The sequence below is a fragment of the Candoia aspera genome, chromosome 1, assembly GCF_035149785.1.
Source record: "Candoia aspera isolate rCanAsp1 chromosome 1, rCanAsp1.hap2, whole genome shotgun sequence".
NCBI lineage: Eukaryota > Metazoa > Chordata > Lepidosauria > Squamata > Boidae > Candoia > Candoia aspera.
This window is the reverse complement of record NC_086153.1, coordinates 250,491,392-251,068,107: the sequence shown is the minus strand read 5'-3', so window position 1 is coordinate 251,068,107 and position 576,716 is coordinate 250,491,392. Positions and strand designations below refer to the sequence as shown.

The 576,716-nt window shown below is 39.8% G+C and overlaps 3 protein-coding genes across 11 annotated transcripts; all 3 read right to left on the bottom strand.

Annotated features, from left to right (window-relative positions):
* Positions 1 to 35,035: 35,035 nt before the first annotated feature.
* Positions 35,036 to 252,991, bottom strand: TEAD1 (TEA domain transcription factor 1). Of its 5 annotated transcripts, XM_063289483.1 has the most exons (14): positions 252,683 to 252,991; positions 251,812 to 251,943; positions 172,492 to 172,745; positions 101,952 to 102,016; positions 94,097 to 94,159; positions 93,945 to 94,007; positions 81,933 to 82,067; positions 81,685 to 81,731; positions 78,319 to 78,380; positions 74,032 to 74,156; positions 64,642 to 64,815; positions 46,659 to 46,799; positions 45,099 to 45,251; positions 35,036 to 43,346 (listed from the first exon to the last, which is right to left on the bottom strand). In XM_063289483.1, the coding sequence occupies exons 3-14, from the start codon at positions 172,637 to 172,639 to the stop codon at positions 43,233 to 43,235; spliced, it is 1,290 nt and encodes a 429-aa protein (XP_063145553.1). In that variant the 5' UTR covers positions 172,640 to 172,745; positions 251,812 to 251,943; positions 252,683 to 252,991; the 3' UTR covers positions 35,036 to 43,232. The 5 variants fall into 5 exon arrangements, with proteins under 5 accessions (XP_063145553.1, XP_063145556.1, XP_063145557.1 ...); XM_063289486.1 differs by lacking the exon at positions 93,945 to 94,007; XM_063289487.1 differs by lacking the exon at positions 94,097 to 94,159.
* Positions 252,992 to 297,226: 44,235 nt separating this feature from the next.
* On the bottom strand, positions 297,227 to 400,617 carry PARVA (parvin alpha). 3 transcript variants are annotated; one of them, XM_063289479.1, is made up of 13 exons: positions 400,346 to 400,617; positions 336,049 to 336,138; positions 335,877 to 335,947; positions 333,687 to 333,789; positions 332,860 to 333,000; positions 325,746 to 325,861; positions 321,772 to 321,830; positions 316,769 to 316,788; positions 316,304 to 316,365; positions 313,754 to 313,822; positions 305,694 to 305,795; positions 305,363 to 305,435; positions 297,227 to 299,595 (listed from the first exon to the last, which is right to left on the bottom strand). In XM_063289479.1, exons 1-13 carry the CDS (start codon positions 400,479 to 400,481, stop codon positions 299,519 to 299,521), a joined length of 1,119 nt encoding a protein of 372 aa, XP_063145549.1. In that variant the 5' UTR covers positions 400,482 to 400,617; the 3' UTR covers positions 297,227 to 299,518. The 3 variants fall into 3 exon arrangements, with proteins under 3 accessions (XP_063145549.1, XP_063145552.1, XP_063145550.1); XM_063289482.1 differs by lacking the exon at positions 400,346 to 400,617 and adding an exon at positions 366,974 to 366,993; XM_063289480.1 differs by lacking the exon at positions 400,346 to 400,617 and adding an exon at positions 355,038 to 355,267.
* Positions 400,618 to 409,491: 8,874 nt separating this feature from the next.
* Positions 409,492 to 560,531, bottom strand: MICAL2 (microtubule associated monooxygenase, calponin and LIM domain containing 2). 3 transcript variants are annotated; one of them, XM_063289478.1, is made up of 33 exons: positions 532,588 to 532,939; positions 509,160 to 509,367; positions 508,028 to 508,144; positions 506,563 to 506,664; positions 506,164 to 506,319; positions 503,523 to 503,623; positions 502,339 to 502,596; positions 500,409 to 500,524; positions 498,977 to 499,103; positions 498,440 to 498,530; positions 498,187 to 498,334; positions 492,695 to 492,894; positions 491,174 to 491,286; positions 487,217 to 487,273; positions 484,781 to 484,930; positions 481,792 to 481,902; positions 481,159 to 481,362; positions 480,242 to 480,343; positions 479,509 to 479,631; positions 476,207 to 476,314; positions 472,374 to 472,560; positions 471,835 to 471,911; positions 470,365 to 470,464; positions 445,738 to 445,924; positions 443,423 to 443,595; positions 441,885 to 441,962; positions 438,244 to 438,341; positions 424,981 to 426,349; positions 422,170 to 422,267; positions 418,381 to 418,473; positions 416,966 to 417,059; positions 412,247 to 412,346; positions 409,492 to 409,586 (listed from the first exon to the last, which is right to left on the bottom strand). In XM_063289478.1, exons 1-33 carry the CDS (start codon positions 532,849 to 532,851, stop codon positions 409,526 to 409,528), a joined length of 5,571 nt encoding a protein of 1,856 aa, XP_063145548.1. In that variant the 5' UTR covers positions 532,852 to 532,939; the 3' UTR covers positions 409,492 to 409,525. The 3 variants fall into 3 exon arrangements, with proteins under 3 accessions (XP_063145548.1, XP_063145546.1, XP_063145547.1); XM_063289476.1 differs by lacking the exons at positions 409,492 to 409,586; positions 412,247 to 412,346; positions 416,966 to 417,059; ... (9 more) ...; positions 481,159 to 481,362; positions 481,792 to 481,902 and adding an exon at positions 560,394 to 560,531 and having other exon boundaries at positions 468,759 to 470,464; positions 532,588 to 532,944; XM_063289477.1 differs by lacking the exons at positions 409,492 to 409,586; positions 412,247 to 412,346; positions 416,966 to 417,059; ... (10 more) ...; positions 481,159 to 481,362; positions 481,792 to 481,902 and adding an exon at positions 560,394 to 560,530 and having other exon boundaries at positions 468,759 to 470,464; positions 532,588 to 532,944.
* Positions 560,532 to 576,716: the final 16,185 nt, after the last annotated feature.

Sequence of the window (576,716 nt, the reverse complement as noted above, 5' to 3'; positions counted from 1 at the left end):
AAAATACTCCAAAACTACAACTTAATTTAATACATTTTAATACACAGTTTAATTGCTGTTACTGAAGAAATCTTGAATAAATGAAATTTAAAAAATCCCAATCTTTTCTTAGTCAGATGCTCATTTATACCCACAAAATCTGATCATGCATATCTGCTTTTCTAAAACTAGGGAAATGAGAAGATGGTTACCTCCCCCAATTCTCTACTTTAATGCTTCCAAATGATGATTGGCTTTATAGTACAATATTTACACACAATTCAAAAGAGACAGTAAAAAAGCTAAGAAGGAAACAAGAAGACAGAACACATCCTCTCCAGCAGCCAACGCCCAGATAAGCAGGGATTAACACCAGACAGTCAGGCAGACAACAATACCCTAATCAAGGAACTACCAAGGAGAAAACCACACCCCCACCAACACTGGCAGGGTAAGCTGCTGTATAGAAACAGGGAGCAAACCCCACTCTCACCAGCGCTGATGGTGTTACCCAGTGGGGGAAAGAAATGTCTGCAAGCAAGCAAGCAAGCAACCAAGCTCAGAGGGCACCATGGACTCCATAGTACAATCTGTTGGGAGTGTGTTAGTTTAGAGAAAGCTTGTTAAAAAATATGACCAAGAGCTTCTCACATGGATAAGGAAGTCTATAGGTCAACATCAGATCTTACACAAGGATCTTGAATTTGGCTTACTGTAGATAAGCAAAGCAAAATAGATAAAAGCAAAGTGATCTCCTGTTAATGGGAGAGCTGCTAAGCTCCTTTTTCATTTGGCTCAAAAGATGGATCTCGGTGGCATTAGTTTCATGCTTGCTTGCTTTATTTTGAAGTGTTTTTTTTAATCCACTTGTTTAATATATTGTCCTCTAACCTTGCAACTTCAAGATTACAAAGCATACAACAATGCAATCAATCAATCTTTAATACAGTCACAGACCAGAATTACAAATTAAAAGAAAAAAAGAAATACATTGAAATATGTTAAAATACATTAAAAATACATTAAATGAAATGAACAAAACATGATAATATATTTACAGTTTAATAGAGTCATCAATGGGCAATCGAGGTCTGTGACCGTATTAAAGATTGGTTGATCAACAATGCAATTTGTTTAAAACAAAAGAAAAATAAAAACACAACTTCGCCTAAGTTTTTTTTTAATAAATATAAATTGCATCTTACAGATTTTTTTTCCAGATCTTAACTATGGATGGTTGTTTTAGATAGTAATTTTAGACTGCTGTTTGGGATGGTGTGTGTGTGTGTGTGTGTGTGTAGCTCTCAAGTTATGAGGCAGTGCATATCATCCTGGGGGAGACATTATAAATGAGGACACCTTATCCTCTGTAGACAAGAACCAATCTTGTGGTTGAGATAGAAAACTGGGCCTCTGATGAAGCCTTGAATGGGCTCAGCTACATGTTGCTAATTCTTTTTTAGGCAGCCCAAACCATTTAGTGTTTAAAGGCTGAAGCCAGCACTGTGATTAGGCTAAAACCCAAAACGTTGTCAATATAAACAGCTACAGAATATGTAATCTTATATATAAAGATGTACTTCCAAGCCATTCTAGCTGCCACACGCTGTACCAAGAGCAGCTTCACACATGCAAGTACCATATTGCATTACTTTAACTTGGGCATAACCAGGGCATGTTTCAAAGTGTTACTGTAGCTAAGTCAGTTACCTTTCTTTAGTTGTTTGTTCAATTTATATTGCCACCCACTTGCTATATAATCTGCTGCTGCTGCCAAGACAGCCTAAGTTATGGGCTTCTTAAGAGTCATCAAGTCCATTCATAGTGAGCACTAAGTCAATAAGCTGCCCCAGGTAGTATACTGGGTGTTTCAGGCAGAATATGTCCTAAACCAGAGTCAGAGTTACACCTCTATCCATAAAGGCATCTGCAGTGGGGAAAAGGAAGGCAGATGATGAAATTGTGTCATCCTACAAACTCCACCCTTCAAGTACTTGTTAGCAATGTCACAATGTGTCATGAGAGCCGTTGAGCTGAAGACATCAGCGCAATGGCACACATGACAATAACAAGGAAACAGGGGAAGGGGCTCAAGATAAGCAGCCATCAACTCACAAAGACGAAAGAACAAGATACAATGGCTAAACGGATCGCGAGGCACACCCAAGCTGTTAGCGCTAGCGCAACGGAGATCGCCCAGCTGACAGCAATCACCGGAGGAATAAGGAAACCGATGATGGGCGATCCCGGAGCGCCAGCGGGGCCTTGCAACCCCTCACCTACCGGCAAGACAGCATGTTGGACAAAGGGGGGGTGACGTAACCTCGAGTGAGGGGGCGCTGACCGGCGCGGGGTATTTAAACCCCGCACCGGCGCGCTCCTGTCACTCTCAGCTTTTTTCTACCACTGTATCTACACTACGAATAAACCAGAGCCTGCTTCAACGGAATCAGTGTCTGTGTGTTACTCGGAGGTAGGCAGCGCATGACATAAAGCTGAGAGTCACAAACTCAGCCTCGCCGAGCCCCACCGGACGACAACGAGCCGCGGGAGGAGTAGACGGCGAGAAGACCAGGAACGATGAGGCCGGTGCGACGCGGACAAGGGGGGCGAGCCGCACGGCAAGAAGCAGAGGAGGACCGATCGAGGCCAGAGGCACCGCGGACTCCCGGAGCCATGGACGCCCACCTGGCCCAACCCGAGCCTCAGCTCCAACCCCAAGGGGAGATGGCGACGGAGGCAACCCGGCCACGGGAGGGAGCAACATACCTCCCGAGACCAGCGGAGAACCCCGCGCCCCACATCGCACCCCAGCCACGGGCGTGGAGCGGCAGCCCAACGGCGGTAAGCACGGGGGAGGACGAAGAAGCAACCCAGCCGACGGCGGAGGAAGTGGGCCAACGGTCGGGAGTGCCTGAACCCCACCGGCGACCCACCCCCGCCGACACACCGATGGAACCGGCCCCAGCGGCGGCGCAGATCGCGGACGGGGACGCACAAGCTAGACTTGCGGCCATGGAGACCCAACTGAAGGAACTCCGGACCATGCTTCAGTCGTTGATGTCCCCTGTGCCGCCCAACGACGTCCCCGCACAGGTCCACGCCCCGAGCGAGGCGCCGAACTCCCACGGGCCAGAGGACGGTCAACAAACGGCACAGGCGGACGACGCCACAGGCCGGGAAGCGAGAGGAAGGGGCTCACAAAACGCCCGGGCCCCAAAGGACTTCCCCATCTTCTTTGATGGGAACCCCGCGAAACTGTCGTTCTTCATCACAAACGCCAGGGAGTTCATGGGGAGGCACGGACACTCCTATGACTCCGAAGCGGACAAGATCGCAGCCGTGGCGATCAAACTACAAGACCGGGCGGCGGATTGGTACGTCCAACTGTACGAGTCCAGCTCCCCCGCCCTCGCCAACTTCCACGCCTTCATCAACGAGATGAAGAGCTACTTTGAGGACCCACTAGCCAAAGTGAGGGCGAAAAGCGCACTCCAAAGACTTAAACAGGGCGCACGCACTGTCCCGGACTACGCCCTTGAGTTCAAAGCCCTCGCAGGGAAGGTCAACGATTGGTCCGAGACCACCCTGCTGGAAATGTTCAAAAGGGGGCTCAACCGCGACGTACTCCAATGGGCCCTCTACCGCGACGACCCAGAGACTCTACACGGGTGGATCCACCTCGCGGGGAAAGCAGAACACGCGCACCGCACCTTCCACATGGCAATGACGGAAGACACGACCAACACCTGCCAAAAGGTACCCGCGCCACACGGGACGGCCGGTCCCACATACCCAAGGAAGAAATTTAATCACGGGCCCTGCGGGAGGTGTGGAAAACTGGGGCACAAGACGGCAGATTGCTTCGCCAACCGACCGCCGGCCAGTGTGCCTAAACCCGCCCCGGAAACTAGCCTCAAACCACCTAACCCGCCGCCGCCCCCTCACCGCCGAATGACCGGAGCCACAGCGACACCAGAGGAAGGCTGGGACGCCTACTGGGGGGGAGAGGACGCCGTAGACCCAGACCAGCCAGCGGGAAACGCTCCCCGCCTGCCCTGAAACACGTTGCGAGGCAGGCGGTGGGACAGCAGTGCGGACCACCTTGACGGAACAGCGAAAGCTCCGTTATAATGGCGGCAATCAAACTCTCTGCCGGCAACGGAGCCACCACGGCCGCGGCACTAGTGGACTCGGGGTGCTCGAAAAACCTCATCCACCCCGACCTAGTCGCCAAACTCGACCTCTGCTGCTCCCCCCTCCCCACGCCGCTGGCATTCCACCAGCTGGATGGCTCAACAGCGGGAGGGAAACCAGCCACGATGCAGACCGAGCCGGTCACCCTGCAAATGGGCACTCACACCGAACGCACATCGTTCGTTGTCACCCACATCGGACGACCCATTGCAGTCTTGGGGATGCCATGGCTCGCGACGAACAACCCGCGCATCGACTGGGAGACCCGCACCTTCCTATTCGGTGACGGCGAGTACCGGGCGCCAGTTCCGGCGGGCAGAACCAACCCCACTGTGGGACGAGCAGAGGCGGCTACACAGGACAACGCAGCTACCACAGCAGACCTACCGGAACAATACGCTGACTTCTCCGAGGTCTTCGGAGAGGCGGAAGCTGACCAACTACCCCCCCACCGCAAGACGGACTGTCGGATTGACCTGCTGCCCGACATCCCCTTACCTAGACCGAAGATCTACTCGATGACCCCGAAGGAGATGGCAACCCTCCGGGAGTTCATCAATAAAAACCTAGAGAGGAGATTCATAGAGCCAGCATGCTCACCGGTCGGAGCCCCCGTCTTATTCCGGGAGAAGAAAGACGGCACCCTACGGCTCTGCACCGACTACCGGGGCCTAAACGCGGCTTCCCTGTCCAACAAATACCCCTTACCCCTGGTAAAAGATATGCTCGCCCACCTGTCCACGGGCAAGGTCTTCTCCAAGCTGGACCTTCGCGAGGCGTACTACCGCATCCGAATCAGGGAGGGGGACGAATGGAAGACTGCGTTCAACTGCCCCCTAGGCGCCTTCCAGTACAAAGTGCTGCCGTTCGGACTCGCGGGGGCCCCGGGGGTGTTTATGCAGCTCATCAATGAGGTCCTGCATGAACACCTGTTCAAAGGGGTCCTCGTCTACATAGATGACGTCCTTATCTACACTAAAACGCACGAGGAACATGTGACCCTAGTCAGACAAGTCCTCGATAAGCTCAGAAGGGCGCAGCTCTATGCCAAACCCGCAAAGTGCGAATTCCATAAAGCGCGCCTAGACTACCTGGGGTACCGAATCTCCGGAGACAGCATAGAAATGGACCCCGCAAAAGTCGAGGCGGTGCTGAACTGGGAATGCCCCCGCAACAGACGCCAACTCCAGAGCTTCCTCGGCTTCGCGAATTTTTACAGATCATTCGCCCGGGGGTTCGCGGAGATAGCCCTCCCCCTAACGGACCTCCTCAAAACCAAAGGGGTGGGGGACACCCGATGCGCCAAGAACCCGGGCACAGTATTGAATTGGACTCCCGCGTGCCAGACCGCATTCAATAAGTTGAAAGCGCTGTTCACCACAGAGCCAATCCTCGCGCACCCGGACCCAGAACGGCTGTTCGTGGTCCAAGCCGATGCCTCAGACTTCTCCCTGGGGGCCATCCTACTCCAAAAGGACCCCACGGGACTCCTGAAACCATGCGCCTACCTGTCGAGGAAATTCTCCGAGACAGAAAGGCGATGGCAGTCTGGGAGAAGGAAGCCTTCGCGGTAAAATCGGTGCTGGAAACATGGAGACACCTACTCGAAGGAGCCGCCCAACCATTCGAGGTCTGGACCGACCACCGGAACCTCGAGGCCCTCCGAACGCCCAGACGCCTCAGCCCAAAACAGGTCCGATGGGCCCAATTCTTCAGCCGCTTCAACTTCCAGCTGAAGTTCATGCCGGGTAAAAAGAACTTCCTGGCTGACGCCCTTTCCCGACTGCCCCAAGACGAAGAGCCCGCCCCAGACACCATTGGGACGGTCCTATCCGCTTCTCAACTGGGGATGGCCGTGACCACCCAGAGCGGCGCTCGGAGGCAGCTCGACTCTACGGCGCAACCGATGGCGGGACAACCTGTGACCAGACGACGCCAAACGCAACTACCAGGGGGGATACGCACGGACCTCGCCGCCGCCCTCAAAACCGACCCCTGGTTCCTGGCAAACCCTGACAAGGTAACAATGGCACAGGACCTGGCATGGGGGGAAGGCAGAATCTATGTCCCGGACTCGCAACGCCAAGCGATCTTGCATAGATCCCACGACACCAAGCAAGCGGGACACTTTGGGTTCCTTAAGACCCTGCACCTAACAAGGCGTCAATTCTGGTGGCCCGCGCTAAGACGGGACATGAAAGCTTATGTAGTGTCCTGCCCAACGTGCGCCAGAGCCAAACGGGCACCAGGCAAACCCTCGGGGCTTTTACAACAGGTGGCAGAACCCTCCCGCCCATGGGAGGAAATCTCCATGGATTTTATAGTGGACCTCCCACCCAGCCAGAAGAAAACGGCCATTTGGGTGGTGAAAGACTATTTTTCGAAACAGGCCCACTTCATCCCCTGCACATCGGTCCTGTCCGCACAACAACTAGCCAAACTCTTCCTCATCCACGTGTACAGGTTACACGGATGTCCCGCACGTGTGGTGACCGACAGGGGCACACAATTCACTTCTAAATTCTGGCGGGCCTTCCTAAAGCTGACGGGGACCCAACAGGCCCTATCCACTGCCTGGCACCCCCAGACGGACGGAGCCACAGAGGTCCTCAATGCCACCCTAGAACAATTCATACGCTCATACACCAACTACCATCAAGACGACTGGGCCGAACTGCTCCCGTTCGCCGAAGTCGCATACAACAACGCCGTTCACACGAGCACGGGGAAAACTCCGTTCGAGGTAGTCTCGGGGCGCGACTTCATCCCCATACCAGAGCTACCACAACCCCCGGAACCCCAGGTGGACGCTAGCGACTGAGGACGGAAGATTGCGGAATCGTGGCCAATAATCACGGCAGCGCTGAAGGAAGCACAGGCGGCCTACAAAGAGCAGGCCGACAAGCACCGGTGCCAACAACCGACGTTTCAGGCTGGGGATATGGTCTACCTATCCACCAAATTCCTAAAGTCGCCCCAACCCTCGAAAAAACTGGGGCCTAAGTACATCGGGCCGTTCCGAGTCACGCAGATAGTGAACCCGGTGGCAATACGCTTGGACCTGCCACACAACCTACGGAGACTCCACCCGGTATTCCACACCAGCCTCCTGAAACCGGCAACTACCTCTCGATGGCACCCAAGCACGCCACTGCCCTCACCGGTGATGATCGATGGCCAACAGCACTTTGACGTAAGGGACATACTCGACTCCCGCAGGCAACGGGGAACTTTACACTATTTGGTCAGGTGGAAACACTTCCCCCACCCAGAATGGGTGGCGGCGCACAATGTTAACGCGCCTGACCTGACCCAGGCTTTTCACCGGGCGTACCCCGACAAGCCTAAGGCAAGACTAGCAAACCGGCACCTGCATACCCCCTCCCCCGCGGGCCCCCCCGCCTACTGTGCCCCAAGGGAAAGGGCCCCCCCAAGCCCATGACTTGGGTGGACCTCCCCCCCCGGGACTCACCCCCCCCCCGCCCCGGGCCCACGAGGCAGTAACAAGCGGTCGCCAGCACCCTCCCCCCGCCCCGGGCCCACGGGGGAGTGGCAATCAAGTCAACAGTGCATCCTGGGGGCAACGCCCAGGAGCACACACAACAAAGGCGACGCACTTAGAATAAAAATAAGGGCCCTACCTGGAGCTGATAAGCACCCGACCAGCCACGCCTCTCTCCTCGCCGAACTGAGCCAAACAAACAGGGTGTGGCCGGAGCATGCGCACGCCCAGGGTGTGACCGGGGCATGCGCACTGAGAACACACCCTAGAGGGACACGTGGTAGAGGGCGGAACAAAGGGAGGGGCGAAAACACTCCGGCGGGAAATTCAAAAAAAAAACAAAAAAAAACCGGAAAGCCGGGGGGGGGCACTATTCGGACAGGGGGCAGTATGTCATGAGTGCCGTTGAGCTGAAGACATCAGCGCAATGGCACACATGACAATAACAAGGAAACAGGGGAAGGGGCTCAAGATAAGCAGCCATCAACTCACAAAGACGAAAGAACAAGATACAATGGCTAAACGGATTGCGAGGCACACCCAAGCTAGCACAACGGAGATCGCCCAGCTGACAGCAATCACCGGAGGAATAAGGAAACCGATGATGGGCGATCCCGGAGCGCCAGCGGGGCCTTGCAACCCCTCACCTACCGGCAAGACAGCATGTTGGACAAAGGGGGGGTGACGTAACCTCGAGTGAGGGGGCGCTGACCGGCGCGGGGTATTTAAACCCCGCACCGGCGCGCTCCTGTCACTCTCAGCTTTTTTCTACCACTGTATCTACACTACGAATAAACCAGAGCCTGCTTCAACAGAATCAGTGTCTGTGTGTTACTCGGAGGTAGGCAGCGCATGACACAATGCAAGTTCAAAAAGGCAGAGCTTGCATTGTGATATCATGACACAGGTTTTGTCATTTTGGCATGGTCAAGGTTAGGAACAGATGCTGTGTCTATCCAATGTACAGTTCTTCCATCTTGTCTATATTAAATTTTATTCACCCTCATCAGTACCAACAGGGATGTACAAATAGTGAAGGCAGAAGAGGCATCCGCCTTGGGAGGCCATAGACACAGGAGGGCCTGGGCTTCCCTTTATCCCAAATGTGACCCACTTTCTCTATCTTTTTAAAATTCAAATGGTGTGTTATTGTTGGGTAGAAGAACCTGACCTGGGATTCCCTTCCCTTTCTCTTATTTACCATCAGTTGCTGCAGCTGACAGAACTGCCCAGTGCTTGAGCCATCTTATCATATAGCAGTGTTTCTCAATACTGTGTGGACTTCAACTCCCAGAATTCCCCAGCCAGCCAATTCTGGGAATTGAGGTCCACACATGTTAAGTTCCCAAGGTTGAGAAACACTGTCATTTAGCATGGCTTCTCATACTTGAGATATTTTGGTAGAACCTTAACCACTTTTATATATAGCCTTATTTTTTTTATCTCATTTATCAAGGGTTATTTCTCAACTAACAAAATATTCACGGCAATAAATCAGCATTTTAGTATCTCAGTAGCTTGAAAGGTGAAAGGTCCCCTGTGCAAGCACCGAGTCATGTCTGACCCTTTGGGGGGATGCTGCTTTCGCGACGTTTTCTTGGCCGACTATAGAGCGGGGTGGTTTGCCATTGCTTTCCCCAGCCATCACCTTTCCCAGCAAGCTGGGTACTCACTTCACCGACCTCAGAAGGATGGAAGGCTGAGTCGACCTGAGCCAGCTACCCGAGAGAGAATCCAGCTTCCGCTGGGATCGAACTCAGGTCGTGGGGAGAGTTTCGGTTGCAATGCTGCCACCTACCACTCTGTGCCACAAGAGGCTCTCAGTAGCTTAGCATTCAGTAATCTAGAATTGTATTAATTTCATAGTTATTTGGTAACGTTAGCTCGGGTAAGTATTTTAGATCTTCTCTTGTAACCTAGTATTTCCACCCTTACAGTATTTTAGCCAACTGTTCCTTATTCCATACAATTTGCCTGGAAACGTTTTAATTTTTTTCCTGAACTCTAACCCTAAACATGGAACTAATGTATGTTTAAATTTGGTCACTGGCTGTATTACAGGTGTTTATTATTCTTATTGGAGGACTTTCTGAAAGGTTTGCCATGAGGCCCAGAGAACTCTAGTCATTCTGTTGCATACCAATTCTGCTCCCAGGATTTCATGTGCTTCCTTAGATTAAATGATAGAAAACATACCCCTAGGTCAGTCATATGCATATCTGGTGACACCTCAATCCATACTTCTGGACAATTTGTCTGAGCTGTTTCATGTAAATGTTGAAAAGAATAAGGGGGATAAGATGGAATCTTGAGCCCGAGAATTAAAATCTCTAGGCATCTCTTTATAGCCTATGATATTTCTATGCCTCCATGTCCATTCCAAGAGGAGTGGGTCACAACTGCAATTGTAAAAGTCATCTTCCAGCATCACCAAGATTCTGGGTTCTGTCCTAACTAAATCCCAAACAGACTGGAATGAGTGAATACTCAGAAATGGGAGGTGCAAAATTGGATAATTGGTCAAAGCCTACAGATCAAGACCTGGTTCTTCTGTCCTGCCTCTTTCAGGACCTCCAAAGCTACCTTATTTCTTCGTGAGAAATTTGTCACTTTGGAGCACTACTATAAGCTTTATCCTGGAAATTATTATTAGCTGGGAGGAGTATAACAAATATGTAAACCACAGTCTTCTAGCAGATTGTCAGCATTCCCAGTCACGTAAGCACAAAATTATCCATAGCGAGAGTAGATGATGGCATGGTTTATCCATCTCTAATTCTGCCAGAACTGTAGTGTGCAAGTCAGAGGAGGTACAAATATTTTATCTGCTCAATAGCGTATATGCAAACTTGGCCCTAAAGGTTTCAGTTCCTAACTCATTGCTCTGTGTCAAGTAGGTTAATGATCACCTGAAAGAGCTCTATTCATCAGTGTTGTACAGATTCAAGAGTGGTTAGAAATACTTTTTTTTTTCTGCTGCCATCAGCGCTGAAGAGTAAAATGGCCTTTATCAATGTTCAGCCAAATTTTGCTTCTCCTACAAAATATTTCCATTTCATTATGCTTAACTCTTCAGAAAACTAAACACTCTATGGTTTGGATAAAAGCATGTAGGAGTAAACAGTTTGCTGAGAACATTTAGCAGGATCATGGCAGGTCCTCTGGTCAATTCTGAATTAAATCTCCATAGAATTATAAGGACATCCTCTGGATCTGTATGTCACTGAAAACAGAGCATTAGCATAGGATCCCTTTCCATCCATTGTAGAGGCAGCTTGCAACCCAAACCTGACTTGATTAATGATTTGTCCATGACAGCAAAACTCTCAAAAACTCCACATGGACAGATTGGACCTATTTTAAGTCCAATACAGATCAAAGTGTGTTATGGCAGCCACTAAATTTTGAACCACCCCATCAGGATAATGGCAGTATGGATGTAAAGTCCCACACATCTTATGTTTGGGATTCCTCAACACTGTCTCAGTTCAGTTAGAGTGACTACTGAGCAGTTGGGTGAATGATACAGCTATGTGTACATCTTGCTTCTCATATTCCAAAGCAGTCATTCAAAGCCAGTCAAAGCCAGTCAACTGCTGGTCAGAATATCAGGTGAAGAGATGGCATTTTCATCGACCATAGCTACCTTGCTACTGGACCCTGGGCCCATGACTGCTTCTGCCATATTGGCAGAGGTTTGTACTGTCTCCTTTGTCCAATCAGGTCTCTACAATTCTCCCACTCCTAACTTGAAAGTCTCTATATTTAACTTGAAGTTACTTCTGCCCCATGGAGAGAGGTCCCTTCTTCCCACACTTGGTGCTGGAACTACCAAGGCAACAAGATGGGTGATAAGTACAGAATGGAGTACATGGTATTTGCCATGAGGCAAGTCCAGGAGAAGCACATCGAGCAGAACAAGCCTCTTCATTGACCTGACAAAGGCATTTGACACTGTAAACAGGGAGTCTCTCTGGATCATCCTGGGACATTATGGATGTCTGACGAAATTCATGAAGTTGATTCAGCTACTCCATGACTGAGTGACAGGACAGGCTCTTTACAACAGTGATACATCACCTGCATTTGCCATTTCCAGTGGGTAAAGCAGGGTTGTATGCTAGCCCCAGTCCTTTTCAATCTGTTCTTCGCTTTCATGTCACATGCTGTCCAGAGTCTAAAGGAGGGAGTTCACATTAGGTACCAATTGGATGGCTCTCTCTTTGACCTTTGCCGCTTGAATGCATGGACAAAGTGCCTCCATGGAGTCCTCCAAGAAACCCTCTTTGCTGATGACTGTGCACTCCTGGCACACAAAGACAGTGACCTACAGTTGATGCTGAACAAATTCTCAGATGCTCTTCAGCCTATCAGCCTGAACAAGACTGAAGTACTTTACCAGCCTGTGCCAAATACCAACCCTGTAGAACCAAAAATCACTGTTGATGACAGCCAGCTAACAAATGTAAACAGCTTCATATCTCTTCACTTTGGGAAGCATTATCTTGAGGGATGGGTCTTTGGACAAAGAGCTTGACTTCAGGATCAGCAAGGCCAGCCAGGCTCTGGGGCGGCTGTGTACTAGAGTGTTCAACAAACACAACATCCATATCTCCACAAAGCTGTGGTTTTCCTTTCTCTCCTATATGGATGTGAGTCCTGGACTCTGTACCAATGACACATCAAGCAACTGGAGAAATTTCACATGTGTGCTCTCTGCTCCATTCTTGGCATTCATTGGCAAGACCGTGTCTCCATCCTGGAGGTCTTATATCATGTGGACTCCACCAGCTTTGAGTCCTTGATTATCAGAGCCCAGATGCAGTGGATGGGACACATCATCAGAACGGATGACCACCATATGCCTTGCCAGTTGCTCTATAGTGTACTGGAGTTGCGGAAGAGACCTTGAGGTTGTTCATGCAAGCACTGCAAAGACTCTGTGAAAGAAACCCTATGCCACTGTGACATCCAGCCAAGGAAACTAGAAGCTGCGGCTGCTGACAGAACCTGCTGGCAAGCCCTGTGCTATGAAGCTTCCACCAGCTTTGAAGACAGGCACTACCAAAAACTGATAGAAAACCATGAGCGGTGTCACAGAATAATACCCATAGTTACTGCAACAATGGACTTCCTGTGCCCCCATTGTGCTAGGCTCTGTGCTTCCAGACTGGGACTGCAGAGCCACCTCCGTGTTCACAGATGAACTGCACAACAGCGTGTTTTCTTTAAACCCAAAGAACTACCATGGTTTATATGGATCACTACAAAACCTGTAAGATAGATAGAGATATAGATGATAGAAAGATAGGTGATAGATGATAGAGATAGAGAGATTAATAGATGATAGATTGCAACACAAAAGTACAAGATCGTTACTTTTGCTGGCAGAATGAATAGTCTGGAGGACCAGCGAAAGCTGAAATTGGAAGCTACAAAGATCAGATCTGCTGCAGAGTTTATAATCCATTTTGGGGGGCTGCAATTCTCATCACAGCCAGCCAACAGTGTTGGCCTTGTTTTTTTAAGCATTGTCTTTTCTCCTCATCCCCCCAACTCAAGAAAGCCCTCACTTTGCAAATGGCTCATCTCACTAAGTAATTACCCAGTGATGATTCTATATGCAGATTTTGAACCAGCAACAAGTTTCATGGGAGCTCAACAGTCACTGCACCCCAGAAGCCACCAACTGCCATGGAATCTATCTGCCAATCAACAGGACTAGAACCTTCCCTTGGGTTCTTTTTTTACTGCTGCTTTTAAACAGTTGCTAAGTCCTAACCCTAACACATCTGAATTGTTGTAAAGTCAAAGTTGCTGAAGAGAAGTAGTCTTCCCCTCGCTCTCCCTGCCCCTCCCCGAACTGTTCTTCATTCTAAGTTATTGCGGAAGAGATTATGACCATCTATTTACTCTGACAGCACACAATGTGTTTTTGTAAAGGGCAGACCACAGTAGTAAAACCACATGTACACCTACAATTTTGCTTGGCTTTTACAGATCACATCAAGCAATTGTTTACGTTGCAGTTTGCTGAGTGTATGCTTACTGAGTCAAAACTAGCCAATACTCATTGTCGCAAAGTGAATTCAGCTACTGACCTTGATGTCCTGAGACCACGTACAAGACAGTTTTTAAGTTCCTAGTCAAAATAATAACATTTGGACATATGGGATCATTTAAACGTGGGTTTTTTGCAGTGTTAGTCTACTACACTGTCTTGCAGGGAAAGGAAATATAGGTAGCATATCTATATTAATAATCCCAGCTATGAAGTTGGGCTGCTTGACCTGCTCCAAAGTAGCCAAGCCAGCCTTATGTCAACTTGGGTAAAATAATAGGGTGAGCCATTTGACATGGGAGAGACAGAGTGATGTAGTGGTTCAGCTGATGGACTAGGAGTGGGGAATGTTGGCAGATTGCTAGGAAAGCCTTTGGCCCAGGAGAGATCAGAAAAGTCACACACCAGGCATTTCTATAAAAATAATTTTATTTACAGAAAGCAAACATATTTACAAGCTCTCAGTGAGAGCTGCTTAACTCTCTACATGCCTACACAGAAGGCAAACTGAAACCAAAACAAGCTCAGGCAAGTTCTTCCCCCCAGGTGCAAAAATTAACATCCGAAAAGGGGACAAATTCAACCTCTTCACCCGGCCAAACTGATTAGTTACCATAGTAACCTTAATCTGTACTAGAAAACGTATTAACAGGGAAACCCCATTTCTCATCCTTCCTTATATACAGAAGGCATCTGGGTAATCTTGGACAAGTCACTCCCTCCCAGTCTAAATTAGTATCAGCTTCTGTGATAAGCTGGCTGAAAAATAAAGCTCCTGTTGCATCATGCATTCATAGCTTCACTTTAAGAACTGCAGGGAGTGCAGTGCAAGTGGACCCTGAAAGGCAGAATATATGCTAGAAACAACAGTCATTTGACATAACTGCTTCACAAAGCATGGCATGAGCAAAGCCCCATCTCCTTGAAGCGTTAAAGCAGCTGCATCTTCTGGAAGCTGTGTGTGTTGCCCATAAAACTCAGGCACCCAAGATGGCATGGAGCTGGAAAGAACCTAGTCCCTGAATTTGAGAGAGAAACACCCCATAGCTTTGCGAAATGGCTTCCCCACCCCCTCTCCCCCACTAGATAATACAAACCACAAGTATGTCAGGCAAAGCAAAAAAGCCTTTATTAAGGGGATGGTCAAGTCTTTATACAGGGTTACCTACATTCAATAGATGTGAGAAAAGACAGACACCCTTATAAATAATATTTTGCATCTCCTTTTCCACCTCAGTTTTTCTTTCTTTCTTGCAGCTTTAATCAAGGACTTCAGAATACAGCCCTATTGTTCCTGAAAGGGCTAATTTTTGCACATCAAAGGAAATGGCTTTGGCTCAAAGGAAAAACATGGCTTCCTGATCTTCACTGACACCATACTAAAATGTTAATATCACCTTTATTAAAATGCCTATAATAAAGCCTAAAATTCTATATAACAAATGCTTTGAGGGCTTTCTCCAATTCTCTGTACATGTGTATACACAGACACATCTACTGGGACCACCAGCTGTAATGGGCAGAAGGAATAATCTTGAACAGGAGGAGGATCCCCTACAAAGACAATGGTCAGATAAAAGAAAGTGTAATCTGAATAAGTACCTCAAACAAGACCCTCCCTGGTTCTCACCAAGTTGGAGGGAGGGAGGGAGGGAGGGAGGGAGGGAGGGGGAAGCAAATTCAGACTTGCAAGGTTCTGTTGTTATAACCTTATAATAAAAGTAGTATTAGCATTCATGATGTTGGTTTCCTAGTCTGGTCTACCTTGAAGGGCTGACATCAGCTAAGAAAAGTGTCTGCCCATGAATGTTCCTAGCTAATCCTAGCAGAGCTACAGTAATGTAATTTCTTGGGCACTGCATGTAGAAGTACAGGTAGTCCTTGTTTAGTGAACACAGTTGGGACTGGTGACTTGATTGTTAAGCAAAGCGGTCACTAAGCGAAAATATGACTCTGCTTATGATCTTACTTCAGCTTTCCTTTGCTTTACAGACCTGCAAAAGTCATAAATGTGAAGATTGGTTGCAAAGTTACTTCTTCATCACAGTCGTAACTGCGAACAGTTGTTAAACAAGGCAGTTGCTAAATGAGGACTAGCTGTACCTTAGCAAGCCACAGTAGTGAAGCATTATGGAGCCATGCAAACTTTCTACTGTATATGCAATAGTAATTTAAAAACTTACAGTCTTTTGTGTCAACAGCTTTCTGTCTTCTAGAAGCTCTATTCCTGTACCCCACAGGGCCTCTGTAAGGCCTGCCTCCCTGAAACATTTTAATTTTATTGTTGCTGTTGAAGTAGATTTACAGTACACCTATCAACACCAAAGATCATTTGTGTGAAGAAGTCTTCAGAATAACCTTTTAAATGCCAAGTGACAAAAGCAGGCCTAACAAGGGAGTTTATACCCTTTCCAGTTGTAGGTTTTTTAAAAAAAAATAAGTAGAAGAAATAACGGCTTCCGTTCAATTGGAATCTGCTCCTTGGGTTTCAACAGAAGACCCTCCAAATGGTGGTCAGCCAACGACAGTTAATAAGCCAAATGTCAATGCTGAATGCACAGGTTTGCCCCATGGCCCCTGTTGAGTTTGCAATCTGAAATTTGGCCTCACTGTCTGTGGTTTTCAAGGATTTCAACAGATGCAGCCCATTGATTTAATGTTTCATAAGAACCCCTGCTGCAGCTTTCACAGCTTGTTCCATTGCCTTGGGAGCAAGGGCATAACATACAAACAATAGCCGTGATGCCACTCAGTAATTTTGTGGTTATAGACAACATCCAGCATCAGGCCTTCTGGCACTTCTGTTTTATCCCATCTGCAATAGAAGCCATTTTCTCCCCCACATACGTGAATAACATCCTTTCTTTTAGCTTTGTGCCTCTTTCTTGCTCCCTTTTCTTGACAATGTTTTCTTTTCTTGTAACTTGAATGCATTAGTCTTCAATGTAATCATCAGAAAAACATGACCTGCCATGGTTTGAAGAGGCACTATGCATTTTGAGGGCCCAAATACCTCCTAACATTAGATAATCTCATGTTATTTGGCTTCAATTGACTTTTCCCTTGCTAGGGTGCTATCTAAAACTGTTTTATTAATATAAATATTGTCATGGTTAACTAGCCAGGGACATGTGGTTGGGATCACCCAGCATATTAAGTCAAAATATACCAACTACATTTTGGCCTAACATGATGTGTGACCTAACTTTGTGGTTTGGAATCCACCCATCCATAATTGATGACAGACTGGTTCTGAGCCTTAAGAAATCACAGTTCAATAACCATGTCTCAGCATGTTCTGCAAACTCAGTCTGTATGTTTTACCCAAGGTAAGAATTGAGGTATTTCTGGCTTTTATGTTTTCAGAAATGGTATGTGTGTGTGACTGCTTCTCTGTCTTAGGAAGCTTTGTGTAATTACCTCTGCAATAAAAACTGATGACTAATATGTTCAGTTTGCACTTTCCATCTGAATACTGAGCCTAAGCAGAGGATCTCAAAACTGCAACATCAACCCAAAGTTTTGATTTCTTCTGCTTCTTCCCCATCTCTTGCAGTTTTGACCTGAATCTGAGATCAAACTCCAAAGATTGTCAATAGCATATTGAGAGATCCTTCTAAAGAAATTACCCAATTGTAGTTTTTAGAAATTATTTCATATTAATTAATTCTATTAATTAATAAGGGCTTTCACCGAAAAAGTGAGCTTCTATGAGCAACCATCTAATGCCAACCACCTATTTTTTCCAGTTGTAAGAACAAAGAATATACACTATGGCACCCTGAAGATTAACACGTGTGTGTGTGTATGTGTGTGTGTGTGTGTGTAATGCCATATGCTGTTTTGGACTTGTTTCATTCTGTTTTGTGCACTGTATGCTGGCACATATATTAGAACTCAGTCATTAGTTTCCTATCCCATAAAGTGTTAACATGGTTATTGCTGCTTTGAATTGGCACTTCAAGTATTCTTTTTTTTTTTTTTGCATACAACAGTGACAGAGGCTGGGTTCACATGATCCCACACCTGGAACATTGAACCACAAACTAGTCAACACATAGTTAAACTGGAGTGAGTTCTGTATACTAATATTTCTTTGGCCATCCCAATCATTGAAGCAATTCTAAGCAGTGTACAAAGATAAGCAATTTAAAACAAGCCTAAGCAAAGGCAATAATAAAAATACATAAATCACGCACGTCAGGGAAATCACAATGCAAAATAACTTCCTGTACACTAAACAGGTCACAAATCATGCTATTCAGGCCTGTTAAAAAACCAGTCAAGACTTTCCTGAAGGACAACAGGTTCAAGACTGAGCAGACTTGCTATTCAAAAGGGCAGGGGCAGTGACAGTGACAGAGAAGGCATGTCTTGGGATTCTTCACTGATGGGGTCCAGAGAATGCTGACCCTGCCAGATCTTACTGGATGGGAAGAAACAATCAGAGCAAGTTTACAGCTCAATGTGTTAACTCAGGAAACTGGACTAATTGAATGAACTATAGTTAAGTTACCATGAATAAGCATGTTATATAAACATAAATCAAATCAAATCTTTAGTACGGTCATAGACCAGCATATGTGTAAACATAGTTTTTACAGTATGTCATATACCCATCTGATCCCATTTCCAAATGACAATTATATTACAATATTTGTGTCTGATAAAGAAGGTTCTTCCCATACAATAATTGTCTCTGTAGCCATGGTAGTCAGTTGTATCTCTCTCTCTCTCAATTCATCCATCCATCCATCCATACACACACACACAAATATGCACACTCCCTGAAATTGATGCCACAATAAATTGTTGTATTGACAATGCAGGAGAAACTGTTTTAGTTTTTTTCTTTTGGTTGCCACAACAGATGGGCAAGGCTACTCTTAGAATCTGTGCTCACACAAGGTTTGAATGAAGATGGTGACATCAACATGAACTAACTAGCAACAGAACTAATGAGCACCAAACAGGCCAACATGAAAAAGGGATTAAACTAATGGAGACCAGACCTGGCTGGTTCTACTTTAGTAGCCAGAAAGTCATTCTTTCCATGTTAGCTGTGCATTGTGGAAGCTATGCTTCTTATATAAACTTGGGTTACAGACAGGACAATCTAAAACATTAGGTTTAAAGATGCATACATTCCATTGTACTTATTGTGCAGGTAAGAGTTTATGCAATCACTGCCAGATGCAATTGATAACCAGACACACTTTTTAATATTCAGACTGGTTGTATGTGTATTTTTCACCAGAAAGGTGACACCTCTGATCATCTTGAGTTCTAGCTGAAATTGCCATTCTGTGGCAAAGCCAAGGGTTTTACAAATGATTTCCCAAGATTTTGTTAATAGCATGATGAGGCACATTGTCTTCTACTGCCAATATTCCTTTTATTGTAAGTTTTTTTTAAAAAAATCAATAGGTTCTTGAGTATTAGTTCAAACGACTCACTTCAGAACACACTCCTTGTTTCAGGCAATTCCAGCTCCATTTCCCGATTTTGATTTCAGAGAGTTCTATGCCCCAGTTTACTGTGCATGACGAGTTTTGCCTCATTCAGAAGACCTGGGAGGCTGAAATTAGCAGGAATCAGAGTCAGGTAACCTTGATGGCCACTAGATGGCTCCATTTTACATGGCAAGTCATTCATTACCTCAGTGAAGGCAGCAAGGCCACTGTGCACACTTGATGCTCCATCCCAACTGCTTTAATAATACATATGGAGACAATTACTGTACGCTGTATCACAGTGAGCCAGCACTTCATTATACAAATGCAATTCTATTACAATCCATAATGTTTTTCAACTAGCAATGATATTAATCATGGTCTTTTGCATCTCAGACTACTCACTTGTGTAAATAGCTAATAATTATTTGCTGCCCTTTAAGGACACTAAAACCAGCTGTTTGCAACAGATGTCTCACTCGGCCTATTGGCCTGCCCTGTTTTAATCACTCGTAACCATAATGAAAAGACGCACTCTGGGAAGTTTTACAACCCCATCGGTTTGCATGAACAGGGTCTCTTGAATTACAGCCAGTAAAATGCATCCTGAATCTCCTAGGGATACCATGATGATGGCAGCTTGTCCTCAACATCACATAATCAGAGCTGTCATTCACAACAGATACTCTCCTTGACTGAAGTTGACCTTATGTGCAAGATTCTGAGAAGGTCCCCTGCGATCTCCTGCCTCTCAGCCCGCCCCCCACCCTCAAGCAGAATATCTAAAAAAGGGCACAAAGTTTACAGGGTAAATCTGCCAACATAGTTCTACTGGGATTATACACATCCCAAATCCGTGTGGCCCATGGCTGAAACTCAAGGAACTACATTTTGAATATATTTGGAGCCCGCCAAAGTTGGAAAGGCTGATTGTAGAGAGGGGCAACCTACAGCCCTGAAACTAATGTCCCTCTCTTCTAACAGCACTGCCTAACTTTGGTTTGCTGACTCTGATTTAGCTTGAAAAGAAAAACAAACAACCTCCCCACTCCCCAAAGCAGAGGGAAAAATGAACATCTTGATGCCATCCACACTTACGACATTGTCAGATCCAATGGATATCATTTCCATAGTTACTGTAACCCAGGAATACCCAAAGCTTCCAGCACCATGACCCTTTTTGGATTTTTTAGAAGCCCTCATGTTAATATATTTTCTACTACAGATTAAGGTTACTATGGTAACTAACCATTTTGGTCGGGTGAAGAGGTTGAATTTAATTGTCTCCTTTTCAGTTGTTAATTTTTGCACCTGGGGGGAAGAACTTGCCTGGACTTGTTTTAGTTTCAGTTTCCCTTCTGTGTAGGCTTGCAGAGAATATGCAGCTGAGATAAATCTCTCCTCTCAGCAAACAGCCTTTAAATATGTTTTCTGTAAATAAAATTATTTTTATAGAAATGCCTGGTGTGTGACTTTTCTGATCTCTCCTGGGCCAAAGGCTTTCCTAGCAATCTGCTAACAGGTTATGGGCCCAGTAAGCAGCCCAGTAAACCCACCAAGAAGCCCATTAAAACCCCAGATAGAATAGAGAGATCAGCTCCACACCTCATGCACAATTTAAAGGCAGGTAGCAAAGACATGTGAAGATTTTCTTTGGAGCCACCTGGAGATTTTCCAGCAACTGCTGGTCTACAGGACAAAGAAGCCAGCTGAGGTGACTTGCAAAAGAAGGAAGAAGCCATGGCTACCTCCCAGCCCTCAGCGATGCCTCTGGAGCGCCTATCAGAGACCAACTATTTGAATTGGGCCCTAAAGATGGAGATGTACCTTCGCAGAGAGAATCTTTGGCTGCCAATTGGTGAGCAACCCCCACAAAATCCCAGTGCTGAATGGCTGAGACAGGATGAGTGGGCTAGAGCCACCATTATCCTAGGAGTTGAGGACAATCAGCTAGTCCACGTACGAGGTATGCAGTCTGCAAAGCAACTCTGGGACGCTTTCAGAGACTTGTACGTAAAGGCAGCAGCAGGGAGTAGAGTTACCCTGACAAAAAGGCTGTACAAAGCCTACCTTGCAGAAGGAGATAGCCTTCCTGAGCACCTGCATTATATTAAGCAGCTGTTTGTTGAGTTGCAGGAGAGAGGAATGGAATTTACACCTCTCACAAAATCCTATATCCTCCTGTCCTCACTGAATGAAACGTGGGACACGCTGATTTGTACCCTGGAGGCTATGCCTGAAGCAGACCTTACCCCATCGTATGTTACACAGCGCTTACTCGCTGAATGGGAGAAGAGAGAGGAAAGATCCCCCCTATCTCTTCTGGAAAGCTGCAGTACCAGAAAACAAGGGAAAGGAAGCTGAGGCCACAGCACTAGCCAGCCAGCGATGCTTCACTTGTGGTTCAGCTGGACATTTGCAGAAAGACTGTGCCTTGAGACCCAAGAGTAGAAAGACAGAGAAGAAGAACACAAGGGCAACACAGAAGAAGGCTCTTCAGACAACCCAAATTGCACAGGTTGCTGAGAAGGGTAATTCTGATGTATGGGTGTTAGATTCTGGGGCCAATTGTCATTTATGTACAATTGTAAAAGCTGTCTTTTGTGTCAGTGTCTAAAACTGACAAAGTGTGTCTTTGGCTGATGGATCTATGACCAAAATTATGGGACAAGGTGACTTGTATTTATCCTGCTTGGGAGAAACTCTGAAAGGTGTGTTGTAGGTACCAAATCTACAGTTAAACCTTTTATCTGTGGCACAGTTAGCTGGAACAGGGTATATCATAACATTCAAGAAAAATGGTTGTGAGATATGTAAAAATGGGAAATTGTGTGCTACTGGTATGTTAAAAGACTCCTTGTACATTGTGCAAAATGCAAGGAAGCCAAGCTGCAAGGCTGCAGTTGGCAACACTCCATATCATGACCAATGTGTACACCTAATACACAGAAGATTTGGTCATGCTAATTTCATGTATATAGCACAAATGCCACAGCTGTGTGCTGACCTGAAGATAAAACCCTGTGATAAATACTTAGATTGTGTAGTTTGCAAAGAATGCAAAACACTAAAAGTTCCTGTGAGTAAGCACAGTGACAGAGTTACAACTAGACCTTTGGAAATTGTACACTCTGACATTATTGGTCCTTTTGCTCCAAGTCTTGGACAAGCAAGGTATGCAATGACCATCATTGATGATTTCTCAAGATACACATTTATCTACATCTTAAAACACAAAGATGAGGCATTTGAGAAATTTAAAGGTTTTGTGACATGGGCAAATGAAAAATTCCCTAGGCCTGTATCTGCACTCCAATGTGATAGAGGAGTAGAGTAACCCTTACACCCCTCAGCAAAATTGTGTTGCTGAAAGAAAGGGCAGAACCTTGCAAAATGCGATGGAATGCATGCTTAAAGATTCACAATTATCTTTTAAGGATTGGGGAGAGGCAATATCTACTGCCTGTTATGTACAAAACAGATTGTATAACTCTGTGATTCAGGACACTCCATTCCATTTGTTTTATGGTGTGAAACCAAAGGTAAACCATCTTAGAGTGTTTGGTAGCACTGCATGGGTTCATATTCCAAAACAAAGAGAAGGAATGGAGGCCCCACAACAAAGAAAGCCATCTTTGTTGGCTATGAACAAAGCCAAAGGAGCTACAGGTTCATAGTGGGAGAGAAATTAATTATTAGCAAAAGTGCTTCTTTTGCTGAGCAAAACTGGGGGAGATTAAATTCTAGCTCTCCAGTTGATCTGACCACCACAAGAGAACAGCAAGGACTTGCTGATGGTGATCTTTTGCCTGATGGGGACATCAAACCAGAAAAGCAAACTGAAGATCTGTCTGATGAGACAGATGCTTCTCAGGAAAGTGATAGGAGTCAAAATTTAAGCCCTGTATTACCTCGCAGATCTCAGAGGAGTAATAAAGGCATTCCTCCATCATGTTTTCAGGCTGAAACAGTAAAGGCTTTTCACATATTCACAGAACATGTGTCTTTAAAACAAGTGAATGCTTTACCACCTGAGATTGCACAAAATTGGCATTCTGCCATGCAACAGGAGTTAGCATCCTTGAAAGAAAATAAAACATGGAAACTGGTAAATCTACCTCCAAATGAACGCTGTCTAGGTTGCAGGTGGGTTTTCAAACTGAAAAGGGATGCTGATGGCAAAATCCAAAAATATAAAGCAAGGTTAGTTGCAAAAGGGTTCACTCAAAGGAAAGATTTAGACTTTGACAAGACTTTTGCACCAGTTACTAAAGGTGGATCAATTAGATTACTGTTAAAAATTGCTGCACTCAAAGGAATGTCAGTTCACCACTATGACATTCAAACTGCATTTCTCTATGATGATTTAGACCACAAATTATACATGCAGAAACCCCCTGGCTATGAAAAAGGGGAGAATCTAGTCTGTGAACTGCAGAAGTCAATCAGTGGGTTAAAACAAACTGCTAGATCCTGGAACCAAAAATTAGATGAAAAACTGCAGAATTTTGGTTTTGAAAAAGGAAAAGCAGATCCATGTGTATATATGAAGAAAGACAAACAAGGCTGTATGTCTCTCTGCATTTATGTTGATGATTTGCTGCTGTTCACATCAACAGAAAAACAAAGGCTTGATTTTGAAGCCTGCATGAAAAGCCATTTCACATTAAAAAAAGCCTTGCAACTGTAACAAATAATCTAGGTTTGGAAATACACAGGAAGAAGGATGGTAGCTTTCTGTTAAACCAAAGGGGAGATGTTAAAATAATGTGAATGGAAAGACATACAGAGTGAACAAAGCAAATTGGTTTGCATCTTATTCTGTAGTATAAAAAGGAGTGTTAATATGTTTTCTACTACAGATTGAGGTTACTATGGTAACTAATCAGTTTGGCCGGGTGAAGAGGTTGAATTTAATTGTCCCCTTTTCGGATGTTAATTTTTGCGCCTGGGGGGAAGAACTTGGCTGGACTTGTTTTGGTTTCAGTTTGCCTTCTGTGTAGGCATGTAGAGAGTTAAGCAGCTCTCACTGAGAGCCTGTAAGAATGCAGAAGCTTTTAAATATGTTTGCTTTCTGTAAATAAAATTATTTTTATAGAAATGCCTGGTGTGTGACTTTTCTGATCTCTCCTGGGCCAAAGGCTTTCCTAGCAATCTGCCAACATTCCCCACTCCTAGTCCATCAGCTGAACCACTACATCACTCTGTCTCTCCCATGTCAAATGGCTCACCCTATTATTTTACCCAAGTTGACATAAGGCTGGCTTGGCTACTTTGGAGCAGGTCAAGCAGCCCAACTTCATAGCTGGGATTATTAATATAGATATGCTACCTATATTTCCTTTCCCTGCAAGATAGTGTAGTAGACTAACACTGCAAAAAACCCATGTTTAAATGATCCCATATGTCCAAATGTTATTATTTTGACTAGGAACTTAAAAACTGTCTTGTACGTGGTCTCAGGACATCAAGGTCAGTAACTGAATTCACTTTGCGACAATGAGTATTGGCTAATTTTGACTCAGTAAGCATACACTCAGCAAACTGCAACGTAAACAATTGCTTGGTGTGATCTGTAAAAGCCAAGCAAAATTGTAGGTGTACATGTGGTTTTACTACTGTGGTCTGCCCTTTACAAAAACACATTGTGTGCTGTCAGAGTAAATAGATGGTCATAATCTCTTCCGCAATAACTTAGAACAAAGAACAGTTCGGGGGAGGGGGCAGGGAGACCGAGGGGAAGACTAATTGAATTTAATTGTCCCCTTTTCAGTTGTTAATTTTTGCACCTGGGGGGAAGAACTTGCCTGGACTTGTTTTAGTTTCAGTTTCCCTTCTGTGTAGGCTTGCAGAGAATATGCAGCTGAGATAAATCTCTCCTCTCAGCAAACAGCCTTTAAATATGTTTGTTTTCTGTAAATAAAATTATTTTTATAGAAATGCCTGGTGTGTGACTTTTCTGATCTCTCCTGGGCCAAAGGCTTTCCTAGCAATCTGCTAAGACCTCATGCCTATCCACCTGAATGCCTGTTAAATCCATTTGTCAGTTTGGACTTGCCCTTACCCCTCCATCTTCCAGCAATCTGTCACTAGTCTTCCTACTAGCCCACCCTGCTGTGATCTTCTCATCACCCACCCACTGAATTTCAGAGCCCCTTCTCTCCTTCCTTTCTATCAGCCTAATGATCCCCATTCATCTTCTCAGTCAGTTAGATCTTCCTCTGAAAAGTACTGTATTTACTTTCAGAATGATAATTTTTCCAAAAAAGTTGACATCCTTGGAATTTCTTCACATGACCTTGGTGTGGAAACCTCTGTGATTGTCCATACCCAGTGTTGTCCTGAGATCTAAAGGCTACCCAGCCTGTTGCAAAGGGTGGAACTGTTTCTCAATGTGGGAAAGCCTAGCCCTGACCATCTGTTGTATAACATTTCACATTTTATTTTTCTTAAATTTAGAGGCTGCCTGACTCCAAATGACTTTGGGCATTTCAAAGCAAGAACAATGAAACAGAAAAAGAAAATCATATACATCCAGAAAAAAAAAATACAAGAACAATGCCCCCCCCCACGCCAAAGGAATCAGAACCTACCCTATTCCAATCCCAGAGGGAACAGCAATATTTTCAAGGACTTTCAGAACATCATTAAGGTGGGAGACATGCACACTTGCGGGGTGGGGGGTGTTCCAGGGGTAGGCACCATGACAGAGAATATTTGCTTCCTAAATGCTAAGAGGTAACACAATTTAATTGAAGGGCCCTGGAGTGCACCCTCGCTGCCCCATCTTACTGGATGGGAGACAACGGGAGATAGGCGGCCCCATTCGCTGGTTTTGCAAATGATTTGAAAGAAGCACTTCCGAGCAAGTGCAAATCCGAGCGCAAATGCAGCACTCCCTATTATTAATACAGCAGCTTGATTTTTAATGCTTCCATGCAAACCTGAAAAAAACAACACTGCATTAACTGAAATGAGTGGATTCTTTAAAACGGTGACACCTTTTCTTCAGGTTGACGTGGAAGCCTGAAAAAAGTTGCACTGCTTTAATAAATAGCCGAGAGATACTGTGCTAAGTCCAAAACTTTTCTTCTTAACCATTTCTGAAGGAGGCACAGCAGTTACATCTGTAAATTGCTTTCAAGCATTTGAAGCAGTGCTAATTACAGTGTCCCTGTTTGAACATCCCTTTGCCAGAGATAGAAGAAGCTGAGGCATGGAAAGGGTGGCTTGCCTTAAGGGGATTCATAGCAAGATGGGATTCATACAGATGGTCCTTGTTTAACGACCACTCATTCAGTGACCGTTCAAAGTTACTATGGCACTGAATGAATGATACTTACAACTGGTCCTCAAAGTTCTGGCCATCTCAGCAACTGGCTTGCACTTATAACAATTGCAGGATCCCACGGTCACAATTGCCATCTGCGACCTTCCCTGCTGGCTTCCCACAAGCAAAGTCAATGGGGAAGCTGGCAGGAAAGGTCACAAGTTGCTCCGGTAAGTCACTTGCACTCTCCTTCTCCCAGCAGCAGCCACCGCTGGCCCGACCATGTCGTGCCTCACAGCCCACCCAAGCACCCTTCCCCACCTGGCAACTGCAACTTACCTGCCTGCCAGTCTGCTTGCGAATCACCTGGGACTCACTCAACAACCCATGATTCTCACTTAACAATGGCAACAGGGAGTGCCAGGGTTGCCATCGCTAGCAACACAGTCACATGACATTGTACTTTATGACTGCATCACTTAGTGATGGAAATTCCAGTCACAATTACCATCGTTAAGTGAGGACTACCTCTACCAGGGATATCCAAATTCCTAGCTTAGGCATTTTAACCATTCAGGCATGCCAGCTCCTTTTAACAGAGCATGTGGTGGAGCTCCAAAACTGTTAAACCCTCCATAGTAGACTGTGGGGTGGGGGGAAACAGGGCTCTGTGATGTCCTGTTCCATCAGGTTCATTCTGAAATCACATTAAGAGCAGAAGGTTATATTCTTGATCAGAGCCACTTCTGTTTGTATCTTGCTTTGATCAAAAGGGGGAAAAAGATACATATGTTTTACAGTATGAATTACAATACAATTTGTCATTAACAATAGGCACTTTTGTGAATGTTCCCGAAAGAGAAGAAGGGCTGAAGGGAAAAATTACCCTTTCCTACTTACAGATGGTCTTTCAGAAATAGAGGAATATATTGTCAGGTGCACCATGATGTTTATGACCTCAGCTTGTAGTCTGTAACTAAAGAGAACTTGGCTCGCTTTTGTTCACACACAAGGGTCTAGCTATTATTTAAATGGAAACATTCTGGAAATGGTTAGTAAGAGGTAAAAGTAAAAATTGTGAGTACGTTTTTCTATTGACAATTACTAAAATGGGTGATACTTCTAGAAAGACTTGCTAGTTCTTTAGAAATTCATCACTGCCAAGATGAATACATTTCTTTTTAAAAATTAGCACAGTTCACATTTTATGCATTTTACACATGGCAGATTTTCAGAATATCTAATCTGTTTGTTAATCATCTGTCTGGGGCAAAGAAGAGATATTTGGGATATAATTATTGTCACCTTTGTGTACAAAATCAGGGCTTCAGTGTTAAATAATTGCCACTTCAGCAGCATAAACTATTTCCTGCATAGGAACACTCCAATGAAAAATTGGTTTAAAATCCATATAAATTAAACAGAAATTAGTGAATGATAAACTCCAAAGGGATAATTTACTAGTTAATATAGTGCCTGCATATTTTAGAAAGCAAACCCAAAGTATATTTTTTAAAAGACTCCAAACTCCAGCCCAGTAAGTTCTGAGCGGAAAATAAAAATCAATCCGCTATTTTCAAGAGGCATTGAAGATCCTGGCTTCCACATGTTTGAAGCTCAATTTACTTTTCCATTAGGTTGGTACAATAAGCAGAATTTCAGCCGTGGTGGATAGATTGCCAGAGAAAAACGAAACAAAAAGACTTATTTCCTGCAATCCAAACCAAAGCTTAGATTGTGAACTTTGCACTTCTTCAGTTTGGTCGCCCGTGAAAGAGGAAAGAAAAAAATATACTGGATGGCCGTGAAGCACTCTATCAAAACAAAAGCTTTCATATCAGTGACAGGAGAGTCACTAGCTGCCATATGTCACTCTGATCTACATATGCTAACCTGAGCCTGGCCAATGGCGTGCCGTCAAACTCTTCCATGACCCTGTTGTTCCCTGTAATGAATGCCCCTTTGTCAGCAGTGCTAATGCTACGCAATCTGTTTGGCCATATTGCCACATATAGCCCAGCTTGGTGCAGCCCTGCACATTTTGCCACACAAGAGTCCCGTGCTGGATGCCTTGCAATCTGTTGCTTTTGAAAATTGGAATTCGTCTGTGACAAAGGAGGCCCTTCATTGTTATCCGTGTCAGGCATTCCAAGTGTGGCTCTTCCAACAGCAGCTGTCTCTGAGGCCCGGGTTGAAAATACACTTCCTGCCAACGGCTTGGCCTGTCGTATGAAAATAAATTGCAGGGTGAGACAGAGTTGTTTTGACCAGTCCCTTCAAGTGAGCATGTTACGCTTTCCAAGTCTTCAGCTACGTGGAATTCCATCCTGCCTTCATGACTGATTTTGTGACACCTTCGATCTGGTGCTATAACTTTTGCAGTCAGCACACTCTTTGGTTCCAGTAAATCTGGATATCTCTTACCGTAAACAGATCTATTGGGAATAATATATAATAGGAAGTGAAATTCTGCTGAAGAAAATTTAAGTGTTTGTTATTTGGGGGAACATTCTTGTATTATTTATTTATTTTATTTATGTCTCAAATTTGTACTACTGCCCACCTCACCCAAGGAGGGACTCTGAGCAGTATTAATTTTATAGTTCAGTTAATTAGTCAACCAATGAATCGATAGTTTGCTTCGTTCATAGGAATCCATTATAACAGTGGCATTCATTTTCGTGTGCTGGGGAGGATTGCTGAGGGTAGATTTGTTTACTGTTGGAACCACTTCGATTTTGCTTCATAATAAAATAGAATAAACGATCACATTTCAAGCAGGGAGTCATAGCTTTTGTTTAACACATTTTAATCTTGCATGGTTTATTTTTATGTTTCAAAAACTTCCTATGTGGAGAATCTGATTATGTATTTTTAAAGGTATTTTTATAAATATTTTAAGTATTTTTTAAATAGCACATTTTTAACAAAAATGAAATCAGAATGCCATAAGACCTCCTCACATACACACAATTGTCACAGAAATGGGAAGGTTAGGAACAGCTTGCCGGTTCTCATGCTCTGTCCTGCACTGTCATGGAGTGTAAAAAAGATTAAAAGGCGATGCTTCATCGAGTATCCCTACCGAAGCTGCTTCCAGCTCTAGGTTCAGTTGTGATCTAGGTTTATGCAAATAAAAGGTCTACGTAAAACAAGTCTCTGTTTTCCACATGGGGGATTCACTTATCATTTATTTACATAACTTTCTAGAGAGAGGCAAAGTGGCATTTTGAAGGAGGCAGAAAAAGTTGTGCACAGAAAACAAAGGCAGTAAAATCAAGGCTCCATCCCTAAACCCTTAATGCTCTTTCAAGAGTAAAAGATTAAAAACAACACAGCACAACACAACACAGGTTGGGCTTGTGCAACATACCAAATCAAAAACTAACTAATCAAATATTAGCCTAGAAATAGGTAGGGTTATAGTTACAGTGACCTTTATATTATAAAGAATGGTCCTTTATTTCAGAAAGCTGCCCTTTACTTTTCCCCCCCCAAAACTTGCTTTTATCCTTCATTTTGGTCATTTAACTTTTACCGTACAAATGGTACCACCTCATGTAGTTTTACACATTCGTGTGAAAAATATGGAAATTGAATTGTCTTTTTAAAATAAAGTTACACATACTCTTTGATTTTAGATATTTTTATTAGACTCTGCATTTTTTGTAGTTTTTCTTGGTTTTGCTCTTGAACTGTCCTTTGTAAAGCAATGTTACAAACAATTTTTTAATCCTTATGAACCTCTTTTAGATTTGCCCCCTTTTCAGGTTTGTCCTTTATTTTTTCCAAGAAAATATAGTCACTGTTTGTACAGCACACAGTAAAGGAAAAGGGACATTTCTGCATGCTCGTTTGAAGCCAGAATTATAGCAAATGACCTTTTGCAGACAGTAAACAATTATTTATCGGGCATCTGTAACGCATCCTATACCCTCGGTATCCTGCCTTCTGCTGCCCCTGCTTTCCAATATAGCTCACCTGCATGACAGGGGAAGCCCTTTCTAAAGGGGAGACACCTGCTGTAAAAGAAAGTGAATTTTGTCATGAAAAGCTGTTTTTGCCATGAAAGCATATTTCCCCCTTTGGCTTCCTTATTAATTTGTATTAAGCACATGCTGGCAAGCCAGGAAAGCCTGTGTGGATTCATAGCAGGCTTTACCACTGTCACCCAAGGGCATGTTCACAATATCTGGATTGGTCAAACACTGTGTGCTATACTGTTGCTTTCTCAGCTGTTTTCTTCAGCAGGGGCGTGGTTTGTAAAATTATGAATCAATACACAATCTGTGAATGACTATTCTGCCTTGCTAAATTTAATAGTTACTCATCTGTGGGCCAGGCTCTCCAAAGGCATCAGTCTTCTTTAGGTATTCATGGCTCAACCATTTCAAGACCCTCATTCACTGGACAATTCTAACAGATGCCTTTCTATTGTGTGCATCCAAAGTTGACCCAATGTCATGTTTCTTGCACAGACATACTGATAATTGCATTTGCTTGTGTGCTTGAGAGGCACTGCCCAAGGTTTTCGGAGAGGCACACAGTCTTGGGGCCTCAGGTTGTGTATCCCTGCATAGAAAGAACTTAATTGGTCTTTTGTGCCACTATAACTGAGATGGTTGAGCCACTAATTCCAGGATTCAAATACCTGTCTGGTTTCATTGAATGGCTACATTAACCATTTGATCACAGACAATTAGGAAATCCAAAGGATGTTTCAGCAGATTAAAGAGTGGAAGGAATGGCCTATGGAAGAGATGCAAGCTTTTATGATAACTTATTGCCCTCCATTAGGACTTCTAGATTGCTATTGCCTGCTCCCTAGCTCAGGTCAGGTCAGCTGTACTGTAAAGTCAATGGGTCCTCACATTTGCTGCTATCCTTGCACAATGACCACATAGAGTTGAGGCTTTCTAGGATCTGACATTCTCCTCTCTGACGGCCCAGCCTGTTGTGGGTATTCAGAATATTTGGATAATTAAGAGAAGTGACAGAGCTTCTAGCAAATACAGGGTACCTTCTAATGGGTTCAAACAAAACAAAAGACCTTAAAGCTTGGCTAGGAAAACCATGGATCTGTCCATTGTCATTATGATGTGTCCCCTTGGCATCTCTTGCCAGGATGAATCAAGGCGATCTGGCGAAGAAAACAAAGCAAATGCAAAAAAACACTAAACAGAAAAGCAAAACAAAAACAAGCATGCAAAACACATATAGGTCAGTGCAATTATTTCTCCAACATTACTCTAAATACATAGTTCTCACAATTATCATTATCCTGCAAGTGTGGAAAGAAACACTAAAATACAGAAATACTGTAGAACAAAGCCAGATCACCTTCTCTAAACTATATGGTTAGATCTGAAGAGAAAAGGTCAGCATTTCTGAAATTTTCCAGTGTTCTTTACTTCTTTGAAACACTATTGTTCCTCATGGAATGTAAGTCATTCTAGTGAAACAGGTTTGTTGAAACTCTATGCAACATTTCAAAACAAAAGAATAGGCTCATCCAATTATTACCAAGCTATGCAACAAATATAAAAGTAATCTCAAAACAAAATCAAATTTTAAAAAAAAGGTGTGAGGAGAGAAAAAAGCTCAGAAGTTTGTTGATGCATACTTTATTCAGGAAAACAATGGCAGAAGAGGGGTTATCTCCCCTTCCTGCTTCTGAACATCCCCGAAACTTCTGGATGGCTTCTGTGAGAAATGAAATGCTGGTCTAGCATGGGCTTTGGATGCTCCTGCCGGGCTCTGATGTTCCTATGCAGGAAAAATCTGCAATCAGTATCGGAGAGAAATTATAAGGAAAACAGCAGAAAGGATGAGAAAAACAGCAAGAAAGGATTTTGACCATTTTTAGTGTCACATTTTTAAAAAATTTCCCATGTGAGAATAGGGTAGAACTGAGATACCCAGCAATACACAACAATTGTTATGCCAAATTACTCTTTCAGTACAATCCCACAGATATGTTACTCAGACATAAATCTCAGATACCCAGTGGGGATGTCCCAGTACAGTAGTCCAAATTCATTCCTTGGGTGTAGTTTACATTTAAATGGAAATTGATTCATATTACGAAGCAGAGGGATTTTTTAAGCCTTTTTGGTCTCTGCATATATGGAATGTGTCTTTCCTTAATGTGCTTTTTTAAAAACAAGCCTTTGATGCTCCCTGTCCATGGCAACTTCACCTTATTAATCGGCTCTTTTCTACACCTCCAAGATATGCTTTCTTTATCTTATAGCAGCTGGGGGGAGTGAGCAGCGCAGGAGCTGGGGGGAGGTCACCTACCTCAGTGCTTTTCCTGTTTTTTTGAGGTGGGCTTGCTCTGGAAGAATTACTTGTGAAATTATTTTAGCATTATTTTAGAGTTTAGGCATTCCTGTCTTTCCAATCTCTTTATAGCCCAAGCAATACGTCTGCCTGCCCATTTTTACTGTGCTATTTCACCAGCTCTATGTCCATGTGATACTTGAAATTGCTTAATGTAATGCATTGTTATCCATATCTTGCATAGTTCCCCTATGGTTAAATATACATATGAGTGTGGAACTGGTGTTGTTTAGCAGAATTTGCAAACACTGGGCTTCTAATTCTGGTCAAATATTAAACCAAAACAGAAACTGTTCCATTATGATTGCATGGAAGATGTAGCCAGAAAACAGCTGCAGACCATGCTGAAATTGTTGTTCAGGAAAGGGTTTGGGGATGGTACAGTCAAACTATCCAGAGTGGTTTAATATGTTGTGTGAACATACCCTGTATAACTAGCAAAGTTATGTGTTCAGCCTTTCTAGTGTGGTCTTCTCTCAGTTCTCTTTCCATCTATCAGGAAATAGTAGGGGTTCTTTTTCTACATATATATCCTGCAAAATGTGACATTTGATTCAAGAGAATTCACACATTCTCTCTTGATACCATTATTTTGCCATCTGTAGTTATTTCCTGAACTTTATATCATGCCATCATGATCAAATCCAGCTTGCAGTCTACTGATAAAAGACTTATTTACAGCACAGAGGGTCAAGATCCAAATTCCCTGGTTAGACTCTGTATTCTAGTGGCTCAGAATCTGGGGATTTAAGTCCCAATCCTTCTGTGCCAGGTTGGGGAAAGCTGACTGTATATATTGCAGCATGAACCCCAAAATCCTGCCCAGAACTCTGATCACAGGATATTGCTTTTGATAAAAGGGACAAAACAAGTTGGTTTCCTATTTCTCCTGAAGACCTTTATAAATCTGCTCTGGAGAATTGGAGGGTTTGGAAGAGTTGCCATGGGAGATAGGATCACTAAAACCCGCCTGCCCCAGATGAAAGCCGCTTCTGCTGCAAAGACCTCTTTATAAACAGAGGGAGCCCTAATGTTTGTGGAACAGCAAAGTTGATACAACTCTACACTAAAAAAAAGTATTTCCATTTCTGAAAATGGTGGGCCGTAAATTAAAGGATTGGATTGAAGATGCGATCATCTTAAAGTATTCAAGAAGCCCCATCCTAAACAAATTTCCCAGAAGGCAGCATGGTGAATCACTTCCCTACTGTTGCAAGAAAAATAGGTAGTGTCCATACATTCCCTGAGATTTGGCTTAATTTTAGGAAGTCTTTATTTTCTAATCCTAAAAATGTTTTCTCAGAAATAAATTTCCCTTTTGGTGATCCTCTTCATACATTTTCCCCAGGCATTTCCGAAGATGTGAACAGGAACAAGACCAACTAACCAGCCCTTTGCTTGAGACTGTGTATGTTGAGCTGCCATATCTCTACGCATAATATCGCCATGTGATCCTTTGCCAAGAGAGGTCTCCATGCACACTGAATGGGTTCCAGTGGTAGCCTTCTGGTAAGCCATCTCTCGGCTCTTCAAGGTAGGCCAGGTCAGGAAACAGGCTCAGAAGAAATACTAGAAGCTAACTTTATTGATATAGGCTACAATAACAACACCTTGAAAACCTGACAGTGTTTCCCCTTCCCTCCCTCTTATATCAAAGAAAGTCAAGGTGGGGCAACTATAAGGTTCTTTTTCACTTTTTGTTTTGTTTTCCCAGACTGAGCTCCTGTTTTGCTAATAGTCTTCGCAGAACTTCTGCAGGGTCATTTCTATATTCTTCTACACAACCCCTTCACCACTATCCTGGAAGAATTTGTGCTCTATATAAGGCAATACAAAGAACAAGATGATAATGGTAACAACAGCACAATAGAGACTGCTCAACATGTATGACAGGGGAAAGATAAAGTTGGTGTGCCCTGTTCTTTACTGCCCATTGAAGGAAGTATCTGAATGGGATTAATGACCTTCTAAGCTTCTTTACCAAAACATTACTCTTGGAAGATGCTGTTCATAAGGCCTCAGTATATAATAAAAAGATCCTTTATTATAATGTGTTTAACATTTGTCTTTGTGAAAGTACTTATCTTGAGAAGATGAAAATCTCAGGGTAATATGATCTCAGAACACATCAGCCAAACGCTGCCTGCGCACCCATCAGGGACACCAGGTGTGTACAGATTCCCTCCCTCAGGGCCTAACAAGTGGCAATATTGAATCAAATTAAACAAAAGTGACAATGATTTTATTTCCTTTATTTCCAATCAATACTGTAGGAATACAAATTTTCTAGAAAGCTACAAAAAAATCTACCACTTTATCAAGAAGGCATCAAAATGTGTCACTTTGCAAAGACATGAACACCTGCAGTAACCGACACAAAAATAGCATTTTTAGAGTGATGAAATAATTGCACTTAACTGTCATGGATATTAAAGGTATCACACATATGTACCGCAAAAGCTAGAATACAATTTTTTTTTACAAAGCACTTTTATAAAAAAATTCTCTGCACACAAACCCTATAATTTTCATATTACTATCATACTAAAGATAAATTCACTTTAAAGCCAACACTTAAAACGTTTTTAAAAACAAAGAAGGTACCAGTACCTACACACAGACGACAAATACAAGAATACTGTACTGCCAAAAGGTTTGATTGAAAGTTGTTTTGAAAACTTCAAAATATGTTAAGACACAATTTGCTAAGGTTCATTTTTCTTTCAAAATAGAGCTTTCCCTCAATGCCTGAGCAAGAGGTACTTTGTCATCCAAGGCAGATCTGACACCCCTATTCCCAAAATAACCAGCAGCAGTACAATATTAAAGTAACCACTGACCATATATGAATATGCTTAAGTCACAAACCCAGTTTATACACATTACACAAATAAACCAAGTGAGAATTCCATTAAGTCATTTACAAATGTGAACGAATGCATGTGTGAAATAAAAACAAAAAAGGAAACAGAAAGAAAACTTTTACCTAAAATGTACTGATATTAAAAAATTAAAGGCTATTCAGGTTTTAAAAACGGTTATAAAATTATTTTGTCTTTTTCAGGCACATATTGTAGGCGTTTCTTCTGCAGTCAGGAGCCTGAAGGAGAGGCCCATGAAAAAGAACAAAAACAAAACGAGAAACAAAAATAAAACCATTGTGTGAGGAGGTAACAGGATGTATGTTCTCTGTGAATGCGAGTGCATTTTGGAATTAGTTGATATAGTGGAACAACTTTTTTGGAAACTCTCTCAGCCATAGTAATCTGCTCAGCCGGAGAGCAAGAAATCCAAAGTTGTATTATACTTTGAATTACTCAGTCTTTCTATTTGTGGGAACGGCCAGGAGAAAAAAAAAAAAAACGAGATTACCAAGTAGTAACCAAAATAATAATAGTAATGATAATAGTCATCATCATCATCAACCTGAGTAGAGGCAAAAATGGGAACCAATTTATGTTATTATGGTCATCCCACTTGGAGGAGGCAGGGAGTGATGCTTCAGTGCCTCCCCAGGTGCTCCAATACCCACTCACAAAGCCACCCAGCACTAGGGTGTGAGTACCACACGCAATTAGGTCACTACGCGCTGCAAACAAGGTGGAGTGTTTAACATATCCAGGAGCTTCCCAGCTGCAGCAGAAGGCAATGCATGCCATATATATCGGTCCTACAGAACAGGGATGGGCAACAGTTTTGAGCCTTGGGCAGATGTCCTTGGTATTTGCATCATGCCCAGGGAGCTGTAGAAAGTGTGGGCAGAGTGGGTGAGGCCCCACATTTCAACCTTTCTAGCCCAGAGCACCTATTCTGCCCCTTAAACCTCCTCCACCAATATGGGAAGAATTAGCCCATTTGGGGGAAGGATTAGAGGACTTTTAGAGGGCAAAGTGGGTGCAAGGCTTATGACACTAATTTCACCCTTCAATCCCCCACCCCAAAAATTGGATCTGCATTTCAGGCCCACCCACTTGGGGGACTGCAAATGGGGTGTTGTAGCCCATAGGCCACAGGTTGACCACTCCTGCAGCAGAACCACATTTGTTACATGATGTGATTGTATGGGCAGTATTAAAATCACATTGGTCTGTAACTGATTTTACAGACCACCAACTGGTCTGTAAACTGTCAAAAGATAGGGTCAGTTTAGAAAACATGCCAAACCATGATTTTTGTTTCCTGTACTCTAGAATATAAACAACAGAGCAGCAACTTTTTCAGGCAATCTTTTGGGATTGGAAAATCTTTTGGGAGGGAAAAGTAATAATGAAATTGCATGAAATGTCAGCCAATCTTCTCTCTTCCTCCCAGCAATTGTTTATTTGGGCTTCTCACCTATAACCTTGTGAGATTCATGGGGTGGTGAGATTTCACCTGTTTTTATTCTAGCATGTTTAATTTTGATGTTTAATAATGGGTGCCTTGCACTCATATATGCCATACTGCCAACCCTTGGTATAATCCAAAATATAATAGGCAAATCATGGTTCTCAGCTACTTCTCTGTTTATTGTATCTGATTGTTCACAGATTTGAAAGTTCACTCTATGATGCAACAGCTTCTGCAGGCTGCATAAGGGACATTTTTACTAAAGGGCCATCGATGTTGATGTTTTATCAAATATAGAATGAATAAAATATGAAGTCTTCTATGAGTCTGATTCTATGTACCTGGAAGATTGTGATTAGATTTCATAAAATTTGATATTACTTCAAAGCTGACTTCATACACTACAATATGGTTTGTTTTTATTTAGCACATTGTGGGATCCAAACCAACATGTTTTGTAAACCATGTGTCATGCTTTAATGTGTAGCATGAATCTAGCCAAATATGGCTTATTTGACAACTATGATCAAGCAAACAAAGACTTAATGAGTTGTTTTATGAACAAGTCCAGAACACTGTTAAGTTTTCTTCCTGGTTTGGCAAGATGTCCAAACTAAAGAAAATGAAGAATACCCTAAGAATTCAACCAGGGCTGTAAAATTTACCAGTTTGCAGCTTCTGAAATTCTATAAATCACCTTCATACTCTTGGTTGCTTTTGTTCAGTTGAATCATCTCTGTTACTTGAAGGTGATAAAAACAGGAAGATTTGAGTTCAAGGGAATTGCCAAACTGAATGGACTCTAGTAGTAAGTGAGAAAATAGATATCGAACTTGCAAATTACACAACATAGTGGTACAGTACCTAAATAAGCCATTCTAGAATTCAAGTAAGTATAAAATTACATTTGTAAAAGCTATGTTTCAACTGCAACAACTTGTACCATTTCTTTTTTCTCAGTTTTATACATAAGACAATAAATAAAAATGATTCCTTTGCAATAAAATATACTCCACCCACTTCCTTATATCTGTCTCAGCAGATATATTTAATAGTTGTAAATATATATAGTTTACTTTTGAGGCCAAGCAATCCTTAGTGGATTAGATGCAAGAAGAGCGTGAGGGAGATTTAAATCTTTGAGGTTCAAGAAAACCAATATGAATGCAAATGAAAGAGATAGGGGGAACAATCACAAATATTACCACTTTGTGCTGCACAGTAATTTTAATTTAAAAAAAAAACTATTAAAACCAGAATAGCTACAATCCCCTCTGCCAACTTTTGGTTTTACTGCTATCAGTTTTCTCATGTGTGTGTGTCTATGTGACATGTGTGTATGTGTGTGTGTATACACACACACATACACCCCTTCTGAATCAGTACATCAGTTTCAACGTTGTCAATGTCTCTTGAAATAAACATTGTTCTCCAAATTCACAAACTGTGTTAAATGGCACACTTTATTTAAGGAAGCTGCCTGTCTAGCAGTGTGACAGGAAGAGACTGAATGATACCAGTCCAAAGGATTTTCCAACAATATTTGTTACTCATTCTTAAAAAATCGGTGCCAAAAAGCACAGGTCAAATGACAGGAACGTTTTGATCCATGCTTTCCAATTTTAGGCATCTGATTGCTCAAGTTTGTAAACAAAATAAGTGCAAATTTAAGATAGAGAAGACAACCATCTTCACAGAACTAGTTACTACATTAATAAAATCACATTTGGCCTTTGCTTAATTTTCTGCTAATTATGGAGATATGTAAAATTGGATGGAGAAAGACATGGCAAAGGTGAAATACTGATTTTTCTTTTCAATGCTAGTCATCAAAGCCTCAGAAACAACAAGAGGGAGATTAGTTTCCAGCATTACGCACTCTTGTGATTTGAAAAAAGCATGCTACTATAAAAAGATACTCTTTGAGAATGGAGGCCTGTTAGTTTTGACTGTTTCCAATAAACCAAAGGCATTATGGTGATCTCTAAATATTTTTGGTCTCTACAATTTGTCATTATTATGGCAGCACTTTTCTAAGCTGGAACTTCAAAACCAAAGGCACTTGCATGCACGAGTGCAGAGTCACAAACGTTTAAGTATTTGGTCATGAGAATTGAAAAAGGCAGCATTATTTATACAATTTGCTTTCTGCAGAAAATTCTAGAGCTGTTAGGTTTCATTTTGGTATAAAGATTCCAACTATGTAGTAATGGGGACTGACTTGTCTAGGAAGGTATCTTTGACCAAAAGGTTTTTCTCTAGGAGATTATTTTTTATATATGAAGTAAACCAAATTAATGGACTACATATGATCAGCAAGATAGGCTAAAGGGTACTCCTACTATAGCACTAAGGCACTGCATATTGTAATGCTTTGGCAGCTTGGAATTAAGAAGTTCCTACGACAAATAACAGTAACGAGAGAGATGCTTCCAGCTTACAAAAGAGCTCACAGTTGCCAGGCAGCGTTTGGGGACCACACATTCCATACAAAACCTTTGACAGACTTAAGGCTTGAGGAAGAAACATGCACAAGGGATAAATCATTTACATCCACAAATACGTGACTGACAAGGCAAACAGTTCCCCATACATTTTTACAAAAACGAATGTCAAGAAACATCGGGACGCTTCAAACTGTATAGTTATTACATACATTGTGTTGCAGGCTGCATTATCAGAAAAAAAAGAACCGTGCTTGTTTTGCAAACCGATCTGTTTCACATGCCTCCAGGGGTTACCTGGAGATACAGAATGATCCTAATGTTTCAGAACTTTTTTTTTTCCTAAAAAAATAAATCCATCAAAACCAAAAGCCTCATAACAGTTGACAGTTAAAGAGAGAATTTTAGACCTGTAACACCAAGTGCTTCAAATAAAGGGCTACTTCAGCTGGGTAAGATGCAGTGCTTCTACTAGATACATTGCTAGTGTTAAAAACAGGTGAAGAGACCCAACCATAAATGTTCAGTTTTAATGCTCTCAGACAAAATAACTGACAGCACAATCCTGTGCATATCTACTCAGAAGTAAGTCCTACTTCGTTCAACAGGATTTACTCCCATGTAAGTATGTACAGGACTGCAGCCCAAGAGGTTCATCTGTCTTAACATCTATTAGTCAAAAGATCCTCAGTTTACCAAGCACTCCCAGACTCTTCTTGGCCTTCTACTCTATTGCTGCCGTATCCTCCTACCTTTGTGAATGCAAAGCTGAGGCATAAGTGGCTGTCTAGGCATCTTGGCTTTTCAGGTCTTACAAGTGTTTGAGGAACCCTGCAGCAATCCACTAGAGAGAGAGGGTGAATGTAGTCATGGACAGAAGACTACAGATGTTCAGATGTTAAGCACCATAATCGTCCTTTAAAACAGAAAATCTTCAGATGATTAGACAATTGTACCTTGATATACATCCTCGCAGTCTTTAATGCAAATGTTTTCAATTGTGGAAGATCTAAGTTTATTGACACAATGTTTAAAATATCATAAATACTATTTATTCTAACAGCTACCCAAAAATTATTTTTCAAAACTGTAAGGAACTGTGTGTCTAAGAGCAATAACTGTTGTCCTTCTGCCATACATGTAAAGGAGGAAAGCTCCCATATTTCATTCCAGAACTTTTCTCAATTTTCAATTTTGGTTAGCTGGAGGATAAATTTTCATTCTAAGGGCCTTTTCAGAAAAAGTCCTGAAACCAAAACTAAAGAAACTTATAATTAGAATGGGTATTGTGAAGCAGAACTGCCAGGTGCAAAAGCAGCCACAAAAAGGGGCAGGGGATGTAGTGACAAAATGTGCAAAGTGACATCATGATGGAAAAATGACAACTTATGTCCTTGTCTCAGATGTTGGAATGCAAGTATGTAAGGATGGAATTTGCATCTGAACATTGCTGTGCATGTGTTGTAATTTTGATGCAGTTACCTACTGCCTTGCTCCTAGGAGTTTCTGAAGTAAATCTGCTTCCACAAGTGAAGAAACTAAGACAGTCTGACTTGTTCTTTGTGGCTAATATTGTCATGTGCCAGTTCTACAAACCAACAAGCTGAATTATGGCACATACCATAAGGAGATGGCTTATAATCACAGCAGTTGTTTAAAACACGTATCTAACCATGCACCCCTCCTAATGTCAGATGTATTCATATAATCTTGATTAAGCCACATTTCAGCCTTGCTCATGTATGAAGACACAAACCACAAAAAAACATGTTACTGAAAGAGAAACAACCCCCACATAGGCACAATCTATTTGTGTGCCTAAGCAATCTGAAATATTATACACCTAAAAAGTCATACAGGCGGGGGAAGTCCAGATAAAGGGAAATTATAGTAGAGGAGCCAAAATGAATAGATTAAGGGAAGGATGTGTGTAGGAAGCTCTATGCAAATAATCTGTTCAAACCTTTGGCATGAGTGCTCTGCTCCTTCTCCTGAGCAAACAGAAAAATAGTGGACAGAAAGAGAAAAACATGGATGATGATCAACAAGAAGAGGGCTAGAGCCAGATATTCTGGGAAGTCTGCAAAAGAAGAGCTGGTCACAAACACAACCATCAGTGCTGGCTGGGTATTCAGAGTGTTACATAGTCCAACCTATCTGGAGGGGCATCAGGCTGGAGAAAGCTGCGTTCATCATCATAGGCATCAGGATGATTTTAAGAAAAATCTCATTAAGACAGAGTCTACCAAGCCACCTGCAGCTCACCAGATATGCATTCTGGGCAGCCAAGTGCTTGACAGTCCTCAGACTGATTCTGAATTTTCAGAGAGGCTATATGTGTAGGGATATAGCCATGTGCTGGCATTGTATGCAGAAGGCTCAGTCTTGGAAAGATTCTTAATTGATATCCTGGGGAATAATTCCCAGTCCCTACAGACAAACCTGAGCTAGGTGGAGCAATGATCTGATTTGGTATAAAACAGTTCTGAAATGTATTAAGCCCTTCATGTGGCTTCCACAAATAGATGATATTTTATACGTAGCCTGGTGGATCATGATGAGCAGGACTAGCTTAAGGAAACCATTCTGTCTTTTGTCTGATGTCAAATATTTCTAGGATTCTAAAGACATTGAAACAGATGAACCTTTTGTTTTAGATCTTCTATTGTTTTCTCAATTACAATAATTGTGGCTTTTACCTGACAATGTAATTACAAGATAGCACTTTCAAGCCCCTCTCCCTTATGTTTGCCAATTGGTAATTTTGGTGTTGCAATTTCTTGAGTTAAGAAAAACAAAACAAAACCATTTCATATAATATATAATCACGCACACAGGATTACATACACCGTAAATCTAATCTTTCAGTATTTGTCTAGTTATTGCAAAACGAGCCATCTTTTAATTAAATAATCAAACGTCCTTATTAGTACAAATATTTAATATCTTTTTAATGCACTAGATAAAATTAGTAAAAGGGAGGAAGTCTTCTCGCTTTGCAATACCTGCTTGAAAGTTTCAATGAATTAGAATATTAGTTTTAATATAGAGGGAAAGAAAAAAATATACTTTGCCTACTTTAAGGACCTGTCCATTCCCATCAGGCATTTCTTAAGGCTATGTTTGTCATTTGGCTTCGAACAGAAATTGAGTTGCAGTATAAAATAATTTAGTGATTTACATTCGTCTGTATTTTCCACAGTAATCAGTTATGAAGATACTTTTAAAAAAAGAATTTGTGTGCTAATTTATGCTTAGTCAAAATTCATTTCAGTTTCACTTGCACCTTAGAAATAGGATTTTATTAATTTAGACAAAACACCTCATAACTTCTTATAACTGCTGTTAAGCTTTTCCATGGCAATTGCTCTGTCTTACATTTTTCCAGCATGACAAATTAAAACTTCCACAAATTCTTAAATATAGTCTCCCTCCAAAATGGTGGCTTTTTAAATTTGAAGAACACTTTGTTTTAAGAAAGAATTTGTACAACTGTACCAGAATTTCACAGCTACAATATTTATCAACACACTCCAATGAGGTTTAGAAAAATGTTGGGGACAGCTCAGCCAAAGAAAACTGCCACTTAGTGTTGAGGTTGACAGTCTGTGTTTTCATAAGGAGTTATATTGAAAAGGTGTCTATAAATAACTGTTCAGTCCTTTACAAGCCTGTAGATGTGATGCTGTGCGCCATGTTCGCTGTTTGAAACTTCAAATACACAAGCCATGCAAAGGAGGGTTTCTTGAGTGTCCCTGTTTGTTACAACCTGTTTGGGTTTGTACATGAAAGAAAGAAAAAGAAGAAGAAGACACATTAGAGATCTGTATTTTCCCTCAGAGACACAAAAGTAAAAGATGTAATTTCAAAAGCAGACACCTTTCTTTATTTTGCATGTCAATAAATACACATTTCTGAACTGTCACAGCCTATTCAACAAGCAGACTTTAAATGAGATTTTTAAATTCTATCTTTCTGGCATATTTTGCACATGAGAACAAGGCAAGGTGGAATTGGTTCAGGGTCAAATTCTGAAGGAATATTTTTGGAATTTTCTTAAGGAAAATACTAACAGTTGTGTTAAACTGTGCCCCTCAGTTAATTAAAAAAAATTCTGAAGCATCCATGAACACAAAGAGGTGGGAATGTAATTGGTTCCCTCCCCTTCTGCAGCCCTCCTCCAAAATCTGCTCCAGTTGTTTTGGGATATCTTTGGGAATAGCATGGGAGCTTTCATAAAGATGGAAAGAATAGTTCACAGATATTTCTACTTTTTAAAAAGAAAGTATAATAGCGCAATTGTAGAACCACTTAATTTTTTAATAACCTGTTCCATCCTGACATTTGGAAATCTGAATTTCCAACCACATTTTAAATGGAATAGAAACCACTCGAACTCAGACTTCTGGAATTCTTATAGAGAAGAACTGTCCCATTCTATGTATCTTGCTTTAAAGCCCTGAGAGAGAAAGTACACACAGCTACTCTGAAACTCTTCTACTGAAGTCTGGACAGATAATGTCTTGGGCTATTTGAGCTTCTTCTCCACAGTTCTAAAGTGCTCAGAAAGGGGGTAGGTTTAGGAATATTGGAGAAGAGAGGAGAGGACAAAGCAGAGGTGTAGCAAGTTGCATGACAGGATCTGAATTATATCAGGTGTCCTAGTATCCAATCTTTCTCCCTAAGTTCTCAAGAACTTCAGGAGCTTCTGAAATAGCCTGCTGAAAATAGGTAGCTAACACTGAACATAGCTTGCAATGAGTAATTTCACAAACTAAACTGCCAAATGCCGTAAGGAAACATTACCTTCTTTGCACTTCGAACTAAAGAGGTGCCAGCTTCTTCCCCAAATCCCACTTCATCACTCAGAGTACTATGAGACAAACACATTGGGTACCCAGTCCAAGGAAAACTAAAATACTGAAACTCCATTGCTAATATAATTAATGGTCACATATTACTGTAGATCTGAAAGTGTATAATACAGTTACAGTAGATGTGAATGTCAGCATCTCATTCCCATTAGCTTTCACAGGTCCACAGTGAAGGCTAAGAGGAAGAAGCGTGGGCAGCTCGAAGTCTAAACACAAGTTTCTGCCCTAAAGGCACAAGTTATACATCAGCCTACTTCATATGGAATGTTAAGCTGTAATGCAATTTGCTTTTTTTTTCCATTTAGCATACTGTGCAACCATTCCATTATGCCTTGATTTCATATGTGAGGTGGGCTACAATGGCTTGTTCAATAAATCATGTTCAAAAATCCTGGGTTAGTATTGTGTGGAATTCAGGTTTTTGCCTCCTACATCAGGTAATTTTATTGAAAAACTGAATTCTCAGCACATAAAGTTTCAAATATTGGCCTATCAGGAAAGATTAAAATCAGAAGCCACCTTTGAAATATCACACTTCTCAGCTGAAGGACATGGCATTCCTAACTCATTCAAACAGATCTTAAGAAACATCTACCTAATCCCAACATACTCAAGAAAACAGTGAGCAAAGGGAAGAAAAATATTACCAACAAAATTGTAAAGTTTTCCAACACACTGTTCATCATATATTTCTCTGGTAAATGCTTGAGCTTGTGGATGAAATTGATCATATATTCACACATTGGGGAGCGGTTTATTCTAAACACAAACCGGCCGTTCTCAAACCGTGCATATTCAGTCTGAAAAGAAAAACGAAGAGAAAGTTGAAAACTGGAATAATTGAACTACATATTTCAAAAACTTATTTAGAAATCATTTGATTTTCCCATTAATTTAAACCACTGCTTAGATATAAGAAATTAAATATTGTAACAGCATGACATATTAGGGTATTTAGACTGCACCCACCAATAGAATTCACTTCCTCTCCCTCTGCAACCCAATACACACCTTCAGCTGTCTGATATGCAATAGATTGGGAAGACCCTCTGAAGCAAATCTAAAGGCTAGGGGGTGTGTGGGGGTGGGTGGGGGGAGATATAAGAAAGCAGGAGAGCAAGGGGAAGTCCCCTTGCATAAATTGAAGTTATTCATATGTTGTCAACTGTAGCTCTTAATTAAATATTTAATTCTACTAAATTAAACATACAATGGAGCTGAAATGTTAGTTTCTCATAAAAGATATGCTGGAAAATACTGCATTGTTTAATCCATTATCTTAAGCAGTGCTTTGATAATTTTATTATTTATTACACATTATAGACTTGTAAGACCAAGCATATCAAAATAAAATACAATAAATCAATATAAGAAGAGTGCAACACAATACCCATTTGATATACCCAGTAACTAATCCCAATTTAATTTAATTTAATTTAATTTAATTTAATTTAATTTAATTTAATTTAATTTAATTTAATTTAATTCAATGTAAGTTCTACAAGTCACAAATGTATTTTTAGCAACAGCTAGTGTTCTTTTGATGTTTGCCTGCCAAGTGGAGCTCCATATACAATATAATGGAAATGGGTATTTGATAGAAGGCCTTTGATGCATACTGAATCTATATCATTATCCGTATTTTATCAGCTAAGAACACTGAGGAATATCCAAATATTCCCTATTCAGTGTATGGAGAATTCTCAAAATTGTAAAAGATATTTTTTCATCCATAGCTCCAAGAATTTAGGTAAGAGTTATTTCTTAATTCTAGAGCTAAAAGCAAGTATATCATGATTTAGCAGAGGGAATATGTAGGCCAAAACAGAATTTTGGACATCTCCAGAAAGAGTGAAAAAGACTGTTACAGGGATACATGCTTACATACCTGAGAGAGAAAGAGGTTGCATAGTGAGCAAGCTACAATACAAAATACTACAGCTGTCAATCAGCCAAATCCTTTAAGGATTTTAAAGGGCACTCATGAAAGAAAATGCTAACAAGTTAGTTCAAGTTGAATAGCAGGGAGCATATTCTACTTCTCTAGTCACTTTTTCCAAAAAGATACCTAAGTACCTAGAGAAGATATACACCACAACAACTTTACATTAATACAACTGTAGTTTCATCAATTCAGATGGATGATTTGAAAGAAGACATTTTTTTAGATGACAACAATAGTCCCAACATTATTTTGAAATTCCTACCTCTACTTTTTCTACCACTTGCTTCCCAAATGAGCAGACTTTGGTGGAACAGGTGATTGTCATGTTTTCTGAACTTTCATATTGACTAGTTACACCATAGAACGCTCCTGTATCATCTTGGATGTTGCAGTTTAGATCCGCCTGTAAGGAAAACAGCACTGATGTGAGAAGCAATTAGCAACTGGCATCCTACCTTTATGCAGGCCATCCTTAAACCACAAAAAGCCCACTTACATGGAAAGGAGTATATCATCTTGATTCCCAGTGCAGGTATAAATTTGTTGTCAAGTGACTTTCCACTGCAATTTTGTGAGGCAGGATTATTTTATCTAAAGATTCAGAATTCCTGAGCCATAGAACATTTTGACTATTTTGATTATTCAGTTTCTAACTCAAAGAATTAAGAAGATATAGCTATTCAATGGGAAGAATATCTCTTTTCTCCTATCTGAACTGGATACATAAAAATAAGCCCTCCTTTGAAATGAAAAGAGCTAGAAATATATACTTTTAGCCCCATATTTGCTTGGAAATAAGATTTTAATGAGAACAATCAATAATTCCCTATGCCAATATGAATCCTATCACACATTGTTTATATAACCCACCACAAATGACAACCCCCCAAACTTAGATGACATGGGTACAGTTTAGATCACTGGGAATCCAATTTCTTATAATTAACTTAATTACAGCAACTTGTAAGAATAGTACAGAGTGATCACTGCAATTCTTGATTAAATTCAAAGGAGTGAAAATACAGCTACATGCTACATGTCACTGAAGAGTAAGGAAGAAAATTGCCTGTTCTTTAACACAGTCACTGAAAATTGCAGCCATGGGTTCATGCCCTTTGAAAACTTCTCAGTCACTCACTGAGAGACACAAGAAATAGAAGAATGGGTAACCTGTTGTAGTGTATGTATAATTACATAACTGAAAACAATAAGGACATAGGACTGGCATATGTTTGGAGAAAGTGTGTAGAAAGTTGCAGGAAAAATCTCCTATTCAAATCTTCCCAACACCAGACATGTAAAACATAGCAAGGGTGGAATGGCTTTATAATAAAACAGAACTATCCAATTTTTTTGCAAACAGACTTGTTTGGAGAATGTAACACCAAGATATTATAAAAGGGAGGGTACCACATAGATGACTGGCAGCATACTGTGATGGATGCAGCCAATCTCAGAGAACAGTACATTTGAGAGGCTAAAAGACATGTCTGTCAAAGAAACTGGATGTATGATAGAGATGTGGACAGAATAACAATTAGAAATCTATCCTGAGACTCTTGAGTACTTATTACAATTCAGGATTATCCCTCCCCTCAATTCCCTCTTTTCCACCTCACATTTCTCAAACAAAAGTGACCTACTCATCCCAGAAACTCATGGCTCTCTTTTAGGCTCAGCACCCAAATATTTTCCTTCCCAAGTTTCTCCTGCATTGCTGTATGTCAAGATGCAAGACTCCCAGTTATGTTCTACAACCCTACTCCCAGCACAAATACAGGTAGTCCTTGGTTAGCGACCATTCATTCAGCAACCAAAGTTATGATGGCGCTGAAGGAGGAGACTTTATGACTGGTCCTTGAAGATATAGCTGTGGCAGTGTCCTTCTGGTTACATGATCACAATTCAGGCACTTGGGAACCAGCTTGCAATTACAATGGTTGCAGCTTCCCATCGTCACATGATCACCATTTATGACTTCACTGCTGGCTTCTGATGAGCAAAGTCAATGGTGAAGCCAGCAGGAACAAATGGTGATCATGTGACATCATGCTTAATGACCGGTGAGATTTGCTTAATGACTGCAACCAGAACTGCCATTGTAAGTTGGTGTGGTCACATGACATTTACAACTGCGTCACTTAGTGATGGAGTTTCCAGTCCCAATTACTGTTGTTAATCAAGGACTACCTGTAATTGTTTCCTTTTCCCTCACATGTTATTTCTAATCTCTTCCCTTCCTCACCCCACTACTGTCCCACTTCTACTGACTTCCTTCTTTATCTGGCAGTTTATCTGGCAGTTTGGTCTAGTGGTTAAGTCAACAGGCTAGAACCCAGGAGATTGAGAGTTCTAGTCCTGCTTTAGGCATGAAAGCCAGCTGGGTGACCTTGGACCAGTCCCTCTTTCTCAGCCCAACACACCTCACAGGGTTGCTGTTGTGGGGAAAATAGGAGGAAGAAGTATTAGGTATGTTTGCCGCCTTGAGTTATTTATAAAAATAATAAAGGCGGGATAATAAACAAACAAACAAACAAACAGGTGTAGCTCTTCCTTTGTGGGAAAGGAAGTAGCAGGAGCAGATTAGAGTACAGCACAGCCCTCTGGCCACCTTTTATCTTGACTTCTCAAGAATGTGAGGCCTAGAGGAATTATGAAGAATAAAAGTGGATTGCTTTGTCTTGAAGCACTCTCAGTTTCACCCCTCTATTATAAAGTCAGAATGAGGGCTGGAGGAGATATGTGCAGTGCAGTGATGTCCAAGGTACAGCATTACCTCCTCTTTCCACCTGTATTAAAAGAAACAAGTGAAGCAAATGAAAAAGTGAAGCAAATGAAAAAGTGTAAAGTCAGCCCTAACTCTTGGTACTATCTGTCTTCTAGTATCCTGTTCATATGAATTTTGTATTGATGTTTATACTCCCACATTATTTTAATGCACAGATGTAGAGGGTACATAGGTTGGGATTTGAAGAAGATTTGGGATGGCTTTGCAGGTATTTCTGTCACTGATTAGTTAACTCCAAAGAGAAAGAAGTTGCACCTAAATGGAAGAGAAATATCATTACTGAGATTTTCTCATCAATGCATCTTTTTGCAAATCTACATAGGACTGGTTATCCAAAGACCAGACACTGAGGTCTGAATAAGTATCCCTAGTTTAGGCTCCAATAACATGTATCTTGTACAGCACTGCTCTAAAATGAAAAGGCTTTATAGATTGACCAAGTTTTTATTGTTCTCAATAAAATAATTTCTTCGATATTGAAATAATGATAATATACAGTGTGAAAAGGGACACAGTGGCGCTGCGGGTTAAACCACTGAGCTTGCCGATTGGAAGGTTGGTGGTTCAAATCCGCATGATGGGGTGAGCTCCCATTGCTAGTCCCAGCTCCTGCCAACCTAGCGGTTCAAAAACATGCAAATGTGAGTAGATTAATAGGTACCGCTTCGGCAGGCAGGCAACAGCATTCCATTTAGTCATGCCGGCCACATGACCATGGAAGTGTCTACGGACAAACGCCAGCTCTTCGGCTTTGAAACACCGCCCCCTAGAGTCGGACACAACTGGACTTAATGTCAAGGGAAACCTTTACCTTTACCTTACAGTGTGAAAAGCTTCTATAATATAATCTTTCTTTCCTACTTCCACATGTCTCATCATCATTTTATTTTTTCTAGTTCTACCACTAATATAAATTTAATATGGTGGAGTCTCATAATTTGCTAGGGACTCTTCCTAAAAGTTAGTGAAATCAATCTGCTGTCAAAGTTGACTAGTTGTTATATCTGAACATAAGGAAAGTTATTTTGCAAGGCAAAGTCACTCTACTGATTTTTAAAAACTTTATATTAAATGTAATTATTTTGTGGTGTATGAATCATCTTTCTATCTGGAATAGTTATTTTGATCACAACTGCAGATCTGGTTTTATCATTAGAAATATTGGCCTCAGTCACTGTCCTAAGTAGCAACACTCCTGAGGTAAATTATCATCATCATCTCCTGTTTTCATCATTCAGAAGCACATATCTTAGAGGCCTTGTGCTGAGGCAAAGACCATAAAACCAAATCGTATATGGGAATCTAGAAATGCTAACAGGAGGCCCAGTCCTCAAGAGACCTCTCTTGAATTTGCGTATACTGTATTAGACAACTATGATCCCATATCTGCCTTCCCTCTGGAGAAAGACAAGAAGACAAGAAGTGTCTTCAGAGCTTCAGAGAATCCTGGAAAAAATATATTTTCTAGACCCATGGCAGTCAGGATTCAGACCTAGACCTAGGCACAAGAATTAAACTGCCTTTGTCACCCTCATAGATGATTAGTGATAAGGTGCAGATGATAAGAGTTCTATTTATTTATTTATCAAATTTCGTCACTGCCCATCTCCTCCAAAAGAGGACTTTGGGTGGTTTACAATAAAGCTAAAAGAGATTAAAATACAATAAAAAATGACTATACTTGTCTTGCTAGACCTCTCAGCTACTTCTGATACTGTTGATCACAGTATCTGTCATGAGTACTGATGGTGAGCAGGAGGGGGCCCCTATCCAGGGGGGAAAACGCATGTGTAGTACTGAGTTGAGCAGCCTCTCAAAGAGACACAGAACAGACCTGCCTTGACTTTGGGGTTTATCTGTCTGGGTTTTTCCCACGCTTCTTCAGTTTGTTAGGATTTTCTGTCTAATGTAGCAGTAATAAACACTAGAGACCTATTCCTTGTCTCAGCGTGGTTCCTGGCTGTTAGGACAGTATCCTTCTGGAACAGCTAAGAGTGTGGGGAGTTGCGGGCATGATTTTATGGTGGATCCACTCATCCTCAGAGGTTCCAGTTAATTGTTGTGGGGGGATAATTGGGGGAGAGGTCAGGCCTTCCATTATTAGGGTTAGGGTTTCAGTTGGTGCAAAGTCCAGTGCTCCATATGTCCATGAGACAGTCTCATCACTGCCATGTAACACCTCTGCTGTGGGAGCTGCACTGGTGATCAATGTATTTCTGGGCACAGTTGAAGGTGCTGGTTATTATCTATGAAGTTCTATATGGCTCAGGACCCGAGTTCCTTCAGGACCACCTGTCCAGTACAGATTCTGTCCACTCAATCATCTCAAGGTTGAAAAACACTCCTTGATTTAGCGCATTTGGTACTGAGTTTGGATGAGTACTATTACGGAAGCTCAAAGAAAAGAACTTTCCATCAGCATACTTCATGAAATGAAATTTTAGGTTTTGGATGGTATTTTTTCTACTCCTTATATGTTGACTTGTACATTTGCAAAAACACTGTGTCCAAATTAAAAAGGGGATGGTGGAAGAAGAAACACCTAACATCTAAATCTAGTCCAAGATTTGAACTGTACCATGATCAAACCCAACTGGAAACAAGTAATTGGATTATTTTCTGCTTTCAGCATTTTTTAAAGGTAAGGGTAGTGGCAAATTATAGTCTAAAATCACAACACAAGAGCTTTAGTGTTAGATTTCCTTTTAATGCAAATACTTCAGCAACATCCTGGAAAATAGTACTGGCCATTTCCCAGGCACTTGTTCTCTGTGTCTGTTGATTACATATAATGCATTCATCCATCAATATAATGCAGCTTGTCAGTACGGAGTGCTGGAAATTTTACATATCAAGCCTATCAGCTGTTTGACATGATGCATGAAAACAGCTCCTGCTGAAGGCCCGCAGCAGGCATTAAAAGAGAGCTGGCTGAAAACAAGACCACTCCAAGTGAAGAAAAGACTAAAATCTAGAAAAAGAAGGCATTTGCCTGCATGTGTTTTACAATAGCCTACTTAAACAATTTGTTTCAGTTTTTTTCTTTTTTTTCCAGCAGCATTTGCCAAAAGAGACTGAAGTCCTTTTGCCATAAACAGGTGGGGAAAAAAACCTACACTGCATTTCCTGAGGGAGCAGCATAATTAAAAGACAAACTATTCAGTAGTTAAAACTGAACATGGAGGGTCATTTGCTGAACGGCACTAAGGCTTCCTACCATTACCATGAGCTGCGATGAATTGTCATCCAGATGAGCACATTGTGCTTCCCTCCCCTTCCAGTGAACAGTGATCAAAGGGCAGAGATTCATTCCAGTTTCTTTTCTTTTCTCTTTCTTTTCAAGTGCAGCATCTAGAACTTTGGCCCTGTTTGCTGCCTGTTTTGCATTGCCACACAGCTCAGTCTTTTGCTGGCTGAGCCAAGCAACTGTACTTCCCAACTGCTCTCTGATTCATTCACGAGAACGAACATGCTTCTACCAAGTTGGGAAAGAATTTTGTATTCAGGTCCTGAAGGTCCCTGGGCAGGAATGATCTTCTCTCGGGTGACTGGAAAGGGCAAGCAGCAGAGCTTTCCTTCCAACCCAAATGTGTTGCAAAACTGGGTCAAAATGACCAGGCCACATCACTAACCGCATCTAAGGCAGTTTACTTGCCAAGTCTTATTCAGTTATGCAATAAAAATGACATCTTAGGAGAGGAAACATCACAATGGCTTTTTTGTGAATGGAGACAAAGAATTGACATGCCTCCAAAGAGGGCAGCAGACATACATGAGGGACGTGGGAGGAGACCATGTGGCAGAGTTCTTTCTGAACACAAACTATACTGAATTCATTACCATTAACAATGGATGACAAAGAAACAGCATTGTATTTTTCAGGTCACAGCTATTTTACATAATAAGAAAAGGAATAAAGTTAACCATCCAACTCATGTTACTTTATCACTAATTATGGCATATATTTACATCTATAAAATGGGAGAGATTTTTGGACATGGTTTAATGCCCTTTTATTGTGCAGATTCCTTTATCTCTGTTTTACATTTGAATTTCAAAAATGCTTTGGACTTCAAAGCATCTTTAAAAGAAAAAAAGAAAAAGAAAACCACTAATTACAGCATGTGTTATTTTCTAGAATACTTTTTTGCAATGCAGATTCTTGAAAAGTAGGTATTCATTAAAAATACTTATTGATATTAATCAATAGTTCCTCATGGAGTTCTGTTCTCTGTTTCACAGGTGTGCTCTGACAGATATGTCTGCATTATTCTGAAGCAATACCACAATTATTTAACATTGTAATAGCATAATTCTAAGAATATTTACTCAGGAATGAGATCTATTGTGTCAGTGGGGTTTACTCCTGTGTAGATATGAATGGTACAGCTATCCATGCCAGTTACTAATGAATATATAAAACTGATCAAGGTTTATGTCTTGTTCTGCATCACTAAGTTAGCTGAAAGCATATATTCTTTTCTTTTAAATATCCCAGTCTCTCATTTCCACTACAGATGCACTTATTAAGTGGCACTCAATGGCAGATACTGCCAAATATTATTTTATCTAATATCTGATAATAATAAAGATAAAGATAAAAAATCACAATGAAACAGAATGAAATTAAACATATTGACAAAAGGATATAACTGGCACCCAACCAAATTATAATGAATCCTTCTACAACAGGTAAACCAGCCTGAATGACAAATATCTCAATAGTAGATAATATCTGCTGGATTAAGAACATTTGCCTCTCAATGGTAGGGTGATGGAAAGATTGTGGAGTCCTTAGTGCTCTCTGAGCTTTGTTGTTTGCTTGCAGATGTTTCATTACCTGACTGGGTAACATCATCAGTGCTGCTGAGTGTGGGGTTTGCTCCCTGTTTGTATACAGTAGCTTGCCCTGCCAGTGTTGGTGGGGCTGTGGTTTTCTCCTTGGTAGTTCCTTGATTAGGGTATTGCTTTCTGCCTGATTGTTTGCCTGGTGTTAATCCCTGCTCCTTTGGGTGTTGGCTGCTGGAAAGGATGTGTTCTGGTCTTTTTGCCTCCTTCTTAGCTTTTGAATGGTTTGTAAATGTGGTTTATCTCTGTGTGTCTATTGATGGCTGATTTGTCTGAATGCCAAGCTTCCAGGAATTCCCTAGTGTTTTTGAATTTAGCTTGATCTAGGATGCTCACAATTTCCCAGTTAAAATTATGGCTGAGTTTTCATTACAGGAGACTGGTAGTCAAATGACACCTGGAATTACAGGTAAGCATGGCCTGGGATAACAAAATGAAGCCGGACACAGGCTGATAGATTTTGCCAAGACAACTCACTCTGCATAACAAACACTCTCTTCCAACAACCTAAGAGACGGCTTTATACATGGACTATACCAGATGGACAACACCGAAATCAGATTGACTACATCCTTTGCAGCCAAAGGTGGCGGACATCTATACAGTCGGTAAAAACAAGACCCGGAGCTGACTGTAGTTCAGATCACGAACTTCTTATTCCACAATTTAGGATCAGACTAAAGAGATTAGGGAAGACCCACAGATCAGTCCACTAATGAGCTCACTAATATTCCTAATGAACGTGCAGTGTTGGTGAAGAAGACATTTAAGGGACTAGATTTAGTAGATAGGGTCCCGGAAGAACTATGGACAGAAGTTCGCAACATTGTTCAGGAGGCAGCAACAAAATACATCCCAAAGAAAGAGAAAACCAAGAAGGCAAAATGGCTGTCTGCTGAGACACTAGAAGTAGCCCAAGAAAGAAGGAAAGCAAAAGGCAACAGTGATAGGGGAAGATATGCCCAATTAAATGCAAAATCCCAGAGGTTAGCCAGAAGAGATAAGGAATTATTTTTAAACAAGCAATGTGTGAAAGTGGAAGAAGACAATAGAACAGGAAGGACAAGAGACCTCTTCCAGAAAATTAGAAGCATTGGAGGTAAATTCCAGGCAAAAATGGGTATGATCAAAAACAAAGATGGCAAGGACCTAACAGAAGAAGAGGAGATCAAGAAAAGGTGGCAAGAATATACAGAAGACCTGTATAGGAAGGATAACAATATTGGGGATAGCTTTGATGGTGTGGTCAGTGAGTTAGAGCCAGACATCCTGAAGAGTGAGGTTGAATGGGCCTTAAGAAGCATTGCTAATGACAAGGCAGCAGAACATGATGGTATTCCAGCTGAACTGTTTAAAATCTTGCAAGATGATGCTGTCAAGGTGATGCATGCCATATGCCAGCAAATTTGGAAAACACAAGAATGGCCATCAGATTGGAAAAAATCAACTTATATCCCCATACCAAAAAAGGGATACACTAAAGAATGTTCAAACTATTGAACAGTGGCACTCATCTCACATGCCAGTAAAGTAATGCTCAAGATCCTGCAAGGTAGACTTCAGCAATTCATGGAGTGAGAATTGCCAGATGTACAAGCTGGGTTTAGAAAAGGCAGAGGAATTAGGGACCAAATTGCCAAAATCTGCTGGATAATGGAAAAAGCCAGGGAGTTTCAGAAAAACATCTATTTCTGTTTTATTGACTATTCTAAAGCCTTTGACTGTGTGGACCATAACAAATTGTGGCAAGTTCTTAGCAGTATGGGGATACCAAGTCATCTTGTCTGCCTCCTGAAGAATCTGTATACCTACCAAGTAGCAACGGTAAGAACAGACCACGGAACAACGTACTGGTTTAAGGTTGGGAAAGGAGTACGGCAGGGCTGTATACTCTCACCCTACCTATTCAACTTGTATGCAGAACACATCATGCGACAAGCTGGGCTTGAGGAATCCAAGGCTGTGGTTAAAAGCACTGGAAGAAACATCAACAATCTCAGATATGCAGATGATACCACTTTGATGGCTGAAAGCGAGGAGGAACCGAGAAGCCTTATGACAAAGGTGAAAGCAGAAAGTGCAAAAGCTGGCTTGCAGCTAAACCTCAAAAAAACCAAGATTATGGCAACCAGCTTGATTGAGAACTGGCAAATAGAGGGAGAAAACATAGAGGCAATGACAGACTTTGTATTTCTAGGTGCAAAGATTATTGCAGGCACTGACTGCAGCCAGGAAATCAGAAGACGTTTAATTCTTGGGAGAAGACCAATGACAAATCTCAGTAAAATAGTTAAGAGCAGAGACATCACACTGACAACAAAGGTCTGCATAGTTAAAGCAATGGTATTCCCAGTAGGAACATATGGCTGCAAGAGCTGGACCATAGGGAAGGCTGAGCGAAGGAAGATAGATGCTTTGGAACTGTGGTGTTGGAGGAGAATTCTGAGAGTGCCTTGGACTGCAAGAAGATCAAACCAGTCCATACTCCAGGAAATAAAGCCAGACTGCTCACTTGAAGGAATGATAGTAAAAGTAAAACTGAAGTACTTGGCCGCATAATGAGAAGACAGGACACCCTGGAGAAGATGCTGATGCTAGGGAGAGTGGAGGGCAAAAGGAAGAGGGGCCGACCAAGGGCAAGGTGGATGGATGATATTCTAGAAGTGACGGACTCAACCTTGGGGGAGCTGGGGGTGGCGACTACCGACAGGAAGCTCTGGCATGGGCTGGTCCATGAAGTCACGAAGAGTCGGAAGCGACTGAACAAATAAACAGCAACTGTCTACGTGTTGTGAGATTAAGGAGTTTTCATTGAGTCGGCTGACTGCTAGTTGGTGTTCACAGATGACCCACAGTTCAACCCTGAGCTACATATATTCTCTTCTATTGGAATGGAACGATTGCTAGCCTAACCTCTCTTGGGAAGCCTAGAAATAGCCATAAAAAACCCAATTTTTGTTGTATTCCCACCAGATATGCTTCTAGCAGAGCTGAGAGAAGGGCTCTTCCACAGAGATTAAATGCAGACCAAATAAATGCATACCAAATAACTTGCTGGGGCTTGGCAGTTCTCCACAATATGACGTTTGAGAATGGGCTCCATAATGAGAAAACCATTCTGGAAAATAGCCTCTAATGCCAAGGCAGTTAGGAAGTGGCCTGAGATGTTGTCACTTGCTTCACTCTATGCCCCACCCACTCCTGGTCATGTGATCCAGAACAGACATATACACCCTGTCCTATGCTTCCTAGTGCACACGTATATACATAGATACAACATGAGCAGGAAACAGAAACACATAAATGCCATGTTGCTTCATTACATGGAAGAAAATACAAAGGCTGCCTATGGCCACCACTGGCAAAGACATGAGAAAGAGTTCCAGAAGCCATGCTCTGCATGGTTTCCCTGCCTTGTCTTTTTTTAATGTGTGTTCCAGTTCTTTACTATTTTCCCCACATCACAGATTAAACTAGGGATTATTAGCTGTCCAAAGCTGGAAGCAGTAAACCATGTGAAGGTTTTTAATGAAAACACAGCACTTAGGAGAAAGACAATTGTATGCCTATTTCCATGTACATTGGATACAATGGGCCAACCTTCTCCAACCTTACTGTTTGCTTTCAGCTTACATCGTTTTCTGCCCACAGTCAGCATAACTACTTAGAAAGCTTTAAAAAATTATCACTGTCTTCTAAGATAGCCAAAAAAATGGCATCATATGTTATTTCATTGTACGCTTGCCCTGCTCTAATATTCTGCAAAAACTAACATCACATCACATCTCTGACTGCTTCAGTTCGGTTTACTTACCCTGCTTAGGAGGTACAAATGTTACCTCTTCCAATCACCAGCACTGAACAGTCTTCTCCAGCCAATGAGTTTTACGTTCAAGTCACATTTTACTCTGAAGTTTAAAGTGGGGCTACATTACATTTCTTTCCCCAGAAATGAGTATGAGGAATTGGGAGTTTTCAATGACTTGTACCCTTTACATTTCTGACCCCAATCTGGCCAACTATAGTTACTATTTGCACTGCTAAGAAAAGAAAACAGTAAAAAGAATTTATTCAGGATCTACCTGGTGACTTTCAGAAGTGTACTACATGGACATTCTGGAAGTCGTAGCCCCACACCTGGAGGGCACTAGGTTGGATAGGATCCCTTTAAATACCACTCAGTCTGAACTTCTGCATGTACTCCCACACCATGCCAGCTGTCATGTCTTGTGGATTGTTCCCTCCTGGCCATCACTACTTGAGTAATTGAATAATTGTGTCATTCTGCTGTTTTATTCCATTTTCAATTTTCTGATGATCACCTCATTATGCATTAATAGTCGGGATGCCAATGTGCCTGGTTGCACTCAGCAAAATAGGTTAATCTAAGGTTTGAACAGCTAATATGATGTGTCAAATACTTTCCTTAGCTTAATTACTTTTTTTTAAATCTAACTTCTTGGCTACAGTGTCTCTTCCCTGAAATCTAGCTGCACTCTATTAGCACCTTCTGGTATAACATTCATCTTCCAAAGAGGGTTTCACATTTCAAAAATATGAAGAAAAGCAAAGTAGACACCTTATGACACTGAAGCACACTACCAAAGTAATACAGATCATAGATAATCCATTTTAGTTCACTACAATTTATGTGGGGAAAAAGGACAAAAGTCCTTAGGAACAAGACTGCGGGAGAAGTAAAATTGAAAGAAGGCTAGGAAGAAGATTTGAAAAAGTACAAAGTACCAAAACTCCAAAATGACAGGTGTTCTCTGCTGGGAAAGCAAGTCTGATTCTTCCAAATTGGGGCCTGCTTAGCCATTGACTCTCTATTCCATTCATGTTTTTGCAAAATCCAGTTAATGTGATTGCATGAAACTGGTTTTGCATAAATATTATTTGTATATGGAGAGGATGTACTTCTCAAAACATATTGCCAGAGTAATATGCTAAAAATAGCTGCAAATTGTCCATGTGTTTCCAGAACCAGTTGGGATTGTGAAACTGAAATCTCTCATGCTACAATTCTGAAAGAAAGACACAAAGTAATATATGTGATTTCAGTTTTAGAATAGGATCTCAGACCAGAGTATCTTATAACTGATTTGCATCATTACAATAGTTATCTTTTTGTAAGGACATTGGTAGAACTTGAAAATAAATATATCCAGGACTGAAAGCTTAAAAATAAATGTGTTAAATCAAATGGATGTTCTGTGACACTTGATAACTCTGACGAGACTTGACAGTAACAAATAATATAGTTATTGGATTATTGTGACAAATAATTTCAGGAGCTTAATATGGCATCTTTAGTATTTCTTCCCCCATTTTTCTTCACAACCACAATATCTTGAGGAAGCTTGCACTGAGAGACAGTGGCTGTTCCCAAGTTATGAAGGGAGCTTCCATGGCTGACACCAGATTTGAACCTCCCCTCCTAATACAACTCCTTAACACCTTAACTGCTATACAACACTGCCACTCTATTACAGCAGAAGTCCTTCTAGCTTAATATTCCATTCTGGCCATCCGGATCCCTCTAAAAAGTTCCCAAACAGAGGACAAATACAGTAGCCCCTTTTCTACTGTTGCTTCTTAGGAACAGGCATTTCCTCCAATCATAATTGAAATACAGTAGTGGACCTCTCTTCCATATACCTATTCTTTTAAAAACGACTTAAGCTACAGCTCCGCTGGCAGAACCGGCATCGTGGCAGTTTTTTCAGGCTCAGGCTGGTTTCTCCTGTAGCCCAGAGAGTTTTTCTGGATTAAGGGAAGTGCTTGGAATCGACCCATTTGTCCTCTGGATGATGAGTTGCAGCTAGGAGATCATGGACAGCATGCACAATTGACAGGTAAGACTTTGCCGGGAGGCTGGGATTTCACCATTTCCAAGCCACACTGCAGCCCTTAAAGGGACATTAAGTCCAGCCACCCCATTTCTAAAGCACCCAGTATGTATGTATGTACGTATGTATTTGTACCCTAAAAGAGACTTTCTACATTAAGGAGTAATGATCTCTCTTGGTGCTTATTGTTACTTTTGTGATTAATTTAAAAAAAAAAAATTTTTTTAAGCTTTGGATTTTGCTTTCCATCCAATACTAAGGAGGGTTGAAGGTATGTTATCGTCTCCCTGTTATTTTTGCGCTAATTTTGAAGATTTTGGCATTTTTCCTACACACTGAATCTGCCATTCTGAACTTTTACTTTCCTGGCGCTGCTTTCCCTGGGAACTGTCTGCTATCTTATCTTAACTTAGTTCAGAAATTTTCCATTGACTCTCACTTCTGCCGGTTAAGCATCTAGGGGGTGCCATAACTTACTGCTTCAGAAATGGGTGATCTTAGCCAGGCTTTCTCTGACTGTTGCTGAGATATCAAAGCAGGTATTAAGCAGATTTTTTCTGATTCCTGCCAAGTTATTCTGCAAGCATTGTGGAAAATATGTGGTCTGAAATGTGCCATCTGATTGGGGATGTTGGGGATGAAACTGAAGAATCTCACAGCAATGAAAAAGTCTCTCTTAAGAGCCAGATTTGGGCTTCTGCTGAAATCCTGGATGAAATTGACAATGCTGATTTAAAGAATTTAAACAGAGAAATTGAGCTGTAAGACATGAATGAATCTGACTTTCTGATGGAATGTTATGGAAAAGATGGGGTTATTATGTATGGGAGGTTTTTTGAAGAGAAGTCTGTGTTTGTGAGGGGAGCAGTTGGGTTGTTTGTTTCCTTTAAGAAAATAGCTCTGTGCCTATTATGGGGATATGTAAATGCCTTGGTCTATTTTGAAGTGGGTTAAGGGACTAAAAATATTTATTTGGATGGTCTTATGGCTTTGGATGACTTTACTTATTGTTAATGATTCGGATTATGATTGTTTATGTTTTTTGTCTTCAGCAAAGGATCGTTACCTTGTCGTGGTGCTGGAGCTTGAGCATCTCAATGATGCTATGAGCTAAACCGTGAAGGGCCACCCAAGACGGGAAGGTCATGACAGAGAGGTCAGACTAAATGCGATCCCTGGGGAAGGTAATGGCAACCCACCCCAGTATTCTTGCCGTGAAAACTAAATGGATCAGTACAACCAGAGATATGTCGGTATACCATCGGAAGATGAGACCCCCAGGTCAGAAGATGGTCAAAATGCTACTGGGGAGGAACAGAGGATGAGTTCAACTAGCCTCAGACGTGATGACACAGCTAGCTCAAAGCCAAAAGGACGGCTAGCGGCCGACGGTGCTGGTGGTGAATGGCGAATCCGATGTTCTAAGGATCAACACACCATTGGAACCTGGAATGTAAGATCTATGAGCCAGGGCAAATTGGATGTGGTTATTGGTGAGATGTCAAGATTAAAGATAGACATTTTGGGCATCAGTGAACTGAAATGGACTGGAATGGGCCACTTCACATCAAATGACCACCACATCTACTACTGTGGACAAGAGGACCACAGAAGAAATGGAGTAGCCTTCATAATTAATAGTAAAGTGGCGAAAGCAGTGCTTGGATACAATCCAAAAAATGACAGAATGATCTCAATTTGAATTCAGGGCAAGCCATCTAACATCACAGTGATCCAAATATATGCCCCAACCACAAATGCTGAAGAAGCTGAAGTAGAGCAGTTCTATGAGGATCTGCAGCACCTACTGGACAACACGCCTAAAAGAGATATTATTTTCATCACGGGAGACTGGAATGCTAAGGTGGGCAGTCAAATGACACCTCGAATTAGAGGTAAGTATGGCCTGGGAGAACAAAACGAAGCAGGACATAGGCTGATAGAATTTTGCCAAGACAATTCACTCTGCATAACAAACACTCTCTTCCAACAACCTAAGAGACGGCTTTATACATGGACTTCACCAGATGGACAACACCAAAATCAGATTGACTACATCCTTTGCAGCCAAAGGTGGTGGATATCTGTACAGTCAGTAAAAACAAGACCTGGAGCTGACTGTAGTTCAGATCATGAACTTCTTATTCCACAATTTAGGATCAGACTAAAAAGATTAGGGAAGACCCACAGATCAGCTAGATATGAGCTCACTAATATTCCTAAGGAATATGCAGTGGAGGTGAAGAATAGATTTAAGGGACTGGACTTAGTAGATAGGGTCCCGGAAGAACTCTGGACAGAAGTTCGCAGCATTGTCCAGGAGGCGGCAACAAAATACATCCCAAAGAAAGAGAAAACCAAGAAGGCAAAATGGCTGTCTGCTGAGACACTAGAAGTAGCCCAAGAAAGAAGGAAAGCAAAAGGCAACAGTGATAGGGGGAGATATGCCCAATTAAATGCAAAATCCCAGGGGTTAGCCAGAAGAGATAAGGAATTATCTTTAAACAAGCAATGCGTGGAAGTGGAAGAAGACAATAGAATAGGAAGGACAAGAGACCTCTTCCAGAAAATTAGAAGCATTGGAGGTAAATTCCAGGCAAAAATGGGTATGATCAAAAACAAAGATGGCAAGGACCTAGCAGAAGAAGAAGAGATCAAGAAAAGGTGGCAAGAATATACAGAAGACCTGTATAGGAAGGATAACAATATCGGGGATAGCTTTGATGGTGTGGTCAGTGAGCTAGAGACAGACATCCTGAAGAGTGAGGTTGAGTGGGCCTTAAGAAGCATTGCTAATAACAAGGCAGCAGGAGACGACGGCATCCCAGCTGAACTGTTCAAAATCTTGCAAGATGATGCTGTCAAGGTAATGCATGCTATATGCCAGCAAATTTGGAAAACACAAGAATGGCCATCAGACTGGAAAAAATCATACCAAAAAAGGGGAACACTAAAGAATGTTCAAACTATCGAACAGTGGCACTCATTTCACATGCCAGTAAGGTAATGCTCAAGATCTTGCAAGCAAGACTTCAGCAGTTCATGGAGTGAGAATTGCCAGATGTACAAGCTGGGTTTAGAAAAGGCAGAGGAACTAGAGACCAAATTGCCAATATCTGCTGGATAATGGAAAAAGCCGGGAGTTTCAGAAAAACATCTATTTCTGTTTTATTGACTATTCTAAAGCCTTTGACTGTGTGGACCATAACAAATTGTGGCAAGTTATTCGTGGTATGGGGATACCAAGTCATCTTGTATGCCTCCTGAAGAATCTGTATAACGACCAAGTAGCAACAGTAAGAACAGACCACGGAACAACGGACTGGTTTAAGGCTGGGAAAGGAGTACGGCAGGGCTGTATAATCTCACCCTACCTATTCAACTTGTACGCAGAACACATCATGCGACAAGCTGGGCTTGAGGAATCCAAGGCTGGAGTTAAAATCTCTGGAAGAAACATTAACCATCTCAGATATGCAGATGATACCACTTTGATGGCTGAAAGTGAAGAGGAACGAGGAACCTTATGATGAAGGTGAAAGAAGAAAGTGCAAAAGCTGGCTTGCAGCTAAACCTCAAAAAAACCAAGATTATGGCAACCAGCTTGATTGAGAACTGGCAAATAGAGGGAGAAAATGTAGAAGCAGTGAAAGACTTTGTATTCCTAGGTGCAAAGATTACTGCAGATGCTGACTGCAGTCAGGAAATCAGAAGACGCTTAATCCTTGAGAGAAGAGCAATGACAAATCTCAATAAAATAGTTAAGAGCAGAGACATCACACTGACAACAAAGGTCCACATAGTTAAAGCAACGGTGTTCCCCATAGTAACATATGGCTGCGAGAGCTGGACCATAAGGAAGGCTGAGCGAAGGAAGATCGATGCTTTTGAACTGTGGTGTTGGAGGAAAATTCTGAGAGTGCCTTGGACTGCAAGAAGATCAAACCAGTCCATCCTCCAGGAAATAAAGCCAGACTGCTCACTTGAGGGAATGATATTAAAGGCAAAACTGAAATACTTTGGCCACATAATGAGAAGACAGGACACCCTGGAGAAGATGCTGATGCTAGGGAGAGTGGAGGGCAAAAGGAAGAGGGGCCGACCAAGGGCAAGATGGATGGATGATATTCTAGAGGTGACGGACTCGTCCCTGGGGGAGCTGGGGGTGTTGACGACCGACAGGAAGCTCTGGCGTGGGCTGGTCCATGAAGTCACGAAGAGTCGGAAGCGACTAAACGAATAAACAACAAAATGTTTTTTGTATTCATGTTTTTTGTTTTATTAATTACAATGGTAGACAATTTATATGCTTTTTTATTTTTGATTTTTTATTATAGTAGACAGGAACATATAGAATAGTAGTAGGATGAGAATAATTAAGTAATTGTTATTTTGGGGGGAAGTTGATTAGATGATTTTTTTTCTTTTAATATAAAGGGAGGTAGAAATGGTACTTAGTGATTTTTACAACATGCTAAGGCATTGATTTGTAGAAATAATGTGATTTTGGTTTAATATAGAGTAAGGGATTGATTATGGGAAATCGCTGTATATCCTTGATGTTTAAAGTTGGAAGTCACTTCTTTTTGTAATCTATCTAAAATTTTTCTCTTGTGTTTTCACACTTTTTCAGGTTTTTTTGTAGTTTTTTGTTTTTCTGTATCTTTTATCTTAAAATTATTTTTTAAAAAAAAGAAAGAAAGAAAACCAAACACGCACAAGCACAAAACCCAGGCAATATTTGCTTAATATCTTACCCAAAATTTTACTAGGAAGAAGGCATTCTGGGGTCCTTTTCCAAACAGTTCCTTCAAGCCTCCCTTCTTTTCCGGGAATTTGTCATAAATCTGACGAATGTCCACTGATTCCAGCAATGGATCGCTATAAGAGTGGTTAGCGTGTCCAATGTGCACAAAGAGGTGTTTGTTATACTACAAAGTAAAGAAATAAATATGTTTATAGTTATAATATATTTGTAAAAGTTAGATGTACATAGAACACCTTTCTGTTTTAAGGAAATGACCAGTGCAATATCACATATGCAATTTAATAGAAAACAATCTGAGCTAGGTAACTTTTGGTCTGATATAGTACAGTTCTCATATTCTTAGGAAACTAACTACTGAATAACCCTCACATAATAAACTTCAAACAATGGGAAAAAATCCAATTTATTAATTTGTACCTGTAGCCAACATTATCACAATTCAGTCCCCACCCCACCCCACCCCCAGCTTCTTATTTCAGAATCAGGATTAGAATTTTATGACATCTAGACCCCACTTGAACAATTATGAACCAGTTCCAGTTTTCTCACCATTTGATTCCCCCTGCCCCCAAATCTTCCTTTCCTAATGGCCAAACTCACACTATCTCCAAGCAGAAGTAGAAAACTTTTCAATATTTACTTCTAGATTAGAGAGCCAGAGAAAGGGTATTTCTGTTTTAAAGAACAAAGTATATAGGTCAGAAAAGTAAACAAATGAATGGAGGATGCTAACACACAAACGAACAAGTGCATGAATGAATGAATGCTTATGGGCAAAAGCTTTTGAAAGGGCAGGCTTAATTTGCATACCGATCAGTTACACAAGAATTACAGTAATTATCATCCTATCCTGTAACTCCAAGTAATTACCATAAAGCTTCTGCACAAATATGGGACAACTGCAAAAGCAACAACCTTACTAAACTCTTTAAAACTCACTTCAAATATATATATAGGTAAAAGGCTTACAAATATACACCATGCTGTACCTTTTTAACAAAAATAACTCAATTCCAAAGTTAGACTTCATATTCCTTGTTTGAAAACACCTATATTGAAATATCCATAGGGATGCTAGCTGGATTATTTCTCAGTCTCTCTTTCTCCAGTAATTTTAGAATTCTGGATTAAGATGCTACATTAACCATACTCTGAGAACTTCAGACTGGTTTGATGTTGAAACAACACAGGATTGTCAAGTTGTATGCATACTGTTTATCAGTTCTGAAAAAAACCACTAGGAATTTACTTTAACATTTTTGTTTTGGCTTATACAGAACCTCCTATGGATAAGGTAGAGGCTAACAAAAATATTTACAGTCTTTTAAAAGAAGTAAAATTAATTCACTTGTATTATCTCAGAAATCTTTTCAGCCTGTGAAGGAAATCTTATGTATTTATTTATTGCATTTAGGTTTTATTCTTTCTTCTAAGAAAAACAAGGTGGCTATATCATCAACCAGCTTGGTTTACAAACCATGTTAAGCCATATAATTTACTTTGGTTAGCACGTTATCTGAACTCAGCAGTTGACATACAGACACACACAGATTATATATGAATGAATGAATGAATGAATGAATGAATGAATGAATGAATGAATGAATGAGAAAGCTATCTTTGGTCATACCAACTCTATAGATACCTGCGGAAGACAATGTCATCGGAGTCAAGTAAGACAACTGTATGGGTTATAGTAATTACCAGTTGTAGACTGATCATGAATATTCCACACTTGGCCACCATCACTTACTAAGTCCCTTACTGCAGTGTGATAAAACCCAGGACTTATCAGTTCACAGTTTCTACTCTTAGCAGTTATACCACTCCTAAATAGCTCTTTTAAGAAAAGAAAATCCCACAGCGGTGTTACAACCATTGCACACATATCGACATGCAGATTAATACATTAAAAATCACTTCTATTGTTGTAATGATTGCTATGTAGGGGATTTATACTCTTGGATACTTTAGTACAGTAAAAGACTTGGGATGCGGTCTTATGTACATATACTTAATAGTAAGCCCCACTGAACTATTAATCTAAATGAATAATGTCCCCAAACTATTTCAATTCTCCCCCTCCTTTTTTGACCTTGATGGTAAAGCTAATCAAAACACAGGAAACTTGCAAGGCTATGTACTATGAAGGACTCTGCTACTGTATGTCCATTTTGAACTGCTGCCTGTACATATTCATGTCCTCTATTCAAAATGTTTGGGGCTATATATGCATTAAAATTTGACTTATTGTGGGACAGTGAAGATAGTTTTGAAATAACTTTCGAGTGGTATGGATTTATTTTAACCATCTGAAGCATACCTTCTGAAAGAGAAAGATACAAGCATACTTTGCTTCTGCCATTTTGGCATAGCTTTTCCTTTAGATTTTTTTAGGCACACAGTAGCAGTAGTTTTCCATAAACTTTATTTACCAATGTAAGTAGATAAAACTGTCCCATCTGTGTGTAAGTAAACGGCAGCAACAAAAGATCAGAAAATGATTGCCATGCTATGACACGCTTGGCTTGAAATCATCACATGTATGTTAGCAGACACCAAAGCAGATTTTAGGTCAGAAGAATTCTAGGCATTTATTAGTGTGCAAAAGCCCACACCACCCATGTCTTAGGCTGGTTACTTCTGTTTTTAAGTCCAGGGAAAGCAGTTTAGAAAAATATGATTCAGAAACTAAAAAGATTTGCTACAGTAGACAGTGCACATTTTAAGTTTAAGTTAAAGACAGCTGTAAAGCTACTATACTTGTTTGCAGATCTTGCTGGAAGTACCAGATGCTGCAGTAGAAGCAGAAAAAAATCCAATATGTTTTAAAGGGACAGATGGTATGGCCTCATCTGACAATATTCTTAGAACATAAATGTTTTATTTTGACATTGCATGAACAATTATTTTCTTCTTACATTACTGTAAATGCTGTACTCTACAGAATGACTAATTCCTTTAGTCATGGCATGTTACTAATGAATGACAGAGAAAAACAGAAGCTCTACATGAAGTGGTTTCCAAGGAACGTGGAGGCATCTGCTCCTACACTTTGGAAATCACTGATATGGTTGAGAAGAGCATAGAAGATCCACATATGCTAAGTAGCACACATAAGCTGGGAAATGTGAAAAAGGGAGAAGACCAGCTAAATTACTCCGCACTACTTTCCTTCCAAGTTGATGATCAATAACAGAAGATTATACCAAAAGGATTCTTTAAAATGGTGATGAGAAACTGGGAAAGAGAGCCCAATCTACCTTCTTCCTCTTCCTCCATCCTCTCTGTCAGAAGTCCACATTTGCTTTTGTTCAAAATTGTCAAGGCACAGAAGGACCCCACTTGTTCTGCTTGGTGCTCTTACTTTTGACACACAAACTTCAAATGTCCACATTTCCCAATGAGATAACATGGTGTGCCTTGGTTGGCTGAGGCGGGAAGAGTGTTCGTTATTGGAAAAGCTCCAGGAACAAACCCCTTACAACTGAATTTCCAGTGCAAACGTATCTGGGTTTGAACACCATGAATATATTTCATTCAATCACAGTTCTTTCAATCTTGCATGTTCCAGATAAAATAACATCAGTTTCTAAGGAGAAATTTGCCCACCATAGTGTTCACTGTTTTCCATATGAAATCCTAAGCTGTTTTAATGTTGTAGCCATTGTTTAAGAGAAGGTTAAATTGTTGCACTGGGCAACACAGAAAGTATAAAGAGATTGACAATGTACTTCCATGAATACTTTCAAATGTATAGTCTAAAGTAACCCACATAGCCTCAAGATAGCTGCCTCTTACTAAACATTCTTGTATTTGAGGAATGCAGAAAAGCCATGAAAAATGGCTCTTGTCAAATAATACTAGGAGAAAAAAATACACAATCCGTTTAGGAATTCAGAGGAACCAAGACAAATCATTGGTATCTAGTGATGCTAACACAGTAAAAGCATTTGTTTTGCTTACTAACATACAATTAAAAAATGGCATTATGTTTTCTAAAAAAAGAACTATCACAATCAAAGCCCAACAAGAAGAGAAGAAAGCCATAAATATTACAAGTTTTTTTTATTATAGATATAAACAAGATTATCTATTGTATTTGTTTCAGCACATTCTACAGAGGAAAATAGAAATATAAGAATCACTCTTTATCACTGTTACCCTGATTAACCAATTCCATTGTTACCACCAAGAAAACCCATGTCAAAATGTAATGTAAGTGCTGTTCCAACTATTTTTTTTTGGTGGTATTTTAATGGTTATTCCAACAATAATACAATTTCAAAGCTATTTTAGAGATCCTTCCTGGATTACAGCCAGAATAATTTTCTGCATATGATGTATATAAAGCAAGAACATTTTTGGTTTTATTGTGCTTCCTACATACTTATCACTGTCACAGGAGCCCTAAGAAAGCCCATCATGGCTTGCAACATTTGGTAGTATACAACAATATTTCATCACTCATTTTTAACCTAACCACAATCAAATGGAATTTATGCAAACACTGCTGCAAAAAGTAAATTCATTAGGATCTGGAAATGTAATTATAGGAGGAGATTTCAATCAAATTCTGAATAATGAATTGGATTGATCTTCTAAAATGGAATGGGGGAATATGACATTAAAAAAAAATTATAGACCATGCTACTTTTATTGATATATACTGATATAAACCATTCAAGGCAATAGAACTAATATGTTAACAGATTATCCTAAGAATTATTTTGAAAAATGTATCTGACAGACTCTAGCTTTCTCCTGATTCAATTAAATGTGAGCAAAATAATAAGAGAGGGTGGGATACATATTGTAAAATATTTCTAAAAAGACTTCTTGCTCTATGCATTTTGACCATTACAGAAAGAAACTTCAGCTAACAGTTTTGTTATGAAAACAAATCCACATTAGACTTGCAAAGCATCCAAGTATTTTCAGGGTGGGAGAATTCATTATGACAAATCAATTCCCAAGTTCATTGAGCATCTGAATGGACAGCAATGGCCAATATTGTATTGAACTGACTTTTTCTTTGTGTGGCTTTTCCATGAAGTCTCTTCTTCTCAATAGGGTTCCTTAATGTGCCTCTCGATGCAGGCACAACATATACCTTCACTTCTTATTTATGCTGTGAGGTTTCAGCCAGCTTCTGACTCAGAAAACAAAACTCTTTCTAAGTCAAAAGGGGAAACAAACTTACCAGGCAGAAACCGGGAAAGCAAAACCCAGAAGTGACTCAGCAGTGCAGGAGAAGTTACAGACACTGATTGGCCAGTCTTCAGAGGAGGATTTGAATCCTCCAATCCGCGTGCACGAAAGGTGTGCAGAAAAGTGTGTGAAGGAGAAGGCAGCCCGATTGGCTGCAGAAGGGAATAAGCATGCAAGGGATCGGCATAAAAGGCAGACGCACGAAGAGCAAGCTGCCAGAGACAACCGATCCTTCAAGCTTGCAGCCCCAGTGGAAGAGTCCTTACCTGCATCGGAAGGGAATCCGTGCCTGTGTTTCCCATCATAGAGGACCTGTATCCTGCACATGCTGCCACAGAGGATCTTCTCCCTGCCGAATTCAGCACCCTCAGCCTCGTGTCCAGCTTCAGATCTCGCTGCTGCCATTCTGCATGTTCCAGGAGCGTTCCCAAGCTTGATCCTAGCTCTCAGTCGTGCCCAGAAACTCCAGTCCAGTTTCATCATGCTTCCAGCTTCCAGCCTTGCCCAGGATGTCCAGCCAAGTTTCATCGTGCTTCAAGCTTCCAGCCTTGCCCAGGATATCCAGTCCAGTCTAGCTGTGCTTCAATTGCCCAGCATTGTTCAGGAACTTCAGACCTGTCGTGTTGTGCTCCAGGTTCTCAACCTTGTCCAGGATCTGCAGTCCAGTCTAGTTGTGTTTCAAACTCCCAGCCTAGTCAAGAGCCTCCAGTCCAGCCTAGTCAGGTTCCAAGCTCTCAGTCTAGTCCAGAGTCTCCAGTCCAGCCCAGTCATGCGCCAAGCTCCCAGCCTAGCCTGGGATCTCCAGTCAGTCCAGTCCAGTCCAGTTTCTAGTTCTCAGCCTTGTTTCGAGTCTCCAGCCCAGTGTGGTCTTGCTCCCAGTACCCAGTCTAGCCTGGAATATCCAGTTCTGTCCAGCCTTGCCTCCAGAGCCAAGCCTTGCCCAGTGGTTCCAGTTTGGTCTCGCCTAGCCTCCACGTGTTGTTCCAGTTCAGGTGATATTTCAGATCACGGACACTTGTCTCCAGTTCCAGTCTTGCCACACGCCCTAGATTCATCCAGTTCCACAGTTCTGATCAGCGAATCCTGCCCTGCGGTTCTGCCACATGGTGATCCTGCAACCTTGCCTAGTCTTCCGTTGTTGCCTGGATGGTCTTGATCGGAATCAGCCCACCTCATTAATCACAAGGACTTATATTTGTAAATAGTTGTCTCAATAAAGAGTTGTTTTGATATTAACCCTATCCGGCCGCCTCATAGTCTGAACAGGACATATGCCATGCCATCTCTGCTAAGTCCCTCTTCAATTAAACGGGGAAGAAAAACTTACTATAACTCTCTCCTTAAGTTAGTCTTATTTCTGTTGATGAATTTCTACTTTGCCTCTCAAGCCAACCAGCTATTTCCTTTTCTCAGATTCTTTTTATTTCCAGTGTGGCTGTATCAGCAACTAGTAAATATATTCCCAATGAAACAGTCATAGCAATGGCAACATAACTGCTGTGCTAAAATCAATTAATTCCATGTTTTTTAAATTGAAGAGAATAATGGATTTTGACTGGAAGGCGATGAACAGGAAATGGCCAATCACCTATACAGGTTGATCTGGTAGCAATTTCCACCAGCAAATACCAGAACAATGTAAATACAAGACCTGAATCTTAGTGTTTAAAACATGTATATAATCACTGGTCCAGAGGACAGCGTTAATAGGCTCACTTAACACTGATATCTTAGCTTCTAAGAGACAAATAATCTTTACTTCTAAAGTTAAAATTATTCGGTCTTCCGAAGAGCAGCACTGAAAAATGAACCATTATTGTTTATGTTAATAGTTCATACTGTTGTGCTGCTGGCTTTTATTCATATGCTTATTGTTGTAAACATTCCTCTTAGGCAAGGTTACAGTGCTATATCTCTGATCTCCATTATTCTAAAAACACTGTCTTGATATCTCCTTGCATATATACTCATTGCCTCAGAGAAAACAGTTATATATATATATATATAAAGCTCCAAATAACTTTGCAGGCTATTGTAGTGCACAATCTTTTGAATAAAATTAATCAGCATGGCTGGCTGGGGAATTCTGGGAGTTGAAGTCCACACATCTTAACATTGCCAAGGTTGAGAAACACTGTTCTAACATAAACAATGACCTTTATTGTACCCATATACTGACTCCCTTTTCATCATGGAAAAAGACAACCTGGTTTTTGCTATCTGTCCCTTCTCTTCCAGAGTCATCAGGCAGCTTCAGCTTGCCTGCTCTGCCTACTATGCACTTCAGCATTATCTGTGTAAGAAGAATATTATTTGTCCCCACTCACCTTCTGTTGGTCATTTGATGAACACCCTTTTCAGGCATTGAGCCTTGGAGTAGCTTAATGGGGACCATAATCCAAAACATGGGCAAGGTCATGATATAAACCCAAAATGATTTAACTTCCATATTGTTAATATAATGACTCCAAGGCATTTAATAATTTTTACCTTCTGTTACTTTCAAAATTTCAATTCATTGGTAACTTCTGGGGAAGTATTTAGAAGCTCTATCTAAGGTTTTGGAGGACCATGTCCTATCCTGGGGAATCATAAAGGTTTAAGCAATGAGAGAAAAGAAGAATGTTGGTAGAAGAGATCAACAGAAATAAAGGTATGAGTGAGGAGAACCAGAGAAAAGAAGATATGGGTTGTCAAGGCAGAACATCATCATAGCATGATGCAGGTTTTTTTGGTTTGTTTGTTTGTTTTTTTAAGTATAGGGAATACCAATTGACAATGGATGGAATGAACAAAAAATAAAAGAATGGATGCTTTTTGGTGGGAGTCAAGTAGATAAATCTCTTGACAAGAATGATCTGAATAAAAATCAGCAAGATGACTCAGGAGAAAAGATTTGTTCAATCTGATATACTGAATGTGAGAGGATGATGAGAAACCTAAGTGAATTATCAGCAGGAGATGAATAGAGGTTGAGAGATCAACAGTGTGATCATCCCAGCAGAGGTGGTACTGATGAGGCTAGCCAAGTGATAACCATAGAGAACAACAGGAGACTAACAGCAGGTAGAAAATGATATAAAGAGGAAAGAAGGGGGTGGTTGGGAGGGTTCATAGGTCCTTCTATGCTCAAACCAAACCAAACCAATCATATTAGCAAGATATGTAAACCCAGCCACTGTAATTTGTAAAGTATGATTTATGCTCTAGGTTATATGTGAACCCAGCCATTGTCACTTATTCAATAAACCAAAGTTAAAAGAAAGTACAGTTTAGAATAACATGTGAACACAGCCATTTACTTACCAGCAGAGAGATTATGAAAATGGGTACAAAGCACAGACATTTGATTTCCTAATGAGACCATTTGTGAAGAGTAGTTTAGGTGGCGTGAAAAGAGAGCTAGACAGGTTTTAGGAGGTCAAGATCTAAGACAGAGAATTAAAGCAACTGAACTAAACAGAAATCTGAAAGTAAACTGAAAAAGATTTGCCAGGATGTAGCAAGTGAAAAAGTTGAGTTTGGACAGAATCTGAGAGATGTCTCTAAATGGTACAAAAAGTCCCATTTCTTATGTTTGATTCCAAATTGTTCAGTTTTTCTATCTTTCCTATATGCTTTTCTGCAGTTTCTAAAAACTGTTAACAGATAATGTTGAAATAATTTATTTAAAATTAAGATGAAAGATGGGGCGTAGCATAATGCATAAATATTCTGCATGTTAACATAGCTAATAACTGACACTGAAATCAATGTATACTTGGAAAAGTTTAACATATATTCTTAATCTTACTTTTTAGCGGAATATTGCTAAATATTCCTGCAGGGTTTTTTTTGGGGGGGGGGTGTTCACTGAGCTAAATTAAGCCAGCAAAAACTATAACAATAGGAAACTAGGTACAGAACTAGAATAAACCTTATGCTGACAGGAATTTATTTTACTAAGCTTATTTTATTTTATTTTACTTAATTGGACATTAAGGGTTGGTACAAAAATGTTCAAAAGCTGAAAAATCAAGCTCTTAACAAATATCTACAATGCTAAAAATTAAAAGACCAGATATATAATACTAAAAAAACCCTTAATATGAATACAAAACTGTTGAAGAAAAACAGGCATAACAATGGCTGTAGAGTGCATTTATAAAGGAATACTTTAGACACTTACAGAGTCGGGATCTCTTTGTTGCTCAAGAAAAGCAGAAAATTCTACCAGTCTGAGTTTGGTTGTTCCAATAGATCGACCTTGCCAAGCTGGAACAGAGGGTGCTGGAGCTGACGTGGGTTCAAATCCTAAAAAATAAAGAACCATCCTTATGAAGTCAACAATTTATTGGTTGTTCTTGACAGTAAATAGTTATAAGCTCAGTTGCTTTTCAGCTTGCTTTTAACAGTGCTAATAAATAGAGGTGGTATACTTGTAGAATCTGTTCTGATTTCAAAGCAAAAATTTAAATGTGCACTATTTTAATTTCAGCTTTTAATTTTTCTTTGTGAACCCATGAAAAGATTAAAGATTTTGTTGCTCATGGTCTTTGTAATTCCTCCATTTGTTAAAGGTGATTTTTAAAATATTGCTATGTCACATAATCCCCTTTGGGAGCCAAAAAAAATATAAGAAATATTATAGTCAGTAGTATATCCTAGGCATCCATAGCCAGCTATACATGTACATATTAGGGCAAGACCAATACTTAAGGTTTCCTGGATTATCATCTGGGGGAGGCCATGGAGATGAGCAGGTGGGACCTGAGGTAGATGAGGGGGCAGATTCTGGCAGAATAACTAGCCTAAGAAATCCAAGGTAGCTATAAAGGGCTGAGCAGAGGTGATCAGCCCATCTTCCTGAGGGCAGAGGGCGCAATGCCCCTAGTCAAGCCACACCAGCATATGGGCTATATAAGAATAGCCTCCAGGCCTTCCCCCACCATTTGAAACAACTCTCCAACTCCAGACCTACGTTCCTGCCACTCTAGCTCCATGCCTTGCATTCACCCCTTTGGCTTAACATTTGGACTGGCTTGTGTAAATCTCTGGTGCCAAATTCCTGGACTATAATGGACAATTTTTTAAATTTCACCTCTACCTTTTTCCTGCTTACAGAACATAGCAAGTGATATTTCAAGGGAAATCCTAGCACTCTGGCTAATCGCTCCCAACTTCTCTCAGGAAATTTATGAAACAGCAATAGAGACTTGCAACTTGTATTTGCCTGGCCTTCTGTTCTGCATCAGCTGGCATGGGATACCATCCAACGCCTCCCTTTCTGTGCTGATGGAGGAGTTTGGAGAATCCTGGAATAGCTGTCCTGTGAATTTCATACCCATATCAAGGTTGTCCATCAAATACAGCTCAAGGCTTCACAACCACCACAATCCATATTATAGAATATATTATCAATCAGATTTTAGGTAAAACAGATTGGAAGTGACCCAGTTGTTGTTGGGCTGAGTCACTCCATTGTGAGAGATGGATCACTTCCTGCTAAGGTTTGAATTCGATGGTAGAGTCCAGGTACTGCAAATTTTGCAATAAACGCAACCAAGCATAAGTGAGATCTCACAGTTTTGTCCACTTACAGTGTTCGTGGTAGCACAGACACCTTACTTCTTAACCAGCACTGTCCTGAGACAGACTCAGCTAATTATTTTGTAGCCTTCAGTGATAGGTTTGTGAAGCACTTTGAGGATACAGTCACATCTCCAGTTTAGATACCACAATTACTACAGAACCAGAAGAGTTTATGTGCTAGACTCAGGGAGACTAATGTCTCTTTATGTGCTATCCTTTGAAAAAAGCAGTATATCACCTCTCCTGAAGAGGCACTTCTTGGATCTTCAGATTTTAGACAACTATTGTCCAGTTACAAATATTCCCTTCTTGGTCAAAGTAATAGAGATGGCTTTAGAACAAATACAGTGCTGAAAGATCCTGACTTATCTGCTGGGAGGCACAGGGAGGGTGCTACCATCCTGATTCTTCTGGATTTCTCAGCAGCCCCTGACACCACTGCTTATGGGATCTTTCTGGAGCAAAATATTATAGTGGGATTTATCCAGCAACTATTAGGAACCTGCCTTGGCCCACTCAGGGCTACATATGCATGCCTGAGATAATAATGCTTCATTCACCTAGGGAAAAACTGTCAGCAACACTAGGTGGACCTTAGCAGACTAGGTAATCAGCTCTACAGGAAGGCTAACATTACTCTTATTGAGACTGGCTATAACAACAGAATCTTGATCGTGCTTTATCACCTCCTCCTTCTTCTTGTAGTTCAGTGAATTAGGGAAGTGTCTGCCTGAGCTGTTTCTGCATGTTATCTTGTTCTGGACTTAGAAAACGCTTTAGCTCTTTTGGCTCGGTAGAGGTTCCTGCAAATCTCTATCAAGGTCATCTTGTTTATTCTTTACAAAAACTGAGCCATTATTGAACAACAGCTAAATTAACAGAGGTTGTTTGAAGCCCACTAAAATAAATCTATAATATATTCTCATTGGATAGCTCCTGATAGCTCCTATAACTCACTTTCTATAGATAAAGTAAAACTGGACAATACAAAATATCTCCTGTATAACCACATCGTGAAATGTAAACATTTGAGGTAAAAACTTCCTTATAGCACTGAAAGCATTAAATTCTAGACTGTTTCTTGCTAGAGTGGAATTATGGCAGACATGATAGAGGGTGAAATGGTCATTAATTGAAAGAATAACTCCCTGGTGGAGTAAGAGATCAGTGGGTCATTTGAAAGGCCCTAACATTCCTTCATTTCAAGGTTGAATCAACATTGGCAAACGGAGATACTCCATTTCTGAACTGAACTGAACTAGCTGAACTAGTGATCTCTGACTGTGGCAAGAAGCAGATTATGCAACACCTCCTATGTTGTCCTTACTAGGAGCAGATAGTTGCATACTTTATGACCTCGCTGAGGCCAGCTCATGTGCTGAAATATGCACAACAGTGGAAAGAAGTACAATTTGGTGAATAGACACAAAAGTAAGTGGGTTGGGAACTGGAAGCACTAGACACTGCCAGTGGGAAATTTCTGTTCAGCTCCATCATGTGAAGTCCTGGGGGTTTCTGTTTCTATTCTTAAATCTCTGCTGTTCAATATTATCTGGACAATTGGAATGCAGTGTCACTCTCTTTTCCACCTTAATCAGGAGAGATTATGGAGATACTTGATTAATTACTTAGAAACTGTGACGGATTGGGTGAGGGTCAAAAAAAATGAAGCTGAATCCTGATAAGGCCCAGATGCTGCTGATATGTGTTTCTCAAGCCTGGGAATTAGGAAAGTGCTGTTCTGGATTAAGGGTCATTTGTTCTAAAGGAGCAGTGCACAGCCTGATGGCTCACCTTGCACTGTCACTAGAAACACAAATAGTCTCAGAAGCAAGGAAGAACTATGGCCAAGCCTGGCTGGTATGCCAGCTGCAATTCTACCCAGACTAGCATAGCCTGGCTTCAGCGATCCATAATTTAATAACTCACAGTTGGATTACTGCAATGTGCTTAAGTGCAACTCTTGAAAACTTTCCAAAAGTCTCAGCAAATGCAGAAAGCAGCTGTCTGGCTGTTCTCTAAATGGGACACTGGTCCTTAAAGCATTACCCTGGCTGCAGGCACCACCAATTCAAACGACTACCTTTAGCCTATAAAACTCTAAATGGCTTAGGACCCAAGTATTTCAAAGATCAACTCTCACACTAATATGAAGCTCAGTGGGTGTGGCTTGCAGGATGGTGGCTAGGAGGGTCTACTCAATGGCAATTTTCTGCGGAACTACGGTTGGCTTTCATACTGCCTTCTTTTAAAGGTCAATCGAAGGCACATTTGTTCACTCAGGCATTTGCAAGATGACAACTGTCCCAAGACCAGGCTGCCTTCTCAGCTGTCTTTTAACTGAACTCTGTTTTCCATGCTTGTACTCCAGTCATTTTATTGTACTGTTTTATGGGAGTTTGTTTATTATTAATGGGTTCTTTTGAACTGATTCTGGAAGTTCCTTTAGAAGGAAGAGTGGAATTAAAAAAAATGCATGAAATAAAATACAATTTTTTTAAAAAGAAACAGCACTTGTTTACAGGGTCTGCATTTTGATTTTATTTCATTTCTTGTCAGCAAGGCCAGTTTGAATGATCCTAGCTGAGTCATTAATGCTTCCACCGCTCAGAATTCTGGAATACGCATCAAGCCACTGCTGTGCTCAGAGGCAGGAGCGGCTGTTACACAAGCCACATGCATATTCTACAACTACTGATGAAGGTGCAAATAATTATGTACACAAGTTCACATACATATAGACTCATTATTGTTAACTAAATAAAGAGGTTACCAAACTCCCCTGTGAATTTTGATACATGTTTAACAACTGCAACCAGCGCCAAGCTCTAAATATGGGCTGAGTTCCATTCACCCCCACCACAAACAAATGAATAAATGTTACCTGAAATGGGGGTTGTGACTGTAGGCTGTATAGGATAGGCCTGCTGAACGAATGGCTTTACGCTGAAATAAACCATTGGACAATGACATCACACACAATTGCTTACAATATTTATTAATAATAAGTATATTTTGTCTCTTTATACTTATTATTTAGTCCAGTGCAATAATATTTATTATAGATGTTCTTATACATTTCTTCTCAAGTTTATACACTCATGGTCTGAATTGTTTTTTTTTAAAGAAAAACCTTAAGAGATGCATTTACGGCAAATTGACTAAAACACTGCCCAAGTTCTGACAAGGAGCATTTGGTATAAGGTTTAGCTCAGCTGCCAGCAAGCCACAGAGCATTTGGATCCTTACTGGGAATCATGATTATCATCTGCATCACAGATCTGCCATTGTTCCTGCCTTTTATGGGTAACATATGGACACAGTTTTAAATTTGGGAGATTTAAGGTGGAAGGATTCCTTACTTCTTGCACGGTGAACAAGGGCCATGCAAAACTTCACAGGGGTGCTTTGCTCTGACAGCCACGTGGGCAAAGCAGTTCATTCTTCCTGCCTTGCTACTTTTACTTAACAGCCACGCTATCTCACTTTGGCAGTTCCAGTAGCCTAAAGAGGCTTCTCCACACACACTGGGCATGTATAGAAGTCTCTTTCAGGTACAGTAAGTAGCAGATGAGGCTTAGAGCAATGCACAATGCCTCACAATGCACAATGTCTCACCTTCTTGCCTTGAGGAGGAGGAATTGCATTACCTCTGAGCTGCAAAGTGACTTGTCAAGGCATCTGCAAACTACCTCCCACAGGCCTACTAAAGAGGTTTTTTTCCCCCCTCAGCTGCTCGTTGCTCTAATAAGGGTGCCAAGCTCACTACCCTGATTCATTGGTCTAATCAACACATGCACAAAGTCAAAATGCTCAAAGTGTGAACCAAAAACACTCATGCCTTTTTAGTAATTGATTAGGTAACTTCCTGGACATACAGTAAATTCTTCTTGGCACTGCAGTATGCATCTAAGTTGGGAGTGGATTTCTGGATTATAAATTTCTTCTTAAATACCTTTCAACCTTTTTATTTATTTTCTTTTAAAAAGTACCTATTTTTCAGCCAAGGCACTCACAGTAGCATATTAAGTAATATAAAATCATGATATATGCACAATGAACAGCCAAACTGAGATATGTCCACCATCACCCTTTTGCAGCCCTCAGGCCCCACTAGAAGAGATGGAGCCACAATTCTGTCCTTTCTTGCTACATTTTTAAAGTTAGGATGAGTTTAAGAAATGAAATGGTACCTAAGACTTGTAGAGGCCTAAGGAACTCACTTTACTCTTAAACTCTGCAACCCACCCATCCCTTATTTATTTATTAAATTTATATAGCCGCTGTTCACCCATTTTTTATTTCTTCTGGGGGGAGATGGGCAGTGGCAAAATTTGGTGAATAAACAGGTAATAAATTTTTTGAGTGTGACCCTTGACATCCTGCACAAAGGATGTCAAGGGACATGCCATAAGTCTTTGCATATGTATCTCCTTTGACCTAAATATTAAAGGAAGAGATCTTCAGTTAACATGTGGAAGCTGACAGGACCAAGCTGGACACCACATTAAATATATGTATGCATTTAACACAGGGCTGGACATTAGGTGGGTCCTATCACCTTATGAACTACACCCATTCCTGAAGCTATCCTACTACTACTTAGGGTAATGTGTGTGTTTTGGCTGTGTTCCTGGACTCAGCTATATAGAAGGAGGGAGCTCAATCCATTTACCAAAGCCTGAACTTACCATCCAATAATATTTTGTGATTAAAATGGCTTGAATCTCAAAACTGTGATTATAATTAATCACAATATATGTAGTCCTCGCTTAATTATTGTAACTGGGACAGGAATTTCTGTCGCTAAGTGATGTGGTCATAAAGCATGACATCACTGTTGCTTAGCGATGGCAATCCCGGCAGTCTCTGTTGCAGTCGTTAAGCAAGGATCATGGGTCTTTAAGCGAGGACCTCCTTGCAACTTCCTGCCAGCTTCCAAAAAGCAAAGTGAATGGGGAAGCTGGCAAGAAGTTGCAAGTTCCAGTCACAACAAGCCTTTCCTTGGGCAGCTGGTAAGCAGGGTGGGTGGGTGAGTGCTACGGACTGCAGGTGGGGAGTGGGTGGGTGCTGCAGTGTGAGTGGTTGGGTGGTGGTTGGGTGTTGCAGCACGGTGTGAGTGCAGGTGCGGAGGAATGCTGTTGACGCAGAGCGAGTGTAGCTGGTTGTGCGGGTGGGTGCTGCAGCGCAAGTGTGGCTAGGTGTGCAGGTGTGGGTGACCGGGGGTGAGGTTCTGCAACACAGAACAAGTGCAGGTGGCCAGGCAGTTGAGTGCTGTGCTGTGGATGCGGCTGGGGGTGCAAATGGGTGTGGCAGCACAGGTGTGGCCAGGGAGGGGGTGGATGCTACAGTCGAGTTCAAGTATGGCCAGTTGGGCAGTTGCCTACCTGCTAGAGGCCTGCACTGCCCTGCTGTCTGGGGACTCCTCAGAAGAAAAAGTGGCAGGAGTGGGAGCGACCTACTGGAGCAATTTGCAACCTCCTGCCGGCTTCCTGATTGACTTTACTTGTGGGAAGCTGGCAGGGAAGGTTGCAGATGGCAATCATGTGGGACGCTGCAGCTGTTGTAAGTGTAATCTGGTTGCCAAGCGCCCAGATCATGATCATGTGAATGTGGGGATAATACGACGGCCGCAACTTCCAGGACCAGTCATAAATCCTCCTTGTTCAGTGCTGTTGTAACCTGGAACGGTCATTGAATGAGTGGTCATAACCCAAGGACTACCTGTAGGGTAGAAATGTTTGGGGAATTTCCTAAATTTCAGGAATTACTGTTTTTACAGAAAAGTTTGATTGTGCAAATACCATATACCAGCTGGCTTATTACCTTCTTCATTTATAGAGAAAGGCGCTGAATTCTATTGGAGAGGTAAGCACCATTTTAAATATACAAGTAGTCTTTGTGTAGCAACTTCAGTTGGGATCAGCAACTCAGTCATTAAGCGAAGCAATCACTAAGTGAAACTGCAACTGTGCTTATGATTACTTCAGCTTTCCTTTGCTTTACAGACCTGCAAGGGTCATAAATGTGAGGGTTGGTTGCAAAGTTACTGTTTCATCACCATTGTAAGGGCGAAGAATGGCTAAATGTGGCAGTCACTACACAAGGACTACCTGTAAGTGCAATCAGGCAAACATTCCAGTAATTAATAGATAGATAGACAGACAGACAGACAGACACATACTACCACATGTGCAAACAAACATACAAAAACAGAGATGTACAGTATGTTTCTTGATTTCCAACTTACTCCTGAGAAGATCCGGGCTGTCCTGTTTGTAGCATCCCAGGCCAAAACTAGATTGGGGTAAAAGGAAACAGAGAAATGAAACACACAGATTTAAGATACAAAATTTGCTTTCTTTAAAGCACATTATTTAACCACAAAGATCTATAATGGGAGAGGGGAAGACCGTTTTATAGATAAATTAACTAATTTACGCATACATTGCCAATCACTTTTGGGAAAAATATTTTTGTTTTAGCCAATTAACTTACTCCAGGTGCTCCAGGGAACGTCGGACGGGGAATTCCTGGCAAACCCAACTTATTGTGAATCGCTGTCGCAGATACTATTTGAGCGGAGGACATGGCTGCCATGTGCTGGAGTGCTTTGTCCTTTGCAGTCTGATCCTTTAACATGACAATTACAGGCACTCATTAATACTCTGGACCCAACAAAGCACGCTGAGCAAGCATAGTTAGAAAGCGTATGTGCTAAAATTAAACGGCACAGTAAATGTGAAAAATATAAAGCATATCATGCAGAAAAATGTAGCTTGGAGGATAAAATACATTCCAATTGCATCAGGGCAAAGTTCTTTGCTCAATATTATTATGCTTAATTCTGAAAAAAGATTCTCTACTGCAAAACAGTAGGAAGTGAACTGAATCAGAATTGAAAACTGGGCTGATGTCCTATTTTCCCCTTGCACGCAACGAAGTAGGAAAGCGCCTGTGTGTTTTTGCTGAGCCCAAAATGGAACTCTGAAGCAGCAACAAAGTCTGATTTCTAGTTCAGAATAAAGACTTAGTTTACTGTAGCAAAAACATCTATACCTGTAGACTGTAAAATAAATTCAAATCCTTGCACATTAAGACTTCACCTGATTTCATTATTCTCAGGGCAGCCTGAAAGCTACTTTAAAGGCTACTGTGCGTTCTATGATTTTTAGAGCAAGGAGGAGAAAAAGGCAGCACTGCAATGTGTGACTCAAGAGTTTGCAAGGGTTAGAGCAAGCCTCATTGGAAGTGGCTGAAAATGTAGCAGAGGATCCAATGACTCCAGCCAAAGTTAACTGCATTCAGACCCTGCCTATTTCTGTAGGAAATCTTTACATATGCACTGAATTCTTATTCTCAGGGCTTAACCACACTTCACATAGGCTGGACTCTGCCTTAAAAGGTTGATCTGTACAAAAGGAATCATAGAATAACTTGACCAGAGACTGGGAAATGTTCTATTCCAAACATTCAGTTCAGATTAGCAGTGAAGGATGTCTAGAAATAGACAGAAATGGCTAGATTCCCTCAGGACACCATTACAATTGTGGGCAACTGAAGCAAGAATCAGGATCTGAGAAGTTAGCACATTGCAGTAAACCATAATGTAGTTGGTTTAGTTTTGGATAAGAAAGCTGAGTGAATAAAGCATGGCTTATTTTAGGACAATGAATTATAGTCCGAAATAAGAATTTGTTATTGGCTTACTGGCTGCAACTCTATATTGGCACAATGTGCGAATAGGGATGCATGATTTGTGGGGTTCTGTCTTACTCTTGGCTTGTCCTCTGCCTAATCCTCTAATCAATCCAGAGGGCACAAGAAAAGAACAGCTAAAAAAGAGGGGACACAAGCTGGGAATTAGCTAAATAAGCCATAATTATTTTGCTCATGTAGAAAACTGATCCTGGTGCGTTTCTGGCTTGTTCAATAAATAATACATGAACACAGCCACCTGTTGTCTCTTAGCTCCTAAAGTAAAAAAGGTGTAGGACCTGCCCTGTCAATCATGCAAAGGCAATCAGCTATGTTCCCATAAACTAGGTTTGGGTTGGCCAGTCTTGAGGCATAGAGCTCAACTAGCCTAAGCTCCAGCTTTGGACCAATGGACCAACAGGCTTGGATTCTGGTTTAACAGTCCCTAACAAATTATGTCAGTAGCTGTTACACGGTAAGAGTTGCTAGTTTAACATTTATTTTCCTTCCTATGTCATAGGCTCAGAATAACTGTTTTAAAAGGGAAACTCAAAGCTAAACAAAGGCATGCAAGTTCTACGTAGAACTCGAATAATGCCAGTGCGGCTGATCCCTATACTGTATTATATACAAGCGCACTGGGAATGCACATGTCTGAAGAATGGCAAATCAAGCTACAGGACTATGCAACAATGTAAAAAACTAACCTTGTGTTCGAAAAACAAGTCTGATACAGAATTTAATTCAACTTGGAAACCATTTATAAATTACAATTCTACATATGGACTAATACTGTATCTGAAGTTTGAGTTTCTCTTAAGGCTTTAATACCTATATTTTTGTTTGATTTGTCAAATAAGGGCAGAATTCTAGGATTAGACAGAATTTTTTAATTAATTCATTATTCTGACTCATATTAAAGTGGTTATTGTTAATTATTGAATAACAACTTGATTTTAGAAATGTTCTAAAGTGTTAAACACAAATTTTAATATGGAGGACTAATCTTAGTTCTATTTTTAATTTAATCTTACACTGCTTATAATTTCTTTTCTTTGCTTTTCTTCTTAACTGTGTTTTTAAATCTGTACTAAAATAAACACATACATTTTGAAATAAGAAAGAAAAGAAAATGTGCATGCTTGGATGTACTGCTGCAGAGAGCCTCCAGACAAAAGATTGGGGGTTCACATAATGTGGAGAAAGCCAGCTGCCACAGAGATGCATTTGATTGATAGCATCCATGCATTTGTGTCATTCACACACAGATTCCACCTGTGTTGGTCCCCCATTGAACGGTGGTATCTTTGAAGTTACAAGCTGTGCATGAATGGACTGAAATGGGGCAATGTTCCAAACAAATGCTAATGGAGCACTGATTTATTTACAAATAGAAGTTATGTCATATTCATTCACATTTTTCTCAGGGATCATTTTCTGGCTGCAACTGTATAAGCAACAGCAAATTTGATTTTAATGGAATTGAGGTAATTTACATTTTACTTCAAAAGTTTAACACTGTGTGATAAATCATGGTTTTAGGAACTGCTCAGCTTTGGATATAAGACTGAATAAGGAAGAAACAGAAGCACTAAGAGGCAAACCTATGATTACAAGCAAAGTTGCAAGCATGCTGGCTAGGAATGCATGCCATCCAATATGGAATACAGATTCACACAAGTATTCCCTTGAAAGCTCATACAAAGTAATGAGAGGTGAGCAGCTTCTTAATCTGAACAGCTCCTTTAGAAGCAGCATAGGCTAACAGTATAGTTAAAGCTAGCTAAAAAAAAAGAATATATGTATATATATATACATATATATATATGCGCGCACACACACACATATATATATACATACATACATATACATGTATCTCTGCCAAGCATAGCTGAAGTACATATTTGTTTTACTGAAAATACTTACCATGCTTGTTACCTGGGTGTAACAACAAAAAGTTTGTTAAAATGCTTCTGTATAAGTGCAATTTCTTAGCAAAATAGGCTACAGCAAATTAAAAAATGGAAGGTATTACAATAATTCAGTATCCACAGGAATGTTACAATTTTCACCAAGGAACTGATTCATCAAAAGAGAAAAAGGATTTAACATAGTCATGTTGACCACACTAATAAAATTAAACACCTTGTTTTGGCAACAGCGAGGTCTTCATTAGGCTTAGACACTGGTGGTGGAAGCTCCTGTATCAAAAATGAGATGCTGCCTATTTTAAGCCAGCTTACTCGGGTGGGGTGGGGGAAATCTGATGGCAGGGGAGCAGCTGTTTCCAGTAATGTTCTTCCGTTCATCCCGCGCAGAATACGAGACAGAAATCTGATCAGGCGTTAATGTTCCAGAAATGGCCCTAACATTTGTGGACGCGTCTGTAAGCTGCTCTTGCAGACAGAGGGGAGCTGCTGAGAACAGCATGGCCGCAGAAGAACCAGAAAATGCACCAGCAGGGAAGCAACATGGTGAGAAAGTACCTATTCAGAAGGCTGACCCAACTCTCTGACCAATTTTGGTGCCTAAGCTTTTGGATCTCTCATTATAATTTTAAATGCTTAGGAGTCTTTTTCAGAGTGAAAAATAAATAGTATTAGTTTCTAAACCACAACATCTTATTTTCTATACTCCTACTGTAGACTCATTACAACCAGAGCCTATCTACCCAGAATGTTGAGTGCCAGGGTCGAGCCATGGACATTCATCTCAGCACCTAAGTCTCCAGAAAAAAATAATGGGGCTTTTAATTATTATTATGCCTTTATATCTATCTATCTATCTATCTATCTATCTATCTCAAGGCAGCATACATACCTAATGCTCCTCCCCCCTATTTTCCCCACCACTACAACCCTGTGAGGTGGGTTGGGCTAAGAGACAATGATTGGTCCAAAGTCACCCAGCTGGCTTTCATGCCTTAAGGCAAGGCTAGAACTCAGTCTCCTGGTTTCTAGGCCAGCACCTTAAACACTACACCAAACTGGCCCTCTAGTATTTTCTAATAATCATACCATGTCTAGCCAGTCAAGGGGATTCATAACAACTATTAATTGGAGAAGCAAGGTCATACACACAGATTCCTTTTCATGTCTGGAGAGTGTAATGGTTGGGTTCTTACAAAACACTAAGCTTGTGTTTTTAACCTTGGCTTACTAAATAAATCACAGTTGTCTGGGGTACTGACCAAACTGTAATCCTATTATTTGCACATAATTCTAAGCTGTAGTAGGTGGGCTCCTATATCATGTTAAGCCAGAAGTAAATGTACCATGTTATGGCTTAATATTATATGTGCACAAAGCAGCCTGCTTCACAACATTTCATTCCTAGACTTATTACGCTGGATTCAGATTCTGGAAACCTGGCATTGCTATATCTTTATGGGTATGTGGGAGCTAAGTAGTAGAATTTGTAACTTTAAGAAAAGATATGTCCTACCAAGTAACATTTGTTGCTATGCCTCTGGTAGTTGGCTTGCCTGCTTGCTTTCTGGCATAAAGAATCTTTAGCAGAGAATGCCCTTGTTTGTTCTAGAACCACTGATGACCACCATCCTCTCTCCTTTTGGATGATTCCTACCTTATCTGGGGATATATGCAGGAGTAAGCAGCCCTCCCTGTTTTGTAAGTAATGAAAAGATTTGACCTTCTCTCTTAACCTGCAGTTACTTCTGGGTTAAGTCCTAAGAAGTGATTAAATCACTCATTAAAATGTTATATGACATTTGAGCAACTAGTGAAGAAGGCTACAGCCAATTAAAAATGGATGGGGAATTTAGGCAAGGAGATTAGCAGTAATTACCTAAACTGGAATTTGGCCAAGATACATGACTTAACACCTGTATTCTCCACCTCTGAGTGCACTGGGATCTTTAATGAACACAAGTAATCAAGACCTTGACTTCCTAAGAAAATGTGCATCTATTTTCACTGTCAGTTATGCTGCAGTGAATATGAAACAGCTTAATTAGAATAAGATGAAATTATGAAGTTGCTAGTGCAAATTTGAATAGAAATTTGACTTATGAATTATTAATTTAAACTATTAAATCACTAAATTATTAGTTTGACATCTTCCTTAAAACCTGGGAGCAAAGTAGCATTTCCTTGGACAACTCATGAAAATACATTTTTTTCTTTTTTAAAGTGTTTTTATTTTGTTTTTTAGTCCATAAATGTTTAAGCTCTACTAAAACAGTTGCTTTGGCCAAAGTGATCCCCATGCTTCCTACAACAGCACAGAGGGACAAATATTCCACACCCTGTTGCCCAAAGAAAATGTACCCCCAGTGAAATCAGAGGCAATATCACACAATACTTTCCCATACTACTCTGGTCTCTGTCAATCCCATCCTACTTTTCAGAGAAAAAAAGAATTAAGTTGAATCAAATGTATGAAGCCTGACCTTACTAATCCATGAATCAAAAAAAAAAAAAACCCACCTGCTGATGGGTTATGATTTCATTCAAATACACCTGCCTTGGGAAGATTTTTGAAAGGATTTAGAGGAGATAGGAAAGATGCCTAGCCTGAGGGAAGTGTCTACAGCTCCATCATGGCATTGTCTGCCCACTCAAACTGTTGCAACTTATCTACAGTTCTTTACTTGTGTTCGGATTCACACGTAATGTGAATACTAGAAAAAAAAGGGATCAAAACAGCTGCCCTAGCTCACATTGTGTATGTAGTGGACTGATATTGAGATACGGGTTTTTCTATGTACTTATATTAGCACATGTATAGATTCTCCTATGAAATTGGGGACCACTGATACCTGATACCTGCGGGATTTTTTTTTTTTTTTTGCCTTTTATCATAAATTACACTATTCACCAATATTGTATGAATTTTAAGTTTTGTGCATAACTGGTGATGAAAGTGAGTAACCATAATCTTTCATTATACATTGTAATACAAGAAAACAGAGGATAATAAGTGAGCTGTTTAGAAGGTAGAATTAGAAATATATTTGATTAGCAAAGGGGTTTAATGCTTATAAAGGTGTTTAGGGGCAGGAGTCAAAAAAGAAACCTACAAGTGAGGTCTGAAGGCAATGATATATTATACAGTAAGCATCTTATTGTTGGGAACCTGATTCTTCTGTAACACATTAGTGCCAACTGTCATTTTTAATAGCCCCCAACAGTCCTACCCTCTATTACTAGTGGCCTTTAATGCCATATGTATTTGTGCAGCATATAGGATGCTGGTGATCACCCCTTGCTGAATTCTTTTTGCATTACATAAAATACAATGGTTGCAGTTGTTAAATTAGGCTGATTATTGTATTTTCATTTCTAGTGGTTTTCAAGCTGTAAACTACTGAAGAACACTAAGCTATATATCAGCCTTAAAAGTCTAGTCACTGCAAACACCATAATCCCCAGCCCAGTAATGGGACATGTTACGTGGGATGATAAGAGTTGTAGTTCAACGTAACAGGAGAGAACTAATTTGGAGGAGGCTGCTTTATGCAGTGTATTAGTGTATAATATAATCAAATCAATTTTTAATGAATCAGATTCCTAGGTTTCCATTGCTTTTGAAAAAAATACCAGAAAAACAAAATATGACCAGTAGAACTTATTCCATTTTTTAAAACCATGGCAATATTTACTGAAGTTTATATAACAAGAAATTCAAGGTTTTTACTGTAAAACTATTATTCTCCCTCAAAGAATTCAATCAGTCCAATCTGCCTTTAAAAAATAATTTTGTATTCCAGGAAGATAAAAAGGATATTTAATTTAAGATTTCAAAGCATATACTGGTGTGTAAACATACACACACCAAATTTATTTATTTACTTATTAATCAAATTTATCACAGCCCATCTCCCAAAAGGGACTCTGGGCAGTTTACAATAAAACATAAATATGAAAAATATAAAACTGTAAAATACTATAATACATAATAAATAAATAAATAAATAAATAAATTCTTAGTATATATGTTCATTAAAGCCACACAGAAATTTAACTACACATGGTGTTTTTTTAAATGAACAAAAGTTGAACAAAAAAATAGAACCTGCAATTTCTTTTTAAAATAGATTTTATACTGAAGCAGAAAATATGAACATAGTTTCCTAATAAGTAATTTCACAAATCTTATCCCTGCTCATACACTGAATTGATTTGAATAACCTTTGAAATTATTTGCTACAGCTCAAAAAAGAAGAAGAAGAAGATAAACAAGCCATGGAAGTATACAATTGTTCTGAACAAAAGACAGTTGAATAATTGTAGCCATGATCTCCAATTTGCTTATTATCAGAGAAGACAGTGGAAGACACAAAAGCTGGCTATTTCAGCCAGCAATAGCCAATGCTGAAAAAAAGAAAGCACATTCAAAGCTGTCCCAACTTGCTGCCTAATGAGGAGCAATTAATCCATCTTATTGTATTTCAAAATGCAGAGGACTCCATTCACATCAGAGAATTTTTCAAGGCTTTTATTATTATTATTATTATTTTTAATAAAGAGAAGCTACATAGAGCTATCTTTAGCATCCTGTCAACAGTATTTTCTTTTTACATGCAGGCAGCGTGGAATGCCCACTAATGGATTTCAAACCGTTGCATACATATGAACTGTAGGCATTTTTTAATTTTTGGCTTCTTTTAATGAATTGCTAATGGATACTGAAAACCAAGCAAAAACATTAGTGAAATGTTACTGTACACCAGTGCAAAAGGAGGAGCTGCAGCATTTCCTAGGTGGGTGAAAAGAAGCAATCCAACATTTCTGAATCCATCATTGAAGATATTACCAACTGAGTTCAAAAAGCTTTACCTCCTAATGGGAACATTTGCACACACAGGTAAAAATCCTGGGTCTGGGTAATTGTTTCCACAATAAGGACAGAAATGCAAAGAATAGTGATGTGCTCCTAACACTCAGCAACATGTACTCAGGGCCTCTGACTGTACTCCTTCTAGTACATATTCACTGTGTATCTTTCAGAAGACTAATCAGTCACATATAAGAAGAGTTGCTATATAAACTGCAGACGAAAGGCTTCGTTCAGATCACCTACTAAAAGTGTGAAAGTCAGAGATGGGTCTATATATTTAATCCCACTATGAACCCCCAAGTACTAGCTCTCTATCTACATTGACAATTGTACTCTTATTAAAGACTCATAATTCAGAAAAGAGATTTTGCTTTCTAATGACTGAATGTAGTTATTGATACTGCGATATAGAAATGTTATGGCTGTCCCCTCTTCTCTTTTAATGCAAGCTTTTTTTTATTCTTATTAATGGTTTTAAATTTTTCAATGTGTTTTAAATTTTGCTGTTTTTGTTGTTATTTGTTCAACAGCAAATAACAACTTTAAAAAAAAGAAATACGTTGCCTTCAGGCACCAGGTATGCCTATCCTGCTGGCACGGTGGCTACTCTTCCTTGGCCACCGCTTGCTCATGCTGTCTCTCAACCTGATGGAGCTATGAGCACTGAACAAATCTTTCTCCAGGTAACCTTAAAGCATATCTTGAACAACAACGCCTCACTTTGCAGCATCTTGAACATGGAATTATCTGCAAGGGTAAAAGACATTTCCACCACAATGAAGCAGATGGGTACACTGCTTTGAGTTGCTTCACTAGTGCACTTTGTGTGGAATTGCAACAAGGTGCCACGGTTTCTCTGTACTTTTGAGGAGATGCATCAAATCATCTCACTAAAGGTTTCCCCAGCCATCTGAGCAGGCAACAGCTGCTCAGCAATGCAGCATTCAGGTGTGCTAGGCTGAATTATATTTAGCAATGCTAAAATATAAATTATTTATATTCCATGGAAGTTGTTCGTGGAACACTAGTATTCTGCAGAACATTAAGAAACATTTCAATAGAAGTTATCTATGGAAAATATTCCAAATTGCTGTAGTTGATTGGTTATTATTTACAGCCTTCAGATTAGATCTGATAGCTTTTTCAGAAACTATCCTTCAGTAAATCATGCTGAATAGACAAAAAGAACTGTAAGTAGGAAAACTCAATAGAATGTGCTATGGAGTTGAGCAGAGTTTGAATTTATCTTAAAATCTGCATGGTACATATAAAAAGATTATCTTCTACTGCCCATTTTTGTCCCCTGTCCAAATACCCCTTCAAGTTTAGAAGGTTAAGGTGCAAAGAGAGTCTTTCATATGAAGTTATAATTCCAAAGAAACCCCGTTCCTCTGCTCTTTTTAATTTACTGGATATAGTCCCAAAAGAATGATATAAGGGGACACTAATCCTTAGAGGACTCAGGTTGTGCCGAAATAGTATCTTTTCATATTCTTTCTGAAGCACACAGATGGAGAATAGACTGCCTGCTATCTCACAATTCCAACTATATTATAACTTCATTGCCATTTCTTCTACCAACCTAACTTTCTAGCCTCTCCAGACATACTATATCCTGATTTAATAGAATCTTAATCTCACACTTATTTTGATGCAAGATCTAGGTGACAAAATTCCATAAGCAGATTTTACTCTACAGAATTCAGGTAACCCTATATTCAAATCAGTACAAGACATTCCCAGTTCTGTAGCATCTATGGGCATAATATACAAACCCATATCCAGCCCCAACCCCCCATGGATCCAGGTTTGGAGGCTGGGCCCCTCCTGATTTAGTCCTCCACCTCTTCCTTAATCAGAGGATCCATTTTTCTTTCATTTATTTAATTAAAAAGATGAATTTTGGCTGGATGGATACACTACCCTTGTCCCTCAAAACTTATTTTACTGTGGCAGCCTGTCTCTTTGCACTGATGTATGTCCTAAAATTGTGACAATGGCAGAAATTCTAAAAATGCAGCAGCAGATTCTTTAAGAAGGTTCTTTAGAATCAGTACTTTCAGGACAAAGGATTCCTAAGCTTTCAACAGTAGATAGGCAACAAGTAAGTTCCCACTGGGAAAGAGGGCTTGTAAGTATGATTGGTATTTGCTCTGCAAAAAGCTGCATCACCACCACCACCACCACCACCACCATCAAAAGGAAGTGCAGAAATAAGAAATAAGCACATTTTCTAAAAAAGGGAAACTTTACTAATTTAAGTGTGGGTGAAAAAAACATCTTTTGGTTTCACCATAAAACAACCATGACAATGTAATTCCAAGAATTTAAGAACAGGAAATTTGATAGGTATAATGCAAAAAAATATATATTACTGAATTGATTCTCATCAAAGGAGGCTGCAGGTGCCCAGTTTTAATTTAGGTGTGTGCTTGAAGTCAGTACACTGCTTTAATTTTCCAAGCATGAGCTAAAAAGCCTTCTTTTAGTAATTAGATTGGATAGTTTTAGTCTGAAACGCTACAGCCTTCTGTATCTCTGCCCCCTGGGTTAACAAGCAATATGTTTAAGTTGTCTTAGTTCTTCACCCAGCCCAACTAGTCAGCCAGTGCAGCTCAAAAGCCAGCCACCAACAGCCATACAAGCCTGCCAGCATGCTGCCCGCAGCAGAGTCAAACCAAAAGCTCCTGACCAATAGGACAGTTATGAAGTCAGTCTGTGGTTGACATTTTCCTGTTCCACAACTGTGGCAAGCACCACTCACAGTATTTACTATTTCAGATAATGCAGCCTTGCCCAACCTGGTGCCTTCCAGATTTGTTGGACTACAATTCTCATAATTCCTGTCCCAGCCAGGATTATATAAGTTGTAGCCCAACATACTTGGAGGACAGCAGTTCTTGGGAAGAACAGCACAGAGCATTCACTTGCTGAAATGTGTAGCTTTCAGTTGAATTATTAAGGTATTTTGACTAATTTTTTTTTAAAAAAGAATAATTTCAAAAAGGATAGAAATAAAAGCAAAAAACTCCACTTTGCCTGTCATTTTTTCCATACCTTTTCCATTAAAAATATTCAGTAGCTCGCTAATGCAAAATTTGCATTTATAACAGGTACAAAATGAAGCATTGCCTACTGTTTTTGTTTGCTCTTAGAAATCAGAAAGAGAAAAAAGATCATCCCTCTTTCATTAATTTCAAGTGAAATGATGCACAGCTTCTCCAGGATATACTCTTTAAGACACTACCAAGCTAGGATCATGCAACCCAATCTTCGTTCTGTGTCCTCAAAAGCTAGCCTTCCTGTGCTCTGTGGACCTGCAAGAGGAGAATCCAAGACTTCCTCTGTGGAGCCCACATTTATCACATCTGAGCGAAGATTTCCACATCTTCATGGAGTGCAGATAAAGCACATGCCTAACTTTTCTGGAGAAGAAGCCAATGAGACTTTCATTTGGCCAATATAAAAATCCTAACACGAGTGTGGAGGCTTGAACGATTTGTCAAAGGTAGACACTCTGGAAATTGCAGATGAGGATAACATTGCTGGAGGCAGAGTGGGAATTTAGCTGCTCTCTGAAAATGTATCTTTAAAAAAAAGTACAGAAGAACTGGTATATTTAAATCTCAGTTTTTACAATATGTGCTTGAGCACATACAAATATCTCCTTTTATTTAACTACAGTGTTTTTCTTTTTTCTTTATTTTAACTCATATCACAAACCCTATCTACTAATGAGATTTTAAAAACAAAAAACAAGGACATATTTCCCTATGAAGTTGGCATGCAAACCGTGAACAGCATTCCAAGGTGTTAAAATAGTTTAATATAGATGCTACTGCAGAAATCAGAGGGAGGGAAGGAGATTAAACACAAAGAAATGTCAACAGCTACCACATGCAAGGAAACTAGGTTACAAGAATCACAGCCCCAGGCATTCCTCCAATCACCAGGGAACACAGGAAGTGAAACGCATAGCAACCACAAGCCCCAAAGCAGAAAAGCGCATACCTTCAGCTTGGAATGAAAATCACGAGATTTCCTTCTGGCAAGAACCTGAATGTGACTAGACACCTGCAGGGTAGGGGAAGGGAGGGAAACAAAGGAAAAGCCTGTAACCATGGAGATGAAAAGCCCCCTACAACTGGGCAAGCCAAACGTACCTTAATGGCAGCTTGAATTTCTCGAACTTTCTTCCTGGCTAAGACCTGTATGTGACTAGACACCTACATCGTTTGGAATTTTAAGGGGGAAAAAAAAGGGAGAAAAAAGGGGGGAGGGAGAGAAGAGAAATAAAAAAAAAGAACACAGAAATCAAATTTATGCCTGGAAAAAAAAAGAAAGAAAGAAAAAAACAAGAAAGTTTCTTTGGGGAAAGTATTTTGCATTGTCAGTAAGCTTTGCTATTAAGAGATCGTATTTCCCAGCCATGCACCATATTTCTTAGCACAGACATTTACCAATGCTGGTCATCACTGCAGTGACTTAAGTGAAGAAAAACTTTTAGACTATTTAATCTTGTGCTCTTTTCTTAAAATCTTTCTGACTACAGTTTGTGTAACTGTAATCTGATGATATACAGATTTTCAGATGTTTTTCAAAAAGTAAACAAATTAAAGTTCAATTATATGGTAATAGTAGATATACATAGACACACACACATACAAGCACAATAGTAAGCAAGTTTTATCTCCTCCCCCAAAATAAATAGGTCTAAATTCAACTCAGTAAATATTGCAAGCACTCAAATGGCCCAAGAACACTTCAATTAAACATTTTTATAAAAACAGACATACTTATATTCTTATTGTAGTTGTTACTATGATACATTTTGTTTCAACCTGAATACATTCCCAGCATGATAACCATTCTAGCCAACTTGTATCTAACCCAACTTCATGCCATTGTTTCACATCATACTGAAGAAAAAGTTTTATTTTGGGAGAAAATTCTATTCCAAAAAAAAAAAGGTCAGGCACTGTCATAATGGGGAATTAAAAATAATCACTATACTGCAAGGCTGGTTATACCATGAATATTAGCTTATACATATCTTACATTCCCCCCGCCCCCCAAGGATCTTAATGCAGATACATAAGGATTATCTGATATCCTTCGCTGCAGTCTTTGAAGGAAGGCTAAATCATAATGTTTATCTATGTTACTTTTAAATGAAGATCTGAACTAAGATTTTCCTGATTTGATCTACACTGTGCTCTTATGAAGGGCACCACAATGTTACTAAGTACCAGACTAGAAAAGATTTAAGTACAGTTATATTCAGAATGCAAGTATTTTATAATAAAATTATGCAGTAAGAATTAAATTCCTATTAAGTTCTGAAAGGGCAGAAAAATAACACAATTCGTTCCACTTTTTTTTCCTCTCTAAAGCAACTATTGTACCTCACAATTCTCCCTGGCTGTCTCCAGAATAGATATTTTGCAAACATTAAAACTCACTCATTTACAGGGAAGAGCAAGTATTATATGTATCATTTTGTAATAATAATCAGTTGTTGCCAATTAATTATAATGTCCGTCACATATCATCAAGGTTACTAAATTTTAGCATTCACTCTATGCCTAAAGATTACAAATAAGATCATTGGTTTGATGTTCAGATTTTCTGCATTTCTTGTTTTTTTATTAAGTATGTGTTAGTGGTTATTGTGTTGGGTTTTGTCATTACTATAGTCAGAAGCATAGTGTAAAAAATGGTGCTTATGGTGAGAATTGAAGTGACATATAAGAATTATTAAATTAGCTCAATGGCAATTAATATATGACTGAGCTTTTAATTGGAATTGTATGTTTACTTTATTTGTACTTTATGTATTTGTATTCTATTTATTGGGTATATTTTCAAGACTGAAAGGCAAGGCATGAAAATAAACAACTTCTACTTCACTTTTATTCTTTCTTATTAAAAAAAATTAAAACGTTTTTGTTGGCCCTAGACTCTGTCCCTCTTGAGCCTAATGGATAAGTTGATCCAGCTTTCCTGAATGCCAAGCATTTTCTGATCTGTGGAGGCTTCTGATCCAGTGTACACACATCTCATAGTGAGTAATCCCTTCTAATGGGTAAAAACTGGAGACATTCTGCACTCTGAGCAGGTCTAATATCAACCCTACACAATTAAGAAACATTTGAGATCCAGCAACTGTACCCCCTTGTTCGAAACCATTCTTATAAAACATTTTTTAGGGGAGAAATTGTTCAGGCAAAAGAAAACCTGCAAAACTTTAATTTGAGAGATTACTGGATGAAGGGAAAGTCACTAGTCTTAAATGTATCCTCAGAAACCATATTCAAGAAGTTAATGTATCCTGCTTCTGTACATTGCACTGATATCTTACATTTCCAGTGTAATGACAGAGAGAGTTCACTATTGTAGAGTGATTGTTCCAGTAACATCTTGCCTTTCTTTCAGATCTTGGGGCAATCTCATTCATTTTTTTCCTCACAGCAGGAAAAGTTAGGCTGAGATATATTGATTGGCCCTATCTTCCAGTGAATGGGAATTTGAGCATGGTTCTCCAGTCCTAAATGTTCAATCATACTCCAGCTTGGCCCATTGCATAATACAATCTTAGAACATACTAACTCTTATTACAGGCATCCACAGGGCATGGGCAAAGGTCAAGATCTGCCAAGAAAGTGGAAGAGGTGTCACAATCTAAGCCCTGCCCCTTTTGGATGTGCATGTGACATTAACACACAATAGGAGGAGGAAGGAGTATTAGGTATGTTTGCCACCTTGAGTTATTTATAAAAATAATAAAGACGGGATAAAAAAATCTTTTAAAAGGTGGGGGGGGTAGATCTTCGATCTTGACACTATACCCTCCATCTTGCAGGTTTTGATACACATGCACTTTGAGGACACCACCCCTCTGTGGCTATTCTTGATTATTCAGTTTTTTCTACTGTGTATCTAACTCAAAGCTTTGGTAATATTGCTATGCTTTTGAATAGTCAAGCAAAAACAGTGGCAACCATTGTGTGAGAGAGAGAGAGAGAGAAAGAGAGAGAGAGAGAGAAAGTGCTTTTTTAAAAAATAGGTAAGCCCTAGAATCTGGATTATCTGATTCTCAGATGCAGGTTAAGTGCAACAAGGAGGCCCAATTTGATTTCAAAAGCAAAGCAAAACAAAAAAGCAAAAATGAAAACAAAAAGCCTAAATAATAACAATAGTTGTACTGTAGTGTAGACAACAAAGAATGCTGGGTCACTTATTACCAAAAATTATACCTTTCAGTATAAAATATTTGGTTATATTTTATAACCTACAATAATCTCAGCAGTGTCTTGTTTTCAATTACATAGTAGAAGTTTAATATATATATTAAATATATATATACATTTAAATTAGGACATATTCAAGAGATAAATTGTGCCCATTCCTGGACTGGGAGGCTCTGCTCACAGTCACTCATGCCCTCGTGACCTCCCTTCTGGATTACTGCAATGCGCTATACATGGGGCTGCCCTTGAAGAGCATTCGGAAGCTTCAGCTGGTGCAGAATGTGGCTGCACTGGTAGTAAATGGTGTTGGATACTCAACACATGTAGCACCACTGCTACGTGAGCTGCATTGGTTGCCAGTGTGCTTCTGTGTGCAATTCAAGGTGCTGGTTGTCACCTTTAAAGCCCTTCATGGCTTGGGACTGGGTTACCTAAGGGACTGTCTTCTCCTAGTTGTTTCTACCCGTCCAATTCGATCTGGCAGGTCGGGTATGCTGCGGGTCCCATCAGCCAAGGAGAGTCGATTGGCAGGAACTAGAAGACGTGCCTTCTCTGCCGTAGCGCCTGCCCTCTGGAACATTCTCCCTACAGAGATTAGGATGTCCCAGACGCTGTTGGCCTTGTACGGCTTTGTAAGGCTGTGAAGACCTGGTTATGTGCCCGGGTCCGGGGCCCTGAGCATGTGAATGGTCCCGTCTCTTGGTTATATTAACATCTACGCACCGCTTACTTGGTGGCCATGTGTATTTATTTTGTAATTTAATTGTTTTTAATTGAAACTGTTTTAATTGTTTTATAGTTTTTGTTGTTGTAAGCCGTTCTGAGTCACTTGTTGAGAAAGACGGCTATAGAAATCGAATAAATAAATAAATAAAGCTCTTGCTTGCATGCAGGTTTGAAATTCACTCTCTAGTATTTTCAGATAGCTGTAGAAAAACAAAGTCTAGTTTAAATTCCCGAAGAGCTGCTGCCAATCTACAGGGTGTACCAAAAGCCAGGGCCCATAGACAATTTATTATATAAATTACTGAACATTAAATGTTCAAATTGGTTGCTGTTTTCTTCTTAACACTTCCTTACTCTTTTACACATGATCTTTGAACTTCCTAAGTACAGGAACGTTTTCTGTGAAAAAAATTAAAAAGTTAGTAAAACATATTGTGATTGGCCTGTGGTGCCTGACTTTTGATACACCTTGTATTTAGAGAGAATTCTAAACTAAGTGAATCAATAACTCTAAAATTCATTCCTAAACTGAGCTCTATGTGTGCACCTTTACTTTGATGCAGAACCTAATTCAGACATTAGAGAATCTAAAATCTTAGAATCAAAAGGGGCAGTTTAGGCCATCAAGACCAACCTTCTGCTCCACACAGGATTTCAAATTAAAGTATCCATAGCCCATGACTCTCTAGCTTCTGACTGAGCTCATCTAGGGAGAGGCCCCACTGCTGGTTTTTACCACTTAATGTTATTCTAACATTAAGCTGGAATCTGCCTTTTTGTAATTTAAATCCATTACTGTATGTCTTGCCCTGAGATTTACAGAGAACATGTCTGAATCTTCTTCTGGTAGAGGTATAGTTTTCTCCTTGGTGGTTCCTTGATTGGAGGATTGTTTTCTGCCTTATTGTTTTTCTGGTACTGATCCTGCTTATCTGAATGTTGGCTGCTGGAGGCTGCTGAAGGAGATGTGTTCTAGTCTTTTTGTTTCCTTCCTAGGTTTTTTATTGTCTCTTTTGAATGGTGTGTAAATGTGGTTTATATCCATGAGTCTATTGATGGCTGATTTGTCTGAATGCCAAGCTTCCAGGAATCCCCTAGCATTTTTTGATTTAGCTTGGTCTAAAATGCTAATAGTTTCCCAGTTGAAACTGTGGTTGAGTCTGTCCATGTGTTGTAAGATTAAGGATTTTTCATCATGTCTTCTGACAGCAAAGAGCTAGTTGGTGTTTATGGATGCACTCTGCTAGTCTTCTTCCTGTCTGTCCTGCATAGCGGCTGTTGTATGTTGTGGATGACCTCTGTTTGTTCTTCTTGTGCTACTGAGTCTTTTGGTTTGCTTAAGATGTTTTGGAGGGCTTTAGTTGGTTTGTGTGTTACAGCAATGCCATGTGGTTGTAGAAGTCTGTTCGTTGTTTCTGAGATGTTTCTGACAAACAATCAGGCAAAAACCAATACTCTAATCAAGGAACCACCAAGGAGGAAACTATACCCACACCAACACTGACAGGGCAAGCTGCTGCATGTAAACAGACAGCAAACCCTATGCTCACTCACACAGATGATGTTACCTAGTTGGGTAATGAAACGTCTGCAAGCAAACAACCAAGCTCAGAGAGCATCAAGAACTCCACAGATCAACCCTGAGCTACAGATATTCTCTTCTAGAGGATTTAACTGTGTTTACTTGAATGTCAATATATGAGAATATACCATGGTTCCAAAGTACATACTGGGGAACGTATACAGTACTGTCTGTTCTGTATACTGGATCTATGCTTCTTATGTGTATTTACATATCCCACTTGAGTTTAACATCTGAGCATAGTTATAGTAATTAAGGTTAAAGAAAGTTTGTGTAGATGTTTCTGAATTAGAAGCCTCATAGAAATTAAAATCAAGGATAACCTCTGGCCCTAAATTGATTCAATGTACTCTGAATCTTGCAAATCTGTGTAGCAACTTCACTAAAATTCCAGTATGTAACTTGTGAGAACACATTTGAAAATACATGTACCCTTGCCACTTCTAAACATGGGGAAGTTTTAAAAACTCTAAGTCATAGGAACCACTGATTAAAAATACTCAATGTTGTAATAAAATTTAGTATTCCTTTAAAAATTAAGTCTGGAATTCACTTCATGTTTATCCTGTAATGTTATTATCTGTCTGGACTTTGCACAAATTTATCATAAAAATGTGACATGGAAAATATTTCTGATAATTATACAGGCTTGAAGTGATCACATAGCGGTGTTCAAGAAAATAAATAATAAAAAAGAAAAGAAACTTTGACATCACAGGTGTCCTGTTCAGACATTATAACTAGGGCATTTAGTCATTGCATGAGCAATGGAGATAAACTCTCACCAGCTTCTCCCTTCCAAAAACTAGAGATACATAGCCAGAGGAGGCATTTATACAACTACATCAAGAAGACCTTTGTCTATAGAACTGTATGGGCATTTGCCTCCATATGATCCAATTATCCAGACAGATGGTAGGCTCCTCTTCATTGAATGTGTTCTAGGAGAGATTAGACAGCCATCTGTCCAGGATGCTCTAATTTGGATTCCTGCACTGAGAAGGGGGTTGGACTCAACGGCTCAAAAGGCCCTTTCCAATTCTATGATTTGATAAGTTCAAATCCTGATTGCACAGGTTTTGAATTCATGTGGCATCCAGGATCCATACAATGGATTTCTTCTAGGTGTCACTGGCCTGACTTTAGAGGGAACATGGGTCATCCTTGCCACTCAAGTGGAGGTCGTAAATGATCTCTTTGTAATACCAGAACAGGGCTATGATCAAGTGGATATTCTTTGTCAGGCAGAGGTGAGATAATTTTCTCTATGAAATTCCAGACTGCTCCCATCTGACTGATTTTTTGCAAATTGCTAAAAACCTGGTTGTTCCCCCAGACCCTGGGTTAGGATGGTGGTTGAGCATCTTTGGATTTTGGCATATTTTGGTCATTTTGTGTTATTGGATTGGTCTTCTGTTCAGTTTTATTCTCTTTCTTTGATATTTGTTCTTTTCTTTTTAATTAGCTTTTAATTGTAAGCTGTCCAGAATCACTGTGGAGTCAGGTGGCCTCGAAATTGAAATATTAAATTAAATTAAAAACACTGGCAAAACCCTCATTTGCTTTTTCTATCCTTAGCCAGCATTTCAGTCCTCAGTCCTTCCTTCAAAATCTGCTTAAACATATTTCTAATACTAGAGAAAATGCTTAATATACTAATAAAGTTCTTGAACATCTTAGAGAATCCTTGCAGAAATTCCAGTTGCTACTTGCTAATCGTGGGGTAAACTTCCCTGTTTTCTTCTTTTGTCCTTAGACAGTGTGTTGTGGCTCTTTCTATTTCAAATGTTTTACACAAAGAATTTGGCCTGGTCTAGCCTAAAACCTTACACTAGGCATATCTCGAAGAAAACATGCATTTACTAGTTATTCATGAAGTTTTGCTAATTTTGAGGCACTGTTCCTTTTTCTTTTAAATATCATGTGAACTCTGATTCCATTCAATAAATATATTTTACTTTTTAAATGTAATTCTGTGCCTTGAAGTTTCTCAATATCACTGGATCCATTCGTTTGAAGCCCAAATATTTAAGTAGATCTTAAACAAGTTCTAGCTAATGCACTTAGTCAAAAGGAAGAACTAAATTATGTTGCTCTGCAGAAAGTTATTATAAGTGCTAATTCTTTTGAGATGAGAACAATAAGCTGGGAACAAGCCAGGAGTTTAAGAAAATACAGATCCATCATGCCAACTCAGCAACGTATTTATTCTGAAATTAATAGATTAATACTTCCAGACTACTTTTCGGATATAGGCGTTTTAAACCTGCAAGTGTACTGTGTGCCTAAGCAACTGACACTGAAGTGATGAATGGTATGAAGAGCACTATTTTTCAGAGCACAGCAATTGTAAATACCATTGTGTACCTAACCAGAGAAGCCGAGGCAGCTGCTACTGCTGAGACTGCTGCATTCGCACATTCACTGACAAACATCTTCTGTCCTGCAGGATCGTCTTACCTGTTTCCTGGTCCGTGTCTTTCCCGTTCTAAGTTTGATGTATCTGGCTATCAGTTCATTCCTACCTGAAATGAATATGAATTCACAATGAAGACTAAAAGTAACAATTCATCATGAACATATACACGTCAAAACAATGACTTAAAATAGATGCAATGAAAACATGGATCAGGCATATTTCTGAAGATAAAGGTTTGAGCAAACATCTGTTTGCATAATGAGATTTCCCCATCTTTTTGACCCTCTCCTGTTATTTTGAGATGGAACTAAGGGAGAATCCATTTAGCAAATGATGCCTATTTCACAGGTAAATAGATACCATTGGATTTTTACCCTGGGTTTTGTCCAAAAATTGTACTTCAGCTAAAATAGTACTGGCACATGGAAAATTATTTCAATATTTTAAACTACATATAGGTAATCTTTGCTTAATGACCACTCCTTCAGCGACCATTCAAACTTACGATGGGGCTGAATGAGTGGTAGCTATGACTCGTCCTCAGAGTTCCAACTATCACAGTGTCCCCGCAGTCATGTGATCACGATCTGGGCACTCAGCACCTGGCTCATGATTCTGACATCACAGAGAGCAGCAGTCACGTGATCATGATTTCCGATGTTCACTGCCAGCATCCCACAAGCAAAGTCAATGGGAAAACTGGCAGGAAGTCAGAAGTCACAGTCACATGAGGTCCTCACTTAACAACCTGTATGTTCCTCGCTTAATGATGGCAACCAAGACTGCCAGAACAGCCGTCACTAAGCGGTGCGGTCACATGATGTCACGCTTTACAGCCGCGTCGCTTAGCAACGGCAATTCCAGTCCCAGTTGCCATCGGAAAACGAAGACTACCTGTATTAGAAACAGAGAAAAATGGAAATTCAGACAAAAGCAGTTCCGAAGTGGAGCAAAATCCTGTGACATAAGCATCATCTGATTATTGAAAATACAAAACATTTAAGATTTAAACACAAAGTTATTTTGATGGCTACTACAGCTCAACTTAAAACAAGTATGGGAGACCAGTTGACTTTTCTTCTCTATTCCTAAGTTATGCTAACAATAGCATCCTAAGATGCTATTCATTTTTCAGAGCATGCATAGCAAACGTTGTGCTTTATGAATTCTGTGGTCAATACTGCAAAGAGGTAAGTTGATAACTTTTACTTGCCTACCCTACCTTCCCTCCTGTTTATTTAGCATTGTCGTATCACTAGCTACCAAAGACTTTCAGCACCTTACAATAAAATACCATAGAAAAATCTGAAGAATGAAATGGAAACAATCCATGGTCAAGAATTGTGTTGCCCCTATTTATTAATTTATCTCAGTTGTGGTGGAGGACAAGAAGGGGAGGCCCAGATGAAAGAATGCACAGTCCTACCGGTCACACTGTTCCTTAGTTGGTTTCAACAATGAATACTCTGGCCTCTCTTCTTCATATTGTAACTTCCTACAAAGTATCCTCAAAGGCTATTAAGCCTTATCACATCCTCTCTAATGCATAAAGAAGATGTATGGAGGAGACATCATGTCACTAGTCCCATTCCCAGGTTATTAGCTGTTTGCTCTGCTGCATCTGCCCAGTGCTCTTGCACACAGAATTGAACATAGGTACTGGGATTCCACCTGTGTAGAGCACTACATGAGTATTTACTTTTTCAGATGTTTTGCTGTATGGAAAGCAAAATATTCAGATATTGTGGCATTACCTCCTTCCCTCTTTCATATGTTCACTCTGTGTGGACCATAAGGTATAAAAAGCTCCCATTTCCATAGTTTTAAATTTGACTACTATTGATTTTGATAGCAAAGGTAACATCTTCCAGATGCAAGGACCTAGATCAGAATCACATACCTTTAAGTCCCAATAGTGTAGGCACCTCCTAAAAAAAATATTCCAAATGCCACATAACTGCGGTTGCATATGGAAAATTCCTTAAATACATGGAGAACAATCCTATCGATTCTTGGATTACATTCATTCATTTATTTATTTTGATGCCTTTGAGTCAGTGTTGACTCCTGGTGACTGCCTGGACCAGTCCCTGCAGTTTTCTTGGCAAGATTTTGGAAGTGGTTTGCCATTGCCTTCTTCCTAGGCGCTGAGAGAGAGGGACTGGCCCAAAGTTACCCAGCTGGCTTTGTGCCCAAGGCAAGACTAGAGCTCAGGGTCTAGCCTTGTACCTTAACCACTACAATAAACTGGCTCTCTACATTTAAAATTAGCTTACAATTTATATTAAAACACATTTAATTTTTGTCTTGGCTCTGACCACTTGTTCATGGTGGCCCTCAGCACTAAAGAGGTTACACATTCTACCATCTGCAAAGGGCTAGGTATTAACTACTGGCATGTGGTTCTCAGTAAGTGAATTTTGATAACACTTGACTCTGAGATTAGCAGGAAGTGTTACTGAACAACTTACAGTTGTAATCAAAATTATTCAACCCCCATTGCAAATCAGGTTGATTGTCAAAATGTACAGACTTTCAGCTGTTTGCAATGAACAAATCAAACAAAAGCAATTGAAATAGCTGAACACAACGAGTGCTTCAAGTGGTGTCCCCAAAGTCAACTGAAAATGCAACTTGTAATGACTTCTCCAGTCTCAAAATTACTCAACCCCCTGAATAGAATCTGTCACAACAGCACACATACAGTATGCAAAACAGGTTTGTCTCAAGCACACCTGATGCAACTAATCAAGGGCTTCATTAGTTGCACCAGGTGTGCTTGAGCTGGAACACATGAAATACCTGAAGTGGCTAGGGGTTTTTTGAGTGTCACGTTTGACTGCATGTTAGAAATACAGTATGGCTAGGTCAAAAGAATGGTCCAAAAAGGTAAGAGAAGAGATCATCGCCCTTCACAAACATGGAACAGGATACAAAAAGACAGCGAAGGCACTGAACGTTCCTAGAGACACCATTGGAAGCATAGTTCGCAAGTTCAAAGTTAAAGGAACAGTGGTTACACTACCTGGACGGGGCAGAAAAAGGAAGCTGTCAATGGCTGCAACCAGATTTCTGAGAAGGCAGGTGGAGAGAAACCCTCAAGTGACTGCAAAAGACCTGCAGCAAGACTTGGTGGCAACAGGCACTGAGGTTTCAGTGAGCACAGTAAGGCACATACTAAACACAGAAGGTTCCCATGCCAGAATTCCAAGACGTACACTGCTACTGATCCAAAAGCACAAGAAAAGTCGACTCCAATATGCTCAAAATCATATAAATAAGCCACAGAAGTTTTGGGATTCTGTTCTGTGAAGCGATGAAACAAAACTGGAACTTTTCGGCCCAATGGATCAGCGGTATGTCTGGAGGAAGAAGAATGAAGCATACACTGAAAAGAACACTCTGCCTACAGTTAAGCATGGTGGTGGCTCGGTGATGCTCTGGGGCTGCTCTGCATCCTATGGCACTGGAAACCTGCAGCGTGTGGACAGCAAGATGGATTCATTGAAGTATCAGAAAATCCTAGGAGAAAACGTCATGCTGTCTGTAAGGAAGCTGAAGCTTGGGTGTCATTGGACCTTCCAACAGGACAATGATCCTAAGCATACCTCAAATTCCACTAAGGCTTGGATGCAGAAGCAGCCCTGGAAGATTCTACAGTGGCCATCACAGTCACCTGACTTGAACCCCATAGAAAATCTCTGGTGGGATTTGAAGAAGGCGGTTGCAGCAAGCAAACCCAAGAATATTACTGAACTGGAGGCCATTGCTCATGAGGAATGGGCTAAGATTCCTCAGGAACACTGCCAGAAGCTGGTATCTGGCTATGCATCTCCTTTGCAGCAGGTCATAACAGCAAAAGGGTCCTCTACTAAGTACTGAAGATGCTTGCCATGAATGGGTTGAATAATTTTGAGACTGAAGAAGTCATTATAAGTTGCATTTTCAGTTGACTTTGGGGACACCACTTGAAGCATTTGTTGTGTTGAGCTATTTCAATTGCTTTTGTTTGATTTGTTCATTGCAACAGCTGAAAGTCTGTACATTTTGACAATCAACCTGATTTGCAATGGGGGTTGAATAATTTCGATTACAACTGTATCACCACAAATTCAACTATCCACAGTAAATAAAATTAACAAGGGGGTCAAACAGGTAAGCTTTTGCAAAATTCAAGAGAGTCTTTTCTTTTCATATCTTGGATGATCAGCTCACAAAAGTATAGGTGGCCAAGCAACTGAAAGTGGGTTCATAACTTGGTGGAAAAAGTGCATGGGTATACACTTCCAGTCCATACTTTTGGTTTAACTTCACTCCTTTGTCTTTCTATCAGAATTATGTTTTATTATATAGAGGTGATTATCTCTAAAAAGAGGACCATCTTCCCAACTCTGCCTAATCCAGTGTTTCTTAAACTTTTTGCTTTTAGGACCCCTTCCCACTTTTAAAAATTATGGAGGACCCCAAAAGAGCTTTTGTATGTATGGGCTGTATTTATCAATATTTACCATATTAAAAATGAAATTTGTTTCTTCCATTGTAATCATTCACTGGAATGCAACATTCAACTGTCACCAACCTAAGAATTCCTATTTTCATATATACCAGTATCATAGATGATTCCAATTCATATTTTTTGACATACATTTCGGCCCTTTTATTCATAATCAGTGTTTTTCTTTTTATTGTTGCTTTCTATTCATGAAGTTGATACTTTTGAGTATTATTTTCAATACATCAGGCTTCTCTTATTGCCCTTCCAAGTGAACTTTTATCTTTCACAATTTTAAGTTTTAAATAGTATGGATTTTATCAGAATTCTTTAGAGGTGCTTTGGGAGCTCAGATTTTCAAAAAATAGCATTAAATGCTTAAGAAAGAATGAAAAATAACAGATTAGTGCAAAATAGGCCTAACAACATATAATTATATAAGACAGCAGCAAGACACAGCATTTTAGTATGCTTAATCATTTCAGAATGCCTTGACAATACATGAGGCACTAAGGTCCAGTTCAAAACTCAAATTGTGTCTCAAACATAGGTAATAAATTTCATTCAACTGGGCTATCATTTTCCAAAGAAACCAGCTTATTTTCAGAGAGAATGCCAAATGGGTCAATAGTACAACCCAAAGCCTTGGCAAAAATTGCATGATTCTGTTCAAGGGGATTTTAAAGGGCATATGCTATTAAAATTAAGGTTGGAAAAATATTTTCAAATCTGAGAAGCCCACCTCCATTCTGTAGTTATGTTAAGCTACTACTCAGCAAAAACAGCAAAGCATTATGTGGCATCTTAAAAACTGACAAAGCTTTTGTGGATTAAGGATTAATAGTCCATTCTATGAGATGTTTGCATTTTGGGGGAAAAGTGAAAATAAATTGTGAAAGGTGAAAGGTCCCCTGTGCAAGCACCAAGCCATGTCTGACCCTTTGGGGGGACGCCGCTTTCGCGATGTTTTCTTGGCAGACTATAGAGCAGGGTGGTTTGCCATTGCCTTCCCCAGTCGTCACCTTCCCCAGCAAGCTGGGTACTCATTTTACCGACCTCAGGAGGATGGAAGGCTGAGTCGACCTGAGCCGGCTACCCGAGAATCCAGCTTCCGCTGGGATCGAACTCGGGTCGTGGGGAGAGTTTCAGTTGCAATACTGCCGCCTACCACTCTGCACCACACAAGGCACCTAAATTAGGGGATGTTTATTCATTGATAGGTACCAGAATTGTTTTCTGTTTCATTTGTTCTGTTCCAGTTCTGATGAGATATATCACTAAAATCTACTATCCACTTGAAAATGCATTATTAAATAGGGAAAGTCTTCTATGCTTTTTTGGAAATATATTCAATAACATATGCATCAAATTCACATGGCAGGGCAACATAATTTTATCTTCAAATCCTAGGTCCGGCCCTTTTGTTATTGTTGTTTTGCTGATTTCCAATACACGTTCCAGCGGTTTTTCAACTAGTGATGTTCGAGGGATGGTCCTCAACAGCATTATTTCAAAAAGGCATTTTCAGCCAGCAACTAACACCAGAATACAGCCTTCAAAGATTTCAGCATCTCAAAGTCGAAGAAGATTGAACTGCATAGCTGTTTCTAATGCCTCTGTCAGAGGAGAAAAAAAAAAGACTCCCTTTCAAGCATTTATGTGTGTGTATCGAGTTGCCATGGTGGGGGAGGAAGACATTTTAAATCCAAATTAGCAAAAAAGAAATCACTTGTAGGTAGTCAACAACTGATTAAACAGTTTCCTCTGCTTAGTAAGGGACCTGCTATTTAAAAGCCATGAGCAAAATCTATTTTAAGCCTTTAAAAATAGTATAGGCAGGTGTTAAGTCATCCCCACAGCAAGTTTTGAAAGTTGTCCCCTTTCTGAGCCTTTCGGAAGAGCAGGGAGTGAGCCTGGGAGATGGGGCAACCCTTTCCAGCACAGGCTGTGTTTTGTTCAGACAAGCTTACGCCAGAAGGTCATGTGACATAGGCCAAATAAACAGCATCTGGGGATTTTCAATTACAGACCTTCACCCAGCATGCCTGCACTGTAATCTCTACCAGATGAGGCTCAGGCCTCACTATTTTCAATAATTCACACACTGTGTACACATAACATGACAATAAGGGCATTCATGCAACCGCCTGATTCGCACATCAAAGCTCCCAAATGGCCAGCTGTAAGCATGCTTACTGTTGAATAATTCATTCTTTTCACAGGCTTGAAAAAACGCTCAGCAGGGCTTGGCAAGCTTGTCTTCTTTCCTGTGTGGTATGCTAAACTCACATTTTGAAAGAGGTACAACCCCATTCTTTAAAAAAAAAAAAAAAGGAAGAAGAAAAAGGAGCTGGAGCTTCAATCATTTAAATGCACATTTGCAAATGGTTGTTCGTAATTACACACACACACACACACACTCAACAATATAAACTACAATTCCATATAACAACCAGAACAATAAGAAAGAAAGCAGATACAAAACAACTCTATTTTCTGAGGCAGGTGTTTAATTTAAAACAACAACAAAAAGCTTTTTCTTGAAGGGCTTCTCCTGTATAAATGAACATGTACCAAAAAACAAAAACAAAACAAAACCCTGCGTTACCTGGAGCCAATTTACAAGCTCAAGAAAATTAATTTTGATAGATCCATGTAGTTTGTTCTATAACTCTACCTTTAAATAAATGCTTCCATTATCAAGAAAGGCAAATCACCAAACCATTCCCTTGGAGCCAACCTTCAAAGGGCTAGACTGATCATTTCATTTTGCTCCTTTGTGCTTTATTAGGAGACTTTTAGGCTTTATAAAAATTGCACAGCTATAATTTTAATTGCCAGACAGCATCCTTAAACAGCCTTTATGATGTTTACTGAATTATGGTAACTTTGTTTCCCTAACCTACCAAAGCAGGCAATCCCTCGCTTCATTATATCAAGTTTTCTTATCTGTCAATCAACCCTAAAACCAGCAGGATCAGCTAGTCATGACCTCCCCTCGTAGCAAACACATGCTGCTTACCAGCTGTGGGCTGTGCATTTTTATACCCTTTTCCCTATCGCTTGGAGTGGTTTCCTCTTAATCACAATAATCCTAAAAGTGCTAAAACATATCAATCGTCTTCTAAGCCCTGCCTACAAAAGGCAAATGGGCTTGTCCAGGAACAGCTGATACTTCATTCAGCTGCAAATCGGATTTAGCAGCTACAAGAGATTTAGCATACTTGGAGAAATATTGAGGGTCACTCTTGCACAGTTAAATTAGCAATATCCTTCTGCCATACTGTTCTGTCTTTGAGGGGGGAGGTTGCATTTTCATTTTTTTCACATTCCTTAGTTGAACTGGAAGGAAACGGGTTTCTTTTAACACTACCGTTCTGACAGTCAAATATACAGTATATTTGATAAATTATGGTCAGGTCTTTCATTATGAAAGCACTCATAAAAAAGGCATGAAACGCCAGTGTGTTTTTCCTGTCAGATAATAACTACAGTTTTTTTTATAATATACCAGAACTTTTCCATTTACTGTGCACTTAAGGCAGAAGTCATGGAAATTTATTAGTTACTACATGAAAGGTTATCTAGGATACTACGTGAGCTGATGAAAATGATATATGTCACTGTCTTTTTAGAAAACTGGATTTGGAATAAAGACAAGATTAACAGAGCAGTTTCTGAAACTAGGAGTGCCAGCCATCATAATGCTTGGCTTTTTCATATTTTGTACTCTATCGTTCAAGACAAAATTGCTTTAAAATATAAACAAAGGAACTTTTTCTTCTTCTTTCGTATCCAGATCAAACCTTAAGCTGCCAATATGATGCCACCTTCTTGGCTTTGTCACTGGCCAAAAACAAGCCATTTTCAGTGCGTGCTATTGGTAACAATCGGCAGGTCAGCAGGTGGGCCGGATTCTGTATCTCTCCACGTTCACACAGCGTGTTGTTACCCGTCAGCAACCCCACTTGAGCATATTAGCCTTACACTTAGGCACTCCAACCCTCGACCTTCTCAGAGTCCTCCAAATAACATGAGGGAGGTCGAATCCCTCAGTCATATCCTCCTCTTACCAGAGAACAGATTTGGAACTCACTGCTTCCCAAATTCATTGTCTTTGGCCAACACTAAACTATGTCATTCATCATGATTCTATAGTTTGGTAAACTTTGTTCTCACTGCAATCCAACCTAGTGTTGGATGTATTTAATCCTAACTACTGGAAGCATCTTTTTTTTTTTTTTTGCTGAATTATTCTTCTGCAAATCCGTCTTTCAATTCAACCTTGCCACTCTTAGGAATCAAGTTGGAATTTTGGTTTAGAAACATCTCAGCTTCTTCAATAATTGATTTAGAACTTCACTACTTGTGACAGCATTCATTTTTAAATTAATCAAATTAATCAAAATATGGTATACTTACCTACGGAATATGAACTATATTTTATTCTATTTAGAAATTAATGCAAAGGAGTATCTATTTAGTGATTTCTCACAAGGAAAACAAACACACACACCCCTCCAATATTAGGAAACTGCAACTTGGCATCCATCTGTGCCCAGTAGAAAATAAATAGATAGACAGAGCCTATATTTGATTTTAGAAAGAACACAGCTACAGCTTTTACTGTTATGGTAAGATAAATAGTTAAATACAAATCATATATGTATCATGAGCTGTATTTTACTTTTTGATAGTTGATTATACAGAGCATCAACCTATTTTAAACCAGTTTTCTCCTCCAAAGAATTGGGAAAAAAAAGTCCATCTTGGATAGAAAGCCTTAAAAATGGAGACAATAGACTGACTCTTGTCTGTCATGCATGATGGATGAGTTAAGGGGATTTAAATAAGTATTTGCATCATAATAGGCTAACATTAGCAAAATACAATTTTGTAGTAGGTGGCTTTAGTTCTAATTATTCAGCAAGGAAAAAAGAGGCCTTTCTTTTTGAAGAATTATGATTATCTTACCATTTTCAGCTATAAAAGTTTTCTTATCCAAATCAGTCTTCCCTACTCTGATGCTCTCCAGATGTGCTGCACTCCAATTCCCATAGCTACACTGGCCAAGAAAAATGGCATGGGAGTTCAACATATATGGAAAGCAAGATATTTGGAGAAGTTTGTTCAAATACCTTATTACCTCTCATAATTAGGCATTTAAAAGGTTAAGTGATTATCATACAAATGATAATCTAGAAAATGAACAAATTTATTTCAGTTGCACTGTAGCATAAAGTTTGGTCTAGTGGTCAAGGCAACGGGCTAGAAACCAGGAGACTGAGAGTTCTAGTCCCGCCTTAGGCATGAAAGCCGGCTGGGTGACCTTGGGCCAGTCCCAATCTCTCAGCCCAACTCACCTCACAGGGTTGCTGTCCTGGGGAAAATAGGAGGAGGAAGGAGTATTAGGTATATTTGCTGCCTTGAGTTCTTTATAAAAATAATAAAGGCAGGATAGAAAATAAATAAATAATAAACAATAAAAGTGCTATGGAGGCATAGTAATTTAATTTAAAACACAGTAATTTAAAACTGTGGCATTAGACAAGTGTTCTCTTCTACTGAAAAAAGTGAAATATGTACATACATAACATAAGTCCATTCGTCATGCTGCTGAGGAAAAATCAATATCTTCTTGAAGAATAAATTCAATAAAATAGTAAACCATACATAAAATTGAAATATATGAACATACATTCTTTTAGATTAATTCTGTGCTTAAGAAGTACAATTAGCATATCAGTTTTCACAAGGATAAAACTACAGAAATTAAATATGCTAAGAAAATAATCACATGTTTTTCACATGAAAATATTTATATGAACTAATAATATCAGAAATTAATTATACTAAGGCTGCTATCCAATATGCATGCTGGGCTTTAGCTTCCAGTGAGACTTACTTCTCAGTAGAAATGCCTACCAGCATATCTTCCTCTTCCCTTACAATTCAGATATACTGTAAAGTTATTTTATTTTTAGGGGTTTTATATCTTCCATTTTGTTAAAGCCATCAAGCCAGTCCAGAACAAACTTAAAATAAATGTAAAAAAATTAAGGTTTTTATTTTTCTTGTTTTTTCTTTTATGACTGTTACTTGTGCTTCATCTTGCAGAAGTGCAGAAATAGTGACTCAAAAGTGTAACTGTAACACCATCACCAATTCAGCATACAGCTTTGTCATACAAATGCAGGCTTCTTTTAGACTGATAATGGATATAAAGGATTTGAGAAAGAGATGGCCCTTTTGTCTAAAAATAAAAAATAATGAAAATAAAACGTTGGGCTTATCACACAAAAATGTTAGACCCATATAATTCTAATTCTATGATCATTAGAATCCATTTTCTATGTCTCAAACCCTTCAATTTATTTAACATTAAATATATGGGGCATGTGCCCACTAATAGATGCAGAGAGGTATATGAATTTGCCTAGTGTTGTATAATAACTCTAGACTCAGATTACACACAACAATAATTTCAAGGGCCAAGTAGACGGTATGTCACCACTGTATCAACAATGTTTATGTCCCCAAACTCTAACCTGGTTTTCTCAAAGGCTACAAAGGGAATACATTGTTCTGCCAGAAGTACGACTTAAACAAATATATATGAAATATATATTTAGAATGAAGGCATTTGGGTATTTTTCTGTATTTACAAATACAAAGGATTTGGAGAAATATGACTGACAATACCACCTAAAAAACAACAGGGTATAAAAATTCAGAAACATTACAGTAGATAAGCAAGATAACTTTGATCTTTCTTCAACTACTTAAATAAGGAAAATGGGCTGAATATGGTTGGTTGTGGAATGGTGATAAATGCAACATATGAGGAAGAAATTGAGGCACAACAATACTTCAATCCTGCTTGGAATCCTGACACTAATAAGTCTTGGCATGATTGTTCAGCACTTCTGATGGCTCCAGATTAGAGAAGGGAGCAGTAAATAGGTTTCCTTCACTTGTATACACAACTTTGAAACAGCAACTGAAAAAAGGACTATACACATTGCTTCATCTTCCAGAGGGACAGCTGTATTTGCCTTTTGCCACCAAGAAAAAGGAAGAAGAGGAGAATACACCCATGTACACACAAACAGGTGGAGAGGGAAAGAGTAAAAAGGAAAGCATGGTCAAAATATACTTACCTACCAACTGCAGCTCTGCTCCAGCATTTGCCTGACCATCAGAAAATCTCAAAGTAGAGGGAGAAGAGGCCATGCACTCAGCCTGCATTTACTTCTCCCCAGTTTCTAATATTCAGGCAGAAATCTGGACACAAGTTCTAGCTTTATTGGCTTGAAGACAACTACAGCTCTCTGTGTGAACCAGAACTTGAATAACGGCTCAATTACAGCTACATTTGCACACTTGGTAGAGTTCCCTTTGAGATTTTCTGCCTGAATGCATGGAAGTCATAGACAGGTAGGCCAAGGATGCATATTTGGTTTCTTACCAGGGAGCTCATATGATCCAGGCCCAAAGTTTCAAGCAGTAACTCTATAAAAGTTCTGCTGAAATATATGAATGAGATTTAATGTATATGAGAGAACATACGAGGTAGGAAAAAAGAGGATGTCCAGTTTTGTTTCTGCTCAGTCTCTTCCGACTCTTCATGACCCAATGGAAAATAATTCCCTGGGATGTCAGTCAGGAACTGCTTTTTTATGTTTTTGTAAGCTAACGCTTGTGAAATCAGTATTAGTCTCCAGTCCCTTTGTCTTCTGCTGTTTTTTTATTGGCCTTCTCACATTAATACTAACAAGCAATGTGACATTACATTCATGAACAGGGTACCCACCAAGTGATTCTTGGTAGTGATGGCTTTCTCTCCAGATTGCCTTTCTTCTATTTACATAAACTGTGAATGTATGAAAAGTGCATCACAGCGCTTTACATCTCAACATAATGTGATATAATAGCATTAGCTTAGCATGTAAGTCCATATTCTTTGTAGTTGGGGGAAGGGGGAAGGCAATTTATGAGCAACCACAGTAAAAAGGAGTCCAATAACTCTTGTGGCATCCCTCAAAGGCATGATATAATACACTGAATGAGCACTCAAGAGTAATGCTACCCTAGACATGGCATCTCTCCCACTCACATTCTATTCAGCGTACTGTAGCTATCATAGCCCCCGCTTAGGCTTTAAATCTTGACAAGAACAACTGATATTTCAAGATGACTAAAGGATTCCATTTCAAAGATTTAGAAAAACATTGTGATGGTGATGAGAGGAAAACTTGTGGAAGGATCAAGAACAGACAATGGAATGTCTACAGCAGTGTTTCTCAACCTTAGCACCTTTAAGAGGCATGGACTTCAACTCCTATAATTCTTTTGGGGGAGATGGGTGGTAATTAAATTTGAATAATAAATAAATAAATAAATTCCTCAGACAGAATGGCTGGCTGGGGAATTCTAGAAGTTGAAGTCCATGCCTCTTAAAGTTACCAAGGTTGAGAAACACTGGTCATGTTTGCTATAACCAGTGTATGAGCTAACCTGGAATTAAATGCAAATTAATCTTTAGGCAAATGTTTACACATACATTTGTCAACACGGTTATATAGCTCCTCTCACCTTTACTTTTATAAGCTTTGTTGTTGTTTCTATAATGTCCCAAGACACAGCTCTCAAAAGTACTGTTTTACCTCTCTGAATTCCAGGCCATATTCATCTTCACAAATAACATACATAACACAGTAGTTTATTTTCTGGGGAAAAATCAAGTTGATGATGACACTTTGGTATATCTGCTTGTTACAGGGGACAAGTTATTGCTCTGATGTTAAGCCACACATGTTTAAATGAAAAAAAAAATTAAAAGCTTGCTTATAGTAGAATGATAATGTATTTCAGCCTTGTTGAAGAATATATATGGAATTTCAGGCTTCAGAATTCTTACACAGCATAGCTTCATTATCTCATAATGCTTTTATCCAAACAAGCTGGGAAGTGCTTGTTGAAAACATATTCTGCATACACTACTAGCCTATTCTCAGTCCTATGTACTTATCTAAAATACTGAGAACTAAAATACTGAGAATTTTACTTATCTAAAGCACTGAGAAATACTGAGAAATTCAACAACCTAGTTTTTGAAGGGAAAGAGAAAAATCACCCAGAATCAAAAGAAACAAATATCTCAAGAGCTTAAATCTGAAATTCACAAGTTGAAATTAGAGGCGAAAATACATGCTACAACTGCCCACAAATTTGACCACAGTATTTGTAGCCACATCAATTACATGAAGTGAGAAAAAAATCATTTGAATTTGAACTTTATCATTTGAATCAACTACTTCAGTTTGGACATAATACTCTTATTTTGTGTTAAATGGATAAACTCCTGGCTTATCAGCTTTTTCTTTGCTTTTCTCTCATTTGTTCATGAGGAACAGCGGCATTTAAAGTCACAACAGTTTGTAATGATGCTGGAAACCACACAAAAAGAGGTGCTAATGGAGAAGAAGGGAGAAGGCATGGACAGGCTTAAAATCTAAACATCTCACCTCAACAATATTATTCTGGAATCAGGCCAGTATCACTACATTTCATCAATTCTTCTCACAAATAACGTTTGTCAGAGTTAAGGAAATCGTGTAATGCCTTTGTGTGACATCTTTTGTCTTATTAGGGAACAACTGGAAGAGCCAGTAAAGGGATTGCTGTTTTCAGGTGCCAAGCCTTCTTTCTTCATAACATTGTATTCTGGCCTACATCTTTTATTGAAAACAAGCTAGTCTGGATAATACAAAGAGCAAGATTTCCAATTACACTTTTGTCAAGCTGGATTGCTTTGAACAAATATAAGGCTGTTTGTTATATGGCCAGAACCAACTGAATCTACTACTCTTCAGCCCAAAGGACCTGGAAACTGGTTATAGTCAGTGTACTTAAGAATACAGGATGACCCATACTAGTGAAATTAATTATTTTATAATAAAGAATTAAATCAACAATTAAAATTGGAACATGAATTGATTTTTTTGTTCCTTCAAGTCAGCTCCTGGTGACTGCCTGGACTAGTCCCAGCAGTTTTCTTGGCAAGATTTTTGGAAGTAGTTCTCACTGCCTTCTTCCCAGGGGTGAGATGGAGTGACTGGCCCAAGGTCACCGAGTTGGCATCATGCCTAATGTGGGAACAGAACCTACAATTTCCTGGTTTCTAGCCTGATTCCTTAACCACTACACCAAGCTGGATCTCTTGAACTGAATGCAGAAACAATTAAGAAAGTACCTGTTATCAACATCCACCTTCCCATCAGTAACCATGAAACAGCAAAAATTAATTTTCAGTTAAAGGCAGAGAATTCCTCAAAAGCAACAGTACTCTTTTGACAGCCAACACTGAATAAGCTGTTGTTTTAATGTTGTATTATGCTCCCCACACAAACAAAGAAAAAGGAAGGCAAAAGGTAAAGGAGTAGGTGTGGATGGAGTGAAACACATGTGGTAATAGCTCACTATCGGTGCCTGCTATCAAGCTCTAATGCTTATCACAGAAGACATACAGATTCTTGTATTTTACAGTTACAGTGAGGTAACGTTGCTCTCTAACTCTTTAGTCATGATGGAAAGATCCATTAGAAAGTCACAGAGTAACTCTTACTTTTGTGAGCATATGAATAATTTAAGGATATGACATATGAAGAGCTGTATTGGATCAGGCCACAGGACCATCTAGTTGAGCATTCCTCAACTTTGGCAGAATAGCCAAAGGATGCCTCTGAAAAGTTCACAAGCCTGGAATATATTCAGATAGCCCTCTTGCACCATCACTTCCCAGAAATCAGTATTTAAGTCAAGTGCCTAGGGTTCAGGCATTACCCTCTTTTATTCCAGGCTAAATAATTGGTTTTGTCTCGGGGAACTGCTCCGTTGCTCAATCATTTTGATTGCTCATTTTGGACCTTTGCTAGTTCTTTCTTAAGTTGTGGTGCCTACAGCTTCCCACAATATTCCAAGCATAGCTTCCCTATAGATTTGCATAAGAGTATTGTTATATCAGCAATTTTATTTTCAGTCCCCATCCTAATGATTTCAAGGAAGTGATTTGCCTTTTTCCCCTCTCCTCACAGACCCCCCCTCTTTTTAAAGCACCAGCTATATACTGTGTTGATATTTTGACTGAGCTGTCTACTATGACTCCAAGATCATAGTAGTCACAGACAGCTCAGATCCCATTAATGTACAAGTGAAGTTTGGAATCCTAGTACCAACAGGCATCACTTTATACTTACTTACAATGAATGGCATTTGCCATTTGAAGTCCATTACCTCTGTTAAGAAAAATCACAGTCACTTTTTGATTCTACCATACTGAACAGTTTGGTATCATTAAAAAATATAGCCACTTAATGTTCAATCCTAACTCCAGATCATTTATGTGCAAATGAAAAAGTACTGGTCTCAACACCTATCCCTTGTGAACCCCACTTGATACATCTCACCAGCATGAGAATTGCCTATTTATTCCTATTCTCTACTTCCTGTTTTTTAACTAGTTACCAATCCATAACAGCACTTAACCTCTTATCCCAGGGCAGCTGAATTAGCTCAGGAACAATCAGTGGGGACTTTATCAAAGGCTTTTTAAAAATCCTAGAATACAACATGTATTGGTACACCTTTATCCATGTGCTTTACACACTCAAAACTTCAGGAAGCTAGTGAGACAAGACTTAACTTAACAGAAGCCACATTGGTTGTCTTTCAACAAGCTCATTCCTCTGTGCTTGCTTAATTTCCCTTTAATAATACTTTCAACCAAATCCCCCAGAACAGATGTTAAACTATCTGCCCTCTACTTTTCTTTACTTATTAAAAATTAGAATTATTGGCTGTTTTCCAAACCTTGGAGACAGATGCTGAAGTCAATAAAAGTTGTATAATTTTAGTAAAAAGATCAAGAATTTCATATTTACATTCTTTATTAACTCCTAGTGGATAGAGAGGTAGACCTGGGAATTTTTTCTTAACTTGCCAATTTGGCTTATAGAGTCATTTCTCATTACAGGTAGTCCTCAGTTAATGACAGTAACTGGTATTGGAATTTCTATCGCTAAGTGATGCGGTTGTAAAGCATGATGTCACGTGGCTGCATCGCTTAGCAATCCCCGTTGCCATCATTAAACAAGGATCGCAGATCATTGAGTGAGTCCCAGGTGGATTGCAAGCAGGCTGGCAGGCAGATAAGGTGTGATGCAAGTGCGGCCGGGATGGCTGTTGCTGGGCAGGGGAGGGTGCGCAAGTGGCCTGCGAGTCATGGAGCAAGTGAGGCAGGGCCGGGGTGGCTGCCACCTGGCAGGAGGGGGTGCAAGCAACTTACCGGAGCAACTTGTGACTTTCCCTGATGGCTTTCCCATTGACTTTGCTTTGGGGAAGCTGGCAGGGAAGATCGCAAATGGTGATCATGTGGCCGTGGGACACTGCAACCGTCGTAAGCACAAGCCAATTGCCAAGCATACAGATGGCGATCACGTGACTGCAGGGGTGTTGTGACAGCTGGAATTTTGAGGGCCGGTCATAAGTCTCCTTCTTCAGCACAGTAGTAACTTTGAATGGTCAAATGAATGGTCAGTAAGCAAGGACCACCTGTACTTTAATTTGTGTCAGTCTGTCCAAACTTCCTCTTGAAAAAGCCAGTTCAGGCACAAGCATCTATGCTAAATCCTCAGTGGTAAAGAGAGAAACAACAATTTTGTTTCAGTTTCTGTGCTATTTCCTTATCCTCCTTTTTATGTGCTATCAAGTCAAGGTCAACTCATAGCAGCCACCTAGACAGACCTTCTCCAGAATGATCTGTCCCCAACCTGGCCCTTTGGGTCTTCCAACAGTGTGTATCCACTATTGTAACTGAATTCATCCCTTTTGTTGCTAGTTGTCATATTCTTCTCTTTCGTTCCACATTTCCCAGCATTATGGACTTCTCCAGAGAGCTAGGTCTTCATCTAATGTGTCCAAAATAAGATAATTTAAACTTAGTCATTTGTGCCTCAAATGACAATTCCAGATTGGTTTGTTTTATGATCCATTTGTTTGTTTTCTTTGTTATTCATATTATTCTCAGGAGTCTTCTCCAACACCAACATTCAAAAGCGTCAATATTCTTTCTATCCTGCTTCTTCAAAGACTAACTTTCACTTCCATAAAATGTCACAGGGAAAACCATTGCCTGCACAATTCTGATCATTGTAGGTGTAGGGCAACTGAATATCTTTTCAAAAGCCATCATTGCTACTGTACCATGTGCTAGTCTGTGGCAAATTTCTTGACTGCTGATTCCTTTCCTACTGATAGTTGATCTTAAAAAGCAGCATTACCTACCAAATTACATACCATACAAAATGCTATGATGTTCATAGCATTTTCATCAGGGAGGCTGATCATCATGTACATCACACATTCATCTGTCTGTACTTTTTAACAACTGTATATCTGACTGCTAGGAGCCTCCCTCTTCTGGGACTATAGCTTATAGTCTTACAGTAACTCTGCAAAAATTGGGTCCCTTCTAAGAGTTCCTCTCCCTCTTTTTCAGCTTGATGTTCTCCTATCCTGGCAGCTTCATTCTTAATGACTCCTGAGACATCATAATTGTAGTGGGATGCTGCTATCTCACCTCAAAGGCCTTTGTCACCAATCATTGTTTCTTCCTGTTTCTTCCTCCAATTCAACTACTGTATCAAGGCCTTAAAGGAGTAAATATGCTTCTTGAGAGCAAGATGCTCATTGCTTCTGACTGCTTAGTCATACATATGGCACTTGGCCTAATATACTGAATAATCCCAACATCCCTGCTGGCTTTCTGATTGCAGTTATTTGACAGGATTTATTTGGATGAGCATCAAGTTCCTTAGAGTATCATAGGGAGATGCTCTCTGGCGTCCTCGTGCTGCTGCTGAAACTGCATAGATGCTTAGCTTGAAGTCTACTTCCTTGCAGTTTATAAAGAAGTATAAGGAAGTTTGCATAAATGTGCGGGTATATTTGTACATACCTTTCCAATAAGTATGATGCACCAGCAAATAAATGCTTTAATACTTAATAATAGAGTCATTTACACTATTTGCTATTTATTAGTCAGTTAATCCCTTTCAAGTCTGCATAGTTTTCACTCAGTTCAATTCATATACATGACCACGAACTAGATGTAGTAGAACATTAAAAATCTAACTTGTTCAAAAATACTTTTTATCAATAATCTCTGACAGCGTGAAGAGAGTCAACTGAAATCTTGTCTGTGGCTTTACTATCAAAGCTAAGCACTGAGGAATATCAGCTTTCTCTGTAAAGTATGCCTAAATCTATTGTACCTGTAGTCTTCAGCAAGTTTTGCTTCATTAACTTTGCATGTCAAGTTCATACACTGGTAAAATGAAAAGGCATGCATATTAAAAATTATTTTTTAATGAAGTATTTCATCTTTTAAGGTGAACACTAACAAGGTTGGTGATGCAGTAATATGCCTGCTACACTTTAAAGCATTTTAAAATATATAAATACTTTCAAATTGTTAAAATAAAATTGATATATGGGCAGCTTTGCTATAGTTTTTAAGCACACAAATAAGTTAAGAAACTGAACTGATATTAGCATGAATTGCATCTTTGTAGTGATGGATATATCTAAATTTCTATCTTCACCACATTACATTAAGGCATCTCAATATCACTTGCAACTTAGGTTAACTCAGGAAAAAAAACCCGAGTGTGGACATGTTTATGTGTTCTATTATTTAAACCCTACTCGTGCAGCTGTTTCCATAGTTTATAAATGTTTCATTTAAAATATAACCATTTTAACACTGGTACCCCATTTACCTCATCTTACCACTATTCTGACTGGCTAGAGTCTAATGTAGTCTACACCGTCTGGTCAATTATAGCATGGACGCTGGGGAACAATTAATGCCATCTATAAAAGCCTGAATCATTCTGTCAATTAACTAGAACTAACTATGTCATCAGATATATTACTAGTGAGCAAGTCTATTTGGTTGCAATATGTCTTGGAGGAGAGCAGTATCAAATGAATCACAATTGACTTGGACAACTGCTAGCATAATTTCAGAAGATGAAAAGACAAATGGGGTAGTTATTAGTGGTCCCCTGAGGAATTACGGCCAATTGTAATGTGCTAAGCCTGCACTAGCAGGTGCCCTCAGCACAAATCAGGAAGAGGGTTAAATCAATATTTTCAATTTCTTTGGATCAATTCAGTGTTTGAACAAGATGGAAACTTGTTAGCAATTGGCAGAATGTGTAAATGAAAAGTCAAACTTATTATTTGTTAAAAGGGAACGGGTGCACTGCATCATGCCCTTGGCACAAAGTAACGCTTTCATGATCTACTTGCTTGGGCATTCGCTGAGAATCAAGCGGTTCTTAAATTTTAATAGAGTGCAAAAGGTTAGTTGTATACACGTTGACAATTCAAGAGCTTTAAAAATGATTGAAGTGTCAATGGGAATGTTTTTGAGGTGTGACAACAGAACAGTTATTAATGATTACTGCAAGAACCAGCAAGAAAAAGAAATGTCTGTTTTAAAGCAAGAGTCCTACTAGGAACACAGCATAATAACTTAAATACTTTTCTACAGAAAATGGAATTGAGATAATAGAAGTTTTCTTCCTTTACCAGTAAAACACTATAAGCAAGCCCTTTCATTCACATAATCCCATTAAACACTTCTGAACTTTTACATCTGTGGTTCCTAAGGCTAAGACATCATGTAATTAATTTTAGTTTTAATTAAAATTGACCCTAAGTGTACAAAAGAGCATCACATTCTGATAAAAGGTAACTAACACAAATTCTGAACAGCTCTATTCAGAAATAATCTCATTAAGTTAGCACAGCTTACTTTCTATGAATTGGGAATATGTCTATTTATAATTACATTAATGTGTTATTTTATTTTGTATTTCATTTCAAAGTTCTAACAAGAACTTTGATTATGTATAGTAAAATAAAAAGCTGACAGCTCAACTGCAAATTTTAAATATGATAGAATGAGGTTTTCCCCACTCCTTCTGGAGTCACCTATTTCTCCAGATAGGAAACACAAAAAGACAAAAGTGGATATATGAAAGGAACCATGACTTTCATCATGGAAAACAAATACATAAAAATAAGCATTTCTGCATACTAAAGTGATTCACAAAATAAAGAGTTGAGGTGTACCCTAGTGTAACACAAAGCTGCATTAATTAGAGTTTGTCTTCTTAAATGCATAATGAACTATTCGCAGTAGACAAATATCAATATGTTTCTCTTTTTTTAAAAGGGAAAATATTGGGCTGGATCTTGAATTGTACAAGACAGAATCCTGCAAAGCGGCTTGTGACTGTGTAAGAATTAGCTTGAATGGCAGTTCCTGCTGAATCACCTGTGAAAAAACGTGAAAGGTCCCCTGTGCAAGCACCAAGTCATGTCTGACGCTTTGGGGGGATGCCACTTTCATGACATTTTCTTGGCAGACTATAGAGCGGGGTGGCTTGCCATTTCCTTCCCCAGTTGTCACCTTCCCCAGCAAGCTGGGTACTCATTTCACCGACCTCGGAAGGGTGGAAGGCTGAATCAACCTGAGCAGGCTACCCGAGAATCCAGCTTCCGCTATCAAACTTGGGTTGCGGGGAGAGTTTCGGTTGCAATATTGCCTCTTACCACTCTGTGCCACACGAGGCTGTGCTGATTTATCTACCCTGCTGCAAACCTACTGCTTTCAACATCTGGTCTAAAAGTTTGGGGAACGCACCCCAAAAGTATGAGAAGTGATACTGATGCTGTAATCATCATCCAGATGAGAGCAACTAATGGACCCATGCCCATCCATTAATGGAAAGACTCTACATTCGTAGAATGGTAACTGTAGAGTTGTCAAAAATGCTCTTAAAAGACCATGAAATTCAAGAAGTATAAATGTTCAGTTGTAAAGAAACCTGAAAAGCCACCCATTTTTTTTTTTTAAAAAGTGTTTTTAATGAACATGCAAATAAGGCTTAATTCCAAGTTTAAAACGTACACAGTGGTGGCAAAACTCAATGTTTCCTTAGTTAAACAAACGTTCTTCTGAGTAATTTGGACCTGATAATTTTACCCTTTGCCACTATCAGTCATCTGTCAGGTGCTGAGAAATGATTAAAATAATTAGTGTTTCAGCCACTAAACACTAAATTCTTAGTGTTCCACATGGATACCACTTCACAGAGTGATCATTCACTGATGCTTCAGAATGTTGCTCATTTTCAGAATGAGCAGGACCATCAAAAGAGGGACACAGGAAACTGCTCTATACTAAGTTAGATCACTGGCTCATCTAGCCCACTACTGTTTTCAGGAGAAGTGCACAGAGTTTTTCTGGACAGCTGTTTTGAATTTGAAAAGGCTGTTTTGAATGCAAAACAGCTGTTTCACACTCAGCACCAGAAAGGGATCAATGGCAATTATATAACAATAATCAACTTTAAGTATGATGTTCCAACAGGGAAGAAATGGAGCCAGAAGAGAGAGAGAGAAACACAGAGGGAGTGGAGGTGGGGTGGGAAGAAAAACCTTGTCTTCCTGTAGCAATCAACATGGTTCTTGCCTTGCTGCTTGTTCAACTGCAAGACAACCACACATTTCACTAATTAAACAGATAAAGATTCTGTCAACTCCATTAGCTCCTGAGGACTACATGGACATATCCATGGATATTTCACAGTATGTTAAAGTGCTTTGCAATTCCTGTCTTCCAAGATTTTTTTTTTAATTTCTCCATCTAGCCTAGAGTCCTGGATATCTTGGAGATCTCCCATCAAAATACTGACCAGATCAGACTCTACTTAGCTTTCTTAAGAAGCAAAGTTGACCAAATGCTACCACTTCCTCTGGACATTTACAGATTATCGAAGCACAAACTAATATTCAGTTCAGCCTTGTAAAAAATCATATTTAAAATTTCTGACTGTCCAATAAACCTACAGATAAAAAGTATTTCCCTTAATTTGGGAGATAAAAATGTTGAGACAATTGCATCCTCAGCTATTTTTACATTTGTATTTTGAGACTGAAGTAGACCTCTGAATAACATCACTGTTATAATTTTATATTTTTAACCGCTTTGGATCTGAATAACATCCATTAGTATAGATTCTCCTAACCTTTAAAATTATCAGTTTATCAGGCTCACATTTTTTTGCACTGGGGTTCAATAAAAAGAAAACCAACAGGGAAAAATGTCAAATTTGAAACTAGCCCACGCAGTGGCCTTGAAAAATCAATAGCTTGTGTCTCCTACTCTGCTTAGACACACCCGTTTCTATCCTAGAAAAGCACACAACAGTATTCTATTCCTAAACCAAAGAGTTAATTGACTCAATTATCTACTGTACAAGAAGCTATCAAACAAAGGCACAGAGAACAATATGAACATACAGCTCTTTAACAGCATTACAAGGGTTTACTGTTTAACAATGGCAGTGATCAAGGAACAATTGGAACAACTGTTTCTTCCAGTTGCCACATCATAGGAAGAATGCATAATTTAACTGAGAACTGCCTGTCCAGTCATAAAATGCATCTTCTGTAGAATGATAAATTGGCTTATGTTAGGCTTTTACTAAAGATTTAATGAAATACAAACATATTTTTATTCTTTTGTAACTGCCAAATGAACAGTTCCACTTTGTCACAGCACAATTCAGATTTAGTATAATTGATTTCACCAAGACCTAGATGAAAATAAGTATATTAAGGGCTACCACTTTCACTTTTAAAACAACTTGCATGATACATAAAGCTTATTTCAAAACAGAACACTGGAGACTTGCAATTTAGAACATTACAATAATGCATTAAAAAGTAATCTGTTGTTTTGCACAGATAAAGAATTAGAAACTCTGCAAATCAGTAGAGAATTAAGGCTGATACCACCATATAATGAGAAGTGTAACTTCGCTATAAGATTAAGTTTCTCCAAATGTGGTTAGTGAAGGATTTTGGTGAAGACTTTTTTTAAAAGTTCAGGTACATAAATTATCATTTACAGTACCCTCATCTACATATTTGTGACCAAACTAGAAGACCGGTTAGAGAAGATTTTCCTTTGTAGGAGTTACAGTATGTCAGCTCTTTTTCCAAAAAGCCTTTTTCTCTACATGGATAGTTTTCTCTTTAATAACACTTTTCCAGTTTTCAGAAGAGAGGTTAACCTAACTAGTCCGTAATTTCCCGTATCCCTCAATTCCTTTGCAAGATCCTCCTAAAATCCACCCCTCTTCTTTACTGCATGCTTGAATTTGCGTTGCCAAGTTTGTTCTCATCTTTCTTGCTCTTCTCTGACACTGCTCATTAACCATCCCAGCAGCCTCTTGGTAATTTCTTTTTAAATCTACTATCATACATTTAGTCAATTAGTTAAATACCATTGAGTCAGGTCCAAATCCTGGAGATTGTATGGACAAACAGTCTCCATCTTACCTGATCACCAGTGACAATCTAGAATGTTTTCATTCCACTGAGCTTTATGATCCTGTCCATGCACTTTTGCCAATACAGTTCATATTCAGTATTCCATAAAACGTATGCTAAGAGCTATAATTTTTTTGAAGTATGCATTTCAACTAAATGCATAGTAAAAAGCATACAGAAAATAAGCATCTGGCAAAAAAGAAAATAAAAAACCCTGAACAGTTTTACAGGTTTGCATTATTGAGAAAGATTTCCATGCCTCTTTGCCAGCAAAGTATATATTCTTGCTTCCTAGTAATTACTATCTGACATACATAACAGGTATATAAAAATGCTGGCATTTTTTTGCTTTATAGAAATAATAATGGAGTGAGAAAGCATACAGATTCAACAGCAGGGACCTCAGACAGAATGCAACTATCAACAGCTTAGCATAAACTAACATGTTCTAAACAATGTCACTCAGAGAGCTGATTAACTCAAGATCTTATAAGGGAGGGAGAGTTCTGATCTGGCATGCATAACTGAGACCTGAATGGGCACAGAGGGGATGAGCCAGATGTGAAACTGTTTGCGATGATGGGCTTGAGGTGTCAGGTAGTAGTGCTGTTGCTGTGGGCCTGATGGGCTTAGAAGAGGGTATGCGTGTCTGCATGGTTACACTCAGTGTGTCCTCTTGATCTTGTTGAGTTTCAGGATGCATTGAGTTTTCATTGCTGGTCATTGACCAAATAAATATGATTCATTCTGGGTTTTTTTTCATTCCGTTTTCATCTTTGGAGGCACTGTAAAAGTTCCACAATCAACAGGAGAAAAGAGCATGCACAGAGTGTACACGTGTAACTAAGCTTAGCAAGCCTTCAGTGAAGTATATTATTTCAAAAAAAAAAAGTTTCTTGTGCTGATGCTTTACTTTGATTTTGTTGGCTGCTTGAACATTCGTTCTTCTGACATTTTGAAATGGTCTGCTCAGTTTTAGGAGTTCATTATACTCTCAAGCATTCTGTTGTGCTCTATTTGTTGGTGGAGAATTCAGAGTGCATTTAACAATGCAAAAAACAAAACAAATAACCACCCTACCCTACCTGGTTGACCTGATAAGAATAGATGTGTGTGTGTGTACTCTGTTCATGCTTTTGTGCAGTGTTAATGCAATTCATGATGCATTTCACTGCATAGACATGTTTGAACTTATTGTTTCATCAAGTGTAAAATTTTTAAAAGTTGTTTTCCTGAGCAAAAATATGTGGAACACTCATGATGCTTCCTTTATTTGGTGTACTACTAGCTTGCAAGGGCTGGCAGCTAGACAAGGATTTTTTAAAAATCTTTTCCAGGGTGTGACCTGTCTCCTGGGTAGTTTGCTCTTTCTTTCTTTCATGAATGTTCTTGTTCTATTAGGCAGAAACTGGAATTCTTTTTCTGGCACCAGATTGATTGATAAATTTATTTGTAGGTGAACTTTTAATATTGGAGTGTAAAGCAACAGTCCATGTTTTTGTCTGCAAAATCAGGTTTAGGTGCACATAGATTAAATTCAGAAGAGCTTTATTTTAAAGTAGTTTTCTATAGAAATCTTAGCAATGCTAATGGGTGATCAGAAATCATGTTATGTCCTCCTGCCCTTTAGGTGTTAATTAATTTCAAAGGAATGTGTGAGAGATTAAGATTTTTTTTTTCTTTAAAGAGAAAGACAATTTATCTCACATTCCTTTCATTTAACATGCCTCCAGGACCAAGAAAGAAGGATACACTTGTACTTGAATACAAAGAAGATGGCATAAGAAGAAGATAAGTAAATGCTTCCATAATGGGAATGGTTTTTTCCCTGCCAATTTTTCTGCAACCTGGCTTGCTGGTAGCAGTCAGCATGAACTGCTATCCTCTCTATTTTTTGATCCTGGGATGAAGAGGAGGAGGAAGTGAGCTCAAAACAAAACACATTTACTATTTGTGCATTCCCTTAGACATCATACAACTAAATCAGACTGGTATATTCCCAAGTTCCAAATCATCAGGAAGAAAAAGATCCAATGAAAAATGATGCAGCAGGGAATAGATATAACAGTCACTTGAAGTCTTCAATGAATATTTTACTTCTTCCTCTTAAAGGACTACCTTCAACTCAGATGAATAACCAACTGATATCTTAAAAATCTGCTCAAGAACGAATTTGGTGTACTATCTGAAATAATCTTCTCCCACCCAACCTGATGTCCTCTAGATTTAGAAACTGTAGTTCAACATACTTGGAAGATATGGTTAGAGAAGACTGCTAATTTGAAAAGTCTAAGCAACTGAAGGAGGTAGAGAGACCAGCGGGGAGAAATTAGGGTCCAAGTATTGGATTTGTAATCATTATAATTTTTTTGTCTCTTCTGTAATGTGTGTACATGTCAATAAAAATTAGCATAAGCCATAATCATCTGGCTGTAGTATCAATGCACTGTAAACATCATTAAAAATAAATCTTACAGATTGCTCAGCAGTAAAGTCAAAATGCCACTCAGGGGTATAATATCTATGCAGTTTGCACAGCACTTTTTGCTCTGAGGATTTCACAAATACACTGCTAAAAGGTATAAATTAAATGGGCCCATGCAATAATTACACTTTTACCTGTGTTCTTTAAAACACAGAGTGAGTAATACTTACATCGTTTTAAGCATGTATTTTGGCAAACATCATGAAGTCTAAAGGGCTCTGGCACTAAGGGCCACTCAAGAACACTCTCAGTGACTGGCAATGGCAAACGATGTTCCTTTTGAGTGTACTTCTCTCAATGCAAGCGTTATGCACTAGCACGTCCTACAGTAAAAATCTGGGGCTAAATCCTGTTTTATTTTACCCAAAATAACCACAGAGTATGAGCACTAGGAGTACTCCAAAAGTGAAGGGGCCCTTACCAAAGTGTTGCTATACTGAGCACCCTGACCTCTGGAAACCTTGTGAACTAGGCTTTGCCTCTTGTGGATCTAATGACTCCCCTCTGCCTCTCTGTTTTCAAGTCACTGAAGACCTAAGTACAGCCTAGGCCAGCCTTTCTCATCCTTTTTACCTTGGAGGAACCCTTGAAATATTTTTCTGGCCTCGGGGACCCCCTGCACATTCAGGCTCAAATATGGGCCAGAAGTTGCAAAATTATGTTTGTTCCATGTGTAGGCCTGTATATGTGCATTAACAGTGTTCTTAAACTGAAAATAAAGGAATGAAACTTACCTTTTTAATGTGAAGTTGCCCAAATTTGAAATAATTTTTAAAACAAACCATGATCTCCCAGGGAACCTCTAGTGACCTCTCATGGAACACTAGGTTTCCAGGGAACCCTGGTTGAGAAACCCTGGCTTGGGAAGACTAGAAGTGAAGAGAAAAATTAAATCAGCAGTAGCTTCTTCACAAATAACCCTCAAGTTAGTCTGGCCACTTCTTGATGCTCTGTGAACAAGGAACATGGGACAATGATGGGGCCTTTTGAGATCTGAATCAAATGAAATTGATTTTTAATTTTCAGAACCAAACTTATGTTTTAAGAATTCTGTCAACAAGGTTCAAACAAACCCTGCATTAATTCTAGACTAGCAAGGATTGTTTGGAGCCATACATCTGACAGTCTTTCTTTCAAAATGTGAATCAAAGTTTGCTTTCAAGAATCCATATTGGGCTTTTCTCTTTATTCATCTCAGACAATAAAAGCTGGTATATGACTTGTTCATGGAAAAGTTTGCTAGACAATAAGTAAGAGAGATACTATACATTCTCAGAAGATACTCTGAAGCTGTGAAGATAATACACCTGCAGTTCCTGATAATTAGAATGAGAACATAAAACCCTGCCATTTATTTTTCTTTAATAGTGCATACATCAGACCATGGAGGAATACAAAACTTGTTAGAACTTCTCAAAACTTATATAACTAATAGAAATAATCTCAGGAAGAATTTATACAACTTGACCAACACCACAAGGACAGAGGCACTGTTTGACAGGGAGCTTACAAAATTTCCCTCCGAGATACATCCTACACTGGATTCATTGTTCCCATACTATTTTTCTCTAATACTTTTCTTGTATTGATATAGTGAACACAATTTATTTCAATATCACATAAAGTGTGTTGTGATCTAGTTTCAGAAACTTTGAAAGTTAGTAGTAACTTTGACTAGCTTTGCCATATTGAAAATCAATACATTTTAACAAACAGTCTCATATTTTGTTTTATTTGGTATATTGTTATATTGTAGAACTATGTTTTGTTTTTTAGATTTTCCTATTTAAAGAGAGAATTCTTGAGATTTCAAATGAAACCTGCATGACCTTGCAGTCTTGGAAGATGGCTTTGGTGCCAAGAACGAACATATGGATAGACAAATGCATAATTTGGATACTGATAGGTGAGTCCAGACGTAAGAAAACCAATTAAGAAGCATAGGATGAAGCAAAAATAATGTTTTGGTCTAGCAGTCCATAAACATAATGTCAGTTTTACTTGGTAAGCCCTAAGAAATAACCAGCAGCCAATGATAATACAAAGTAGTAGCAAGCAGTGAAATTTGGGGTTATCATCAGAAGCACAGTGGCCAACCATATCATAAAATTTGTTTGTAAATATGCTGATACTGAAAAAAGAGCAATTTCTTCTTCCTGGATATTACAGGACATACTACTGAATTCCTTTTAATATTGGCCTTAATCCTGTCTTCCAAGTTGGAGAAGCAGGCAATTCCATTCTTTCACTTTCCTGAGCTAACAGAAGAACTTTTCCTTTTCAGAACTTCTTTTCTTAACTTTTAGAGTTTTCCTTTGCTGCCTTGTCCTGCAGAAAATCTATCTGTGAGGTTGCTAAGAGTCAGCACCAACTTGATGCCACATAATCGATCAATCAATCTTCTACCTTGGTACTTTCATCTAAAATACAGTACAGTTTTAGGCTTCCACTAGATATATGTTCTTTTATGCTTAAATATGCTTATACTGGGAATGAGATAGCAAGGACAGGGATTTAATTTTTTTCATGAATTAAATTCATATGCCTTTTGCCACTGAATATGTCATGATTAGTTTCTGATTTATCATTTACTATGTAATCTTACTTCAGCAAAGGATCGTTACCTTGTCGTCGTGCTGGAGCTTGAGCACCTCAATGATGCCATGAGCTAAACCGTGAAGGGCCACCCAAGACGGGAAGGTCATGACAGAGAGGTCAGACTAAATGCGATCCCTGGGGAAGGTAATGGCAACCCACCCCAGTATTCCTGCCATGAAAACTAAATGGATCAGTACAACCAGAGATATGTCGGTATACCATCGGAAGATGAGACCCCCAGGTCGGAAGATGGTCAAAATGCTACTGGGGAGGAACAGAGGATGAGTTCAACTAGCCCCAGACATGATGACGCAGCTAGCTCAAAGCCGAAAGGACGGCTAGCAGCCGACGGTGCTGGTGGTGAACGGCGAATCCGATGTTCTAAGGATCAACACACCTGGAATGTAAGATCTATGAGCCAGGGCAAATTGGATGTGATTATTGGTAATTAAAGATAGACATTTTGGGCGTCAGTGAACTGAAATGGACTGGAATGGGCCACTTCACATCAAATGACCACCACATCTACTACTCTGGACAAGAGGACCACAGAAGAAATGGAGTAGCCTTCATAATTAATAGTAAAGTGGCGAAAGCAGTGCTTGGATACAATCCAAAAAACGATAGAATGATCTCAACTCGAATTCAGGGCAAGCCATCTAACATCACAGTGATCCAAATATATGCCCCAACCACAAATGCTGAAGAAGCTGAAGTAGAGCAGTTCTATGAGGATCTGCAGCACCTACTGGACGACACTCCTAAAAGAGATGTTATTTTCATCACAGGAGACTGGAATGCTAAGGTGGGCAGTCAAATGACACCTGGAATTACAGGTAAGCATGGCCTGGGAGAACAAAACGAAGCAGGACATAGGCTGATAGAATTTTGCCAAGACAACTCACTCTGCATAACAAACACTCTCTTCCAACAACCTAAGAGACGGCTTTATACATGGACTTCACCAGATGGACAACACCGAAATCAGATTGACTACATCCTTTGCAGCCAAAGGTGGCGGACATCTATACAGTCGGTAAAAACAAGACCTGGAGCGGACTGTAGTTCAGATCACGAACTTCTTCTTGCACAATTTAGGATCAGACTAAAGAGATTAGGGAAAACCCACAGATCAGCTAGATATGAGCTCACTAATATTCCTAAGGAATATGCAGTGGAGGTGAAGAAGAGATTTAAGGGACTGGACCTAGTAGATAGGGTCCCGGAAGAACTCTGGACAGAAGTTCGCAGCATTGTTCAGGAGGCGGCAACAAAATACATCCCAAAGAAAGAGAAAACCAAGAAGGCAAAATGGCTGTCTGCTGAGACACTAGAAGTAGCCCAAGAAAGAAGGAAAGCAAAAGGCAACAGTGATAGGGGGAGATATGCTCAATTAAATGCAAAATTCCAGAGGTTAGCCAGAAGAGATAAGGAATTATTTTTAAACAAGCAATGCGCGGAAGTGGAAGAAGACAATAGAATAGGAAGGACAAGAGACCTCTTCCAGAAAATTAGAAACATCGGAGGTAAATTCCAGGCAAAAATGGGTATGATCAAAAACAAAGATGGCAAGGACCTAACAGAAGAAGAAGAGATCAAGAAAAGGTGGCAAGAATATACAGAAGACCTGTATAGGAAGGATAACAATATCGGGGATAGCTCTGATGGTGTGGTCAGTGAGCTAGAGCCAGACATCCTGAAGAGTGAAGTTGAGTGGGCCTTAAGAAGCATTGCTAATAACAAGGCAGCAGGAGACGACGGCATCCCAGCTGAACTGTTCAAAATCTTGCAAGATGATGCTGTCAAGGTAATGCATGCTATATGCCAGCAAATTTGGAAAACACAAGAATGGCCATCAGACTGGAAAAAATCATACCAAAAAAGGGGAACACTAAAGAATGTTCAAACTATCGAACAGTGGCACTCATTTCACATGCCAGTAAGGGAATGCTCAAGATCCTGCAAGGTAGACTTCAGCAGTTCATGGAGCGAGAATTGCCAGATGTACAAGCTGTGTTTAGAAAAGGCAGAGGAACTAGAGACCAAATTGCCAATATCCACTGGATAATGGAAAAAGCCAGGATGTTTCAGAAAAACATCTATTTCTGTTTGATTGACTATTCTAAAGCCTTTGACTGTGTGGACCATAACAAATTGTGGCAAGTTCTTAGTGGTATGGGGACACCAAGTCATCTTGTATGCCTCCTGAAGAACCTGTATAACGACCAAGTAGCAACAGTAAGAACAGACCACGGAACAACGGACTGGTTTAAGGTTGGGAAAGGAGTACGGCAGGGCTGTATACTCTCACCCTACCTATTCAACTTCTACGCAGAACACATCATGCGACATGCTGGGCTTGAGGAATCCAAGGCTGGAGTTAAAATCTCTGGAAGAAACATTAACAATCTCAGATATGCAGATGATACCACTTTGATGGCTGAAAGTGAAGAGGAACTGAGGAGCCTTATGAGGAAGGTGAAAGAAGAAAGTGCAAAAGCTGGCTTGCAGCTAAACCTCAACCAGCTTGATTGATCACTGGCAAATAGAGGGAGAAAATGTAGAAGCAGTGAAAGACTTTGTATTCCTAGGTGCAAAGATTACTGCAGATGCTGACTGCAGTCAGGAAATCAGAAGACGCTTAATCCTTGGGAGAAGAGCAATGACCAATCTCGATAAAATAATTAAGAGCAGAGACATCACACTGACAACAAAGGCCCGCATAGTTAAAGCAATGGTGTTCCCCGTAGTAACATATGGCTGCGAGAGCTGGACCATAAGGAAGGCTGAGCGAAGGAAGATCGATGCTTTTGAACTGTGGTGTTGGAAGAAAATTCTGAGAGTGCCTTGGACTGCAAGAAGATCAAACCAGTCCATCCTCCAGGAAATTAAGCCAGACTGCTCACTTGAGGGAACGATATTAAAGGCCAAACTGAAATACTTTGGCCACATAATGAGAAGACAGGACAGCCTGGAGAAGATGCTGATGCTAGGGAGAGTGGAGGGCAAAAGGAAGAGGGGCCGACCAAGGGCAAGGTGGATGGATGACATCCTAGAGGTGACGGACTCGTCCCTGGGGGAGCTGGGGGTGTTGACCGACAGGAAGCTCTGGCGTGGGCTGGTCCATGAAGTCACGAAGAGTCGGAAGTGACTAAACGAATAAACAACAAATGTAATCTTATGTAAATAAGTTTATTGTTGTAACTACAGGACATAACATAGGAATGCCATAAAATACAGTAAAACAACAGTAAAACAATAAAATAGTGAAATTATAAAAGAGTAATAGAAGTATTAACTGTAAAAAGGTTACAACAAAATAAAGCTAAAGCTACAACTAAGAACTTAAGTATTTCTTTCGAAGTTTAAATGATAGCAGAGCAAAAGTAGCAACTTGGTTGCTGACAGTTGGAAACACAGAGGATAGTTCAATTTTTCAAGGTCAGAGCTCTTGAGTTCATCTGCCATTAATAATTTGGCCCTGATCTCATTGTAAATGAGGCAGTAGAGGACATAATGGAGAATGTCTTCCACTTGACCAACACCACAAGGACAGAGGCGTTGTTCAACAGGGAGCTTACAAAACCTCCCTTCGAGATATGCAGAGGGCACAGTCTGCAGGCGAAGGGATGCTAAAGCCCTTCTCAGTGACGCTCTGGTTCTGCTAACCAGATACTGGTAGAGGCTTTTATGTTTTTTTGTAATGATGATACCAAGATGAAAATTTGGATGATTGTACTACAGTGGCATCTTTATTAGCATCCCTTTCAAAAAGCCAATCTCTAATATTTCCTCTATTCCAAAATCTAAGTTCTCCCAAAGGTGGTAGGGAATGCATTTATAGAATGAGTAACAAAAATTTAGTCCATTGATTCCCAGCTGTGTAATGGAGAAAACAGTCTGGCAAGATGGGATTCTTGAAGGCTTTCTAGCTTCTTATAGTGCCTCAACAATGCAAGATGTATTCTAATAGCAATGGAAGGTAGCCCTACCTCCATCCCTAAATAGGCAGAGAGGGTGCCCTGGGAGAGGCCCAAGATCTTCCTTATGAAGTTGTTTTGGACTACTTCCAATTGGGCAATGTCCTTCTCATCCCACCCCCAAATTTCAGCCCCATACAACATCTGGGCTATCACGTTGCCTTGGAATATTTTAAGTGTAGGGGCTACTAACTGCCCTCCTTTAGAATAAAAAAAAAGTCAGAATAATGCCTACTGTACACTGGGCAGTTGTCAAGACAGTAGATAAGTGTGCTTTCCATAACAGGGACTTATGAAAGGTGATGCCTAAGTATTTAAAAGAGGGACATTGCTCTATTTGTTGGGCATTAATTGTCCATCTGTGTTTAATATTATTTTTGCCAAAAACTACCACCTTTGTTTTCTTATAATTTATCTTCAGTTTTTCCCTTTCACAGTAAGCTGGCCCATAATCTTCTAAGGCCAATCTTGGTACAGGAAATAAGAGCCATGTCATCAGCATACATTAACATTGAAATTTTCTGTCCATTGAGTGAGGGGGAGAAAAAACTTTGTGATTTCATGGCCACTACAATACCAGTAATATAGAAGTTAAATAAGAAGGGAGCAAGTAAACAGCCCTGTTTTACTCCTCCCTCCAATAAGTTAGGGTCTGACAAGGACCCTTGTGGGCCCTTTCTCACTATAGCTGTAATGTCAGTATGTAGTTCAATAATTAGTTTAAGAAGGCGCGTATCGATACCTGTCCTAGAAAGTTTCTCCCATAGTTGAGACCTGTCAGTGGCATCAAAGGGAGAGGTAAGGTCAATAAAAGCGACACAGAGTTGTTTTGCGTGCCCATTGGTGTATTTCTGAATAAGGGCCTTCAAAGTAGCACAGTGATCTACTGTGCTGTGTCCTTTTCGAAACACTGCCTGTTCTGGATGGATGAAAGAGTTTTGTTTCTTCCTCCCAATCTTCTAATATATTCAGAAGAAGTCTGGCACAGAGCTTAGAAGAAATACTTAGCAGACTAATTGGGCGATATTTGGCAGGTTCCTGCCAGTTGCCCTTTTTAAAGATTGGGCATATTATTCTTTGTTTCCAATGGGGAGGTACAACACCTGTTTTATCTATTTCTGAGAAGAGTCTATTCAAGATGGGGACCCACCAGGAATCATTCATCTTATATACCTCTGGAGGCATCATATCCTCTCCAGGAGCTTTTCCAAGGGTCAAGGTTGAAATCAGCTGCTTACACTCAGATTTTGAGACAGCTGGCCACTCTGGTAGTAATCATAGTTCAGTAAGGTCTGTTGTTGACTCAGTATATCGGCAGTTATAAATGGAGGAAAAATATTGGGTCCAACTTTGTGCTGAGATACATGCATGGGGCATAGTAGTGTGTGTGGAAATACCCTTAGCCACGAATTCCCAAGATTTCCTCTCATTTTTTAAAAAATTAAGCTGAGGCCAAATTCCCTCCATTGATCCCTATAGTAGGATAACTTCTTAATCTTTAATAATTCCTTACATAATAATTATAATTTGATCATTTTACTCACTTAACTGTTCAATTACTTCATAGATTATTTAAATGAATGAATGTGAGGAAGTTTATTAAACTTTTGCTGATTTAGAGAACGTGTAAGATAAAGAGAGTATGCTTAAATTATGGAATTTTTTGCACAAATATGCTCGAGAGATTATAGGATGCAATGAAGAGTACTCAACTAGAAATCAATATATCAAAATGAAGGTAGTTGCTTGACAGGGAAAATTGGGTGAATGTTGGAAGTCATACATAAATGATGAAAAACTAGAGCAAGTAGATGAATTCATGTTAATGGGTTTAATGTTTATTAAAACATTAAAAAATGGATGGAGAAATTTCATGATATGCAAATACTGGTAGAAAGTAGTGGTTAGTATTTTGTTTGATGAATTAATTAATCTTCTTAAACAAGAAGAGAAATAGTGAAGAACAAATGGCTGCAAAAGTGAGTGACCAGTATGAAAGAAGTATGTTGAAGCTGTTTCTCTTATAGAGAAAATGAATTAGGATCTAATTTACTAATGTAACAGAATAATTTTAGGATTTAACAGACTAATATCTACTAAACCAAGGCTTTACTGCAAAATGATAGGATTATGCTAATTGCATCATTATGCAGATGAGGTACATTGACAGAAATGTTGTCAATTCAGATTTAATGGATACCTTCCTCTAAAACAGTACTAAATTGAAGTTTGCTGTAAGTTAGCCCAATTAACCACTAGTCTAGACCATTCACACTTCCCCCCCCAAAAAAGTATTACATGTAAACAAATGAATTCCTTAGATGCAAACAGCAGAAGATGCCACTGATTTGCCTTCATGTCTGCAAATCCAAAGCTAATCTGGGCTGTCCAACAGTCTGTCAGTGTATTATCCTTGGTTCAAGCCACCGCTGGGTAAGTGTGTGTCCAATTAGTTGAAATGAGCTCCAGCATTGGAACTTCCAGTACCCAGGGGGAAACTTACTATGCAAACCAGCTCTAATAAACTGCCAAGTTGTTTCCATGAAATATTCTTCCTCTCTTTAACACTATATTTTGCTGTGGATTTATCACAAAGCCTTGATTGGAGTATCTATAATACAACCACCTGATTGCAACTAAGGTTACTTTCTCAGTCAATGCTTCTCTGGCAAGAAAGATTTGCCCAGAAAGGAGGAAAGGGATGTTTTGCTTATGGCACCTGGATTGCGGGTGATTGTACATTTTCTTTCAGTATACTGCTTTGTAGCTTTGCTTTATTAGCAATACAAGAGTCACAAAACAGAGCTCCATCCTTGGCATCAGCATATAGTGCATCTTTGTTATAGGCTGGTTTGGGAGAAAAAGTCAAAGCAGAACAGCAATACCCCTGGGACACTCAACCAATACCATGGAACAGCATATACAGGTGGCACACAGCAGAGGATAAAAATACAGAGCAGCTATACAGTGATGCAGCAGAGAACATGGCAGCTATATATTTATGCGGTATTAATGGTTATTTCTACTACTATGGGGTCACCTACATTGCCAGAGAACCCTATACAAGTTCAGTATAGTGCAGTAAGCTTTAATCATGGCATTTCAATTAAAATTAAATATAACAGTATAGCCTTTCCTCAGTGTAGAGAATGCCTGAGCTCTAGGGTCATAAAGAGCCATATTTATGATACTGATGTGTCACTATTTCATTAAACTGAAGATGAAAAATCTTGCAGCAATGCTTTTGTTTTTTATGCTTTTAGCTTCATGATTGTTTTTTTGCCTGACTGGCAACATCAGGATCTAAAATACTACAATTTGATATCACATACTTTAAATACTATTTTAACAGGTTATTAGATGAGAGAAGCATTCTTTATTTAAATTTGCACTGCACAGTATGCCTAGCTGGTATACTGGTCCCCAGACCTGATTAATCCTACTAGAAAAACTCAGACATAGTCGTTCTACTGGCAGTAACAAAATCCTAATGTGAATACAGTTCAATCCAGATAAAGTCGCAAATGTGTAATTAAAGTTCTTTTTGACAGTTTAATTAAATGAGCATTAAACTTTTTTGAAGTAATCTAAACTATTTCATGCACAAAATGGTAAAGATGAACATTTGGATGCAATTTCAATTCCCATTCTTTAGCAAACAAACAAAAGAATTTTAAATGATTGAATAGGTGCCTGAAATATTTCATTTGCCGTGCGTGTGTATGCATGACTGTGTGTAAAGCAGGCTCCAGCATTTTAAGGGTGACTGCATTTTACCACCCAATGCCCTTTTTCTATCTGTGACATTTTCATTAAGATGACAGGTATACATTATGTCACTGCAACAAATGACAGCATTGTTGGCTGTTAATAACTACGCTGAGTGGGTAAGAAACAGCGACAGAAAAAAAATCCCTGGGGACAAAGCCTCATTGTGATCATTAAACAATTATTGCAACATGAAATTAGACAGAGTTGTCAGGCAATAGCTCTGTTTTACTGCGAGGGAAATGAGGGCAGATCTTTTCAAATATATGGAACAAATCCAAACCTCGCAGGCTGCCTATAGGAAGGTGTAGGGTTTACATTTCGGTGAATAAGAGCCTACTATACTAGGAGTTCATACAATAGACTGTCTAGTCAAGTAAGTAATCTTTACTGAAATTTTTAAACATTTAAACCATTTTAAAATAAGGAGCATTTGGTCATTGGTTTATTTTATGTGAAGAACTGGCACACAATTGGTGGTAGGATTTTTTAAAAAAAATGGCAGAACATCCATTAAAATATTTTCACATGTATCTGTTCTATATATGCACATTTTTGCTGTCTTGTACATTGTCTCATGTGGAAGGCAATAAAGATTTTATGGGAAAAATCAGTTATGATTATTACAGTCATGTCTTAGATGTTAATCAGGAGCCACATGATTGTATTTTTTGTTATTTATATTAAAAAAAAATTAATCTGTTCAATCATGTTCAATTTTCAGAGACTGTCTGGACAAGTCCCTGCAGTTTTCTTGGCAAAGTTTTTCAGAAGTGGCTGCCCTTGCCTTCTTCTCCGTAGGGCTGAGAAAGAATGACTGGCCCAAGGTCACCCAGCTGGCTTTGTGCCTAAGGCAGGACTAGAACTCACGGTCTCCTGGTTTCTAGCCTGATGCCTTCACCACTACACCAAACTGGCTCTCGTATAAAAATATGCCTTCTAGTGTTGACTCCTGGCAACTGCCTGGACTAGTCCCTGCAGTTTTCTTGGTAAGATTTTTCAGAAATGGTTTGCCATTGCCTCCTTTTTGGGGTGTGGCCTCCTACATGGCAAGGACAGGTGCAGCTGTCATCTTAAAAAAAAAAAGTTGCACCCTTTCATAGTGAACTTTACCTCCTTAGCATCATGCCATTTACTCAGATTCTTAGGAGTCTTAAAGTCACTTAAAGGTGTTCCTTCACAATTCTGTGATCCAAATTTACAACTAGCAGCTGAAAAATAGACCATTTATAAGAATTTCTTTTTGCAAGGAACGATTATTACGGCAGTGGAGTGCTTTTGATTTGGAGGCCAAAAGATGTGGAGACACAAATGTAGAACTTCTTGCACTCCTTAAAGCAATTGTGCCTTTTCCTGGGATTGTGCAGCTGTCTTCTGACGTTGCACTGTAATGCTGGGACTGCAATCCTGGTTTAAAAAGTGGCAGACAGGAGCTTCATTTGCACCTCATGAACTCTGAAGCATCATTTCCTCTTCAGATATTTGAAGCACTACACAGCCTTAATAGCTATTTTTTTTATAAAGCATTCAAAGCTAAAACAAAGCTTTTGTTACTGCAGCATTTCAGTGTATTTCCACATATAAAGGTGCAAAGTGACATGACATAGTTGCATATTCTAATTTCTACATTTGATTCTGATTCTATTTATTTTCTTCCCTCTCTTCACAATGGAAGAGAAATAACAACTTAGAGGGGATATTCTGCTATTCAGTAAATGATGATAGCAGATAAGAAGCCTACCATGATGTGGTATTTGGTTTTCCTTGAATTTCTGTGGGTAAATTTATATATTATTTTTCCAATCATAAGTATTTTATAATCATCTTACAGCAAATAGGAATACTGATCCTGTGAATAATACACTGCATATTCAAATATCTCACAATTAAACTGCTTAACTACTCTTCCTTAAAACATGGTATCCACGAAGTGGTAAATTTTGTCACTGTCAGAAGCAAAAAGTTTATAAAAAGCACAAGGTTGGGTGCATTTATTCAAAAGAAATTACAGCACTTCTGAATTATATTTTTAAGTCAAACGTTCACTCTGACTGCAACTAGAAAAACTTGCCAGTTCTTCTTCTTACAAATATACAAAGTTGTGTTTTTTTTAAAAATGTCATATTAAATAGGATAAAATGTATCTTGGAGCTCCAGTATTCCCAAAGAAAATTGATTTAAGTAATTTAACAAGTAGATTATGTCAAAGGAAATGCAATAATACCATGAATATTGATGCTTACCAAAAATTCATAGAATTTTTGAAAGCTAGAAGAAAATGTCGAAAGATATTTTTAAATATAAAGCACCATTTACCAGGAAGACAATGATCCCCTCGCTTTTGACCTCCCACACTTCAGCATGCTGCCTCCTACATTGTTGCAAAGGGTCACCTAACTCTCTGGAGCAGCTACAAGAGGGTTACAAGGAAAATGACAATTGCAGAAGATACCTTCCTTTCCCATTGCACTGACATAAAACTCCACTGGATGAAAGAATGTGTTGCCTCTGTTGTTAAACAGGGCCATGCAATGCTTTGTACGGGCACTTCAGGTTGAGAAAGCTTTTGACAGAATCACCCCATCAAAATAAATTGACAAACTGAAATAGAGACTTGCATCAATGCTGTGAATCAAATCAGATGCCTGCAAAACACTTTGCAGATTCCACAGATATTTTATTACTTCTAGAATTGTGATAGACAATATTCAATGTCGGAACGTCACTTCTATATTTGGAGAATGCTGAGTGGGTGAAGTTGTGTAATGAATTCTTTAACACGTAGCAAACTCTGTTGCTGCCTCTGATATGGTGGCTATAAACTTTGAGGATAAAATCAGCAGTTCAGTCTATAGAAGTGCCCTGGACATTAATCAGATTCTTGTCCTGTTCAGACTATGGAACCAGGCAGAGTAATATCAAAAACATTCTTTATTAAATAACTATTTACATTAATTAAGTCTTTAAAGCAAGAACTGGATTCAATTAAGCCCAGCTGGGCAACGGCAAGACCACCAGCAGGATTGCCCAAGGAGCTGTCAACAAGGCAGCAGAACAGGACTCCCCAACAGGAACTGGAAGGCTGGAAGAGACTGGAACGCAAGGTATTGCTGAAGCTGAAGACAACAGGTCTCAAACTGGAACAGTACTTGAGTTACGCAGGTGCTGGAACACTGGATTGGGCTGATCAGAGCCCCCTGGACTCTTCTGAGGACTAAGGACCGAACTGGACAGAACTTGACACCCCACGCTAGACTGGAAGCCGGTAACTGGAGTCTCAACACAAGACTGAGAACTGGAAACAAGACTGGACTAGGCTGGATTCTCTGGACTGGAGACTTGGAGCAAGACTGGGAACTCAGAGCACGGCTAGACTGTGATACAGGTTCACGACGAGATAGGTGTGAAACTCCTGAGCAATGTTGAGCACCCGAAACACGGTTAGACTGGAGCAAAGATCCACTACGAGACTGGGGATAGAAGCGGCACGGAAGAACGGGAGCTAATCGACGATCTAGGAGCATTGCAAGGCTGCACCCAAAACTTGGAGCAAAACCGTGGAACAGGGGCATGGCAAGGCTGTACTAAAGTCACTGGACTCAGCTGGGACCTTGGAGCAGGATGAGAAGCGCATCTGGAATGCACACAAGACGACTTCAGAGATCCAAAGCTGGATGCAAGGCTGAGATTGCTGGGGTTGGCAAATAAAGGATCCTCGGTTGCAGCAAGAGCAGGATTCATGTCCTCTTCAGTAGAGAGCAAAGGCGCTGATTCCTCTTCAAAAACAGACTGTCCTTACTCATGACACAGACGCTGTCTCCAATGCTGGTATGGACTCTTCTGCTGAAGCTGCAGGCTTGCAGGATCGGTTGTCTCCGGCAGCTTGCTCTTCGCGCATCTGCCTTTTATCCTGATCCTTCGCGCACCTGGACCCTTCTGCAGCCAATTGGGCTGCCTTCTCTTTCGCACGCTTTTCTGACTGTCGTTGGCATGCACTGATTGGAGGATTTGAATCCTCCCCCGAATCCTGGCCAATCAGCACCTTGGACTCTTCCCGCACTGCTGACTCATCCTCAAGTTTTGTTTTCCTGGTTCCAGCCTGGTAAGTTTCTATTTCCTCCTCTGATTCAGAAGTTTCGCCTTCTGAGTCAGAGGCAGGCTTGATTCTAACAATTCTTTTGGATGAGTTTGCACTTTTAAGGCCTGTAGATACAGAAGAGTTGCTATGTAAACTATGTTTACCCAATCCTAACTCCTTATAGCCTATTACATCAAATAGGAAGTTTAAATAGGTTTAGGAGTCTATAAATTCCTTCTTATATGAAGGTGTAATTCCAGACCCATTAAAGGTCCTGAAGAAAGACACTGCTGGACCTAATAGATCCGAACAATTATAAGCCTGTGGCCAAAATCCCCTTCTGCGGCAAGTTTCTCAAGTCATTGGTGGCTGATTAGATCTAGATACTCTTAAATGGATTTTCTAGATCCATTCAAAGTTCACACCTGGTTTTGGCACTGAACCGCCTCATTCACCCTGTGAGATGATCTTTACCAAGAAAGATACAGAGAAATGCAATCCTATGGATTTTTCACAACCTCTCAAGGGTTTTCAATATCAGCTACTGTACCCTTCTGGAGTGGTTATCCAAACTTGGTGAGCTGGAAGAGTTTTTCAGTGTCTCTGCTCACACCTGAATAGCCATTTCTAGAAGGGGATATGTGGTCAAACCCATTCTATTTATTTTGTGCAGTTTCATGAAGTTCCATTCTCATTGCCTTGGTGTTTAAAATCTACATAAAGATGTGACTGAGATTATTCTGAAATGTAAAATGTCATCATTATTCTGAAGATACACAGTTCTATCTCTTTTGAGGCCCAGGTGAGGCAGAGGATGTGCTGTTCCAAGTGAGGCACTGCCTTGCTGTGGTAATAGACTGGATGAGAGTGAATGAACTGGAGCTCAATCCAGACAAGACAGAGGTGCTGTTAGTAGATGATTTATCTGTCCAAGTGAATGGTATTCAACCTGTTCTGGAAGAAGTTGCACTCTCCCCAAAGGATCAGATGTGTATCATGTGGGTGTTTACAGATTCATCTTTTAATTAGAGCCATAATTTCCTTTGTGTCACAAAGAAACTTTAGCTTAGTAAATGTACACCATTTATAGATGTATTTGAATAGAGTTAGTCTCATCTCAAATGGCTCCCCATACTGGAGAGTGTTATAGTTTATATTAATGTTTCAAGCATTATGATGCATAAAAATGACAGAAAGGAATAGAAGCTGGTAAGAATTACATAACCAAGGGAAGTTTTCCATTGCACTGTCCTTGAAAATGATTTTACATGGTATTTATGCATTTAACATCTATATATTTATCGGTACTAAAGTAGATTTACTGATCTACTTCAGTAAATCAAATAATTGGAATTCAGTTAAATTAAAAATGAGATAATAGTATTTCTGTCAACACAGCTCACCACACATTTTAACAAAAAATAGAAACAAATTGCCAGAATCTTCTATAATACCCATAGGCTATACCTTCAGAGTTCCATGTATAGAAATATAGTTGTGCTAATTAAACTAATTACTCAGAGTGCCAAATATCTGATTATGAATCAGGCAGAGAAAGGTAGCTGTAGTGTTTTCACCCTCCTCTCCAAATCCCTTAATTAGACCATTATTCACATATCAAAATTTCAAAAGACACTCTGTCCAGCTTCATCAACTTTCCCTTCCAAGATTGTCTTTCCCAGAAATACTCTGGGAAGGAATTAGGTTAGTAAGGAAACTTGATAACAATAGAAATGCTTCAGGATTAATTAGAACTTGGAGCTTCTGAGAACATGCTCTAGATTGTTTATTGGCATGGAAAATGTATTGAGCTGGAAAATATTAGGGACTATGTTTATATTTCCCATATTCAAACAGACTTACCCCATTTTACAATTCAGTTAGCTTATGTACTTTGATATGAGAAGACCTGTGTTCTCCTTGCAAATAAATCTATTCCCTGGTTCAATCTTGCCAAGGTTGTGTAATACAAGAAAACCTGGTGTAGGATCCAAGTGCTAGATTTCCTACTAACTGCCAGGGGCCTGGTTGCTCTGATTGCTGCCAGACAGCAATACTTAAATGTGGTGGTGGCACACTGAATTTTTTTAGGCCTGCAGGTAATTTATTTATTGTTTGATTTGATGCAGCCCAACTCCGAACAACTATGTTTAATGCAAATTCTGGATGGAGTTCACTCCTGAATATTTCTTACATTGCACTAGAAAATTAATAACATTTAGAAGCTTTTTGGGGTTTTTATGCAAATACAGCTGTTATCTCTTAATATAACTGAACAAAAAATGAATTATAATTGCTGCATTACAGGGTCCCCAAGCAGTCCAATGCATACAGATTATTTCAATTGAGGTAGCAGCTATGCACACACAAAGTTGTTTTTATGCAGATTTGTCCTCCACCGAAGATGATGGGACAGCCCCAGAGAAGAGAATATTGAAGTGTTTACTGAAGCTTTTGAGTGCTTTAAAAATTGTTTAACTCAAATCAAAGTATGCACAGTTGATGTTTAACCCAACTTTAAAGAATTCTTTTAACTCAGAGCTTAGCATTTCAGGTGTGCTTACACTGGGATATTTTAGTAAGCTGAAAGATTACTCTCATTCTCTAAAAACAAGATGGAGTTTTAGCAATATTTACATTCCAACTTGTACAAGGAATATGGAAATGTTTATTTATTTTTGAATTAGAAACTCTACTTAATAGTTTTAGCATTTCAAAAAAAATTATAACAGGGAGAAGGAGCAATTCCTTTCAGACTGTTGCATTCAAACTTTCATCGGTTCCAGACAAAAGCTACAAACCCCTAGCAGATGCATTCCAGCGACATTTCAGGAGCCGTATATTGAAGCCTGATACAAGGATGTATGTTTACATATGATACATATGTATGTATGTTTAATGCAAACGTTTCACAATGTTATTTAACTGTAAACTTATACTTGATAAATCTTTACTCATTTACACTTATTGAAAAATTCTGTTTTTGGTTTGTGTCTGTGCAATAAATATATCCTTTTGTTCAATATTTTATTTATAAAACAGGTAAATTCTAGAATTGTTCCGATAGAATCTCCTACAAGACTGTCACCCATTTGCCAAAAGTCTGTTTTCTTCTCCTCTGATTTAGTATGTATTCATTACACTAAAACTCTTTGTAATATTTTAAAACAATTGTAATTCACTGAAGCAAGAGGACAGGGTAGTATAACAAGGAGAAAAAAGCTTCTTAGAGCAGGATATATTAAGATGTTTCTCTGCACTGTCAAAACCTTTCTTCATTTTCTATTAAATAAAAATATTAATGACAACTTGGAATATTTTTTTAAGCAAATAGGAAAATCCACATATTTATGTACTGCAGGTGGCCACAGGGCTCCATAACATGAGAAGGAAGATTAAATGCATTTCAGTCTCTTAAAGTAATCATTGTTGTTTAGTTCCACCAGACCCAGGAGAAAAATATCTCATCTATCCATAACTGTGTGAAAATACAACTCTAGAAACTGTTTAGAGAAAATCAAATCAACCATTTGCTTCCATATAAATGCAAAATGCACTTGTATGCATCGATACAAATGGAAGGCAATGAAAATTTAGTATTGGGAGAGCCTCTGAAATGTTTCTAAGAAAACGCTGTGTGCCTTTTTTTGATTACTAAGCAACCAGTCAACATCTTAATGTAATATTAAAAGACAGTTCCAGCTAATCTCACTTTTTTTTTTAGTTGTGTCTGACAAATTTAGCTTTAAGATGAATTAGAAGGAGCTAGTCTCTATCTTTTAAATGGGCTTATAAAAGAAAAGAGAGCAGGCTGGTTATTTGAGAGTAGTGAGTATTAATGTTGAACATAGGAGAGCTTTCTTAGCCACCCTCATTGACACAAAGTAGACCATTTAAGAACAATTCTTGTATTTCATTGAATTTGGTAATTTTTTTTCCAGAACAGGATTCTAGCTATCACTCCACTCACTTCATGGCCCTCAGATCAGGTGTATGAGAATGAGCTATATTGGCTCTGCAAAAAAGAGAGAGCATCCAGGGCCTTGACTGTTGGGCCAACTGTACCAACCAGAAATTGCTCACATCCTTCTGGAATCCATTTGCTTCTGAAGGAAGACCACGTGAGTGGATCACAACCCTTGCAGAGAAGAAGCTGCAAACCTCGTAGGAAATTATTAGGCCAATGCAAAGTTATGAAATGTTAAAAATCTCCCCCCCCCATCCTCCTCCTCTTCTTGCCCCACTGGGGGGAAAAAATAGAATATGAACTCACACATGTTTTGGCCATTGGCATGTTGGGTAGGGCAGCATTCAGAGAGGCGTTTGCTAGAGGAAATAGGATTCTATAAGGGTGGATAAGACCATTTTCAGCTAAGGGAAGCACCAGGGAAGGTACTTCATATCGCCCTTACACCTTGACATTCTGCCTTCATAGACTGAAGTATTTTTCCTATCTCACATAACTTAATGTTGGAACAACTTCACAGCTAGCATGGTGGCAAAATAGGTAGTCTGCCCTGATTAGCCAATATACAAACACTCTCTACTGATATTCAGATTAACAGAATGCCTAGGGAAGTAAACGAAAGCCCTATTTATTAATAAGTGTCTACCCCAAGGCATCAATCTAGCTCTTAGTCAGGAAGACTAGATACTTGCCAAGTCTGCTTCGCAGGGTGGAGAAAATGAGATTCCAGTCCAACATAAATACTCTAAATAAACAAACATTGCCTCAGAGCTACACATTTGTATTGTCCTTTACAACAATACAGCAGAGGACTTTAGCATTCTGCTTAGTTGCAGAAGCCAATTCAAACACCTGTGTGATTGGTCCTGGGCCATATAACAAGAATGTGACAAAAGTAGTTTGAACTTTAATTAACACAATGCCAAAATGTCACTTCAGTAACTGTATAATGATAATGAAAGTGTGAAACAAATTTCATCATGAGGATACTATCTAAAAAAACAGAGGAAGTCATATATGTGTGTAATCATGGGTGAGCAAGTGTCACACAAAAGGAGGTATTAGAAGGTTTGTAAAAAGGGGGTGTTTCAAGACAGAAGTAAAATACAGACCCATAATTCATTAGCCCAATGTCATGTTCACTGTTTCAATGTGCACTGTACATCGTAATGTTTCACATGCCATGGTGCTGACACACGTTTCTGTTTGTGTGGGAGGGAGCTGCTGTGAAACCTTGTACCAAGCTCTGTATCTTGTTCATTTCAATGGAATGTGTTTGGGTGATGTGCTCTGCCCAAGGACTTTTCCCACGTACCATCAGAAGCCGTTAGGAGCACCTGGGATTGTAAGCTTGGGAAGATTCTATGGGCGGAGGGATCTCGTTTGTACTGAGGGTTTTTAGTTTGCATTTGGCGCGCTTTTTCCATTCTCAGCTTTCTTTGTGATCCTGCATACTATTCTTTAATAAATCAGATATCTTTGTGATCCTGCTTATGAGTCTGATGGTGTTTTAGAATAGGCAATCTTTACACCCAATTATATAGAGGAAAGCATACAGGTAGTTCTAGCTTAGCGACCACAGTTGGGACCGGCAACTGGGTCGTTAAGCAAAGTGGTCACTAACTGAAACTGCAACTGTGCTTATCATCTTACATCAGCTTTCCTTTGCTTTACAGACCTGCAAACGTCATAAATGTGAGGACTAGTTGTAAAATTACTTTTTCATCCCTGTTGTAACTGCGGTCATTAAACAAGGACTACCTGTACAAAGAAAAGGCTCCAATGAGGCACTAGCCACAGCTATGCAAAACCACTTCAGGCTACCCTAGGAATTAGAGCTGAGGATTAAGGGGAGTGCCTTTAACCATCATTTATTTCTCTGTATTACTATAAACATAATCTCTTGACTGCTTGACTAATGTTTATTTAAGGCAGTTTAGATACAGAATGTTAAAAATCTTATTACTAAAACCAGATTCCAACAACAAAAACTTCTAACCCTATATCCAATAATGATTTGCATGCCAAATTGAAAAAAAAAATCTATTATAGGATCAGGCATCATTTCTTTCCCCTAAAAATCATTTATGAAGTTCCAAATTACAGCCATGTCCTAGCAGTTTTTAAAAGCCAAGATCGATGTAGAATGCAAGTTTAAGCCTCAGCCTTCCAAAAATGTGTTCAGATTTTCAGGTTGTACAAGCTAGAAAAATGTGCCACAATAGCAACAGAATGCAACACAACTGTTCACTGACAAATTTTATGTAATCCAGATCCCAGCTGGTCAATACTGTGTGGAAGCCATCTGATTCTCAGAAACCCAATGATTTCTTCACACTACCACCAACACTGTCACAGAGTAGATCAAAAAGTGGAACTTCGCATTCTCTGCATTACTTCATGCTTTAATGGTTGACTCAACCATTTCCTAATCTTCAGGTTCTGGTTTGCCCATTTCTGTAACTTACAGCAAATAAATCATAAGTCCAGGACACTCCAAAGATAAAACTGAACAACTTGAAAAAGCAGCAATACAAGCTAGTGGCATATACCCTTTTTTCCCAAGGGTTCATATTAAAAAAAAAAATCGAGAAACTCTATCTAGCATTTTGAGTCCATTTCCAGATAAAAATATAAAATCTAGTTTAAACTTATCTTATTGCTAATGAATAAATCATTATGTCCTTCAGATGGTTATGGCAGAGATACGTCTATAAGTGTACTTGTGGAAAAAGAAAAGAGATAGATGCCAATGAATTATTTTTTTTAAAAAAATACTATTGTATATATTTCAGGTATAGCTTTCTAAAACAAAAGCTTATGAAGAATGCAATTTTGAAAAGAATAGCTGACAATTAACCTTCCTTGGCACTCAATAAAGGAGCTTTCGAAATGGTAGGGTTCTCCAAATACGTTTTTTTTAAAGTTAGTTATATTGTGTGGGAATTTTGTTGTTGTTTGGTGAATGGAAGGTGCTCTAATTGCAGAGAAGCAGGCCTGTAAGACTGCTAATTGTTCCATGTCCTTAAAAACAAGGGAACTTTCAAAGGTCAGACTATAGTCTGTACCCAGGAAGGGATGAATAAAAGTCTATTAAAATGCAACGCAATCTTGGTAAGCCCAATAATTTAAGGCTTAGTGTAAAGCACGGCAAAACTCCAATTTCTGTTTTTGTGAAACTTTTTTTTTAATGTTTCTGGTTTCACGCAGCCAACCCCTGTTCAGCATCTTGCTGCCATGGAGTTTTTTTTTTTCCCCGTCTTGACAATTCAATTCCATGGACAGGCATGCTGCCAACAAAAATGAGACCCAGCTCAGTGAAAAGCCCTTCAGGTAAACAGTGTGATAAGCTAAACTGCAAAAACTGGGCAATGTTTTTGGACTATGAGGCAGTTGCTATGGAGACAGTTGCTAATTAACCGCATTCAGCCAAGAGAACAAAGGGTTTTAAGGGCAGACAGGACTGTATCTTAGAGTGAGCAATGTATTACTGTACATCTTAAGCAATCTGCACATCTCCCATATCTGAAATACCTGAATCTTTGCTTCACTTGCAAAATACCTTAAGAAACACATGAGCACTTCCTTGGAGTTTAATCAGATTTGGCTCATCGAGAGGAATTACTAATCAAAATATTATAAACATTGAACAAAAACGCACTTGGTCAAGAAAGCTTTAGATGAACATCTAGGTTTATTCAAGCAACTCCTTGTTTCTGTACTAAAACTAAAGACACTACTTCTATATCCACGAATGTATTAGAGTTTACAGCATCCTAATATTGTATAATTTAAAGTATTAATTCCAGAGGAAAGCATCATCTTGAAACAAATTTGCTCTCTATACACAGCAAGCTAATTGTTATGTTTTGAGTATTATTAGAGTTCCTATGGGGGAAGGACCAAAAACACACACCCCAATTTAGACAGGAATTCCATCTATATTCTGAGAATTGAATCATTAAACTATAAAACTTATTAAGTCCAGGTTGATCTAATGGACAGATTATTGCTTCTGCAGATAGAAAAAGTAGATTCAGATCCCTATTGAACCATGAAACTTAGGTTAAAGACTAGTCAAATCCCTTTTTCATAGTTTGCTTTACCTCACAGAGATGCAATGAAATAAGATGTGAACCCTCACTATCCTGCTATAAACTCTTTAGAGGAATCACATGATATAAGCAAATATATAAAACTGTTTTGTTTTGGACTCTTTGCAAAGTTTTATAGATGTGCCAATACTTTTTTTTTTTTTTTGGAAACTAGAAAATAAAGGAAAGCATAATTTTAAGGACCACAGGCAGTGGAACACTGGTATTGGAGGGCATAAACAATCCCATCACTGCCACTTCCTGGATATTCACTAAATGCATGAGCAAATTGGACTAAACTTCCCCTGTTTTACATCTAGTTTTAGACAGCATTTTATTCTGAACTTCTGATGATGAAAATAGTTTATTTCTTAATACAGGCTTGAGTATTTTTTACAGTGCTTAGATTTTAACAAAAACAATGATTATTTCTGGTGATATCAAAGCGGTGGATAGCTTCTGCCTTTTAGGATCAACCATCAACAGTAAAGGAACAAGCAGTCAAGAAATACGCTAAGGACTACCACTTGGTAGAGCAGCCATGAAGTCCTTGTAAAAGATATTCAAATGCCATTATGCGTCTATACCTACAAAGATCAGAATCTTGCAAGCCATGATATTCCCTGTGACACTCTGTGGGAGTGAAAGTTGCACTTTAAAGAAGCAGGATAGGAAGAGTATTGATGCTTTTGAACTTTGGCGTTGGAGAAGACTCCTGAGAATATCACGGACAGCCACGAAAACAAACATGGATCATTGAACAAATCAACTCAGAGTTCTCATTCAAGGCACAAACGACCAGGCTCAAATTACCCTACTTTGGACACATTGTGCAAAGACCCTGCTCTCTGGAAAAGGCTCTAGTGCTGGGAAAGGTGGAAGGAAAGAGATGAGGATGACCACCAGCAAGGAATGGACTCAATTACAGTGGCTATGAGTGCACTATTCAAAGACTTGAAAGAAAGTTAGGGATAGATTGCCATGGAGAAAATCTATCTATGTGGTCGCTAGGAGTCAAAAACGACTTGGTGGTACATAATCAATCAAAGCGTATTTTTATATTTATTTATTTATTGAATTTATATAGCTGTCCATCTCACTTGCATGTTTAATATTCCCATCAAACTTACTTTAATTGTCAAATTAAAGGTTATGAAACAATAAAGTAAGTGCACAAAGAAAGATCTGAAACCTAGAGAGGTAACTCAGTGGGCAAAAACCTTGACTGCCAAGTGCTGAAGACAAAAGTCAGCTGTGATCTCAGTCCAGTCCTGCAGGGATGCATATGTAGTGAGGGTGGCAAGATCCATCCAAGATAACTTTTGCCTGTCCCATTCATCCAGTGGTTTTCCCACCAGCTCTAATTTTCCAACTGAGCCCCTTCCCTATCAAACAGATAACCCAAGTGAAGCCTCCATATAATTGGATGAAATATGGTTCTGGGGAATACAGAGGAAGCTCTACTTTTGAGCTTGGAGACATACCTGACATTTGAACAAGATACTCTGCTCTAGCAAGAATTGTTATATATTCTTATGCAATCACTGGTCTCAAATTAGTATTTCTGGGAGACCAAAGTCCTGAAACATTCCCACCGTTAAAAATGCTAAATTCACTCAGCCATGCTAACTGACAATCTTTGGTGTGTGTTTTCAGGGAAGCTTGGGAACTTAAGACTGCTGCCCAATCAGTCGACAATATATTGATAACCCTACTCACCTTCAACCCTACTCATCTTCCTTAAAGTGCTTGCATAGTTTTCCAGCATTACCGATGGGTGCAGGCAGAAAACAATCCATTTAACCTTTTCCGCCTTCTGCTGAACATCTGCAACAGCCAGTGGCTCAGATTCTCTTGATGAGCTGAATTTACTATGTTAGAGGCATGAGGGGAAAGCTATTACATTAAGGTAGCCCTCTTTGACTTCCAGTGGGAACGTGGTGTGCAGCTGTGCCTGCAAGTTCCACAGGCAGAACTGGCATTGTGGCAGTTTTTTCTGGCTCAGGCTGGTTTCTCCTGAAGCCCAGGAACGTTTTTCCGGACCAAGGAAAACACTCAGAATTGACCCATTTGTCCTCTGGACAGCGAGTTGCAGCCAGGAAATCATAAACAGCATTCGTAATCAACGGGTAAGACTTTGCCAGGAGGCTGAGATTTCACTATTTCCAAGTCACACTGCAGCCTTAAAGGGACATTAAGTCCAGCCACCCCATTTCTAAAGCACCCAATTTATTATTTTTTTTAAAGTATTTGTACCCTAAGAGAGGCTTTCTACATTAAGGAGAAATGATCTCTCTCGGTGCTTATCGTTATTTTTGTGATTATTTTTTAATTTTTTTAAAAGCTTTGGATTTTGCTTTCCATCCAATACTAAGGAGAGTTGAAAGTATGTTATCATCTCCCTGTTATTATTTTTGTGCTAATTTTGAAGATTTTAGCATTTTTCCTACACATTGAATCTGCTATTCTGAACTTCTACTTTCCTGGCGCTGCTTTCTCTGGAACTGTCTGTTATCTTATCTTAACTCAGTTCAGAAATTTTCTATTACCTTTCACTTCTGCCAGTTAAGTATCTAGGGGGCACCATAATTTACTGCTTCAGACATGGAGGATCTTAACCAGACTTTCTCTGACTTTCACCAAGATATTAAAGCAGATATTAAGCAGATTTTTTTCTGATTCCTGCCAAGTTATGAATTGAAGAAGTTAAATGGAGAAATTGGGCTGTAAGTCATGAGTGAATTTGACTTTCTGATGGAATGTTATGGAAAAGATGGGGTTATTATGTATGGGAGGTTTTTTGAAGAGAAGTCTGTGTTTGTGAGGGGAGCAGTTGGGCTGTTTGATTTCTTTAAGAAAATAGCTGTGTGCCTATTATGGGGATATGTAAATGATCTATTTTGAAGTGGGTTAAGGGATCAAAAATATTAATCTGGATGGTCTTTTGGCTCTGGATGATTTTACTTATCATTAATGATTGGGATTATGATTATTAAGGTTTTTTCTTATTCATGTCTTTTGTATTCATGTTTCTTGTAGTATTAATTATAATGGCAGACAATTTATATGCTTTTTATTTTTGATCTTTATAGTAGACAGGAATTTATGGAATAGTAGTAGGAAAGGAATAAGTAAGTAATTATAATTCTAGAGCGGAAAGTTGATTAGGTGATTTATACTTTTTTTTTCTTTTAATATAAGGAGAGGGAGCAATGGTATTTAGTGATTTTTATAATGTGCTAAGAGGTTGACTTGTAGAAATAATGTCATTTTGGTTTAATATAGAGTAAGGGATTGATTATGGGAAATTGCTGTATATCCTTGATGTTTAAAGTCAGAAGTCACTTCTTTTTGTAATCTATCTAAAAAAAAATTTCTTGTGTTTTCACACTTTTTTTAGTTTTTTTGTAGGTTTTTTTGTTTTTCTGTATCTTTTTATCTTTTTCTGAAATTTAATAAAACTCTTTAAAAAAAAAAAGGTAGCCCTCTTCTTGGTCTGATTCATGTAAACAAAATTTTCATGTAAGAGAGCATTCAGTTTTCTTTGCACAATCCTTCTTTCATTAGGACTTGCTAGGATTTTCACAGTGAAACAGTCTGGATTAGAAATCATTTGAAGTTCAGTCATGAATCTATTTTTCAGCCACACTTTTAATCCAAGCCTTAAGGCAGGGGTAGGCAGTGTAACATTCTCTGGGTGTTTTAAATCACCACTCCCTTAAACTTCAGCCAGCATGCCCAATGGCAAGGGATTATGGAAGGCCATACTTCGCTTACTCTTGCCTTATGGCACACACCTATGGTTTAAGGAATCAGGACCAAGACAATCTCTTCTATACAGTACAGGTTTGCTTTTCAGTTTTCAAAAAAGGTAACTGCCGAGATGTTGCAAGATCTTGGGGATGTGGGATTTGGCACCAGGGCTATCGTATGCCAGTTCCAGTGGACCAGAAAAGGTTTCCAAATTCCACTGATCATTTTTTCATGGTGATGTGGAGTGATAGTTTTTTATTTGCATATAAAATGATGTGTATTGAGGGAAAAACCCTGAAATGTATGTCTTGACTTTTTTTTTTTAAGGAACATATAACAGAGCCCAAGATACCAATAAAAAGGCAAATTACCTCACTGGTGCATGTTTTGCACCATTTATGTAGTTTTCCTACAGAGCAGACAAAATGTATGGCCTTTTGTGCATCATGGGAAAACTAATTTCACATAAGTACATTGCTATTTTTTTAAAGTGGAGGTCTTGTTTTTCAAGTTTTTTTTAAATGAACAGCTACTTATCCATCACACTAAGAAGCACAAATGAGGACATAAATGTTTTTGAGTTGAGGATTCGGTTTTGGAATAGAAAGGCTTGGCTCAGTGGCTCTTAGCAGGCAAACCTCATCTAGTTTTTCTTAATAAATAGTGTTTTCATGCTGAGCTCTTTCTAGATCATAGACAATGTTCAATATGTGGGATATATAAGAACTAAGGCAAGCTGTGTGCACTGGGCGCAGGACCAAATGCTTCCAATACTTTTGGTCCACCTGCACAATATTTCTAATATTCTATCAATAAAAAACTTATAGTGGATGGCACATTTCTAGCATTTTAAAAATCTCCATAAATATTTGTTAATCAGCTACTGATGAAAAAAAGTTCAATAAGCTTTTTACCTATAAGAGATTCCAAAACATTCGAAAATATGCAATTGTTCTGCCTGTTTCACTGGGAAGCAGTCAAAAAGCTCACTCCTCTCCACTCTTCCAAAACAGTCTGGTTCAGACAAAAAAATTAATGGAACTGAACCCCAGTGAACATATATGATTTGGACCTGTAGGCATATCCCCTAGACCACTGGAACGTTGATAGCAGCATGTAGTGAATCAGATGATGACAAGGCAATGACACCTGATAGGGGCTGTTCCCTTTTTGCCACATCTGGGTGGGAGTAAATAAGTTTTGGATGTTTAAGGCTCTTTCAATGGGGGAAAAAAAATTTCTTCCTGTGATTGGAGCCGTATCTAATTCTTGACCCTCAGACTGGGCCAGATATCTTATTCTTGAAACCTGACCATTTTATTCCGACTTCGACTAATATACTGACTTAAAGCATGACTACTGCCTGGCCCCTAGCAGTTTAGACAAAAGGCTGAAGTCTGATTTATAGCTTTACAAGCAAGTACAACAGTAACTGTCCTAGTAATTTACAACCAGACTGTTACTCCCTGCAGGAAACTAGTTAGGCAGTGAAAAAAGGGTCCTCTGAAGATGAAGGCCTCACAGACTGTATGGAAGAAGGTGGTGGTTTCTGCACAAGCGGCCATGCAGGTCTGGAATTGCATGTGAGAGCTGCTTCAAAGGAGTAGGAAAGAAAAATCTTGGCTATGTGGTACTATAGAAGTTGCTTATTATGTGGTTGTCCCAGATTGTAGTAAGGTGCATGAAAGCAAGGAGAAAATTGAAGGCCAATATGTGTAATGGTCTATATCAATATACCCTGGCCTGTCCAAAGAGGTATGTGCCCACTGATCAGTACCATGGGAAGGCAGATACGATGGGGTCCAATAGTCCTGTAAGAGAATGTAGTTCTATATGAACATATAGCACCAAGCAAAATTATGGAGATACAACCCTTGAAAGCAGAGTGGAATTGAATTATGACCTCAGTGGTATAGAGTACTCAGTCTTGGCCCTCTTATTTCACAAAAGCTTAGTTCGAAGAATGAGATCCCAAAGGAGTTCAGTCCTGAATCTCTCCTGAGGTCACATCTTGGTTCTCAGAAAGACCTACTGCTGCAGTCTGGACTGTATGGATTATGAGTCTAGTGACTCCAGAATTGTTGGTTGTGGAATTGGAAAAAAGGTGGACATAATAAGGAATTCTAAGCTGCCAGGGGCAGTTGGGAGTAGGGTCAAAATCAAGAGTTTATTGGGTAAATCAGAAGTTTATTGGGTAATTTTATTTAATGACATGGCAGCAGCATGGGGATTTTTCATAAAAGGTGGAGGATTCAAATAGCCTTGAAGAGAGGGAAGAATATGTACAGGTTACCCTGGTATATAGTATGGATCATAAAGGAAGACAAAGGGAGGGCTACAATAGCTTCTGAGTCTGTTGCCTCAAGGGCTGGCTTCCAAAAGTACCTTACAAACAAGACAAAAAACTGCAGTGAGCCTTTTTGATAAGTGCCTGTCAATGCTTGGAAAAGTCTACTGCATTGCCTTCTCCAAGGCAGAAAAGACAATGATTATGATTGGAGTGGGCAGGGAGCAATTATTTCTGCAATGCTGGCACCTGCGCAAATGCCCTTTAGGCTCCTAAGATCTAGATCAGATCGCTTGCAGAAAGAGGACAAAAAAAAATGAACTAGTCTTCAGTGAGGAAAGTACAGATCAGAAGATAGAAGAAAAGAATAATAAGAAAAATAGAAAAGGTTTAAAAATTAATATGGTCAAGAGCTCAAGGGCAAACATGTGATGGCTGTGGCAGCTGAAAACTAACTGAAGGGACTCAGAGGGAGTTACACTTAATCATGTGATATGCCTGGAGAGTGACTCTCCCAACAAATAATTCTCTAAACTCTGAACATGTCTCTATGCATGCACATATTTGTAAATTTACATATTTGTAAATTACAAAGGCCAAGCTAAAGAAGCCTGAGTTAGTTGTGTAGGCCTGAGCAGCAAGACCAAACTTTATTGGCTTGAAAGAAGGGTTTAAACAACAAGGGTTTGGAAATCAAGAAAAACTAGCTGGACCAACCAAGAAAACCATTTTTTGAAAAGCTGTGCATACAGGTCAGAGGAAGGAACAGTTGACCTTCTTGTTCTTTCCAGCTCAAAGACACCATAGTATGCTGGATTGGAAATGACACCTCTGAACTGAGTATACAGTTCCTGTTCCAAAACTATTTTAGATGAACTGTATCTTGTTTGCACTGAAAGAGAAATTCCACAAAACAGCGTTCAAGCATTTCCTCACCTTCCTCATCCCCAGATCACTCATATAGTATGTTTTTATTTATTTGTTTTTCAAATTTCTATTACCACTCATCTCTCCCAAAAGGGGGATTCTGGGCGGTTTACAGTAAAATCAAAATTAAAAGCATATAAATTAAAATATAACAGACCAAAAAATAAAGATAGAATAGATATAAAATCCAAGAGGTGAAGATCTTATTCGTTGGGGAGAGATCTATGGTACGAGCCACCCCTAAGAAGAACTGGTGCCACTCCCACCCCAGGCGAGGTGGCAGAACCAGGTTTTCAAGTTCTTCCGGAAGGCTGGGAGCGAAGGGGCCTGTCTCACCTCCGGGGGCAGAATGTTCCAGAGGGCGGATGCCACTGCAGAGAAGGCCCGCCTCCTGGACCCCGCCAGGTAGAATTCCCTTACTGGTGGGGTTCATAGCATGCCCTCTCTGCATGACCGGATGGGATGGGTCGATGTTAAGGGGATGAGACGGTCCCTCAGGTAACCTGGTCCCATGCCATGTAGGGCTTTAAAGGTCATAACCAGCACCTTGAATTGGACCTGGAAGCAAACTGGTACCCAGTGCAGCTCACGCAGCGGTGGTATCACATGTGCCGATCTTGGGGCACCAATAACTGCTCACACAGCTGCATTCTGGACCAGTTGAAGCTTCCAGATACTCTTCAAGGGTAGCTTCACGTAGAGCGCATTGCAATAGTCTATGTGGGAGATGACCAGGGCATGAGTGACTGTTCGAAAGGCTTCCCAATCCAGGAAAGGGCATTACTGGCACACAACATGGAGTTGTGCAAAGGCCCTTATGGCCACGACTGCCACCTGCTCTTCGAGCAAGAGTCATGAGTCCAGAAGGACCCCCAAGTTAAGCACCAGGTCTGAATGGGGCAGTGCAACCCCATCCAGAAGTAAAGATGATAACTTTCCGGATACAGAGGAGCCATCAACCCACAGCCACTCTGTCTTACCAGGGTTCAGTTGAAGCCTGTTGTTCCCCATCCAGACCCCCACAGACCCCAGACACTGAGGGAGGGCAGCCACCGTATCAGTTACCTCACCCAGGATGGAGATATATAACTGAGTATCATCAACATATTGATGATACCTCATCCTGTAGTGATGGATGATCTCACCCAGTGGTTTCATGTAGATGTTGAATAGGAGAGGAGAGAGTACCGAACCCTGCAGCACCCCACAATGGAGGGGTTGAGAGTCAGATCTCTCCTCTCCTATCACCACCAATTGGGACTGGCCCTGGAGGAAGGAGGTGAACCAGCCACCCACCCCCAACTCCCTGAGCAGACCCAAAAGGATACCATGGTCGATGGTATCAAAAGCCACTGAGAGGTCAAGAAGAGCCAGAATGGATGCACTCCCTCCATCCCGCTTTCACCATAGATCATCCATTAAGTGCGACCAATGCAGTCTCTGTCCCAATCCTGGCCTGAAACTTGAATGAAAGGGGTCCAGATAATCTGTTTCCTCCAGAATCCTCTGGAGCTGCAACGCAACCACTTTCTCAACCACCTTTCCCAAAATGGGAAGGTGGGAGACAGGGCAAAAATTGCCCAATATAGTAGGGTCCAGGGATGGCTTCTTGAGGAAGGGGTGTACCAGTGCCTCCTTAAAGGCAGCCAGAAACATCCCCTCCCTCAAGGATATATTAACCATCGCCTGGACCCAACCACAAGTCGCTTCCCGGGCTGATTTTACCAGCCAGGAAGGGCATGGGTCAAGGTGGCATGTGGTTGCATTTGCAGTCTGGAGGATCTTGTCCACTTCCTCAGGCCCAACAGGATCAAACTGTTCCCAGATAACAGGGTAAGTACTTTCCCTTGGCATCTCCCCAGACTGTGCCTCACAGAGTCCAACCTAGAACAGATCTGAGTGATTTTATCCTGCAGATGCTCAAAAAACTCCTCCGCACGGCCCTGTAGGTGGAACACCGATTCCCCCTTACCCAAGAGGGATCAGGTAATCCTAAACAAGGCTTTCAGGCAGCATTCTGCGGACACAATAAGAACGGAGAAATATTGATGTTTCACCACTCTTATCGCCACAAGGTAAGCCTTAATAGCAGCTCTAGCTTGTGTCCAGTCAGATTCGGTCCTTGTCTTCCTCCAGCAGTACTCTAGACGTCTCTTGATCCTCTTCAAAACCTGCAGCTCCTCTGTAAACCACGAGGAGTGCTGTGTTGGATGGGGCCAAGAGAGGTCTCACAGGCGCGATCCTGTCCAAGGTGCCCCAGCCACCTCCCTATTCCAGGCTGTGGCTAGGACCTCCGCTGAACCATGCAGTAGATCCTCAGGAATAACCCTCAGCTCCTTCCAAAACCCCATAGGGTCCATCAGTCTCCAGGGACGGACCAGCCAAATGGGTCCTGCCTCCCTGCAGAGTGGAGCAGCACCAGAGAATCTCAAGGCCACCAGGGTGTGATCTGACCATGACAATGGGGGCAGATCTAACTCTCCCCTCAAATCACATTGCCACTGCTCCGACAAGAAAACCAAGTCCGGAGTGAGGTCTCCATCTCGAGTCAGGTTCCGAATAATCTGGGACAGGCCCATGGCTGCCATGGTGGCCATAAGTTCCTGAGCCACCTCTGAGGCACGCACCAGGGATGGCAGGTTGAAGTCCTCCAGAGCCATAAGCCTGGGGAACTCCACCACCAGCCCCGAGACTTCCTCCAGCAGCTCAGGCAGGGAGGTTGCCACGCAGCAGGGAGGCTGGTACAGCAGCAACACTCCCAACTGCTCTTGGGAACCCAACTTGAAGAACAGGGTCTCACAGCCAGCCACTTGTGGAGCAGCGCCCCTGAAGGCCACTAGAGGCTCTCAGTTCACAACCGCTATCCCTCCTCCCCTACCCCAGTGTCTCGGCTGATGCCACACCTGAAACCCGGCTAGGCACATTTCCGAAAGGGTTACCCGCCCCCCCACCTTCTGGGCCCAGCCAGGTCTCGGTAATACACCTCTGTGTGCCCCCTCTTCTGTGATTAAATCACAAATGAGGGGGGCCTTGTTGTTAACTGATCTGGCATTAAGCAGCAGCAGCCGGAGGCCGGGACCCTCAAGGATCTGCTGACCAGGGCCTGGGTCTGAACAAGGAGGGCCAGAACACGCCACCGGTAACAACATTTGCCTAAATGCTGAGTCTGGGTTGATAACTTTCTTGAACATATTCCCAAAATCTTGATATTAGTTTGCTTCTCCCCTAAAGCCTCATAACTGAAATAATTGGAGGCTTAGATCTTCTAAACTTTATACTTGCTGCAACAAACAACATAAGTTAAAGCAGAGAACTCAACCTCAGTAAGGAAAAAAAAATAATGCCTGAATTATTTTAATCTTAAATTCAACAGGTTTCTAACATATCTTTTAGAAGTCCTAGACACTTCTAAATGTTGCTAGTTTCCAGCTAAGCCAAGAACAGTATTACCTTCATTCATATTCTTCCACAACTTTCAGACAATAAACTCCAACACAGCCCAATTCACTGTTATTAGAGGCAGTGCTGAAGTGGGTAAAATGAACAAAGAGATTCCCTTAAAACCTCTATGGCAGGAGTCAACCATCTGGTGCTCTTCAGATTTTTTGGACATCTGTCAGCATCCCAGCCAGAATGGCCAATGATGCATGGCCAGCAAAAGATGGCTGAATCCACACAACATGCTAAGTTATAATTCATTGTTGATAAAACACAATGACTAGGTCCATACAACATGCTAAGGTAAAATCAAGCAAACCACATTTTGGCTGAGTGCAATGTATGACTGAGCCCTACATGAAGGATCCAACAGACTGCTGAACAAGATTCTCCAATCTATGTGCAGAGAAAGGCAGTAACAGAAGCAAGTGAAATAGCAGTTCCTGTGAATCCTACACATACATCACAGCTTAATGATAATTCATAAGAAAAATAATTAAATAGGTAACTGTTACACAATCATATTCAAATTGCTAGTTAACCAGAAAAATGCATGTTGTGAAAAATGGGATAAAATTATATAAACAACATAAAAATATTGTAATAAAAAGAATGCTACCAGAAGCAGCTACATAAACATTTCATTTATCCAAATATTTAGAACGGTGATCAAGCTTTTGATATCCAAGTATATAATTTTGGCCGACATATTATTACAGCTAATATTCTCTAAGTCAATGATTCCCAAACTGTATCTTCAAAGGTCCACCAGGTGGGTCCACCACTGTTTCTTCTGTTTCTGCCACAAACCTGAAACCTAACCCTCTCATCTCAAGCTCTTGCTTCCTCACATTCATCACCACTCAACTGGTTTGCAAAAATGAATCCGTGGCTGAAAACTGATTCGTCAAAGATACGGTGATAATGTGAGTGGCAGGATGAGTACTAAGTTCAGGAAAGTAACAGCAGTCTTGAGGGCTGTTATCAACTGTAAGTCCACTTATCTGTGCTAAGTGGCCCTGTTATCTTACATATATATATATGACCCCCAAAGAAAAGTGTGAATAGAAATTGGACAGTGACTATCTATAATTGGTTTTCATAGGGATAGAGTTCCCATCATCCCAAATTCCTAAGTGCTCAGAGATTTTTACTGAAAAACATTTTGGACAAGCACATTTATGCTAAGAGTTATTATTGTAGCTAGGGATACAAAAAAGAATTCAAATGGTAACTAAATACTTCATTTTGGATTAAATTTTGGGGTACACAATTTAGTTTCAAAAGGTCTTTAAAAATGGAGAGGATGAAATGGCAAACACAAATGCAAGTGTGATCAAGATCTTCTTTCCTGAAAAACAGGAAGCTTCATACTCTTGAAGACAAAATGTAGGGAAGGGTGTTTGTTTAATCTGGTGATCCCTGTATTTTCTGAATGTTTATATATGGTGCTTCATGACTGCAAAAAGTCTGAGAAACACTGGTCCAAGTAGAATATAATGGATAATATGCTGGGTTCAGTTCTTTAGTCAGCTACTAATGTGACTGGTGGCCATAGACAAATCTCTCTATCTGCTGCCCAGCCTCACAGGGTTGTGGTGAGGATAAGAGAGGAGGGGGAGAGAAACTGTGTGAAGTACAGCCAACAGAGGGACTGTATGCATAACATATTAACATATATGCATATACATATACATGAATGTTACAAAATCCCATACTTAACCACAGGTTTGAAAAAAAAATGTCTAGGCAATTTGTGTATTGCAGCTGATCCACCAACTATGACCGGAGTGGCCCCATCACTGGAGGATATTTTGTGTATGTTGCTGTGAAACAGAAATTGCAAGACTACATCTTTGTGCAATGATTGCAGTAACAGTTGGATAAACATGCAACCCAATACCTCACATCTGGTATTTCAGCTCTCTCATTCGTACTTCTAGATTCAGATATATTTCTCCTTTATAGTGTGCAAACTTTATGACTTACATTGTTATAGCAGCAGTATAGAAAGAAAAGACCTTTACGTTAAAACCAGCAGGGAAACCCCCCCATATATTTAACAATGCATTAGACAGTTCCTTTAAATATGTTCTCCTTTGGGTTCCAAAAGAGGACACGTATAAAACATCATAGGGAGAATTCTGGCTATGAATGAAGTTAAAATGACACCTCCTCAGTATTAACGCAAAATCTCTGAAAACTGAACAGAATAGGACTGAATTTGATGGGCTGGGATAGGACAGCAGAAGAAAAAGTTGAAAAATTGGGTTGATGTAGCTTGGGGAAGAGATTCCAGGAAAAAAAAGTCCCTTAGGAATCCCTACAGTAGAAGCAGGGGCAATGGCTTAGAATACTGCTCCATTCAACCCCCACCCCGGCATCGCTCTTGGTCATGTGACCCAGAGTGGAGCTATTATTGAGTTGGAAAGAATTCCAGAAGCCACACTCCGCATGTTTTCCCTAACTTATTTTTTTTTCTAATCCAATGGAATGTTGGAAAGAAGTTATGTTAAGGGGGTTCCGACTTTTTCCATCTATCTGTCAGGTTGATAATGTTCCAAAACCTGGACAAAACCACGTGGCATTTGGTGTGTGGGAGAGAAGCCAGCAACAGAAAGATTGAGTTCAAAAATAGGCTGGGTCGGTCTGGAGGCTATAGAGAAAAAAAAACCTACTGAAATTCTCCCAATGCATCCCTATGGAAGGAGCCGTTGGGCAGCGACTTGGAAAGTTGGTGACTGCTCCATTATAAGAATCTCTCTGTCCCGCTCCTGATCTTGGGGGCTGGAGAGGAGTGCATGCAGCCCATCATGTGCTTCCCATTACACATATAAACATACATAGATGCAATACAAGGGAATACAGGAATCAATATACAGACACAACACAGGTAGTCCTCGCTTAATGACGGTAACTGGGACCAGAATTTCCATTGCTAACCAGTGCAGTCATAATGCGTAAGGTCATGTGACCACATTGCTTAGAGACAGAAATCCTGGCAGTCCCCACTGCTGTCATTATGCAAATATCATGGGTCATTAAGTGAGGACCTCCTTGCAACTTCCTGCTGACTTCCAAAAAGCAAAGTCAATGGGGAAGCCAGCAGGAAGCTGCAAGTCCTGGACAGCTCACAAGCAGACTGGCAGGCTGGAAGAGGCTACTGTAGTGCTGCACAAGCATGGCCAGGCAGGGGGTGGCTGCTGCTGGGTGTGGGAAGACACACAAGTGGCTCCCATGACACTGCCCAAGCGTGGGCAGGCGTGCACTATGCAATGTGAGCAGGGAAGGGTGCTTTGGGCAGGCTCCTCAGGAGAAAAAGCAGTGGGATCAGGAGTGACTTGTGACCTTCTCTGCCAGCTTCCCCACTGACTTTGGTTGTGAGAAGCTGGCAGGAAAGGTCGCAAATGGCAATCACACGACCACGGGACACTGTTGTAAGTGCAAGCAGGTTGGTGGATTGTGATCATGTGACCGTGGGGGTGCTAGGACAGCCAGAACTTCAAAGACTGGTGGTAAATACCACTCGTTTAGTGCCTTCATCACTTTGAATAGTCACTGAATGAGTGGTCATTAACTGAGGACTACCTGTATATTACTTTATTACACAGAAGAATATATTGACTCTTCCTTGGTCACTATTCATAAAGGAATTGGAAAGATTTATAGAAGCTATTTTCTCCATGTTTTCTCTACTTCGTTATTTGAGAAAAGGCATGTAGGCAGTAACTCCAGAATCAAGTACAAAAATTCACACTACAAGTATGGTTGGAATTTCTCAAAGTTGTGTACCCTTCTAAAGACATCACTTTATGTATAAGTTGTCCAAACTAAAAACATATCATGTCATGGGAAGAAGGCCTAACCTTGAGGAACAGGAGGAAGGGCTGAAACCAAGACAATGGTTAGATAAAAGAAATCTGAGTCCAGGCCAGAATTGTCACCTGAGAAAGCAACTCAGACAAGACCCTCCCTAGTTCTCACAAAGATAAAGGGAGAGGGGAAAAGCACATTCAGATTTGCAAGATTCTGTTACAATAATCTTAAAATAAAAGTAGTATTAGCATGCATGACTTTGGTTTCCTAGTCTGGTCTACCTTGGAGGGCTGATACATGCACACATGCAACAGCTGCCTAGGTGCTCACATGTACCATCAGTGTAAAAACTGAAGCTGAAAATAAGTTGGGTAGTTTAGCAAGACAATGATCTGAAAAGTACCTTCAAATCAACCATGAAGTACTTACAGGAAAGAAAGATAAAAGTTTTGGAATGACCTCCAGTCTCCAGACTTGAATATTATTGAAAATCTGTGGGGAGATCTCAAACATGCAGTATGCAGAAGGCCTAAGAATATTTCTGACCGTGAAGGGTTCTGCAAGGAAGAGTGAGAAAGGAATCCCTAGAAGCAAGAATAGAAAGATGCTGAGCTGGCTACAAGAAACATTTGGAAGCTGTTATTCCTGCTAAAAGAGGTATTACAAAGCACTGGCTGAAAAGGTACCCAAATTTATGAACCTGCCATATTCACTCTTTTTCTTATTTTGAATCTGTAAACAACTGTACATAAATAGTGAGCATACATTCAAATTTGCAGAGATACTATAATTTTGTATCCATGTACATGTAGTCCTCAACTTACAACCACAACTGGGACTGGAACTTCCATTGCTAAGCGAGGCAGTTGTTAAGTGAGTCACACCCAATTTTATGACCTTTTTGCCACGGTTGTTAAGCTAATCACCACAGTTGTTAAGCGAATCACCACAGCCATTAAGTGAATCATTGTAGTCATTAAGTGAATCCAGCTACCCCCATTGACTTTGCTTGTTGGAAGCCAGCTGGGAAGGTTGCAAATGGCAATCACATAACCCTGGAAAGCTGCAACCGTCATAAGTGCAAGCCAGTTGCCAAGCACCTGAATTTTGATCATGTGCCTGCAGGGATGCAGAGACGGTCACAAGTGCGAGGACCAGTCACAAGTCACATTTTCCAGAGCCATCACAACTTTCCATGTCGCTAAACGAATGGTCATAAGTCGAGGACTACCTATAGTTGTGTCAGCTTTTGTTCCATATGGGTGTCTAAACATTTGATAGAACTATATTTGTTTTGCAATATGATCTTCAGTCATTCTCTCTATATGATCAAACCATCACAACATACTTTTGTTGTGCTGCTTACTCACTTTTGTATTTACTCAAAATTCTTTCTGCATTCATACATTCTTGAACCAATCATTTCTAGTTTTAGCACACACACTTAAGTATCTCAGGGCCACTGCATTCATCTTTTATATTTCTCCCAACATACTCACTCACATAACATTTTACTTTTCTGTGCTGTAAAACTAGACTTGCTTTATCTAAGGATAAATGACAGCTGCACTTCGACAACATCAAGAACATCTGTAGTCCTTGTTTTTACAAACTTGCTCAAATATAACCTACACCAAAGCAAAAACATGAACAGGCAAGTATTTTGGCAATAGGTAACTTCATAGCCACTACCCAAGAAGAAATTAATTATCAAGAAAAGTAGGCCAACAGTTTGATCTAGATACAAATGCAGACCAGCCAACATCTTTGATCTTCAGTATACTAGTATAATGTATTTCAAAAAATACCAGCTTTTATAGATAATACCAAAGAAAAGCCAAACAGTCACATTCAGAGAAAGCGTTTAATAAATATTTCTCAAAATATGAAATAGTGTGAGTAGAAGGTTTCAATATATAACAAAATCTTCATAAAGGTTCTATTAATTGCTCAGTTTACGAACAGCTACCATTCTCTCCATAAATTGCTGGCTGCTTTTCTTGATTGCATGTGAATTGCTAGTATTTAAAGATCAGTTCTTCTCAGCTATATATGTACAGCTCCAAAGGAATACAATATGAAAAAAAATTGCACCATCTACTTTTTTTTTCGCCTCAGAATTCTAAGCCACACCTTTTAAGGAAAATATGAAAAACCTCAGATACAAGCACCAGATGAGTTTGGGCAGGTGAGGGGAGCATTCTGTGTCAGCCGTCTCTACGTTCATTTGGAATTAACCACAGACAAATCTGAGGAAAATTACTGCTACAATCTACAAATTGCTTTCCTACAGTATCTGCAAGAGCCATTTTAGTGGATGATGATGTGTTTACCTTTTGACTCCTATGTTCAAATTTGTATCACATTTCTCCAATGAAAACACCTATGCATACATTACTTACATGTAAGTCAGTTTTGTGGTACAATAATACGGGACCACGATTCTCATCCTGTTATGGTACTGTGACCTCATGATAGATCTGCCCTCTGACACTACAAATGAACAGAATGCTTTAAAACTGGCTAATTTATGAACAAACAGCCCTAAAATGTGTCATACTATCAACACAAGGAGGATGGGAACCCAGATCCTAAGTCAATCCTTACAATATAGCATAGCAGTACTGCAGCCTACTGAAATCTGTCTTTGCACACTTCCATCTGTGCATCTAACATGGGAGGGAAAAGTTGTACATGAAACTTTTCCACATATTTTTTCCCACCCCAGGGCAGGTGTGGAGGTATTGAGAGTCAGTTTGGTGTAGTGGTTTAAGGTATTAAGACAGCAACCAGGAAACAGAGTTTGAGTCCCACCTTCGGCACGAAGCCAGCTGGGTCACTTTGGGCCAGTCACTCTTTCTCACCCTTAGGAAGAAGACAGTAGCAAATCATTTCCAAAAATCTTGCCAACAAAGTCAGGAGTGATTCAAAGGGGTGTACATACACACACTACATTGCGTTGTTCCAAAATCCCATGAATACTGGAAGCTAACTTGTGTATATTATACAGTTGCCACAAATAATTTCTCCACTCCACTGCTTATTGAATCATGTCTCCCAAATTAAACAACAGAGCAGGCCTGCACAACTTGTAGAGAGGAAAGGGCCACGCTGATCAATTAAAAATAATTGCGAGCTGCAAAGAAATATCTTGCATGCCAATCAGTTGTTCAGCGGCTACGGGTTCAGCAGCAGCAGCGTTGGACCTGGTGGCAGCAGCAAGGCCTGGAGGCCTTAGAGGCACTTAGCAGTGCATCTTGTGGGGTGGTGGCAGCAGTGAATTTATTGACTGTTTAAAAAATGCCAGCAGTCCTGCAGGACTGTTGTGCAAGCCTGCAATAGAGGACACCAGAGCAGTGCTCAGTATTAAACTTGACCAGAAATGCTGCTCAACTAGTTTAGAATGGCTTGACTTGAGAATTTTGTCATTTTGCTTCTGAGCAAAAAATAAGGAATAAAAAAGAGTTGGGAGTATGTGAAAAGAGATCACCTGTACTATTCTCAAAGCACTGTCCCCAGACCTGCTATAGATTCACACCTGCAACCAGAACACTTGCCTCCAGATCCCATGATGATACCGAAGCTGGCAACCCTATATCTATTTGTGAAGAATGGCTCAAATTATTGAAGTTGTACACCATGGGGAGAAGGAGCTATTACTGTTATCACCTTTTCCAGCAGTCCCAGGAATGGAGATGAGCACCAGTTTCCATGTATGCAACAGAAAAGATACTGACCATAAATAAATTCTTATTCTTATTCTTCTTATTCCTATTCTTATTCTGCCCTTCAGATACTTGAAAACAACTACAGGTAGTCCTCGGTTAACGACCATTCATTCAGTGACCGTTCAAAGTTCCAATGGCACTGAACAAGGAGACTTACAACCAGTCCTTGAAGTTGCAGCCATTGCAGAGTCCCCACAGTCACGTGATCATCATTTGCAACCTTCACTGCCAGCTTCCAATAAGCAAAGTCAATGGGGAAATCAGCAGGAGGTCACAAATGGCAATCACCACACTTAATGACCTCACAGGATTCACTTAACAACCACAACTGGAACTGCTGGAACTAATGTTGTAAGTTGGCGTGGTCACATGATGTCGCACTTCATGCCCGCATCACTTAGCAATGGATTTCCTGATCCAAATTACTGTCATTAACTGAAGACTACCTGTACCATGATCCCCCAATTATATCTTCTCCAGGCTAAACTTACTCAGTTTACCATTCCACATTAGTTTTTCCTTCCAAGCTTCTTATCATCTTGGTTGCTCTCCTCTGGATACACTCCAATTTCTTAATGCCTTTCCTAAATTGTGATGCCCAGAACAGGATGCAATATTCTAAGTGTGATCTGGCCAATGGAGTATGGAAAGGAATAACTTCTTCTGATCTTGACACTATATTTTTGATTGATGCAGCCTAGGATTGCATGTGTGTGTGTGTCTATGTGTGTGTGTGTTTTAACAGCTGTATCATATTATTGGCTCTTGTTCAGCTTGTGATCTACCAAGATAGCCAGGCCCTTTTTGCATGTATTGCTATGCAATACGGCTACTGCCATTCTACTTCCTTTGATTTTTCCAACCCACCAATGTATGCGTTTTGCATTTGTCCCTGTTGAAATTCATCCTGTTGGTTTCAACCCACTGTTCTGGCTTGTCAAATTCTCCTGATATTGTTGTTTACCATTGCTCCATTTTTATATTGTAGCCAAATGTGATAATCCTGTTTTCTAATCTCTCATCAAAGACGTTTATAAATATATTAAACAGCACAGAACCTAGAATGGAGCCCTGTGAAATGGCACTCAAAGATTTATAGACACATCCTCAACTCCACCAAGAAGGACCAAAGTTCTCTAGATCTCTTTGTCCTCCAAAATAAACACATACTAGCATGCACAGGGAGAAAAAAAATTGCTACCCAATCCTTCACAATTTTCTACAGACTGCAACTCATTCAAAGACTGTTTCAATTAAAAAATTAACTGGCAGGATTTTTTTAATAGTTCATAGGCGAATGAAATTAAAGTGTACCTTCATCTCTGAAAACTTTAAATACTGTCATACCTTTTCCATAAACAAAGATAATATACTGTCCAAAAGTATCTGGTTTATTACTATTATTTCATATGGCATCTGGAATAAATACAATGTATTTATATTAAAGTCCAAGGAGAACAATTTTATTATTAGGACTATAAGACTCTATTATAAAACTGTAAATTCTCAAATTCTGCAAGTACTGCACAGCTTGAATTTTAAAGAAATTTTATCCAATGAGAAAGAGAACATATGTTCTGGTAACATGATTACCTTTATTTTCCTAGAATATTTTTATTGCCTTAAAAAAATCAAAATTCACCTACAAGCTGGAAATATATTCAAGACATCATAAAAATGACAAATCAGATAATAAGAATGCCTTTTGAACCCACACTACAGCACTAGATTAAAAAACACAGTCACCATTGTATAGCACCCTTACGTAGCTGTCTTCCGTGTCTTATTTTTTTAAAAAAAACTTTATTCAGTGGGAATTTTTTTATATTGTTTACTGTCAAGAATGGTTTTCTGATCCAAGTTCTAATAAAAATGGTAGCACAGGGAAAAATTCTTCATATGCCTGTGCTAAGAAAACTAGGAAAAATAATGCTACATGCATATCATTAATCCATCAAAAGACATTATTGTATAAAGGAAATATTTTTTAAAATTAGTTTGTAACAGCCAGGCACTCAGCAGTGTTTTAATTACACATGCCACACTTTTGTACATACTTCTGTATATGCTTCTTTGGGGAATGTTAAATAATTTTCCCTAATTATCAGAAACCCCCAGTACAAAATGCTGAACAAAAAAAGGTGGAAATGTATCAAGGGAAGCCAAGGGAGGCTGAAAACCTCTAGTGTTTGATATAAATTGGTGAGGGGGAAGGGGAGGGAGAAAAAACAATCGAGCCAGGAAAGAGAGGTCTAGAAAGTTTCTGCCAACAGCAGCTGAGATGCTTCATCACCAGCCTATTTTCCAGACATTCTGTTTCATATGGCTTCAAGGGTCACATGACAGCTGCAACCTAATGCCTTAAGGTCTGTTTCTGCCTCTCTGTGACACTGACAGGCTGTGAGAGACTCCAACCCCACAGAAAGAATGTTCCCCCCTTTTTCCATTACATCATCCAACCAGTCCTGGGGGAGAAGGGAGAGATTCACAGCTGGTGGCAGCTGCACTACCATCTGCTTCAGTTTGCTTGGCAGATTCCTACTGAACCTCTTCTGGGGAAGCACGCCTGTGTCTCAACACAAAACACCCCATTGTGCGAAAAGATATTCACAGATTGTGGAGGAGCAAGTTCTTCACTAAATGGTCAGAAACAGAGGCATCAGGTAAGGATTTCTGACCGCACGGAAAAAGCCTACTGCACAAAAGACAAAATTGCTAAACATGCCGTGCGTACGGGAGAATCAAGAGTGGCGCCATAACCTGCCATCTGCTTGCCACAATGCCAGGGTGAAAAAACTACAGTCAGCAATAATTTTGAGAAGGGAGTGGGGGCAGGGGAGAGAGAAAGGGAAGGGAAAAGCAGCTTAAGTCTTCAAGGTCAGAGATTAGCGGGAGCAACTTGGAAAAAACTAAGACTAGAAACAACTTAGCCCTAGATGGGAAAAACTTCAAATATATTTATGAATGCTGTCAGCACGTCTGATAATTTATGGGAACCTAGCTGGAAGGGAAGACTTTGCAGTCACTCACTGATGGGGGGGTGGGACTGTGGTAGTCAGAGAACTTCACCATAAACTAATAGCACTAAAGGTGCTGGCTGGGGAATTCTGGGAGTTGATGTCCACACATTTTAAACTCGCCAAGGTCAAGAAACACTGTCCTTGTTCTTTGTGATATGTATTGCCAACCACTAAGCTGGATTTCAGTTGTAAAAAGTGCTTTCCATATTCAGTAAGCATGAATGCTGCTTGCTTGTCTTAGTCACATTACACCCTTGGAGTACGTCTAAAACTTTTGTGGAAGACTTCAGAACTAATGCAAATTCCCTGTTTACACAACACACATTTCAGGTTTTTTTTTTAACCTAGTGACAGAGGAATAAGAAGTGGGGGGAAAGGTGGAATAGTGCACAGGCACGAGCAATCGACAGTTGGCTGTGCTATTGCCATCATAATTCACTTGTTAAAAAAGCTACTTCCCTGCAGTAAAATGGCTGGGATTTTGGAGGACATGTACAATAGATCCCACCACAAACGAATTGTTTAGGTTCCTATATAAACAACAGACAAGACCTCTGGTTTCAGGAACACTCATATGAGCCCTCACCACTTTTGAAGCATCTCACATCTCTACAGAAGAAGCTTCAGGCAATGTTTATGGCACTGTTTTCAAAAGTGGCTGGATTGGTATGACTTACCATACATCTTGCCCTCATCAGACAATATGATTTTCCTCCTCCCACAAGGGGGATATATAGCTAGGGCCTCCTGAAAGCTCTGTTCAATATCTGGGCTCCAGACCCCTTCTGCGTCATTGTCAATCGGTTTATCTGCAGAATCACTCATTCTTTCAATGTCCTCGGCAGGACTCTCGCTGCCGCTCCAGCTGCTGGGCTCAATGGTGGTGGCTGGTTTCTCCAAGCCTTAGCCTGGAAGCTTTAAGAGAATAAACCTAAAACAACAAAGAACAGTTCCAGGTGAATTTTTCTTGGTTAGTTTTAATAACTGATACAACAAAAGCACTATCTATATTCAGAGATGTGGCGAATTAAAGAAAATGAGTCAGACTCTACTCTCCTTAAACCACCTAGTACCTATAATTTGATCTGAAACTAACAAGAACTGTAATATATTTATCAATACACATGACATTTTGGAATACACTGCTTACACTGACTTAATAATTATAACGAGTTTTAGAAGTTTAGGTCTAGTCCCTATTAGAACAAAGGAAACATTTCTCTTTTAAAATTATTTTAATTCATCTCAGATGACCAAGGGATTTTGACACAGATGGAAAACCAGTATATCGCACTTTCTTTATTTTACCTCTGAATGGCAGTTTGTGACTGAAGAAACAGGAAAGTGACTAAACCTTTAAAAATAACTCAGATAATGCAAACAAAGGACAACTAGACCAGATTTTGTATCTGTATCAACTATGGAACAAGAGATGGCTCTTGCTTCAGATGTGCAGTCAATTTATTAAGAAATAATCTAACATGACAGCACCTGCTAAGTCCACTGGGCTCACAGACATTTCATCGTTTCTCTTGTATTTGTGGAAAATGTACTGCTGATATAAAGGTGTGCTCTAGGCAAAAATCTGCTGCATCAGTAGGGCTTCACAGTGGTAAGCCTACAGAAGACAGTGCAAAAGCACCAGGAATGAATTTATCTCAACCTGCTGAAGCATTGCTGATTCTTATTAGGGACAAAACATACATGGATAGACTAAGACTAATGTAAAAGATAGCTTCCAGAAATGTTTGCTCAAATTTTCACACCCTTTTTGGAAAAAAAAATCCAGATGAAAGATCTGGGAAGAAGTAGGAAAGTTTTTTTCCCCTCTTTTTTCAGGATACAGAGGAAAATATGAGAAATAGACCAGATCATTTGTTTAACACTGCTGCATATTTTGAATTAACCCTCTGCAAGCGATGTAGATTTGCCTCAATGAAGAGACGTGTCCTGGAGAAACATAATTCTCATTGAAGCAGAGATAAATTGATTTGCTCCAATGAAGCTCTTTATGTTCTCTTGGCATTTCAATTCCCACCTGCCATTTGCCAATGTCAGAAGCAGATTCCATGTGCCTGTCCCAAAACCTCCTTGGGCTTTGGTGAAGGCAGACCAAAGAAGGTGGAGCGTGTGTTGAGGAGGTAAGCTGTGAGGGGCTGCAAAGCAGAGCAAAAGTTGCAGCATGGCATGGACTCCTCCTGAGTGAGAACTCAGCAACAAACTCCTACATGGGCCAAACAATACTTAGTGTACCAGAGAGCTACTGGCCACAACAAGCCTACTGGGTACAAATAAGTTCTCTGGAGCTGAACAAAGCCTTAAACAAATTCCTCATTTGCGTGAATGCTGATATTTTACAGATGCAAACATCCTGTTTTGCAACAAATAAATAGCTTCTGTTTATTTCCAGAGAACTTGGTGATGAATCGCTTCAAGCTCAGCTCAATGTATGAAGAGCCCATTCTGCTAGTTGCATTTTAATCTGGAGTGATTCACCGGTATTGTGCAAAAGTAACTTTTGCATCATTCAGTTTTTAAATGGCTATTACACTTTTATGAGTGAAAAGTCAATATTAAAATGTTTCTATGTTCAGTTTCAGGGTGCTTTTTTAAAAAAAAGTATAAATTATTTATGTACACCACAACTCAAACCAGGTGGATAACATAGTTGAGTATTTTTAATACAAACTAAACAACCTATGACCCGTTGGGTCATTCTTCTTTCAACATATAATATAGGCTTGTGCTGTTTCCCCTCCTGCCACAACCCTTGGGACAGCCCGGTGAAGCCTCCTCCTCCTTGGTTGACCCAAAGAACTGTCTGCCACTTTGTGGGGGGAGAGGGAACAAAGGGAAAGTTGAACCATGAGGTAAACTGCACCTGGCAGGAAGAGGGCTTACCCATTGACCACCAATGACCCCCAGCCAGCCCTACCTCACCAGCAGGCATCTGAGTCGCTCCCTCATCCTTCCCTTGCCACCCACAGCCATAGGAGGTTTCAAGTTTCAGCCTTGGTTCCAAAGCAACCAATGGCTGCTTGGCCATCAGGGCTTGCCACCAGCTGATTGGGCGCAGGGGCCAGAGGGAGGCAGGAAAGAGGTTGAGGATATGCCCATGACAATCAGGTGACCTCAGCAGCACAGCAGCTCAGCAGCCACAACTTTGCCAAATTTCAATCCCATGGGAGTAACGGGTCCCGGATTTTGGACGCATTCTGTATGTTAGCCCATTTGAGGTACCTTGGTTCAAAAATGCCCACCATTTTTCCCAACTAAAGGTTATGAACTGACACAAGAGTTTTAGTATATAGATTTGCAAATGCAAGATCATAATGTACCTCAGGTGAATGTACATTCATATTAATTGAATTTAGATTCCAAAAGTGGAAAAAACACTACCTTCAAACACAGATCTAAACAGCTTCAGCTAGTTAATTTGCATAAGAGTGCTTTTGATCTCATAGTAGAAACCTGACAGTCTTTAAAACAAATAATTTAAAACAATTTTGTTTTTCATTTACTGTGCAATCCAAATATTTTCAGAGCATCTAATATCTTAGGTCTTCATCCTCTACAGTCTCCTATCTCTGCCTTAGCTTTTTTTTTTCCCTTCTAATATTTTCCCTGAAATATTTGGATTCCTAGGCTGCTTCTGGAAATGCAAAACATTAATCCCTGTCACAAACAGATCCACTCCATTCTCCATCATTTCTTTTGCATATGTTGCGAACTGGACCTTTATGAGAATTGGGGCTCTCACTTCTACATTCATTTCAATTGCTGGATTGGACCCCTAATAAGCCACACTTCAATCACATGCAAATCACTGAGGCTTGGCTTGCTAATAATTAACTTGTCCTATTTATTTTAACATGACTTCGTCGATATGTAACCTATTGTTAGCCAGGCAGGTCGAACTAGCTGGTAAAAATAGCTCAATCCCCATTGTTTGCTATCAGAAAGGATAGAAAAACATTTTGTCATCCACATCACCTTTTTGTTTTGGGAACGTCTGGGAAAATAATGTATCATTTTTAATTGCTTTAATTCTTTGAAAAGCCTACAAGGTGGGGCAGAGGATCTTTTTGGGCCATCATATTGCTAAAAAAATGTTCAGGTTCTCTGTAACTAGAAAGTTTTTAAATCATTGCCAAAACTGAGGCATTCTCACAAAAGGAAATTATATTTTTTTATACAAAAAGTTTATGTAAGCTGACTTGTTCTGGATATTCCTGTTATATTTCTTTATATTTCAAATACAAAGAGGTAAGTCCAGTAAAGCATAACTAAAAGTTCTATTTTCTAATGTTCTCACTTGAACAAATGCTTTATCTAACTGGTTATAGCTTCAACATATACAAATCAGTGTGGTTTATGACCTGGTCTTATTACCAGATGCTACATTTGCTAACAAACACACAGACTCTACCTGCAGAGTAACATGTGTTTGCAAATCATCGTGGCAAACACTTGGCAAAGATGTTCAACGGTATTTAACCTGATCAAGAAAATTATTTCCAATTAATAAAAGCTATCAACTACAGATTTTTATATCATTTATTAATTATTTAACAGAGCCCAGTTTCTGATTCTTGCTTTATTAAAAATCCTTAACTGTAGCCTCAGCAACACTTAGTTAAAAGCAATATTAATAAATTAGAATAATGTTCAGTTTAAACGCAAAGTTTGCCATTTTTATCATTAGGTCTCTAATTACTTTTAGCACCCTGCACTGGGATGCCACCCATTCTGGGGGAAACCCACAGGCTTGAATAAAACCAAGGATCAGAAGCACCTTTTTGTTCCTGCAAAGTAGAATCAGGTAATGATGTCAGTTTTCAGATAAATGGCTTTACAAGCCTCTTATTTTAAGGGTCCAGAGAAACAAAAATAAATCATTTTTAGGTGCCTTTTCAGTACATGTCTTAAAGAAGAATTATTTTAGACACACACACCTTTTGTACCATTAGACAGAGAAAACAAAAGCTATGTAATTGATTTAAAAACTGTTTTGCCTAAAGATTGAAGCAGGATTGTTTTAAGAGCTGGATTTTTTATTTCCAAAAAAGAAGAAACAACATTTACTTTTTCTTCATTCCAGCAACCTTGGAGGGGGGGGGGGTGTCCATGTCTGCAGTTTACTCCCATAATTCAACAAAAACTATAACTGATAGAAACATGGCTTGAATAACAATCATTTATTTCCCTCTTGTCTGTGTTTCTGTAATTTGACCTAATGCTGCTCAAGCACGTGGGGTTCCTGTTACAAATCTGAAACAAGCAGAAGAGTCTAGAACACGCAAAAGCTTATATATGAAAATGGCAAACATTATTAGCACTGATGGAAGTCATGATACACTCAAGGGGCATTTCTGAACACTGAAACCTTGTTCCCACAGTTCTGTCAATCGCTTCCAAGGATAATTCCAGCCAATGTGATTAAATAATTTTAAACATCAATGAAGCATTCCAGTTTGCAGTTTCTTCTTCAATAGAATTAAAATATGACAATAAAGGAGCAAATAATACATTCTACACAGTGTTTTCCTTATATAGTCTTCACAGACGTCCTCCAATAGTTTCTGGCTGTAGTACATTTCTATTATGTGGAATTAAAAAAAAAAGTTTCCTTCACTACACCAAAAAACTTAAAAGGGTTCTTTTCATTTTTTCCCTTCTTGTTTGTTTAAATAATTTTCAACATGGCCAACTAGCTAGGAATTTGAGGAGCTGTAGGGCCCAAAACATCTGGAAAGTGCCAGGTTGGGGAAGGACTCATGTTGCCAAATTCCAGATTTGATTTGCATTTAGGAAATATTTTCCACTGACTCCAAAATATTCCTGCACTTTGAAATTCATGACATGAACAAATGTAAAGCAGATAATTCATATGAGATAGTCTACATCAAGATATATTTGAAGGACTGTGTTACATTTTCAAGGCTAACATTTAGGCTCTCAAGGGCCGCAAAAAGGCCCTTGAAGAAAACCCTACACTCTTCTTCCTCATCACTTCCTTGTAAGTATTTAGCATTCTTTTCTCAAAGCGGTATGGGAAAATTATGGAAACTGTTCCCATTTTTCATAGGAAGGAAATAGGGTTGTACAAAGATCCCTTCTATTATAGTTCCTTAACTGCCATGGTAATTGCCATGGCAGAATGAGATGAAGTGATTGTATCACAATGCATAGGATTAAAGAGAGCATAGTTCAGATATTTACTCTTTCCTCCAACACTTCATGGTGATGCTCTACTATGCTGCAAGAAAAAAATCTGAGTTTTTGTAGCCTCTATTCCTACTCTTGTTCTTATCCTACAAATGAAGGATGGTGATGACATGCAACACAGTCATGTGGATCATCACTAAAGAGATCCCCAAAGGGACAGTAAGCAGTTATCTGTCTTCTTGTAGGGCCAGAACATAATGCCTGCTCCTGTAATTGATTAATGAATACCTTGTGATCAAAATGAACAAATGGATTTATTAAGAATACACTTTTGGCCATGGGTCTTAGACAGATTCTAGAGGGCAGATGTATACAGAGCACAAAATATACAGTCCCAGATGAGGCACCCCAAAACCAGCAATTTTGGCCCACAACTAAGGCCCTTCCACTTGGTTGTGATAATGTTACTACATAAGGAGGCTGAAAGAAAAATATTACCATGGATTAATGAATATACATGAGTATTCCTGAAATGGCTGGCTTTTGACATTTTACCTAAGCATGCAGGAGCATTCAGGTTTTCTGAATTACTATGCATTGGGCAAATGTAAAAATCCTAGAGAAGAGCCATAAAGGTGATGACAACCACCTAGTATGCTTGTCACAGTTGGGTTGGGAAGTCACAAAAAACTGTGCAGAACAGCTGCATGAAACACACATTGGAAAGGGCAACTTATGGCACTTAGCCAGGAAAAGCTTTTGGAAAGTGTAAGCCAGTTGGACCTACCATTGTCCACTCTGAACAGGTGCAGCCATGCACAGATCCAGAGAGAACAGGTAGGACTGGGAAAAGACCAGTACAGAAGAATTAAAAAGACTTTACATTGATTTTGCCATATATTCAAGGGACATTTTTACTGGTACTATAAAAATGGCTGAGAAGAGGATTGCCAAGGGACATAAAGATAAAAAATGCAAAGAATGACTCAAAGCTTTCTAGGCAAAGAAGACCTTTATGCCACGGATAGCAGTTGGGAAAGACACAGTAATTTGATGAAAGAGGGTTCTAAGGACAAGCGATCCTGTCTATACCGTGTACTTCCCTGTACATTTGAAAGCACAAACTATGGTTTAGTGCTGAAATATGATTGCTGCAAAATGAGTAGATATGATCTCTGAACTCACCCACAAACGGTGCCCTGGGCTATATCTCCCTAGCAAGACAAAAAAACTAGATTCTGCTGCTAGCAGCTGTCCACAAATCCCAATCTACGCTTTGCACATGGGTGGGAAAAGCCTTCCAGCAGCAGGTGCAAAGAGGTGCAAAAGCTCAGTCTTACACTTGATAGCTATATAAGCCTTCTGGCAGCCTGCCAACCAAGTGGGTCAGCCATGCTTTGAACCTGCCAGCTGTATTCAATATTTCAAGAACAGGTTGCTACAGCAGCCCTTCAGCAAGTTATTTATTTCCACAACAATAGGATAACCAAGCCAGACCTCTACATACCCTCTACATACCCTCATTAAAAAGCACAGTTAAAGAAAACAGAATAGATTCAACCCATATCCCAACCCCCAAAACAGTTTTGCAGTATACAAAGAAAACCAAATGTATCAGTCCTGTAAAGCTAAGGAAAAATATCCAATCCGTATATATGTTTAATAATTTAAGGATCACTACTGGCAATGTAGTAATATGCATTAAAGCTATGCAATGTTTTGGAACTGATTTGGAAATAGTGTTTTGGAATGTACAAGAGTTCAAATGAAGCATCTGTTTGTCTCATTAAGGGAGCTGTGTCTTCTTCCACAATCATGCAGCTGTTGCAAGTAGAACTGTTGATATATTACCATAGAATAAATAAATATACTAAATAAGAAATGTTTTATCTGCTGATATTTTATGTACAGCATTCTGTGCTAACTGAATCTCTGTGCATTTAATTCTATGCCATATCTGAGCTCTTAAATTCATGTTAAAATTGCAACAGATTTTCTTTGGTCCAGATGAGCAGACACTATGCCCTAGACCAGTGTTTCACAACCTTAGCAACTTTAAGATGTCTGGACTTTAACTCCCAGAATTCCCCAGCCAGCATCTTGAAGTCCAGACAACTGAAAGTTGCTAAGGTTGAAAAAAACTGCCCTAGACCATGCTCAACACTCCACTGAATCTAGTTCAGCAACTTCAAACTGCTACCTTCCTGGTGTGTTGTGGATGCAACTCCAGGAACTTCCAGATCAGGTAAGAATTCTGGGGGTTGAAGTCCTGGAGGATGCCACTTGGGGAAGGCAGGTCTAGATATTGCAGGCAAAGACAAAACAAAACTAACAGCAGCAGCACTATGCAAGCTATTTCCTTTCCATAAATCTGCAGGCAATTATTGAACTTCGAGTTGTGGGCCTCCTGATAATCTTTAAAAGTACCCTAGGACTCTTCCAGAAGATACTATGAAGTCCATAACATTAGAAAAGCTCCAGGCATTTCATCATCTACCTACAGCCTTTTTTTGGACCCTGGAAACATAAGATCATACTGCTAAAAATCGGTGGCAGACCAACAAATACTGGAAGTATGTTTTCACACAGATCTCCAGTGAGAAACCAAAGAAGAAAGGCACATGAACCATTAGACCAGCTTGACACACCTAAATATGTGAAAAACAAGATCCCTCAACAAAAAAATATCAGAAACATCAAGCACATATGGGGTATCACAGTATCTTGTTCCATCCACTGTGTTCTCTGGTACATATTAAAAAAAAACAAAAAAACGAAAGAACGAATGGCAAATGGCTTCAATGTGGTTTTCAACCCTGGCTCTGCAGCACCTTTCGTAATCTGGAATTTTGTCTTTAGTAAGGTCATCTTATATGCAGAGACACTTAAAAAAACATTTAGAGAACAAAGCCAATAAAAAAAGATTAGGCATTATTAGAGTGTAATTACCTACCAAATTTAATTAAGTCTTACTTGGTTAGCTGTACCATGAGAGAGAAAGAGAGAGAGAGAGAGAGAGAGAGAGAGAGAGAAATGTTCATTGATCAGGAAATAACATCATCTTCATTAGCTGCAAAGGTACAGTCCACTAATGATGTGCTCCTAGGAGATGAGAGGGTGAATTCATGCTTTCAGCAGTAAAAAGATTGCCTCCAAAAATCCACTGCTATTAAATTCTATGCTTCTTGTTCTCTTTTACTTTATCCTGCATTTTCTTCTGCACGAACTCACCAAGGGGCAAATAGGTTATCAGCTTCATTCAGGGGCACAAATACATCATGTGTAGTACTAGCAAAATCTCCCACAATCTTGTACCCTCAGCATGTAGATATTCAAACCATGGGTAATCACAGAGAAAATTCTAGTATTACACCCCCATTAGGAACATTGATTTACTTGAGCAACTGCCTTACAGAGAAACCAACTCATAGTGCTGTGATTTTAAAGTGCTGTTTTTAAGAATCTCCCCTTCTGCAAACAACAATGATATTCACCAAACCCAATATCATAGTTTATGTATTCTGCCTACATTTCCCTTGCAGTTATCACTTGTCAGTGAACCACCCTCTGTCACCAGCTCAGATTTATGTGGTCAGTCTTGTTTCATCTCCTCATTGCTTATGTAGTTTAGCTCTGTTTTCAAGGTATCGGCTTACTATAAAAATAACTCTGTTGGCATTCACCAGGATTGTGAAACCTTGGCGACTCAGAGAAAAGAGACAACAAAAAGGCATTGCAGTAAATAAATAAATGAAGCAGCAAGGAAAGGACAAAGGGGTTCCAAAAATCAGCCGAAGACTAAGAAACAGAGGCTACTTGATTAAATTTCTACCTGTCTAATTCCAAGGCTCTTAGATACTTCTTTTTCCTAGTACTATCCCTCATGGCTGGGATACAAATGCAACTCCTGCAACCAACTGTGCAGCGCTCAAGTACATATAACCATGTTGGATAAGACAAGTGACGTCTCTATGCACATTATGAATGAGAGAGAAGGCTTGAACATACTCACAATTATAATATTAATAATCGTCAAAATGGAGAGATGCTGCCAATAGTTTAGGTAGCTCCTTCCAAATATTAAAAGTATCTCTTCCTTAAACAGGTTCTAAGCCACATGAGTAATATGTGTAAATCTGTCCTACTCTAAGGCTTTATCCTCACATCCCCTGAAGGCAACACAGGACACCCTAGTAACCTTTTATATTCCGTGTTCTCATGACGTTGCCTTCATCTCATCTCCAGACCACAGCTGAGATAACTTAAAAGTTGTACAGTATGTGTTTCAGTTTTCAAGTAGTGTTCTCCCTCTTCTCCCAATACAATTTTTGCCATGGACAGAATCGATCATATTTCAACAAGAATGTGGTTGGTGACCTACGCAGTCCCTAAAGGCCAGCTAATGCTGCTGCAGGCATGCCTCCTCCACTCCAGTTGCTGGGAGCTGCCCTCCATGGCAATTTTGGTTTGTGCTGGAGGACAGACTGGAAACCTGGCTTCCACAAAGTCATCTCCCTGACCAGAAACTTCTGCAGCGCTTGCCAGGTCTTATGTGGGTTCCTTATATGCAAACATTTAAACTTTTTCAAAAGAGTATTAAACTTTTTTAAAAAAAGAAGTTTAATGCAATTGGTAGTAGTTTTTTCCATCAGAAGGTGACACTTGATGGGAGGAAAATTGAAGCTGTGGAATCCACTAATCATTTTCTTTAACTGGTTCTGCATTAAACCAGTATGGTCAGCACCACTTGCCAGCTTGAGAAGCAATGCACCTTATTTGGCCTAAAATTTTTCTGCCAGCTCACAGGCTGGAGGAAAACACTGGCTGACTGGCTGTGCATTGGGACAGGAGTGATTGCACCACCAGGCTTAGCTAGCATTAGAAAAAAGGAAAGAGTTTAAAATTAACAAGCAACTAATTTAACAATCTGTAAATTGTTCACAAGAAGACAGAAACAATTTAACAGGGACCTGCAACTTCTAAAGAATAAGAGAAAAATAGGGAGTCTAGGAAAATGTGAATTTCTTTTAGATTATCAACCAAATAATCAGGAATGGAACAGGAATTCCATCTTTGCACATTCCAGAATAAATTGCCTGCAACTCATACACTACTGCATAGTTCAGAATACAGCTATCCCTTGAATTTAGCCCTTCTCCACATGAAGCATCTGTCTCAGCAAAACAATTGTATATTTTCTAGTATGTATTTTGGAAAAAAAAAACATTACAAAATGTGTGTTTCAAAAGTGTGAATCTAATTGCAATTTTTATTTAGACTTTGAAACAGTAGAAACAGTAGAACACACCTATAAATGAACAGATGAGGAAGTGGAAATCCTTGAATGTGACTTGACCAGACAAAGGAGCTGCTGATCCACTGACAGTGAAATTAATGCTAAATATAGCTCTATTAATATGGACTTGAACTAATACATTCTGAAAAGGATACGTTCTATTTTCAGTGATTCTATAAATAGATGTGATATCTTTGGGAAGGAGACTTTTGTTTCAATCTAGAAACAGTGAACTTCTGATCAAGAGCTATGGTGTGTAATTATCTAATAGAAATAAGTTTCCAATCTGAAGTTATTGAGAGAAAGTGACTGAAACAGAGAAAGTGTTAGCTTGAGAACTAGGAATGCATGTTTGAATTAGGAAAGGTTGTTGGTTGTGAATGAGCGTAGAAAAAGGAGAAAAGTGGGCAAGAGGAAAAACCAAGCTGCAATAAGAACAAGGAGAGAGGCCAAAAGAACTGGGGTCTGTTGTGGCCACTGGCAGCCAGAGAATGGTGCCTAACAGTGAATTCTGTCTGGATGGTGTGGAGATGGTGGTGGTAGCAGTCTGGTGGTGGCTGCTAGAGGCTAGTGCTGGACAGAGGTCCAAGCCCCTGAGATAAAAGCCCTGCAATGCTGTTCTGGTGATGGGTCCACTCATATAGCATGAACATTGCCAACTGCCAATAGTTGGAGGAGAAACACCGCAGTTGCTGCAGTAGCCAGGCATATTTCCAAAGATGAGGGTGGAAAGAGTGACTACTAGAAAGAGTCCTACCATTATGAGGCAGCCCACAGCCACACAGCCACAGAATGGGAGGTAAGGACTGAGAAGTGGAAAGGCACTTAAGTACGGTTCTGTTCAAGATATGAAGAAGACAATTTGTTTGTTGGAAGGAGAATGTGAAGAGCTGAAGTGGGTGAACTGGTCAGAGTAGTGATGGAATTGTTCAGAGCTGGTAAACGAATGGACTGGGGGAACTGTTGGATGTAACAAGCCACCCTTTGGGTGAGAGGCAAAGAATGGCAGTAGAGTAAGTAATATCCAGCCTACTCCCTCCTTACTATGTTCTTAAAGAGCCTTGAAGGCATGGCTCTTCAGGAAGGCATGCTGCCCCATAAACTGTGGCATATCTAGCTGATTGAACTATAGTTGTTATTAATGGTTTTGTCTTAAATTATTTTATATTGATATATCAATATATTGATATTTTGCAAGGTGCTTGGAGTCTCTGGAAATGGAACAGCACACCAGTTGAAATAATAAAAAATAATTATAAATAACTAAAATAAAGTAGCCCAGATCCAATGCTTTAATTTTACAGCAATTTATTTTTTCTTTCAAAAACCTCATTTAAAATAGTCCCCACTATTTTTCAGGAAAGGGAGAGGCAGGGGAACATGGGATTGCAAGTGAAAGGAAGTTAGAAGAAGAATGATTGAATAAATAGCCTTCACATCATGCAACCCATGGCTACAACCCAATGCCAACATTTTGCATGCCAATTATGTCACATATACAGGAGTCATTATCTCAGATTATTGATTTGGGTGAAGTTTATCCTTCACTGCAAGATAAATAGCCTCATGAACTTGTACATATTAAATTTGTATAATATTTACTGAACAGTAGTTGAATTTACTTAAAAACATGATATAATCCATTAGAGGTAGAATAATCCATTAGAGGTAGAATATATTTAGGCTAGTAAAGGTAAAGGTTTCCCTTGACATTAAGTCCAGTCGCGTCCGACTCTAGGGGGCGGTGCTCATCTCCGTTTCAAAGCCGAAGAGCCGGCGTTTGTCCATAGACACTTCCGTCGTCATGTGGCCAGCATGACTACACAGAATGCCGTTACCTGCCCGCCAAAGCGGTACCTATTAATCTACTCACATTTGCATGTTTTTGAACTGCTAGATTGGCAGGAGCTGGGACTAGCAACGGGAGCTCACCCCGTCACGCGGTTTCAAACCGCCGACCTTCCAATCGGCAAGCTCAGCAGCTCAGCGGTTTAACCCGCAGTGCCACCACATCCCATTTTTAGGCTACCTTTTTACAAAAAAAGTAGTAAAATCAGCTGGTGGTAAAAAGTACATATCTGCTGATTTCAGACAAAGAAGCAATTCTAGATCATAAACTAAACCAAAAACTAGATTTATGATGGAAATATAAGCATTAGAGCTACACACACAACTACCATTGTATTGATGTTCTTGTGTGACTTCCTACAAGTACTGTATAATATTATGGATTTTTCACAATGCAGAGAAGTAATTATCTGGCTGTTCTCTTAAACTTATCAGTTCCTTTGTAACTACACTATTATTTGTAAACATTTCAGATTCCAGTTATAAGAAGAAATACAAATATTCCTTTTGTGCTTATATCATTTTATCTACGGCAGCATATATTCTATACAATGTATGTAATAATAAAGATACTTTCTATATGATTAGATACAATATGAAAACCTCAGTTTAGGAAAAGCATATTTTACTGAATGTGAGTAAATGTCTATTTGGATCAATGAGTCACTAATTTCTTTATTATTTATACTTCTTATTCTGAAGACTGGACAACTCTTGCCTTCCACATATCATACATTTATAGACTGCATTTGTCACAGATATAAACATTCTGTTCTATCTAATGTGTGGGAATGACACTCAAGCATGTGTGTATAAGACCCTGCACATGTCAATATCCATGTATATTTATCTATGCCTATAAAAGAACATCCTGGTAGGAGATGAATATTATCTATGATAATTTAAAATGGAATCTTCATCATTGGGAGGCAGGATACAAGGATGCCACAGAACTTATATATGGACTACAAAGCAGCTACTATAGCCCATTATTCTTAGAGGACAAACTTCTGACTGGGAACTAAAATAAATGGAAATCTGGTCTGATCCAAGAAATCAACTGCTATGAAAAGTCCTAGATACTTTGTTATAATATACATGCTTCACATTCTCATTTTATTTTCATTTGAGTACAAAACATACCAGTATATATTAAAAATATATAATATGTAATAGTCTTCCAAGTTGATATTATTTCAATTCTATATATATACTTTATGTGTGTGTGTGTGTGTGTATATACACACACACACACACACAGTATATATAGTTTTAAAGACTCAGACAGATATCTTAAAAGTAGGCTTTAAAAAAAGGTTCTCCTTCTTCAAGGAGGAGTAGCTACTCCTAGGAGTAACAATATCAAATTAAACTAATATTCATTAAGAGTGGCACAGAGATACTCTAAATACAAGAATAATCTGCATATTGAAGGCAACCTTGCTTATATCCAAGTCTACAGAATGATCATTCTCATACAACAATCTTTTAAAATTGAGATTGTTCTTTCAGTGCAGTGCCAATCCCCAGCTCTGTACCGTACAGCAACTCTTAATGGAAACATGTATTTTACATATGTGAATACCGCTGGGAATAGAGACATGATTTTACAATCTGAAATGTGCTTTTTTTAAAAAATAACTTTCTTGATAGTTTTGAATCCACCATGGCCCAGTAAATGTTTAATCTCTGCAACTTCTTCCAAGAAAACTGCCTTTTTATTGTCATGGAATTTTGGCTTTTACAGTTGGCTCAGCATGGTTACAACTGACTGATCTGCATCAGGAAGTTTCCCAGGCATGATTTAAGAGGTTTACAGGGGCCTCTGAAATTTTACTGGACTTCTTTATCCCATACAATGATAGAAACTGCAAACATCAGCATTAATTATTCTTATAATTCTAGTGAAACACATCCTACGAAATTCCTATCTTTGAAACTATGCCTCAGTCTAACAAAACTATGGAATACACCTCTTTTTCAGCAGCCTGCCTGTCTTACACATGTAAACAAAGTTCACCTTAAACTCACAAGTTCTGCAAATAATTACAATCAGTGCTAACAAGGGAGAAAAGGTTACCAAGCCTTCATCTCTATTACTGGGAGCTTCCTAGAAGTTTCAATTGATTTTCTACTTCATTTGTTCAAAAGTTCAGTTGTTAAACCATCAAAGTGCCATATCTATACGTGAGTCAAAAGTGGCTACCCTATGCTTGTAAGTCCCATGCAGCTCCTAGAAGTTAAAAAATGATTCAACCTAGGAGAAAGTTTATACATATAAGAGAATTGGAACTGTAAAACAATTGCCTCCCTTTTCCCTCTCCTACACATACTAGATCTATGGGATTTTGGATGACAGTAACAGAATTAGCCAAAGCATCAAAGATAAAATGGTGATGGTTTTACATGGATGAAGGTGCTGGGAGAAGAGACGTGTGGCAGTGAAAACAGCATGAGAGGAAGAAGTGGAGAATTGAAGGGAGACAATATAGGAGCAGTGATGATGATGAACAAAGCAACGTTGACAGAAATAACAAAATGTAACATCCAAGGTGGTGGCTGATACATAACTGCAGCAAACTGCAAGTGTCATATCGTTGAGGTTTCATTAACAGCCTCTGGTAATGACTTAAAAGGTTTACATATTTGAACCAGACAATAGTCCCTGGAAACTTACTGTAGATTCCATTATTCACTGCACTATACTTGTTTTGGACAGGGTATCTCTCTTAAAGCTTGTCAGACGGGTAACATTACCACTTCGTTGTCATTTTGTGTCATGCAGCTCTCTTAATTAATCCTTCCAACTATCCATCATGAAATTTTACTTATTTGAATTTGAGCCTGAAATCAGAATAAATCAGTTATCAGTCAAAGACCTCTTTGGTTACTTAATGAATAATCTACACAGAGAACTAGGCATGTTCTGTTGCACAGAGATGATGGAAATTACAGCTCAAGACATCTGGAGAACACCAGATGGAAAGGCAGGCCTATAGGCTCCTCCAAGCTATTTAACATCTACATAAAGCATTTGAGGAACGTGATATGAACTTGTCTTTTTATATTATATAGAACATTCACTTGTCCTGCTAATAGAATAGGCATGCACACTTGATCCAAACTCTATCAGCTAACTTTTTTTTCATGGGGATTTTGGCTGAAGTAACTTTGGCACAGGATTTGAGAGTATTTTTGGAAGCTTTGAAAAACATCCCAAGCCTCTGGGTTTTATTATTTAACAGAATCCTTATTTCTACATATCAAATCAAAACAAAATGGTATTCACTCAAGTTTTCACTGTACAACAGGACAACAAGAGCAGCAAAAAAAAAACCTAAGGTGCAACACATCAAAATCTTTCTGAACCTTGGTGCAGAAGAAAAACTGGAGCTTTCTAGAATTATAGCCAATCACAGTTTTTGAGAGAAGGCAACACGAACTGAAACCATGGGGTGTTTCTAAAGGTCTTTGATATGGGTTAAAATGAATTAATAGGGTTCTCTGACAACTATTACTAGTCTCTGCTCTTGCTGTTTAGTGTATAGTTTAAAAATATAATACATGATGTGTTCTTTCAAAGCTTTAGTATAAAATCATAAAACATGTTGCCTGATCCCTCATGGTGACATTCTGCTGCCTTCTAGGCCTTTACAAAATACTAGATTAGGAGTGGGGAACATATGGCTCTTCAAGTGTTACTGACTACAGTGCCCATCTGCATCACCCAATATAGCCAATGTTGAGGGATCAGGACACTATTATTATTATTGTTATTATTAAACTTTATATGCCGCCTGAACATCTGGAGGGCCACATATGTTTCCCACATTTTTCAGGATTCACCTTTCCTGGATTTGCCTCTAAATCTATGGACCTTTCAGCAAGTCTGTTCAATCAGAATTTTATTAAACTACACAAAACTGACATTGGGAATACCAGTTGGGGTCAGAATGATCCATATAACAGATACTGGTAATTCAGCCACAATACTTCCACTAATAATAATAATATTATAATAGTAATAGTAATATACAAGGATATTATTACAGAATTATTTTATATTTTAGGAAACTTAAAATCCACAATTCCGCAGATTTCATGTTCTAAATTTGTTAGGTTAAGTAACACTTTGGTTCATCAAATTAAGAAGTTGTGTTCTTACTCATTTCATCACCAGAGAGGTTAAACGTGACAAAAAAGATCTTGTTTCTTTTCTAAGAAAGCTCTTATGATGGAAGACTGAAGCAGGGAATTTTACATGCAGGTATTATATTCTCATTCAAATTAGTTATTCCAGCTGAGTGTAAGTTAGAAAGAGAAATTTTCTGCAATTTTATGTTACAATTCTGAATACATGAAGTAAAAAGCAAGCAAACATTGCATGTTTATACAAGCACCAATTTGAATGCATCATCACAGAAAACAGGGATATAAAGTCATGTCCTTATAAAGTCAACTTCAGTTTGTCCAGCAGAAAGATAAAGAGCGCCTTTTAAAAGCATCCTAGACATATTGCCAGGAAAATAACTACATGTTTTACTAGAGAAGAATATATTTAGAGGGAATAAAATACACTATGTTTTGCAGAAATGGATACCATATACCACTGACTGAGGCCCATGACTAATTTAATACCATTTTCAGGTCATTTTCCAGATGCAGTTAAAATCACCCTAAACATTATCAAGTGCTGCTTCAAGCAAGCATCTCACCAAACAAGAAGATGGGCACCTGCTTATATTGTTGGGGTTCTTGGCAGAGATGCCACCATCAAGATAATGTGTGAAATAAATTAGCATTAGCCCTGAACTTGCACCAGTGGCAGAAGACAACCCCCAATGGTTTAGCTCCAGTCTATTGCCTCCTCTTTGTTGGTTGTCACTCTGAATATTATGTGCGAATCCCTTTTAAGAAGTCCAGCAATACAGCCGTAGCGGAGAAGAAAGGGAGGAAGATACTAAGCAAATATATCTGGCATAAGGGAACATGTTGGGGCGGGGGGGAGGAGAGAGATGTAAGGGGCAGACCCATCATTCCTTGTTCTTTGTAAACAAGCAAGCAACCTTTGTGGTTACTTTACTGCCAAACTTGCAGGCGCTAAATAATCAGCGCTGGCTGATCACTTTATACATGATTTAGGCCAATGATTAGCTTCCTTATAAAATTAACTGGGCAGGATTTTCACTTCTAAGTGGTATTACTGTTGAGACAGCCAGCATTTACCAACGTGAACTAAACTTGCTCCAAATGTGGATATAACTCTTACTTAGACACAAGAGGATCCAGTGCTTCATGGTTTGATATTGTAAAAAATACCTGGACCTTTAAAGGGGGGAAAATGGAATGTTAGCCATGAATGAGAATTTTCTCTCTAACCTGTCTGAATTTGGGCCTGGATCAAACATACATATAGATTCCCTCCATCCCACCTCATTTATTAAGAGTTTTGATTATATCATGCCTGGACTGCAGCAGAAAAGGTGATTATGCAGTCCTTGAAGGACTTCAAAGGTTGCCTTAAAATATATCAATTCTCAGCCTTTGAATTGGCTCTTTATCAATAAAAAGGAAAGACTGGGCAATGTGATTCTGTGTGGTCAAGGTTCGATTTGTTGTTTAAAAATTGATTTGTAGTACTTTGCCTAAAAATGCAACCAGTCTTGTACTGTAGAAAACGATATATATTTGCTATTTTAATTTCATTCTTTCTTCACAACCATGTTAGCCTGTTCACCCTTAGTTTTCTATACTGTATCTAGTCTTGTTTGAACTGGTTGAATTGTATTCACAAGGGGTGGGAGGTACTGTTACTTATCACTTTTAAGAAAATTAATAACATTTATGCTAAAAATCCCTCCAAATTCAGCGACATCCCAGAATTTCTCGATTCCTGAGAAAAGGTAAACAGACACAACTGAAAACAACGCATCTGCTGTAATACAGTGCAATGCATCTGCTATAATACAAGGAGACATGAAAATATTTTGTTTTTATTGTATTTCAATCTTTTTTAGCTTTATTGTAAACCGCCCAGAGTCCCTCTTTTGGAGGAGATGGGCAATGATGAAATTTGATAAATAAATAAATTTCTACTTCTAATATTTATGGTGGCTCATTCACAATTCCAAATCATATCCATGCTTATTGGATAAGATTTTCTTTCTTCCTTCCATTTCTTTCTTCCATATACACTAGTCTAAGCCCATAATTTTTATTGTAATCCGCACAGAGTCCCATAATTTTTATTGTAAACCACGCAGAGTCCCTCCTTGGGAGGGAGATGAGTGGTGATAAAGTTTGATACATAAATAAATAAATAATAAACTTACTTTGTTTTGCTTGCTTCTTTCCTTCCTGGTTATCTAAGCGAACTCTGATAGTTCCTTTCTGTCCTGCTAGTTGGTGTTTAATGTTATAAAAAGCAGGCAGTACTGTAATAACTTCAGCAAAGGATCGTTACCTTGTCGTGGTGCTGGAGCTTGAGCACCTCAGTGATGCCATGAGCTAAACCGTGAAAGGCCACCCAAGACGGGAAGGTCATGACAGAGAGGTCAGACTAAATGCGATCCCTGGGGAAGGTAATGGCAACCCACCCCAGTATTCTTGCCGTGAAAACTAAATGGATTAGTACAACCAGAGATATGTCAGTATACCATCGGAAGATGAGACCCCCAAGTCGGAAGATGGTCAAAATGCTACTGGGGAGGAACAGAGGATGAGTTCAACTAGCCCCAGATGTGATGACGCAGCTAGCTCAAAGCCGAAAGGATGGCTAGCGGCCGATGGTGCTGGTGGTGAATGGCGAATCCGATGTTCTAAGGATCAACACACCATTGGAACCTGGAATGTAAGATCTATGAGCCAGGGCAAATTGGATGTGATTATTGGTGAGATGTCAAGATTAAAGACAGACATTTTGGGCGTCAGTGAACTGAAATGGACTGGAATGGGCCACTTCACATCAAATGACCACCAGATCTACTACTGTGGACAAGACGACCACAGAAGAAATGGAGTAGCCTTCATAATTAATAGTAAAGTGACGAAAGCAGTGCTTGGATACAATCCAAAAAACGATAGAATGATCTCAATTCGAATTCAGGGCAAGCCATCTAACATCACAGTGATCCAAATATACGCTTCAACCACAGATGCTGAAGAAGCTGAAGTAGATCAGTTCTATGAGGATCTGTAGCACCTACTGGACAACACTCCTAAAAGAGATGTTATTTTCATCAAAGGAAACTGGAATGCTAAGGTGGGCAGTCAAATGACACCTGTAATTACAGGTAAGCATAGCCTGGGAGAACAAAACGAAGCAGGACATAGGCTGATAGAATTTTGCCAAGACAACTCACTCTGCAGAACAAACACTCTCTTCCAACAACCTAAGAGACGGCTTTATACATGGACTTCACCAGATGGACAAAACCAAAATCAGATTGACTACATCCTTTGCAGCCAAAGGTGGCGGACATCTGTACAGTCAGTAAAAACAAGGCCTGGAGCTGACTGTAGTTCAGATCACGAACTTCTTCTTGCACAATTTAGGATCAGACTCAAGAGATTAGGGAAGACCCACAGATCAGCTAGATATGAGCTCACTAATATTCCTAAGGAATATGCAGTGGAGGTGAAGAATAGATTTAAGGGACTGGACTTAGTAGATAGGGTCCCGGAAGAACTATGGACAGAAGTTCGCAACATTGTTCAGGAGGTGACAACAAAATACATCCCAAAGAAAGAGAAAACCAAGAAGGCAAAATGGCTGTCTGCTGAGACACTAGAAGTAGCCCAAGAAAGAAGGAAAGCAAAAGGCAACAGCAATAGGGGGAGATATGCCCAATTAAATGCAAAATTCCAGAGGTTAGCCAGAAGAGATAAGGAATTATTTTTAAACAAGCAATGCGGGGAAGTGGAAGAAGTCAATAGAACAGGAAGGACAAGAGACCTCTTCCAGAAAATTAGAAACATTGGAGGTAAATTCCAGACAAAAATGGATATGATCAAAAACAAAGATGGCAAGGACCAAACAGAAGAAGAGAGCAAGAAAAGGTGGCAAGAATATACAGAAGACCTGTATAGGAAGGATAACAATATCGGGGATAGCTTTGATGGTGTGGTCAGTGAGTTAGAGCCAGACATCCTGAAGAGTGAGGTTGAATGGGCCTTAAGAAGCATTGCTAATAACAAGGCAGCAAGAGACGACGGCATCCCAGCTGAACTGTTCAAAATCTTGCAAGATGATGCTGTCAAGGTAATGCATGCTATATGCCAGCAAATTGGGAAAACAGAAGAATGGCCATCAGATTGGAAAAAATCAACTTATATCCCTATATCAAAAAAGGGAAACACTAAAGAATGCTCAAACTATCGAACAGTGGCACTCATTTCACATGCCAGTAAGGGAATGCTCAAGGTCCTGCAAGGTAGACTTCAGCAATTCATGGAGCGAGAATTGCCAGATGTACAAGCTGGGTTTAGAAAAGGCAGAGGAATTAGGGACCAAATTGCCAATATCCACTGGATAATGGAAAAAGCCAGGGAGTTTCAGAAAAACATCTATTTCTGTTTTATTGACTATTCTAAAGCCTTTGACTGTGTGGACCATAACAAATTGTGGCAAGTTCTTAGTGGTATGGGGATACCAAGTCATCTTGTATGCCTCCTGAAGAACCTGTATAACGACCAAGTAGCAACAGTAAGAACAGACCACGGAACAACGGACTGGTTTAAGGTTGGGAAAGGAGTACGGCAGGGCTGTATACTCTCACCCTACCTATTCAACTTCTACGCAGAACACATCATGCAACATGCTGGGCTTGAGGAATCCAAGGCTGGAGTTAAAATCGCTGGAGGAAACATTAACAATCTCAGATATGCAGATGATACCACTTTGATGGCTGAAAGCGAGGTGGAACTGAGGAGCCTTATGATGAAGGTGAAAGAAGAAAGTGCAAAAGCTGGCTTGCAGCTAAACCTCAAAAAAAACCAAGATTATGGCAACCAGCTTGATTGATAACTGGCAAATAGAGCGAGAAAATGTAGAAGCAGTGAAAGACTTTGTATTTCTAGGTTCGAAGATTACTACAGATGCTGACTGCAGTCAGGAAATCAGAAGACGCTTAATCCTTGGGAGAAGAGCAATGACAAATCTCAATAAAATAGTTAAGAGCAGAGACATCACACTGACAACAAAGGTCCGCATTGTTAAAGCAATGGCGTTCCCCGTAGTAACATATGGCTGCGAGAGCTGGACCATAAGGAAGGCTGAGAGAAGGAAGATCGATGCTTTGGAACTGTGGTGTTGGAGGAAAATTCTGAGAGTGCCTTGGACTGCAAGAAGATCAAACCAGTCCATCCTCCAGGAAATAAAGCCAGACTGCTCACTTGAGGGAACGATATTAAAGGCAAAACTGAAATACTTTGGCCACATAATGAGAAGACAGGACACCCTGGAGAAGATGCTGATGCTAGGGAGAGTGGAGGGCAAAAGGAAGAGCGGCCGACCAAGGGCAAGGTGGATGGACGATATTCTAGAGGTGACGGACCCGTCCCTGGGGGAGCTGGGGGTGTTGACGACCGACAGGAAGCTCTGGCGTGGGCTGGTCCATGAAGTCACGAAGAGTCGGAAGTGACTGAACGAATGAACAACAACTGTAATAACACCTCACTCCCCACCCCCCAAGTAATGGTAACAGGGAAATCATGACACTTTCTTTACATACAATAATAAGAGGGTTTCTTTTACTTTAGCTAGAAATATCATGGGGAAAAATATCTACTTTTCCACACACAAGAAGGGAATGAAAGGTGGTTGGAATTTAGCAGAAAGTACCTGCTACAGACTTTACTGCTAGTCATGGATAAAAGAAGTTTCTTTTCCTCTCTGCCACATGAAGAACAGAGCGGCCCATGGTTTCACCAATAATGGTCTTGCTAGTATTCCAAATATATTGGGAGTTGCAGTTTCCAGTATTTCCAGCCAGCATGGACACTGGCCATACTGTTTTTTGAATTCTAGCAGCTGAGAATACCTGAGGGAATGGGTTTGAAAAAGATAAAAAAAACATCTGAAACTACTAGAACAGTGTTTCTAAACCGTGGCAACTTGAAGATGTATCAACTTCAACTCCCAGAATTCCCCAGCCAGCAAGACTGGCTGGGGAATTCTGGGAACTGAAGTCCACACATCTTCAAGCCACCAAGGTTGAGAAACGTTGTACTAGAAGCTATATGAATTGTAACTCAGAACTGCGAAGCTTTCTGATTAGGACTTCAACCTTCATCCTATGCTTCAAATTATTTTCTACAAATAGAATCAGAACTATAGCTTCACCTAGAACAGTTTACACACTTGGGGTGGCTTTTAGATTAAACAAATTTTTTAAAAATTGAAAAACTTCAAGTATTTGGATGTCCTGCATTTAGCACTATCTTGAGATATTATCCATGAGGAAATATTGTAGATTAAACATGCTCCCACATAGACTCATAACTTTTTTACTTTTTTTCATGCACAGGGTAGGCATGATTAAAGGAACAATTAGCAATTTTTTAATGCTATGATGCAATGTTAATTAAAAATGCTACACTTTCTACCTTTTTTATTACACATATATTACTTGATTTAATCTGAAACCCTTTTTGGTGGTGCTTAGAAGTGATCAGCAAGTGTCATTCTATGAAAGTTGGGAAAACACCAGCAAAAGGGTGGTGGTGGTGGTTGATGGATGCTTATTCGTGAAAGAGGTGAATTCCAGAAATTCTTTCTTGTCTCATGAAACATGGATGGAATGCTGCTTTTCAGAAAACTCCTCTCAAGATTGTCCTTCCAAAAAAAAGTCTTGTCATATAAGGGCCTAGTAAGTATTCTTATTATTTCCACTACTCATAAAAGCTTTAAAAGTTATTTTTATTACCTTGGAAAACTTGAATTTCTTATATGTATGCCAAATTTGATTTCACATTTAGCAAACTTTGTTTTGCAAAATTTACTTGCCTGAAACGAAGTATTGCACAAAGCTGTTAAACAAAATATTGGTCTAACTAAGCCTTTCCATGTTTAATTATATTCAGGTCAGGACTGTGTTTTCGCAACTACTACCGTTGTGAACAGTTCCAACACTGTTATTCAATTGCACAGTTGTTGTTGTTGTTATTCTCTCTCTCTCTCTCTCAATAGCAAACATACCGTATACTTTTGCCTCCTATTTTCCTCAGAACAAGAGCCCTGCGTGGTAGGTTGGGTTAAGAGAGAGTGACTGGCCCAAGATCACCCAGCCAGCTTTCACGACAAAGGGAGGCCTAGAACTCAGTCTTCTGGTTTCTGGGCCAGCACCTTAACCACTACATCCCTAGTAGTTTGAAGAGGCTTGTGTCTTTTTGTTTTAGCAAATATTAATATGAAATAGCTTGCTATGCCAAATGTTTAGCTCTATCCACTCTGCAGTAGTTCTGATATACTTCATACATTATTACTAGCATGACCATTATTTGATTAGCAGAATCTGTATCAATATTATATTTCACTCACAAATATTTTATAGATAAGATACATATACTCAGGTGCTGCCATCAGTATCAGTTCCCAAATTCTTTTGTACAACTGCACAGCCAATCTAAGATAAGTTACTAGCTTGAAAGCATAAGTTGTAGACTTACATAGGTATATCTATTAGCTTCACTTCAAAATCAATCAGACTTTCCTCCTGTCTCCCCAATTTAAGCCTCCACTCAAAATACACATGAAAATGTGTAATGATAGGATTAGAAACAGAAATTCCACGTACAAAGTTAACTCAGTTTAGAAGGGAAATGGCACATTCTAGCTTCCTTGGAGAGAGATTTCAAAGATCAAGAGACAAACATGGATCTACACCTGAGTTGTTACAGGCACAGAATCCACTTGCAAAAGGTATTCCTAAAGCTGAACAGAACTCATTTTATCTCCCATCCTCACTCACAGGACTATCAGAGGATATTTTGTATCACTGAGAAGGATAAGGACTGTGCCCATCTTCCATATTTGCCTAGGCAGACAGGGAAAAGGGAACAGAAGCTCCTTGCATGGAGAGCAAAGGATTTTCATTCCTTGTAAGACCCGAATATGAAGCCTGAATACATGTTGGAGAAGAGAGGAGAAAAAGTAAGGCTCAATGGAGATCTCACTACATAAACACTTGCCTCCTTCAGCCATAAGAGCCAGTTTGGTCCAGTGGTTAAGGTGCTGGGCTAGAAACCAGGAGACTGTGAGTTCTAGTCCTGCCTTAGGCATGAAAGCCAGCTGGGTGACCTTGGGCCAGTCACTCTCTCTCAGCCCAACTCACCTCACAGGGTTGTTGTTGTGGGAAAAATAGGAGAAGGAAGGAGTATTAGGTATGTTCACCGCCTTGAATTATTTGTAAAAATAATAAAGGCAGGATAAAAATAAATAAATAAATCATAAATCATAAGAAATGAACAGGGTGAAATCTACCTTTGTTAATCACTCTGAAGAAATAACCCTTAAAGGACTGATGACCCTAAAGATACACAAATCTTCACTACTGTATGAGAAATTATACAACTCAACTTTTTACAGTGTTCACAGAAGGGAAACTCAACAAAAAAAAGCCAATTAAAAGAGGTTTTGTTTAACATAAACAAGCTGCTGCCTTAGCCATATGTCTTTGTTCTTGTAAATGTAATCCCCCTATTTGATACCCTAGACTGGAGACTTTGAAATTCCTCTTAAGGATAATAACAGTAGACAGCACTTGAATGCTCCCTTTGAAGCACACACTACACAGACTTTACTGCTGACCTTCAATTTTCAACAAGATTAATCCCAGATCTACAATTGAGGTAGTCTAAATGTGATTATCAATCACAGTTGGTTTTTTCATTGTTGCTGACCGTTTTAGAATACACTCCAAAATGGCAACTGGCTGGATATAAATTACCTGTTCAACATTGCATTAATATTTTATGCATAATAAAATGTAAAGGGAGAAAGCCTCTTGCTCCCTCTACACATTTTTATTTGCTTTGGAGTAGACCAAAACATTGCTTGCCTTGCTCTGTACACTGGCCAGTGCATGGCTGCAATATTCCAACAACAGTCAAGAGACAGACATGTTCCTGTATCCCTTTCAAAGGTGAGTTTGTTTGTTTGTTTGTTTGTTTATTGCTTGGTAAGTTGTAGCTGCACAATGAATAATTCCTGAGAATGCAAAATTCAGGAAGAGTCATGTCTGAAATTGTAAGATTATGCAAGTGAATGGTTACTGCAAAGACCAAAACAGAGAGACAGCCAGACAGCCAGACAGACACTAGGATGAGAGTTTTCTAGTTCTTACTATGCTATCCTATTCCCAAACCTAATTTAATGTTCCAAAAGGAAGATTTAACATGACTCTCTATCTGCCAAGGAAGGTTAGAGCAAAAAAAAAAGAATATAAACATCACAAAAAATCTCTACCCTGCCAGCTTCCTTTCATTATCACCTGGGGTTGCCAACTCACACAGAATCCAATGCTGCATATATTTCCCCTCAACAAATATAAATACACACACACACACACATGCATGCATCTCTTTATATATAGGCCACATTAGAAAAAAAAAAGCAGGGCCAGGACAAAATATTAAATATTAACAGAATTAAAATGAGTTACCTATAAAATAAGACAACCCATTTACAAAATTAATGTAAATTCAATCTGCTTACACACATACTCAGAAACCATTGAATGCAGAAGGATACACGTAAGAAAGAGAAAATAGAAACCTGGGTTAAGCACTATAGGTCTCTGCATGTTTACTCTGTAATAAGACCCATTGGATTCAGGAGCTCTTACTTTCAATAAAATATGGATACACTGCTGCTATCGAGGAAATATATCTTTTTAGCCAGCCTACAGCACACATGTTGTTGGCGGGGAGGAAATTGGGGAAAAATCCTTGGGATACCAACCTGATTTCCACAAAGAACCTGGCTGATAGAGGCATATGTTCAAATGATTTCTGCCGCTTCTTTCCCAGGTAAACATACTCAGATCTTCTAGCTCCTGTTCAATCAGCGTGTTAGCTTCATTCTCTTCTTGTTCCCTGCCACCTGTAGAAGCTGCACTTCCACAGTAAAGAGCTGCTCTGTCTATTGAGACTTTCCATCATCTGAGGATCTGGATTTTTAAGAGTCCTCAGTTGCCTCTCAGCTACAGGTAGTCCTCGATTTACGACTAACGATGATTCAAAGTTATGACAGCCTCAGAAAAAGTGCTTTATGACCTGTAGTTGCACTTATGACTGTCATGCCACCTCCATGGTCATGTGATCGCAATTGGGGCACTTGACAACTGGCTCACATTTACAACCGGCTGCAGTGTCCTGCAGTCACGTGACCATGACTTTCAACCTTTTTTGCTGGTTTCTAGCAAAAAACGTCCATTGGGGAAGCTGGATTCGCTTAATGACCCATGATTTGCTTAACCACCATCATAAAAACAGTCATAAAATAAGGGATCCAGTCATGTGGTGACTCAATTTATGACTGTAATGATTTACGATGGAAATTCCAGTCCCAATTGTGGTCACAGGTCAAGGACTACCTGTAATGTGTTTGCTTCCATCCCCAATGAAGGCAAAAGCTCCCCACCTTTCAGTTACTTGCTTTCACTTCTGTGCACCTCTCACACTGCTCCTCACTTTCAACAATAGCTTTGTCTATTACTGTATTCTCACCTAATGCAAGGTGACCTTCCTCCCCCATCTCCCACACAAGTTAAATACTTATTAGGGGAGGGGATCTCTTCTTCAATGCAGGTAAACACAGCATGGGCTAACTGTTGTTGGAATCAGTGTTACACATTACTAAACCTGGGGATGGAGTGTGGTATAGCATATGCTTCAAGATGCATTAAGTTCAGGATTCAACTGGATTCTCTAATTAAAGAAATCTCAGGCAGCCCAGCTAAAACCTTCACTTTATTCCTGAGGGAACCACTGTCAGTCAGCGTAGACAACACTGGGCTAAATGAGTCAAAATCCTGTCAAGTGAAAGTCAGCATTATATGTCCTGTATGATTATAGAAACAGTTTCTTCTTTTCAATGGTTCCCTGGCTTTACATTATCCAGGAGCTATACTATTCCTTCTTCCTGCAAAGTCCAAGTGGTTTGAGATTTCCTTATAATGATTATTTGTAAAAAGAAGATTTGGTAACTACAGCCTAGTCAGCTTGACATCAATATTGGGCAAAATTCTGGAAGTGAAAGTTGGTTTCTTAGCATTTAGGGGGAAAAATGCATTGCTTAGAAGGAAACAGCATGGGTTTATCAACACAATATCATGCCAAATCAATTCAATCTTCTTTTTTTTTTACAAGAGTCACCACTTTAGATGACCACAGGAACACCAAGGACGTAACGTACTTTGATTTCAGTAAAGCATTCCGCAAAGTCTCCCATTAGAGCCTACTGAAGAAGATGACAAAAAGTAGGGTGCATTTGCTCCCATTAGACTGATACAGAGTTGATCCAACAAATGTTCTCAACAAGAATATAACAATGGTTCCACATCAAGTTGGAAGGAAGCAACGAGTGGCATACAGCAAGACCCTGTGATAAATTATTTGGACGTGGGGTTAGATAATATTTTATCAAATTTGCAGATGACACAAATATCAGAAGAATAGTGAACACTTTAGAGGACAGTATCAAGATTCAAGAGGAGCTTCAGAAACTGGAATGACGGACCAAAACCAGCAAGATAAATTCCAACAGGAACAAATGCAAAGTCCTACATTTAGGTAGGAAAATCGGAGGCGGGGGGAGGGGTGACCATACTGAGCAGCAGCACATGCAGCAAGGATCTGGGTGTCTTGGTGAACCAAATGTGAACATGAGTCAACCATGAGATGCAGCTGCAAAAAAAAAACTCTCAAAGAAATCCTAGTCTGTATCAACAGAGGTGCAGTGTCAGAACAAAAGAAAGCACTGTTCCTTTTTATCCTGTGTTGGCTAAATTATACTTAAAATACTGTGTCCAGTTCTAGGTACTGCGTTACAGGATGAAGATTAAGAAATTGGAGCATTTCCAGAAGAGAGCAATCAGGATGATAAGTGACCTGGAAGGAAAAATGTATAAGGAACTATTGGAGGCACTGAGTATAAAACTATGGGGAGACATGGTAACTGTCTTCAACTATGTAAATGACTGCTACATAGAAGCTGGGGCAGAACTGTTCAGAATTATTCCAGAAGACAGGACAAGCAGCAATGGGTTTAAATGACAATATGTGCCAGGCAGCCTTACAGACAGGTGGTGGACTCTCATCTGCTATTCTTAGTGGATTCCTACTAGGCAAAGGGTTGGTCCAGATGATACCCAGTAACTTGTCTTATACTTATAGACTATGATTTCCAACTAATTACACCAGGAATCCCACCTATTCTATATGTTAATCCCATGGTTTGAATCCTCCTCCTTTCATCCCTTTGCCCCCTTTTCAAGTCAATTGTCATGTGACTACTCATTTTCCAGCTTTCAAGGATTCTGCCATCTCTCTCTTGTTTACAAAGTATCTTTCTCTTGCATAAGAATAATAAATTCCTACCTCACTAGCTTCAACCCTTACATGGAGTGTGCCAAGGGAAAAGTTTAAGGTATTGGGAATGCCTTACTTAAGAAGTGTGTGTGTGGTTAAACCAAAGAGGTAGGATCAAGAATGAATGTGTGCTAAATGAATATAGGTTGGATACTAAAGGTAAAGTAAAACCTTGACATGGTTCAGTCATACAGGGAGAATGAAAGATGACTCAGGACAAATGTATGAAGAAACAGTGAACAGGTTGAGAGGAAGGGGAAGACCAAGAAAGTTGGGTTGGCTGGAGTTGATGAAAGCCTCAAAAAGAGAGAGCTAAAGAGGTTAAAGAACAGGAGTCAATATAGGAATTGGCACATCCATGAGATGGAGGCAAGAACGGTTTTCAAAGACAGAACGATATGAGAGGCATAATGAACAGAGTTGGCGTAAAATAGATTGATTTACACACATATCCTTTCCTTTTCTCTTACCTCATCTCTTCGGTTTCTTTTATTTGCTACTTCTTACTCTTTTTCTGCACTTTGCATAATGCTGCTTACCTTGAGAGGGAATTGTGTGATGAATATGTTGTTCAAAGCACCAAAAATGCAATTAGAACAGCTTGAAAACTGCTGAATAGTCATCAGCTGAGGCAGCATACAAAGTGTAACTGAGCCTTGCTGCCATCACAGCCCCCCGGAAATCTAGACACACACACAGAACAGAATCAAGGGCAATGTTAGGCTAAGGACTTGATCTTCCCAAAACAAATTAAATTGCATTCACCCAAGGAAGGCTGACCAAGAGGACTGGATTTAATTCCAGCTTACTCCCATGTAACTCGATATTAACCAAGGGAGTACTGACCCCTTTACTGGAGTTTAGTGAGAAGTAGCAATAGAGCTGAATGTCCTAAGCATTTTGGATACATTTCACTCCAAAGTTCCAGATAAGCTCTCCCAGAAGTGTCCTCTAGAACTGGAGTAATATTAGAGAACATATAGGCTGGCCATGGTTATGCAACAGTCCTCCTGGCACCATCATTTACTATCATGGGAGAGCAAGAAAGAGGATGAGTGAAAATTTGTCAGTAAGGCACGACCCACAGTATCAAAAAGTCTCCCAAATTAACAGGGCTCTGTTTATTTTCCTCAACCATTTCCTGTCATAGCTTGTCAAAAGCAATCAAAACTGTTTTGTTCTGAAATCTCAAACAAATAGTTCAGAGATAAACCAAAATGATAAGTTTGAGTTTGTGTTATAGTGGTTATTATGTTATATAACGTAGTTTTACACCATGTTCTATACAAACACATCACAAAGCAGTTTACAAAATAGGTAATGCCATAAGAGAAATAAATTAAAATAATATAAAATGATACAAATTAAAAAGATAGAGATAAAAGAAAATAATAGCAATAGACATATTCATCCAATATCATACGCAGAAGGTAAAATGGTTTCTCAACCAGGGTTCTGTGGAACCCTAGAGTTCCATGAGAGGTCACTAGGGTTCCCTGGGAAATCATGATTTATTTAAAAATTATTTCAAATTTGAGCAACTTCACATTAAAGAAGTCAGTATCATTCTTTATTTTTAGTTTAAGAACACTGTTAATTCTAGACATAGGCCTACACATGAAACAAATATAGGCCTACACATGAAACAAATATAATAATTTTGGAACTTCTGGCCTATATTTGAGCCTGAATGTGCAGGGGTTCCCTGAGGCCTGAAAAATATTTCAAGGGTTCCTCAAGGGTCAAAAGGTTGAGAAAGGCTGGTCTGGTGAAGAGATGTCGTAGTTGGTGCCTTAGAAATTGCATAGGACAGAACAGTCCACAGTGTTGAAGCCACCATGGAGAAGGCCCATCTTCGTACTACCACGAGATAGCATTCTGCAGGTCCTGGCCCACTCAAAGGACCTCTCCAATGATCTCAGTAATCAACAGGTCTGCAATGGCAAGGACAGTCAACCAGGTATACTTCTCCCAAATTGTTTGGCATCATGCATTATAAGCAAAACCCTGAACCTGTTTACCCATCAGTTGAGTAAGCAGGGTATACTTCACCTCTCCAGATATTTGTTCAGAAAGGAATCCAAAACAATTGGATAGTTCATTGTCAAGATTATTTCAACCAAATGAAATCGAACAATAGGACCAAAGCAAGGCAGACTGACCAATTCTATCACAGCAGTGGCCAGATTGGGCTGATGGCAAAGATTTAAGTCACCATGTGGTTTTCACCAAGAAGCAAAATTCAAGGCAAGAAAGTATCACAATCAACTAGGCAAATGGATGTCAAGGATCCTCTCCAGGTCAGTCTCAGGGAAACAAAACTTTTTCCCCCCATGTGCCACAGCAGGTTGTTACCTCTGTTGTTTGCTCTTGGATCTTTAAGGGAGTGATATTTTTATCTTATTCTTATTCTTCAATTCTGGCATAGCAAGGATCCACCCAGCCTCAAATTGCTGATAGAAATGCTAACCTCTGCCCCAGATCTAATTATTGCAATGATCTCTATGTGTGTGTGTATGCATTGTGTATGATTTAGTTCACACATTAGCAATCGTAGCATAGCAAAATACAAATTAGAAACGGAAGTAGTGATTACATGACTTCCTGTAATCCTCAGCGATGAATGAGAACATGGCTGGAGATTAACTGGACTTCCAGGACATTGCAGAAATATTCCACACTACTAGAAGAGCACTTGTTTACATAAGCTGTATTGACGCATGAGTACCAAAGACACTTGTTCATCCATGAACCATCAGTTGCCTGCCCATTTGAGCTTCGATATTTAGCAGTTCTAAGCAGACAACTTGCTGAAAACCTGCCCCTCTTCATTAGGAACATCAAGATTAAAGTTCTTACATCTTATTAACTAGAATATGCCTACATAGACAGTACAAATAAATTACCTGAATTCAAAGTACTGGAAAAATGTAGCAAAAACTCAGCCTTGCTTTAACAACTAATTGTGCCATCAGAGTATAAAGGCTCCTGTCATGTACATAAATAGACTGGTGAATATGAACTTTAATATGTAGTGTTCCATATAATTGCTTTGCCTTTGCCTAATATATCAACTAGATGAAAATACTGCCATATTTGCATGAGAAATGTAAGGGAAAAAATAACAATTTTCTGCAACGTTCACTACACACACATGCACAATTATTAAGAAATTGTAGAGAAGCCAATACACATCTTGATACAACCATACCAGCTTTACAAAAGTTTCTAAACTAGCTGCAGCTAATGTAACTATTCATTGTGCTGGCAAAATAAATCTGAGATCTAATGAGAGTCCTAGAACTGGAAGTCTGTTTACTTGTGAAGCAATCAATATAATGCAATCAATTATGCTTCTTCTGGAATGATCATAGTCTTCAGTATGAGAAAGCTATGCAGGATCAACTTGAAAAACAAGTTTAACTCTTGCCCACAAGCTAATATTACACTCTCCAACACACCTTTCTAAAATTTCTTTTGTGCATACAGCTTGTGCAATCCAGTTCTAGGCAATTATTTACAATTGAATGTTATGCATCTTCTTCAAAAAGCAATTTTATAACTCTACATTTGGTTTACACCCAATTTATAGTATTGCCATTTCTATAATGATCAGTGGCTTTTCTTACATTTTTCCTTTTTTCTCACAGAAAAAAATGAGAATGTAATGAGAAGTGATGAGAAATTTCAAATATCACATAGCACAGACACTCTCCTGAAATATTAGAACTTCCACTGCCCATGCTGATCCAAAGTTCGTGGGAAATGTAGACTCAAGACCCATCAGGCCACAACCAAGTTGGTAAAGGCTCAGAGAGTTAGCATCATGGACCTTTCCATGATTTTTATTTCAGTCCAGCTAACGTTCTGCTCGTAGATACCTTTGAGGAAACAGCTATGACTACATTGCTTTGTACTTTCATTCTCAATTAATACAACGCAGTGACTGTATTTATCTCTGTGTGTATGCACAAAACACTTGTACAGTATACACAGACAGGTGATCTCTGGGTCAGGAGCCATGTCCAATTAATATATTTTTTGCTTTTGGGTGCTAATTAATGCCACTCCGAAGAAGAGCCTGTCCATAAATTACCCATGCAAACAGTAAGGAAGTATACACTGCAATTACACAGGCTAGAGCTTCACCATGAAACACTTGTGGACGGTCTGTAATTAGCCTGCAGTAAGAAAGAATAGCCTGCGGAAGACTGCACAAGGAAACTTTGATTCAAGGGAAAAGAAGTGGTTCTTTCAGGCTATTAGTGCGCTGCATTAATGCAGTTGACTGAGCAGACAAATAAAATCCTGCGTCCTAGCAACTTTTGCAGATTTCTTTGCAAAATGAATGCATCACAATAGGTAGAGGCATACAAGCAGCTGTATACTTCCACTTGTGAACAGCAGCAGAGAACACATATGGAATCAGAACAAGTTTCCGATCTCTTCCCTTCATCTTTACTATACAGTTGCTGTAAAATGGCAGGCTCTGGCAAGCTCTGCGCCAATCCCACCTACCTAAGACAATAATTAGAAATGCAAAGTTATATGTGCATAACCTGAATAGATATTCTTAAATCATCCAAATCCCAAGTGCTTATTTTCAGCTAGGAAACGGAAGCAATACAAGTGGTAGCCTAAGTAATATTTCCCCCGGGGAGATAGAGAAATCCAATTTCTTTCCTTATACCTGAGAAACCAAAATATGAAGTGCATATACAGCCTAATTGATTAGTTTCATAACCATCTATCTATAGAACATTATTCTAAAATTGCACTTCAAACTCAACATAGTTAATCAGCTTCCACAATTCTTTCAGTGTTTTACATCTAAAATGGCATGGATTATCTTTTGTGAAAGAAAGAAACAACAAGCACCAGGATCAAGAAATGGGACTCCAAATTTAACATCATTCAATCACAACCATTCAATTGGTATGTAATGTCTGATATGTAAACCCAGCTCTCCCTTCGTTCACAGGGTCAACACTTGCCCCAGGGGGTGACTGTGCAAGATTTCTGTTGTATGATTACCACTAAAAGCAGAAAGACCCACTAGCTAAAACCACACCTCTCTCATAATTTGCCTCTTTGAATTATTCAATGTCTATTCCGTAACATGACTGTATGAGTTAAGAGAAGAAAACCATGTGGAATTACAGCTTAGTCATCCATTTAGACATAAACTGCCCTTTGCTCCCTGCGTGAATAATTCTACGGATTCATTACCAAAGAATAGAGCCATCACATACTATAGGAGCCTTGAGTGACTGTAAAAAGTGAAGGATCCTGGAAGGTGGTCAACACAGCAAATTAATCCACTGTCTCCTCTTAAAATGAAGTATATAAATTGAATTTTAAAATGACTAGTTGCCTTAAGAATCTGTATCTTCCTACTATAAATGCCATGCTGAGGATCAGCCTGATTCACCAGATAATTTACCACCATCTGGCCATATCCACTATTTTATGGCTCGCCATATGCACTATTGCAACCATGCTCTAAATGGATAAGCCCTTCCCCACAGGCCCCCAAAAGTTGGGGACTTTTAAACTAAATGAACTATGCCAAAAGGGTACTAGTGAGGCATTTTGGAATTATAGCTAATCCTCATTTAGCAACTGACTTGTTTAGTGACCATTTGCAGTTACAACAATGATGAAAAAGTAACTTTGCGACCATTCCTCACATTTATGACCTTTGCAGGTCTGTAAAGCAAAGGAAAGCTGAAATAAGATCATAAGCACAATCACTTAGTGACCGCTTTGCTTAATAACCAAATTGCCAGTCCCGATATGTAAAGCCATTTCACTTGCCGATCCATGGAACAGCATGACACACCATCGCAGATGACCCCTATCAGGAGCTTTGAGCTGGGGAACCACAGTGTAGGATAAAAGCAGACTGATGTGTCTAGAATGAGAGTATTCATCCACTTATTTTTACATGGAGCCTAACTTTCACACATAATTTTCCAAGCCACCAAACAGCTGTGTTAATGTTGCCCAGATGAGCTAAGCAGAATAACTTTGCTACGCTGCTGACTATTCTTTCCTAAGTAATTTTTCAAACAAAGCAAAACAGAAACACATTTCCCCCCATCTACCCTTTCTCATAAATGAAGCTGCTTGTTTACAAGGACATTTCTTTTCTCAGACTGCGTGTCCAAATTGTAGCTGCCCAATTAAACTGCAGGTTTAATTTACTCAGAAAGTAACAATTTCTCCTTCACTATCAGCCAGAAGTATAAACCTATTTTCTGGGTCAAAGAAAAATGCATACAATAGAATGAACAATTCCTCTATCCAGAGTGTCAAAGGAGCCTCGTTGCCATAAAGTCCATGGGCTTTATCAGACAGGTTACCTTGGAGTGAAAGTTATGTCACATAATCCTCAGTTCTGTCCCACACTGTACACCATCTGGAGATAAAGTCAAACACTAAGCTGATTTCCCTGTTGTTATTTTTTTAAGGGCCTATTTGGATTGAATATTGTATGCCATCTGGCAAGATAAGCTGTTTATTCACATCTATTGCATGCCTGCCTGCAAATCATTCACAAAACCAACAGCACAGACCTTCATTTCTCAATTTAGGGAGGTTTCAGGAATTTAGAAAGTATATTTTATACAAATCCACTTACAGAATTATTCAACCAAACAGCATCAACACACCTTCCCAGAGCTCTTTCTTGAACACAGGATGTTGCATGGATCAGGAAATGGATGTTATGACAAACACAAGTACTAAAGAATCTAGACAGCTCCATGTCCCCAGATAAAATAGCCTTTAATCACATAATAATTATTTGTTTATTTATTTATTTATTTATTTATTATTTAATTTCCATATCTGCCCATCTCAACAAGTGACTCTGGGCAGCTATAGAAATTATATATATATATATATATATATATATATATATATATCCTTATAATAGTTTATAAGGAAGAAAACCTGGTGAAAAAATGAAGCATAGAAAGCAAAAATTCCAAAATAATTTAAGAGACCAATCCGCAGCATGCCAAATTCAACGGACCATTTATTCTGTTCTCATTTAGATATTTTAATCAAACCTTCACCAAAGTATCACCAAACTCAGAAGAGAGCCAGTAAGTAAAATCCTCAGAGTCTTTGAACAAAACATTCTGCACTGTATGTTTAAAGTCTATACTTTAGACTTTACTGTTTAGTATATTACTATACTAACCGCCCAGAGTCCCTCTGGTGGGAGGAGATGAGAGGTGACAAATTTGACAGATAAACAAACAAACAAACAAATAAAAATATTTAAAGCTTTGATAAAAATGTAAATATGAAATGCATATTTTAGTAATAGGTTTCTCTAAAATTAACTTAATTTCTGTTAATATTAAGAATATCTATGCTTAGAATATAACACAGAAAGAATCAAGTCCAGTATATGGCCATCTGCTATTTGTGCCTGAGAGTGCTACCTGCGTAGCTTGTCAGTTCCATTTTGACATACTTCAACATACATTTATAAAGAATGTACAAACCATCTTTAACAAGGCCTACTAAGAGAAATCCTCTGCATGTTCACTTAGAAATAAGACCTGTTTTGTCCAGTCATCTTTCCCCTGCAAATGTAAATAGAATTTGCTCATAAGAATCCATGTAAAATAAAGCTAGCTTTATCTGTTTCAGGAACAATTAAAAATCAAAAACATGTTCCTTCATTTCAGGCTGGCCTTATAACATGCAGTTTCTCTGCTACAGAAAAAACACAAGATGTGCTATCTTGTTCCACAGCTTGAAATGGAAATCCACCTGTAACTTTGCTTACTTACTCTCTTGGAAGCCAGTTATAAAATTGTTCCACCTTTTAAACTTCATCTTACCTATCTATAGTGATCAAGGGAATATTTTCTTTTTCATATCTCATGATAATTTAGCATGCCTCTGCAGTGGCCTGCTTTGACCATCAAATCATAGCCTTTTAAATAGATGCATTTAAGACTTTCCCCCGTGTAAATTTCTTAACCATCTCATTCCTTCTAAAAAGCTATAGACTCATTTGAGTTGAATGGAACTCCTGGTGGCTACATGGATATATCCATGCACTTGTCTTGGCAACAACGTGGAAGTGATTTCATTTTTCTCAGGATTTCCTTTTTATTTCCCCGTCTAGGCTACTGCCCTGGTATTTGCTAGTGGCTCCACCCTGATTAGGTTTTCCAAATGCTGTGGTCAGCTCACCTGAATGAGCTATTTCTTCTAAGCTGTGATTTAATCACCTGCTTAGCTCCTAAATGTAAATCATGAATAAGAAGCAAGATTGGAGTATCTGTCAACTTTTAAAGCCAAGATATAAATACCTAAACAAAGCTACAGTGTCCTTGAACAGAGATGAAAGTTCACCTTCAGAAGGGGCAGTTATCTCTTAAAAGACCCTCACAATAGGAATGCTGCTTGGCAAGTGAAAGGAAAAAGACCTTATTTTGAGACACAGTCTAAATATTCCTGGATCCAAAGTTTGAGAAGAAGTTATTCTTTTGGAGCAGAACCATGTGGAACTTTCACACAGTATTCAAAGGAAACCTGTCATTATGATCTATGTTCTAACAAGGAACTACCCTAATCCCATTCGCCTCAGTGTGACTTTCTACCAAATATCAATTCTAGCTCCTATTCAGAATGAGTTCATCCATACGTTTCGTATAGATAGCATATTCCCCATACAATAAAATCCTGATTTAACAGGGGTGAATGGAGGAGCGGGATGTCCATTAAATCTCAATTTGCATCAATTTGCATAATTATATAATTGGTGCAAAAGGCATCATTTGCAGTAAAACCTCAATTATGGACAAACCCTCAGTGAAATCCAAACAGAAAATTTGGCTATTATATCCAAAGTCCACTAAACTGAGGGTTTACCGTGCTAAATAAACACCCTGAATGCACATTAGACACATTCGTTCACAGGCTAAGTTAAACATGGATTTGCATGATGGGACTAAGCCAAGCACAGTCCATGCTTCTCTTGTCCTCTTTTTCCTCTGCACAGTTTGGAGGAAGCTTTTAGAAATCTTTGCTGAAATACAACCGTTTCTTATGCTAACTGAACAGACAGCCGGTGGAATTAAAATTAACTGTGGTTAGTTTCACAAGGTTGCGATCCAACTATACTTGTTTAAATTATCACTATGGGTAGAATTCACTGCCCCTCCTGCTGGCAAACGCATGCTTTCAGAACTGTCCTAGAAGAATGGGGAAGATTCAAGGGCACTTGGGAGAGCAACCCAGACAGAATCCAGTTGAAAAAGCATGGGGAAATCAACTCATGCAATTCTGGATTTAGCTAAGCAAGCCATGTTCAAACTGTATCTTCTGATGCTAACTAAAACTGGTGCAACCAAAATTCTGATCAAGACAACTACGTTTAACTAATGCCACATTTATCTAAAACACAAATCTTATGCTTGAGAACATCTCCTTTTAGCCACACAGAAGGAAAAAGATGTAAACAAGCCTTATAGAGTTCACTGATGTTTGTGCTAACCCTGGTTTAACCAAGCAACATTAAATCATAGCCAATTTCTGGATCATTTACTATGTTATGAACAAGTCAACACTGGCTGGATTTACATATAATACTAAACTGTAAGTCATGGTTTACAAGCAAAAAACAAACTACTGTGGCTTAGTACAATGGGTGAATTCAGCCATGGTGTTTTTCAACATCTTAACAGTAAATTCTTAACCACTGGGGAAAATAAAAATCACACCGCTACAGTGAAATAAGGAGGTTAAGACAGCATGGTCTTCTTCTGTATTAGTAAGATGAACATCAAAAACTGAAGCTGTTATACAGGTAGTCCTTGTTTAGTGACTGCCTTGTTTAGCTACCATTCGCAGTTACAATGGTGATGAAAAATTAACTTTGTGACTAATCCTTGCATTTATGACCTTTGCTTGTCTGTAAAGCAAAGGAAAACTGAAGTAAAATCATAAGCACAGTCAGTTTCACTTTGTTATCACTTTGCTTAACGACCAAGTTGCCAATCCCAATGGTGGTTGCTAAATGAGGATTATCTGTATATAGAATTTGCCGTTATTTTCTCTGTTTTTTCTTTCACTATTTTGCTTCAAAAGGAAAATCCACTAGAAATTTGCAACAAATATGATTCCATAAGCTCTACTGAAAAAGGAAAAAAACCCCAAGGAGTAATGTTTTTTTAACTCACAGTGGGAAAATATGTGGCTGAAAGGATTGAAATTTACACTGTTATAATCTTAAAGATAATTTTTACAAAATGATGTACTGTTGGTATATGTCACCAGAGAAACTGTCTGGAATGTATAAAGGGCACTTCAAATGTATATTGGAAATGTGAACAAGAAGGGACATTTTATCATGTTTGGTGGACATGTAAAAGAGCTAGAAAATTCTGGATTCAAATACACACACTGATTCAGAGGATTTTAAAGGTTAATATACAATTGAGACCAGAGATCGTTCTTTTGGGACTGGTGGACAAACAGTTGGAAAAAAAGTTATAGAGCTTTGTTTTTGTACATGATAACTGCAGTGAGATTATTGCATACACAAAGATGGAAAGATTCAGCATTACCCACAATGGAGGAATGCTTGGTGAAGATGATGGAACTTGCTGAGATGGCTACATTGACTTCTTAGATCAGAGAAAAGACAATAACTACATTTATTGCTGACTGGAAACCCCTTATAGACTTTTTATGTGAAACAGAAAAAAATAAACTTATGATGTATGGTTTTGATGATTAGACAGGATAGATTATAGAAAGAAGAGAGTTATGTTGTAACCATAGAGTAAGAAGTAAATTTGTAATTGTACTTATAACTGCTATAAAGAAGATCGGAAGCTACTTCTTTATATCTTTTTTCTTTCTTTTCTATTTTTCTTTTACCTTTTTCCCCTTCTTGGAACTTTTAGCTTTATCTCTGATTTCTTTTTCTTCTTCTTACCTTATATTAGTTTGTATTAGTTTTATCTTCCTTTCTGAAAAAATATTTAATAAAAAAAATTATATATTACTTTTTCACCAGTTTATCCAATTCATGGTCTTAATGCACTTAATCAGCCAGCACTCTTACAAGCAAAATCAAAGCATGTCAGCTTATTCATTTCTCTTCAGGAGAAATGAGAAAGAATCCAGATGAGCAGATAAGACAATATATAACCATGTAAACACTTCTCTTCTGTGGAAAAGCCAGTTCACCTGCGCAGAGAGTGAAATGTGAGTGTTTTGTTTTGTCAAGCCATCTGTGCATGAAAAGCCTTTGCTTGTCTCCAGTGTCAATATACCATCAAGGCAAAGGATTTGCCAGGACGGATATACCTGCCTTTCCACCAATTGATTCAGACTCCTGTGGAACTCACAACATTTTATCACTCCCTGGCCTGTGCTTTGATCCTTGGAAAACTTCCTCTTGCAGCCATTAAGAAGTTTTTAACTGGCCTCTTGGGAGCAAATTATAAGCTGAATCCTCAGTTTCTTTCATTGTAGGTAAAAGGGACTTTCTGCATAGTAAACAAGATTGCTTAGATGCCAGCTCTTTGCTTCATCTGGTAGGGATAAGGAGACCCCAGATTCAAGCACACAGGAGATCCTACTTCAGGTACTACCAGAAAGGACAACAATCTCTTTGTGGGGAAGGGAATGAAGGTGTTCACCCTTTGTATCACCCATGTCAGTAAAAACAACTTGGATATGTGTATTCTTCCACTGAAGAGGTAGCCTGGTCCAGACCCTTTATTATTGTGTGGGTTAGGTCTGGCTGTTCAGTAGGTATATTGGGTTGGAGAATACATTATGCTGTTGCTGAATGTTATATTACATCCCCAGGTTTAATAAAGAAGAGCATTCATTCTACTTCCTGGTTTATGTCACTGCTGACAGAAGAGCTGATCTTGCCCTGTAAAGGAATTAATGTTGCAGCAACCATCTGAAATGAAGAGCTGCTTCTAGACATGGAAGCTCTCCCCATGAACAAAGACTCTGATTTTTCAGGTTCTTAATCTCATGGAGTGCCCATACAGATAGAACAGGCTACCAATTATAGATGGTCACCATTTCATGGGAAAGATGATCTCTCCTCCCCTATTAACACTGACTGGGATCGGCCCTGGAGGAAGGAGGTGAACCAGCATAAGACTACGCCACCCACCCCCAACTCCCTGAGCCACCCCAAAAGGATACCATGGTCAGTGGTATCAAAAGCCACTGAGAGATCAAGGAGAGCGAGGATGGATGCACTGCCTCCATCCCGCTCCCGCCAGAGATCATCCATAAGCATCCATGCATGCTCAATGGAATTTTCCTTTACTCACTTTCCTTTCCAATCCTTCTCTGCCATCATCATAATGTGGGGTGCACAAAAGAACAGAAAAGAGTATGTTCTGGTGGTGAGTTTTGCATAATAGTAATAGTTTATCAAGACAGAAGAATATGTGTACTGTCTTTTTCCAAAGATAAAACATTGGCTTACACTAAATCTTAATTGAAATACTGACTAGTTCAGTTCTTAAAAGATACATCTCTCTTTCTTTCTTTTTAATGTCTTCAAGTCAGTGTTAAGTCCTGGTGACTGCTTGGACAAGTCCCTGCAGTTTTCTTGGCAAGTTTTTTCAGAAGTAATTTGCCATTGCCTCCTTCCCAGGGCTGAGCGCGCATGACTGGCCCAAGGTCACCCAGCTGGCTTTGTGCCTAAGCCAGGACTAGAACTCACAGTCTCCTGGTTTCTAGCCTGAAGCCTTAACCACTACACCACACTCGCTCTCAGTACATGAAGAGTTTCCAATTATTTGTCTACTGGTGTTAGTTTTGTGGTGTGAATAGATGGATGCTCTGGATTTCCTTCTCAATGGAAATGAAGGGTACTTCAGTGCAAGATCTTCCAAGAGCATTTAAATACCACTTCATGATTGCTGTACAGCAGCTCACATCAAAATGCCTCTGACAGAAAAATACTTTCTCTTTTATCTATGTCATAAATGTAAAACCAGAAAGCAAAATATTAAAAAAATAAGATATAGAAGTCACTGGGAGTCGAACATAAATGCAGCATTTTATGTTATATACTCCTATACCAATTCCTAGAATTTATGTTTACAAAGAATGATGCTTATACTCTCCCTTTACTACTACCTACTAATCAAATATTGGTCAGAGAACATGAGTCTTTTTGGGTGTATTTTGTCAATACTACAGACTCCTAGATAGCAAGCTTTTTTTCTCCCCAGTTTTTTCTTTCATCAAAAACGGAATTGTTTCTCAAGAGGGAAGAATGTAGCAAAAAGAAAAGGCAGGAATGCTTTATGCTGTTTCTACTGTACAACGAAGATCTCTCCAGTTCCAAAATAAAGCCCCAATTGCTGGTTGCCCGCAGATAGTATGGAACAAGGCAGGATTTTAGTGAATAGAAACAGTACAAAGCAGACCTCTGTTTCCACCATGCCCATTTTTTAGAAATGATAGGATTGTGTCTTTAAAAAAAAAACCACTGGACAATTTTCTCAAAAAAACCCCACCTGTATTATTTTTCAAATTGTTTTTTATGCTACTTGATCCAGCGTCATCATTCTTATTTTAATATGTTAACTTGTTGCTAATATTTATCTTCCATGGATCCATTAATTTATTTTGCTACCTTATTTTCCAAAATACCATATTTAATCAAGGATGGACTTAGGCTGCACTTCATATCAATAAAAATAATCAGATTTCTAGATACCACATTGTTTCTCATCTTATATTCATTGTATTTTAATTTTATCTTTCTCCCATATTTTTCTTAAATTATCGCTTCTTTTATTTAATGAAATTTAAATCAGTTTGTTACTAAAGATAACTCTTGCATTATCACCAATCCTGTGGAATTATTTTTCTTCTAAAGTACCGGAGGAGCAAAGCTGGTGCATTTCAGGAGATTTTTTCATAAGGTATCTTTTTATAATAGTTTTCTTTAATTGCTAAGTGCTGATATTTATATTTTTGAATAGGTTGGGCTTTTTTTTTACCTTGTAATACTGTTGTTTATGCTGTTGTAACCACTTCTGGAAATTGGTTTACAACAGGAGAATTAGAGAAATGGAAAGCAATGTTTTTATATTTTAAAAGAAATTCTACTGCTGTTCAGTTTTCATCTTTTCCCATTTTTTCAACTATTTCAAAGGTTTTTATTAGCCAATTTATCACTAAATTATTTGTATATTCCAGCTCTGCTCAAAAACCCAGTATTCTTTAATTAAACCAACACATAGCGATTCCTCAGATTTCAATAATTCTTTACAAAAATTATCTTGACAATAATCAAATTGGAACTAATTTGTCTCAGTTTTTCTATCATATATAACCTAGATTAATCTAGCAGTTCATTTAAATGAATTTAAATATTATATAGAATCCACAGAATATATTTCTGTATGCAAGGATCTGACCTAATATAATCCCATATAAAATCAATATATTTTTTCTGGAATTAGTTATATAAACCTATTTAAGTATACAAGTAATATTTCATCAGGGTAAGCCCTACAGTTCTGCCTCCTAAAACTGTCACTAATCAGAGCCAGACTTTTTTTTCCTATCCAGTCTCCATCCAGCTCAATGCTTTTCTGCATTTCTTGGAAATATCCTAAATTTGATAATTCAGGATTTCTAATTCAACCACAGTGAAATAGCAAAAACTCAAGAGTTTTATGCAATTAACTGAAGTTGCATAAATATCTGCTCAAGTTTTAGATGGCTGAAGAAGTAAATCTAAGCCATATGCTCAAAAACATGTTTGGCTAGACTTATACAAATAGTTGTAACAAAAGGAATTATATAATGTATTTCTCTTTCTTAATTAAAAAGGTCCATAATTTAAATGGACAATAAAATTTTCAAAGTGTAACCAAAATATAATGAAGCCACATTCAAGTTTACAGTCTCCTCCCTTCTATGCTTATATAATTCATGCTGTCATGCTCCCCAATCAAACATTCCCAGAACATCTGATTGAACTCACACGCATGAATGGAGTTAACACGCGTTGGGACTTGTGGGTCGGTATATCCCAGCTCTGCTCAACAAACCCAGTATTGAAACATGCCAGGAGTGTGAAAGCATCTTGTTTGGACTATCACTGGCATCCAAGGTCAAGCTGTCAAGCCGTTGGAGACATCTGCATGGAGCTGAACTGACTGGCATGAAGAGGGCGGCTGCATGCCCGGGAAACAGGGTGGGTTTGAATTCATTGGGTTGCTTAACTTGGGGAAAACATGGGAAGTTTCATTCACAACTTTTTCACTGCTCTCCATTAAAGGGATTTCTACTATATTCACATATGAATCTAATTTAATGGCAGGTTGAGTAATACAGTCATTACACACGCATTCATTCATTTACTGGTTAAGAATCATAGAGCTGCCATATTTTTCAAGCAGCCACAGAGATGGGAAGACCTGAGTAGTCATATCTCTCTGGTTTTTGTGTGTTCCCTTAACAGCATTGAGAGTGTAAAGACAGACAAACCATCTCTGTGATAAACTGGTATAAGCATCACAAGTTACTTTTGTGCAAGGAAGATGCAGACATTCTAGACTAATAAGAACACAGAGTCATTCTTAATCTCCACTCCAACTTCCAAAGATGAATTGAATGAAGCACTCTATTTATTACAATTAGGAAAAGAAAGAAGGAACAGAACAAATATGACAATACCTCAACCCTGCATGTGACTGGTTTGTCATCATCCTGACCTTTCACCAACTACGTTGTTTCCTACCTCTAGTTTTGCCAGTGGACAGAACCTCATCTTGTGCTTTCTACCCTTCCTGTTCCTGCTTCCTTCTATGCCCTCCTCTCCACTGGAAACCTGCATCTTTTATTCCAGTCCTATGCCTTGTTCCTCTGACCGTCTGACACCATTTAGTCCAGGGTAGGTGATCTGGGCCCACCAGATGTATTGGACTTCAGCTCCCGATCAGCAGTTGCTGGCCAGCTGCATTGGGAGTTGTAGTCAAAAAATATTTAGAGGTTTCAGGTTGCCTACCCTTGAATTAACCCCTGAATTGGGTCATGGTCAGGTTTCAGATGTCCCACAGCTGACAGATGCTCTCAATCTGTTGAGATTTTGAATTTCACAGAGAGATACCACCTATTGATTTCTTTGTAGAGGGATATTTCCAGCACATTGTGTTAAATTTGTTTCATGGCAAAAGAAATGCAACTGAAAGTTTTCTTTAGAATAAGCAGGTAAACTAGAGATGTGAAAAATATCTGCACTATCCTTCAATACTATGTAAGTATAATATTTACTATACTTTAGTAAATAGCCTCCTTCAAAACTATTACCGTTATCAGCAGACTCCCATGGCCTCTTTAACTACTATTATCATGTCTTTCATTTTTATCCCACATTTTTTCTGACAACTCAAGGCAGCTTCCCTGGGAGTCTCCTCTAATTTTATCTCCACAACAACCAGCTGGTGAAGTAGAATGGCTTGAAAGAGAATGACTGGCCCAAATGCAAGGAGCTCTGTGGCTTAGTGAAGATCTGAATCTGAGTCTGCCTGGCCCATGTCTGACTCCTCAGCCGCTACACTGGCTTCTTGTTACCTTCTATCCTACTTTGAATAGGGTTTTAGTAGTAGGAAATGGCAGGTGTAAATATTTACACTTCCATCCATGCAAGCTGAGTTTCTTCATCCCAACATGTCCACCTAATCTTTCTTACACAATCCTGAGAGAGCAACCTAGTGAGGTTTGCCAGAAGTCAACCCATAAACTCCAAGTTGCAACCTAAGAAAATTTACACTTGCTTTCTCTCCCTCTCTCCCAACATGTTTACAAATTTGTCAAGCTTTAATTTTTTGGTTCTTTCTTCAGACTGAATGAAGACATGCAAAACAGCAAACAATAAACGCTGGCCTTTATTACACTCATTTCATAAAAATAAAACAAAGGTTCAACTCCCAATTTTTATTTTAAAAAATTAACTTCTACTATAAAATGATATAAAATACCTTTATAAAATCTAATGAGGGCCTAAGGGGATCCTCAGCTGTTTTTGAATCAGTTTTTGCTTTCTCCTAAAAGAAAGGACATTTCTGATTCAACATCTAAAAACTGCTGCTGCTTCTTTTTTTTATCCCTGTTTCTTTATTCTAGGAGGAAATTGTTCAGGTAGCTCAGGTAAAAGGCGGTCAAAGGTTTTCCTTTAAAAGAAAAAGTAGCTAATCCAACTGAACTAAATGTTACATTCATAAGCATATAAATGCAATACAGCAAGATACATTCCCTTTGAATAACCTCATCATAACCATCTCTGTACAAAATTAAAACACTGGTTTATTCTTAATGCATATTACTAAATTAGATGTTGTGACAAGTGCTGCATTAATTTTTTGTCCAAGTAATACATTGTCCTACACTTTTCAAAGTAGCTGCTCAGCATAATTATTACATTTAACTTGTAGGGTGGCAATTGCTTCAACACAGCACCTGCCACTAGTCCGCCACATAATTACATACCACTGACCTTTCTATAAAAGCATCATGGAAATGTTACTAGAAAACCCAATTGCCTTTTATACAAACACTGAACTGTAGCTATGGCAATTCCCCTTCCTCTAAAAAAATTGTGTTTATGTAAAGGAGGAGCTAACTAATTGCACCTACTATAATTTTCCAAATCTTGAACCGTTTCACAACATTTGCAACAAGTTTCTGCCATCTCAAGACAAAGTGTAGGTCACGATATGTACACAGATGGATGTAGAATTGAAAATATGCCCTGAAGTCATAATGATGGGATTATGCAGGATGTCATTTAAAAGCTATTCACCAACAATGTCTTTCCCTTTTAGCCAGAATCCTACTGTATAAATTCAGCTGGGGAAAAGGGTCCATTAATTCAAATTGTGAATGTCGCTACACTAGAGTTGTAAACGTAAACTGAAGGAGCTAACCTGGTGAGAAAAAAATTAAGCACTATTTGCAAGTAATAGTTACAGCAGGTTAACACTTGCAAGGCTGTTTGAATGACAGTGGGGATTTAGCAAGTCAGAGGGTAAACCTACACCTCAACTGAGACTCCATTTCTAACACAGTGGGAGATTTAGAGCAGGCTTCTCCACATCGGTTGGACTACAACTCCCATAATCCTCACCCAGACAGAACTATTGACCAGACCATCTTGGAATTGTAGTTCAATCTACCAGGAGTGTATTTATCCTCAATCACATTTTTCATTCTACAAGAACTAGCATTGTCCTGATTTCACTCACTTCTGAAGCTACAAGCAGGTCAACTCCTCTTAGCCTTAGTTTTTGCTCTGTAAAATGAGAGCAAAAAATTACTCAATACGATCATTATATAAGTGCCTCAGCTTAGCATACACTAAAGAAATTACAGTAAGAATGATCTGCCCCATAGGAATCAAAATGGACTAAGCACAATTAAATCTAAATTTCTTACGCCATACAAGGAAGTAATGCATGGATAATAATCGTTTCATCCCACTGCTTTTATTGAGGGCTCGGTAATACCTCTGCTTAAGATTACTATTTCAAGTTGAGTGACCAAGTCTTACAGCTGTCATGCAAACATGCTATTTTTAAAGGTGCAAAAAAAAATGTGTCCCTGACATAAAGTCTCCAGCCATGGCATTTCTAGCTTGACACAGGGCAAGGAATCCAAGAACCTACCTCCAAACTTTCAGAGAAATGCAGCTACACAAGGCTACAGTTAAGGTTGCAGTGCAAGGAGGAGAAAAGAAGAGTGGGTGATACGCTGAAGGTGACCGGATAGGGAAAAAAATCAAGATGACACCGATAGTATGTGTGACTCTAACCCTAAGTTCCCTTTGCATTACAAGACACAGAAAACAGAGTCACTTCATTAATGGCCCTGGAAAGGTAACAAATCCACTGGGACAGGGTTGTGTAATTTTGCACACCTTAGAGCCACACTCCTCTCTCATTTTTGCCTTGGTAGCTTCTCTCCCTGTCTTCTTTGTCTCCAGTGCTGCACAGATGTTCATTCTGCATACAGCTGGTACACAAGATTCCAGCCTTCGTGAATAGAAGGCATTTGCACAGGGACATCTTACACTTATGCTCCTATACAGAAATCACTCTCCAGTAACTTAGGGTACAGCTAGACAAACACTTTGTGTTAATTCAGGATTGTTGTTCTACCCCGCTCTATCGTTGCATACTATCTCTGATTAACTTCTAACTCAGCTGTACTTGAGAAAGATTTGCAGTGATAAAGCTAGAGCCTGAAGCCTACAGCTTTCCACTGGCAGGAATTCCTGCTTTGTTCCTCCTCCCAGCTCCTGAGCTCTCCTGGGCCCTGACCACCAAGCTTTTCCAACCCAGTGGAGGAGTTGTTTTGCAGTTCCTCTTCACTCAGACCATTCATTTTTTCTTAACTGATGAGCAAAGAGTGAGGACAGACATGTAGCGCTGGCTAGATGCCTTATTTTTTGTACTTCCTTCTTGGTCAGTTGAAAGGAGCACAGCATTTTGTGAATGGTAGCAATTAGGACAATTGCAGGCCAAGGTGAACTGGTTTCTGAATGAAAATGGTGTAAGTGCCTTTAGGTTCCCAGTGTAGACAAGAAGTAAACAAGGAGGTAGAGACATCTGGTATAATCCAAATCATGATCCTATCTTCATGGCAAGACAGCTATCTACAACACTGAAGTCCTCAATATTCTGACGCAGTGCATCTCCTAGTCATCTCCAATGACTTCAGCAAAGGACTGTAAAACACATTTACAGCCACTTCTTGTTTTGCAGCTACCTCATTTAGCAACCACTCACAAATACAACGGTAATTAAAAAAACATAGTTTTCCCACCACTGCATGCACTTACAACCACATTTCTGCACCAGACAACAAAAGCCTTCAGTGTGAAACTGACTAAGGTCTGGTCAGTTTCAGGCAGCAGCACCAGGGGAGGGGAGGGTACTAATCAACTAATTAAGGTCACAGAGCTGAGTTCTTAACATGCATTTAGCACTTTTCAGGGAAGTGCTGCCCTGTGGAGAAAACAGCTCAGGAAGAGACAGCTTGTTTAGGGAATCTCTCTGCCCTGCAAGGAAGCAAAAAAAAAGGGGAAAAAACAGGTCAGGCACAGGACACTATACAAGAGAACTTTATCTAAATGAGAGGGCAGCAACCAATGATCTTCACAGCGTCTCTCTTTCTCTCTGTCACATGTTCGCTTAGCAATCATTTTGCTTCCTATTTAAGGTACCGACTGTGGTCGTTAAATGAAGAGAGGGTCTATAATCTTCCTTCAGATCTCCTAATACACAAAGATCACCCGATACTAAATAATACAGATACATTTTAGAAACTTAAAACCAAAACTCTTGGTTTTAATCCTAAGGAGGATTCTGCTTCTGAGGATCTCAGAAGCAGAATCCTCCTCAGATGAGGGAGGATGAAGCATTTGAGGAACCTGACAGGCTGGTGTCTACATAAACATGACTTTTATGACTGCTGACTATCCTCTGCATGGGTAGCTCGCAAAGGATTTTGTACAATATCTTTGTGCACAAGCAAGTGCAGAAAATTAACAGTGCAGATCCTGGACATTGCCCTCAGCCGCCATCACTTGATCAAAATGCTGTTAGTGGGAAATCCTTGCATGGCTAACGAAATGCCTTGATATGACAGCAGCAGACCTGCGTATTATGCAAAGCAGGGATGACTGATTCAAAGCACAAATGGCCAGCAACAAAAATGCCATGTCCTTGCTCCACATATGCCCAGAGAGTAAAGTTTTGCTTCCAAAAGTTTCTTAAAACAGTTACTTTTTTCCTTTGATGTGGTTTACATTCTAGAGGGAGGCAGTTGGGGGAAAGCACAGATGAGGACTTTTATTTTCCAGACTTGTTTTCATAAAACCAATCACATAAATGTCATACTATGTACATCCACATGCATAATCTTGGAAAACTTATCTGACCATCATGCTCCTTGCAACATGCTACTGCAATGTTCAACTTATTTGAAAGAACTCTGGCAGTGGAGATTATCTTTAAAATCCAAAACCCAGCTCCTCTCTGAGCTTCATTTACAGTTTAAAGCTAGAAGAAATACTCTCAAAACTTGACACCTGGAATACATTTGATCGAGGCAAATTTCAAGCAATGTTTTATAACAGTTTAGGTGTCACTCAGTAGGAGGCCAGGATGCATCATGAGCAATGTGGATTATACGTAGGTCTGGACAATCATTATTATGTTTGAATCATGGAGCCTGTACAGAAGAAGCAATAGCTCTGTTTCCTGCATTCCTTCTAGCTACCAGGCATCAACCTACTCAGGGATAACAATGTAAGATTGGAAGATCCGCTGGGAAGAATTGCATCAGCCATTCCAACATTATTTCAAGTTGCCATATAGGATTTTCCCAGACAAATCAAATCAAGTACTTAGCAACTTACTTTTTTTTTTCTGGATTTCTAAACCAAACTGCAGAAACTGGCTCTGAAACAAAATGTATCTTGCACAGGATTTGATTTACAATTACCGTTGGGCCAAGACATCTTGCCAGTCATCCAAAACAGGCAGGCAGGCAGGTAGGCAGGCTGGCTGGCTGGCTGGCTTGCGGGAAACCAGCTTGGGGAAGGGTGTGATAGACTGCACCATTTACTGGAGGAAACATCAAGTCTTGAATCTTCCAAGTTGAATGGCAGAATTCAAACATACTCAGAAATGCTATCTTTTGACCCAGAAGCACCATTCCACGATGCTATGTGCATATACCTAGGCCATGATTTCTCAAAGGGGAAAATAAGCCCTTTTTATGTGCTTAGGGACATCATTCTTCTGTTGAAACCATTTCCAGTTATGTCTAACTGGAATCTACTAACAGTATCTTGGATTGAGACTAGGGAAACAGTCCAGCCTTCTGGCTAACTACACAGCCTGGGTGAGTGAGATTTCCAAAATTTCCAAAAGCATGTTATATCCCTTTTAGTCTCCAAAACTGATTACAAGTTCCATCAGAGCATCTGAAGTGAGTCAGCTCACATATCTGCACAAGACTTTGTAAAGCAGATTTTACAGATTATATGAAATGGGGAGAAATTGAATTTACATTAAAAGGACAAGCAGAAAGAAAGGAAAATCTAAATCTTAGAGCCAACTTCTGGAGTTTTTTCCCCAAATCCATGTTGAAAAGTAAGCAGTCTGTGTCTCAGATTTCGCTGTATTATAACCGCACCTGCTTGAGTCTAGCACCTGCTTGAGTTCTGCACCAATGCCGGCTTCTGCATGTCTAAATATGATTCATTAGGTGAGTTTACTGTTTCAGTGGCTTGAACCATGCACAGGGGACAAGGATTTTCTTTTCTCTCATAGTCATGTGTTTTCCCTTTCTTCCCCTATAGCCACACAGAGAGCACCTTCATAAAATTAGAAAGGAATTGTAGTTTTAAAAAAGGATGGAAATAGTTTTTGCATTAACTACAGTGGAGGAAGAAATGCACAGATTTGTTGTCACTGGCTGCTCAAGACAGATCTTTCTGATACCTGCTCTTCTGATTTTTTAAAAACAGAAATTTTAAAGTTAAATTTGACTATAATTACTTATTTCCTCTTCATTCCAAGACCGAAATCCAAACGCACACTTACTTCTGCAAGAGCATAGAGAAGATCAGACTGAAAGCATTCATTGTGTTAAATGGGGGCGGGGGGGGGGGGTGTCTCTAACAGCCCGAGGGTTAGATAGCCTCATAAGACAGCTCCCAAACGGAAGCATGAAGTCAACATTTGGGGCCAGCAATCTTTCTCTCCCCAAACCTCCACTCCTTGGAGACCATGATCTACCCACTGAGGAAATTTGGCCAGAACTGAGGGATGAAGAAGATTCTCCCACTTTAATCCTTGCATTAGAAAAAGAAGTGGGGATTCCAAGTAAGCAAGTGTTCTTCCCAGCACTTAAATAGTACCAAATAACTATTTCTATTCTAAATTGCTATTAGTTTAGGCATCCTCATTTACTTCTAGGGTGGCTCAATACACATCAAACGAAGGATTTCTGGAAATAATCTTCTTTGCAACTACGTTTTTGTATGAATTGTACTCTAGGGAATGTCACAGGCCAATAGACTGTCATAAAAACACTGGAAGTTTTGGGTTGGATGTAAGGACTCTGTTTAGTGCAGAGACAACAGTGCTCTACGTTCATGAACATGATATGCAAACTAACCAATCACAATTTCAGAAGGGAGCACAGTGAAATGTAAAAAGAAGCATCTTTTTACCTTTCATTTAACACTTTCATTTTGCATAATCTGAGCTGCTGTGCTTTTATGTCTCAATATAAGTTATATTATGAATATGGTAAAAGGGATGGACAGGCCTACACTGCCAACTCAGGAACATGATCTTCAACCGAAGTAAGCTTCTGAACTGACTTTTGTGAATAAAGCCCCATTTTATTTAATTAGTTTTTAGATTTCTAATCTGTTCCTTCCATCCTGAGATAAACAACAATAATTCAGAGGCTTATCTTGACTGCTGATCTTGTTCCTGTACTCAGACATGTGCAAGGAGTAATAGGTATGTTCCCCACCTTGAGTTATGTATAACAATAATAAAGGCAGGATAGAAAATAAATAAATACAATAAAATACACCTCTCTTCAGCCTCATTCATAGTGTATGATGCAAATGTCCCACAGGGACTTCCCAAATTACACAATTCTTTCACCACAGAAAAAGATAAACATTAAAAAGATGTGATACTGATACACATGTAGAATGTCTTCCTTACATATTTCTTTATAAGCCTGATGGGAAAGGAAATGTCTGTCCAGTCCTCCATGAGGAACAAGTCTACCAGCCAGGGCAAGAATTTGAAATTGGCCTAAAATGTGGTCCTATGACCAAACATTGAAAAACAGTCTCATCGTTCTACACAGAATTCATAGTTCTGTCATGATTGTTCACAAGCGAACCCAGTTCATTGGGTGTTACAGCAACTGACTTCAAGATGCATTAGGTAATACTGTAATTCCTGACATTTATCCAGCTCAGTATGATGGGAACTAAGCTCAAGTATAACTGCATAAGTTATATTAAGGCTCTTTACTACTATTGTTTTATTTATTCATAAATAAAATGTATAGAATTTATATGGCCATCCAACTCTAACAGTATGAGTGCGTGGGGTATAAATTTTTTTTAAAAACCAACTAAAAGTCAATATTATCAGTAGTAATCACTAATACATGACCTTGCTCACTTACCTATTCTGATGGAAACTTACTCATATTGGCTCCAGCACTTGGGAAAATAATATTTTAAGCCTTTCTAAAGGCCAGCAGGGTAAGGGCCAACCAAACATTTGGGGGGCCGGGTTCATTCCAAAGGGCAGTACTGAAAAGGTATGCCATCTGGGTCCCATCAAGTGGCACTGTTTCAAGGATTTCTACATCACTTTGGCAACAAATTTGATTGATGCATACTGATTTACAATAGCCCCATTCTTCCACAATATACAAAAAACAAAGGACCAAACTTAGTTAACGGTCATTTCTGGTGATTTTGCTAAAACAACAAACAAAATAGGCTGTTTTCTGTACACTGGAATTCACTCCTGAATAACAAAAATGAACACTGTGCCTTCAGTGTCCTTGGTGGAAAATATTAAAAAACCTCCATAGTTCTTATGATAGTGAGTTTAGGTGCCCATTTTCACACATGCCAGACCAATGCTGTCATCAAGACTGCTCTTTGTTACTTCCTTCCCAAGGATCCTTCCCTTCCTTTTGGTAGTTATACAACCACTCTAATTAAACATTAGAGATTCAGCCACGGAGTGCAGTTCCATAGAAGTAGCAGAAACTTACACACCATCCAAGTTTTGAACCTTGCTGCTATCCAAAATTAGCCGCCCTTCATTTCAGTTATTCAAATGACTGGAATTTTTATTATTAATCCCTTTCTATACTTCTTTTGCTTTGAACAACCAACTTACTTATCCTTCTCTTATTTTCTGTTGTTCTTTGGCGCATTTATTTATTTGGATTTCGAGGCCGCCCAACTCCACAATGCCTCTGAATGGCTTATAATTAAAAGAGAATTAAAAGAAATAACATATATCAAAGAAAAGGAATACAGTTGACCAGAAGACCGAGCAAACTTCCATGGCTGAAGATGGTTTCTCCTTTCCTCTTCCGTCACCTTAGCTGGTACATCATACTGACTCTAAGATGCAATGTGATTCCATTATCTCTAATAAGATGTTAATATGCAGTGAATTTGCAACAAGGAGATGCAACAAGAAGCATAGATTTGAAAATTAATGCATCAAACCCTCAGGTGGTTGAGCTAGTCAAGGCAAATGGAGTGATTGCAAGCTATACATAAATGTCAAAAAAAACTAGAGCAAGCAGATGAATCTGCATACCTTGGAAGAATGTTTACTAATGATGAAGAAATGGATGAAGTCATTTGAAGATGTACAAATGCTAACAAGAAGGTAGTGTGTCGTATATGGTCTACTGTTGCAAGGGATGTACATTTTCAAAAGAAGTTAAATGGCTGTACTGTATATCTGCCCACTTCCACATATGAAAGTGAGAGTTGGGTCTGATAGGGGAAAGTTGGAGAGTTGGATGCAGCAGGAATGCAGTACTTAAAAAGAGTGTGTGGTTAAAGAGGAAACAGAGTCAAGAATGAATGGAGCTTGAATACAAAAGTGAGTGCCAAAGTTCAAAAGGAGTGTGTTGAGGTGGTTTAATTATATAAAGGAAAGAAATGAGGATAGAATTTCAGAGCAAGTATACGAAGGAAGAGTTAAGAGGAAGGGGAAGACTGAGAATGGCTGGGTGGGGTTGATAACATCCCCAAAGAGAACTGAAAAGTTTCGAGAAAAGACGTGGCTGGTTTGCAAAGATAAAAGTTGTGCAGAAATATGGCGAATGCTGTTGGTGTAAACTAGTTTCAGCTATGCTTCCTTTTCTTCTGATCTCAGGCTTTCAGTTTTGCTTGAACACCCTGCATAACAACTTGCCTCAGAAAGGAATAACATGAAGGGCATGTCCGTATTTGTCAAACCTATTGTCTTCTGCCAGTTCTATACTGCTTTCATCAGGCCTTATAACTGAGCCACATGTTTAGAAAAGTGACAGGACTAGCCCTCTTGGACTTCACTATTTCAGGAGGGCCATGGGGAAGGAGCTATTATAATATTCTCACACAGAACTTATATATTAGTAGAAAAGCAAATAATAGAACCCGTATCCTTAGCTTGCTAGCCTATGTTTAAGGAATTTTTAACATCAGGTGCATTTAAAATAAAGGCATCTCACCTCCTCTGAACAGTAGATCTCACTGTTATACCATATGGCTATGATGAACATATTGGAGCCCTCCAACAAAACAGTGCAGTATTAGAGGTTCTATGATTCAAAGATGTCTAAACTTAAAAATAAAATAAAAATCACTTTTAAGTTTTATATATCTAATGAGTGCAGAAAATGCCTCCCGCCAAGCATTCACACAAAAATTAAAAGGACTGTGGTTTGAGGAAAACTCAATGAAAATAAGATTAAATTAAATTAAATTAAAATTAAAAGTATACAAAAAATCTCTTTATGTAAATGCAAGGAAACATTTCTTCAAGTTTGCTGTATTTTGTCTAAACATATTTGAAGACCATGCTGCTTTGAAGCTGTTAATAAGATAAGCTGCTATAGAAAGCTTACAAATCCATTTAAATTGATTTTAATTAATGAATCAATCACTAGCCGCTGATGACTGGGTTTACAGACAACGAACAACTTGATGCCTCAGGCTTCTAATTCCCACCTGAAATCCACATTATAGTGATAAGTTGCCTCTTGAACTGACATCAAATTTGCTGCTTCTACTAAATTAAGGGCATCTTGCACATATCATTGAGAAGCACACATTTTAAACATGTCAAATTGTACGGAACTTTTTACTGTCAGTAAAGAATGAAACACATTGTTGGTTAATTAACAGTATATTTCTGAAATTTATAATATCTTCTTTGGGATAATATTCTCTATTATGCTCTGTAAAATACAGGGTTCTTTGTATACTGTTTGACTATACATATAATTAGAGCTGTGCAAAAACAAGGCTTGCCATTTAAGATCAAAAAGAATACATCTTGTATTTTGTTTTAAAGGACTTTTGGTTGTATTGAAGTCTGTTTTATTTAGTTCTCTGGTGCTCTGCTCTGGGATCTTCTGGCAAAAAAGACCATAAAATAAAATAAAATAAAATAAAAGTTACTATGCACTCTTCTACAATATGCAAAAAGGTTTCACTCTTACCACATTCAGAAACAGATACAAAAATAAGAGTTGTTTGTCCTCACAAATCAATCTCAGGCGGGTCAAAATCCTAATCTCTGCATTCATTTGTTAGGAAGATCTTTTAAAAGATCCCAAGTTGAATTTCTGTTATCTCTGACTTACCATATATCAAGTATCAGACCTACTTTCATTTTCTAGCTGGAATCATCAGGGCCTGTGAGGAGGCTGGGAAAGGAACAGAAGACACAATAGATGTAGACCAGTGTTTCTCAAACTTGGCAAGTGTAATATGTGTGGGCTTCAACTCCCAGAATTCCCCAGCCAGCTGGCTGGGGATTTCTGGGAGTTGTTGAAGTCCACACATCCTACACTTGCCAAGTTTGAGAAACACTGACATAGACAATCAAAAGATATACGGCAAGTCAGTTGGCAGCTAATCTAGTAAATGGCAACTCAGCCCTGGTGGCAAGAACCTGTGAAAAAGAGTTTCAAATTATTCAGAGACTGTGCCTTAATTGAATCATTAAAAATAAGGGTGAGAAATCCCCATGCAGCTTTTAAGATTTTATATTTATTCCAGACTAGCATTAAAGATACTTCACTGAAATGTGTGTAGTTCTTGCTTCTTTGATCCTTGCTTCTTTCCAGATTAGATGGAATATGACCATGGCACCAAGTGATTCCAATGAACTATCTCAGGTGTTTTTCATTCCCCCTATCCACCCAAAATTTTCATTTGAGCTCCTATTTACATAATAAAGGCTGGTTTTCAGGATCCAAATGTTTCTAGTTTGAAATATAAATCAATAGTAGCTGACCTCCAACTCATACCCTCCAATAGGGTCATGTTCCATATGCTATCTGCCAGATGTTCAGCTGTCCTTGTCCATGATTTGGCTACATCCTCTCAGTCATTATCATCATCAATGTTCAACTGGTGTCACAGAAAAAAAACCCAGTTATTTAGTTACTGTGACTGAGTATATCAAGGTGCCTGAGCGTTGGGGGGATAAAGGCTGTGTTTCTGCTACATGCCAAGGGGGGTGGAAAAAAGGGGCGAAAAAAAGATAGAGCCAGAAGGGCACACCTAGTTGGATCAGATGAAAAACATGAGTATGTAAATCAATTCTTAGTAAATAATTTATTGTAAACTAATTTCCAAAATCAAGTCCTTAAGTAATAAGGTTTAAGCTAATCTCCAAGTATTATTTTATCTATTATTTGATTTAATCAATTCTTAGTATAATTTGGTTAATGAATTATTTCAACATTTTGTGACATTTAGCTTTAACTGAATTCTAGTAATGTATGTAGTGTTTGTTTTCTAAATTCATTCTTTAAAATGAAATACATACATACATACATATATATATATATAGCAAAAGAATACCAAAGAGCACATCCAAACTTTTACAGTAGGACAAATTAATTTGAATCATCAGCTTGCAGTCCATTGGTCCTCTCAGGAACACAGATATTCTCTCTTGGACATTCTTCTGAGTTAAATATTAATGCAAGTGGAGAAAGATTCATGGAATGGCTCCATGGGGACCAACTTGGGGAGGCCATACGGAGCTATTTTTAAAAAAATGATGAAGCTGGAGGCAAATGGTTGTTCTGCCATAACCCAACTGCAAAGTGCACTGTCCCTGAAATGTGGTGATAGCAGCAACAATTTTTGGCAGCACATTCAAATACCAAAGGTAGAGAAAGGTCATATACTATCCCCTTAATTCTCTGACCAAATTTCTGAGCCCAAAGAATAGTCTGATCAGGGGTAGACAGAAGATAAACATGGGCATGGGCATTTCAAAGGGATGTTATGAAAGGCAGAAAGGAGAAGAAACATGTGATCTGGGGAAGAGATAATTTATTTGGGAGTTACATCTTGGTACAGAGATCTTTAACCTGATTATCCTTGAAAGTATGGAGACTTACAAGCACAGAAGCCTTCAAAAGGGAATAGACAGGTCCTGAACTAATGTCCATAGCAGCAATACCAACCCACTGTTTCCAGCTTGGCTTACTGCCTGTATTTCTGGCCTCTCTTGTTAATGACCTTGGAAATAACTTCCTGACCATGCTGTGCCTGAAGACTGAACTTGTGCTGACCACCATTTATTCTGTCCTTCCTTTGGCCTTGCCTTCACCTCTGAGTGCTCTTTTGAGAGCTATGACTTCATTTTTTCCCCTCTTAAAAGCTGTTCCTGGAAGAACCTCCAAAGCAATGTGAATGATGGCATGGAATGTAGGGAAGTTCATGGAATGCATGGAATGTATGATCATTAATAATCACAATATGATCATAAAGGATAGTAAGGTATGAAGGTCAGCAAAGGCAGATGCAACATACTGCATGAGATGTCTCTTCCACACTCATATTCAAATAGCCTGTCTTTCAAAAATGCTTCCAGCAGCAGGAATTCCTCTACTATTTTTCCAGATTTGGATGATTGTGCTTCTCCATGATTCAAAACTGAGGGGAAGTAACTACATGTGAGCCACACAGTAAAATATATCACAAATTCTTACTTCACTGAGGGTTACAAGAACCCAAGATGTACATAATATTCTTTGACCTCAAAAGAAAAAGAAAAGAAAAGAAACCCACTTACATCATCATAAATCTATTGTATTTTGAAAGCTTTCATTTTGGAACTTAGAATGGCAAGAGCCAAACAAACAAACAAACAAACAAATAAATAAATAAAAAGCCTACTGGCTTCAGAGTATCATTAACAATAAATGTTGCTTTTAAACCACCACCACCCCCAACTGGTGCATTGTTTTATAATTACTCTACAGTGGTCAGGCAACTATCAGGTCACTACACAAGGCGCAGCATCTAAATGTCCTAATCAACCTAAAACCATTGTAATGTCAAATTTATTTTGGCTTGGAAAATTTCAGGTTGGAAACATACAGCACAGAATAAAAAGAAAAGCAAAACTCTTAATTCAGTCAAATAAATCTGTTTTGTACAGTATGTGTGAGGAAAAAATATTAGTTGTTGTTTATTCGTTCAGTCGCTTCCAACTCTTTGTAGACCACAGTACAAAATTGCATTTACTGAATCCAAGTCACAAGACAGGTGGCTGTTCACCTACAGAGATGGATTCTGTAGCCCCTGAGGCTGAGTTAGATAGCAAGGTTTAGCCTGGCCTTGGCTATATTTGAGCCAAGCACAACCAAAGCTAGGTTGAATTTTGCTATCAAGGGAAGGAGAATGGGGAGGAAGAGAGTGGCTTATTTCTTCCAAGGTTTTTCTCTGTTCTTTACCCTTTTGTGTCTTTTAGTCTGGTTCCTGCAAAGCTTTTTCTAAAAAAAAATTTAAAAAATAAAAACTTTTTGGAAAAGAGCAAAAAAGTATGAGTTAAAAATGTTCTATTTTTTTTTTAAAAATCCTTAATGTTTATTCTTGAAAAATCCAGATAGCAGCTCTGATTCACTTTTGCAGATGCCACAGTATCCAGACATTCAAAATCAAGACCACAGATCATAAACAGCTTTAGCAAATGGAGCTGAAGGCCTTTGTTCCTCAGACAAACGTCTGCCTATTGCTTACAAAAGCAGCATCTACTAACCACTGACCCTGATATAGCCAGCACTAGGAAAGGAAGTTATTCAACACTGAATTTCCTGCTTTTGGTTGTAGCCAAGAACTGAGAAGCTTGTAGTGGTTTCAGGAACTGAGTCATCTAATGATTCATGAGCAAGATACTGGTTTTAATGCGCTCCTAATCATAAGACTCAAAAACCTGACATCAAGCCTAAATGAGACTTAATTCATAGTTTAAAAGCAGAACAGAATCTATGTTATGACTGGGATGGGGGAACCCCTAACACTTCAATTTATATTTGCTTTCAGCTTCCTTTTTGATATATTCATTCCCATTGTGGTGTTTTTATCTAAAACCCTTCTGAAAATTTATTTAGAGACTGCCAAAATAAAACCCAACTAATCATTCAAAGGTTGCAATTGAAACATAATGCTGTTTTGCTGCATGCATGCTGCTTTCCAAGAAACAAATGACAGGTGGGGTAGCAAATGCTTTTATGGAACAACCCCCCCAAAAAAAAATTAAAAGGAAAAATAAACTTGGCAGCCATGTTTTTAATCAAATCCTCTGTTGCTAATGTCAATGTGCAATATTTATGCAACTCTGATTTAATCAAGGACCAACTGACAACACCAAATGGCAATTCTATGGCTTTGCAACAATCTGCCAGAAAACAGAAACTTAGCACAGAAGTATCCCCTTTCTGAAGGTTGGAACTTACCCTCTTGAACACAGGGAGAGGTCGAAGTGCAGACACAGAATTCCCAACTCCTTCCACATTTGAGAAGGAAAAGTGAATGGTCTTGTCTGCAACAATACCGTCCCCCACTTGATCTGAACATTTCTAGAACAAAGGCACTTAGCAGGCCCTGCTACAGTGAGGCCAGGAAGATAGAAAAGGGGAGAACTTCTGTCTTCTAGATTTTACACAATATTGCAAGCACATTTAAAAAGAAACTAAGAAGGATAGAATGCTGGAAAAAAAAAAAGTAACCATTGACAAGAAAAGGCCAAAGTGCAATTTGAAGCTGGCAGTCATTTTATGGCTTCAGTCCTACAGCAGATTTACTTAGATGACGTCAATGGCTCCAATCCAGCTTGCTTTTTTTTTTTTTTTTGGTAGCATTTCCCACTTGCCTCTTGAAGCCTCCACAGTGCTATAGAGCAAGAGACCATAATCAAAATTCCCTTTGTGAAACAGAGTTTACCTCAGGGCACACAGGCCTAGCTGGCTGAATCGAAGGCTCTTCACCCTGTACTTCATGCCTAGCAATAGTCTACAACACCGTGCTCTCCTCGGTGCAGAAGGAACACTAGAAGCAGCCTGCTGCAATTTAAAAACATGTTTTCATTTGCTTCTCAAAATGTTCACATTTTACTTAATATTTCAAAACTATCACCTGTCATGACAATAGACGAGCCAGGCTAGCGGCTCATTTAGACCAGGAAATGTTCGTACACTCTTGATGGTTTGAATACGCACAGCTCTAAAATATATGCCAAAATGTGGCCTGGCTAATCCTCGACAATACTTTGGTACCAAGGGCCTCAAGCAGATGCTTCAGCAAGAGGTGATGGAGTGCCGCCTGCTCAGCTCCGAAACAGAAATGCATCATTTAAAAAAAAAAAAAAAAAACGCACAAGCAATAACTGATTTAACTGAATTGCATCCAATTTAGGAAAGATGTAAATAAAATATAAACATAATATTGTTATATTTAGAACATAAATATAAATACATCTTTTACACGCACAGGCCTTTAAATTGAATATCTGGCATATGGATGGCCTGGCTTTCAGGCACAATTCTGCTTACCCAGTCAAATATTCAAGAACACCCAGTGAGTTTTTATGCCTTTTCAATCAAAAGTGAATCCAAGCAGTTTACAATAAATCATACAATACATATAATATTAATAAATGACACCATCATAACTTCTAAAAAGGAGATAATTCATTCCTGAAGGTAAAGGAATATATATTCTGAAGTTGACTCTTAATGCAAAAGACTGGGCCTGCACGTGCTACATGTTCATCAGGCTCCATAAAACATGATGTTAAGTGGACAACCTGCAACCATTCCAGAACGTACCTCTTGGATAATTCAAATCCAGGCAAGCTAGAATGCTTCGGTTCAAATTTATGATCATTTCAAAATTAGGCACTGTGGTATCTCCTTATGCACTCACTAAGGAGGAAGAAGCATTGATGCGGGACTTTTGAATAAAGATCGAATTGTTCTTTGAGATATATTTTCCAAGCATGAAGAGTAATGGCAGCTAAAGTGAGGACAAATTTTATTTGAAATGATTCTATTATTCTTAGAAGTTTAAATACTTCTGGATCAGATCAAAGATTGATCTGCATATAAAACAAGTTGCATTTCAGGAAAAAAAAATAATATGAAAGTGCTAGACTTCATCTTCCAACTTTGCAACCTAACCTTTATTTGTATTGTTTTATCATACAGAGAAAAGGGGAGGGAGGGAGGGAGGGAGGGGGGAGGGAGGGAAGGAAGGAAACTAGAAGACATATTAAAAGAAATAAGACAGTTTTTACATAACAGATTCAGTCTTGACCACATGGAGCTATCTTGATCAGTCCTTTCATTGTGTTGATAGAAAAACAATTCATACGTAGAGAATTAACATGTCAACAAGCCAGGGCTTTGAAGCAGTGTAAAAAAGTCTCACCATTGCAGCAAAATTTTTCTAGCTCTGCTTAGTTCACAATAAATCTAGAGTTTTTCATAGATTGACAGATTCCATATAATTTAACATTACAGTAACTTAACTTTTGCTTTTAGGACTGCGCATTTCCCACATTATTGCTATAGGCATTGACTTTCCCAGCACAATCTGCATTCCATCTAGATAAAACATAGTGATCATATGGGTAGGTAAATGACCATGCCTGTCAAATATCCTTCTCTCCATGTTTAAAATGACAAAATCACACACTATTAGTATGGCCCTTTCCAAAGACAGCTTTTCAGCACAAGAGGATAACAATCAGTCCTTTGAGGAATGGGTCTCTTTCACCTCATTCTGGGATACTTTCTTTCTTTCTTTCTTTCTTTCTTTCTTTCTTTCTTTCTTTCTTTCTTTCTTTATTTACTTACTTACTTACTTACTTACTTACTTACTTACTTACTTACTTACTTACTTCCCAGTCTGATCTACATCTCTGAGATTTCCTCTTGGACTCCCATTCAAGTACTGACCAGACAACCAAAGTTAGCTTTTTCAAGATGAGCCAAGTCACCTTGGTGTTGCCAACTGCTGTGATGCATCAAACACTGGACAACTTCAAAACACCACCTGGTTTTCTACAGCCTACACCTTTACAGGGACCAAATTGTGTTTCAGTGATATACTGTAAAAGTTTTCTACCAAAGGGTGTTCTCCAGATGTATTGATCTTCAATACCCATAGTTCTCAATTAGTATGGCCGTTGACTGGGAAGTTGCATGAGAAATATGAGCACAGTAGTACCAGACTGTTCTACGAATTAGATACAAGTTTTGAAATTATTATTTCATTCTGTTTTTCACTGCAGTGTGATCTTTGGTGGTGTTAACTGCATCCAGGTCAGGATTAGATAAATCCAACAGTTGAAATTCCATATTTTAGAAACACAGGCCAAACTCCAAAGTACATCATTCAGAATGACTGAAAGATATGGGAACATGGAAATGTGACATTTTTGGATTCCCTCCACAAGATTTTTCCCTTTTAATTGGCAAATACTTTTTCCAAAGTCTCAAGAACAGTTTCCCACAAGTTAGAACTAAAAGCCCATATTTCACATAGAATCTAAGGTCTGAATTTGGGGTGGCAAGGTTCTCTGATTCTCACACTGGAGAAAGCTGTTGGGTCAACAAGAGACAGCTGACAGTGATCTTCAAGGCCGGGAAATGAGCAGCTTCCTGGCCATAGACTTGAAAGGCAGGAGAAAGGGGCCCTAGATTTAACCCTGTTAACTAATGTAACTGAAGGGATGGATTCCTGGATGCCATGAGATGAGAACTTGTTTATATGTGTGGCTTCCTAATTCTCTGCAATAAATTTACTTAGCTAACCTTCTTGTCTTTGTCTGGGAAGGTGGAGAATGGAGGGAATTACATTGCCATATTTGCTATGAATCTTTGACAGCAGGTTCTCCTTCTCACTACTCACAAGACCACGAGAAGGCAGCATGTGTTCAAATCTCTAGATTAAGCAACAACTACAGAACTTCCAGCAATTCCACTGATAGTGGATCAATTGCAGTGTCTGGCTATTAGAACCAAGTTGCAACTCGGATGGTCCTGTTAACCCAGAGGATATTATGACTTTGGCAACTTCCTGAACCAAAAATGATTCTTCTCCAAGCATGATTCTCTCAGAGTTCTGTTTAGGAATATGTATTAAGGTTAATGGAGGACTGGTACAAGGATTCCAACAAGTTAATTATTTTCAATTTAGAACCATTATATCTCTGCATACGTGAGGGCGGAGACTTCCGAGTCTTTTTCTCATAGCCTTACTATGCCCTGGAGAGGAGGCAGCTCTCTTCACTGATAATGGGGAAGGACTTCAGCTAGCTTACACAAATACCTGAATCTTTATCTGTCTGAACACCAACTGTCTGAACACCAACCAGCAGGTGGAACAGGAACAGTAACTCCAGTATCACTCCTGGCTCAAGAAACCACAGTCATTGCTGCAGCAGCAACTTTCTGACACCAAATACCTGCCTTCCAAAGCTGACAAGTATGATGGGAATCTTGGCAGATTTGTTATTTCCTTGCTCTATGCAAATTACACAACTCACCAAGTCCTAAGGAATTTCTAACCAGTTTTGTATAGGATTTATAATCAACCTGGCCAAGGGACCTGCAAAATGCACAACCCCACCTCTAATACAAAACGGCCTGGACTTGGACAAGTACTACAGTTTTGTGACACTACTGACAGCTACATTTGGCAATTCCATCAAACAGGTGACTGCCAACCATAAAATCCAGAGCCTAAGATAGGATAAGCACACTGTATGAACGTATATGCCTACTTTTCAATTGTTAGCTGTAATGAATAAAGTTTATAACTAATATGAAGAGAACTATCAGATGAAATACAGGATTAATTTAATTTAATGTAATTTAATTAATCTATTTGAAAGGGCACCTCAGAGCCTTTGGCTGTTAATCCAACTAACCATAGGTATGAAGACACAAGGAATTGCAACCAAGTAATGATGGGAAAGGAGGGCATCATTACACTGATGCATGATATGTCTATGTTTGTATTTTGGAAAACCTGGTCACTTAACAGGTGAATGCCCTGCTGAGAATCCCCTTCCAGCCAACTGCACTGCTCACTCATTTTATCAAGAAAAGGGTCCCTTTAAGGGAAAATTTCAAGGCCCCAAAAGGTTTCCTTCTATTCAAACAAGCATTTACTTCTTAACCCTCCAATATCCAGGTCCACACTGTCCTTTGTGGTTCAGGCTGATGTTTCTGATGTGTTTCTATAATCTGCCCCAGAGTTTGATGACAGCAAGTTCCCCTGTGCATTTTTCCCAAAAATACCTACCAAGAGAGCTAAAGTATGATATTTTTACCAAGGAGCTTTTGGCTGTCAAAGATGCTTTTGAACATTATCATCATCTTCTTTAAAGTACCAAACACCCTACAAGGTTCCAACTTCTCACAGTCTTACACAGCAGGTCACAAGGGCACAATTCTTTTCCCATTTTAACATTCTTACCTCTTACATCTCCTGGCCTGCAGAATAAGCACTCCAATGCCTTAGCCTATAAAGTGGATTACTTCTTGTTCTATGATCCTCCCACCACATTCATTCTGTACCTGGAAATCTTTATCACCCCCCTCAGCACCTGCCCTGCTGTGACAGCTGGTTGTCACAATGGCAAGAAGGCTAGCAGCTATTTCCAAAACCACCAACAGGTGCAGCCTACCCCACCTTCACAAGAGACAAGCCTCCTCCCCAGTGAGAAAATGAATCTGAACATTTCTACATTAACTTGACTGCATATAGGTTTCTCATTTGAAAACAGAATACTCACTGCCTCTAATGAATATTATTAATCAGAGGTCTGAGAGACTTTGATGAATTGTTTCCAGTCCAGGTTGTTACAAGAGAAGTTGACATCTATCCCACATATGTATCAGCTTGGATAGATAACCTTCAGAGTACCTCTTGTCTCCCCCCCCCATCTTTTCTTGGGAACAGGGGGTGGGGGGGACCACTTCACAACCAGCTATGTCTTCCTCCTTCCTTAAGAGAAGAAGTCTTATAGCTGTGCAACAATAGCCGGTCAGGTAGATATTTAGGATTATTTAAAATCACCTCTCTTCTTCTCTGTGACTTTTGATGGCCTTCCATTAGAGCAGATATCAAGGCCTGTGCTTCTTCTTGCCACAGGTGTTGCCATGCCAAGAGTCGTGTCAACAATGTGCTTGAACTGTTACACTCCCTCCCTTCTGCAGCTTCAGATTTTATTTCTGAGGTAACCACATATCAAGGTCCTGGATGTCATTCTAGTAATGGCTGAACTTTTCTCTATGATTGCACATTTCATTTCCTGTCACAGCCTCCCCTCTATTCCTGAGACTATTCATCTGTTTATTCAATAGCTTTCTGGAAATCTGGTTTACTCAGTCATCTCATTTCTGACAAAGGTGGGCAGTTCACAGCACGTATTTGGAAAGCTCCATTTCACCTATTAGATATGTAGCTCCACTTACTGTCCTAACAGTCAGGAATCACGCTGAGATGAGGAATAGGTCTCTAGTGTTTATTGCTGCTACATAAGACAGAAAATCCTAACAAACTGAAGAAGCGTGGGAAAAACCCAAACAGATATACCCCAAAAGTTAAGGTGGGTCTGATCTCTGTCTCTTTGAATGGCTGCTTAATTCCTCAGTACTACACATGCGTTTTCCCCCCTGGATAGAGGCCCCCTCCTGCTCGCCATCAGTACTCATGACATCACCCTCCCCTCCAGATTCACATTCCATTTCAGCCCCCTCCCTTCCAGAGGTCTGATAAGAGTCCATCTCTCCCTCCAAGCTCCCATGAGAACTGGGCAACAATGGAAATTCTTCAAAGGAAAACTCCTCCAAGGACGAATCAGTGCTGCTCTCCAGGTCTGATAGTGCTTCTGGCCCAGGTGGCTGCTGCTGGAAAATAGCTAATTATTAGAAGATTCTTCCCCCTTCCCCCTTGGGAAATGCAAGCCCGAAGTGGAGGGGATAATTTTCTTTTATCGTGAGTTTATTGAGGGAACTGAAATCGTGTACCACTCTCATGGGTGCCTCCTGGTTTGTCAGTGCCAACGGGTCAGGCTTCTTTGGTACAAAGAAGGTAGGAGCAGACGCTGGGGAAGTAGATGGTCGGATGAAACCCTTTTGGAGATTAGAATCCAAGTAATCCTTTAAGGTGGCTAGTTCCTTGGGGGACATGGGATATTGTTTCCTTGCTGGAATCTTGGCTCCTGGTATCAACTCAATGGTGCAATCACAGTCCCTATGGGGGGGGTAGTGCTGTGGCCTCTTGTTTGCTGAAAACGTCTGCGAAATCTGCATATTTGGCTGGCAACTGGACCCCCGCTGCTTCCGTGGCTTTGTTGGTTGCTGGAGAGAGGAGAGCGGCTTGAATCTTCTGGTGCTGGCATTCCTTAGCTGGGAAGGAGATTGCTCCCATAGTCCAGTTCAACAATGGGTTGTGAATCTTCAGCCAAGGTGTGCCCAGGACTATAGGCACAGTAAGTGATGCCGTAACATAAAGTTGGATCCACTCAGTGTGGTCTCCCGTTGTTAGTTGCAAAGGTTCTGTGAACCTTCTAATCAGCCCTGCCTTGAGGGGCTGGCCATCAATGGTCTCCAGTTCTATGGGACGTGGCAATTCTATGGTCGGGATGTTGAAGTCTTGTACAGTCTGTACATCAATAAAAATTGGTGGAAGCTCCGGAATCCACGAGGGCCTCTAGCTTGACCTGGTGCTCTGGGTTTACGTGCATTATGACTGGTAAGTAGTAAAAGGATTGCCTGGAATCCTCGGAATGAGCCCTTCTTGATTGATGGTCTCCCTGCTGAGCTCTGTGGAGGGAGACCGACGGAGTTTCCCTGGTTGGAAGTAGAGGCGGAGGTGGCTCTTGGTTCAGCTGCTTGCCCTGGGGCTCTTACGGAATTTGCTTGGCTTCTCGCTGGGCAAGCTCTCGCCATGTGCCCCTGGACTCCGCAGTAGAAACAGAGGGCTCTCTCTCTCCTTCTCTCTCAGCCTCGGAAATGAGCCTCCTGCTCGCCTCGATCTGCATCGGCTCCTCTGGTCCTGAGTAAGGAGATGCTGCGGAGAGAGCTGGAAATCCTGGAAGCGCCCTGAGGCCCCTGCATCTGTCTGAGCTCTTCTAGCCTGGCATCTATGACCACAGACAACTGATATAAACCTTCTAAGGTAGCTGGTGTTCCCTGGCGCACTAATTCATTTTTAATTTCTTCATCCAGCCCCTGTTTGAATTGCCTTTCAAGGCACTCTCATTCCAGTCCAGATCTCCTGCTAACAGCTTGAAATCAGCAATGTAGATTCCCACTCTCATGTTGCCTTGCTTGAGCTTCTGAATTTCCTGGCTGGCAGTGACCTCTCTGATCGGGTCGTCAAAGTGTGCTCAGAACCCTGCCAGAAAATTCTGGTAGTCATTGAGAATTGGGTCATTGTTCTCTACCATGGGAATAGCCCATTTGGCTGCTGGGCCCTTTAGCAGATTTAAAATGAAGGTGACTCTGGTTCTGTCTGTGGGAAACTCTGCCGGTCTGCTGTCGAAAAACATTGTGCACTGTGTGAGAAAAGTTCTCAACTGTCCTGCTTCTCCTCCAAACTTCTCTGGTAGACTGCCCTGGGATCTCAAGACTACTGGCGGAGCTGCTGCTGCTGCTGCTGGCACCGGTTGTGAGTTAACCGGAGCTGGTTGTTGTAACTGCTGTAGCATAGCTGCTTGTAATGTGTTGACCTGGAGATCTACTTGTTGTTGGTGTTGTTGCAGGGCTGCTCCCAATTGTTGGATGGCTTGCCGAATTTCCTGGTTTTCCGAAGACATTTTCCCAATGTCTCTCCTTTATTTTTCTTTGTTCCTCCCTCTTTCAATGGGAGGAGTTTGTTAGGATTGATGTCCTAACAGTCAGGAATCATGCTGAGACAAGGAATAGGTCTCTAGTGTTTATTGCTGCTACATAAGACAGAAAATCCTAACAAACTGAAGAAGCGTGGGAAAAACCCAGACAGATAAACCCCAAAAGTTAAGGCAGGTCTGATCTGTGTCTCTTTGAATGGCTGCTTAATTCCTCAGTACTACACATGTGTTTTCCCCCCTGGATAGAGGCCCCCTCCTGCTCGCCATCAGTACTCATGACACTTACCTTCTGCATCATCCATCTGTAGATGATGAAATAGAAAGGACAAAAGCCGAATTCAAAGTGCTTTCTATCTTCTAAAAATGTCTATAGCAGCACTGGATTATTTTATATAGACTTTGTTCAAGAAGGGCATGGCAAGCAGACAGACAGTAGTAGCAGCCCTGACACTGTGGAGTATGTTCCCTTGGATATACGTTTGGTCCCCTTACTCCTTTTAGGAAACTTCTCAAAATTTTCTTTTTTAAAGAGGCCTTTAATTATCTTAATGCCTAAAGAACAGCCATCTTATTTATTATTTAATTATTGTTTATGCATACTGGGAAATTGTTTTTATGTCAACATACTTCTGTACACCATCTAGTGTTGTTAGATTGGGGCACTACAGGAATTTTATTAATATATATAAAAATAAATAAATGCCATCTTGTAGCAATACCCTCATTTCTAGCAAGAAAACTGGCCTGCTTTTTTACCCATGGCCAAGTTCACTTATAATAACTCAGTCCATGCCTCTACTATGATATTGCTTTTTCAGGCCATGTATGGCCTGAAATGCTATCTAATCTTTTCTGTCCCTCCCCATTCCAAAGGCCCTTCCAATGATTCCTCAAGGATCAGTTGGGTTATGGCAAGGTCTCCCACTAATCCTCTGCTGTCATCACTATGAGTGCCCCCCCCCATTAATGTTGGAGACCCTGTTGAGCTTTCTACCTGATATCATCCTCCATATGGCCATCTAAAAAGTGGGATACTAAAAGTATTGGATTGTTTTCTATATTTGCAATCAATCCAATTTTAATCTGCAGTTTCTACTGAAAATACTTCGTTTTCCACCTTTCCCTCCTGGTCTAGAATAACCTTGTGCCATTTGTGCACTTTTCCCTGACACCTCCTATCTCAGTAGTGGTGGGGAGAAGTTACAGTGCATGAGGAGCAATCTAGAATGCTTGATTCTAGAAGCTATTGGGAGATTGAAAGATCCTGGGAAGCAACATAGAATGTACATGTTCCCAGCCTCTTTGACAGTTCCTTTTGTGATATCCTACAAACCCAATCCTCCTGACTGGCCTTAGGTTCTGAGGGAGAAGAAGACAGGTTTAAGGAAGGAGATGGAATGACTTTACAATGACAATCCTGTCTACAGCAAAACGGGAGAGTTCTGGAATAGGAGGATCACTTGACAAAAATGTAGAAGAGACTGCATGGGGAAAACACTTTCCAATACCAACTGAAGAAGAACTAGAAAGAGTTAGGTGGTTCCTTAGACCCCGGAGTTACTTTCCTAGTTAGAGAAAAATGGGGAACTATTCAGTTAAGGTTTTAAGGTTAGCAGCAGTATTTTTCCAATGTGTGTGTTTTATAGTGTTAGAGTAAAAGCATGTATTCATATAGCTATAAGTGAAGGGGACTAAGTAATTGGAAGCTAAGTTTTTCCTAGGATTTCTGAATGCATGAAGAAGAGTCCTCCTTTTTTTTTTAGAAAACTTTATTAAAACATTCTCAAAATATACATAAAAACTAAAAAGATTGAAACAAAGAAGCCTACAAAGAAAAAAGGAACAGAACTAAAAAGGTGCGAAAAAACACAAAACAAACTACTACAAAGTGCCTTCCAACTTTCTACAACAAAGATATACATAAATCAGTATCAATCTCTCACTCCAATTCATATTAAAGTAAACATTATTTCTATAAAGCATTTAAATTCTCATTATTACATTCCCTTCTAAAACAAAATTACCTCCCAATTAAAGAAAAACATATAAAACCCTTCAAACATAATTTGGAACCTAATATAACAAAAACTACCCTTCTTCACTATAATTTGTTCCTGTCTGCCAACTAAACTAACATTAACCAAAAATGTAAGAATTTTCAAAACAGCATAACCATTTATCCAAACCTTTAAGAAACCATCCTGATAAACACATTTAGACAATTATCCCACTTCAAAGTAAACCAAGGCATTTACATGTCTCAGTATTATGTACAGAGCTAAGAAGAGACCTCCTAACTATGACTGTATATGCAGTAATACAGTTAGTTTAATATAACTGTATCAGAGAGGGGAGAGAAATTCCCACCAGCACTCACTGCATATGCTTTAAAGGATTTGGTGTGCTCAGTTCTTACATTAACAGGTGAAAGCTGCTTCAAATGTTCCAAGTCCTCAATTCCGATAGGCAAGGGTACTAAATCAGAAACATCTTTGTATCTTTTCAGTGACTTCACCTGAAGGCTTAGGATTCTAAGCAGCTTTCTCCAAAATGCCAAGAGGATTTTCCAAGGCTTTGAATATGAACCTTTCTCCATCAGGAGCATCATCCCACATCATTTCATTGGTCTGCAAATATCTTACTTTCTAGTAAGACTTGTTATCCCTGCACAGAAAAGCTTGAGACTTAAGAAACCTATACTGTATCCAACATTCATTGACCAGGCCCTAGAGAATGCTGGACTTCTTTTAAAAGAAGACAAGCTGGAAGATCGTAGAAATACATATTACAGAGATCAAAACACAGAGAATTATGGCCTTCAGGAATAGAAAAACAGATTATTTGGCTATTTTTAAAACTCAGTTTTGGTAGAGATGTCAATATGCAAGTGCTACATAAAATGATTGTTCTAATCATTTTCAAAGTAAGAAAAAATAATGGGCAGGGTGCTTCTAAAAAGTGAACATGCTGAATAGAAGATTTATACTTATCTCATTAACTTTCTCAAACATGTCTCCTCTAAATATTTCTTTCTTAGATTAATAATCTAAAATTGGTTCAAAAGTTTTATTTCTTTTACTTAGTAGGGGACAGAGATACCTTCAACTGACCAGGTTTTCTCCAATGGACTATGCAGATAAAACTAAGTATTTGGAAAATGTTGCCATGGGACGCATAACATGAGAGAGAAAGCTCATAGTAAACAGCAATCTAATTTGCATAAAGAAATAATGTTTGGATTGGAAATCAGCAACTACTGCTGAAAATGAGAATGGTAGCAGCAGGTGATACATTTAAAAAAAGCTTGGAAAAGGAAGTTGGAGGGGGGCACATTCACTACCATGGAAAATTGAAATGGAAGTATCAAAAAAATAGTGATCCTAAAAAAGAAGAAAACTGAAACAGAAAAATACCCTTGAGAAGGTAGTACAGGCAAGCTGGGGGGCTGGGGAGACAAAAGAGAGTACAGTGTATAATCTTAAACAAAAAAAGGTGATGGGTCAAGGAAGAGGATCCCAGGGGCAATGAATGTTTGTCAGGGTCAAAGGGCAACAGAGGAAGATCTTATTCTAAAGTCATTCAATTAAAAAAAAAATGGAAGGCTATTGCAACCAATATTTTCTACACCAAAAAGACAGAATAGGCAAAGAAAAAATCCCATTGCATTCTGTGCCTGTTCTAAAACCTCTCACTTCTTCAGAAGTCTAGAAACAAATCAAATGAAAGACGTAAGTAAGACAATGTTTCGAAGATTTGTATTAGTCATGTCACTGCACTGTTTTCAATTAGTGTAGTTATACTCTAACAAATATGGAATCCATAAAAGCTTTTTTATCTCAAAAGAATCCTCAGAATGCTTTATAAATTATATTTATTGTTTTATTCTGTTAAACAGAAACATTTAGACACTGTGTGTTTAGGCTGCTTGCATACAGGTGGGTTACTTCCTTGGCCAGTCTTAAATATGCTTTATATTCAGTATTTTACCAATAGCTTACAGATGACAAGAGTTTTTACAGTTGTTTTGCTGGGCTGAAAAGGAAGCATACTGATTTTACAACCAATTCCCAAGTTTGGGATGTATCCATCAGGTAATGAATTTACCTTCTAGTTCTACTTCATTTTAAGCAGAGATGCACCCATGCAATTTCAAAAAGAGTTCCTCTGGGGTGATCTTTGAAAAAGATGATCCGATCAGGCCCAAGATTTGAGAAGCAAGTTATCTCTCCCCCAGGAGCGTCAAAAGCATTCCAGGTCGTTCCACCACACTTGGACAGAGCCCAGAGTTATCTGAATACTGCAACTAATCCATAGTTACCAGCTAAACCTTAGCCAGAATACATACATACATAATATGCCTGTTACTACACAATATTTAAGCAAATAAACAATTCCAATGAAAGGATAACCCTGGTTCCTTCCTGAAACATTCAAGGAACATTTTCACCTGGAATAGCCAAGCTCCTTGGAAATCCAAACGTGAAATGTATAAAACTACTACTGATCAGCTAAATTAACTGATAACTTATCTGAAACATATACAAGCCATATGGTGCCAAAACTTTTGTCTGTGGTTAACATAACAACAGAGCATGGCAGAGTTCTACTGGAAGCATTATTTGACATAACCGTCAATGGCATTCCTCCCCGCACCCCACCCCAGACACACAGAGAAAGAAACAAAAACGCTCTAAGGCAATTGCATGCACATCTATTTGCATTTTTAAAAAACAGGTGAACAAAGAGTAAACCAGATGTCAACTTTCAAAAGCGAGCTGTCTGGTTTGGGAGAGTTAACAGAGGCAGAAAAACTGCAAGGGCTCACAAGGGAGACAATGAGCTTCTCTCAAAACATTCTGGCCAAGGGGAGTGGCTATTTAAAACACTTGGCTTCCTTTATTCCAGCATGGTCGAAGTGGATTCTGCTCTTACGTGCCAACTCCAATGAAGTCATTTTGTTTCAGTGAGGTTTTCTATGCATTTTAGCAACCCCATGTGCATTGTAGCAAAGAACAAAACATTTTTTTTTTAAAAAGAGCTTTCATTTGCAACTGCAAAAGCCCATATAGAAATTAAGTTAATGCTCTGATCTTATATAATGCTGAATAAATTATATCAGTTTAGGCAAACTGGAAATTATCATCTTCTGCAAGAACTTTGGGAACATTAAGAGCAAATTAGAAATTACAGTCTTAACTAATGCCATAAAGGTAAGGTGCAAGAAGTAATAGATAAGAATGATTTACAACTGGCCTTCCATAGAAGCCATAGATTCACATCTGTTTTACAATGGAGAATTATAAGGATTTTTTTTAATGCTATAATTATTTTCGTTGCTGTCATGTTCTCAAAAGCATCTTTTGATGACAGCAATTCAGCTGCTCAAAAGCCTTCACCACACAACATATATTAATACACAGAACAGTCCTTTTTAGTATTTAATTCGACATGAGCTGGATTTCATGTATTTCCAAATAAATTCAATTCAACCATGTTTGGATGGTAAGAGAGAGAACATACAACACATAAAAAACGGAATTAAAGGATCTCTGCTATCATCTGATCTGCCAATAAGAGAATTTTTAACATACTAGATTTCTTATTGAACTGAACATATTTTGGGTTATCTTGAGGATACTTTTCATACTGAGTTAAAATACCATCTAGAACTCCTTCCAAAAGCTAGGACTACACTGAATTATAATTAGAAAATTCTGTGGATAAAGCAAGGCAAGAGAATATAGAATATAAAGCTGCAGAGAATATAGGTTCAATATGTCCTCACATAATTAACATTTCCCATCATTAGTAGTAGCTTTCAGTTTATGTACTGATAAAATAATTGAACTCACTGATACTGGAGATCAGTGGAAATGGAATTATAAACACTATACTAATAATCTTTTAAGTTTTGGTCCTGGTAACAGAAATAGTTGTCAAATTGCCAAAACATTAGGCAGCTCTGTATCTTTTGCTGAAACAAATACAAGAGAAAACCAAAAACTGTTAGAAGGTTACTTAGCTTTATTTGGCTAAATATAATAAAGAATTAGGCAATTTTAAATAATCCTACTGTAATTTCTATTATTTCAAAATAAATGGATTGATTTTCACAAGACCCTTTTTTCTTTTCCTTCAAATTCTTCTTCCTACTTTTCCTGTAAAACCTGCTCCTTGCATTAAAGCCAGTAGGCCTTACTGGTATTATAGCAAGTAGGTATTATAGGGTTCCATTCTTACCTTAATACCCTTTTCCAACTAATATAAAACTCAGGTGCAAACATTTGCTCCCATGTATTCCTGGTTACCCAAGCACTGTCAAAATGTACATTATAATTGCTTAGGAACAAGGGTTTCTTTTTCCATGAATTACACAATAACATACCTTGTGTGCTACATAATCACATAATTCCATTCAATTATTTTAAGCTACAAATTAGTGATACTCACTTTCAATAAAAATACACTTGAGGTTTTTAAAAATAACAAAGTTCTTTGGGGTATGGAACTTCTTCCTATGAAAAATGTACTTAGTAATGATGCCCATATAGTCTGTCTGTGATCCTAGACACAGTTATTTGTGAGTAAGCATTCCCATGAAAGCGTCTGTTTAACACTGAAGATTATTTTCCAGAACAGATTTATCATCCAAAAATCCTCCTATAACAACTAATCAGGATTTTGTAACACCACGGTCACACACAATATGCTCTACTTTAGAAATCCCAATTAAGTCTTTCCACTCTGAGCAGCATTATGAGATAGGATCCTGGGAGCCCAATCATAAATCCAGGGCTCCAAGCCAACCATGATGGTACATGCCAATAGTGCAAGTTGTGACATAGGAATGCTAGTCCACCAAGTTGGCATGCATGGGTTCCAAAGTGATTTTGGAGCTTCAGAATAAAAAAGGTACATTTGCTTCTGATTCTAAATTCTAATTCTCACCATCATAAAACACTAGCTTGAGATCACTTTGCCCTTGTTCAGGAAAAAAGTGGAAGTCTTTATTGTATTAAGGCTTCTTATCATCTTCAAGTAAGAACTTCATGCAGAAGCCAGTTTCTGAATGCACAGCTAATGCAGATTCACTTCTGAACATGCATCCCAACCTCCCCCCATTCCATCTGCTCAAGAAGACTCCAGTGATCTATTAACTAGATGTGTCTTTGATATGTGAAGGGATTATTTACAGACTTTGAGATCAACTGGTCATTACACAGAACTAGAGTTAGATGCTGGTATCAACACCATAAGAGATTAAAATCCACCCATCTAGTAGTTATTTGCTTGAATTTGGTAGGCAATCTTAAAAAGGTCCTCATTTTGGTTCCAGTTCCAGGACAGTAAATCATGGAGGAAGACAACCTACAAGTTAATTTCTGCTTAAATACATATAACTATGCAGAACCATACATGAGGAAGATTTTATAATATAAACCTTGCTCACAACTCATATCCACATTGTATGTTTAAGGATATTCTTATTTTCAAATTACTGTCTAGATCATAATTCTCAAGAACATAAAAATCCTAAAGATCAAATCAACAAAAATTTGATTGCATGACAGTAGAAACAAACAGACATCCCATGTTAATATGAGAGCCCTGATGCAACAAATATTTAAATCCTAAACTAATGAAGCAGCTTTAGGAAACAAGACATCAAACCATTTCAGATAAACAGTGTGAAACTCATAACTGTGCCAGAAAACCTGCTGGGTTAAAAACTTAAAAATACCCTTACAAGATATCCATTCCTTACTGGCATGGACATTACAAGCTGCATACCAAGTTTCACAATATGGAAATAAGACCAAAATATTTTAAAATAAAATCCATTATTTCCACAAAAAGTACAGATCATACAGGATTATAGGAGGATAATGGCTACCCAATTACACTTTTTTTTACTATATAGACATACACACATATGTATAATTTTTCCTTCAACTTTCCATTGCTCAGAAGAGGTTTTTGCAATTTGGTTCTAGTACACCTTTGGGCAGTTCTCCTTAACATTTTCATGTTCTTTAGCAGCCAGAATACTAATTCCACCCCTTCTTGCTTTAATGCCTGTAAATACAGCCATTTTTAAAAGTTTTTTTTAATATAATTTAATTGCTGAAAAATTTAGCAATGTTTTTACTTTTTACAAACATGGTAGGTCTTAACTGTCTTCATTTTTCTAATCTTAACTTTCATTAGCAATGGTGAACTACCATAAAATGCTACCTCCTTCAAATTTAACTCATCATCTAGGCAAAAGGAAAAAAAATGTTACTTTCAAATTATTAAAGTAGTTTTCCAACCAACACGCATAAAAAGCCACATTCTTCAAACACTAAAAATCTTCCAGCTGGAATTCACTGAGGGCCAAGTTCTTAGCTGTGCTAGAACTGTTCTTTTCCACTGTTTACTAAACTTTCTTTTAAAACCAACACTTCTCTCTAGTCTCTTCCTTGTGATAACTTTAGTGAATATATTTTGGACTCAAGTACAGTATTTCAGACTCAAGTACACATATCTAACAGACCGTGCAGTTGCTTTTGATAACTTTTCATATTTTCAGCAGGACTGAACATCTACAATTATTTTTAACAGCAATCATATCTATCCAGATATTATCATTCCATTACTTTCATTTCACATAAGGGGAGAACATGGGATCACAGGGCCAAACTATTTTGCTAAACAATGCACCTACAAGTGTTGAAAATATTTAATGCAATTAGGAGTGCAAAGTTATAACTCACGTTATCAATAAATCATCATGGTATAAGCATACATTAAAATAAAATATAAAGAGATCGAAAATGAATTGTGGAGAACTGTGAAAATACTAACAGAGTACCTCTCCAACACAGGAATCATTTCCAAAACTCAGATAGGCCTCAAGTTTGTCCTCCTGACCTTTTGAAGAGAAATATGAATTCTCAGCATTCCATTTGAAAAATAGGCATGGGCTGCTGTCTGTACAGTGATACAGAAGTAAGGCAGTGTAAAACAGCCTTTGAATTATCTGGAATCTTTTTAACACTGTCAGTACAGTCTAATGTCCTTGCAGTGGTATTCCCCAACTATTTATAGAAATGGCAATGCACTATGTACCCTAGGACAACCGTTCCAAATTTAGGAACACATTTCTTTAAATCTTGCATGAAATAAGACCAGATTTCTATTTACAATTTGTGCTCCTAGTGCACTGTAACCAATGCTCTTTTCCTTTTGTGAGCCCCTGTCCTTCGTTACAATTTCCATATCCAGATAAAATGTATTCTAAGTTTAGCTAAGCATGATAGTTTTCTTTTCCTTAACTGCCTTCAGTACTCATACTTATTTACATTTGTCTTACAAAACTACAGCTAAGGATGTTTCTTTAACTAGATTAATTTACAGATTAAAATGTTTGGTGTTCCTGACAGAGTTTTAGCTGAGCTACTTTTGTTCACTGGCTATTTTAAATCAGAATCAACGTACATCATACCTGAAGTCACATAGTCCATTACATGCACCAGGCTTTGTTTTTTAAATTTAGAAAATATTTAGCAAGAAAGGGATTTTCACACTCTGAAATTGAAATATATAGCCACTGACACTCAGAAATAAAGGAAGGTAGGTGCCCATCAACTTTGGAGACATTTATTGAGGGCCATTTGATATGGAGACATATCCCCATATCCAAAGGAGGTAGTTACTTCTAATCACTTAACAACTCTCCTGAGAAACACAGGTGGACAGGTTTTTCATTGTTTCATAAATATTTTAATACTGTGATAATGTTGGATGCTTTTGAAAAAAAATCAATCCAGGATTGTATAGATTTCTTGTTCCTCTGTTCCCCCAAATAGATCAGAATAAGAAACCAAGTTTGGCTAGTGAGCTATACCTCGCTTTTTATATTTTGTTTTGGATTTAGATAAAACTAATTTTCTCTCCCCCCCCCCCATGTAAGTGGACTTCCTTTCTTTGACAGTGTGAATTGTGGAACAAAAGAGTCTCTTTTGGCCAGTAGCACTATTAAGGTGTTGGGAGGGGATGCCCAAGATCACTGTAAAAGGTTAGAGGAAAATAAACAAACATTGGGCTCCTACCGAAAGGAAGTTTTCCAGGGACAATCTCCGCGTTTTGTCGGAACTGTGACTTTGTTGTCTTTTTTTGGATACAATGTTTCTGCTGACTCCGGAAAATTTTCCACTTGAATGTGCAATTAAGCAGCAGCAGTTCTGGAGAAAGCAAAGAAGCAGCGAAAGAGAACATTCCTTCTTTCATCTTTAAGGAGGGATAACAAGGGAGAAAGGGAAGAAGAAGAAAAAAAAAGGAAAAGCAAAACCTCAAAGCTCTAACAGCCAGCTAAATCTCCGATCCAGCCACTTTCCAAAGCTCAGCGCTAGGACGAGAAACTCAAGGGATGGGTTCATTTTACTATGCAAGGCCTGATCTGCTCCCAAGTTATTCCTTCTCGACGAAAAATGTGAAAAATGCCAAAGATTTGTGCGTGTGTGTGCGCGCGCGGGAGTCTGTGTGTGTGTGTGCGCAAGAGAGAGAGAGAGTGCGCGCGCGCGCGCGCCAGGCTGCAAAGCAGTGACTCAGGCAACTAAATTAAAGCAGCAACAGCAATAAGGCGCAGAGGGCGAGAGGAACGGCGGCCGCCTGTTGCAGCTCTGGCTAAATACCCAAATCAGGCTAAACTCCTCTGGAAACAGCTTCGCCTCCCCCTCCCCTGTCTCCCAAGGCTACTTTGCCTGATTTTCGCTTTCCCCCAACTCGTCTCCCCACTGTTCACCTGCGGAGACAGAGAAGGGGGGCGTGAAAAGAGGGGGGCCATCGACACGATTCTCCCAAGTAAATAACAGAGGACCGGCCCCCCCACCGTTCCCTGCCACACAAAGCAAAGCGAACCGTAAAGAGAAGCTGCTCCCTCCAGCCTCCACTCGCCCCTCCACGCACACGCACAAAACTTACCTCCACTCCACTCCCCACCTTTGCAAACACCACCAGCCTTTTTTGCAAATCAATTTCAAACTTCTTCCAGCTTCCCCTGGGGACTTTTGGCTTGCTTAATGTCTAGCCTTCGTGTTTTGCTTGTTGTTGTTTTTGATGTTATTTTTTTTCCCTTAAAAATTACTGTGTGTGTGCGTCTTGGGCTCTACAGCTTGTTGGCTTGCGGGATTATTGAAGCCCTTCAAGTGATTAGTTACTGCCCCCAAACCGGTGGTGGCAGGGCGGGCTGGGCTTTCGAATGGGCTTGTGCAGCGCGAGCGATGCTAAGAATGTTCGGAATGAGAAGAGGAATGAAATGAACGCGAGGAGCGGACTCTCTACAGGGGAGGCGGAGCCACGGCCCGCAACAGCCAGGGGATGCAGAGGGGAGGAGCCAGGAAGCAGCTGGTGACCTCATAGGAAAGTCCAGGGGAGGAGGGAGCGGGCGAGGGGAGGGGGGATCAGATCACATGGGGAGGGGGAAGAGGGGGAAGAGGGGGAGGGGGAGAGGTGTCTTCGCGAGCCACCTCAGTCGCAGGCGCAGCGGAGCAGCCTCTTGAAATGGGATCTTGCTCACATGCCGAGGCACAATCGCGAAGGCGGAGCCGAGGCCGCTCGGCTGAGCCAGGATCGCTCCAGCTGCCGCTCCCGTTGGGGGATGTACAGGAGGCGGAGAGCGAGGATTTCAGCGCCCTGGGGAAGAGCAGGCTGATGCAAACTTTCTGGAGCTCCTCGGAGTGCGCGCTGGCGAGAGGTGGAATTTGTCTGAATCAATCGCAGCGACAAGGAGAGGAGGAGGAAAGAGAAAGAGAAAGAAAAAGCCGCTCAGTTTCAATTAAACACAATGTAACTCTTCGGATCTTTGGGGAAGAAAGCGTAGCTTCAGGAACAAATAATAACGATGCCTTAACTGCGATAGGGGAAGTAGGATGGGCGAGAGTTTGTTTATATTCGTTTGGTTTCTCAGGGTTTGATTATATATTTATATGTATATTTATATTTTAATCTCAAGCTCGGCAACCCGTTCACTTTTGAATTTGCTCAACGGCTGCGTTTGTGCGATACCACCTCGCGTGTTCCCCTTCCCGGGGTGAAATCGATGTCATTTCCCCCTTGCAGAAGTGTGCTCCTTGGGGATTCTCGGTAGCGAACTACCTCAATTAACCGTTTGAGATCTGGATGGGAAAGGAGGCGACGTTCTGAAATCGGGAGCGGTGGGGTCGTGATTTGGGGGAGACACGGAGCCAGAGCAAGGATGGGTCACCGGCATCACGCTTCACCACAAACTAGGCAACCATTTTTATGCAAACCTGGCATAATCATGGGTTTAGTTTATGGTTCGGTGTGTCCTGAAAACGCAGAAAAAATGGTTAAATAAATCATAGTTACCATGGATAAGTGTGTCATGCAAACACAGGCTACCCTAGGTAATTGTGGCACTGGAATCTCCTGTTTAAAAAATGCCTTTTTTCTTCTAGTGATTTTCCCACTAGTAACTTACTGCATCTTCAGGAGTCGTCTAACCATCATTAGGCTCTTCCTCACATTCACCTGACCTGCTAACCATATTTAGAGGACATAGCCTCATGCTGCAGCTTTTGTCTCATCCCCAGCCCACCACAAAGGCAGCCCAAATTCATCTTCGGCTGTTCCCATTTTATAGTAATGCTTTCTATCTCCTCCCAACCCAAGCCTCGGTGTCCGCACAGTACACAATACCTCATTCACCATCTTGGTCAAGAGCTGGCATCTCCTGAGCACCTATTGGCTGACTGAGGCTGTCATTGCCCTCCATTTTGGCTTGGGCTTCAGAAGAGACTGGACCCTGGATTTCCACAGAAGGATCTGCCTACTTAATTCCTGACTTATGCTTCACAAAGCACCCATCAGACATTATGCAGGCTCCTAATATACATTGGTATACTGCTCTTCTGGAAGACTGCTAGACTTGTTGCTAAACATATGTTTTACAATCTCTCAGAAAACCAGTAAACATGACTGTAAAAAAAGGGCTGCTTGTCAGTGTAAACTGGGAAAGAGGTGTGTCACTGGTTCTGTCCTCAGTGAGTTCACTGCTGGGTTTTCAGCTGCTTTTGCTGACAAGATGACTTGAGTGGAGGTGCTTTCCTACTGCTTGTATTATGCTGAAGGAAGGCAATACTGTTTTGCCTGTTCTATGGGATATTTCTGGGTTCTGCTGACCATGGCCCTTGGCTGCCAGCATTGCCTTTCCCTTGCAAGACTCATCAGTTTGGGATATTAGGGAGTTGGGGTGAAATTGACCGGAGTTCTACGAGTTTTCCCTTTTAATTCAAGTGACAGGAAGACTATTAAACCCATGTCCAAAAATAGCCCAGCTGACAGGATGGGTCTGGGATGAAGAGAGAGAGAACTCTGTTGATGCACTTCATGAGTGGCCTCCTGCTTCATCCCACATTCTTCCTCCACCCACCAAACTGTCAGCCAGGATATTTTGGGAACAGGTCTACTAGAAGACTGGTAGCCCTGCATTCAGAAATAGCTCAATTGACAAGTGATGAGCACAAAGCACCTCTGCCCCAAGACCATTTTTCCACACTTTAAATGAGCAAATGGTAGTGGTTTATCCAATCACCTGGTAACAGGCCACTTGTAAGCCCCATTGCTGAAGCAACTTAGCACTCAGTTGTTGTAGCATGAATTATGCTACCATACTTTTCTGATTCAGGGAGTGCAGGAATGCACTTGAATATGGCCAGGAAGAAGAGCCCTAAGTCACTAATGGGAAAATGGCCAATATTATAGAAAGTTGGAGGTTGTGCTATGCTGTGTTAAATATATTTAACTGTAACCTATCTAGTAATGGCTTTGGACACAAGGGATGCTTCCACATAAACTGTTTTCTGTAATTGCAATCCTTCATATTTTAGACTTTGAAGCAGTAGGATAGGAAGAGTATTGATGCTTTTGAACTTTGATGTCAGAGAAGACTCCCGAGATGACCATGAATAGTGTAGAAAACAAACAAATGGATCATAGAGCAAATCAATCCAGAATTCTCACTTGAGGTACAAATGACAAGGCTCAAATTATCACATTTTAGAGACATTAAAGGAATACCTCTAAATGAATAAACAACAACAAAGGAATACCTATCTCTCTTGAAAAGTTTAGAGTGCCAGGAAAGGGGAAGGAAAGAAAAGAGGGGGATGACCAGCAAGTTAGAGGGACTTAGTTAGGGCAGTGATAGATGGATAATTGGAAGACCTGAAGGACTAGATTGGGAACAGACCCTTCTGGAGAAAATCAATGTACATGGTTGCTAACAGATGATACCAACATGATAGCACATAATCAATCATTCCTCATTTTTAACCCTAGGGGGAGGACAGAACTGGCTTCACAAAAGAAATGTGGTTTGATTTTGGCTTAGCATGTTCTAGAAATGCAGCCATTGGGGTTTATTTGTGTACTAAATAATGTGTTTTTTAAATGTTTTATTTGATTTAGGTTCCTACTATCAGTGAACACAGCCTGTTGTGATTTATTCAGTCAATCATGCTTAATCAAAATATGACTTAGCATGACAAAAGAAGGTTACACAAATTGCACTGATTTTATTTCTGAATGTGTTACAGCCTTCTCAGCCGATGCCAACCAACTGTGTGACATGCAGCCCCCAGAATTCCCCTCTAGCCATACTGGGGAATGCTATATTAAAATAGCATCTTATCCTTAAATGTCTGAACAAGGAAGGTTCAAATGATCTCCTAAGCCCAGAATGGTTCCCATAAGGGTATTGAATTGTGGCAGCCAACTGATGAAATTATTGTGGCACTGTTTTTTTCCCCTTTATTAAACAGGTGACAAAATAAGTGTGCCAAGAGGCTGATAGGCTTGACACACCTACTTCACTAAAAGACAAAGCAAACAATTCTGCTCCCTATGGTGATGTCACTGTTAGATCTTGGAGCTCTTGGGCAAAAAAAGAAGAGAAGGATTACATTGAAAGTGTGGTCTTTGTTGAAAAAAGTTTGGCTGTCCTGCCACATGCTCTTTGTAGCAATCAGAGTTCCGACTCAAACAGTTCTTGCTTGACGGAGATCCTCTTAGCCCTCACTAACAGTTAAATGGCTTGGCACTCCGAACAGAAATCCCACCCCCACCCCCGGTCTCTTCCGCTCATCCCAGTATATATTGTTCATTGTCATGAATGGGCACATCCCAAAGTTATATCACTGGAGCATTTTCTTTGCTTACTTCCAGTTCTGCATGTGGGTGGGGGTGGGGTGGGGGGAGGAACCAAATATCTCTATCCCTATCTCTGGCGTGGGCTGGTCCTTGCTTACTGAAGCGACTAAACGAATAAACAACAACATCTCACCATAGCTGTATCTCTATTCGTCCATCCATCCATCCACTGGAGTGCAACAAAAGATTCAGTTTTACCTGAGCAGGTTGAAAGTGAATTGAATTTTTTAAAAGTCTGTTTTAGTAGCTTTTGGATTTGTGACCAATAACGGTGTACCAAAGACAGACAAATCATGCTAAGCTTTAAGATGGCTCAGTGCTATGTGCTATGTGAACCTGGCCATTGTGATTCACAAATCAGGTTTTATGGCATAGCAGATTGCACAAACTTGGCCAGTTAGTAAATCATAGTTAAAACACACCACAACTTAGTCCAGTCAGTAACTGTATTGGCATGACTTTTGAAATCAAAATCTTCCATTGACCATAAGTACATAGCTGGATTATTTCGTCCACTGGACCGCATCAGTTTGCCGTGTTGTTGACACCCCAACAGACACCATTTTGCACATTTTAAAAACGAGTTGGTAAACTAGGTTTATTAAAAGTTAGAATGTCCTGCTTCTAGACTCCCAATATTGGGGTGACATGTCAGCATGTGCATGTTCAACTGAATGTTATAGCTTTGCATATCATGGGAACCTAGTCTGTGTACCATTATGGATAGAATTAATAAGGGAGTCCTAGCTGGGTTGACACATATGAGGCCATAAAGGAGCTTTGGGGGGTTTGCTTTATTAACCCAGACACTGCAGTTGGTAAACCATGATGTAGTATGATATAATAGACCCAGGCAAGTATGGTTTATTCAGTAAACCATAGTTAAAACAAACCTTATTTTAGCATAATATGTAAACTGACTGATTAAGAACTTCTTAAACTATACTCCAAGAATGGCTTATGCTATCCAAAATCTCTTCTAGTTAACATGACACCAGAGGCCAAATTATGGCTCACCCAGAAGCAAGTGGCATGCTGGTATATGCTGTTTTAAACACACCCACTGGTTTTTCCCACAACTACGTACTCTTCGTGAGTTTTTGAAGCATATCAGAACTAGAGAAAAACCAAGAACAAGAGAATGGGAGTGTACGGGGAGGGGTATCCTCCTCTTCCCCCTCCCTTTTCCTTGTGCCTTGTATATTTTAGATGGCAAGACTAAGGATCGGGATACTTTTCTGATACTTGTAAACCACTGTGGGAGCCTTTTTGAAAACACAGGTAAAGAGGGAAATAGAAATGTTTTTGATAAATATATAAATCCTGGCTTCCTTCTGTGGCTTTATTTAAGAGGAAGTCATCAGAATCGCTGTTTGAGATAATCAGCTACATAAAACATGGATCAAAGAGTTTGGTTTGCTGTTAATAGTGCCCCCTCACAGGAGGAACCAGAGGGCAGGATCAGAACAGGAGGCTGCAGTATGTTTTTTATTTATTCACTGGTGACTTGTTCATTCATTTGGCTAGCAATGTCATGTAGATGTGACTCTGAAAGCAATCAATCAATCAATCAATCAATCAATCAATCAATAGCCTTTTGTTAAAAGGGTGTACCTGGATTCAAATGACTTCAGTCCAGCAGGAGTAGCACTGAGAATTTGAAAAATATCCTGACACTGGAGAATCAGTTTTACTCTCTGAGTGCTGGGTATAATCCAGAAAAATAATCTAACCATGGAAGAATGTTTTCACACAAAGATTGACTTGGATGAAAGTGAGTATATTCTCAAAGTTCTTGGTAGTGGGATCTACATATCACACTAAGCCAAAATGTGGGCTTACTTGGCTGTAGCTCAACTTTGTATTATGTTAAGGATTTCTGCTTCTCAGCTCTTTCTGAGTTACGTGACACAAGGGTCAAATGATGGTTGGTTCACACAAGAATGAATGGCCTACTGGTGCTTACTGGCATCTAGCCTGGCTTTGTAACCATGATTTCATGTGGACTCAAGGAATTGTGGTTTATTCTGTCAAGAGAAGTAAAGAAAGCCATGGCTTTGCATGTTGTACAAATATTGCCACTATCTTTACTGCACTGTAAATTTAGGAAACTGTTGGGTTAGTTTAGAATTGATACTGACCCCCGCCCCCAAAATTGATCTAGACAAATTGGTTGAAAAATGGGTGAAGAACACAAGGTTCCAATATATTTAAGAAAATCAACCCATAAAAATAGTGAGCTATTCAACTATATTTCATTAATGTGATTAGAAGCAAGTAAAGGGGTTAAAGACAATTTGGTATAGTGATTAAAGGCAGGCACTGAGCTATAAACCAGGAGACCATAAGTTGTAATCCTGCCATAGGCATAAAGCCAGCTGGGTGACTTTGGGACAGTCACTCTCTCTTAGCCCTGGGAAAAAGGCAAGGGCAAGCCACTCCAAAAATCTTGCCCAGAAAATTGTAGGGATGTGTCCGTGTGGTCACCAGGAGTCAAGACTCACTTGAAGGCACACACAATGGGTTAGAAAAACTGAAAGCAAGCCTGGTACCAGTCTTTGTCATAGCACTGGAAGGGGCCATTGAGTCCGTAGGCCTAGCTGTTCAGCCTCTGCTTCAACACATCCAGTGAAGAGAAACCCACCACCTCTCTGGATACTTGGTTCCATTGACAGACTACTCTATTGTTAGCCATTTCTTCCTGACATTCCTACAGAACCTCCCATCCTGTATCTTAAATCTATTGCATGCTTTCTGAGAAGATGGAGAACAGGTCTTGGCCTTCCTCTGTGTGGCATCCTTTCAAAATTTCTATCATCCTTGATGTTAATAGGCTGGCTGGGTTCCCAGGAGGAGTTAAACAAATCTCTTGGTTTTTGCCCCCCAATAAAGCATTGCCATACAAGTTATGGTAAACTGTGATGCCATAGAACTGAAAGCCCAGCTGAAGCCATAGTAAGAAGGTGTGAAGATTGTCATCAAACAAAATTAAACATTTTTTAGAAATCTAAAATAACAGCACAGGCTTGTCCTTCAGCTGAAGTTCCCTTTGGTCAATTCAGTTAGGTGAAGTTCACTCAAATTTTTTCCATGTAATGTTGGTTGCCTGCAGATATCTTAATGATTTTTTCCATGGCATGTGGACCTTTTCCCCAGCCCCAGCATGCAGGTTCTGGGATAAACAGCGTCTAATCTTTACAGATACCTGTGGAGCATTTCTGACAGATTCAGTGGCCCCTCAAAAGACAGAAGATGCTTGCTGATCCTTAAAGTGGAGCACATCCTTCTCATGAAAAACTTACACTTCAGGATTGACTTGTGTGTATGGGCACTGAGCACCCATTATCCCCAATTTTGTGGGTGTAATTTTTGTGTTCATAAATTATTTCGTCCACTATAAACCACAGGTACTGCCAGTGGCTTCTGATGTCTAACAGCTTGTTAATTCACTCAGCAAATTACTGTTAAATTCATTGTGGTTACAGAATTACAGGCTCAATTTATTAGAGGTCAGTGCTGAAAATCAGGTGCTAAATGAGCTTTGGATGGGAGCATTTTAATTGAATTAAATGTCCAGTGGAACACAGCCATTTCAGAAACCTCATCACTGATTACCACTTTATTCAGATTATCTGGAATGCTGGTACTTTTTGCTCTAGTTGTTCTTTATTTCTGCTCTGGGATGGATTTAGAGCTATTCATAACTAAAGCTCTATACACATCATGATACATGAAACCAGGCTAGAATTGTTGAATTCATATGTTATGGTGTCTAAACAAAAGCATAAGCATTCATACAACAGTACTAACAATATAATGTGACTTCAAAATTAATAAATATTATTTTGAAAAAGAAAAGAAAGGTCTGGGAACTTATAAATGGAACTACTTAAAAAAATTACCATATTGCTCAAAAAATTTTTTTTTTGCCTCTTTGTTGTAAAAAACTAATTCAGTTGTTGACAGAGAACACGTATCAACAGTTCATTGCATTCAAACCAGGTATAGATTTTTCTTTGAGTGTTGCAGTATATTTATTTTAGCCAGTTCTCCTACTCCAAAAATCCACAATTTTTGATGTCTTCATAGATAACAAAACACTAGGGAAATAGCCAAGAAGAACATGCATCTTTAACGTACAACAATCTATCCAGAGTCACATTAACGATCCTGTTGATTGCTGCTCCAAATATGGCAACTACAGGGTAAGTCACAGGCATCCAGGGGTGGGATGCAAGTAACAAAACATGTCATGGTGTCACAGTGCACATTTCTCTATTTAGATGAAATCTCATTTGCCAGATAATTCTAAACCATGTGATTTGCTGATCCAAGTCCTGAATGGAATTTCCAACAAGACATTTGCAATCAACCCATATTAGATATTCACTGACATATCCAACATATTTATTTATTATTAAATCTGAATACTGTCCAACTCCCAATGACTCATATACAAGCCATATTTTTTGTTTTGTTAACCCGGTTTTAAAATCACAGGAAACTAAATTAACATTTAAAGAAACTCCACTGGTTTACCAGGACAGGGCATTCAAGCATATTATTCCAGAGGTTGCACAAATAACTAATATCAATGTCATCCACTTCCTTCAGCTTCCTGCACAAAAGGGTTACTGGCTTAGAGGTCAGAATAATTCTTCCCAAACCTCTAACCACTGAGGAATATCATAAGCAGCAATAGCATCTGGATCAAATATATCAAAGAACAAATACAAAGTTGAATAAACTGCCAAGAAGCAATCTGAAATAAATTAGTCATATTTTAATCATGCAGAAGTTTTTAAAACTGTTTCTTCACTTGATCCATAATAAGAATATTGTGGAAGGCCCAAATTACCTTCCCCAAAACAGACTTACCCACTATTTTCAAACAAAGTTAATACGATAATCTACGTTTTTCACGGGTTAGATATTCAAAACATTTTCATTAGACATAGTATTGCATTACAAACTGGTCTTAAAACAAGGATTTTAGTGAAGTCAAATAACCAGTCTTGAGTTGAGCCAAAGAAAGGTCTGAATTCTGAAGTTCCTCATTGCAGCCAGTGACAAAACTTAGTACAGTATAAATATCCAGTGAAATGACTGAAAACGTTGAAGTTAAATCATGTCCTGACAAGCAGGAACCACGCTGAGACGAGGAATAAGTCTCTAGTGTTTTATTACTGCTACAGTAGACAGAAAATCCTAACAAACTGAAGAAGCGTGAGAAAACCCATACAGATAAACCCCAAAAGTCAAGGCGGGTCTGTTCTGTGTCTCTTTGAATGGCTGCTCAACTCTGTGCTACTACGCATGCGTTTTCCCCCCTGGATAGGGGGCCCCTCCTGCTCACCATCAGTGCTCATGACAAATCCTCCTGGATTCAGACCTAGATGACATAATGTATGTTTTATATTTGCATCTCCTTTTTCTAAGAGCCCTTTTTTCCATGAATGTGTAGTGATGTTCTGAGGCTAACAAGTGTCTGAAGACCAACTAGTAAACGTCGTTGCTGGGTTTACATGTCAGGCCAAGGAAAAATGTGGTTTATTTGCTTGTGGCTAAATGTATTCTGTAATGCCAAACAATTGTGATATCTACAACAAACCATGGTATACCACAATCTGTGGCATTAGTCACTAGCTCTGATGCTGCATCACTTCTAAATATCATTAGATCCTAAGTCCATCATTGCCAACTTCGTACACTCCAGATTTTTTAGAATACAGGTCCCATCATTCCCAGGCACAATGAATATAAATGATGGGTTCATTGGCCCAAAACAGGCAGCTATGCAGTAGGTCAAAAACAGGTACCCATATAGCAGAATTAATACTTCTTACTGTTATTCTGTATTTTAACATCTAAATAATATCTATTTCAAACTGCCCCCGTGACTTTCAACTTGGACAATGGCCATTCATTCAAAAGGAGCAACCAGATTTACCCAGGCTTAATGCATAGTCCAAATCAATTCCTTGGGTGTAAGAAAGAGCACCTTAACCATAACTTGTTTTGCCATAGTTAACTCATCTCCAGTATGGTCCAGTTTATCTTCTCAACCAAGATGGTGGGAAGCATTCTGTGGTTAATTTTCACTTTTGTCTCTGGACACCGAGGTGGGAGGCAGGAATGGGCATGGAATGAGAGCCACTCCCTTTGCAGTGTCTCACCTGTTCATACGTTACCCAATCCAGCAGGCATGTAGAGAATAAAATGGTGACATTAATAGACTGGGAACCTTAACCTTCCATACCCTCTCTGTAAGAGCTGTGACCCTCATCTGGTCTCCATGTTGTTCCCTTGTTGTCAAAAAGCAAACTTCAAAGCAGGAGATTTTTTTCTAGATGGCTAGAATATGAGCCAAAATGTAGGACAACTAGCATATCACACCCAGCCACAGTTTAAGGCATCATCTGACATACTCCATGGGAAAAGACAGTAGCTTTGACTTAGTGTGTCATGCAAATGCACTCATAATCTCATCTATGTTAATAGCTTGTCCGTAAGCAGATGTATCATCTAAACTATTAAATTCCTTTAAGTGTTATATGCTATTTTATACTACTTTAATAGATGTTTTTTCTTAGGGATTTTCTGATATTTATATTCCATAAAGGGAAGGCATTTTAAAACGAAAATATCTAGAGCCTGTTATTAATTTCATCTAAAATTATACTTTAAAAAAAGAAGATACTTATTTAGGCATTTGGAGTCCTTAGGATACTTCAAACTGAAAGCCTGTCTGTTCACACCACCTCCCAGTCCCATCTTCACATCCCTTTCTGTGACTTTTCAGAATCAGGAGGAATCCTACAGCATCTGAGATCTTTGAAGGACATAGTGCAGATCTTACAGATAAGCATCTGTTATGGGTTTTCTATGTAGGCATTATTAAAAAAAAAAAAGGAAATTGTGTCTATAATTTAAAAAGGGGGAAATGGACCATAGACTCAATAGAAAAATAAACCAAAGATGCTCAGAAAATAAAGCAGTCAGAGAAAAAGACAGCTTTTGAAAATGAAGAAGGAAGAAGAAAGAATGAAGCTCCAGTAATCCACAATACACTTTGGAGAAAATCTGTGGGAGAAAAGGGTATTACTGAAGATGTGGTCACCATATATATTTATGTGTATCATTTTGTTATGTATAAATAATATTTTAAACAAAGAAAGCATGAGCAATGGGAATCCATCCTACACCCATTCCATGTAAAGGCTTCATTGGATGTTAATGGAACTGCCACATTTGTACGGAAAAGGTGTGTGAATGATTATTTAACACAGCTCTTGCCCCAACTCCTTGGGACTGAAAGAACCCACTATTTTTGGAGATGCATTTCCAGAATTGTCATGTTGAGAAATTCTACTGAAAAATGACTTCACTTTTTTTTTTTCTGGTAGTTTGAGGGAGAACTACCAGAAAAAAAGAAGGATTAACTAAAAGTTTTTTGAATCCTGTGTGTTATTTCAGGGACCAGGCATTTGAAGCCTATGTGGGCAGAGATTATGGAGAGCCAGAAGTGTGGGAAGGCCAGCTGGTTTTTCTATAAAACAGCAGTTGGAGACCCCCACACAAGAATGAAAAACAACATCCGAAAGAGTGACTACAAACATTTTTGTTCCCTATTTTGTTCTTGTTTTAGGCACACATAGAAACACAGTTCTGAAAGAGGCCATCTAGATAGCATTATAGCAACCATTAGAAAACCGATCTAGAGTGTAGGATTAAGGCCAGTATTTTTTAATCATGATGTTCATGGAAAAATACATTACATTAATTTTAATTTTTCAGTGCAGCCAGATCAATTTCTGGGAAGGACCTATTGAAAGACAGACCTTAGAAACAGAACCACAGAACACATCTGGTTGCCATTTACAGCTCATAGCTCAAGTCACTCAAATATACTGGACAAAAACACCACTCTTTCTCTGGCACTGGATGGCAGACCCATACTTGTATACAGACCATCACACCATCTGAAACCAATATTTACAAGCAACAAGAAACAATGGTACAACAATGGGAACCAGACCCTGCCACAACCCTGATGTCTACTTTGTGTCCACATTTACACCAACAACGTGTCATAGGCCCAAACAACTTTACACAGATTAGAGGCACCTTCATAGATGTTCCTCCTCCAAAATGATATATAGGTACTCCTCGCTTAATAGCCATTCATTCAGCAACCGTTCAAAGATACTACAGCGCTGAACAAGGAGTACTTATGATGGGTCCTCATAGTTGTGGCCATGGTAGTATCTGCAGTCACATGATCATGATTCAGGTGCTCAGCAACCAGCTTACAATTATAACATTGCAGCATCCTACGGTCATGTGATCGCCATTTGCGACCTTCTCTGCTGCTTCCAACAAGCAAAGTCAATGGAGAAGCCAGTAGGAGGTCACAATTGGCAAACACATGACTGCAGGATGCTGTGATCATGCAGTATCTGTTGGAAATGTTGACAAATCAGCATGCTTCAATTAGCATGTAAATTGAGTTTGTTCCCAGGATGCAACTCTCCATGCTTGTTAGAGGAAGCTGTTTGTTGCCACTCCCACTTCCTCTTTCTTTTTCTCCCTCCTTTTTCCACTGAGAACGAAGCACATGGCTGTGTGCTGCTCCATCTTTCTGGGTGCCATGCAGTGGGCCTGGAATTCCCATTTTTTTCCATGCAGCTCTTGGCAGCTATAGGGCTGAGAGTTTAGGGTGAATTAAGTTTAGAAAGAACAGAAGATATAAGGAACATCATTTTTCCACTGAAGATGGATGTAACTGAACCAACAATAAAGTTACTAAGAATCTTCTTACTTATCTTAAACCTACTTTGTCTAGGCATGTAATTCTTTATGTTTGGGAGGCCTGAGTGTGTAAGATCAATAACCTGTGTTTCTCTGATATGCTCATTGAAGCTCTTTAAGATACTATTCTTTTTCTGTGCACAGCACCTCTGCTGTGTTAAGCTCTGCTCCAATTCAGTTGGTCCTAGCTGTCCACTAATTGGCTTCAATATCTGCCTAACAACAGCAACTGGGACTGTTGGAACTGCCATCGTAAGTTGGCGCAGTCACATGACATTGTGCCTTATGACCATGTCACTTAGTGATGGAGTTCCTGGTCCCAATTACCATCAGTAAGCAGGGACTACCTGTATCCTATCATCTGCCAGCAATCTCTCTCTGGATTCTATGTAGGACAGACAAGTCAGACTTCATGCAAAAGGTTCAATGGACACAAGTTTGACATCATGGCTCAAAACAAGGAAAAAGCAATATCAGAGTATTTTATTTGATTACAGATTTCAAAGTTGCCATTTTAGAACAAAGAAACTATGCCAGCAAAATAGACTGACAGACTGTGGAATTCAGCTATATCAAAAGGCTTTAGGCTATCTCAGAAAGTCTTAACAAACACAGTGGGTTTTAAACGTGTGTGTGTGCGCGCCTTCAGGTCAGTCTTGACTGCTGGTGACTGCCTGGATAAGCCCCTGCAGTTTACTTGGTAACATTTGCAGAAGTAGTCTGCTATTGCCTCCTTCCCAGGGCTGAGAGAGAGTGACTGGCCCAAGGTCACCCAGCTGGCTTCTAGTCTAGGGCAGGACTAGAATTCAGTCTCCTGGTTTCTAGGCTGGTACTTTTAACCACACCAAACTGGCTCTCTTTTAACATATTACAACTGCTACTTAATGAAGTGGTTGTAATCTGCAATACCATCCTTTCTTCCCCCTCCTTTGCCTCATCCTCTTTTCAAATACTAAGTAAGTTTAACCATTCTGTGCATCTTACGAAGTAAGCTACTTGCAAAAGCTTATGCTTTTCAATAAAAAGTGTTAGTTGGAAAAGATGCTGACAGACTTCTGATTTTTATTACATTAATTTTAAAACATCATCTGCATGATAAGTAAGAAATCTTATTCGGGTGCAGGGGTGGGTGGATGGATGTCATATTGTGCATTTTCCATCCCAACTAAGAAGACTCTAACTTGAGAGGCAATGTATAGTGGTTAAGATTCTTAGACTAGAAGTGGGAGAGACCCAGGTTCAAATCTGTTCTCAGTCATGGAAGTTCATTGTGACCAGCCACTCTCCTAACCCCAACCAATCTCAGAGTTGTTGTGGGGAAAAATAGGAGGGAGAGCAATGCATGCCTGTTGAGTTCCTGGAAGAAAGGCAAGATATAAATCTAATGAATGAATAAATAAATTTCATGACGTTCAAAACCAGCCCTCCACAAGCAGCTGTCCACAAAATGAATTGAAAAAGGTCAGCTTCCCCCATAAGAAGCAACTAGGAGGTGCTTATTTTAATGAAATTCTAATATATGGATATAAGCAATATTTTTTCTCTGCTGGGCTTGATATCCATATCCAGGATATTTCATTACATTAATTCTTCTGGTATAAATTGGGCACATTCATAGAAGCCTCAATCAGCACAAAGTTTGCTGACTGGGTGTTATGGAAGTTACTGTCCATATGGCCCATGGAGGGAACCAAACTGGAAAGGCTGAATTAAGTATCTGTGGTTAGAGCCTATTTTTTCCCCCAGAAACACTGACAGTGGAGCTAGAGTTTGGGAAAGAAACTCCTGATTATCATACAACTCTTGATACATGAATCTGTTGGAAGTGTTAGCAAATCAGCATGCCTCAATTAGCATGTAAATTGAGTTTGTTCCCAAGACGCAACTCTCCATGCTTGTTAGAGGAAGCTGTTTGTTGCCACTCCCACTTCCTCTCTCTCTCTCTCTTTCTCCTTCTTCCGCCTACTGAGGAGGCAGCAAGCATGCTGCTCTCCTCTGCCTCCATCTTGGGCCTAAAGCCATGTGCCTAGCCCTTTTCTTCCGCACAGCTCTTGGCAGCTATAGGGCTGAGAGTTTAGGGTGAATTAAGTTTAGAAAAAATAAATGAAGAAAGAAACTTCATCTTTCCACCAAAGATGGATGTAATTGAACCAAGAATAAAAAGTCAGTAAGATTCTTTTTACTTTTAAAACCTACTCTGTCTAAGTGTGTGATTCTTTATGCTTGGGAGGGCTAAGTGTGTAAGATCAATAACCTGTATTTCTCTGACATGCTCACTGAAGCTATCTAAGATAATATTCTTTTTCTGTGCACAGCTCCTCTGCTGTGTTAAGCTCTGCTCCATTAGGTGGTTCTAGCAGGCCGCTAAATTGGCTTCAGAATCAAGCTATTCCCTTTTGTGGTAAAGAGTGTTATACAAAACACAGAAAAAGAGTGAAGTAGCAGGCAAAAAAAAATTAAAAACAGAAGTGATTCCAAGATTTGGGCATGGAGACAATCAAGACCTTGATCCATTGTCTGGAAATTCTAGACAACAGATCAGAACTTGTCAGTCTCTGCACCCAAATCCTGGTTTCATCTCCTGGATGACAGTCCCATTAGCAAAGCAAATATACAGGACACCATAAGCTGACTATGATTAATTACAGATCCTGTACTTGGGCATTATGTAGAGTTATGAGCATTAGACATACTTCATTATTTATTCATCCATTCACTAAAACTGATATACTTTATCAAGTGTGAGTTTTTCAGCCAAGTACTCTATTAATTAATTTAAGGATTAAACAGCTAGTAGAAGCAATGGCCACCACTGACTTTAAAAAATAATTTGATCCCTCTGTGGTACAGGGGATAGGCTAACCCTTTTGGCTTGCAGGCTTGTTTGTTTCAAAGTTGGAGTGGTAGCATTATCTGCTTGAGTAACTGATGAACCCTCATTGCTCTTGCCAATGATTGAGGTAATAATGGGGCTACTATCCTTTGTGGTGGAAAAAAAAGCATGCAGAAAATCAGAGAATGAGGAGGACAGTCAAATGGAGACTGAATATGTATTTCTTTTTCTTTGAAGGCCTGCCTGCTTCGCTGGAAGTTTGAAGGTTGTCTGCTGTTCTAATACAAAACTGTCTCTTTTGTTGACATTCATATCTACAACAGGAATTCTCCAGTCAGAAATAAGCATCCATGAATATAATGGAGTTTGCTGTCAGGTAACTATGCCTAAGATTGCTGTTTATAAACTGTGGCTGAGTTCACATATTGTGCTAAAACAAAGCAGAAGTCATCCATTGTGTATTTTATACAATGTGTGTATTTTACGATTTCTGGCTGACCACAGATGAAGGCTGAATGCTAGGATAGGCTGATCAGGATCTGGTCCAGCATGGCTTATTCAAGTTCGCGAGTAGAACCACAGATGTCTGTAACAAGCCATGATGACATCACACACACAATCACATCATTGTATGTGTGATATCATTTGTCTCCGCCTTCCCCCTGTGAATGCCCATGCTTAGATGTGAGAAAGAGTGAAGAATCAAAAAGATAATCCTTCTTAAACCCACATAATAAAGAGAAGAAGATACACTATGCCTCATACAGCATACTGAGAAATTCTGTCAGGTCATTTCATTTTGTTTCCCTCTGTTACAGTAATAATGATCTGTGTCAAACATCTATGGCAAAGAAGGCAGCAGTAACATTTGGTTCAGGAGCACCGGATGTGATATTGGGGAAAGGGGCTTATTTGTCGGTACATTACCTAGATGATTAAACATTTACCAACATAAACAAGGAAATAATAGCTCTGGCAACCCTTATTCAATTGAAACACAGCATGAGAATTCAGGCTTTTAAAAACTATGCCAGGCAATGTAATTTTATCCAAAAGCTGGGAGCAGACAAAGAAATCAAATCACCTCTGATAGAGAAATGAAAAATGTTGTTAACATGCAGGCAGTCCCCAACTCTGAACCTTGTATAAACATCATTGCAAGAATCTGAATGAGCGGAAAATAATTTATTGTCATCTTTTATTTCCTGCCACATAGTAGCTGCAAGCATGCATATGTGCGTCCGTGTGTGTGTGTGTGTCTGTGTGTATACACTGATATATCTGTCTAGCTAGCTACACACACACATACAGACATATACAACAAACAAATCTATGTACACAAAAAGGGCTTTGATGCAGGGCTGGAGATAGAGAATAAAGAGCAAGGAAAAGCTTCTTCTAACTGTTGTTCATTAATTCTCCAGGGTCTATCAAGTAAAAACACTTTATGGGAAGAAACACACCCTGTACATCAGACATCTTACCATGCCCCTGCAAACATTTCCTGGGAGGCACTTGAGAGAGCCATGATAAGTAATGCCATCAATACCATAGCAAGATCCAGGTGGCTTCTACCTCCTGACATTTTGGAGGGCCTTGAAGACTTGGCTCTTTGCTCAGGCTTTTGGCTAGGGGGAGCTGAAGCCCCTTCTGAGCAGTGTTACGTTGTTTCCCAGTTTTGCCATTTTTTCCTTGTTTTTAATATTTTATTGTTGTTTTTTTCTGTTTTTTACTTTGTGAACAGCCTTAATTGTTGGGAGATGGGCAGTGTACAAATGAAACAAACAAACAACAAGGCTTGGCACAAGGTAGCTTAAGGCACTTTATTCCACATGCAATAGTGTCACAGAATCATAGATTTGTAAAGTTGGAAGGGGACACTTAAGCCATCAGGTTCAAGCTTCTGTTTCATGTGTAAGTCCAAGATAAAGCATCTGTGTCAAATGGCTGTCCAGCCTCTGCTTGAACACATCCCATAAACAGGAAATCACCACTTCCCTGGGTAATTATTCCACTGTTAAGATGCTCTTATTTTTCCTACCATTTTTCCTAACACTCATCCAGAATCAACTTGTTTGTAATTTAAACTTTATTTATTTAAGTATCCAATTTATACAGCCACCCACCTACTTGAGAAACTCTGGGCAATGAACAACAAAAACGAAGAATTACAGTAAAACAAACAAAAAGCAACTAAAATTGCATTAAGGCTCAATAAAAACACAAAGCACTGGCCACCTACACCCATGCCAGGGTTCCCAAACTAACATCTTGTCCATAATGCCTAGGGGAAGAGCCTGGTCTTCACAGTTTGTGAAAGGCCAGTAGTGTAGGGGCTGTCCATATTCAGGGGGAGGCTGTTCCTCAGTGACAGTCTCCTGATCATCCTCATTCCCTTTCTGTCCCAATTTTCTGAAGCCTTTCTAACATTTGGCCCAGGATATAATGCATGAGGCGGGAAGCTGACCAGTGCAGAATTAAGTGGGTCAACTGCTTCCTGTGTTTTAGAAACAGTATCTTTATTGATGCACCCTAAAAATGCAGTTGCCTTTTTTCAGCCAAATCACAGTTCTGACATTTATTTGTTTGTTTATTTATTGGAGAAATTTATATAGCTGCCCAACTCACTCACAGTGACTTCAGGCAGCTTACATAAATAAAACCCCAAATACAAAACCAACTACACCCCCATGCCCCTGGCGACAACAATACTTCCAAACAAACCACTTGATGGGCTCTGTATCAATCCGGGATCCCCAGGCCCGGTGGCCAAACCATGCCTTCAGGGCCTTTTGGAAGAGTATTAAGGTGGGGGCCAGTCTTATCTCCATGGGGATGATGTTCCACAGGGAGGGAGCCAGTTTATATATTTAGATAAATATATAATACATGTATATAAATATATTCCATTTACAACAAATAAAGTTGAATTTGTCTCTCTTAAAGCTCACTGAGCAAGCAAACAGAGAAAACAAACAAGTTTGGCTGGGAAATTCAGCTGTGGATAAGGAAGATGCAGAAGAAAGAGGAGGAAGAAGAGAAAGAAAGAGCCAAGGAAAGGTAGAGGCTGTTGACTGATTACAGCTGCTGACTTGTTTCCCGAGTGCTGCTGATTACCCATTGTGTGTGACTGGAGCATTGCTTCCTGCTGACTTAGTTGAAGCTGCATCAGGAGATATATAAGGAAGCCAGTACCTCAGAAAGCCAGCTCACTGACTGACTTCTGGTGGGAACATGGCTGACTGAGCAGCTGTGTCCATGGGCTCTGCAGACAGAGCTGACAACACACGCTTTTTGGGGGGCTCAGCAGGCTTTTTCCTGGAGCCCTGAGCTTTTTCATGAATTAAGAAAAAGCTCAGAATCACCCCATCTGCTCTCCTGAATGCCATCTTGCAGCCAGAGAACCACAGTGTTCGTGACAATCTGGTAAGGGCTGATGGGAGGCCAGGACACCATCATTTCCAAGCTGCGTTTGTAGCCTTAAAGGGACAGTAGGTTGAGCCACCCCATTTCTAAACCACCCAATTTAAATTTTTCTTTTAAGTGTATGTACCCCAAGAGAGGCTTTCTACATCAAGAAGAAGCGGACTACAAAAGCCATCAATTGGTGCTTTCTACAATATAAGGACGTTGCAAAGGTCAACAAAGAACACATCTCTTGAATCCACTCTTTAACATCTGAAATCTTATCTTCTTTCCAACTACATAAGATACTTTTCTTTGCCAATCTCCAAGCTTGATCAAGCCAAAGTTCTTCATAAAATGTCAAATTCCATATTTTTGGAATTTAATGCAGAATCATGTTTACATCTTTAACAACTATGTTCTTCTCCCCAAATTTTATTAACTTGAATATTAATTTGGAACTAAAAAGGAACCATAAGGAAACATATAAGTCAAAGAGCCCTCTAACTGTTAACAATGCCAGTACAAAATGTCTGATGTCCATCCCTTTGTAAATATTTCGGGGGGTGGGGGGGTTAGTACACACTAAACAAATTTTTCCAATTAACATCCTTAACTCCTTATACACATAAGAAGTGTATTTAACATTTCTTAAAACTTAGGCCTACTGATTTTCCAAAATCAAATATTCTAATTCCTTGTTCCACAAATCATAAATCTTATCAATATTAACCTTCATAATATATGTTTAAATTTCTTATAAAAATAAATTGTCAGTTTTACTTCAGATACAACTTCTCTTAAACATTCAAGTATTTCAGATGACCTTTAGTCTGCTAGAGCATTTGAACTATTGTTGTGACAGTACATGTTGTAATTGTAAATACGGACAGTCCTCTACTTATGAACTTTTGAGTTACGAACTTTTGCTGATACAAACAAGCCTGTTTGGAAACCCAACTCCATCTCAAACCACCAATCTCCAACCTCCCAGAAGGCAGGAGAAGGCAGGAAATGGTTAGTTTATGGCATGCTGCATACATACCCTTGGCAGCACCCATCACATGTTGGGAGGCTGAGCATGTGCCATTTTGGACATGGTGTTTTGTTTGCGGTATCCTTCATCTGTGTGCTGTAGTGACTGAGTTACAGTATGCTTGCAGTTAAGCAGAACAGTGATAATGGGTGCTAAGAAGAATCAATCCATCATGATGGAAATGAAGGTTGAGATATTAAAGAAAGTTGAGTGGGGGAAGATGACCAACGTGGCACCTGCTTATGGCGTGAATCGTTCCATGATCAGAATGATCATTAAGAACAAAGAGAAGATCATGGAACATGTGAAAAGTTCGGTGCCTATGCAATTGATGATAATCAGCAAGAGGAGAGGAAAAGTGATGGAAGAGATGGAGACACTACTTGGCATGCGGAGTGGTATGTGCCTAATGCTGATCCAGAAGGCTAAGAGCTTATTCCATGACTTGCAACAGAAAGCTGGTGAAGGTGCTGCTGAAGAGGCGTTTGTTGCAAGTCATGGGTGATTCCAGTGCTTTAAGGCTTGCGTGAACCTTCATAATGTGAAAGTGGGTGGTGAGGCGGCGAGTGCGGATGAGGATGCAGAGAAGGAGTTCCCGGAAACCCTCAAGGACATCATTGAGGAAGGTGGTTATTTGCCCCAGCAAATATTCAGTGTGGATGAAACAGGGCTTTATTGGAAGAAAATGCCAGGCAGAACGTACATCAGCAAGGAGAAGACTATGCCAGGCTTCAAAGCTGCAAAGGATAAGCTAACTGTCCTACTAGGTGGCAACACTTCTGGTGACCTGAGCCTAAAATCACTGCTAGTCTAACATTCAAAGAACCTGCAAGCTCTCAAGAACATCACAAAGGGCTCACTTCCTGTTGTGTGGGAGGCTAATCGGAAAGCTTCGGTCACCCTTCTCATCTTTGAAGACTGGTTCTTTCACCATTTCATCCTGGAAGTGGAGACGTATTGCCTCAAGAACAACATCCCCTTCAAGAATCTGCTCATTTTGGATAATGCCTTGGGTCATACACCTTACTTGGACGATTTCCATCTGAACGTGAAGGTTGTGTATCTGCCTCTGAACATCATCTCCCTCCTTCAGCCTATGGACCAGAGGGTGATAGCAAACTTCAAGAAATACTATCTTCACTGCACTTTTAGGCAGGCAGCTCAGGCAACTGAAGGGGACTCCTAGATGACCTTGTGCCAGTTTTGGAAGTCCCACAACATCTACAAGGCTATTTATTTATTTATTTATTATTTTTTATCCCACCTTTATTATTTTTATAAATAACTCAAGGCAGGGAACATACGTAATACTCCTTCCTCCTCCTACTTTCCCCACAACAGCAACCCTGTGAGGTGAGTTGGGCTGAGAGAGAGTGACTAGCCCAAGATCACCCAGCCAGCTTTCATGCATAAGGCGGGACTAGAACTCACAGCCTCCTGGTTTCCAGCCCTGCGCCTTAACCACTAGAGCAAACTGGCTCTCTATCAAGAATATTGATGAAGCCTGGCATGAGGTTACCCCTACGAACATGAATGGAGCGTGGAAACGTCTGTCCCCTCAGTTCATTGATGACTTTCAAGGGTTTGATGTGGTGGAAAAGGAGTCACAGGGTGTTGTCAGCAACTTGAGGTGGAGTTGGGTGGTGAATAATTAATTAATTAATTAATTAATTAAAACAAACTTGGTTGCCCTCAGCAAGTTGCTTCAGCTCGACCTGGAGGAGGAGGACTTTGATGACCTGTTAGCTACACACACAGAGGAACTCTCCAATTAAGACCTCATTGAGCTGAAAGCCAGTGAAGAGAAGAGAAAGAGGAGGAAGAAACGATCAAACCACCAAAGAAGTTCCAGACCAAGCTGATGGCAGAGGGGTTCAGCTTGACCGAGAAAGCACTGCCATTGTTCAAGATGAAGGGCCCTAATGTCGAGTGCTTCACCAAGGTGTCTGCAGCTGTCCATGATGCAATCCACTGCTATAGCATCATCTATGAGGAAAAGAGGAAGACCACCACCCAAACTTCGTTAGACCGCTTCTTCAGGAAGGCAGAGAATCATGCCGTATCCACTCCGGAGGATGAGCCTACACCATCACCGTAAGGTAAGAACTGTACTGTGCATGTTTTTATATTTGGTTGGACTTAACAAAACGGACTTATGAACAGCCTCTTGGAATGTAACCTGTTTGTAAGTGCAAGACTGTCTGTAATACTAGGTAGATGATTCAAGTGAATTACATTCTACACATAACCTCTCAAAACATTTTAAATACTCATTGCTAATTAATTGATTCAATACCTTGTTCAACCCATATCTTCCAGAAAATATTTAACCCCATCTTCAAACCCTGAACTCCATAGCATCTATATTTTGTGTCAATCTGGGTCAAAATTTAGCTGCTTCCAGTTAATGCCCAAATATATCTAGCAGCTTTCAAGGATTCCAGTGTCTCTGTACAAATGCACAGGGTATAGGAATAAATAGGAAAAACTAAAAGTCTTAATGCAGGAAGGCTAACATTAGAGAGATATATAAATGGTTAACAATCGGACCCAACAAGTGTGTTTCAGTGGCTCCATGTTAAGCAGGAAAGAAGTACTGAGTGAAGTACCACGTTCTAGGCTCTGTGCTACTCCATATATTTTAGTCATTGTTCTGCGTTGGTCAGACTTCACCTTATATCAAGAACCCTGCAACCAGTTCTGGGCCCCAAATTTTAAGAAATACATTGACATACTGGAGTGTTTCCAAAGGATTGCTAACAAGTTGATAAGGGGCCTGGAAGGAAAATACATTTGAGGAATGGCTGGAGATATTGCATATCTTTTTCTATCTGTTGAAGGAAAGATGGTAGGGAACCAAGATAACTGTCTTCAAGTATCTCAAGGGCTGTCATGCAGAAACTGGGGGAGAACTGTTCAGTGATGTTCCAGAAAACAGGACAAGAAACAATGGGCTTAAATGACAAAGATATTTCTGTTGGACATCAAACAATGTTTGATAAATAAAGCTGTTCAACAATAGAACTGATTGCCTTGGGAGGTGGTGTATTCTCCATTGCTAGAAGTATTTAAATATTTACATTAAACAAATTGTAGTTTAGCACAATGCTTTGGACAGGTCAGGGAAAAGTGATTACATGTGTGGCAAATATTATATAAATTGAATATATACACAGTCCCAGCCCTCTGAACTGCTCATTTATACTTAAGATACTTTAAAGTGTACAATTAATATTATTATATCTGAAGCATCCCTACATAATCTCGATTCTCATGCAGTATCAACCTATAAATGTTCATACTTACATGTTATATTGTCCTTTCTTCAAGTCAGTTCAGGGAGTACACTGATTTTTTTCCCCCAAAACAACTACATGAAGTTGGTAAATTTGGGATATATTCCGGTAAACTACAATATTTCCACAACCCTTTTGAGACTGACTCCTTCCAGGATCCATTTGCAGAACAATCCTATTTGCTCAGAGCATTCTGGTGAATCCAGTACTGTGCTGGTGACACAAGTAATGTTGATGTAGCTTCTGGTTTGGTAAAAAATTCCTCCCATTGCTCACAGTGGACAGGAATTAATTCAGATCAGCCCAAGGATGAACAGCAAAATATCTTATGCAGAATTACTGTCTGCATAGCACATGTGAAAGCAGCAGATGCTGATTATCTTTGAACAAGGCAAGTACAGTTTAATGCCATACTGTGTCCAAAATATGTTGAATTGCTCTTCAAATCCAGCAATGATAGGGGAGGGGGGATGGACTACAAATGCCATCTCTAAATGGCCCGCGTGTTGCCATATGTGAAATGAAGGAATAGAAACATACATCTTAATCTGTAATCTCCTCTATTTTTGCCATCCTTTCCTTTATTTTTTGAAGCTGTAATATCCCTGGCCAGTGGTATTATCAGACTTCAAATGTGTGGAATGGTGCCCATCCATTGTTTGCAGGAGATCATTTTTTATTTATACCTGCATATGAATGGGGACAACAGGAAAATAATCTGGTCCTCTGCCTCTATCTCCAGAGATCTGATTTCATATCAATATGTATTCTCTAGATATAAAATCCATATGGATTTTACTTCCTTTTCTTTTCTTTTTATGTTTTTTTAAATCCTTTTTTCTTTTGTTTTGCAACGATTTGAGTGCTAGAAGGGCTGTTTGCAGCTTAGCTGAAACTAAACGTTTGTCTCCATAAGTATGAACCACCACCTATATAAAACGGCAAGATTTGGAACGGCAAAGGAAAAACTATGGTATTTCCTGCATGCTTTCATCCCAATTCCAAATAGGTAGAAATTCAAGGAAATACCATAGTTTTTCCTTTGCCGTTCCAAATCTTGCCGTTTTATATAGGTGGTGGTTCATACTTATGGAGACAAACGTTTAGTTTCAGCTAAGCTGCAAACAGCCCTTCTAGCACTCAAATCCTTGCAAAACACCCTGGAGACACTGTGTGTTTAGCACTTTGAAATTGATTTCAGTGCAAATACACATGCTTAAACTTGGGTGGGTCAAACATGGTGCCTATTGCATTTTTAAAAAACCATGACAAAGTAAAGAGGAACAAAGAAGACAACCAATCCTATGATATGAATACGGTCTGCCCTATGAGCACAAAGGGCAATGTTTTGGATAATATTTTCTTATTTATAGCTTGTTATGCTAAAATCATTCTACATACACGCAGTCACATCTGCTATCGCCATCTAGTGGAGAGGTAAGTTAAGAATACAAGGGTTCTTAGCCATTAGGCTGAAACAAATTCCTGGCTCTTCAGAGTTCAGTAAAATATGTTAAAACCTGATATTAAACACTTTCTTATATCAAACTCCTACTTTTTTCCCCCTGTAGAAAATAGATGTTCTGCTTCCTAAAGCGTTTACTGGCAATCACACAGACTGAGTCTTCTCAACAAAGCATGCCATTTGCAGCCTCTCAGACTTAATTGGCACAATGGCAGGAATGTCATTTTCCAATGGTTTGGAATGGCAAACATGACATAATGTAAAACAGAAATAGGCTATAAACAGAGGAGGAATGGGTTACAAAATTAATCTGATGCTTTGCCACCCAATCCTACAATGCATAACAATTATTGGACTGTTGGGATTTGGGAGACTGTCTCTGCTTCCCGTTTTTGGGAATCAGAGGAAAACAATTTGAGTGGCTAGTCTGGGAAGAGCTAGAGGCAATGAGAGGCTTGTGCCTAGAAGCTGCTGTGGATCCCTTCACCAGCACCATCTTGCTCTCCTTCTCGTGGAGAGCATGGGCGCCATTTTGCGAGGCCTTGCTGATATGGATTTTGTCATCCAAAGGGCTCAGAGATTGTGTTAGGACTGTGTCGTGGATGGCAGGTGGCCTCCACCTGTGAAAGGAACTGTTTCTTCCTTCCAGGTGAGAGCTGGTTGGGGGGGGCAGTAGTGGGGGATTTGCAGGGTATGGATAGTGACTCTTAGCCAGCTGGTGCAAGTGGCTGGTATGGGGGGGGGGGAGTGGATGGATGGTTGATAAGGGACAGTGATCAGAGTTCCTGGTGGCACTAAGAGCAATGGCTGAAGTGCCTAGGGACTTGGACCCCCCCCCCCTTTGGTTGTATGGTTACTGAGTTTGGTGGTAGATGTGGGGATCCCAGCTTTGGAACCTGGGAGGCCTGGGTGGGGGATGTTGAGGCCTTGTGGAGTCTAGAGGTGGGTCAGTACATATCAGTGGTGATGGGTATGGGGCAATGTGTCAGGAGACGGGGCAAGCCATTCTTGGGAAATGTGATCCCAGTGTCTTATACCAGTTTTGCATTCCAGCCCTATGTACTCAACCCCATTACCTGGTCAGCAGACTTACAGAGGCCCTGGCTTTTGGCTGCTGCTGCTGCTTAATGCCTGGTCAGTCTGTAATAAGGCCTCCATATGTAACTTGATCACTGAGGAGAGGACTGACCTGGCATGTATTACTGAGACCTGGCCGGGTCCAGAAGGAGGAGGGGTCCCCCTCTTGTAAATGTGCCCAGCTGGGTTTAGGGTGTGGCATCAGCTGAGACTCCAGGGTAGGGGTGGGGGTGTGGTGATTGTCATGGGAGGGCTTCCAGTGGCACTGCTCCACAAGTTGCCAGATGTGAGACCTTGTTCCTTAAGTTGGGCTCTAGGGATCAGTTGGGACTATTGCCACTGTACCAGCCTCCCTGCTGCCTAGCAATCACCCTGCCTGAGTTTCTTGACTCCATCTCAGGATAGGCAATGGAGTTTCTCAGGCTTATGGTCCTAGGAGACTTCAATCTGCCTTCTCTAGGGGTGGAGTCTGAGATAGCTCAGGAGTTCATGGTCACCATGACAGCCATAGGCCTATCCCAGGTCATCCAGAGCCTGACACAGGACAGTGGTCACATACCTGATCTCGTTTTCTTGTCAGAGCAGTAGCAACATGATTTGGAATTGGGGGAGCTCTCTGTGGCTCGCCTGTCATGGTCAGGTCACTATCTGGTAGCTGTGAGATTCTCAGATGCTGCCCCTCACTGCAGGGAGGTGGGACCTATTCAGTTGGTCTGCCCATGGTGACTGATGGACCCTAATGGGTTTGAGGGAACTGGGGTTATTCCTGAGGATCTGCTGCATGGTCCTGCTGAGGCTTTGGTTGTCAGCAGAAACAGGAGGGTGGCCGACACCTTGGATTGGATCGCGCCCATGTGACCTCTCCTTTCCTATGGATCCCATCACTCTTTATGATTTACAGAGGAGTTGAGAGAAATGAAATGGGTTAAGAGATGTCTGGAGCACTGCTAGTGGAGAACAAAGGATGAACTCAACTGAAGACAAGTAAGAGTTTCCATTAAGACCTACCTCATGGTGATAAGGGCGGTGAAGCATCAATATTTCTCTGTCCTTATTGTATCCACAGATAGCCACCCAGCAGTGCTATTTAAGGTGACATGGACCCTTTTGGGCAAAGGGGGTCCTGAAGTTCACTTTCTGGGCTATGCGGAGGAATTTGCAGAGCATCTGTCAAAAAAAAAAATGCTTGGATTTGCTCCCAGTCGGATGCCAATGTTTATATAGGTGCCAGGGAGGTGCCTCAGGTGCAGTCTTGCCCAGTTATCTGGGAATGGTTTGATCCTCTTGGACCTGAGGAAGTGGACAGGGTCCTTAGGACTGTGAGCTCAGTCATATGTCCTTCCTGGCTGGGCAAGGCCACCTGAGAGGTGACATGCAGGTGGGTTCTGGCAGTGATAAATTCATCCTTGTGTCATAGATGGTGAGCAGGAGGGGGCCCCTATCCAAGGAGGAAAACACATGTATAGTTTAGAGGCTTTGAACTGTCCTTCAAAGAAACTCAGAGCAGACCCGCCTTGAGTTTTGGGATTTATCTGTCTGGGTTTCCCACGCTCCTTCAGTCTGGTAGGATTTTTGTCTACTAGAGCAGTTAATAAACTCTAGAGACTAATTCCTTGTCTCAGCATGGTTTTTTGCTTAAGTTAGGACACCTTGAGGGAGGAGGTTGCTCCTTTCTATTTTAAAGAGGCGTTGGTCCACCTCCCCCCTGCAAGACGCCATCACTAGACCCCACCATACTAAACAATTTTCGTCCAGTATCCAACCTCCCCTTTTTGGGGGGAAGGTTGTAGAGAAGATGGTTGCGCAACAGCTTTAGAGGATCTTGGATGAAATAGATTATCTGGACCCCTTCTAGTCAGGATTCAGGCCTGGATATGGAACAGAAATGGCATTGGTTGCAGTTTTGGATGATCTCTGGCAGGAATGGGATGAGGGTAGTGCATCTATCCTTACTCTTCTTGACCTCACAGTGGCCTTCAATATCATTGACCATGGTATTCTTCTGGATCAGCTTCAGAGGTTGGGAGTGGGCGGCACCGTATTGCACTGGTTCACTTCCTTCCTCCGAGGCCAGTTCCAGTCACTGTTGATTGGGAGTGAGAGGTCCAGCTCCTGGCCCCTACTATGTGGGGTTCCACAGGGCTTGGTGTTCTCTCTACTTGTATTTAACTTACACATGAAGCCACTGGGTGAGATCATCTGTCACCATGGGTGAAATACCATCAGTATGCTGGTGATACGCAGCATAACATCTCTGCCCCTGGTGAGCTAAGTGATGCAGTTGATGTCCTTTCCTGGTGTCTGGAGGCTGTGGTCGTCTGTATGGGGAACATCAGGCTTCAGTTGAATCCTGGCAAGACTGAGTGGCTTTGGGTTTTGGGGCCTTCTGCATCAGGGGATTTACCATCTTTGGTGCTGGATGGGGTTGCACTGCACCAAACAAACCCAGTGAGCAATCTGGGGGTCCTTTTGTACTCAAGACTCCTGCTTGAAGAGCAGGTGACAGTTGTAGCCATAAGGGCTTTTGCACAGCTTTCTGTTGTGTACCAATTGCACCCTTTCCTAGACCAGGAGGCTCTAATCTCAGTCATTCATGCCCTAGTCATCTCCCAAATGGACTACTGTAATGCACTCTACATGGGGCTGCCCTTGAAGAGTATCTGGAAGCTTCAGCTGGCGCAAAATGCAGTGGCAGGGGAAGTTATGTGTGCATCAAGATCTGTACATGTTACAGCTCTGCTATGCAAGCTGCATTGGTTAGCAGTTTGCTTCCAGGTATAATTCAAGGTGCTGATGATGACCTTTAAAGCCCTACATGGGATGGGGCCAGGTTATTTAAGGGACTGTCTCGCCCCAATTACATCCACCTGTCTCATCAGGTCTGGCAGGAGGGGCATGTTGTGGGTCCCATCAGCAAAGGAGCTTTGTTTGGTGGGACCCAGGAGGAGAGCCTTTTCTGCTGTGGCACCCACCCTTTGGAAAATCATTCTCCCCAAGGTGAGGTTGGCCCCAACCCTGTTGGCCTTCCAGAAGGCTCTCAAAACTTGGTTTTGCCATTGGGGCTGGGGATCCCAAGGAAACATGGAGCCCATTAAATGCTTGGTATAAGCTGATTGTACCCTTCCCTGTCTTTTTGTTATTATAGTTTTTAAATTGTTTTTAACTGTTTTCATGGATAAATTATATAGATAGTTTAGCTTTTGTTTTACTTGAGTACACTGCCCAGAGTCACATGCAATTGAGATGGGCAGCTATATATATTCAAATACATACATACATACATTTGTTGTTTATTCGTTTAGTCGCTTCCGACTCTTCATGACTTCATGGACCAGCCCACGCCAGAGCTTCCTGTCGGTCGTCAACACCCCCAGCTCCCCCAGGGACGAGTCCGTCACCTCTACGATATCATCCATCCATCTTGCCCTTGGTCGGCCCCTCTTCCTTTTGCCTTCCACTCTCCCTAGCATCAGCATCTTCTCCAGGGTGTCCTGTCTTCTCAGTATGTGGCCAAAGTATTTCAGTTTGGCCTTTAATATCATTCCCTCAAGTGAGCAGTCTGGCTTTATTTCCTGGAGGATGGACTGGTTGGATCTTCTTGCAGTCCAAGGCGCTCTCAGAATTTTCCTCCAACACCACAGTTCAAAAGCATCGATCTTCCTTCGCTCAGCCTTCCTTATGGTCCAGCTCTCGCAGCCATATGTTACTACAGGGAACACCATTGCTTTAACTATGCGGGCCTTTGTTGTCAGTGCGATGTCTCTGCTCTTAACTATTTTATCGAGATTTGTCATTGCTCTTCTCCCAAGGATTAAGCGTCTTCTGATTTCCTGACTGCAATCAGCATCTGCAGTAATCTTTGCACCTAGGAATACGAAGTCTTTCACTGCTTCTACATTTTCTCCCTCTATTTGCCAGTTATCAATCAAGCTGGTTGCCATAATCTTGGTTTTTTTGAGGTTTAGCTGCAAACCAGCTTTTGCACTTTCTTCTTTCACTTTCATCATAAGGCTCCTCAGTTCCTCTTCACTTTCAGCCATCAAAGTGGTATCATCTGCATATCTGAGATTGTTAATGTTTCTTCCAGAGATTTTAACTCCAGCCTTGGATTCCTCAAGCCCAGCTTGTTGCATGATGTGTTCTGCATACAAGTTGAATAGGTAGGGTGAGAGTATACAGCCCTGCCGTACTCCTTTCCCAATCTTAAAACAGTCCGTTGTTCCGTGGTCTGTTCTTACTGTTGCTACTTGGTCGTTATACAGATTCTTCAGGAGGCAGACAAGATGACTTGGTATCCCCATACCACTAAGAACTTGCCACAATTTGTTATGGTCCACACAGTCAAAGGCTTTAGAATAGTCAATAAAACAGAAATAGATGTTTTTCTGAAACTCCCTGGCTTTTTCCATTATCCAGCGGATATTGGCAATTTGGTCTCTAGTTCCTCTGCCTTTTCTAAACCCAGCTTGTACATCTGGCAATTCTCGCTCCATGAACTGCTGAAGTCTACCTTGCAGGATCTTGAGCATTACCTTACTGGCATGTGAAATGAGTGCCACTGTTCGATAGTTTGAACATTCTTTAGTGTTTCCCTTTTTTGGTATGGGGATATAAGTTGATTTTTTCCAATCTGATGGCCATTCTTATGTTTTCCAAATTTGCTGGCATATAGCATGCATTACCTTGACAGCATCATCTTGCAAGATTTTGAACAGTTCAGCTGGGATGCCGTCGTCTCCTGCTGCCTTGTTATTAGCAATGCTTCTTAAGGCCCACTCAACCTCACTCTTCAGGATGTCTGGCTCTAGCTCACTGACCACACCGTCAAAGCTATCCCCGATATTGTTATCCTTCCTATACAGGTCTTCTGTATATTCTTGCCACCTTTTCTTGATCTCTTCTTCTGTTAGGTCCTTGCCATCTTTGTACATACATACATACATACATACATACAATGTTTGATGCTAGCATATATCTCTGTTTTATGCAGTGCAATATTAGTGAAATGGTTGTCAAGGTGAAGAAAATCAGCACGTCTTGGTAGTTTTCCTTAAACAAAACCATCCCTGTAGTGTTGGTATATATTTCAATCCACAAAACCACCAGAGCAGCCTTCCCCAATTGGATGAGTTTCAGATATGTTGGACCATAACTTCCATTATCCCGAGATGTTTGAAAATGCATTGGTCCAGAGGACCAAACTTTTGTTATAGATACCCTTCTAAAAAAGATTAAAACTGACTGCTAAATGTATACTCAAGCATCTTCAGTATTAACTAATGCTTGATGTGATCATCTTTTCGCCATGAAATTGTATGTCTCTCTATGTGTGTGTGTGTGTGTATCTTACATTTCAGTATATATATTTAAGTCACCATTAAAAAAAATCTTCTGCTCATAGTTTGAACTTATAATGCTCTATGAGTTCAACTATAAGTATACATGCAGACGTACACATATGCTTATGCATACATATAGAATTCCTGAGATGCATCTCCAGAGGACTGGAAGGTTTCCTGAGCAATATGGGATGGACCCCAAGGGGATTGCTTGTGAAACCTTAATAGGACACCCATCTTGGTTACTGAGCACTCCTTCAAAAGTAGCAGGACTTAGTACTTGGAGGAAATACCAGAATAGCATGGCTATAGGCTAGACTGGGAAGTTGACAAATGTCTTGGAAGAAGGCAATGGGAAGTCAGTGCCATGTTGTGGCCCTGAAAGCTAAATGCCTGCCCAGTGGTGCCACATTGTTGATGCCACTCCCATCATAAATCTTGTCAATGGCCTTATTCTGTAGTCATCTCCATGTTAATATGGATATCTGTAGGAAGAAGCTGTCCATGTGACTGGAAGTCCTGTATTATTGGTTACCTGATATGGAAACTCAGTTAAAGCAGCTGCTTCTATGAGACCTTCATGGCAGGCTTCTGTGCCAATGCAGAAACGTAAGTTGGTGATGCCACTAATGAGACTTTCTTGCTGTCATTGTGTTAGGACCCTTGCACAACAAAAGCTTACATAAATAACAAATAAACAGTATACATTCAATACTTCCCGTAGAGATGCTGATCATGGTAGCTGGACTTGAGCTGTGCAATGAGAATATGCCTTTGGTTTTGGTGCTAGTTTGTCTGAAAGATTGAAAATTGTATACTGTACTTAAGAGTCATTATGAAGCTTTAAAAAGGACATCTTTACACACAAGAAATGGAAAGAATTTACAGTAGTGGATACCATCATTCTCTGCACACAGAAAGTAGCCTTAGATATGAAGGGGAAAAGATCAGAAAGAAAGCAGCAGCCATTTGTTTTTTTAAGTGGACTCCCAAGGTAAATGAGACTTCCACCCACAGACTGGGCATTTTAAAGGAGGGTTTGGGTTATTTGCAGGGCATCCTAGAATGCCCCATCTTTGGTTTTCATGTCTCTCATGCTCTGTTCAAACTACCAGCAACAGTCTTCCCATAAGAATGTGGTCACTTGCCAAGCATTCTCATGAACAGTTCCTTAAACTCCTTGGCTCTAGTACAAACATGAAACAGCAGCATTTTTTCCTCAGAAAATATGCAAAAATGTGACTTTCTATCCTCCCCTCCCCCCCAGTTTTCATTACTTAAATTCAGAGAATTGCTTTTATTAGAGCAGGAGGGCATGACCTGAACCCCCCCCGCCCCCCGCCAGAATTGTATGTGCCTCCTTGCACAGCCTTGGATGCAGTTCTACAGAGCTCCCAAGGTCACTGCCAAAATGTACTGTACTTTTGAATACAACAAAAGGTGGAAACCATTAAATACATCAGACGTAATCAGAGCAAGAAAATTTACCACTCTAACCTTGTGCTGGCTCTGCCCAGTTTTGGGAATGTGACTCTCAGCCCTGAAGGCAAAAAACAGGTGGCCTTCCTTCCCTGCCGCAAGTAACAAAACGTTGTTGATTGCAAGTGTTGATTTTCTGCTGCACCAAACGGCTTGATATAGTGGAATGTTGCTGGTGCTTTGAAAGTCAATGGGATGCTTCCATTTCATACAGGGATTGTGTATACAGCTATCAAATCATCTTTTAGAAAGTCATTTGGGCCTTATGTGCTATTTATATCGCCATCAGTGCAAGGCCATGCATGTTTACACAGAAGTAAATATCACATCAATAGAGCTTACTCTGTAGTAACTGCTGAAGTCTGGGATTTGATTGATTTGTTAGGATACTTTCTTTTATACAGAATACTTTGGGTGCAACAATATTGCATGAAAGTCTAATTTAAATGTGCAACAAAAGATATTTGCCACTAAAAAGTCAACCCCTGAATAAAGCCTGACCTGCATAAGATCATTTTCCACCACTATAAACACTGGATGAGAATCAGGACAGTAGAGGTCCGGGGGTTCAGTCAGTCCTAAGACAGGGTCTAAGAGTGACATGAGATACCTTTTTTAAAAAGTATCTTTTTGAAGACATTGTTACAGGTTTACACAGCATTAAACCTGCTTTCCATAATTTAAAAAACAAATGCCATATGGGAGGGGGTTTGATTTTCTTTTGCTAAAGGAAAACTTCTCCTCTCCCCCATCTACAGCTACCAGCTGGGAGAGACAAAACATTTTTAATGCCATTAACTGGGGAGATCAGCTACCCCTAGTGCTATATATCCTACTGAGATGTACATTTCATCAAATTCAACGAGTTCCCAGGTTGGAATAGAGATTATAGCAGTCCTTTCTTAAGTAACAAAGTATTCTGGAGGGGAGGCTGGTAGAACAGCTAAAAAAGATTCCATCCTACAGCAGGTCTTATTTTTTTACAATGCCTGAGGTTCTCAGAATTTGAAAGCTAAGAGTCAGATTTCTCTTTCAGGTAGATGTGAATAACATCCCCAAATCTGATGTGAGTTGAACAAAAGGCAATCAATACTCTGTCCTGTGAGTCATTTGGTGCCATTTAATCATTGATTTAAACTGGGAGCTTTGCTTAAATATCAGTGACACAGTGCTGCTATTAAAAAATGATAGCACAATAGGGCCTTTAGAAGGAGGGGAGTGATGCAACAACAGTGTTTTCTAAATGTTTACATATCTAAAATGGCAGGCTAAAAGAAGTTCATTCTTTCCGTACAGCTAACATTTTTCAACTACCATTCTAAAAGTATTTCCTTTCACTTCTTGTGACATAATATTAACAATTGGAAAACACAGTCATTATTTAGTTTAGGGCCCATTGCAAGCTTGGTGTGCTTATACATTAGCACTTCTTACCTTTTACTGTACTGAAAGGCCAGGTACATTTTTATAAAAAAGGGAAAGAGCAAGGTATTTTGATCAAAACTGGCTTAGTAAGTAGTAGTTACCGTCTCCTGGCCCCAAGGACTTTCTAGTATCCTGAAATAAGCTGTGTTACCTTGTTCAGAAGAGGAGTGCCAACCACACTCTACCACAAGCTTCATGAGGACAATCCTTTAGAATGACACTAAACAATGATTTCCTGTATTTCACTATGGAATGTGTGCAAAAAGGGAGATAGAACCTGCACCAACAAAGCCATAATTTCTATTAGGTTTAATTCCCCATGAGTAGATTCCAAGACATTTCCTTCTGCTTCCTTCTGATTCGGGTTTTATTGCAGAGGCACACACTGAAGCATTTAGTAAGCCATACAGAGGTAAACAGAAATTTGATGACTATTTGCTATTATTAACTGGCCTGATCCAAATGCCTGGTTTCTTTAGTGAATTTCCTATTCCTAGTTTCTTCACTTAACATTAAAAGCAAAAGAATGCAAGGCCAACATAAGCATGCATTGATTCAGAGATATAACAGGAGGGGCATCTGCAACAAGGGGTGTCAAGCCATGGTTCCCCAGCTTTAAATCAAAAGCAGTTTTCTTCCAGCCCAGCTTCAGTACCAAAAGTTAGCAGTTAGTGTGTAAGGCACCAGAAAAGGCATTTAATTCTATCTTTAACCACTGCTCATTTTTCTTTTTCCTTTCGTACCCAACAAATTACATGTGGCTCCTAAACAACTGGGTAAAACAAATCCATTGTACTGAATTTGTTCTGAAAATAGGTAAGATTATATTCATTTCATTTCATTTCATTTCATTTCATTTCATGTTTCTATTTTTAGTGAGGGGGAAGTATGTTGGTGGCAAACTGATTAACACAATAGAGAATACTGCTTTTGATTAGGGGCTCGGTCATGGAATCAAATGGCAAAATTAACTGTTGTGGCCTCATCTTTTCAATTCTGTTTCAGTGTTTTTCGAACAAGCACTCATAAAACTCCATGGAAAGCTACAACTCATCTAATATCTTTTGTTTGTAAAAGGCGTTTGTGTGCAGGCCAAGTTAATTAAAACTAACTAGTGAGGCAGGGTGATTTATATGTATATACACACGCGTGTCTGTGACAGAGAGACGGACAATTTGGACACCATAACTTAACATGTAAATTATAAGTTAATTATTAATAGAAAGCTAAAAAGACAGTATGCTCAATAGATTATGTTGCATGCCTGATGCAAACATCTATATCTAGAAATCCGCAATTCCCTTTTTTTCCTTAACTTCAAGACGACTAAAGCATATAATGTTAATAGTTATGATTAATAAACAGAATTCAGGTTTTAAAAATTAAATAGCAAAATATCGGGCTTGTCATGCTCAATATTGTAGTATGAAAGAGAGGGAGTTTAAGATGATCATCCACAGACCACCTTCTCTGTAAATATCATCCCCAACCCTGCTACTTTTCCAAAGCATCAACCAGAATATTTTCCCCCATTGTTCTTCATAGCTTTGCAGTGTATGGAGGGGGGGAATTTGAGCGTTGGAGGGTTGTACTAAAGTTGCAGCTCAGAAGGGTTTACCTGGAAGTCTGATATCAATCTTGCAAGTCTGAAAGTACAACTCTTCCCCCCTCCCATCTCCTTTACACCCTGAGAACTTAGAGGGGGTTCCTTCTGAGCTTCTTTCTCCACCCATTATGAAGTTGCAGGCTATGGCCTCTCGTATCTGACTATTCCCTAGGCAGTATCTCTTCCCCACCCTCTCCCAAGGTCATTCCCACATACCATTACACTCAGGAACTACTGGTCTCCTCCCCCCCCCCCCCATATATGACACCAGGGGAAACTGTTGTACCTAGTTCCAGCTTTTTTTACCTAGTCCAGAGAACAAGGACAAGCAAGGGCCCCAGGCAGCATTCCAAATGGACTTTTCTTTTCTTGAGATGCCAGAGATGCAACTTTGGATAACATGACAATTAAATGGATACATAACTGCTTTGCAAAATGCTAATTATTATTACAAACAGGAGGGAGCTATCAAGTGAGGCACCACAGGTTTCAGTCCTTATTCCTGGCCTTCTCAACATTTTTAGTAATGATGTGAATCAGGAGTTAAAGGGAATGCTTATCAAAGGTGGATGGCACAAAATTGCATGGTAGAGTTCATACTCTGGAAAATAGAAATAAAATTCAAAATGAAAATTATAGGATGGATAAATAAGTGAAAAGTATTGCAAAACAATGAAGAGTCAGCTGTACAGTTTTTACTTACACACAAATCAAATGTAGTTTTAAGTTATATCAGCAGAAGTATAGTTTCCAGATCACAGGAAATTCCACTTTATTCTGTTTTGGTTAGACTTTACCTTGAGTATTGTCTCCAGTTCTGGCCACTGCACTGTAAAAAGAAACTTGGGAAACTGGAACAGATTCAGAAAAGGCAACAAAGGTGATCAAGGGACTAGAAACCAGGTCACATGAAGAGAAATAGGAGGAATTGGGGGAACATGATAGCTTTCTTCCAATACCTGAAGAAAAAAGTTGGGTGTGTTCTTCAATATTCTAGAGTACAGAATATGCAATCATGGATGGAACTACAGATCTAGTTGAATATTAGAAAAAATATCTCACCAAACCGTTTGACAATAGAACCAATTAAGCAGGCAGGTGGTGGGCTCCCCTTCACTGGATGTTCTTAAGCAAAGGCTGGGCAACCATCTGTCAGGGATGTTTTAATTTGGATCCCTGCCCTGAGCAGCAGGTTGGATTGAGGGCTTAAATGACCCCTGCCAACTCTTGGTTCGGACCTTTTATTTACAATGCTTGTATTTTGCCACTAAACTACAACCCTACGCCTTCTGTGGCTCTTATTTATTGGAGGTAAAGAAGAACTTCTCAAGCATCCTTTCTAATTTACAGATAGGAACTAACAAACAAAAGGCAATTTATGCGGTGGTATGTGGACATGATGGAAGCAAGGATGGTTTACAAAGATACAAAATATAAGAATTAGAAATTGTGCTTGTGTAAACTAGATTTAGCTACATTTCCTTCTCTGTTTCTTAGATGATAGATGATATTATTTATATTTATATTTATATTTATATATAGGAAAGAGAGAGAGAGAGATACCATAGGCATAGGGCCTTTTTTAAGCCGCTGAAAAGCAGCTGAATGTTCATTTGAGCCGAACTTCTTTTCATATCCTCCATTGACAACTTTTTTTCTGTCCATTATAGTCAGTGGCCCAGTAAATGGTGTGAGCAGGGAAAGCCCAATATTGATAGAACTCTTTGTGGTATATTTTAACTGATACACTTCTGATCATTTCAAATATTGAACCATATCTTGGATTACTCCCTCCCCCAAAAGCCCTGCATAGGCAGCACTAGCTATGATAGTCACTAAGTTTCTTCCAAACTAAGTTTCTAGACAAACTAGAAAGAATAGAAAGCAGTGTGTAACTGACCCAGTTGTTGCTGGATGCTGCAGAAGGTACAGATTCCATAAAGAGTGTAAAAAGCATGTATAACATTCAACATAAACTTATCTGGATACAGGAGATCTATCATGAATGCCAACTTGCATTCTGCAGTGTGAAAGCTGGGTAGACCTGCCTCTTCTGAGACAACTGTTAAGTCAGGTATTTGAATGATTATCAGTATTTACCTTTAACACTAAATTATTTAATTAGCCATAATGGAAAAACATGGAGCTCCAAAGTAAAAAAAAAATTACAGAATACATTTTAAAAGGTTTAACTTAATACATTTTGAGGAATTGTAGTTCAGCAATTCCTGGAAGGCATCTGGTTCATCAAGTGGGCCAAGGCTGATTGCCCAAAGATATCAGTAATAATGAGAGATATGTATCCATGAGAGAAGTTCAGTCCAAGATACCATTATCTTTGGTACCAAATACTATAGGTGACAAGCAGTTAGGAGGCAGAATGTGCCACTCCTTCAAGATGTTTTTGAACCTTTCAAGATATTTCTGTATCACTGTTACCTCTGGAAGGGTATGCATTACCAAGTCTAATTCTCTCTTCAGCCTCCTTTTCTGGTGCTTATAAATATCCCAGAGGAAGTTGTACTTACACTTTTTTAAAAAGTTGAGTTTAGTTTTTTTCAGTTTAATAAAGCAAAGCAAAACCTCACAGAGGATAACAGTAAATCTTGAAGATCAAGACATCTTCAAATTCTAGGGAGTATCCAGTCAAATTTCTATGCTCTTTGAACACGTATTCCATACCGTGTAACACAACATTTTAGAACCCTCTCTTGCTTAAAAGAGAAAAAGTTTGCTATGTGACACAACTGATCCATTTTTATAAGGAAAATCTCAACCATTCTTGGGTGTGTAGAATTAATCATGTGGGGGAGAAGGCTGGATCTGGACCACAGTCAGCTATTTTTACATTAGTTATTAATATTCTATTAAATAGGAACAACACATCTGATAATATAACAGAAATATGTATCCAAATAACTACTTTGCTATGAATAATTTCACACGTCGCCATCAATTACAATTACTAGATTTTTATTATTAATACGTATGATGAAGCCATCTTAAAACTCAAAACATAAATTTATTAAGAAATGTTACTCAGTTGGCAATTGAAGGTGGACTGATCTATTAGCAAAGTTGAAAAGCAACATTTAAAATTGCATAGATGACAAAGAATAATGTGTACTAAAATTCAAATGCACAGGACCAGGAAGTTTTAAACAGTCCATTAACATGATGGAAAGCAATTTCTGTAGTTCTCAGGTTATTCACTGAATGTATTTCCAACACCAGCCCAGAATAGAGTATTTTTCCCCCCATACCAAATGGATTTCAAAATGTATTCAAATCTAATCTTATAATCAGAAGAATTTTGCTGATTTGTAATTGACTTCAAATATGTATTAAATTAACACATGTACACAGTAGCAACAGTTACTCCACCATGCTTGCTAGTTTAGTTCAGTGGGTTCAATGCTTATTGATTATACCCCACCCAGTGCACAGGAGGAGATGTTAAGTACCTGCTCCACATTCCTGATTCTAACCTCTCAGCCTCATTAGATGGCTTCTGAAAGAATGGAAGCTCTTAGGCATGCCCGTTTACCTGTAACTGGAAAGAACAGTCCATTAAAAAAAAAACCACCACACACACACACACACACACACACACACACAATTTCAGCTGTTGCATGCCATAGTGTTTTCTGTTTTATAGTACAAATCCCATATATTTCTGTTCAGAAGTAAGCTTCATTAAGTTGAATGGGACTTATTCCTTACAATATGAACAAACGCTTTTGGCGAGGAAGCTACAGCAAATGAAACGACGACCGAAGCTTGCCGCAATGTGCTTTAAAAACAGACATGACATTCTGACTAGTGAAATACAAACATCATTTTGCTGTGTGGCAGGGTAGTGCTGAACAAATAAAAGAATGAAAAGAATGGAGAAGATTCATTTGGAACCTCAATAAAAAGGTCAGTGTTAAAAATAGTCAAAGATCAATTACACTGATTAAGTGTCTTTTATCTTAATATCTATGCAAGCAATATCAGTTAGCAGATTGGGCCTATAAACCTGCTGTATCAAAATCCTCACTAGCATGTGTGTGTGTGTGTGTGTGTGTGTGTGTGTGTGTGTGTATCTATCCATCTGACATTTGTCATCTATCACCTATCACTATATCTATCCCAAGATGAACTTACTGGCAAATTATTGTGGCAGAGGGACAATGGACAGAAAACAGGATAAACACACAAGCTAATTCCAAAAGTAGAGTACTTTAGGCCATTTTCATACTGTCCTGGTTTCTCATCCCCAATCCTCAAAAGCAGGTTCTGCCAACTTCACAATGCTGAGGCAAAGAGTAAACAGTCACTGCCCATGAACAAAAGACTCCACACAAAATGATGAATTAAAATTTACATACCCCTCCCTATGTTGGGCACATTCATCTGGTAGAATGTAAAATAGTCTGAGTGAATACTCTGAGAGGAAGGTGCATAGCTATCAAGTTACCTTTCTCTTCAAAAGATCTGCAAGGGCCTTTGAAGCCCAATAGTTGTGAGGAGGTTTGAGCTCTGCAGAAGCTTAATAGGGCTGTAGCATTTTAAAGAAAGTTTTAGTTTTACTGCAGTTTCAAATACACTCTAGCTGAGCCAGAATTAAATTGGCTTAGTCCTCAAACCCAGCCAAGATTATGGTAGCACAGATGTTCAGAACTGCTTTCAAACTGGAACAATGTTCTTGTCAGGAGGTGTCTTTAGCCTATCTGATTCTTTATTTATTTATATGATTTATATGGCTGCCCATTTCACAATAGTCACTCTGGGCAGCATACAAACTTAAAACAACACTGAACCATCTAAGCCATGACACCTGAGTGTAAAACAATAAACCCAAATCATAAAAGCAACATTACCAGCAGAGCTCGCCTAACCTCCTGGCTCAATGCCTGGGGAAACAGCCTGGTCTTCAGTGCCTTACAAAAAGCTAACCAGGTTGGGGCCATCTGGACTTCTGGAGGGATGCTGTGCCACAGGACAGGCACTGCCACAGGGAAGGCATGACTTCTGGGTCCAACAAGATGACACTGTTTGATGGAAGGGACTTGGAGCATGTCCTCCCTATCAGATACGGCGAGCTGTGCAGAAACAAGAGCTGATCCTGCAAATAGCAAATGTAGGGCTTTATAGGTGATAGCAAGCACCTTGCATTGTACCTGGTACCCTACTGGGAGCCAGTGTGGCTTGCACAGCAGCGGTGTTATACAGGTGTAATAAGAAACACTAAGATTTAATTGTGCAGCTGCATTCTGGACCAGCTGCAGCTGCTGAATATTCTTCAAGGGCAGCCCCATGTAGACCACGTTACAGTAATCCAAACAGGAGGTGACTAAGGCATGAGTCACTGTGAGCAAGGCCTTCTGGCCCAGGAACAGGCGCAACTGTTGCACAAGACAAAACCGTGCAAAGGTCTCCCTAGTCACATCTGTGAGTCCCGGAGGACCCCCAAATTGTCCAACAACTCTGACTGGGGAAATGCACCCCCAGGCAGAGTTAAAGATAGAAAGTCTCCAGAGCCTGGGATGGGGGGCTTCAATCCAATAGCCACTCAGATTTGCCAGGTCTGGACCAAAGCCTATTTCTCCCATCCAGATCCCCACAGCCTCCAGACACTGGGAAAGGATCGCAGCAGAATTGCTTGGTTGGCCTGAGGTCGAAAGATTGGGTATCATCAACGTACTGATAATATTGAACCCCAAACTGGCAGATGACCTCACCCAGTGGCTTCAGGTAGATGTTAAATAGGAGTGGGAGGAGAGTATAGCTATGAAGCCTGCCACAGACCAGAGGCCTCAGGCTCAAACTGTGTGCCCCAACAACAGACTGGAACCAGCCCTGGAGAAAGGAGAACCAGTATAATATAGAGCTTCCCACTCCCAATCCCCTGAGCCAGCCCAGAAGGATACCATAATCGATGGCATCGAGGGCTACTGAGAAATCAAGGAGGGCCAGGTTGCATGCACCACCCCCATTCCAAAACCACCAGAAGTCATCAACAAGCACAATCAATGCTTCCTCAGTACTGGGCCTGAATCTAGACTGAACCTGCTTACAATATTTAGATTTTTCAGACAATGGGCATTAGATAAACTCTTCTATTCTCTTTGATTTCAGTGGTATGTTTTCATTGCTGAAAACAGTTTTCCCTTGCCTTCTAAAACCCATCTGCGCTCAAGACCCCCTACTATCAGAGCTTCACCATGGGTGTAGCAATACACCTATCTTTAGGATCCAAAATGCGAAATCATGAGCTTAGCAGCAGAAGATTCAAGCATAAGACTCAAATTGATAAGTTGATTTTCCTGCAGATACAAAAGAAGCCCTTACAAGTGAAGTTCAGCTACTGCAGAATCTAGGAATCTAGCCATATTTATGTCAGTTCTCAGGTATGAACCTTGTGTCTCTTCTGCCCTTATGTGATAAAAGACTTTTTGACACTCATCTCTGACTCTTCCACTATTACTGGTTGAAAACTTTTCTCCCACCCCCAAACAATCTGAGAATCTGCTGCAAAGGATTTCTGAAGCCACTGGAGCAGATTTCAAGGGTCCATCACAGGTGCGGAAGTGAGAAATGAGACTCTTGTGAGCAGAAACGTGTTCACACAATGTGGAATTTAACCCTAGATTTTCAGGATTTAAGTTCTGATCCTCCCAAGACTGTGTGTAAACGCATGGCCATTATTAACTGTGCACCAGTAGCGACTACTTTATCAAGGTGATATAAATGCAAACTGCAGTGTTCATGGGTCTCCCTTCCATGCAGAGGCACCAGTTCATAAATCTGTACCTCATAAGCTGTGAGTCCACATAAGCTAGGTGCAGTCCCCTAGCCATGGAGGTTAAGTAGGAAGGAGAAGCTGCAAACAGAAAAAACCTCCATGGCCATTTATAGTACTGTACTCCATGGCAGTGTTTTTTATTTAATATTCCTTATCTCTCCATCAGCCCGTCGGCCTGTGGTTTTCAGAATCCAGAGACTCTGCTAATCCTACATGTAATTACACTGCTATAGTTTTTAAAAGATATTTATCGCTATTTGAACCACAACAAAAATAATTGATATCGCAAGTTAGGCAGTGTTGGCTCTAAAGCTTTCCTTACTTCAACAACAATCAAAGGGATGGATCCTATATAAATTAGGTCTTCATTATCAGAGAAACATGGCAAATTTATCCATTTGGGTTAACATGTGTTTTAATAGTTTTGAAATCTATATCTGATACAGAAATGAACCCATTAGCATAAGAGTATATTTTTTTCCTATATTTTTTCCAAACACAATAAATATTAGATATAATCTTTAGGTTCTATTCCATATTAATTTCATATTGATGATATATCTCCATGAGAAATATAAGGAAGGCTCAATTTATATAAGCCATGTAGTGCTTGGGTATGAACGTTATCAAACCATTCCATGATCATAATATATATATTTATAATATATAGAAATAGCACTTCAGTTAAATCAAAACTTGCTATAAAATATATCCACCCATTTAAGGTTGTTTTCTTTTGCAAAATTGCAGAAAGCACCTTCAATTGTCAACCATTTGTAGATTTGAAAAGGGAAGTAACTTGTTATCGGTGAGACATTTGTTGATCAAATACCTAGTTTGGAACTTTGATCAAAATGCACGTCAAAAAATTCATTTTGTGTATTGAGAAGTTCATAAGAAAAATACAATTAACAAAACCATGATTTGCAGAAAGCACTTTAAAATTAGGCAATGCACTCAGGATGTTCAAGCAGTTATGGATATATAGGCACTTCTCCCTCCCGTATCACAGGGGCCCGTTTGCCAAGAACACAGAGCTATATATCTAGCCTGTCACACTGATCCAAGAGGAAAACATAACTCTTGCCTGATGAGGAACCAGGTGTGTGTCTGCACTATGTGTTCTCCTTTTGGAGATACAGCGGATAAAGCTGCTTCAGAAATATATACAGAACTCCGTACATGAATGGAGTGGGTTGAATTCCACTTCAATTTCTTAATCTAATATATGTGTAGATTAAGCTGCTGCTACTCTGCACAACTGGAAGTTCTGCTTTCACTTAGAAACTCAAATTCCAATATAATACTGTTTTCACACACACCATCTATTGGTTACTACTTGACCTGATTATAGAAATGGCAAGATACTATTTTTTTTTTGTACAATTATGCTGGCTTTGATTACCTTTTGTTGACCTGGTTAAATATTTCTCAATAATTTGTTCCTTTACTGGACAAAATACCAACCTTATTTATAAAACTAAACAATTAAGCTGCATCTAATAATAACAAGGGTTGTTTGTTGTTTCAACTTTACATTGGATATGTTTTTCCTATTATGGGAGAATTCCATTTTTTTAAAAAATAAATAGTTTGCATTTTATATCAATTGGTTAGATTGGCCACAAGAGTTCAAATTTGTCAGTGCTGTGATTATTATTTTTTTTGAAAAAAGATCATCATAAATGGTTGGCATGAGGTAATTTTCCCCCCTTACCTAGCATAACTAATGACTTGATGAGGAATTTTCGCTTTTATTGGCAATCACCAACTATTCCAACCTTTTCCTCTTCACAATGTTAACTTTGATTTTATAATGTAAGCAGCCAGCATGCAGCTTCTACCTGGAGATTCTGTACATGATGAAACATGTTGCTGTTCAAGGAGGTTAAATCAAATCAAACACAAATCCAAAATCCAAAAGTATTTTAGAGAATGGTCATTCAGTGAGCTAGGGTATACTAAGTATCTCTGAACCTTAAACATAACCAATTATACTGTCTCCACACAATGGGCAAAATTCAAGGATCAAGGATTCACGGAGAACTAGTCCCCTTGAACATATCAAAAAATGATTTAGACACATTTTATGTATCATCCATATCACAATCCTCATACAGTGAAAAATGGTATGTAACAAATCACATTTGAATATATGAACAAGGGTTTTACTTGGGCATATAGTCCCTCCTCATACACAATTCTTATAGTAATTTGAGCAGTATAAACCCCATAAAATGCCTCATGGCAAATTTAGTACAGTGAAGATTGAGATGAACTTGGATCTGGGCCACTGAGTACTTAAAGCAATATATCAGCTTCTGGAGGGCAAAAGGCATGTCCTTATATAATGTGAACTGTTTTCTTTGAAGTACAAAAAATGAAGCTACTGTACATTACCTAAAGACACTAAATAAAAGACATTTAAAATCAGAATCTAACTTTATAAAATAGGTAGAGAGTATTATTTTACATTTATCATTTTCCATAGAGAATACATTTTTAAACTGCTCTTTCTAAAATTTCAGTACAAAGTAAGTGTAAATCAAATTGAATAAAAATATATTATACTCAAGATTTATACTTTATCTGTATACAGTCTAATTCTGTTGTTCAAAATCAACAGTACAGCATTGTCTGTTTTTCTGTAAATGATCAGAATTTCTCATTCATCTGAGGTATTCAGAAAACAAGTTGAACAAAAACACTTCTCTTTCAGTGATTTATTTCTCTATTTCTCTAAGCCTTCTATCTTACTATTATCAATTATATTCTTTCTTGTCTCGTTACCATTAAGTAAACAAAGCTTATCTCATTTTCTTTCAATGCCCTGACCTCAGCTATATTTCCAGAATGTATGGCACTGTACTGACTTTCTTGCTGTATGTTTTCCACATTTTTAATGTACATAATTCGTACCTCTGTTTTCGCAAGTAAACAAGAGTATTTTACTGCCAAAGATACTATACTGTGTGTTATTCTAAGTGCAAAGTTGGGTATATTTTAAGGAAAACTTCATGCAGACTTTATAGGAATGAAAAAATTGGGAGAATGTAAATACTGGGAACAAAAAACTGGCCCCTTATAGTGGCACAGGCTGTTTAATTTGCATCATCAAACTATACATGGTCTCTCTCTCTCTCTCTCCCTTCCTTCCTTTCTTTGAATCATATTATGAATCAAATGGATCATTTACCCAAAATAAACACTCAACATACAGAGAAAGAGAAAAAAAAATCTGTAGCAGAATCCACAACTTAATTAAAATTTCAATTTATAGCCTTTTGTGGACCATCTACACCTTAAACAGCAGTTTGCAGCATGAATGCTAAAGGCGATTGGGTGCTGCTAAGAGTAAGGGGGAGACATTGCTCCTATCAATTATGACTTCTGTGAATATATGGGAAAAGTAGTCCAGTGTGGCACTTTTGTTCTGGCTCCAGGACTGACAAAAAGTCCAGTGCAGTCAGAGCCTGGGCCTCCATCTCATGTGTCCAATTATGTCCTAGGTGTGGCACGGAGGAACCACATGAAGGAAGGGAGGAGCACTAGAGAAGCTAGGCCAAAGGCAGCAAAGACTTGTGCAAGGCAACAGATCCTGCACAGCAATATAGAAAACAGTGTGCATGAGTTTTTCTCCAGATAGTTCATTGGAGCAGATTCTTATTTCTGTTTGGCAGTAATTTAGCTTAGCTTGGTCATAGATCAGGATTTGTGCCTGGTGCTTATTCTCTAAGAAATTAAAAGACAGTTAAAACCAAGGGTTAATACATATAGCGACCTGCTTTTTCTCAATTAAACCTTTATCTTCCAGCAGATTTTCACTTTTTAATATTTCTGAATTAAGATTGTCCTAATTTAAATATTTTAACAAAATATTTAAATTTAATGACAAAGAACATTCCAAGAAAGAGTGCCATTTCCTATGAAGAAAGCGTAGGGTAAATACAGAGTGACTGCGAACAAAGGAGGGCTTTTTTGCTTGGTTCCAATTTTGCTGCTCGTGGCTTCCTGATGTGCTTTTCTTCATTCCAAGTTTCTGTATTTGGTGAACAGATTGTAGAGCACTCTCAGCGTTGACTTCAAGTCGCAGTTGACAATGTCTAAAAGAAGGGGGGGAGGAGAAAAGGTGAGCTTTTTAAGTAACTTGAAATCACAGTGAGCAAATTAAAAGGCCCACATCGGGAAGAAACATAACTACACATTCACATTTATAGGCCAAGACTGCAATTCTTCTGTGTAGTAAGACTACTGAAAGCCATTTGACTTTAATAGAGTTTTATCAGCCAACCTGCAGGATTATAATAAAAGTTGGCTACAGGTGACAAGTGCATTCCTTTGGAACAGGCCTGCACAGCTTTGGACCCATGAAACCAAATGCAACCCACCCATATCTAAATATGGCTCACTAAGTGGGTGAAAGACCTTCTGGTTTTGCAGCTCATATGGGATTACTAACATGGGGTGATCAGGCACTTGGCAGGCTACAATAAATGGTTCAAAAGATGTATTACACTCCATTGGTCAAGTAGTTCTATAACTCTGATTGGTTAGCTGAAGCTGCAAATATTAGAAACCAAAACATTTCTTAGCTTCTGCTCAGTATTGCTACTGAGCATGCATGGCCTATGAGGACTTTCTGACTGAGATGAGACAGCTGCTCCAGCTGGTGTGCCATCATCCACTGACCAGAGCGAGACATTTAGAATAACGTGAAGCCATGTCATTCATTTCCTTGCTGCTACAGTGTTTTACCAGAGTATTTGTCAGTCTTGATATCTCACTCTACGAACTTCCAGTGTAACTTCCAGATGTGTCTCTCTGGAGTGGCCACCAGCCTTGATACTTCTTACTGAGAACTCCTCAGAGCTGGGCGTTGGAGAATGGGCTCCCACCCTGTCCTAACAGCCAGGAACCACGCTGAGACAAGGAACAGGTCTCTAGTGTTTTATTACAGCTACATAACAGAAATCCTAACAAACTGAAGAAGCGTGGGAAAAACCCAGACATATAAATCCAAATGTTAAGGCGGGCCTGATCTGTGTCTCTTGGAATGGCTACCCAATTCCTCAGTGCTACGCATGCGCTTTACAGCCTGGATGGGAGCCCCCTGCTCGCCATCCTTACTCATGACACACCCAAAGGCTTGCTCTGAAAAGTCCTCAGACTCAGGTGTGCATGGAGCTAGTTGTCCCTGGCAGTGGGTCTGGAGAATTGTGGGAGGGGCCTAGTTCCAATCTGCCACCCTTGGTTTGCCCTCTGACACTGAGATGTATGCTGAATCTGAGCCAGTCCTGTCACTATGGAATTTGTCTCAAGCCTTATCTTAGGTCAATGACTATCCGTTTGATTCTGAATGTTAATGTTGAACACAGGATTTTTAAAAATCTTCTGGAGATCTTTTAAAAATCTTCTGCAAGTGGCCTCCCTGGGATAGCAATTTACTTCAAGAATTATGCATCCAAATTTGCAGCATTGATTCTGCAAATCTGAGGGCTGCCTTCAGTGTAACTCTTTTGGCAAACAATTCAGAGGTAGTTTGCATTCCACAAGATGCTTTTTCAACATGCTGGTCTCGCCTACAGCGCTGGGATTTGTTACTGATCTCCCAAGCAAGTATTAACTAGGTCTGCCCAAGTTTAGCCTTTTGAGATAGACTAAATTCAGTGGGGTTTGCTGCTCAAAAACACAGATAGCCCTAAAATGAATGAACAAGAGGGATTTTAAACATTTAAACAAAAAATCAATAATGATTCTAACTGCTCAAGATCGTTTATCAGAAACCAAAGAAGGGAATCTTTTAAACTTTGGATATTAAGATTGGATATTTTGAGTGGGATCAAGGATAATGGAAGGATTAGATTTAGTTGTCTTCTTGGTCTGGCCCAGCCTACCCCAGCCTCATATCCTCATGATGAGTGGGATGACAACTTCCCAAACTTCCAAAGATGGAGCAATGCTAACTGGGTATTCTGGAACTTGCAATCCAATTTCATCAGAGCGCTTGCTGGGCAGGCACGAAAAATAAATGCTATTTTGAAGAGCACCACTATACTTTTTCCCTCTTTGGGCTCCATGCACACTACAACATATTCACACTTTGCATAAGGCTAGTACAAGTGAAAGATTCTAATTTATTGTGTGTTGTCTTTGGCAAATATATTCTATATTAAGGTAGTAACAAGAACTGAATATGAGATTGGATCTCCTGCCTGTGATTGCTTTTGAGACTGCTTATGTGTTTGGAATGAACATATATTAATGCAACATTTGATTTATGCTGGCAATTGTAGGAACATGGAAGGCATTTTTTAAAGTACTTTGTTAAACAACCTTTATAGCTCCAGGTTGTTAAAATACTGGTTATTTCAAAACCTTGACAATTCCCAGTGCAGCTTCTGGAAGCATCAATGTGCCCCCCACCCTTTTTTTTTTATGTCTGCCAGGCTCTCTGCCTCATCAGATTTATCTTTTTCATTTACAATCATTTCATTAAATAAAAATATGACGATGGCATGCTCCAAAGCAAAATGCAACCCTTCGGAACTCCCCCCACCCCCACCGAATGCCTCTGTTCCCCATAAAAATGAGGAATGTCTGAAGAACAGTGCAATGTTTGGAAGTATGCCTATCTGCCAAGAAAAAGGATACATGTAAGGCGAAATAGGAGGACAGCGTAACATTTAATAGTCATGCCAGCAATTTAAATTTGTGAAGGGCAACCCTCCTGCTGCAGAAATGTTGTAAGAATGGCCAAGGTGCTCTTAAATGTCCCACCAGTCCAAAAAGGGCTAGGGGATCTGTCTTTGACAGTCATTATTGATACAAAGGATGACAACATTACTGCTTTGAGGAAAAGCTGCTAGATGTTGAGTATCAGGAAAAATAAATGGTTTTTACACAGTACCCAGCAAAGAACCAGGGAAATACTCTTCTGCTGAATGTTACATAATTCATCTCTTTAAGGTGATGCAAAGCTGCATGAAAGCTGGGAAAGGAACATTTTATTTCCTTGGTGACAAAGGTACCAGTTTTATTGATAGACAAAAGATCTGATACCCAATTTCTTATTCTGTTCTTGTTCCTAACTACTTTTCATTCAGAAAAACAAGGGAAGAATTTAAAAGCAATTTTATGCTCACATTTAGATTATTAAAATGCTTTTCAGTACTCACATGCTTACTGGAAAATCTAAGCATGGGCATTCTGCCCAGATGTAACAACACATAAAACAGATGTGTTTTTCCATTCATATCGAGCAGGAAGTTTCATATTAAACATGTCAATAATTGTACATGAATGCTGAAATGTCTGTATGGTTTGATTTACACAAGAGAAAAAAATCAACCATTTCTCTAAGCAATAAATACCTGAAAAACTGAAATGCTGTAATGACATTAATGGGCCACAAGGGATATGGAATCATAGTATTTCTCCATTTTCAGCCTAACTTTACAATTCCCACTCTATCTTCACTCAATTGGACTGAGGCCATGAGGTAAAAGCTAAATCCATCTTAAGTAGATAAATAACACAGAGGAGCTCCTGCTAACGTTAACACACAGGTTTTCTATTACTAGCTGTATCTAGAGCATTTTTAAACATCTAATCTAATCCCATTCCCATTTTTGAAGGAAAAAGTGATTTAGGGTGAAAAGTATTAAAATAGCAAACCCTAGGTGACAGGAACACATTCTGTGGCTTGGCCCACTGAGGACCAGAGAGCTTCACCAGTTTCCCCTCTATCTCCCAAGCTGATTGAGGAAAATGATTATTATTAACAGTGTGGGCCAGTGATGTTTTATCACAGCGATTAGATGATCGCTATTAGGTATTGAATGAAGCAATGAATGGTGCTTCATTCATTCACTGCCTCCCTGGTGAAGCAACCCTGGGATGACAATCTTGGCTCCGCTGGGTTGCGTTGGGTTGACTGCACCATCTGAAACCCCAGAATAAATTGAGATGATTCAGGACTAAAGTGTGCAAAATTAGCCTGCTCCCATTCCTTTCCAATCAAGTGTATTCAAGTGGCTTTTCTTGGGTAAGCAACTTTCTATATTCGCCCTGAATTAAAGACTCTCCAGCTTTTGCAATGGATTCAGGAAGACAAAATGGCAATTTAGGTCTGAAGTTAAATATTGAATTTTTATTTCTAGAGAGGACTTATATCAAGTCTTCTCAGACTGCCCACCCTTCCAAAAACGTAAGTAGGAATTCAGCGGTTTGGAGACATCCTGTTCAGAAATTCCTGATCTAGCTGCTCTAAAATGGGCTTTGAAACTGAGCTTTATCTTCTGAAGTTTGACCGAAGAGCTCCTTGTGTTTGCAAACTTTTTCTGTATTTTCCTCTTTGTAAACACGTGGCTTTTTCAGAGTTTACACAGGTATAATCGCAACTATTTATTGAACAGGACTAGGATAGCCATAAAAGAATTAGGATCAGATATTGATATCTGATCTCCAGAAAGATAGGAACATGGTTCCTCCTCTCCTCAAGAAGAATGTGGAAAGGATTTAATCTTGATACAATAGTTAGCCTTACTGAAGATGAAATTTGATAATATACCTATTGATATACCTAATTGCTTATGTGTGCTAGGGAATTAGAATCAGTGGTCATGAATTATTTTGATGTCCACCCTGCAAGGCATTTCAACTCGTTTATACAACTTCTTTTATACAGAACTTGGGAGGAAGGATACAGGAAGCACATTATTACCTGTCTTCTATTACAAAGTTCCCAAGATTGCTACTAACATTTGTCTATTTATTATGCATACATGGCATACAGTACATAAAACGCATAGAAGTATTAATGTTGTATTCCTTTTCCAAGATGCAGTTGTGAATTATCTTATATACATTTTTTCTCATTTTAATATTTTTGCCTGTAATTGGCTAATAGTGAATTAATGAATTTATTTATGGATAAATACTTTAGGTGACAGTAAAGGTATGTTGGTTAGAGATGGGAATATGTAGTTTGTATGCAGACAATGCCGTGTTCTTGGCTGAGAACACAAATGATTATCAGCAAATATCAGATAAATTGTATTACGCAGTTGAAAAGTAATATATCAAGGTAATTGTATTTGCCAGAGAAAATGGAATGAATTATTGTAAGTTATACATACGATGAGAAACTAGGCAAGTAGATTAATATTTGTAATGAACATTTTGTCACTTGTCCCCTCTTCTACAGTCACCCATGCCCAGATGGGAAATAGTCATCTCAGGGTATGCTCTATTCTATGTGTGGACCTGCTGACAAATTGTAACATTTCCATGGTTATCAACAAAGTCACTGAATCCTAATCTGAGCTGATGTGGATATTGAAGATCACAGAATCCCATAGTCCTGGGGTTCTGCCACATCCTTCAAATATGATTTCAGTCATATTAGAGATAGGCACAAGGATGGTCAAAACAGCCCCACACAAACCTGGAGCTCTTGCTAGATTCAGGAAAATATTCTGAGCTTTCCCCACTTTGGGGGACAGGATCTTGTGATTATGGTAGCATTATGATGAGTAATGCCCCTTTCAAGTTTTCTGAAATCTGTATATGCAGAAGAAAGATCATTGGTACTACTTCTAGAGATCATTGCTGCTATTCTGAAGATCAAATTTGGGAATTATCGAATTTCCTCTGGAATGAAAAAAGAAACCTTAAGATTTATATCTATTTAAGGTATTAGCATTTCATTTTTTGTGTTTCTAAGAACATAACAAACAGTGGAAAATAAATTAATCCTCATAATTATGAGACTATCAAATGAAAGTAGGCATTTATTTCCTATGAAGCTTTCCCATAATTTTTAGGTCACTCTACCAATGGGAATATATCCTCAAGACGTTCAACAAATACCTTCTGGCCTTGGTTTTGGTTTTTCCAGCCCTCCATCTTGCATTAACTCAAATGCAAATGACACATTGAGTACCTGATGGGTTAATTAAGAGAAAATAGTTACTCACAATTCTAGACTTCTTTATTGATATTACATAACATCATGAAACAGAATAACTAGTTTAAAAATATATTATCAGAGGAACTCCTAAGAGTAACATTTACTTAAACTTTATTTCAATTAATTTAAGTTTTATTGCTTTTTTTGTACAGTGCTATGAACTATTTTAGGAGGATGACCAGCATAAACATAAATAACCAAATTAATTCTTTAAATGCATAAAAGATTTACCTTTTGTTCAAAACTATCAGGAGTTAGGAAAAAGCTGTGAAGAGGCACAAAATAACCTTCAAGAAGACCCATCAGGAGCACCAGGTACACACCATCTGCAAACTTTTTAAGATAACACTTTTTTCAACATAATCTTGTAAAGATCTCTCTTCAACATGATAAAAAACTAAGTGCTTGATTTTAAAGTTTTATAAGCATAAACAGTTATGCATGCACAGAAGGTCATTTCATTAAGAATGGGAGGACTCGTTTCTTATAAGTGATTCAGAGGAACTGAAGTACCTGACCAAAGGAAGGTCAATGATGTTTTAAATATCTGATCTACATGGCTTCAATTTACAGCAAACCAAGTTTCTGCTCTCTACATATTACATAGAAAGTACTAATATATGTGGCAGCCCTAGAAAAAGATTAAAAAAATAACTCCCTTTGAGCTGAATTTGACTCGAAATGACTTCCACAGACACATCCATACAAGTCTCTTGCCTTGATATGAAACTGGTTTGTCATTTCCTTCTTCCAATATATATATTTTTAATTTGCCAATTTAGTCACTAGCCCTAGACTTCCCAGGAGGACCACCTATCCAATAGTAATCAAGAACACTCCTGCTTTTTAGATCAGCCTAGGTCTACTACCAGGTGCTGCCATTTGCTCAAAGAGCAATTGTATCTGGAGGCATGTTTAGCCCATGAGACAAGTCACCTCAGTTTCCCTAGCAAGCCTTGAGGTCTGAATAACTATATATCTTTAATGGCAATTTCTTCCTGTTCTGCTGCACAGTCTCATCCAGGGCTAGTCATTTCGTGGACCCTGTTTCGCAGTCTCCTGATCAATTTGGCAGCAAAATGGAAGGTGAAAATAAAGGCATTAAGCCTTCATGATGCAATCAATTTCCATCCTTAAGCTCTCTCAAAGCATAGTAAACATTTGCATACCTAACCATCCACTTACATCACTTCATCCCTGGACACAGTCCTTTTGGCTTTGAAAGGAGGATATATATGAAGTACAGACTTCAAGATGAAAAAGGTGCCCCACCCTGCTTGCCTAAACAGAAGCGTTTTACCGAAAGGATAATAAATCTCATTTGTAATCCAATTCATTTTTCACAGTTCTAGTTTGCGCTATGAAAATGTTTAAGTTTAAAGGCAACATTCTCTTGTCAGTTGACCTCCACCTTAAGGTGTTTCCACCTTAGGAAATAAGGGAAAAGATTCATTATTTTTCCAGTGCTGGAAATAAGGCACATAAAATGTGAGATAAACTTTTTCATCAGGCTTTCACTGAAGTTTATGGGCAAACATAGACCAAACTGAACATGAATTATAAGAAAGCATTGGATGTTCTAAAAGCCTGACAGCAACTACCATCCTAGAAATTGTTTTAAAAATGGATACAAACTATAATACATTATGCACTTGTATTCAAACAAATTTCTGGGACATTCTGGGAAACTCAGTTTTGAAAATCCCTCTGTTGCAGAACCCATGAGCAACTTCTTAAGGAGGGAAGGTGAATATTTCTCAGCAGAACTCACTGTATGAAGCACAGGTCTCTCTATTCTTCTCTCTTATCAATTTCCGTAAGCGCTACAATGGCTGGAGAAGGGGCAGATCTGCCTGTCCCCTACCTCCTCTGTTCTTTTATGATTAAGGCAATCTCAGTGGAATATTTAGCACTGGCTAAATATCTGCAGGGATTGCTCTACTGCATTTCCATATTTGGATTCACTGGCCACTTGTTTCTATACAGCATACATCTAATTCTTTAAAATTTTCACTGTAATTATCCACAAGCCTGCTAAGCCATCAAAACAGGCTGCAGGAAGTGGGAAGTTTGATTAACCAGGAGCATCAGTTCCAAATGAAGGACACAACTAGATAAAATTCTGTATCCCTTGTACTCCCTACAGGGGTGCACACCAAACATCAGTGACATCAAAATGATACTTGCATGTTGATATGATCATGCAAATGCCACTGTTAGATATTTGTGTCCCAACATCTAGTACAAGTATGTAAGTCATGGCATTTGCTTGGTGACATCACCATGTATCACTAGCAGTATTGTTTATTTTGGTCGTGGTCCAGCATAAAACTAATAACATAACACTCTAAAATAGAAGTGATAAAATGTCATATTGGTAGAATAAAATAAAGTAAAAATACAAATGATTAGTGCAAAATTATAAAGTACAGGGATTAAAACCAGGGAGAGACCTATAAAATTACAATAATCTAATTGCTATAAGTAATTAAGCTAGATAACTATATAACTACCATATAGACTACTGCAATGCGCTCTACATGGGGCTACCCTTGAAGAGTATCTGGAAGCTACAGCTGGTCCAAAATGCAGCTGCGCGGATGATTTTAGGTGCTTCAAGATCAGCACATATAACTCCACTGCTCTGCGAGCTGCATTGGGTGCCAGTTTGCTTCCGGGTCCAATTCAAGGTGTTTAAAGCCCTACAAACCTTTAAAGCCCTACATGGCATGGTTACCTAAGGGACTGTCATCCCCATCACATCAACCCGTCCCACCCGCTCATGCAGAGAGGGCATGCTACAGACCCCGTCTGCAAGAGAATTCCATCTGGCAGGGTCCAGGAAGCGAGCCTTCTCTGCAGTAGCTCCCGCCCTTTGGAACATCCTCCTCCCGGAAATACGGTTGGCCCCCTCTCTTCTGGACTTCAGAAAACAGCTGAAAACCTGGTTTTGTCACCATGCTTGGAGTGGGGAGAGGAAGAGCCATTCTTGGGGCTGGTTAGTTCCCTAGTCCTGCAGGGACCAGCCTTATCCCTTATGGGTTGAATTTGATCGGCCCTTATTTGGATTTTATTGTATTTTATATTATTGCAATATTGATATTATTTATAATTTTATTCTTCAGCAAAGGATTGTTACCTTGTCGTGGTGCTGGAGCTTGAGCACCTCAGTGACACCATGAGCTAAACCGTGAAGGGCCACCCAAGAAGGGAAGGTCATGACAGAGAGGTCAGACTAAATGCGATCCCTGGGGAAGGTAATGGCAACCCACCCCAGTATTCTTGCCGTGAAAACTAAATGGATCAGTACAACCAGAGATATGTCGGTATACCATCGGAAGATGAGACCCCCAGGTCGGAAGATGGTCAAAATGCTTCTGGGGAGGAACAGAGGATGAGTTCAACTAGCCCCAGACGTGATGACGCAGCTAGCTCAAAGCCGAAAGGACGGCTAGCAGCCGACGGTGCTGGTGGTGAAAGGCCAATCTGATGTTCTAAGGATCAACACACCATTGGAACCTGGAATGTAAGATCTATGAGCCAGGGCAAATTGGTGAAATGTCAAGATTAAAGATAGACATTCTGGGCGTCAGTGAACTGAAATGGACTGGAATGGGCCACTTCACATCAAATGACCACCAGATCTACTACTGTGGACAAGAGGACCACAGAAGAAATGGAGTAGCCTTCATAATTAATAGTGAAGTTGCTAAAGCAGTGCTTGGATACAATCCAAAAAATGATAGAATGATCTCAATTCAAATTCAGGGCAAGCCATGTAACATCACAGCGATCCAAATATACGCCCCAACCACAGATGCTGAAGAAGATGAAGTAGATCAGTTCTATGAGGATCTGCAGCACCTACCGGACAATACGCCTAAAAGAAATGTTATTTTCATCACAGGAAACTGGAATGCTAAGGTGGGCAGTCAGATGACACCTGGAATTACAGGTAAGCATGGCCTGGGAGAACAAAACGAAGCAGGACATAGGCTGATAGAATTTTGCCAAGACAACTCACTCTGCATAACAAACACTCTCTTCCAACAACCTAAGAGACAGCTTTATACATGGACTTCCCCAGATGGACAACACTGAAATCAGATTGACTACATCCTTTGCAGCCAAAGGTGGTGGACATCTATACAGTCAGTAAAAACAAGACCCAGAGCTGACTGTAGTTCAGATCATGAACTTCTTGTTGCACAATTTAGGATCAGACTAAAGAGATTAGGGAAGACCCACAGATCAGCTAGATATGAGCTCACTAATATTCCTAAGGAATATGCAGTGGAGGTGAAGAATAGATTTAAGGGACTGGACTTAATAAATAGGGTCCCGAAAGAACTATGGACAGAAGTTCGCAACATTGTTCAGGAGGCAGCAACAAAATACATCCCAAAGAAAGAGAAAATCAAGAAGGCAAAATGGCTGTCTGCTGAGACACTAGAAGTAGCCCAAGAAAGAAGGAAAGCAAAAGGCAACAGTGATAGGGGGAGATATGCCCAATTAAATGCAAAATTCCAGAGGTTAGCCAGAAGAGATAAGGAATTATTATTAAAAAAGCAATGCACGGAAGTGGAAGAAGACAATAGAATAGGAAGGACAAGTGAACTCTTCCAGTAAATTAGAAACATCAGAGGTAAATTCCAGGCAAAAATAGGTATGATCAAAAACAAAGATGGCAAGGACCTAACAGAAGAAGAAGAGATCAAGAAAAGGTGGCAAGAATATACAGAAGACATGTATAGGAAGGATAACAATATCGGGGATAGCTTTGACGGTGTGGTCAGTGAGCTAGAGCCAGACATCCTGAAGAGTGAGGTTGAGTGGGCCTTAAGAAGCATTGCTAATAACAAGGCAGCAGGAGACAACAGCATCCCAGCTGAACTGTTCAAAATCTTGAGAGATGATGCTGTCAAGGTAATGCATGCTATATGCCAGCAAATTTGGAAAACACAAGAATGGCCATCAGATTGGAAAAAATCAACTTATATCCTCATACCAAAAAAGGGAAACACTAAAGAATGTTCAAACTATCGAACAGTGGCACTCATTTCACAGGCCAGTAAGGTAATGCTCAAGATCCTTCAAGGTAGACTTCAGCAATTCATGGAGCGAGAATTGCCATATGCACAAGCTGGGTTTAGAAAAGGCAGAGGAACTAGGGACCAAATTGCCAATATCCGCTGGATAATGGAAAAAGCCAGGGAGTTTCAGAAAAACATCTATTTCTGTTTTATTGACTATTCTAAAGCCTTTGACTGCGTGGACCATAACAAATTGTGGCAAGTTCTTAGTGGTATGGGGATACCAAGTCATCTTGTATGCCTCCTGAAGAACCTGTATAATGACCAAGTGGCAACAGTAAGAACAGACCACGAAACAACGGACTGGTTTAAGATTGGGAAAGGAGTACGGCAGGGCTGTATACTCTCACCCTACCTATTCAACTTGTACGCAGAACACATCTTGCGACATGCTGGGCTTGAGGAATCCAAGGCTAGAGTTAAAATCGCTGGAGGAAACATTAACAATGGTCAAAGCAATGGTATTCCCAGTAGTAACATATGGCTGCGAGAGCTGGACCATAAGGAAGGCTGAGAGAAGGAAGGTAGATGCTTTGGATCTGTGGTGTTGGAGGAAAATTCTGAGAGTTCCTTGGACTGCAAGAAGATCAAACCAGTCCATCCTCCAGGAAATAAAGCCAGACTGCTCACTGGAGGGAATGATATTAGAGGCAAAACTGAAATACTTTGGCCACATCATGAGAAGACAGGACACCCTGGAGAAGATGCTGATGCTAGGGAGAGTGGAGGGCAAAAGGAAGAGGGGCTGACCAAGGGCAAGATGGATGGATGATATTCTAGAATGATGGACTCGTCCCTGGGGGAACTGGGGATGTTGACGACCGACAGGAAGCTCTGGTGTGGGCTGGTCCATGAAGTCACAAAGAGTCAGAAGCAACTGAACAAATAACAATAATTTAATTGAATTTTAAATTGTTTTTACTGTGAACCGCCCAGGGTCCCCCATGTGGGGGAGGTGGGCAGTGATAAAAATATGATAGATAAACAAACAAATAAATAAAAACATAAACTATAGATAGATCCATAAGAAGGACTAGGATTTATAAGACACTAGAAGAATGTAAAGCTATGCTAACTTATCATTGGCCCCACTGCAGGCATCTATAGCCCTCTACCTTCAAAAAATGCATGAAATACAGTACTGCTTTTCATTTCAATCAAGCCATGAATTTATGCTGTGTTCACATACAGTAGAAGATTCTTAAAACTAATTGAGTCTCCCCGTACTTCCTGTAAGAGAATTTCCCTGCCGGTTTGGATAGAAATATCAGTCTTCCCGCCATATTTTGCATGTATTTTTAAAGTCTAAAATGGCCATCCTGTCCAAAGTCTGTTCAAATGTTTCAACACATACCTTCCGTCTGAATTCAAGAGGAAAAATTATGATTGTTATAAGGCTCATGGGCTGTCCACATGGATCTGTGGTCACAAAAGATTTTATAACTATCCAAAACTGCTTGAAATGTCAAGGGTAACATTATCGTGAAGCTCCTTTTTTTCACTATAAAATGAATTCACTGCCATTCAAAAGTCAAGGGATTTTTTTTTTGGAAATATTATTTTTTCTACACCTAATCAAAGAACAGATAGAAGGCTCTTTTCTTTAATTTAAAAGGAACAGAAGTAGAACAAAACTGCTATTTGAATGTTGGCACACAATGAACTGATTTGCACCACATAATAAACCATGGTTCAGGGTAATGTTCAAACTATGTGTTACATTAGCACAGTTGTTTTCATCTTAGCATCATCTAACTATCCCTAATGCTTATTGTCAGCAGTTGAACCTCCTTTAGTCAGACCCTGATTATTTCATTCCTCTGCCACAGATCCTCTTTCATTTTAAACCCCCATTATTTGAAACACTGCCTTTCAGATGCTATTGACCCTTAGCCTCTGGCAATGCAATCCATCTCTCCATTTGGCAAATGCCAGTTTCAATAGCATATCTGGGGGAACTTCAAGTAGATTTTGAGCCAGAAAATGACAATTGAGTGAACAATGAGACATATAAACCACCAAAACAAAGAAATGTTATTCTTCTCCCATTGAATGCCACAATAATGTAATCCTTCTCAGTATCTTATTTTTCCTTTCTCCTAAATTCATAAAAATTTCTTTATATTCAGCAGAAAAGGAATGCAATTCCTGCCAAGACTTCCTTCCTATCACCAGCTTTCATGCAGACAGTTTCATAGGAGAAACTTGGGGGCTCCATGAAGACAATAAAAAACTTCAAGATGGAATAGAGCTGCTGGGCTTTTCACTGGGGTATTCAGGAAGAGGAGTAGTTCTAGATTTCTTTGGCAAGTTGTATCGAAGTACCATTGTTCCTTAGAAGGCAAATATTTTACTGCTTTTTTGAAGCAGGTCATAAAAACTTATCAGTGTATAATAGCTCCACTCTCCACTTGGGCATCATAGGTTCAGGAAAAACTTGCTCTGGTGGAAAATGGCCGGAAAATTCCATGGGAATTTTTAAACCTTTAACTCCATATTTTTTTTTTTTTTGGTCTTATGGGAGAAATCAAGTGTACATTTGATGGATTTTCTAGCAAAGGCAAACAAAATAAGATTTTTGTGATTCTGTGAATTTTCTTTTGATAGAGTGAAGAAAAAAAGAGGTGTTTTACATTATGGAGAATGAACACACACACACACACACACATCATGACATGTTGTCTCCTGGCATGTGCACAGAACTTGGAGGATCAAACAACCCATTCCCTTATTGTTATATAAGATTGAAGGGTTCTAGCTTAGCTGTTCCATACTTGGTCAGCTGGATTCTGTCTTCTAGTAAGCAAGCATATTAGCTTGCACTCTAGGTTTCTGGAGGTTTATATGGATGTCTAAGCTTACAGTACATTTAATCTGTTCTTACCACAAATGTTTTAGTCATGCTATTATGGATTACGTTATCGCTTTGTTGCTAACCACCAAGAGCCCGATCTGTGATTGTATCCTTGTACAAATTTAATAAATAAGAAAGTGTCTACCAACAGCCATTGTTACAGCTAGTAAACATGGTTTTTGTTTTGTACCCATGATATCCAAGTTATCATTGTAAAAAAGTGAGGAAGAGACAAGATAAAAGGTAATTCTCCAATACATTTCCACCTCCACTGACTAAAAGGTAGATATTGGAATAATGTAAGAAACAGTTCCACTCTTCTAAATACATCTGTATTATCCTACCTGGGTTTCTAGTTCTGTAACTTCCAGATTCAGCTTATTGAGGTGCTTATTCACAAAAGTTATGAGAGTCTAGAAATTAAGAACATACATAGGCTTTAAAGTTTTTAAAAACAGAGTACGGTAAAACATGCAAATGCTAATCTGAGATTTAAAATAATTTAGCATTTAATAAATCCAGTTATTTGTTGGCTTTTGAGAAAGAGGAAAATACTGTGAAACTCCATCACAAATACACAATAAATAATGACTAATACTGCTGTGAAATGTTTATCACTTTAAAAAATATAGAGGTATTGTTGCAACAGGATAATGAACAACAGAGGAAAGAAAATCACACTTGATCCACAAAGTAAGCTGTTGTAAAGTGGAATGCCACTGTTTTCTCTTCAAGGAAGCTGTGCTAATCTAGATCAACTGGAGATCATATAATAAAAATGTGTGAAATGGCAATTTCGGCATTTCACTCCTTCTCTATACCACTTCTCACAAGAAATAATGTTGAGGAAAGCATTTGCATTTATATTAAGATATATTTATTTTAAGTAGAGGGAAAAACTAGTAAAACATCTCAGATTTCAATAAGGTGCTCTTTAATGTGGCTATTTTCCATACAGTACCTCTAGTGCAGAATCAGAGGGACCAACAGGAGGTCAGAAAGCAGAAAGAGAATTGAAGTACTAATGCAGAGGGAGATATGATAGGAGGCAAGAGGCAGGTGGTTTCCAGGGGCAGGGGGCGGGGATTGAAAAAATGATGCCCAGTCTTTCTTTAAGCTCTTCAGCCTTAGCCCAAGTCCTCGGTGCCAGATTGTTGAAGGTCTTGACCTCAAACTGACATTGCTGAATGGCAGATCCATGTGTCATATAACCATGTTTCCTCCATGTGGAGGAGAAGGTAGATCAGGAATGTGTTGCTCAGACCTAGTTGGGCACAGATGGGGAAGTGCCCTTATCTAAGACATGCCTGACTGGGTTTTGGATACTCCATCAGCCTCAACTCTAAAGCTTTGGAGTAATGGTGGGAATGAGCCTCCAAAATTCAATAGCAATCAGGTGATGTCCTGCACAGATAATGGATGAGAAGCCCTGTCTGTGTAGCTGAGCAGCAAGGATAAGTTGTACTGCCTATTCTGCTGCCTAGCACTCTCCCTGCCCAAGTTGTTTGACATCATTGCTGACTCATGGTTGATTTGCCTTGGGTTTTGGTACTGTGGGATTTCAATCTCCATGCCTTGAAGGTGGGTTTGGGATTTCATGGCCAATATGAAGTATGGGCTTATTGCAAATCATCATGGGCCTAATGCACACTAGACACCATCCATCTGATCTAGCCTTTACTTCAGAGAAGTTGGAATGTGATCTGAAAATAGAAGATGTTACTCTCAGTCCTTTGCCACAGTCAAATCACTTCCTGGCTGATGAGGCTTGTTGGCACCAGCAATCTCCATGGATTAAGATGGTCAGCCCCAGACACTGTATGGATACTACTGGAGCTCCAGCAGTTGCTCGGGAATTTTCCCAACAGCCTGGTGGGCAGTTCAGCTTAGTCAATCAACCTCTGCAATATGTAGAGATTATTTCAATTAATTTGAAATAATTATATGTAGATTCAGAGGACCTGTTTGGTTAATCACGGAATATGATGAAATAGTGATCCTGGCAAAAGACAAGGAATGAATACATGGTGCGTCCAGGTTCAGCTCTATACTGTAACAGTAAGGTTGGAGAAGTGTCAATACTTTCCATCTTTAATGCAACTGCAGGTTGCTATCTAGCAGTCTCATTTCAAATTACCCACTCCCTTTTGGAGAGTGCTTGGTCAGAAAAGCTTCCCTATGCTTTTTTTGCAAGGCATTTTACAACACGAATCATTTGGAGTTAGATGCCACCCAAGCAGAATCCAGTAAGATGACAGAGGCAGTAACTTGTGAACATATCTGGGATTCACTTGAACTGTGAATAATGAAGAAGTGGGGAAAGTTGTTGGCTTATTCCCAACCACCTTTATAGGGCTGGTGGAAAAGAGGAAGGCACTAAGAAGATTGGCAACTCTTTTGTCATTGCACAGAATAGGAATAGGGCAAGCTGGTGAACTTCAAAATTAATCTTCCTTGGATTTCAAAGTCGTTGCCTAGAATGCCTGGAGGGCATCTGTTTACTCATCTGAATACAGAACTTAATATGCATGTAGCACATGAAATATAGAAGGAAGTGTGAGGCATTTGCCAATTGCTTTGTACAAGTAACAGAGATACCCAACTATTCTCCATCTAGACAGGCTTCTTGGATCTTGTGGGGAACAACTGGAGAATTTCTGTTAGGAATCAAAATAGGGAGGAAAAATGCAAACCACTCAGACTACGCTATCTTGATCAGTACCTAGATGATACACTGAACCTATTCTTACTAGGCAATTAAAAGCATACAGCAAGTGAGTCTACAAATACTAACACGTGGAATGTCTAGGCAACATCAAAGTTTAGTTCTAGTTAAATTCAGTGAGTTTCTAAGTTAGTTAAATAGCACGTATCAAAACCATTTTTTGTCCTACCTTTTTCACAACATTGAGTTTATCTGGAGCATGGTCAAACAGTGTGTCAAATGCATCTCGTTCTGAAATACAGTTAATGAAAGTGACCTGTTAACTGCTACATTACTGAAGCGTAAGAATTCCAGAACTAGAAGGTCATCAACTGTCAGCTACACTTAGTAAGAAATATTTGCTGTACCCAAATTATCCTTGACCTTTATTTACCAAATGCACATTCAAGTCAATCGATTTTGAAATCTATTGTTCTCCAGCCATGCAGATTAGAAAGTGTAATAAAGTATTGATTTCAGAAATGTAATTATTTCCTAATTATTAAGGAAGTATTCTTCTTTGGAAGAAATATATATTTACAGATCAACTACGAAAATTCAGAATGTGAACTTAGTTGACTTTGAATTATAACATTATTAATTGGAGAGTAATTTACAAAGATCTAGAAAATGTTAGAAATCAATTCATACTTACCATGCCGTCCTGACATTGCCCTGTAAAAAAACAGTAATGCAATTATTTGTATGTGTACTCTTAGAGTAATTTAATACATCTTGTTCAATTCAGAAATATGCAAAGCAAGATAAATATGCACCTTGTTAATTACATGCAAAGCAGAAAAAATTGACTCTGAAAATTCCATTTTTGTTCTGGAATGTTCTATTTTCCTTAATTCCATGATCCAAGCACTGGGGGAGGGGGGAATTCATGAATTTCTAGGAGAACATTATTCAGATCAGCATATTGTTCAGAAAAAAATGGAACTTCCATTGCCAAATTGTTCCATTTTGCACATTTCTACACCTGGCTATAATATCAAGGAAAGAAAGAAACCACCTATTGTACTTGGAATTCAACCCAGTAATCTACAGAAAGCCAATGTACTTCCTTGTTCCTTTACCAGAACAGGAGTCACATGCTCCTCCCACAAAAGACTCAACAGTAACCTGTGTTTGTGTTTATTTATTTAACAATAAATAAATTTTACAAGATGTAAAGACATCATAGACAATAAAATCAAAGATCTGATAAATCACCCCAACAATAAATAATTCAGAAACAATACAAAAATAGCTGTGAAGCCCCATATGTTTCTATTTCAGGGATAGGCAATCTTTTCCATATAAGGAATATGTCTGAAATCTTGAAAGCATGTTGTGATGTCAAAGGAAGAAACTCGATTGTGCACAAAATGAATGCTGTAGTATACTTGCCACAAAATATACTTTAACAAGAGGCAAACAGGTGAGGTTATTCCCTACCACCTTCTCTAGTTATTTAAAATGCTCTCAGTGACCCCAATTTACACCATTATTAGAGGAGTCATTATATAAATAAATAACTGAATAAATAATTTAAAAAGCCCTGGACTGCAGCCACTCACCCCTTTTAATCTCTAAAAATGGTGGTGAGCTAGATATTCCTGTAAATAAAGCTGATAGCAGGAGATCTTCAGCAAAGGATTGTTACCTTGTCGTGGTGCTGGAGCTTGAGCACCTCAATGATGCCATGAGCTAAACCGTGAAGGGCCACCCAAGATGGGAAGGTCATGACAGAGAGGTCAGACTAAATGCGATCCCTGGGGAAGGTAATGGCAACCCACCCCAGTATTCTTGCCGTGAAAACTAAATGGATCAGTACAACCAGAGATATGTCGGTATACCATCGGAAGATGAGACCCCCAGGTCGGAAGATGGTCAAAATGCTACTGGGGAGGAACAGAGGATGAGTTCAACTAGCCCCAGACGTGATGACGCAGCTAGCTCAAAGCCGAAAGGATGGCTAGCGGCCGATGGTGCTGGTGGTGAATGGCGAATCCGATGTTCTAAGGATCAACACACCATTGGAACCTGGAATGTAAGATCTATGAGCCAGGGCAAATTGGATGTGGTTATTGGTGAGATGTCAAGATTAAAGATAGACATTCTGGGTGTCAGTGAACTGAAATGGACTGGAATGGGCCACTTCACATCAAATGACCACCAGATCTACTACTGTGGACAAGACGACCACAGAAGAAATGGAGTAGCCTTCATAATTAATAGTGAAGTGGCTAAAGCAGTGCTTGGATACAATCCAAAAAACGATAGAATGATCTCAATTCGAATTCAGGGCAAGCCATCTAACATCACAGTGATCCAAATATACGCCCCAACCACAGATGCTGAAGAAGCTGAAGTAGAGCGGTTCTATGAGGATCTGCAGCACCTACTGGACAACACGCCTAAAAGAAATGTTATTTTCATCACGGGAGAATGGAATGCTAAGGTGGGCAGTCAGATGACACCTGGAATTACAGGTAAGCATGGCCTGGGAGAACAAAACGAAGCAGGACATAGGCTGATAGAATTTTGCCAAGACAACTCACTCTGCATAACAAACAAGCTCTTCCAACAACCTAAGAGACGGCTTTATACATGGACTTCACCAGATGGACAACACCGAAATCAGATTGACTACATCCTTTGCAGCCAAAGGTGGCGGACATCTATATAGTCAGTAAAAACAAGACCTGGAGCTGACTGTAGTTCAGATCACGAACTTCTTGTTGCACAATTTAGGATCAGACTAAAGAGATTAGGGAAGACCCACAGATCAGCTAGATATGAGCTCACTAATATTCCTCAGGAATATGCAGTGGAGGTGAAGAATAGATTTAAGGGACTGGACTTAGTAGATAGGGTCCTGGAAGTATTCTGGACGGAAGTTCACAACATTGTTCAGGAGGTGGCAACAAAATACATCCCAAAGAAAGAGAAAACCAAGAAGGCAAAATGGCTGTCTGCTGAGACACTAGAAGTAGCCCAAGAAAGAAGGAAAGCAAAAGGCAACAGTGATAGGGGGAGATATGCCCAATTAAATGCAAAATTCCAGAGGTTAGCGAGAAGAGACAAGGAATTATTTTTAAACAAGCAATGCATGGAAGTGGAAGAAGACAATAGAATAGGAAGGACAAGAGACCTCTTCCAGAAAATTAGAAACATTGGAGGTAAATTCCAGGCAAAAATGGATATGATAAAAAACAAAGATGGCAAGGACCTAACAGAAGAAGAAGAGATCAAGAAAAGGTGGCAAGAATATACAGAAGACCTGTATAGGAAGGATAACAATATCGGGGATAGCTTTGACGGTGTGGTCAGTGAGCTAGAGCCAGACATCCTGAAGAGTGAGGTTGAATGGGCCTTAAGAAGCATTGCTAATAACAAGGCAGCAGGAAACGATGGCATCCCAGCTGAACTGTTCAAAATCTTGAGAGATGATGCTGTCAAGGCAATGCATGCTATATGCCAGCAGATTTGGAAAACACAAGAATGGCCATCAGATTGGAAAAAATCAACTTATATCCCCATACCAAAAAAGGGAAACACTAAAGAATGTTCAAACTATCGAACAGTGGCACTCATCTCACATGCCAGTAAGATAATGCTCAAGATCCTGCAAAGTAGCCTTCAGCAATTCATGGAGCGAGAATTGCCATATGCACAAGCTGGGTTTAGAAAAGGCAGAGGAACTAGGGACCAAATTGCCAATATCTACTGGATAATGGAAAAAGCCAGGGAGTTTCAGAAAAACATCTATTTCTGTTTTATTGACTATTCTAAAGCCTTTGACTGTGTGGACCATAACAAATTGTGGCAAGTTCTTAGTGGTATGGGGATACCAAGTCATCTTGTATGCCTCCTGAAGAACCTGTATAACGACCAAGTAGCAACAGTAAGAACAGACCACGGAACAACGGACTGGTTTAAGATTGGGAAAGGAGTACGGCAGGGCTGTATACTCTCACCCTACCTATTCAACTTGTACGCAGAACACATCTTGCGACATGCTGGGCTTGAGGAATCCAAGGCTGGAGTTAAAATCGCTGGAAGAAACATTAACAATCTCAGATATGCAGATGATACCACTTTGATGGCTGAAAGTGAAGAGGAACTGAGGAGCCTTATGATCAAGGTGAAAGAAGAAAGTGCAAACGCTGGCTTGCAGCTAAACCTCAAATAAACCAAGATTATGGCAACCAGCTTGATTGATAACTGGCAAATAGAGGGAGAAAATGTAGAAGCAGTGAAAGACTTTGTATTGCTAGGTGCAAAGATTACTGCAGATGCTGACTGCAGTCAGGAAATCAGAAGACGCTTAATCCTTGGGAGAAGAGCAATGACAAGTCTCGATAAAATAGTCAAGAGCAGAGACCTCACACTGACAACAAAGGTCCGCATAGTTAAAGCAATGGTGTTCCCCGTAGTAACATATGGCTGCGAGAGCTGGACCATAAGGAAGGCTGAGAGAAGGAAGATAGATGCTTTTGAACTGTGGTGTTGGAGGAATATTCTGAGAGTGCCTTGGACTGCAAGAAAATCAAACCAGTCCATCCTCCAGGAAATAAAGCCAGACTGCTCACTTGAGGGAATGATATTCAAGGCAAAACTGAAATACTTTGGCCACATCATGAGAAGACAGGACACCCTGGAGAAGATGCTGATGCTAGGGAGAGTGGAAGTCAAAAGGAAGAGGGGCCGACCAAGGGCAAGATGGATGGATGATATTCTAGAGGTGATGGACTCGTCCCTTGGGGAGCTGGGGGTGTTGACGACTGACAGGAAGCTCTGGCATGAAGTAACGAAGAGTCGGAAGCAACTAAACGAAAAAACAGCAAAGAAGGAGATACTTTGCTTTACAGCCTTCCACTAAATTAGTTTTCATTTCCAAGAAACTTAAGTGGGGCAGGGACCTGGCCAGCTGTTGAAGAGATGTCCATATATATATTATGGGTCAGCTCTAAGCGTATGTAAACCAGATGAGGAAACTGACTCTACAGGAAGACCAGAATTATATTTTATTGAGATAGGCTCTAGTAACAGAATCTTGAAAGTCTCCCTGTGTTTTCCCTTCCCTCCCTCTTATACCCCCAAGTGTCAAGGAGGTATCAGTCCAAGTCTCTTTCTAATACTTTCTCCTCTCCCTGGGTTTAACACATGCTTCTGCACCTGTTGTTGGCTTAATGGCTTCCGGACGGCTTTCCATGGTTATATCTGTGGGCTCCTACATTATGTTAGCAGTTACCAAGTTGACTATTTCTGATCTAGTTAAGCTTATAAATGAAGATTTACCCTTTGTTTTCTAGGGATAAAAAATGTGGAAGGAAAGGTATCAAATGTTTTCAGTTTCTACACATCTTCTCCAGCTGAAACTTATTAAAATCTGTTGTTTGAATTTGGAAATTAATAACCTAGTATATGTATGTGTTTATGTATGATGATGATGATGATGTGTGTGTGTGTGTGTATAAAATAAAGGACTACTTTTCTGTTAAGGAATTACTTTAATTTAGAGCTTTCTACATCGGGAACATGTCCACATCATTACATTATTTCTACTCTTTATTATTTGGAGTGAAGCCTGTTTGAAATTTCCAGTAGTGGAATCCCTACAAGGAAGATGTAATAAAGTTGGCAAATGGCTTAACCTTGACTTACTCAGTATTGCCAGTTATTTCCTCTTGGATCTGTCGGGACTGGAGGATTCCTTCTCGCTTCTGGAAAAACAGTAACAATAACAATACTTTATTTTATGTAATCATTTAGCAGCTCTTCCAAGTTTTAAATGGGCTTTACTGACCTCAGAGGAAGTATCTGATCTTGTTTAAAACAATTCGGGATTCAAAATATTTTGCACATCTCCAACAGGCAATGTTCTGAAAACCTGTACAGTGTTCATTTGCACAGGGAAGGTAATCCTTTCCTTGTGGAAATGGATGAGCCATAGACTCAAAATCCATGTTTTCATTAGGACCATGATGATACCACCTCCAGCTCCCCAGGCTAAACGACTACATCACTTCTGTGATTAGCTATCAAACTAGAGCCCAAATTCCTGTGAGGTGTTCTTACCCAACATCAAAGGCAGAGTTGACTAGCCTAGACGAATTTATCAATGAGAACTTGGTGAAAGGTCCCCTGTGCAAGCACCGAGTCATGTCTGACCTTTTGGGGTGATGCTGCTTTTGCAATGTTTTTTTGGCAGACTATAGAGGGGTGGTTTGCTGTTACCTTCCCCAGTCATCACCTTCCCCAGCAAGCTGAGTACTCATTTTACCGACCTCGGAAGGATGGAAGGCTGAGTCATCCTGAGCTGGCTACCTGAGAATCCAGCCTCCGCTGGGATCGAACTCAGGTCCTGGGAAGTTTCAGTTGCAATACTGCCACCTACCACTCTGCGCCACACAAAGCTCCAATGAGAACTTACACCACTCTTTTTCCTCTACCTGTATACCCTTGTTTTGTCAAGAAGTCTTTCAGCTTGGTGAACAGCTCAACCAGTCTTTCAAACATTTATGAATTATGTTTTCCATGATTTTCTGAACAAGTTCTTGACATGTATTTAAATGAATTGCTGATTAACTCTGAAGAGTCTGCTGTTCAAGATAATCAGGTTTAAGCAGTTCTTTAATACCTTTGTGACTACAGTCTTTATGCTGAGTTAGAGAAATGTGCCCATACTTGCCTATAACAGACTATTTGGACTACCATATTAGCCATAAAATATGCTATATTTAATTTGTGAGATTATATCTTCTCTAATTTCTTTCCTTATTTACACTTTTATTAACCATTAATACTAAGACGGGAATCTTCCCATATTTAACCCTGATCCATATGTCTGAGGGCAGCTGAATAGGAATTTTTACAAGTTAGTGGTAAGCATTCCTTAAGGTTGTATATTCATGTTATTGTTAAGTACCATTCTAGGGGAAGGTCAGTCACTTTACATTGGAAATAGAAGGCAGCAGAAGATCCAAGATAAAAGATGGGCTGAGAAGAGACTAAATGGAGACTTAGAATTTTAACCTCATGGAAAGTAGGGATGAACAACTATTTTGCCCTGGTCGATTTTCTGTACATGCATTCCTAATTCCTTCTTTCCCATTTCCACATTAATGAACACCTTTCTATTAAAAATTTCCACATAAACATTCACATTTAACTACATGATGTAGTTTTAATTTTTTTTCTCAAAAACTCAAATTTCTAATATGCTTTCTGTCAAAATAAGCCTTTCCAAATATATTTTAAAATAAGAATTGGAAATCTGAATGAAAATAGGAATACTTAACTGCATTTTGATTTAGTTTTGAACAAAGAATAACCAACTCCAATCAGGGCCGCAACTAGGGTCTGTGTCACCCGGGGCAAACATGGATTCCATGCCCATTTTGGTGCCCCCCCCAGTGCAGCGCCTGGAGCACATGCCCCGTTTGCCCCCCCCCCCCCAGTTGTGGCCCTGACTCCAACAGAGAGACACATTCTATTCTGCATTTTATTCTGGAAGGTACAGTTCAGATCTTGTGGAGATGTACAAGAAGCTTCACATATTCCTACACCAGTGCTTCCCAACTAAGATAATTTCCAGATGTGCGGATTTCAGTTCACAGGACTCCTTGGCCAGCATGGTCCTTGCTGAGAATTCTAGGAGCTGCAATCCACAACCCTGAAAGTTGCCAAGGTTGGAAAATGCTGCCCTACACTGATAAGGTCTCCAATGGTGAAGCAAAATTCAGAGGAAAAGCCACACAAACATCTAAATAAGAGAACTGCTATGGCTGACTAAACTAGTCTGAACCCATATGCAGCTTCCAAAAAGAAACAGTTGAAAGCCAAGGAACTACAATGGTTTAACAAGGCAGCCCAAGAAATTTGTATTCTAAGTCAGCTGTAAAATTTAATGGGTCACCTTTGACAATTAATATCTTTTTGTTTGGACTATATTACCAGGTTGCTTCCAAAAATGAGAGAAGAGACCAAGCTGAGAAGCAAAAGAAGGGAGAAACAGAGCTCACTCCACAGCTGAACAGTCAAGATTTATTCTATTTCTAAATATGTTTGTATATACTGAATGAATTTATCTTCAGTGCAGAGAACATACCGTATATTTAGATCATCTTTGCTGCAGTTAAAATTCATGCCTAGCAATGCTTTGAAGAACAATGAAATATTGGGGAGATTCCCCCCCCCCAAATATCAGGCAAAGAGGCACTGTATTTTATTTGAAAATAAAGATCGTGATCTGGGGGATTATTCATGCATGGCCAAATCAGGATCCTGATGGCAGGCAGGGATCTCCTCTTTCCATCACTGGCGTTTTGTTTGGAATTCACCTTTTACTGCAATGTGGCTTTGAAATTGTCCCCTGCCTTTTATGGAGAGAGGGACTTCAAAGAAGGGTGAATATTCAGTACAGCTCTAGGATAACAAAGGAAGCTGATTCTATCTCCTAGTGTTATTCTGCAAATATGGCAAATTATCCTACTCATCTGGTAATGCATTCTCATATTTGTTAAGTCTTAACTACAAGAATCAAAAGGTATCTCCCCTCCCACCTGAGGGGAAACCTGAATAAAACATAGATAACCAATTTCAAGCAGGTGCTCGTTTGTTTTCCAAACTCCTACTAGCCAATCTTAGTTTTCTGTGGTTATTTTTACAAAATATAAGCTTGTACTGCCTGTTATTTTAAGAGGACAGAAAACAGCTGGTTTTAGGAATATTTATCACAGGAGCTACTTCAGAGTTTTCACAGGCTCTTTTTCCAGACAAAAATCTGAAGAACTGACAAAACTAAGTTCAGTAAAAATAGTAATTTTAAAAAGTGAATTTGAAATTGTAGGCAGGTCATGTGACTGGCAGGTATTCACAAGCCGATAGAAAAGTCTACATTATTTACCAGGTTGAGCATATAATATCAAAAGAGGCATTTATTAAACTTGTGCTCAGTGAGCAAATACAAATATTTGAAGTAGAAAGTAGAGCTGTGCAAATCCTTTGAAAGAAATGCTTTGAACCCAAGGGAGTGTGTACAAAGCATCTCTTTTCAAATTGTGAAAGCACCCGCCTCTGTTTCCCGGGTTGGGTTGCTGCTTTACAAGCTGCTTCCGGCTCTCTCCACATGCATGTGCACATGTTGCCACCTTGCTTCACATTTTCCTCAGCAAAGCAAATGCATGTGCAGAGGGAGAGTTCTGAAGCAACCACATAAGCCTGGAAATTGGCAGGGCTGACTCTTCCATGATTTGAAAAGCGGTGTCGGCATATTTCAAAGCCCCTCTTTCAAAAGATTTGTGTAGTTCCAGTAGAAAGGAGCAACTTTCTAGTGGAAAGTTGGAAGACAACCAGAAGAAGACAACCAGAGAGGTGAAAAACGTTAACTTTAAGGCTCTTGCATGACAACTACAGAGTTATGCTTTGTCAACATCCGATTTAACTTTACCATGAATGTTACAGTTCCACTGCTATGCTATCACTAATGACAATAATGCACTCAGCTCTAAAAAAGAAATGTTGGTTCTTTTGACTTTTTCTCACTGAAGAAAGATCAACCAGAAACATGTCTTTTTTTTTAATACTCTCTCTAGTTTAAAAAATTGTACAGAAATGCTGAATACATTCATTCGTACCTGGACAACCACCACTTGAATAGACACATGATCTGGCAGCCTGATTGGGGCCCGAAAGTATTGTGATAATGCAACCAAAAGATGCAGTATTGCAACCAGACTTTTAGCATGGACAGCTGAAACAGATTAAGAACTTCAAGTTACGCAAGAGAAACTGAAATATTTACTTTCACAAGCAGTATCAGTATGTAGGATATTTTGTCCTTTGGTATTTTTGCCCACTAGAGATTGGTCAAAGGGTATTTTCCTCTGTTTCTCTTTCCTTTTTAAAAAAAAGAATTTTATTAAATTTCAAGCAAAGATAAAAACTACAGAAAAACAAAACCTTACAAAGAAAAAAAGAAACTAAAAAGGTATAGAAACACAAGATAATTTTTTAAAAAAAAGTTACAGAAAGAGGCGACTTCCAACTTTTAACAGCAGGGATATACCACAATTTTCCATAATCACTTACTCTGTATTAAACCAAGATCACATTATTTCTATAAATCATACCATTGGCACATTATAAAAATCACTAAGTATACTGTAGTTGCTCCTTCCTCTTATATGAAAAGAGAAAAGAATATACATATATAAACCACCTAATAAACTCCCCCCCCCTAAAGATAACATCTATCTTTAGTAGTAGGATTTCCTTCCTACTACTATTCTATACGTTCCTGTCTACTATAATAAACTAAAAAAAAATATAAATTGTCTACTGTTATACTTGATAATACAGCAATTTTAATAATCTAAATCATGTCAAACCCAAAACCAGACATTATTTTTTTATTATACCTTAAAAATTTTAATCCAAATCATTAAAGATAAATGAAATCAGGCAAACCCTTAAAGCAATCCAGTTAAATATCCTTAAACCCTTATCCCACTTCAAAATAGACCAAAGCGTTTACATATCCCCACAATACGTACAGAGCTTTTTTCTTAAAGAAGTCAAACAGCTCAACTGCCCCCCTCAAAAATTCCAACTTCACTTCAGGAAACCTCCCATACATAATAACCCCTTCTTTTCCAAGGCACTCCAACAAAAGATCCATTTCACTTATGGCTTGCAACACGATCTCTCCCTTTAATTTCTTCAACTCAGCTATCCAATCTTCATCCAACATCTCCGCAGAAGTCGAAGAGACATTCTCGTCGCTGTTAAATTCCTCAATTTCATCCATGACATCCCCAACCAGATGAGACATTTTAAAGCTCATATTTTCCACAATGTCCTAAATGCCTTGCATAAAAACTTGGTAAGAATCAGAAAGAATCTGCTTAAAATCTTGATGGAAGTCAGATAAAGTCTGTTTAAGGTCCTCCATGTCTCAAGCAGTAGATTATGGTGCCCCCTAGGAGCTTAAGCAGCGAAAGTCAAGGATATGAAAGAATGTGTTTACTTTAACCAAAATGAGATTAGCGGGCAATTCCCCAGGGACAGTAGAAGTAGAAAACTGTTATGAGTATGGATGGTGAACAGGAGGGGGCCCCTATTCAGGGGGGGAAATGCATGTGTAGTTTAGAGGCTTTGAACTGTCCTTCAAAGAAACTCAGAGCAGACCCATCTTGAGTTTTGGGGTTTATATTTCTGGGTTTCCCACGCTCCTTCAGTTTGGTAGGATTTTCTGTCTACTATAGCAGTTAATAAACACTAGAGACAATTTCCTCGTCTCAGCGTGGTCTTTTGCTTAAGTCAGGACATAAACTGAAAGTTCAAAACAGCCAATTCAACATGTAGGAAAATGCTAGTTGCTTCAAATTTAGTACCAAAATAATAACAGGGAGACAATTATTTACTCTCAGTCCTCAATATTTGGATGGAAAACAAAGTCCAAAACTTAAAAAGGAATTTTAACAATTAACCCCAAAAATAACAATAAGCACCAAGACAGCCCGCTTCTCCTTGCTGTAGATAGCCTCTCTTAGGGTACATATACTTAAAAAAATATAAATTGGGTGATTTAGAAATGGGGTGGCCAGTCTTAGTGTCTCTTTAAGGCTATAGCGCAGCTTGGAAATGATGATGTCCCCACCTCCTGGCTAGGTCTTACCAGACGAGTGCGAAACACTGTTTGTGATCTGGCTGCAAGCAGCCGTCTGGAGGACAAATGGGATAATTCCGAGTGTTTTCCTTTCCCGGAAAAACACTCTTGGGCTTCAGGAAAAACCTGCCTGAGCCCGAAAAAACTGCCACATTGTCAGTTTTGCCTGCAGAGCCCACGGGCACAGCTGTTCAGTCCACCATGTCCCCTCCGGAAGTCTTCTGTTTCTCTTTCCTGACATAAATCAACAGGTCTTATGAAAACAACTAAACCAACATTATTCCTTGTGTCTGGTGTTGCATGCTTCACATGATTTAAGAGGATTAGGCAGCTGTATTAAGTGCTATCTATAGACACCTCTGTGCCATTCCTTTATCCCCTCTATTCCAGTGTTGATTTATGAACTATTAGAAGGATATTTTTTTAATTCATAACATGCACTTAATTCAGTTTTAAGTATCATAATGTCTGCAGGAAGATGAATGAGCCTATTTAGCCTGCACCCTTGAGCAATAACTTACTGAACAGAATGTCTCAAACATTCCTCACGAACTTGTTAAGAGGTCTTCTTATTACAGCTTATTCGCAAAAGGCTTTGTATAGGTACTTAACACTAACAAGGCTTTAAGGTATCAAAAGACTTATTATAGGAAACTTCTAATCTGCAACCATCAAAAAAAATAATTAATAACTATATTCTAGCAATAATAATAATAATAATAATAATAATAATAATAATAGTAGTATTCCCTTTACTTGGGGTATCCATGAACGCCAAGGTACCATTCTAAAATATTTGATGTTAAATATGCTATATTTTCAATTTTAGATGACCCACACGTTACTGAAAAACAATATAATAGTACCAATGAGCTATTCAACTGCATTATTTGCCTATGTGTAAAAGGTCTTCAGCAAAACTACTGTGAAATGCATTCCAAACAATAAATCTTCCAGGCTTCTTGCAGGACAAGCATTATGCTTAAACAAACAGCCTAATGTATATAAAAGTGTTTCCAGCCAGCAAAATTAGATGCTTTATGTGCTATAATCCAGCACACTGGAAATGAACAGGGCCTGAACATTGTTTAAGATGAAGCATGGAGTACTGCCTCATATACTTGATTTGGATGAAGGAATTCTAGTGTTACCCTTTTAGCCAAGAAGCCCTCTGGGAAAGTCATTTTTTTTTTCAACCTGACTCAGCTTACTGGGAATTGGAAGGAATATCTCTTGGACACAGCTCTAAACTATTTGTAGAAACTAAGGCGAAAAATGTATTATAGGACTAGCTCCAAAATTTGGGAGAAAGTTAAATAAATAAAATAAAATAAAATAAAAATAAGTAATACATGCCTTTTTATTTTCCTGTGAACCCCTTTGGATTTAATATACAAGATATAAATCTTTTTCACACTTATAGTTCTACAAAGCCCCATAGCAAGTTATGCTTTTAGGGGGAGATGGGCGGTGATAGAAATGTGAATAATAGATAAATAAATAAATAAATATCAAAAGAAAAAAGAATTCTCCAGTTTTGAGGAAAATATTCCCTCCCACATGGAACATTGCATGTACAGTTGGAATTTAAACTTGTTGTTGTTTATTCGTTTAGTCGCTTCCGACTCTTCGTGACTTCATGGACCAGCCCACGCCAGAGCTTCCTGTTGGTCGTCAACACCCCCAGCTCTCCCACGGACAAGTCCGTCACATCTAGAATATCATCCATCCATCTTGCCCTTGGTCGGCCCCTCTTCCTTTTGCCTTCCACTCTCCCTAGCATCAGCATCTTCTCCAGGGTGTCCTGTCTTCTCATTATGTGGCCAAAGTATTTCAGTTTTGCCTTTAATATCATTCCCTCAAGTGAGCAGTCTGGCTTTATTTCCTGGAGGATGGACTGGTTTGATCTTCTTGCAGTCCAAGGCACTCTCAGAATTTTCCTCCAACACCACAGTTCAAAAGCATCGATCTTCCTTCGCTCAGCCTTCCTTATGGTCCAGCTCTCGCAGCCATATGTTACTACAGGGAACACCATTGCTTTAACTATGCGGGCCTTTGTTGTCAGTGTGATGTCTCTGCTCTTAACTATTTTATCGAGATTTGTCATTGCTCTTCTCCCAAGGATTAAGCGTCTTCTGATTTCCTGACTGCAGTCAGCATCTGCAGTAATCTTTGCACCTAGAAATACAAAGTCTTTCACTGCTTCTACATTTTCTCCCTCTATTTGCCAGTTATCAATCAAGCTGGTTGCCATAATCTTGGTTTTTTTGAGGTTTAGCTGCAAGCCAGCTTTTGCACTTTCTTCTTTCACCTTGATCATAAGGCTCCTCAGTTCCTCTTCACTTTCAGCCATCAAAGTGGTATCATCTGCATATCTGAGATTGTTAATGTTTCTTCCAGAGATTTTAACTCCAGCCTTGGATTCCTCAAGCCCAGCTTGTCGCATGATGTGTTCTGCATACAAGTTGAATAGGTAGGGTGAGAGTATACAGCCCTGCCGTACTCCTTTCCCAATCTTAAACCAGTCCGTTGTTCCATGGTCTGTTCTTACTGTTGCTACTTGGTCATTATACAGATTATTCAGGAGGCATACAAGATGACTTGGTGTCCCCATACCACTAAGAACTTGCCACAATTTGTTATGGTCCACACAGTCAAAGGCTTTAGAATAGTCAATAAAACAGAAATAGATGTTTTTCTGAAACTCCCTGGCTTTTTCCATTATCCAGCGGATATTGGCAATTTGGTCTCTAGTTCCTCTGCCTTTTCTAAAGCCAGCTTGTACATCTGGCAATTCTCGCTCCATGAACTGCTGAAGTCTACCTTGAAGGATCTTGAGCATTACCTTACTGGCATGTGAAATGAGTGCCACTGTTCGATAGTTTGAACATTCTTTAGTGTTTCCCTTTTTTGGTATGGGGATATAAGTTGATTTTTTCCAATCTGATGGCCATTCTTGTGTTTTCCCAATTTGCTGGCATATAGCATGCATTACCTTGACAGCATCATCTCTCAAGATTTTGAACAGTTCAGCTGGGATGCCATCATCTCCTGCTGCCTTCTTATTAGCAATGCTTCTTAAGGCTCACTCAACCTCACTCTTCAGGATGTCTGGCTCTAGCTCACTGACCACACCGTCAAAGCTATCCCCGATATTGTTATCCTTCCTATACTGGTCTTCTGTATATTCTTGCCACCTTTTCTTGATCTCTTCTTCTTCTGTTAGGTCCTTGCCATCTTTGTTTTTGATCATACCCATTTTGGCCTGGAATTTACCTCCGATGTTTCTAATTTTCTGGAAGAGGTCTCTTGTCCTTCCTATTCTATTGTCTTCTTCCACTTCCGTGCATTGCTTGTTTAAAAATAATTCCTTATCTCTTCTGGCTAACCTCTGGAATTTTGCATTTAATTGGGCATATCTCCCCCTATCACTGTTGCCTTTTGCTTTCCTTCTTTCTTGGGCTACTTCTAGTGTCTCAGCAGACAGCCATTTTGCCTTCTTGGTTTTCTCTTTCTTTGGGATGTATTTTGTTGCCACCTCCTGAACAATGCTGCGAACTTCTGTCCAGAGTTCTTCCGGGACCCTATCTACTAAGTCTAGTCCCTTAAATCTATTCTTCACCTCCACTGCATATTCCTTAGGAATATTAGTGAGCTCATATCTAGCTGATCTGTGGGTCTTCCCTAATCTCTTTAGTCTGATCCTAAATTGTGCAAGAAGAAGTTCGTGATCTGAACTACAGTCAGCTCCAGGTCTTGTTTTTACCGACTGTACAGATGTCTGCCACCTTTGGCTGCAAAGGATGTAGTCAATCTGATTTCGGTGTTGTCCATCTGGTGAAGTCCATGTATAAAGCCGTCTCTTAGGTTGTTGGAAGAGAGTGTTTGTTATGCAGAGTGAATTGTCTTGGCAAATTTCTATCAGCCTATGTCCTGCTTCGTTTTGTTCTCCCAGGCCATACTTACCTGTAATTCCAGGTGTCATTTGACTGCCCACCTTAGCATTCCAGTCTCCTGTGATGAAAATAACATCTCTTTTAGGTGTGTTGTCCAGTAGGTGCTGCAGATCCTCATAGAACTGCTCTACTTCAGCTTCTTCAGCATTTGTGGTTGGGGCGTATATTTGGATCACTGTGATGTTAGATGGCTTGCCCTGAATTCGAATTGAGATCATTCTATCGTTTTTTGGATTGTATCCAAGCACTGCTTTAGCCACTTTACTATTAATTATGAAGGCTACTCCATTTCTTCTGTGGCCGTCTTGTCCACAGAGTAGATCTGGTGGTCATTTGATGTGAAGTGGCCCATTCCAGTCCATTTCAGTTCACTGACGCCCAAAATGTCTATCTTTAATCTTGACATCTCACCAATAACCACATCCAATTTGCCCTGGCTCATAGATCTTACATTCCAGGTTCCAATGGTGTGTTGATCCTTAGAACATCGGATTCGCCGTTCACCACCAGCACCGTCGGCTGCTAGCCATCCTTTCGGCTTTGAGCTAGCTGCGTCATCACGTCTGGGGCTAGTTGAACTCATCCTCTGTTCCTCCCCAGTAGCATTTTGACCATCTTCCGACCTGGGGGTCTCATCTTCCGATGGTATACCGACATATCTCTGGTTGTACTGATCCATTTAGTTTTCACGGCAAGAATACTGGGGTGGGTTGCCATTACCTTCCCCAGGGATCGCATTTAGTCTGACCTCTCTGTCATGACCTTCCCGTATTGGGTGGCCCTTCACGGTTTAGCTCATGGCATCACTGAGGTGCTGAAGCTCCAGCACCATGACAAGGTAACGATCCTTTGCTGAAGAATTTAAACTTAGCAGCCTCTTAATTGCCAATTGTTTGCCAACAGTTACAAGCTTCTCTCTCTCTCTCTCTCTTTCTCTCTGCACATGTTTGTGGGTGTAAACGCATATATAATATTCATAAACATACACAAACACATGCTTCCATACACATACCGCTTCTAAATTGACTTCTGGTTAGAAAATGTTTCTAGCTTTTTTCTAATTTAATAAATGTAATACAGTTTTAATGTAGTCTGTACATGCAAATAAATAAATAAATAACTCACAGTCCACATTCCATTTGATGCTTCTGGGAGGAAGTTTAAGGGTTTCATTGATCTTTTCAAGTACTGTCTGTAGCTTCTGTTTCTGAGCTATTTCAGACTGTGTGACTTCAGCCACATTGAGTTTCTCACCCTCAAGCTTCTCTGAAGTGATAATGGAAAAAAAAACAAGTCTATGCCTCAGCTCCACGTACCAAGTTCAGTGTGAAGACATTCTGTTCCACATATTCCAAAATGGATTTTCTATAGATAACCTAATTTAAAATTTCAAAAGTAACCACTGGCAACTCACCAAGCAAATCTAAGTAAGGAAAATCTTTCCTTCTATTACAGATTTCTATACTTTGAATAAAGCACAGTGATGTCAATTCTTTTACATTTATTTCTTCTAAATAATAAATCTGGCAGTATTGACTAATGGGTGTCACATACAACACCATCTAGATTATTTCACTAATGTTAATTACAGTATATTGTTTCCTTCAAAATGGCTTTTAAATCTGGATGTCATCACTAAATATGGTAGCACTACAGAATGACAAATTTCAGAACATCATTGAATTTCTGAAGTGCCAAACTTCAGAAAGATGCCTATTTTAAGGTGCTTAGTGCACATAATTGAAAATATGATATAAGCATAAAGGAAGCGGTTATTAGATGTTTAGACGATAATGACCATTCATTGGCTAAAATCTTTAAAAAGCAGGAATAAGCTTTTCTTACACAACAAAAGGAGCCTGTCTTCTCTCATCTCTTGGTTCTTTATAAAGCCATTCTATATAAAGGCAAAATATCATCACTTTATGCATAAAAATAACATTACTTCTTACCAAAGAGCTTTTGCAGTACTTGTCCATCATACATGTCTTCAGCCAGATCTTTTACAATTATTCTTTCTCCTACTAACACATCGTTAATCCAATCTATTAATACCTGTGTAAGAGACAAAGATTTAGCAATACCACACATGCATAATCACAAATGTATGTTATGCTGGAAACACAACAATGTGGGAAACAACAGTAAAAACTCAACATAATTCACCAAAGATGCAGTGCATCAAAAGTTATAACAAGAATTAAAACATTATACTGAAACATTAGCAGACAAGACTTATGTATGTTATATTGTGGCAAATGCATTAAGCTACACCTTTTTACAAAAGGCTACCCATTCCTCAGCTCCACAAATACTGAAGTTACTCCATAGCAGAATCAATTATCAGTAGACATTACAGACACTTAAAGAAAACTGCTGGATGAGAAGTTACCGGATGAGGCTTAAAATATAAATTACTGCAATCCAGTAGTTAAATTCAATGAAATTTAAAATATAATTACTGCAACCCAGTAGATAAAATTCAATGGCATTTAAGCATGAGGTAAAAGGTAAAGATATCCTTGAGTCACGTTCAGCTCCTAGTAACCACATGGACACAATTATGAAGTTTTCTTGGCAATAGTATGGAAGGGACAAACCACATCAATTTTTTTCAGTTCCCAATTGTACTGAAGACTTAATGCACATTATGTAAAAACTGAAATTTTTAAGAATGTTCTGCACATTCCAATATTTACTCTCTCAGCCAATAATGTCATTTAAATTCTATTTTTTTTTAGCTTCTTTTGTTCATAGAAGAAAAAGTTGTACACAAACCTCTGAGTTTTCAAGGAAACACACTTCCCACAATTAAAAATGTATTACATATGTAAGCTTTGAATAGCAGAAAGAACTTCCATTTTATGCAAAGTGGACTTGGAAATGCCTTGAAAATGATCTCAATCTCAACAGCAAGAGCTTTTGGAAAGTAGTTTGACTTAATTCTTAATCATACTGTCAGAAAAATATTAATTGCACAGAATTAGAAAGAACCATCACTTTTAATTTCAGCAGTGTTGGGATTTTAGCTGATCTTTCTTTTCTATCTTCAAAAGTCACTAATACTGGATTCAGACAAAATGTAAATAGTCCATTGATTTAATTAAATTCCTATCAAGCTTTCACCTCACCCCCCCAAAAAAACCCCATTCTGCATTGACAAATTGCTGCTACTAACAATGTTCATCACATGAAATTATGGCAAAAGCTCCCTTTGGTCAACTAAATTAACTAAATCTTATTTCAGTCGACAAAATGGGCACTCCTATACTCATTATTTGGAGGGAAAGTTGATTTTCAAGGATTCCAACTATCTTTTATAATCCTCCAAAATCTGTTCTGGAAAATTGAGGATTCCCAGAAAGGTGGCACAGAGAGGAGAAATTGGCAAAAATTGTTCCTCCACCTTCTTTTAGTGAGTTAAAAGAAATGAAATGATCTATTCACAGATTACTTTTTCAATTTCAGTTTATACTGTGGCATTCCTATTAAATTAAGAAAATATCCATTGTTCACCTTAAAGACTTCAAATATGTCCAGTTTTAAATATGTTGATATTCTAAACTGGAAAAAAAATTGTCATCACTGAGGAAATGGAACTGAAATATTCTCTTTTCTCCCCACATTAATAAAGAATATTAATCTCACAAGCTTTTGGTGCCTATGATTAAGCTTCAAAAAATGCAGATTGTTGATCTTCAGTCATTGAGTGTATTTTTGGTTCCACTGTAAATATGAATTACTCCATTTCTGTTCAGATATCATCTGTTGTTGTATATGTGATTATTTCTTTGTTTATATCTTAGAAAGCCTAGCAGAGTTAAATGGCAAGATTAAAAATATTTTAAATAAATAAATAAATATTTAACCCATTGGGGAAATAAAATGTAGGGAGGAGATCATTCAGTGTTACAGCTATAATCCACAAACCATTTTCTGCTAAGGAATCCAATGATTCACAAACCATCTGTCTTAAACACAGGAAATAGGTTTTACAATGAGTAAAGTCTTGGGTGGAGGTGAATGGTGGTAGGAAAAGGATGGATCTGATCCAGTGGCCTTGTGCATAAAAATATAAAGTTCAACAAGAGAATGAAGCACAGCTGATTTTATAGACTAGTTTCAAAGTGTTTCATTATTACCTTCATTAACTCCTGTAGTTTTGGGTCACTTCTTGAATTGGGATCAATCATTGTTCGGACTTCATTTTCCTCTTTGAAAAAAAAATGAGAGAAATAAAAAATGAAGATTCCTCATTATAAAGAAGGCATACTTATGGCCAGTTTAAAGGGAAAAAATGGTATTTCAAATTACCTAACATAGTATCTTCAGGATCTAGTTCAAAAGGAATTGGACTGAGTGGTAAATTTATGGCATTTATTCCTTCTTCCTGTAGTTCAGATACTGAAAAAGAAGAAAAAAAGAGAATAGTTTAGTGAAATTTATCTTAATTTTTTTTTCTTGATATTACTAACTTAATGCCTTTTGGTAGAGATCAGGAGCAAACCTCTCAGAGTTCTTTCCACATTTTCTGGAAGAGGAACTATGTTAGTCAGTTGCAACAGAAAAAAGAAAGGGTCTTGTGGAATTTCAAACCTTTATTTTGGTGAAAATTTCTTGACTTACAGCCCCCTTCATTAAATATCAAAGCATAAGCATAATCCTGAGTTAGAAGGGTATAGTGTGTATGTGTGTGTGTTTGTAGGGTTTGAGGGACAATTGTAAAGTGAAGTGAGCAGGAAACAAAATGCAAAACTAAGAAATGATATTAATGTTATTAAAAACAGCCATTCACAAAACAGTTCTGTTGCGATAATAATGTAAAAAATGCATGCAGCCATTAAATCATTCAAAACAAAGTGTTCTATATTAGTGTTTTAAAAACTGAAACTGCAGTTGATATATATAATAATGCACTTAGAAAATGATTAATAGAATAAAATAATAATCTGGTCCAAATCCTGGCTCAGCGAAGAAATCCGCCATTACAGCATCCCTGACTGATGGACATCCAACTTTTGTCTGAACACTTCCTGCAAAGGAGACTCTACCACCTCCCAATACTGTCAGTTCCATTGTTACCATTAGGGCTTTTCCCCTAAATTCCACCAAAATCTATTTCTTTTTCATTTAAACCCATTAATTTTTATGTCTTCCTGAAAAACTGTGAACAATTCCCCTTAATCTTTCACAGGACAGCTCTTCAGATATTTAAGGCCAGCTTCCACAGTCCTTTCTTTTCCAGGCTAAACATATCAAACACCTCAAACCATTCCTCATTAGTTTTTTTTCCCTTCCAGGCCCTTATCATTCTGATTGCTTTTTTCTGGACATACTCTAGCTTGTCAATCTGTTTTTCTAAAATGTGATGTCCAGAACTGGACCCAATATTCTAAGTGTGGTCTAACCAAAGCAGAATAGAGAAGAACAATAGCTTCTTTTGATCTCAACACTATACTTGCAACTTAGCATTTCATTTGCATTTTTGCAACTGTATCACTCTGTTGGCTCATGTTCAGTTTGTAATCTATCAAGACGCCCAGATCATTTTTCCATTTTTTGTTGCCTAGAATGATCACCACATCCCACTGCCTTTGATTTTTCCTACCCAAAGGTAGGACTTTGCATTTGTCTGTACAGTACTAAAATTCCACTTCCTGATTTTTGCACACTATTCCAGCTTGTCAAGATCCTCCTGAAACTTGATTATTATGTCCCCTAAGGTGTTTGCAATCTTTGTGTCATCTGATAATATTTTTTAACCTCTAGTCAAAGTTATTTAGAAATATGTTGAACAACAGAGGGCCTAGAATGGTATAGAGAGTAAGGAAGATGATCCTGATGGAGACATGCAGGAAGGAACTGTTACCTAGACAAAAGGCTGAAGCATTTTTAAAGTCCAGAATGAGGAAACATTTGGAAACGGCTCAGGCAGAAGCCTCCCTAATTCACTTAACTATAAGAAAGTAGCTGAGGTACAGACTTGCAAGATTCTGTTATTAGAGCCAATCTCAACAAAAGTAATTTTAGCCTTCCTGTGGATGTGAAAGATGGAACCCTGTGATATGCCAACTCTTTCATCCAAGTTGATGTGGAGCCAATGATGTACTTTCCTTGGGCACAATTCTTCACTTACCTGTGTAACCATGTAATGGTAGCATGGTCCCACCCACATTTTCCTATCTTCTGTACCAGAATCTGATGGGAGATTTTACTGAATACTTTGCTAACATCAAAGTACGTTATTTCCACTGGATGCCCACGATCAATTAAACTGGTCACTCTACCAAAACAGGAGATCAGTTTGGTTTGGCATAATCTATGCTTGATAAATCTTTGCTGGCTCCTGCCAAGCAATGCACTCTTTTCTAAATACTCACAAACTCACTGCTTAATACTCTGTTCCAAAGTCTTGCCCAGTATCTGTGTTAAGATGACTGGTCTGTAGTTATCTGGCTTCTTTTTTTCCTTCTTTTGAAGACAGGAATAACATTTGCCCTTTTCCAAACCTCTGGCACTATAATCCTCCAAGATTTCTCAGAAGGGGGCTTCACCGAAAGTGGCTTCAAGATGACATCTACACACCCCTTCCAGGCTCTCACGTGTACTGTAGCTGGTCTGGTCATGAAGACTTAACCTTGTTTATGATGGCCAGGAGAGCCCTAATAATCTCTTCACTATGTTGGTTTGCCACTGCCTCCTTTTGTCAATTGTTCTGCTTAGGTCAATTATAACTCTGTTCCCCTTTGGGGGAAAGACGAAGGCAAAGTAGGAGTTAAGTGTCCAGCTTCTCCCTGTCATCTGTTACTCTCCCATCATCTTCTGCTTTCAGCCCCTTCCCTTTTCTTCCTTTTAATTACTGACATATCACAAAGTTCCCCCCCCCCTTTTTTTTGCCTTTAGCTTCCCTTGTGAGCCTAAATTCCTTTTGCGCTTTAGCCTTCCTAACTTTATTTCTTGAAGGTATTAGCTACCTGCCTGGTACTCCTCTTTTAACTTTAGGCAAGTTCTTTTTGTCTCTTGACTGGTTATGTGCCATCACGTTGTGTCTCTTAGTTCACTCAAAAGCTCCCTAGGCATCCACCACAGTTTCCTAAGCTGCCCAATTTTTTTCCATTGGAATAGTGTAAAATTATGCCTCCAATATCTTATTTCTGAAAAGTTCCCTACTTTTTGTGAAACACAAGAAAAAGAATTTTCAAAGATTACATGAAGAAGTGGTTTCTTTTTCTTGTGTTTCACACTTCAGTTTTTGTTCTTTCTCTAGTTTCTTGCTTTTTTGTATCTTTGTTTTGAACTTAATAAAATTCTTATTAAAATAAAGTTCCCTACTTTTTGTACTCTCACTGACCTGAGGATTTCTGACCATAGAATCCCACCTAGTACTTATCTACTTTTTGAAATTGACTCTCCTAACATCTTGTGTGTATGTATGACTATACTCCAATTTCTTTCTGTGGAGTCTTGAACCCAACTTCCTTCCAAAGTTTCTACCACTTTTTACTCTTCAGCTGTAAGACTACTACCGTATCCCTTCAGAATTTTTGTATATAATCATATGGACTGTGTGTATAAATTTGTCTTTCTCTTGTCATGTACTCATCATATGCTATATATATATATATATACTCTTCAATCAGCTTTTCCCTGTTGATTAGGAATGTGTCCAGGAGAGCTAATTCCCTGATCTCATTTTCAGCCTTCTGAAAAATAAAACCATCAGCAAGACTACTGAGGAATTTCTAGGACCATGCAGTCTTGGCCAAGTCAACAGATGGCAGTTGAAGACTACCATTATTACTACGTCTCTCCTCCCCTGAAAGTTCTCTAATCTGGTCTTGGAGGCATTGTACATATTTTCTGCTGGACTTGGTAATCTATAGCATTCTCCCTTTTCTTGTATTCTTACTCCAATGTTCTCAATTGGACCTTCTTGTTCAAATTCCTAGATTTCAACATATGCCTGCACTTCCTTCACATATAATACTATTCCCCCCCCCCCAATCTGGTTTTTTGTTATATCATTCAATCTTGTATTCCATTTGTTTAATTCCCACCAAGATTCAGAAATGCACGCTAAATCTTATTGATCTTCCAGCATTAAAACTGAATCAAATTTGCAAGGGTCCCTCTTCCCAGTTCTTGTCAGATAGTCTTTCCTTCTCATCCTGAATATGTGCCCCAGGAAAGCAGCACACTTATCTTGACAGACTGTCCAGCCAACAGACTGCTGCTTCTATCCCTGGGTGTCAACTTGAGGGCAGAGGCAGGAATCTTTCCATTTACAAAACCTGTGCAGAACCTTGGGGCAGTCACTTTTCATCCAGGGTCCAGAAACATCCATGGTGAGGCCCTGTTCTGAAGCTCCACAGTATAAGGGCTCTTTTGGGGAGGCTTGAGCTTTTGTGTCATATACTTCCATCTCTTCCTCCCATCTGCTTGGATTTTTTTTCCACCTATCTTCTAGAAGGTTCCATTGTGCCTCAGCAAGCACTGCCTGTGTCTGATTCAAGAATTCTCCCTCTTCCTTGATAAGCTGGGTGTGGGCAGTTTTTCATCTAGCCCTCTCAGAAGAACAGCTTTAGACTTAAAGCAAGCAGTGCCTCTCTGCTATTTATTAAAGCATTCACATGCTTTTTCAGGTTTGTCCATGAGCCTGAATAAATGCCATTAAGGAGTCTACTCATTAATGTGTCTCTTATAGCAATGGCACCTTTTTCCTCAGGCTCAAGCTGTTTTGTAACATCTCTTTACAAAATCACCATATTCAAGATCCAATACAACCCCCATAGGTATTTGAGGCATGAAATTATGATATGGGATTTAGCTTAGAAATACAGGTAGTCCTCGGCTAACAACCACTAGTTCAGTGACCGTTGTTACAGTGCTGAATGAGTGGTACTTATGACTGGTTCTCAAAGTTCTGGCCATCGCACCACCCCTGCAGTCACATGATCGCAATTAGAGCACTTGGCAACCGGCTCACACTTACGATGGTTGCAGCATCCCACGATCACATGATCGCCATTTGCAACTTTCCCTGCCAGCTTCCCACAAGCAAAGTCAATGGGGAAGCCTGCAAGGAAGGTTGCGAGTCACTCCCACCACTTTTTCTCCTGAAGTGTCCCCTACAGAGTACAAGATCCACAGCACCCTCTCCCCAGCCTGCACCCGCTCACCACAGCACCCCCCTGCCTCAATCCATAGTACCCACCTGCCCTCAGGCCTCCTTGTGAGACGCCCAGGACTCACAACTTCCAGCCAGCTTCCCCATTGACTTTGCTTGTGGGAAGCCAGCAGGAAGTCGCAGTCATGTGAGGTCCTCACTTAATGACCTGTAATTTTTGCTTAAGGATGGCAAAGGGGACTGCCAGGATTGCTGTTGTTAAGTGATGCGGTCACATGATGTGCTTTGCAACCACATCGCTTAGCGATGGAAATTTGGGTCCCAATTACCATTGTTAAGCAAAGATTACATGTAAACCTTAAATGTTGCATACCTAAGATGCTAGTTCTGATTCCTGGAATCTCAGGTAACAAAATCACTGGTAATGATTGTGGATATTATAAATATCCAATATTATAAACTAATGGCTAGAATCCTGCTCAGAGTGCCAACTCTCATGTATGTGTAAACACACAGATTTCTACTATGTAGTGTTGGGGGGGCAGGGAAGGTATGCAATGTTTTGGAGGAGGACCAGTTCTCTTGCCCCCCTAATATCTGTGGAACTTTTCATATTTTATGGAACTAATCTATGCATTAGTGGAAGAACAGCCTAATATTCAACAGTAAAACTATCCCCAATTTGAAGAACCTGACACAAAAAATAGACAATGCAGAATACATTCTTGTCCATCATCCACCAAGAAGCAGCTTTTTTTTACCCAAATAAAAGTATATGAAATCTAAATAAATTCTGCCCTTTAAAGTCCATAGAAACTGATGAGTCTATCAGAAGGCATAAATAGCACTGCCTGCAAGGTTTAAATTAGCTTAATTTCTTTAGTATATGCAGACATGTCCTCCATGCTGTGCTTTATTAGACTTTTTCATGTCTTTTGATACCTATTTATATTTTCCTTCATCAGTGATTTCAAATGTTCCATCCTGAAGGCTTCCTATCACTTTATTTCAGATTATAGGGATGAAAAAAAAGGAGAAGCTGCTGCTAATGGTTAATAATACACTGTGCTCCTCAGTAGCTACAGTTATCTTTTTTAAAGGCCGGGAAAGAGGGAAAAAAAAGTCTTTGTTTCCTTTGGCAAGCAATCACTAGTCTTTCCAGACTAGCAAAAGCAGCTGAAAGAGGAAGCCACATATATTTTCTTAAGTATGTAAATGTAATTTTTATTGTTTAAGAATTGGGTACAAAGTGCTCACTATTTGTTTAGCACAATTCTGTACCAATGTATAGTTTGGTTTCCAGGTGCTCCAAGGTAAAGGTAAAGGTTTCCCTTGACGTAAAGTCCAGTCGAATCCGACTCTAGGGGGCGGTGCTCATCTCCGTTTCTAAGCCTTGGAGCCGGCGTTGTCATAGACACTTCCGGGTCATGTGGCCAGCATGACGACTCGGAACGCCGTTACCTTCCCGCCGAAGCGGTACCTATTGATCTACTCACATTTGCATGTTTTCGAACTGCTAGGTGAGCAGGAGCTGGGACGAGCAACGGGAGCTCACCCCGCCGCGCGGTTTCGAACCGCCGACCTTCCGATCAGCAGCTCAGCAGTTTAACCCGCAGCGCCACCGCGTCCCTAGGTGCTCCAAAGAGGACCACAATTAGTACACAAGGTGGGGTCTGTCAAAAGCACACCTGACTATCCTACAGCCTGTGCCCCATTTCAAGAGCATTAAATCCAGAAGCATCCCCAAGACGCACACCTAGTTTTTAGGGACAGGGTAACTCCATTCAGCAGCAGTTGCATTCCGTTACCCAAATAATATGACTTCCGATCGAAGGAATCATCAATTTCCCAGCATTAAGTTTATTTTCCCTCATCCAAGAATTGAATATGTGTGCCGGTTTATGAGTTCCATAGCTTCTCAAGAATTAGTGGAAAATAGAGGTAGTGTTGCATGTAATTAGCATACTGTTGATAATGAAATTTGTTATACATTTGACTTCTATCAGAGGTTTACATGACTGCATGTGTGCACATAAACACACACATGTACATCCTCTGCAGATTTTCAGCCTATGGAGTAGAAAAGTATCATTCCACACCAGCTAGAAGGACCAGACTCATAATGTGCCTCATAAACCCAAACCAGAAAGCTGTGATAAGAGAACATCATGATCAATACGACTGTTATTAACACCTGTTCTTCACCCAATATTTTTTATTTTTTTCTTTTAGTTTTGTGCTTTTTATAATTTTAAAGTTCTTAATAATAATATTAACAATTGCTTTGTATATATTAATTGTTTTTTAGCTTTGTTGTATGCTGTCCAGTCACTTGTTTGTGAGATGGGCAGCCATATAAATTTGACAAACAAATAGATAAATAATACTGTGCATAGTTTTGTTTTTTAATCGAGCTTTACAATTATTGCTTATTAATATATATTATTTAAAAAATAAAATAGGATGAATAAATATGTTTATATTTATTAAAATACCTTACTGTCCTGATTACCAGGAAACACACTGAGACGAGGACTTGGTCTCTAATATTTATTAGTAGTACTTAACAAGAATCCTAACAAACTGAGAAGGCGTGGGAAAACCCAGCCATATAAACCCCAAAGGTTAAGGCGGTCCCGATCTGTGTCTCTTTGAATGGCTGAACAGTTCCTCAGTGCTACGCATGCGCTTGACAGTCTGGGTGGGAGCCCCCTGCTCGCCATCCTTACTCATGACATCACCCTCCCTTCCAGATTGATATTCCATTTCAGCCCCCTCCCCTCCAGAGTCTTGATAAGATATGTTGTCTGCTTGTAAAGTCTCATGAGAACTTGGCAAAGAAGGCAATTCTTCAAAGGACAACTCCTCCACGGACGAAGCGGTGCTGCCCTCCCAATCCGATAATGCCTCCGAGCCAGGTGGCTGCTGCTGAAAAACATCTAGAGAGTTAGCAGGGTCAGCCCCCCTCCCCCCTGGGAAATGCAAGCCCGAGGTTGAGGGCTGTGGTTCCCCCACCTCCTCTGTAACTGGAGTCGAGGCTTCAGGCAGGGGCGGGGGGAAATACACACTCACGAACTCCTCAGCTTGGGCTTCTTCGGCCTGCTCAGGCGAAAGAGGAATCTCGGGTAAAATGCGAGGCTTGGGTTTGTGAGGGAAAAGCTGATGGAATCGATGAACCAGTGCTGGAGCATGTACATCTCTGGCATTCTCCCACGTGCGCTCCTCCTCAGGGTACCCTTTCCAGTGTATGAAATATTGGATGCCCCTTCCCCTCCTCCTAGAGTCCAGAATCTCTTCCACTTCGTACTCCTCCTCTCCCTCCACAATTACTGGAGGTGGTGGGGGTAGGTGCGATCGCAAGTTACTTGGGGGAGGGTCTTTGGCTAGCAAGGCTCTGTGAAACACTGGATGGATCTTCATGGATGGTGGGAGCTGTAAACGATAAGCTACTGGATTTATCTGCTGCACCACAGTGAAAGGGCCGACGAACTTAGAGTCCAATTTCTTGGAGGGTCTGGTAGAGATCAAGAACTTGGTAGAGAGCCACACTTTGTCTCCTACTGCAATCGCTGGCCCCTCCTGCCTGTGAGCGTCTGCCGCCCTTTTGTAAGCACTCTTTGCCCTGTTCAGCTGCTCCTTTAACAACTCCTGTGCGGCTTGTTGCTCTTTAAGAAAATCAGCTGCGGCTGGAACAGTTCCCTGCTGGGAGGAGGTGGGCAACACCTGAGGGTTAACCCCGTAGAGCGCTTGGAACGGAGACATCTGGGTAGATGACTGCACAGAGTTGTTATAAGTGAATTCTGCCATGGGCAACAGGGCTGGCCAATTGTCTTGCCGATACGTGGTGTAACACCTGAGATACTGCTGTAACCACTGGTTAATTTTTTCGGCCTGCCCATTACTGGCAGGGTGATGCGCTGATGACAGGTGGATCTGGACCCCTAATGACTGGAAAAGGGCCCTCCAGAACCTGGAAGTGAACTGAGGGCCTCTGTCACTCACCAAGTGATTCACCATGCCTCTATACCTAAAAACGTGGTCTATGAACAACTGCGCGGTGGCTGGTGCAGATGGGAGGCCCTTGCAAGGAATAAAATGTGCCATCTTTGTGAAAAGGTCCACCACCACCAGTATGGAAGTCAGGCCCTGGACCGGGGGTAAATCAGTGATGAAATCCATGGAGATCGTATCCCAAGGCCTACTGGGGGTGGGTAGGGGCTGCAAGAGTCCTGTGGGCTTCCCTGGGAGAGGCTTGGCTCGTCTGCAGGTGTGACAAGAAGCAACGTAGCCCTTAATGTCTGCAACCATCTTAGGCCACCAGTAGTCTCTCAGAGCTCTATGGAGAGTTTTGAAAACGCCTCCGTGGCCTGCTGTTTGGTGGTCATGACACAGTCTCAGTACTTCTTCCCTCAATGAAGGGGGAATATACAATCGCCCACTATGCCAGAGGATTCCTGCCTCCACATTGAAAGGGGAGGCAGTGTCTTGCGGGGCCCTCTGGAGGTCATCCATCCTGGCCCTGGCATACGGGTCCTGTTGCTGCTGAGCTCTGGCTCTTGCAAATAGGTCCTCTACTTGGCTGCCTGCTGCTAAACTCTCCGTTTGGCTCCCCCTCATCGGCTGATCAAAGTTGTGAGGTTGTAATATAGCAGCCTGTACTTCCTGGTGAGTGGGGGGGTCTGCCCGAAAGGATCGAGACAGGGCGTCTGCCAAGCAGTTTTGCGCCCCGGGCACATAAGAAATGACAAAATTGAAACGGGAGAAAAACTGGCTCCATCTGATCTGGCGTGGGGTGAGGGATCTGGTGTTTTGTAGAAGCTGTAAATTCTTGTGATCGGTGCAAACTTTCACCGGAAAGGTTGCCCCTTCTAGCCAGTGCCTCCACTCTTGGAATGCTGCTTTAATTGCCAGCAACTCTCTGTTAAACACATCATAGTTTCTCTCTGCTGGTGAGAGTAGGCGTGAGAAAAAGGCACAAGGAAGCAATGTATTCTCTGCCCTGTTTGTATATTGCAATAACACTGCCCCAATGGCAACGTCTGAAGCATCTGAGTACATTATGAATGGCTTCGTGGGGTCAGGGTGCCTTAAGAGCGGTTGGGAAGCAAAAAGCTGCTTCAACTCCTGGAACGCTGCTTGCTCCCTCTCCCCCCATACGAATCTTGAGCCTTTCTTCAAGAGCTGTGTGAATGGTCTGGTCCGATGGCTATAGGCCGGGGCAAAACGGCGATAAAAATTACAGAATCCTAACCATTTTTGTACATCTTTAACATTTCGGGGAGGTGGCCAAGAGAGAATTGCCTGGACCTTAGCAGGATCCATGGATATGCCTTCTGTGGATACTATATAGCCCAGGAAATGTACTTCAGTTAAATCAAAGGCACACTTCTCTAGCTTGGCGAACAGCCTGTTCTCTCTCAGTCTTTGCAAAACATTACGTACATGGGTTACGTGAGTTGTGGCATCCTCAGAGAAAATTAATATGTCATCTAGATAAACGACCATGTATTTGTCTAGTAAATCAGCAAAAACGTGATTCATAAATCTGGAAAATATGGCTCCTGCATTAGACAAGCCAAAGGGCATAACAAGGTACTCAAATTTGCCAAACCTGGTGTCGAAGGCAGTCAGGTATTCGTGCCCCTCTTTCACCCGGATCAGATTGTACGCACTCCTGAGATCCAACCTGGTAAACATGCGTGCCTTCTGCAAGCGATCTAGCAGCTCCGAGATTAAGGGCAGAGGATAGGATTCTCTCTTTGCTTGTTTATTTAAGAAACTGAAGTCGTGGACCACTCTCAAGGGTGTCTCCTGGGTTGCAGGTGCCAACGGGTCGGGCTTCTTTGGTACGAAGAAGGTAGGAGCAGACGCTGGGGACGTAGATGGTCGGATGAAGCCCTTCTGGAGATTGGAGTCCAAGTAATCCTTTAAGGTGGCTAACTCCTTGGGGGACATGGGATATTGTTTCCTTGCTGGGATCTTGGCTCCTGGTAACAACTCAATGGTGCAGTCACAGTCCCTATGGGGGGGTAGTGCTGTGGCCTCTTGCTCGCTGAAAACGTCTGCAAAATCTGCATACTTGGCTGGCAAGTGGACCCCCCCTGCTACTGTGACTGCGTTGGTTGCTGGAGAGTGTGGAGCGGCTTGACTCTTGTGGTGCTGGCATTCCTTAGCTGGGAAGGAGATTGCTCCTGTAGTCCAGTTCATCAACGGGTTGTGGATCCTCAGCCAAGGCGTGCCTAGGATTACCGGCACATTTAGCGCTGCAGTAACATAAAGCTGGATCCATTCAGTGTGGTCTCCCACTGTGAGCTGCACCGGTTCTGTGAGCCTTCTAATCGGCCCTGCCTTGAGGGGCTGGCCGTCAATGGTCTCTACTTCTATGGGGCATGGCAATTCCCTGGTCGGTATGTTGCAGTCTTGTACGGTCTGTGCATCAACAAAATTAGTTGAAGCTCCAGAATCCACGAGGGCCTCTAGCTTGACCTGGTGCTCTGGGTTGACTTGGACTTTTACGGGTAAGTAGTAAAAGTCTTGCCTGGAATCTTCGGAATGAGCTCTCCTTAATTGATTTACGGTCTTCCTGCTGAGCTCTTGGGAGGGAGACCAACGGAGTTTCCCTGATTGGAAACAGAGGCGGGGATGGGTCCTGTTTCAGCTGCTTGCCCTGGGGGTCTTACTGGAGCAGTTTGGCCTCTCGCGGGGCAAGTTCTCACCATGTGCCCCTGGGCTCCGCAGTAGAAACACAGGGCTCTCTCTCTCCTTCTCTGCCTCTCAGGCTCGGAAATCAGTCTCCTGCTTGCCCCAATCTGCATTGGCTCCTCTCGTGCTGAGTGAGAGGCTGCTACAAGGGGAGTTGGGAATCCTGAAAACGCTCGGAGGGTCTTGCTTCTCCCCGGCTGCATCTGCCTAAGCTCCTCTAGCCTGGCATCTATGACCACCGATAGCTGATATAGGGCTTCTAACGTGGCTGGTGTTCCCTGGCGCACCAGTTCATTCTTAATCTCCTCATCCAGCCCCTGTTTGAATTGGTCTTTTAATGCACTCTCATTCCAGTCCAGATCTCCTGCTAACAACTTGAAATCAGCAATGTAGAGTCCCACCCTCTTGTTACCTTGCTTGAGCCTCCGAATCTCCCGGCTGGCCGTGGCCTCTCTGATGGGGTCGTCAAAATGTGCTCGGAAGCCTGCCAAAAAGTTCTGGTAGTCGTTGAGAATTGGATCGTTGTTCTCCACCATGGGAATAGCCCATTTGGCCGCTGGTCCCTTCAGCAGGCCTAGGATGAAGGTGACTCTGGTTCTGTCTGTGGGAAACTCTGCGGGTCTGCTGTCGAAGAACATAGTACACTGTGTGAGAAAGATTCTCAGCTGTCCTGCTTCTCCTCCAAATTTCTCTGGTAGACTGCCCTGTGATCTCAACATTACCGGTGGGGCTGCTGCTGCTGCTGCTGCTGGTGCCGGTTGTGGGTTAATCGGAGCTGGTTGTTGCAACTGCTGTAGCATGGCAGCTTGTAATGTGTTGATCTGGAGATCTACTTGTTGCTGGTGTTGCTGTAAGGCTGCTGCCAATTGCTGGATGGCGAGCCGCATTTCTTGGTTTTCTGAAGACATTTCTAAACGTATCTGTTTAATTGCTTGTTCCTCCCTCTTTCGATGGGAGTAGGAGTTTGTTAGGATTGATGTCCTGATTACCAGGAAACACACTGAGACGAGGACTTGGTCTCTAATATTTATTAGTAGTACTTAACAAGAATCCTAACAAACTGAGAAGGCGTGGGAAAACCCAGCCATATAAACCCCAAAGGTTAAGGCGGTCCCGATCTGTGTCTCTTTGAATGGCTGAACAGTTCCTCAGTGCTACGCATGCGCTTGACAGTCTGGGTGGGAGCCCCCTGCTCGCCATCCTTACTCATGACACTTACCTTTCTAATTTCAAAAATAAATATATTGTAAATGTTTTATATAGTACAAGTAGTCCTCACTTAGCAACCACAATAGGGTCCGGAAAACTGGTTGTAAAGTGCTGCGATCATTAAGTGACTCACCACATGACCAGACCCGATTTTACAACAATTTTTACAACAGACATTAAGGAATCACCACGGTTGTTAAGTGAATCATGGGTTATTAAGCGAATCCAGCTTCCCCAATGGACATTTTTTCCCCAACTGGCAAAAAAGGTCTCAAACAGCAATCATGTGACCACAGGACACGGCTACTGGTCGTAAATGTGAGCCGGCGGCCAAGTGCCCAAATTGTGATCATGTGACTGCAGAGGTGGTGCAATGTTTTGTGACTGTCGTGCGAGTACAGGTCATAAAGCATTTTTTCTGAGGCTTTCATAACTTCAGACTGTTGTTAAACAAACAGTTGTTAAGTGAGGACTACCTGTATGCAGATACTTTGCTAAGCAATCATATTGTTTAGGAGGAACGCCATGATAAAAATGAACTTTCCTGGCTTGTTTATTTTGGTGGAAATGAAAGGGGTCAACATTCATTTATAACTTATTATTATGGTTGATTGCACAGTCAACCAGATATTTAGACTGGTATTATATTATTATTATTATTATTGATCAATAAACAGAAATTCATTTAGATGAGCCCCCAAACCACGTAGATTGGGAAATATGGGAATAGTAGTCCAACACATCTGAAAGATATCAAATTGGGAAGATTAATATAAAACACACCTTTTATTTTTCTTGATTCTATTACTTTTCCAGAGAACGAAATAAAAATTGTAAAGCAATTCAGTACTCAAATTTGAAAAATCCCATGGTCCATGTCAAAAGGAAGTGGCAATGAAAATAAGTAGAAAAAAAACCCTAAGAAAATGCTACATATTTAGTTTGCATGAATTCTCATATGCACACATTAGACTTCATTTAGCTTATTATAATGTGTAATTTTAAAAATACAAAATACTGTCATATGCGTATAACATAAAAGACTATTTTGAGAGTAACAATGAAATGATAAAATTGATAGTTAAATGTTTAAATGTGTTATTGGAAACAAAATATTTATTTCACAACCCCCATAAAAATATATTTGCAATTACACAGATGGCTGTTTATGAGGTGTTCATTCAAAACAGTGTCTTCAGAATGTAAACCATACATTGTTAAGCAATAAATGCCCTTTCACTCTCAAAAGACTTGATAAAGGAAGGAGGGGGAGATATGTTTATAACTGAAAATATTTTCAGGAAACCATCTGTAGCAGAGCTGAGCCCCACATCCATTAACTGCTGACTCCAAGCCAATCACTTCTAAAAGTGAATACAATATGCAAACATCATGCATCAATCTGATGATGATGCTTTAGTACACATTCTCTAGAAATGCCCATTTTCCATGGTTGCATCATTTCTCTCTTAAATAAAACATAACTAAGTAGAAGACAGGGAAAAAAAACAACAACCTAGAATTGTTTGGGATATAATGCAAATTAAGGGTCTAGAACCTTGATTTTTTCTCAGCTGCTCACTATTTTACTCCATCCTTGTTTTGTTCTACCTTCAATTAAATGGAGCCGATCAATGTTACAAAGATATTAAGGGAGAAAGTAACATAAGATGCCCAGTATATAATTATTCTTCTGGCACAATTTCCCAGACAACTATCTGTCTCACTACAACTTCTACACTATGTTTATACTTTACTTGTATTTTCACCCAAAAGAAGAAAGACAAAACATGGCTTGTGTACAGCAACCTTCCTTCTTTCCCAAGTTGTATGATCTCCTCAAGAAACCATCGCTGGACCCTACTGTTCTGGATAATTTTTGTCCAGTCTCCCACCTCCACTTTTTGGGGAAAGAGGTTGAGAAAGTGATAGCATTGCAGCTCCAGAGAGTTCTGGAGGAAACGGATTATCTAGACTCCTTTCAGTCAGGTTTCAGACCCGGATATGGGACAGAAATGGCATTGGTCACACTTATGGATGATGGAGGTGGGTGGCGTGGTTTTGCATTGGTTCACCTCCTTCCCCCAGGGCTGGTCCCAATTGGTGGTGATAGGGAGCAAGAGATCCAGCCCTCAGCCCCTCCTTTGTGGGGTGCCACAGGGTTCAGTTCTCTCTCCACTCCTCTTTAACATCTACACGAAACCACTGGGTGAGATCATCCGTCACGATGGGATGAGGTATCATCAATATGCTGATGATACTCAATTGTACATCTCCATCCTGGGTGAGGTAAGTGATGCTGTGACCACCCTCTCTCGGTGCCTGGGGGCTGTGGGGGCCTGGATGGGGAACAACAGGGACATTGTCATCTTTGGTTCTGGATGGGGTTGCGCTGCTCCAGATAGACCTGGTGCATAATCTGGGGGTCCTCCTGGACTCATGGTTCCTGCTCAAAGAGCAGGTGGCAGCTGTAGCCAGGAGGGCCTTTGCGCAGCTTCATGTTGTGCACCAGTTATGCCCTTCCTGGATCAGGAGGCCCTTTGAACAGTCACTCATGCCCTTGTTATCTCCAATATTGACTACTGCAATGCACTCTACATGGGGCTACCCTTGAAGAGTGTCCGGAAGCTACAGATGGTCCAGAATGCAGCTGTGTGGGCGATCTTTGATGCCCCAAGAACACACATGTAACACCTTTGCTGCGTGAACTGCATTGGGTACCAGTTTGCTTCTGGGTCCAATTCAAGGTGTTGGTTATCACCTTTAAAGCCCTACATGTCATGGGTCCAGGTTACCTGAGGGACCGCCTCTTCCCTGTTATGTCAACCCGTCCCACCCAATCATGCAGAAAGGGCATGTTGCAGACCCCGTCAGTAAGAGAATTCCATCTGGTGGGGTCCAGGAGGTGGGCCTTCTCTGCAGTAGCTCCTGCCCTCTGGAACATCCTTCCCCCGGAGGTGAGGTTAGCCCCATTGCTTCTGGCCTTCCGGAGGAAAATGAAGACTTGGCTCTGCCACCTTGCTTGGGGAGGGAAGGGGAGCAGTTATTCTTGGGGATGGCTAGTGCCTTAGAGTGCTCCTCACACACATGGACTGAATCAGACCTTTTTGCCACTTGGATTTTATTTTTATTTATATTTATTGTTTACTTGTAATCACATTTTTATATATTGTATTTTTATATATTAATTATATTGTATATTTCTTGTTTTATTGATTACTTTGTTGTAAGCCCCCCAAAGTCCCTCTGGTGGGAGGAGATGGGCAGTGACAAATTTGACAGATAGATAGATAGATAGATAGATAGATAGATAGATAGATAGATAGATAGATAGATAAATATATACTGTTAGACTCCAAAAACAACTCCAAGCACATTACAACATAAAATGAAATGCGGATGACTGTTGTATGATTGATTGCACAACGAAGTAGTGATCCAGAGGCTTGAACTGGGCAGCTGTTGAAACCTCAGACCCTTACAAAACTCCCGCCGTAAAGATCTAAGACAGCATGAAAGAGATGCTATTAATTAGAAGATGCCTCTAAAGATGATCTAACCCCACACATCCTGGGGTCTTCCAGTTGTCCTGGACTTCAACTCACAAAATTTTCTGCCAACAAAGCCAGCAGGAATTTGGGGAGCTGAAGTTGAATATATCTGGAAGAAGACACTAGGTAGGAAAGGCTGAATGAAACTTTAAAATCCCAAAGTAAAGGGTTAACAGATAATCTGGACCCTGAAATTGGTATGCCAAACTGGGGTGGGGGGGGGGGAGAAAACATGAATAGTTGAACAATTGATCAATTGGGGTAAATTTGCTACTTCAATTCAACAGGACTCAGTGATTTACAGTCCCTTCTTGCAGAAAGATTAAAGTAATAAAACAGTATAACAAAATAATGGAACTACAATAGCAAAAAGAGTAATGTAAGATTACAAAACAGACTAAAGCTACCAGGAACAGCGATATCCAAGCATAGGGCAGGGTGGGAGCTTGTACCAGATTCCCTTATACCAGATTCCCTCTCAGAGCTGTTCAGAATGAAGAAATGTATTTATCCATCTTTTCATTCTGATGAACAAAAAATAGGTGAAAGCGAAATCTATTTTAAAATAGGATTCAAAAGCATTTGCTGTTGTTTGTATTTATTTAAACTAGTTATTTTAACCTGCGGTCACACCTGTACTCTATTTTATTTGATCTTAGCGTATTTTATGTTGTAAACCACTTTGGGGAACCATGGTTTTGAAAGGTGGCTAAGAAATCCACTGATTTCTGGAAAGGAAAACCTTTACTGATTTGAGCCCCAAATGCTTGCCTTTCATGACTCCATTCTCAAATGGCAAAACTGGATGGGTCTGGGTGAATTTTGGGAAGAAGAGAGAAGAAATCCTAGATAATCAAACAGAAAAGTTGGGTTTAGAGTTGGTATGTGTATTATCTTTTAAACAGAATAATGGTCTTAGTCTGAATTCACACTGAGAATTAACTTTAAGTTAACATATCCTCTATTTCTCTCTATTTCTCTTTTTTATTTATCCTCCTTTCTATCTATAATGCATTTATTTTAAAACTACATAATGTTGAATTTAAGTATTCATTTGACAACAAAATCTGCAACTCTATGCTTGAAAAACGTAAGACATATGCTAAGTCAGGCTATTGTCTGGAAAAATGAGATGGGACATATTTGAAAATGAGTACAGTATAAAGAAAGGAATTTATACTGATAAAGACAACCAACTATTAACAGACCCACTCACTTACACACAATGTAACGGGGAACCTTGCTCATAGTATCTTGTCTAAGAAAAATGGAATTGCTTGCAAGTATATATAACATAATCTAAACTGCCATCCTCTTGTCAACAGTCTTGCTGATTTTGATGAAATCGAAGCCCATGTTACTGGATGCAGAACTGAACCCAGAGTGTGCAGGTTATGTTTCGATGCTCAAAATACTAGGGTTGAAGGGAGAATCAGATTCAAAGGACAGAATTTGGATTGGATTGTTCATGGGCATATACATAGCATCCGATATAAAAACCTGTATCCAAGTACAGCTTGTCCTGGGGTTGTGCCTCAGCTGTAGGAAGCAGCAGTGTGAAAAGGAAAAGGCACAGATGGTTTTAAGGTGGTTCCAACAGGTGCTACACACCCACCCATGTGTCTTCTGAATCACATTTTGTCCTTCCAGACTGAATCTCTGACAGTCCTAGTAAGTTGATTCCAGAGTAGTCCTTCTGTGAATGGAAATGCAAGGGCAGGAGTCCTGCTAAAGCAAAGAAGATTTTGACCAATTTTTCCTTTCATTCTGCAGCCTCTTGTACCGCTTCTCATATTCTTCTGGAGGACCATCTAGTCTCCGCTGGAAGGAGGAGGGATAGGCAAAATTTACCTATTCCCCATTTCCAGTAAAAACAGCCCACATGGGAAGTCTGCTCATGAGGATTCTGCATCCAACCCACTGTGATTCATAAATAGTCTGGGTACACATTCAGCCCATATAGTTTAGCACCAGTAGCAGGACTGCTGTCACTGCTAACTGTTCTCTTTCTAGCTAGGAAGTTCACTCTTTAAAAACTTCAGCTTTGAATGCCATAAACATGCATGCACAAACGACAGTTTATCCAATATATTTTCCCAACGTTTCTTGTATTAAAGCATGAAGGACACATGCAGCTGCTCACAATAGAGGCTCTTGAACACAATCAAAGGGCTTCCTGATCCTCACATTGGGAAACCTCATCAAACATGTTCAGAATGGAGTGAAATAATAATGCACAACTGTGAGAGGTCATCTATTCCCAGAATAAAGAGGGCCTGAAATTAAAAAAAGTAGTTGGTGATGAAAGATATTGTTATTCCAAAACACGCAGCAATTTTGACAGAGCTTTGGGGGATAGACTATGAAAAATGCATATTTTAACATTTCTTTTGTTATGACTCTGCATTTTAGATATTGCTGATCTGAGGTTGCTAGGATTAATATTCCATATTTCATTGGAGGGAAAAAGCCCACAAATTCTTCAGTACTTTTATTTGCAGTATATTTATTAAACTATTGACCTCAATAGTTGCTACTACCAAAATGTCACAGTGAGGTAATGCATCATAAAAACAGTATTACCCAGCAGAAAAAAATAAAATATAGCAACCAAAAGAAAAGATCACTTTGAAAATACCCCAGTGCTTTGGACAGATAATCAGTCACAGCAATCAGCCTGAAAAAAATTCAGCAAGCATTGCAGCATCCCTTACCTTTGAGGCAAAATGCTCCACATCCCATTGTACACTATCCAAGTCGTCATTTTAACAGCTAGCTAAGAAGTCCTCTTCTTAACAGCTCTCTCTTCTGCTGCCTTGCATAGCTGTATTCTGTGCTTTCGAGTCCATTTCTTGACAGAATACTCAATGCATATTGCACCTCTAAGCTCAATGCATTATAGACTTGACTGACTGCCTATATAATTTAATATGATGCCACAAGAGACTCATACACCATCTGCAGAGCAAACAAAGTTTGCCAGTCTCATTCTGGCAAAATTTCATTCTGGAAAGCTGAACGTTTGACATACTGTGCAACCTCATTTATCCAACAACCTTACAGAATTCTTCAGCCATTAAATTTTATTAGGATGAATATTATTATAGCAGTGGTGAAGGATGGGAGTGCATATACTGAGAAATCAGGGAACAGCACGAGGTGAATTTCCCCCTCCTTTTCCCTTCAGTTCTCCATTCACTGCTTGATCAATATCCACCCTCATAGTATATCCATCACAATCATCTACTCCTTCTCCCCCAGATTGCCTGCATTGTTTTCTTGCCCATCCTTTGTTTTTCTCCTCTCCATTTCTATTTATGCCCTTGCACAGAAAATGAGGTTTAAAAGTATCTCACTCTATTCAGTAGTTTCAAACAAACCTGCAGGTCTTCTCACTAACATTCAGGTAAATATAAATAGAAAGGCAAATACATGCTATACATGACTGATTCATGTGCTTTGGTTTAGTGTGATGTTTGAAACACCCACGATGGTTTACATTATGTGTGAATTACAGTACGGCTTGCTCAAAAAACTGATTTACCTCTTAACTTACATAGCCAATGAGTACTTTGGCTGTAATGTAACGTTTGGGCTCTGTCTTTCGATCCTGCTCCTATCTCTTTGTAGGCCTCAGTACATGACTCAAAGAAAAACAATGGACAGACCCCCAAAGTGAAAGGGGGAACTGGTAACACAATCTCCTGCTTTAGGTTCCTTCTCCTCTCACTTTCTCCCTTGGGCCTCTGTATAGGCAACCTCTCTCAGATTTGTTTAAGCACATTTATGAAAAATCTGATCAGCTTCAAGCAACCCTGAGATTTTCCTACTTTCTTCTGTACTTCTCTACTATTCACATATTACCCTCAACAATGGAGAGATCATGTGATAGGGTCAACTGAGGCCACTTTTTTCTTTTTCTTTAATGGTGCCAAGGAACCATAACAGACACTGAAGTTAGATGGTTGAATATATTTGGGAGGATTGGTGGATGGAGGGGATGGCTGTGGAAGGATCAGAGGGTCTTCTGATGCTGCTGGAACTTTCAGTGGCAATTAAGAACTCTGGTAGCAGGAGTGGTGGAGGCTGGAATGATGATCATTGAGGAATGGCCCTGTGGGCAGCGGGCTCTAAGATAGCTCTTGTACCATGGGTATTGCTGCCACCAAAGAGCTGATTCTGGATCTAGCAATGCCACCAATCAGCTGTTGAGGGGTAGCATGCCTTGACTGAGCCACCGATCAGCTACTAGGTGCTGGGCTGCCAGGTGCTAGCACGGTGGCAGGGAGAACCTGTCTGGTGGTAGAAGCTTGCTGTGGTGGTGGTGGCTACCCAATATACCTAGCCTCAGTCTGCTGGAGTGCTGGTAGACCAGGTGCTGTGAGGAAGCAGCAATGGGAGTGGGATCAGGCCAGTGTGTGAGAAAATTCTGCTTCCTTTTCCTGCCTCTTCCAATGTCTTACTATGTTTCATTTTCAGTTCATATTTCAATGGATTAATCTTAATATACGAGAATAGCATAAGTGCTAAACTTCAGTTAAAATTGCAGAGCTCCATAAGGAGGGCTTTTTAAAATTTGATTTCACCACCTTCATAACCATATAATGGCAGAACAATTATGTAATCAGTTCCAAAGTTTGAACATCCAGATGATCTCACCTAAAATTTCAAGGGAGTAGCATTACATTTATGATGTTTGAAAACCATTTTAATTTCTTCAATCGCATTTATTTAGGATACAAGATGTTCCCGTGATATCCCTGTCTCAAGCAGAAAAAAACAAAAGCGCTCAATCTTACTTGAAGTCTGTTCTTTCCATTCCTTACATGTTTCCCCTCAACTCCAGCCCACCCAATTAGCATCTCTATTAAAAACTGGAACTTTAGCAAGAAGGGGTGAGAACTTTGTGAGATGGTTTTGCTTGTCTATTGAACAGAGGTAACATTATACTAATAGTTTAATTTGTGAAAATGGATGAATACTATATCTGCCACATAGCACTTTTAGTCACATAACAAATAAATATAGAAATAGCACTGGAATGGTTGGTTAAAAGGTTTTGTTCCTTGAAGAGGAAATTTAATTAAACCATATAATGCCAATTAGTGTCATTTCTAATTATATTATGCCTTCCTAGAAATAATGCAGATGGAAGATTCTAAAGTTACCTAGACGTTTGATGTTAATAGGATAAAATTATCTAGGCCATGAGAAAATCCAGATAGTGGTGGGAAGAAAATACATTTTTCCCAAAATTGTATATTTTCCAATTGAATTACTAGATACTTCAGAGCATTAACTGCATGAGAAGCAATGTGCCTCCAATGTATATACAGCAATATGTCCATTTGGTATCATTGTTTTATTCTTTTGCAAATAAAGATTATTTTTAATGAAATCTGGCAAATTTTCTCTTTATGAAATTTACCAGAAATAATCCATTTGACAGTATTGTATTCTGATACTTTTTAGGCATAAAAAATTGTAGTAGAAAACTTGTCTACCAGCACAACCCCTCCCTCCCTCCCTCCCTCCCTTCCTCCCTCAAAAATAGAATATAGAAAATAATAGCTTGGTGAACAGAATGAATACTGAAGATGATGACACTGATACTGCAAAGCTTAAGTATAATATTTTCTAATTGCTTCACTAGTTTGACTAGGGCCAAACCATGCATCAATACAGGTGATACTCTTGTTTAAAGAGCAAAATTTTAATATGATTTTGAAGATATACATTAGCTAAAGAGGTAAATTCCACCTGCTCTTATCATTTTAAACATAATGTTACACATTAAACATAATAATAAAAATACCAATCACATTCTACAAACAACAAAATATTATAAAACTGAAATGTTTCACCTGGAAAATGGAAAAGTAGTAACTAAAAGAATTGCATTTACAGAAAAATTCTCACATGCAAGGATTTAACTGTCTTTATGAATATTTCCTTTACAACACTTTGGTAGATTTAATTTTTTTTTCTATTCTTAAAAAGCATTTCAGTTTTTATAAAAATATGTACCATGAAAATAGATTTAAGTTCTACGCTATGGAAATATGATCAATCGATAAACTTTTATATAGTTTATAGTATTTCTGTACAAATAAATTTTATTTGTAGTTATCATAGCTAATAAATAAGCTGCTCCCTATGTGTAATACACTGCATTTTGTCTCTAAAATCAGATTTCTTGGCTTGTTTCAGAGAAGATTGTGGAATACTCTCCCCACAGGAACACATGTAGCCTCTACCTTGCTGCAAACATTAATTACCCATGAGGATTATGTACTGATAAAATCTGAAGCTAATTTTGCAGGATAGTTCTAACTAATGAGAGCCAAAAAGACACAATTCATATTTAAGAAGAGGAAAAAAAAGATTGCATATAAATTGTTTGCATCACAACACTTTTGTCTAAATCTGTGAAGTTACCATATTTGAAATACTTTCCCTGCACTTCAAAAGTGTTTCGGAACCTAGAAAAGGTGCAGAAATGGGCAATCATGACAATCAATTCATTAGGAAGATAGGCATTTAGGCTTAATTTAACAGAGGTAAACCTCATGCAGATGTGTAGGGAATGGATTGAAATGCTCATAATTTCTTCTAACGCTAAGCGGTTGACATCATTCAATAAAATTCTTTTACTTGTGACAGACAAAAAGAAGGAATTCTTCAAAGTATTGTAGTATATTTTTAAAGCATTTTTATAATAATAATGCTTAAAATCCTCAATCACAAAATGCCCATCTCAAAGGCCATGCATTTTTACATCTTTTTTGGGGGGGGAGGGTTCTGTGAACTGGAAAAGGGATGCTCAGCCTACATATAACCTGTCTGCTTCACCTTCCATAACCCTTAAAAAGACATTCCCCAATTTAAGGAATGCTGTGGGGGGGGGGGGCAGGAACGCTAAAAAAAAGTCAAGGTGGTGGCCACAACTGCACAACTGAAACCCTGCTCCTATTTCTAGGTGTTACACCTGCAACACAAGTTAAAAGGGGTGGGTTTTTGTGTAGTTGCAGCTTAAACCCTCTGCCCAGTAACTCTTGTCTACAAATACTGTGTAAAAATTTAGACCTGCCACATTGTGTCTTTCCCACAAAATCCAGAATACCATTTTAATTAATCTCTTTGTCACTTTCACTGCCACTTCAAGCCCTCTTTTAGTCATATAGCCTACAAGTAATCTTTTTTTAAACTCTGTATGCTGTATTCCCCGTAGTAACATATGGCTGCGAGAGCTGGACCATAAGGAAGGCTGAGAGAAGGAAGATAGATGCTTTTGAACTGTGGTGTTGGAGGAAAATTCTGAGAGTGCCTTGGACTGCAAGAAGATCAAACCAGTCCATCCTCCAGGAAATAAAGCCAGACTGCTCACTTGAGGGAATGATATTAAAGGCAAAACTGAAATACTTTGGCCAACATAATGAGAAGACAGGACACCCTGGAGACGATGCTGATGCTAGGGAGAGTGGAAGGCAAAAGGAAGAGGGGCCGACCAAGGGCAAGATGGATAGATGATATTCTAGAAGTGACAGACTTGTCCCTGGGGGAGCTGGGGGTGTTGACGACCGACAGGAAGCTCTGGCGTGGGCTGGCCATGAAGTCACAAAGAGTCAGAAGCGACTGAACAAATAAACAACAACAACAATGTTGTATGAGCCATTAAAAACAAACTGGAATATAAATGAGGTAAATATAATGGGCAGAGGTAAGTACTAGAATATATTTAAAATGCTGTTAACAGGCATGTCATTTTTCTCTTAACTTGTCATGCAAAAAAGTATAATGCATAGCTTTTGGGTTTTTCAGCAAGTAACAAATAGGCACCTTTTTATTACAGCTGTGAAATTAAAAAATATGGTTTGTTTAGTAATCTTACCCAAGAAACACACTTGGGTAGGGCCTAGTACACCATTGTTAAACCATTTTAATTATTTCCAACCCAATAGAATGTTGGAAAGAAATTACAGAAAGAGACTTTAGACTCCCTGTGTCGGTCTGTCTGTCTGCAGGATAGCTCATCCAAAACAGAACAAAGTATGACCAGATTTGGAGAAGCTACCAAAAGGAAGGTAAGGTTTGATTTGAAAATGGGTTGAATCTGGCTAGTAAACTGGGGGAGAAAACAAAATCCTGAAAATTTTCCCCAATATATCCATATGGGAGAGGCAGTTGGACAGCAATTTGGAATGCTGGCAGCTCCTCCACTCTAACCCCCCTCCCTCCTCCTTTGTCACATGGGCTACTCCATGCTTCCAAGGGCCATGTATAGACAAATATATGGCCACTGTTGGTAAACAGGTTGGAAAGAATTCCAGAAGCCATGCTCTGCCTGCTTTTCCAGCCTTGTCCTAAGGTTGCAATTGGATCTTTCCAAGCTATTGGCAATTCCAACATCTATGTTTTTCTCCATGCTCTGTGTTCCTCTTCTGCATACCTTCCTTGTTATGGGTCTCTTTTGATTATTATTATTATTATTATTTTGTTCTTCAAAAATTTCGTTATCCCATTAACTCTGGGAGATCACTAAAGGATCTATTTGTTCTGCTACCACCACTAAACCCTCTTCTGGTTTAGAAATTCCTTTGTTTTGTCCTTTATTTCTTTATGTCTCTGAGGCAATGTGACCAGGTGGAACATGCAAAAGATAGAGAACAGCAGAGTCATTCTGCTGACATTTAAATGAACAAACAAATTACCTATTAATTAAATGTTTTTCAGCCTTTACCCCACATTCTTTCCTTTTTTTCAGATTGAATTTGTCATGGTCCTGTACATAACTTTTTACAGCATCACAAACTATTTACTGATCTCTGTTTCTAATAATTTTGTGATTTATATAGAAATATTTGCATGTCATTGTTATCAGAGCCTTCTAAATCTTTGCAACAGAAATGATAAACAGGAGAGGAGGAAAAACCATAAAACTAGAATGGAAATTTTGCACCTTGCCTCTATCAACAATCTTATAAAAACTTATCAATATTCTAAGTGGCATTAATAATTCAATGTGTTCAATGACTGTTGACTTGGGGAAAAGCTTTTCCTTCATCTTTTGCACCTAATACTTCCTCTGTGCACACATAAATGTGTGGCCACTATCTCAGCAATGAAAAAGAGTCAAAATTTCAGTTAGACTATGTGCATTAGCTCAAACCTTTAATCTTGACAGCAATCTCAGACTGGCTAGAAACACATGCAAGTTATTCTTGATACAGAAAGATGCTCTCATCATAATTTCCATTATGTAAGTAGACTTTCACCAGGAGTTATTTGATAATTTCATCCTTGGGATCTGTCTGTTCATGGTAGTAAGGCACAAAAGAATATAAAAGGCACATTCATCCAATTTCATATTGTAGCCATATTAAGTAGCTCTGCAAATTGTAATTTCTCAGACATCTAAGTTGTTTCTGAGCTGCTGGATATTAAACATAGCATAATCTAGTCACATACAGTAAATAAGCATAGTGTTCCAACCCTATATACATACTTACTGCATTCTATTTCTTTGAAGATGGGTATATTGATATTATAGATATACTGTACATACACAAACACACAGAGCCCCCACCCCCAACTATCCCCAGTAACTCAATGCAGGTTACAATCCATAAACTATATAATACAATAAAATGAAAATCACAATACTTAAACAATTAAATGTAAATAACTATAATAAAGTAATAGAGGCACAGGTTTTTACAAGGGATAACAGGGTATCCCTAACTAATTGCAAAAGTAAATATTCAAGTTTTCTCCTGGTATTGAAATGCAACCAACACTGATGCCAGCCAACTTCATGAGAAATACATTCCAAAGCCAGGATGCGCCTCTCCTAAGTGTGGGATGAGGTAGTTCACTGTAGATTCCCCCTGGCCTCAGTTTGTAGACCGTAATATTTTGTCAGGTATAAAGCAGAAGAATCACTTTCCCTCAAGCGTCATGGTCTTTTGTATGGGCATCTCTGAACAGGCAACCCTCTACATCAGAAGATACACATATAACTGAAACCTAATATCTTCTACTATGTTGGACAGTTGACCAAATCTTCAACTGCAATTTCCACCCCCTTTTGAGATTAAATAGGCAGAAAAGACCTTGCTAAATGCTTTTGTTCTTAGAGACTTCCTGGGAGCAGGATGGCAGTGAGAAGAAAGATAGGGCCCATTCCAAGATGGAATAAAATCTTCTAGGACTTCTATCTATACGTAGTAAGAAACCAGATGGATAGTGGGTTGGTGTATGTTATTTATTCTGGATATACTCAAAGCCTGTTTCTGATACCCCTCGTTAAATGAAGGAAGAAGTTGCTGGCAGCAGTGCATACCAGTGAAAGCTGTCACTGTTGTGTTACTTGGGCTGCCCTGGTTAGGTACAGAAGGCCAGACGGTAAGTCAGGGCCTTACAACTTTAAATGTGATTACTGAAACCTGGTATTATATGATTTACAAAGCAGTTCCTAACCTTAATTTCCTTTAGCCCAGAAACCTGTGGCCTTCCAGATATTGCTACACAACTTTAGTAACACCAACCAGCATGGTGAGTGATGAGTCATGCTGGGAGTTATAGTTTAATAATATTGGTGGGCCACCAGTTCCATGTCCTTGAATTCGGGAAGAACAAATCTGCTTTCATTTTCAGATCAAGCAACATTTATTTATGTATTTTCTATCCCGCCTTTATTGTTTTTATAAATAACTCAAGGCAGCGAACATAGCTCCTTCCTTCTCCTATTTTTCCCACAACAACCCTGTGAGGTGAGTTGGGCTGAGAGAAAGTGACTGGCCCAAGGTCACCCAGCCAGCTTTTGTTATAATAGAGGGAAAAATATGTATGGTATATCTGCTCATCCAGTTCCATATTGTTTTCTCACAAAATATGTAAATTGCAAAGTGCCTACCATTTGTTTAATATCCTCACAACTCCCAGCTTCTTAAATCACCACACAATGAACACAACTAGCATGTTAAAATAACCCTGACATGTGGCATAAAAAGTATTTGCAAGATGTCTGTCCTTGTAGAAGGGTGCAGAAAACCCAACAGGAACCTGCCATGAGACAAAGCAATGGCCAAATGGTAATGGATGCAAACTAAGGCAGCCTGCATCTGAGAGGATTAAGGGTTTTAAACAGAAGGCAGCAAAAAGTCAAAAGAACAAGCTAAAATGGCTAATAGGAAGTGAAACAATGGTGGGGTAGTAGTCCTCTCTTAATGGTGAGTGGAGAAGAATGAGGGCTCTGGGAATGACTGAATCAGAGTTGGCCTAGTACAATCTAGTATGCAATGAAGTAGGCAGGTCAATGTGTTGAAAGTAAAATTATTTGGGAGTTGGTCTGTATAATAAACAGATGGTTTGACTCCAGTAAAAAGGATGTTGCTGCAATAAAATTATATTAAAAAGAGCATTTTGGAACATAGATTTCCAACTGCATTTGTTGACCTGTTTCTAGTGCTTTTAGCTCCTGGTTAACAATTAGCTTCTAAGGAAAGGGTGTGGTTAATAATTTTTAATATTATTATCCTTGTATTGTTTTACTCACAAAAATTCATTGTGTACTATGTTAAATACAGGATGTTAAAATTATTGTGATTATGAGAAAAGAGAATAGTAAGATTTGCAGTATTTTGGATTAAAAAAATAAAAGATGCTTGGGGCATGGTGGGAACATGAAAGTAACACTTTTCTGTGTGCAGCTCTTTAAATCATGTGCGCATTTTCCTGGGACTATGTGGCAGTTGCAGCAGCCATACAATCCTAGGAAAAGGTGTGACTGCATTAAGGAGGTAGAGACAGGGGCCACATCCCCCCCTCCCAAGGGTCTTTTTGCCTTTGATTCTGAAGCACTGCCAAGCTGCGCTGTTTTTATTTATGTGGTGGTCTTGTTATTAGCTCAGCTTAAAAAAAAAAATAAGGCAAGAAAAAGTGTTTACAATAAATACAAGTTATAAGGGGAAAGATTTTGACTTCTCTCAAACTTTGCTTTGAGTCACCATCTTTGGATCATTTCTCTTAGAACATCTTTCATTTAATCCTCTTATGATTCATATACCCCGTGTGCCTTGACTTGTAATATGCAGATTGGCTTACTTTTTTGAGATATCTGCCTTGTTCATAGATGGAGGCTTGGTTTCTGAATGGGGCTCCATGCCTGGATGAATACAAACGATCCATTCATCCTGAGGCAAGAGATTCTCTCATTCAGTTTCCATTTGCCAATACTCCCTTGGGATTTTCACCCTCAGTGGCTTTTGCCTCCAAAGAGGTTGATAAATTTGGCCGGCGCAGCTCCCAAGGGTTAGGCAAGTTTGAACAGCTGGGCTTTTGGAGGAGCACCTGCATGCAAATGCCGTCCAAAAGGGAATCCTCCAGCCAGAAGTAAATGGCCTGACATTAGCCATAAGTAAGTAGAAGGAAATGAAGAAAATAAAGGAAAATGATAAGAGACAAAAGGACTTTATGAAACATAGTGCACAGCTTTTCATTTGTATTTCTCATTTATGCATTTAAAAACTCAGAATCAAGGTTTGATCACATCTAAGGGAGGCGGAAAAAACAGTTTTATTCAAATAGGTTTTTGAAGTTACAGTGCAAATCCAGGGACATATGACTAAAAATAAGCAACAGTCTGCCTAATTAGTTTGGCACAAGCTTAGCTTCTGATCAAAATCAAAACCATATTAATAGCAGGTGTATGCTTTCTGTTCCACAGCACAAAAAATCCCTAACCATACCCTTTCTTTTTAATTATGAACTATGCTTGAAGTCAATATGCTTGGCTTCTCCTCCTGCCTACTTTAAAAAAAAAAGGGGGGGGAGCAGGGAAGAGGGATAATTTATGATGTAAGGTTTATATAAATCATGTTCTGGATATATATATATATAAATAAAATAAATAAAAATAATATGATACATAAAGGAATGAAATGTGAAAGAATAAGAGCGAAACAAATCACATCTGATTTATTTCAGACTTAACATGTAAGCTCAAGGATCTAAAGCAAAGACTTAAATAGGCAATGCTAGAGAATTCTCACACTGCATCCCCAACATTTCAGCATTCACTCTTTATCTGTGGGATCAAGTCTGTTAGAGGGGGAGGTTTAGTAAGTGTTGTTCAGCCATCATTCCTGGTTATGTACATCTGTGGTCAATTTTCCACGCTTTCTTCCATAAAAGGTAAATGAGACGCTGTACTTGCAACAGGGTAATCTAAACAGTATGAACAATGTTACTGTTAAAGACCATCTGGCTCAGCTAGTGCTGCTCTGAACATTTAACTCCTTGGAGTAAAATACGAAAATTCAGTAAGAGATGTTTTGCTTGTTAAAATAGTTTCCAGGTAGGCAGAGTTCATGGCTTATAAGGACCTTTATGTTCCTCTTTCCTTCCAATACTGCTCTGTCAGAGCTGCTGGAAAACATTTCTTCAGTTCTTTTGGAAACTAATGTCTTAGTTTTCCTTTTACAGGAAAGTTATATTAATGCAGATTTATAATTAAAAGAAGGGAACATTTTTCTATTTAATTTGGGGGGATTTATCTTTCCATTTTTGGTTTGGAGCTCTTCCCCCTGCCCTTCTATATATGAGTGGAAGGGGACCAGAATGAGTATACTGTACTTTCTCTCTCTCACCCCTACAGCCACTCAAACAAACAAACAAAGCACATATATAAAGGTTCACCAATTTCTCTCTGTGAGAGCACTTTATATATGTTCCCTCCAAATACGTCTGCTACCGTTTAGAACAGTTACCACTGGACGAGGAAGGGAATAATAAGAAGAGGAGAAAACCACAAAATACAAAGCAAATAGAACAACTGTGGCAAAAGAAAGCAAAGATAGTAGCTTTAACACCATCAAACAACATCTGCCTATCCCAGGTCCTTGGGAAGGACTCAAAAGGTGGATGAAAATGCCAAATCCAGTCTAAACATCTGGCTGACTGTGCGACGAACAACAATATCCATCTTTGTTATCTAGTGAGTGCTGAAGGTGGCTGCCAGTACATAATTAAACTGGTAAATCAACTATTAACTACCACGGAACCTTAATTTAATGAACCCCCATTTACCATACTTTGGATGCCATGACCATACGTCCCTCTCAACATCTCCTTAAAAAGAGGCAAGGGAGGTAAATTTATATCAATTTTACCTTAGTTTTATGACTTCCACAGCCATTTTTGTCATTTGGGTCATGATGTCATGATGCAAATGATATCATTTCTATTATAATATTGTGTTAAATGATGCAACTGCATCATCTGCATCATGACATTTTTAAATTGCTGCAGCGATGGACTTTCACATTTAATGGAGCAGGGGAATAATGGATACCCCCCCTCCCCAGTATTAAAGCAGCAATTGTCTGTAATTCGGACTGAAAAGACTTGGCTAAACAGGAAGGTCTTAAAAGGGAAAAGGTGAATAAGCACAATTCCCAAGGGAATTTGTGCCACAGCTTGACAGCAATATAGTAGAAGCCACTCTCCCAAGTGCTGAAGAAGTAGACCTGGACATTGACAGCAATAAAAAAAAAATACAGCAACTATGGTGAGTTTGTTGATATGTTATCTGAAATGGAGGAGGAGCTGAGAAAGAGCCTCAGCTCAGCTTTGCAATCTACCACCTTACTTCACAGGCAGAGGTTCACTTCTTCATTGATAGTCTGAGGCTAGATCCTAATTCTCCACGGGCAGTTTAACAATTCAAATAACTCTCTCAGAAAATTAAGTTTACCTCAGAATGAAGGGGCAGGGAGAAAGGAAAGGAAGGCGCCCCAGGCTCTTCCTTGAAGGATCAATCTGTGGCTTGTTGCCACATCTGAATCAGCCTCAAGGCATTTTCCAAATAAAATAAAATAGCTGGAGCCTTTATTTGAGAGATACATAAGCCACATCTGAAAAGAGGCATATTGCAGACCTTCTTTCTAATTTTGCAAGAAAAGAGTTAAATGTTATCTCCACAAATCATGCAGCTGTGCAAACTCTGGCTGCTTTAATAAAAGAACAGAATTTGGCTCCTTGCTCCCCTTCTCCATTTAATTACTTTGTTAAAGAAAATGAGAAAGCATACTTCAACAGTTTCATAACTTTTTCCTATTTTCTTTCCAAATGAATTTTGTTTCAGTGGGGAAAGAAGCAAGGGTTAAATCTGAGCCTATACATTTTCTCAGAACATAAACAGGAGTACAAAGGGGGATTTTCACATTCACTGGGCTTGTTTCCCTGTGAGTCCCATGGCTACATTAAACACAAACAGGGCCAGATCTGGTTTCGGCATATGCTGCTAAGCCCACATTCAACTAAACCATATTTTTTTTTCCACCTACTTATTTTTGCAGGGTTAAGGTCAGTCCTTCTCCTCCCCTTTCTTTTTACTAAATGGTATTTATATTGGTACCCCCAGATATTAACTGAAATTTACACAATTGCAAATATATATATATTTTAAAAAAAATTCTCCCCCCACTTCAAAATGGATAAACAAGCTTTGCATTTGAACATATGCTTTACAATTATAAATAAGAGTTGTAACTGCACTGAACCTTTGCTTATCATTATGCATTTTGAAATCTGAGTTGATTTAACATTTTTAAAGTCATACTTAAGAATGTCTTTTCTTTTATGGAAAGTGTGAGATTTACATTATAATTACAATTTTAGATCATGTCACATGTTTATTTCTAAAGAGGTAGGGTGGAATTATTAAAATTCCATTTGGAAAATGAAAAAAAAATCCCTTAGTGCACTCCTACTTTATATGTAACCATCTAGGTTTCATCTAGAATTAAAGTACGTACATTAAAGTTCACTGAAATTGATTTGCATTTGTCATGACTAATATCCCACTGATTTCCATGCCAGCTAAATATGATTAACACCACCTGGGAATAACCCATTGTATTCCAGTGTATACAAATCACATATGATTACTCAAATACTGTCAGGTCTAACAACTAAGTATTTCACTGTTTTATTCCTTTAATGGAGTTGTATCTAAAAGAAATGTTTCTTGTCTTGCCACTTCTTGGCTTGTCAAGAGTTTTCCATTCCTAGATGTTTCTTAGACCTTTTCCCAGGAGAGGTGGCTCTTTTTATATTATTTTTATATTTTCCAAATGTATTTTTTTCTGTAACTTGAATGCAGTTGAATTTTGCCTCTCTAGGTGTATCAAAATATGCATTTCTCTCTCCCCTTCCCTACAGTATAGTTTGAAGGCAAAATTGTCCTGCTTGTATCTTTCATGGTAAACCTGATGCTTAGTAATTCAATAACTTTTTAATTTTTTTTAATTTCAAAAACTGCAAAACTTGTTCTGTTGCACTTGACATTAAATAAATGCACTGTTATATTATATGATATGATATGATATGATATATGATATGATATGATATGATATTATATTACAGGCATTCAGCCTATTTCTTTCTAGAGGCATAATTTTAATTGTTTTAAAATGGAAAAATGCATATTTTAAACTTACTCTCAATGTTAGTACACTGCTTTATTCTGTTCTCCTTGCAAAGCATACTTCAGTCCATATAATGACATTCCAATTATTTAATGACATAAAAAGACTCCTAGAGTGTGAGTGAAAAAGATTACTGCCAAGAGAATATTGCAGCTGGTTGGTTATCTCTGGATTCAGCATTCATTATTTAAGTCAAATGCATATTATGAGACCTTGAATGTTATACTGACTCATCCTCTTTAATTTTCAATTTCCAGTAAAAGGATCCATTAGTTTTTGGCACCAGTCAAGTTGTGTAATAATCTATCAAAAGGGCAATACTTAATGTGATTTTTCTTCTATTTCTTCTGTGCTACTTTAATCAGAATAACATTTGTAAAGATAGAATTTTTATATATGTCTATTCCATAATTACCACTGAGTTCAGTGGGGTCCAGTGAGTATTGGATTGCAGACTAAATTTATGTCTTGACTAGTTCTATAAGACTCTCATTTAAGTTTCCTGTAGCTCCAGAAACAAGGACATAGATTAGCACTCTTGGGAATATTCCTGTGACATACAGTATGTCACAGTGAAATTGAAATGAACACTTTATATTCTTAGTGTCCAAAAAAAAAAAATTGGATAAAAAAGAAGTTATATATGCTCTGTCAGGAAACAAAGCCAAGAACTATGCTGAGCCGGTATTCCAACTCTAGTTCTTTACTGATCTCACCTTATAGACAGAATCTTGCCAGACTAAGGCTAATTGCTAACCTAAGGGAAAATAACCCAGAAGGGCTCTAGGGTGGAACTACCTTGAACTTTTTAACCTTCCCATCAACAGAGTCCAGGCTGCAAAGTCTCTTATCAGTCTGGAATGTGTTCTCTCCCTGGGAACCAGCAGCAGCACCGCAATCCACCACATCACCCCCTCCTTCAGAAACACATTCCAACACAACTTTGAGAGTGCTGAGACATAAGGCTGCAGGTGTAGATGGTGTAACTGGAGAAATGTCGACTCTTGAGTATCTTATAATTCTTATAATTGACATTCAGTGAAGAAATTGGTCTATATGATTGAGGTTTTCTTGGATCATTCCCTTCTTTGTAATATATGAGTCTTCCCGTGCCTTGTATTGCTTTTGTCTCTCAGATGTTGTTCATCATCCTTACTAATAGTTCTAACAATTCTTCTACATTGGATGATTTACAGAACGTATATAATAAGATGAACAGCCTTGAATTATGGAATGTTTTGCATGACCATGGAATTGAAGGTAGCTTGCTGAGTTCAGTAAGAATGGTATAAAATGGAAGAAAAGCATGCATGAAATTAAATGAGATGCTTAGCGAGTAGTTTAACATGGAGGATGGAGTAAGAAAAGGTTATGTGATGTCACCTTAGTTGTTGCACGTATAGCTAATTATGTAAAGAAAGGTTGCAGTGATACAAAAGACTGAGAATATGATTGTGTATTTTGATATGCAGATGATACCGTGTTGTTGGCTAAAAACTCAAAAATGATTTGCAGTGAATGTTAAATTGTATGAGGTAACAAGAAGGGACACGGTGGTGCTGCGGGTTAAACCGCTGAGCTGCTGAGCTTGCCGATCAGAAGGTCGGTAGTTCGAATCCGCGTGAGGGGGTGAGCTCCTGTTGCTAGTCCCAGCTCCTGCCAACCTAGCAGTTCGAAAACATGCAAATGTGAGTAGATTAATAGGTACCGCTTCGGCGGGCAGGTAACGGCTTCCGTGTAGTCATGACCACAGAACTGTCTACGGACAAACGCCGGCTCTTCGGCTTTGAAACAGAGATGAGCACCGCCCCCTAGAGTCGGACACGACTGGACTTAATGTCAAGGGAAACCTTTACCTTTACCTTTACCTTTACCTTTACCAAGAAGTACATATCTGAAAATTAACATATTAAAAAACAAGGTATCTGTGTCTGGCAAGGAAAGTAGAGTGAACAATTGCAAGTTATTCGTAAAAGGCAAAAAATTAAGAGCAAATAAATTAACTTGTGTAACCTTGATAGAATATTTATTAAAGACTGCAAATGGTATTAGCAAGGTAGCAGATAGTACGTTATCTTCTGCAAGAAATTAATATTTGTCATTAAAGTGAAAATGGCTGCATAAAAATGCTTTTGTCCAGTTTATTATATAAAAGTGAGGGTGGATATGTCAGGAGAAAAAAAATAAGTTAAATGCTGGGAAAGAAATACTTTGTATGATTAAATCAGAAGTGATAGGGTCAAGAACGATGGATGCTTTAAGTATGAGAATTGAATAAAAAAGTGGGAGATCATTATGAAATCAGTATATTCAGGTGGTCTGGTCATCCAGAGAGAACAAACTGTGATGAAACTGCAAAAAATTATATGAATAGTGAATAGGTAGAGAAAAAGAAAAAAACCCAAGTAATTCATAGTTGAAAGAGTTGATGAAATCTTCAAAAACTGTACAAAAAAAAATGCAACATATGAAGCAGAGTATGGACATTATGGAAGCAAGGATCATTTGCAAAGACAGAAATATATGGAAAGATATATTGAACTGTGTCAGTCTAAACTAGATTTAGTTACATTTCCCTTTCATCTCATATCTTCAGTTTCTTCTACTTACTCTTTTTCTGAATGTTGAATATTGTTGTTTACTCCAAAAGGGAAAAGTGTAATGGGTATGTACTGTATGTATGTATATATGTATTGGCCAGGGTTCTACATCAAAGAAAGGAGTTTCCCCTGTTCAAATATTTTCCCCTTAATATGTCAACAGCAGGAAGGACCTATTGATGGCATGATGGTAGGCAGTGGGCAACAGCATCATATAAATAATCCTTATGCTTCACTAGAATGATCTACAGGGAGATGCCTTAGGTCCATCTAGTTCAATATTCAGAGAATAATTGAGAGTGTAGGGTGTTTTTGAAGTGGAATAGTTAATATTGTCATCAATAGTCAAGTATTTTGAGAACTATATCTTATTAGCTGGTTAGCAACATCTACAACTCCAATAAAATTATGGATCAAATATAGGCAAATTCTGGTTATGCAGTTACAACTTCTCTAATTCCCCTTTAAATACACGACCAAATTCTTAAACCATGTGTGCAAGTGATATTATTTTTTTGACAGGGAATACTTCTATCAAAATATAAAAACCACACACATGGGAGACAACAATAGTAACAATTTAGTCTCCAACCCAAACACATTTTATACACAATCTATGTAGTTTCATTCCAACACAGATGTTTTTTGTGGCATATCTTCCATGGAACAAACAAAAATGTTGCATTATAAGTGGAGTCCTTATAAACATGACATGTTTATGGACATGGATATTGAAGTGTGTCTTATATTAATTTTCTAGAGTGGTACTGAGACTTTAAGAGCAGATGTGTCTTTTTTTTAAAAAAAATCGGCTGTTCTGTTCAATAATAAAAATCCCCTACCTTGTGAATTTTCTGCTCTTTATAATATGGCATAATGTGCAATAAGAACTTGCTTATCAGCAGTGTGTCCACAGAATGGCCAACCTGAACTAAGACAGATAAATTTCTACTAGAATCATTTTTTATCCAAGGGCACTGAAGCATAAACCCTGTGCTTACAGCACACAGAAGAATATCAGAATCAGATGGATGAACCAAAATAATGTATATTTCTACACCTATGTTACCTATTGAGGTAGAAACATCTTCAAAGTTCTTATAATTGTGTTATAGCTATTCCCCGAGATTAAGTTTGGCTTAATGGTTAAGGTGCTGGACTACAAGCTGAAAGACCTCAGTTCTAGTTCTCCTTTAGGTGCAGAAGCCAGCTGGGTGTTGTTAGACCACTGACTTTCTCTCAACCTGAGAAATAAGGCAATGGCAAACCACTTCTGAAAATGTAGCCTAGGGAAAAAATAACATAACATCATAACACATTCCATATAGTGCTACACATACCATAAATGTATAGGATCACAGTTATGGAGAAGTAGCTCCTTATTGTTGCAAATATATCTTATGAGGGCTTTTGGAACTTAAAACCAGATAGATAGGTCCTATTATTCAGGACCTTCCAATCCATAATGGACAGAATGAAATAAAGATGGGGGCAGAATTCAACTGGCTCTTCCCAGGACTTCTAGGGATTCTTATTTTTATTATGCATTTATCAAACAAAATTTTAAAAAGTGAAAAACAAATACAACCTGAAGCCAATCTATAAACCTTGAAAACATATGCAAATGCCCTAAACAATTAAAGTCTTTCAGAATAAAGATTATCTTGTGTTGTAAGAAAGTTTCCATTCTACTTTATTAATATAGGGAATTGTTCTGAATTTTCATTTGATATGGTCAGTAGGAAAACGTAACGTTCTATTATGTTACTTTCAAGCAAGTATAATGCACTGTAGTGTTTGAATACAAAAGACACAGACTTAGATCCTTTGTCAGCATTAAGTCAGTGTGATATACTGGTTGAGCAATTGGGCTAGGACCATACAGATTCAGTTGAAGCCCACCTTCTACCATGGAAACTTGTTGAGTGACTTCCTTTTTGTTTAATCTACTGCACAGGGTAGCTGTTCTGAAAAAGAAAAAAAAAAAAAGGAGGCCAGAATGCTATGTAGGTTATCCTGAGCTCCTGAAGAATATAAATTTAATAAAGAAAGAAATCAGCAGGTGGCTTTATGCATGTTACTTATTATCTTTATCCCAAGAACTTGGAATATGACAAGAAGAAATATTTAGATTAAGTAACTCAGCAGGTGATATGCAGTTTGCTTTAGCTGGTATAACAGAACGAAATAAACAATCTTTCATACTACTAATACATTTCTAGTACACATAAATCTACTGAACTTTTCAATAACATTTAACTACAGGACAACACCAGTGGACCAGTGCATAGCAATCAAAAGATTTATTCTTTTTATCAAACTAAAATACAAGAATTCCAAGAAGTATGTTTAAATTATAACTGAAAATATATGGTTATGAAAGGAAAGCATTTCCTCTACTTTTGCCATGACACAAACACAGCCTTTAGTTATACCTACAGATTTTCACAATGGTTTGGATTTATGATTTAAGCAGGAGATTGGGGGTCTTTTACCTTCAGGTTAAATGAAGTTTAAATGTATTCTAGGTTAGCGCAGTTTGCCAGTGCCCTTGCTGGTGGCCTGTGCTCTCATGAGTTCAGTATTTATTCTATACAATTTAAAGAGAACACCGATCTTTAATTTGCAGAAGTAGCTCCTCTGACAAACCAGTGATTGGTATCTCTCTCTACCCCCTTAGCTTTAAGACTTCCTAAAAAGCTTTGCCCATCCAGATGGAAGCCAGCTAATTAAAATTAACTTAATATTAAGTGCCAAATCCAACCAACGGATTTTGAACACTGTACTTCCAGATCCACTGTTCAGCTAAACTCCAATTCATTTTTTTAATCATTCCTTGCATCTTTTTCTTTAGTTCACAAAAACAGCAAAAATGTTTTGAAGACATATTTTCATGTTGTGATTTCTCAAGCACAAAATGTTAATAAATACTGAAAAAGCAGTACTGCCAGATTCCTTACAACCACTCACACACAATTCAAAACACATAAGCTATGATGGCACCCCGAATAGTTGTCTCCTATAAGAACTTTAGAGCAAGTTCAGTTTGGCAAGCTGTCTATCAAATGTAATCCTATCAAACAAGTTGGAGATCAAAAAGTAGGTATGTTTAGGCCTTTACCTGCATAAATAATAAAATTGTGGTGGTGATGGTGGTGGTGGTGGTGGTGATAATGTATTAAACTTGTATGCTGCCCAACTCCCAATGTCTCTAAGTGGCTCACAACAACACAGTATATTGTTCTATAGTAACCTAATAAATCTAAAATGTTAAGATCGATCTGTAGGCCTATTTCAACATTATTCATTCATCATGCAGTACTGCACGTGATACGACCATAAAAAGAATCCATGAAAACATTACAACTGCAAATGTTGCTGTGCTTATCTATAACAGTATACCTAACACATAACATGCTTCATTCATCTTAAACTCATTCAGTGATGTAATGGGTCATACATCTGCGATATCAACCACCATCAGGAGAACTACATTGGTATATTATGTCAAAAGGAACATCTCCCATATTGGCCTGCTATGTACTGTATATTATGATAAGCTATGGTTTAATCAGGGTTTCTTGAACACAGTTGACTAAATTGACAAAACACACTAAACAGTAAAAGTTGATATACAAACCAGAATGGTAAGGTTCATCTGAAAAAGACAGTGCAAATCTTTACCATGTTATGGCTTAGAGCAATATGTGATCCAAGCCACTACATTTTAAGTGCATATTTAAGAACAGTAAAAAGTGCCCATTTGATACGACTGCATACAGTGAGGAAAAGGACCAGGCGTTGGATTCAGTTAATCTAGTTCCATTATACCACATTTATAAATATCTAACTTTTGTGGTTCTCCAAGTCTTGCCTTTCTTCCAATTGTATTTCACCTCACCTAATGCACATATGGCTTTCAGTGGTTCTGCTGCAGCTTCGGAGGGCCCTGGAAGAAGTGGATTACCTGGAATCCTTCCAGTCAGGGTTGAGGCCTGGGTATGGGACCAAGACAGCATTGATCATACTCTTAGATGACCTCTGGTGGGGGCAGGATGGGGTAGTGTGTCCATCCTTGCTCTTCTTGACCCCTCAGTTGCTTTTGATACCATCGATCATGGTATCCTTCTGGGGTAGCTCTAGGAGTTGGGGGTGGGTGGCACAGTGTTGTGCTGCTCTTTTCCTTCCTCCAAGGTCAGTTCCAGCTGGTGTTGACAGTGGGGAGAAGTCCAGCCCACAGCCCCTCCTTTATGGGGTTCCGCAGGTCTTGGTACTTTCTCCTCTCTTGTTTAACATCTACATGAAGCCACTGGGTGAGATCATCCAATGATCTGTGGTGAAGTATTTTCAGTATGCTGATGATACTCAGCTTTACATCTCTACCCTAGGCTGCCAGACTGATGCCATGGAGGTTCTGTCTCAGTATCTAGAGGCTGTGGTGGCCTGGATGGGGTGAAACAGGCCTCAGTTCAACCAAAGCAAGATCAAGTGGCTTTGGGGTTTTGGGCCTCCTGGTTCCAGGGACCTTCCATCTTTGGTTTTGCATGGGGTGGCACTGCCCCAGACACCCGGCATGCAATCTGGGGGTCCACCTGGACTCCTGGTTCCTGCTCAAGGAGCAAGTGGCAGCTGTGGCTAGGAAGGCTGTTGCACAGTCTCAAGTTGTGCATCAGTTGTGCCCATTCCTGGACCAGGGGGCCCTGCTCACAGTTACTCATGTCCTCGTGACCTCCAGATTGGACTATTGCAACTTGTTCTACATGGGGCTGCTTTTGAAGAGCATTTGGAAGCTTCAGTGGCATAGGCAGTTAATGGTGTAGGTTTTTGGGCACATGTGATACCACTGTTCCACAAGCTGCATTGGCTTCCAGTGTGCTTCCAGGTGCAATTCAAGGTGTTGGTAGTTACCTTTAAAGTCCTTCTTGCCTTAGGAACAGGCTACTTAAAGGACCATCTTTCCCCAATTCTTTGTGTTCATATGACCCAGTCCAGCAGGAGGAGCACAATCTGGGTACTAGCAGCTAAGGAGTGTCGGCTGGCAGGGCCCAGGAGGAGGGTTTTTTCTGCCATGGTGCCCATCCTGTGGAACATCATTCCACTTGAGATTAGGTTAGCCCTGAACCTGCTGGCCTTTTACAAAGCCCTAAAACTTGGCTTAGTGCCTGGAGCCCTGGAAGTGTGATGGAGCCCATCTCTGTTTTGTTGACAGTTTATGACATGGCTCAGCTGCCAAGTATTTTTATTTTACATTACGTATTTTATTTTTTATCTATTTTATTGTAAGCTGCCCAGTGTCACATGGGTGGCCAGTTAAATCAAATCAATCAATAAATAAATACAAACTTGTTCAATGTGACCAGAAGCCATCTGTATCTCCTATTTTGATTCCTGCCAGAACCTCCAGGTTGCACTGACTTGATTCTTCTGTGCTGCAGCACATGCAAGAGTGGTCAGTACTTAAACAAATTCAGCAACACCATGCAGAGCAGATGTTTTCAGGTACAGTAGTGAGTACCATCATGTAATTTCATGTACAGTTGTCAGGCACTTTTTTTTAAAATCAAAAGAAGTGACTGAAATCTCCCAAAATCTTGTGTGTTCTTTCTGGAAATCTCTTGAGTTCTCAAGTGAGAATATGAAGATCTTAGGAAAACCTAACCATTTAAATTCTAATTTTAGAGGTCTGATAGTGCCACTTCAAGTTTACATGGTTGCCATGGATGTACAGGCCACATGCTGACAATTTCTGCAATATGAAGACAAAGTTTTCAAACGATGGTTGTCTCTTTCCTTCCTGGCCTTGGACACTGAAAATCCCAAGACTTTAGGAAAATGATGACGGTAACTCAGAATTCATAGTTACCCTTCTGGATCTACCCACTATACTCATCTACAAGCACTGGGGGTACAGTCAACAACTACCTTCTGAAAAATATTGGAGAAAAGAGTAGGAAAGGAATAGGCACTGCTTTCCTGCAGGTCCTTTTCACTACATTTCTTTTTAAAACTGTAAGCATCTATGATTATCACTTAGAAATAGCTAAAGAAGGATGTAAAACAGAAGCAAAGACATTAGTTTTATTAAGTAGATTAGAATTTTGAGTGTTATGATGGACCTCTGCATCTTTTTTTTAAGTTAGAAAGAACTAAGCTAGGCATTTGTGGAGAAGTGTTATATGATTCTAGGGAATAAATTGACAGCAGAGTGCTAGGTAGAAATAAAGCAATCAATGTAACCAATGGAAAACCAAAATGAGAACACTGAGGTAGTTAAGTGACAGATGATCAATTATTACTATGGAATCAAGAGAAGAAAAAACATCTTTTTTCAAATTTTATGAAAGAAAAGGAACAACAAAGAGATAAGAATTAAAAACTAAAGCAAAACTGCTGAGTCTGTTTAACACAGTGGATCTGACGTCAATAAATAAGGCAAACAAATGAAGGGGAAAGGAACACTTCGGGGAAAATATGTGAACGTTGGTCTTGGCAATTGTTTGATACAATAGTGAACCACCCAGCAGAAATATCTGACAGCTGAGCAGAAATAATGAAAAGGTAAGATATATCAGCCGGGGGGGGGGGGGGCATCTTGGTTGTATCAGATGTGATATGAGAACAGTGGGTAGATCCAGAAAGGTAGCTTTATGAATTGTGTGTCATTAATGTCCTAAGGTTTGGGATCTTCAGTGTTCCAGGAATAAAAGCATGTTGTAAGGGGCTGAGGAAGGTTTGGGGGGGTCTTGGGATCCCTCCTGAGCTGTGAGGTGGTGCTATGGAGGTTTGTAGTGGCTATCAGTTACGGTGATGGCAAACTCCAGGATGGTATGCTTGTTGACCTTTGGTAAATGGAGAGCTGGATAGGATTGTGCAACCAAACAGCTCATTTGTAGAGCTGTTACTGGAGTGGCAGCAGTGGCAATGCTCCTGAGCAGCTGTTTGGTGATGCTTGGCATTGGGCTGGAGGTCCCCACTGTTAAAGTTCTAATGGTTCAGCAACAGAGCTGGTGGTGATTCCCAACTAGGTGGCAGCAGAGGCAATGTATTCACCAGAGGTTGACCTCCCAGCTGAGACATAATGGTAACAGCAACCCAGGGATGCCTGACCTTGGTATTCCAGAGGATGCAGGCATCTCAGTGATGGAGCTCAAGGGCAACAAGAGCAGGACTGGGTTAATAGTTGTGTTGGAGGGCTGCTACAAGGCTTGTCGCACTGGGCATCTATCTTCTCTTCTGCAAGCTGTGGCCAGACTTAGAAGGAAAGGAGCAAATGCTGTGTGTTCCATCCATCAGCAGCGTGTCTCAGGAGTTTTGTCGCCTGTGATATTCAAAGATTTGGACTGTGAAAGGGAAGTCTTTTTAAACAGTAAATAGAATAGATTTCAGAGGATGGTGTGAGGTTTAAGTGCCTGCTCTCCTTCCTGATGGGAGGCAGAGGGGTAGCAGTGGTGATCCCTACTTTGCCATGGTTTTGGAGGGGACTGAGAGTATAGTTTATGGCTCTGGCTGCCCCATCACCTTAGGTCTTTGATGCAGCTAAGAATTCAGTTGAAGGAAATATAAAATACAATCAAAAACTAAAACAATACAAAATTAAAACAAGCTCATAAAACACCACTGCAATTACACTGTAAATTGCCAAATCATGCAAATTGACAAGGAGGACTTTCTCCCATTTATATTACAATCAAATATACTGTTTTTCCAGAAACCCCTAAATAATTATTAAGAAGTGCACCTCCCCATATTTATTCATTTCTTAAAGAGTCTCTTCATTGACTATTCCTCCTGGCCAAAACTTACCTTGTGTGCTGGTTACTGGAGCCACCTGGTGCCCTAAGGAGCACCTGCAGCTTAGAAAACTTGAAACTAGAAAATTTACTGCAGGACATGCTATATTGGCAACAAAAATTAAATAAGTTTCTACACTGGACAGACTGCATACCCATAGCTTTAAAAATAAGGTTTCAAAGGGTAATCTATTCATGTACAAAGATTTTGTTATATCTTTAGAAAAATCTTATTGCAACTACTATTGGGGTCAAGATTGCTGAATTTAGTAATGTATATTTCTTTATAGAATACTAAATAATGAAATAAATGTGTTATTATTTAAATTGAGTAATCAAAATACTTAAGAATTTTTTTATGACGATACATTGAAATTTTGTATGGGGAAAAGTCCCAATGAACAGACATTTAATAGATTGCACTGGCACTACCAAAATCTCTACCTCCTAGAAACTTGGAGGAAATTGTAACTAGGAGAAGATTTAAATAAAACATGACCAATAACTTCTGAGAACTCAGGTTTAGCAGTGAGCCAAATAAGAAAACAACAATCCAAATATGACTACTCCATTGGATTCAGTCTGGTAACCAAGAAGTATGTATTACGGCCTTTCAGTCAGTGCCTAATTCACTCATCATATTATATGAACATCTAATCTTAGAAATGCAAAGGGAGAGAGATTTTGACCCTGGCTTTGTGCAAATTCACTGTTCAGATCTCAGTCTTGCAAGATAATATGTCCTGAGGGTGTAGCGATTCAACAGAAACACAGAGTAAGCAGCCACAAAACAACCTAGACCACCTTAAAGACTAACACTGTTATAATGGTTTCAGAGCTTTTATGGATTACCGTCTGTTTTATCCAATGAATATAGCACAAACATGACAGTACAGTGAAACCTCATATGAATGAACTAATTCAGGGGAGCGGGTGTCCATTGTTTATAAATGTCCATTAAAGGCTGCAGTATGTTATTGCAGCAACTTACATCATTTCCATAATGGCATCATTACACTAACAATGCCAATTATATCATTTGCATCAATTTGTATAATGATGTCTTTACCAAAAGATGTGAATCACTGAGGAACTTATTCAATTGCATGCATGAATAATAATCCACTGTATCAAGGTTTCATTGTAGGATACATTAGGGCTTTTAATTCTTTTAAAGAGTTGCTTCAGAATGTACAGAAATATGTACAGAATAACTCTTTTTCCATTGTTAAAGCAGCCAGATCTTTTCCTAGGCTCACATGGCTTCTTTGGAAGCATGCAGCCACTTGGCCTGTCCCTGTTCTTATCATTTGCATGAAACTGAATTATATAACAATTTCCTATTTGCAACATATTCCCATTTTAACAACTGCCTTCAGTCTAGACCAACGTTTCTCAACCTTGGCAGCTTTCAGATGTGTGGATTCAACTCCCAGAATTCCCTAGCCAGCCATACCGGCTGGGGAATTCTGGGAGTTGAAGTCCACACATCTGAAAGCTGCCAAGGTTGAGAAACACTGGTCTAGACTGATAAGCAATTTTCATAGTTGCAACAGCTTTTTTTTTTTAGTTCTGTAACAGCTATACTTTGATATCAGAACTTCTTGCCAATTTACTATATACCATCCAGAAATACTCCCTAGAATTTTCACATTTAGACTTTATTATTTTGCATATGTATTTATTTTATTTTATATCCCACTTTTATTAGTTTTGTAAATAACTCAAGGTGGGGAACATACCTAATACTCCTTCCTCCTCCTATTTTCCCCACAACAACAACCTGTGAGGTGAGTTGGGCTGAGAGAGAATGACTGGCCCAAGGTCACCCAGCCAGCGGTCATGCCTAAGGCGGGACTAGAACTCTCAGTCTCCTGGTCTCTAGCCTGGTGCCTTAACCACTAGACCAAACTGGCTCTCTTTATTATATATATTAAAAAATAAGCACAAAGCTGAGGATTTTTTCTTTTGCACTTTCTAAATCATCTTCCCACAACTTGATATACACCAAAGTGATGAACTTCAAAGCCTATAATTCCTAATTTGGATCTTAAAAGAATGAAGTTTAACACACTGTATTTCAAGAGCACCAACTTGGAAAAGGATATCTTACCTATTTACAACATAAATCATGGTTTTATAGCCACACTCCTTTTTCTTAAATAGTTGCTCAAGGATGAACTATATCTATTAGAAAACAGATTTCCTGTATTCTAAAAAGGAGAAAAAGGTGTGTGTGTGTGTGTGTATCTCCTCAGCATCTCAGTTGTCTTATAAGTATTGACAGTTTTTAACCTAATTAAATCATTGATTCTATGTATTCCCTTAATTCTATCATGAAGTTTACAATTAAACTAACTACAGCACAGCTTACCACTAAACCGTTTGCTTTAACATTTGACAGACCCAGAGTTACCACATACCAGTTTCCCTGGCATCCAGCCATTTGGCTGAAAATAGTAGCGCTTCCTAGAACATTCTTCCTAAACAAACCTCAGAAAAAAAGCTTATTGCAGTTTGTTTTAGATACCGTACGTGTTATGCCTTCTTTGTAATAGACATAATTAGACAGACTTACCATTTTCAACAGCACAGTACAATGAACTCATGATAACAATTACAATCACTTAATGCCATTACTTTCAATGGTGTTAGGGATACAAAGCTGGCCGCTAAACTGTTCCCAGTGCTACCAGACTTAGCAATCTAGTTCAGCAGTACAGGTAGTCCTCACTTAGCAACCACAATTGGGACTGGAAACCCTGTCGTTAAGCAGAAAATCACGTGACTGCAATAGACTTATGATGTCACTTCCCATTCAGTTATTAAGCGAGACATCATGTGACCGCGACTTGCAATTTTGCTTCTGCATTCTCCATTAACTCTGCTTGTCAGAAGCCAGTTGCAAAGCACACAAATGGCGATCACATGACTGTGGGATGCTGCAATGGTTGTAAATGCAAGGATTGGTTGCAAACCTTTTTTTTTTTTACATCATCGTAACTTTGAACAGTTGCTAAACAAGGCGGTTGGTAAGTGAGGACTACCTGTAAATCAAACATCTCCTAACACTTAACAGCTTGGCTAGACTTGCCTGAATACTCTTGGCTACACTAGAATCTCTACTACAGACAAGAATATGAAGCCTTTTCGTACCCTTCCAAATTAAGGCATCCTTGGAGCAGCACTTGGTGGCTGACAGAATATTCAGAAAGCTTCAGACACTTTTATGGATGTAAACTGTGCTCTTGTCTTATTTGATTCAGACAAAGTAATCCTAAAGTCACAAGCTGCACAAAGGCTATCAAACCGGCAGCTCCCTTTCATATAAAAAACTTCAGGACATACAGTTAAGCTGCAGAGACTGAGTTAAGCTTTGAACACAACACAACAAACCAAAAGAAGAAAGCACTCTTTTCTTTATCCACAGTCAATGCAATGGATTGCCTTTGTTTTGCTTAGGCATGCACAATAATTTCCACTAACAATATTTCTTTCTTCTATTTAAAAAAAGACATAGTATTAACGAAAAACCCATATATAACATGCTTGAGGTTTACAGAACTGAAAGTTAGAATTAGATCACCCTTATATAGGTATCTATCACAGTAATATAAACTTAGTTTACAGTATCCATTAAAATGCTTTCAGTTTAGAAATCCCTTTACTCCATCCTTCAGTTTACAAATCACAAATTCACTCACAGCGAATTTTAAAACTAACAAAATAAAAGATCTTGAAATATTAAGAATCGGTAGATACAGAACTTGATCCAAAAAGATACATCCAGGAGTCAGGTACATAAATCAGGGACTCCTGGTTGGTAATGACAATGTCCACCAGTTTAATGGACTACCTTATGTTTAACTGCTTTGTTGTGTAACTGGTTTTATTTTTAATTCAAAACACTGTTCTGATAAGTTATGGGTCTAAAGTCAAGAAGACGGAGAAAACAGGGATCACCCCCTTCAATCATCTAAGGGGAGAACAGCTTCTTGGAGTGAAAAACAGCCAAAATCTGAATATATTTGTGACTCACAAGAGAATGTCGCAGAAAAAAATAATACAGAAATTTATGTGGAGTTGATTATCTCTTTAAAAACTTACTCGTGATTTCTGTTCTTGTGGAAAGACAGAATTCATGAAGATAAAAGGTGCAGAGGATAAGGTAAAACTGAACTTTTGGAGACAACAACTTCGTACTATTGATCAGAAAATGGCAGAAACAAAAGCCTACTAATTCTTTTTTCACGTCAATCAATCACCCAGCTGAGTTCTGATTAAAATGTACCATAGATGTTGTAACACTGTTGAAAATAAAGATGTTTAAAATGAAGTGACTAGTTTACAGAGTCTGCTTCATACAAATACTTTACACATTTTAATCATTCCTTAGAATAATGAGAAAGACCAGTCTATAGTAATCTTCCTGAAGAAATATATATGTGAGATTTTTTTCCCACTGCAGCTAGAATACAAGCTGTAAATTGAAACCACTTATTGTGTAGGTTTCTGTTTCTATTCAGCACAGAAACCCAGTCTTCTGTCAAATTTATAACATCTACAATATGGGATGATATCCTGCATTTACTTCAACAAATGGGACCTTTCCAACAGAATGCAAAAAAGACTTTTCCAGCTCCGTCTCCAAATGGTTCAGAAATGAAAACTGTTTAACAAATCTCATTTGGGAGCAAAACAAAAATGGATTAAACTTGTTTTTCTGGTAATTTTTTATTCAACCCTGGATTCTGGTGTTAAACTGTTAATCTAGATGCTGCAGGAAAAAAAATTGATTATTTTTAAATGAGCATTTAAAGTGAAATCAGTAGTCCCTTTTATATGTAGTAATTTTTTAAACAAATTTTTAGATGGAGATGGGCCACCATGGCTGGGGGACAGGGCGAATTCCCGTACAGTATTTCAGTATTTTCAGTATATCTCTACAAAAAGTCCCTGCAGAATTTGTTTTATTCAGTTTTAAGTCTTGTTGTTAAATGCCACAAATGTATATGTTGGATTTTAATTTGGTAGCTATATGGTGACTTTTACATTCTTCACACCAAGAGTTTTTTTTTCTAATCCTTTATCAAACTTGTTCTTGATTTGATTATTTTTTCATATTTTGATCCTTAGCTGTTCAGACAGAAAAATACTGGCTCTACTGCAATATCCAATCAAGCTTCCATGGGTGAAGATGGCCTTGAATGTGAGTCTCCCCAGTCACAGTTGAACACCTTAACCCAGTGTTGCTCAAGGGTGGCAACTTGAAAATGTGTGGACTTCAACTCCCAGAATTCCCCAGCCAGCATGGCTAGCTAAGGAATTCTGGAAGTTGAAGTCCACACATCTTAAAGTTGCTAAGGTTAAGAAACACTGCTCTAGAGAAGCAACTGAACTTTAGAGCCTTTTTTTTAAAATAAGAAGTTATATTAATGTTGATGTAATACTAAAGAAGTAGGATATCCAGTTTATTCAGCCTTCTGATTATCCAATACTATCTATAGACTGGATCAATTCTGTTGGAGATTACCCTTTACAACACCATATTTGCCTATTGGTTAGGGCAAAATGCAGGCTTTTTCAACTGCAGCAGCAAAATAAACAGCAGGCCAAAAAGACATAGGAAATGTTACAAAAGTTAGAGCCAAAGACATTTTTCTTGCACCATCAGAATCAAATAAAGCCAACAAGAAGAGTGGGCAAATTATTTCAATTGAAGTCATATCAATTGGGATACTGTCTGAGGCCATATACTGCATCATAACTGCCCTCCATCAAATTTACAGGGCCAAACTGTCTGTTTTTCATCTGTTCCTACATCAATTTAAGCAATTTTGATCTTTGATCTCCCTTGGTAAATGTATCACAGATTTATTAGACTGTCAGGGTCCAATTGTTAAGATTCTCTAAGGCAGGTTATTACAAGATGTGAATTTTTGATGTCTACCAGTCAAACCCAGAAATGCTGAAGAACAATCAATTGTGGCTTTACTCACCCTGGAAATCCATAATATACAATAATGAAATACTCCAGGAAAGGGGGAAAGGAGTCGAGGAAAATTATTTTCTTCTACCATTATCTCAAAGACTTCTCTCCTAATGATTCTGATATCATAGAGGTTTAAAGTAAACTCTGTCTCTAAGTACCCCAAATGATATCTGCTAATATCAAGGTTTCATAGATTCATAGCCCCTTCACAAGAGAGTGGAGAATGTGCTGATCATGTATTATAAATGCATTAGTAACTCTTTATATAGTTATTATCCTATTCACACAGTAACCCCATTAACAAATATCAGTGTTTGCCATTGTGTTCTACCCAACTACATGCTTACTGTAGAAATCTGTAAATCAGCAGAATACTTCATGAAGCTACTGAAATGGACTCCAGGTCATAAATGGCTGTAATTAAGATTAGATACTCACTGTTTTCCTGTTCTTTAAGGTGCTAAATAATATATCAGAGGTGACCAGTGAGTTTAGTCTGAGTAATGAAAACATGGACTCTTCATGTATTTGTTTTTAAAGCATTTCATAGATTACTCTTCATCCTGTTTTGATTTTAGGACACTGTACAATCAGACTTAATGTAATTATGTAAAACATAGTAATAAAAACAGATTCAGTATTTGGAATAGAGATTAACATGACAATGTGTAATACACTGGATAAATAAAAATTTATCTGCCTGGACACAAAAAATTACAACAATGATACCAAGTCAATCACATAGGGTAAACAGTCTGTAATCAGTACCGCACTGCTGAAGGAACAGTTATGGAAACTGATGCTTAGTTTAACAGTCTCTCATAGTTTAGAATTATGACTGGCTGATAATATGGATAGTTTTTGAATCTAATACAAGGTAACAATTATTTCAAAACAATTCCAGTAAATTGAATGAGAGGCTCTTGGGACATATACAGCTCCAAACTCCCCCCGCTCCTGGTCTTCAACCTCTACCTCCAAGATCCAGACAAATAAGGCAGTATGAAGTTGAGTTAAAAAAAAAAACTGTCATACCTCAGATGAGTATGTTAAAACTTGAAAAATAAGAAAGGGTGGAAAATTCCAGCACCAGATGCTTTAGTTATTATGTCATAGCTCCACTCCCAAGAAAATCATGTTTAAAGACCTGGTAGCAAACGAAGGAAAGAAGATGGCTGGTCCCTGAGTTAAAGCCACCAGTTCAGTTTGCTGATAAAAATTCCCAGTCCTATGTATAGGACCTGCAGCAGTTATCTGGGCAATCACCAGAGCCACACTGCATTTGCATTATCACAGAGTTCAAATAAGGACTCCCCAAAACTAGGAGAATGGCAGAAAGGTAAGGACCCCCTGCCTTCTCTCGCTCCCTCATAACTTTTAACTATTTTCTGAATTAAGGCCTATTCAGACATCATTGAAACTAAAAGTTCCATGTGAGGCAAAAACAGCCTTGTATCAAGTAGTTCCATCCTCGGTGCCACATGACCTAATTAACCCTTCCCCCAACCATCTATGGGAGGAAGCTTTGAGGTGTAGTGGTCAAGGCAGGGTTTCTCAACCTTGGCAGCTTGAAGATGTGTGGACTTCAACTCCCAGAATTCCCCAGCCAGCCATACTGGCTGGGGAATTCCGGGAGTTGAAGTCCACACATTTTCAAGTTTCCACTGTTGAGCAACACTGGGTTAAGGTGTTCAACTGCGACTGGGGAGACTCACATTCAAGGCCATCTTCACCCATGGAAACTTATTGGATGACTTTGGGCCACTCACACTCTCTCAGCCCAGCCTACCTTACCGGGCTATTGTTAAGGGAAAATACTGAAGGAGGTAGTGTTAAGTACATTGTCATGAGCTCCTAGCGGATAGGCAGGATATCAATCTAACAAATAAGCAAACATTTTGCATCTGCAGATGTACATGTGGCAGATTCCATGTAAGGTTGCATGGAAGATTTCATATACGTAGCTGGTAGCTCGAAAGACCTTTACCCCAAAGACATCTGAAATGCAAATATGGATGTCAAGGCTAACTGATGCCAGTAACTTTGAAGGGAGACAGCCTTACCATAGTCCTGTTCCCAGTATTATTTTTACAAGTTAGATAGCCCTCAAATTACAATTTATGTTAGTCCTATTCCCTTCTCACATGTTGCTTTAAACAGCTTAGTTGTTGCTTCCTGATCAATGTTCTAACATAGGCTTCTCTCATTTAGTACAGGACCAATTCCAATCAGTCACCAGTCAGATAGTCGTATTACCTTGCAAGCAATCGTACAACAGCAAAGAGCATGATAATCTGAATGAACTTACATTAACTATGGCTATGCATTAGATCCATATGAAGCCCAATTCCAGAATGGGATTGCAATAAGTCAGATCAGATTTTCATTTTACCCAAGATAGAACAAATCTATGTATTATGTATTTTATTGGATTTAGAAGCCACCTGAACTCCCAAACAACCCTGGGATGCTTACCTCTCAAAAGAAGGAGAAAAATGTACATCTGGAAAAAAACATTCCAACACATGGGGAGGCGGGGGGGACCTAACAGAAGCTTAACCCCAGGCTGGGGAGCAAAACCAGGTTTTCACTGACTTGGTTTTCACTGACTTATGGAACAACTGAAGATTGGGTGCTGGGCAGATGCTATTCCAGAGGGCAGGTGCCATGACAGAGAAGGTATGCTTCCTAGGTCCCAACAGGTGATGTTGCTTAATTGAAGGGACTGTGCACACAGTCTAATCTTACTGAGCAGGGAGAGAGATGGTCCCTCAAATAACCAGTCCCTATGCCATGAAGGGCTTTATAGGTCATAAATAGCACATTGGATTCTCCAAGCCAGCTTGCAACCAATGCAGCTCGTGAAACAGTGGTGACACATGGGTGTAAGATGGCATACTCATCATTGCCTGTGTTGCTGCATTCTGGACCAGCTGTGGCTTCCAAATAGACTTTGAGGACATGTCCATGTAGAGTGCATTGTAGTAGTCCATTTGTGAGGTGACCAGGACATGAGTGATCGTCTGAAGGGTGTCCTGCTCTAGGAATGGGTGCAATTGGTACACTGGATGGACATGTGCAAAGGCCTTCTTGACCACAGCTGCCACCTGTTCTTTGAGCAGATGAATCTAAATCTCCCATTCCAAATGTAAAGCCTCTACGTAGATCTGGTTTCCTACATTTCCCTGGAGCTCTGTCTCTGGAGCTCATACTGTAAAGGACAGTATTACATCAGCTGCATCTACTTCTTACATCTTTTATCTTTTTAATGAGTGGACACAGCAAATCAGAGTGAAATGTGCAATCAGATCACCCTCTTCCTTTTACACAAAAAAATTCAGCCAGTCTGAAATTTGCCCTGGCTATTCCTTAATGAAAGCTGTCTTTGCTGCAAATTTTATTCCTTTCTGTTCCTCCCATACAAAGTAATGCTTTTTTTCTTTTAAAAAGCAGATCTTTAAAAAACTGTTTGAAGACCTCCGATTCAATTTCTATGAATACTATTCAGAATTGTCTAGCTTATTTATTTATTTATTTAATCAATCAATCAATCAATCAATCTATACAGCTGCTCACCTCAAATACATGACTCTGGATGGCTAACAATGAATAAACAAGATTAAAACATCACAGCAAATTCAAAAATAACACACACAGCAACCAAGATAAAAAACCAACCTACACAATTAACACAACCATGATATAGACTCAACTGCATACTCAGGGCCCAAGGCTCAGCAGCAAAACCAGGTTTTCTAGGCCTTACAGAAAGCCCACAGGGTTGGGGCAAGTCTAATTTCCAGGGGAAAGATGTTCCAGAGGGGGAAGTTGTGGCACAACAGAAAAGGCTCTCTTCCTGGGTCCTGCCATATGACACTCCCTAATAGATGCAACACAGAGCATGTGTCATGCACTGCCTACCGCTGAGTAAAGCACAGACACTGGTTCAGTTGAAGCAGGTTCTGTTTTATTCATCACGTAGTGTCAGTTGTGGAAAAGAGCTGAGAGTGAAGGGAGCGCGTCGGTGCGGGGTTTAAATACCCCGCGCCGGTCAGCGCCCCCTCTCCTTAGGTTACGTCACCCGCCCTTTGTCCTGCATCCCTTCGTGCCGGTAGGTGTAGGGTTGCGGGGCCCCGGCGGGTGCCCCGGGATCGCCCATCATCGGTCTCCTCCTTCAGCCGATGATTGCTGTCCGCTGGGCGATCTCCGTGGCGCTCCTGCTAATAGCTTGGGTGTGCCTCGTGATCCGTCTTGTCTTTGTCTTCTTTTCCTTCTCTTTGTGTCGTGATGGCTTTGCGTGCTATGCTTATTTTGTGTCCCTTCCTTCTGCTTCCTTGTCTTTGTCATGTGTGCCAATGTGCTGATGTCTTCAGCTCATCGGCACTCATGACATACCGCCCCCCTTCCAAATAGTGCCTCCCCCTGGCTTGCAGGTTGTCCCCTAGGAGAGCTGTCAAAATTTTTTTTTTTTTTTTTTTAAGTTGCCCGCCGGAGTGTTTTCGCCCCTCCCTTTGTTCCGCCCTCTACCTCGTGTTCATCTAGGGTGTGTTCCCAGTGCGCATGCCCAGACCACACCCTGGGCGTGCGCATGCCCCGGCCACACCCTGCTAGTTTGGCTCAGTTCAGCGAGGCGAGAGGCGTGGCTGGTCGGGTGCTGTTCAGCTCCAGGTAGGGCCCTTATCTTTTAGTGCTTGTGTCGTCTTTGTTATGTGTGCTCCTGGGCGTTGCCCCCAGGCATGCACTGTTGACTTGATTGCCACTCCCCCGTGGGCCCGGGGCGGGGGGAGGGTGCTGGCGACCGCTTGTCACTCCCTCGTGGGCCCGGGGCGGGGGGGGTGAGTCCCGGGGGGGGAGGTCCACCCAAGTCGCGGGCTTGGGGGGGGCCCTTTCCCTTGGGGCGCAGTAGGCGGGGGGGGCCCGCGGGGGAGGGGGTGTGCAGGTGCCGGTTTGCTTGTCTCGCCTTAGGCTTGTCGGGGTACGCCCGGTGAAATGCCCGGGTCAGGTCAGGCGCTTTAACGTTGTGCGCCGCCACCCATTCTGGGTGGGGGAAGTGTTTCCACCTGACCAAATAGTGTAAAGTTCCCCGTTGCCTGCGGGAGTCAAGTATGTCCCTTACGTCAAAGTGATGTTGGCCGTCGATCATCACCGGTGAGGGCAGTGGCGTGCTTGGGTGCCATCGAGAGGTAGTTGCAGGTTTCAGGAGGCTGGTGTGGAATACCGGGTGGAGTCTCCGTAGGTTGTGCGGCAGGTCCAGGCGTATTGCCACCGGGTTCACTATCTGTGTGACTCGGAGCGGCCCGATGTACTTAGGCCCCAGTTTTTTCGAGGGTTGGGGCGACTTTAGGAATTTGGTGGATAGGTAGACCATGTCCCCAGCCTGGAACGTCGGTTGCTGGCGCCGGTGCTTGTCGGCCTGCTCTTTGTAGGCCGCCTGTGCTTCCTTCAGCACTGCCGTGATTATTGGCCACGATTCCGCAATCTTCCGTCCCCAGTCACTAGCGTCCACCTGGGGTCCCGGGGGTTGGGGTAGCTCCGGTATGGGGACGAAGTCGCGCCCCGAGACTACTTCGAACGGAGTTTTCCCCGTGCTCGTGTGGACGGCGTTGTTGTATGCGACTTCGGCGAACAGGAGCAGTTCGACCCAGTCGTCTTGGTGGTAGTTGGTGTATGAGCGTATAAATTGTTCTATGGTGGCATTGAGGACCTCTGTGGCTCCGTCCGTCTGGGGGTGCCAGGCCGTGGATAGGGCTTGTTGGGTGCCCGTCAGCTTTAGGAAGGCCCGCCAGAATTTAGAAGTGAATTGTGTGCCCCTGTCGGTCACGACACGTGCGGGACATCCGTGCAACCTGTACACGTGTATGAGGAAGAGTTTGGCTAGTTGTTGTGCGGACGGGACCAATGTGCAGGGGATGAAGTGGGCCTGTTTCGAAAAGTAGTCTTTCACCACCCAAATGGCCGTTTTCTTCTGGCTGGGTGGGAGGTCTACTATAAAATCCATGGAGATTTCCTCCCATGGGCGGGAGGGTTCCGCCACCTGTTGTAAAAGTCCCGAGGGCTTGCCTGGTGCCCGTTTGGCTCTGGCGCATGTTGGGCAGGACGCTACGTAGGCTTTCACGTCCTGTCTTAGCGCGGGCCACCAGAATTGTTGCCTTGTTAGGTGCAGGGTCTTAAGGAACCCAAAGTGTCCCGCTTGCTTGGTGTCGTGGGATCTATGCAAGATCGCTTGGCGTTGCGAGTCCGGGACATAGATTCTGCCTTCCCCCCATGCCAGGTCCTGTGCCATCGTTACCTTGTCGGGGTTTGCTAGGAACCAGGGGTCGGTTTTGAGGGCGGCAGTGAGGTCCGTGCGTATCCCCCCTGGCGGTTGCGGTTGGCGTCGTCTGGTCACTGGTTGCCCCGCCGTCGGTTGCGCCGTAGAGTTGTGCTGCCTCCGAGCGCCGCTCCGGGTGGTCACAGCCATCCCCAGTTGGGAAGCGGATAGGACCGTCCCGATCGTGTCTGGGGCGGGCTCTTCGTCTTGGGGCAGTAGGGAAAGGGCGTCGGCCAGGAAGTTCTTTTTACCCGGCATGAATTTCAGCTGAAAGTTGAAGCGGCTGAAGAATTGGGCCCATCGGACCTGTTTTGGGCTGAGGCGTCTGGGCGTTCGGAGGGCCTCGAGGTTCCGGTGGTCGGTCCAGACCTCGAATGGTTGGGCGGCTCCTTCGAGTAGGTGTCTCCATGTTTCCAGCGCCGATTTTACCGTGAAGGCTTCCTTCTCCCAGACGTGCCATCGCCTTTCTGTCTCAGAGAATTTCCTCGACAGGTAGGCGCATGGTTTCAGGAGTCCTGTGGGGTCCTTTTGGAGTAGGATGGCCCCCAGGGAGAAGTCTGAGGCGTCGGCTTGGACCACGAACGGCCGTTCTGGGTCCGGGTGCGCGAGGATTGGCTCTGTGGTGAACAGCGCTTTCAGCTTATTGAATGCGGTCTGGCACGCGGGAGTCCAATTCAATACTGTGCCCAGGTTCTTGGCGCGTCGGGTGTCCCCCACCCCTTTGGTTTTGAGGAGGTCCGTTAGGGGGAGGGCTATCTCCGCGAACCCCCGGGTGAATGACCTGTAAAAATTCGCGAAGCCGAGGAAGCTCTGGAGTTGGCGTCTGTTGCGGGGGCGTTCCCAGTTCACCACCGCCTCGACTTTTGCGGGGTCCATTTCTATGCCGTCTCCGGAGATTTGGTACCCCAGGTAGTCTAGGCGCGCTTTATGGAATTCGCACTTTGAGGGTTTGGCATAGAGCTGCGCCCTTCTTAGCTTATCGAGGACTTGTCTGACTAGGGTCACATGTTCCTCGTGCGTTTTGGTGTAGATAAGGACGTCGTCTATGTAGACGAGGACCCCTTTGAACAGGTGTTCATGTAGAACCTCATTGATGAGCTGCATAAACACCCCCGGGGCCCCCGCTAGTCCGAACGGCAGCACTTTGTACTGGAAGGCGCCTAGGGGGCAGTTGAACGCAGTTTTCCATTCGTCCCCCTCCCTGATTCGGATGCGGTAGTACGCCTCGCGAAGGTCCAGCTTGGAGAAGACCTTGCCCGTGGACAGGTGGGCGAGCATATCTTTTACCAGGGGTAAGGGGTATTTATTGGACAGGGAAGCCGCGTTTAGGCCCCGGTAGTCGGTGCAGAGCCGTAGGGTGCCGTCTTTTTTCTCCCGGAATAAGACGGGGGCTCCGACCGGTGAGCATGCTGGCTCTATGAATCCCCTCTCTAGGTTTTTATCGATGAAGTCCCGGAGGGTTGCCATCTCCTTCGGGGTCATCGAGTAGATCTTCGGCCTGGGTAAGGGGACGTCGGGCAGCAGGTCAATTCGACAGTCCGTCTTGCGGTGGGGGGGTAGTTGATCAGCTTCCGCCTCTCCGAAGACCTCGGAGAAGTCAGCGTATTGTTCCGGTAGGTCTGCTGGGGTAGCTGTGTTGTCCTGGGTAGCTGCCTCTGCTCGTCCCACAGTGGGGTTGGTTCTGCCCGCCGGAACTGGCGCCCGGTACTCGCCGTCGCCGAATAGGAAGGTGCGGGTCTCCCAGTCGATGCGCGGGTTGTTTGTCGCGAGCCATAGCATTCCCAAGACTGCGATGGGTCGTCCGATGTGGGTGACTACGAACGATGTGCGTTCGGTGTGGGTGCCCATTTGCAGGGTGACCGGCTCGGTCTGCATCGTGGCTGGTTTCCCTCCCGCTGTTGAGCCATCCAGCTGGTGGAATGCCAGCGGCGTGGGGAGGGGGGAGCAGCGGAGGTCGAGTTTGGCGACTATGTCGGGGTGGATCAGGTTTTTCGAGCACCCCGAGTCCACTAGTGCCGCGGCCGTGGTGACTCCGTTGCCGGCAGAGAGTTTGATTGCCGCCATTATAACGGAGCTTTCGCCGTTCTGTCGAGGTGGTCCGCGCTGCTGTCCCACCACCTGCCTCGCGGCGCGTTTTAGGGCAGGCGGGGAGCGTTTCCCGCAAGCTGGTCTGGGTCTACGGCGTCCTCTCCCCCCCAGTAGGCGTTCCAGCCTTCGTCTGGTGTCGCTGTGGCTCCGGTCATCCGGCGGTGGGGGGGCGGCGGCGGGTTAGGTGGTTTGAGGCTAGTTTTCGGGGCGGGTTTGGGAGCACTAGCCGGCGGTTGGTTGGCGAAGCAATCTGCCGTCTTGTGCCCCAGTTTTCCACACCTCCCGCAGGGCCCGCGATTAAATTTCTTCCTTGGGTATGTGGGACCGGCCGTCCCCACGTGTGGCGCGGGTACCTTTGGGCAGGTGTTGGTCGTGTCTTCCGTCGTTGCCATGAGGAAGGTGCGGTGTGCGTGTTCTGCTTTCCCCGCGAGGTGGATCCAACCGTGTAGAGTCTCCGGGTCGTCCCGGTAGAGGGCCCATTGGAGTACGTCGCGGTTGAGCCCCCTTTTGAACATTTCCAGCAGGGTGGTCTCGGACCAGTCGTTGATCTTCCCTGCGAGGGCTTTAAACTCGAGGGCGTAGTCTGGGACAGTGCGTGCGCCCTGTTTGAGTCTTTGGAGTGCGCTTTTCGCCCTCACTTTGGCTAGTGGATCCTCAAAGTAGCGCTTCATCTCGGTGATGAAGGCGTGGAAGTTGGCGAGGGCGGGGGAGCTGGACTCGTACATTTGGACGTACCAGTCCGCCACCCGGTCTTGTAGTTTGATCGCCACAGATGCGATCTTGTCCGCTTCGGAGTCATAGGAGCGTCCGTGCCTCCCCATGAACTCCCTGGCGTTCGTAATGAAGAACGACAGTTTCGCGGGGTTCCCATCAAAGAAGATGGGGAAGTCCTTTGGGGCCCGGGCGTTTTGTGAGCCCCCTCCTCTCACTTCTCGGCCTGTGGCGTCGTCCGCCTGGGCCGTTTGTTGATCATTATCTGGCCCGTGGGAGTGCGACGCCCCGCTCGGAGTGTGGACCTGTGCGGGGACGTCGTTGGGGTGTGGACCTGTGCAGGGGACATCAACGATTGAAGCATGGTCCGGAGTTCCTTCAGCTGGGTCTCCATGGCCGCAAGTCTAGCTTGTGCGTCCCCGTCTGCGATCTGCGCCGCCGCTGGGGCCGGTTCCATCGGTGTGTCGGCAGGGGTGGGTCGCCGGTGGGGTTCAGGCGCTCCCGTCCGTTGGTCCGCTTCCTCCGCCATCGGCTGGGTTGCCTCTTCGTCCTCCCCCGTGCTTACCGCCGTTGGGCTGCCACTCCACGCCCGTGGCTGGGGTGCGATGTGGGGCGAGGGGTTCTCCGCTGGCCTCGGGAGGTATGTTGCTCCCTCCCGTGGCCGGGTTGCCTCCATCGCCATCTCCCCCTGGGGTTGGAGCTGAGGCTCGGGTTGGGCCGGGTGGGTGTCCATGGCTCCGGGAGTCCGCGGTGCCTCTGGCCTCGATCGGTCCTCCTCGGCTTCTTGCCGTGCGGCTCGCCCCCCTTGTCCGCGTCGCGCCGGCCTCATCGTTCCTGGTCTTCTCGCCGTCTACTCCTCCCACGGCTCGTTGTCGTCCGGTGGGGCTCGGCGAGGCTGAGTTTGTGACTCTCAGCTTTATGTCATGCACTGCCTACCGCTGAGTAAAGCACAGACACTGGTTCAGTTGAAGCAGGTTCTGTTTTATTCATCACGTAGTGTCAGTTGTGGAAAAGAGCTGAGAGTGAAGGGAGCGCGTTGGTGCGGGGTTTAAATACCCCGCGCCGGTCAGCGCCCCCTCTCCTTAGGTTACGTCACCCGCCCTTTGTCCTGCATCCCTTCGTGCCGGTAGGTGTAGGGTTGCGGGGCCCCGGCGGGTGCCCCGGGATCGCCCATCATCGGTCTCCTCCTTCAGCCGATGATTGCTGTCCGCTGGGCGATCTCCGTGGCGCTCCTGCTAATAGCTTGGGTGTGCCTCGTGATCCGTCTTGTCCTTGTCTTCTTTTCCTTCTCTTTGTGTCGTGATGGCTTTGCGTGCTATGCTTATTTTGTGTCCCTTCCTTCTGCTTCCTTGTCTTTGTCATGTGTGCCAATGTGCTGATGTCTTCAGCTCATCGGCACTCATGACAGCATGCCTCTCTTGCTGGATCTAACAGGAAGAGTAGATGTAACTGAGGAGAGACAGATTCGCAACATTTCATCCTATTTTGGTGGGGAAAATATTTACAAGTCCTTTAAAAATTCAATTTCAAAAGAGAATAGCTTGAAAATTCCTATTTCTGCAGTATGTGGCCCACTTAATTGTCTCATGATAATTTAACATTCCCACAAATTTGTTCTCACTCTAATGTAAAAGAAAAAAAAAGTTGTAAGTACTTCTGATTACCCCCAAGGCATCCTGGAGCAGATTGGGTGATATATAAAGCTCTTGATCTGGAGCTCAAAGTGGATCAGATGGTCTTTATACAACCAAAATATTCAACATGTTCTCTAAACACATTTAAATTCCAATCACAATACAATGTCACAGATGTTCAAAAACTGAACCCTAGAATACAGCAAATATTCCCCTCAAAGTGCCTATTTCAAAGGTAGACTGCTGGTGGTAGGCAACCTGGTTGTCAAAGAATCTTGTCTATGATTATTGATCTATTGATTGATTGATTATTGATCTACCCCAAAGAAGGTCTTTGAGGAAGTGGTTTGCTTCCAATATAATTTGAAAAACACTTCAACTGAAATGGAGGGATTACAGCATGTATACTCAGCTACTGCAGTATGAGAGTTTTCCCTAGGTCCCAGAGCAGAAGAAAAACAGAACTAAAGGGCAGTTTTCAGATTGGAGCTCTTTACAACTTATTTATTTGCTTACAAACATTACTGAAAGGATCACTTGCAGTTCTTCAGATGTTGTTAGACTTGAATTACTGTCATCTTTGACCACTGATTAAGTTGCCTGGAGCCAACAGCTATTTTATATATGTTACTAAAAAAAAAGAATATATGTAGCTCAGGGTTGAACGGTGGAGTCATTGGTGCTCTCTGAACTTGGCTGTTTGCTTGCAGATGTTTCATTACCCAACTAAGTAACATCATCAGTGCTGTTGAGTGTGGGGTTTACTCCCTGTTTGTATGCAGCAGCTTGCCCTGCCAGTGTTGGAGGGGGTGTAGCTTTCTCCTTGGTAGTTCCTTGATGAGGGTATTGTTTTCTGCTTGATTGTGTGTCTGGTGGTAATCCCTGCTTATCTGGGTGTTGGCTGCTGGAGAGGATGTGTTCTGATCTTTTTATTTTCCTCTTAGCTTATCATCTCTTTTGAATGGTGTGTAAATGTGGTTTATCTCTATGTGTCTATTCATGGCTGATTTCTCTAAATTCCAGGGATTTCCTAGCATTTTTGGATTTAGCTTGGTCTAGGATGCTCAGTTTCCCAGTTGAAACTATGGTTGAGTCTGTCCGTGGGTTGTAATATTAAGGAGTTCTCGTTGTGTCTTCTGACTGGTGGTTGGTGTTTACAACTGATGGTTGGATGCACTCTGCTAGTCTTCTGCCTGTCTGTCCTACATAGCGGCTGTTACAGTCCTTACATTGTATGTTGTAAATAATTCCTGTTTTTTCTTCTTGGGCTACTAGGTCTTTTGGTTTACTTATGATGTTTTGGAGGACTTTAGTTGATTTGTGTGCTGTGGTGATGCCGTGTGGTTGTAATACTCTGTTAATTTTTTCTGAGATGTTTTTGATGTATGGTAGTGCTATTTTTTTCATAACTTGAGTTGGTTGTGCTATAGTGGGTTGAGTGGTCAGGTACTTTTTGATAAAGTTGTGTGGGTATCCATCCATTTTGTTGGAAGACGTTGTATAAGTGGTCTGTTTCCTTCTAGTGTTCTAGGCTGCTGCGGTGCATTAGTGCTCGTCTGAATAATATTCTTACACAGCTCCTGTTGTGGGAGGTTGGGTTGTTACTTTGGTAATGGAACACTTGTTTACTGTGGGTTGTTTTTTGATAGACTTGTGTTTCTAAGTTGCCATCATTTCCTCTGCTGATGAGGATATCCAGGAAGGGTAGTGTGTTGTTGTTTTCACCAGACAAACAATCAAGCAGACAACAATATCTTAATCAAGGAACTACCAAGGAGAAAACCACACCCCCTCCAACACTGGCAGGGCAAGCTACTGTATATAAACAAGGAGCAACCCCACACTCACCAGCACTGATGATGTTACCTAGCTGGGTAATAAAACATCTGCAGGCAAACAACATGTAGAGAGCACCAAGGACTCTACATGTTACTAAAGGGAAAAGCAATCTGCAACCCTCCAAATGTTGGATTTCAGTTCCTGTCATCCTGCTTCAGAAACAAAGATGACACAACTGGAACAGCTCCATTTAGCAATTTCTATAGACTTTCATTTCTGTATCTGAAGCCTGGAAGACAGAGTAACTGTGAAATTAGCCTTTCTTCCAGATCCACAGTGAGTCACGGGTGATACTGGGTACTTAAATCAGAATTAACAAGGCTTTGTGTTCAGGCAAAATGCTGGGCCCACCACTAACCCGGCTTACTACATCATGTGAATATAAGTTGATAGGGCCAGGAAAGCTAAACAAGTAGTTGTCAGGGGATTTTGAATGATTTTAATGAAGTTAATAAATTTCAGTACAGTATATAAATGAGGAACAATCCAAAGGCCCAAATCAAATACCTTGAGCATCACAGAGCTTTGTTGTAAAAGCAACACACCAGAGACAACTTTGAACATTGAAGCAAATATTTGTAGCTCACTGTTGAACTGTGGAGTCCCTGGTGCTCTCTGAGCCTTGTTTTCTTGCAGACATTTCATTGCCAGACTAGGCAACATCTTCAGTGCAAAGAAGGAGTGGGCCTTGCTCAGTTTATATACAGTGGCTTGCCCTGCTTGTGTTGGTGGGGTTCTCTCCTTGGGAGTTCTTTGATTGGGCTGTTGTTTGCTGCTTGGTTGACTGACTGAGTTAACAGATCCTTGATTAAGGTGTATTGTGCTGTTTGATTGTTCATTTGGTGTTAATCCTAGTGTTGATTTTTGCATATCTGGGTGTTGATTGCTGGCAAGGAGGTGTACTGGTCTTTTGGCTTTTCTATTGTCTCTTTTGAATGGTATGTAAATGTTGTTTACCTCTATATGTCTGTTGATGGCTGCTTGGCCTGAGTGCCAGGCTTCCAGGAATTTTCTGGTGTTTTTGGATTTGGCTTGGTTTAGGATGCTCACAGTTTCCCAGTTGAAACTATGGTTGAGTCTGTCCATGTGTTGTGAGATTAAGGAGTTCTCATCATGTCTTCTGACTGCTACTTGGTATTCGTGAATGCAATCTGCTAGTCTTTTGCCTGTCTGTCCTACATAGTGGCTGTTACAGTCCTTACACTGTATGTTGTAAATAACTCTTGTTTTTTCTTCTTGGGCTATTGGGTCTTTTGGGTTAATTAATATGTTTTCAAGAGTTTTATTTGGTTTATGTGCTACGGTGATGCCATGGGGTTTTAACAGTCTGTTGGTAGTTTCTGAGATGTTTCTGATGTATGGCAGTGTTATCCTTTTCATAGCTTGAAAAGGTAACACTAAAAGGGTTAGGGAGCACCAAGGACTCCACAAATTTGAACATGCGATGGTTCAAAGCCCAACAAACCAAGCATGCTCTACAAACCCAGACATTGTTGTTTGTACATCATGGTTTATTTCTTTGTAATGTCAACTCCCTTAACTGGTTTACCAATAAACTATATTTTAAACTGTGCTGCACAGAGACCATATTTTTGTAGTAGAAAAACCTACAGATGTTGATACAACACTGAACCACAAACAAGTCAGTCACATCTTAACACAGTCTGCTGTGCAAACTCAGCCATGTAATTTGTTTATGGGACTGTGTGTCTTGCAAAGCCAGAAACCTGGGTTGAGTAATTCAATTAAGCATAGATCCTGAAACCATATCCCCTTTTCTCTAGTTATGGGGAGCTCCCAGCTAAGGCCTTTTTCTTCCCCCACCACAATCTTGACTTTTCACTGGGTTTTACAAAGGTTCAGGTGATGTCTTGTCTGGAACCCATTCTCCTCTTCTATCAGCTTCTTCTGACTCGGGTTCTTCCAACCACAAGAACAAGAAACCACGAGCGGAAAAGACACAAAACCTTTTGACTGGCAGCGCCCAGCTGTCTACGGGGGAGCGGAGCGCTGCTCCGTGCTGTTGCCAACCGCCCCTCCCCAGCATCGCGACTGGGCACAAGCTTCAAGCCCCGCGTTCCCATTCTGAGAAGCAAGCCCTTTCCGGCAGGCAGTGGACGGTGACGTCTCACCCAGGCCTTTTCCACCAAGGCCTGGGAGCTCCCAGGCAGGCGAAAACAATGAGCCAAGCGGGAACCTTGCCTGCCAGCCAGCCAGCCAGCCAGCCAGCTCGCCGTAACCTTGCCGCTCTCGCCTCAAGACTTTATGCCTACGCTTGGAGAACTTTGCACTTGAAGACGGGAAAGCAATTCGTGCAAGAAAGCCAGAGGAATTGCTGGAGGAGCCCATCAACTCCTCAGCCCTGCTCCAAGCGACATTTTTCCAGAATGACGCGCGTCCCCGCAGCGGCGCGCCCAGCTCGTCGGCCCCGCCAGGCGCCTCTCCAAGCCGAGTCCGGGTTGGAGGGCAGCGCGGGCCACCTTTGCCTCCTCTCCTCATCTCTCGCCCCTCCCCTCGCCCCATTAAAGGCACCGCGCGCTGCAAAGCTTTGGCGCTCGATTCGGTTACCTTCTTTCGCTTTTTTCCTCCTGGCCAGAGTGCCTCCGAGCTTTCCCAGAAAGGAATCGTCTTTCTTCCGGGAAGGGGGCGATTTGGGCGTCGGAGACTTGGGGGAGGAAGGCGATTTCTGAGGAGAGGTTGCCATGGCGGTGGGTCCCACAAAGCGGTGCCCGAGCCTGGTGGGGAAGCGACCGCTGAGAGCCCTCGCTCGACTCAGTCACAAGCGGCTCGTCCCTATTCCCAACGGAAGCGGAATTATTCCAAGCATCTGAGGCTGTTCTGGGTCTCGCTCCTTCCCTCCCTCCCTCCCTCCCTCCTCCCTCCTTCCCTCCCTCCCGCGCACACCCAGAGAAGGAGTTTTTCTCCCTCTAGGCAGACACGCGCGGAGTCCGGCCGGCTCTGCAGAGACATTTCCCGGGCGCTGCTGCTCGCGCCCGCTCTCTTCCTCCGCACGCCCCGAGATGGGGGCTTTGGGCCACAAATTGCCATTCATCTTCGGTGGACCTGCAGGTAGACGTTGCAGCGGGATCCTATGCAAATGTGTAGGGTAAACGTTCCGGCGCCCACCGCACGCTTTGCATAGGACTGCAGCCTGATCCTACATACAGTTACTTGACAGGAAAGCCTGTGGAGTTGAAGTTTTCAGAAGTTTTCAACTCCACGGGTAGCCAATGTTTCACATGCAATGGGAGAGTTTGGGGATGGAAGAGACCCTGCGCGTCTCCGTTCCGAATAAGGAAACTCGTGTCTTTAGTTGCGCTTTAGGGCTTACAAAGGGGGAGAGGTTCCGCGCGTGGGATTCAGGCGGTGCCTTTTCATTCCCCAGGATTAGTCTATTCACCATACCTGCATCATTGGCCGGGACAATTTCAAAAGGTAGCGTAGCCTGTGCTCCCAGAAAACGTTTCCCGCAACGTCATTTCCTAGCCCAGTTTCAGTTGCACATAGTGCGTTTATACTCTGTAAATAGAAAAAGCAAATTCTTGTTCCACTCAGTAAACTATCGCCTCTTTCCTCTCCACATCTCATTTTAGTCCCGGGCCGGGGGTTGGATCGGGCGGAAATCTAGATGTGCCGCCGCCGAATCTTGAAGATTCCATGCAGCCGAGTAAGAATTTAAATTAATGCGATGTTAGAGATGTTGAAAGGGGGCTGGAAAAAGTTGTTTAATGCTGCCTCTTTGATTTTGAAGGATAAGCAAGCTAGTGAGGAAGCAACAGAACAAAAAGTTGAACAGAATTACCAGCCACTCTTTTTGCGTAGGAGAAATCATATGGCAGGGTCTTTATTTCTGTGCCACCCAGTGGTATTAAGCAACTGGGACCAATTCCAGTTGATGCTGGTAGATGGGAGAAATCAGTCCAAGACACTTTATTCAACATCTACATGAGACCACTGGAAAAGGTCATAAATGTGGTCAAATATCATTGGTATGTTGAAAATACCCAGCTTTAGATTTCAACCCTTGGCTGAAGAAGAAATGCTGTGGAGGTCCTGTCCTGGTGCCTGAAGGCTGTAAGAGTCTGGATGAGGAGAATCAGGTTTAGGTTCAACTCTAGCAAGACCAAGTTGCTTTGGTTTCAAAAACATGCTGGTCATAGTGATATACCTGATGGAGTGACATTGTGCCAGATGTACCTAATTCACGGGTCCTCCTGTACTCTTAGCTCCTGCTCAATGAATAAGTGGCAACCATGGCCTTTGCACAGATCATTTTGTATGTCAGATATATCCTTTCCTGGATTGGGAGGCCGTTCTCACAGTCACTTGTACCCTAATCACTTGTTTAGACTATTGCAACAAGCTCTCATCAGGCTACCCTTGAAGACAACTCAAGAAGCTACAACTGTTACAAAATGCAGCCACACAAGCAGTTATGGGGGCTTCCTGCCTTGCCCATGTAAACTCCATGAGCTGCATTGGCTACTGGTGAGCTTGTGGGTGCAATTCAAGGTGTTTGGTGGTAATCTATAAAGCCCTTCATGACTCAGGACCTGATTACCAACAGTAGCAGTTCCCGACCTTTTTGGCACCAGGGACCAGTTTCATGGAAGACAATTTTTCCGCAGACCAGGGGAGATGGTTTTGGGATGATTCAAGCACTTCCTCTTTTTCCCGACCTTTTATTCTTTTTTCTTCGTGCTGTTTGGAGATAGCAGCCAATGGGCTTGCTTTCTGTGACAGGAGGCAGAGCTCAGGCTGTAATGTGAGCGATGGGGAGCAGCTGTAAATACTCAGGCTGTAAATTTGCTTGCTCGCCCACTGCTTGCCTCCTGCTGTGCGGCCCGGTTCCTAACAGGCCACAGACTGGTACCAGTCCGCAGCCCGGGGATTGGGGACCCCTGACCTATAGGACTTTGTTTCTGCTCATCCAGTAGGATATGGATGAGTTGGCATGCTCTGGGTCCCGGTCATCTTCTGGGACCTAGGAGTCACACATTCTTGGTAGCTACCCCTGCCCTGTAGAACAGCATGACCCTTAGGGCTCATATGGCCCCAGCCCGCTTGGGCTGCCCTAAATCTGTAAAGATCTGGCTTTCACAACAGCTCCTGGGGTAGAGTGGAGTGTTCTATTCCCTAACAATAGTTGATGGGGAATATGTTTGTGTTGGTTACCCTCTCTAATGCGCACCAGAAAATCTTTTGGCAAGTCTGTTTTGTTGTTCTTAGTTGTTATTTTTATTTGATATTTTAATCCTATTGTGTAGGATTAATTTAATCCTATTGTGTAGGATTGTGTAAGTTGCCTAGAGTCACTGTGTGATAGAAGTGGCATACAAGTTGACAAATAAATGAAAGTATAAATGTGGCTTCTTTGATGACCAACACTACAGCCCATTTTATACCTCATGCCATGATTTATTGAATGAAGTACACCTGGTTACTTTGAACAACGTGGTAAGACATGAATCATGGTTTATAAATACTGTAAGTATAGCTGAATTTGCACAACCTGAAACCCCTCTTTTTAAATTTACTGCCACTTTAATAAAGCTAGGGGAGCACACCCTTTGGCACTTTGATGTTTTGCTCTAAGAAAGAAATTCCTAGGACAATATATTGGGCAGCCCCAGAAAGCCTTGATAGCCATAACACCCTACACACACGCGTTGGATTCTGACAAATCCCAAATTCAGAAGTGATAATTCGGATCATTTTGGAATCCCGGCACAAAATAGAGCCAGCCATATTCAGCTTTGGTCAGAATAAGGGCTTTAAGATACAGGCAGGCAGTTTCTGACTGAACATTAGGAGAAGCTTCCCAACAGTAGTAGCAGTTTGACAGAACCAATTAATGGGCTTCACTGATGGGCTTCACTGGATGTGTTTAAGCAGTATTTGGAGACTAAATCACATTCAGAACATTGCAAGCCATTTGTTTTAGAAACTACTTTCAGAAATGACCCAGATCAGCTGTGTTCTTTTGTCCTGGGAATGGTAAGTTTTGCAGATTCCTGACAAGTAGATATTTTTCAAGGAAGCTTTGATGTGGATTCCTACACTGAGCAGGAGCCACTTGGGCTCAGTATCCTGAGTGCCCCCTTTCAACTCCTGATTCAGTGGATCTGAATCTCCATAAAATTCTGGTTCTGATCTGTGTCACCAGAGCTGCTTTCTTAGACAACTGCACTGGGAAGAGAGGGAGCTGGATGTCAGTGAGCAAACTTCCTCTGAATGTATTTCATTTCTGAATGTGTCTGGTGAGGAGGGTCTGTCCATTTCCAACATTGCAATGGCAAGATGTGATTCCATGTTTGGCTCTGTTTTCTTCTTCAGCAGATTTTCATGACTTCTTCAGCCATCCTGGCTTACTTCACAGTGTTCATAAGTCTGTGGACTCCCCAAGTTCCTAAATACCACCCCATTCGTTCAATCTGCTTAATGCTTCATTCCTTGAAATCACAAACTGATTTGCAGTTCTAGCCCACTGTTTACTTTCTGTGTTTAACATAAAGGAAAGAAATTCACAGTTAGAATAAGATGCTTTATAGAAAGATTGACAGAAAAAGTCTGGGGATGGGAAGTTGTAACAGAGAGGTACATGTATTACTCAGTTTTTTTCCTATCTTGATGTTTCTTCAAGTTATTTCCCCAAATAATTTTCCAAATATGTATTTGCACTGGGAGAGGGAAAAAAGCTGAGAAAAGATACTGTATAACTTTCTGTGCCTCGGGGCATTTTTTTTTTTCATTCCTTCTTCCAAAAGCTGCTTGCCAAGATTCTGTTTTGCTTTTGCAAATAGGTTTACTTTGATCTTGTCCAAAAAAAAAAGATAATGAAAAAATGGGCTTGCACAGTCCAGTAACTCGTGATTATACAAAAATATAAGCAAAAATATATGTTTTATGAACCAAAACATATTCTACAGATCAGAAGGAATCCTGAGTACATGGAACTTTAGTTTATGGGTACACTGTTTATTGTGTCATCTGCAAAATACTTTTTGTGCTACTAGCCAGATAATAAATCATGGGTGTTTCTTATTAATCACACCCCAGAAGTATTCTAAAAATGGCAGAAACTGCAGAAAACTGTTTCCTAATCATGTTGCTCAGGAGGAGGAGGAGGTGACCATCCTTTTTGGCTTATTGTGTCAACTGAAGATGGTCACAGTTTTATTTCTTTTCTTGAAGGGATGTCCTTTCTGCCATATTTATGAACATCTGCTGTATGGAAGTGGTAAAACTTTTTCACTTGCAGAGGTAAAGTAAAATTAAAATCAGCTTCAGTAAAGAGTTCATTTTTATTTAGGTACTCTTGACATTAAGTCCAGTCATGTCCGACTCTAGGGGGCGGTGCTCATCTCCATTACAAAGCCGAAGAGCCGGCGTTTGTCCGTAGACACTTCCGTGGTCATGTGGCCGGCATGACTAAACGGAATGCCGTTACTTGCCCACCGAAGCAGCACCTATTAATCTACTCACATTTGCATGTTTTCAAACTGCTAGGTTGGCAGGAGCTGGGACTAGCAACGGGAGCTCACTCCCTCATGCGGATCCGAACCGCCGACCTTCCGATTGGCAAGCTCAGCAGCTCAGCAGTTTAACCCACAGCGCCACCGCATCCCCTTTTTTACTTACCTCATCAGTAATAGGAAACAGAAATGATTCTATAAACTGTAAGCACTTGATTTCATTAAATGCTTCTAAAAATTCAGCAGTTCATGACTTGGTTGATCACCAGTACAGTAACTTAGATCATAGATAAAAATAGGAATCTGGCTACTGTGTACATTGCTGCATTTAAATGGTAAACCCTTAAATTACCAAATACAGTTTTAGAAGTAATACATTTTTTTATGACTACAGAGAATAACTTATACTACAGTGATGATATATGACTCGCAGTACATACACTTGATTAAAATGAATGTATTGAACATTAATTATAAAATTCAGATATTTTGCATCTCTTTTTTAAAAAAATGGTATAATATACCAGCTTGGCCAGATATTATTCAGAATGCACATTAGATATTGACCAAACATAAAATTGAAATATGTTTGTAAATTAATGTTCTGTGTAAACACCAGATTATAATCAATACTGAAAATTGCATGTCACATATTTCTTCAGCTACCTTTACAAGTATTTATGTGTGTGAATGTGTATGTGCCTGCACATATTTACATGAATGTGTGTGTGTGTATTATGAATTATTTACGGTCCGCTTTAGATATCGAAAAGCAAATTTTTAGAGCAAACTGTCCCTTGCAGACAACTCAGTGAAAGGCAATCTGTTGTGTCCAAAGTTACCAAAACCAAATCAGGATCAAATATTATTAATTAATTTTGACTAAACAAATCACTATTTTTAGACTTTACATATTAAGAGAAACTTCATCTCAAAAGCATAAAATAAGTTTTCATTCTCATACTGCGCTCAAAGGAAGATGATTGATGCAGGAAACATCGTGGCTTCTATACAGTCATCAAAAGCCTAATCTCCTAAACTGGGGCTTGGTTGTATTTAGATGGTGGTGGTTGTTTTTTAATCTGTTCAATTGTGTCTGATTCTCGGAAACTGCCTGGACAAGTCCCTGCAGTTTTCTTGGCAAGGTTTTTCAGAAGTGGTTTGCCATTGCCTCCTTCCTAGGGCTGAGAGAGAGTGACTGGCCCAAGGTCACCCAGATGGCTTTGTGCCCAACACGGGACTAGAACTCATGTTGTATAGGATTAGGTTATATGCTATTTGTTAATGCCTTTCCCACCAGTCAGGGACCACAGATTTTTGCATTTAGTTTTATATGTCACTTGATATTCTTTAGCAGAAGCAGCAATACCTTTTATGCACATTAACACAGTAACAGGTTTTTTTTAAATACTTCCATTTGGAATAATAAGCAAAGATGTTCAAAAATAGCTATTCTGTTGTCCTATATCTCTCACACAAGTTTTAAAAAACAAACTACAAAAATAAAACTATTTAGAGTAAACCAATAGTCCTTTATCATTTGTTTCAGTACAAATGGTGCACTTGATCTCTTTACATTTTGTTCAGAATAAACCCTTGTATATTAAATTATAATGTACAAAATACAAATATCTACCAGAGTTTTAAAGCTTAATATGTATAGTGCCTTTTACCTTGTAAATACATCTTATAAATTGCATTTGCTTAACACTGTAAGGATACCTTTTAGTTGTTCTCTATTTACAATACACATATATAATTTCTAATCACAAGAACACCTTCCTCCACTTCAAGAATTAATGTAAAAAGTTAAGGCCCTAGTGTATGTAGTAGTACTTATTTTAATCACTGAAAGCCCTATTGTCATCCATATATAAAGAAGATATGTTTATAAATGAGAAAAATGGATTGAAGGACCCTACTCTTAAGGAAAACTAAAGCAGTTGCAGTTTTGTAACTTTCAAGAATTCTCAGAATTAAAAATCCAGGAAGAAAACAAAGACCATTCTATTATTTCCTCAGTGGAAGTACATGAGATAAGGCCCAGCTAAAATTCATTCGTTCTTTTGCACAAAGGCCTATGTGAATAATTATGTTTATATCACTTAATTGGAACATGATCCCTACCTCCTACAGTTGTACCATGCAATAAGATTTATTAGGCTCATCCTAATATATGAATAGTATTCACTATGCTAGAAGGACAATTATTTTCTGAGAACTGTGTACATCCTTCAGTATTTGTATTTGTCAGTCAGTGTAAACTTCTCAAAATGTAGTTCTTCATCTTATTGACACTTTCTGTCCCTTCAGGAAGATACTGTTACTTCCTTCTGCCGCTTTTCTCATCCTATTCCTTGTTCATCACATAGGCCCTGCCCGAATACAAGGGTTAAAAAGTTAACATCATTTCTCTATTGCATTTAATGGCATACAGTACTGGATTCATTATTTTTTGTGTTAGTGTGCCAAAAAAAGGGGAAAACCTGAATCAGGACCAGTTCTGTCTACTTATTATACACTTATTTCCATGAATACCATTAGACATGGGATATATAAATGCTCACCAAACATTTGTGAACGGGTTGTCCACCTGTATTGCTGTATGTGCAGATGTTTACATCACATCAGGGATGCTATCCAATCAGGGATTCATATACAGGATGTCCCCGACCCTGTTGGCCTTTCGTAAGGCCGTAAAGACCTGGCTTTGTGCCCGGGCCTGGGACCTCAAGCGTGTGGATGGTCCCGTCTCTTGGCTGTATTAATATCCATGCATTGCTCACTTGGCAGCCATGTATATTTATTTTTTATTTATTTTATATTTTAACTGTTTTAATTGTAATTGTTTTAACTGTTTTATGGTTTTAATGTTGTAAGCCACCCAGAGACACTCGCTGAGATGGGCGGCTATAGAAATCAAATAAATAAACAAACAAACAAACAAATATGAGAAGCTGCTTTTCACACAAACGTATATTGTACAGACTTTCATTAAAGACGCAATTCATAGTTCCAGCAGGAACATACAGTATGTGAACCCACCCTCTGTCTGTAATCCAGATATGAATGCTACAGTAAATGAAATCCGCTATTGGAATTTGGTGAGAGTAATTTTCAACAGTCCTTTCCCTATCCTATCAAATATCTCCTTCTATATTTCCTTTAAAAATGATGGCTCAGCCGTTGATTTAATTTTCTGCAAGTCCTGCACTAAAAACCTTCAACTCTGCTGTTTAAATGTACATACAAACAGTACCTCTCACACTATTACCTTGTGGGGTAAGAAACATGCAGAGTGAGAAGGAGAGAAGGAAGTAAATGAAGTAAACGAAAAGTAGGAGGTAAAAGGAAAGTCTAACTAAACCTGGTTTTTACCAGCACCATTATTATACCTCTCCATGCCTTCAGTCCATGCTTTTACCATATCATGCATTGCCTTTTGTCTTTAAAATCTCTTATTGAGGTTGTCATCAGTTCCATTCAGACCAAGATTTTCTTGGTCTTCCCCTTCCTCTCAACCCATTCACTCTTTCTTCATATATTTCTTTTCTGATTCTCATTCATTGTCTCTTTATTACCAAATCACCTCAACATTTTTCATACTGATTTCTCACTTTCATATTACTACATTCATTCAGCAGCCATTCATTTTTAAGCACACAAGAAACAATAATAATCTATTCCTATTGCATAAGCACAGGTCACTTTAGCAAATCCAACACTGCCAACCGTCATATGAGATTGCTTATAGCAACGTACAAGTAGTCCTTGCTTACCATTTGTTTAGTGACCATTCGAAGTTACAACAGTGCTGAACAAGACTTACAACCAGTCCTCAAAGTTGCAGACATCACAGCGTCCCCATGGTCACATGATTGCGATTCAGGCACTTGGCAACCGGCATGCATATATGACGGTCACAGCGTCCCGCAATTACATAATGACATTTGCGAGCTTCACAGCCAGCTTCTGACAAGCAAAGTCAATGGGGCAGCTGGCAGAAAGTCACAGTCATGTGATGTTGCAATTAATGACCCATGGTGATTCACTTAACAACCACATCCAGAACTGACAAACTGCCATTGTAAGTCAGGTGTGGTCATGCGATTTTTCACTTTACAACTACATCACTTGGCAACAGAGTTGCTGGTCCCAATTGCAGTAAGTAAGTGAGGACTACCTGTACCCATTTTCAGGTGATATATATTGATTTTGTACACAAAATAAACCTTCCACCATTACCTTAAACATCTACTTTGCTTATCAGTAATTATTTTTCTGTCTCGGTCCTCCAGTCATTCTGATGATCTTCCAGTTCTATATCTTTAGCTCTGGAACAAGAAAAAGATCCCACTATGACAATTGATCCTTTGATAACTCTAATTGTTATTCTACACAGTGGATCAAGATCCTTATTCTTTTCAACAAGGCAATGAAAGTGCATGTGCTCAAGTTCATTTCCATTTCTATCATCATACTCCCCCCAAATATGGATAGTGATATCTGATCAGCTACAATTCTGAAGGGAAAAAAAATGTAAAGGACAATTCCATAAAGATAGTTATGACAGAGCCAGTATAATGCAGTTGATGGTGTTGTAAACAAAGATTGAACCAGAAACTCCATCGTTAAGCAATATGGTTGTAAAAAAACCCCACATGAACGCACCGCTTAGGTCCGGCAGTCCCAGTTGCTGTCATTAAGCAAGGACCATGCGGGTTGTTAAGCAAGGATCTCATGTGACCACAACTTGTGACTTTTTGCTGACTTCCCCATTGACTTTGCTTGTTGGAAGCCAGCAGGGAAGGTCACAAATCATGATCATGTGACCACAGGAATGCTAGGATGGCTGTAATTATGAGGACTGGTTATAACTACCACTTGTTCAGTGCTGTTGTAAGTTCAAACAATCGCTGAATGAGTGGTTGTTAAATGAGGACCACCTGTATTAGGTATTCCAGTTATTATCTCTCAGCCTAATGTGCATTACAGTTTTAGTTATTACTGATGTAAAATGGCCTGTAGAACTACAAAATACCACATTCCAAGTATCTCCCTTGCTTCCTGCTAAAAGTGATCTATGGTTTGTAAAATTAATCTAGTGTGAAAACATTGACAAATAGAAGTAATTCTGACATCTGAGTATTTGTTTTGGGTACCACAAGCAATGTAAGATTAGAAACAGCCAGGGAATACCCACCCACCCTGTTTTTTGGCCCAACATTTCTAGTGCAGTCTTTGTTTTTGTTTGTTTGTTCGTTTGTTTCAGAAAAATACGCACACACAGGAGTTGATAACATGGTACCTGCAACACTCCTAAATAGTCCCTTCACAAACTTCATTTTTTTTTTAACATGGTAGGGAAGACATGTAGAACACAGCTTCTCAAATCCCTTAATAGCAGCTCTTCTCTGGTCACATGACCAGAAGGGAGGAGGAGGAGCTTAGAGTGGTACAGTTGGCAATCGTCCAAGTCATTGTCCAATTGCCAATTGTCTCTAAGGATGCATTGGGAATTTTTTTCAGGATATTTTTTTCCTCACAGTAACAACTGGATCTGGCCCCTTTTCAAACTCATTTGCCATCTCCTCCCACAGACACACCAACTTTGGTCAAATCCTGTCGAATTTTCAGGAGCTTTCCTACTCACCGACAGATGGGCAGGCAGATAAAACCCCAAGCCCCTTTACATAATTTCTTTCCTAAATTCCATTGGATTGGAAAGAATTTTTAAAAAAGGGTCCATGTCTCACAGCATATTTGTGATGCTGCAGTGGTTGTATTTCTTCGGAACACAGATACATGCAGAAACAGCATGCTTTATATTTAAATTAGGACTATGAGGTATATACCAGTATGTTGGGTTGGGAATTCAGAAGAAGTAGGTTCATGTTTTTCAACCTAGAGTACCTTGGTTGCTGGTTCAGATTGCTTTGTTGATTTAAAATCCATTTGTGTCTTTGTCTCTCAGGAAAGCTAAAAGTACAGTGTGCAAGTTCCTAGCAATCTTTCCTTAAGACGCAATTAAGAAATTAACTCCTAACTGTACTGCATGGTGTTTTTGTTTTGCTTTTAGTTTTATTTCCTCCATGGCACTCAAAGGACATGGAGATGTTGCTACCCCCACCTGCAGGCAAGGCAGGCTGTCTGGTTGTGCTTCTCCACCTATTAACTTGGCCAGATTTTGAAAACACCGCCTCCAGTGAGATTGAGACACATTTTACTTGATGAACATAGAAGTCCTACTAAAAAAAGCTGTCAAAAATAGTTTAAGCTGGATAATGTTCTCTGGAATTATTCTTTTCCTTGATATATTATGGCCCTCATTCTCCTTGCCTTTCGAAAAGCTGTTGAAACCTAGTTTTTTTACACAGCTATTGGGGTCCAGATGTGTGGAGTCAACTTTTAGTTGTTAAATTATCCTGTTTGGTTCACTGTTTTATATATTGGAGCGTTTTAATGATGTAGGGGTTTTTTTTGTCATTGTTTACAAACTTGTTGTGTGCCATCCAGAATCACATTACTACAGTTGGATGGCCTTATAAATGCAATAAATGCAATAAATAAATAGGATGTTAAAGGAAAACAGTATCAGGAAACAAGGCAGGAATTACATTGTACAGCTTGTGAATGAATAATATGTCTCAACAGTAAGATGAAATGTTTGTACAAATGGCTCAAGATTATAATTGACTAGGAGTCCTATCTCAATTCAAAGGCAAAAAGTATAAAAAAGGTTTTTATTGTTTGTTCATTCATTCATTCATTCTTTCCAATTATATCCAATCTTGCCAATATAGATTTCAAAGTAGCATGAAAGTATTCTTAGAAGATATTCCATCAAAACTTTTCACTAAGAATAGTATAAAAAGGGATAATTAACTTCAAGCCATAATAACAATACACTATGCAATGGATAACACAGCAGTTTAGTTCAGCAATAATATGCATGCTGGAAAGACAAAATACACACACACAAATTCTGACTTACATGATCAAGAGTTCAGCTTCATAGCTCATTAATCTATTCTTCTCCAATACTAGTTCAAACCATTCATGTAATAATTGAGCTTCATCTTGTGTGCTTGAATCTGTTTCAGAGATTTTTAAAATGCCAGAATCAGTTTTATTTCCCTACGATCCCAAAAGTTGCATCATGGAAAGAGTAGCAGTGCTTATTAAAATGTCTTCTTCTAAAACATTCCAGATGCATTTTCTAAGCATTTGCAAACATTACAGCCAAAGACATATTATTAAAAAGTTCCATTTTTGACCCAGGGCTCTTTCACACCTTGCTGCTATCCAGCATGGGAGCCAGCAGAAAACAATGCTGGCTTAACGAAGGGCTGACCACACTTCCAGCAATGAAGTGAAATAGGGATTTAGCCTGCACTGGAAAAGAGGGAGTATTGAAAGCTATGGTGAGGAATGACTTCTTTGGGGCCAGTTGTGGCCATGTCTCTGTGGGATTGGAGAGCTGACACCAAGGAGCTAGTCATCGTCTTCTCTCCCGCCATGGCAAGGAAAGCAGAAAAAGGGGGAAAACAGGCCTTCTGCTACCTGTTCACCAATTGTACGAAGTGGTAACTGAGAAATTGGAGAACTGGTAGCAAGGGAGCTGTTCTCCCCTGGCAGCTGTCCCCCATTTTTCCTGCCATGGGTGGCAGGAGAAACAACTTGCCACAGACTAACCACCTGGCACACCTTGTGCCAGCAGAGGCCAAAACCTGCCACTTTTTAAATGAGGCAAGAAAAAAAAGTGGTGGTGGCTACCTTTGTTGTGGGGCAGAGACAAGTTGGGAATGACATTGTGTGTTCATGTCCTTGACAAATGATCCATGGTGCCTCTTCATGCCCTGGCAATTGGGACATGTATATAAGCCCAGACTCTCACATATTTAAAATGCTTTTTCACCAAGTAGTTTCCAAGACTTTCCAAACCAGATTTCAACTGGATGTATTCAAGAAACTCTCAAGCACAGCATGAAGGCAGTGGATATTTCCTACTGCTTGTTCCCACCATCTTCATTTCAAAGTTTATCTCTTCCACTGGAACATGTTATATATGCTTTAGTTGTCCACGCAACCAGGGCCTGCCTTTTCCTAAATGCATGTACGCTTGCAAGGCTTTGTCACATGGGCACAGCTCGATCTGGGACACTTCCTATTTATTTGTGGTGTACAGTCAAAACACAACCCTTATACTGATATATCACATTAGAAAAATCTGCACTTTCAGTAGCTTTCACAAATAGTAGAGATGAAGAAAACAGTATAGAACAACCAGGGTTTCTATTTTGATACCCCAATGCTTGTGATGGAATATGAACCTGAATAGAAAAGCTTTAGGGAAAAAGGGATTTCAGAATATAGTCGATGCTCTACCTATACTAGAGTTGAGTTGCACAGAATTAAAATCAGTGCCTAAATGGGAGGCTGCCCCAGAAGATCTTCTGAACTTTAAAAGAAAAAGTGGAACAGACTGATCACAATTAACCTGGTCTGTGCCCCAGTAATAATTAATGTTATTCATAAAGCTAAGATTATTTCAGGTTTTTCTAATGCATATGTGATTGTTGCTTCAGTTGTGATCCTCTTAGGCACATTTTACTCAGCTCCTTTAAAGCACTTTATTTCACCCACACACACTCTTATTCAGTCCAGTAGCTAATGAGTAATTCTCCCTAACAAAAGAGTCTTTCATTTCACTCTCACACAATTATTAGAGGGGAGTTGCATTAATGTCATGGAAGACTACTGTTTGCAGGCCTGTCTCTAAATTTGGTTATTAAGAACCTTTGCGGCTCAATAATATTGCTTAACTGTGATGATTTTCTAATTACCGTAATAATACCTATTAAATCACTTGAACTCCATAAGCACAGCCCTGCTTAAATACAGCTTAATCTAATAAGACCTGGTTATTTATTAAGCAATAATGCACTATATTACTAAAGGGTGAATGAATGGAACCATAAGAGCTGTAACCATACATTAACAGCATTATAAGCAACTTCCCCAAATTAATAATTTTCAGAGGTTGTTTGCCAAATCTACATGTAAGATTGACAGATGAGAAATAATCACTCCCCCTTTTAGAACACCAGCATCTCTGCTGATCAATCAATCAATAGAGGGTAGAAAAAAACTGACCTTAATAAAAGGAATTAAATTACTAAGGATAGGGAATGGAGCAGAAACCTTTAGCCTCCCAAAACATGCCAAGTAAGTAAATGATATAACAACTTAGCAGATCTAAGCAAAATAAAAGTCTGTACATTGTTGAGTCCCACAGATACTCAACTCTACTCTTAAGACTTCTAGACATAATGTCTCCAGCTTTACCCATTTGTTCTACCCATATGAGAACCCTTGCTTTGCTTTCTGTTGTGGTAGACAGGGATGTTTTTTACAAAGACTCTTCTAGGAGTTTTTTAGTATCAGTGTCTTTGAATCAGTGTCATTTTCTGTGGTCTGCTTGCTTGGTACCCCTTGTGCAAGAAACCATTGCTGCCATTGCGTTAGTGCATCTGGAGAAGTGAGACTCTGGATCGGGGAGAATGGAGATGGTCAGGTACCCTCTGCGTTAGAGCCGGAAAGATCAGCACAATTCCATCACCACCATGGAACTCTGAGCAAGCAACCAGCCTTCTTGTGGGAAGTGTGGAATGAGGCCAGCTCACAGCAAGAAATCTATGCTGAGCACAAGGCAAATTTAAAGTCTCTTTCCAGGACAAAATGCATGATGAAGACAGCAATTTTTAAAAGGTACCACCTGCTGCGGGCTGAAAACTAATTTGGCATACTTTGGAGCAATTAAGTAACTGTTTGCCCTTCCAGCCATCTGTAAAAGAAAGAAAAGGTGCAGGTGCTGTGCAATGCTGTCATGTGCATCAGCTCTAAAGTTTCTAGAAAATATATTAAGCCCTACCTATGGCATCTTCAAACTGCCTATGATTTAGGTGTGCTGGTGCCCATCGTGATGCCCAGAGGCACCAGGATGCCTCCAGGCACTGCACTTCATTCTGCTTCATTGGTCTGCTAAGCAAATGGTCTCTCTGGTGCCTCCTCAGAGCCTAGTTCCTCTTCAGCCTCTTTTGCTCTCTGTATTTGCATCTCTCTTTCCTTCTGCTTAGACCAGCCTTTCTCAACCTTTTGACCTCAGAGGAACCCTTGAAATATTTTCAGGCCTTGGGGAACCCCTGCACATTCAGGCTCAAATATAGGCCAGAAGTTACAAATTATTCATTTCATGTGTGGGCCTGTATATATGCATTAACAGTGTTCTTAAACTGAAAATAAAGAATGAAACTTACTTCTTTAAGGTGAAGTTGCCCGAATTTGAAATAATTTTTTAAATCAATCATGATCTCCCAGGGAACCCCTAGTGACCTCTCACAGAACCCTAGGGTTCCACAGAACCCTGGTTGAGAATCCCAGGCTTAGACAAGTGAAAGTAGCAATAGACATTTGCAATGGTGGGATGACAAAGAAGGAGCCAGAAGGAAGAGACAGAAGAAGCTAAGCTCGGTGGTGTGTTAAAGAATGAAAAGCGAGCTGAGCAGTGGAAAATACACAACTGAAAGGAGGATATCGAAAAGCAGGGGAGACTGGGCTGACTATTTTCTACCTTCTTTCCCATTCTTGCCTTTGTCCATCCTCTCCCTTTCCCTGGCTTTCTTCTACTCCTTTTCCTCTTTATTTTCCTTCTCCATTCTCCCTTTTCCCTCCTCCTCATGCTTTTTAAAAAAATGGTTCTTCTTCTGCACTTGCTTCCAGTATTCCTATAATGCAGTGTTGGTGTCAATGAAGAGATGGATGTCTTCTTAGGAAGTGGGGAGATGTGAAAGTAGGAATTAATAAACGTGAAAGAGGAAGAGGATGGCTGAATGCAAAAGAGAAGTTCCTTCACCTTTCCCTTATACTTTCTGTTACACAACTCTAATGTGCTAGAATCCTACCCTCTTTTAAATGTTGCCTCTACTGATAGAAAGGTGTGGTTACATGAGATATGCTATCCTAAGGCAGCCCATAGGAATACAGATTTACAGTCAGTTCCTGAGTCAAGTAATCTGTCTATGAATCTCCTCTATTGGTCTCCAGTGACACTGGTCTGAGATGTACTAAAAAGCCAAGCAGCCTTTTCCTTTCCAGTATCTGTTTGTTTCAATGGGTCGCTTTAAATAATGACCTGCTCTCCTGCCTTCTTCTGGGGAGACCCTCACTGCCCAAGTGAAATGTATCACTAAATAAATTTGTGCAGCTGATAACTGAGCTTGATTCTGTGGGACTTCATAGACATGTCTATGTTGCTATTTTGGCAACAATTTAGAAGTGAATTGCCATTTTCTTTTAACTCCCCAGTCTAGCCTACAACCTGGGATTTTCTTGTAGCCTCTCAAACACTGATCACATCTGATTATTACTGCCACCTACTCTAGCTGCTGAGTTGTATTAGGTGGTTGGGCATTGTCCTGTACATCTCAAGATTAGCCATGCTGTCCCCAGCAGGTATTGTATTATATCAAGGGGGAAAGTTCTCACATACTCAAAAACACCCACAGGCCTAAAAGTTTACTGTATCCCATGCTATTCTAACCTATTCTAAGAGGATAAAACGTTGAATGTAACTGAATTTTCTTATAACATCTCAAACAGCTTCAGGAGGCCTAGCGTATTCTTCAGATCACAGATTTTCTGCCATTCTTACCCGCTTCTCCTCGTAGCTCCCTCTCTAGCTGAACACCATGCACCTCAAGGGCTCGCTGTTGCTCTTCCACTTCTTCCAATAACCGTTGGATAGCCTGGACAAACAAATAACTACATCTAAGAAATAAAATCTTCAAAGAAGTATAGATGCTACTTTGGTATATCTACTTCATGGCTCTCTATTCAGATAGACAGTGACTCATGATGATGATGTTGCTATTTTCCTAACCTTTACAGTAGAGATACTGGAAACTAAATGTAGGATTTCAGCATACGTAACATATACCTTTGGGTGTTTCTCCATTTCCCTACCCCAAGAACATTTATTTAAACACAGACAAGTACTTCCTTCTCAATGGTTGCTTTACATTTCATCATAACGCTAATGTCCTAACAGTCAGGAATCATGCTGAGACAAGGAATAGGTCTCTAGTGTTTATTACTGCTACATAAGACAGAATCCTAACAAACTGAAGAAGTGTGGGAAAACCCAGACAGATAAACCCCAAGAGTTAAGGCGGGTCTGATCTGTGTCTCTTTGAATGGCTGCTTAATTCCTCAGTACTACGCATGTGTTTTCCCCCCTGGATAGAGGCCCCCTCCTGCTCGCCATCAGTACTCATGACAGCTAAGATGAAAACAAACTGCAAGAAAATATTTGGAGATTTCCATTGTTAAATATTGCAAGGAACTACAGTAGTACTAATAAAACTGCAGAACTGTTCTTCAGCAGTCACGTAGCTGTGATAATGCTAAAATCTATTCCATCGAGCAAAAGCCCTGTGATTATCCACAATAAGAGCGCATGCTTATAAAAAAGAGTCTGGTTGCACAAGTTCTAAGACCCAGAAATTTTGTTGGTAAAAAGAATTAATGTCTAGAGCTATCCTGAATAAATAGATTAAAATAGCAATGTAAATTACAGTGCTTTCATTTACCAACTTTCTATCAGCAAATCAAATCAAACCTTTATTAAGGACATAAAGCCATCAGTCCAAGAAAAAGGTAAAACAGATAAAAATAAAAATATATAAAACTAAAAAGAAAGGAAATTAGTATGAAATTTTGAGACCCGTGGAGAGGTGGATAGTGCATAAAGAGGCGCAGAATTGGACAACCTGGAAAGATATATCCAAACATGGATCAGGCAGAATAAGTAACAAAGTGAGGTCATGCTCTCTACCAGGAAATGTCTTCAGGATAGGATAGATAAAAATAATCCGGGATTTCTTGTAGAGAGAATAGTGAAGGAACATATGGCTCAAAGACACAACTGAGCCATCCCGATATGGACATATGCATTGATGAAGGGAATATTTTTGCAGTGTTCCAACAAGATGGCAGAAGACAATGCATCCAGCCTGGCCAAATTTCTGCTGTTAAATACATTTGGCTTTATGGCAAGAAACTAATTACCTGTGCTTTGTGAAGTCTTTTTAGTTCTTCTTGTTTAACCAGTTTCTTTGTTTCCTTTGCCAACTTTCTGTTTCTTCTAGGAGTACTTTTAGCCTACAAAAATAACAACAGCACATACAAAAGGAAATCAATATTTTGTACTTAGCCACAGTTTTTCATAGACTTTTCTGTTAATGTGAATGTTAAGTAGCTTTTGACTATGTTTGCTGGGCACATTCTGAGCCATTTGTTCTCATCAGTAAGGACCTTACTGCAGTCTTAGTTAGGCATTAACATTTTCTGTCAGTAATGGAAATGGTAATGTTCTGTCAATTAAGATAAAATAGCACATCTATAAAACCAAGACAAATAATCTTGGTGGTTCTAAAGTAAACATTAGGGAATCTAGCATCACATTCAAACCTTCCTTAACTTACTACAGCTGCAAAATATTAAATCATATGCTCCACCACGAAAAGGAAGAGTAGAGTGCTTTCATGCAAAATGCAGGCAGATTTAGGATTACACATTTAAATGTAGATGTTTTATTTATTATGCTATATGCCTGTTTGATTACAAACTGAAAGAATAAAAATAGCAATAAAATGCAATGCTCACTACTTACAAAGAAAATATAAAATTTGTCCTATCATAATAGTTGAGACTTCAGCTCTCAGTTTCTTCCATCTTCTTTCCAACTCTTCTCTGCGCTTGGTCTTTTCCCTCAATGCCACCTTAACCAAGCCCCTCTCTAAAAGACTGGTTCATCCAATCTAAAAGGGCAAGGCTATTATAGGTCAAGAGGAAAGGAGAGGTGCAGGCATTTGGCCACCATGCATCTTTCCTTCCACACACTGCCTCTCAAGGAAGCCTTCTTCCTTAAGCTGAGGCGTTGCAGGATCAGAACCTGACAAAATTAAGGCTGCAGAGGTTCAGTTGTACCTGGTGGGGAATACAGAGGACTGGTGTGTTCAAGGCTGCTCAGCAGGTTTATGCCTTGCTGGAACAACTTTGGGTGATAGCCCATTCCTGGTGCTGGGAATCTATTACCTGTTCCCTTTGACCCCTTGATCCTCTGGGCTTGACCGCAGCTTATATCTCACCCCTTGGAATCCTCACAGTAGACTGCCAACTCACATTCTGAGTCCTTATAATACCAGTGAAAGACTGTGGACTGATTTATAGTTTTATCATTGGCATGGGTAGTAAGAGAATTGATTTACAGCAGTTCTGTTTAACTCCCTGCTAGCATCTCATTAGGCTGTGAAACATATTCCCTTTGTCTTTTCTGCAGGAGGTCATTTAACAGGGTGACCATAGCTGAGTTTGTTCCAGAATCAGGCTGCAAGCCAGACTGAAAAGGACTGTGATAATAAGGTTCTTCCAGGAATGTTTGCAGTTTCACAGGCAATACCCTCTCAAGCACCTTGCCTGTAAATAGGTTTTTGTAATAGGGCTGTAGTTGGTGGAAGTTGGCTGTAGTTAGTGATCTTCTTCAAGAGTGGATGTACCACTGCCAACTTAAAAACTAGCTTCAAAACTAGCAGCATGACAATCAAGAGCACATTCACCCTTCTCTGAATCCACTTAGTCATCCCCATCTATTAACATGAGTAAACCATGATGGGGCAGGGAGCAAGAGAACATGTAACTGGCTAGAGAACTATAAGCATTTTGCCATATCCTCAGGCCTTATAAATCTGCTTTCTTCCCAAGGCTGAGATAGAGTGACTGGCCCAAGGTCATCCAGCTGGCTTTATGCCTAAGGCTGGACTAGAACTCACAGTCTCCCAGTTTCTAGCCTGATGCCTTCACCACTACACCAAACTGGTGCTTGCTCTCTCTCTCTCTTTCTCCACACACACACACATAATTTAACACAATGCTAAATTAAATATATACTGTATGTACAAAGTTAAAGCCTCAAGGTACATATACAGGCATAACAGCCAGCTTGAAAATAAAAATTTCTTTCTTTTTGCTTTATTGGCCTCTAATGTCTTCTGGAGTGACTTTTTATCAGTAGTGCTTCAATAGTGTAGTGGTCATTATACTTGCCTTGGAAAAATAAGGTTACTGGTTTAAAACTGGAAGAAATTAAAAAGAAATATGTTTTTTCTTTCCCAGAAGTACCTACATTTCTCTGGGCTCTTTTTTAAAATAATAAGCCCAGTCGTGCACTGTTTCTTAATTCCTCCACTTGCTTGAGTCTCCAGTGCACCTTTAGATCTATTTTGTTAAAAACAAGAAAAAAGAAAAAAAAATAGGTAGCTCAGTGGGTACTCCCTCTCTGGCAGTATATATTTCACTGATTTGAATTGCCATGCTTAATACAGTTATTTTCTTTTACAATTATTATTTTCCTCTTTGTCCTTCTCTCTTTTTAATATCCCAATAGCACCCTCTCTGCCAGATGGGATCATCTGTTGCCTGTTTTATCTGTTTCTCCATGTAATGTTCTTTGCCATGTTCTCTTCATTTTCTGCTGCCTTGTTTTCTTTCTTTCTTTCTTTCTTTCTTTCTTTCTTTCTTTCTTTCTTTCTTTCTTTCTTTCTTTCTTTCTTTCTTTCTTTCTTTCTTTCTTTCCTAACTTTGTATTCCACCTGACTCCCAGAGACTCTGGGCAGCTCACAAGTAAATTCATACCTTAAATATGTGAAATAATAGGTAGGAGAGCATTTGCAAAATTAGGTGTTGCATTCAGGTCATCAGTTATTTTGATTTAAATTAAATAAAGAGAAAGACCTCCTACAGCCATTCAAAGCATCCCACAACAAGAATCCACAAAGGTGAACTACATTTTTGTGGCTGTGTGCCATATTCAGTCATGTGTAGTATGCTGCAAACTCATGTTCCAACAGCTGGCAGGGCCTGGGGAAAAAGTAGGTGGAACTGGAGCTAAAAAAGGCTGGGCATAAATATTTAATATATGAAGAGCATCGACAAAAAGCAGTAGCCAGCCAGATGCTTACAAGAAGTCATACAAAAGCCTTAGCAGCAGGCAGATCACACATGCTTATACGCACACCCCCCAGATAGACAGACAGGCAGACAGACGTGTAGGTGTAGGTAGGTGTAGGTAGATATAGGTAGATATGTGTGTGTGTGTATACACAGATACAGATACATACATACATATATATACATATATATATATTGTGTGTGTGTGTGTACACACACATACACGCGCCACCCCTGAGATGGAAGAGTGTATGTGTGTGTCTGTATATATACATACATTCTCTCTCTCTCTCTCCCTCACACACACACATAGACACAGACAAAATTAACTAAAGGCAAACAGTTCCAGACCAGCTATTTTAAATGCATGTATCTATTCAACTCATTTTGTCATCAGGCAGAACGTGTGAAAAGAAAAGGGGCAATTTAAAACAAACAGACCTGTTCAATATTATATAAAATTAATGCCCAGTCCTTAAACATGTACTCGATGTTTTCCTTTTACCAATTTTTTCCTTTGTCCTCATTCTAGCCTGCACTTTTCCTATGACCAGCTTTTTTTTTTTGGGCTGTGGCCAGCGGGGAGGGAGCTTCGGGGGTCACGGAAAAGCTGCTGGCTCCCCAGACTGCAGCTTCCAGCACTCCACACCAGCATGGCCAGTGCTGGGAGTGGAGCTTAGCACTATATGCAGTGTAACGCCAACCCATAGTACTAGGGTAGCAGTGGCAACTACTAACACTCTTTCTGGAATTCTCGGGAGCCTGTAAGTTAAGTTAAACATAGATATTTTTTTTTAATGAAGTGCAAACAATAAACATTTGGAGGGAAATGGCCTTTTAAAGATTTACCTTGAGTGGCAGTGAAGGCTCATATTCCCGTTCACCATCAGAGGATGATGAGCAATTGCCAATCGTGGCTTGTTTCCCGGCAGGTAGACGTTCAGATCCTGAAAGAGGAACAAAAGGCTCAGTGACGCAGCCTTTACTCTTTTCCTAGACTTTGAACGGATCCGGCTGCAGCCACTTGTGCTGCACCTGCCCTTAGCTTCTCAAGGCTATACCCACCAACAGTTTGCAAAACTGACTGATTATATTAATTTAGTTTTGGCTACCGTTCAAGGCCTTCACTGCCTGGCAATCCTGTGGTCATCCCCACGATGCAAACATATCAAATTTTATGCGCAAACAATGGCTCGCCCTACATTAAAAACTAGATCTTTTATTAAAACGCATATCTCAAGTTAGCCACGTGATCTAATGATTGTCCAAGACTCACCATGTGGCATAATTGAATGCACCAAGACTGAGCCAGCTCTTAAACAAATTACTGTTATGTGGCTGGTAGCATCTGGCACCCATTTTCCTTCTGTGACATCTGCTCAGTGTAAAATAGCTGGCGTCAGAATGTCTGGTCATATTTTTAAAGAAGTCACAAATATAATCAGAAGCAAATGGACTTCTTGATGGAGGTTTTACCATTCAGCCTCCTGCAGCATAAGTATTTCATTAATGAGACCTAAATAAATGTCACTCGTATTTTCACACTCAGGATTATCACAGCAGGCATTAAACAGTAGGTGCTGTTTATAAACATGCACATTGCAACAATGCAAAAATCCTCCCAATGGGAATGGAAGGAGGATTTCTGGGAATAACTTGCATTCCAAGTTGATTTCATTGTTATGCCCTAACTCTGCTTGTTACCTGGGTCATCAGAATGATGTTTTAACAGGAACTAAACCTGCCCTCCTAACCATGTACTTGTCTAATTCATATCCCCATCCTCTTGATAAACTAAACAACAGAAGCACAAGGAACATCTGCTGCTGAACTTAATTTGCTGCAGGATTAATGATTAACACCTGGATTCACTATGTTCAGGGCATGAGTGACAAGGACACATTGTTTAAGATGACTGAGGTCTTCTTGCTTAATATCAGACAAGTAACTAAATTTGCTATAACTGATGGCAGAAATGCATTTCGTACAGGCATGCAGAGACTTTGTTTTGCATTTAGGGGAGAAAATACTATTTTGGGAGGGTCTAGCCACACAATGGAAGATTGTGATCCAGGAAGGTTATTTTTATCTGTGCTGCCTTCAACAGCTCATCCTGCTAGAGTGCATTTTAAGCCAAAGAGAGCATAAAAGACCTGGAGCCAGGAACTATAGATAGAGCAAATGCCCTGATAAGTCACAGTGACAGAAAAACAGATCAGAAAACGACTGCAATGGAGAGCAAAGCCCCATATTACAAGTTGGTGTTAAATATGACTCTGAATCTGAAATCTTTAAGGATGACAGAATCATCCAAACAGTAGTAGAATATATTTTGTATTCCTCCAGCTTACAGCATGCTGAAATGTCTAAAGAATACCAAGAAACCTCTGAGAAAAGACATTCCCTGCAACAATGCCATACTGGAAATGCATTCAAGTATTCCATGAAATACAGCTGGAAGCTAAGTCAAAGACCATAAACTATTTTCAGTTGGGATAAATTAAGTTAAACCTGCATCTAAAGAGCAAAGGCCAAAATGAGAATGCAGCTAGTGTCTTTTTGTGCGTAAATTCGAAATTGGTCTGACTGAGTAGTCAAGTCTTTGTAGTACTTGGCATTCTTGCAGAACTTCAAGCAATGCTGGAATCCTGGGTTAGGGGTTAGAGTTAGGGTACCATTAGGAGTTCTTACTGTAGCTACAGACCTACAACATAATGCTACATTCACCGCTGAGCCTAAAAATAGGAAGGGTCCCCTCAAACTGTCTAAACCCTGTGAATGAGTAGCCCCTCTTCCTCACACACAAACAACTGATCCTTGCCTAGTGAGGACCTAGTGAGTCCATTAGATTACTAGATAGATATGTAGATGAGTATCCAGCTAAATAGTTAAGGACTAAGAATTTAATTCCTTTGCCATCTTCAGAAATGAAAGAAAACAATCTGGACCTACCCTGTAGATGTTCTACTAGACCAAGATTGCTAGGAAGCCATTTTTCTATATTATTCTGCATTATTTTCTATTATCCTGCATTTTTTTTATCACTCTCATTCAATTTCATAGAAAATAAACTGCTTTCAGAAAAATATAAAAGGGGAGAAAACCATCTGGAAATCTTTCACTGTTTGTGTGTGGAGTTCTTGCATTTAATTTAAATGTGGTCTAGCCAGTGGGTATATTTGAGTATCCTGACTTTCAGCATACAGCTTCAGAGGGTGAGCCATGCTAGACCTCTTCATGTAACATTACCACTCTTCATTATTTTCATTATAAAATCACCTCTCTATTGGTCTGAGAGCTTCTCTAACTTCCCACATTTTAATTAAATTTCAAGGGAAGACATCAAATAAGGAATGTTTTCTATGAAGACTTTTCAGTCTAGAAGGGCAGCCAAGAAGACTTCAGAATGCTGGACAGATATGAAACAAGTGATCATAACCCAACCCTCTGTTCCCTTACAAAAATAAAGGAAGTTCAAGAACACCAAAAGAAATTCTAAAAAAAAATTCTAAAGTATCCTGAAAATGACCTAAAAAAACAGAATCTCTTTCACTGGGAAAATTGGAGGATAGGTCCCAATATGGTAGTATAATAAAATACATGTTTCAAAGGGGTAATATGTTAGCCTTAATTTAAAATATTTTTAAATAGCATGCTTACCCAAATATTCTCCTTTGGAAGAATTACTTAGTACTTCATCAACATCAAAGATGGTAGTGGGAGACACAGTTGGCACTAACAAAGGCCTTTTAATGTTGTCATCTTCTTTATTCCTCAGATTACTGAACAGATCCCACACATTGTTCCTCTGAAGTGGACCATGTAAGATGGCATCATCACTTTTCTTTTTATGCCTTAAAGATGAATACAGCATGTTCTTTTGATTACAAGCATGCCAATCATCAGTGGATGACTTCCGGCCATTTTCTTTAAGAGTAAATCTTTCTAAAAGTGTGGGAACATCAACTTCCTTAGAGTAAGAATGTTCAGATTGGTGAGTTTTGCTGGATGGGCTCATATGCACTTGGTATTCTCGAAAATATGAGCTTTTATCATCATATAGACAACCTTCAATTGGACTCCTGGAAAAGTTAGAGATACCTGAACTCCCAGGTCCAAGGCCCTGTTCTGTGGTACTCAGCACAATGAAGTCCTGCATTTGTGCATTGGAGTCTTCCTGATACTTAGTATTTTTCAGACTTTCAGGATGAGTCAGGCTATGAGGGAAATTGAAGGAGGTGTTTTCCAAAGTAAGTTTGGTATGTCCGTCCTGGCTTTTTTTCAAACCTTCTGAGGGAGAAGTAAGAGGTTCTAGAATGGATTTTTTAATGGCATTGGCCATTACTTTCAGTGACCATTTAGGCTGAGCAGCCATGCATTTTTTTGGACATTTATCAACATATTTTAGAAGTTTGTGCTCAGGAACCAAAACTGGCAAATGGTTATCTGAGAATTTAGGAGACCTACCATAACTAGGTTGCTTTAGAATGTGCTCATCTCTAGTAAAATAAGCATTCTTTGGCCCTGGAATTCCTTGGCTGGGATGTGCAATTCTTGCCCCATCTAGTTGAGAATTGTTCAGAGCAAGGGCTCTGGCCTGCCGCTCCATTGAAAGAGTTAACTTCCTCATTATTTTACTTTTAGCTTTGTTTAAATGTCTGTCCTGCTGTTCTTTGGCAGGCACTGAAGCAGTTTTATCTTCTTCATCAAGGTTTACAGAGGATATGTCTGAGTTTTTTGTAAATAATCTTGAAGGCAGTTGCTGACTATTTCTTGCTTCGTTTCCTAAATATTGCTCATCTGTGCCACAGCAGTTGACTCCAGGTTTAAGGCAACTGGGAACTGAAGTCCAATCAGCATGAGAAAGGGATTCACTGTGTGCCATTGGATAACTACCTATGCAGCAGTAATGGGGAATATAGAAAGGGATTTTTCCAGGTCCGTCTGTGGCTTTTTCTTTGTTTTGAAATTCTGGGCTGTGAGGTTGGAAATGTGCTCTCATTTCTGGAATTTTGTTGGGAGATGTCAGCTGTAAGGAATGCATAAAATGGTTATTTTTAGAGGAAAAATGTAGCTCATCAGCCATGCTTCTATTTGGGGAGGATTTTGAAACAAATCAGTTCTAAAAATGCACATATAAATGTCAAGACAAAAGAGGGAGCTTGAAACCCATTCCAATAAAAACAGAAAAGGAACACTGTTGATGGTGATGTTAGCCAAGGGCCTCTGAGAGTAATAAAAATACTTGTGGAGTTACAATTGTGGGAGTCTTTATTTGCAACAGACTGCACCATAGCTAGATAACATGCAGCTCTCCTGATTCTGTCGTCCAACCATTCCTCATTATTAAGAGATGCTTATTTCTCAACCGCATGGCTCAAGAAACAGCCAGGTTGTTTGAGCTAAAAGCTGACCTACATTGGATGGATGGATGGATGGATGGAAGGATGGACGGACCTTAGCAATTTTCTACTGCACTTGGCTGCAAAGGTCTGAAACAAGAATTTCCAGACAAACTGAAGTAGAACCGAGAGTTGTGAATTGTGCAACGTGGTTAAATAATCAAAAGCATCTCTCTGACTTTCACTGGACTGGACTAGTGGCCATCCTGATGCATTTTAGCCCACAACTTTCACTTTTTATCAATTGATTATAAGCCTTAATCCCTTTAACTTGAATTCAAAAACTCTCTCCTGGACACAGAAGGTTATTTTTTGAACTTTGGAAACATATGATCCACTACAGGAAACCTAGCAGTGAAATGGAGGAGAGAGCAATCTTCATCAATTCCCTCACCAGTTCCTTCCAAAATCTGCTCTGGAAGTTGGGGGACTCTGTTCCTTTTCTTATCAGGATCCCTAAATTATACAGCTCTGCAAATACAACTATGTGTATTTGAAAACAGAAAACAGATTGCATGGATAGTTCCCTCCATCTAGAAAAATCTACAGCAAGTTAGAGATATATGGACAGAACATTGTTCTGTGCAACTCTGCCTTTTCAGTTCGGGACAAGGCACTCATATGAACCCCCATAATTTGAAGTAGTCCTGAAGCTTTTGTAGCCATTGTCAACTTATATCGCATCTCATCCTAATGTGCCCGAGGCGCAGGAAAAGGCATTATAACATAGAGCATTTACCTTTTCTTTGCCATTTTATTGGCAGCTGTATGCAGGCTCTGTTGAGGGAGGTTAATGAAAGTTGGAATGTGATTAACTCTGTTCCTACAACTACTTTAATAAATGGCCATAGGGAAACACAAGGAATGCTGTTTTCCACATGGGAATGTTTTGTAAGACAAGCAGTACAGAAATATTCAAAGTATTAAAATTATAGTTAGAAAAGGGATACCAATTGGAAGTGGCCCCAGTTTTAACATCAAGGCTCTTTCAAGAAACTAAAGAGTTTATGTCCTTTTATAAGCAGTTGTGTTGTTTATTTGTTCAGTCGCTTCTGACCCTTCGTGACTTCATGGATCAGCCCATGCCAGAGCTTCCTGTCGATTGCAGAGCCCATGTTAATTATGTTGTCTCAGTTCTAATATCACCTGTGTTATTGTATTGTTGAGACAGGATATATGTTTTCTTATGAACTGAAAAATACTGTAGGGGACATCTTTTATTCACTTTTTTTGGTGATTATTCTATCTACAGTACATTAGGTTTTGCTTGATCCTCCTTATTGTACCAATAAAGTTATTATACAAATTGTGAAACACCCACCAGCAATTTGGATTGCATTATTTGGTATTATTCCATGGAAGGGTATACAGTAGTACCTTTTCTAGGAAATAACATGCAAATGTTCTATCTGAATTTTTGTTAATATTTGATTTTATCCAGATAAAATTATCTGGATGGCCTTTTGGCTTTGGATGATTTTACTTATTGTTAATGATTGGGATTAAGATTACTAAGGTTTTTTTTTAAAAAAAATAATATTCATGTTTCTTGCATTATTAATTATAATGGCTGTAATGGTTGCCTACTCCAATATACTCAGTCTCACAAGCCCGAGCTTTAAGATAACTGATTTATTAAGGAATAGTATGCAGATACAGACAAAGCTGAGAATAAACCAAAAGCGCGCGAAATACAAATCAAATACTGTTGCTTCAGGCCAACTCCGCCCCATGCCTCCTCGTAGCAACCACCCCATCCCAGATGCCATCCATCGTCATACACTGGCCTGGGAAAGTAACCTTGAATAGAGTCACCAACCCAAACATGCATTCCAGAGATTACAGCCACGTAGGGCTGGAAATTTCCAACAGGGAAACACGGATTAGAAGAGTGACATGTGAAACGTTACGATGTCTACAGGACATTGAAATGGAGAACATGACATACTGCCCCCCTAAAAAGAATTACGGAGCGGGTTTGGCGGGATAGGCAGCATGAAATCTAGCGACGAGGTTCGGGGAATGCACATCAGGAGCGGCAACCCACTCTGGGTGTGGGAAATGCTTCCATCGTATGAGATATTGTAAAGTAGAGTGTTTGTGACGAGAATCAAGAATGTCCTTAACCTCAAAGTGTTGCTAAGCGTCAATCATAATGGGTGGAGGGGTGCTTGCTGAGGATGCCAGCGATCCGAGAGAACGAGTGGCTTGAGTAAGCTGCAATGAAAAACAGGGTGCAAACGTTTAAGGTTGTGTGGCAAATCCAATTTAAAAGTTACAGGATTGATTTGGGCAACAATAGAAAATGGACCAACGAACTTAGGGCCAAGCTTTTTGGAGTGTTGCGGGGATTTGATAAATTTCGTGGAAAGGTAGACCTTGTCCCCAACTTTAAATGAGGGTTGGGTGGAACGCCTCACGTCTGCATGTTTTTTGTAAGAGGCTTGCGAGTGGTGTAATGCCTGTTGAATCTTCGGCCAAGAGTCAGCTAAGGTTTGAGCCCAATCGGTGAGAGAGGAAGGGAGAGATTGCAGATTGGGGAGTTCCGGAATCGGGACGAAATCACGGCCGAATACTGTTTTGAAAGGGACTTGGCCAGTACTTTGGTGGACGGCGTTGTTATAAGCAACTTCAGCAAAAGGAAGGAGGTTGACCCAATTGTCTTGTTGATAATTGACAAAGGCCCGGAGGTATTGTTCCAAGGTGGAGTTGACAGCTTCAGTAGATCCATCCGTTTCCGGATGCCATGCCGTAGAAAGGGCTTGTTTGGTGCCAATTAGTTTCAAAAAAGCCTGCCAAAACTGTGACGTAAATTGTGAACCCGTCACTCACCAAACGGGAGGGGCTCCCGTGTAGGCGGTACACGTGTACGAGAAACAGACGGGCCAGCTGCTGCGCGGTGGGAATGGATGCACAGGGGATGAAGTGGGCTTGTTTGGAAAAAAAGTCTTTGACAACCCAAATTACTGTTTTACGTTGACTGGGGGGTAAGTCCACTATAAAATCCATGGAGATCTCCTGCCAAGGGCAGGTTGGGTTGGCCACCGGTTGTAGTAAGCCGTGGGGCTTTCCAACTTTGCGCTTAGTTGCTGCGCAAACAGGGCAGGCAGCGACATAGTCTTTGACGTCCCTGAGGAGCGCTGGCCACCAAAATTGACGTTGGGTGAGATGGAGGGTTTTAAGGTAGCCAAAGTGTCCTGCTAGCTTATCATCGTGGCAGCGCAGGAGGATCGCCTTTCGCAAAGCTGACGGGACATAAAGGCGATCATTCTTCCATGCAAAACCCTCATGAAAAGTAACAGAGTCTAAGTTGGTCTGCAACCATGTATCAGATTTCAGGTGAAGAAGAAACTGTTGTTGCAAGTCTGAGGAAATTGGCAACTGCTTCGGAGCGGGAGAGGGAGGAGTGGCTGGCTGCTGAGTTAGATGGGCGCGTGTCTGACTGCGCGTCACGGCTGCCAATCCTAATTGCTTTTCAGTCCATACTGTGCCTTGGACAGTTGGAGCAGGACCCGAATCTTGGGGCCGGCGGGACAGGGCGTCAGCCAAAAAGTTTTTTCTCCCTGGAATGAACTTGAGGGAGAAATCAAAACAGCTGAAAAATTCGGCCCAGCGAAGTTGCTTAGGGCTGAGTTTGCGACTGGTGGTTAAGGCTTCGAGATTCTTGTGGTCAGTCCAAACTTCAAAAGGGTGCGAAGCCCCCTCCAATAAGTGTCACCAAGTGTCCAAGGCTGCTTTTACAGCAAAAGCCTCTTTCTCCCAGACATGCCATCGCCTCTCTGTCTCAGTAAACTTGCGAGACAAATATGCACAGGGTTTCAAAGTGCCTGACTGGTCACCTTGGAGCAAGAGGGCTCCGATAGAGAAGTCGGAGGCATTGACCTGTACCACGAATGGTTTAGTTGGGTCGGGATGCTTGAGGACGGGTTCAGTTGTAAGCAATTGTTTCAGCACGTCAAAAGCCTGCTGGCAGGCTGGAGTCCATTTAAGGAATGCGCCTGGATTTTTTGATCGTCGAGTATCCCCCTGAGCTTTGGTTTTTAGTAAGTCAGTGAGGGGGAGGGCAATTTCCACAAAATTTTGGGCGAATGCCCGATAGAAATTGGCGAAGCCAAGGAAACTTTGCAATTGGCGTCGCGTGCATGGGGGTTCCCAGGCGACAATGGCTTCCACTTTTGCTGGGTCCATTTCAATCCCCCCTGCCGAAATTCGATAGCTGAGATAATCAATTTGGGACTGATGAAAAGCACATTTGGATAATTTAGCATACAACTCAGCTTTTTGGAGTTTAGCAAGCACTTGACGCACCAGGTAAACATGTTCTGCCATAGTTTCAGTATAAATCAATACATCATCCAAATATACCAACACCCCCTTAAACAGGTGGTCATGCAAGACCTCATTGATGAGCTGCATAAATACCCCAGGTGCCCCTGCCAACCCAAAAGGTAACACTTTGTATTGGAAAGCCCCCAGAGGACAGTTGAAAGCTGTTTTCCACTCGTCCCCTTCCCTTATGCGAATGCGAAAATAGGCCTCCCTCAGATCCAGTTTTGAGAAAATCTTGCCTCTGGCCAGATGTGCTAACATGTCCTTGAGGAGGGGCAAAGGATATTTATTTAATATTGACACTGCATTTAGCCCCCGGAAATCTGTACATAGCCGCAAAGAACCGTCCTTTTTTGGTCTAAATAGGACAGGTGCCCCCACCGGAGAGTTGGCTGGCTCAATAAAACCCCTGGCCAGATTCTTGTCAATGAACTCCCGCAATGTGGCCAACTCTTTCGGAGACATGGCATAGATTTTTGGGTTAGGCAACTTTACATTGGGTAACAATTCAATAGCACAATCAGTCTTTCGGTGAGGGGGCAGGCGATCTGCCTCCTTTTTGCCAAACACATCTGCGAAGTCCTGATATTGGGCCGGCAGTCCCTCTAGTGGCTCCAGCGTTTGTACTGTGGTGGTGGCTGCCTGCCCCCCTTCATTGTCCTCCAACAAATCCTTTTCTGGCACCTTATAAAATCCATCAGCGAATGTCACAGTTCTATGCAGCCAGTTGATAGCCGGATTTTGCTTGACAAACCAGGGCATCCCCAGGATGACCAATGGGCCCCCCACCGGTGCTATTACAAAGGGTAATTTTTCCCAATGGGTTCCCATTTGTAATGCCACCAGTCCGGTGGAGTGGGTTACTGGTTTTCCCCCCGCCATAGTCCCATCCAGTTGGGTAAAAATCATTGGTCGCTGCAATGGGACCTGGGAAGCACTAATGCGTCTACCAGATCGGGGTGCATCAGGGATCACGAGCAGCCCGAATCCAGCATTGCCCACACTTCCACAGTTCGGGTACTGGAGCCCAATTTTACCTTGACCGTCAGGGTAGGAAAATTCCCACTCACCGAATCGTGGTCGCGCCCCTCTCCTTCCACCTGCCCCAGGGCGCCGTTCAGAGCAGGTGGCTGGCTTTTCCCGCTGGTTGTTCGAAGTCCAGCTGTTCCTCCTCTCCTCCGAATTGGTGATCGTCGGGGTCGTCCTCCGCACGGGCAGCTCTCACCTTCCTTGGTACAGAAGGGGACTTGCTGGACGCCTTTCCAGGTCGCTCCTCGGATCTCTTTCTTGGGCACGCCGCTGCACGATGCCCTTCCTTCCCACATCGCGAGCACTGTCCTTTCGCAAAACGGCGTTCTTTCTCCTCCTCCCAACTTTTCGACTTAGGGCGGCTTGGGAATCCTGGGGCGCGGACACTTTTGCTAAGCTTTCCCTGTTTCAACTCTTTATTATGGGCGAACGTCTCTAGGGCGTCTTCAGCACTACTGGCCAGCTGAATCCACCCGTACAATGTTTTCGGGTCGTCCCGTCCCAACGCCCATCGGAGGACCTCTGTCTCCAGTCCCTGTTTAAACATTTCCACTAGGATCGACTGGGACCAGTCCTCCACCTTTCCAGCCAGGGCTTTAAACTCCAACGCATAGTCCGCGACGGAGAGGGATCCCTGGGAGAGCTTCCTCAACGCCCGCTTCGCCCGTTCCTGGGCCAAGGGGTCTTCGAAGTGTTGTTTTAGTGCCCACAGGAACTCCTCAAACTCCTCTAGTTCTGTGGCTTCGGCTTGGCATAATTGCACATACCAATCTGCTGCCCTCCCCTTTAGCTTATTGGCGATGGCATTGATTTTGCCCGACTCGGAGCGAAAGCTTCGCCCCCAGTCAGCTATATAATTTCTAGCGTTGGTAAGGAAGAAGGACAGCTTGGCAGGGTCGCCGTCAAACTTCACCACGAAAGGGGGGGGGCTCTTGCCGCCTCTCTCGGCTCGGCGGGCTCCGCAAAGGCCAACGAACGCCTGCCCACCGCCTGTGACCCTTCTCTGGTCACTCCCGACTCTCTGCCCTCGCTTGCCGGAACACCCCAGTCCTACTTCTCCCCCTCGGTGGGGATGGGGACCTCGCTCCCAGGTTGGGCCGTCGAGGAGGAACTTCCTCCGGACTCTCCTGCCTGGATTCTGACCCCCTGGGGTGGTCCTTTAACAGGGCAACAATAATGTCCATTTTTTCCTCCAGCGCCTTCATACGCGCAGGGGTGACCGGGGCTTCCAATGCACCCGTGGTCACTACCACCGTAGGCGACAGCGGGATCTCCGGTTCCCAGGATGCTTGGGGTGATTCGACCTCGGAATCTCCCTCCTCCCCGGTTCGGTAGTCATCCTCTGTAGCACCGCTCACTTCAGACGGTAAACCCTGGTCCTCCGTCAGGGCACCCCGCTTATCCCGTCGGGCTGCCCTCTGAGCTCGGGAGCTCGGGACCACAAGTGCTCTTGTGGTGTCTGGTTCTCCTTCACCCTCCTCGCACACTTGCAGTCCGGGTTCTGACATCGCTAGCGTCCCTTTTCACCAAATACTTGGATGGGGCTAGCGGAAAGGTTAAAGGATGATTCTCAGCTTTATGTAATGGTTGCCTACTCCAATATACTCAGTCTCACAAGCCCGAGCTTTAAGATAACTGATTTATTAAGGAATAGTATGCAGATACAGACAAAGCTGAGAATAAACCAAAAGTGCGCAAAATACAAATCAAATACTGTTGCTTCAGGCCAACTCCGCCCCGTGCCTCCTCGTAGCAACCACCCCATCCCAGATGCCATCCATCGTCATACACCGGCCTGGGAAAGTAACCTTGAATAGAGTCACCAACCCAAACATGCATTCCAGAGATTACAGCCACGTAGGGCTGGAAATTTCCAACAGGGAAACACGGATTAGAAGAGTGACATGTGAAACGTTACGATGTCTACAGGACATTGAAATGGAGAACATGACAATGGCAGACAATTTACATGCTCTTTTATTTTTTATCTTTATTGTAGTAGACAGGAATGTATAGAATAGTAGTAGGAAGGGAATAATTAAGTAATTGTTATTTTCGGGGGGGGTTGATTAGGTGATTTATACTTTTTTTTCTTTTAATATAAGGGGAGGGAGCAATGATATTTAATGATTTTTATAATGTGCTAAGGGGTTGACTTAGAGAAATAATGTGATTTTGGTTTAATTTAGAGTAAGGGATTGATTATGGAAAATTGCTGTATATCCTTGATGTTTAATGTTGGAAATCACTTCTTTTTGTAATCTATTTAAAAAAATTTCTCTTACGTTTTCACACTTTTAAGTTCTTTTTCTTTTTTTGTAGTTTTTTGTTCTTCTGTATCTTATCTTTTTCTTAAATTTAATAAAATTTAAAAATTGATTTTATCTATGATGAAAGAAAATGGTTTTTAAATAGACACTAGAGCTTGGCTTGTTAAACATGGCATGGTTGGCAAAGTCAGAGGGCTATTAACGGTGTCCAGAATTTTTCAAAGGTCATTCTTTGAAAAATCATCAGACAATATAATGATTCCTTTCCTGGAGTTGAGACATGGAAGAAAGCAAAGTCATCCTGTTTGTGTACATTTTCATAGCCTGCCCACCCTGGGTGCATCCATGTGAGTGACAACAAAGCAGAACAAAAGCAGCCACCCTGCTGTTTTGTAAGATAAGCCAGGCTAACACACTTCACAAACCTTGTTGGAAAGGTGCCAAGGCGAAGTGGAGACCTTTTGCCTTTGGGGGGAAGAATCTGGCAACTGGTGTGGCAAATATGTGAAGGAGAATGGGGCAGCACAGGAAGGGTGGAAAAAGAGGGTGCTAATGCCCAAGAACCACTGGGAAGGTGGCTGGAAAGGACTGTCAGGGGGCAGGAGAAGGGGAAGGGAAAGAAAGGTAGGGATGGAAAGGCAGCAAGAGAGAGGGAGAAGCTGAGAGAAAGCAGCTGAAACTGTGATGGAGAAAGAATGGGAAGTGCAGCAGTGGGTGGATGGGGGTGGAGAGAAAGGATGTCCCACTGGGTACAGCAAAAAAAAAATCTCAATATGGCAGCTGCAGTGGTACAATCCAAGCTCTGCCCATTTTTTATGTATGTGCATCAATGCAAATTAAAATGCGTGATGCACTGTTGCGGCTGCCATCTTTATTTCTTTTACCATACCCTGTGGACATCCCCAGCGTGGGGCAAGGGAGCCTAATGGGCAGAACCTAGCCATCTGCCAGGCTGTGGCTATCTGGCATAGAAGTGAGCAAGTGGACAGGGAAAGGCAGCAGTGAAGTTCAACAGGGGAGTTCAAGGGATAGTTATTTAAAAAAAAATATCTAAATTAAGTCCATGCTTTGCTAACTTGAGAACTGGAGGTGGGAACAAGAAAACCCTTCTACTTACCAGAATCTTAAAAAACAACCATAAGGACAGATGGATAAGAGTCTGCAATTATGACATGCCGTACTTGTGGCATGTTTGTATTCCTGCTTGAAAATAACCTGGCATATATCTGTGGCTAGTGTAGACTTGTAATTGGCTTGAAGAAAAAGCCCCAGGACTGAAGCATAGCCATACTTCAACTGATGAGGGAGGATGAAGATGTATCAGATACAGAAAAGGAGGTACTAACAGGAGCTGAGAGGGGATGCAACTGTTCAGAGGACAATTGAACAAGGAAGCAAGAGTAATGAAAAAGAATTACTATGGTTTCATCCTCACATTCCGCGAACCCCTCAAGGCATGAAATGCCCTGATAATGATCTTTGTAGGACATGTCACTGGGAACCTTGCCTTTGTATCACCCTCAGACCATGCTGAGGGTCAACCCCAACCTATGCTGAGTCAGGAAGGGAAAACAAAACTTATCGGGAAGGATTTGGGGAAATAGAAACCAGGAGTGACTCAGCAGAGTGGGAAGATTTGGAGAGGCTGATTGGGCAGAATTCGGAGGAAGGTTTGAATTCTCCAATCAGTGCTCAAGAGAGGAGAGCAGAGAAGTGCGCCAGGCAAAAGGCAGCCTGACTGGCTACAGAGGAGAAATGGCATGAAAAGGATGGGATAAAAAGGCACCAGCGCAAAGAGCAAGTTGCCGGAGACAACCAATCGTTCGAGCTGCCAGCGTTTGTGGAAGAGTCCTTGCCAGGAAACGGAACCTCGCCTGTAGCCAATACAGAATCAGTGCTACCTTCTCCTGCCTCTGAAGGTCCTCCTTCCTTACACCCTGATTAAGCCAAGTTGAGCCTTGCTCCCAGCTCCGAGCCTCGTCTTGCCGCTTTAGCCAGATCAAGCCCTGCCTCCAGATCCCAGCTGCGTCTTGCCACCCCAGCCAAGTTCTGTCCTGCCTCCAGTTCCAAGTCTCTTCCTGCTGTCCCAGCCAGATCCAGCCCTACATCCAGATCCCAGCTGCATCTTGTCGCTCTATCCAAGTCCAGCCTTGTTCCCAGCTCTAAGCTACTTCTTGCTGCTCCTGCTGCGCCTAGTCATGCCTCCAGTCCCAAGTCTCATTATGCCGCTCCAGCCATGCTTCGTCTTGCCTCTAGTTCCGAGCCTTGTCTTGTCACTCCAACCGTGCCTAGTCTTGCCTCCAGTTCTGAGTCTTGTCTTGTCTCTCCAGTCACGCCTAGCCTTGCCACTTCTGCCGAGATTGCTCTCGCCTCCAGTCCAGAGCCTCATCTTGCTATATTGCCAAGAACTGGTTCTGCCTTTGATCCTGCAGACTTACCTTGTTGCCTTTCACTGCCTGGGTGGACTTGATTATCTAACTTACTAAGGACTTTCTTCTGATGTAAATAGTTGTTGAAAATAAAGAATTCCTTTTGTAATTCTGTCTGGCTGCCTCTTAGTCTGAACAGGACAGGTTGGTAGAATAAGTGGGGAGAGCTATTTTTAAACATAGTCTTGTGCTATCCCACAGATCTGTGTTTAAAAACAGGACATGTTCCACCAGGTGGGTGGTAGCAGTGCAGAATATCTACCATGGAAAATGCTCCTGGGAAGCACCTACCCATCCTGCAGATCAGATACTGCAGCTCATCTATTGGTAAAGCAAGAGAACATCTCCTCCCCTACTTTACTGACTCTGCAGATCATCCACATCTGGGATGGATGAGTGCTACCTAATAAAGCAAGAGGGCATTGACTGTTTTACCAAGCAGAATCAGCTCCTCTACAATACATTTGTTGATCATATGTTAGGAGCAGGTTTTGACAGATGGTTATAACCCTGGGTTTAGCTGTCTGTCAAAACTTGCTTCTTCCCTTAGGGAGAGTGATGGTTGGTTATGTTTCTGCTGGCTGGTAACACCAGGAGAATCCACCAAACACATTCATTAAGTTGTCCCGCATTAAATTTCTGAGGACAGCACCAGTGGTTCTCCTCATTTACTGAGGCAGAATAGTACTTAGCAATGAGAGTAGCACGAAGGACGCCAGCCTTTTTTTGTTCTGTCTCATAAATTGGAGGACAGCATAGATTCAGGGATGTTGTACTGAATCCTGCATTGTGCAGGGAGCTGGACTTGATAACCTCTTAGGTCCCTTCCAACACTATGATTCTATAAGTCATATTAAGGTGCTTGGAAGGAAGCATATTAACATGAAGAGTAGCCTATCTGGGAGGGATGGGAAGAGGGGTTTGAGGAGACATTCTGCCCCACTAGAACTCAAAACAGTGTTCAGACTCTTGCAGGATGATGGGCTTTAAGCTTTCAGAAAAGAAGAGACAGGATCCCTGAAGGCCAAGGGCAAGAAGTTGCACCCTTCAGGAAGTTAACAGAAGAACTGTAGTAGTTAATTACTCACTCTACAAGCAATTAAAACAAATGTGTGCTGGAGATACTGATTGACTTATGAAGTATCCTGTCTACCAACAGCAAAGATCAGGGATGTAACAGAACAACGTCCAAAGCTTGTCAACTCCACTGAAATGATTCTTTTCTGCTAATCCATGTAGAACAAATGGCATTGCAAGGAACAGTCATTTTCCCTCTCAAACTCCAGTATCTCATCAAATGGAAGGGCCCATGTTGCATGAGAGACTGAAGCCTTCTGAACTGCAATTCTGTCTCAGTGTGTTTTAAATGGATTGTCCACTTAAATGCTAAGACAGTGCATGTTAACAAAAAAAAATGATACGGCAGTTCCCAAAAAAGTGTGCTGCCCACCCTTGTTCACCTACCTCTGTCTTGAAGCAGCTCTCCTCAAACTCTTGCTGAAGGCTGGCAGAAGTATCATTCGAAGATGGTCCACTTCTCTTGTAGTACACTAGAGGAAAATCTACAAAAGAAGAAGTGAGTTGTTTGGTTAAAATTTTTGTGAATTTCTACTGGGTATGCTTAGCCCAAAGAAGAGAAAGCTAACAGGAGACATGATAGAAGTCTGCCAAGACTTGAAAAGTTGTCAAGGGGAAGAGGGTATGGATTTATTCTCCAGAGCTCCCAAGTGTAGGATGAAAACAGATGACTGGAAGCTTTGCGGAGGGCGATCCCAATTCAAAATAAGGAGGAGTCTTCTGCATGTGAGAACTATTAAGCAGTGGAACAGTCATGGGTGCTCCATCGCTGGAGGTTTTAAGCAAGGATTGGACAGCTATTTGTCTTGGAAGGTATGAGAATACCTGCCCTGGGGAAGGGGTTGGACTAGAAGACCTCTGATGATCCTATGATTATGCCCTCAGCTTACCCTCTCACTGATCTGAAATCTGTAGCATATTGGCTATGCATGTGGCCTTTTAGGAGGCATAAATATTTTAGAAAAACTCACTCACTGAGAGGAAAAAAGTTCATACTTTGTACTTTTTTCTTCTTCTTCCTAGAGTGTTCCCACAAGTGCAGGGTCTACTTTTTGGATCAATCGAATGTTGATCCATTGGTTGCGACAGGGACTGACCAGCTTGTCACCCAAGCCTGATGTTTTGGGCTGAGAGAGAGTGACTGGCCCAAGGTCCCTCAGCTGGCTTTCATGCCTAAGGCAGGACTAGAACTCTCAGTCTCCTGGTTTCTAGCCTGGTGCCTTAACCATTAGACCAAATTGGCTCTCTTTGTGTTTCTCTGTACCTGTTTCTTTAAAATTCAGTGATTAGTATAATTGAATTTTGTGGCTACAGCTCTGACATGATGTCATATTCAGAGCATCCAGCAACAGTCTAATCGTTGGGCAAGATTATTCTCCCTTATTGTAAATCTACAGCAGCCTGTCATCAAGGCATTTATAGTGCTTCCCCTAACCCCGCCTTAAGAATTGTGGAGCAGAATTTTCACTGCTGGGCTGCTTCCCACCAACCTTCAGATTTCTTCACAATGGAATTCAAGGCCAGGCAGCTCTTCTCTTTATTGACTGAATGGCTCAGCTCAGCTCCTGGTGGTGCCAATTAAGCTCAGCAGGGGTCACAAGCAGCAGCTGTCAAAGACTTGTTGTCCCCCACCCCCACACTAGGAATGGTGGAAATGTTTTGTTCTCTGCAACATGGGAAGCAACAGATCTTTCACCCTTTCAATAGGCAGTCTTGGCTCACGTACCATAGTATGCCTTATATTTTTTTTGTTATGGGAATAGTAAAATGCAACAAATTTTTGTCCAGATTTGAATTAATTCAACACTCATATTCCCTTTAAAGGTATGATTTTCATCTTTTTTCTGAGCTGAGGGCCGATGCTTAGCATGTTGAGAGCCATATTACAAAAAAATCAAGATAAAGGAGGTAGAACCAGGATAAAACCAAGTTCAGCTACCTGTAAATTTAATTTAAATTTAAACAAATTTAAATACAGTCAATAAACCATGTATTTAATAATTTGCTTCTTTCTTGTGGGCTTTGGGGGCAGTCTCCAAGTTTTTAGTGACATGATTTTAGCTGATGCCTGTCTCTTTAACAAATAAGATATGTTGGATGGATCCTGCAAAGTTCCTCCAAATTATCTATCCACTCCTTTGTCTCTTTTTTTCCCTGTGATACATTCCGAGAATATCCCCAGGTTCAGTATTCCAGGTGTGCATTTCATATATTAAATACATATTGGGGAAAGTCCAAAGAAAATGGGACTAAACTTGATGAATATTGATCGATCCATATACCCCAGTGCAAACTAGTGCGTAACAGTAGGGTGTGGACCACTGATTCCTTTCCAAGTGTCTCCTGCCACCTCCACCCATGAACATCATATAGTATATGCAACATACCTAAATCTGAAATGTTTAAAGGTATGATTTTCATCTTTTTTCTGAGCTGAGGGCCAATGCTTAGCATGTAGAGAGCCATGTTACAAAAAAATCAAGATAAAGGAGGTAGAACCAGGATAAAACCAAGTTCAGTTACCTGTAAATTTAATTTAAATTTAAATAAATTTAAATACAGTCAATAAACCATGTATTTAATAATTTGCTTCTTTTTTGTGGGCTTTGGGGGCAGTCTCCAAGTTTTTAGTTCATCCAATTTAAAAGGAAGTTATCCAAACCAAATTTAAGTTTATTCTCAAGTGACAATAATACTGACTGTACTTCTAAATGTGAAGTAGAATAGTATTCCAATATTAAAACCATGATGTATTTTGAACTACTAGAAGATAAAATAGAGTTGAGTTGGGCAGAATACTTTCATCATAGGTAATTACTCATTCCAGTAAGTAGATTAGCTTGAACATGTTAACATTCACTACCTTTTTCCAACAAGCTTTTAGCTCCCTCTGGAGACTCCTCATCAAACACACAGGGGAAATTTTAAAAAATATAAAATGACAGCAGAATTAATAAGCAGCATTTTAAACACACATTTAATTGAGAAGCACAAATTAAAAACAAGGTAGCTGTAGTTTTGCCACCTGCCTATCTCTCCTTTGAAAAAGCATTACGATTTTTGCAAATCATTTGTTCATTAGCTGGTTTGCTAAAGGACAGCTAGGCAAACCTGCCTTTTTATATCTAAATATAATATATAAATAAAAGACATTGTTAATCATTGTTTGTGGAATTGCCTTAAAGTGAGCATGCACAATGAATTCAGGGATACGCCACACCTCAGAACATTTTGTGTGTCGAAAGCTGGGCTAGCCTGATAGAGTGAGGCGGTGGCTTCCAATGGCAAATGTTTGTTGGGGGTGGGGGTGGCATGAAGCAGAGACTGTGTCCTGACTGCTCCTCCTGAATTCCCTGATGTTCCCCTATGTAGGGGGAAGATGCTGTGAATACATCACAAGATGTACTAGGCTGCCTAATCTAGCTTGCTTTTCAGATACAGGGGTAGATACTCCCCCCCCCCCACCTTGCCAGCATCAAAGATCCAAGTATCAGTCCAGAAGCTTCTATACCATTCTACAGAAGGGGAAATAGGTAGTGACTTTGCCTCAAGCAACAAAATGTTTCCTTCCAGCCAGCCTTTTCTGAGAGGCCCAAGATACCAAAGATTATACAGTCTTAGCCCTAATAGTGGAACTCAAAAGAGCTAAGAGGGATCAGGCTCCACAGCAGGTGATTTGCAGGCCAGATGGACCAAGTTGTGTTCTATGGAAGAAAACGAAGAAATTGGACCTCATATCTTTGAAACTCTAAAGGGGGAAAGCTGCTTTAAGAACAGCAAATAGGAACAGGGAAGCAAAATGAAGAGAAAGGATTAAGTGGCTTTCCCACATGGCTTCTCTTACATCAAAGCAGCTCCCTTAAAAGTAATCATGATCAAGTCAGGAGTCTAGGGTGGATATTATGACGCATCAATTACATCAGTTGAAAAATGACATAAATTAAAACTGAACATGAGTGAAATTGTTTAGGGAAGAATGTAGCTAAATGAGTACTTGAATCAGGCACTTGAATCATGTTATATCTTACTCGACTGAATTTTCTTTTTCCAGTTCTGGTATTTTTTTGATGAAGAAGAGTCGCAAAGATTGTAGGCTCGTTGTAATGCTAGAGGAGAAAGATAGGAAAAACCAGCTATAGAAGGCATTTGTTAAAACAGAGGAAGTCCCAAACCTTGACACTGAGGATTCTGACATCTTAAATTTAATTTTGTTTTGCCTGAATGCGTGTTTTGGAGTTATTCAATAACTGGAGAGTAAAATTTGACATCATAGCCCTCCTTATCACCCATATTTGACAAAACCAGCTGCAGTTTGTGGCAATACAAAATTCAGTTAAGTTTTCTTCACAGAACAGTTCACTCAAGAAGTTTACATTTCAGGTGGAAGAGTACAAAATTACATTTTTTTCTTATGCAATAAGAATGCCACTTAACAACTTCAAGATTTCCAGTGGGCAGATAAATTTTTAAATATCAGCCAGTAGAGGGCAATGTTGTCCAACCAGTTTTTCCCTTAGAAAGGCCATGGCTCAGCAGTTTAATTCTCAATTTTAAAATATTCCATTTTTGCAGAATGTTATAGCACAAGAGCTCATTTATGCCCAGCCATTTCTATACCTCTATTGTTTCTCTTGCCTGTGGGTTTTAACACAAAAATAAGGGAGAAAAATGAAACATTTGTTTTCCTTGGTAGAAGTTACATAATTCTCACAACTGACTTCAAGGGAAAAGTTAATCAAGTTGATCAAGCAAACGACGACAATGTGAAACGGAGCAATGTGGGAGATAGAAAGCTAAGGATAAGTGAGGCCCCAAAGGGGAAAGTTCATTACGTACCAGAGAACCCTGTGGGTAACTTTGGAGTGTGGAAGCTGAAGCCCAGTAGGGTTGTGACGGGGGTGGAACAAAATGTGTGAGAGAGGCAAGTTGTATGGCTGCTACTCCATGGGAGTGACTTCAGCTAGATACTTCTTTGCATTTCATTGCTGTGCATTTCAAAAGCTTTTATTTAAAAAGAGAAATGTAATTTGTACAGGTTTCTCGGCTGCAGCACTTGGATTAAAAATAGAAAGCATTCAATGTATTTGCTGTGATATCTATTAAAATATATAAGCAATAGCTTTAATCAAGCTATTGCTTTACCATTTTATTGTGTGTTGTGTGATCAGAGCAAGCTATCAAATTTTTCTCCCCAAACAGGTCCATGTTAGAGGAAACACTATTGAGAAGGATGTAGTTGCAGAGGACACGTCAAGTTGAAAATGCCAGGCACTTAGAAACAAAATAAGTTTCCATTATATCAAAAATCATGTAACGAAAAGTTGGATATGAGGAAAGCATTCTTTTTCTGAATTCTATCAATATTATTTTATTTAAAGTGGACTGAGAGATGAATGTTAAAAAGGGCTTGGGAAAATATAGAATCCAGCACCCACAAGTAAATTTGATTAATTCAACCGTATTTCCATCTTCTGGACCCCAATGACACTTTGACAGTGGTGATGTCTTGAATTGTGGCAGTGCCTTTTAGTGAAAACAGAGATATTTGTTGCTCATAGTACCTTACCATTAGCAGCTTTGGATTTTTCAAGGCGATCATTTCCCTTCCCCAAATTTGCGTTGAACAGTGGAGGTCTCTCTGAAGATGGGATGCAGCTCCAGGGCTCAGCCAATGCCAACATCTCTTCTGAGGATTCAGATATGGCTGAATTGCCCAAAAGATCAGATTCTACTTCTGAGCTAAGAATCCAAGAGAGAAAGATCTAGGATTGTCTTAAGCATGGCCAGCAAGTGGTGCAAAGCAGCTAATCAACAATTCACACATGTATTGTTTCCCTTTCCCCCCTTATGTAATATTTATACAGTATGAGGTCTGGGTGACTGCAGTGTAAATATGTAATAAATTAGTAATACTGATAAAAAAATGTTCTAAGTGTATCAACTATGCATACCCCTTTTGGGAAACAACTGTACTTAATCCTTTGGGGGAATATGATGGAATCATTGAAAACTGGAGATTTATTATATAATTTAAGTATATTAAACATGTTTGTAACACAAGGTTTCTTTCCTCAACACTGCTCTGTGTTCTCACGTCCCTGGGGTAGAACACTGGAGATCATAGGTCGAGTCCGAAGGAGTATATCTCACCTTCATTTCTTTCTTTAAGTCAATGATAAGAAGTCAATTATAAAGAAGAATATAAAATGTTTGCTTGACTGATGCATTCGTGGCATTTCTACCCTGCCTTTTCTCTGAGAGCTCAAGGCAGCTTACAACACAGGGTTCTCCCCTAATTTTACCCCTACAACAGTTTCCCTTTGAGGGGGGTTGGGCCTAAAATCATTCAAATCCCTCCACTCTGAGTCCAGTACCTTAATCATTATGATAGAATTGGTTTTTTCCTGGCAGCTTTGCATAATTTTACATGGGATATAATTATAACCGGGCTATAATATAATTTGGTTTTTACTTTGTGTGATAGCTCATCATGGTGGGTATAGCCATCTCTAGCTTTCTAATCAGGCTTGATCCATGCTCTTTACTTTTTATTCATTGTTTCTCATTTGTTTGATAGCCACGTTGATTGCCCTGGAGAACCCATCTGCTTTCCTATAGTTCTGCAAATTTTTAATCTAACAGTATGTGAGGTTTTCAGGTTGCTCTACTACTGGCTTGAGGCTTCTAACACTCAGACTCAGACAGACTGTCAGAAAATGCTCTCACTGTATAAGCAGTGCAAAAAGTAACGATATCCTCTATGTGTCCCATTATTTTTCACTTCAGAGGTTATCACTTTCAGATTGCTCCTTCCTACCAAATATTCCCTTAAATCAGTTTGCTGTGCTAAGTAGTGCAGCCAAGTGCATCTTCTCAGGTTCAGATTCCCTTCTATTTGGAATAACTGGGAGAATGAAAGCAAAGGGATTTTAAGTCATTTACCTCTTTCGTCCCTGCATTTGAATATTTTTCTCATGGAAAAGAATATGAAACTATTGAGGGTGCTCAGTAATGTGCATTCTTTTTTATAAACAAATGCATTCTTGCTCCCACACTTCTACATTAGATGTAATATGAGCAAAACCATAATAAAATCCTGGTACATTAAATACTAAGACAATTATTATTGGTGCAAGCTTTTGTGGATAAATGCAGAAGTTGAATTGTTATGAAATTTTGTAACATTTCTGAAAACAAATGAAGTGAAAATTCACTTGTTCTTACCCATCATCAGTAACATGTGACACAGTGTTAAATCTCTGAACCCCTTGCTGTTAGTTATATTCTGCCCATCTAAACAAAGCATCATTGGCTGACCGTGTTACAGTTTTTCTTTTGATGCATGTCCTATTTCTGGACATGTGCCCTCCAGATGTGCTAGATTACAACTGCCATAACACTCAACTAGCAAAGACAAAAGAAAACACCCCCCTCCCAACCCACATTACTGAAGGCCCATCAGTTTATTGACAGTTCTTCAAAAGCAAAGAACTGCATGGAGCTGGAAGGACAAAAGTTGCAGAAACTCAGTGCAAAGGAAACCAGGAAACATACAGTATATCTTTGTATCCTACAAGCTGCTTTCTTGAAAACATCAATAGCTCTTACATAGTGTAATTTCTGTTGTTGTCATCAGAGCCAATCTGGATTTAATCCCCCCACCCCCACCCTGTGTGACTCAGACTGTGTAGGATGCAAAGATTTCCTGGCAGTGAATCATATGCCCACACGAGCTTCGTGCAATCTGCAAAAGTTCAGAGTTCCTGGTTCATCATCCTTCCTTCTCTCGTTATCACCTCCTCTGCTTATTTTGACAACTGGGTTCTACAATTTCTGGATCTGGCTTATTCATGGAAGTAAATTTGCATCAGTAACCCATACCTGCTTCCATCACTGGTGACCAGGACTTGGACTGCCAGAAGGTTGTGATCAGCTTTCTCTTCTGGGGTAAGTCTGACCAAAGCCCATTCAGAAGTGGCAAAGGAGTTTCTGCCTCTCAAGTCAAGTTTGGGGATAGTCTTGCACTTCTTTAGAGAGATGGATTCATCTACTGGATGGTTGTAATAGTCTAGAAAAAATAACATGAAAATTTGCCTCATGTCACTTCAGTGAGATAACATAGTTTATTCAGGATGCCTAAAAATGTGGAAGAGTCAACCTTGAGTCTTTCTTCTGTTTACACTTTTCATATGATCTGATGAGAATGTAGGTATTAGGTTATGGGTGGGGTTGCAATGCATATAAAAAGCAGATGAAGCTTCTATCATACCACTGTGGCCACCATCTTAAGTTTTTTTTACTGTATTCTATGGACACCACTGTAAATATTGATCCCTGCAGAAAAATGCCCCAGCACTGCAATAATGATCTCTTACTAGGAAGAATTAGGGAGTAGTGTGACCAAAAAGGTTTTGTCTTGAACTTCAGACAAAACATTGCATTCCAGAGGTGATGATGACCTGATGTTTTGAAGCAAAATCTGGAACAATTTGTCTTCTGGGTTTGATTAAAACAAACCGAACCAGTTTTGGGTGGTCCAGCCATAGAAAACAGTGGGATTCAGAACAAGCCTCTTTGACTGCAAAAATCTGAATGGCCACTAGAGGTCAGCAGAGAGATGCAGAAAGCTACTACTTTTCTTTCCTCTTCTTTTTGCAACCCAACTCCAGTTTGAGCTAAGCTTTGAACTTAGAGCAACCATTAGGAAATCTAATGGAAAGGTATGCTAGGAAAGATAGTCTGGCTCCATGTTTTTGATCTCACTCAAGACACCATCTTTTCAGTCAGTGACATCCTCCAGAGCAAGCAACTTCCCAGCCAAAATTTTAAATCCATTCCAGGCAGTCCATTAAGGAGGTACTTTAAAAAATGCTTTTAAAATAAGCATCATCTTTTAAATCTGTATCTCTACACCTAAACATAACCTTGAAGACAGTCAGGAATATGTACATCTTCCTTCAGTCTGATAGTAACATTTCCCTGCAGATTTACTCCCCACCCCACCGACCACTATTCTTTGTCCCTTCTCACAAAATTCTTCAAAGCTTTACAAGCTTGTTATTATCCAGGTCACTCTCTTGGTTTGTTGTTTGTATATCCCTTTTAATCATTAAGATTAATCATTAAGACATCAGCTGATTTCTTTTGTATGTCCAGTGTAGCATCTTTTTTAATATCATTCTTGTAGCCTATCATTTTTAAATCCACTTTCAAATCAGTCTCAATATGTCAGGTAATACTTGTTCCTCTTCCATAACATCTTTTTAACATGGTCTATGTTTGGTTCACCCTTGGTTCACACAGAACTGACTCTAGCTTCTTCTCTAGTTCTCCCATCAACTTTTCTAAGAAAAGAACCAAAGATAGAACTTGGCTCTTCAAGGCTGTCTCTGAACCAAAAAAGTTCACCATAATGAACAGCTTAAGTGCAGAAGATGCCTTGGCCATGAGTTTCTACTCCCTGCGGTCAAAAAGGCAGACAGTCAACTTTGCCATGGCCAAGAAACTGGCAGACCATGAGTTCTAGTCCTCCCATAGGCACAGAACCCCAAGGGGGTCACTCTATTTCAACCCAACTCACCTTACATGGTTATTGTTGTGGGGAAAATAGACAGGGGACCATTATGTATGCCCCTTGAGTTGTACAAACTAAAGGTGGAAGATGATGGATGATAGATAGATAGATAGATAGATAGATAGATAGATAGATAGATAGATAGATAGATAGATAGATAGATAGATAGATAGATAGAATAAGTGAATGAATGAATGAAGATAGATAGATAGATAAAGTGAATGAATGAATGAAAGAAAGAAGTACTTCCTCCCAGTATCTGTGGTATGGGAAGGGCTCTGCTGTCCTGCTAAGAATGGAGCATGAGGGGATCCAATAGTGGGGGCTATCAGATGGAAGAGTCCCCAGAGTCCAGCCTCCTCCACCAGCTGAATGGCTGGTTATCCAAAGTCATCACCTGCATGATAGCATGTGTCACATCTCATCCCTTCGAACCACCCTGCCACATGCCAACTGATGCCTCCTTGAGCCTTTGCAAGGAAAAGAGATGCCTTGCCACTACATTGCCTGATGCTGCCAGAAAAGGAAAAGACACCTGGATGAAGCATAAACAGCTGCTTGAATATCCTTGACATTTGAAAGATGGCTGAAGTCCCCCACATCTCTGCAACTGTGCCTTGAAGTGGGTTCAGAAAGCATATCAAGGATCTGGTCATTTTGAAGTGCTCCCATACTACATTGCTCTGGGCCCCCAGCATGCCCACTTTGATGGTATTGGGTGATCTGCTGCTATGCCTGGGTCTCCACGACCATCACATGCCACAAACTAAGATTTAGGAAAGGGCAGCTCCTCCTTACCCTTGCCCTCAGCCCTGCACTGTCATCGAGGGGAGGGACTTGACTGTCTGATACGTCCATACCTTGGATATTGCATGAAATACGAATTAAAAACCCTTGATGGTAAATGTCACCCCTGAGGATCTCTAGTTGCTTTCTGGCATTATAGATTATCTTCTCCATGTAAATGTATCCCTGTGGACCTTGAGTACAGCTTGCATAAAACCAAAACCTGCCCAGAATGGTCATTGCTGCAACATGCTATGCAAATTTTTGTTTTGTGTAAAACAATTTAAACAAAGCAAAAAGCAATTGTCTTGCAGCCTCCTTGAAGAACTTTCCTATTAATCAGACTTTGGGGGCTTATTTACAGAAGAAAGATGTAGAAGATCATGCATTTAGATGAGTTTATTTCCACTGAAATCAGTGGAACCAAGTGACATTAAGTTCAAATTCTTCTATTTACTCTTCCTTTAGCACATTTATTCAGGATTTTATTCTGTACCTTAAAGCAGAGTAACTAAAATCTCTACAGTCTATGGAATCGTATGTTTGTCCCAGAAGCTCTCTTTTATTTCAAGGACAACTTTTTCAACCAAAATATAATTACCACATGTTTGAAAAGTTAAGCATGAAATGCTGAAAACATTAAGGAAATCCTATCATTATAAATATCTATAATTTATTCCATATTGGTGATTATAAGGAAATGATTTGCCATTGCCTCCTTCCAGAAAGTTTTTTCAACAACCCAGTCTAGTCTTCAGTCCTAGGATTTCTTGGTGGTCTCCTATCCAGTTACTTATCAAATGTAATACTCTTTAGCTTTATGAGAGCATCCAAGGTCAGTTAAGTGGCTAAATTTTAATTGAATCCTGATCTGAGAGATACTGATTAGTATATAGCCAACTTTAGAGTTCCAGGTAAAACCCTTTCTGAAGACAGGCTGAATGTAACAAAAAGATGAGCTTTTTTTAAGCCTGGAACTTCCAGAGTGTAATGCCTCATCTCTATCTCCCAGGAAGGCTGGTTTGCTTAAAAAAGCCAAATTCCTTCTCATCAGCAAATATATTTTTCTGGTTGTTGTTTTTACTTTCTAACCGTTCTCTTTTCTATCTGGGAGTTCTCTAAAATGAAAGGGGCTGAAACAATTTAAAACAAACATTCAGGTTTGTGTTGGGACTTCTCACAGGAGGAATGCGGCATTCCTTCTTTGAGTTTGGCTCACTCACACAACAACACTGGTGGGACATGATCTCTGGGGTTGTGATTCAGGGACTTCCTTTCCCATAATTACAGGCATATAAAGCTGAGCGTTGGGCTGCCAGATACCACACAGAGTAAGTGTTTAGTTAGAGGATTGTTATGTATGGATCAAATATTATTTTTCCGTTTTTAAAAACTATTTACTTGTAGTTAAATCTAAGATGCTGGCTTTCCATAGCAAAGGATGTCCTCAGGGTATGGTTAAAAAAAGTCAAGATGGTTGGCCACAATGGTGCTATTGAAGCTCTGCCCATTATGTGTGACATACATAAAAAACAGGCAGAGTTTCAATGGTGCCATTGTGGCCACCATTTTGACTCTTTTTTTTTTTTACCACACCCTGGGGACACCCCTGACAGTATCTATTACTTGAAAGACTTTAATCCAAATAATACACTCTCCTTCCAGATTTCCCTAAACTCCAGCCCTATTTCTGGTTTCCAATATATTAAAACAGAAGCAGTTTGGGAGAAGGTGTTAGCCCACGTGTGGCCTATCCTCGCGGCCAAAAGGTCCTCCAAGGTCAGCCGAGCGAGATGCAACATGCTGAAAGTCTCGCCCTGCTAAGAAAGGAGCCGGCAAAGACATCTTCAGTAATGCTTTAAAGACCTCAAGTCCCGAAGTGCTTGGCTTTGTATCAGAACACGTAATCCATACATCAAAGAGAAAACCAGAGCAGAAAGCCAACAGGCTGTACAACAGAGCGTGAGACTCAGCTCAAAGGTGGAACGGTTTTGAGCAGCTGTTCAAGCCTGCCATTACTGGTGTGTTGTTCATGCCCTCCGAGTGCCATTCTTTCAACTGGCACACAATAGATAGGTTTGGAAGAAGACGCCCAACTGGCGAAAGAAAGCTGTGGCAGGGCCACCTAAGGAGAAGCACAGTCACCCTCCAGGTCCAGGCTGGAACTGTGACCATAGTTTGTCCTTCCAGTTGTTCCCCTTCCACTGGTGACCAGTTTTTATGGAAGGACAGGCTGTGATGACAACAGGCTACAGTCCAGTTACCCTAGCCTTATTTTCAATGACCTCGTGCAGCCTCCTCGTTGCAAGTACTGAAAAAGACAGCAGGTCCCACCAATAAGAAAACCCTAAACAACTGGCATTTTCATGTTTCCCCGCCCCTTAAAAAAAAAGAGACAGGCAAGGGTTGGGGCAGGTGGGGGGAGGGGAGAGGGAGGGAAACCCGCCAGATCTGAAAGACAAAAATCAACTCAGCAGCAACTGAAGGGATTTTCAAGAAAACAACAGTCTTCTCCTCCGATAACAGTTACGCACCTTTAGCACTGTTGCCAAGCAATAAAGTGGCATGACTGTAAACCAGAAACAACCGAGCTGTTCTCATCACCAGCGTGTCAATGGGCTCATTTAAATGTTACCGGTGCACTTCAGCTTCATTTAATTCATTGGCTCCCAAATGTACTTAACACCCGCTAATTGGTCTGGGAAGCCCTATTAAAGCACAACAAACTCTTGTCCCTGAGCGCCAATTCTGCCTTACTGAATGCTCCATAATATAAAGCACATAGTGCAGCATTCATGAATTTGAAAATGCACAAACCTGGGTGCAAAAGCCACACTCGTTTCCTTATCTTTTTAAAGTCAAATTGAGTTAGAACCTCTCTTACAGAAAATTCAGTTATCCAAAATAGATATGGAGCTAATAGAAGTCACACTCTTTTATTGATCTATGATGCACTCACACTTGGAATGGTATGCGTAGGTAGGTTACCGTATCATGTCAAAAAGGCTACTGTGCTGCTGGCGATGTAGGAAAAGCAGCTGAAATGGTGGGAGGAAGAGGAAGAGGGCTGGAATTATTCCCCTAGGAAGGTTTTAACATGACTGGAGGCGTTTTAGTTGAGTAACAGGAGAGGCAAGATAGAGGAGTATAAAATGAAGCATAATGCAATCCATCAATCAGTCTTGCTCCCTTTCTTACCCAACTTAATTGACCCAGTCTAAAACACTAGCAAAATAAAGTTCATCACCACATGACATTCACTGCTGTGAGATAGCTTTAATCAGTTAGACAAATTCAGGGAGGATTAGCTATTAATGGTGGCTGTTCATAAGGAAATGTTCAGCTTCAAGGAGAACATCCTCTGACTGCCAATTGTCTGGGAACATTAGCAGGAGAAGAGAAAGCCATTGGCCTTGGGTCCTCTCTGCTGGCTTCCTGAAGCCAACTTATCAGCTTCAGGCCTAATCCAGTTTTCTTTCTTTCCCTCCAAAAGTTTGGAACTTTGGTGAGGCATTGTTGTTTTGTATATGAAACTTTCTTACGGACCTCCCAGACATATTGGGACCAGTTTGTGCAGGTCTGAATTAAATGCATTCTATTTAGACCATGATGTTACCATTTTCATCTTCTTTTGTAGGACATTTGTAGACCTGCCAGTCCTGCAAGTTTATATATGGTGAGTCAGGGGGAGGCAGACAGACATATGACTCCATTGAACTTATAAGATTGTTTAAAGAGCCTAGAAAAGCAATTACGTAAACTAATAGAATTATCTGATTGATACTTAAGGAAGCCAGACAGTGTGTCAGCCACATTAAAGTCATGAGAAAGTATGGAAACAGGAATTGCTGTTTAAAATAAATTATAACATTATTTCTTCGTCATTCCGTGAAATCCTTTAAGCACACAGTACTTTAGGAGTATCCTTGTCTCTACCTATAGGTTCTAAATTGTTAGTGACAACAAAAGAATACATTCCACGTGGAATTTGGAGATAAATAGAAAAAGGAATTTGATTTCCCATATATCCACATATTAACTAACAGCTGCATTTTATATTTTTGGAGAGAGGTCAATTCTGAGGAGAGCTTAGTATGAGCTGGCACCAACTCAGTCCTTCAAGCAATGTAACCTGAATGTCTGCAGCCTGCATCTGTGCTCCAGAGAGGCTGTATTAAATGCAGATTCATGGCTTGAAAAGCCACATTTTTCCTCTTCTTGCATGTTTATAGTCATGCATGATAAAAAGTTTGGGGGAACAGAAAAGCTTGGATGCTAGCCATCAATAAACAGGGTTTGCAACAACTCTCAGTTCACTCGATAGAGTAGAAAACATCAATTAGAAGCAGTTTTCTACATTTTTATTATTTTATTTTATATACTTTGCTTGAATGCCATCTATTCCCACAGGCTCTAGGTGGATAACAAGGTCAACATATAAAATAGGGCCCCCCAATACATGTAGAAATTAAAAGATCAAGAAAGATAAAAATCCCAAAATACAAATGCCATGCACCTGCAAACTCCCCCATAAATTATAGCACATTTCTTCCTGTGCAAGATGGAACAAGAAGGCCTTCACAATGCATCTAAAGGACAAGAAGGACAAAACTGGCCATATCTGTGCTGGGAGTTCCAAAGAGTGGAAACACCCACTAACAAGGCTCCATCAGGGGATAATCCCATAGGGACAGGATGGGACCAGGAAGGAGTTGATGTTGTTAGATCTGGATGTATGGTAAGATGAATACAGGAAAGTGTAGTCCCTCAGATGACCAGGTCTGGAGCCATATATGACCTTCAAGGTGAGAGCCAGTACCTTGATTATCACCAAAAGCCCACTGCAAATCAACACAGCTCCTGAAGCAGTGGGGTCACCCATCACTGCCCAGGCTGTTGCATTCTGTAGCAACTGTAGCTTCCAAATGCTCCTCAAGGATAGTCCCATGTAAACCACTTTAAAGTAGTTCACATGGGAGGCAACTAGTGCATGAGTGACTGTGAGCAGGATTTCCATATCCAAGAATGGTTGCAATTGCTGCACACGATGTACTGTAACTGTGGAAAAGCCCTCCTAGCAACAGCTGCCATCTGTTCTTCAGGCAGGAGTTGTGAGTCTTGGAAAAATCCCAGATTGTGGCAGGAAAATACAACACTGTTCATAGCCAAAGATGGATTTTCTGCAGAATTGTTAGGCCCACAAAGACAAAGCCACTCCATCAGTCAGGGTCTGTTCTTCCTCATTCTGATTCTGACAGCCTCCAGGCACTGGGTCATCACCACCTGTTCTACTGCATTGCCTGTTCAGGGAGTGAGTTCCCTAAAAAGGACCATTGAGCAGCATTCAGCCAATACAATAAGGTCCACAAAATATTTCTTTTTGTCATTCAAATGTCCACTGTGTATGCTTGAATGCGACTCAGACTCAAGACAGGTCTTTCTCCAACAGTGCTCTATGCCTCTCCTCTGCTGCTTCATTTCCCTGAGCACCTCAGTTCACAAAGAGGTTGCAATGGCTCTGCAAGCAGGGAGACACTACTCTGGTACAATCTGGCCCAGCACCCTGGTTGCTTCTTTATTCCAGTAGGTGACCAGAGTGTCAGCCAAACTGTCCACCAGATCCTCATGAGGCTCCCCAAGACCCATCTGAAAACCCACAAGATCCATTAGGTACCTGGGGTGGACCAATCTAACAGGTCCTTCCCCCGTTGCACTACAAAATTCCAAAGCAACAAAAGAATTATTTGTCCATGACGAGAGGCAAGTTCAGTGCCCCCACTTACAAATCACATTTTGTCTGTCCTGAGCTGAAAACCAGATCTAGTATGTGGCCTTTAATGTGTGCTCAGCCTCTGATAAGATGCATTAGGTTCACATCTGTCATGGCAGCCATGAACTTCTGGACCCCTCCAGAACTCTTGCTGAGGGAAGGCAGGTAGAAGCCCCCAATACTACTGGCTCTCACCATTCCAGCAATCAGCTTCATTAGCCCTGGCAGGAATGCCACTGCACGGTGGGGGAAGGGCACACAAGCAGCAAACCCAATTGATGCTTCTGGCTCAGCCACACAAAAAAGGTCCACATCAGGTTATCTGTGGCACAGTGCCTCTTGATGCCAGCAGTCTTGGAGAGGACAAGTCCCCACCACCACCTCCACCTACTTTAGATTTCTATCAAATCTAGGGAAAGCTCCCCCAGTAAATATACACCATGTAGTTCTGGAAGAGCAGAACTATGATAAAATGTGATGAGCTTCTCTGCTAGAAACTTTACATAGCCTTTATTATCTATATATGGGAATACCAGGAGCCCTGGTAAACACTGGAGATAAATTACAGAGGATGATCCCCTAAGGAGAGGGAAAGCATAAAACTGTGAACATTTTGGTTATGGCAAGATAGAAATTGAGATGTTAAGGAAATAGTTAATTACTTTACAAAGGATGCATAATTACTAGAAGTTGAATAAATTATATGCAGCCTTGCTTGGCAGAAAATCACATTATACATTGGATGGACTGAAAGCCTGTGCGTCATAGTCTTTCCTACTCATCCCTTATCCCAGACACTGCATTTAATTGCAGACAAGAAGAGAATCTGTGAGTCACAATCTGTCTCTCTCTCCCTCTCTCTCTCACACACATATACATAATCATGTATGCATATACACAGAGCATAATAGTCTTCCCCAACTTGGTGTCTTTCTAAGGGTGTGGAACTTCAAACACCAGTATTCCCAGACATGATGAGTGTGAATTGTGTGCGATAATTAAGCCCACACATCGGGAGGCAACCAGCTTGCAGAAGACTTCATAGAATAATTTGGAATTGACAAATTATGCCTGGAGATCACATAAAAGCAAAGACTCCTGCAAGTCAAGTTCAACTTCTGATCATCACATGGACACATCAATACAGGTTTTTAGCCATAATACGGGCATGATTCACCACTGCTTTCTTCTGGAATATTTTTTTTCAACTTCCAATTTAGTCTACAGCCTTGGGATTTCCTGCAGTAACCAGCTGCAACCCTGCTTAGCTTTTTTCGAGGTCAGGAAAAGTGCTGACCTCATAATATCCTGCAAGGATATTGAAGTACATAGTTTTTTTTTTTAAAAAAAGTTTTCATTGAATATTGCACAGAGACAAGTGAAATCAGACTTAACCACAGCAAAATTAGAAATCTCAGGTCTGTACACATATACCCTGCTACAAAACCAGCTTCCAGAGATGCCCACCATTCAAAAACTACACAAATATGAAGGTATTAGATACTATGTGACCAAGGAGGTTGTTTGGGAAACAACCTTCCAAAATTAAGTGGGAAGGAAGGCAGGCAGGCAGGCAGGCAGGAAGTCCAGGAAACAACAGGGGAATCTGAGAATCTGCTGAGAAGGAAAAAGCCATGTAAGCACATCATCCTTCCTGTTTCCAGCCTTCTATCTTTCTAGGCTTTATGAGGAAGAAAGTTTCCTTCCTCCTCTTTGTCACTGCTTAGGCACATCCCTTTCTCATTAACTTAAAAGAGATCATTTACCACCTCTTCTAATGACCCCCATTCCATTCCATAGCAAAGCAAAAGAAAAACCTAATTCGAATACTGTAGTTAGCTTATGTTTCTGTAAATCATCACTGCTGGCAAAGAGAATATAAGCAGGCTTTTGTGGTTCAGCAACCCTAAGATGCCATAGTATTATCTGGGTGCCCCAAGCCAGGTGTTCATCACGCAATTGTCTTGTTAATTTATATAACTTAATTTGGGAGGTGAGGGAGGGTATCATAATCTTCTACTTGTGACTGTCTTAGGGTTCCATATTTCCCATTGCTTGTATAATCTTCATTCTTTCTGATTAAAAAGAAAAAGGGAAAACTCTTAATGTGTGCAATTTTTCTGACTAATAATATTAGCATTGTGTCCATTTATGCTGCAGCAGACCTACCAGGCCCTGGGATAACAGAAAGCAACTCCCCCTGAGTGTCAAAGGGAAAAGTGGTACACCTTCAGTGCTTGGAACTCATTTTACCCTAAAGGGGCCCACTGGAGCCCCACTGTATTCCTGTTGCTAATACACAAACCTTGTTTGCATTGCTAAATAAAACCCAAGGATTGCCACCCATAACAAATCATAGCAAAACATTTCCTTATACAGAACAGTGTACTTGGAAACATTAAAATATTGTTCCCATCAAAAAGTCATGTTTATATTTTACTTTACTGGAACTTAACTTTATAAATCTTCTGTACAGGCACTTTTAGTTCCATGAAGGGTGGCAGAGATTAAGATGCTATATTGCCCCAAATTTGCAAGCTATTTCTCATGTGGAGGAAGAATGAGAGAGAGAGAGAGAGAGAGAGAGAGAGAGAGAGAGAGAGAGAGAGAGAGAGAGAGAGAGAGAGATGGAAGATAGACAGACAGACAGACAGACAGATTTGGAGGGGGGAATCACATGCTACTGACATCAATAGGCAGAAGTTATTTGAGACAGCTTCCTGGGCACAATGCCTTCACACCCAGAACTTCCTTGAAATTATACTACAATATCATAACATCAGTATGAAGGCCTGTCAAGATGGGGAAAAAAGTTCCTGATGGGGAGGTGGCTGCCCTACCTTCCCTGCCCCAAGCTTTCACAGTAGAACACAATGCCATGACAGAGGACAATCTCAAGGATGACCTGAAGGGTTGGGGTCTATAGAATCTCACACATTGGAGAACAGCTCTTTTATGCATGTTCTAAAAATCCCTTTTCCACATTTCCTTTGGCAGAAATTCAGCTCTGGCATTAAGAACAGATTGCAGGTCTGATCTCTTGAATGTTCCAAACCCTGTCACTTGGTGATATCTTAAATATAGAAAATGGATGCCAGAATTGCTCTTCTCCGTGCAATACACTGGCCCCAGGGAGCTTCTGAGTGTGATTCAAGGTGCTGGTTACTATCTATAAAGCCCTCTGTGTCACAGGGCCGGCCATGCTGTTTGTCTCCAATTTTCACTTCATACCTCACTAGATCTGGCAGGGATGGCATGCTCCAGGTCACTTCTATCAAGCATTGTCATCTTGTTGGACCCAGGAGTCATGCCTAACCTGTGGTAGCACCTGCCCTATGGAGCAACATCCCTCCAGAAATCCAGATGGCCCCAACCCTGTTAGCCTTTTATAAAGGTACTTAAAACCTGGCCATTTCCCCAGGCATTTGGATTGGATTGTTCAATGAGCTTTGTTGTGAGTTGGCTGATTGATTTTATTGCTCTGGTAAATTTGGAATTATTTTTTTTGATCCTGGACTTTGGTTATGTGGATTATTGGGCATTTAATGTTACTGTTGCTTGGTTTTAATTTCTTGTAATATGCCCAGAGTTACTGCTATGAGCAGCCCTGTCTGTTGGTATGTCTTTCCATCCATCCATCCATCCATCCATCTGATCAATCTTCTCATGCATTAAGGAGCATATTACTTTTTAAATTGCATAGTCCCTTCTGTTCAGTTAACATTGCAAAGAGAACTAGAGTATTCAAGCAAGGTATTTGGTGGGCCAAGAAAACTTTCAGCTTTCTTGGAAATGAAATTAGGCAGTGACAAAGTAGTTGCTGGATTTCTGTAAACATTGCTTTGCAGCCAACTGGATCTTCTAAACATTTCTGATCCTTGGGCTTAATTATTAACTATATTTTCACTGCAACTAAAATAAATCTACTGTAGCTAGACAATAGCCACTCATTCCCCTTACATCCAGCTGCTAAAAGAGAAGAGTATTTAAAATTATGCATGTATGTGTTTGATTCACTTCACAATCTGCTCATTGAACAAACAATAATGAAAAGCCAAGGCAAAAGTGCCTATATGGAGAAAGGAATGTCACTTGTACAATTCCTAGGATTTATCTGCCAGTGTAAATTGACATCAACTATGATGAAAACAAGCTTGGTTCTGCCGCATTTAAAATATGCAGCCCCTTCTTAAAAGCATTCATTGTCTATCGAGGAGTTAATTTACACTATAAATTATGAAGTCTCTTTCATTTTCTGATCAATGAGCCTATTACATTAAGAACAGCCAGTAATTCTTGCCAGAAATGTTGCTTAATTTACCCTGGAGAATGGAGGCAGGTTGTGATGTTAGAAGATGTGACTCCTTGGTGGAACCACACAGGCTGGAGTTATCAGTAATCAGGCTAAGAGTATGGCCAATTTACCAGGCACATCACAGTCCAAGAATAGGGTGGCAACAAATTGGAATTAAAACATTCCAAAGATACACTTAATCTGGCACTGCTTTTTCCACTCCTAACTTAGCACTAATAAACCATGGGTCTATAAATCGCATGCATGCATATACCTCTGAGGGAAAAAATACTGAAATGGCTTTAGTCAATATTCCTATTGTATATTAAAGTTGTATCTGAAAGCAACCAGGTTGGACATAACATTAACACTTCTGATTTGTACTTGAACAATGCTCATAATGACAATCTATCTCAGCCTCCCCCTTTCTGGTCCCTCTAGATATACAACTTCCAAAATGCCCATGTGGCATTTTCCATCATCTTTCCCTTTTTACTCATCTTTTGGAGATCCTATATTAATAAATAAGAACATAAGAAATTTTTGTCTGTGTAGCTACAAAAGAAAAGATAGCATGCTAATCGAACAGTAATTACTGTATTTCCATGTAAGCTAACATGAAATTGTATTCCTACAAAATGCACAATTTTAACACATCTATACTCTGAGGATCAGATATTGTTCTTCTTCCTGCCTTAGTCACCCTGCCTCATTCACAGAATTTTAGGAGAGATCCTTATTTCCAATTGAATTCTTCCTCTGCATTCCCAACACAACTTCCTTTTCTTATAAAATAAATAATCTATCAGGGATCACACAATGCTTTTGATCCTGGAGCCTGGCTTTATTTCCTGTTGTGCTAATTTGGAAGGAAGAAACCCTGAAATGTGAGTCATGTCATGAAGTTCTCAATGTCCATAATTAAAGATGTTGTTGTGATCATCTGCTGACATTTTAAGCAACAAAGTTTAACAGGCATTTAAATAAGTGCCCACTCTAGGAGAAGTTGAAATTCCAGTGCAGCACAAACTCTTTATTAGGGCTAAATTAGAAGCCATGGAAACAGCTAACACAGAGGACTGGGTCTGTTGGTTTGTGTGGCTTTGATAAAGTGCATCCTTGAAATCTCTTTAGAAAAACTTTGGGGATAGTTTCTGCATGTCCTCCTGTACTTTAGACATCGCCACTCTCCTTGTTTTGTGATTTGCAGAAGCTGAGCAGCATCCTGCGTACTTAATGCATGCCTTTAATTGCATTTAAAACTGCCCCTGGCTAGCTACAGTGCTGAAGAAGCATCTGCTTAGTTTTTCTCACTTCAGACAGACATAAAACTTGGTTTATAACTTCAGAAATGTTTGTGCAAGTAGTCAATTAGTATCAAAGAGGATGCTGTAAAATCCTGCCCTACCATGCCATTAATTCTTTCAAAGACCATCTTATTAACATGGTGGGGACAGCATTATTTGCATGCTGTTGGTTTTACCTTTATGTTCTTCAGCTCAAACTTCGTATCCAAACCTAATTCACATTTACAACAGAATATACAGTTCTCATGCAGCTAAATTTAATTTGGGACTCATAAGATTCTACTTCAATTAATTCCAAGTTTTCTAAAGGTACAGTGCTGTTTTTCTTTTCTTGCTGTCCCTCCAAAATGCCAGAAATGGAGTTACCTCCCTCCCCTTAAAAAGCTCACCTGAGAGGGGAATCTTCTTGCTCCTTCTTGGCTCTTTACCATTTGGTTTTCACATAAATCTTTTGTCTATGAACATTTTGGGATGAATTCTCCCCATTCACAGTTGTGCACACCTATATAATCTTACATATCAAGAATGGCAAAATCCAATTTTGCTATTAAAGATATCCTGTTTTTTCCCCCTAAAACTTCCCATTTTTGTACAAAGTACACCACTTTCCTGACACATATATATTCTTGGACAGGCCTGCCTTCTTATCTGTTAGATTTCTGTAGGGAAACCATTTCTAAAATACATAGAGCCATGTTCTTCATTTTAGCAAGAACATGTGCATTCATTCTAAATGATAACATAACAAAAATCACCCAAATAATGCTAGGCCTCCTTTCCATTCTCAGTTAAAAAAATATCTGATAGCGAACTCACTCATTCCAGTCCAACTTTCTATATATCTATGTGCATACTTCTATGACAAGTTGGTGACACAACCACGAGCCTAACACAATGGCCATTTCTAGCTAGAAGTCTTTGCAGCAGAATTTAAGTATCATGGCAGTGGGACCAAGGAGGATAATAACTTTGGACCTCCAACAAGACATATTTTAATGTGATATATCAAATATCTTGATAAGTATGTTATAAAGAGAAATTCCTTTAGTTAGTTTCTGAGATGGTGGAAACACTACAATAAACTTAACATTTTATGACAAATGCAGAAAGTACATTGAATTTTTCATTTTTCATTATTCATTTTGATTCCTCTCAGAGACTTCTACTTTTGCCAGAATTCTAGTTCTCTACACCATATATTTTCAAATTGTTTTTAAAGTATATCCAATAATGCATACTTTACTGATTTTAGGCCAACTCACATTTGCTGGGCAGGCATGTTTGCTGTGTAACATTGGTCTGCCATGCAAAGATGGAAAAGGGAGGCACATCCCTAAACAAGATACATGAGATACCCATCAATTGGTGCCATGTAGCAATGGCTTGTCAAAGTTATGATTGACCTCCTTGTGCATATCTTAATGAGACCTAACTAGACTGCACCTCCTCAGCATGCTGGTATAAATTTAGGAAAACCTATCCCTTTAGGATGTGACCCAGCAATCTGTCATCACTGATTGATCATTTTATGGTTGATTTCCAACCCATTATTTTATTTTAATTAAGTCAGCTATCATGGACTCCAAATTTGATCAGTATAGTGTGCCAGGCCCTTTTCATATTGCAGAAAATCTGTTCACCTGGGATGGGTAGGAGTGGAGATACTGCACACACACCAATTAAATTTAAAAATATTTTGATGTCTAATATGACTAAAGCAACCATCACAAAGCCTTTAGATACATTGAGTAAGAATTATGGACATTGTAGTTCCAACAGATCTGGAGGTCACCAGTTGAAGAATGCTGACCAAAAATATGTAGTCTACCATTAAATACAATTTCATTCTGATCCTAGAAAAAGCCATGGGCTGGAATGTTGAAGAACATTTTGTAATAAGCTTCATCTCATGTATTCAATTTAACCAGCCCTGGGGACTATCTCAATCTCTAGCTTCTTTGTGAACAATAAAAGTAGCAGCAACACAACATACTTTGTATGTTGAGTATCACAGACTGTAAAACATACGTTAGCACATCAAAAGCTTCCAGATAAACATTCATCAATATAAAGCCCATTTGATAGTCTTTGAACTCAATTACTTACCACATGCTCCCTCTCCTACCACCTCCCAATTGCAACACCTTAGAAGGCAGAAAATGCTGAATACAAAAATATAGAAGGACCTAAAATTTGTGAGAACTAGAATAAAGGCAAAGAGTGTACTATTAGAAATAACTCTATACAGTTTGGAAGTGTGTTGGAGGGACCTTTTGTTACAAAATAAAATATGAGGCCCCAGCATAAAAAGTTTGGGGTGTTCCAAATAATATTCTCCAACTGGCTTGCTGAGAGGGAAAGTGAGTAACAAATAATAAATACAAAGCCTATAGAATAATACATGTATGACAGAAAGTGCTTATTAGAATGGTTTTTATCAAATCAAATATAGCTAGCAATTATTACTTTATGTCGAGAAGTGGTCATTTTAATGTTTCATGTTAAACTATTAAAACCACCTTTCTGGCTCCTTGATGCCAAAGAGCAGGACAGAAATACAATAATAAACAAGGACTTGAAACATTTCATGGTATTATACTAATGGCAGGTATCCTGAACATACTAGCAGTTTATTGTTAAAGTATAAAGTGAATACCTCCCAAATGGTAAGTCACTTCCAACTATCCAAGGCAAAATATGAAAAGCATGGTTGTATGTTTATACAAGCAAAGGTTTAGGGTGGAGATTTTAAGGTTGGGTTGGAAAGGGGGAAATAAAGTCATTGTGGAAAGAAATCCAATGTACACTAAAATTATTTGCTCTACAGTGTGGTCTAATTCAGGAAAAACAACACCTAAGAGACAAAACCTATGAATGTTTTGACAAAAAAAATGATTATATAAAAAAGTTAAAGCTCTCCAGATGTTTAGCCACCATGTGTTGCTCTTGTACAGCTGATTCAAATAAAAGGGTTGGCACTGCACATAACAAAGCTTTATAGTCCTGCATAGAGGCTTGGGAATGGAGGCTATTGGTAGGTTAGAATGGACAAGGAAGGCCCTGAAAAAGTGCAAAACTGAAGCTCTTCTGATTAATACTCTTGTGTGGGCACTGCTTCAAGCACTTTACTAAGCTAATAAGGGCAGGGCAAGAGATGGTAGGTCCACTTCCTCCTCTGGAATTAACCAATGATTTAGATGAATTTACTCAAAGGGAACAGCAGCTCCTGCATGCTTAATGTTTATACTTTCCTCAACTTTACCATTTTGTAGACAAAGGAGAGCTGTGGCCACTCATTTTGTTCCTCAAAATAAAGACTGGGGGAGAGAAAACACTCTTAATGTACTTTCTTTTACTTTGTTGGGTGATGCGAAATTGAGATACTCAATTACTGGTCAATATCTGAGCAATGATTGGCTAAGAAATCTCAGTACATCTATCAGGCAGGAAGGGACTGTTATTGTCATGCAACAGGCTTGCAGTACAGAAGTGACTTTAGCATCTTGCTAACTAAAATCATGAGAACCCCACACTTAGTTTTAATTCTATAGCCAGAAGACCAGGTTTCTGAATTGCTGGTCATCTTCTTTAATCAACATGAGGATCTGAGCCCTTTGAGCCTTGGTTTCCCAAACACATTTGCTGCCACTTAAAGTAAAACCTTTATCAGCACCAATACCAGCTGCAATTAAAGTTAAGTTCTCTCACAGCTAAAAATGGCAGTCTGAAGCTTTCATTATCCATTCTTGAAAAAAATACTTTACTTTGATTAAAGGAAAAAGATATCCATTTCCTGAAAGTGAATGTTAGAAAAATGTTACCAAAGCCACAATTTCTCCAAAATCCAGATGAGAATCTGTAAAAAGTAAAGTGATGATCTGCCAGAATACATTCTACATTGAAACTAACGTTTTCCATTTCTAGAGAGGAAGGAAGTGCCACATGATAGTTTGAGCCCAACACTGTAAAATGTTACCACTCATTCAGCAATGAGGTCTGCAAATATCAGGGCAACCACTAGATGGCAGCGTTCTGTAGCTCCTTGCTGCCATCTAGTGGTTGCAAAACTCTTGCAGCCCAGATTTTGCAGTCTTTTCAGCAACATTTTAAGTATCTTTCAAGAACATAATAAGAAAGCTGACATTCAGTGTAAATAGCATTGTATGAAAACCAGCAAAGGTGAAACTGTGTATCTTTAATGCAGTTTGTTGAAAAGGAAGAAAAGATGCAAGAGTGTTTAGGAGAACTAAATTTATTTGTTAACAGCCAAATTAGAAAGTTAAACATTCAGTCTGTGCAAAATACAAATTTCCATGTGATGATTTTATATACATCTTTTTTAAAAAAGAACACTCTAATAAAAATGTTTAATTAAGTTCCAGAAACATTTTAAGTGACAAGGAGAAGAGGAACAGAATCCTCACTGGTACTGTTTAAGAGATGAATAGATCTGCAATAGAAATAAGTAAAGTAGAGAGAAAATTTGAACCCAGATGTCCCAGATGCCCCAAACATGCAAAGTGTTTTTGTTAACCACAGCAAAAAAAGTACCATTCTGTTAGGACACACCTGCACCCTTTCCTAATCTTTCTTTCCAGGGACCAAAAGAAGAACCTTTTAAAGTTCCTTGAAGTGGTTTCTGAAAACCTTCACTGTTTTTTTTAAAGTATCTTTTTAAAAATATCTTAGGGAGCCCCCAAATCCTTTAAACTTGTACTAAAGCAGTCAGTACAACTCTTAAGAGACTGAGGCCCAGCATATTTAAGGCGGAATTGTGTGTTCTGTATGTGCTAAGCCTTATGTGATTCCTGATTGGTTACAAAAAAATGTGCAGCTATTGACCATAAACAACAGTAAAATTGTACAACTTTAACAACATTCATGTTGAATATTGTTCCACAGCATCTAACTAAGCAGAACGTGGTTGGATAGGTAAGAATTTTAACAGGGTATGATTGAGTTTGGGATCCTCTATTCAGAAAGTATCAACTAAGTCATCTGCAGTGTTTTTTTCTCTAGCCTCTTTGTACTATTCATTACTTTTGTGAGTCACAAAAGCAGACCGATTCCTTCCAATTCCGGAATATTTAGAATTATTCCCTTCTCCTGAGCAAGCAGAGCAGTCAATTCCTTATTTCTTCTCTAATCTCTACCGATAAATAAAATAAACATGGTGTGTTGCCCAGCTCCGTTCCATCCTAATAAGGCTGGCAGAAGGACAGGAAAAAAGCTAACGTTTTTCACCAGCCGTAAAGAAGAGAACCCACTAACAAAGAAGGGCAGAATTCTTCCTTTTCTTATGAAAACAGCCTTGTCTCCTGGAGCGAAACATGTATCTTTCTTTCGTAAATACCGTTTCTCCTCAGGATAGGAATGGTAATGAACCTGCATAGAAATGTCTTTCTATTGCAGAGTTCCAAGAGACCATTTTGGGAAATGTAAATGTTTTAAATATACCATCTTAAGCACTGTATTCAATATTCTGAGATAAAATGTTTCATAAAAACTTCCTCAATTCTTAGGGAAAGAAACAAAACAAACAGGATTGAGGGGATACGTTGGTGGTGGTGGGGGGGGTCCTGTCTCTTTTCCCCTCCAGGCCTTTACATCTATAAGCAGAAGCTTGTAAAATACGTTTATTATGCTGATGTTGCAGCAATATCAATCTGCATTTGAGACAAATGCATTAAAATTCCTTAAGGAATAAAATTTGCTTCTTTCAGTTTCCAGACTTTACTTAAATCTTTGTATCATACTGACTGAATGTTAGAAACAATCAGGGATTCGTGTTTTAAGATTACTTTCTATATAGTTATTGTTAAAGCGATTTGTAAAACTAAAGTATCATCCGCTAATCAGTTTTTTTCTTATACTTACTAGACCAAAAGCCAGTTTTGGGAGATGCAGACGCCCAAGCACAAACACTTAAGAGAATTAAACTTTACTTGTTGCAAAAAAGGAATAAAAATCCATAGAAATGCCTTATGATTTAATTTAAACTATTTCTTTAAAAAGAAGAAGTTTGGAATGCATGCAGAGAGATAAGAGCAGTAATGGGGAGAGGGGACACTTGGAAAGGAACAAGCCACATATTTTGGACTGTCAGCTACAAAGCAGGGTATGTGACCATGCAGATTCGTATTCTGTAGTTAACACACACACACAAACACACACAGAGCTCTAAAACTTTTGAACACTAGTAGGAAGTATTAGGGATTCATCACAACACAGAGAAGAAGGGAGCATTGAGAATAATAATCTTACACCAGAAATGGTTCAGCCAATGAGGGGTTGTAGCAGTGGAATGTTGAAATGAACTAAAGACAATGTAAAATATTGGAAAAAGAAGACAGTCAAAACAAGCTAACCATAAATCTTTGATTACAGAGTACTAGATACATTGCACTGATATTGCAAGGTAGAGCAAATACACAATACTTCTTTCTGATCAACCAAAAATAATATAAATAAACATATTTTTAAAATTTCAAGTATCAAATGATAGCAGTTATCAAAGACTCTTGTTATTTGAAATAGCAACTGGACACGAGCATGACTTCAAACGATCAGTTTCACATATGCCTAGGCCAAAATAAATGCTTCTGTGTTTATCTGAGAACGGGTTTGGATTTATATTGGTCACATCTTCCTTTTTACCCAAAGCCACCTCTAAATCCTTCCTAAGAAACCTTCATTTAATGTGCAAATGACAAGGAAGTTACAAAATACTGTAGCCAAATAGAACATGTACACATTTGTGTACATGTGACTGGACAGAACTCAAAAGAAAACTCTGGCTTTTTTACAGTGATCCAACACGCTCTGGGAAATGGTTCAGAAACAGTTCCCCCTTAGACTGAGATAACCCCTGGATAAACAAGGTTGTACTGTGTAATGATTATCAGTGGCTTCCAACAGTGTAAATGGACTGTTTCCTTTTCCGTGCACTGCATTCAAGCTATTAGATAATACTGGATGAACCTGAAGAGTTTCATTTGTGATAAAGTTTTGACACACAAATCAGCTGAAGTTGTAGTCATTAACTAATCAGTGTGCTACTAACAAATCAAATGTAGACAAATAAAATATGAATGTAATTTGGTAAGTTTGAAACTTTTTAAAAATGGTAAGATACAATGAAAACAGACAATGCAGAATGTATTTGTGTTCTGTTACTTCTGTGCCCTGAAGTTGCTCTAAAATCATTCATAAATACTTGGGTGTACGTTGGCCACTCTGACGTTTCATTCCCTGAGACTGAGATATGCAACAGCTGAATTGCAAGCATGGCAGCAGATATATAGTACAGTAAGAAAAGTTGGTCCCAAGCAGAGAGCCAACCTTTATTCAGGTTCAAGTTGTGATATGGACTGCATAGAGTTGTATCCATCTGCCAGCACAGGATGCTGCTAGATCAAATTTCCCATCTCTCACACCCTCTTAAGTGAGGATTGGAAACTTTGGAGAAGGTGCAAGGAGGAACACCAAAAACTATTGCATGAGTGGAAACTATGTGCCAGGGAGTCTTTGAAATAACTACAGAGAAGTTTGTTTTGTCAACTGAAAAAAAGACATCAAATAAAAATATGTATTTTGTCTAATGCAGGAGGGTCTTAAATAAATTGGGGGTGGGGGGCTCATAAAAGTCTTGAGCTTGCCCATTCAAAAGCCAGGCAACAGTTGATGAAGGGGGGGTCTGCAAATTGCAAGGCCAGGAGGAGGTAGGTGGGCACGTAGACCAAGCCACTGGAAGAAGAGGAAGACTCAAATAACAGACAGCTGGAAAAGCCTGACTGGGAAGCGGGGGAGGGGGCCAAGCAGAAAGCAGCCCCAGCCCAGAAGATCATGCTAAGATAGCCAGGCTGAGAGTGGGGGGTGGGGAGCCATGCATTTTGCTAGCTGGAAGGAGGACGGCAGGCAGGAAGGCTTTCCCAGAGCCAGAGCCAGACCCAAAGCCAGAATAGGGACAGCCTCTGTGGGAGCATGAGAGGCATCAAGAGCAGGAAGACCCCAGATGCTGGTCTTGCAGGACACAGCACTGCAACCATGGGGTGCCTCTGTGGGCTGCTGTTTCCCTCCAACCTTTACAAGCCTATATGGTAGGCTGCTCTCTTCCCGAAGAATACCAGGAAAAACCTGGCAATGGGGGAAAGGACGTTCATCTGCTGGTCTGTCAAGACAGAGCAAGACTTGGGATATCCCTCAAATTTGTAACTCCAGGCCAACTTCAATTGTTGTCAAAACATCATCTTACTCTGCCTGGACAAGCCAGTAGCCACACCATAGGCAGTGTAATTGGGTGGCAAGGGAGGTGGGCAAAGACTGGGTATGTGAGAGAGCAGGAAGCCCTCTTTACAGCTCCCCTACCTCTGTCACTTCTCACTGAAGAGCTGTGACCAGAAAGCCCTGATCCCATGACCAAGGGATGGAGGATGGAGAACCAAGCCTTTCCATTTCAAAAGAAGCCTTGTTTTATTGGTACAGCAGTAACCTGAGTTCCCATGGTCCATACGGGCTTCTGGGAATTGGGCTTTCCCTGTTGTTCCCTGAATTCAATCTGCTGCCCCATGGTGCAGACACTCTCATCAGTCAGATGATGCACATCTGGGCATGCTTCTTGGAAACAGGGCACTTAAAAGCTCCATGCAGCACTCACACTCAGCACCACTGTGCTTAGACAAGCTGGCAACAGAACTAAGTTCTGATCAGGTTCTGACTTTGTGTGCCGCTGACACTAAACTGGTACCACAATCACTACTAGCAATAAGGAGCTCATTGGTTTTATTCATGGGAGCATTGTCACACAAATTCATTTACCATTTAGGGGGTCACAATATCACAAAGTTTGAGAATTCATATCATAATGTGGTAGGACCATCAAAATTTCTTACATGTAAGCAAATCTTTAATAGAGCAAAAATTAACTTTTTAAAATAAGTACACCCTCTTTTCATCATTGTTCATTTAATTAAAGATTACTTTCATGTAGTGTGCTTAATACTAGATCTCTCTGTTCCAATGAAATAAATAGGACAATTTTCCAAGTAAGAATTCATGGGACTAAAGGTTAAAATAGAACAGCATGTTATATTTAAGAATAATTCCAATGTACTAGTTAACTCTTTAAAAGGCTAGCTGTAAATGAAATCCTTAGTGATGGGTTTTATGAAGTTGTTTTTATCTTGTTTAATGACAACTTAACATTCCATTATACAAATAATATTCATGCAATTGAATATCCATAGGAAGGGTATATAGAACCAGCCATATATTCCAAGAGTGCTATTTTTTTATCAGCCAAAAGTCAAACTGGTTTTAGTTTCAGGAGCCAACAGCTGTGATCATCTGAACCTTTTACAGAATGTGCAAGCCTAATAGTGGGACTTTATTTTTATTTTTTACAGCTGTCCTCCAAGACTCTGAAGAGGCACATACTCTCCCTTATAAATAAGGGCAAAAAGACAGTCAACTAAAAGGAATTCCTGCATCCTAAATACTAAGTAGTTTTATCTTAAATTATCCACAGATACCTCCTCTGTAAATCTTACATATAGCAAAACAAATGTAAGGCCCTGCACTTTTTTCTCTTTCAGTCAAATACGGCTTTCATATCAAGCGAATATAATTCTCAGCCATATCCTAATTTCTATGCGACTCTGGTGTCAAAAAGTTCTATGAAGTCAGTAACAGTAACTAAAAGATTCTCCCTCTTTTCCTCAAATTATTCCATTGATTTTTATAGTATTCTGATGCCTATAACTGTCAAAAGAATGATTGAGAAGTATTTTAACATAGATAAGTCTTACCTTCCATATCAGCTTTAGGTCATTTTTAATATAAATTAACAGAACTGCTCCTTGATTTGGGAAACATAAATATAACCTATTGCTATACTTTTGTTTACTTTAATTAACTGATGTCTAATATTTACTCTTTTAATTTGTTCATAAACATTATAGAAAATGCCCAGTGTTCACAAAGGGTCTATCAAAGAGACATCAATAAAATTGTTATGGGCTAGTAGTAGACCTTCAAACTTAAAAAAACTGATGCAGACAGTAGCCCCATAGATAAAGCAAAAGGTAGGCAAAGAAATAGTATGTGCCACATTCAGTTTTCAAAAAAAAACCCTACATAGTAAAGATTTGCTATTGCCGTATGTATGAAAGTTCTTCCTTTCACAGTCATTAAAGTAAGAATATTAAAATGTAAACAAACAGGAATATCTTTTTTTAAACTAGAAATAGATCCATATTATTTTTTTAAAAAAAATCTATAAAAATATCCTTCATAGTGTCTCCATGGTTGGGAAATGAATTCGGACACTAACGTTCATGATCCAATAAAAAAAAACAATGATTTTACAATTGCACCATGGAGCTTTGGGCTCATTTAAAGCACCTACTGAATTGAAATCTCTATTCTTGTGCAAAAACAAAAAGCTGTTTGTTTTGGAAATCTGAAAGGCACAACCAAGATTCAGAAGAATTTTAAAGCTTGAAAAACTTCTTCACCAATTCAAGTGTATCCTTACATGACAGCTCCACTTCCCCATAAAAATGGGAAAGTAACTCCAGAAGCACAAAAAGGAATGGCATGCTAAAGCTTAGGAGTTCATACAAGTAGACATAGTTGTATGCATTGTCCCTGAAATGAAGTCTGGTTGCGCGCAGGAAACCATGCATCCAGTTAGAGAGGCATCTTGGAAGGTCAAGCAGATCCCTGGTCACCTTAAGCGGCCAGCATAGAGTTTTCCCAAAGAATGAAGACAGGATACCTGGCGACCGGTCTTCTGAGCTGCTACTGGTAGCAAAAGCACTTTCTGAGCTAGTTTCTTCATACATGGGTTCTTGGTGCCTCTGTAATTCTGCTTCCTCCTTTAAGGAGATATAGATTCATGTTCATTATTTCAAATATTAAAAATTATGTATTTATTGTCCACATAACCGCCCAGAGTTCCTCTGCTCAGAGGAGATGGGCGGTGACAAATTTGATTGATAAATAAATAAATTTCAACCCTGCTACAATCTAGATACTCACTGGATTGCAAAATATTTCTCTGAAAGAAGTTTTGGGTAATCTCCTCCAAAATATAATTTACTTTGTATCAATGCTTCAAACTAGAAGAGACATGGGGTCACCTTGATGGCCAAGCAACTCCAAAATAAGTAAGGCAGTATTTTCCATTGACTTCAAGTTATAAACAGGTAACAATTTCAGAATCAAGGTAAGAAAAGGTCATGTCTTTTCCCCTTCCCCTGGTGTGCCCTTTCAAAACCTTTAATAAAAAGCAGCCTTGGAGAGGCTGCAAGAACAAAAGGATGAGAATGGAAAGGATGCTTAATGTTTTCTCGTCTTGATAAACAGAAAAATTAGCAGCCTAGGGAAGGCAAATATGCAATTGAGGTTACTTTCTTTCTTGCTTAACAACAAAATGCATTGCATTTTCCAGTCAAAACCCACAGAAGTTGCATGTCTGAACTTTTCCAACAAAAGGTACACCTTTTTAAGATCAAAAAGACATAAGAATGTATTTTGATATAAACAAGCTAGGAAAATAATGCAGTTGAACTAGTTAAAATAATAGAACCATCAGAAATCTCGTTTGTGCTTTGAAGTCCAAAGAACAATCATTTGCAATTCTTACATATTCCCAGCTCCTCCCCTTCTGTTTGTCACAGAAAGAATATACTTCGATATAAATGTTTTAAAGCTAGGGTGGCCCACACCCTAATCTGAAAACTTCTCTGAAAGTCATCAGTTCAATTTCTGCTAAGGGCAACAACATCTTTTCCCCAGCAGTGTGCTGCATGGGAAGGAAGGTCTGAAGCAGAAAAAGGGAATTGGGTGGCCTTACCACCTTTATCTCTGGCCCTTCCTGCTGCTTGTTTTAACTTTTCATTCCAATCAGCACCTGGTGCATAACAGCTACTTCCAAGGAAATATGGCCCCTACTGAAAAAAGGTTATGCACTCCTGTTTTGAAAGTAGATTTCTTAAAAGGTACAGGTTCAACATGTTAGAAGCCAACTAACTTTACAGACTAAAGACAATGCATACCTTTGTTTTCATTCTTGGATATCCAGTGATCACTCCCATGTGGTTCAAGTGCTAAAGGAGTCTCTGATAGACTAACATGGTGAGGATTATTTCCCTTTTATGTATCTCTTCCAACGAGATAGAGTTTGTCTCCTTATAACCTTCCTACCCTCTGTCATACTTTTGCAAACTAGTAGAAATATGTATACCTTTATCTCCGCTCTCTTCTTTCTGTGCATGTTCTTTGTTTTACATTGTGCAAAATGAAGCTTGCAGTAAAAATTACCTGAAAAATAAAAGGAATGGCATCAAGCTTTGCTTTCCCCATCCCCTCCTCCTTGCAATCCATGAGTTAGTAGACCTGACAGATGAAATGGGGGAATGTAAAGGTGGTATACATTCAAATTTAAGTGACTTTGTTTAAAACATTTTCAAAGCATTTGCAATGCAGTGCTTTTATTGAATAAAGGTTCTTTACATGAAGGAAGTTTATTTCCTTATTCTACCAACTTGAATGGTCTTATCTTGGGATATTCAAACTTTGGCAAAAGCGGCTAAAGTGGTATTTTTGCTTTTGATGATGAAGATGCTATCCTTGCTTGGTTTCATATCAAACCCTCCATCATCATTTAGTTTAATCTTATGATCTATGAACAATAGAAACATACAATTAAAATATGCTTAGTGTATGCCATACTGGCACCAATAGATCAATATTCCTACATACTTTATTTTCAGCCTGCATTACCTTCTTCTGCATCAAAGGTATATGTTGCTAGGCGGAGAGTTGTCGCACATATGATACATCTGAAACATTCTCGGTGGAAGAAGTGGCCTTCCGCGCTCAAACGTTCCATGACGTAGACTCTTTTCTTACAGAAATAGCAGATATCACTCCCACCTATTGTCTGAGGAAATTCTCTTTTCAAAGATGCCTGTTAAGATAATTAAAATATATTAGTAATATCTAAATAACGTTCCTATAACCACTTGATTAATTTCACCACTGGAAAGTTCTTTAAGGAGGAAAAGTAAGAGTTTGCTCTACAGCAGGACCTCTTGATCTGGTTGACAATGATTTATGTTGTTACTTAGGTATTTCTAATCAGAGCTGCTTTATGTCCCTTTGTATTTTCTTGCCTGTTAGCCACCTTCTGCATCCTGGGAATAGACATTTAAATAGTATAGTATCATAGCAAAACGTGCACTGAGTTGGCTGTGCTTCGACTGCTGCCAAACAAAGGGAGCAGTCATTCAGTAGATTGTATGGCTAAAAGGTTGTGCAGGCTTTCTGTGATACGGCTGCGAGCTGTCCCAAAAGCCCACTTGGAGTCAACTAGGGCTAAGGCCTTGGCAGTAGAAGAGCAAAAAGTCGGGAATTAACTCCTACAACCAGTGTAATCAGCCTCTTTCTCATGTTGCAAGAAAAACCTTTAAAAACATACTTTTATTTTCCCTCTTCTTCTCCACAGTAATTTGCTGGCAGATTTTAATTGCTGATGCCATGCATCTTTTCTGTATTTTCAGCTATTTCCTCGCTTATTGTTTTGATTTTCAACTTTATGATGCTTGTTCATGAAGTTATGACATATTATATTCTGCATATCTGTACAAACTGAAAATATATGTACAAATGCTGGTTCCACCCATCCAAATTTGTTTTATGAATATCTGCTTTGAAAGCCTTTTATTAAAAGGCAGTTGCTTTGTATAATCTGAAAGAAACCATACTATTGTTGGTCAAAAAGTGAGATACAGATATTTTAACTAATTAGCTAACTGAAAAATAGTGAAATATTTTCTGTAACTCCAAGCACAGATTTTTGAAATCTGAAATACGCACATATCAGTACATGTATATATACGAAAGGAATATATTAAATGTTATGGTGCAGTTGTGGGCAAATTCTGAATTACTTTGGCTTACTTAGGCCACATCTAGGGCTTATTCAAAGCACAATCCATATAAAGTGACTCAAGATAACTGGGAAACTACGAACAATTCAGCACTTGGATGTGCTTTGGAAAAGCAAACTCTGTATCTCTAAAAAAGGCTATATTGTTTTCATTACTCTCAAAAACAATAGAATGGGGAGAATAGGACCATATCCTATCATTTTTGATAGAATATGCTCCTATTCAAGAGTAGCATCTTGAGATCAGAGATCAGCTCTATAAAGTGCTGCTGTGCTTTGTTTCTAACTGGCTCAGTAGAGCAGCTATTCACTTCACATGGCCAAGATGGCTGCCACGTATGCACAGAAACCACTACCTTCAGTCAGTTGTTTCAGTAAGATTAGCATGCACTGCAGGTTGGAATATACTATCTCTACCACATTAAGCACTGAGGCAGAACCATTTCCTCTATTATGTGAATTGTGATACCAGCACCAAGCAGGTCAACTTCACACACCCACTGGAGAAAAATGAAATTAAATGAAATGAGAAATCCCCTTATTATAGGGAGCTTTCCAAATGCAGTATTTTGGAGGATTTTTTGACCTACAAAAACGGAGATCTAGTAAAAATAGGACACCAAATTCCCATTGAAAAGTATTAGTTTAGTCCAAATAGACCCAAGTAAATCATTGCGGGATTTTAGGAACCAAATCAAAATAACTGTGATAAATGAATATTAACTATTTTATGATTTCAGTAACCATACCAAAATCAGAATACTTGTTGGACTGATATTCTTCTCAGTAAATGTTGTTTAATTACATCCAAGAACAATAAAACCCCTCAATTTTTCCAGTTTCACAATATTACCAGTTTTCATCAATTAAATATTTAATTAATTCTCTTTCTTCCCAACTTCAAAAAAGTCCTAGTTGCACAAATATGCATGAGCCTCCCTGTGAAAACTGGTAAGGTTTATTTCCACAGTGTCTTGAAAATCATGTAACTCTTTCTTGAACAGAGGAGTTACAGATGGTTTTTAAAGGGTAGAACTATAGCTCCAATTCCTCCTCGCTTTCTTTTTTTGGTGCCTTTGAGTCAGTTTTTGACTCCTGGTGACTGCCTGGACAAGTCCCTGCAGTTTTCTTGGCAAGGTGTTTCAGAAGTGGCTTGCCATTGCCTTCTTCCTAGGGCTGAGAGAACACGACTGGCCCAAGGTCACCCAGCTGGCTTTGTGCCTAAGGCAGGACTAGAACTCATGGTCTCCTGGTTTTTAGCCTGGTGCCTTAACCTCTACACCAAACTGGCTCTCCCAAATTCCTTGAACCTATCAGAAACTGAGCATTTTTTATTCCCTCAACATTTTATTATAGCTATTTTTATATTACCCAGGTCAGTCAGATTCCTGGTAAATATCTATTTCTGTAAATGTAATTCTATTATTTTAAAATATAAAGAGAGCTATAGTTAATTGTGTTTCCCCATGCTAATCCATAGGAGACATGATTCTTGCTTTGCATTGGGTCCTGAGCTGAAGTAGAGAACTTCTGATACAAACTGGACTATTCTCCAAAGCACCAAATCAGGACCCAAAATGAATATATGGTCAATATGCATACTGAAAGCAGCTATAATTAATTCTAAGTTTTACTGAAGAAATAGGAATGTTGGACAATGAATGGTTTGTACTAAACATCAGATTATGATGCATGCTGAAATAAATTTACAAAGAAAAGAAAAGTATGGCATATAAGTAGCCTTAGACTTCAAGCTGTTTAAAGCTTGAAGAGATTTTTTTTAGAATAGTATATAAAAAATAATTCAGATTGATTAGGTTCTATAGATTAAAGGAGACTTCAGATTGGGGTATAATTTCTGTATAATTCTACAATGATTGGCCTGCCCCAGATTCTAAGCAATATAGACAAAATAGCTTTTTTGTTATTCTGGCTATTCAAATATGGTTTTGTTTGCAACCTGAGAGTTTTGAGCAGTAGGAGTAAAAGCTGGAGGAAGAGGAAGAGAAGAAGTAAGGTGGTGGTAGAGAAAAAAAATAGCAACAGCTTCATCCTCTGTATCAATGTTTCTCAGCCTTGGCAGCTTTAAGAGGTCTGCACTTCAACTCCCAGAATTCCCCAGCCAGCTTGCTTGCTGGAGAATTCTGGGAGTTGAAGTCCAGACCTTTTAAAGTTGCCAAGGTTGAGAAACACTGGTCTGTATCCTTTGGAAGTCAATACAACATTAATAAATCTGAAAAAGAGTTGATTGCAAGACAGTGTCTTATGTTCAACAATATTTTGGAATTAACTCCAATTCCAATGTTAGTTAGTGAGGCCTATTATTTAATAAAGCCTTTGATGTATGCAGGGGTTAGTCCCAGACAGTATTGTTGCCTCCACTACATTTTGAATAGCAGTTTTTATTTTATTTTTTAAAAAATCCAAATGAATTTGGCTCAAAAGTCCTGCCTTGAGATACCACTACAGGATATTGGCTGCATAAAAACTATATTACATAGCAATTATAAGCAAAGAATCATCAGTGATAGTGTGTACCATCTCTACACTCTACAATTTCCATGTGGTATGTCTGAAAAACTGAACATTTAATGGATAAGATCTTAACATTATCACTCTTCATTATAATAACTTGCACTCAATTATATGTGGGTTTAAGCCTTACCAATTGCAAAGGTGCAGACAACAGACTGGGCTTGTGATCATTCCTGTACAGATTGACAAGGACTTGTGCTACAGCATCTATTCCATGTGACACCTTCCCTACTGTCATCTAGTATTTAACAAGGCATAAAGAACAGGAAAGGAAAGAGAAGAGATGGAAAATGAAGAGATCTTGCTTTAGAAATTACAATTTAAGGAAAATCAAAACAAAGAAACACAACAAAGCAGAGATTAACAAGCTTAATGTGAAAAAAAGAACAGAGCTAACTTTATGAACTACAAAATGCCAATCCCACTACTCTTAACCTTTTCCCATATTACATAATCTCTAAACATTAACTCCAACTTAACCATTATTATATAAAATCCAAAATCTATATTATGTCATATTTTGACAGTCTGCCACAATTTTTAAAATCTAAGTTTGTATGAATATCTTGAACAGATGAGTTGTGTGTTTGTGTACATAAACACTCACTTTTCCTGAAACAAAAGGCTAAAGAATTAAGCTAGGGCTGCATTTAATTCTGGGCAACTTGCTAGATAGTAAGTCTTTGCCTTTGACAGAATTAAGGTAAAATATTAAAATAATGATAGTAATAAGATTACAGTTTTCAACACATACCCCTTTGACTTCTCAAAAATGAAGATTTACTAATTTGCCTTGTTGACATAATGCAAACATTTACAATTATTACAACAAATATAAATGCAAGAAGTGTCATGTAAAGGGAGGCATTTCTGCTGAATGTGCTTAACCATGTTTTCAAAAGAAATGCATTCTAAATAAAGGGTAGGTTAAAAGCACCTGTTTTCTATCCTTTGAAGCAAATTGTGTCCTGCTGACACACTTCATATCAATGCTTTAAATTACCAGTCATCAATCATTTTGTCTAGTGAAGCAACATAAATGATGGACATAATCTTTATTAAGAAGGATGCAAGCAGCTGAAGTTCAAATTAAGAGACTTGTCAAAACTGGGACAGTCTTGTAAAAAGTCTACATGGTCTTGTAAAAATAGTAATTTTGTACAACTTACAGTTTATTATTTTGAATATTATTCAGTTTTATATTTCTTAGGTTACTTTCAAATATTTACAGTCTAAACTGTGCAATCATCATCATCATCATCATCATTGAATGGCTGGTGTAAGAGTGCTTCTGAGTGTTTTGTTACACAAAGTGAGAGTTGAGTATGTCAGGAGAAATATCAAACTAATTTGAATGCAGTGGGAATGGGGTAATTAAGAAATTGTATGGTAAAAGGAGAAGAGATAGGGTCAAAAATAAATGGGCACTCAATGGATGTGGACTGAATGCAGACATGAGTGAGCAGTACAAAAGAAATACAAAGAGGTAATTTGGTTCTATAAAGGGAATTAACGAGGATCCACATATGAAGGAAAAGCGAATGGACTGAGAGGAAGGGGAAGAGTAAGAAAGCCATGGTTGGATGTCGTTTTTTTCATCAGAACAAGCGCTGTGAGATTAATGTATGAAACAGGGCTTGGACATTATGGAAACTAGGATGATTTGCCAAGATTGAAAAGTAGGGAGCAGTATACTAAATGGTATTGGTGTAAAATGGATTTCTCTGTATTTCCCTTTCCTGGGTTTTACCATTTCCTACTCCTTTTCTGTTTTGCATTCCTGAAAATGAATCATGTGATACACACACTTGTATGTATTAAATCATGGTTTTCAAAGCACTATGTTTCTGTATCATGTTAAGCTCCAAATGAACAAACCACATTATGGTTTGCTACAATGTGTGAATCCATTCAGTGGGCATATCTGATTTAGCTTTTTACTGATTTGTCATATTTTTATTAACGCCCATCTCCCCCACGCAGGGGACCCTGGGCAGTTCACAATAAATTTAATAAGAGAAAATTTAAGAGTAGAGTGGGAAGGGCCCCTATATAGAGAAGTCATTGGTGGGCCACAGCTCCTTACCTGCCGCAGTATAATCTGCTATATAGCTTTTCCAAATTGGAACTGGGAAATCCAGCTTATTTTGGAGAAGAATGTGAACTACTGCAGCTTTTGGTACGGAGACACCGAAGGTGCCGAGGTAGTATACATTAAGCTTAGAGGGTATTCTTCTTTTCACTTGCAAATGCTAACTGACTGAATGGCAAATGCTTTCACCTGCACTGTTTCCTTCTTTTAGATGCAGCTACATCTAAAAGGGCTACAAGCTTACAGAAGCAGCAGAAAACAGAATCCTACTTTAAAATTGAGACGACCATACAGTTCTCATCAGCGTACGTATTTCAAGTCTGCAAGGCTGCTTCTAAGAATCCACAAATACTTAAGATGATTTACAAGTACTTTGTCAGAACAATTAAAGTTAGGATTTAAAAGTAGGACTGTCTAGATGAAGATACAGGTAGTCCTCACTTAACAACCATTCATTTAGTGATGGTTCAGACTTACAGTGGTGTTGGAAAAAATGACTTATGACCATTGAAGCATCCCTGCAGCCATGTGATCACGATTTGGGCGCTTGGCAACCAGTTCGCATTTATGACCATTGCAGTATCCCATGGTCACGATTGCCATTTCCGACCTTCCCGGATGGCTTCTGGTAAGCAAAATGGGATACTGTGTGATTCACTTAATGAATCGCTTAATGACTGCCACAAAAAGGTCATAAAATTGGGTTGGATTCACTTAATGACTGCTTTGCTTAGCAACTGAAATTCTGGTCCCAATTGTGGTCGTTAAGCGACGACTACCTGTAGGAGAACAGGACTGCAAAACGGCTAAGGCAGGGACATCATTCTCCTGCCCCCCACCCCCCATGTTCAGGGAGGATTTTTGTTATTAAAAAATGTGTTCTCATAGTATTTTTGTGTTCGTGCCACTTCAAAATCATAATAATATGTGCTACTGATTTCTGGTAACTGCTATCAGAAAAAGACCTGGGGACTTGTAAATAAGGAATTGGGAACCCATGTGGTCCTGAAGGTCCAGATTACCCAGTTCACCTGATAGTAAGCATGAACTTACCTGCACAGCCAATATACAATCGTCTTTCTCCCAATGTTTATAGAGAGAAAAGTTATATGATTTCCATTTTAATGACAAGTTCTAAAATAGTTTAGTAAAAGGGATAAGCCAAATTCAAGTTCTGGTGCTGTTTTAAAAGGCTGAAATATCCATTACTTTAGCCCTTTTTCAAATGAAATGTAGCACGCACACACACTGTTCTATGCAATGTTAGTGGAAGCCAACGTTGCATAGGCTTTTTTTTTAGTGACAATCTGAAGCTGAGATGGAAAGCTGTTAAAGAATACCTTTTCAGAAAGAACAGCAGAGGAAGCAGAGTCTATAGATGAAGAGGAAGCAGTTGGATCATGAGATGGTAAAGCGGGAGATGGGAGCTGGGATTGGGAGAGACCTTTAGTAGGAAGTGGATTCTGGGTAGAGCAGAAAGAGGAAAATTGGTTATTGACCTGCGGATGCATGTTAAAATTGTGGCACTTGCCAACATGCACTAAATTATTGAAGAAAATTCTATTACAACCGGAAGAAAAAATTATTACAGCCATAATCTAACACAAGCATATCAAAAGATCTATATAAGCACATCAAAAGAGCCAGTTTGGTCTAGTGGTTAAGGCAACAGGCTAGCAACCAGGAGGCTGTGAGTTCTAGTTCTGCCTTAGGCATGGAAGGCAAGATCTGGGTGACCTTGGGCCAGTCACTCTCTCTCAGCCCAACCCACCTCACAGGGTTGTTGTTGTGGAGAAAATAGGAGGAAGAAGGAATAATAGGTACGTTTGCCACCTTGAGTTATTTGTAAAAAATAATAAAGGGATAGAAAACAAACAAAAAAACAAACAAAGCTTGGCCTTTATCACTCTATGGTAGACTATGGACTAATTTCCACTTACTTCTTTTAAAAAATTGTATTTAATGAAATAAAGCAAAGGGTTATTAGCCATGAGCTAGCCCCTTATCACAACCCCAGTTCCTCACCAAGTTTGCATTCTCTGCATTTGTAAAGCAAGCACAGTATTTATTCACCTTGGGGATGTCAACACAACCAAACATGGAGGCCAGATGAGCAGCTTTCTCTTTAATGCTCTTTTTATGAAATTCTCTATTTGCTACGGACTGAGCTTTTTTCTGTGGCAAGGAAGAAGAGTAAGAAAAGAACTTAAGTTTGAGTTAGGGAGAAAAAACAGAAACAATAGTACAAAGGGTAGCAGCTTGGAGAAAAGATTAAGTAACAAAGAGAAAAAAGGCACAAAACCCCAAAGCACTGTTGTGTATACATGAAGTTATCAGGGACATTTAAAGAAAAAAAAATCACATGGGATTCTTTATGGGAAGCTTTGTGCCTGACTTCCCCCTGGTGTGCATTTTTTCTTGCTTCTCACCAGTTGTTAAGCTGTGCTGCCCTTCCTTTTAAAAACTGAAATGTACTAAAATGTTTATTTTTTTCATGGATCACATTCTTTGAACTGTGTATGCAGATCTATCTCTCAGATATTATGGCTGCATCCCCAGTTTTTATAGCCTGGGTTTGAGATGCCTTGAAGGCTGTTGGTTAAAAAAAAAAAGGGGGGGGGAGCCAATTTTTTTGCTAGTTAAATAAAATTAACAAATATCCATGCAGGACTTACGAAGCAATGGGAATTTTGATAAGCAGTTTTGTTTAATAGCTTACAGCTCTTGCCACCCTGAGATAGAAGGAAGGCAACTTTCTAATCAATTTTCCCCCAAATATTACCATGCTCTTTAACCAATCTAATGTGGGTGCAATGTAGTAAACAAACTGTGAAATGATGAGGCATCTGTGAAAGGAACAAAAGTATGTTCAATGGTTAGAGCAGCTAGGATTCTATGGTTCAGAACTGTCCTAAAGATGAACCATGGTTGAGTGAGTTCTAGTAGCAGAGAAGAAACCAGAAAGGAAAGAGAAGAGGAGACAACGTCACCTGATTAATTTTTTCCTCCACATCCTGAAGGCGCTGAAGAACACCAGAGAGTGCAAGGGCAGCAGGACAGGAAGATGCAAGCGTTTCAGAGAATCTAGACTTCAGCTCACTTGGTTCTATGCATCTGAAAGGCTTGGCCACTGGTTGCTCATCAGGCACAGGCTGCAAGGGTTTCCTGACAGCGCAGTCCGTCCTAGCTATGGCCTGAAACTGGGAAACACTCCCAATGAAACCAGTGGCCTCTCTCCCAACAAGAAGTCTACACTCAGTTTGGCTAATCAGAGTGTATCCATGCAAAGAGGCATCTCATCTCATAAACACAAGGAAATGCCCAATAGTCTAGCAAACAGCATACATCTGATTATTACAAATTAGATCCTCATTGCCCAAGTCTATACTAACACGATCCTTGAAATCATTTTGCTTTTTCTGTGATTCATCTGGGATATGGAATAATGGTATAGAATTTTGGTAGGAGCTAAGCATTACTGCCCACCATATTACTTCTTCAGTATATTTCACATTGTGTTAAAATGACTTTCTAATGTTTTTGAATGTATCAATGGGCTTGTTGCTGGCATCATCCACCATGCTCTCCAGCAATCAAGGATTTTTTTTCCAAAGAACGCCTACCTGTTGCTTTGGTGGAGATGGCAGAGTATCGGTTGTCTCCTTGGGTTTAGCAAAGCGAGGGTATATAGGAGATTCAGAAGCAAGAAGCAAACCTGGTCTATTTACTGGCTCCTTAAATTAAAAAGTGGGGAATAGTCCAAGAAAAGAAGATTTTAGAATTAGAACCAAAAGCTAGAGTGAAGAAGAAAAACAAAGAAATTTTGAGAAGCATCACCACAATTTGTGAAGGTAGTATAATTTCTGCTTATTCAGTTGCAAATCTGCTAACATCATCTAAAATAAATCAGGTTGGTATGAACTGAATTCCTAGTTACGATTAAAATTTATACAGTGTTATTTAGGGAAGTGGGAAGGACAAGCTTAACCTTTCTTCTCTACTCCAGTCCCAATTAAAATCATTCCCCCAAGCCTCTATTCATGTCAATATGAAGGCCAATGGAACAAAGGTGCACATAACTAGGCAGGAAATAATTTACAAATCGGAAGCAAAATTGTTCTCAAAACATTCACATGAAATATTAAATGTTTTGCTTTAAAAAATATTTCTGTAGGAAACATGCTAAGTATTTGTTTATTTATCAAATTTGACACCGCCCATCTCCTCCCACTGAAGGAGATATAAATGCTTGTATGCTACTAATAAATATGCTTGTATACTACTAATCTCTTGGACTTATGAATAAGATAAGGTTGAACCATCAACATCAACTGAAAGTCAGCTGAGCAAATCATAAATTGAACCCATAGGTTTTCTGTATACCTCACAGTTTGTACAGTCTTCATACTGAAAGCTAAATGAGAGCCTAAACAGACTGAAAACCTGGCCTGTTGCATGAGTCTCCTGAGTTAGGAGCCATTGAAATATCTAAACTCAGGAAACTTAATATTAAGACGTTCTAAAGAGAGAGGTTAAAATTTGTAAACTGCGGACAATAAGCATTGACTATTAAGATTTTTCACATTGATGGCCAATAGGAATACATCACTAACTCTGCAGTCAAACCAACTCTGCTTTAAATCTTATGACTTATCTCTTCACCATGCAACCAACCTTTATCGTTGGAGCAACCAATACATTTTCTTCACTTGAAAAATAAATCTTTCCGAATTTTAAAAACCACAGTATATATTAGTCAATATTCATTAGTCCTTTTGTATAGCAAACTACAATTACAACTGAGCATATTACTGGTAGCTTTTCACTATCTCAATTTTCAAATTATCCTGGACTGCTCTGCATGGTAAAATGACCAGGCAAGCATATGTTAATTACAGAGAACATACGTGATCAGTTTTATCTTTTAAACTGGTGTTGCAGCATAAAAGTTAAACTGTGTAGTTTGAAGAAAAAGGAAGTCTTAAACTTAAATAATCAATAATGAATCTCAGTCACCTTGATTTGGTAATCACTTTTCTGCCAGTGCCTAACCTATTGGTAACTTTGTATGTATGTGAGTATGTATGTATGTATGTATGTATTTTGGTGCCTTTGAGTCACTATTGACTCCTGGCGACCGCCGGGACAAGTCCCTGCAGTTTTCTTGGCAAGATTTTAGAACTGGTTTGCCACTGCCTGCTTCCTAGGGCTGTGTGTGTGTGACTGGCTCAAGGTCACCCAGTTGTAAATTACCTTGAGCAATTATGGAGATCGGCATTGGGGGTGGAGAGGACAGAAATGTAAACTATTTATTTACAATTTTCATTTGGAATAGGAAAAGGTGACATTACATATTCACACATATTACATGTGGTTGAGAACATTCCCTATCAATTAGGTGCTGATACGTAGGGGTCAAAAAACGTTCCTCTTTTCTGAATACCTTTCATTTCCAGTTCAATAGCAATCGGAATAAAAATGAATGTAATGAATTATTTTACATAATTGTATAAATTGACTTTATGTAGGATATTTCAAACAAGGTTTTTATGCTGGATATCACTCTGGGATTCTGAGCAAAAAAGCCAAGCTGGTTCAGAATTTTGTCTTATTTTCTACATGTACTCCTACACTAGAAATATTTGTACATAGTTAAGCAGCAACTGTCCTGGAGTACAATGAGAAAATCTATTTAAGTAGCCATAAAATGTGTAACAGAACTTTTACTGCCTTGTAATCTTAACCACAACATTGTTAGCTATCTTAAGAAGCACAGGAGTATAAAGCTGTTATATTGATCTATTAAACCATGTTACATATTAAGACAGCCTAATCCCATGTCATCAGACATTATTTCAAAAATAAAATCAGTTAATTGGGAGAGAAAGTATCATAAAATTATGTCACACTATCTAGTATCTGAGATGCTTGCTTTCTGCAACATTTATAATGCATACTATCTGCCTATCTGTTTAGGAATTTCTATTTCCTATACATGTGAAGATTCTGAAGCTAACACTGAACTGCATTACCCAGGATCATGGTTTTTGAGAGCGGATCAGTATCAGTATCCCCTGAAATGCTGGAGAGAAGCAGAATCAAGTTTTAGGATCTTTCTCCTTATACTCAACATCTACATAGTAATGTCATGCATATATAGTCAGAGGGCCTATATGCAAATAGGTCAAAATAGCTGGTTATCCATCAGAAAGATTTTCCTCCATTTCCAAATATGAGTTTTACTATTTGTACTGGGAGCAGAACAATAACAAAGCACTTATGGGCCAAAGGGAAAGTCTAGTACCAGTCAAAGTGAAGCTGACCAAACTAGGTAAGACAGTGGATTCATTTACTGTATCAAGCAGAAGGGATGCACACAGGAGATCCAAAAACAAGTCAAGGGTACAAGGAGCAGATCCAGTGCATGTAGACAGCAGCCCCACGGGAGCTACGTACAATCAAGCATAGAACTTCCAGTGCAGGTTTAAATACTGCAGACGGGGTGTAGTCTTATTCCCATTTCTTAATTGTGAGCTAACTAGGTGGTCTCGGCTTTGCCCTGCAGTTGTTCCACCTTCTCCTCATCTGGGCTGGCTTTATTTACTCACTCACCTGTCTCCTTAGTGAAACATTGGGTGCATTCTCTTCAAACTTGGCTAAGAGCTGTGTTGCCATTGACTTCACTTTGTTTCGATTTATTGCTTCTTTCAAATCCCTTGGCTGATTATTAGAATTTCTTTCTTGATTTAAATGGTTTGAAGACTATAAGCAGAGCAGATGGAGGAGGGAAAAAAAGCATATGTATATATTCCACAACATTATGAACTGCCATTTATTTTCTTCATTACATTTGTGAACTTGAAAAGTGTTCTGTAATCCACATCAGAACAATGCCTCTATTAAATAGAAAAAAATAATGCAAGCTTTGAGTTCTCGGGATCAGGCAAGATAATAAATAAAACAGATGGTGAGAGAGTGAATGCTGCTTTTTAAATCAGTCTATACTGAATGTGTATGGTTGAATGTGGGGTTGCTCTGAAAAAATGTTTGTGTGTGTGTGGGAAGCTTCTGGAGGAATTACTGGGTTTCCTTTTGTCTCCTTTAACACAAGGCATTGTTGGAGGAAGATCCTCCATTTATTTTATGTATTTCTTTAACCTGACTACCAAAGTCTCTTTGTGGTTCACAATAAAAATAAACTGAAAATTGAGACATTAAAAGCAAGTAAAACAGACAAGTAAAACCAGTAGCAGTAGTAGTAAAACAGTTAAAATCAGCAATTAAAAGCCTGTACAAATAGCTGTTTTTAAAGAGCCTTTTAAAAAGCTACTAAAGGTGTTACGCCCAGGAGTTGCATTCCAAACAGCTAGGGTGGCAACAGAGAAGGCTCAAGCCCAAGTAACCATCAGGTGAGCTTACTGCAACTTTAAGCAGACCTCTTCACATGATCTCAGTAACCATGAAGATTCATATAGAAATTGGCCTTCTCTCAACCAGCACTTTGTATTTTGTGCACAAATAAATGGGCAGCCAGTGCTGTACTTTAAGTACAGGCTTAGTATGGAGTGCTCATGGTCTTCCTGAGACCAACCTGACAGCCAAGTTTTGTCCCACATAAAATATTCAGATAGACACAAAGGCAGTACATGTAACATAATATTAAGATCATTATCTTCCAATTGGTATATCTATTAAAACTAGGCTGATCATATTTCCTTGAGACAAAAACGGGACATTGGGATGGCAAAACGGGGCAGGGCTGGGCGATGGGCTGGATCGGCAGGCAGGAACTTCTCTGGTTTTCTTGGGCTGGGGATCTTTGGATTCCTTCGTTTGCGAGAGGCAAGGCTGGGCTGGAGAGTCTAGTGAACGGCTTTCCCCGACAAGCCGTTCCTCCTCTGGCTGTGCTTTTATGTTCTTTTCTTCCTGCCAATTCAAGGCAGGAGCCAATCGACTTGCCCTTTGATCACCGCCTATCAGCTGATCCTGTTTTTTTCTTTTTAGGTTTACCACCAGGTTGAGCTCAGTGGCTTTTTTCCCGCTGTTTCTGCTGAGCTCCCCCTCCTTCCACTCAAAGTCAGACTGCATTCTGACAGGTTCGTGGGAACTTTCAAATTTTAAAGTAAGGTTTTTAAGAAAATGGGACAAAATGGACATTTATATTAAAACGGGATGGTCTGGAAATGTTAAAAAAACGGGACTGTCCCATTCAAAATGGGACGTATGGTCAGCCATATTAAAACTGAAAAAATGTGCTCCTGGCCCATTTCTCATCTTGTCTGGGAAACCAGAGATAGAGAAATAGAATTGAATCTCAAGAGCACACTGATATGATCCAACTGCAGATCTCCAGTATTTCAAGGAGATATTGAAAAGCACTAGGAACAGAATGAAGCTGTAAAGAATTTCTTATACCTCCTGTTTTAAGGATGTGTGTCCAAGCAACACAATCTACCTAATTTGAAATCTACCTACAAAATCTACCTGAGAGATGGGAATGGGACCATTACAAAGTCATGCCTCCTATTCTCAAATCTCTCAGGTGATCCAGAAGGATATAATGGTTGATGTTATCTAAAGCCACAGAAAGGCCCATAAGAAACAATCAAGTCAACTCAACTCTATCCTTGATATTTGACACTTGACCTTCTACAAGTCTTCAGTTTGGCTTACAGTGGCAGTAGCCATACAGACTTGCAACCACAGATCTGAAGAGGCTGATATTGCTTGAAAGAGGCTAAAGTGAAGTACTGCTTGTTCAAAGCAGGTTCCAAAACAATGTTATTTTTTTCTGCAGACATCTAATTGTTAACAAAATGGGAGTTATTAATAGCTTCATCTACTGGGAGGTTTAAACCTTTCAATAAATAAGTAAATAACTTAAATAATGCTATTGATTTTATTTTTATACCTATCTCCTGGCTTGTTATGGCCAATTTTAATCAGTTAAAAAGCTGAACGTGAACTCCCTAATATCTACTTTTTGTAGTGGAGAACAAATTCTATTATACATTAAAAAGAAATTTAATAATGAAAATTATTACCAACCTCTTCAAAACTGATGAGACTTTTACGTCGCCTTTTACTGGTTTCATTTTCTTCCACCTAAAAGCAATGGAATCAAGTTAGAAAAATTATTCACAATGGTAAATGTATCTAAAATTTATCCATCTAATAGAAGAGTACTGGTTAAAATTAAGATACATTAAAAAAATTAATCATAAATGAACAGAAGGGCAAAGAATGTAATTAAATTATGTACTAGGTGTAATTCAAGGTTTAATTATGCTTATGTTTCCACAAGAATTGACCAGAGGACTAATTTTAGGGCCCTTTTAATTTACTGTAAACATCAGCTGATGTTAATTTTTCCCTTTCCCCAAACACCTACTTATTCTCAGCAAATTTTGTTATCTATGGACCAAACTAGACTATATTTGTTCTTTCTCCTCCATTCCATTCATATGCTGTGGGATGGGTGCAATCAGATTTTTATATGAAAGCCACATATGACTGATGGAAATGGAAGCCACTACGTCTCCTGTCATTCTCTGCATTGTGTCAGCACAGACGTTTTTCTCATTAACCAGCTAAAACACCAGAAAATACATGGGCTGAGAACAACTACCTGAAGTAATAGAATACAAGGAGGCAAGGCATAGATGTATCCTCATCTATGTTCTACTTTTGGTGCAAAAGCAATATGCTTATCCTATTTTTTATTTTTTTTTGGCTTTTGAGTTTTTTTCTACTGTAATCTTTTCATTGGAGCTGGGTCATGCAAGCTTTTAACATGACTTTGTTTACAGAAGTGGAGCCTTGGGCAAATCCTATGTTAGAGCTTCAATACATGGAATGTTATTTAAAAATAAATATTTATCTTTGAATGTATGTGTATCACTGAGAATGTCTAACAAAGTATCAGTAGACAGTTGGGTTTGTATAATATATAATAATGATCAGAATTTTTATTCAGATGATTTTATAAAATTTGCACTGCAACCTTTCTCTGTATGATATTGGATCAGCAATTGTTAAACTAAGAAGCCAGTATCTCAAAGTCCCTTGGGACTGCATAAATGTGACAGACAGAGATGTCAATATTCTTATATACTGATAAGAGTCAAATAAACCACTCTAGTATTAATCACTAGAGTGCTTCTGAACCCCTGAATGTACCAATGCATTTGGATTGTGGATTAAATACATAGAATCATTTATCTTTACCTGACGTCCCACAATAACTCAGAGATCACACAGTTCTGATTTTACAGCAGCTCAGAAATCTACCAGGAAATAATCAGGTTCCCCTGATTCAGGGTCCTCATGCATTATTTCAGGTAAGAACAAGAGCCACTCAATCATAATAGTCTGAGTAATTTTTCATAACAATCAATACTTTTAGAAGTTTACACTACTTGTGTTACTGAAAAACTAGCCTTTCTCCTCCTGATGACCTCCATAATCCCCCAGCCAAAATGCACGTTGACCATGTTAGCTTGGGACTACAGAAGTTGAAATCCAAAAATCTGGAAAGTATGAATTGAGAAGCCTGCCCAGGGCCTAAAAAGGCATAAAGTACTGAAGCTTAAAGATCTCAGCATAACAAATTTCAAGATGACACCTGCTCAGGAGATTGGGTATACCGCTGCCTAATTCAGGTCCTGGATAAATCAGTTGTTCTTTATGTAAGACAGAAGTGATCAGTTATATGAATTAGTGAATAAAACTTTAGAGTACCTTTGAAAACATACTTCAATATTATGTCAGGTCAATAACATTTCATGCAAGTGTAAGCGACGGTACTGACAAAATTCAATGGTTTCTAGCTAATTTTGCAAGCCACATGGTTCCATATAAGTATATTTCTTTTTGAACTATTTTATAGCTATGTGTAATCTAAACAATGGACAAAACTGTCACTGCCACTCAAAGATTGCGGGCAGGCACAGCTCTTAGCTCTCCTTTCCAAAACCACTGACAGATGTATAGATCTAAAAACTGACTTAAAAGTTTTTAAAGGTTTTTTGAATCAGACTATTCTCTGTCTAGAGCAAAAACATTACTAATGGTCACATAAACCAGAACTACCCTTCTGCCCTTGGAAGAGGCTGCAATGGAAATTCCCACCACTAATAGAAAGCGGAAAGGGGAAATTATTTTTATTAATTCTCTCCCTGCCAAGCTATTTGTGTGATCTCAGTTCCCTGTGAAACAGGGGAAGCAAATAAAAGAACTGTCCATGGGACAGCAGTATAAGCACAGTTCCTTTTACAGACTTGTAGATCTAGATCTAATCCATAGACCTTTTAAAACTAAGTTTCTGAGCATTTTTTAAAATGTTTTAATATTCACAGTTCAGTTAGGCATAAACATATAAAATACATTTTGACCATGTAGCTGAGGGCAAGAAAACTGATATAGAATGAAGAAGGGAGAAAATGTAAGATATCTTTCTAATTCGTGTTAATGTACAACTGAAACAGGAAAGTTATAGTAAGCAACATCTTGAAATACACCATATCAATATTTTAGCACAGTAATCTACTGGAAACTTGGTTTGGAAGGGTGAGCACTTTTTCCCCCACTTCTGCCAAATTGGATTGTTGGGCTTCAGTTGAGTAAACACATGAGCTCTGTTTGCATGGCTGAATAAAGAAAGGCTGTTTCCTAAAAAGGTCATATGGCTACTGGTTGATAGCTTAAGATTCAAATGGTTTGATGGTATTATTTATAGAATAGTTAGCATAAGAAAAATCTTAAGTTTTGTATTTCGAAGGCTCTCTCAAACTTTATTTAATGGCCTTCAGAAGGCATAGTTGATACAACTTTAAAAGCACAAAATGCATTCATTGTTTTTAGCTCCTAGTTACTGAAGTTGTTGACTTTTTTGTATATTTTCTTGCTTAATCAAGCAATCTCTTTAAAATGATACATGCATGCTAAAATCTCTGGGGGCATGTAAGTAGACGTAGTGAGGAAATGTAGGGGGAAGAGAAAGGAGAAGTTCTATTGCATGTGGGGATACCTTCTCTTCTCACATACTGGAATGAGCCATTGTTAGCTGACTAATTCTATTCAAATCAGTGGAGCTAATTTGTGGTGGTTTAAGTCCCGCTGGTTTCAAGAGTAACTAAGTTCAGCTAAGATGACAGTTTTAACCAAAATACACTCCATAAAACAGCATAATATAATGGAAGTTCATAGAGGAACAATCCAGTCTATAGTGATCTATGTATTAAAACACTGAAAAGTTTAAGCTTATATTTGAACACAAGCAGTACTATACAATGCTGTATCATTTCCTGATACGTAAGAGATCTGTTAGGACCCTGTATCTAAAGAATTAAACTTATTTAATTTTCAAACAGGTTAATGTTCCAGGGTTGTATCTCTGTATAAAACTGAACTTTCCTTCTATTCTGCAGCTGAGTATTTCTTGCACTGAATATAACATTACTACTGGGAAGTAACACCCCATTCCTTCATTATTAGTGACACCTGTAGACTCTCTCTCTCTCATTTTCCTGCTGCTATTCAGTCATAGCATAGCTGTTCCAATGAGGGATCAGCTGGGGAAAAAAAATAGCGATCACTTTCAGAAATCAACAGAGCGCACTGGTCACCGACAAGTAAGACTCTCTTTTGAAAATTGTAAAGTACTTTAGGCCAATTTGACATTTGCAAAGGGAGAGCAAATTTATTGGAGGACGTTTTCCAACAGTCCCAGGAATAATTTTGCCTTATGAAATCAAAGGCCGATCTCATACTGACCGCAAATAGTCCAGGGAAACTTACAAACTTAGCATGTTAGGGAAACTATTCAGTTTGAATCTAAATAACTCAAAAGATAGCATCATTGAATATGTTCCTGTTTTTAACTATCACAAGTTAGAGCATCTGTCAGTTTATAAGCCTGCTGGTTACTATCATACTATCATTCTGTAGTATGCATGCATTGATTCCTTTATCTGAAGGAGGAAGAAAAAAGATACAGAATTTTACTTTTGGTATTCTCTTCCTTGGAAATGTCAAGTTTATGTAATTATTAAAGACAATGTTGGATGACTTTGTTGAACAAGAATCAATTCTTTCTCCATTTTGTTTGGCCACAGAACCTGTTCAAACATAAAGAAATAAACTAAATTAAGACACCTATTAATTTGGAAATCATGAAAGCAAGACGTTTATACTTTCAAGTATTTTTTCCTATAAAACTACATTTATAATTCATTTTTAACTTTAGAAAGTCTTTCATTACACAAACATATTGAAAAAGCAACGTTACTCTTCAAGCTAAACAGCACAGTCCTGTCATCTGAACTTAAAATAGAGACGGAGATCCCTCAAGCCACATGCAGCTCCCACTCAGCACCCTAAAATTTCACTGCTAAATTTTGTAGTAAAACTGCTGAATTTCAGCAGCACTTTAAAAAAAAATCATTAAAATTCAGAGTGGAAGTGGTTTACCTCACAGACCTCTCCTGTTCCCAGTTCCATCTTTATTCCCCATCACAACTACCCCAAAAACTCAAAGTTGTAAAATTTTGAAAAATTTGGTATAGAAAATCACCCTTAGAATTGTCCCTCTCACAAAATCTGGAAGAAAGACCCAAGATGAGCCTGCAAAGTGAGTTATCAGGCCACTGTTTGGATTTTAGGAGGTTTTATGGGTGGGGGTGGAAGTAAATTGCCTCCCAGAGGCCTACCACTTCTATTTCTATTCTAAAATACCACATGAAAGGGCCAGAAAATTTGGCCTTGTCCCTTCCAGTGAAGTCAACAGTATCATTAGATGCCTTTTTATGACTCTGAAAAGTTGGGAGGTGGACTTACAGCCTTCAACCACTCAAACACTGCCAAATGCTGACACAGAAATCACAGTACATTCAACAGAGCTTAGTTTAAGCAAGATGCATAACTGAATATAACCAGTTACAATCAGTAGATTGTAATGATTACTTCAAATAAAAGGTATCTAGTGTGTGCATAAACGCTCTTCTTTGGTACAAATTTTAATGCAAAACAAAGTAAATCTTAAGTTGTCCCTGCCTACCCACTCTTTTCCACATTACCTTTCTGCCAGAGTGGAATGGAGGGTGGGCTCCTAATGACTATGTGATAGGTGCAAAAGTATACTCGGTTATGTAGTTTTCTAAGAATTACCAATACATATCATTGCACTGGGAAAACAATACATCTAACAGACTTGGTTAGTCAATTAAAATGTAATAAAACTGAAGACCAAGTGCAGAATCAGCAACTTTTCATGAAACTTATGTGACCAATTAACTGAAAATGAATAGTGGCAACAATGTCTTCTGGATTTCCAAAACCATTCAAGAATAAAACTGTTCATTTCCCCCATTTTGTTCTAAAGCTAGGTTAACATAGTTAAATATAATTAAATATTCCAAAGCAGTTACAGCTGCAAGACAACCTTGTGCTCAGGTTTAAGGCCAAAGAGAATGTAAAGAAATAAAAGCTTGATTTCTGTTGAGAATAAAAGCAACAGAACTAACTTACCCACTGATCTCAGAGGTGTTCCCCTAAATAGCTCATAGAATTTTGAGAGATACATGACCATACTGAGTTTATCAGGCTCTCCAGCAGACACCATTTCTTTCCCAGTTGTGACAGGAGGAATTCCAAATTCTCGTTCAGCAATATCAAAGGCTAGCTGGTTGTTTTTGACTGCATCTTCTTCATTCAGGGAATCAAAGTCACTTAAGAATTAGGGAAAAAAAGTCATACAGGTAAAGAAACATCTCTTACTGTGTTTTAGAAAACTTTTTTTTCCTCTCCAATAAATCAAATAACAAATAAAATTTATTTTCAAATTTTTCTAAAACATTTTGAGAAAAAACAACAACCCTGTATTGGTATCCTTGAGAAAAGTTCAATTTAGTGAGTATCCCTACCTACCAACCCTCTTCCACATTATGTTTCTGCCAGAGTGGAACACCACCATTTCCTTACATCTTACATCTCTTCAGTCCCAGGTTACATGCACAAAACAATAGTCTAGAATTATCCCTTAGAACTCTGACTACCAGCCAACAAAACAAATTCTGAATAAACATATGCTATAACAGAATAACATATACAAACCAGAATATGCAAATGTTCAAAATCAATCAATCTAATCTTGTATCCTCCAGATGTTCTGAACTTCTATTTGAGTACTTCCTAAAGGCTGCTGACTAGAAATTATGGGAGATTATGTACGTAGATATGGAAGGCATTAGGTTGGGGAAGGAAATTAATATAAGTTGGCATAATCGTTAGAAGAATTAATGTCCTTATTCCAGAGAGTGGTATTTGCTAATAAGTATCAAGTAATTGTTAAAAGTTCCAGTATGAGCCAATAGTGGTTAAGGTGCTGGCTTAGAAACCAAGAGACGGTGAGTTCTAGGCCTGGGTGACTTTGGGCTAGTCATTCTCTCTCAGCCCAACCCAAATGTTTTTAACAATTATAAACCACCCAGAGTCACTGGGACTCAGGAGGCATATAAATTTAATAAATTATTATTATTGTAACACATATAACTACACATACATGCACATAAATATATATCATAATATATCACACACACACACACACACACACACAGTATGACTACATCTATTCAGGGGCCAAATGGCCAATGAATCAAAATGGAAAAAGAGCACTTCATACTACCAATGTGCTGAAACAGCCATAATCAATGACAGAGAACACTGTAATCCTAAGAAGATGCTATCCAAAATCTATTTAGCTCCATGTCCTTGACAAGATAAAATTACATCATCACTTTCTCTCAACTGTTCCCCAGTCTTACCCGAATTCATTTCGGCCCATTCAACTCAAAATCATCAACCCATACAGTTATTAGAGACAGTATGTCATGTTCATCGTTTCAATGTTAAAGGTGCATCGTAATGTTTCGCATGTCATTTGGCTGATGCGTGTTTCGGTTGGGAGGGGAGGGGGATTCTGTCTCCTGGGATGTTATCTGTATTCAGCAGGATTGGAATGTGTTTGGGTTATTTTGTGTGTTCAAGGTTTTCTTCCCAGGACACCAGCAGAAATTGTTACCAGCACCTGGGGTGGGGAATTTGAAACAGTTGGGCGAGGGGAGGGATTCTGTTTGTACCGAGGGTTTTTAGTTTGTATTTGGCGTGCTTTTGCTTATTCTCAGCTTTCTCTGTATTTGCATACTATTCTTTACTAAACCAGATATTCCTAAGCTCCTGCTTGTGAGTCTGAGTCTGTTAGGATAAGCAATCATTACATAAAGCTGAGAATCTTTAAATTTACCGTTAGCCCCTTTCCAGAGTTATCTTGTGAGGGAGTAGTGCTAGCGATGACTGAACCAAAACCCCAAACCAGGGAAAGTGAGGACACGAGTGATGGGGAACCCGACTCCACGGTGAAGAGAACGGAGAGGGTTCCTACTCGGGAAATATCGGAGATACAGGAGATTTCGAGCTCCAGCCCGGCGGAAGAGGAGGTTGGAGGAAAAGGAACTCCTGAACCTACTGGAGAGTCACCAGGCGCGCTGATCACTTGGGATGAAACACAGGACCCCTACCAGGGACGTCCAAGACGTCCTGGAAGCAGCGGTACCCGATGTCCCCAATCGTGGTGAAGCAGGACGGGGAAAGGAAAGAGGATTCCCAAACCCCTGAAAGGATAAGACTATTGGAGGCCAAATTTGAGTCGATGGAATATATGCTAAAGAAACTGTCAATGGACTGGGGCCCCTGGGAAAGGAGGAGAGGAGAATCAAGCCCCAGGTATTCGTCCCCTTCTCCCCCCCCCTCCTCCTTCGGTGGAAAGAGGTAGGAGACAGCACAGGGCTGAGGCAAAATATCACAGAGTGAGAATTTCAAGATCTCCTCCTCCTCGAAAGCGGAGATCCCCAGGGTCCAGAAGAAAGACCGACCGCCCAGATGGGGCGAGGGGGCCGCCGGGGGCAGGGGTTAAAGACTTTGCAGTCAGGTTTGACGGGGATCCAGCTAAGTTGTCATTTTTCCTTACCAATGCAAGGAGTTATATGGAAGAATTCGGACCGTATTTGTCCTAACAGCCAGGAACCACGCTGAGACAAGGAATAAGTCTCTAGTGTTTTATTACTGCTACATAACAGAAAATCCTAACAAACTAAAGCAGCGTGGGAAAAACCCAGACATATAAACCCCAAAGGCTAAGGCGGGCCCGATCTGTGTCTCTTTGAATGGCTACCTAATTCCTCATTGCTACGCATGCGCTTTACAGCCTGGATGGGAGCCCCCTGCTCGCCATCCTTACTCATGACAGTATTTCCGTTCCGAGAGGGCTAAGATAAATGCCATTGCCACCAAACTAAAAGGGCGGGCTGCTGACTGGTTTGTCCAGTTAAACGAGGCAGACGCTCCTGAGCTTGAGGATTTCGACGAATTCCTGTGGGCATTAAAGCTACACTTTGTAGACCCATTAGCCAAAGAGAGGGCGAAGAGGGCTTTAAAAGAACTCAGCCAGGGGCAAAGATCTGTAGCAGACTACGCTTTGGAATTTAAGGCTTTGGCTGGGAAGGTTGAGGACTGGTCCCAGTCTACCTTGAGTTATTTAAGGACGGTCTGAACATGGAGGTTCTGCGGTGGTCATTGTATGAATGGATACAGTTGGAGGTTCTGCGGTGACACCTTGTATGAATGGATACAGTTGGCAGGGAAGGCTGAACATGCCCATGAGACTTTCACACACAGCAAGAAGGTGTTGAGACACGCGGCGCTCAGCAAGGGATCCCGACCCATTGCCACGACTGGGAGACCTGGGCAACGTGCCTGGGAGGCGGAGAGGGAGCGTCGTTATGCCAAAGGGCAGTGCCTTCGGTGCGGGAAAGAGGGCCACCGGGCAGCTGCTTGTCCAAAACCCAAGGCAGAAGATCGGTCTGGAAAAGCGGCGGACAAATCGCCCTCCTTGCCTAGGAAAATGAAGGCAGCCAAGGCAGAAACTGAAGTGGAGGAGGTTCCTTACTTCGGGGCAGAGGAGGAAATCGATCTTAAAGAGCCGGCGGGAAACGCCAGCCACCTGCTCTGAAAAGCGCCTGTGGGCAGGTGGTGGAAGACGGGCGCGAAGATGTTTTGGTGAGTGCAAATTGTCCCACGCTAAATGTGAAACTGAAGCTAGGCTCCCGCACTAAGACTGTGGACGTTTGGGCGTTAATCGACTCGGGGTGTTTGCGATGCTTAATGCACCCTGACGTGGTGGCTGCTTTGGAGTTACCCAGCTACCCACTGCAGCGGCCCATGATTTTCACCCAGCTGGATGGTTCCACGGCAGGAGGGAAGACGGTGACTCATTTCACGGGGTCAGTGGCATTGCAATTGGGCAGCCACCGTGAGGGGTTGCAGTTTGTGATAGCACCTGTGGGTCAACCCCTAGTCATCTTGGGGATTCCCTGGCTGGTCCAACAAAACTCCTATATAAATTGGGAACACAGGACTTTGACTTTTACTGATGGCTTTTACCAAGCCCCTGCAGCGGAACGAGTTCCGTGGGCTGCAGTGGGGAGGGCTGCGGCAGCAACCCCACATTTCAATGTGGCACCGCTGGAGGGCTTGCCAGAGAAATACCAAGACTTTGCGGATGTGTTTGGCGAGAGGGAAGCGGATCAACTCCCGCCCCATTGAAAAACTGACTGTGCGATTGAGTTGGTCCCCAACGCTCAACTGCCCAAGCCGAAGATTTACGCCATGACTCAGAAGGAGCTTGTGGCATTGAGGGATTTTGTGGATAAGAACTTGGCCAGGGGTTTCATCGAACCAGCAAATTCGCCGGTTGGCAATCATTACACAGTATTCTTAATCAAACCTTACTCTGATAACATGAAAAAGGTAAAAACAGATGTTATAACAATACTGATGACACTCCTCAATTTTGAATACCCTCTCCCTGCATTTGCATGTGAATATCACTCAGCATAAAGTTTTTAAAATAGAACCCTGTAAAATAGCAAATGCTATGAATTTAGGAAAAAAATACCCACCTTCTCAAATCTGGTAAGATGGATATCCTCCTCTCATTCCCACTTCCAAGTCTTATCAAGAATGATACCATGTCAAACTAAATAACTAATGAACACTACCTTGTTCCATTCTTATCTTATCTACTATGTTGTAGTCAGCTAGTAAGGGCTATTATAAACTGCCATCTTAGTGATGTATGATGCAGAACAGAGGTCCATATCCATGAGGAGCAACTGCTATAAATACAGTCAACTCTGTATGCCCAAGTCAACCTCCTGAACCTCCATCTTCTAGTAATCTAGGCATGACATCATGCAAACCCCACACTCACACAGATGATGTTACCTAGTTGGGTAATGAAATATCTGCAAGCAAACAACCAAGCTCAGAGAGCACCAAAGACTCCACATGACCTCATTTTCAAGTGAGCATGTACCAAGCAATTCAGAAAAGGTTACTAAGATGGATGATGTTCTGTCCTGGACAATTGTATCAGATAAGTTAGGCAGTCTGTTTAAATCATCATATGCCTTTACCAAGATGTGATATCATTCAGAAAAACACAATAATTACAATCATTCCAATTAAGTTATTTTACAATTATTAGCAGCTACTGATATCAAGCTGGCCAGTTAACACACATTTCAGAATTGATAATTATCTATTCTGAATGCTGTTATGAGCCCTTTTGATACAGAAATAAATATGTTTCCATAATTCTTTCTTTTTGCAAGCATAATCTCAACATATACAAAGCATCAAAAATATCAACTTCTACCAAAATAAGCAAAAAACAGTACAGCTGAAACTCAAGGAGTTCTTTGAAACTATAAACCTTGTACTTGTAGTACAGAGCCAAAAGCACTGAAGGGCAGGATCTGAACAAAAACATGCAAAGAGCTGCAAAATAGATGTTAAAAAGAAAAACAATCTCTGTTTACTGTTTTGATTGGCCTTATCCAAGTCTATATTTTTATAAGGAACCTGGCAATTAGCAAGCATTACATACATATATAAAAACTTACATGAGGTCAGGTCTGAAGTGATGCATAACTGCACATAAGGCAAGGCCACTTTTCCACGAACTGGTGAGATCTGTGACATTCACGTTCTTGTATCCTTCGGTCTGTTTCTGACACCAGGTTAAAAGTTTGTTGGGCTTTATGTCATATTCTGAAAGAACAATTTTATTTTTAAAAAAATAGTACAATCTTTACAACTTTCAAGCTCTCCCAGTGTATGATGTAAAAAAGAATACTAAAGAAACACATTTCATACCATGTTTTGAAAGACCAGTTGATCTTCTGATGGTATTTGCTCTTTCTAGTAGGCACGGCTGCAGCTCATTTGTAATATATAAATGTTTCACCTAAGGGAAGATAATCACCTGTTGAATTCAGAATCTTCACTGCTCAAACCTGATTTATTGCCCGATTATCTAAACTGACATTAGATATGCAATGTCAATCTGACTCCATTTTATATATTAACTATTATCTTTATATGCTATCCACATTCCAAGAATTTTACAAACATTAGAACACAATAAAACACCATCACAGTAACTTGCAAATAAACATGTACAGGAAGTAAATCTACCAAGATATTCATGAAAATAAGGCAGGATCGCATTTTCTTCACGATCATTTGAGTTTGTTTTCACATTTTATATGTCAACTATGCAACCTCTATGTTCATAGGAAGTCAAAATTTAACAGAAATTTTCTAAAAAGAAAAAAATAATCAACCTTCACAGCACTGCTTGGAGTAGAAAGAGTTGCATTGTTTATACCTCATGCTTATATCTCAGCTTACCTGATGAGGCCGAACACAGCCTGAGTTCAAGTTTGGATATCGTGTGGCAGGGTCAATAGTGTACTGGTCAAAATTCTTACTGATATTTTCAGGTGTTGTCTGAGGTAAGAGTCTATAAATACTTTCCCTGAAAGACAGCAACAAAAGTATGCCTGTGTGATTTTAAGAGGCATGCAGTTTTCTTCCTCATTTGATGTGCACCCACCTCTATTTAGAAATTAGACAATGTATTTAGATTTGCCAAAGTATGAAAAATGTTTAAGGTGAGAACTCAGACAGAAAAAAGTATGTCTTCCTGAGGCAGAAAAATAGCTACAAAGAAGTAAGATTACATCATCCCAAATCATCTGGCTTTAATTTTCCTTTAGCACAAGAAACAGCTCCTCCTTTAGCCACAAAACAGCAGTGGATATAGATTTCACAGCCATTATTAGTCAGGTTTCCATTTACATGCCTGTGCTGTGTTTTGCTCCCCACAAACATGCTTTCTCAGCCCTTATATGACCTTTTTCCAAATTCAGACACTTGACTTCATCACTACCACAAACAACATCCACCAAAAACAAAGGGGCAAAAAATGCAGTGAAGCAAAAAAGGCAACAAATTTATAGCAGAATAAAAACAAGAATAATAGAAACATTATCAAATAAGGTAGAAATAGGTAATCTGTGTCTCTCTAGATCAGGGTGTCTCAACCAGGGTTCCGTAAAAGGTTGCTAGGGGTTCCCTGGGAGATCACAAATTACTTAAAAAATTATTTCAAATTCAGGCAACATCACCTTAAAGAGGTAAGTTGCATTCTTTACTTTTAGTTTAAGAACACTGTTAATGCATATTACACAGCTACACATGAAACAAATATAATAATTTTGTAACTTCTGGCTTATATTTGAGCCTGAATATGCAGGCGTTCCCCGAGGCCTGAATAATATTTCAAGGGTTCCTCCAGGGTCAAAAGGTTGAGAAAGGCTACTCAAGATGCTGCTGAAATACACTGCAGGTCACAGCAACCAAGCCACCAAGGCCAATAGTAAAGAATGCTTGATGTCTGGATGGCCACAGACTCTTCATCTGCACTTTGGATCATCCTGGGATCAGTGGAGTCCTTGATGCTCTCTGATCTTGGTTGTTTGCCTGCAGACGTATTGTTGCTCAACTAGGGAACATCTTCAGTGCTAGAACACTGGCAGGGCGAGCTGCTGCATACAAACAGGGAGCAAACCCCACATTCACTAGCACTGAAGATGTTGCCTAGTCGAGTGATGAAACGTCTGCAAGCAAACAACCAAGCTCAGAGAGCACCAAGGACTCCACAGTTCAACCCTGAGCTACAAATATTCCCTTCTATTGAAACTGGGATCAATTTAGGCTCTGTGAAAAATTGGATTTGCTCATTCCTCTGGTATATCAAGACAAAAATATTTAAGCTTACCTTTCTGCAAGGATATCAAGAGGGGGCTTTCCTTGTGCCCAGCTTTTCACCATCCATGCTGTGTCAAATGCAGCTAGGAATCCTCTTGCACAACCAGTACCCATTGGCCAGAACGGCTGTGAAATGTATTTTTGTTTTAGATAACATAATTTGAATATAATTCAAATTCAAATTCTATATTACAATCAATGACCAGATCTAGGTATAATCCAACAACAATATTACAGGGGGGAAAGGGGAGTAGGATACAGGTAGATAAGTAATTTACACAAAATAGAGGAGAAAGACGAGGAAAAGCAAAAATAGCAGATAAGAGCTGGAGTACCGGACCCTATTTAAAGAATGTAAGGGAGGAAGAATTGCAAAAAATACTTAACTGCTAAGTCATTCAGCTATATTGCTGAATGACAGTCCAGTAAAATATTAAAATATTATTAAAACATTTAGATAAATAAAAAGGCAGAAGTATAGATTAAAATAATAAAATTCTACCTAGAATATGTAAGAGTATAATTGATGATGCTTACTTAGTAACTACTTAGTTATTTATTATAATAATAATTTAGGGTATATACGATGAGAGTGTAGTAACATATGGCTGCGAGAGCTGGACCATAAGGAAGGCTGAGCGAAGGAAGATCGATGCTTTTGAACTGTGGTGTTGGAGGAAAATTCTGAGAGTGCCTTGGACTGCAAGAAGACCAAACCAGTCCATCCTCCAGGAAATAAAGCCAGATTGCTCACTTGAGGGAATGATATTAAAGGCCAAACTGAAATACTTTGGCCACATACTGAGAAGACAGGACACCCTGGAGAAGATGCTGATGCTAGGGAGAGTGGAAGGCAAAAGGAAGAGGGGCCGACCAAGGGCAAGGTGGATGGATGATATTCTAGAGGTGACAGACTCGTCCCTGGGGGAGCTGGGGGTGTTGACGACCGACAGGAAGCTCTGGCGTGGGCTGGTCCATGAAGTCACGAAGAGTCGGAAGCGACTAAACGAATAAACAACAACAACGATGAGAGTGAGAAAGAGAAGGGAAAGAGAAATAAAATGGTCGAAGGACTCTGCATGATCAGGTTGAGCCTGAAGCTAACTGTTGTCTAGTTTTATCTGCCACAGTGACAAATTTAGCTATCGAGCAGACGATGTCACGATTTGCGCCTGAAAGGAGATAGTGGGTATCAAAGTTGTCCGTTCTACCTGGCATTTGCAGTAAAAGGGGAACTATAATGTTGTTTCAAAGGTCCTTGTAGCAGAAGTTGCAGTAGAGAAAGATGTGCTGGATTGTTTTGGTTTCTCCAGAGTTGCAAGGGCTTATACACTGGGCTACAGGGATGTTATCATACCTGCCACACAGAAGCGCCAGTGGGAGCACATTGTGCCTAGCCCTTAAAAATCCTTTCCTCGACTTACAGGCAGTGAGAGTGTACAAGGAGTTTGCTGGTTCCCAGGAACCTGTATCTAGTAGGATTGTAGGACTCTGAGAGAGCTGACTACAGACTGATGTTCAATGTCACTCAATTTCTGCAGCACCCGCTTTTTGGCCAAAGCTATCGAAGAGTCTACAGGCAATCCAACAGTTTGTAGTTTTTGTTCTACTGCCAGTGTTGCTCCATTTTATCCCTAAGAATACAGAGACTGTTCAACATGCCTAAATATTGACTTTTTTAAAGAGGAACCTGAACATATAAAATCCAAATTCTATTTGTTTCAATAATAATAATAATAATAATAATAATAACAACAACAACAACAACAACCTGTTGGTACAGATTGTGAATGCTCCTAAAGTTCCTACCATTTAAGTTAGAAAGCAATGTTTTAGAACTCATAATTGCAGTGTTTACTAGGCGATCGTTCATAAATTTACTATTACCAAACAAATCACGGTAGTTTTGATGAACATCTTGAACACATATTTCACCCTACCTCTACTAAACTATCTCCAACAAGAGCAACCAACAGTTGATGTCGATGCCTCTCACGTATTAATGCAGCATTTTCAGAGGCATACATAGAAGTAAAATCAAACATGGCCACATCTGGTTGCCCATAGTGATTAATTGCAAAATCTAAGGCAGGCAATTGGTAATCAGTTGCGAAGTCAGCAGCTTCTCTTGCATAGGATAGTAGATTGTCTTGGTCTACATTTTCCACACATAGTAGCATTTCAGTATCAATAAAATCCTAAATGAAAACAAAGATATCTATTGTTAGAGTACTTTAGATGTTCCTAAGGATGCTACATAAAACACATAATTGTATATAAGAATACGGGCTGAAGTTATATACAGACTATATTCTATCTACACAGATGCATATGCACACACGTAGCAATTCAATTCTATACTAATATATAGTGTATATATATCTGTACCTAAAAAACTCTCTTCATCTTGTTGCTCAACTGAGATTTCCTTTTTAAAAATTAAGAATTCAGACAACATATAATTCCCTTAAAAGGGAAAAGATATAAACTTTATTCAGCAAATAGAGAAGTAGTTCAGTTAAATTCAATTTGAGTATGAAAAAGGAAAATAATTATTTTATTTTTATGCCATAAAACTCAATTCCCAAAGACATAAACAACTCTTCCCTTATCAGATGCTTTCCAGAAAATTTTGGCTTCAACTCCCATAGCCTCCAGGCATTATTTTTAATATAGCACAAATACAAATTCTATGAATTTATAAAATAACCCAACTGAGATATAACAATTTTAATCCAGTACATGCCCTAGCTTATTAGTGCTACAATGAGTCTTATGCCTGCACATTCCAAATCCCTCTTCCCCTTACACACTCAGCTTCAGTGAAGTGATCTTGAACTCTTAAATACAATTTCCTATTGTATATTAATTTGAAAATACAATTCAGCCTTTCTCAGGTTGTAGTTCTTCAGATGTATTGGGACTGCAACTCAGAATTTCCAGCCAGTTCTTTGTGAACACACTGGTCATTTGGCTGGGAATTCTGGAAATTGCCATCCCAACTAATTTGGACAGCAGAGACTAAAAAAAAAAAGAGATCCTGTGGTTTCAAGATTCTGTCCAGGCTCAGAAATCAGAATGCATACTACTATACATAGAAAAAAAAATATCATTGGGTACCTACATTAATAATGACCCCCTTTTCTAGAAGGCTCTGTTTCTTTGCAGTCATCACAAAGTAGTGAGTGCTATCTTTATAGTAAACAATATTTTCCAGGTCAATTCCTACAGAGCAGCAAAACATGTTTTTAGATGAAAACAAGTACACTAAAACAGTGTACGTATCTCATTTATCTACTTTAACATTCAACAAATTTGGACAAACCATTTTCTACCTTCTAAATTTTTAATTTAAATGCATTCATACTGCAACATTCTCGACTATACATTTAATTCTAAAATGATGTTAACAGTAAAAACAACAGAATCATATAATACCTTAAAGACGAACACATTAAAGCATGCATGTTTGTAGTCTAAAATCCTATTCTACTAAAAAATTATGTCGCATTAAATTTGTCAACAAACAGCATGTATCAGAGAATCGTATTTCTCCTCTGTATGTATCCAAAGTGTTGGGAAATTTCTAGAACAGAACATAACAGGAAGAAGTAAAGAATGGAAATATTCTATTGTAAGATGTCATAAGGAAGGATAATAATATCAGGGATAGCTTTGACTGTGGTCACTGAGTTAGAGCCAGTCATCCTGAAGAGTGAGGTTGATTAGGCCTTAAGAAACATTGCTAATAACAAGGCAGCAGGAGACGACAGTATTCCAGCTAAACTATTTAAAATCTTGCAAGATGATGCTGTCAAGGTGATGCATGCCATATGCCAGCAAATTTGGAAAACACAAGAATGGCCATCAGATTGGAAAAAATCAACTTATATCCCCATACCAAAAAAGGGAAACACTAAAGAATGCACAAACTATCAAACAGTGGCACTCATTTCACATGCCAGTAAGGGAATGCTCAAGGTCTTGCAAGGTAGACTTCAGCAATTCATGGAGCGAGAATTGCCAGATGTACAAGCTGGATTTAGAAAAGGCAGAGGAACTAGGGACCAAATTGCCAATATCCGTTGGATAATGGAAAAAGCCAGGGAGTTTCAGAAAAACATCTATTTCTGTTTTATTGACTATTCTAAAGCCTTTGACTGTGTGGACCATAACAAATTGTGGCAAGTTCTTAGTGGTGTGGGGATACCAAGTAATCTTGTCTGCCTCCTGAGGAATCTGTATAACGACCAAGTGGCAACAGTAAGAACAGACCATGAAACAACGGACTGGTTTAACATTGGGAAAGGAGTACGGCAGGGCTGTATACTCTCACCCTACCTATTCAACTTGTACGCAGAACACATCATGCGACGTGCTGGGCTTGAGGAATCCAAGGCTGGGGTTAAGATCGCTGGAAGAAACATTAACAATTGCAGATGACACCACTTCAATGGCTGAAAGCGAGGAGGAACTGAAGAGCCTCATGACGAAGGTGAAAGAAGAAAGTGCAAAAGTTGGGTTGTAGTTAAACCTCAAAAAAACCAAGATTATGGCAACCAGCTTGATTAATAACTAGCAAATAGAGGGAGAAAATGTAGAGGCAGTGACAGACTTCGTATTTCTAGGCGCAAAGATGACTGCAGATGCTGACTACAGTCAGGAAATCAGAAGAAGTTTAATTCTTGGGAGGAGAGCATGATAAATCTCAATAAAATAGTTAAGAACAGAGACATCACATTGACAACAAAGGTCCACATAGTTAAAGCAATGGTATTCCCCGTAGTAACATATGGCTGTGAGAGCTGGACCATAAGGAAGGCTAAGCGAAGGAAGATAGATGCTTTGGAACTGTGGTGTTGGAGGAAAATTCTGAGAGTGCCTTGGACTGCAAGAAGATCAAACCAGTCCATAACTTCAGGAAATAAAGCCAGATTGCTCATTTGAGGGAATGATATTAAAGGCAAAATTCAAGTACTTTGGCCACATAATGAGAGGACAGGATACCCTGGAGAAGATGCTGATGCTAGGGAGAGTGGAAGGCAAAAGGAAGAGGGGCCGACCAAGGGCAAGATGGATGGATGATGTTCTGACGGATTCAACCTTGGGGCAGCTGGGGGTGGCGACAACCGACAGGAAGCTCTGGTGAGGCCTGATCCATGAAGTCACGAAGAGTCAGAAGTGACTGAACGAATAAAAAACAAGATGTCATAAAACATTTCACTATTTGTATTGCAATTACTATCACCTTGGAAATAATTATGACTTAGTTCATACCTAATGCTATGGCCAGAGGTCCATGATCTGTGGCCCAGACATGAAGGCACCCTTGAAAGCCTTGCAAGCAACCTACATAGGCCTACAGAAATTGTTACCAAATTGTAGTTTTTATTGTAAAATAAAGGGAAAGATATTAAATTCCTAATTAGACACTATTCATACTCAGTTTCTATTTAATTAAATGTAAATGAAGTTAAATCAGTTTGTTCTTAATCCTCATATGCCTACATCCAAAGAACAGGGGTGACCCACAATGTAGAAAAAACTGCACATCACTGCACAAAACTATAATGTGGTTGGATTGTTTTTGGTTTAGCATGAACAGCTTCTGGTGAACCCGTCTATTATAGATTTTTGGGTAAACCAATGAACAGCAAAATCTTAAAGAAAATGAACAAAACTGCCATCACCAATTTTATACACCTGCTACTCAATTTGGTTCGCAGCTTGCTTTATTCTGCCATGCTTAAAAGGAGACTACTCACCCGTTTCTTCTTTCAAATCCTGGAAGAATTTTTGGTTGAAAATGAAAGCAACACCACTAATCTCTTCCACCTTGGCTTCTGCAGTTGTATTTTTATTTATAAAGTTGGCAGTAATGGCGATAGCCAGCTTTCCACGAAATTCCTTCCTTTTAAAACCTTATAGTGAAAAGACAACAAGAGCAATGGATATCAGTTGATTCATCCTAAATAACATTTTTTCCCACAAGAGATTTTGGCATCCTCACAAGATCTCTGGTGGAGATCACAAAGATAATAAATGTAATAATTTTTAAAAGTCTGATTTACTTCACCGTTCATCATCAAGGAAGAAATGAGCAGGCTCTTTATTTCCATTTTGGATGCTTGCTCAGTTGTGTTTTGATACCGTTTATAACATACCTTCCAAAGTATTTCTCCGGCCATCAGCCCCAATTATGACATCAAATTCAAACTCTGATAATGGATGATCCATTGGGAGAAATTCAGCCCTCCAACCTATTTCTGAAAGCAAGAGTTTAGCCAGCAAATGTAGGTCAATAACATGAACAATGCAAGTCATATCAAGAAAAGTTTGGAAAAACTTCCTTAATTTTTTTAATGATTCAACTTATTAAAAATATGCGTTAAACAAAATACAAACAAAGTGAGTGTTTTACGGGAAAAAACACGTATTTGTAATTGGTGAAAAATTGTATATATTTATTGCAAATTCTATTACAGTTAAAACAATTTTAAAAAATGGGATGGACACCATAAATGGTTAAATATAGATGAGTATGTCCATCCATACCACATTTGTGTTAAACAAAGCAATATCAAGCAACACTTCAAGAAAATTTACACAAATATGGTCATGAATCTAGAGACAATTTCTGCAACTCCAACATATTTATCATACTCAAAATTATACTGTTATGTAACAAACATTTACAAGCAAGAACATTTGTTTTTATGCTGAACCACAACTTAATTAGTTGCTATTACCAAACTCTTTATGCTCAGAAAAATAAGGATTCCCGATAATTTAATTAGCTTCTGTGCTTAATCCCATCCTTAACCTCTTTGGAAAAAACTTTCAGACTCAGTCCTTCTGTTCTAGTTCAAGAGAAGGTATGCAGCATAACATCTGGTCTAAAACTTAACATTAACATTAGTCAAAATAAATATAATACACAAAAGCATGCATTTATTCAGGTCAGATGCACACACAATTGAAAATTAGTTTTGTTTCAAACCAAAACACAGTGCCTCAGAAATTCTGCTGAACTGTGGGTGGACTATAGTTCAACAACAGAAATCCAGAAGGTTTTCATTGTTTGGGGATTTGGTTGAGAAAAAAATTGGATGGGTCCTTGCTTCTCCTAGTCCACATAGCTTATGCCAGAACTTTCTTCCCTTCCTCCCCTTATGCCGCATTTGAAGCCAAGGGCATCAGCAGCTAAAGGTAAATAGGGAAGGAAAACCTTGGAAAGATGGGCAGGCTGATTGTGTATGCTGTGCTTGAACTCAGTGTGACAGCTATCCAACCAGCCCTTTCACCCACCTGACTTTTCCAGCACCTTCCTTTCTCTACTTCCTTCATTTAGCAGTCATGCATCACCAATGACTTTGGCTTTCTCCATAAACATTTCTGCCCAGAACACACATTTCCATCCATGCCTGGACCAAAACACAACGTTTCACTACAGATACAAACCAAACATACTGTATGTATTTTGGTCTGGACACAGACCAGCCACAAAGTATGCTTTGCACACCTCTGGTCAGATGTAATCTCTTGCACCAAAAATAGTATCCTATTTTCTAATATTAAAAACTGATGATTTTTTTGTGTAATTCTTCCTTTAAAAGAAACACAACTTACTTTGATTTTCTTGATCTTCAGGAGGTTCCAGAACTTTCACAAATTCTAAATTCACATGGATTTCAACTCCCAGCAGCAGTGCAACCTTGAAGAGGATAAGCTGAAGTTGTCTAATGCCTAGAAAGAGAAATGATATGGGTGATGTTTTTGATCGTGCATTATTTACCATGCATTTTCATCCTGGTTATTTTCTAATTTATTTAATACTGAGATAGTAAGATATCCAGAAAGTTTCTTCATGCTTCGTTACAATGTCAAGAAAGGATTTACTCCTATTTGTTGGAATCCCATTCCTGTGTTTTTTGATGAATAGTTCAGATTGTAAATGGAGGCTGTAGTTGAACTCTGACATATACACGATGTCCTACTGAAAAATACAACTTAGGTTATCCAGCATCAGGAAGTGCCTAGGCAATGGGTTCAGTAGCTTGACAAAAGACACTGCTCTTTAAAGAAATACTATGCTCATGCCCTTATGTTTCCTAAAGTATGTCTGAATTATTTTTGAAGCATATTCACCCCCATTTTATAAGCTAAAGTATTGAGTCTTATAGTACAATGAATACACAGTAAGAAGCATCATATGGAATCTCCTTCAAATTATCAGCAAAACCCAAATGAAAGCTTAGGAGAAAAAGGATTTCCAGGCAGAAACACTTTTAAAATAAAAACTTGGCAGGTCAACTTTCTCTACGTGCAATTGTACCTAAACACTAAATGTAAGATAATTTCTGTCAACTGATATTGATGAAAATTTGAAGGAACGCTTTGGAATCCAGGTTAGATAAAACACACTTGAAAGTACTGATGGGAGGCACAAACTCTGAGGGAGCAGGGTGCAATGTTCTGGGTACTAAAGCACTTACTTCATATTCTTCCAAAAATACCTGGCACTGGCTTTTTCTTCAGTGGATCTTGGCTTCAGCATTTGAATCCATTATAATAAATGTTATACTGTATCAGGAAGAACTGCAAATCTGCACACCCTCAACCATTCAAAACACTGCATATTTGCAGCTGTGTACTAAGTTGTGGCTAGTATTTCTAAACAAGAATATTCACCATATGTCTGCATATATTGTGCCTCTTTTTTTCCTTTTCCAAAAGAAACAGTGATGTGATTGTGACTTACTAATGTGATCAATTGATCCAGCACAAAATTTCCCATAAAATTTTTTAGCTCCCAGACTTCGAAGATCATGAATAGTAAACGGCCAGAGGTGAAGCACATTGTTTCTTGAAAAAGTGTCTCGCTTTTCTACGACTATGACTTTGGCTCCAAGAAATGCAAGTTCTATGGCAGTCCGCAAACCACAGGGACCACCTCCAACAATCAAACACTGGGGAAAAAAAATAAGAGGAAAATTGATTATATTAAGGCCACATAGGAAAATTAAAATTTGCAATGTCCCACACAGCCAGCAGATAATGAAAAAGACGTCTAAAACCTTGAGAGAAGCCCACCCTCATCACCTAAGTTGGGAAAAGTCAAGGGCGAGGTCAATTAATAGTATGGTGTAGGATTCAAAATGGTGGACTGAGGCAACCAGGTTCAAGGCCACCCTTGGCTATGGAAGCTTTCAGAGTGACTGTGGGGCAGTCACTTTTAGCCCAATGTACTTCACAGGAATGTAGTTGTGTAGAAACTTCAGAGGACAGAGTGCTATGCATGCCTTGAGTTTCTTGAGATACGAGTCTAACAAATATAAATATACTCACTTAAAAATCTGCCATTTAATTCACACTTAGGTCCTTTGTGGTTGCCTTTCCATGTTCTTTCCTCTTTCATTAAAACAGATGTATATATCCTTAATCCAGATACTAATTTCTTCTGAATACAATCATTTCTAAAGCTATTGGCTCCAAAATTGCTATATGTAGTAAACAGCACTTTTGAGTACAGAAGATGGATATGCAGGTGGAAAGTGGCCCACAGCTAAGCCTTCCTCAGCTACTTTCCCTTCAAAGTAAGTAGGCAGGCTAAAAACAATGTTTTAACATGAATGTAGTTTGGACCAAATTATACAAACTTGCTTAGAAATGATCAAAAACCTGTGAAGCAAACTTAAATCAACATGATAAATTCATTATTCTTTTGAGAACCAACCACTTCTTCAGTATAGATTTGACATACATACAGTACATACACACACACACACTCCTACACAAACATATAGGATGTGCCAATCAGCTGTTAAACAGTTCTCAACACTGGCAGAAATGGAGAAAAGAAACCAAGTACTAGTATAACAAACTATGATTGCTTTCCTCTCTGTAAGACTAACTCTTGTTTAATAAACCATGGTTAAATCCTGGCTTTGAACTACATACAAACAATTAGCATCCTGAACCATAATTTCTGAGTATACTGTATGTTTAGCAGCAATCCTGTTTTCTGAAAAGAATAAAATTGAGCCCAAATTGGAAAGAGGGGAAGCAGGACAACAGGTGTAGAGCCTTCTGCTGTGTTTGTGAATCTGGATCAGAAGAAGCACAACTCACAAAAATACAACACATACTTTGCAGGAAACTATTTCTGCATAAGTAAATTTTGGTCTTCCCAGCTAGATTTAGCATATGAAGCCAAAACTGTAGTAAAGTATAACAGACAGAAGGAAGAACCTTGAGGAGCAAAAGGAAGAGCCACAACCAAGACAAGGGTCAAATAAAAGAAATCTGAGTCAGGGATAGAAATGTAATTTGAGAAAGCATCTCAGACATGACCCTCCTTAGTTCTCACAAAGATAAAGGGATGGAGGGGGGAAGCAATTCAGACTCCAAAGATTCTGTTACTGAAACTTTATAAAAAAAGTAGTTTTAGCATTCATAAGTAACTAACAGTAGTTGGGTAATAAAATATCTGCAAGCAAACAATCAAGCTCAGAGAGCACCAAGGACTCCACAGTTCAACCCTGACCTACATATATTCTCTTCTATTGGATTACATTTTGAGTGATAAAAGAATATTCCTTGGAAAACCAACTTTTGAATGAGTCACTTTTATAACTGGCATTGTTTGTGTATATACATGCACCCACACACACATCTTTGCTTAGCAGGCCAGAGTAGATTAAACCATTTATAGTGTGCATGTGTTGAGTACCGTTAAATTTTGTATATAACTCTTTTAGCAATGTTTGTTAGAACTCAAAGTTCTCATGTTAATCATAACAAAAATGTGCTGACAAACTATACAGATCCCTGCCAACTATTTCCTCAGTCTTGATAGCATCTGGATTAAATCATAGTGATCCATATAATTAGGTCAACTGAACCACTTCTTATGATAGCAGCTGGCACTTACTCTGAAAAGTAGTATAGCTTCTTTATGTCAGCCCTTCAAGGTAGACTAGATTAGGATAGTCTAGATTGGTAGTGGAGAAAAAGCTAAGAAGGAAACAAAAAGACCAGAACACATGTTCTCCAGCAGCCAACACCCAGATAAGCAGGGATTAACACCAGGCAAACAATCAGGCAGAAAGCAATACCCTAATCAAGGAACTACCAAGGAGAAAACCACATAACTCCCCAACACTGGCAGGGCAAGCTACTGCATACAAACAGGGAGCAACCCCACACTCACCAGCACTGACGATGTTACCCAGTCTGGTAATGAAACATCTGCAAGAAAACCACCAAGCTCAGAGCACCAAGGTCTCAAAACATAATCCTTTTTAGCAAGATAAACACCACCTACCTTCTCCAAGGCATGCCATAATCTGAGAATACCATCTAACACATTTATATTTGCTACTAAATTACTTACTTTTTAGTTTTGTTTATCAAGATTTCCTACTAAATGCAGATCACACTTGTAATTTGCCACTCATACTAAAATACTTGGAGGACAAAAACAATATACTTCCTAGCTGCATTAAACATAGCAGTGTTTAGACTCCCACATCTATCAAGTTATGCATGAGACTGAACAAATTAGTTCTTAATTCCATTTAAATCTGAAGGTACATGAAGAAATAAACATTTAATATACAGACATCTACACAGACACTTTGCACTACATACTGATTCCAGGCTTTTTCTCCATTTCCAATTCTAACTAATCCATTTATGATGAAACGGAGCAAATAAGACACAGTGCTAGGCAATGACTCAATAAGGAGAACAGTTAGAAAAACAGCCCCATCAGTGTCATCCTGGGCTCACAGACTGAGAGGCAGCTTATATTAGCCTGAGTTCTGGATTTAGGCCTGGTTGATGAAATGCCTTCCACTTAACTGTTTGCTAAATTGGAATTTGGAGAAGAGAGAATTATTTTAAAAGCTATCTTGCAGATTTCATTTTTTTAAAATGTTATACTTGGGAATTCTGCATCTTGCTTCTTAGTTGCAAGCATTAAGATAATAATGAAAATATTATTATGGATTATTTTCAAGGACATAGTTTTGGCTGATGGAAATCCCATATTTCAAAATTTACCACTATGCTGATTCACACAATATGTATTTATATCCTAAATTTAAAAAGTGACCTGTAGTATTTTGTTGTGGCTTTGTTACTCTATTTCAACTGGTAAATCCTAACATAACCACTCACATATTATTTCTACCTACAATTGGGCTCTCATGTGTCTGGGATTTCCTGAATGTGCCCTATTTCTATCTTCTTAAAATTAAAGTCTGATTAGATTTTTAAACACCAAAAAACTTTAAGGTTATCACATTTGCTCTGGTGCCTCGCCTTGGCTGACTTGCAGCAACAGATTCAGAGTGTGAAAAGGGATGAGCTGACCTCCCTATTAATAACAGAAACAGACAGAATTTGCTACAGACGAATAGGTAATATTTCCACCTTGGGTAGCATTAAGGAACAGCTTCTGTCCCTCATATACTTCATAACGTTTTTTAACCTATATTGTATGAAGAATTCTATATAGAGTGTCAGCTGATCATGGTTCCTCTAGACCAGCCTTCCTCAACCTTTTGACCCTGGAGGAACCCTTGAAATGTTATTCAGACCTCGGGGAACCCCTGCACATTCAGGCTCAAATATTACAAAATTATTATATTTGCTTCATGTGTAGGCCTGTATATATGCATTAACAGTGTTCTTCAACTAAAGAATGAAACTTACCTCTTTAATGTGAAGTTGCCTGAATTTGAAATAACACTTAAAGAATTAAATATTTTAAATAATTAAATAATTAATTTTTAATTTTTGAATACTTAAATTTTTAAATTTTTAAATAATTTTTAAATTTTTAAAGAAATAATTAAATATTTAAAATTTAAACCAGGAGACAGAGTTCTAGTCCTGCCTGAGGCATGAAAGCCAGCTGGGTGACCTTGGGCCAGTCACTCTCTCTCAGCCCAACTCACCTCACAGGGTGGTTGTGGGGAAAACAGGAGGAGGAAGGTATGCTCTCCTCCTTGAGTTATTTATAAAAAATAATAAAGGCGGGAAAAGAAAGAAAGAAAGAAAGAAAGAAAGAAAGAAAGAAAGAAAGAAAGAAAGGGAATCTCCCAGGGAACCCCTAGTGATCTCTCACAGAACCCTGGTTGAGAAACCTGCTCTAGACAAAGTTCATCTCTCTGTTAAGAAAATACATTCCTCCCTCTATTTATTTGACTAACATTTATTTTCACACAAACACAAATGTTGGCATATGATCTGAAGGTTGGTCAATTCCTTTCTCTCCTCCACTATGTCTTAAAAGCACTGGGAAGGACTAGACATATCAGCATCCATTTATTTTTTATGTAAAGGATGTTTTTTAAAAATATAAATATTTCTAGAGTCCCCAAAATCTAGTTTCAACCTCCAACTCAGTTTATTATTTCAGAAGTTTTACAGCTCTATTTCTACTCTGATCATTTAACCAGCACAATTACTGTACAATAGTGATTTTGTTGGGAAGAAAGCAATCCAAAGAGGCTGTGCATGCATGTGCACATGCACACGCATACTGGGACAGCAGATAGTAGCTTCTCAAATAGCCTGGGAAAAGATGCAGCTGTTTTAAGGATTTGTAGAGAGGTGCTTCATTCATGCTCCCATGCTTTGCAAAGAAACATCTTTTGAAGGATCTCTACAACCTTAATATATACTAATATTTTGACAGAGACATGGAACACAGAAGAATGCATAAAATGAAGAACTCGGTATATTTTTATAAAACAGGCACAAATTTTATAACTTGATTTGTGTCCAACTTGCATAAAGTTATGTGCATTGTATGTTCTTGTTCTATACATTATTTTGGCCAGCATGTTTTTTTCTGGACTTGCTATTTGGTACAGCCAATTGCTCTGAAGGTTTCTACAGAGACTATATAATGCACTATTAAATAAGATGTAAGACAAGTATACTATTTAAAAAAATAGGCCTTTATAAAACTCACTGATACGCCATACCATTAAATGTAGAGCTTGAAGGGAAAAGGTTGTAGATCAGAATCTACCTCCACCCCTCTGCAGCCAGCTACATATAGCATACTTTGCTTTATCCAATATGTATCTGATATCTTATCAGATCTGATGTCTTATGTTTACATCTAAGCAAATACTTTAAGTCAACACCAATTTGTTCTAACTTACATAGCAGATGTTATTAGAGAAACTTATCTCACTCCTGATGTGAACTACAAAGGCTTGTTTTAAAGCAATAGATGCCAATGTCCTCAAGGAAAAAGCTCCTTTGTTCATATTAGTGCAAAGGAATGCAGGGAAGCATATCTCCAAGTTATTTTTGAGATAGGAACAAAGACATCTGCTAGAACACTGTACTAAATAGACTGTATTTGGTCTGGCAAGAGAATGAAGCAAGGTATGTGCATTTCTTATTAAAAGCTGTTAATAAAGCTGCACTCAGAATTAAGTACCCTTGAGTTCAGTGGAACTTTTTCCTAGGAGCCTGTGCATAGGATTGCAGTTCTGCTCCATAATCTTTGCTGTGAGATTTAATTTAGAATTTGGGCTTAAGACAAAGTTTTTAATTTTATTAGCTCCTTTGACTGTTAATAATCAAAACTGTGTGTGTGTCTTTCTCTGTGTGTATGTATTTTGTTTGTTTGTTTAACAAATTTATATGCTACCCATCTCACTGAATGTGACTCTGGGTGGCGTATAACCAACAATTAAAACAATGTCACAACTGTTAATAAATAAAAGAAAAATTGCAGGAGAAGAACATCTATCTAAACACAGTATAACCAGTGAGCAGGTTCCCCATGGGATCCCCAAGTTTGGTGGAAGAACCACATTTGTGTGTGTGTGTGTGTGTGTGTATACATATATATACATACATACAGTATATATTTGAAAATATTATTATGGATTCTTTTCAAGAACATAGTTTTGGCTGACGGAAATCCCATATTTCATAATTTACCACTATGTTGATTCACACAATATATATCTATATCCTAAATTTAAAAAGTAATCTGTAGTATCTTTACAAATATATTTTGACCAATGTTCCCATAACTTATTTCTGCACACTGACATATTTTTTATTCAAAAGTAGTAAAGCACTATATCCGCATCTCATTTTTCAAGGTGGACCAAGAACAGAACAGTGATCATGATGACCAAAATGAAAATATCTGTAAGACCCACAGAATGCATGCTGATAAGGGTATTTTGAACATGTTATCTATAGATTAAAATCATTTTTAAAAACCTATTTTGTTTGTGATGACCAGCTCAGTGAAGAGCAAATGACTGATTTTATTAAGACTGAATGCTGAAGACTAGTTACTATATAGACTATTCAAGGTAGTCTATAAAATAACGTACGCATGTTTTACAACTGGCAGAACCAGTAAGGATATATACTTAATTATAGTCTTTTAAAAACTGAATGGTGGTCTGACTTTGCTATCATTATATTTCTTTAGATATATAAAACATTAAACATTTAAGAACACTGTAGCTAAACTGGCTACATTCAAAAAATAAGGTCACTATGTATGTCTTATTCCTACGGAGCCTAAATTTGTAGAAAATAAAGGCAGAATCTAAATCTAAAAAAAAATAAAATAAAATCCTTGTAAAAAATGTCTAAGTTAGCCACTTTCAGATATTCTATGCCACTTACAAGGGTGACAAAACAGTTTAAGAGTTTTATTAAGCATGGTTGTAAATTTTGTTCACAGGTAATTAATGTCTCCTTTTAGTAATTTCTAATGTCATTTTATGTTTATAGAAGAGCTATTTTGTTTCATGCTACATTAAAAAGTTAAACATTCTAATTTAATGAACGTGATTCCATTATATATCTTAAATATTAATACAACAAATTCAACGTATCTTTTCTACAGTTAACTGTTACTTGTCCAAATATTTTGCTTCCATGGCATTTTTGTAAAATAAATTTTGTTCCTAAGCAAAATCTTCCCTTTCTCCTTTCCCCACCCCTAAATATTTACCTATGCTCAGTTAATTTAAAATCAAAGGACATCTTCTGGTTTCATCAGAATTTAATACATGAGCCCTATTTCTACATAATCAATCATGATTCTATTCCAATAAAGACTTCATGTTGTACTTAACAAAATACTACTTCCGCCTAATTTGGCTTTAATTGGTGAATGACATGCATAGTACACCTGAGGTCATGTCCAAAGCAAAATGTCTCTTTATGAAGTCAACTCTGACATTCATGTACTCTGGAAATGTGTATGGCAATTTACTTAAAGTTCAAAATCAATTATAATGCATGTCCTCACCCCAAAGCACTGCATTGAGATATGGCCTGCAAAAGGGATTACCACCACTTAACTATCTTCCCAGTCCTCTGCACTGCCAAATGAGTGGAAATGGGTACTGAAAACTCCTCGCCTCAGAGACCTTCAGTTGCAATCTATTTTCTGATGAGCATGACCGTTTACTTGCTTGGACTTTGGTCTGTCCTTAGGAGACAACACACACTTTGTTGCTGGTTTACTGATATAGCTCTGTGACCTTACTTTGCATTCGGTTCTTTGATCCAGTTTAAAACCTTCCATTTTTGTTTGGTTCCTCTTTTATCCAATGCCATCTTTACCTTTTGCCCCATACTTGGTGACCACCCTTATATTCCTTGTGGTTTGGATTAAATCTGTTTCCTCTGTTCCTTTTTGGGCATTCTGATTTAGATGTAAGGATCTGCAAAAGTTTTGTTTTCCTTTGTAATTGGCAGCCTACATAATTCCTCCTGAACTTGTCGCAAGGTTACCCCTGGGCTCCTGCAATAATTCTTTCCGTAGAACTGATTTCTCTCACTAGAAGCCAAACGCTTGACTTGAATAGGTAAGATCCTTACTGCAGGTACAAGAGCCTTCGTTAGTATGAAAAGCAGCTTCTGGCAGGCTAAGAACCTGGTGGCCTGTATGCCCCAAGGTTTGAACCTTAAGCATCATTCTCCTGCTCTTTTGTAATGGGTTCTACGCTTTTCTCAACATGGCCAATTGGTGGCAACTAGCCATTGTTTACAGAATAGTTCTTTCCATTCCCAAATCTGAGGGCAACACTCATAAATCTCATTTCAGTTTTTGTTAGTTTTTTGGCTTCTAACTCTATTCAGATTTTATGAAATACACACGATGGTTATATTTTTAATATTTTATTTCATGTTTAGGATTCCTTTTTACTAACTTGCCCTTTTAGAATATGCCTGGACTTCTGTATTTCCTTTCCTTTAATAACACACTAACAGTCACAAAGGTATTAATAGAGAAGAGTGACAGCTTCTAGTGTCCTTTCTGATATTTATCAGAATTTTTTTTCCCTTATATGTTCAAGGTTAATTAATAGAACTTATATGGCCACCTATAGCACAGAGTGATTCTAGGTGGCTTACAACAGCCAGTAAAACCTAGAACAACCCTTCCCACCAGGTGCCAGACTAACCAAACCATTAGCCTCCTGAGTCAACCCTTATCTTAGCCCAATGCTTGGGGGAAGAGCTAGGTCTTCATGGCCTTTCAGAAGGCTAAAAGGATAGGGGCCCCTTGGATCTGAGGTAAGAGACTATTCCAAAAAGCTGGGGCAGCTACACAGAAGGCACACCTCTGAGATCTCATCAGATGACAGCATTTAAGGGAACATCCATTATTATTTTTAAACTGAACTTCATCGTACCATGATCATGCGTAACAGAAGGCTGATGTCTGCAATTCAGTCTTGCCCTTATCAGTACATGTTGGGATATTTTGAATAGACTACTGTTCACTATGTATTAGTATATTAGTATATAATATGATATTATATATTAGCATATTAGCATCTCTTTGAAATTCAGGTGAGGTTCATCTCCCTGGCCTTTGGAGCCAGGCTGGAGCAGTCATCCCAATACATGCAGACTGTATGGTTTTTTGTCCTTAACAGTTGTAGAAGTAGTGATTTTTATTTAGGGTGTGCTTATAAGCAAAGTACAGGAAAATCAATAAAACAGAATATAAACAATCAACAAAAAATGGTGAAATAGTAAACACAAGTCATTTCGTAATACATATACAACCATAACATAACATACATCTACATTGAATAGTGACAATGAAAGTTCTTCCAGCTTCATAAAGATCCTGCCAAAAAAATTAAAAGGGGATGCTAAGGGCTTTTTAACATTTCAAGAGATCAAACTCTATATATAATGCAATAGGGAGCTGATTCTAGAGGGTGGGAGCTAAGTGGGAGAGTCCTAAAATGTGAATAGGCTATTTTAGCATGAGGAAAAATTAATCAACCTTGATTTCATGATAAAGCTCAAATGCACAGGAATCAGATAACTAAGGCTTCCTGTACGCATGGCCTGGAAGGTCAACACCAGCAATTTAAAATGACAGTGTTCTTGATAACAAGATAATGTAAGACCATCCTGCACAGAGCACAAGATCATTTATAGTTTTGCCATAATGTTAACCAGTATATACAAGGGACGCGGTGGCACTGCGGGTTAAACCGCTGAGCTGTCGATCGGAAGGTTGGTGGTTCGAAACCGCGCGGCGGGGTGAGCTCCCGTTGCTCGTCCCAGCTCCTGCTCACCTAGCAGTTCGAAAACATGCAAATGTGAGTAGATCAATAGGTACCGCTTCGGCGGGAAGGTAACGGCGTTCCGAGTCGTCATGCTGGCCACATGACCCGGAAGTGTCTATGACAACGCCGGCTCCAAGGCTTAGAAACGGAGATGAGCACCGCCCCCTAGAGTCGGACACGACTGGACTTTACGTCAAGGGAAACCTTTACCTTTACCTTATAGTTTTAATAAAGTGATCTGTACTGTGTATTTGTATACATATGTGTGAATGTGTGTTGTTAGGTGCATCAACATTCAGCTAACATATATAGCAGCACTCTTACCTATTTCCTAAGCTAGAGAGTTTGGCTGAAACTACAGCTGATGGATGGTTGCCATAAAAAAAAAAGTTTAAATTAATTTCCGTGGAGTGGGGGGAGTTGTTATTGAAGCAGACTGGGCAAGTACCTTTCCTAAAAAAGGTGGGGGAGAGGGCAGAAGGGCAAGCCATAACAAGGATTCATGCTGGTCAAAGCATGTAATAAACCAAGAACAAAGACAGTCCCCTCAAGCCTTCTGCCCAAACTTTGGAGATTAACATTTCTAGAGAAGGTCAGTACTTTGCCATTAGTAACCAGTTAATGGATTTGTAGAGTTCTGGCATATCAATATTTAAAATGTTTGTGTTAAGCAACCCTAACTCCAACTGATGACACTGATGAAGCATCCAGTACAATACGCTGCCAGGCAATATTTTGAGAAAGGTACTCTGACGCTTTCTAAAAAATTATTCCTATGGGAAATATAATAGAGGAGAATTTTTTTCAACCCAATGGCCATACTGACTCTAGGGAAGCACATTAAAGACCATGTGAATATAAGAGCCTGTCCTGCATTAAAACAGTTTAACTTCTGCCCATCTAATGTAGTAGCATCCACTTGTACCAGCTCTCTGGGTAATCAAGTGGATATGAATTTATAATTTTTTAACTGGATGTGCCAAGTAATACTTGGAATCTTCCACACACTGTATTGAAAGAAAATTAAGAAACCAATTACCAGTGAATTGGGTGGGGATCAACTTACATTTCAAATTTTGCTGGTCACTGACCGAATAAAGAGTATTTCATTTCCATTTCACCTTATATTCACTGAGAATAGAAGAGGCTGTTGAAAAGAAACAGATTACCAGGGAAGGAAATGGCTGCAGACATCATGGCTGGAAAGCATGGATGTCTTTGAAGATTAGCCTGACACTTACTTGTAATACTGAAATTAACTTTTTCTGTAGCATCTAAACAGGGTTCCTATGCTGTCTTATCCTATCTTATCCTATTCACTTCTATCTTCCTCTTGGCTATCCAGTTTTGTTTCCCCTCTCTTGCACTTCCCTTCTCAAACAGAACCCCTTTCCCAACCCCATTGCAGTTTTAAGCAGTTTTTCCATCTGCTTAAATGAGGGAGAAGAGTGAATTCATCTGAACATGTGGGGATTTTTTGTATGAGAGTGATTTCTGTCTGTGTGACAGAATGTTTGGTATAGGGGATTAACTAACCTTAAAGGCAATTAATATTAACCAGTAGTTATTAAAATATTTTTCTGATCCTGACCCTGGTGGTTTACATCAGGTATATATCAATGTGTTTGTCTGGGAAGAGGGGGTGGAAGAATCTCTGGGACTGATTCTAATTTGCTTTAACAACTTTAGGTCAACAAATAGGGGAAACTGGACATAGTGCAGGATTTGTTTGTGGGGTGTGTGTGTGTGTGTGTGTGTGTGTGTGTGGATGGATGGACCTTCTAGTCAGTCTTGACTCCTGGTGACTGTCTGGACTAGTCCCTGCAATTTCTTTGGCAAGGTTTTTCGGAAGTGGCTTGCCATTGCCTCCTTTCTAGGGCTGAGAGAAAGTGACTGGCCCAAGATCTGTGCCTAAGGTGGGACTAGAACTCAGAGTCTCCTGCTTTCTAGTCTGATGCCTTAACCACTACATTTGGCGTTCTCTTCCTTTTAGGCAGCTATGACACATATGACATGCTCTATCACTGAGCTACAGTCTCATTAAAAAATGATCTGGAAAATATAGTCTTCCATAAATAACTTATTTCAAAATGGCATTCAAGCCCAGAATTTAGTGTTTAGCCTAACATTTAGACCCCAGAAAAATCTCATCCATCATATTAATTAGAATCTTTATACTATTTCATTTTATATGCGGCTCCAAGGCTTAGAAACGGAGATGAGCACCGCCCCCTAGAGTCGGACACGACTGGACTTTACGTCAAGGGAAACCTTTACCTTTACCTAAATATTACTAACCTAGATGGAAGCTTGTAATGCAGTTACAACAAACAAGCTTGTAATGCAGTAACAAACTACAGTAAATGTAACTTTAAAAGTGGGAAAATTACAATGCTTATTTTCTCCTGAAAATTCAGCAGATACCATCTGCCATTTTCATTACTCTGCCTCTTGCTAGTAGTGTAAGAAATGAGATCCTTTCAGGAGCTTCAGAGTTAAGTGTTTATCACTGGGCTTTAATCATACCTTTCTCATAGCTTGGAATAGCTTCCCCACACTGACTCATCAAGTCCCACATCATCTACCTCATAACCTTAAGTTTCCTATAATTTCACTATGACATTACCCACAAATATCTCATCTCTCACTTTTTAAGCATCTGACTTCCCTGTATCCTCTTCTAGGAATACTGTACTTTCCACGCACTGCCTAGCACACTGTTCATTTTAAAACAGGTATCCAGTATCAATAGCTTCCTAAAAAAAAATAATTCCACTTATTCTGAAAAACTTTGTTGAACTGCCAAAAACTATAGCTTAATACTTCTCACCGTTACATTGTTGGAACACTATAAGCAACATACATACTTAAAAAGCATCTGTACAATGTTCATTCTGTAGGCAATAATCAAATGCCAGAAAAAGCTGCTCTCAGTGCTGATGGCATCATTCAACCAAATTTAATCTCTTCAAGCAAGATGTTCCTGAAGTCAAATATGTTGTCCTATTTTCAGAAAATGTTGTCTATGTTTCCTTTCATCACCAGTGCTTGCTTGAACAAGAATTACCTCCTATAATTTTTTTTAAAATATGAACACATGTAAACTAAACCATTTTGCAAATATAAATTTATTTATATTATATTATAATATATATTAATATTAATATATATTATATATTATATCATATATTATATCATATATATCATATCATATCAAACCATACCATACCATACCATATCATATTATATAGAGGCCCTTTGAATGGTCACTCATGTCCTGGTCATCTCCCATATAGACTACTGTAATGCACTCTACATGGGGCTGCCCTTGAAGAGTATCCAGAAGCTACAACTGGTCCAGAATGCAGCCAGGCAGGCAATCTTGGGTGCTCCAAGGTTTGCACATGTAACACCTTTGCTGCGTGAGCTGCGTTGGGTTCCAGTTTGCTTCCAGCTCCAATTCAAAGTGTTATTACCCTTAAAGCCCTACATGGCATGGGACCAGGTTACCTGAGGGACCATCTCATCCCCATCACATCGACCCGTCCCACCTGATCATACCATGATCAGAGGGGGCATGTTATGGACCCCATCCATAAAAGAATTCCATCTGGCGGGGTCTCGGAAGCATGCCTTCTCTGCAGTGGCTCCCACCCTTTGGAACATTCTTCCCCCGGAGGTGAGACAGCCCCCCTTGCTCCTGGACTTCCGTAAAAACCTAAAAACCTTGTTTTGCCAGCAGGCCTGGAACAGGAACAGGAATAGCCACTCCTGGGGATGGCTAGCACCCTAGAATTATTTTAGAAGGGCCCGTTATATTCACGGACTGGTAGAGAACTCTCAGCCATCTAGGTTCTATGTCATTTTTATTCTTATTGTATTTATTATATGTATAATTGTCTTGAATTTTAACTCTTTTTTATTGTAAACCGCCCAGAGTCCCTCCTTTGGGGTGGGGGGGAGATGGTGATAAAATTTGATAAATGGAAAAAAATTAATCTTCCTTCAAGCATATTTGTCCAAATGACTTAACAACTTTTCTATTTAATGCTGTTAAAAGGAGAGGGGAGAAAGAAAGAGGGGGTGTTTAGATATTTTCAGCAACTCTGCCCTAAGTGCTGGTTTAGTAAAACCAGCATCTCTCACACACAAGTCTAGTTTCTTTTAAGGTGACTACAGATTTGATCAAATATTGCAAACTCCCCAAATACCTCTCCTACCAAACAATCCTAGGATTCTTCCACCTTTGTCACAAGGACCATTTGGTCATGTAAAAGGATCTTGAGCTAAGGAACGCAAGCCAGATTCTTTCCTAGATGTCTAAGAATTATTCCTATGTCCCCATTGTCTCCATCCATGCCTGATTTATCTTGCCCACTCTGCTATCACTGCACACTGCTCCAGTATCTGTAGTAGGTCATATAATTTGTCTTCACAGTTAATTCTTGTACTAAAATTGCATACTTATTCCCTACTAACAGTGTTTTATTTTTATTGAGAGATTGTGCTTTTTGCAAATATTACTGTCATTTGGTAATAATTGCAGTGGTTTTTCAGAAGAGAATGTGCTTACACAGTACAGAAATCATCAGAGTAACATCTTAATGTCTGTGGTTCTTGTGGTTTGAAAAGAAACAGGTAATGCTAAACAAGCATAAATAATCTGAGGGAGTCCCAGAATTGTTTTTTTACTGAGATGATGGGAGTTCTTTGGCTTTAAATGAGTTTCTTGGCTCTCATTTTATTAGCAGAATCTAAGCAACTTACTCAAAGCAAACTTGCAAAGTTACTACAAGTTTTAAGAGATACTGAATTCCGCTTTACTTGGTTGGAATGTTTTGTTTAATTTACAGAATACATGCAGTCCTTAGAGGCATCAGGCTAGAAACCGGAAGACTGTGAGTTCTAGTCCTCCTTAGGAGACCTTGGGCCAGTCACCCTCTCTCAGCCCTAGGAAGGAGGCAAGGGCAAACCACTTCTGAAAACCTTGCCAAGAAAACTGCAGAGACTTGTCCAGGCAGTCACCAGGAGTCAACACGAACTCGTAGGCACCCACCAAAAAAAAAAATGCAGTTCCTAAGAAATAACAAAATTAGGCTTGAATTGCCTTGAATCCCTGATAATATTTTACAGCGTGCTAGTCCTCAGATAAAATAAATGTTCCTCATTTCAACTAGCACAGCTCTGATGTATGGCATTTTTAAAAAAACACTTAGTTTCACTGGCTGTTAGAAATTGCAAAAATTGTTCTGAAACTAAATGCAGAAATGACACTTTCAAATGAGCTTCAGAGTACAATGCAAAGTACGGTACAGTATGTGCTTATTTCCTCAATTTCACTCTAGATTTTATTACATCACCCTTTTGCAATTCCTATTTAATCCAGTCAGTAACTATGAAAAGCTAGACGCTCATGATAAACATAAAAAATGTCCGAGCAACCAATTCCATTCCAAAACCTTGACCATAATTACAGCTCTATAGAATTTTAATGCAGAGTCCATTCAATATTTGTTTTCATTCTCCACTGACACAAGTGTCCCATCCTTTCTTGGAATGACTTATACCAATTTCTTCACCAAAATAGCACCCAGGATTAGAAAGTTACTTAAGTGTTAAATACAGAACTCATGTTAGCATAATTTCTAACATGGTAGTTATTGGTGTAAAAATTTCTTCTGATTAAATATCCCAGGCTCCCTCTGACAGTCCCCCATGAATTCCCAGTATTTGATTCTAAGGCTGTACAGAGAGCTGTAGGGGGGGAAGGCACTGTACTCCGTTACTTTAAACCCTTCCTCCAAGTCCCATTTGCTTTAGAAGCTCCTCAGTGCCAAAAGCCATCAACTCTGCATTAAAATTTGGGGGAGTGTGTTTGCTGTTCAAGGAACATTTATTTGGAACACGTACCTACAACAATAACTTCATTGGTATCATATTTGCATTTCAGGCAAATACAGTTCCCCTAAAGGAGGAAGGAGAGTATAAGAAAGAAGGGAAGGAGAAAATATGAAAAAAGCTATTGAAAAAGCCCCAATACATACTGATATGAACTTTTATTTAAAGTTCCAAATCTATCAGCATTCATTGTCATGTTCACTGTTTCAATGTGCACTGTACATCATAACGTTTCACATGCCATGGCGCTGACGCGCGTTTCTGTTTGGGAGGAAGCTGCTGTGGGACCTTGTACCAAGCTCTGTATCTGTGTTCATTTCAATGGAATGTGTTTGGGTTATGTGCTCTGCTCAAGGACTTTTCCCGCACACCATCAGAAGCCGTTAGGAGCACCTGGGATTGTGAGCTTGGGAAGATTCTACGGGGGGAGGGATCTCATTTGCACCGAGGGTTTTTAGTTTGAATTTAGTGCGCTTTCACCATTCTCAGCTTTCTTTGTGATCCTGCATGCTGTTCTTTAATAAATCAGATATCTTTGCATTCCTGCTCATGAGTCTGAGAGTGTTTTAGAATAGGCATTCATTACATAAGCTGAGAATCACCAAAGTTGTACCGTTAGCTCCTACCAAGATCAGTTTCTTGTGAGGGAAAATAGTTAACGATGGCCGAGTCCAAGCTCATGACCAGGGGACTTGAGGAGACGGCTAGCTTGATGCCCGAGTCGACGGTCAAGAGCGGAGAACTGAGCCTCACCCCAGAACCTTCAGATTTCCAGGAGGAATCGAGTTCCAGTCCTGAGGTGGAGGAATCTGACGATGGGGGAGAACCAGAGCAACCGGCACCCAGCGAATTGCCTGCAGAGTTGATCACCTGGGATGAAGTGGGAGAACCCCAGCCAGGGACGTCCCAGGTGTCCTGGAAGTATCGGTTCCCGCTGACCCCAGACGTAGAATCTACCACGGTATCAACAGAGAGACAGCCTAACACGTGAGGGTGGGAGGAATCTCAACCCCCTGAAAGGCTAAGAGTGATGGAGGCCAAAATAGAATCAATGGAGTACATGCTAAGAAACCTGTCTCTGTCATTGGGGGGGCAGGGGAGGTGCGGAGGAGAACCCGGCTTCATGCAACCATCCTCCATCCTCCCATCCAGACTGCCAGTGCAGCAGGGCCAGAGACAGCTCCAGGATGAATCTCCACTCTGCAGGGCTCGACCACCAGTGTCCTCACCCTGAAGAGGGAGAGCTACTGTAACCTGGGGCCCTAGCACTCAAGCAGCCGCCGATTCCGCTCCCACAGGAGTGGGGGTGAGAGACTTTTCTGTCAAGTTTGATGGGGATCCAACCAAGTTATCTTTCTTTCTAACTAATGCTAAAAGTTACATGAGGCAGTTTGGAGCATACTTCCCTTCCGAAGAGGCTAAGATAACTGCCATTGCCACCAAGTTGAAGGGTTGAGCAGCTGACTGGTATGTTCAATTAAGTGAGGCTGACTCCCCTGCACTTGATTATTTCGAGGACTTCATGTGGGCATTAAAGCTACATTTTGAGGATCCTCTGGCCAAGGCAAGAGCTAAGAAGGCGCTGAAGGATCTTATCCAGGGCCAACTGTCTGTAGCTGATTACGCCCTGGAGTTTAAGGTTCTAGCTGGGAAAATCCCCGACTGGTCTCAGTCAACCTTAATAGAACGGTTTAAAGAGGGACTCAACCGGGACGTCCTACGGTGGGCGTTGCGTAGGGACGACCCAGAGTCATTGTAAGAATGGATCTGTCTGGCAGGCAAGGCTGAGCATGCTCAGCATACCTTCATGCAAACCAGAAGACCTGAAAAACCACCAGCCACCACAAGGGGACCCTGAAGTGTTGCTACTGCTGCCCGGCCAGGCTATAGAGCCTGGGATGAGGAGAGAGATCAGCGCTACACGAGGGGTGTCTCCGATGCGGAAAGGAAGGGCATTAAGCAGCTGATTGCCCAAAAACCAAGGCTGGAGATCGAGCGGGCAAGCCTCCAGCCAAATCGCCCCCCCCCTCGCGGCAGATGACAGCAGCCAAGGGCGCAGCCAACGCTGAGGAAGTATTCTGCTTCTCGGGAGAGGCTGAAGACGACTCCAAGGAGCCGGCGGGAAACTCCACCTGCCATGAAGAGCCCCTGTGGGCAGGTGGAGGAGGATGGGCACGAGGATGCTGTGGTGAGTGCTGACTGTCCCACTTTAGCAGTAAAAGTGTAATTGGGCTCCTGCACAAAAACTACAGAGGTCTGGACTTTGGTTGACTCTGGGTGTTCCAAGTGTTTAATTCACCCTGATCTGGTTGCTGCTTTGGATCTGCCTAGCTTCCCCCTCCAGCAGCCTTTGATCTTCACACAGTTGGATGATTCAACGGCGGGGGGGGGGGCGGCAACCCATTTCACTGGAACTGTTGCAATGCAAATGGGCAACCACCATGAGACTTTAAAATTTGTAGTAGCACCTGTTGGCAATCTCTTGGTAATTCTGGGGATCCCCTGGTTGACCTATCGAAGCCCATATATAAACTGGGAACATAGAACTGTGACTTTTAAAGATGGGTTTTACCAAGCTCCTACAGCGGAGAGAGCTGCACATGTGGGGGTTGGAAGGGCTGCGGCCGCCATGCCACGCCCTAACTTGGCACATTTAGAAGGCGTGCCCAATCGATACCAAGACTTTGCAGACGTTTTTGGGGAAATGGAAGCAGATCAGCTGCCCCCGCATCGGAAAACTGACTGTGCGATAGAGTTGGTTCCCAATGCTCAATTGCCCAAGCCAAAAATTTATCCAATGACTCAGAAGGAGCTTGAGGCATTACGGGACTTTATTGACAAAAATATGTCAGGGGGCTTTATTGAACCTGGAAATTCCCCAGCTGGGGCCCCTGTGCTATTCCGGGAAAAGAAAGATGGCACACTTCGACTTGTATGGACTATCAAGGGTTAAATTCCATCCCAATTTTCAACAAGTACCCTCTTCCGCTCATGAAGGACATGTTATCTCATTTGTCTAAGGGCAAGATTTTCTCCAAGCTCGATCCTCGTAAAGCCTATTTCTGCATCCGCATACGAGCTGGAGATGAGTGGAAAACTGCTTTTAATTGCCCATTGGGTTCATTTCAGTACAAAGTCCTCCCTTTTGGGTTGGCAGGGGCACCTGGAGTCTTCATGCAATTGATTAATGAAGTATTACATGATCATTTGTTTAAAGGGGTCCTGGTTTATTTAGATGAAGTTCTCATTTACACTGAAACCGAGGAGGAACACGAACGCCTCCTCAAACAGGTGTTATGCAAGCTTAGAAATGCCAAACTCTATGCCAAACTTTCCAAATGTGAATTCCACAAGGCCCAACTTGACTATCTGGGCTACAGGGTGTCTGACAAGGGCATTGAAATGGACCCTGCAAAAATCCAGGCGATTTTAAGTTGGGAACATCCCCGGACCCAGAGGCAATTGCAAAGTTTCCTCAGGTTCAGTAATTACTATCGCCAATTTACCCAGGGGTTCGCTGAGATTGCTTTGCCCCTCACTGATTTGCTCCGTACCAAGGGCTTGGGGGAGACACGCAAAGTAAAAAACCCTGGAGCAGTATTGAATTGGATGCCTGAATGCCATGCAGCATTTGAGAAATTCAAAACCCTTTTCACTGCTGAGCCTATTCTACAGCACCCCGATCCTGAACGCCCCTTTGTGGTCCAAGTTGATGCTTCTGACTCCTCAGTTGGGGCTATATACTGATAGATACTGGGGGGTGAATTTGTCACTCTGAATACAGGTAGTCCTCGACTTACCATAATTTGTTTAATGATGGTCCAAAGTTACAGTGGCCTCGGAATGGGGGTAAAGCACCTTCGAGTGTCGCAAAATGTCACACACCCCCCCGCAGTCACATGATTGCATTACGGGTACTTGGCAACCGGCTCACATTTACAACTGGTTGCATTGTTCCATGGTCACATGATCACGTTTTGCTTTTTTTTTTTTTTGCTGTCTTCTGGCAAAAAACATCCATTGGGGAAGCTGGAGTCACTTAACGACCCATGATTCAATTAATAACTGCAGTGATTCGCGTAATGACCACCAAAAAAATGGTCATAAAATCAGGTCTGGTCACGTGCTGACTTGACATATGACCACAACAACTTGCAATAGAAATTCCAGTCCCAATTGTGGTCATAAGTCGAGGACTACCTGTACAGGTCAGAATGATTGCTAGTGTTATTCTCAGAATATCTTACTTCGTTTTAGCATCCAAATAGCCTTAACCTAGTGAAGCTTGAATGGATCTTTTCCTCCATTAAAAGGTATACTAGTTAATATTTTTAAATATTAACTAACTGCATATTTATTGAGAAATTAATCTATTGCTCTGCCCTAGCCATTTACTAAGAAAGAATAAGGTTTAACTTTAAACAGACAAGGAGCACAGTTGCCATAGACAGCATGGCAGAAATGAGCACTAATGTATCTTGATTCAGCTACTTGGAAATACATAAAGGATATGGTGAAGTAATTATGTATCTTACTGTGGGACTGCATAAAAAACTTCTCAGTTTGTATTCCAGACACTATCAAGCAAAAACAAATGGATTAAGCAATGTACTTACAGCCAGTCTAGCTGCTCTTCAGGCACTGACTGGGAGAAGAGATTACGCCATCAGACAGCATTCCCCATCCATTTTAAAGAGCCAGAACAGCCTGCCCAACCTTCTCTGTCAATATCAGCCCCATTGAAAAGGCCTTCCATTACTTCTACTGATCTTAGATCAGCAGGAGCTTGACAAGCAGGAAAATGACCAGGGTGTGTGTGTGCCTGCACACGTGTGTGTAATAGATCAGAATTATAGCAAGGAAAGTAGTAAATCCCTCGTGTCCATGTTAGAGTTCTGATCCAGATGAATCCCTCCCTTCTGAATAAGAAAATAATGCACAGTTGACTTACTAGTAATGACAATGAAGTAATGTTTAGTTTGACCACCCACCCCCAGAACAGTATGGAAGAACTAACATTCCATAATGATTTTTACTGTCAAGATTATGAGTTATTGAAGGAAACTTAGTCATAAAAAATCAATCCTAACTGAGGTGCTCTGCAAGCCTTTTTGCACAGTATTTCGGAGACGAAATTCAGCTTTTTCAGAAGTGTAAGTGATAGTACAAGTGATTATTCTAGCCAACACCCCACTTCCAGCTCACTACCAATCGGGTTTAGTGAAAATATGCAGAAATTCAAAGAAGCAACATTGGAAAATATACCATAATTCCAATTTAATTAATATGGGAAATGTGGTTCAGATTTTTTGCATTCTTCAAGTACTCCTACCTCAACACTGATTTTAGATGGGCATCAGAGGCTAAAGTAGAAATGGGATACCAGCCAGAATGCTTACTTTATCCTACAAAAGTAGAGATTTACCAGCCGAAGTTTGGCCCACAGCCATTAAAAGTTGTCTATTCCAATACCGCTGTATCCAACCTTCTGAAAATATATCTGTTTATTTCTTATATATCTATTGCTCTTCCTCTTGGTTTTAGTTTCAGCTATTTTTATTATTCTCCACCATATTACATAAATATAAATATACAAAAAGCTTGTAGTTGTAAAATGTATATATTGCATTATTAATTTATGTTGCATCAGCTTAATAAATCAGAAATAATATAGATAGTAAGGTGCAAGTCTGCTGTGATATTTATGACTGTGCAGGAGTTTCAGCATGATTTTCTAACATTTAAGCAAAACATTCTAGCCAGTTCAGAGTTTAATTCTATGACCACTTATCCTCAACATGAGAATCATGGTTTGTTCAAAGTGTATTTGTTCTCGCTAATTGTATGGAAGATTATGCTTCTGCATGTGATTTATTCGGCATGTAATTTAATCTTATAAGGCGCTAAATCTAGTATATTTAATGTCTTAATACCAGTACTGCCTCAAAGTAATCACTGGGGAGCTGTTCTTGTTTCTGCATGTCCTATCACTCATATGCCATAGATATTTTTTGACAGGAAACAATGAATCATCAGTAAAGAATGCTTGCTTGATAGTTACATTCGGCCCACAATCCAGTCAGTGTTTTCATTTGCATTCCTCAGATTAAGTATTTCCATATATACAGTCTGGCTACTCTGATAGCAGATAAAACATTTTTGGATCTTTCTGGAGTAATTGTAATGTATTAATTAATACTGTTCTTTATTAAAATGGCATTTTATTCAGGTTCTGTGGAATATTCCCATTTTTAAAAATGTCAAGAAGCCATTTTTAATAATAGAAATTGGGATAGCCCAATTCTTATTTCTCAAAGTCTTGGGGATAGAATATGTATTCTTAAAAATCCCTAATTACAGAACGATACTATGATTTAAGTTGCACATATAAAGTCATGTTCCATATATTCAACGTGTGATTCAAATTATCCTGTTCACATCAATGGTACAGGTAGTCCTTGGTTAACAACCAGTTGTTCAGCAACTGTTCGAAGTTATGACGGTGGTGAATGAGGAGACTTACGGCCATCCTCAAAGTTGTGGCTGTCACAGCATCCTCACAGTCATGTGATTGCAATTTGGGCACTTGGCAACCAGCTCACAATGATGACAGTCGCAGCATCCCACGGTCATGTGATCATCATTTGTGACCTTCACTGCTGGCTTCCAACAAGCAAAGTCAATGGGGAAGCTGGCAGGAGATCACAAATGGCAATCTCGCGATGTCGTGCTAAATGACTGTGCGGGGTTTGCTTAACAACTGCAACTGGATCCACCAGAACTGCCCTAAGTTGATGCGGTCAGGTGACATTGTGCTTTATGACTGTATTGCTTAGTGACAGAGTCGCCAGTCCTAATTACTGTCTTTAACTGAGGACTACCTGTATTAATATGTCAAGTTCACAAGATTTTAACCTAACTCAACCCAAATGGATTCAGTTTTTTAACAAGGTGTTTCCCTTCCATTTAGGTAGTGATCATTCACTCACAGGTTCTTATGAATGCTGACAGTGGAAACTACAAAGCTGTTTTGGCTTCTTATTAATTAAAAGTGTTCCCAGCACTCTTTTGAATTCTTGACTTTGAATGCAATGAAGTTAAATATGATTATAATCTTCCTCAAAAGGTGAACAGATGAGGCAGGTACGTACATTTTATTTATTTATATTTAAAATTTCTGTCACCGCCCATCTCCCACAAAGGGGAACTCTGGGCGGTTTATAACAAAATGAACAAATTTAAAACCAGAAAACATAAATTACAATACAGACCATCATTGTAAATAGATAAATGTAAGAGCCTTGTAGTGAAAAGCTCTCATTCAATGGGGAGGGCACTACAGCTTATATTAATATACTGAAATCAACATGTGAATTTGTTAAGATTTTGTGGTTACATTTTGCTCTTCCACAGTAAAGATTAAAGTAACCGGAAATTTACAACTGTATATCATGCTTAACTTTTCAGTGATAAAAAGCAGATCTACATTAACCTTATGATATACTATGTATGAACAGCAAAGCATAGGAGTGGACTTTTGAATTGTTATCCACAAGAGGAAGTTTGTCCAGAACTATTATGAAACCTAAAGGCATAGGAGAACCCCAACATTTCTTCTATAAAAGCAGAGGGTCACCTGATTTATGCAAGCAGGATCAGATTCAAAATAAAATACAAAATTCACCTTACCTTAGTGTTTGCACAAGACTTCCCACGTTTATATTCTTTATGGCTTGCTCTTTTATCTAGCTTATTCCACAAAGCTTTGGCCTTCCAACTGGTCACTTTTGATTTAAGTTTAGTATAAAAGTTCCTGTTGTCCAAAGGATCTAGTTCAAGATGACGAGTGAGAATATTAAAGGCCTGAATTGAACCTTTGCATGTTGAGGCTTGGACAAAGGTTTCAAATATTTGGCTAGCTTGGTTGTATTTCTCATTGCCTTTTTCATCCATGTTTCAAGAAGACTGACTAGCATATACAAATGGCATGCTTTTAGGCAGAGGTTCATCTGAAAGATACTGTCAGCTTGTCCCAAGATGTAACATCTAAAAAGAGACAGATAAAAATCATTAGCACTAACTCAGGACAAAATTCCAAATCTTTACAACATACAACATAGAATAATTTTTAGAATTCAAAGTGTAGTCATAGAGGAAGAAAGGTACCACTACTGAGAGAATTTTAAATAGAACTGCTACAACTACAGAAGTTAGATAAATGGACATGCTTAGAGTAATGTTATGTTATTCTAATACATGAATGCTTCTGATTTGTTACATGATTTTAACACATTTATTCATTTGCCAAATTTACATAGCTGCCCATCTCACACAAAGTGACTCTGGGCAGTGTACAATAAAACCTACTATTAAAACTCACTACAAAACCCATTAAAAACAATTAAAATAAACATAAATAGAAAGAAGACCACAAGCAGGAGAATATTACAGCCAACGTGCAGGCTCCCTATCATCAGGGGATCCCCAGGCTCACTGAAAAAAACACATTTTAAGGGCTTTCCGGAAGGCCATGGGCATTGTGGCTAACCTCACCTCTGGAGGGATGATGTTTCAGAGAGAGGATAGAACATTCATGCATGCTTCAGAAATCATAATAATGCATAATGCAATTGCAAAAGATAATATAAATGAAACTTCTTAGTATTTTTATAAGTATACAAGGAACCAGAATAAGTTTGTTTGGCTCTAGTGCTACCAGTGTTCCAGCAAAGAGTTACAGGCTGAGTGGGCAGCAATATAAATCAATTTTAAAAATAAAATTTTAAAACTCTTCTCTGACATATACTGTATAATTGTAATACGTATAAGTTTTTGTGGATTGTATCAAGTGATGCTGCTCATACATTAAAAATTGTCGAACAAGGGAACAAAACTCTAGCAATAGAATATATCTGCAATTCCTTTTTAATGACATTCTTTTCCTCCGGGTGAATATTTTGATTATTACTCTACATATCAGGAATGCATCAAATACATTCACCATTGCTAATGTCCTCTTTCAGTAATGCTGCTCAGCTCTATTAAGTACTGGATTCTACAGGATGAAGGAATAATGAGAAAGTCTTCCCAAGTAATCACAGTGAATTAGAGTAACATATCAAATCTTTCATCACTGATCAGTTTGCCAAACTTTCTTAACTGAACTGAAATTATTCTTTCTTACAGAACCTCAGCTCCATGGAACATAACCTATGCTCTCTCTTTCATAATGGTGGGAAAGCTCCCTCTTCCATGGACAATCCCATGGGTCACACTAAATTTATTTATTTATTTTAAACAATTTGTATGGCTGCCCATCTTAAAACAACTCTGGGCAGCTCATGGAACTATAAAAGCCATAAAACAGATAAAAACTAAAATCCCAGCACCTTGATCAACCTCCCAGGGTGCCCACAAAACTCTCCACCACTCCACCCCATTGCCTGGGTAAAGAGACAGGTTTTAATGGCCTTCCAGAAGGCTAAGAGGATGGGGGCCTGCCAGATTGTCAGGGGAAGGGTGTTCTAAAAGGTAGGGGCAGCCACGGAAAAAGCACGCTTCTGAGGTCCCACTCAATGGCAATATTTCAGGGAAGTGACCTGGAGCATGCCCACCCTATCCGATCTGGCAAGATAGGCAGATACCCTCAGGTAGATGGGATCCCACAAGTAACCTGGCCCCATGCCACGTAGGGCTTGTATCTTGATCTAAAATACAAGTAATTCTATTTGCTTGCTATGCCCAGATATTATCTAGGCTTTAATTCTGAAGACACAGCAATACAGTTAGTTAGCATCAGGGTGGAAAAGACTGTCTTTATGGATTGTTGTGTTGCTGCTGATTAATGCCCTTGCAACAAGATGTTTTAGATGGCATAACAGAGAGGCCTGTTTGTGTTTCCTCTAGACCAGGAGCACCCAGAATTCAGCATACTACAACACTACAAGGAAAGGAGTCTGATCATGCTTTTCATATATTCAAGCAGCTCTGCTTTCAACTCCTTCTTGACCACTCAGAAGGAAGATGACTGGAAAGGATTCTGGGAACTCTACAAATCTAAGCCTAAATAGCCTGGTGCACTGAATGCTCACAAATGCACTCAACTGAGGGAGGAAGGGAGGTACGAAGGGGACCTGTGTGTAGGTGCTGTACTGCTTGGAGGACTGGATCAAGTGTCTCTGAACTTGTATTGGGGAAACAAACTAAAATTACTGAAATGGTTTCCTTTGTCTTCCCTTTAAGTTCTTAAAAAAAAAAAAAAGACAGGCTGCTGCTTTTCTGCTTGAGCTACTGAATGAATCATCGGTCAATGACCAGCAAAATTTAAAAGGAGAAAAGCGAAGTAAAACAAATACAATAATATACTACCGACTAATAAGATATATCACATAATAATATAGTGTTCATTCTGCCATTGCTATATTAATACACTTGTTGCCTTAGTGGTATGAGCCACTAGAACTGCTAGAACTACTGTTTATAATAGAATAAACCAAGAATTGCCAGTAGCCATCATCTGTTCTTAAAACCTTTCTCTTTCTTGATGATTCTATCCTCCTTCTGTATACTTCTATTGCATTGCAAATTAGTGCTTCTACTAACCTAGAATATTGTAGTGCTAATATTATACTAAGCAATACTTCTGAATATCAAATATTTTATTACCATGTTGCTTCATTTACAGCAATCTGTTCTTTGACATAATTCTTTTCAATTATTCATTTTTAAGATATTATCAGCACTTCAAAAATAAGTCTCTACGGGTGCTCCATTTTTAACATTTCAAATGCTAAGTACTCTGACCTTATTTCCTGCTTTTGCTTTAAATCTTATCCAAAAGACACCATAAAGCCAACTAAATTTAGTTTTAAAGTTCAATAACCTTTAATTTTTTAAAATTTTAAGATAACCCTCCATGTTTATAAGGTACAAATATGCAACTGTTTTATAAATTATCTAATTTTGTCTAGCATTATAACTCACATGGGAAATAGTTTTAAGAAGTGTAGCAGCTTCATATAATTGATTTTAAACTTCACTCTAAAAACAGAAGTACACTGTCCCTGTGCTGGAATGTTAAAATACAAGCTGGTTAAAAATAATTTCTTTAAAAAGGCATCCTAATAATAGTTTAGATGCTTGAGAGGATAAAATAACTTAAACAGCTATCCAGAGAGATTTCTTACATATCAGGTATATTTCAGAGCCTGGTAAAGCAGGAGTTATATAATCACTTCTTCTGATACATTTCAGAAGCAATAACTCTTAAAGGGATTTAACTAACACAAAAATTCACAGTCAAGGTAACAAAATCTGGATCCCAAGCATAATGAAACTAGTAGAACAACTGCGCAAAAGATTTCCATCAGTTTCAAGTAGTACTGACATCTCGTGTTTATTGACTGTCCAGTAAGAAGCATTATTAATAAGGCTGTTGACTGGTTAAAATGATTCATTTTATTTGCTAAAGTGCAGGTAATTTCTGTCAATGAATATTAGAATTACTGTTTTTATTGTCGTTTAGAAATTTTAGTAACACTTCAGACTCAAAACAACATTTTTAAAAGGATACCATAAGTGCTTCTTTACGCACAGTGCTGTCAATTAAAATTGGTATTCAACAGTCACTTCACTTAATCAACTAAACTTCAGCCTTATACATACTTCCCAAAGCCAACTGAATTCATTGGGTTTATTTCTAAGCAGATATATAGATTCATCTAACTTTTAAAACCTGGTCCTGTATTCTATTAAACAGAATTCTTTGCTTAATGTTATTTCAAGCACTGAAGTCCAAATAAAAACCAGAGCAATCACCTTCTTTTAAAATAGTATAAAGACAAGTGAAGTCCATATGAGTGCAACTATCCACATTAATTTCTCTAACCGGAAGCCCTCCAGATGGAAAGAACTACAACTCCCATTATCCTAAGCATTATGGATAAGAATTACAGCCCAACACTTCTAGAGGCCATGGGGAAGGATTATCCTGACACACACATGTCTTCACAGAAAAGGAAATGGAATATATGTATACTAAAGGTTTCAGAAATTGTCATCTTTGGCTATTTTTCTCCCTCTCATTTTCAGAGATGGAATGACTTATAGATACACCAAGTTGCAGATCTTTCCAACATTCATTCATAAGATGGCTAATCACATACACTTAGTACAAAAGTCATATTTCTATAAGCTGATGGCAAAATGGAATATACAGTAAATTTAACTAATAATAAATCTGAAACCGTACAGGGACTTTTTTTTATTGAATTAAGTCCAGCTATGTCCAAAGACCTTTCCACTAGCAATTATTTTAAAGACTGCAGTCCATATCATCTTTAGAGGTGGGAAGGGGAAACTGTATAATCAATACTGAAAGATTAAAGAATAACCTGAACTTTATCAAGGTCTTATCAACTACAATCTTGTTAAAGAACTTAAGGAACAGGTCTGGTACAATCATACAGAGGAGAGGCCCAATCTTGCCCTCCTCTTTCTCCCATCTCTAGGTGAAGCTCATATTTCTAGCTCGTATTTCCAAGTTCTTCTTTACTTATCCGGAGAGAAGAACAGAAAAGATAAAATGATTAATGTATGTGTGTGTTTTGTGTTTTGTGTTTATATTTATATATTTACACAAACACAAACACTTTTTGGCCCCCTCTTACTTTAGAACTAAAAAGCTGGAAAATAGTGGTGTGCAAAACATTCTGAACTTGAATCACACTATTTGTGGATGTGTTTTGAACTCAGAGTAGCTCTGATTAAAGTAACCTACTTCAAATGTAAAACAGTCATTTCACACTCAAAACAACTGTTCTGAACCTAACATCAAGTGTTCTAAATTCAAAATGGTGCCGTTCTGAAATAATCTTCGCACCTGTACAGGAAAGCCTTCTCTACATCCTTTCCAACAGAAGAAAGTCTTCTGTGTATCATTTTCAGTTTCTTCTCCCCATACCTTCAAAAATTACATATTCCTAAGAAGGAACACTGGAAATACAGGCGCAGAATAAATACACACATCTCAGGTTAGTATCTCTATTTGCGAGCATTGATGGAATGGCGATTTCAGGGTTAATTTGAAGAAGGCAGCAGAAGGCAGTGAAAACATCATGTTTATTCTCAGATTGGCCTTCGCTGCATGCCAGGGAAAGGGCTGAGATAGATTAGGTAGGTGCCAGTATGTCTCATCCCCCTTCCTCTTGAAGGCTGCTTGTCTTATCAGCCAGGTTCAGTAAGGAGGGAAGGAGGAAGCTGCACTCACAATAGGAATAGATAGACAGCAATGGGAATAGATAAATAACTGAATCATATTTCCCTTAGCAACAGTAGTGCCCACCTTTGGGGCAATAGTGCCCACCTTTTGGGGTGTGTTTTAACTGTGCTTACCAATGAAATTGTATTAACCTATGATGTCATGATTTTCTGATCGTAACTGTTTAAATCCCAATGCCTTAGAATGGACTTTAGCACTCAATTTGGAACTATAGTCCCAAATACCTTTTCTGCAGAATAAAGCTATTAAAGAGATTTCCACCCTGTGTGTTAATTGGCGCACACACCAGGTTCAATAAACCCAGAGTTTCCTGGGACAACAATATCTGTATAACTGGGATTGTACAATGTAGGCAAGGCCTGCATAATTCATAGAGAGAATAAGGCCACACTGATACCTTGAAAATAATTGCAGGCCACAAAGAAATAGCTAGTGGGCTGATCAGCTGTTTGGCAACTAGCAGCATGGTGGCAGCACTGGAGCTGGCAGTGTCAGCGATACCTGGAGATGGGGGAGACTGTCTTTAAGGGCAGAGATGGCTGTGCAAAACTAGGCAGCTGGGGGGATGTTTGGCAGCAGTGGATTTATCAAGTTCTCAAAAAAAGCCCGTTGGCTGCACAAGCATACATAGCATATTTTACTGTGAAGAGGGACACAGCTGAGTTTGCAATTCACACTAAGCCAGTATATGGTTCATTTGGTACTAAATGTGCATGCACACGTTTTTCAGATTACATTACTTTTGAAAGACAAGTATCTGCCATCACTCAGGAAGACAGCAAATTCTTCCCTTCCACTGAATCTCAAATGGAAAAAAAAAAATGACTCTTTCACCTTTCCTCTTTCTTTCAGTGTCAAAAGCATCCCAACAAGGGTTCAAAAACCTTCTGAAATTATAATCAAGCTCATTTCATCATCCAGCTCCATTGTCTATACACCACATGAGGCTTCTTATACCTGCAGGTACTGTGAACATTCTTGTATAATAGAAACAGAAGTTCAAGGTTACCTTAACTAGCTACAATTACTGTACAAAACTCTTGCTAATTTCAACTCTCATTTTAACAATTCAATTATTTTAGCAGTACAGTGTACTTTATTAATTGAACATCAGAATTTTGCTGAGCAATTGTTGCTGAAGAGAACATTCTACAGTATTATCTATTTTCAGTGCTTAATATATTCCATGTATCTGCTTTGTTACAGAACAAGATGTTGTAAAATGTTTGAGATTGCTGCAAGTCTCAAAGATTGAAGATAATTGCCACATCATGAAAATAAGTCATTTTTCTGCTTTTTTATAGTTGACAGCAGTTTATAACGAGTTCATTGTTTTCTGCTGCAACAAAAGACTCCAAGAATGTATAATAAACCTTTGAATAACGAAGTGGAAGGAGGACTCATCCCATAAACTACAGCTGTTTAACTCCATACTACAATCACTCAACTTGTTTCCTAGTACAGAATTAAAGCGAAGGTGCCACTTGGACTAGCTTCAAGCATCTTACACGTATAAGATGGAAGTCAGTAACAGTCAAAATAAAATTAATTTTATTTAAGGAGCAAGATGGTACATTAAGTCAAATTAAAATAATCCTAGGTAGTGTTGCCTTCTTCTAACAAAACCTTTATGCCCCTAAGCCTTAACAGCTGTAAAGCAATACAGCTTCTTTCAGCAACCTTTCATTCTCAACTTCCTCAATCATGACTTAGCCAAGTTTGATTACTTTGAATTAATTACCAATTATGGCAAAAACAGAAACTGTAGCTGAACAAGATTTTACAGATCATGGCTATAATAAATCAACAATCAATTACTATTAACTATTTCAAAGCCAAGTTAGCAAGCCAAGCACTAATCCAAACTAGCTCTACAGGTTTGTCTGGGTGGGCGGAGGAAGTACAAATATTAATTGCTGATTATTTTCACATTAACAATGTTATTAAACACTTAAGCTGCTTCAACTCCCAAATGATTTCATAAAAAGCAAGTAATAATAACTGAACCTAGTATTAATAAGATCATTACAAATTAAAAAAACCCACCTACAGCCATGCTGATAATAATAATGGCACAGCCCATAATAAATCGCATTTGGGCAAAATAAATAAATAAGCATCACTGTGAATCTGCACAAAGAAGCAGGTACTGTGTTTATGAGCAATTATTTTTCTTTCTAAAAAGTTTCAAAAACAGAAGAAAAAATCTTCATGTTGTGCAGGATATAAAGAATGTCTGATCCTGTTCTATAATCCAGATAATAGATATGAAGATATACTATACATAAGAACATATTAATAAAAATTATCAAAAGGTCAGTCTTCATGTGGTCAGAAAGCTTACCATCCAGATGGAACTCAGGGGAAAGTCACATTTTGAAGTGTATATGTGTGTGCGTGCGTGCGTGTACATTTAAATAATAAAAAGTCCCTCCTTGGGAGGGAGATGGGCAGTGATAAAATTCGATAAATAAATATAAAGAGGAATTGGAGGAAGAATCCCATTAAGGATGAAAACAAAAGCAGCAACCCAGTAAGACTGAATCTGGCCAGTAACTATTGAATGTCAGCTGACTTTGGGGAATAATATCTAAAAAAAGGGTTGAGAAGAATAATTGTGAATTGCTCCTCTGTTCATTTTTGACCATATGAAAACAGCCGCACTACCACATGCTGAATATTAGTAATCCTTGAGTTAAAATGATGGACCTGATGGACTAAACATCCTTAATGAGCATGCCCTCAAGGCTGACATCTAAAGTGGGTCATCTCGAAATTAAAACCTAAACACTGTGGTTAAACTCTTTCTTTGGCATCAGTAATTGTTTTGATAATCCATCAGTGGTGTTCAGTGCAACAACATACATTCAGAGACACAGTCTGAAAACGAGTAGATTGGTGAAGTGAACATAAGTACAGTACGGCAAAATTTGACGGTATCAATCTGATATAACCTTAGTGAGAGCACATGAGAGCAGCACTCTAAGGTAGCATTACTTACTGTGTTTAGTTTTTCTGAATAGAAACTTATTTATTTAATTTATATACTACCAAAGTCATATGACTCATGGCAGTTTTTGTTCACCTGAATAAGGGTAGCAGTTTCATCCTATGCAGGGCAGTGTCTAGTTCTACTATAATTCTTTGAATTTTGTCTAAAAACATTGTAACTCACACACACTCATAGTCATACATTCACTCCTAGAATCTAATCCATGGTTTTGAGTAATTTAATAAGATCTTGACAAACAAGGTCAGTTGGGAAGAGCTTATGTATGGATGCATTAGTAGAGCAACCATAACTTTTAAAATGGAAATACTAATTACAAGCTATTTTTCAAAATAAGTAGGTTGCAAACACAACTTCAACCAATTACACCATCATCTGGTAAATACCATATAGCCTAATCCTGAAAATCTGTGTAATATTTTTTTAAATTCTCCCATTTCATAACAGATGTTAACCTAATCTTGTGTCACTATAAAAGTACTAACTACACCTCCAAAATTCAAACATTATGTAGGGAAAGATGAATAGCTAAAAAAAGAAAAAAAGAAATTTTGTCATAAAATTCTGAAATAATACTAGGCCAATTAGAAATTACATCCTGTTATGCCTCTAGATACTAAAATAAGTGAATGTATGGTGCAAAATGCAAAACACAGGAAATGTCAGATTCATTAAATAATTTATACTATGTCACTAAGTATTGCTTTTGAAGTAATAATTAAGTAGGAAGCTGTAAGTAAATTAACATAATTATATGGGTCAGCAAAAGACAGCTCCCCCTTCTGGAAGTAACGCCAACAACCAAAATAGTATTTGTCACATTTCGTGAGATGGGCAGCATTTAAATATGATAAACAAATAAACAAACAAATTTTGCACAATCTTTTAAGTTAATAACATAACTTAATAGGGGTAAGCAAAAAAGGATCCATAGATGCCAACATACCCCTAGGTACCTCTCTTAATGGTGACCAGGTTTCCTGTCCCAGCTGATTTTTTTAAAAAAGGACTGATTCTTTTAATAAAAGCATTAAATAATAAAAGCATTAAAAAGCATTTGCAGCTCACTTGCTGCAAAACAAAATACCATCCTCCATCAGTCTATATACTTCCAAAATGCCTCTGAGCATCACAGATTGGTTTCTGATATTCCAGAATCTGAGTCTGTCTTTGACACTTGTTCCTTTTTTGCCTACCACTAGTGATAAAATCTCATGTCCAAAAAGTCTGCAGGCTCTGCAAACTCTTAATCAATTAACCATTAATAAAAATTAATCAATTGATGATTAATATGAATAAAAGCAATAATTGATTAATAATTGATATGATATAATTAATATGATGTAATTAATATAGTAATTATAAATAATTAATATAAATATTATAATTTTTTTAATCCATTCAATCATGTTTGATTCTCGGAGACTGCCTGGACTCTGCAGTTTTCTTGGCAAGATTTTCAGAAGTGGTTTGCCACTGCTTTCTTCCTAGGGCTGAGAGAAAGTGACTGGCCCAAAGTCACCCAGCTGGCTTCGTGCCTAAGGGCAGGAATAGAACTCACTGTCTCCCAGTTTCTAGCCTGATGCCTTCACCACTATAACAGACTGGCTCTCTGATTATAATTATAATTAATATAATTAGCATTTATTAATCAATTAATGTTACATGAATATTGCACAGATGTACCACATAAAATGCATTTGAAGATATCCTTGTATCGTAGTGATTACAGAACTCGCTGGCAGGCAAATTTTTTTTGGGTGGGCAACAAAGGAACAAGAGCCCTGTCTTCTGTTAAGTGGGCATTTTATAACTGGCCCACTATGGTGTCCATTTCCTCAAAATTCTAAATGTGCCCCTGTCCCAAAAGGTTACCTACTCATGATGCTGTAAAGCTCCAAAATACTTTCCCCTATTTTTGGAAATCAATTAAATGGATACAATCATGTTTTCTCCATGAACAAAATCACAATTGACTATAATGGAAGAAAATGGAAATTCAAAAAAAATCGTATATGCTGTTGTAGTGATTAAGGGGGCTCTTAATTATGCTGCTGGCTAGCTGGGGGACTTTGAAATATTTTGAAATACAGAGTCTGTCCTGTCCAGTGACAGTGTGGGAAGCAGAATTCTATGGGAGAGGAAGTTAAAAGTTTCTTTATTCTCAGGCTGTTTTGGCTGTGGGCCCCTGCGGGGAACAGAGATTTAAAGAAGCTACTTGGCCCAAGGACTCAGGCCACAAACCTACAAAACCCTGGGAGAATGGGAACCAGTAAAGTTGGCAGGGAACATTTAATTTAGTCATGTGGGAAAAAAAAATAGTCATTCTATTCCGTGTTGCAAACTTGAGTTTAGGTGATGTTATATCTCTTTCAATCCTGTTTCTGTATCACTTTGTTTGCTCAGACTGATTACTGAGTCCTAGGTTTTGATGTAAATCTCAGCCTCATTAGCTGATTACAATTACCCTGGGCTCTGAAATCCCTACTTTGCCGCTTTTATTAAAACAAAAACCCTTCTTTTCTTGATTACTCCAATTACCTAGCACCAAATGTTCCAAAACTGCTCGAGCCTGGCACCCTGGTTGAAAAGGGAAAACTGGAGCCATTCATTTAAAAGTTGATTCCTGGGGAAGGGGCATTTCCTGTTCTGACCCATCCAGATTCCAAGGGGCAGGAACATCTCCCCACTTAAGAACAGGTGGCTGCATCTTTAACACTTCCCTGGGTGGAACTCTTTCATCTCAAATAGATGAATCCAGACCCCCAGAATTCAGGTAAAGGACGATGAGTGTGAAGGTGAGGGTAGAGATCACAGGGAAGGATCTGGCAGTTTGCCGTGAATGCTGGTAACAGGCAACCCATTACCCCCTTTCTCCTCCCTCTGCTCCAATTGTCACAGGTAGTCCTCGACTTACAACCACAATTGGGACTGGAACTTTGGTCTCTAAGCAATGCAGTCTTTAGGTGAGGCATCACATGACCGCATCCAATTTTACAACCTTTTTGCTGCAGTCATTAAGTGAATCACATAGTTACTAAGCAAATCCAGCTTCCTCCATTGACTTTGCTTGTCGGAAACCTGCTGGGAAGGTCACAAATGGCGATCATGTGACTCCAGGACGCTGCAACCACCATAAATATATGCTGGTTACCAAGTGCCTGGATTTTGATCACATGACCGCAGAGACACTACAACAGTTGTAAGTGAGAGGATTGATCATAAGTCACTTCCTTCAGTGCCATTGTAACTTTGAACAGTTGCTAAATGAGTGGTCTTAAGTTGAGGACTGCCTGTATAGCAAAACAGAAAAAAAAAAACTTGAATATGAATGTTAAACTAGTAATCTGTATTCATGGTAGTATTTTTAACATTCAAACTATAGCTGTCTTAGAATTAATGTCTATTTCAGTAACAGGTGCTCTGACAAGATCTGTTGCATTTCAATTTATCTTGCATTGTATTTTGAAATAAAATTAGGTTTCAAGTAAAGTTATGCTGGATTTGGAAACTGGAAGCAGGTAAAGTACTACAGAGTTTTTGCTTTATGAAATCTGTGACCCTAACTGTGTTAAGAACTTGATTAGGACTTGAATGCCCTAATCACCCATTCTCTCATTATGGATGAACTCTAGTCATACTCACTGTACCTTGATTTAGCACAACATGAAACCTAGATTAACTACATGGAAAATAGCTTTGCCAAACAGCAGAAAAAGGCTCCTATATATTACTTCAGATTAAGCTATACCTTGAATTTAGCTTTGATAAAATTAATTTCAAATATATATTTCTACAACTCTTGAAAGAGCCTGTGGTTCAAGTTAAGAAGCCAGTTTCATATCAGTATAAAGTCAGATACCTTAAGGATATTCAGCAGCACTTAAAATTCATCAGATGATGCCCGGTGCCATAAATGAGCATTTATTTTATCACACTAGAGTACTGTATTTACAGATACACTAAACTTTATGTTCCCCTACACCCATCTAATGCTCCTACCCCTCCCTCTAGATTTTTTTTCCTTTTCTTTTAGACTTCTGTGTTTTAGTTTTTTATATTAGAGTTTAATGTATGTTCTATGCTTTTAACTGACTGTACTCCACTCTCCTTATGATGGTCTTTGACTGTAATAAAGATTTGTTTGTGTTTGTTTGTCTTAAGGATACTTAATTAACACTGGAAACATTTAATAAAGACTGAATAGGCAGCTTGAAATTAGGTACTGTCCTTTTACCAAGTGAAATACAATAGCAATACTAGCTTTAAAAATCCTGGTAGGGTGGGGGATATAGATGGTGTAGCAATATTTTATCTCATAGCTTTCCAAAAGAGTTCGCCATGACTATGCAAGTGTTCCAATCTTTTGAGAACACACCCTGAGTTCCTTAAAAAGACTGCAATTGCTACCTTTTCATTGTCTTTGATCATTTGGTCTGAGTATAGGATGGTCCAGAATACCTTGATCTGAGTTAAGTTTGTTTTACATCATTTCCCCTTAACAGAAATACATATGAGACTTCCAAAGGAAGTCCAAAGTCTCACAAACCAGCAGTCCAAGGCCATACTTGATCCATAAAAGCAATTAGTCATATTCAGAAATTAGTAAATAGGGTACATTTCACTAATGAGAAAACAAAACTGGAGAAAAACATTTTTGTACTCTGAACTTTAAATCCTGCTACTAAACTAGAAACAATTCATCATTTGTCTCTGTGGCAAGATTTGACATCTCCAGGATGGATACAGTTGGCATACTACTATACTGGATATCCAGTTTCAAAGTTGACTCCAGTATAGAGTGCTACCCCATCCAACACAGCCTGACTCTGTGTTCCCCAATATGCCTTTTGATTATCAGAATCATCTCTATTTTATCTCACTTACGTGGAGATCAGAGTCATTTGAAAATCAGAAGCTGTCCTTTCCTGTTAACTTCACTGTAGTACATTCAGACAACATTAGACCTTGAAATGTATGGACTTGGGGTGGGGTGGGGTATAGAGTGCATTACTTTTCTTGCTTCAAAACCTCGTATGCTAGCTATACTGCCTTGAAGAATCTGTAAAGACAGGAAAATACTCTTTTAATTATATCTGTGACTTCAGTATCCATCCATAAAAATGTTACAAACCACAAAGTAAAGTGTTTACTTGCTTAAGGTAAAGCTGACATGACATGTCAAGCAAATTAACTATCTTTTCCTTGCTTGGAATGTCAACAATTAATTCCTCAGCACTCACTGGCAATATGAAAGCCACAGTAGACACTTCACAAAATAGCTAAAATTCTCTAATACAGAAATCTCCCAAATCTACCCATTTCTCCAAAGAGACAACAGAGATAAAAAGAGAAATGGCAGGACATCCTCCCCTTTTCAGAATGTCTGTCTTTGAAGACCTACCATGCTTTCCAGAATCTGCTAGGAAAGATTCTCTGGTAAATACTGATATATAACAGGTTCTGCTCACTGGGTCTGTAGCAGAGTACTTACAATTCCTGGCAGTCTGTAGGAACAACAGCTGCCCACTTTTCAACTGATAAAAAAAAAGAAAGAAAAATACTTTACTAACATAAATGTCTGTTGTTTTCCTAGTAGGATAACCTAGTCACAGCCATCACCTATCTTACCCTTAATTAGGCATCTTAAAGCCTGGCCCTTTGGAGATAGGTATTACAGAAAAACACCTTGCCGACAAAGGTCTGTATAATCAAAGCTATGGTTTTCCCAGTAGTGATGTATGGCTGTGAGAGTTGGACCATAAGGAAGGCTGAGCACCAAATAATTGATGACTCTTGAGAGTCCCTTGGACTGCAAGGAGGCCAAATCAGTCAATCCTACAGGAAATCAACCCTGACTGCTTATTGGAAGGACAGATACTGAAGCTGAAGCTCAAATACTTTGGCCACCTCATGCGAAGAGAGGACTCACTGGAAAAGACTCTGATGCTGGGAAAGACTGAAGGCAAAAGGAGAAAGGGACGGCAGAGGATGAGATGGTTAGACAGCAGCACCGATGCAATGAACATGAATCTGAGTAAACTCCGGGGGACAGTGGAGGACAGGAAGGCCTGGTGTGCTATGGTCACGAAGGGACGGACACAACTTAACGACTGAACAACAACAAATTACAGAAAAACACATTTTAAAAAAACTCACCATTCTCCTTTTACAGCTTACTCATCCTTTGCATTAAAAACTCAACACTACAGTAATTGAATTCATCTTATTACAGATTACTTTTTGAACATCCATTTATGGTACCATTAATGTAATTATTCTCTTCGACTGGTATTTAAAATGCTGATTCAATTCACACCTATTGAAATGAAGTTTAAGCCACAGTACTGGGTGGAGGCTGGGCAGAAAACAAGCAAACAGTACATACGGGTTTAATAGCAAGCTGCAGGGTAATGAAATATCAAAATATTTGCTTGGAATGCTCATTCACAATCAACAAATATCTGGCTGAAATCCAATACTGCCAGCTTTGATTGCAATTTGATACTCACTTATATAGAGAAAGCTCAATGGAATTCAGTGGAACTTGCTTCTGAACAGCTTGTTTTGTAAATTAAACCCACATAATAACCATTATAAGAGACTGCTTGTTTCAAGATACACTTGGATATATTTAAGAAAATGTTCATTATATGATTTATCAAAATCCAGGGGGCCACCCTATTTTTCTGTTTCAGATATAAAAGATACTGTCAAAATTAAACAGAAGAGAGCAGGTGGTCAGAATGCGTTCCTGAAATGTTTTTCTTTGGAAAAAAGTATGTTGTTTTTTTAAGTACACACAGAGAAGCTTCAAAGTCTCCTCACAGTATCTTTAGAATTTAAAGCAGAAAAACATAATATACTAGATCAGACAAAGTCCATTTAGTCCAGTGTGCATTTCCTTCAACAGTTGATCTAAATTTTACTGGAAATTTTGCTCACATTGTGTGCTTTAACTGATATTCTGACTATTATCAGACATTGAATGTTACGGCTTTAGGAACTAGATGTAGTGTAACAATGAAAGTTCTGTTTGAAACTGTTCCCCATCTCATCTGTACTTTGCTCCTCCATAACTCTTTCAGACACAACTAAGGGTAAGCTCAATATTATTCCTCCATAGCACACCAGCAGCTGGTTAACACCCACGATCATCTCACAAGAGCCATTTGCCTTTGGAAAGTCAGGAGGAAATTGTAGGATAAAACCAACTGAGAAACCTTAGTCATCCAGTTAAAATCATCAAATCAACTATTTTCTAGCCACCACCTATGTTTTTTCTAACTCAACTCTTTCTTTGCATGCAGACTAATAATGCTGCTGGGAAACATTAACACACTGACCCCTTAATATATGAATTCATAGACATTAATCTGGGTTATCAAAGTTTTTCTGGAAATAAACGAAAAAGATCAGCTACTTTCTTAGATAATTTCAAGAAGATTGGTTTGCATTTCTGTACCAAAATGGCCAAAGTAAACATGATGGGAGAAGTCCAATGACCATAAGTCCATATTATTATTCCCTGGGCATAACCAAAGCAGCCCTAGGGGAGGCATAAATCCCTCAAATGACGCTCAACAATAACTTTTAGGATCTAGTGAGAGGTGGGCACAGAACCAGATAAATTCTGCATACACAGAATTTATTTTATCAATTTCTAGAACTCACCTATTAAATTATGTGTGAATGGTAGTTTTTAAGGTACAATGACCACATGTATTTTTATGGCTAAGCCATAATGTAGTTGGCTTGCTCTGGTTTAGCATAATGGATGACTCCACTATGTGTTTAGTACAGTATTTAGTATTTATATGTGACTGTCTTGGCTTGTTCAACACACCAAAGTTAAAAAAGCATGACCTAGCAGAGTGTGTGACTCCAACCTATACAGAATGTTCTTTAAGCTCCAAAATTATATTTTAGTAGTTCCACCTGCAAGTATAAAATATATATTCCCCAATAAGGAAATAAATATGAAGAAATAAGTCCTAATGTGCATGTAGTGAATGTGCAGGAATGCCCTCACTCACATGCCTACTGACAGCCAGATGGCACCTGAGTTAGATCTACATCTTCCAGAGGAAGAGATGCTTTCTTTCCATAGAGCAAAAGTGAGCTTTTTCCTCAACCCCTCTGTCTCCAAGCAGCAGAGCTTTTGTTCTTTTGGGAAGTGCAGACAGTTCTCCAAGGAAAGGGAGAAAATCAAGCAGCTGAGTGGTAACAGGGGTCCTGAGCCTCCAGTAAAAGGAACAACTTCAAAAATGGGGGGGAGGGGGATACTCCAAACAAACAAACAAGAGACACGCTTCAGAGGCTTATATTTTCCTTTATATTTTTCTGTGGGAGATCCTTTTTAAATCCCTACTGTATCAGTGAATTGAACTCTACATTTTCATCTCCTTTACTATTGTTTTGTTTATAACTGCTTAAATCCAAAAAGGAATTTTTATCTGTTTCCCTTTTTTATAAAAATGAAGCTTGGTTTTATTTTTTTCTTGTGAGATTGGTTTCTCTCGCAGACGGGGGAGGGAGAAGAAGGGGTTGATTCTTTACCCATACCTCCAGGATACAGGGCCAGCAGATGTTACTATATAATTTATTTGATTTTCATTTCTCTTTTTTCAATTTGCTAGAAAAACAATACAGGTTGTGGAGCCCTGTCTCTTTTAAATGCCAGATTAGGGTGAGGATGCCAGCGAACCACTCTCTAGAAGAAAGGTAGTAAGAGTATGGACTACCAAGTTGTATAGCAAGGTAAGGAGCAAAACTAGAGGGTGTAGACCAGAGACGTTCTGGAAGGGGTTAAGATTTCCAATGTTTTCATGCCACAGATTCAGCCCTGCCGCCACTATCGTGCATTTGAAGGATGCTATTTCAGTAAAAACCTGGTGTTTTGTTTTGCTCAAACACTGTGTCAAGGAGATGGATACATTTATGCTTCTCTATAAATAGGCCTTCAGCAAAGGATCGTTACCTTGTCGTGGTGCTGGAGCTTGAGCACCTCAATGATGCCATGAGCTAAACCGTGAAGGGCCACCCAAGACGGGAAGGTCATGACAAAGAGGTCAGACTAAATGCGATCCCTGGGGAAGGTAATGGCAACCCACCCCAGTATTCTTGCCATGAAAACTAAATGGATCAGTACAACCAGAGATATGTCGGTATACCATCGGAAGATGAGACCCCCAGGTCGGAAGATGGTCAAAATGCTACTGGGGAGGAACAGAGGAGGAGTTCAACTAGCCCCAGACGTGATGACGCAGCTAGCTCAAAGCCGAAAGGACGGCTAGTGGCCGACGGTGCTGGTGGTGAACGGCGAATCCGATGTTCTAAGGATCAACACACCATTGGAACCTGGAATGTAAGATCTATGAGCCAGGGCAAATTGGATGTGGTTATTGCTGAGATGTCAAGATTAAAGATAGACATTTTGGGCGTCAGTGAACTGAAATGGACTGGAATGGGCCACTTCACATCAAATGACCACCAGATCTACTACTGTGGACAAGAGGACCACAGAAGAAATGGAGTGGCCTTCATAATTAATAGTAAAGTGGCTAAAGCAGTGCTTGGATACAATCCAAAAAACGACAGAATGATCTCAATTCAAATTCAGGGCAAGCCATCTAACATCACAGTGATCCAAATATACGCCCCAACCACAAATGCTGAAGAAGCTGAAGTAGAGCAGTTCTATGAGGATCTGCAGCACCTACTGGACAACACACCTAAAAGAGAAGTTATTTTCATCACGGGAGACTGGAATGCTAAGGTGGGCAGTCAAATGACACCTGGAATTACAGGTAAGCATGGCCTGGGAGAACAAAACGAAGCAGGACACAGTCTGATAGAATTTTGCCAAGACAACTCAATGTCCATAACAAACACCCTCTTCCAACAACCTAAGAGACGGCTTTATACATGGACTTCACCAGATGGACAACACCGAAATCAGATTGACTACATCCTTTGCAGCCAAAGGTGGCGGACATCTGTACAGTCGGTAAAAACAAGACCTGGAGCTGACTGTAGTTCAGATCACAAACTTCTTCTTGCACAATTTAGGATCAGACTAAAGAGATTAGGGAAGACCCACAGATCAGCTAGATATGAGCTCACTAATATTCCTAAGGAATATGCAGTGGAGGTGAAGAATAGATTTAAGGGACTGGACTTAGTAGATAGGGTCACGGAAGAACTCTGGACAGAAGTTCGCAGCATTGTTCAGGAGGCGGCAACAAAATACATCCCAAAGAAAGAGAAAACCAAGAAGGCAAAATGGCTGTCTGCTGAGACACTAGAAGTAGCCCAAGAAAGAAGGAAAGCAAAAGGCAACAGTGATAGGGGGAGATATGCCCAATTAAATGCAAAATTCCAGAGGTTAGCCAGAAGAGATAAGGAATTATTTTTAAACAAGCAATGCGCGGAAGTGGAAGAAGACAATAGAATAGGAAGGACAAGAGACCTCTTCCAGAAAATTAGAAACATCGGAGGTAAATTCCAGGCCAAAATGGGTATGATCAAAAACAAAGATGGCAAGGACCTAACAGAAGAAGAAGAGATCAAGAAAAGGTGGCAAGAATATACGGAAGACCTGTATAGGAAGGATAACAATATCGGGGATAGCAGTGAGCTAGAGCCAGACATCCTGAAGAGTGAGGTTGAATGGGCCTTAAGAAGCATTGCTAATAACAAGGCAGCAGGAGACGACGGCATTCCAGCTGAACTGTTCAAAATCTTGCAAGATGATGCTGTCAAGGTAATGCATGCTATATGCCAGCAAATTTGGAAAACACAAGAATGGCCATCAGATTGGAAAAAATCAACTTATATCCCCATACCAAAAAAGGGAAACACTAAAGAATGTTCAAACTATCGAACAGTGGCACTCATTTCACATGCCAGTAAGGTAATGCTCAAGATCCTTCAAGGTAGACTTCAGCAGTTCATGGAGCAAGAATTGCCAGATGTACAAGCTGGGTTTAGAAAAGGCAGAGGAACTAGGAACCAAATTGCCAATATACGATGGATAATGGAAAAGGCCAGGGAGTTTCAGAAAAACATCTATTTCTGTTTTATTGACTATTCTAAAGCCTTTGACTGTGTGGACCATAACAAATTGTGGCAAGTTCTTAGTGGTATGGGGATACCAAGTCATCTTGTATGCCTCCTGAAGAATCTGTATAACGACCAAGTAGCAACAGTAAGAACAGGCCATGGAACAACAGACTGGTTTAAGATTGGGAAAGGAGTACAGCAGGGCTGTATACTCTCACCCTACCTATTCAACTTGTATGCAGAACACATCATGCGACAAGCTGGGCTTGAGGAATCCAAGGCTGGAGTTAAAATCTCTGGAAGAAACATTAACAATCTCAGATATGCAGATGATACCACTTTGATGGCTGAAAGTGAAGAGGAACTGAGGAGCCTTATGATGGTGAAAGAAGAAAGTGCAAAAGCTGGCTTGCAGCTAAACCTCAAAAAAACCAAGATTATGGCAACCAGCTTGATCGATAACTGGCAAATAGAGGGAGAAAATGTAGAAGCAGTGAAAGACTTTGTATTCCTAGGTGCAAAGATTACTGCAGATGCTGACTGCAGTCAGGAAATCAGAAGACGCTTAATCCTTGGGAGAAGAGCAATGACAAATCTCGATAAAATAGTTAAGAGCAGAGACATCACACTGACAACAAAGGTCCGCATAGTTAAAGCAATGGTGTTCCCCGTAGTAACGTATGGCTCCGAGAGCTGGACCATAAGGAAGGCTGAGAGAAGGAAGATCGATGCTTTTGAACTGTGGTGTTGGAGGAAAATTCTGAGAGTGCCTTGGACTGCAAGAATATCAAACCAGTCCATCCTCCAGGAAATTAAGCCAGACTGCTCACTTGAGGGAATGATATTAAAGGCAAAACTGAAATACTTTGGCCACATAATGAGAAGACAGGACACCCTGGAGAAGATGCTGATGCTAGGAAGAGTGGAAGGCAAAAGGAAGAGGGGCCGACCAAGGGCAAGATGGATGGATGATATTCTAGAGGTAACGGACTCGTCCCTGGGGGAGCTGGGGATGTTGACAGCCAACAGGAAGCTCTGGCGTGGGCTGGTCCATGAAGTCACGAAGAGTCGGAAGCGACTAAACGAATAAACAACAACAACATAAATAGGCAAAAACAGAGTCAGTTACTGCATAATTATCTCACTTCAGGGATATCAAACCTTTTTGCTTATCTACAAAAAAAAAAAGACAAAAAGACCCATAGCAAATTTTTAAGTTACAGGAAGACAAATCCTGATTGAATGTTAGAAAAGACTTCCTAACAATAAGAGCAGCTTTACAGTAGAACCAATTACCCAGAGATGTGGTGAGCTCCCCTTCATTGGATGTGTTCAAACAAAGCAGCCATTTGTCTAGGATGCTTCACTTTTGATTTCTGTACTAACAGAGGCATGGACATGACACCTTCTAATCCTATGTCAAGATCAAATAAATGTGAAGGCTTTATTTTAATAGGCTGTTGCATAAAGCATGGAAATGGTGATATCACTATTGCTTTTTACTTCTTTGCTTTTGTCAAAACCTAGAAGAAAAAGGCAGAGCAGAAAAATAAATGATGAATAAAGAAGAATCCTGGATTCAAGCATAATGTTCAACAACATGTCAAAGACTCTACCACCTTACCCCCATCCCATACAGCTGATATACCATGGTCATGAAATCCCTCTGTTGTGAACATGGAATAGCTGCATTTTCCAGCTGGTATTAACCATAATTTGTGATTAACAATGATTTTAAATTTTGATTAGCATTACAGTGACTGGATAAATGGAATCTGCCACTCAAACAATGATTAAAGTACCCCCTCTCAGCCAGATACCTAACGGAGGGTGTGTAGCATGGAGAAGGGTGATGTTCTAATTCTCCATCTGTCAACCAAGAAGGACTAGTGAGATTTGGGTAGAAGAACGTGTAAAAGAGAAGCTCTGGGCCTATCCAAGTATACCTTCTAGTAATTGGAATGAGTGGTTTGAATAACAGTTATTTCAGCTGAAGAAATCTAAAAACATTCCTAAGAAATAAAACCTATATCAAAGAAGAAACACAGTTTTATTAACAACAGGCTTCTGACTTAATACTGAGAAAAGTTAACTTCAGAGGACCTTTACAACCTGAGTGATAAGCTTTATTTTTATTCTTGTTTCTAAATTTTATTAGTTATTCATTCAATTTATATCCCATTTCATTTGGGAACTCAAGATAATGTACCTAGCATTCCCTCCTCCTATTTTTCCCACAACAGCAGCCTTGTGATATAGTATGGCTGAGAGAAAGTGAGTGGTCCATGGGCTATGGCTGAGGCTGTGACTAGAACCTGGATCTCTTCCCAGGTATCAGTTTATTGTCTTACTCACTACACCACACTAGTTTTCAATATACCTAGTACCTATTTTGAGAAGACAGGACACCCTGGAGAAGATGCTGATGCTAGGGAGAGTGGAAGGCAAAAGGAAGAGGGGTCGACCAAGGGCAAGATGGATGGATGATATTCTAGAGGTGACGGACTCGTCCCTGGGGAGCTGGGGGTGTTGACAACCGACAGGAAGCTCTGGCGTGGGCTGGTCCATGAAGTCACGAAGAGTCGGAAGCGACTAAACGAATAAACAACAAGTACCTATTTTCTCTTCAGATTCACCAAGTCGCACTACTAGATGTTAACAGAAACGTTCTAAATTGGGAAAATATTTGCTGATGGCAGCAAGACCAGAAGGGATCTTATATAACTCCCTAGAGGAATATATTCCCAGTATTTCCCAGGGAATACCCACCTAAACAACCTACTGGTTCCCAACAAGCACCAACCAGAATTATTTACACAACAGATTTAATCTTAGGGGGATCCTCATGTTTAAGCAGTAGCATGGGACAGGATTAAAAAGGCAGCAAGTGCATACACAACCACTTCTAACAAATGTGTTCACTGACAAGCTGTGTCTAAAACAAACCAGGATCACAAGGAGAAACCATGGTTTCAAATTATGGCTTTGTTTCTTCTATGGGACTGGATCACATATTATGCTAAGGCAAAAAAAAAAAAGCACAATATGGGAACTAGTCTTTGTTTCACTCACTTGAAATATTTTGATTTACTATATATTCACTTCCTCAATGCTTTCTGTCTCCCATGTCCAGACTACACATGTAATTGCCAAGAAAACCACACAGCATATAACTGTTTCTCTGTGTATACCTTTATATCTGCATGCTATAGCATTGTTAGGATTTTGTTCACTCTTTAGATACTGATATCCATTTAATGCAGAGGAAGGCAACCATTTTGGGGCCAAGGGCTACACACTTGTGCAGTAGGCTGTAATTGCAAAGTAGGCCTGGCACAGGAAAAATAAAGTAGGGGCAAGGTAAAAGAGGTATATTATACCATTTTTATTAATGTAGTTGAATATTTTGCAAGTCAAAGATGTCAACTTGTCAAGTCTAGCTAAAATATTCATTCTGTAAAGTTAATGCTTTGAACAAGAAAGATTTGTGGGATAGGGCTATGTGATGGATACCTATAGCTATGCTTCTATATTTTTGAATACATTTTATTTATGTTTGTTCACACAAGGAATTTCTTTTTACTACATTTACCAAGCAGTTCAGCTGAAAGAGCAAAAGAATGCTTGTATCACCTTTTCTAAGTAACAATACTTTGCATTGATAATTAGGGCTTAGTATCCTTGGAAAGCCAGCCCTGCAAGTCTTATTTTCATATCTAATAAACAGGAACCACATTAAACAGGTTCAGAAACTTGCTGTACATAATTTGTAGGGAAGGAGGGGGAAAGAGACACCTCTTCCCTCCGAAGTTCAATTTCACTAATTCATATTATGTTAATTTTACATTATGTAAAACCCTAAATGACACTGTCAACAACTACTCATAATTGGAACAAGAATATTTTTGCTCCCAAGGCTCTCATTCAGCACAGACTTGGAGCGGCCATCTATAGTGATGAGAATGTTGTTCAGATTCCATGCTCAAATTGCTCCTTGGCTGTGATTATTGGTCTATGTGCCAATTTTAAATCAAGCTTACTTACTTGCTGCACTTGCATGTAAAATGCTTACTGGGTGGCTCTTGAGCCCTTCCACTGTTATGGTACGGCTGTTAAAAAATTTAAAGAACTGAAACCAATGTTATATAAGTACTGCTGCTGACTTCAAGAATATAATACCAGGTTACAATCCTAATATTGAACTATTAATCTAACTTCCCTAACAAATATAGTTAGGATTTAGTTATCAAGGACTGGGTCATGCACTGCACTCCTGGGCAACTCTGGTTCATTACTAATTGCGTACATGGCAACACATCATGGCTTCCCGTTAACGTATCATCCATCACCATCTGTAGCAGCCTTCCTCAACCATTTTACCCTGGAGGAGCCCTTGAAATAATTTTCAGGTCTCAGAGAACCTTGCATAAAAATTGCAAAATAATATGAATATTTCACAAGACAATTCCCTTCTAAACTACACAATCCACATTTTACATTGTTTACAACAACAGCAAAGTGGCAAGCCAGCACTGAGTCATGGCATGTAAAAACTTCCATCACTGAGAGTGTTAGCATTGTGTGGCACATATAGTTTAAATAAATACATACATACATAAATAACAATCTCTTACAGAACCCTTAGTGATCTCTTGGGAAACCCCAGTTGAGAAAGGCTAGTCTATAAAAAAAAAGTTCCAAAATCTAAATACAGGTACCAATCAAATATGAGGGGAATGTACCATCTAAGCACCAATCTTACACCAAGGATTCTCCCAGTGACAAAACGTTTGAGGTGAGTCCAAAGATGATCAACACAAGAAGAGAAGTCACAGCGAGGGGTCTCATTTGTGAAAAGAACTGAGTGTTTAAATGCCTGGGTGTAGTTTAGATCCACAGACAATACATGTAACTAGACAAATAATGAACAGCAATCCACAATTCAAAGCCAGGATAATACCAGACACTATTTTTAATTAGGCCCAACACAAGCTGAATATATTGAACATCTGATAAACCAAAAAGCACAGTCACACTGAAAATTACAGATTGGTATGACAGTATTATATAGTTACTCCTCACAAAATATTGACATGCCTGATGTTGAGTAAGCACTGCAGTTGCACTGCTTGTTGTGTAAACTTTTCTTCATTAAGGGCAACAGCAAACATGGAAGGTAAACAGTAAGAGTTTACATATTAAAAGAAGGACTTCAAACTTGTAAAAAAAAACCCAATATCATTTAAATGAAAGTAACAAACCCTCATTTTTTGACAGATTCCATTGTATTATTTTTTCCATGGTGGTTTTGAGTCTTAAAAAAGAAGCACCTAATCAAGCAACTACTTTAACCTTATTTGGTAGTTTTTTAAAGGGTGAGCAGTTCTTATAGAAATAACTGGTATCCACTGTACATTTTGTTAAGAATCAAGTCTTTCTTCAGGTATATGGAATAAACAGTGTTGGTTTTCTTGGCATTTCAAAAAAATGTAACATTGGAATATTATATTTTCATCCCACCTTCAAATACAAACATATATAAAGAGAGGAAACATACATAATACTCCAGCCTCCTATAGAGATAATATAGAATGAAGACCAACAGTTTTGAACATGCTGACCCTCTAAGGGCCACAATAGCTATTTGAAGGAATATATGATAGAAAAAGTGCAAAGTTTTGCACAAAAAAGCAGGGCTGCTTGAGGACTTTTATTTTTTTTGGAAAGTGTAGATGAAGTGCCCTTACCATTCTTCTTGGATGTATTTAAAAATTGGAAGTTATCTGCCAGATTTTGCCCTTTTCCAAATTTCCCCTCATAGTTGTCAACTGTTTAAAAAATACCTATTTAACATGCATATATCTTCTGAGTCAAAAGGCACCATTTAAATAAGGTTTTTCAATCCCTTTTGGAATTTATCTTTGATGAATAAATAGCAAAGATGCAAACTAGAAACAGGGATATCACACCATGCTTACAAAAAAGAAGAGCAATGAGGCAGAACTTATTAGACTATTATCTATTAATTAGATTATTAAACTCATGGTCACCCACAAATATATTCTAGCACTTAACTGCATATCACACAGTTATGTGGAGGAGGATCCAAAGTGAATTCATAGCAGAAATTTGAAGTCTAATGTCCCTTCCCCACTTAACTGCACAGGCATACATCTCCTTAAATAGGCACACTGTTTCATAGTGATTCACAGCATACCCGTGGAAAAGGACCATACCGATAGTAATATTTACCAAGGCTGTGTCAGTATAACGCATTGAGTCTCAAGAGAGTTAATCATATTTTAGCCTGGCATACTGGACAAACTCAGCACACGTAATTAATTTACGGTTCAGTGTGCTCTGCAATCCAGGAAATTTGAGTTCCATTTGAATACAGTCAAAGATACTGAAAAGCACCATATGAAAGTTCTGTTTCTTAAAGCTGAAGAGGTCTTCTGTAGTGTGGAAAGCATAGAGAAGACATCTGCCTGAAGTAGAGAAGAGTGTTCTCAACATGTTTTGTTTTGCTTGTTTATCATTATATGGATGTTTCTTTTATGGTTTTGTATACTGTTTAGGATGTCTTCCTTCACCCATAACTGGAACAATATGTTCATAACCCTGAACAACTGCCAGTAAACAACCTCTGACTTCCCCTCCACGCCCAGCCAGTTTCTATCTTCATTATCTACCACATCTCATTTTCCCTGCAGGTTCTACTACTAACGTCTGGTCTTTCCAATCAGCAACAGTACAACTCCTTAAGAGTAATGCACTGTAGAAAAGCCTAAGAGTAGTGTAATTTTAAGACAAAAAGCTGTGCCTCATTCTCTAACTCTACAATATACCCTTAATCATATTAGGATTTGTAAGTAAAGGATTAATCTAAGATATAATGCACAAATATATATCATCTTTTCTCAACTGTGCAACCTCTTGATGAGCTGCAATTAAAGCTCCCAGAATTCCAACTCAACAAGGATGGACAAGAATTATGTGCTGCAAATCACAAAACAGTGGATGGATGCTAGGCTGAGGAAAACAGTACTCCCTCCAACTGCTTTAGCTGATGCTTGACTCCACAGTGTAGATCATTTGCCCAAACTCAGTACTCAATATGTCATGAATTGGAGGTCCAAATATTCTGGGAGCAAGAATTGGGGCTACTTAGTATAGAGCTTGTTTTTCTCCATATCTGTATGAACACATTCTACACACATACCCATGTATCTAAGAAAGAAGACTCTACTCAACTTTACCTTGCCAGAAGAAAATCTATTCAACTGCAACGCAATCTGCAATTACCCAGAGGTGAATTCAATACAATTCAAAACAAGACCCAGGTGAATTCAATACAATTTACTTCTGAGTAGATCAAATTCAGGACTGCACAAGCCGGCTTCGCTTATCCTCCCAACAGAGAAACATTACAGTCCTGGGGCTCTCTTTAAATTCCACTTATCTTCAATAGAAAGCAGCTGAAGGAAACAAACGGAACAGCTGCAAGAACCTACCAGGTTTTTTTTAGCACATACCGTAACCTCTCTCTAGGCTTTTTAAATTATATCATTATTTTTAAAAACAACGTATGAGACGCCCTGAAGTTGCACCAGGAAATCTACCTGCACGTAAAAAGAACCCGATGCCGCCCATTCAGGGAGTTCCGAAGGGCCGGGGCGAGAAACATTTCATCACTGAAGCCGAAACCGCAGATCTGCTTTCATTTCCGCCTCTGTCAGGATGGGACTTTGGGGCAGCTCTTTCACATCCTGTTTTCTTATTTTAAGCCCAACAGAACAAAACACCCCCGCGAGCAGGTGAAACGCGCCTGGCGACACAATTCCGAGGGCGAAAGAGCGAGACAAACCCTTCGTGGCGGGCGGCCCCAGCCAACCAACCAGCCAACCAAGGCTCGCCGGCGCCTCCAACCAAGCGCCACCTGTGTAGCCGCGTTCCGGGACTACGGAGAGAGCGAACTGGGAAAGCCTTCGCCGGCTCAGGCAACACAGCCTGAGAAGCCCGCCCTGGAAGGGCGCCCGCCCGCCCAGCTGCCGGTCTTTCCAGAAGCGCCTCAGGATGCCATGCTCAACAGAATGGGGCAAAAAAATCCGAAGCCCAATCACCCGAAAGCCTAAGCCTTACCGCCAGCCTGGTTCAGCACGTTGGTACAGACAGTTGCAAAAGAAGAGGGCAAGCCCAGGGGCGGTGGAAAAGCGCTCCGGCCGCGGCTCCTTCTCTTCTTCCCGGGAGCCAGGCGCATGCCGCCAGCTCCCCCCTCTCGTTGCGCGCGGCAAAGTGCGCGGCTCTGACTGCGGGGACCGATAGACTGACCGCCCGCTCGAGCCGAGGGCGGCGGGGCTGGGCGGGGCTTCCAGCCAAGCTCTTTCACCCAATGGGAAGACGCCGAAAGGGAGTTCTGTCACTCCGAGCTTGCACGCGGGAGCGCTGCGGCGGCTTCCTGCTTTGGTACTTAGGAAGAAGCCTGCGTATTCATAGAAAAAGTCAGGGTTGCACCGGGGAGTTCAACACCTGTTAAAAGCTACCAGTTCCATGACTCAAGATGCCACCAGGGGCTTTCTAAGACTCGAAGAGGGTCGCGGGCAGAAGATTGATTTGACCTCCCCGTTTATTTCCAACGCCATCCTGTTTTTCTCTTGTCTATTGCCCACTAAAGTCAACCCTCCAATAAATAGGTTGACTGGAATAATGGATAATATTTCATTTTATTTTTAACATACTCGTTTTACTGTTTTTAATGAAAAGTATTGATCCATCTAAGTGTTGCAAATAATTCTTCCACATTGGAGACAGGTCTGTTTCTCCACTGACGATCCTAAACCTGGTCCTGAATGCAGCCCTGTTCACACCTCAGCACATACTATTCCATGACAAAATTCTGCACTTGTACGAAGCAAAAGTAAGATACCAGGGATGTATGTTTTCACTGCCAAACTAGCTTTGTTGGGGGCGGGGTTTATGCCCCTTTCCCAGATGCTGCCTTGAACGCTATTTCCCATGTTCTCAAAGTACATCCTGACCTTTTTGACTGATTCTGTGCCATCAAATAGTTTTCAACTCCTAGCAACCACATAAATGTTCTCCATGACAATTTGTCCCTGGCCTGGTCTTTCAGGTCTTCTAACGGTGCATACATGGCTACTGTAACTAAGTCCATCCACCTCGCTACTGGTCATCACTTCTCTTTCCACCTATCCCAGCACTAGGGCCTTCTCCAGGAAGCCAGGTCTTCACAGAATGCATCCAAAGCATGGTAATTTGAGCCTGGCCTTTACTCTAGTAATTATAATTAGAACAATGTAATATTCCTCTATCCTGCTCTGAGAGCAAGGGGCTTCTTCTTCTTGAATAAGCATGCATAACACTATGACATTGAATTGAGATATTTTACCATCATATGCAAGGCACCTGAATTTTCTGACTACAGCAAGACAGCTGGGAGAAGACACCCCCCATTGTTTCTGCTTAGTAATTTTAACTTGCCTCTGAAACAACATTTGCTTTATTATTGTCCATGCCTCACTTTCATTGTAGACACCTGTGAGCAAAAAGTTAACATGACCTAATTATTCCTGGAATGTTTCATATTATCTCTTTCTAGAAATATATTAACACATTTGCATTTAACATTACTTTCAAACATAAACATATAGGACTCTGGGGCACTTTCTTAAGATTAGTTGCACTAAATAGTATGTTTTAATATTCCTTGATTCCCACCAAATTACAGAATGGAATACAGGTTTAGTCAGTCACATTAGGTTTCTAAGAAAATCACAGCATAATAGTTTGGTCTAGTGGTTAAGGTACCAGGCTAGCAACCAGGAGGCTGTGAGTTCTAGTTATGCCTTAGGCATGAAAGCCGGCTGGGTGACCTTGGGCCAGTCACTCCCTCTCAGCCCAACTCACCTCACAGGGTTGTTGTTGTGGGGAAAATAGGAGGAGGAAGGAGTATTAGGTATGTTCGCTGCCTTGAGTTATTTATAAAAATAATAAAGGTGGTATAGAAAATAAATAATAAATAATATTTTGAAAAGCAGGGATAGAATAAATTGTATGCTATATACACTGACTTCTAGCACTTTTTAATTCATCACTGTGCCAAAATAACAGTAATGAGAACATTTTTTATCATTTCAATGTTGGCTGGATATCCAATGAAAATGCTGTAAGTCACAAAGAAGTCAGAAAGCTTAAAGATATTGGTATAGCCATACAATCAGGTTGTCTTGTCAAGAATGAGAGGCACCAATTGTTTCTGAAGGGCAAGGACAGACAGTATGGTCTTTTACTCACCTCTGGCCCTCTGCCAGTTTTTTCCTGCTCTGAGTTGAACGGACAGTAGTGTTTCCAGCTTGTGCTGAGTCTGACATTGCTATTCAGTTTGCTTACTGTGTTCAGAGGCAAGAACATCCCCTTACCTCATTTTCCCAGCTATTCCTCAGTGAAGTCCGCTGCAATTAATGTTTCAGGCCTTTCTTGGTGGCATTGTGGTTACAATATTTGCTCAGCATGCAAAGAATTCCCAGGTTAAAACTCAACAGAAATATTTTAATTGCTATTTTTTATTTTCCTAAGCTACTTATGTTTTCACTGTTTTTTTTTAAGTCAGTGCACCTGTAAACCATTTCATCATTTTTCCGGCCACTTGACCTAGGTTTTTCGGGAAAGAGATTAATTAAAAACACATTCCTGCCAGGTTTCAAACCAGGGACACTCTGGAGATCAAGCAAGTGATATAATCATTATGATATTGAGAAAGACCTATAAAAGAAGCTACAACAGACCTTCTTGTGGAAAAACTAGAAAATGGAAGTACATTATTTTTATTCATTATTTAGGGTTTTTTTTAAATTTCAGGGATGTTTGTTGTGCCTGCATATATATGCATTTTGATGCCTTAACTTTATATCTATCATCTAGTTATTTGATTTTGCATATCTATAAAACATTATTTGAAATGATATGTACATCTAGCTTATATGTAAGCCATCTCAACAGTATTTCCCCATGCTTTAAGCACAGGTTTTGGTTTGGCTAAAAATGTCTTTGGAACCTGGAACAACTACCCTTTCTGGTTAGCAATAATCAAAATTTAAAACCAAATTTAATGACTAAACCCCAACTGCAGTTGAAGAGCCACATAGGACAGGGATGAGTACCTAGCTGTATTGTGTGATTATGCTCTCCAAGTAAAATGTTTAAAAGAAAGAAAAATGTGCTAGTAGTGGGCACATGTTTTTACTGTAATTCAGTTGAATTACGATAGATATATAGTACGTAGGTTCATGGTGATCCAATCTTTAAAATTTCACTAGGATTCTGATCAGATATGGATAAAAGATAAAAATTCCCGTGCTATGTTATCATTTGATAGATAGATTTCATATGGCTGCAAGTTTTATATGGTTAAAAAAAGTAAGTTTTTTTTCTTTTTGCTTACAGATCACAGCTCTAAGTAAGAATAGCAAAAGTCCATCTGAGGAAGAAATAGTCATAGAATTTAGAAATGATTCATAATATATACCAAATTTATTTTATTTAATACTGCAGTTTTGTGCCCATTTTCCTGGAAGTAAAATCTATCCAATATAAGAGAATATTTGTAGCTTGGGGTTGAACTGTGGAGTCCTTGGTGCTCTCTAAGCTTGGTTGTTTGCTTGCAGATGTTTCTCACTGATTATGTTGCCTAGCCAGGTAATGAAATGTCTGCAAGCAAACAACCAAGCTCAGAGAGCACCAAGGACTCCACAGTAAAATCTATTGAAAACAATAGACCTTCCAAGCTGAAACTTCCACTTTACATTTGTTAATCTTGTCAGACGTCTGCAAACTGCAAATCTGATACCAGATGCTGCTCTCAGTCAATTGACTTTTTTTTTCAGCTGCACAGATGGCCCTTCCTTTGTCTGGTGAGATCAGAAATATTAAGCACCGACACAACATTCAGCTCTTCTTCAAGATACCTTTCTGTCATATCTATGCTGTGGGCTGTGTTGCTATTTGTATTTGCTCATCTTTCATAGCCATAGATTATAATAATCTATTTTTATATCATATGCAGAAATCTTCCTCCCTCCTCACCATAGGAGATGAGCTTTGTAATTTAAGATTTTCCAAATACTTTGAATTTCTTATGTACTTGGAAGTTAAGAGTTTAATTAGTAAGGCACTTGTTTTTGAAGGAAGGTGACTATACAGCTATATATGCAAGATAAATGCAATGCAAAAGAGTTTTTTTGGTCAGGGAGGTGATAAATAGTCTGATTTAACTGCCATTGCCACTCTTGCTTAAACTTTGTAGCAATGTGTAGTAAGAAATCTACATGAAGGGATCACTTTCTTGTCATCTCTACAAGTTTTGTTCTAATCAGGACTGTTCTTGACAGGTTCTCAGAAATATTGAACTTGATAGTGATGATCAATGGGACAGACCTTTGTAAGAGAGACAGAAGCTCTTCATTGGACTGCTACTTTAAAAACAGAGCATAGTGTAGCTTTTACATTTGGTGCTATGCTGCAATTTACAGTAGTGGCGTTGCAATGATGAGAACTGGGCAGCCATATAAATCTAAATAAATAAATAGCAGTTGATTTTGCTAGGATGCATTATGGCAGCTGCACTGTATTAAGCATCTTATTCCAGTTTTGAAGCACTTTAATCCAGTTAATGTAAACATCAGAGTTGATTGATGGTCTTTATCTTAGGGCAAAACCAGGCAACATAGTGCCCTTAAGCACCACTGTGTCAACAGACCTCTCCTTTGGTGACCACCACTGACTCTACCCCAGCTGAGTTTCTTTCTTTCTTTCTTTCTTTCTTTCTTTCTTTCTTTCTTTCTTTCTTTCTTTCTTTCTTTCTTTTCCTTCCTTCCTTCCTTCCTTCCTTCCTTCCTTCCTTCCTTCCTTCCTTCCTTCCTTCCTTCCTTCCTTCCTTCCTTCCTGTATGTATAAAAGATCCTTATAATCAAAGCCAAAATTAAATTCAAAATTACTGTGTTAGAAAGGGAAGCATCAATCTCTAGAAACCTACTTATTTACAAAAATCCCTCTGAGCTCTCAAGGCCAACAGAAGAGAAAAATGGTGGGTGGCTAAAGCTCAATGCTTTACATGCAAGTATAACTACTTCCCTGAAAAAGGAAAGGGTAAGCATCCTCGCTAGTTAGAATGCATGTCAGGAACAAGCTCAGCAGTTTGGTCTCTGGCAAGGAATCCTTTGTAGCTGGCCATACACACTTTTCAGTTACCTTTGTCCAAGGTAAGGTGGCCCCAGCATTCTAATCTAGGCTCATAAAGAAAGTGTTGGACCACTCTGGTCATTCTGGTTCCTCTTTTCTGCATAATGGCATTCTTTTGTGTAAGGGAGAAGTAACATCTGAAACTAAGTTACTGGACCACATTGCTATATTCCTAATGGAAATACTTCTGAGATATTAGCTTGATGAATTGTCATTATCATTGTTATTACTCACATTTCTGGGAATCTATTTAAAATGTCCTTCAGGCCTCTTTCAGACTTAGCTCAAAGCCTGGCTTGTTACACTTACACTCTGAACTCTTATTTGTGGCTTATTCACAGATTATATTGTCAAGATAATTTCTAGTTTATGTACGGTCTCACAGCAACATTACAACTGAAGCAGTTGTAACCTTGCAGTGGGAAAAAAATTTAAAAATGTAAAGATGGTTCTACTAAATATACTTAGGAAAATTCCATGGAAATTCAAGTAAATACAGTTAGGATGAGTCTCTTAGCTTTCTTTGAGTTGCAAAGAGCATAACTGTTGTAAAATAGCCAGACGAAAGCTTCTCAAATGACCACTTCCCTTTCTTTCTGTTGGCAAATAACAAATCTATGTAGACATCATGCTTATTCTTTCTTATGATTAAGAAAGCAATGATGTATTCATGTCTGCTGGCTCCGTCTAGCTGGTACAACTTGCAAACAACTGGTTAGTACAACATTTAATGTGTCATTCAGATGCAGAGTACATGCTACTTCTGTATTCAGCTAATCAGAACAACATAAATTGCAGTATATTTGTTTATGGCTATGTTTTCTGGTTACTGAGAAATAAGCCATTGTCTGCATTTGGAAAGACATGAAATCCCAAATTAGCCTTCCCCAACCTCTAGACTGTCCTCTAGATTTGTAGTCTTCAATTCCAAAATACTCTGTCCACCATGACCACTGCCTGAATTCTGGAGTTGAAATCCAATGATTTGGATGACCCCAAGACTGAGAAAGGAACGCGGTGGCGCTGCGGGTTAAACCGCTGAGCTGCTGAGCTTGCTGATCAGAAGGTTGGCGGTTCCAATCTGCGTGACGGGGTGAGCTCCCGTTGCTAGTCCCAGCTCCTGCCAACCTAGCAGTTCGAAAACATGCAAATGTGAGTAGATTAATAGGTAGCGCTTCGGCGGGCAGGTAACGGCGTTCCGTTCAGTCATGCCAGCCACATGACCACGGAAGTGTCTACGGACAAACGCCGGCTCTTCGGCTTTGAAACGGAGATGAGCACCACCCCCTAGAGTTGGACACGACTGGACTTAATGTCAAGGGAAACCTTTACCCTTACTAAGACTGAGAAAGGCTGCTCTGAACTAACGATGATTTTATTTTATTCAGTTTATAAGCTAATTTTATATTTACTGTTCTAATTGACTACTGTTGTTGTAAACTGCCCAGAGTCCCTCTGGTGGGAGGAGATGGGCGGTGACAAATTTGATAAATAAATAAATAAATAAATAGAATGACTCAAAGCAATCTACAGAAAGTTAAAAACAACCAAATAAAACCAAAACACCACACCAGAGAAATACAAAACATGAAAAAAGAATTAAGATGCTTGGTCCTGGGGTCTCCCCATTTTTTAGAACCAGATTTTTTAAAAATTCCCTAAACGAAAGCAGGGTTGAGGCTGTAAGGACCTTGGGCACCAATCTTAAATGGGGAAGTGCAATTCATCCAAGATTAGAGATGGAAAACCCCACATCATGAGAGATGGGGTTCAGTTCCTATCATCCCTAGCCAACCAAAACAATGCCTATGCCCCAGATGGGATACAAATGGCTTCAGATGGGAAAAGCAGTTCTACCCATTTAGCAGGGAGGAAGCTCTATTGAATATAATGGGACTCACCTCGATATAGACTTCTATCTTGATCAAAGGCATTGTCCAGTTGTGAGTACGGAAGAACAATATTGCCTCTTGGAAGAAGATGTATTTCAATGTATTTCTTTATCTTTCTGATGATTAGTATTAAGAGAATAAATTATGCAAATTTCTTGGCACTTGTAGGTGTGAAATCTAGTCCAAGACTCCCTGGTGAGAATGACATATTCTTTGCATCATCTGCCACTATCTGGGCAACCTGCCTTCTTCCTGCCACAAGGAGCACTTCTCTAGTCTTTTCCCTTTTGCTTAGATGAATAATTTGGAGAAATATAACAGGCACTGAAAAAAGAGGGAACAGGCTTAAATGAGGATGGATTGCACTCATCCTTCAAAATCTGAACTGGGTTTCTCACAGTCAAGCACACCTGGCCTGATTTCCTCTCTCCAGTGCGCTCAAGAATGTATCCTGGAAAGCATCTGGTTTTCTCTTGTGACTGCAATCTGAAGGGACAAGCAGCAAGGGCAGATAAACCATCTCTCAGGAAGTTCAGCCCTATGACGAGTTTTCCCTCTGATGTATTCTTTTAAAAAAATCTTTATAGCCTGCCCCTTTCCAGAGGATCTTGTGGCAGGTTTACAATCCATAGAAATAGAATAAAACTTAAATCAAAGTTAGTTAATTAATTTTAAAAGCTGTGACCTTTATTAAGCTCTGCTCCATTCAGTGCTTTCAAGTTTCAGTAATATAAGTAGTTCAGCCCTCTTATCTACTATCAAATAATGATGAAGACTTCTTACAAACTGACCTAGCATTTGAAAGTAGGACTGTAAGCCCAGAAGGCAGACTGGCTTGGCAAACTCAACCTTGAGAGTGTTGGAGGTCCCAGCAAATCAGCATGCCTCATTAGTATATGGATGAGTTCGTTCTAGGATGCTATTCTCTACATGCTTCTGGAGGAAGCTGTTTGTTGTCCCTCCCACATTCCTTAGGTTCTGCCTTCTTCCACCATCTGAGAAGGAAGCATGCAGCTGCTGCTTCTTCCATCTGGGGCCATGCATGGGCCTAGAGTCAGGAGGTTCCCCCTTTCTGCATGCAGCCTTTAGCAGCAATGAAGGCTAAGGGTTAATTCAGTTTTGGGAAAGAAAGACGAACAAGAATCATTTTCCTGAATGGATGTAACTGAACCAAATAAATGAGTAAGACTTTTTTTCCCCTTACTTTTGAACCTACTTTGTCTAAGTGTGTAATTATTTATGCTTGGGTGGGCTAAGTGTATAAGATCAATAACCCCTATTTCTCTAACGTGCTCATTAGTGCTATTTTAGATAATATTCTTCTCAATGCGTGTCTTTTCACTGTATTAAGCTCTGCTCCATTCAGTGGTCCTGGCTTCAGAGAGATGGAGCAGGGACCAAAATGCAGAATAGTTTTCAGGTTTTCTTGACTTTCTGCCTAGCCCCTTTCCAGTGCCATAGCTCCCCCTTCCCAAAATCAAATCAACAGGGATACCCTCTTTCTAATTTCTTCTTGTGTGACGCCAGTGTTCCAGAGCCATATACTCAGTAGTAATATACCTTTGTATGACAAACAAGAACACAACAAACAAGAAATACACCAACCCAAATACAAAACCAAAACAGAATTACTGGAGTGGCATGTCCTTAACTCTTTAGGGGCAATCTCCTTTGGAGGTGGCTCTTCTGGCATCCACAGAACAGCCAGTCCTTTGTAGCTCAGGCATCTGCCAGAGCCCATCAAAGGAGGTCAGATGAGAAAATGCTGAATTCCTGCCTCCAGGTTTCTAGAAGCAATAGGAAGATCCCTGTGTTGCAGCACTCTCCCCAACAGGGCACCATGCTCTCTCACCCAGGTTTCAGTAATATAAATAGTTCAACCCTCTTATCTACTATTTACTACTAGACAACCGAGGTCAAAGGCCGAACAGACTGTCCAGGCAGATGTTGATCCTCTTTCTTGCAGAAGTGGAGTTCTGTGCTGCTGAGTAATGCTAAGGCTCTGTAATTATAAAGACCCAATAAGCTGCAAAACAGCCCAATATTTCTTTAGATTTAACAGCCATGAGCTAATGGTGTCCTTCAGGTCTTATGAACTGTGTATCTCACAACCAATTCATCCATGTTTGTTTTAGAGGAAACAAACCAACCAATACAAATTAATTTTCATCTATGGAGTGAATATGATGCAACACCAACTCTTTAATGAAATATTAATCAGGGAACACATTTTCTATAGCTGATGATACTTGAAATATGTTCTGAGTGCTCATCCAATTTACCAGTCTAAACGAGAAAAAAAAAAAGCAAGATTCTTATACCTCCTACCTTTTCTTCATGTTGGATAAATCATCTGACTTATTTTATATAAATGACAAAATACTGGGAGTAATAAACTGAAAGATAATTGTCATGTTACAAGTAAATATAGTTTAAAATATAAGGTGGGGAAAAGTGAAGCTATAATAAATCAAGGTTCTAGCTTTGTTGTTTGAGGCTGTTACTTCTTTCTGTTGAAGTAGGCAGGTGTCCATGTTCCGAAAGCGGCCAAGGTCTCTCCAATCTTCATCTAGCCACTAACCAAACACCAGAGCAAAGTGAGAGATCAGATGGTGAGTGCCAACTCCCTATGTTATCTATTTGGAAACAGCCTGGGATGGTAAAGGTCCAAGGGGAGTCTGGTAAATGTCACAGATAAATGCTTGGAATTCCTTGAACCAAGGACAAAGAAGCTGACATACAAAAAGGGTATATGTAATCTTCCCTGTAATGGAAGCAGAGATAAGCAGCTTGGGAAATAGTGCATGAATCTAACATATAACCTGAACCCACCAAGACAGCATTTCCTTGGAAGCTTTAAGCTACTGCAAAGCACCAAGCATAGAAATGTTTGCCTCAAGGTGCAGTCAGTCTGATTATGTATGTGTGGAAATGGATGGAGATCCCATTCAGATAGGAACATGTTTTTACTTTATGAATATTATGCAGAATAGGAAGCAGTACCAGTGGGAGATTTTAAAAAAATATACGATGTTTGTTAGGCTCCAGAATACACTGTAATAAAATATAGGTAATAATAGTAGTTGACATACAGATTCTAGAGTAGCTTTTTCCAACCTGATGCCCTCTTGATGTATTGGAACTAAGATTTCAGAAATCATGTGCTGATTGGAAATTCTGAAATTTATCCAGCATATATCGAGTCATATTATTGCCTATTTTTAAGATGTTTGTTAGCATCTCTTACATTATAGCTGTTGTCATCTGATCATAAGGACAGGATAGTTCTAGACCATCTAGACATTTAATAATGTTAGTAAAGCATGTTAGTAAAGCAATTCTGGATAAACCTACTTCTTAAAATTCTATGATACATTTGTTGAGTGTGTCAGCACTTCAAGGTAGACCAGACTTGGAAACCAAAGTTATGAATACTAAAACTACTTTAATTATAGGGTTACAGTATCAGAATCTTGCAAGTCTGAAAGTGCCTCCCCCATCCCTGCCTTGAACTACAAGAGAACTAAGGAGGGTCAAGTCTGAGATGTTTTCTCAAATTATATTCCTGCTTTGGACTCAGATTTCTTTAATCTGACCATTGTCTTGGTTGCAACTTTTCCTCCTGTTCCTCAAGGTTATTCTCACAGCCCATTACAAGTGTAAGCTTAAACATGGAAATGATATATGAACAGTCACTCATGCCCTGGCCATCTCCCATATAGACTACTGCAATGCGCTCTACATGGGGCTACCCTTGAAGAGTATCCGGAAGCTTCAGCTGGTCCAGAATGCAGCTGCACGGGTTATTCTAGGTGCCCCAAGATCGGCAGATATAACACCTTTACTGTGCAAGCTGCACTGGGTGCCAGTTTGCTTCCAGGTCCAATTCAAGGTGTTGGTTATGACCTTTAAAGCCCTACGTGGCATGGGGCCAGCTTTCCTGAGGGACCATCTCATCCCCTTAACATTGACCCGTCCTACCCGGTCACGCAGAGAGGGCATGCTGCAAATCCCGCCGGTTAGGGAATTCCACCTGGCGGGGTCCAGGAAGTAAGCCTTCTCCGCAGTGGCACCTGCCCTGTGGAACATTCTGCCCCCAGAGGTAAGGCAGGCCCCCACACTCCTGGCCTTCTGGAAGGACTTGAAAACCTGGTTTTGCTGCCTCGCTTGGGGTGGGAGAGGTAATAGCTTGTCTTGGGGGTGGCTAGCACCATAGATCTTTCCCACCGAATAAGAATGTTGCCCCTTGAGTTTGGTGTTTTTCTTATTCTTATTTATTGGTTTATTTTTTGTAATTTATATTTTATGATTTTAATTCTGGTTTTATTGTAAACTGCCCAGAGTCCCCGTTTCTTGGGGGAGATGGACAGTAATAGAAGTCTGAAAAATAAACAAACAAATAAATAAATAAAATAGATCACTCTGATAATCTTCTCACCCAGCTGTTTTTGTTTTACTACTCTTTTTGTCCCCCAGCTCTGATTCTTACTTATCTACTGATGCCTCTGTTGTCTTTTTACATTATGATACTTTTAGCTATGAATTTTAGACTGGCACACTGGCTCATTATTAGGCTAAAATTTTGAAGGATTCCAGAAGCTTGTGAATTTCATTAAGTTTTTTTCCCCATATTTAGAATATGCTGCCAACTTTTTCTGGTTAGCTCCCGCTTCTGACATCTTGCTTGGCTATAAGGAGAGAGGGGAACAGTCCTGCAGCATAATAGATGATGGCCTGCGACTTTCAGAAATGGCATCCCACTGGCCCATTGGACTCTTCTGTTTTGCTAAAACCTTGGCCTTGAACTGCAAGTAGAATGATAGACAATTTTTTTCAGAAGAACTGGTTCTCCACATTCTACATTTTCCTCGGGAAAAAAGAAAGAAAATATAAAACAATGCTTTCAAGCTTACACAAAGCCTATAGTGAGGTTTTGAGAACTCAAATTACATCATAAATATGTTTTTTGTTACAAAAATATTAATTCTGTATTGAACCACTCTTTGAAATCCTGACATATATTTGATTTTAGCTGCCAAATACAATTAGACAAAACCTGGTCTATGACATCTTTCCCTTTATTATTCTTCCCTTGCTTTTTACGCAACCATGGGATAAGGAAACAACAGATAAAATGTGGTATCTGGCTATCCCAGCTGTCTTCAATGAGCAGTGTTATATCATCATGGAAAAGTATCAAGTACTTGTATGTCTTGGAAGACAAAGTCTTTATTTTTGGCATATCTTTTTTGGGTGGAGTATACCATCTACTTCAGTATTGTTATTTTTTTGGTTCTACTGCAACAAGGTTGCAAAGTAACCAAAACTACTCTTATTTATTTAATTAGTTCTGTTGCCAACTCTATCCAAAGTTCTATGAGTAGATTGCCTAGTTTAACACAAATTAAGTTATAGAACAAGAGTTGAAATAATTTACAGATAAAGATTATTTTTTCACACTAGGAAGGAAAAAAAAATCTCCTTTCATCCCCATTCTTATAATCAGGAATTGCTAACATCATATGGATATCTAATCACCTGTAAACCTCAGAGTTCCCTCTCTTGCAAGATCAAAGAAAATACCATTCCCTTACTTCACTGATCCTAATTTATACCACATATTGACCAGGTTCATAAGTATTCCAAGCCATGGTATCCTAACAGTCAGGAACCACGCTGAGACAAGGAATAGGTCTCTAGTGTTTTATTACTGCTACGTTAGATGGAAAATCCTAACAAACTGAAGAAGCGTGGGAAAAACCCAGACAGATAAACCCCAAAAGTCAAGGCGGGTCTGATCTGTGTCTCTTTGAATGGCTGCTTAACTCCTCAGTAATACGCATGTGTTTTCCTCCCTGGATAGGGGCCCCCTCCTGCTCACCATCAGTGCTCATGACACATGGTTTGTTTTAACGACAGTTTACTGAACAAACTGCAATTGTCTCTAAGCAAAATACCAAGCCAAGACCAACAAACCACCCTGGTGAAGCAGGTTCGTATATTGGAGCTTGTGGAAGTCCGTATAATATGTTCCCTTTTGCTGTCAAAAGATATTACCATCCTCATTAAAAAGGGAGTTATTTATTATCTCCTGCCCCTGAGTACTGACTTCACAGCAGAACCTACAAGAATTCAGAAGCCTGAATAAATGCTCCACTGCTGGGACCCTGCAAGGAGGAAATCATTATTAGCCTACTTGAAAAATCTCCTTTTGAGTTTGATATATTGAATATTGAAATAAACAAAGTCATAAATAATAATCAGTTGCAGCTGATATTCCCTCAGAATGAATTAGACAGTTTTCAGTTGTCCAGAACCAGATGAGTGGAGCTGTTTTTTCTTCTTCTTTTTTGCATTTTCTAAAATGTCAAAGCTATAGTTGGAACCATACCCACAGCATTAGATCTCATGTTCATGGAAACTGTGATGAGTATCTTAAAAAGAAAATCTTATTTTTATAACCTGGGTTGTCTTCTGTACTATATCCAAGTTCTGACTATCGAAAGCAGATATTGATTGAAATCAAAAACTGTAGGACTAAGCCCTGCTGAAATGAATCTCTCAGCAGTTAGTGTTCTTGCTTCAGGAAATGCAAGTAGATATGAACTAATTGCCCTTTCCTTTCCTCTTTTACCACTGAGAAATATTACATTTGAATATTTGAATAGGAGATGTTTGGCATCTCTTGACAATCCACCACAAAAGAAAGCCTTTGAGGCAGTTGCTACCATCTTGCTACATCAACTTCAATTGATCGGATGATTGGAACATCTGGCTCCTGTATCTATAATGCATGAGTACAGAAAGAACATAACTAAGGGCAATTTTTCTCATCCTCTCCATGACTAACTTCTTCTGTAAATGACTTACTTCTTGAAAAAATGGAAAGACATCATCCAAGGCTTCCTGTGGATTATGCCATCCTAGTAATGGTCAATTGGTGATGTTCACTTACACAAAGTAATGAAGTGGCACTGTTCAATATTATTATTTTGAAGGGTTCAGATCTTACTGCCATGGTTCTGTGTCCATGCTTTAAAAACTGTCTGAGCCAATAAAGAAAGGAATGCATAGCAATGCAGGACTTTGGCTCTTGCATAACTCTACAAGGATGGGCTTCAAAAATATCTTCCCAGAAATCTTGAGGGAAAGAAGAGGAAGGGCAATTTGCCAAAATGCATGATTCTTAAAAGCATGCATTCATTATAGCAGTGAAATACTATATAAATATTGAAATTTGCTGAAAGGAAAGCATTTATTTATTTATTTATTTATTTAATATGAATTCTGGTCTTAATTTACCAATTAAGACCTCATTCTGGTAACTATTCTTGCCAAAAGCCTGTAAAATCTGTTGCTCTGAGAAGAAAAAAAATCATCATCAGAACATGTGTTATTTATAGGCTTGTCTCTTAAGCTTTTTGCAATATGCTTCCTATTCAGACAAACGGCTAGTCATCAGAAAGTGGCTCAGGAATTTATCCTGTTCCTGATTTTTGTGATGAGGAGAAATTAATGGCCCAGAGATGATTGCCTACACACCCAGATTCATTCTCTAAGTCCAGGAGACCAGTGGGCAGCTCAGCTGTAAACTGAAATTCAGGTGGCTCAAGGTGAACAAGAAAAGCATATTTCCCTACAGAAACGAGTTTAGAATTGCTGGTATTCTTTTTGGTGCATTTTTATTTTGTATTTCAGTATCCTAAAATAATAGTCTGACCCAGTTTCCTCCAGCATACTGACCTGCAGAAGCTATAAACTCTTCCTCCCATTATCCCTGGTCTTGGCCAACTCATGTAGGGGGCACTCAACTGAGAGAAGCAGCTGTAAATCATCACATTCAGGCTCATATCTACAATGATTTTCTTTTGAAACTATTTCCTTTCCATAAAGCACATGCATTGTGGTTATGAATCCTGACTATTCACCCAGACACTGTACTGTTTACAGCTGTGGATCACTTGCTTTTGTCTCCCAGCAAATAGATCATGTGATATTTCACTATGAACCACATCTTGGGTAGGTATTCTGAAGCAAAGGGTCCAAAAATGGGATGAACAACAGAAGTCCTCAGCTTATAGGGTCATTTTCAAATGACTTCTTTTTTCCAACCACAGACCTTGGTCTAGAATTTTGCAGTACACATTATTCCGGACCTCCTTCATATTCCCCACGTTTCCTCCCATCATAGCACTTTACACTGGCTCCCTATTAGGGCCAGAGCCCAATTTAAGCTCTTGGTGGTAGAGTTCAAGACCCTGCAGTCAGCCATTCTCATGATCTGTCCCACCTCCTGTCTTGGTATGCTTTTGTTTTACTGCAGCATCAGCAGAACAGGGCATTTTTATGTTCCCTTTTCACATGTTGCTCCATCTTGTTTGCATGCATTTCCAGCTGTGGGTTCCCGAACATGGAACTCAGTTCTCCCCCTACTCCAGCTCCAGGCATCTCTGGCCCTAATAGGGAGCCAGTGTAAAGTGCTATGATGGGAGGAAACGTGGGGAATATGAAGGAGGTCCGGAATAATGTGTACTGCAAAATTCTAGACCAAGGTCTGTGGTTGGAAAAAAGAAGTCATTTGAAAATGACCCTATAAGCTGAGGACTTCTGTTGTTCATCCCATTTTTGGACCCTTTGCTTCAGAATACCTACCCAAGATGTGGTTCATAGTGAAATATCACATGATCTATTTGCTGGGAGACAAAAGCAAGTGATCCACAGCTGTAAACAGTACAGTGTCTGGGTGAATAGTCAGGATTCATAACCACAATGCATGTGCTTTATGGAAAGGAAATAGTTTCAAAGCATTTAAGAAGGATCTGAAAACTTATTTATTTAATAAAGCAGACTGATGGATAGAAGATGCTGAAAGTGTTTTCACAATAGGACTGTTTTCCTGAATGTCTTATTGGTAAACGTAGATGGTAGGTAGGTTTAGGGTTTTATAATTGTGGTTATTTTTCTTGTGATTACAAATATATCATGGTATGTATGGATTTCATTGCTTTCATGAACTTTTAACTGCTGTCTAGTTTTTATTTATTAACTTTTTTATTGCGGTTGGACCATACCCTTTGTGGGGGGGCAGAATTTAAATATCTTTGTTTGTTTGCTTGTTTCATCTATTCAAGCAAAAACTGTCAGAAAAGTAATGGGTAAAAACCATGCTCATCTTCTTTCAATCCAGCCTCACTCTTGAGTTAATATAGCTCTATAAAATTGTGTTTGAAATGTAGCTCGGAGAGTCCTACCTGAGGAAAATTGAATTCTCTATCCCTAACTAATTTTGGAAAATGAAAAGAATCATTTCTGAAAG

Bases quoted from the DNA above. Each gene is read 5' to 3' on its own strand.
- TEAD1 (XM_063289483.1), bottom strand. From the start codon at position 172,639: ATGAGTGATTCTGCAGATAAACCGATTGACAATGACGCAGAAGGGGTC. The intron at 45,252-46,658 runs GTAGGAATTTCA...TTTTCTTTTCAG, and splicing joins AAGTGGTAGAAAAAGTAGAG to ACTGAATATGCACGGTTTGA. The intron at 43,347-45,098 runs GTAATATTTTTC...AAACCCAAACAG, and splicing joins AAAACTTTACAATTTTGTTG to GTTGTAACAAACAGGGACAC.
- PARVA (XM_063289479.1), bottom strand. From the start codon at position 400,481: ATGGCAACCTCTCCTCAGAAATCGCCTTCCTCCCCCAAGTCTCCGACG. The intron at 325,862-332,859 runs GTGAGTTATTTA...AATCTGTTTCAG, and splicing joins CATCAAATGGAATGTGGACT to CTGTCCATGCTAAAAGTCTG. The intron at 305,436-305,693 runs GTAAATCTTTTA...TTAACCCATCAG, and splicing joins CTGATAGTTTTGAACAAAAG to GTACTCAATGTGTCATTTGC.
- MICAL2 (XM_063289478.1), bottom strand. From the start codon at position 532,851: ATGGATGAAAAAGGCAATGAGAAATACAACCAAGCTAGCCAAATATTT. The intron at 470,465-471,834 runs GTATACATATTT...ATCTCCTTAAAG, and splicing joins AGAAGAGAGCGGAGATAAAG to GAGGAAGCAGAATTACAGAG. The intron at 417,060-418,380 runs GTAATTAGTTTC...TTGTTTGTCCAG, and splicing joins AAAGACTTCACAAAGCACAG to GCTATCCAACGGTTATTGGA.